Source organism: Dryobates pubescens, chromosome 24, assembly GCF_014839835.1.
Source record: "Dryobates pubescens isolate bDryPub1 chromosome 24, bDryPub1.pri, whole genome shotgun sequence".
NCBI lineage: Eukaryota > Metazoa > Chordata > Aves > Piciformes > Picidae > Dryobates > Dryobates pubescens.
The window spans coordinates 3,734,244-4,232,834 of NC_071635.1; the positions used below are offsets into that span (position 1 = coordinate 3,734,244).

At 42.7% G+C, this 498,591-nt stretch overlaps 2 protein-coding genes across 34 annotated transcripts; one reads left to right on the forward strand and one right to left on the reverse strand.

The window, feature by feature from the left end:
• Positions 1-152,710: 152,710 nt before the first annotated feature.
• ANK2 (ankyrin 2) lies at positions 152,711-310,712 on the forward strand. The gene is made up of 51 exons (XM_054172469.1): positions 152,711-153,581; positions 188,529-188,630; positions 196,896-196,994; positions 197,960-198,058; positions 210,162-210,260; positions 214,134-214,319; positions 215,189-215,212; positions 217,222-217,320; positions 218,471-218,569; positions 227,385-227,483; positions 228,551-228,748; positions 231,742-231,840; positions 232,011-232,109; positions 234,595-234,693; positions 235,592-235,789; positions 237,709-237,807; positions 238,292-238,390; positions 240,079-240,276; positions 241,348-241,446; positions 241,554-241,652; positions 244,079-244,177; positions 245,700-245,798; positions 250,139-250,211; positions 256,330-256,474; positions 261,090-261,192; positions 261,791-261,894; positions 264,204-264,245; positions 265,121-265,156; positions 271,682-271,906; positions 273,373-273,471; positions 274,673-274,827; positions 275,596-275,807; positions 276,419-276,623; positions 278,346-278,442; positions 280,633-280,861; positions 281,672-281,797; positions 283,001-283,123; positions 284,278-284,310; positions 285,331-285,352; positions 287,685-293,426; positions 294,773-294,847; positions 297,116-297,247; positions 297,512-297,658; positions 298,942-299,224; positions 300,038-300,317; positions 301,233-301,325; positions 301,734-301,817; positions 303,819-303,983; positions 305,083-305,265; positions 306,184-306,275; positions 308,400-310,712. Exons 1-51 carry the CDS (start codon positions 153,459-153,461, stop codon positions 308,581-308,583), a joined length of 12,003 nt encoding a protein of 4,000 aa, XP_054028444.1. The 5' UTR covers positions 152,711-153,458; the 3' UTR covers positions 308,584-310,712.
• A 15,971-nt stretch (positions 310,713-326,683) lies between these two features.
• On the reverse strand, positions 326,684-455,225 carry CAMK2D (calcium/calmodulin dependent protein kinase II delta). 33 transcript variants are annotated; one of them, XM_054172589.1, is made up of 24 exons: positions 455,054-455,225; positions 454,475-454,749; positions 453,499-453,593; positions 406,373-406,432; positions 384,965-385,019; positions 376,916-376,981; positions 372,985-373,057; positions 368,329-368,431; positions 361,480-361,563; positions 360,798-360,892; positions 359,204-359,326; positions 358,497-358,580; positions 357,815-357,857; positions 353,516-353,550; positions 351,958-351,990; positions 347,917-347,976; positions 346,264-346,305; positions 343,720-343,768; positions 339,133-339,216; positions 334,061-334,136; positions 333,496-333,590; positions 331,900-332,128; positions 328,463-328,512; positions 326,684-327,919 (listed from the first exon to the last, which is right to left on the reverse strand). In XM_054172589.1, exons 2-23 carry the CDS (start codon positions 454,540-454,542, stop codon positions 328,506-328,508), a joined length of 1,659 nt encoding a protein of 552 aa, XP_054028564.1. In that variant the 5' UTR covers positions 454,543-454,749; positions 455,054-455,225; the 3' UTR covers positions 326,684-327,919; positions 328,463-328,505. The 33 variants fall into 33 exon arrangements, with proteins under 33 accessions (XP_054028564.1, XP_054028562.1, XP_054028561.1 ...); XM_054172587.1 differs by having other exon boundaries at positions 353,516-353,553; positions 455,054-455,224; XM_054172586.1 differs by lacking the exon at positions 372,985-373,057 and adding an exon at positions 374,223-374,295 and having other exon boundaries at positions 353,516-353,553; positions 455,054-455,224.
• Positions 455,226-498,591: the final 43,366 nt, after the last annotated feature.

Here is a 498,591-nt window from a genome sequence, read left to right on the forward strand (position 1 = left end):
GCAGTATCACCTGGGGCAGGTCACACAAGAATGCATCCAGGTGGGTTTTGAACATCTCCAGAGAAGGAGACTCCACAACTTCTCTGGCCAGCCTGCTCCAGGGCTCTGGCACCTTCACAGTGAAAACATTTTTCCTTACATCCCCATGCCTCCTCCTCTGCTCCAGCTTGCCCCCATTGCCCCTTGTCCTGTCATTTGACATCCCTGAGCAGAGCCTGACTCCATCCTTCAGACACTGCCCTGCACATCTTTATAAACATGAATGAGGTCACCCCTCAGGCTCCTCTGCTCCAAGCTGAAGAGACCCATCTCCCTCAGCATGTCCTCAGCAGATGGTGTTGGGTATTACTGGCATATTTTTTGCTGTCTAAGAAAAGAATCTGCATTATTTCTACTGTATTCCTCAAAGCAGTGAGGGTGTAATGCCCATGGTGGCTTTGCAGGCAGGAGGAACAGAAGGAGGGGAAAAAATAGATGGATAACAGCAGCATTAAGTCTCCATCCTTGGCTCCCAGGGAGACTCTAATTAGCATCTGAGCCACCAGCAAAAGGCAGTCAGGAAGGAGTGGAGAGCATTACCACAAGTCAGTGCAGGGGGCATAGCAGCGATCAGTCTTCAGATAGAAACTGAGGGGAGAAGTGTGAGATAAGAGACAAACATCTGGGGTGGAGGGGAAGAGCCTGTTAATGCTTCTTGGAAATTGTGTGAGGACAGTTCTTCCCTGGGCACTGCAGGGGAAAGGTGGGGGCAAAGCACTCCCTTGTGGACTTCAGCAGTGTTAACATTTACAGGATTTGTTAATTGCTGTTATTTAATCTGCCACTTCTGTCTTACATTAGGTGCTTAAGATCTCGGGGGACACAGACCCAAGATACCTCAGAAAAGAACTGATCAATGAATGTCTTCAAGGCATTTCTCTGATGTGAGGGATTAGAAAAAAGATCCTGCAGTGGGAAAATGGTTTGGATTTTTCTGCTGAACTTCATTTCAGTCACAAATTCATCCATGTTATAAATAATTCAGTTCATAAATGATTCAGACTTTGTTTTGTGGAGAGTGGAGCAGAACTGCAGAAGCCTGAGTTTTGCTCTTTTATTAATAATTCCTGACTGGAAGTCACCCTTCTGTTCCCTTCCATATTTATATGAGTTAAGTATTTACAATTAAACCTTCATTTTCTTTTTCTCCTTTTTCAAAGTAGTGCAGAGATCTTAAGCACACATGACAGTATCTGCTGCTGTTAGCCTTCCCCATCAACATATGCTAAGAAGAGGAGTCCATCTGTTGAGTTTTAGCATCACAGAGTCTAGTTGGAGGCCTGTATCTAGTGGAGTCCCTCAGGGGTTGGTACTGGGACCAGGGCTGTTCGATATATTCATCAATGACCTGGATGAGGGCACAGGGGACACTGCCAGCAAGTTTGCTGATGGCACCAAATTGGGAGCAGTAGCTGACAGCTCTCAGGCTGTGCTGCTGTTCAGCCAGACCTGGACAGAGTAGAACGCTGGGCAGGGAGAAATAGAAAGAAATCCAACAAGGACAAGGGTAGAGTCTTGCATCTGGGGAAGAACAACCCCATGGACCAGTAGAGGTTGGGGACTGACCTGTTGGAGAGCAGTGTAGGGGAAAAGGGCCTGAGGGTTCTGGTGGACAGAAGGATGCCCATGAGCCAGCAATGTGCTCTTGTGGCCAAGACAGCCAAGGGCATTCTGGGGTGGATCAGGAAGGGCTGTGGTGAGTAGGTTGAGGGAGGTTCTCCTGCCCCTCTGCTCTGCCCTGGTGAGGGCACATCTGGAATATTATGTCCAGTTCTGGGCTCCTCAGTTCAAGAAGGACCTCAGGGAACTGCTTGGAAGGGTCCAGCACGGAGCCACAAAGATGTTGAAGGCAGTGGAACATCTCCCTGGAGGACAGGCTGGGGCTCTGTAGCTGGGAGAAGAGGAGCCTGAGGGGTGCCCTCATTCATGTTGATTAAGATGTGATTAAGTGCAGGGCAGTGCTGGGAGGACAGAGGCAGGCTTCGCTCAGTGATGTCCAGCTACAGGGGGTATGGGTGCAAGCTGGAACAGAGGAGGTTCCTCTACAGTTTTCCTTCAGGTTCATCCACTCCTAGGAATTTCCAGCAATGACTTTTTTTACTTTCTAATTTTTTTTTTCCTCCCAGGAAATATCACAGTGCATTTTAAAATTCTAGATGCTCCTGTGAATTAGGAGTTCATCACCTTGGAATGCACATTTGGCTTCGCTGATATTTCTGTCTCCCTTGACTGTTGTGTGTGTTGAAAGAACATCATTACACATAAATCTGCCCTGAGCAAAAACCAGCATTGATTCTGCTCTCCATGACCCAGCATAGGGCTGAATCTCAAAGTATTTTTAGCCCTCATATTTTTACCTTTCTCTTCCACTCCTTGCAGGCTCTGCATGGTAGCAGGACTGAACTGTGACCTACGTGAGGCCTTTGGTGCCAGCAGAACATTCAGCATTTGGGTCTTAAATAAAAAGAGAGCTCTGTGCCTAGGGGAAAAAATAGCTTTTTGATGGTTGTAGATCTTGTCATCCATGATCTTGTCCCCCCAAAATGCTTCTTTGATCTCTCCTCTGATGCAACATGTCCAAGCTGAGAGATTGGCATCCTGAATCCTGTTGTCTTTCAGCAAGGGCTGTCCTGGTTAACCTGAGTGGTGCCAACTTGCTGACTGGGACCAGGGCTCTGTTGTTTTGGGCTTTGTACAGATAAAGAGCTTGGAAGTAAGAGGGACATGAGGCAGGGGAGGAGGATGGGAATAGAGGTGTGCAGCTATTGGTATGGTGGTGTCATTTTTAATGAGCAAGTAGAGCACCTCAGTGGTGCAGAGGGAGCAGCAGGGCCTCCTTGCTGTCAGCCAGAGAGCCACTGCATGCCTTTAAGGGACATTTGGGCTGCTCACTTCTTCAGATACATCTCCTGCCTCCCACAAGCTGTGTTTGTGCTGTGAAAGTGCTGCAAGGAAGCAGATAGTTTTAGTGGAACAGCAGCCTGATGCTCCACCATTATTTGACCTGTGGCTTTTCAGCAGCTGACAGTGCAGTGTCCCACTCCTGGCATGATGCTTGTACCGCCTTCCTGCAGCACAGAAAAGCTTCTGTACCTTTGTTTTGTACCTCATGTTAGCTTGTAGCTTTTGTGTTTGACTGCCCTCAATCTTGCTGTCACTTGGAGCAAGCAAAAAGTCTGCAAAACCTCATCCTACAGCAAATCTACTCTGAATTATATTTCCCACAGAAGACTCAAGTAGCCATGAGATGCTGAAGTGCTCTTGTGCAGGATGTGGGTGTCTGCAGTGAGAGAACTTCCTAAGTCTTTATTGGCCTCCTCTGTTGGCACACTGTGTGCCCAAGGACTGTGCCATTCCCTTTGTTAACTTGGATTCTTTCACCTTGTTTCTGTCTGACATTGCCTGTTCTTCCTGGTTTGCCTTACACAGCTACTATTGGCATTCTGATCTTCTTTCCTGGGATGTGCTGTGTATCCTAGTTTAAATCAGACTTTAAGGCAGTCCTTGAAAGCTTGTGGGTAAGGAAATTAGCTTTTTTCTAGGGAGGCTCTAAATCAAATTAGAGAATTACCTTCTGATAGATGACAGAGACACTTGCCTACCCAGGTCCCCTAGAACACAGGTCAGAGTCATAATTGCTTACTTCTGGTACCACGGTGTCTAATGATCTCAGAACAGGATTAAATCACAGGAATAATGCTGCCTAATGCTATAACAAATAATTAGATAAGGTCTGCTTGGGTGACTTTGAAATGTGCCTGAGTGGGGAAGTCATGTGGTTATCTCACCTGCAGTTCCTGTGGATGGAGTTGCTCTCTACCCAAAGTGGAATGTTCATTCTTCTGAGCATTAGATAGCAGCACACTGCCTTTGTGTTGGCTTGGCTCTGTAAGAGAGGAATCTGGTTTGCTTACTGGGATGTTCTGGGTGTGAACCCAGCTCTATTTGTACTGATGTTATGAAAGCATTTTGTTCTGAATGTGTTTGGTAGCAGGTTAGAGGTTTGGTCACAGAATCAAGGAATGTTAGGGGTTGAAAGGGACCTCAAAAGATTGCCCAGTCCAACCCCAATGCCAGACCCCTGCTGGTCCTGCAAGCACTGAAGAGACTTTATTTTGAATGTCAGTGCACAGCTGCCATGTTTTGGGGTTTTACTCTTTACATACCACAGAGCCCAGCCAGTACACACCACACAGTTCTGAACAAATAATGATCACCTCACTGCTGAGGAAAACATCATGTGGAAGCACACCCTGAGTGCCTGGCTGAAGTGCCCACTGCCAGGCTTTAACCAGGGACTACACCCAAGTGCTGTGTAGAAGCACTTGGGCTTTGCAGAAGGTCACCCTGTCCAAAGTCATTGATGTGCAGGTAGAGGTTGAATATGTCATCAAAACAGCCATGCAGATCTAGTTGTGTCCTCTTCCCCAAAAGGTTGCTCTCTAATGGAGCTGTAAGTGACAGAGAGCTGCAAAGCTGGGGGCTCTTGGACTTGCCTTCAAAGCCAGTGGGCACTGTTACAGCGTGGGCCAATCCTTTGAGCTGCCAGTGCTGAGACCCTGGGCAGCTCTCTGGGGTACTTGGCAACCCACAGGGTTTTGTTAGCTGCCAAGCAGGGCCAGGCCAGCTCTCCTATTCATGTCTCTGTTTGCTGGAATTGGTGTTGAGGGCATGCTTGGCATGTGTAGCTGTTAGCCAGTTGCTGGAAAAGCAGCAGAAAGGAAGGCAGGAGAAGATGGGAGATCTGTGCTGCCTGTTGCCAGGGTGACTTGTTCTGGGCTAGCTAAACACTCACTCAGCGCTGCTGTGCTTTCACTGGAGTGCAACCAAACACTCGAGGGTGAGGAGAGGTGGGAGAAGGGTGAGGAGAAGGGACAGACCAGCCCTGGCACGGGAAGCAAGCAGTGGGCCTGTGGGCAGAGAGGCTGGCTGGGTTTGTGTTTCCAGGCTCTGTGTTGCCGCGCCTGTAGCTGGCTGCCAGTAACACCATTCCCAAAGGTCTCATTGCAGTGTTCAGTCCTAATGATCTGTGCAAAAGAAAGGACCTGGAATAAAGTGAGGAGTGTGATGAGTCTGATGAGAAAAGCCTTTCAGCATAGCATGATTTTACTTAGGGTCATTGAACCCACCCCATTCCTCTCTCACCTTTCCTGGGGCTGAGGTTTCAGCTCCATCAAATTTACATGGTTTTGCTCTCCTCTTTCTCTAGACTTTTAGGTGTGGCTGCTCGCAGTGAGGTGCCACTGCCCACTAGCTGATGACTTGCTGCAAGTCTCTTGCTGTGTCTAGTCCTTGCTTAGCCGGGGGCGGGGGTGGTAGCGCCAGAGGGATGCTAGCCTCTTGGGGACCCCGCGGAGGCTCTGGCCAGCAGAGGGCAAAGCTGCTACACGCTGTCCTGCACTGCGGGGCTTGCTCTGTGTTACACCCCTGCTGATCACAACTATGAAGCTGTATACATAACGTTTTTGTGGGAGAAACAAGTCCTCTGTGTTGCCAGGTACACAGTGAGGTGGCCAGGTGCCGGGACAGGCTCCAGCCACAAGCCCTGGCTCTCATTTGCTGCCTGTGTTGGGTCAGAAATGCTTTTCTAGTATATCCAGGTGAGATTTTCATCAAGCTGAGAAGATCCTTCTCTGAGCATTCCTAAAACTAATTGCATCTGGGTTGAATACCCTCCTTGCCTCAGACAACAGAGCTGTCCACAGAGAAACGTGGGTAGTTTGGCACTGAATTATTCTTTACAGCCTGGAGAAATGCACAAGTTTCATCAGCACTGAGATTTCCACTCACTGGTGTGGGAGCATACATCATGACACGTGGGATGCAGGTTACCTGTGTGCTTCCTTCTTGCCAAAAGCAAAGAAAAAACCACACAATTCATATAAAAGTAGGAAGCTCCCCAACTCCTCATCTCTGGGGAGGGAGCCTGTTCCAGATCTCCCACCCTGTACATAATTCATGGAGCAGACATGGCTGAATGCTTTTTTGCCTTCATGGTTTATGCAATTTTCTCCTTTGTTTTGTCTTGGTGTGGGGTTTCCCCCCCCCCCATGGTATTTCTGTTTGCTTTCATTTCCCATGCCTGCTACACATTTAAATGTGTTTTTGTTAGGAAAAGTGGCTTTGTTACCTGGTGTTTTGTGTAGTGTTTGGTGCCTATTACCTTGTGGTTTGTGTAGTATTTGGTGTTTTGGGAACAGAGCTGCCCCCTCAGATCTTGCCCATCGTATCTGGTGCCTCAGTGGATAACTCCTGGCAAGGTTTAGCCTAGAAGACCTCTTCCACCCACAGAAATGCAAAGTGCCTTTGGCCTGTTGGCTCAGTTTAGTCAAGCTGATAAAACGCTGGTTAGAAACAGGCTAGTGTGAGCTTCACACTCACAGAAAGAGTCTAGAATAAGGCTCAAAAGCTCTGAATTTCCATCTTTCTGGCAAATAAAATGTATCAATTATTCTTGGATAAAAATCAATTCAGTTCTATTGCAAGGTAGCTTACAAGGTGGGGATTGTCTCTTGCTGATTACAAACTGAAGTCTGTCTTCACAGTGGCTTTTACCTGGCTTGGCCTCCAGAGAATGTGGCAAGATTTCAGTACAGACAAGTTCTCACAGGTGGAGGTGAGCTCAGCCACCACTGCTTTGGGGACATTCACCACCTGTAAACCCTAAGTGATTCAATCAGCACCATCCTTTCACATCTTTTCCCCATCATTGCAGGGTGTTAGTGGGGACCCATGTTTGAGTGCAGCTCCAAAAGCAGAGTTTGGTCACTGCTAATGACAAGGCAGGGCCAGTTCCATCTTGCCTCCTTTTATCTTGCCTTTGTCTTTCTTATTCTCCATATTGTAGCTGTAGACTTTCTTGCTGCTAGTGTCTTGCACTGATATAGATATAGAAGATATAGAAACATCTACCCATTAATTTGGCTAAAGTTTCAGGCATAATTAATCTTTCATCCAGATCTGCTTTGATATTATAATTATCTCCTTTTTTTTTTTGTTAGTTCTGATGTTTAACACTCTCAAAACTGAAAGCTGAATTTGGAATCCACTGAAATTCCTTGACTCACTCTGAAATACCCCCTGCAAAGCTTATGATTTATGCCACCACAATTCATCCTCAAATAATTTCCCCCTGCCTTCTCCCAGCAATAGCTGTGAGGTGTTCTCTGGTCTGTGCTGGATTCACCTCTCCTGTCAGATGTGAAAAGGTAGATGAAACTCTGTGCCTAGAGCCATGGAGAGAGGATCAAACAACTGCATCTCCTGGATTTTCCACTTGACAGCAGTTTGTTTTGCTCTTGGGAAAGCCAGATGATTGAACAGATTTACTCAATGTTTATGCTGTTTGCTAAAGGCTGAGGTGATGAGATCCCATCTTTGAGATGATGGTGAGGGTCTGAGGCTGGGGCTTTCAGCTATGGTCTGTGCCCTGTTCCCTCTCCCTGCCCTGCCTGTGGCCCCCCAGCTGGACACCCAACATCTGCCTTTACAGCAAAGCTGCTCTTACCCCAGAAATCACAGAATCACAGAATGTTATGGGTTGGAAGGGACCTCTGAATAGCATCAAGTCCAATCTCCCTGCCAGAGCAGGATCACCTAAAGCAGGTCACACAGGAATTCATCCAGGCAGGCCTTGAATGTCTCCAGGGATGGAGACTCCACTACCCTCTGGGCAGCCTGCTCCAGGGCTCTGTCACCCTCCAAGTAAAGAACTTCCTCCTCATGTTTAGATGGAACTTCCTGTGTTCAATTTTATGGCCATTACCTCTTGTCCTGTCACTGGAGGCCACTGAGAAGAGTCTGGCCCTATCTTCCTGACACCCCCCCTCCCACTTTAGATAATTGTAAGCATTAATAAGTTTCCCCCCTCAGCCTCCTGTTCTCCAGGCTAAACAGCCCCAGCTTTCCCAGCCTTTCCTCATGAGAGATGTTTCAGCCCCCTGATGACAACTGAAAAAAACACAGTGAGTCTCCTGAAAACTTAAAGCATGAAGGAAATAATTTCCCTTTCCCTACTGATTCACATCATCTCTTTCCATTCCTGTCCTACTTTATGCTCTTTTCTTCTCTCTTTGTGTTCCTGGATGCCAGGATGTGAGGTGAACCCTTTTCCCTCTAACATTCCATCTCCTCCTCACCACAAGTGTGTCTGATACCACTGCTCTCTGCTCTAAGGTCTCCCTGGAGTTTTCTCATCTCCAGGCTGAACAGCCCCAGCTCTCTCAGCCTGTTCCCCATAGGGGAGGTTCTCCAGCCCTCTAATCATCTTTGTGGCCTCCTCTGGACCCTCTCTAGCAGCTCCATGCCCCATGCTGGGGGCACCAGGACTGGATGCAGTGGTGCAGGTGGGGTCTCAGCAGAGCAGAGGGGCAGAATCCCCTCCCTGTGCTGTTGCTCTCACTGCTTTGGATGCAGCCAAGCACACAGCTGCCCGCTGGGCTGCCAGTGACCATTGCTGGCTCATAGTGAGGTTTTTGCAGTTTTCAAGCCTCTGTTTGGCACTATCCTCTGTTTCAGGTGCTCTGATTATGACTCCTGTACTGTATTTTATACCCCATTCATTGTCCAAACATTTTACCATGGCTGGGGACGTGTTGCTTGTGGCTGGGTTGGGCTCTTTGCTTTAGGGAATCCTGACAATATGGCCCAATCTTCTTAACTTGTACTTTCTTCCTTTATTGATCAGGTACTCCACGTTTATTTTGTCCTAAATTGTGCATGGTTGCATCTTCAATGTCCCAAAGCAACAATTTAAAGGAATGTTCAACTGCATTAAAGCAATTGGTAGCTGCTAGAAGAATCCTTCCTCTGGGAGCTTTCTGAGGAGCTGGTGTCAGGAACAGCTGGAGCTTTCACAACAGGGAGGTAGGGCTGTGGTGGCTGATGCTGAGTGTGGTCATATGGAGACCATAACTTGGCCTTTGGATGTGATTTATGAGGGGAAAAAGAGGTGGTTTGCTGCAGCTGGTAGTAGGTGAAGCTGAGACATCTGCAATGTTAGACTGCTGAAAAAAAGACAGCTTGTCCACCTGGGAAAATGTTCCTCTCCACTAGCCCAGCATGAAGGCTGCTGGATGGCAGGCAGTGTGTCCTGCTGTGTGGGCAGATGTTCATCAAACTGTCTTGTGCTGGTGGTTATTCTGTTGTTGGCAGTCACCACCTTGCCAAATGGTGGTGGCTCTCACCTGCTGCTTTGTCTCTTTGGAACAGCCTTGGAGAGAGGCGTGCTGCTGACACACTGCCTGTGCCCCATGGAGCTGTTGTCAACCAAGCTGTGTCAAAAATCAAACTGAGAAGCAGAGAGGTGACAGTGAAAAGTCAGAGTACCTGGCTTCAAACATTTTCTTATCTTAACAGCTTTTTCTGTCTGACTGCCAGAAGGAGGGAAGGGAGGTGGTGCAGACCCCATCCCTGGAGACACTCAAGGTCAGGCTTGATGAGGCTCTGAGCAGCCTGGTCTGGTTAGGGACATCCTTGCTTACTGCAGGGGTGTTGGACTGGATGACCTCTAGAGGTCCCTTCCAATCCTGTGCATTCTATGATGCTATGAAAGCAAGCTGGTGCTTCTGTTGTATGCAGGTGGAGACCCAAACACCACCAGGAGCAGCACACACAGGTTGAACCTGGCAGTGGCAAAAGCTGGAAGGATGAGAGGATCAGAGCTACTGGCTGGCTGTGGACAGGAGGGTGGAATCTGTCCCAGGGACGCTCCCAGGAGGTCCCAACTGAGGTTCAAAGGTTTAATTACAAAAGCAGCTCTCCCCCGTGTCAGCACTGCCTGCTTTTAGCTGTGATGGGAATCAGAAGTGACAAGATCCTGCAGGGGAGCTCTGCTCGTGGGCTTTGCTTCATGCCTAAAGCTGGACATAGCAGAAACCTCCTGAGAGAGGCTGGGCTGCTGGAACCTTGGATGACTCAGCTGCCATCAGCCACGGTTTGGCTGAGCATCTCAGCTTCCCCAGTGAAAGAGCTTTCCAGTTTTCTGGCATTTGCCTCTCAGCATACCAAGATGTTTTCTGAGCCAGACGTGGCAGACAGGGGTGAGCTGGCGCGACAGGCTCCGCTCCTCCCTGGCAGAGGCAGTGCAATCCTTTCCTCCCTACCATCATCTCCTTGGAGAAGTGTGGGGAAGGAATGACTCCCACGGGAGTGCTGGGACAGGCTCTCCTGGTCTCAGCACCATCCCAGCACATGAAGGAGTGCCTGCAGATGAGGATGTTGACTCAAAGCAGCCCTGTGACACCACACAGCTAGAGAAGGCAACATGTGGTGACACAAAAATAACATACATGGAAAGGTAATGCCACCAAAAAGCCCAATAGCTAATACCCAGCAGACGTGCTCCTGAGGGCATTGTAATTCCCTGTCTTTTCTGATATTCTTCTAGATCTGCCTTTCAAAAGAGGTGTGGACATCCTCAGGGAGAGGGAGGTGACCTGGGATTCATGGCTGTGAGGTGCTGAGTGCTGGCCCCTTGCACTGGGCACAATAGACACTTGGGCACAGGGCTGCATGTGCAGCTGCAGGTCATGGAGAGGCTGAACAATGTTTTGGTTTCAGCAAGGTGACTCAGTTGTGTGACTGCAGGATCTCTTGGAAACATCCCGTGTCTGCTGTGGAAAAGGCAGGGAGTAATCTTGTCAGAAAGCACATTAGTTTTTCAGTGACATTGCTGTGCTCTAGGTGCTCACAGAGGAGCTGGCAGGGAGCTTTTGAACTTAGTGGAGACCTCAAATGTGTTGCTATGGCCAACAGATCTTTTCAAAGTAATGTAGCTATTAAATAATTATATGGGAGCTAATAACAATCTAAGAAGACCACATGACAAAAGAACTAGCAAGACCAAATACCCATTTTGGTCCAAATTAAAGGCTTTTTTGGTCTGCTTTTAAATGGAGCAATTCAGAAAGCCTCTTTGTGGGCCAAGAAGCTTTTCTTGCTGTTTTGAAGCTTACACAGAAAGTTGATAGAGACACAGAAATATTAGTGAGAGAGACAGAAATATTAGTGCAGCTTCTTAAGTCTGTCTTCTGCATAATATCAAAATGAGAATCCTGATGTTAGGACAACACAAGACTAAAGCTACTGTGTGCCTTTCAATCTCAAACCACAAAGGCCAGCATTAGGTGACACTAATCTATGCACTACCACGGGCAGCTTGAGGCCCATCAGCTCCATCAGATGAGGTTCTGTCACCATCCCATCTGTTTTGTATTCATCTGTCACTGAGCCTCAGAGGCACGGGAGAGGAAAAAGAGCTGGCAATGTCATGCAGTGGCTTTTTGACATCAACACAAGCAGTGTGGGAATTGCTAGAGGTTGTTTCCTGGTACTTAGCACGGGCATCAAAATGTGACAAGGGGGGGAAAGACCCACAAGTTCTGTAAGTACCACATCACCTCCCACTTGTGAGTAAATCCCACTGTCATTCTTCATAATTTGTAGACCCAAAGCTACATCACATTTCAGCTGGGCCCTAACAAAAGGAGGCAACGTGTGTCAGATTTGGCATGCCAGCCTCCTGCCAGTACAGTCCAACTCCTCCTGTACACTGTGCTACAGCCATTGGACAGCAAAGGTACAGAATGCACTCTGTTGGCTGGAATGAGCTGTATTGCTCCATACAATTGTCTTTGATGAAATCAAGGTCTGGCTAACAGCAGATGTTAAAAGGAAGAACAAGAGCAGGCAAAACCCAATGGGACTGAGGTTTTCTTTTGCTCAGCACCCCATCTCCAGCAGCTGGTACCCAGGGAATAGACAAAAAAAGGGATAAACAGATGTTGAAACTTCCCTGAAACAGCTCCTAAGCCTCTAGAGTGCAAAGGACTTTTTAACTCCTACTTACTATCCCTTCTAGTAGGCTCCTTCTCAGTCACCTACTGAAGAGTAAATGTTCTTTCTTTGTATTTCCCACAAGCTGCCCAACTTTACATCACCTTGGAGATGGAAAACAGAATTGTGTGCAGGATCAGCTTCAGTTTGTCCCCATTCCTGATTCCTTTTCTTTATTTGAAGTGAGGAAGCAAAACCCTGACCCTGCTGAAGTCCCTGGGCAAGTCACAGTCCAGCTCGGTGCGGCGGGGGCTGCGGCTTTGGGAGATGAACGCAAGACAGAGAAAAGCACTTGGGGCATTCCTCGCAGGTCGTGACTGTCGTTTCTGCAGCGCCTTTGTTCTGGAGCAGTTTCCATGGTGCCCCTGCTTTGTCGTCAGACCTGTCTGCAGGCAGCGCTCCTCTCCAGCAGCCGCACAAGATGAATTCACCAGGCGGGGCATCGCGCTGCTGCCTGGCTGCGCTGCTGGGCGTCAGCCACCGCAGATACTTACAGGCTGTCTCACGGGTGCAGCGTTAGAAAGTAAGGATTGATGTTTTTTAACTGAAGGGAGACGTATAGAGGATGATGCCTGAGAATCCAGCTGAACCCTTCAGCAGTCACATTCGGCAACTAGCAAGGGGAGGGCTTTTATCCGAAGGGATCGTCGCTGGCAACGCAGCATTGCTGTGACAAACCCCAAGCAACAGAAGAAAAAGCAGCCATGCTGCTTGCTGCAGCACTCTGACACGGGGGTAAAAGCAGATATCTGTGCATGTAACACAGCATCACTCCTTCTCTCATGCAGAGACTGGCAGGGATGAGGTCAAGCTCATTCCTCCTTTATCCAGCTGTTACTTCTCTGCTAACTGGTACCAAAGCACCAGCCCCCTGAACTGCTTCAACAGGAAACTGAGAACCTGAGAGTCCTCCTGTCAGGTATGAGGTCAGAAGGGATGAATAATCTGACCTCTATGCCCAAGAATAGCACCCCTCAAGAAACCCTGAGCTTTGAGAGGTAGAGGCTGTTTCAGAGTGCTTATGGCCCATGACTACAAATACCTCAGCAAGAAAGCTGGTTATAAGAATCTCACAGACTGTTCATCCAAAAAGAACTGGAGTGTAAAATCACTACCCAAGTGAAAAAGCAGACAGAAGGGCAAAGCTGTGCTAATGGGGGAGTGTAACTCCCAGGCTCAACAGAAGGGATGCAGTGACGCTGGAGGTTTGTTAGGCTGTGTACAGGAGTGCAATTTAATCCAGGGTCTGCAGATATCAATAAGAATGAACAGTAATAGAATTATGGCAAAGCATAGAGGGACTATAACCAAGGACACAAGGACAGCTTAGAGATAGATATGTCCTTGTCACAAAAAATCAGCACTTTGAGCAGAAAAGAGGTGGGTTTTTTTCCATTACAGTGAAGTTTTTGCTGTGTGTTTGGGGTAGAACAGGCTGCACCCCAAAGCTGGACATGAAAATTAATGGTTTCTAAGTCTTGGCAGAGGTTTCTAAAGATGCCTGGAAATTTATAATGCCCAAATAAACATGAATTTAGGATTTTAAATAGAAACTAGGATCCAAGACCTTTAGGTGGTCCTGAAAATCACAACCACTGCACTGCATCAGTCATTTTTCCCCCCCATGCTTCTCTTTGTGCTCCTCTTCCAGCACCTTCCCCAGCTCCTGCTGGCACAGACCTCTGGCTGGAGCCTAAGCCAAGTAGCAGGGCTTTGAAACATGGCATTCAAGCTGCCTTGGTGAGGAGAAGAGAGAGGATTGTCCATCCCTGCTGAGACCATTCAGAGCTGAAGCTGTGGGAGCATTACACACCAGCCAGCTGCTATTTTTCCACTGGATGCCTCCCTCTTACTTTCGGCCCATTTTTGTACCTCTGATGTGGAAGCACGATGTTGGATGGGCAATGAAAAGGCAGGCTGTGCTCCAGTGAAGTTAAGGAGCATGAGATCTATTTTTGATGTGGCTGGCTTGCTTGTTTGTTTTCTTGGCTGATGATGGAATCTCACATGCACATGCTGTGCACCTGACCTGTTTGGACTACAGCTTCTGGGTCTGGTGGAGATGATGGGGGTCTATGTACTTCAAGCTGGAAAGTGCTTTGCCAAGGAGCACTAGGCAAAGGAGAGCGTGCACTGAGCATGTCCTGCAGAGCAGGACACGTGGCACGGAAGGTGGGACTGTAGGGAGGCAAGTCCCTGGCACGTGTGATCCTCTGCTGAAGTGAGGTCCCCAAAGAGCTTTTAATTGACGTAGATGAATGTTGTCCTTTTGTGCTCTCCTCAATTATTCCGAGCCGAATGGCACTGAATCACTACCTGCATCAGCACCAGTCCTCCTCTTCAAGCAGGGCACAGGCTGGCTGGGAAACCATGCCCAGAGCACTGTCACCCTGAGAAAGACAACAGAGGAATTGAGAAAATTGGATCATCCTTTATGTATCTGTGTTGTTTCACCCTGTACATTAGGGCCTTGCACTGGTCACCAACAGGACACAGGCTGGTTTCCTCCTCCCCTCCTTGCTGCCAGGAGGCACTAATTTGCTACTGGAGCTTGCTCTTTTTTGCCTCCAACTGAGAATTCTGCTGCAGACACAAACAAAATTAGGACAGGGTGCCTTGGGGCTCTTCTAGGCTGTCTCCATGCCCAAGGTTGAACCTCTCTGTTTTATTTGGCATCAAGAGAGAGATTTTTCCACAGCCAGCCAGTGCTATGGGCCATAGCAGTAAAAGACCATGAGGAGCTTCTCTGCATTAGATTAACTTCCTAGGACCCCCTAGAAATTTTACTACATCCTTGATTTTCTCCCCCAGAAACTCCACACTGGGAATGGGTTGTACCCAAGCACAGAGGTGAAAGAAATCTTCCACCTGGCAAAGGCTTGGGAGGAAAGAAAGGAGAGGAAAAAAAGCCTCCTTCATTTGGAGGTGTTCAAGGAGACTTTAAACAGGAAGGAAAACTAGCCCTGAATGTGAATGGGATTATTGGTGGCCACTGAAGACACAAACAGAGTCACAAGCTTCCCTTGGAGCCACCTTCCAACAGCAGACTTGAGGCTTGAAACTTAGCCATGGCCAGACCACTGTTGCCCTCTCACCTGTCTTCATTTTCCATTAATTCCCTCTGCTCCTCCCTTCTCATTAAGCACAATTACCACCACCTGCCAGCTATCACAGCTTCTCAGCCCTCCTTATTCTCCAGAACCTTCCGGTCTATCCACAAGTGTGGAGTTTCCAAGCTCAGCTGCACTGCCAGGAATAGCTCCTAGGAGTAAACTTCTTTAACACTGTGGTGCTGGGCTCCAGGGAGAAGACATGCCTTTGTGTGATGGAGGTAACGTGGTCAGATGCTGCTTCTGGAAACACCAGGAGGTGGAAAGTGCCAAGGGAAGAAATTCAGGTAAGCGGGATTGGAAGCTCTTGTAGTGAACAGAAAGGTGAATCATGCGGGTGGCTTGGGCTTGAGTTCAGTCTGCTCTGAAGCACAGAGCCTCTGTTAGGTGCTGGGTGTAACAGAGCAGAGAGTTACAGCCCAGGAGCTAGGTGAAAATGAAGAATGAGGGAAATAAATGTACTACACATGCTGATTGTGAGGGAAATGTGCATAGTTTAAGAGGGAGACACATTTGTTTATTAGTGGCTCTGACAAGAAGGGGCTGTGTTCTGGGCTGTTGTTTGTGCAGTTCTCTCACACCCAGCAAGGTGTGATGACCTCAGACAAGCTCCCATTCAAAAGGAGGTTTTTCTCTCTTCATCCCGGGCTCCCACTGCTCGTCTTGGACTGGCACCAGCACACAAGGCCAGAAGGTCTCTCTGGGCAAACAGCCCTCCATAAAAATCAGCCTGCAGCTGGACCCAGCTGAACTGCCAGCTGCTAGTGTCCTCGGGGAAGGCGTGCAGGTGGAGGTGGGGCTGAATCGCGGCACTAACGAGACTACGTAGTTTGCAAATGAATTAGCTGGGAGGAGTAAATTTAGCATCTCACTGATGCAATAGAAGCGATGGCAATTTTGGAGCCGGTGCTTCCAAAGGCTGACTTCAGCTCCTAGCACTTGAGAGCTGGTGAGATGACACAAACTCGGTGCCAGCTCTGGAGGCAGGAGCAGGGTGGGAGCCGGTGTTTTGCAGAGGAACGCTTTTGATTAACAGTTTTCCTACACCTTGTATGAAAACTAAAAAAAACCACCCTATTTTTGGAAAGAAACCTGCGTGAAGCAGGGAATTTCTGCTCTGATGAGTAAGGGGCTCGCTTTAATGTGCTAGCAGGCAGATGGCTGAGTAACTAAATGGATACTTCGGTGAGGATTTGTGACATGGCTTCAAGGAAGGGAAGGTTTCCTTGGCCAGGCAGGGGTGTGGCAAGCTCCCGCAGCTAAAACCTGGAGCTCAGCAAGTGTAACTAACTGTTGGAATCCCTTGCCTAGGGATAGAATCGTGTTCACTGGGCGACTTCAAATAATCTTTCTGATATGAACATTGTAGCTCCACCAGCTGTTTGGGGTTTGCCATAGGAGTCACCGAGGGAATTGTATTCCCAGAAATTCTTGTTGTGTGCAGGAGATCAGACTCTCTGATTATAGGGTCCCCCATGGCCTTAAAATATCTGAATGTAGGCAGCAGGGAATAATTCCTCTGCCTTCATGTTCCACCCGGATAAAGGCCAAAAGGCATTCAGCACTTTAAACTCCTGCATGCATTTCTGCAGAGTCAGACGGCGGAGGATGATGATAATTGCACCTGAAAACAGCCACATTTGTGTAAAACCCTCGGCCACGGCGTTGTGCCTCTGTGCTGAAACTCAGAGCTGAAAAGGGAGCTCTAGGGAGATGTGGGCATTAAAAACAAAGCCCCGGTGGGTTCAGCGCTGCCCGGCAGTGCCCCAGCTGTGGCCACCCACATGCTACTGGACTGGGCATGTAGAGAGAGTGGGAGGGGGTCTGCGAGGGGGTACGTGTATGATGGGTGTACGTGTGGGGGGTGGTGTGTGCTGGTGGGGGTATATCTGGAGTGGGGTGCATGTGTGATACGTGTGTGCGTGAGGGGTGTGCACCGGAGGGGCTGTAGCAGGGGCGTGTAGAATGTATGGGTGAGGGTGTGATGGATGTGTGTGTGCTGATGGGTGATGCGCAACGTACATGTGTGAGGGGTATGTGACGGAGGTGTGTGTGCTGAAGGGTTTGTGAGGGGGGGATGGTGGCTGCGTGTGCGCTGAGGGGGTGTGTGCCGGTGGGGCTGTACCGGGGGTGTGTGTGTGCAGACGAGGCGGGTCCTCCCCGGTGCCCCCCCGCCGGCAGCACGGAGCTGTCCATGATCTCATCGGGAGCCCGGCCTCCGCCTCCGCGCCCGCCGCCGCCTGCGGGCACCCCGCCGCGCCGCACCGGCTGCCCCCCCAACACCCACACACCCACCCGCGCAGAGCCGGGCGTGCGGCCGCGCTGCAGCAGAGCCCGGGCGGCGGCAGCACCACCGCCGCCGGCCGTGCCGGGAAGGTCACCCCAGCTCGCCCCCCGCCGGGGCCGGGGCGGGTGCCGGGGCCGGGCCGCGGGTGCCGGCATGGCGCGGGGCTGAGGAGAGGCGGGCGCCGGCGGGAAGGAGCCGCGGGGCTAGAAGATGGCTTCCCCCGCGCCCCCCGCGCCGGGAGGCGGGCCCTCGCCCCCCGCCGGCCCGCCGCGCCTTCGCCAGGTGGGTGCGCGCCGCGGCGGCGGCGGGGACACGCGTGTCCGCGCTCCCGGCCCGGCCCGCTCCGCTCCACGCGTGGGGCCGCGCCTGCGCCGGCGGCAGGTGCAACGGAGGGGAGGTGGAGGGGCACGGGGGCACCGGGTCTGGCCGCGGCGGGTGCTGTTGCGAGGGGATCCCCGCGGCGGGCGGACCGTCGGGGAGCGGGGAGAGGGAGTGCCAGTGGATGGGGCGGGGGGGTGGAACTACTGGGACCCGTGCAGTGCGAAAGTACATCGGCAGTACTGGGTGGGTGTGTGGAGATGGATGGATGGATGGATGCCTTTCTATTATCTGCTCCTCTTTCAATAACAATAATAAAAAAAACCCGTAAAATAACCACGAAGCCCCAAATTCGCCCTAAAATTATGCCAGGCAGCCACCTGCGCAGCTGTGCCCGTGCATACCCACACACATGTGCGGCTTCACAAGGCTGTGAGCGGTGGTGGTGCAGCGTTGTGGTGCATTACTGCCGTAGCAGAGCGTGTCGAAAGGCATGAATAAAATCTTAATTAACGTAATGCAGTAGTTTTCAAGCGGCCCTTCTGCTCTTGCAACGCTTTCCTGCTTGCATTTGTCCCCATGCGAGAAGAGAGCTTTGGCTTGCAGTGGCTGCTGCATTAATTTACATTTGGAATGGTGAAGTTGGTGGCAGGAGTTGTTTGATGTGTTCTACCTGGCTGGGTTGAGGAGCAGTGATGGGGTTCCTGGGGGTGAGGGCTCACACTATGAGCACTTCACGTCTGCTGAAAATGGTAGATGTAGAAATGGAGGGACACAGTGCTGGGGTGCTCCATTTGCTCTTCCCTGCTCAGGCTGTAACCTTACTGGGGTAAGATTAATAAAGAAAAAGCTGTTGCAAAGGAGGATTCCCAATGAGTAATCAGATTAGTGTAGTATGTGTGTACTCAAACATAAATCCAAATATAAATACCATCCTGCTCCTTTTTTCCTTTCTGCATTTTTGTTGAGAAACTGGTGGTGCCATTGACAGGGAAATCCCAGAGGTCTGCAGTTGGGTCAGACATCTGAAAGTTTGGAGGAGTATCTAAACTTGTCAGTGCCTTTACACGCTGGATGTTTAGGCTAACTTGAGCAAAAAGGCCTTTGTGTGGGTTTGCTTCTGACCCCGGCTGGAAATGCTGCAAGAACAGCTGCCCCTTCACCCTCGTGTAGTTTGGCACTTCCTGTCCCCTTCCCTGATGGAAACTGGAAGACAAAAAATGTCTGATATTAGTAGCTAAGTTTGGTTTTTGGAGAGAGAAGGATCAGCAAGGATCTCTGCTTTGTTGGCAATCTGTAGTAGGTGCAATCAGCAGGACCAGCAGGACAGATGAAGAGTGTTGGGGGGTGAGAAGAGTTCCAGGTAGTGAAGGCAAGGCTTGACGCTGAAGGCCCTAAGCACTGGGGCTCCTTGTGGAACCTGCCTTCTGTTTGCATGTAACTTATTCCACGTGCTTACTGCAAAGCAGAGCAGCCCCCACCCTGTGCTGAAATACTGTGCTGAGAAGGACCCAGCATGTCCAGTGACAGAGCCAGACCGCTGCATTCTGTGGAGCATCCCAAACTGACTTCTCATGGGGTTATTCATTTGACATGAGAACGGAATGACAAATTAATGTCCTGAATTTGTATGTGGAAATCACTCATGAAAGCCAAAACTAACTACCACAGAAGACAGTCGACTGTCGTCTTACGCATTTTGTCTGCTCTGTGTTTAGAGTTATTTCTAATTACATGTAGAAGGGAGTCACTTGTCAGATGTATTTCTGAACTGTGGCTGTGCTAGAGTCTAGTATTTACTTGAGTTTTTACTGCCCTTCAATAAAACAGCAAACGCAGGGCTTATTGAGTGACCTTCACAGGAATTCGGGAGTCCACGAATAAATACACAAAGCTGCTCAGGACCGAGGCAAAGAGCACAGCAATGATTGAAGTCAATCAATTTTCCTATAAATCGTGATCCACCATCTCTTGCATCCTTAAGAGGGAAGGAGGATGGAGTTGGGAGTGCACAAAACAGAAGGGAAGTGAAGAGGTCTTGAGACCATCACAGTGACTGTTTTGTTATCACAACTTACCATGACAGCCCTTAACAAAAACTGAAATCAACCTACTCAATTCCCACTAGTCCTTGGGGCTAGTCCCATCTTGCATCTTGGTAATGAAAGAAGCTGTTAGAACTTAGGTTTGTAGAGGTTTTACTGTGTCTTCCAGTTAATTGAAGTGATCTTTGAATCTGTCCTTCCTGTTGAATAGATATTTGGGGGCACTGGCAGAACTGAGGCTGTTATTTGCGTCTGCAGCTCTGAACCTGTTCTAGCAAGAGCTGTATTTTACTTCAAACACTTGAGTTGTACCATTTAAATTGTGCCTGGAGTATGCCTTGCCAAGTCAAGTAGTGCAGTCAATTACCAGTGAAGTTTGCTGTGTGAAGCTTAACAGTACCAAATAAAACACCAAGTCACTGTAAAGTTTAAGTTCTGGTCCTTTAAACAACTACAATATTTGAATGAGTTGTCCTGGATAATTTGGCATTGTGATTTTACATCTTTGTGAGTAAAATAGGAAACAGAGGTAAACCCCTCTCTTACTAACTGTTCCCTAGGAAGTACTTTTAATGCATTGCAACTGCAAGCTGCCTGCCTCATTAGCAGGACAAATGTACAATAATAATTGTACTCTTTGTGAGGAAACATAAAATTAGGGCAGTTTAGTGCTTTGGGCTTGAGCTGAGGATATGATGCCTAGTTAAACAGAGGCAGGCCAGCAATGCTACAACTTGTGAACGGTGTAGTAGGCAATACTGGATTCATGATTTAGTGAGGAATCTGCAGAACACCTTTCCTAGAAGAGCTGCAGTATCTTCTCACTGATGTTGTAGATGCTTTGAAGCGCTGAACTATAGTGATTTTATTGCATCCTAAAGAGAAAATCAAACTGAATTACAGGTATACTGGGCAAGCAGTTCAGTGTATATCTATAGATAGCTCAGAAATGTCAATGTGTCAGCTCTAAAAAATGGAGTCAATGGTGGAGCCAGGCTTTTGCAGTTTTGTGAAGGTACTGGGCGCTCCAGAGCTTTTCGTGCTAGGGCAGACCTTTCAACAAGCAAAGAGAAAGATGCACAAACAAGTGCTGTGAGACCTGAGGCTGTGAATACCCTTTCTGCCTTGGCTGGAGCAAGAGACTGCAATTCCCACATCACTAATCCTCTGATTGCTCTGGGGTCCTTGTTTGAGAACTAACTCTCCTGTTCTAAGTGAGCTGCTCAGCATTATCTGCTGTGGCACTTAGGTATTGCTACCTGCTGTGCCTCTGAGCGCACATGAGTAGATCGATGATCTTAATCCATTATCTGATATGAGATAAAAATGTGCAGGAGTGTCTTTTACAGTGATTTAGCTCATCTCAGTCAAAGCTGCTTATTATTGAGCAACATACAGGAGTCACTGGGTAATTTTCCTAATGTCATACCATTATTGACCCCCCTGAAACCTGTTTATACCATGTCATTCTCTTTCAGTAAAAGACCTGTTTGTAGAATGGTGCTTGGAAGTCCTCCTGTTCCTTGTCAAGTTTTGGGTTTGTGTGTGGGGTTTTGCTTGGTGACTGTTGTTGGTTGGTTGTTTTTTCTGCTTGTTTATTTCCCCCCAAATTATGGTTAGATATATTTGGAAATCCATGTCCAAAAGCATAGAAAGCATCTGGAGTGCCAAACTCATGGCTTGGAGTGAGAACCAAAACTGTAGAGATAACACCCAGCATGGTGTTCAGAGAAGTGCTGATGTGGATGTGGGAAGATGCAGAAGAGGCCTCCTGTCACTGTTTCTCCCAAGATGTTTCCATGGCATCACAAATCCATGGGAGCAAGGCTTGAGTACTTTAGAGAATGGAATATGAGACCTTCAGATTCTACCCATTACCTCGTTCCTTCATGAGCCAAAGTCACCACAGGAAGCAGAGCTTGCTGGAAATAAGTACGCCTGGCCTTGTGTGTTGTGCCAAGTGTGGCTCTTGGATGCAATAGCAATTCATCTCTGTGCTCAAATGATACAGTTTTGCAGCCTGTCAGATTACATAAACTCTAACAGATGTGGTCTAATCGGTATGAGGTCTCCACCTAGGACTTGGCAGAAAGCTGCTACAGGGAACACTTCATTTGCTCTGTGGGGCTGCAGGAATGAGTTTTCTTCCTCTTTTTTTTTCTTTTCTCAAGGAGCTCTCCCCTGTAACTCCAGTGGATTTTGTCCTGTAGCATTTTATACTTTTCTCCTGTAAAGAAGGAGAAAACGACCCTTCCTAAAAACTTGTATGCCACTGCAGTGCTAGAGGTCATCTTCTGGACCATTCATACTACTGACTATTCATATCCTACTGGTGTGCTCTGCTGCTGTCTTTTCCAGCCCACGGCTCTTTATCCCACTCCCCAGGCTCTTCCTACTGCAGGATGTTCTTTGTCCCCTACTAACAGTTGGTGGGATTTGAAGATATTTGAAGCATCTCTTCCATGGGTGGTTTTGACTGATGCTCCTTCCAGCCCACCCTCGCAGTAGCTTTGTTTTGGACAGTATGTTGTTTGCCTTCACATCTTTGCTGGCATGGATTCTAGTTGCATAAATTCAAAAGCAAGATTGGTTTGATTTTTCCCAATTTCAAGGTTTCTTTGAACTTAAATTTCAGTCAAGCTTATTTTTGATTTTACCTTCTGCTGCTATGAAGCAGAATGGCCTGAAAGTAGAATGGCTTGAAAATCAGCCTGGCTTAGGTGTCACAGCACTGAGTAAAGAGAACATCTATCAAAATGAACATTGCTATTTGAGTGAACCATGGATGCCATATCAAAGGGAAAAGGGTGCTAGAAAATGTCTTGTTGCTGATTTGAAATGATGAAGCATTGTGCATAATGAACCTGTTGCATAATAGATGTAGGCTAATGTAGGGGAAAGTAATTACAGTTAGTGCATAAATGACTACATGTATCTAGATTACATACAGAAATTACTGTGCTGCAGTGTTGTTTAGGTTGCAAACTCAATCATTTAGCAATTATGAATTAGGAGAATTAAGGACTGTGCCATTGTAATTCTGTCCTTTTGTTTTTCTGTCCTTTACACCGAGTTGGGCTCTGGAGAAAAACAAAACAAAACACTGAAGTGATCATATCATTGAAAACCGAATCACAATGTATGATAACATGCTGCAGGGAAACAAACATACTGCTGCCACACTGCAGGTTTAGTGTTGGGGGTGGTGGTTTAGGCCCACAATCAAGAAAAGGGAAATAATAACTTTGGAAAGCTTGCTTCCCAAGCCAAATGTGTAGGGAATTTGCAAGCAGAGATTAAAGGTGCAGCTCCGGCTCCAGGTCTTTACCCTGGCAAAGTTCTCAGGTGATTACCTGGGGGCTGGGCCTTGGCATATGGCTGGGCTGCAAGGAGATTATCTAATCCCAGAGGAGAAGACTATATATATATGTATATATATATATGGAAGGTGAAATATTTTTAAATGCTTGTTTTCTGGAGCACACAACAAGGGAATCACAAATGATTATGGTAGGTTGCAGTGGATCTTGCACATAGCAGGGAGGCCAGACAGGAAGAACAACCAAACTGATTGCTGGTGGATGTAGGGAAAGCATAAGAGGGGTACTTCCTAAAAGCAGATGCAGTGTCAGCTAGAAGGTTAGTCCACTGCTTGGCAGTTCAGCTCAGTATGTGTGTTTCAGTCACCTGAGTATTCTAAACAACCTCAAGGCAGGCAATAGAGATATTGGAGCTTTGTGAAGAAAAGCAGCAAAAAATCTGGTGCGTGTCAGAGGATAGCAAATCCTTGGGAATCAATCCCATTTCCATGCCACACAGTGACTAAAATGTAGAGCCTGTGAGACTGCCTGACTGTGAGTTGAGTCATTTAGTCAAAGGAATGCTCTGAAATCCTGGAAATTAGCAGATCCTTTTGATGACACATGAGATTCTGAAATGAGGGAACCACGGTGAGGTGTCCCACTTTGTGCAGAAAAGCCATGAAAACCACTTTAGTTGGAGCCAGCATTTTTAGCCTGCTGTGCAGGAGAAGAATTAAAGTGCTTCTTACCAGTCAGTGGAGTAAAAACAGCAAACCAGCACTCCTGCCCCCCCCCCCCCCCCCAAAATCCTTCAACACAAACCTTGTACGTCTGTCTGTGCTAAATACTGGTCTCTGTCTATGTGTCTTAGAAACAAAACTTGTTGCTCTTAGTATCTGTAGCTTTGGTGCCTCCCAAGGTAAGGTAATAATAATGTTTGCTCTGAAACACCAAAAGGGTCCTGGTGAATGTGCTGTGTTTGTATTTATTATGGCTTTGTTGTGTAAGTTTTATTATGTGTTATTATTTTTGTGGGTTTGTTTGGTAGAGGGTTTTAGGCTTTATAGTGAGGTCATTTGCTGTGGGATGTTGCCACAGAAACCCTGGTGAAGGTGATTTCCACAGCAGTGCAGGTCCCTGTGAGGGTGCAGGAAGGAGAGCCTTGGGGCTGGTAGGGACTGTGTGCAGCCACTGGTACCTGCGTCGTGGTGAGCACCGTGGCACACGGTGCGATAAGTGAAAAGGCTGATGTTACACCAACACAGAAGTAATTCTGGCATCTGAGCTTACCCTCAGGCATCAGTTTTGAGCTGCAGTCACTGAGAATATGCCCTGGAGTTGTAAATATGCTCTGCTGGTGATCAAAGGACTTAGCTGAGCATCTTCTCCTGCTGATGTTTGTGTTAAGAGGAATCTCTGCTAAGTTTATAAACAGTAACTGGTAAATGGGATTGAGAAGGCTCCTGGCTAACTGTCAATAAATAACTGACTAACAGAGAGGGGAAAATACTTGACTAAACACAGTATGTTCCCTTCTGATGGCCATCCTCTTTTTCTTTCATCCTTTTTGAAATGCCTGCTTGCCCTTGCTGAGATGGGCAAGGTGGGAACTCAGAAACAACTGTTCTGTCTAGCAGGCTGTAGGCTTCAAGAGGTGATGATGTTCTGTACTCTTTATCTGCATGCTTTAAAAAAAAAGAATATTTAAATAAAGGGGAGAGGCAGTGAGCTAGAAACTGCTTTCATCAATGAACTTGGGTGGGGGAAACAGGCTGTCTTGAGAATCTGTTGTTGGTGCACAGAGTTGTTCAGAGCAATGCAAGTGGACAGCTGGCTGAAAGAAACTGGTAGAAATTTGTCAGCTTTGCAACTGAAAGCTAACAACATCAGGAAGAATACCTTACAGAGAGTGGGTTCAAAATGCTGTGCTGCAGATTTTCACAACTGAGAATGCACTGAGAGGAAATTTCTCTTTCAGTTTAGCACAAATGATTGCTGATCATAGTTTTAATGTGTCACGATTAAGTGATGCAGAGTGCTTGACGTCCTGATGCCCTTCTCGTAACTGGCTGAACATGCAGCCAGGCTGCTGATAGCTAAAGCCTCCAAGAACAGACAGCAGCAGTGGTATGGCAGCTTTGCTAATGAGATTATGGCAGTAATGTCAGTTGTGCCTCGTTCCCCGCCTGCCTCAGAGCACAAAATTACAACCCTGAGAGCTGAAGTGTTTGTGAAAGCCACTTTGGGGAATACTGTTTAAATACCTGCTTTCTGTAATAATATCCTACAATAATATTTGTATCTGGGCTTCCCCCTTCTCTGCCATAACTGCTGGTATCAGTTATATGGAACTGCTCTGTGGCTTTGAATTTAATCAAGTTTAAGCCCTGGTCAAATTGTACATCACATCTGAGATTCCCAAGATGAAGAAAAAATGGATTGTGCTGAGTTGTGGAACTGCACAGCATTTACAGCACAATTATTGATTGTCTCTGCTTGTACAGTCTGGATTTTCTTGTTGTTGTTTTGGCTGTCTAGTCTTGAAGTATTTTGATTTATCTGTAGAGCTCCTATAGATTATGAAGAGTTCAGTATGTAATGCAGCAGTTATTTGGGAATTCCTATATTAAAGGAATCTTTGTTTATGCCACAAGGATTCATTCATCAACTCCCTCCCTGCAAAACATTTTGGAAAAGTGTTTGCCTTGTTAACTCTTAATATTCAGATCTGTGGATGTATAGAAAATGACAGCTACAGGAGATTAAGATGCTGATAAGTTGCTGACCTGTCCCTTTCAGGGACGTGTGCTGGAACGTGTCCAGAGAAGGGCCACAAGGATGATCAGAGGGCTGGAGCTCCTCTCCTGTAGAGACAGACTGAGAGACTTGGGGCTATTTAGCCTGGAGAAGAGAAAGCTCCAAGGAGAACTTACTGTGGCCTTCCAGTATCTGAAGGCGGGTGCTACAAGAAAGCTAGGGAGGAAATTCTTAGGGTGTCAGGGAGTGATAGGACTGGGGGGAATGAAGGAAAACTAGAAATGAGTAGATTCAGATTGTATGTTAGGAAGAAATTTTTCACCATGAGGGTGGTGAGAGACTGGCACAGGTTGCCCAGGGAGGTGGTGGAAGCCTCATCCCTGGAGGCTTTTAAGGCCAGGTTGGATGTGGCTCTGAGCAACCTGATGTAGTGTGAGGTGTCCCTGCCTATGGCAGGGGGGGTTTGGAACTGAATGATCCTTGAGGTCCTTTCCAACCCTAACAATTCTATGATCAGGTCTTGTGTTTGTTATTGCTTATTCTAAATGTGATAAAGGCCATGAATTAAATAAAAATGGTAGATGTAGTTCACAGCAAATTAACTGGAGAAGCATTTGATCTATCTAGTGATGGCCCTTCAGGAGGTGAATTGAACATGTCTGAATACATTCATGGTGTGACTTCACGCGGGGTGTGTATGTGAGGCACAGATTCATGTGAACAAAGGCTATGTGACCTCAAGTCCTGACAGTCATGTGAGAGGCCTTGACATAAGCTGTGTGTCCTGTTGGAGAGCTTTCATCTCGTGGGACATTTGCAAACATCCCACGGATGGGAATGTATTTCAAACATTCCAATTGGCTGGATTCGGGCTAGTAGAAAACGGTGCTCTGAAACCTCTTATCAGTTAGGTTGGATCTAAGGGGGAAGTTCTGTTTTCTGAGTTTACCTCTGTAAAGATTGAGGATGTCCAGACTTGATTCATCTTCTTGTGCAGTCTTCCTAAATGTTACATTTGTGTGTGTGTCTCTCTTTTTTTTCTTCCCTTTAAGAAAAGGGGGAAAAAAGTAATCCTGGATTACTTACCTGTGTGTCTGAGAGCAATTTCCTACTCTTATGCATCTTGAGAAATAGCATGCACCCCAAATGTTTGATTTAAAACCAACCAAGACAAACACCCTTCTCCCCCCACCACCACCCACCCAGATGCTCTCCCCACATTCCCAGTTCCCAGAGGAGAAAATAAACTCTGCAATGAGTTCTGAGCTAGGATGTTTTGGCTGTTGGATCACGTGAAGGCGACTCTTCTGAAGTCTCCTTTGTGCGCTATTTTAGTGTTATCCTCCAAGACACATTTGCTTATTATTTTATCTTTCTGAAATGCAACTCTCCCTCCTCCTCCTCCTGGTGTGGAATGCCTGCCAATCCTTGGTCATCTGTGACCCTCAGCTGCTGCTGCTCTCAGGAATGCGTGCTTCGTTCCAGCGGCGGCGGCTGGCTGCGGTCCTCTCTGATGTGCGCTCTGCGTGTTGGTGTGGGTGGCGCAGGAGCTGGCAGGGAGAGGAGCAGGGCTCCGTCATGAGAAGAGCTCTCTTGTGACTGCACAAGAGCTTTCTGGGAAACCTGAACTTGCTCAGGCTGGACGCTAATATCCTGGCCACGATTCAAGATGATATTTTAGTTCTTGCTGAGAGCAGCAGCTGGTCGGTGCACAGAAGCCAGAGCCTGTTGGTTCGCCCGGGACAGCAGGCAGGGGCGTCACATGCTGCACGGACACCTCTTGTACCACTGTAAACTCAGAGAATTTTTAGATCCAGACCACGTCACTAATAATTTAGTCTTGGATTTCCTGCAGATGGCTTCTTGTGTCTCTGGACCTGACCTTCAATGAGACCGTTTGTTTCTCAGAATCGTTTGTGTAGCAGGCAGAGATTCCTACTGGAAATGCTCTACCTTGAATCAGCACTGCCTTGGTGTGCGTGCTCTGCTGCCTCCTGGCTGGCAGCTATTGGGCAAGGTGTCACTTCCAAGCAATTTTAGGACTCTCTCATGTGGGCAAGTTGAAAACCAGAAAACAAGGCTCACACCCCTCCTCCTGGTCTGAATTTTTCTAATACTGCTCCTTTTTTATGGTAACCTATGATTCTCTTATGGTAATTCTGGTGTTCTAAGGATGTAGTTGGAGAAAACAATTTATGTGTTAAAAGCAGGGGCAAGAACAACAGAGGTCCCGAAGTTTCTGCGGCACCAAAATGCAAATGGAGGAAGCTTTGTGGTTCTAATGATGGTTGGGTAATTCAGAGCAAGTAAAGAGCAAGAAGAGTTGGGTATAAATATTTAGAAGTAAAAGTTCCTCTATGAAACTCCTGTTGGCTCCAGTGGCTGCTAGTTCCCCTTCAGCTCAAAGAAGAAAATCTATATTTAGTAAAGCAAATGTGTGTGAAATCTGAATAAAAGCATTTTGTCTGGCACATTTTGGATGTGTTCTTAAGATCTGGGAAGTCGATGGGCAGGCACTGTAGAAAATGCATTGAAACTTGATTTTTGTAATATGAAATTACTTACTTGTCTTGGGCTAATGACTGATAACCTCTTACCACCCAGACTAATACTGCTCCTGGCAGGTGGATTATTTGTCCTGGTTTCGGCACCTGTGTTGCTATTGCGGGTCCCCTGGGGTTAAGGTTGAAGGCCTTCTCAAGCTTTTCACCTTCCTGAGGGCTGTGTAAGAGCACCCCACTTGAGAAGGGCTGAGGAATCCTTTGCAGGACAGAGTGGGTTTGGCTCTTACTGTGTGCTTCTGATAATGTTTCCAGACAGTTTGGGTTATTGGTTGATGGCAGCAAATGCCTCCAGCAAGATGTGAGCTGACACATCCCAGCCGACAGCCAGGTGTGTTTTGCAGTGCTGTGTTGCCCCAGCAGCTTTGGCAGCTAAGGCCAGCTCGCTGGCTGGGCTTGGATCTGCAGCTTTCTAATCTTCTTTTCAGGTGACAGCCAACGGATCCAAAAGCATCAGAAATCCTTGTCAAGATTTTATGTTCTTGGCTGCACTTGATGCAGCTGGTGTTTCCTTTGTCTCTGGTGGTCTATCAAGAAATGCCAGGTTGCCCAAAGGGCTACTTGTAATATGATAATAGAGGTGTGGTGCAAAGCTTTCCCTCTGCAAGTGTGGTGGGGGTGGTAGAAAGCTCTGGTTATCTGTAATGTGACCTGACACAGCCCTCACTGCAACTAAACATAGTTTGATATTCTCTGCACCTGTTAGCCTGCTTCTTCCTGTGCCCATTTTGAAGGGTGCATCAAAACCTAGACCTTTACCTGGAGCTAGCTCCCACATCCCTGCAATGTCATTGGCTTGCCTTTTAAAGTTTTGCTAGTGTAAAGTTATTTAAACCTCTTGGAGGATCTGTCCTTTGAGGCATTTGGCAGCTGGGGAGGTAGCCAACCTCTACTCCTTCTGTTGTCCCATTGAGCTTTCATTTGACTAGTGCCTTGGGGTGCTTTTGACATTGAGCTTTACTGGTGCCTCACCAACACGCAGCAGTAATACAGCAGCCACTTCTCTTCCCTGTAGCAGTTTGCCCTGAATGTATGGGTGCATTGCATCTGGTTTTCCTGTAGCAGTTTGCCCTGAATGTATGGGTGCATTGCATCTGGTTTTCCTGTAGCAGTTTGCCTTGAATGTATGGGTGCAGTGCATCTGATTTTTTTCTTTTTTCCTTCTCTTTTTTTCTTTTCTTCCCCCCCCCCCCCCCCCCCCCATTCTTTTTCTCTTTTCCTTCTCATCAAAGTTTTGCAGAATTAGTGCAGAGATTCATTTCAGTCACAGAAAATTTCTGAGCAACAGCATCATGGGCTGGAAGGTTGAGGGGTGTAATGTCCAAATGTCTCTGATGCTAAGTGTGATCTATCAATTTGAAATGCTAGAAATGCCATGTACTGTACAAACCAGCTCCAAGTCAACTCCCCAGCTTCCTACCATTTTATTGCCATGACAAACAAATCCCAGAACATAAAATAATTATCTATCCAGCCCTGCTGCCTTTTAACAAGGAACTCAGGAACCTGGTCACCTTCACTTCAGCTACAGCTTAAAATCCCTTATTAGGCTGTGTAGTCATGAAATCAGGATTCACTTAAGGACAGCCAATTTCAGGTCTGTGTAGAGAATGTGTTATTAACCCTCTCTGGTTAAGGTCTGCTGGGTGGAATACGCTGCCCACGGTTATCTAGAATAAACAATGTGAGCTTATGTTGCAAAACACATCTTTATGTAAACTGAATTGATGTCAGAGGTTGGAGAGAGAATCCTGTATCAACACTTACTGTATCTTGAATTTTCCTTCAGCTGGATTTCACATGGAGTTTCTAAGGCTTGTGTGGACAACCTAAAGAGTTAATTCATGGGGGGACTGATTGTTGCAGAATACATAGTGTCTGTATTAAATAGTTCCCAAAAGAAATAACCTTGGATCCATATTCTGAAGCTGGCTACTTAAACCATTGGCTGAGCTGTAGAATATAGACCAAAATGGCTGTATCAAGTCTTACTCAAAAGAGGGTAATGCTTTTTGTTGAACGATAAATGAAGGTTTACTTAGTGTCTATTCTCTGGCTTTGGTAATATGATTGTAAAGATGTAGTTGTTGGCATATGTGCATCTGGATTGGCACAGCCCCAGGCACAAATCCAGGCTGTGTGCAGAGTGGGCTGAGAGTAGCTCTGAGGAGAAAGACTTGGGGGGTGTTGATTGATGTGAAGCTCCCCGGGAGCCAGCAGTGTCCTCATGCAGCCCAGAGGGCAAATCATATCCTAGACCACATCGAGAGGAGTGTGGCCAGCAGGGCAAGAGAGGGCATTCTGCCCCTTTGCTCTGCTCTGCTGAGACCTCACCTCCAATACTTCACCCAGTTCTGGTGTCCCCAGCAGAAGGAAGATAAGGAGCTGCTGGAGTGAGTCCAGAGGAGGCCACAAAGATGATCCAAGGGCTGGAGCACCTCTGCTGTGAGGACAGGCTGAGGAAGCTGGGGTTGTGCAGCCTGGAGAAGACTCCAGGGGGACCTTACAGCTGCCTTCCAATAGCTGAAGGGGTCCTACAGGAAGGCTGCAGAGGGACTTTTCCTGAGGGTGTCTAGAGAGAGGACAAGGGGGAATGGTTTGAAGCTAAGGGAGAGCAGGGTCAGACTGGATCTTAGGAAGAAGTTCTTCAGTACAAGGATGGTGGGACTCTGGAACAGGCTGCCCAAGGAGGTTGTGGCTGCCTCCTTCCTGGGGCTGTTCAAGGTCAGGTTGGATGAGGCCTTGAGCAGCTGAGTCTGGTTGAGAGGTGTCCCTGCCCATGGTGGGGAGGTTGGAGCAGATGATCTCTTAGGTCCCTTCCAACCTGAGCCATTCTGTAACTCCATGAATCTGTAGTGCTAAAAATGTTGTACTTAAGAAATTGCAAGGAACCCTCCTGGATGTAATTTTCTAGTGAAGTGGCTGGAGTAGCACTCGATGATACACCTACCTGGAAGGGGGGGGGAAAAATAATACTCATTTAAGGTACATTCTAAAGAGACTAATTTTCATACTGTAGAAAGCTGGAGGGACTAGAGCAGGGAAAACTAAAGTATGAAAGTTTTTAATGTCTCTGCATTCACAATATTTCTTATGGTAAATGGGTGATTTTTACTTTCTTTTGGAATCTTTGTCATAAACTCTTAATATCTGTGGCTGTCACGATGACTGCAGCTGTCACTGAATAACCTTGACCTGAATGCAGTTACAAAGATAGATGTGTTTGCAGAAGCACACTGTGATACAGGAGGGAAAAATTAAATCTTCTCATTTGAAGATGACACAAATATATATTTTTGGTCCCAGTTTGTAGGAAGATGGAATTGTGTGGCAGAATGCTTGCCATGGTAACACAGATGATGAGAGCTGAGCTATTGACTTGAAGATGCGGTGGAAGCCATGGTGTTAACTATAAAGGATGGTGTTTGTATTGCATTTTTGTGTTGCTGAGTAGATACTTCACTCAAAGGCCACTCAATGTGTAATTAAACCAATAATTTGTATGCAGTTTAAGGATTGAGTTTTATAAGTGTGCACACGGAAATCAGTATGCACTGGGAGGCATCCTTCTAACACATGAGTACTGAAGAATGGCCTTTTGTGTCAGCCCTGTGTACCTCCTGTAGATGGAAAACCTGTGGAAGCCTAACTGGGCATGCAGTGTAGCCCTTGATTGTAATTAAATGTCTCTGCTGAGGGTTCTGTTCTGCCAAAAGTGGAAGCAGTCTTGCATCTGGATGTTGATGGCTTATATTAAACCAGTCATTAGACCAAAGACTTTTTCTCCTCCACTGTGAGGCTGTCAAGCTGATGTGAAATCTTTACATCGGTGACCAGAACACTTGGAAAGATAGGAATCTTCTTTCCTCTTTTTCTAAGCCTAAATGAAATGTTCCATTTCTTGGAGGAGGTTAGTTTTTGTCCTGGTTTAGGCAAGTGTCTTTTTATTTGTCTGTATCACCCACCACAGAGAATGCAACAAATGTGACTTTTTAAAGGGAGTCTGTGTCAATTTTAAACAAAGTATTTTAAGAAGTCTGTTTCAGTGTTCTGTGAAGAAGTGTCACCAATCATGAATCCTTGCCTGATGAAAACTCTTGTCTTGCTTCCTTGAAGGAACATTCAGTAACATTCTTTTACCAGCCAACTGATCTGCTCTGCTGGCATCAGGCTGCTGCTCCAGAGAGAACAGAGACACCAAACTCAGCTCTGAAATGTGGTGGAGAGCAGCAGGTGCATCATCTGCTACTCTAAATGCAAGACCCACAGAGTTGTTTTAGTTCCCTTAGTTTTAAACCTGCAGCAATGAAAAACCGATTAGTGTTACTCTGTGGTGGGACTCTGGAATGGATTGCCCAGGGAGGTTGTGAATGTTTCCTCCCTGGAGGTGTTCAAGGCCGGGTTGGATGAGGCTTTGAGCAACCTGGGCTAATGGAAGGTGTCCTTGCCCATGGCAGGGGGTTGGAGTAGATGATCTCTAAGGTCCCTTCCAACCTGAGCCATTCTATGATGCAAACCACAGCTGCTTGTTGTTGCTGCTAGAACCCACATTTGACTCTGTTGTCAGACAAAAATACTGCTGCAAACTGGTTACTGGTGTGCACAATTTGGCAAGACAAAGGCTTTTACTTCTGATTCCAAATTTACATTACTGGGATTACTCATGAGGAATTTGGACACCAGCAGACATGGGAAATGGTTGTGTTTACCCAGATGCATGAACTTTAGAAGAAATGTAACTCAAGTAGACAAATATTTGAAGAGTGTACACATTTCAGATGTCCTATTTGTGTATCACAGTCTGTCTGTTGTGCTTTCCTCAGGTTTTCATTGCCCTTGCAAAACTTGCATGAGGAGTGCTCTAGGCGTGTGTGTAAGATCACCTTGTTGGCATAGCTGGGCAGCTTCTGAAGAGATAACTCAATAGGCTAAAACCTGCTGTGTTCAGCTACTGATCTGCAGAATTATTACGTTTGGCCTAAAGTGCTTTTTAATTTGATTTGGTTTGTACTCCCTAAGCTTTTTCACATATGGGCTATCCCTTTGGGAAGGCAAATCTTCACTTACAGTAGCTTTGCCAGAGCCAGCAGAGGTTGAAACTATTAAACCTGTGCAAGAAGGCTGCTCAGGTAATGAGATCCTGAAATTGGTTGCATGTTCTTCATTGTCATTACTTTTTTTTCATTTGGTTTGGTGTTTTTTTTTTTAATCTTAGGGGAGGTTGAGTTTACAGCTCTTAGAGAGCAGAGGAAATCATCTCCTTCCTCACACTGAGAAAACTTTCTGTAGCTGAGGTAATAAACCAAAACAAACACCACCTCTTGTTTTCCAACATCTGCACCTTGGCTGTGCTGGAGCATTGCTTATTCTACAGCTTTTGTGCTATTTCCTGTATTGCTTGATGACTACAAAAAGCTGAACATTCAAATACTCTCAAGAAATAAAAGTAGACAGTGACTGAGAATTTGGGTGGTAGAATACAGAGTACAGGGTTAACCAGGTTGGAAAAGACCTTTGAGATCATCCAGTCCAACCTATCACCCAACATCATCTAATCAACTAAACCACTTAGTGCCTCATCCAGGCTCTTCCTAAACACCTCCAGGGATGGTGACTCCACCACCTCCCTGGGCAGCACATCCCAATGGCCAATCTCTCTTTCTGTGAAGAACTTCTTCCTAACATCCAGCCTAAACCTCCCCTGGTGCAGCTTGAGATTGTGTCCTCTTGTTCTGTCCCAGGTTGTCTGGGAGAAGAGACCAACCCCCACCTGTCTACAACCTCCCTTTAGGTAGTTGTAGAGAGCAATAAGCTCTCCCCTGAGCATTCTCTTCTCCAGGCTAAGCAATCCCAGCTCTCTCAGCCTCTCCTCATAGGGCTGTGCTCCAAACCCCTCACCAGTTTTGTTGCCCTTCTCTGGACATGTTCCAGTAGGTCCTAAGCAATTTTATTTTGAGTGACTGATCTCCCCCACAGAGGAAGAAGCAAGCAGAATGCTAGGCTGAGTGGGCCTTAAAACCAAACCTGATTGTGTCAGCTCTTCAGCTTCATGTTTTGAGTGACTGTGGTTGTCTGTTTGTTCTATTTTCCACATATGTTAGGACAGTATTAGAGGTTGTTATGTAGATGTGTCCAGAGGATAAACTTTATTTAACTGAAGATAATTCCAGTAATAATCTTGTTTTCCTGAAAGTGCCTCTCTGGCTGTGTTTTATAGACTGGCTCTCAAATGCCTTATGAGATGAATCAAAACAAATTTTGAAAGCTGCACTTGAACTGTAGGCCATGTCTCTGGACATGCTTCACTTCTTTCAGTCAGAACATGAGCAGAGAATCTGATCAAAGCATATTCATCCTGAAATGCTTGATATTGTGAAAGGTTAACTATAAAACTTCTGAGAGGGAATTATTGTCAGCTAGTAAGAACTGCTGAGAGAATGGAGCCTATCTGTATCTTGACCTTAGTCTAATGGGAATCTGTGGGAACAAGAGTCTCCAGACACACTTAGTGTGGGAAACAGTTTACTTGGACTTGTGTCTTTATCAGACACCTCAGATTTAATTTCAGAGTGTTTCACCCTTACAGATTCATTGTCTCTGGGGGAGTTGCAGAATGAAGATGTCAGGCAGAGAAAGGAATCAGCTGTAATTTACCAGCTGGTTGTTGTCTTACTGGGGGTGGCGGTATCCGAGAAGCAGCAAGGTGTGAGCTGTTTGGGGGAAGCTGCAAGATTAGCATCTCTGCAGCACATCTGATTGCCAGAGTGGGCTTTTGCTTTCAAATGTCACAGTAAGAACTCCCCAACATTGCTTGTCCTCAAGTATTATTTCTAAGTAGAACTACTTAAAATTTGACTTTCTCATTCAGTCTTTGCTGCAGCGTGAACCTTGAAAACTTTGGCAAAACCCATAGGTATTAGATTTAGTGGGAAATCTTTAAGCCCTGTCCTATACCTCCCAAAGATGAGTAGAGATGGTTCAGGAGAAAGTCAGAATGTGAGGAAGTTATGAATTGTTAGCCCTTGTTTATTTCCTAACATAAACAGCACGTGTTTTCAATCTCTGCTGTTGCTTAATATAGATTTTTCCAGCTGGGAATACAAAAGTAAAATAAATCAGATGTGTGAAGTGTTTGCTGATACTAAAGCATTTTCCCAGGGATATGCAAAGTTGGCTTTGTTTGACTGCTTGCCCTTCCTGCCAGGTTCCTGCATTGATGAGCTTTGAACACATCCATGTCTTCAGTCTCAGTGTTTTACCTTTGGGTTTGTGCAAATCCTCTCTCTTGGTGTGCCTCTGAGACACGCTGGATTGAGTCTGCTCCTACAGAGCACTGTCTGCTTTCTCACTGCTTCATTTCAGCCCCTTGAACAATTGGAGCCCAACAGTAAGTGCAATGGAGAGGGGAAAATCTGAGATTTATTGTGGAGTCTTGAGTTTCTGTTTTCCCCAAACAGGAGCTTTCTTTTCGTGGTATTCAGCAAGTCCCCTTTCTCACAGGAACTGTGCCAGAAGATGGCATTGCTGTACACAGAGCACTCATCTCCATTGCAACAAGTCATTTAAGAGGAGTGGAAAAACTGCAGCTCCAAAGTCCATTAGAGTGAGTCAGGCTGACAGGAAACGAATTTGCCTTCATATCACACGTCAAGGACGGTTCCATTAAAATATATAATGTGCTGAGGAGGGTACTTTTGGGTTTTAATTGTTGCTGTTTAACAAGAAGCTTGTGTTTAAAAGAACAGATTAATCTGTAGGCTGAGGGGGCGTATTTACAAATGAAAATAGAAGACATTATGAAATCCCCTCCTCTGTTCACACCAACTCCTGCCAGCACCTTACTCTTTGGCTTCAGGATCTGCTCTTTTTCCTCAAAACACTTTATTCCAACCATCCTTTAAGTGCAATGGAAAAAGTATTCTCAATAAATTCCAGCAGTCTGGGTCTGCTGAGGTCTGCCTGCAAGGGCAAGTAGCACTTGGCACACTCCAAAGGCTTCTGCAGTGAATTTAATCCCTCAAAATACTAAGCAGCCCTTTGGGATAGGTGAAAGCCTGAGAAAAACTTGTACTCAATTAGCAAAAATGTGATTTCCTTTTTTTTTCTTCTTCCCTTCCCCCCCCCCTCCTGCTTTGTACTTTACAGTAAATTCTGTTATCTCTGATAATAGCTCTGATTTCCACAGCCTGTAGGGTGAACTGAAGTGATAACAGACTATAGCTTTCCTTGGGGAAAAAATCAGAATCTAAGTTTTGCTGAGTATCCTAGAGCAGATCTGTGTGGGCCTGAATGTTTGTAAGGATTACAGTGTAGTGATGGGAGCGACCTGCTGTGGTTCTGGCTCCCCAGTGAGTTGTTAGGTTTGTCTGAAAGCTTCTTGTTCCTGTTGGGAGCTTTAGAAAATCTTCAGGTTAGCTCATGCTGGTGGCTGAACTGCAGGAACCACCTCCTTCAATTATGTCCCAAACACGAAACAGAGATGCACAGAAATTTAATTAGGAAGACTTAATGCTGGTAAGAAATGTCAGAGAACTTCCTTTTGCCTACACTGTAAATGAAGTTGGATTCCCTTACCAGTAAGGCTCTGAGGGGGAGGAAAGGGAAGGCAAACAACAGTGAAGAAGAATGGAATGAGTCTAGAACAAACTCTTCCAAGCTATCCTTTCAACCAAGAAGTGAGTTCCTTGCATCCTTCACTTGTTAATTTGGCCATATTACATTTCCCACTTGTCCTGCCTTCAAAGCCAGCAGGCTTTGGGAGAGGAAGTCAAGGACTTAAGTGCCATGCTTTCTCTTTGCTTTCCCCATTACCTGAGGGAAGCGACTCAGTGGGATTTGGTTTAGGGTTAGTGATTGATAGGTCAGGCAAGGACACAACTGCACCAGGAAACAGTATTGGTTTCTTGAGTGGGCCAGGACCCAAACAGGTGTGTAGATGTCATCTTGAACTTTCTACAGATGGAGACTCCTCTGGGAAGAATATGGATCTGCTTCTTGTTAAACAACTGCTGATGGATCCCTTTAGCAACAGTTTCTTTTGAGAGGAATCTCTGAGCTTGCTGTTGTCTTCAGGAAGTAACTGATGATGAATGGAACCTAAAAAAACCCCAAGCTAGCAAAGCCACTTTTGGAATACCCAAGGCTCTGATCTACAGTAATTTATGGCTGTTGTGTAGACATGAGCTAATGTGCATTTGGCAATTACTTCTCACAGTCTGTGGTTTGCTCTGTTGGGCAGGTGGAAGTCATCCCATGTGCAATGGTTCAGGAGATGGCCCATGAAGGACTCTTCTCAGAGGTGGCATTTGGTCACTTATTTCTGAAGGGATTAGTGCTGGAGAGAAATATTTTGCTTCACTTCAGTGCTCTGATACTATGAAGAAGAAAACTCTTGAAGCATTCTCTAGCAGGAGAAAACTGCCCCTCATTCTGCCAGTTGGTGACATGCTGTTTTGGCCATTTCTTTGTGTTAGCTATGTTATAAGGTAAGAAAGACTCTAACCCCATGATGGAAGAGACATTCTGAAGTTCACATTGTCCTCCTTGAGAAATGTCTTTGGGCAGTACCCTGTTGGTTTGGGTTTGATTTGTTACTGATCTGAGTCAGGACTGATCAGCCTCTGCCTTGAGCTCAGTGGTGTGTTCTGTTCTGCCCGTAGCAAGGCAACTGCCATCAAAGCAGGCTGGGCTGCTCAAATATCAGAAAATGAAGCATGGAAGAGCAGCTTTAATTAGTAAAATGGGTTACAGCCCCCACAGGAGAGAGGAGTCTCTTGCTTGTGCTGCCTTGACACCCACTGCAGTCCACTAAGAAGCACTGAAGTGTTGTTGCTTTCCCCATCTTTTGCAGCACCTTGCTGTATGTATAGACATATATTTGTGTTTACTTATAAACCCCCTATATGGCCTTGCTGGGCCTGCTCCAGCATCTCTTTTGCACTTGGGATTTGCTGCTGTCTAATTCCGGAAGGGTTCAGGTTTGAGAGGGGTGCAGCATTATGCTGAACTCCTCTGTACTCAGAGCTAAAAGCATTATCGATTTCATTTGCTATGAATGAAACAACTTAAATGTATCTGGAAAATAGAGAAGGAAGGATAGGAAAAAACCAAATGAATGTTTCATGCCACATTTCAGTGCAGCAATTTCCTAGCTTGCTTTATTCCTGCCTTCCTTCCTATGGTACTTGGTGCTTCAGGATTCAGCCTCATCAGACTGCACAGGAGAATGCTGCCACTTGGCTTTGGTGTCAGAATGAAGTTGTAGGTCACTTTAGCCAATTTATGTCCGTGGTGTGGAAACATAACACAGTTTAAAGGGGTGGAAAGTAAAGGAAGAGATCTGTTAAAAAAATTCCTGCATAACTCTCTTAACTGTGATCCATTCACTGTTTTAATGAGAGGAGTGTTGAGAACTGTTAAAGCTTGCTCAGAACCAGTTCCAGGTAGTGCTGACCAGAGCTAAGGTACTTGGCATCACAAAGTCATTTCTGTTTCTTTGTAGTTGCTGTCCTCTTTAACTCTTGCTCCAATCTTCTGATTTTAATAGCACATCAAAGCCTATCTTCTCTTACTTCTTCATGTGTGGGTTAATATTTTCATACTAAAATTATCAAACCTTGTGTGGCTGAAACAAATCTGGCTTCAGGATCTGAAGTGCTGCAAGGTTTTATATGCTTAATATAGAGTTGGTTTTTTTTGGTGTGTTTTGCTTTAGAAAGCTGCACAGCTAGGGAAAGTGCCTAATACTCTTTGCTATTGGATCCTGTTATTGCACTGAGCAAGCCTTAAAACTGTAAGAGTACCAAGCTGTTTCCATTGTATACTGAAGTGATGAGATACTAGAAGAAGGATGAGAAGTGTTACCTGTCATCCTCAAACCACATAGTAAATGATGGCAGCTTCTGCAAACCCGTTAGGAAATGAATTCTACTGTTGCTGACCCAGAATATTTCCTTCTGTTTGATGGTGACTGTCACCTCACTGACCTACTCTCTTCTCAGCTGCAGTGATGTTCCACCCATTTCTTTTGTGCTCAAAAAGGAGACTTCACATCTGTGCTTGTAATATGAAGGCTTGGGTGGAGTAGTAAACTGTGCTTGAAAAATGCTTTTGATTGCTGTATGTGGTTATGAGAAGGTGGCCCTCTGTTAAACCAGCCAGTTAATTAACTGGAATCTGGTTAGGTCTGAAGCTGACCTAAATCTTTGTGATCAGATCAGCTTTGGTTGTCTTGTATTGAACTTATTCCTTACAACTCTTGAAGTTCATGGGGGGAAAAAACCAAGCAGGCAGCAAGGCATGGAGGGGGAAAATAAAAAAGCTGTGACTTGATATAACCAAGATGAAGCTCCCTTTCAGTTTTGTGGTGTTACCTTTCCGGAAGCCATACAAATAGCCTATGTAGCCTCACTGGAGTACCACTGCCTTCTGTGCTCTTCAGCCCTTCGAATTGCTACGTGGAGCAGTTGTGGAGTGGGGGACTCAGTGCTGGGCTGCGTTTCACTGCTGGTGGTGACATGCCATTTGCTTTCTGCCAGCCCAATCCCACGCCCTGCCTTGCCTTATCTCCCTGGTTCTCCCAGCCTTTCCCATCCCAGGATTTTCCCTTCGAGAGCTGGGCAGTGGTACGTGTCTGTGGTGTTCATAGTCTGTTGGATGCTGGTTCTTCCGTATCGTTCCGGTTGCCCAGTCGTCTTCCACTAATAGCCAGCACCCCAAGAGCCGCGCTCAGACAAGGAGCCCGGCAGGGATGGGGCTGTCCGCCCGCGTCCCCTGTGCCGGCTGGGACCGTGAAGAAACCCCCACGCGTGTTCGCTTTGCCCGGGGCATCAGCTCAGCTGCAGCCCCGGGGCGGGCACGGATTAAAGCGGGCGGTTCGGGGCCGCCTCCGCTGCTGTCAGCGGCGCGGGCGGGGAGCGGTCACGGCGGGACGGGAGCGGAGCCTGTGCCTGGCAGCGCTCCGCGAGTGGCCGCGCCGTCGGGGCTAAGGGGGCGGCTGCCGGTGGAGACAGGAACGGAGTCGGTGCCGTCCGACGTGCTCGCGTTTCAGATTTGGCTCTGACATACCGGGAGCGGGAGGGAGGGGCGGAGGGAGGGCTTCCCTGCTCGGCGCTGTCACTCCCGAGGAGCAGCAGGAGGCGGGCTGGCTGCGCCCGGGCTTGCGGCAGCCTTCGATCGGCTCTCTGGAGGGAGGCTTTCTGAAATGCGGAGCCGGGAGAGGAAATCAAACACCAGTGCGTAAGTTACCCGGGTCCCCCTGCCCTCTGGAGCAGCTGTATGGATGTTCTGTTTGCTGTCTGTGGCTTGGGTGGTTTGGGTTTCTGGTATTTCTCAGTGGCAACCCTAGAACTTGTACGAAGAAACCATTGCAATAAATAGCAGGAAGGGATAATTGGAACTTTTTTCTTTCCCCAGTAGAAACAGGAAGTCTGCTTTCTGGCAAAGTAATACCTCAGGCATCTGGGGGCATTGGATTGTAAGCCCCCGCGTGAGTTGCTAGGTGGGGAGAGGTTTTTCTCTGGCATCCTGGAGCAGTGTAGGTATGGTAGATGCAGGTGTTCTTGCTGCATCTTTGGAAGAGCTGCATGGAAAGGGGGCTTGCCTCAGCTCTGCCAAACTCGGCATATCTGCAGTCCTTTGATGAGAATGATCATCGTGCTGATTGGGAAGATGCAGAGGCAGATTTGTCAATAAATCCTCTATCCTCTGTAAAGAGCTGTCCAAAAGAATTTTCCTCTCAACATGATGGTAGAGGGTTGCTAGCAGAGACTGTCAGGGCTTCTGATCCTTTCGTTTCAGTGAACGAGGACTCAATGGAATCAAAATGTCCTCAGTTCCTGAGGTTTTCTTCCCTTCTTTTCTTCTCCAGGAGCCTGAGCAGTAGGCAAGGATAGAATAGAACAGAATAGAATGTTGGAAAAGACCTTTGAGATCATCAGGTCCAATGCATCATGTTAAATTCCTTACTTCCTATTTAATTTCCTTTGTAATACGATCAAGCAAGACTAGTTAGTGTTTCTGCTATTAAAGAGCTGAATCTAGAGACAGGTTGTGTGAGGGGCTTTACCAAACCATTCACAGCCTTGGGGCTCCACTGGCAGCAGTGCCTGGATTCTGACTGTGCAGAAGTGAGGATGGAGCATTGAGTAAGGCCTTGGGTGTGTCAGCTCTTCAGAACACAGATTGATTTAATCTTTGCTTTGGCTTATGTTTTTCTATCATTTGGTTTGGGAGGAGGGGAAAAAAGCTACTACCAGTGAAGTAAATCCATCTCCCTTAAGTTAGTCTTGGTTATTTTACTCTATTTTGTCTTTGTGAGTATCGTTGAGGGAAGACACATTTGAAGAGGATGCTTAAAGTGCCATGAACGACTCTGTGGTGTTGTGCCTGTGAAATACTCCTGTTGCCATTTGCTCCTCTCATCTTTCTGCAAAATGGGCTTGATCGTTCTGGAGGTGGTACTGGAAGCAAAGCAGCAAGCAGTAGCTGCTGGGAAATGCATCCCTGAGTCTGTTGCACTTCTTGCTTGGAAACCTCCTTTTTATTCCCCCCCCCCCCCCCCCCCCCCCCCCCCCCCTTATTTTTCTTTCTTTTAATTATTTTTTTTCCTTGGTAGCACAAAATGTAAGAGCTGGCTAGTACAGAAAAGCAAGAAAACACTTTTTTGTTTTGGCCACTGTGTGTTCTGCTACCTTTTAATATTACCCTTTTTACTTCCACACCTGTGTGCTTTCAAAGGGGCAGAGCCACTCAAGGGTTGGCACCCGATGGTAGTCAGCACTGTTGTTTAGAGGCTGAGCCAGCACTAGTCAGGCCACAACTGGTATTCTAGGGCTATGACTGATAAAAGGCACTCCAGGGCTGACCTGGATAGATTCTTGGATGTGCTCCCCGGCTGTCCATCTGGGCGATTAGTGACTCTGGATTCCAGCAGGGTGTCTTGGTAATGACCTCTGAACTTGTTTCTAGCCATTTAAAAATAGTAAGAAAATAATATCTTTTCACTAAACCCCAGGAAAAGCAAAGTGTGGTTCCATTCTAGTCTTGCTTATGGTTTTGTCAGGCTTCTTCATTGGCATGCAGCGAGCTGCCTGCCCCTTGCAAGCTGGGGGTAATTCAGCGGTCCAGATACAAACCTTGACTTGGCTTTTCAGTCTGTGCATTAAGCTACACTGATATGGTCAATAAATTATCACCTCCAATGCTGCTTGGGTGTTCTGAGTGTAATTAGACCCCTCCTAGGCTTGTGACATTTGTAACTCTAAAGAAATAAGAGAAGCCTCTTGTTACTGAATGGCGTCCTCTGCCACCCAGTGATTTACTCTGGTACCTGTGGGGCTGTGTGGACTCTCTAATGGGTTTCAGCATCTGAAAGAGCAGAATGTTCAGTGATTTTCCTTGTCTTGCTCTCTGACAGCTTAAATCAAGGGTGATTTCGCTGTAATCTGTAGTTACACCGATGCAGCACCCGAGTTGCATGAATCCATTTCAGAAACAGCAGGAGTGGCCCCAGTTTCTAAGGCTTTCTAATAACTTTTGGTGAAGGCTTTGAATGTAAATCATGGCAAATCCAGGACCAGAAAAGACAAAAGTGACTGTCAGACTGCAATGCTTTGGAGGAATAAATACCAGCTAAAGTTTACTAAATGTTGTATTAGTGGTTATCTGTACTTTCATCCTATAAACTGCTCTGTAAGCTCTGTCTTTGGGTCTCTTTAATTGGTATCACTTGGCCATAGAGCAGAAGCAGATATCTCATATAGTAAACAAAGCAGCAGATTTAAGTTAATGCTAATGTGTTTGCAGTCCTAGCCAAAAGCTTTTCAGGGTTATTATAACATGCTGGGCATACAGCCCATCTATCTAAGTGTCTAAAGGAGACAAAAGTTATGGATTGACTCATTGTACAAACCAGCTCATCTGAAAGTCAGATTCTGCTATTTGTTGGCATCAGTAATTTAGTTGTATTAAGTACAGCTGAGGACGGATGGCAGCATGGCCAGGATATTGAGATGGGATTTCTGAGGTCCCAGGAGCTGTTCCCCATTGATCTCCTGTGTGACCTGGGGCAAGTCATGAAATGTTGCAGCAAGCTAGGGATGATGATGCTGCCTTCTTTTTCACAGGGCACTGGGAAGATGAATGTGTTACAACCACTTATGAAGGGACTATTTAAAGACCACATCAACCAATACATCAGATGAGTGTGTGCCCCATACCTCACTAGATAACATATGCTTGGCAAACCTGTCCTCCACGTGTGCTTCATGCTGTAATATATTTGTATGTAAGCATGCACAGCCAAAGGGCAGCATTTTAATTTTGGCAGTGAATCCTGACTATTGATTTGGGACAGCTATGAGAAGAGCCTTTGTTCATTGTCAATTATAAACTGGTACTCAGAGACTCTTCCAGTTGTTAAATGTGATACTGAATTTTGTTGTCTTAACAGTGACAAGATAATGCAGACTCTGAGGACTGGAGAGGGACTGTTTCCAAAGGCCTGTAGTGATAGGAAGAGAGGCAATGGTTTGAAATGAGAGAAGAGGAGGTTTAGATTGGATGTTAGGAACAAGTTCTATACCATGAGGGTGCTGGAACACTGCAACAGGTTGCCAGGGAGGCAGTTGAGGCCCTGTCCCTGGAGATCTTCAAGGTCAGCCTGGACGAGGCTCTGAGCAACCTGCTGTAGTGGAGGATGTCCCTGCTGAGTGCAGGGCGTTGGACTGGATGACCTTTGGAGGTCCCTTCCAACCCAAACCATTCCATGACTTACTTCTGTAATTCCCATGGCATCCAAACTTCTCCTCCTGTGGCTGCTGTTCATCTCACATTATTTAGGTATTTATGTTTTGGCAGATTTAACTCCTGAAAGTAGATCAGTCTCATTTGTTGGGAGTGCTCAACCATGTGGAAAGGACTTGGTTACCTTGAACTATATAAACTGATACTCAAATTAACACATCTATACAAAGGTACATTTGAAGGTTCATAGTCTCAGCCCTTCCTTAGAAGAATAAACTGGCAAGATAGTGAAGATCTGTGGGACATCATCTGCTTGGAAGCAAAAATATTTGTGTTTCCACAGAACAACTTTATCAAGGCTGGTTTATTACACAGAGCAGAAACTTGCATCAGGAACTTTAATAAATGAGGACTCAGAAATGGGTCATGATGCAGAGCAATTAGTCAGAGACTGTTTAAGATTTTTTTTGTTATTATCTTCTATCTTACACCTTCTTATGAATGGTGTTAGGCTTTTTTGATCATACACATTACATACCAGTCATGTAAATGGGATGACTGCCCTTTGTTGCTTTGCAGCATGTATTCCCTTCCTGTCACAAAGCTCAGCAGTTCTGGCTGTGTGGCTGCTGCAGAGGGAAACCTCCCATTTGGAGTGTTCATGTGTGCTGGGCACTTTGAGCAGGAGGTGGGATGGACAATGTTCTGCCTTCATGATGGTTGCGCTCTTGATGTACCATTCCAGGCCAGGATGTGCAGCAGTGCTGAGTTCTGAGCCTTCCCAGCCTGCCTCAGTGGTGCTGGCTCTTTGGTGTCTGCCCCTCATGATCCGCAAAACCATGTCTCCTTTGAGCCAAGCCTATCATGGGCATCCAGAATGGGTTTATTTTTTGGCAGAGGATCAGTGGTTTGTATATTTGGAGCTTTTGCACTTGGCTAGTTATGCTATTTTAGCTTTGCAGCAGAACACCTCTTCCACAGACAACCTTTTGCCTTCCCACCTTCCCAACATCGCTTCTCCATCCCACCTTCAGCTTTTGCAGTGAAACTGGAAACTGAGAACTGTCACTTGACAACTTCATTTCATCTTACTGTGGAATGTCTTCATCCTCCCCCACTCTCTTTTTCCTGACAAAAGCTGCATTTTACACATTTTCCCAACTTTGGCTGGGAAGAAGCAGCAAATGAGTTTAAAAAAATGTGTTGCTGTGATTCAGAGAAACCTTTACAAATGCAATTAAATCCATTAATCAAAGTCCTCCTTGCATTGGAGAGACTCCCTGAAGGAAGTGATCTTCCCTGGCTCCCTCCTGTGCTCCATCACTGCCCTGAGCACTCGCAGCTCCCAGGGATTCACACACTGGTGGCTTCTACAGCTGCCCCATTAGGTTCTTCAATGTACACTGTCCAGAAAGAGAAAGTATTTCAACTCTGTCTCTTTTTTTTTCCCTTTTCCCTCCATAAAATGGATTTTGAACTCCATTTATTGAAAGGCAATAGAGGGAGTGCATAAATTGATGATACAAAATTATCATGGAGCAAATTATTGGTTTAATTTTGAAGAAAGAGTGTTTTGGCTTTTTTTTCCCTGGGATTTGAGCAGTGTTCAGCTGTTAGTGTTCCATAATAGGATCAGGTAATGGTGTATGAGCACTTAAAAGGAAAAGGTTTCTATTTCTAGCCTTTGAAATGACTCACTAATAATGCAGAGCTGCAGCTACTGAAATTCCTATGGCATATGCCACTGCAGGAGATGTCTCTGTTTGTCCCCAGGGATAGGAAAATATCCTATCTTTTCTACTGTGATTTCCATCTAGGTCTGTACCTTGAGGGACTATAATGAGTGATCCCATCTGAAAACATCCCCGGTCTCCCTGCTCTCGGCACAGCCCAAAGTGCTGAGTGTACTCTGGAAGCTAAGGGGTGTCCACCAGTGGACAGGAAGGACTTCCCAGATCTTCCTCCTGTCCCTTGCCTTTGTCATTCCAAGAGAGTGCTCACTGAGTAGCAAATAGAAATGGTTTTGAATGTACTTAATTTCACAACCTCCATCTACTGTTTGTGGGGTGGTCTCTTTTTCAGTTTGAGTTTCAGTGCCTAAAGTGTGGGACCTTTCCTGGGGCCCAGGTAAATGTCGTTGTGCTCATGTGTGCACAGAGCTCTGTTGCCAAAGATAGCACCCTGCATGGGGAAAGGATTTTTTTTCCTGTGGGTAGCAAACAAAGGACAATTGTGGCATCTTAAAAAAAACTTGCTTCTGCTGTGAGAAGTCCTTCCATTGTAGGTCAGAGAGAGCGTGTTATCAATTTATTACTCAGCTTACTACTCTTAAACTGGGAAGACCTTTCCTAGAATAATGAGGTATTCAAAACTGCTGAAGAGCTTCAGACATGCCATTTCTATTAACTGAAATGGGAGCTGTGTGGGCTCCCTAATCACACAGCTTTGAAAAACTCATCCTTAATGTATGATTCCTCTGCAGTAGTCAATGTTTATAGTCTGCTTTTGTACAAGATTCAAAACTCTTTTTCATTGTACTGAGAGCATACCTGAGAGTGTAGAGTTGCTGGTTTGTGCTTAACAACAGAAGCATTATGCATTCTTTAAAATAGCCATGAAATAACCATTTCCAAATGTCAATAAATACTTAAAGGTGGTGTGAAATGATTATGCCATTTGAAGAGTAAAAAAGTAATAAAAAGGTTGTAAGGACTAAACTGTCATGGGTCATAGCAGAGGTGTATAAAGAGCTGTGAAATCTGGATCAGATTTTGATGCTGGAAAATAGCTTTGTCATCCTTGTCCAGTCAAGGCTATTTTAGGGGGTGGGCTGGGGAGGCAACAGTCTTGTTCCTAACATCCAAAAGAAACTCTGCACCGTGAGGTTAGTGGAACACTGCAACAGGCTGCTCAGGGAGGTAGTTAAGGCTCTATCCCTGGAGATATTCAAGGTGAGACTTGACAAGGCTCTGGGCAACCTGATTGAGTTGAGGATGTCCCTGCTGACTGTAGAGGGGATTGAACTGGATGACCTTGGGAGTCCCTTCCAACCCAGACCATTCTGTGATTCTTTTACTTAAGAGTCTCTGTTCAGTGGCTCTATGAGCCTCAGCAGCAGAGAAGACTAAAGCCTTTTGCCTTGGGAGTCGTGAGGAGGTTTTCTGCCAATATATTTAATTTCCTGCACTTTAAAATGCAGCTATATTGTCTGAAGATCCAAATACAGCATAACATTTCAACAGAAAAGAACAAAGAAACTATGTTTTAAGTCTTCCATACCACGGCTAATTTGAGCATAAAGTTGTTATTGCAAGTGTAAAAATCAATTGAAGGGGAAATTAGACTTTTCAATCTGAAGGCATCCAAAGAAATTGTATTATAGTTATCAGAATTTGCTGAGCCACCTAAATAAATATACTGCTAATTATGATAGAATGCTGCTTCACTAAAGTAGTCCAACAAGAACCAGTCATGATGCAGAAAGGGGCTGCATCTGCTGACAAGAGAACACTTCCTGAGCAGTGGTGAAAGGTTTCACCTCCTTCAGCAGGCAGGAAATACTCCACTGAGGAGGATCAGACCCTGGGGCCTGGCTACTGATCTTCTGACTTGCCTGCTGTGCAGCTGAAATCAGAGAGACATGTGGCGCTGCACAACCAGCAGCACAGCAAGTGCTTGCCTTGGATGCAAATAAAACATACCGTGGCTACGGTGTCACACAGGAGCGCAGGCATCTGAATTCCACATTTGCTAAGTTCATTTAAAGAATAGCAGATTTTAGGTGCCTTTCTGGCTGTTCAGGATAGATGAGATGGTGAGGCCATTCTGAAGTGGTTCTGACCTTCCTTCTGAACCTCAACTTCTTCAATTTGAAGTCAAGAATAAACCAATAGAAGTTCCTGAGCCTGTTGGATTATGAAAGTCTCTGACAAAGTGCATATTCATCAGCTGCTGTAGCTGTTGCATCTCCTGGATTAAGGACTAGAGTAAGTCTAGGTGAATAGCAGTGCCTGTAAGTCCTCAAGTTAGAGGAAGCTTGTAAATCTTATCTGACTATCACAGGATGTCAAGGGTTGGAAGGGACTGCTGGAGAGCGAGTCCAACCCCTCTGCCAGAGCAGGACCATAGCGTGTCCTCCTTCCAACCTGATTCTCGGATGTAAGGGTTATCTTTGGAGTGGATCAAAATATCCCATAGCTCTCCCTGACTTGCACCTTTAGGGAGGCCATGCTTTTGTTCCTGTGGCTCTCTAATTAGTGGAAAAAAGCAAATGGGAAATTCCTGCAGCACAGTTGGAGTGAATGTTGAAACACTTCATGCAGGGCTGAACTCCAATTCATTAATGTACTTCAGGCAGCTTTCGATACAGTAATGCCAAAAACTGGGCTGTGTTGTGCCAGAGAACCAGCTATACCAGCACACTCAGACAAAATCCTCTTTCTCTGACCCTTGGCCACCAGTTAATTAAACCTCAGAGAGATTCAAACTGTCACTTTAAAATAAGGCAAGAGAGTATCAACGCATTATAGGAATCTTGTCAGTGTTCACTGTCTTGCTACTTTATAACGTTTGGTGTCCCCTTCTCCCTCTAAAGCTCTGAATCTTTACATGAGAAGGCAGAATCACAGAATGTTAGGGGTTGGAATGGACCTCTAGAGATCATCCAGTCCAACCCCCCTGCCAGAGGAGGATCACCTAGGGCAGGTCACACAGGAATGCATCCAGGCAGGTTTTGAGTGTCTCCAGTGCAGGAGACTCCACAGCCTCTCTGGGTGCATTTGTTTCAGGTTGTTTCTCATGGTATAATTTAAAGAGAAGTTGTGTTTCTGTTTCCATTCCATTTCCAAGGTGTAGCAGGTTAGAACCACACTTTGACTTCCTAAATCCTCTTAGCTGTGGGGCTCCTTCCTCTTCCACCAGCATCCTCTTCACAAGGTAGGACTTCATGCTGAGGCTGTAGTAGGCTGATGTCTGTCAGCAAGCTCCTAAATTGGAGTTGTGTTTTTTTTTACACTCTCATTTGAGCTGTGAAATGCTGCAAGCCTCCAACTAGGCTTGTGCATAGAGAGGGTTCATTATTTCTCTGCTGATCTTCAGTTAACCTGTAAGTCTTCTGGAATGTCTCTAGCCTCCAAAAGGCTACAAAGAGTAAGAAATATTATCTTGGTGGCCATGCAAAGTGATGACGACTTCATTTCTTTGAGTGGTTGTGTCTTCTGTGGTCTCTGACATGTTAGCTAGCAGAGGCACAACAGATTTTGTTGTGACTTCTAAGAAATTTGAAGCCCCAATGGGATATTTTGGAGGATTGTTTCTGCCCTTTGCAAACTCCCATCCATTCTGATCAATTTTTTGGGTTTGCAACTTTATTGCTGAATGTGAGCATTATCGTTCTGGAAATAAAACTATGTAGCAGTGGAGCACAAAAGGTATCTTCTGGAAGAGGGCCACTGAGGTTCCCTTTCTGCTGTCAAAATTGTGAGAGTAGAGTGCTGTCAGTTGGCTGGAGCATCCCACTGGTCACTTCAGAGCAGTTATTTCCTGGCTTGACCGTAATGAAAATATTCTCTTGTGTTCAATTTCTTCTCCTCTTGAAATTTCCCCCCTTGTGCATTCACAAAGATACTCTGCTGCTCCCTGCCCAGACTCCCAGAGAGATAAATCCAGCTTTTGTTCTACCAAATTCTTTCAGCCTGGCACTGACAACGCGAGTGGCCTCCTCTGATTAAATCTACTTCACTGCCATGCAACATGACAAATGCTTTTGGTTCGAGTTGAATGGTAAAGCTTTTGCAAACAGGAAAAACAGTTGTCAGCTGTCACTGTTGTGGTACCAAACATGCATTGTGTTAGAACAAGCAGACAAAAAAGGCCTGTGAGGCGCACGGCAGATCAAATGGAAAACCCACTTAGGGTACATCCAGTTCTATTAAGACTCGAGTGTATTTTTATCAAGACGTGTTTAACAACAGAGGGGAGAACATCTGCCAGCGATTGGTGATGTGGCAAAAGGCTGGCTGTTGCTCTCAAGAAAGCCTAGAAATTGCACAATTACTTGATACTGTATAATTTTCAAGATAGGAGGTTTTGAAATCTTAATTTGGTTTGCTTACAAATATAGCTTTTGACATAATTTTCTGGGGGGAAAAAATGTTTAAAGGGAGAAAAAGTTGTTTTGAGGAGCTCTGGAGAACGCTGTTTGGCTGCAGAGTGGTGGCTCTGCTTCACAAATTAAGACACAAGAGTGAAAGAGGGTTGGAAGTGATACCTGGGAGTTTGGTGTGACCCTGGTTATTGAGTTGCTCATGCAGATGTGTTTTTAAGAGAACAGATTACCTAAGCAGATAGTTTTCTGGCTAATGCAAAATATTTATTTCTCCAGTGTAACCAGTTCTTATCCATATGTTATCACATGCTTCTGAAGCTGTGCTGCAGTACTTATTGGTACCATTGTGAAATCCAAAGTCTCTGGGAATACTCCCAGAACTCTGGACCAGATCCTTCCAGGTTCTCCATGTTCCTATTCCTGTCCAAATGAGGAAAGACGTACAGAGAGTTTGTTTCTTTAGGCTGCTGGACAAATTGAGGTATTTGAGTTACATTTCTCTGTGTATTCTCCACCCTATTCCTTATTTTCTCTGAGTAGATTTGAAAAAGGACCAAATGCTAGACCTTGTTTTTTCTTACTTGACTTACATAAGAATAGGTAGCTTTTGAATTATAGCTTGTTTTGAACTCCTTAATCTGGAATTTTAGTGGCCAGCCTCAAAACTTTGCCAAACATATGCTTAACCCAAAACCAGATGAAATTTACTTGGGTATCTTGTCCTTCCTGTAGAAAGTCCCACGCACAGTGCAGTGCATGCTGAGATGTCCTTTTGGGGCTATTCTGTGAAGAATAAATACAAGCAAAGTCCAAACAGATCAACTTCCAATAGAAGTTTCTGTTTTACAACCCAAGTCCAAGAGAATGTACTTGAGTGTGTGTTTTCCAGCAGATTCCAGATGCTGAGATTTCCTGTCTGGAAGGTGGGGGGCAGCAGCACCATACTTGAGTTTTGGCCTCCAGATAGAGGCCCAGAGAAGATCTGAGTAAATTGCTGTGCCAACCACTTTGCAGAGTCAGACTGTGGGCACGTCTGCCTTGCCATTTACAGGCAGACCTGTCCCCTCTCTCCATTCCGCAGGCTGGCTGCTGTGCAGGCTAATGCAATAAGCACTGCTGAAAGCCTGAGCTAACCTAATGAAACTGGCAGGGCTGGCTCCTGCTGCAGGAGCCTCAGAGCCAGGGTGGCAGGCAGAGTGCAGCAGCTGCACCTTAAACATCAGCGTCTGGGCAGGCTGGCTGATGGGGACTGAGGAATCCTCTTTCTAGAAGGCCAGATGTAGGAGCCTTTGCACACAGCCTTTGCTCAAGCAGAGCATTCCACTTCTGTCCTAAGAGATGGTTTTGAGTGCTTTCTGAAACTTTTTTTGGGGTACAAGAAGGAGGTGTCTTGCTGCTTGCTCATTCATTCCTTCCCTTTTGCCCCTGTTCTTCTCTCCTCTCAGGAAAACATTTCATCCTTTTGATGCTGGAGGAGGAGTACAGAATGAAAAAGGTGCTGCAAGTTTTAATCCACATTTCTAACCTCTGGTTTGATCTCCTTTAATAATGAAGAAAAAAAAATAGAGTTATTTGTGTCCTTTGGGGGATCCCTTGTTATTGCTAACTTACATAATAATGAATGAAAAGTGATGATGGTTAAAAATAATAATTATAATGGCTGTTCCTGCCCTATGGCACTTGCCATTTGCACCTCCCTAGACTGCAAGGAAACTTCTCTTCACAAGGCTTTTCATACTGGGTAAGGAAATGTTGACCTGAAGGTCATAAATGGCTTAATCCTCAAGCTGTGTTGTTTGGAGCCATCCTCCTGGCTGTATTTTTATAACATGCTAATGGCTTAGTAGCTCACAAGAGGAGTGAAATACCTGTGCCTGTCAGCTCAAGAGCACCAGAAGTCCTATCTGGGCCTTCACATAGAAAGGGCATATTGTAATAATTGGCATTCCTTCCTCCTCAGCCAGAGAACTTTGTGACCCTCCATTCAGTTTCTTCTATACTGCAGCTCTTCAGGAATCATTAGAATTACCAGCTTTGGGGGAATCGTACAACTGAAATAAAATAGTCATTTCTGCTCTTTGCTTCATGAGGTGTCATCCTTCCTTGCTCCCCAGTAATCTCTCATGATAGAGCAGGCAGTAACCTGCAAGACTTGGTAAGGAAGATCATATTTCTTCCAAAGCCACATTTATATTCTGCTTCCTTTAAAAAACATTATATCAGCATCTTCATTTTAATTAAATAAGAGACTGTTAGCTAAAGCCTCTTAAGCACGTAGCATGAAAAATAGGAAGGAAGCCAAAGAGAAATGACTGCTGAGATAAATTCATCTTGCAAGTAGGGACCCTGGCTGTGTGTCCTTCAGCTTAGTTTCCTAAACCATGTACTGAAGTCTGAAGCTGCTTGGCACCCAGTGAATGTCACAGTATGCCATGCTGTCACCCTGTGGCCCAGGAGTCCCTTGTGGTATCGTGAGCATGGTCAGCAGAGGACACCTGTCCTGAGACAGCCTTTTCCTGAAGGAAAAACTTCTTGGGTCACACAGTAAGAAAGCTAGTGAGGTGTTGCAGAAAATGTGTCAGAACACATTAATGCTCTGAGCTAATTGATCAGTAATTTGGGAGGGAATTAGCAATTATTCCTGCCAAGAAGATTTTTTTCAAGTGCTCTCAGCATTAATCTCTCAGTGGAAGCAAGGGTGTGTATTTATGGTGCAGAGTTATCTAATTACTGGCCGTTTATGAATGTCTGTAGTCTCTGGTCCGACTCAGACATAAGGAATGTCAGATAATTGATTACTCCCTCTGTTCTTTATCCTTTCTCCCTTGTTCAATCCTCCACTACATAGTGCAGGCAAGGAGAAAACACTGTTGGACTTGCTCTTGCTGAAGCTCAGAGTCACTTTCAGAGAATCCTCTCTGTGTGGGATTGCTTAGGTGCTGAAGCTGGCCTTCTGCCAGCTGCTGCTTCTCCCTCAGGGATGAAAGTCAGCACTTAGGAGAGGGAGGCAGATGCAGCTTCTCACTACTGCACATTGGTGCTTCTCTATCTACCATGGCTGGGTAGCTTTGCAAAGATCCTCATTTGGCTTCGTGTTCCAATAGTTGTTAGCTTTGATGAAGTGATGAATGAGATTGATCTCTCTGGAGTGTCATTGTTGGAGAGAAAATGGCAGGCATGGAACTTTAATATTTCAAAGGAAAAAGATCAAATGGTTTGAGGATTGGCACAGCTTGGCATAGTCAGCTTTCAAACCTGAGTAGTGTGTTATGTGGAGACCCAAAAAAGACAGAAGACATTGGAGGCATTTACAGTCTTGGGTCTCTGCTTCAAACTGAAGTACGGCTCTTGACTTGCCTCTCTAATCAGATCTTATGAACTCAGCATCTTCAGTACCCTTCAAACAGAAGCTTACAGGTGTTTGCCCCCCGATTTCCTTGCGTGCAGATATGTGCAAAGACATTTGTTGGGGACTTTTTTTGGCCAGTGTTCTTCTGACGGTGCTTGCTGTAGTTTCTGTAGAGCATGCTTCTCTGTGAGTATGTTTCATGATCATTTGTCCTGAAGGTTCAGAATGTGTTGTCAATATTTGTGAAAAGAGACCTCTGGGGGTGAGATGTTTCAGAAGTACCTGGTAGCAAGCACAGAGTTGTCAGCTAGCATAGACAAAGTCAGCAGGGACTGTCCCTTCACTAATGAAAGGTTAAGCTGGGGTTGAACTGCTTCATGCAATTATTAACACTACATTTACTTGCATCAAAATAAAAGCAACATTAAAACAGACATCTCATAATGGTCGATATCAGTATGGCACTTAATAAATGGTTCCTGGGTTTTGCCTGATGAAACCTCTTTTGCTCAGGGTATAGATCTCATTAAGAAAAATTGGAATGAAGGTCTATGTGAGGAGCAGAAATTCCAAATGGATTTCTCATCTATCAGTTGCAAAAAGATGGTTTGGCAGGAGAATTTGGGAGAGGTGCTCTGGAAAGAAAGCTGTCATGAGCTCTTCTCTTGGTGGAGCAGAAATATTCTATTTCCCTTTCCCTAAGGGATTAAATAGATAACTTTGCTACTAGTGCCTCGATTAACTTCAGTAGGTACCTTAGATACAGATATTAGACTCTTGGCACTTTAGTGCTTTTAAGAAGATTGATGTAATCACAGTAAATGAAACCACATAGAAAATACTGCACTATAGCTTTGTGTGTATGTATGTATGTAAAAGGATATGGGGTGGCCACCTCACCCTCAAGATTTAACTGGAATTTGCAAGACCATTAATACAAAACATAGCCATTCTCTAAGGTATACAGCCTAAGTACATGGTGGATTTAAGCTGTTCTAAACCTATTAAAACATCTTTGGGGATGCTTAGGGTTAGGACAGTAAATTGCTATTTTGATGCAGTTGCTATTCAAACAACTAGCACTAATGGCTTCAAAGAGCCTGTAGAACTGGGCTCTGTCCTGTTAAAGCTCCAGTTAGACACAAGCCTTTCTTTCTGAGGTGTTTGGTTTGGTTTTCTTTCTTTTTTTTTGGACTGAATATATCGAGGAGAGGTTTGGACTTCGAAGTCCTGTGCCAAAGCGAAGGAGTTCATGCCATCGGTGCTTTGAATATTGGGCACATTGTGCAGCTGACACTGCCCCTGACAGTATTGTATCCCTGAGCAGAGCTCTCGCTGCCCTCCAAGGAACCTGCACAAAGGCAGCGTTTGTTCTCCCTTTCCATGACCCCCGTGACTCCGTGCCCTGCCTCCGTGCTGAAACCATTTGCTACAGGAAAAAAAGAGCTGGCTGTAGAGCTCTTGAAGAGGAGGATGCAGGTCTGAAAGTGCCTAAGCAGTAAAATGGGGAAATTTATTTTTTAAATAGGTACATTTTCTTCTGAAACTCTACTTTAATACAGCTTTTCCCAGGCTCCTTTCTCAGTGAGATGCAGTCATCAGGATAAAAAAAGGTATGAAGACATAAAAGTAAGGGAAGACAGGTAAATCACTGCAGAAAAGAGAGGGGGGGAAAATAACACCAATTTTCTTAAAACAGTAGTTCAAAATAAGAACTGTAAACATAATACATGCAGGAGAAAATATAGAATAACATGTGCAGGAGAAAAGTTTCTAGGTTGGAGGAATGGAGGGGGGTTTAATTCAAAAAGGAGAACAAACCAAACCACAGTATTTGCTTCTTGCACGAGGAACTCTAAGCAGATGTGAAAGCCTGGCATGGAAAGCAAAGACGACAATTATTTGGTGGCCATGGGATGAGGCAGAGAAGTTAGTGGGGGGGACACTGGAAGGCAGTGGTGCTTTACCAGCCACTGCTGACTCTCGCAATCAGTACTTCAAGGGTGAGGCAGCTTTTTACTCAGCTAATTTTGTGGATGCAGTCGTGAAGGAAGGACATTTGTCAGGGTTGCACAGAGCTGAAGGCGTTGTCCAGATTTGGGCTGAACTATTTTCATTTCCAGTCCTCTGCAGTAGTAGGAAAAATATGATTTCAGTCTCAGCTCTTTATGTCTGTAATTGCTGGTTAATACAATTCCACTCAGGGTTTTTGGAGGATCAACTTGTAATTGTTAGCAGACAAGAGACAGCTTCATCCATTAGTACTAATCCTGTTTTACAGGCAGCTCACTGTTCAAGCTGCAAAACTGATTACCTCCCTGATTCATAGTAACCATTGCATCTTTATTCTCCTAAAAAAAAAAAAAGAAAATAAAAATGGAGGGAGGAAGGTGTGGCTCTGAGTGTCATGGATAAAGGACAGTATTATGTCACCTGCTACTGATGTCATTATTTCTTTCTCTACAGTGGACATCATATTTCTCTTACAAATTAATACTAGAGATGAAGAAGAAAGCCGTGATTATCATGTATGCTATCATGTCATTACAGACAGGGCTGTCAGAAATAGGCTGGTATGGTGTTGAGAAAGGAGGAGGAGGGAGTGTGAAAAGACACCAGCAGCTCTTCATACAAATGGTGGAACCCAGCTCGCAGATTAGTCATTTTAACATCTTTTACCATCACTGCTAGAATCACTTCAAATGCCTGAGGAAACAGTAATGCAGCTTTTAATGGCTCATCAGTTGCTCTGATTTCTTCATTGCTTTATGATACACATTATGCATCCTCTTTCCCCGACCTAATAAATACTTAACTATACAAAGTGGACCAGCTCCACAGAAGAAACTGAGGTACCTGTCCAGAATGACTCAGAGCTTGGTGATCAGGAAGGATTCTTGCATGGTAGGTGGGCAATGGAAAGATGAGATGCTTGTTTTACCTGATTCCGAGCAGGATCTTCAACATAGTCCCCCCCAGCCTTGAGCCTACAGCCTAATCTAAGTATAAAGTGTGTATTTGGCTGGTGTAAGTAGAGAATGCTACCAGGAGTTTTATCTTGGTGGGTCTTTTTTTGTGTTTTGTTTTGTTTTTCTGGCAAGGGGAGAGGTGGAAGGGGTGGGCAGGCAGGGAGAGAGGGAAGGAGGACATTTTAAGTGTTCTTGAAACAAATCTGAGGAGATCTGCTGCATGCTTTGGCACTTGCTGCGTTCCTGAGAGGTAGTTCTTCCATGGGATAATGCACACAACAAATTGCTTAGTTAAGCACATGCTTGGCCAACAGCTTTCTTGAATGAGTAGATGTTCAGACCCTGTCCATATCCTGTTTAATCATGTACTGAAGTGCACAGAATTGGGTTACTTTGAGTCAAGCTCTTTAAGTTATCATTGTGAACTAGAGGCAGTGACAATTGCAAAACCTGGTAACAGCTGAGGTACAAGAATCTGGGAGCAGCAACACCTGCCCTCAAGGAACTTGTGCCTTCAGCTTGACCTTGGTTTGGTGTTCCCTGAGGGAAGCTGTCGTTAAGGCCAAATGAAGCCTTAACAGCTTGTGTCCTGTGTCTGCACTAAAGGATTCCTAAGTCACTACAGCCTTGGGTTGGAAAGGTGCAAAATGAAGGAAGCAGCATGAAAGAAATGGTATGGGATTCATTATCTGCATCTGAGTCGCCTTGTTTGGAGTCTGTCTGGTGATTGTTCCCCTGTGTAACCATTTCTCACTGATAAAAGAGAAATGTACACCTCATTTGAGTGGAATGCTTGTGATCTGTAGCTAGAATGGGCAGAGGACAGCTGAAGTATGTGCATTCTTGGTGATTACTCTTAATGCACAACAAGGGGAGCTTGTCTTGATTTCAGCTCTTGTGGTGTAGGCCCCAGGCACTTGAATCCATGTAAGCACTTGCCAAATGGCAAAGGACAAAGATATTTTTTCCACAGAAATAAGCTTTGGCTCTAGTATCTGAAGTTTAATGTCTTTCTCTGTGGGGCCCTCTCATCTCTCTTAACTGCAGAAAAAGTCACTCAAGTTTTTATTTTCACTGAAAATTACCTGTGGAATGGGGATGTGGGTAATCATTGCACACAGCTGTAGGAAATGCCAGTGCCTGTGCTAAACAAGATTTGTTTGTTTTCTCTCTAAGCTAGAACTACCATTTGGAGGGCAAAACTGAACCAAGCCTAAACAGCAGAACATTTCATCAGACAGCTCCAGTCAGATGGCAATAGCACACTGAGCTGTCATTTTAAGGACAGAAGTAGTACATTTTAAATCCAGCTAAGGGCCACAAAAATGATCAGGGAGATGGAGCACCTCTGCTGCAAAGCCAGACTGAGGGAGCTGGGAGTGTTTAGCCTGGAGAAGAGAAGGCTCTGGGGAGACCTAAGAGCGGCCTTCCAGTACCTGAAGGGGCTACAAGAAGGAGAGAGAGAGAGACTGCTTGCAAAGGCCTGCAGAGATATGATGAGGGGCAATGGCTTCAAACTAGAGAAGAGCAGATTTAGATTGGACATTTGGAACATGTTCTTCACCAGGAGGGTGGTGGAACACAAACAGGTTGCCCAGGGAGGTGGTTGTGGCCCCATCCCTGGAGATATTCAAGGTGAGGCTCAACAAGGCCCTGGGCAGCCTGATCGAGCTGCGGATGTCCCTGCTGACTGCAGAGAGGTTGGACTGGATGAGCTTTGGAGGTTCCTTCCAACCCAGAGCATTGTGTGATTCTGTCAGTACCCCTTGTAGTTAAAGCACAACAATGTTACTGGTTCTGCAATGGGTGTATGCCCTGGAGAAGCACCAGCTGTAGCTGGCAGTTTCCCGTCCCCCTCAGCAAGCCGGCTGCTCCCTTCAGAGGGGAGGGCGAGGCGAGCAGGGCCGCAGCCTCAGAAGGGGCTTCAGAGGCCTCAGGAGCACAGGGTTCTGCGATCCCTGTCACAGAACATGGCTGAACAGGAGGGGGCCCAGTGAGTTATGTACCACAAAGGCAGGAGCAGTGATGGTTGGAACCCAGGCAAAAGCTGTTGGCAAAAGAACTGTGAGAACCCAGCCAGGGGTAGGTGTGCAGGCCTCTGGCCTTGCGTTTGCAATGGCGGACTGCAGAGACAACCCTCTGCTGGCTGGGAGCAGGCAAAGGATCGGCTTGGCCTGGTGGCTGAGTTGATAGAGGAGGTTGAAAGGCTGAGGACTATAAGGGAGTGTGAGAAGGAGATGAGACTGGTGGTGCCAGGCACCCAGGAGCAATGGGCTTCTGTATCCTGCCCTGGTCAGGTGGAAGACAGAAGCCCAAATGAAGGGGGTGAGTGAAGGCAAGTTCTCGGCCATGGCGGAAGGTGAGTTCCCTCCTTGCTCATCTCGCCTCCCCAGGTGCCTTTGAAAGCAGTCAGCATGGTTTTACCAATGGGAAGTCATGTTTAACCAGCCTGGTAGCATCTTATGAGGACATAACCAGGTGCATAGATGATGGTAGTGCAGTGGATGTGGTTTATCTTGATCTCAAGAAAGCATCTGACAGTATCTCCCACAGCATCCCAGCAGCTAAACTGAGGAAGTGTGGTCTGCACAATGTGGATGTGAATGGGTTGAAGGAAAGAAGTCAAGAGTTGTGGTCAGTGGGACAGAGGCCAGTTGGAAGCCTGTATCTAGCAACAGGTTCAAGCTGGAGCAGAGGGTGTGCCACATGAACAGAAGGAAAAACTCTTTCACTGTGAGGGTGGCAAAACACTGGAGCAGGCTGCCCAGAGGGGTTGTGGAGTCTCCTGCACTGGAGACACTCAAAATCTGCCTGGATACATTCTGGTGTGACCTGCCCTAGGTGATCCCACTCTGGCAGGGGGTTTGGACTGGATGATCTTTGGAGGTCCCTTCCAACCCCTACGTGATTCTGTGAAAGAGACTAAACACTGGAGGACCCATTCCTTTTTTTGCTTTAACAGAGGATGATAATTTGAGTTCTGCCAGGAAAAAGAAGTATTCATTCAGAGGCATTGCAGATTAGGCTGACAGGAGGTGGAAGCAGTAGAGCTTGTGCAGTAGATGTCTGAATTTGGCAGCGATTTCAAATGCAGTCTAAAATAAAGTTAGTTGAGCACAGGCAGAATTAATGTTGAGCCTGTGCATGCTGTTCAGTGTGAGCACAAAATGGAAAATCTCTATCTGAAATGTTTCAGAAAGCTTGGGCAAGGGTAATGCTGGAGAGTGAGGGGTTATGGTTTAAAGAAATTCAGGTGGTTGTTGGAGTATGACACCTATGTGGTTGCTATGGGTTTCACCTACGCTTCTAATTTTCAGCTTGTGGCACTGGTTAAGAAAACACCTGAAGAGCTGGCGTGTCAAAAGTGGTGGTGTGGATGCAATATGCAATCACAACTGCAATTTCCAGAGTAAATACACAGAATGGGAAAAACAAATTATAGAGGGCATCAAGTAGCTTTTATTTGGAAATCACTTACTGGGGAGGAAAAAAAGGAATAATAATAATGAAAAAGAAAATTCTTAAACTCAATTATTGAACACTTAGCTGAAGCAAGAGTGGAAACATGTCATTTAAACATACCATGTAACCAAAACCCATTACCCTGATAGTTTTACCTCATTTATAACTACTGAAGACTTGCTGGGCAGCAGTGCAGAGCAAGGGATATGCTCATGATAGATTTGGGAACGTGGAATATTAATGTATTTTTCCTTTTCTTTTAGGTAAGTAACTGAAGGGGACATGAAGAATTGACATTTAAATGGCCAGCATGTTGCAAAAGGTATTTCTCTTTAGATTGCAGAGGATGCACAAATGATTCGAGTAGATATTTAATGAATGCTTGCCTCATTTGAAAATGATATTATTAATAATAGCTGATTAACCTTTCTTTTGTTTGCTGAATGATTGAGAGAAAGAAATAGCATCAAGCTCATGCTTGGTGTTCGTGCTGTCCTTAGGTGACATCAGCATCCAGTGGGAAACTGGATACTGTTCTCTAAACTTTTGATCTGTGTAACTCATGCCAGTCGACCAAACAGCAGTCTGTGTTAGTGCTGGTCCCTCTCTGGTTTGCAGTGACACTACTGAGCATGCTGTCAAGTCTTGGTGGTGCTTCACTAGCAGGTTATGGCTTGTTTCAAGATTACACCCACAGCACCATTCAGTAGTGGGAAGTAGCTGTGAGCAGGGAGTTGTCTTGAAGTCTGTAAGGAGTTTAATCCTTCTTCATTTTCAAGCGACATCTAGACTGGCAGGAGGGCCTCACTGTTGCATTGCAGAGAAAAGAACCTGTTTTGCAGTAATTGGCTAAAATGACCTTATTTGTTATAAAATTACTAGGAATAATATGATGAATGGAATATGTGTGCCATGTTTGAAGGCTTTTCCTTCCGCAGAGACTTTGCCTCATGTCAGAAGAAGTATTGCTAATTTTGCTGCTGGTCACTAGAAGGTTTGGTTTAGATGCTGATCATAAAGTTGATAGATGTCATGTCTGATTCTAAGGGATGATATCACTGAATAACTTTGAGAGAGCTAAACCATTGTCTGGTTTCTAAACAGCCCCTTCCTTGCCAGCCAGATGGTCTGGGAGGCATGCAAGGGCTTACCATGCACTGGGAAGTGCCGTCTGTAAATATGCTGCTAACAAAATTCTTCAGCTTCTGCTGGCAACACCCACATATAAGCTTCAAAGCACACTCTGCAGTACTCTTTGCAATGGTTGTCCTACCAATTGTTTCTTTAAATCACTGAAAGTCCATTATGATTTTATGGACCTTTTGTTGTCAAATGCAACAGGCTGTGAGATCCATCAGAGAAGTGTAGGTGGAGAACAGTGGTTGCATCCACTTATTCCACATAATACCTCTTGGAGATGGTAGTGCAAAGTTATTTAGAAGATCCTTCAGAAAGGCTGGCTAAAGAAAAAGAGGTCTATCTTATAAAACCAGCAGTGTTTCCTAATTATCTGTTAGAATTAAAGTTATGCTTCTGAATATTTTTGACAGCTGAAAAAAATCTGAGTGCTTTTGCCTTTAGAGACTTTACACTATTGGCTTGTGTAACCATCACCTTTTTCTGCTGTTCTTCCTGATGCTCCTTTCTTCCCACTGGGATTTTACTGACATTGAAATGTTGTGGAGAAACAAAGTCTCACCTGAGGCTGATTTACTGAACTGGAATTGGGGAATATTTCAGCTACAACTATATATATCCAACTACAACTTTAATTGCACTTGACTACTGTGACTTGCATATTAAGCATGAACTATAGTGATAGATGGGACATAAATGTGTTGCAGCTAATCAAGAAAACAGATCAACTTTTTTTCTCTCCTGAAGCTTACTGTGGGTTCACTAGCTGTGAAGGAGACACCAGAGTGTGTGGATGAGACACCATTGCTTAAAACTGGGTTTAGGCTTTGAAAGAGCTCAGGTTCCTTCTTCAGAGTTGATCCTTTCAGTAGGCTGAAATGCATCCACCCCTTCAGTCCACGGGATGAGCCTAAGATTCATTGTATAGCTGAGACACTACTGCATGGAAAATACAGGGTAAAACTTTTGCACTACTGTGTCTTTTCTTAAGCAGTTATTTGGACCTGATAAAATCTATCCTAAAATCAGCACTTGTGCACTAGTTCTGAATACCAAACAAACTTATCAGACCTGATGCAATGCTTACTAAACAGCTCATGTATTTGGTAAGTGTAAAATCCATGCAAGTTTGTACCATACAGATTTATGTCTCACTAGGATATGTTGTGGGGAAACAGATATAATGATGTGAAAGCTGAAATTAGAGTGATTTGTTTCAGGCAATTTAGTTTATTCCATCTGACATGTTATCAGGTCACTGAAACATGGTTAGAAGCTTCCCCTTGGAAACATGTCATGTCCTGTCTGTCTTAATGATCCTCTACAGTGCGTTGTCATCCTCTGCTGTAACTCTGTGCTTGCTATCAGAGACTCTGCTGCTGAGGAACACAAAAATTCTTTAATTTCTATGGGAATAAAAATCCAGTTTTCAGAGGTCACCTCAGTTAACCACACATTGTTCTGTGGGCTGCATCATCACCATCTCAAGCCACCTACCAGATTGGTTCTTGAAGGAGAGATGCACTTTTCCCCTCTTTTTTTACTCCCCATTTTTGTCTGTTACATTATATTTGTGTGTGTTGAGCCATACACACAAGTCTGAGCTTTCCCTGAAGGACTGAGATTGTGTAGTTCATTTAGATAAATGCAAACAGTAAGGTCAGGGATTCTCAAGAGTGGACCAAAGTCCACTAGGAATTCAGCGTGTCACTCTCCTCTGGTCATTTTGCCTTGTCTCTGTGATTTGTGGCATTTTTATTTAGGTAAATTCATTGTCCTGGTAGTGAGAAGAATTGGAAGTGGAGGACAAGTGTGCTTGTATTAATTTTTATTTGATTTTATTTTTACAGTGAGCAAAGGAAGTTTTGGAGCTATCAGAAGGATCTTGTGTGTCTGCACGTATGTGTGTGTGTGTGTGTGTTAAACACAAGACGTGATGTCCCTGCCTTAGAGCAGGGAGGTTGGACGAGGTCACCTTTGAAAGTCCCTTCCAACCTAGGCCATCCTGTGTAAAGTTTTAGCTGCACTCCTCCTTTCCTTCCATTTGCATTGCTGTAGGTTAATATTTATTTTTGTGCTCTGATTAAAACTGGTGCAAAATGCTTGTCTTTAAACCCTGCCTAGATACAGTGATTTTAAAGTCATGTTCCGATTTTCTAAGGACCAGGCATCTACGTCTGAAAAGCCCAGCATAGCATTTCACATTGAACAGCACTTTTGTTGGCAGCTTCAGGGGACATGGAAGTTTAAGTGGGCATAATGAATAAATTGCCCTTTGACTTCAGACTGTGCCTTCCAAACAAGAATGAAATGGTGTATGGTGAGTCTGCACTGATTCCACACCCCCACCTTGTATTTCTTTGTAGGTATGTAGGGGTTCATTTTCTTCATGAGTAGTTTAATCCATTGTGATCTGTGTTACAAATGTAAGGAAAAGCATTTTTATCATAACCAAAATGAGCATGGAGAAGTCACAGTTGTTTTCTTTTTGATCTTCAAAATGGGAGAAAATGGGCCACAAAATGGGAGAAATTCCAGACTCTCTATGAAGACTTAAAAGTGTTTCACTCTCTCTATTGATTTTCACATGGAGTGCTTTCAGATGCTGGGGCAATTAGCAGCTAAGCTAAACACAGCCAAAGAGGCTGCTTCAGAAATTGAAGCTAATGGGCTGTAAAGGCATACAGGATAATTCAAGTGGCCAGCACCAGCTTTGGACCTAGACTACCACCAGAAGAAGTGGGAGGCTGGATGTGTTGGCCAAGGGCTGAACAATGTGCTGTGAAAGAGTATGTGCTGGTTTAAGATGTTGTGTAGCCATGCTTGAAAATAGCTTTCAGTTCAGGAGCTGGGAAGGAAATGAGTGTGGAGAGCATCTCTTGCCTGAGGCAGTCACTATTTAAGAAGCAGATTGTATATGGCCCTTCTGTGTCTTCTCTACAGCTTCTAGTAGGCAAAGCTACACCTTCTGCCCAGTATATTAACTGTTGGCTGGGAATGAAAGCAAATTGCCTGAAACTTAAGCGCAGAATATTGTTGCCTCTGCTTTTCTCCAACCATGTTGCTGTTTCTGGCACAGGTAGAGGTTGAAGATGGGGCCAAGGTCTATGACTTTGTCAGGGTTTCAAACACTGCCTGAGATTTGGAGGTGTCCAAGTCATCCTTTTAAGGTTGTGACTACCTTTAAGTGTATTTGCCTACAACAGAAATATCACTCTTCAGTCTTCCAAGTGTCACTTAAAATTGCACATTTAATCTCCTCTCAATTGGAGGGCTTCATGCATGTTCTCTTCTCTCTGAAGATCATTGTTTTGCTGGCTGTATTTCAAGAGTCAATGCAACATTAATTGGAAGTGAGACTTGTGTTTGTGTTGGTTATAAGTGTTAATGGTAGAAGGGTTTCCATGGACACGTATGAGGGTGAACTAGGTCAGTCCCATCACTTCCAGCTGTAATGGATAGGGTAGGCTTTTTCCTTCATAAACTATCAGTGGCATGTAGTTAATATCTCTGGTTTTATAAATCATTGGCTTCCCTAGACTACTTTACAATGGCATGAAATAATTATCAACAACGTTAATACCCCAAATCTTTTCATCTGTGAAAAGTGGGCAAAATATTGTCCCCAGTATTTACCTTGGGTTAGGAATGCAAAGCTTTTAATAATCTTTATGTGAGCAGCCTGTATACTCCCTCACAAACCCCATTCTCCAGATTTAATTGGGTAGGAGGAAGAAGGGAAAGGGCTGACTTATATTGCATGTTTCAAAGTGATTACAAACCTGCTCTGTCATGTTTGCAACCACCCCTGGTTGTAATATGGTCCAGAAGCTGCACCACTGCAGAGGAAGGAATGCAAAGGTAGAGGCAGCAATTTTTATTTCTTTTGTGCACTCTGATTTTAGCTAAAGAAGCTGCTGAAAGCTGAGCTGCCTCACTGTCTGCTCTTGTTTTGCTCAATGTAATGTCACAGCAATTTGTCTCATTAATTTGTAGCCATGAGAACAAATGATGATCTGCTGCACCAACAATTATATTAACTAAGCAAGCCATAAAAATGCTAGGGAGGAAGCTGTGTATTCAAAATCTCAAAGCTCTGCAATTAGTATTTCTCCCCAACATTTTTACTTAGAAAACCCCCAGCTAACACCACAAACCAAGGAAGTGTGTGTATACGTGTGTGTGTGTGTGTGTATACACACAGGTGAGTGGGTATGGAGTGTGTTAAGTGTATTTAACATAAAACAAAGCCCATATTCATGATTTGAGGTTAATGAATCTCTACCAATTCTCAGAGGGGAGTCAGCTGATGCAGTTGAGTTAAAGGCTCAAAGCCCTTGGATAAATCCTGACCAGTAGTAGGTAACAGACATTTTCTGCTACATCATGGCTCTTTTCTTTAGCTTTTAGACATGAGCACCCATTTTTTAGGTGGGTACTGGGTATTGGCCAAAGAGTCTGCTTATTGCTTGTTATAGAGGAGATTTTTTTAAGTGAATGCTAATAGTGGAAGTAAAAGCCCCACAACTAATCCCTTTTGAGGCATGCAAACATAAGTTGATTGTTATGGATCTGCTGAGAACCTGCTGCTGCACCTTCAGGAAAGACAAACCACTTGTGGGTGACAGTGAGGTGATGGGCAGTGGGAGGAATTGCTGGGGTCCACATTTAGTAACAATTCAAGGAAAGCAGTTAATGGCTTTTGGATGGAGCCATCAGTCATCTAAAACTGTAAAAGGAGTAGCAGCTGGAAAACTTAAAGAACTGGAAAAATACTGAAACAGAAATCTGATGTAGGATCTTCTATAAATAATGTTCAGGGTTGGACACCTGTCTCAAACAGAGTAACAGAAACTGCCTAAGGAAGGGCAGTGTACCATGCAGGAGAGCATGGATGGTGTTTTCAGAGGAGAAGGAAGAACTGATTCTCCCATTTAGGAAAAGGTTGATGTGAGAGTTTGGGACAGTTTTATTTATGTCTCCCTGTTAGAGTGTTAACTGGGAGCTGTTTGCTCCCTATCTTCTCTTAACTCTACAAGAGGCGTTTGGCTGGCTGACATTTACAACTTCTAACGTGACCACTCTAATTTGTCTTCATTCCTTTTTCTGTTTTGTTAAGTCAAGTTGCAACTGTGAATATACAGTTAATTGCTGAACTGTTCCTTGCCTTATTCTTCAGATAGTCTGAAAGCATGCAATGACATAAACTTTGCCTGGGCATTCAGCTCCTAACCATGGCTGTCATCCATAAAAGCTGCATTTCAAGATCGGACCTGAGGGGCTGTGTTTCTCAGCATTTTCTCCTTGATGATAGCCACAGCCTGGTTCTTGGGGAAGAGCAAGAACAGGGCAAGAATATCTGATACTTCCTCTGAATAATATCTCAGCCTCCAGCTGTTTTCAGCTTAGGGGATTTCCGGAGCTGGATATTGTCTCTGTGTATTTAATAACCCTCTTTCACAAACTTGTCCCTCCTTGAGCTGAGGTAAACCCCTTCCATCTTGCTTAATGAAGGGAAATTCCTGCCACCTCCACTGTTCCAGATGCTGGGGTGGGACACATGAAGCCTGCTGTCCAAGAATATAGGATATGTGCTTAAATTCAGAGAGAGGAGTTACAAGGAAAATAGTGATGCTAAAGGGATATGGGTAGTTAGTGCTGCAGTGGCAGTATTGTGCTGAATGCAGGCATATGATCAAGAATGAATCCAAAACAATAACAGAAAACTACCACCTACCAAAGACAGAAATCCTTAATCAAATGACTAGGCATTTGAGTCTTTGCAGTAGCTGTTTGTCTTGTCAGTGCCGTTGCTCTCCTAAGTATGGCTTTATTTATGAAATATTAGTTTTCAAAGGGAAGCCATCAGGAAATGAATAACTTTGTAGTCACAGCTGGGTTTAAAAAATGAAGATGAAATAGCAAGCTCTCACCGAGGCTCACATCCATTTTGTGTGCTGAATGATGCAGGAGCTCTGTGGAAAAAGTCTCTTGATTCTGAAGGACAAGAAATTAATGTACTCTGTTTCATTGTTTTTGGCATTACATGTTTCTCCTGTCTTCCACTTCAAATATTGACAATATTTTGTGAGCTTCCTGATTTGAAAATAACTTTGCTCAAGTGAAGGAACTTAGAAGATGCACCAAAGATGAGGGACAGAGCTTCATCCCATGGAGCCAACCCAATTCTCTTTGGGTAGGTCCCTGGCAAGACAGGACTCCTCAGCAGGGCAGCACAGCTGTCTTCCATCCAGGAGAGCTGGGACACTTCCACCTGGTCTGTGAGCCTGTGGCATTGGGGGGATGAGACAGGAACTGTGCCCCGGTTTGGGCTGTAAGGAATATTTGGTTGCCTCTCTCAGTGTATAGATAACTCAGTCTTCTTGCTTTCTGCCCTGTCCTGGCCTTCACACTTCCCCTCTGTGTTCTTTCCTCCCTCTTCAAACCCCACATGCAGGGTCTGTCCTTTCCCCTGATGGCAGGAGTATTCAGAGAGACCATATTCCTTCTGCTCTTTCCTGCCAGAGCCCAGTGCCCTGAAAAGCATTTGCCAGCTATGTGCTGTGCTTGCCATGTGGAGTGCCAGCACAAGCACAATGCAACAGTCAGGAGGTGAAGGGGCCAGATGATGCTGAATGCATACTGAATCTTGCAGAAAACTTTCAGTCACCTTTCAAGTTCTGTTTAAAGAAGTTGCAAAGTTCTCATGGAAAACCAGTGATAAAAATCACTATACACAGGACATTAAATGTAAGCTGTGTTTTTAGAGGCTTGTGGCTTGTTCAGTTTTGGATGACTTTTCATGGGGATGACAGCAAGCTTATCCATGACATGGTAGCCAAGTGTTCCAAAGCCTGAGGTTTTCAGCAAAAGAGTGGTAAGAATATTCTTGACCTAATCTGCTCTGCACACAATTTCTTTTCTATATGGCTAAACTGTCAGCCTGAGATAGGCTCCAAGCACAAACCAATTGGAGTTTGGTATAGTAATAAGTAACTTACCCTTACACTGTAAAATGATTGATGATTGCTAAGTTTTATTTTTGGGTGTGACATGGCATGTTAAGTAGATTTTAACTTGCTGAAGAGAGAATGGATACAGAGAATAAAGGAAAATAATGTTTAGGAGCTACTAATTCTTTTTCTTTTATCCAAGGAAATGTCTTTCTCATTCTCTCTCATTTTCTTTGATTAGTTTGTGCTGTTTAATCTACTTTAGAGTTACCACCTACCAAAGAACAAGATGTCTCTTACCCATCATTTCCCTTAGACTGAACTCCCATATGAAGGCAATTATAGCACCTAACAACTGCAGTTAATGCCCAGACTGCATCCAAGCCCATGTTACAAGGGGAAGCAAAGTTATTTATATGGGACTGATAAAGGGCAGTGCTCTGGAATGAAGGTTAAATGGGAATGATCATCTCCTGCCAGCCTGCTGGAGAGCTGGGCTGGGTAACGTTGTCACCGAGCCAGACGACATGCCAGGGCAAGAAATAGCTCCAGAACAATTTTCTTTATCTGGTAACCAGTCAGGCAGCTAAAGCTGTGGTGGTAGTGAAGCAAAGTTATTTAAAACCTCTGATAATTAAGAGATTAAGTAAGTGTTGGTTGCTGTGCTGTGTAGCTTACCCTTTAATTACTTAATTAAAAAAAAAAAAAAGAATATCCAATATTTGGTGAATAGCTTTGTTTCCTGGTTTATAATTTTAGTTTTTTTCATCTTGCTCAGTCATAATTTATTAATATTTATGCAAAGCAGACTGTTTTGTTCTGTGTCTACTACAAGGAGAAGCTGAGGGAGCTGGGATTGTTTAGCCTGGAGATGAGGAGGTTCAGGGGAGACCTAATTGCTGTCTACAACTTCCTGAAGGGAGGTAGTAGCCAGGTGGGGGTTGGTCCCTTCTCCCAGGCAAGCAGCACCAGAACAAGAGGACACAGTCTCAAGCTGCACCAGGGGAAGTTTAGGCTCGAGGTGAGGAGAAAGTTCTTCACAGAGAGAGTTGTTAGCCATTGGAATGTGCTGCCCAGGGAGGTGGTCGGCTCACCGTCCCTGGAGGTGCTCAAGAGGGGACTGGACATGGCACTTGGTGCCATGGTCTAGTAGTCAGGAGGTGTTGGGTGACAGGTTGAACTTGATGATCTTTGAGGTCTTTTCCAACCTGATTGATTCCATGAGTCTATGATTAATATTTTTATTTGCTGGAGGAGATCATTGCCCCATGGTTATTCTTTTTTAATCTCGGTGGAAGAGAAGTGCATGCTATTTGGAAGAGGTTTTTAGCTATAAGACGAGAACATGGTCTTGAAATTGGTTATTGAAATGAATGCTCTCATGTGAATAACTTATCATAAATTCCTGGTGGATACAAACTTGATTTTTATTTTTTTCCCCCTTTTTTTTCTGAGGCTGTCCTCAGCATGCCTCCCTGGATGGACATGCCCTTGTGGATGTCTGTTCTTGGGTTAGCCTTTGAGCAAGCTGCAATTGTAGCTGCTAAAAGATACTTCTTCAATATTTTAGCAGAGCCTGTGCACTTGTGAATACCTGTCACAGCTTTTATCTGTGTTTACTTGCTTGTTCTGCATGGCTTATTGTGGCATTTGACTCTGCATCAATATTAAAGTGCTGTTTTAAAGATTGCATTCCCCAATTCACCACTAAACACCAATGTGCTTAGATATTTAGTAGTTTGAAATCTTAATTAAGGGGTTTGTTCTCTTTGCCACTTCAGTAACTTCCTAACATTGTATTTGATCTGGAGGGCTGTGTTTAATGTTTTGACTCTTTCAGCTGGGTTTGTTTTCATGGGTTTTAAAAATCTGATAATTTATAGTGACATAAACTCTGTGTCTAGCATAGGTATGACTCTTGGCATCGTTTTGTGCTGGGTGAGCAGTGAGCAGAGGCTGGGGATGTATTTATAGCTTGGTATTCACCCAGATCTCCACCTGGCAGTGCTGCTGTGCTGATGCAGACCATTAGAGCTGTTGCCAGAAACGTTTTCTTAGAACCTTATAGTCACTGTGCAGGCAGGAGGGAAGACACTGCTCCTGCCTGCTGTGTATCGATGTCCAGCTTCAGGTGGCAGATGGCAAGGATGGAGACCTGCCAGTCCCCAGCTGTGGTCTCTGCTGAGTAAGCCAGGGAGAATTTCACTCACACTTTGCTTCTCAGTTCCCCTCTGCTGTTGAGGTGGGAGGTTCAGCTGCTGCCCCTTTTTATTCAGGCTGCTTTCACATCCCCTTCTCTTTCCTGGAGATACTGTCTGGATGGTGTGTGGTAACTGTGGTGGGTGTGCATGGGGGAATAAATGTATCTCAGATATTCTGTGCTTGGGTTTCAGCTCCTGGTGCTTAGACCTATGCAACTGGTCCCGTGAGGTTTTAATTGTGTGTGGTTTCTTGTGGAAGACTTGGGACACCTGAAATCTCAAAGGGCTAGATCTGGCACTGAGCCATGGCAGCATGCAGGCAGGTGCCAGAGGGCAGTGTTCTGTTCAACTGCCATGGTTAGCACAGAACCACAGAATGGTGGGGGCTGGAAGGGACCTCTGAAGATCATCTAGTCTAACCCTCCTGCTAAAGCAGGGTCACCTTGAGTAGATCACCCAGCAGCACATCCAGGTGGGCTTGGAATGCCTCCCGACTCCACAACCTCTCTGGGTAGCCTGTTCCAGGGCTCTGCTACCCTCAAAGTGAATTATGTTTTCCTTGTGTTTACGTGGAACCTCTGGTGTTCCAGTTTGTGTCCACTGCCCCTTCTCCTGTCACTGGACACCCCCGGGAAGAGCCTGACTCCATCCTTCTGACACTCGCCTCTTAGATATTGGGAAACTTCATTTTGAGAGGTTTGAAACCAGCAAAGCCACGCAGAGCCTTCAAACTAGGAACTTGAAGTATTTCGAACCTTTCAGTGTTTAGAAAGCCGTATCTTTGCCCGCACTACAACATCTCACATCTTGCATCTTTGAAAGGCTGCGTCAGATACAAGCGACTTACTCCTCGCTCCGCTGTTATAGTCTGTGTCAGATCCGGGAGGGGGAAATCGGCTGCCCTCGCAGTGTCATCGCTTTTCGGGCAGAGCTCTGCTTGCTGCATGTCCCTTTGGCCGAAAGAGGGAGGCCTTGCCTGCCTTCCCTCCTTCCCTTCCTCCGGGTTGCGCTCACCTCTGGACCGCTCTGCGGACGCCGGCAGGCTCGGTCGCGGGGTCCGTCGCCCTCTCCCGTCCGTCCGGCTTCGCTGCGCCTCGCCAAGGGCCTGCCGCTCACCCCGGAGGCGACGTCCCCCCGCCTTTCCAAAGAATAATTAATAATCATGTTGGTTATTGCTGAGTTCAGCCTTTGGTTAAAGGGAGCAAATCAGCACACGTTTCTAATGAAAACAGGAATTTGAGATAATCCTTACGGATTTGAGGAGACTCTCTAAGAAGCACTAAGAAACGATAGTTTGGGGTACTGATGGGCTGATGTTTACAAGCTTGACAACAAGCTGCAGATGAGCTGGATTTCGGTGTGGTTGCCTGGTTAACGGTTAAACGTTAATCCAAACCGTAAAATGAAGTTTTCCACCTGCTTTCAGTGCTCAAGAGGTGGCTCTTTGGAAACCAAGAGGAATGTGATTCCATAAAATGTAATAACACTTTTCAAGCCTAGCTTTAAGATAGGTGCTTGAAATTTGGCTTTTCAGCTGGAGGTGCAGAGGCTTATCATTTTTCTGTTGACAAGCTGCACAAAACCCTGTTTTAAATTTCCCCAGTAGATGCAGGGAGCCACGCAGGCAGCACGCTGAAGCGATTAGGAAAGTCTTGTCCTTCTGCCAGCTCCCCAGTGAGAAAGGTACCCTTGTTAGATTTACCCAAGAGTACTGTAAGAAATCAGTGTTGTGCATGAGTCATGCATGTGTGAGTTTGGTGCTGAATAAAATGTCTACAGGTTTTGAGCTGCTGCTCTATTGCCACCTTCTGCTCATCCCTCTTTCCACCACGCGCTTGCGATGCGCTAGGGAACTTGCCTTAGAGCTGACGTTTGAGTGTACAGCCTTTTAAAGAAGCAATGCCAAAAGGAAATGTCAGTTCCTCTTCTGAATGCAAAGCCCTATTCAAATAAGACAAGGAAAATGTCTTCCCCTGGAAAATGAAGGATAATTTTCTTCACTTTGAAAAGGAAGCTGTAAGCCATTTCTCTGGCACGGAGCAGCTCAGGCTGACTTCGATTAGCTTAAAAGCTCACGAATCACAAACCGAAGCGGATGATCTTTGTGTACTGCGTTGTGAATCACAGAGTTTGTGAAGCTAATTGAAACCTTTGAATGTTTAAATAGGAAATAGGAGCAATTGTAGAAAAATTATTGACTTCTTAAAGTGTATTGATTTGTTCCAAAGGTTGCTACTTGGTGGTTTCTGGAAAGCATGGCTCTGAATGTTTATCCTGTTAGCATTTATCACTTATTATGTGGCCCAAACACTGACTTTAGCTCCTTCTGCTCCATTAGGAACTCTGCTGAGGCAGAGAGAAATAGCAGATACTGATAGTTCTTGTACCTTGGGATACTATTAGTTAACATCTGTCCTTTAAAAAATGCTGGAAATAATGTGTGCTTTAAAGTATAACTGAGAGGCCTATTAATCGTCCATTAAAAGTCACAATAGAGAGGGAACTGAGGAAACTTGATGGTGTTCCTAACAGGTGCTCCTAGCTAGGAGAACTAGATCCTTGAAACTAGACGGATTGTGAGATCCATGAGGAAGCAGGTGTATCATTATGTATCAGGTTCTTCTTCCCTTCCTGGCATTGCTTCCTTAGTAGCTACACCAGTAGTAAATTCCTGTGTCTGAACCTGCTCAACACCTGCAGCTTTGAAAGGATAAAGAATGTGAAGTCAGAGTTAGAGGAGAAATAAATCTTGCCAGCTAACAATAAGTAGACTATGGAGGTCAGCAGGTTCCCAACTGCATCGTATCTTACCCATATTTATGAACAGAGAGAAATTCTCTCTTGAAACTTAGAGAGGCAAATGGGATACATCTTGATATAGCATAATGACTGTGATGTTAGAGGCTAGCCAAGAGATTTGCCTTGTCTGTTACACTATGGTAAAAATGGCTTTGGCTGCTGAAGCCAGCTGGATCCTGAGCTCAGGCACTTGAGCAACTTCTGCTGCTTTATTTTCATTAGTGGTTCACTAGGCAACAACCTTGTAAGTTGACACTTTACTGGTAAATTTTGTTTTGAAAACCATTTCTCAGCACTCAAGAATTGTGAATTACATTGAAGTGGTCACAAAATGTAAAATACCAAGGGTCTCACAAAGAGATATTTCAGTTTCTGTCAGGATCTGGATTTTAGCCACACTAAGTTTGGAGGAGTTTACTGGTTTTGTGGGGGTTTAGTGTAGCATCACTAAATATCTTTAAAAATCAGCTCTCACTTGCAGGTATTTTTCAGGACATTATTTCAGAGTGTAATGCAATCTTGACATTTAGTCAAGCTTTGACATTTGCTGTTAGACCAGATTAAACCTTCCTTCGTGAAGGTGCATTTCAATAGGCTGGAAAATGGCAGCCGGAGGTCACCTTTGCCTGTGATGCAAGTCTGCTTTTTAGGTGACAAAACGACATCAGGATTGAATGTGGTCTCTCTGTGGAGCTGCTGGTTGTGCCAAATATTTTCATGGCCTGAAACTCCAAACCAGCCTTTTATTGTTTGTTTTTTAGTCTAAACCTAAGTTCTAACCGAGTCTGTTCAATGAAGCGGAAACAGTAGTTTAATTATCGTGTGATTGAATGTTCCCATCAAAGCTGTGGAGAAAGTTCTTCATTGCAGGTCATATTTCATGTCATTTGTGTCCAGGTTAGCTCAGCCTCTACTGTGTGTACAGAGGCAGCACATTAATGCAACTTCAACCACAACAGCACACTCTGTTCATCCATATAGTTTCCTGGATTTATCTTGCATGTAGCTAGCTTCTGTCTAGGTGTGAAGAAACTCAAGTATGTTATCTCTTGAAGCATATGAAATAGCAGAGCAATGTCTGCTTCCCTTCAGTGCATCAAACCCGAGAGTTTTCCTAATTGTTATCCACTTCACTCTTCGCAGTGATTTCTGTGGGCATGTTGTCTTCAACTGCGTGCCTGCAAGCGCAATGTTCATGTCAAATTGTGTCGTCAAAGTTGTCAGGAAACTGTACAAGACCTCCTGCTTTTGATTGTCTGCTTGGGCATTTCTGTAGGTCATTTCCAAGTGAGCCTGGAAAGCTTCCCTCACCATCATCTAGGCAGAAAAATGAGGATTTCAAGTTACAGAATCTTTTAGCACCATAATAAAACCCCAGACAGCTATATTAAAATGAACTTCCACAGACTGTTTCTGGATTATATTTTGGGTTAGGAAGCAGAGGAGGTAGGAGAAGCATTGGTGAGCTTTTGATGCTCTCTGTCTTTCTAAGGACCCGAGTGTGAGCTGATGTATAAAAATGTTGTGTTTAACTTCTCTGTCCTGGTGTATAGGACTTCCTTTTACATTGTGTTTGCTGTAGAGAGAAGCGTAAACAGGTTCTGCTGCCTCACCCCCATGGGGAACAGAGGGAGTTAAGTGCATCTGATGAGGATGTTTTCATTCCCTCTCTATCATGGAGAGGCTGGATCACAGATGCATTTTTGTGCATAGAGAATCAAAAGGTCGGAGGAGGGCATGCTCTGTTTTTGCCAAAGAAGTGCTTGTGATCTGCAGAACAAGATGCTTCTCTGCTCTTAGGGTGAACTCCAGTGAGGAGCTGTGCTGTTTGGAAGTAGACATCTGTTTCATGTCCTGGTAGCAACACTCTGGATCAGCTGCTCGAGTTTTCGAAGAAGGCAGAGCTAAAGTAGAGTGAAATTTCACCATTTGCTCAGGTTTTATTTTAGTAAGCGCTGAGATAATGTTTTCCTTCAATGGAAATACTGGAGTACATTCTTGCTGCTGATAAGAAGTGATGCAAGAAATGTTTAAAGGGCTCCTTGTGTCTGATGCAGGGAGCTCTGCCAGCAGATGGATTTGAAGTGCTGCTTTTTTCCTCTCATCTGTGCACTGGGGTGCTCCTCAAGTTGTTGCCAGGTCAGAAGATAAATGGCCATTAATGCTTCAGCTCCATCATTGAACCTCCCTGTGTGGTTAACTCTTCACAGGTGCATGGAGGAACAGGCTTGCTTCAGTGCAGCCTGTTGGCAAAGGGAGCTGTAACATGTGGATAGCTGCCTGTGACTTAGGACTGTGGAATTAGGAAAAAACAGAGGAAGGAAAGAAAAATGGTGGGAGTGGGATGGGAAGAGCAAGGGCAAGACAGGAGGAAGAGGGGAAAAGAGTTGGGGAAGACAGCAAAATGTCCGTCTAGGGTTTTCTATCTGAAATATAGTGAAAGATTGACCAAGGTTTGTCCTGCTGCCAATGCATCACATGAGGAGAATTGAAGAGGAAGTGGGTATATGTCCTTGAGCTAACTGTATACCTTATCCTTACATGGGAACTAAGAGTCTAGTTCATCTGAAACTATTGAAGGTCTGTTTGCATTTGTTAGACTATGTTTTGAAGCTTTATCGTTGTAATAACATTTTCCTTCTTGAGAGTGGGTCATTGCCTCCCAGTAAATCCTATCCTATCTCTTCAGCACAACAATAAGTGGTACCTTCCAATCTAATATCCACCTTTGAGAGGTGTGCACTGTGGATAATGAAGGAAACAAGGTCAATGGGAAAGTGAGCACAGCAAACACAGCTGTCATCAGCTATTAGAGTGCAAACCTATTCCCTTATGTTTTAGAAAAAGCACTCCTTTTTTTCCTCTTGTGTGAGGGAGGGTTGACAAAATGGCTTGCTGTTCTCACAGATGTGACTCCTGGATTGATTGGCAGGGTTGAAAATGCTCTTCTGGGCAGTTACATCCATTAGGAGGTCCTGTGTGTAATGGTGCTGTTATGAGTTCTCCCAGTTGTTGCAGTGTCCCAGTGGTCGTTCCACACCTGTACCTGTACACATGATAGATTTTCCAAAGATCCAGGTACAGCAGGTCTTGCATCTGTTTGATGTGAGTCCCTGTTTGCTGTTGTACAGATCTAGTGTCTCTTCAGCCAGCTGGGTGGGATTTTCCAGTAGAGCTTTTTGAGCCCTTGATGCTTTCCCAAGTTGTGCTGCAGCTGTCAAAAGCAGAGGTAATGAGTCTGCAACTAACTGAGGATCTGCTGACAGCCCGGGAAGAAAGGAGCTGCATAATGTCATTATCCTTTCTACTCGCAGAGTGCAAATGCTTTATAACCTCCTCTCTTCATTGATACTAATGCCTCTGGAATCCCTTTGTTAGATTAAACCCCAGCCAGTGGAGGATACCCCTTTGAAGCTCTGGTAGCTCACTTCTGAGCCTGGCATAGAGCTATACATCATTTCAGGGGTCATAATCCCAATGTATCTCTGCTTTTCAGTTTCCATTTAGTTCTAGTCTTTAATTGAAAAGGAAACATTTTATGCCTAATCATTTGACTGATGCTGTTTCTTACGGTGTCCAAACCAAACACAATTCTTTCATAGCAGTCCCAGCTTTTCTGAATTAAAAAAATGTTGAACTTCTCATGCCAGCAAATTAAATGTTAATGATTTTGGAATTGTTTCTTACATTATAACTTCAGATGTGTAAGCCAAGACCATTGTTTTCTGGGAAGCTGCTGGCTCTCTGCAATGTCACTCCAATTATCACAAGGATAGTGCAACCAATATGGAGTCAGGCGCCACTTCAGTGAGGTTAGCAGCAACATTCCAATGAACTTTGATAGTTTGTGTGGATTGTGGGGGTTTGTTTTTTGTCTTTGTGTGTGTGTGATTGTTTGTTTGTTTGAAGCTTTTCCCACTGCATCTTTGTGTAATGTAGCCAATTCTACAAGTGACAGTATGATACCGTAGAATCATAGATGGGCTCAGGTTGGAAGGGATCTTAAAGATTGTGTATTCCAACCTCCCTGCCATGGGCAGGGATGCTTCACAACTAGACTTGGCTGCTCAAGGCGTCATCCAGCCTGGCCTTGAACATCTCCAGCAAGGAGACATCCACAACACCCCTGGGCAGCCTATTGCAGAGTCTCACCACCCTCATACATGAAGATCTACAAATACAAGCCAAACAATTTACATTTCATTTCTTGCCATGGTGGGCAGAGAGTGTAACATCACTGTACTCAAAGGGCTGTTCTTACTGCCAGGCAATTGCTAAGTTGAGTACAATGCCATCCTAGTGAGGTGACCATGGTAGCTGTTCCCAGAGGGATTGTTTAGTTGCAGCCACCCAACCCTCTAACAGCCTATATGCCTGAAGAGTGGGCTGCAAGAGGGCAGGGGTCTCCTAGCCAGCTTGGCGCTGTGACCATTGGATTGCTGGTGGAGCTCCTGCTGGCCTTGAAAATGCAGAAGCAAATCCTTCCTCACACCCTGGTAAGGTGAGAGAGGAGCTTTTGTTGCACTCCATGGGCAGCAGTGGGGACTGGTGTGAGCTGAGCCAGGGCAGTGTGACCTTCCTTCTCTGGGCTGGACTTGGCTGGTGTAACCACGTGCTGTCCTCTGCTAAGGACGAATCCTCCAGGAGCTGGTGCAGCTCCCTGCCTCTGCAACCAGTAGCTAACACCCTGTGTGCCATGAGGAGCAGCTCTGCTGTAGGAAGTGAGGCCATCCAAGAACATGGAATTTTTCCTTTGCTGTTGTGCTTATGAATAGGCAGTGTTGTTGGATTGAATGGAAACCTTTATGGATGTACTGAATTGGAGATACTGGAGGCTTACAGAAACACAGAGCATCTTATATATGTGAACTTGTAATTAAATTTTAATCAAATATATTAACAAACCACATCTTCATTGTTTCTTTTTAGAGATTAAGTTATTAGACTTTATGAATGTCTGAGTGAACCATGTGATCAGGAGCTAGCTTGCTTTGTTCTCTTTATTGAAGTAAATTTCCTCTAATAAAGATTTTTTTTTCCTCCCCCTTTCCTCCTCCACACCCCCTGCAGTGTCTCAAGTCCTTCTGGGTAAGGAAAGATCTGCTTATTAGGGTTATTCAAGGGCAACAAAGAAATAATTTTTTTTCATTTCTGGTTGGGAGCAGGAGATGGCTTAGCAATTTTTCAAGAGGAGCCCTGTGTACATGTAAACCCTGACCTTTAATGATGCTGTCAGCCATTTGATAGGAGGATGAATCTACTCCTGATATTTTGCACTATTAAGGGTCCTGACACATTCTACAAATACTGCCTTGGTTGTGTTCTGTGCTGCCTGCCAGCCAGTACCTGCAGCTAGCAGGTAAGAAAGGAAGGACGAGGAGATGTCTCTGTGTCAGATGAGAATATTAGGCAGAGACATAAGAGCTTTATTGTGTGGAAACGGTTTCCTCACCACAGTAATGCCAGTCTTTTTCTCTCTTTCTCTTGATTTCTCTTTTAAAGGTGCTGAAATTCCTTGGTCCCACCCATGTTGTAACAGGCTGTATGTAAATCTCTGAAAATGATTTGAAGTTATGATCATAGGAATGGTGTGGGGTTTTTTCCCTCCTTTTTTTTTTTTTCCTTCTCCTTTTTTCCTTAAAGCATAAAATGGTTGGAGGTGGAAGGGACCTGCAGAGATCAGCTAATCCAACCCTCCTGCAGTGAGCAGGGAAAATGAGGCTGTGGAAAATAATCAAAGGTATCGTACATCCCAAATACATGAGGATGTCTCAGTTGTGTTCAGTACGTGCCAGGAAGAAAAACAGATGTGCCTTTTTTTCTCCCTCCCCCTGTGGCAGCTGAGCTGAAGTCAGTGCTGACGTTCTTGTTTACAGCATCTCATCCTAGAAACAGGCTATTCAGAAGATTTCTTGTTTTCTTCAGAGTCTACCATTTGAAGTCTTAATTGTCATGTTCTCCTAATTTTCTGGTCTTGAGATAATGCAATTTCATACTGACACTGGGTGTTGGGGAGTCTGACCCTAAGATGCTGCTGAAGTTATGTGCTGTAATTACTGGTTAGCAAATGGTAGGTGACGTAGTGCCTGCCCAGAGGAGGTGTATCACTTCTTTTAAAGAGGAGTTATTTTTGCTGGGTTTTTTTTCTTTTCTTTTCTTTTTTTTTTTTCCCTTTTTCCACTGGGGGGATTGCAGGTTTTTTTTTATGAGCTTCAGATTTGTGTTTTTTCAATCCCACTCAGTTTGAATGCAAGATGCCTGCTGTGGGAGGAGGTGATGGGAAGAGACAATGGCATCTGCCTTCGTTGCTAATTTTATCCTCTAGCTATCTCTCCTCTCAGGATGCACTGAGCAGACAGAAAAGCTTGTAGACGAATAGGGAGCAAATCACTTCCCCCAAGTAAACTAATTACATGCCAGACAGAAATGATTCTGCCAGAATGACTGATCTTCCTTCTAAATCATTCCAGGAGGTGTGGGGGGGTTTAAAATTATTATTATTTTTTTTATTACCAGCTTCCAAAATGGAGTAGGTGTCTGGTAGGGAGTAGCAATGTTCATGTAGGCTATGGCCGAATCAAAGCAATCCAACAGGCCTGAACCAGTGCCAAAGCCACTCTGAACACCTCTTACAAGACACTGAAGCTCTTTATTACTAGGGGTTCCATGCTTTTTGCTACTTGTTCCACACACAAAGTAATTCCTAAAGAAAATTTACATTTTGGGGCAAGTGGATAAACCAGGGAATTGGTGCTAGGACTCAGCAAAGTCTCTTACCTCAGTTTCCAAGCACTCTCTGTAATTAGAGCTGAGGAAGACAATTTTCAGTAACAATTTGCTTGATGAATTACCCTTCTTTCTTGATTGCAGATTGTCTGCAAACAGATTGCCATTCTAACAAACTCGTTTGCTGTTTATAATAATTTTGTGCATGATTTTTTTTTCCCTCCCCTGAAAATTGCTGTTGGTAGTAAGACTGACTTTGTGGTCCTGAGAGAATGCTGAGAGCAAAGTTTCCCCATAAAACATCCGTGATAATCCAATAGAGAATGTGGGAACACAGTTGGAGCAAAATCATACAGAAGTTGCTGGGATGTTTGCATATCATTTTTCTCATTATTTGCTCAGCTGTAACAGTGAGGGAAAATTGACACCATCTGATGGCTCTTCAGTAGTCTGTGTAAAAAGAGGCTGAGGGCTCTGGGGAGTTCCTGACAGACATTTCCACATCTCTTGGATCACCTCCCCAGTTTCTATTAATTGACAACCTGCTGGCTGCAGAGAGACCAAGCAGTGCGTGGCTCTGAGGTCTGAACAGTGTTTTGGTGCAGGATTTGGCTCTTTTCAGGAGGGAAAGGGGAGTCATTTGGGGAAATGCTGCTGGAACAGCACAGAAAAGATTATGATGCCACTTTTCCTACAGTGCCTGCTATTATGTTCCTGAAAATCACAGAATTGTCAAATGTTCTGGTCTTCACAAATTATTGGTGTGATAGCTTTCACTCTTAGCTGTTTCTCCACACACACTGTAATTTTAGTTTGCTTCCTAGCTATTTTCTAGGCCCAACTGAATCACTGTCTTTTCTGTTGGGTTTGTTTGGCAGGGCTGGGGGGAGAAATTACCTGTGATTAGGGTAAATGGAACAGCCACAAAGGTTTCTATCTGGTAGGACAGCAGAGAGGAGTGCTACCAACTTCCTAGCTAGCTTTGACTTGGCTGAGACATTAAAGAAGGTACAGAACAGGTCATTCATTTCTTTTCTGATCTTCCTGCTAAGGTTGCCGACAAAGACTCTGTTTGTAGTCATATTTCTTATGGCTTGGAGTCATCATAAAGGGATCACAAGCTTGTCACAGAATAATGACTCTCTCTCTGCATTGCTGAAGGAGCTTTGATCCAGCCATCCTTGTGTGGGTGATCCTCTAGCCAGTTACCAATTTATTGAGCTGTTGTGCCTCTTACTGAAAAATTGTATTCACATATGATATGGATTGAGTTGGATCTGTCCAAAGGTACACTAGGAAACGTTTCATTTTACTCACTTCATTCACAGTTTGGGTTGCCACAACAGACAACATCAAGTGTAGGCTGGAAAGAGGCCAAGAGGACCCATCTGCTAAAAGAGAGGTATTGTTCTAATTACAGCCTCAGAGGCAGTGCCTGGGCATAATGACATACCTTTCCTCCTATGAATATTTCCATGAACTTTGCCTGTCTCAGGAGATTCCCTCAGTGCTCAGCTAAATTGGGTCATTTATGTGTATATAAAGGAAAAGGACAAAAGAGGAGTGTGTGTGTTCCCCTATTACCCTAAACCTGATTTTTCTCACCAATTAAAGTGTGAAAGGATCCAGCACCAACTTGTGGGCAAACAAGCTGCTGAAGGTCAGCGTGTTTTCTTCTTGTCTGCAGGTTTGGATTTTAATGCTCTGCAGACTGGACCTGAGAAAGGAAGCTTTGTGCTTTGGTTGCTGTTTGAAAGGGTTCAGTAGCTGTAGAAGGAATCAAAAGTATATTAAAACATTCTTCCTGCAGTGACTGCTACTGTGTCTGTCCACCTGATTATTACTTTTCTGATGTGTCCAGCACAGTGTGATCTCTTTGTCAGACTCCACTTTTGATTTCTAGCTTCAAGCAGTTTTGCAGTTAAAAAAGCCACGTGTGTGAGCAGTGGGGTCTTCCTGCGTGTAGGAAAACTAGTCCAAATGAGGTATTGATTTGGAATAAGTAATATGCTTACCTACATCCAGGTCACCTCCAAAGAAATTCATAACAATTCTTGGTTTCCCCAGGACAACACAAATATCTGTGAAGATGCATGGTTGCATGCAATCAATAAAAAACCAACCAAAAAGCAAACCCCAACCGATGTAACCTTGCACTCCTACCCTCTGTGACCTCCGTTTGTCGTAATCCTGACTGCCCCGATTCCCAGTGCTCATAAATATTCCACTACAGCTGTGGCACAAAAGAAATTCCCTTGTACCGTTTCATATAAAGGCCAAGTTTCTTATTAATTTAGTATAACTAGTCTTTCTCCTGATGGGGAAAGTGAAATGCAGAAACTCCTAAGCGTTGTTGGTTTCCTTGCTTTGTAAACAGAGCTAATAGGTGGCTTAACTCCAATATTGCCTCCATGTGTATTATTAGCAGCAGTTCTCTTTTTACTGCTTTGCATTTTCACTTGCAGCTGATCATTCAGGGATCCATCAGAACTCAACCTGAAGTTTAAAAGTCATAATTACACAAAAGGGAGGGGATAGAGCCATAGCTGTAGCAAAGCAATTTCTAATCTTCGTGTGCTGATGGATCAGATCCTCTAGACACGGCGTCAAACCAGCTAATCCACCCTTGCAGCTTGTGTCCTCTTGACACTTGCTGTGTTTCATGACTCTTTTGTCTTGCAAGATTACTTTATGAAAAATGTTTTGACAGCTTTCTGTTTTCTCGCTCTTCATGTGGAGAGCAATTATACCACTAGAGAATGAATAAAATAAGTTGATTAAAAACCCATTTCAGAGACCTACCCTGAACTTTGTATCACTTTAATGTTTGATAGAACTGAAAGAATTTCCATTTCAGCTCTGTGTGATTTGATTTTCATCTTTGTGACACAATGCAGTCACTTCATGTTCCTTTGACTAAAGTTTGCCTTGGTATGCTGAATTTTCTATTCTATTTTTTTTCCCTCTCAGTTCATCATCATACTGCAAATTATTGTAGAAAAGAGGAATCATTCAGTAAGAGTTCCAAACTATTTTTAGCCCTTTTGTATTTTTGAGGAAGTAGCATTTATTTCAGAGCTTCAACTATATTATATGCAGTTATTTCCAGTTGCAGAAATAATTAAAGGTGGGTTTTAAGTTATAGGTAAGCAATGAATGGTGGTGAAATGCATAAATCCAGTAATTACCCAAGTCCTACAATGTAATTAGCAGAAGGGTGTCTGTTATCCAGGGTGCCTCTTCACTGCAGCTGGCATGTCAAAATGCTGCTGCACAGTTACAGGGATTTTTGGGTGTTTGTAGTCACAACACTTAACAAGCAAGTTATTAGTGAAGAGTCCCTGCTGCTGTGCAGCAGCTTCTTCCTTTGGATATTAATGGAGGGACTGTAGCTGTTCCTCTGGTACCGCAGGGACCTGGAGATGTCTGTGATGCTGGACCACATCTCGCTGTCTGACTGAACATCTCCATCTGCAGAAATGAGCAGTTAAGTGCTGGTCTACTCTTTGAAACACCCACCAGAAGCACAACTCTGCTACTCTTAGCTGTTGTTCTTAGTAGCTCTTCGAACTATTTTGTAGCATTTTTGTCGCTGGTCTCTTCAGAGAGGCCTGCAGCAGTTTTGTGCTGCTATTGCAGTAAGAGGATACTTGTCCTGGAATGAAATGAGCCCCTTTTCCTGTAGACCCCCAGTGTTACTGCAAACCTCTCTAGAGACATAGTTGGAAGCCTTTCTTGTGTTGTTTACCCTTGCTTCAGATATCTGCTGAGGGCAGGATAGAGTGAAATAAAAATTGCATGTGTTCTAATAGGTCAGTTGCTTGTTAGTAGGGAACTCATGGTGTCTTATAGAGACCATATAATTTTTATAAAGAGGTTTATTAAAAGCCAATCTTGCAAGTTGGTTACTATATATATCTTTCCTTCCCCACCCCCCCCCCCCAGGTTTGAATACTGCCTCTGTATTTTACAATGGAGTTGATGATCCATGAGATTTCATGTTGTCAATGCTCATAGATGAATGTGTTTAAGGAAAGAAATACAATTTAATGAGGTTTTGTCTTGTGCTATAAACAAGTTGACAGCTGATTGTTCCACTCCATAACCACAAAGGGAAGAGCCTGTGACCATGGATTACATTAATTTTGTGGTTGGCCAAGTTCTATCTGTGGATGTGAGGAAGGCAGGAGGGGTTTGATTTGTAGTACTTTGTCCCTCATGAGAGAGAGCCTTTGTCAATCAACTTCACTTCTCTGTGAAATGAACATGATCATAATTTTTTGCTATCTTCATGGGCTGGGAATCTCAGATGAAATTACTTGCTTGGTGTTTTCCAGAACCAGCATCAACTGTGTAAAGCAAACCAGCAGCCTAACCCTGGTAACTAATTCAGAGGAAAGATAATTTTAGCAGTCCGTGTTCACGCCAAAGAGTGACTTAAAAGTGTGAGTTACAGTGAAGATGGCTTTGGGTTAAATTCCCTGTTCCACCACTTCAGCAGAGTTGTGGAGTTTTTTAATTGGTGTACACAAGAAGTAAGTGCATGTATTGAAATGGAAATAGAGAACAAACAGTTGTACATATGGGAGAATCTACTTTGAACTGGTGACTTCCTGCTATAAAAGCCTGCTCTCCAGATTTTCAGATGCTTGTAGAACAAACCAGTATGAGTGTGTCAGGAGTAAAAATGCAACTCTGTTGCAGCAGCAATCTGTCAGCCCTGGGTAAAATTCAATCAGTAGAAAGTGCTTTGCTTTCCTCGATTTAGCTAGATTTTAATGAGACACTTTCCACTCTATGCTTATCTGTGCCATCAGGTGACTAGAAAAAAGCAATGGCAAGGTCAGGGAGCTCTCGTTTATTTTCATTTGGACCAGCAGCACAGTGTAGTATGTGAAAGCTGAGCCCAAGTTTGACAGCCCAGAGGAAATGATGTGTTAAAAGCAAGATGGAGTTAGCTAGATTGAAGCACATCGCCTCTGACTACTGCACAGCATTCCAGTGCTCTATGCTGCACATTTTTCTGACATACAGTTGTAGTGCATGCTCCAGTACTGACACATGAGGCAGACATAAACCTGCTTTTTGGTATTTTGTCTTTACACTTTACACATCAGGTAAATGAAGAATTTGAGAAGAAAATGAAGTAAATGTGGCTTGCATTTAGATTTTTCAATCCTGATGCATCATAAAGCATCTTACTATGGCATTTAAGAGAGTTTTTTGAAGTTATTTAAGCTCCTAACTGCCACTCATTTCCACTGGCACATATCCAGTAAGGAGAAAGACAACCAGTAGTTCCTCATGATTTTGTAGCTGAATGCTTCTACTCTGAATGATTTAGAACAAGGCATCACCTTCAGCATTAGGTCTGACATGCAGAGCAGACCAAATACTAAGCTTGCCTATGAATAATACAGATATCCTCAAATTCAAATTGTGGCATATTGTTTGATCAACGTGGTTCAATATTGTTAGTATTAATTAAAATGACAGAAAAAAAGCACATTCTGTCACAGCTCATCTCCTCACTTTTGGTCTTGCAAGGCCATCTGTCAACTGGCAGAAATATCAGTGTGTCAGGAGTCCTTTTACAGGAAATAAAATGTTTCTGTTTATTTAGAAAACCTAAGGAGCACTCTGCTACATTCTACCATCTTTCCAAACCACCTTGGGTCTGTCCCTGTACAATGCAATGTGAGAAAGAGCTCTTCAAGTTTTCAGGAGGTTGCCTCCTTCTTAGCTTTTAGTTTCAGAGTAAAGAACACATGTTGTCCAAGCTCTGTGCAAAGCTACAGCTACCAGTTTTCTCCCCAAGGAGGAAAGTAAACCTTTTCTGATATGCTTCTAGAATTCCTTCTACCTTAAAGCTGTGAAGTGTAGCTCATCTCTGTTACCTGGAGGCTGCACCTGAGCTCTAATTTTAGGCACCTTGTGTTTCTCTGTTTGGCCATATGCAAGCATGATATGTGCATGGAAAAGCTGAATTGCACAAAGTGGAGAGGATAAAAGCTGAGGGGAAAACTTGCCTGGCTGCAGGAAAATAAGTGCTGCTTGGGGAGGAGCAAGAGGGGAGGCTTGCTCCTTCTGGCAGTTAAATTGTCCCACTTTGGGACTTATATCTTGCTGTGCTTGCAGTAACGTGAACTTCTCCTTGCTTCCAACCTCAGAGAACTAGTGGTGTGAGTTACTGGACATGCTGGCTTGGAGGAAACAGAAAACATTTGAGAGAGGAACCAGGATAAGAAATCTGACACAATATATCATGGCATCGCATAAAAACTTTCTTCTTTGCTGTTTGTTCTTGTTTTGGTTTTGGTTTAGGTTTTCAATTTGAAATATAGTCAATCTACTTTCCTTTCCTTTTGCTGTACCTTTTTATTTGGTGTGCTGCTGTTTTATGGCTTTATTGTCAGTACAAACAAGCCTGCTGTTGTTCTCATTTTATTGGCTCTGCAAAATTAACCTGGGCTTGCACGGCTCCTGACAAGCCTTTGAGCTGTGGTATTAACTATGCATTATTGATATTCCCAAGGCTTTTGTTGTTCTGGGTTTTTTGAACATCAGCTTTCTCCCTTTACAGTCATGTTCATCACTTCTCCCCCCAGCCCCCCCTTTGGAGAGTTCTTGAGGTTATGAACCTCTTGAAATAAAGATAGAGGCAGAGGAAGGTGTCTCTTCATGCTTGCAGAATACTTATGCTATTATTCTAATGTATAATTAATGTATCATTTCAAAGCAAATATTAATTTCTGGGGAAGCCTGAGCAAACTAAAGTCATAACTGCCCTTAGTTTACATCATTCTCTGGGTAATGATGCCCGTTTGCATCCGTTCTTTTTCCTGTGCATCAGGTTGACATGGAAACACACCAGGGTTCTTTATTTGGCTGTTTGTAACTGCTTTGGAGTAGGGATTTTCTCATGCCTATCTTTTAGTGGGTTTTCATAGTGTTGTTGTTGTGATTTGCTTTAAAACGCTGTGAGGGATTGGTTTCCATTGTGCCGTGCCCAGAATGTTTTCCTCCGTCACCAGAAAGCTCTGGCGAACTGCTGCAGCTGCCAGGTATAACCTGGGAACTGCAGGTTTGGCTCTGAGCAGCTCTGTGAGAGCAGGACACCAGCAAAGCACCACTGTTGCTTTGGTAGTGCTCTTAGTTTTGTCCCTGTCCATACTGTGCATGTGGTGAGCGAACTCAGAGTAAATGCTTCTCAAGAACAATTTATCACTATAGCCATGACAAATACAAGCTCCTGGTGGTGTGGGCAGATTAATGAGTATTGTTAGTGTCAACGAACCATTTCCTGGCATTGAACTAGGCTTATGGAGGTCTTTTCACTTCATTTACCAACTAGAACCTAGACTCTTTTGTTTTTAACAAGCTACTGGAGTTGAAAGGTGATGCTCAAATGAGTTACAGAATCTTTCTTACAAGCTATCATAATCTCAAGGTAGGTCAATAGCTATTGACTGTGGCACAGAGCCATATGGCCATCAGCTGGTAACAAGCCCAAGAACATTAAAGATGCTCTCTTCTTACAGAGGCTACGTTTCTGGCACAGATCTGATCCAATGATCTCAGCTTCTGTTTTCACAGCATCTTAGCTTTGGACTTTGAAGGAAATTTCAAAGTTAAATAAGTTGAGCTCACTGAGTTAATGTTACTTCTACAAATGCTAATACGAGGAGAGGCTGAGGGAGCTGGGGTTGCTTAGCCTGGAGAAGAGGCTCAGGGGAGACCTTCTTGCTCTCTACAACTACCTGAAGGGAGGTTGTAGTCAGGTGGGGGTTGGTCTCTTCTCCCAGGCACCCAGCACCGGAACAAGAGGACACAGTCTCAAGCTGTGCCAGGGTAGGTTTAGGCTGGATGTTAGGAAGAAGTTCTTCATGGAAAGAGTGATTGGCTGTTGGAATGTGCTGCCCAGGGAGGTGGTGGAGTCACCATCACTGGAGGTGTTTAAGAAGAGACTGGATGGGGTGCTTGGTGCCATGGTTTAGTTGATTAGATGGTGTTGGATGATAGGTTGGACTCGATGATCTCAAAGGTCTTTTCCAAGCTGGTTAATTCTATTCTAATCTATTTAGAGTAAAAAGTTTTGCATGAAGCTCATTTACTTCTTCTAATGATAAGTAGGTAAATTAGATCCTTGACCTGTTTCTGTGGAGTGATGCAAATTTCAGTTACACTGTACACAACATGCTGGCAAAGTTTTAGCTGGCAATTGTTAGGCAAAGCACAGCTAGACCTCTTTTCAGGTTATTTATTTGTAACAAGAGGCTGTCCTCTGACAACTAACGTTGCGAAGGATCAGCTCAGTTTGAAATGAGCTGAGGATATGCTGGAGAATTCCTGCTTCCTCCTCAGGAGTCACTCCATTATTTCTGTGACAGCAAAATTTTGCCCTGTTTTTTATAACAGCATTTTCTTCCCTGCATTCCCTGCAGCAACTCAGTGGAAAGAATACATCAAAAATGAGAGGAATCACATTGATGTGAATCTCTGTCCTCTTCTGAACACCAGGAGTTCCCCATTAGTATCTAGATGTCACACCAAGGGAAAGGAAAATTTACCGAGGAAATCTTTTGACCCAGAGTCAAATCTCCTGTGAACCAAAGCTGAATATACCACATCACCCACTCAATTGTATTTACAATGAGCCTTTTCAATGTCTGGAGAGAAATTAGAGTGGGAAGAGGAAACTGGGGGTAGGAAAAACAGAGTGCTGCACGCTTTCTGGGCTTCTTTTTTTCTGCACAGTTCCATGATCTTAAGGCAGTGTTGGGAGAAGTCATTGTTTCTTTCCCTCTGGCAGATATCCTGAAACCACAGTTAATACTTACAAATAAACTATTTTCACCTTTACTGACTTACTGCATTGACTAATTAGTCAACTAATTTTAGTCAACTGGTTTAAACTAGTGTACATTTGGTAGAGCCTCTGACTTAGCAGTTTCAGGTGGGCCCAGGAGTGAAAAAGATTTGAAATGCTGGGCTAGGAGACCCCAGATCCTCCTTCCTCACTGTCCTAGGGGATGCAGCAGTTGGGTCTTCCTGCCCTGTGTCCCTGCTGGTTCTGCTTTTCTCTGCCTCTGCAATAACCCTGCAACACACTGGCGTCTCAGCAGGGTGTGCCTAAGGGGCAGCCAGCTAAATGAAGCACCCCCATTAAAATAACATCAAGATTCACTGGCTTTGGGACAGATTTTCTTCTTTTTTCCCCCCTCCCCTGCTGAAGTCCCAAGCAGAACAGCAGGCAGTTTCCTAGCCATGGTAATATGATGTTTATCTGATTTGTGTGACCACATCATTAGCTACATAATTTATTGTCCTATTTCCCTAAATATGCTATTGCAAATAGTAACCAATTAAAGTGATCAGAACCAGCAGCCTCATGTGAAGGAACAACAAATCCATCATGGGGTTTTAGATGCTGTTAGATTTTCAGGCCATCTTGAGTTACAGCAGGCTGACATTAATAATTCTACCATTGAATATTCTCACTGCAACATACTTCGATAGCACAGCATTTCTGTGGCTTTTGCTTGCCTGGTGGGATTTTCCAGGTAAAGAAAAGTAAAGACAACCTGCTTTTGTTCCCTTTCATGTATTTTTTTTTTTAATAGTTGGAAGATTAAAAAGATTGCTGAAGTGCTGAGTTGTTGTTTGGATGTTTATATATAGCTAGAGTTTAATGAGAGGGTAGCTAGTGTCCTGGGAGTGGTGGCTGCATTGTCATTTCAGAACTGCTCTCTTCAGAATTAGACTTTACACTTCTGCTTTGCTTTGTAAACATCTCACTGCTCTACCTGGATATTTTTATTATCTGATGCTCTTTGTTCTTCCAACAAGTCTTCCCCTTCTTAACTCTGTTTCACCCCTGCTCCTGCTGTGGCACTTGATGCTTTGATCGGTTCTTGGTACCAGCCTACAAGAAGGATGGAGAGAGACTGGTTTCCAAAGGCCTGTAGTGAAAGGACAAGGGGCAGTGGTTTGAAATTAAAGAATAGATTTAGATTGGATGTTCTGCACCATGAGGGTGGTAGAACACTGGTATGAGTTGTTCAGAGAGGTGGTTGAGACCCCATCCCTGGAGATATTCAAAGTCAGGCTGGAGAAGGCTCTGAGCAACCTGATCTGGTGGAGGATGTCTCTGCTTACTGCAGGAGGGGTTGGACTAGATGACTTTTGGAGGTCCCTTCCAACCCAAATCATTCTGTGATTCTTCTCTGGCTTCTGTGCCATGGCCATGAGCCTCACAATTCCCAGGCAGCTCCTACCATTGCTGCCTGTCAGAAAGCAGAATCCACCAGGGCAAACCAGGCAGACACTAAGGTTAGTGGGGCTCCTCCCTTTATACACTGACTTGGTGGTGTTTGGGTGGAGGTGGTTCCTTGCAAAGCTCTCCCGCATCATGGAGTCCAGCTCTGGTTCACCTTGCAAGCAGAATCATGAGAATGATGGTCTAATACAGAACCTTTTGGTGATTGGTTTGGGTAATTCAATTAATTTTACCTCACATCTCAGTTATCAAGGAGACTTTTAGAATAATTCAGCTAAATATGTATAAAATCTTGGCCTCTCTCTGCTATGTAGGGCATATCCCAGAAGGGTTTTTATAATAATCTCCCTGTATTTGTGTATGTATTTATTTACTTTGGGTTAGTGCTCAAGGCTTAGCAGTGACTGAAAAACTGACATCTTGAAAAATTAAATGTGCAAAAAAGACACTGAAAAATCTGGGGAGACTCCTGTCTGTTCCCTTTGGTCTCAGAGAAGTAAGTTCTGAAAACAGAGTGTTAATCAGGCACTGTGGGACAGGCTAACATCCCATCCAAGGTTTGCTCCTCCAAAAGATCCAGTAAGTAGGTCAATCACTGTCTTTCTGCAAACACAGAACTTCCAGAAAATCAGTCTCAGGCTTCTCTCCTGTTTGAAAATATTTCCTCAAAGTTATGTCTTTGGAGAAATTCCTATGAGCTCTATGGCTTTTATTTGATTATAGCTTAAGGTTTATAGTTGTAGGAGACAAGATTTAAGAAGCTAAATCTGTTTCTTTCCTGACTAATAACAGATGGAGCTACATTTGCAAATGTGTCTCCAAAGATAAAAGCACAAATCTGTGCAGGTTTGCAGGATCAAACCCTAAACCTGCTCCCAGAACGAGGCAAGGGAACCTTAGAGCCTTCCAGTACCTGAAGGGATCCCACAGAAAGGCTGCAGAGGGATTTTTCCTAAGGGTGTCTACCAACAGGGCAAGGGGGAATGGTTTTAAGCTGAGGAAGAGTAAGTTTAGACTGAATCTTAGGAAGAAGTTCTTCAGTATGAGGGTGGTGGGACTCTGGAATAGGCTGCCCAGGGACGTTGTGGATGCCTCCTCTATGAGAGTTGAAGGCCAAGCACTGGAAAAGTTTGCTCAGAGAGGCTGTGGCACCTATGTCCTTGGAGGTGGTCAGTATTTGTCTGGACACTGTCCTGGACAGCCTGGTTGGATTGGACCTGTTTTGAGTGCTGCTGAGATGAGCTCCCCAAGTCCCTTCCAACCTGACTTATTCTACTACTCTGTGGTTCCTTTGGCTTGGAGTTGAATTCCCTGTGAGTTTTCTTAGGTCAAAGGTTTAATTTTCTTTTACCTGAACTGCTGGAATAATTAGTTTTAATGAGTCTAGGATCTGGCTGCTGATTCAGTTATGTCAGATTTATAGCAGAGAAATGAGGCTGGAGTTTCTGCCTCAAACAGTTGCCATGGCTGACTTATGTTTAACAATGGGTACAATTTGCATCACTTTGTTTTCAACACTTTATTTCCACCGACCTCTTGCAGTTCACATCTTTGCAGATGTTTTGAAGTCGCTGCACACAAGCTGCACATCAGTTGTAATGGATGAAAAAGAGATACATTTCCCACTGTGGTGCTAATGAATTGTGGAATCCATCAGGGTTCTTACTGGAAGGATTGCTTTAGAGCTGCACTTGTGCAAATAGCCTTAGGAGTCATATTAATGAGCTCCAAATTTCCTTGAGGAAATTCTCAGGAGCCTGATGTGTGATTTCTCTGTGAGAGTTTCTGCTGAAAATAAGCCTTCATACCTTATATGCAAATATTGTCAGAAGTGAGGGGTACCTTCTGCTCCCTGGTAAAGCAGAGCAGCTTTGCTCTAGCTGCCATGGCCTGCTGAGGCAGAAAAGTCAGGGAAGCTGTAGGTAACCTGACTGACCATCTGCAGTAAGATGGAGTGGTGGTGAGCTGTGTGGAGGAGCTAGGAGAGAACTGCCCAGGAGATGGAAGGTTGCATGGGCATTCTGGGTCAGAGTGAAGCCAAGGAGTGGGAACAGCTGGGAGCTGGGCACACATGGACCGGGCAGAGAGGAATAATGGCTGTGGTGCTGGACAGACACTGTCAAAGGACAGATAAAAGGAAAGAACAGAGCCAAAAATGGAGTGAAGAAATAGAGACTGGATGAGGCATCCCCTAATTACCAGGGGTAAAAAAAGACTCTGTTCTATGGTATTGTGATGCACAATATAGATATACACAAAAGGGCAGATTGAAACTGTCTAATTCTAGCTTTGCCACTCTTTGAGCTTATGGATTTGCAAGCATAATGTTCTCTTAGCACCGCTTCTTTGTGTGGCATGAGTTTGTGTAATGCACCATATGCTGCTAGTGCAAAGCTTTTAGCATTTCCTCACCTTGAAAAACAGGGCTTTGGAAGGAGATTATTGCAAGTAAGGAGGATAAGTTGTATTGAGTATATAGTGGCACCTTCAGCTTATTTATTTATTAAACCCACTTAATGAAAGTTAAAAAATTGGAGAATCTGCTGGTTTTAGTATGGAATCTTGAACATGTCTCTGCACCTGTTTAGAATTAAAATGACCCACATAAATCATGTATAGGTTGCCAGCATGGTGGTTCTGGCTCAGCATCATCAAAGTGTCAACTGGCTGTTCTTTAGCCTTAAAAAAAAAAGGAAGAACAAAAAGCCATGAAGCTTTATTTGATTTGTATAAATTTGCTACCAAAATACATGCAACCTGTGCTTTGATTCTAGACAGAGAATATATTAAATGAAGCCCAGTGGTTCATTAGGATGTGATATGATGTATGATGATATGCAAGAGGTTCAACAAGTGCAAGGTCCTGCATCTGGGTCAGGCCAATCTGCTGGGTGCAGAGTGGGTAGACTAGCTCTGAAGAAAGAGACTTGGGGATGTTGATGGATGAGAAGCTTCCCATGAGCCAGCAGTGCCCTCATGCAGCACAGCAGGCAGCTGTGTGCTGGGCTGCAGCCAAGGGAGTGTGGCCAGCAGGGCAAGAGAAGGGATTCTGCCCATGCTGAGACCCCCTCTCCAGTCCTGCCTCCAGTTCTGGTGTCCCCAGCAGAAGAACACAGAGCTGCTGGAGTAAGTCCAGAGGAGGCCACAAAGATGATCCCAAGGCTGGAGCACCTCAGGGAAGAGAATACTCTGGGGAGAGCTTAGAGCTGCTTTCCAGTACCTGAAGGGATCCTACATGAAGGCTGGAGAGGGACTTTTCATAAGGATGTCTAGCAATAGGACAAAGGGGAATAGTTTGAAGTTGAGCAAGAGTTGGTTTAGACTGGGTCTCAGGAAGAAGTTCTTTGGTACAAGGGTGATGAGATTCTGAAACAGGTTGCCCAGGAAAGTTGTGAATGCTTCCTCCCTGGGAGTGTTCAAGGCCTTGAGCAGCCGAATCTGGTTGAGAGGTGTCCTGGCTCAAGGTGGGGAGGTTGGAGTAGATGATCTCTAAGGTTCCTTCCATCCTGGGCCATTCTGTGATATGGTATATGGAATATCTTTTCTATTCCTAGATTAAATTGCAACTAGATTGCACTGGTACCTAACGTGAAGCATTTCCCTTTTATTATCTGTGTTTAATTTTGGAACAGAAAACACTGTGTGGTGGTTAGCCCAGTGTGTGGTGGTTAGCCCAGTGTGTGGTGGTTAGCCCAGTGTGTGGTGGTTAGCCCAGTGTGTGGTGGTTAGCCCAGTGTGTGGTCAGAGCACCTACAACCACAGGAATACGCTGCCTGTTCTTCACCGTGGGAAGAGATCTGCAAGCAGGGCTTGCAGGCAACTGCTGAGAAGAAATCTGTGTCAGCTGTGATTTTCCTTTTCTAGGCTAGAAAGAAAAATAATCAGCTATATTTAGCACACTTGAAAGAGACCACAAAATCTGCCCAAGTAAATACAGTCTAGTTGGGCTCTTTGCAGCTCCATGTCCTGCATCTTCTCAGGATCCCTCTGAGTAGAAATATGCAGGAAATGAAAAAGTAAAGCACTTGCTGATATTTATCAAATCATCTGTGTATTAGCTAAGCATCTGGCAGAATTCTGCTTAATTTCCACTTCAGAAAAAAAAGTAGCAAAGCTGAAATGTCAGGCCTAATCTCCATTTCATTTATGTATATTGAGGTCAAGCTGATGTGACTCTGGAAAGCTGATCAAAGTTCCTTTTGGTACATGTTGGTGTGGGGTCAAGATCAGGCTCATTGCCAAGCTGCCGTTGTTCTCCTGCTATGTTCCTTGCAAGCTGCAAATGTCATGTGTCCAAACTAGGAAACGTTATCATTGCAACAGGGAGTGCTCAAGGATTTCTGTTTTGAAGGAAGCCAGAGATTTATTGGGAGCTTTCTTGTCTGGAAACACCAAAGTACCTCTTTTACTGACAATCATTCATTCCACTGAAGTACCTCCTTTAGTGACAGTCATTCATTCCTCATTCATAGCCTGAACACATTTTGGACCCTGATCTTGGCTGAGGCTTGCCATTGCTGTAGCAATAGATGAGACTTCACCATGAAACTGAAGATACCTTCTTGAAAATTGCTCTTTGGCAAGGGCTTCTAAATTGTGTTTCTTTGTACTTGGGTTCTTTCAGTTCAGGCTGGGCAGTTAGCTCATGATTTCTGTTTGCTTGTGTCCTACAAACTTTACCTTTGAAGAGACCTTCTTGAAGGTCTGATTTCACATGGTTTATGCTTAGTAATTTATTGTTTATTCCAAGCAGTTGCAGTGTTCTTCTTTACAAGTCTTGTAAGTCATACGCTGGGTACCTACCCAGAACAGAGCAGCTGGTCCATCAGGCTTCATGGGACCTGTCAGTCATGCCAAATTCACTGCTGTTGGCACTATCTAGTATGCCTAGTGTTAGCACATCCAGGTTTGCTAGCAGGTAGCAGCTCTAAATCTGTTTGTAAGTAGTAGCCACTGGATCCATTTCACTTCCCCTCTTCCCCTGCTATGAGTACTATTCTCTACTATTCCCATTTGCATTCCCAGATGAAATCCATACTGCATCACCTGAGTGAAGAAATGTGATTCATTCCATCCTAAGCTGAATCCACATGAAAACTCAGATTTTATTTTGGGTCTAAGCACTCCTATTTCTGTCACTGCTGTTGCAAGTAGAGGAAAGTCCAGCTGTGAGGAGCTGTGGCTTCATGCAGCTTCTGGCAGGAACTGAAGGCGGTTGCCAAACACAATTGGTGTGGTTGGAGTCACAGAGGTGCTGTGGGATCACATATCCGATGGCAGGTGTGGTACTTGCAGAGAAGGCACTTCAGTTCATGAGCCCACTCCACTCTGGTGGCTCTTCTGGTGATGGTAAGGTTCTGGAAATGAGGTTATGCAGCTCGTTTTGGAGGAACCCAGGAGCACTGGGGTGGGAGTTAGGAACGGTTGCTAAGAATATCTGCTCAGCCAGGATCACTATGGCAACGGTGTTGCCAGGATGAGAAACTTTCACTGCAATCAGTCTGAATTCATGAGCACTGTTGTCTACCTATGTTGCATCAGGGACTGATTCCTAATGTTCTGATCCAAAGCAAATCTTTTAATAAATCCTGAAGGATCTATATTTGCTGTTTGCAAAGTACTCTGATAGGGGAAAGACAGAAAGAACCTGTGTCAAGCCAGAGCTTGAGGGGCTGGGCAGATAGAGGGAGCAACCATCTGAGCAATCAGATTACATTCATGTTTTCAAGGGTTTGGTGTGTAGGTTTTTCATCCTGGCTGGTGAGATGAAGTAAAGTCTCTTTTGGGTTTGGACTGAGGCTTGTTTCTGGCTGCAGATTCCTTCAGGTCCATTTTACATTCCGTCTCCTTTCTTCGTATAACATTGAGAGATTAGGATGATAAGCACTGGTGGGGATTAGTTAATGAAAATAAGGACACAAACTGTAAGAACTCCTTTCTACTTGAATTTTACTGCTCACCTCTCTTAGCAGTTTTTACTGCAATTTATTTTCACAGACAAAACACATTTAACAAAGTCTAGTGCTGTGTCTCCCAGAGACTGACTTGCTTTTCAGGGTCTGATGTTCCGCTTTGTAGGCTACAGTTAGTCATAGCTGATTTGTATTAGTGAGTGTCCTTCAGATGAAACAATTACATAGCTGGCAAAATAATTCACATCTTTTATTTTCTGCCCTCTTTTATTGTGTGCCACTGACCACAAATGTACTGACACTTCTGCAGCTCTCATAAATACATTGATGTTAAAGCTGTCCTCAGATACCTCTAGTTTGGGGGCTGAGCAGATATGTACAAACTGAAAAGGGTTTTTCAGGTCAGGCCCCTCCACACAAGTTGCCTTGGCTTGTGATATGCATCATGTGGATAATGGGAGATCTTATTTTAAAATAAACATGTTTATCTGCAGGGAGCTTTAATATTGACCTATCCAGGCACAGACCAAATCCTGTGCTTAGCTTCCAGCAGCAGCTCTGCTCCGATCAGCTTTAAAGACCATTTGCAGAAGGACTCTTAGCTGGGTTAAAACTTGAGAAATTCTAACATGGTGTCACTTGTTGTTATCACAACAAATCTGTTATGTGCCCTGCTGCAGTAGATAAACAGGCAGGTGAATTAACCTCCAAGAGGAGAGTGCTCAAATCCTCCTGTGCTGGCAGAGCCAGGGAGAAAAATGTGGCTCTAAGTATTTTCAGCTTAGGGTTTCTCAAAGCTGAGGTTCACACATGTAAAGCGAAAGAAAAAGTATCACAGGAATTGTGTGCAGACATCTTTAGAAAAAATAAGGATAGATGTCTTTGCTTTGAGGAGCTGGAGCCCAGGAACAGGCTGCCCAGGGAGGTTGTGGAGTCACCTTATCTGGAGAGATTCCAAACCCACCTGGCCACTGTGATTCTGGGCAACCTGCTGTGGGGGACCCTGCTGTAGCAGTGGAAATGGACTCCAGAGGTCCCTTCCTACTCCCATTGTGCTGGGATTCTGTGTTGTTACTTTTACTATTTGATTGTGGGGGTGAAAAAAGATAGGGCTAGTGCCAATGTATCACAGTATAACTAAGGTTGGAAGAGACCCCAAGGATCATCAAGTCCAACCTGTCCCAACAGACCTCACGACTAGACCATGGCACCAAGTGCCACGTCCAGTCTCCCCTTGAACACCTCCAGGGATGGTGACTCCACCACCTCCCTGGGCAGCCCATTCCAATGATGAATGACTTGCTCAGTGAAGAACTTTTTCCTCACCTCGAGTCTAAACCTCCTCTGGCACAGCTTGAGACTGTGTCCCCTTGTTCTGGTGCTGGTTGCCTGGGAGAAGATACCAACCTCTTCCTGTCTACAACCACCTTTCAGGTAGACTTCTGTCCCTTCTCACAAATTATTCCTCTCTTCACATTCGAGACACCTGTTGGACAAAAACTTGATGATGAAATGATATTTGTATGTATATGATGAAAGAGTTGTGTTAAGATGTTCTCTGCCATATATGAAGCTTGTTATGATTTTCCATTGGAAGCCTTGGGTCTAATTAGAGGGTTAAAAAAAACCCAAACAAGTATAGTGGCTTGTTTGGTGGAAAGATGCCCAGGTTCTTGTAACATTGATACTGTAGGAGTAGGAGGGTTTCTGCTGTGGTTTTGTTTCTTCATGAGATGAGTCATTATTAGAAGGTACCTTCACCAGCAATAGAAGAAGAAAGAGCATAGAATAAACACTCCCAGGAATTCTTAGTTACTAACAGTCATTTGAGCAGCCCAGCAGAAAGCTTGTTTTCTCTAAAATCCTGAAACTGAAGAAGCCATGATGTAAGCCCTTCAAAGGCTAGAGAATAAAAGGAGATTTCCCACCCCCCACCCTAAATGAAAAAGAAGCTTTTGTTAGCAAAAGCAGAACTCGGAGTGTCCTATGGTGTCGAGGAGCAGGAGCAGGCCATTCTTTTCCTCTTCCTGCCACCCCTCACCAGCACTGGGATTACAGTAGTTCTTGCTTGTGTGGCAAGGGCTTGATTTTCCTCACAGACTGCATGTGAAAGGGGGGGGTGTGTGTGAACAGGAATTGTGTGGATCAGCTGAGGAAGGAGGGAACTCTCTGGTGAAGGGATGTGTGTCAGTGTTGTAGATAGCGAGCTTGCAGGACCTGTTTTGGTCGCTGCTGTGCTCTGAGCCTGCCCTGCACTTCCATCACAACTGGTTGCAATTAAACTTATTCAAACAGTAGATGTTTAATTTTTATGTATTTTTTCAAATGTGAAGCATTTCTGGGATGAAGGGTGTCATTCCCAGTGGCTGTCAACTGCCAGAAGTCACAGGATGACATTTGATAGTCGCTGATGTACAGCAAAGATTTCCTGCAAAGTTTGTGTGTCAAACACAAAGCTCTGCTTTATCACGCCTATTGCTCCCTGTGTAGCCAAAGGTGATTGTCAACTTTAGCTGGAGAATTTAGTAGAGAAGTCAAGGCAGACAAAGCAAGCATCCAACACTCCAGAAGTGAGAAAAAAATGAGAGCATTAATGAAGTTATTATAATAAGTAAGAATGGGCCTCTGTGTGCTAGGCTCCGTTTGGCTTTGAAACACAGGCAGTCCTTTTCCCCAAGAGTTTGCTGCCTAAATGGATGATTCACACACAGGGCAACAGAAGGCCTAGAGCAAACAAGCTGCAGGAGGGTTGGTAAACAGGCACAACATGTTATTATTAAACATATATATATTTGGGTTCAGTTTAGCTAAAAGCAGAATAGCAAAGGGGAATCAGGAGATGGAGTGAGGGGAAGAAGGGGAGAGTTTATAGGGGGGGGAAATAGGACAGAGAAGCTTGTACATAGGACAGGAGGAGTTAGAGACAAGTCAACACTTCACATGACAAAACCAGGGAGAAATTGCAGCAAACACAACAGGGCACTGTATTTTTGGGAAGAAATACCAAGACAATTTCCCATCATCTTGAGAGAGGCTTCTGATGGCTCCTGGATCCCCATGTTCCCCAAGAGCTACCTCTGACCCTTCCAGGAATTTGTTTGACTTCAGCTGCCCACTCTTTTCTGGAGTCCAGGTTTGCAGAGTTCATGGGGCTCATGAAACATGACAGAGAAACAACACGTGTTCTAGATTTGTCCTTCCAGGTCTCTGCATGTTAGCATGAGCCACAGGTACACCTAAGCTCAGCAGACCTTGGGTTCTCCTCTCTGGCCTCAGCAGAGTGATGCCTGCTGAAAGTGAACTCGCTTTCAGGAGTTCTTGCATCTGCCCACTTTCCGAATCCCTGGATTTGTTCTGCCTACAGTGCTGATCTTGTGATCGGCTTGACCTTTGCAGCTGTGGGCAGGGGGACATGCTGGTTGGAGAGGACAATAAAAAGTATCTGTGGAGGAAAAAGCCCAGTTTGGATATAGAGCTGGGTGTGGGAGCACTGACTTGTCAGTGGTTTCTGTGTCAGTTCTTTCCAGGCCTCTAATAACATTAGTAATATCTGAGACTCTGATGTGGTTAAACTGCTGCCTATTAAGATGGGACAGAGATAATGTGTAATGGTAATATTTTTGTCTGTATTTAAGAATCTTTCTCCTATTCAAGTCCTAATGAAAGGACTTGAAGCTTAGTTTTCCTCTTGGGTTGAACACTAGCCCTTGACTTCACTGGGATCACCTAACTTAGCAACTCATATATAACAGTCTGAAAAATACACAGGGCTCCTTCATCTGTGATGCTTTTAACAGATTATATTCAGCCCTAGGGATTGCTTAAAAAAAACACTTAATAAAAGCCTTCACCAAGACAGTACTTAGTGTCATTATGCCCTAAAATGAACTTTAAATATACACTTTCTGAAGCAAGGACTTGTACTCCTCTATTATAAACCATATGTGTGATTGTTGGGACTTGCCTGTGAAGTAATTGGAGTAATGTGCAGTATGGCTTAAAAGCCAAGCTCGTTTTAGGCTTTGTGTTTTAAAAGTGAACTAAGTCAAATTCTGTATTGAGAAATGGTGTTTACTACTTGCTTTTCATCTGTTTTCACCATAGAGAACTTACTCAGATATGTTCTCTTAAGCTTCATGCCAATGCCAGCAGTGCAGACATTTGAATGAAAGTGAGAAATGAAAAGCTACAGAATTTACTCTCTGCATTTTTTAATGCTGTCAGAACTCTGTTTCTCTGACATGACAAATTCTGCAGGGAAGAAATAACCCCAGCATCATCAAGTGAAAAAATGAGCAAAAGCTTTTCTGCTGAAATTAAATCTGTGTGTTTGACATTAGGCTTTTTAATTTCTCTTTGTCATTCAGAAAAAAAAAAGCTCTACTTCTGTGTGTAGAATCTGAACACAGTTGTCAGTATTGGCATCCTAATAATGTTTATCTACCCTGCTAGAAAACAAGCACCTCATTTGACAGATGCAAGGGTTTATTAGCTGGGTAGGTGCTTGCACATTACTGAAAGTCATTTCCTTGGACCAGATTGTGCTTCTCATCCCATGCAGTAATAAGCAAGAATGTCTTTGTGGAAGCAAAGTGTTAAAACCCCCTGTAAGATCAGATTCACATCTGCTGCAGCGAGAAATTCATCCTGCAGATGAGCTGCTGCTGCTAGAAACTTGACTCAGCTGGTCAGTAAAAAGCTGTTTAGAGTGAGCACAGCAACTCTTGGACAAGACAGATGCTGCCTGGATGCTTTTTAATGCTGCTGCGCCATTAAGGAGCCTTCTCACCTGTTCATGGTGGTCTTCATATTGCATTGACTGTTGTGCTTTGAAGTGTGGTTTAGACCCTTCAAATAGGAATTTATGAAATTCATAGTAGATTCCAAGGCATGGCAGGAAGAAATAGTGCTGACTTTTCTTTCTGTACAAGGCTTATCTCAAAGGAAATGAAAACCTGTGGTTGCCAATCTGTGCATTGATTTGCAAAATACCTACAAAGCAGAGGGCTTCTCCTGTAGCTAACTGCTCCCAGCTGCTCTCTCACATTCCAAATTTTATGAGTATTTTTACTGGCAACAGGAAATATTTTTAAGTCTTTGCAGGAGAAAGCATCCATTTAGTTTACATAAATTGTTTTATTTATCTCTTAGGAGTATTCTGAAAGTGGAATTTTTGCATATGCTCCCAAACCAAACACTTGTGATTACAGTTATGGAGTTTAAAGTAACTGTTTTCCAAGCTGGTTTATTGGGCCTGTTTAAATCAGATTGGGTTTCAAAATTGCCTTTGCTATTGTAGCTGGTTTTCCTAGAAAGAAATGCTGAAGACATTTCATATTCTTTCTGTTCTCATTAAGGATCCTGCCTGTAGTCCAGCAGGGAAAGAAGCCCTCATTAATAAATCACTGTCATAAAAATGCAACAAAACAGATACCAAATGCACCTCGCTTATTTCAGCAGAAGTTACTCTCTCTTCTGTTATAATCCAGATTTATTTGCTACCTGTGGTGCCCTCCTTTAGGTGTGTTCAGGCTTTTTCTCACCTAATTACACGCCTTGGTGGTTGATCTGCAAACAAACATTGTCTTTGTAACCCATAGTTTGGAGACAAAATGTCTTACTTCAGTTTCCTAGACTCTCTCTAAGGTTCAGTTCTACTAATTTGTTCAATTGTATTTTATCAGTTATATAGGAGGGTGGAGTCATCTTTGTGTTTATCTGCTTTCTGCTTTTCCTCTTATTTCCTCTGTTTTCTTTGCACCAGTAGAAGATTGGGCTGACGCCAGTATCTTCCACACTCTTGTCTCAAGGTCAGGGTTCCCTACTCTTGAAGTAAAGTGGATTTCTGCAGAAGTTCAGCTCTTGCTTCTTGGGGGAGATGTGCTCTTCTGGGATGAAGAGTGGGTTCCAGTAGGGATTCAAACATCAAACCAAAGGTTTGTTTGGAAGAATGCTCTGATAGTGGGTTGGTGGTTGGTTGGTTTTTGCTTTTCCCAAGTCTATGTTATTACTGGTGCTGTGGAGTGAAAGGCTTGCTGTTGCACAACCAGGAACTTCTGAAAAGCTTTTCAACCCTACTGTCTGAGATTTGACTTAATTTTTGTGCTCTCCTCCTCCAATTCCCAGAGCAGGTGTCTCAGACCTGGCGAATTTTGAACTTTCCTTACAGGCAAATTTCTCCTACACGTTGTTCCCATCTGCATGGTGACCTTTATCTTTCCAGAGCTCTGTCAGATTAACATTTCTCCAGCACTGTTTGTATTCTTTTTTTCCCCCCCCCCCGTTTTAGCTCCTAGTACACAGCAGAGTTGTTTAACCTCCCTTCACTGCCAGAGTTTCCCTATTGAGACAGGGAGTTAAAAATAAATGCATTCATTTCCTTATAGGCTTTGGCTTAAGATGCTATAAACAGAAAAATTATTCTAAGATCAAATGTGTTTGGGCCGCTCACAGTACAGCACATGAAGGAAAGACCTATTTTAAGGCAGAAGAATGCACAGCGTAGCCATTTTCCTTGATTGCTTTTCTTTTCTGGCTATTGCCAGAATGACTCATCCTGTTACTCACCGTGGGAGTGTTAATTGCCACATGGTAAGAGAAGTGCCATCTCCTTAAGGTGAATCTGAGAGAGTGGGGCTGCTAAGTGCAGAGTACTAGCCGCTCGTGTAGAGAACCGGCTCGAAAAGATGGTCCCTTGCAGGGTGTGTGCAAACATTGGGCTCCGTCTTGGGAAGGGTGTTCTGGTGTTTATTTATACTTCAGACTCCTTATCTATTTGATTATTAAAGATTATTTATTCATAGAACGGTTTAGGATAGAAATGACCTTAAAGATCATCCAGTTCCAACCCCCCTGCCATAGGGGGGTGGGGACATGCAGGGACACCTTCCACTAGCCCAGGTTGCTCAAGGCCTCATCCACCTTGGCTTTGAACACCTCCAGGGAGGGGGCAGGTAGCTCAGAATGTCTCATTCTCTGATCCTGTAGTATATTTGGGTCCTTATTCATTATATTCATATCTATACTTAAAAGGGGTTAACTGGGAGCACAGAGGCATTTTCAACCTTTGTTTGGCCCAGTCTCGTGGGTACATCATGATACAGTCTTCAATTACACATGCCCATAGTAGTTTTTCCACCAGCTCCTGCTTCACTTGATGCAGAAACAGCTGACACCCATTTAATGAGCAGCTACTCGATAGCTCGTTTCTGTCCTGTTGTTCGATTTGTGGCCCTAGGCCTTATTTACATTGTGTTGTTCAATGCCCCCTTTGAAGGTGGAATTATGATTCCCTTGGGGGCTCATCTATAGTGCTCATCAAAGTTATATCCAGAGTGTTGAAAAGAAATTAATTAATTTTCATTGCACTTCTCTTTGGTGAAGAGACTGGATTATTCTTATTGAATAGGTGAGATGGTGAAAGGGAGGTAAGCAAGCTTCCAAAGTTTTGACTGGAGCCTTAGCTCAGGAAAACAGGGATGCTGGGTTTTTAGAGTATGTGTATTCCATCTTGTTGATCCCAATTATAAATTGCCCTCTGGATTTGATTATACCTGAGAGTTTTTAAACCTTTGAAGAAAAGATCACAAGCTCTCTGACAAGCAGACAGAAAATGAGAAACTTCCCTGTGAACAGCTCATTTGGCAGCACCTGTCTGGCACTAGGTGTGCTGTCAGGGACAGATGTAAGCAGCGTGGCTCCTGTTATCTGGGGTGAAGTTCAGTTGCTGTAGCTGGGAAGCAACCAGCCTACAGTGCCCTACACCATGTCTTCCAATCTCTCTAAAAACATCTGCAGATAAGGTAACAGGCACCCTCACTCTGTATTCCTTGTGGATCCCTGGGCGAAGCCTGGCTGAGCTAGGTGGTTCTAGATCTGTGCTGATGCAGGCAGACTGCATAATGCATCAGTACAGGTAGAATGAAGGTTACAGGAGTGCCATTGCTACTGACTTTTCCTCACTTGTGGAACAGCAGACAACCACCTGCTCCTTCTTAGTAATAGCAGCGGAAGCTTCATGCTTCATTTCAAGCACTGCACAATTTGTCTAGAGAGTTTCAAAACATTTGTTTGATTGCAGATTGCTTTTTTGTATCCTCAGTTTTGAGGACAGTAGGCTTAGGAAGCACTGACTCTTCTATCCATTGCCCCTTTTCCAACCTCCTGTTGTAATTTCTCTGCTCCTTCTGTGCCACTGGTGTCATCCCCAGGTTTAGTCCTGGTCCATTCCCCTGGTGTGGGCAACCCTGATACCCTCTGCACTTTTTGATCCAAAGTATGTGGATGTCTAATCTTCAAGAGCTGAACTCTTTCAGACAAGCATTTCAAGTTCATCTTGAGACAGCCTTAAATCCAAGAGGTGGAGGTTTGATCAGAGTATTTTACAAGGAGGTGCAAACAGTCCCTAGCAAGAGAAGGTTGTATATGAGAGTCATAGCTACCAGCTACACCTGTAATAATTTTGAGCCTAGAGGTTCAAGTACCTGGCAAGAAAAGAAGATTGTTCTGTATTTTGTTGCAGGGAATATGACACATTACTCTTGCAGTTTGTGCATGTTTAATCACACAAGGCTCTGTGTTTTATAGAGCCCATAACATAAACATCCTAATTTTTCTTTATACTCTAACTGATTTCACACTTCACTTCTGGTTATCTTTGCGTTGCCAGATGAACACAACCCCCTCCAACCTTTACTCCAAAACAAAAGGTAAATTAACAATTACCCAAAGAACATCAGTTCAAGGCATAAAAGCAGAAAGCTTCTAGCTAGCAAGTGTCCATGGCAAGTGTCTGGTTACTATGGCAATCGCCATGGAGCATGTGACCTGCATGATAATTTCAAGGTACCTCAGAGCCCTTTCTCTTGCATAAGTTTGATGTCTTCCAAACAGAGATGTTACATGAGGTCACAAACCCTCAACTGCAGCCACCAGATGGATGGATATAATGCAGACAATCAATTTGCAGCTCCCACTGGGCAGAAAATGCTGCATTCAGTTCATAGATTTTAATTTGTTTGATCTAAAGCACACTGCGAGTGAGGGGAGGAATTTCTTCTTCCCAGTCTAACACGGTTTATGTCTGCATTTTGGCAGTCAGTTTCCATGTGACTCTTTGCTGTGTCCAGGTTTTGTGGAGCACTTCACATTATGTAGGCAATCAAAACTGGACGGATAATTATAATGCAGATAATGCTAGGAATATGCAATGATCCCAGCAAATAGATGATGTTCATCCTGAAGGACAAAGTAACTTGGAATGACGCTTTTGTAGAGGATAGGAGTTGAGCCTAGTCATTAAATATGTATTTTAAACACACATACAAGTTGTTGACAGTATCGAACATGCTGTGAAATTTCCCCACTTTGAAAGAAGAACCTTTTCATAATACGTGTTTTCAGTGTTACCGTGTGCCATCGACTATGGTGTACTTGACTGATGATGAAGGTACCACACCTTGTTGCTTTACACCAAGGACACACAGGGATCATCTTTCTTTGATTCATAGAATGGTTTGGGTTGGAAGGGACCTTGAAGATCATCTTGTTCCAACAGCTTCCACTAGACCAGGTTGCACAAGGCTCTGTCCAACCTGGCCTTGAATATGTCCAGGGAGGGGGCATCCACAGTCTCCCTGGGCAACTCTTCTTCTCACCACCCTCACTGTAAAGAATTTCTTCCTAATCTCCGGTTTAAGTCTCCCCTCTCCCAGCTCAAAGCCATTGCTCCTTATCCTGTCACAACAAACCCTTGTAAAAAGTCCTTCCCCATCTGTCCTCTGGTCCCCAGCTCTCCTGTAGGTACTGGAAGGCTGAGTTTGCTACCAACACTGATACTCCTCTGGGGAGATGAGACACCCAGGTATATTTGCCACAGAAATATTTACTGTCTTTCTGTTGTGTGGAAACCGGTAACAGAAGGGGTTTGTGCTGGGCCAGGCTTAGGAGGCTCAAGAGCAGAAAGCGAAGGACAGTGCTGGGAAAGGGCTCAGTCCCTTCTGCTGTCCATGGCCACGGTGCTGAACTCGAAAGTGGGATTGAAGTGGAGCTGGGAGTTATTTATTTTATATGCTTTTGTTAAAAGAGTGAAAGCACACATCAGATGTATTTCTTGGAAGATGGCTTTGTGTTCCTTGGCTGTCCCTCTATCCTGAGGAGATTCATTAGCAGGGCAATCCATAATATGCAACATAAATCCAGATGAAAGAAAGGTCACTTTGTTGTATGTTTTAGATGACACCTCTGGAACACTCCAGTGTTAAACACAACATAGCAGGTTGTTTTTAATGGAGAACTATGGCACTTGGTTGGAGGATTCTGCTTATGAGGAGATTTCTGTCAGAATTAGTAGGAACAAACACACACCTCTTGAGTCACTGGGGTTTTTTTGTACCTGTCAGCAGTGGTCACTGATGAGTGGTTCAACCCTTGCTCTTCCACTGTAGTTTTTTTTTCCATGCTGACAACTGGAAGATACGCTGGGGAAAATGAAATGAAATTGTCATGAATTGTGCAGTTAGATTTTCCTGTTGTTCCACCACCACTGTCTCTGCTGAGGAGCACAGAGAATTGAAGATGCCGCTTAAAGATAATCATTGTATTAGTGGGAGATATTTTTGTGTTTAAATAGTATTAGTTGGCAAGGCTGGGTGAGGTCAACAATGAAACTCTCCTTGTTTTCATCAGGGCCAGGATTTTACTCCAATTTTACACAGAGCAAACTGTAGGAGTGAAAAAAAAATGTGTCTGTCACATTAAAAAGGACTAATGGGGTAGAAATATTTTCCTTGGTCTCTTTGGTTGTGTGTTGTTTTTTTGTTGTTGTTGTTTATTCGTTTTTGTTTTGTGTTTTTTTCCCCTTCCTTTCTTTCTCCTCACACCTTGGTTTCTCTGCTACTGATTCTGTGCTGTATTCACTGAGGAAGGGAACAAACAGGGAACGGTTATATAACAGCATGTAAAAAATGCTCATTTCTGTGATATGTGTTACTTAACTTCATTTAATCATCACAAAAATAATTTGTTCAGACTTTATGGTGTAATTAAATTGATGCATACTTTAACTCTTTCCCATTGCAGCTTGGTTTAATGGTTTCGGTAGTGAACCTAGCCAGCTTTGTCATCCACCCTGATTCCCTCTATTGTTCGTCTCTTATCAGGGTGGGACAGATGGAAGCTGAGGGTTCAGCTCAAGGTAACCAGCTGAAACTCCTGTAGTGGCAAGTCGATAAAATCCCAGATGATCGTCTCTGGTGTTCTGCTGACTAGATACAGAGCACTTACTGCAGCACATGAGACTGAGAGGGGTATTTTTGTGTGTATAATGCTGAACAAAGGAGCCACTGACAGCAGATAGGTTGCCACCGTTTTGACAATGACAATGTTAGCAATTACTCAGCTGGAACATCTGAGCATTTTAACGCCTTTAACAACTCCTAAAAGCAATGCGCTCCCCAAACAGCTGCAGAATCAAGGCTCTGTGTTCATAGTGTCACAGAAGAGTCAAGGTGTGGGAGGGGTCTCTGGAGATCCTCTAGTCCAACCCCCATCTCGGATCAGGGTCAGATGGGGCAGGTAGCTCAGGGCTGTGAACAGTCAATTTTTGAGTACTTCTAAGGACTGAGGATTCGTAGCCTATTCCTTTACATTTTAGAAGTTGTCCTCTTTATGTTTAGAAGGAATTTCTTGTGTTTCACTTTGTGCTTATTGTCTCTTGACCTGCCACTGGGCACCACTGAGAAGAGCACTTCTCAGGCTTCTTCAGTCTCTCCCATCAGCTGTTTGTACACGTTGCTAAGATCCCCTTGAGCCTTCAGTTCCCAAAATGCAGAAGGTGGAAGTGTTCTGACTTGCTGACCACGATTTTAAAATTATGACTATGTTTTTTGCAGTTTAGCTAGCACTGGTGCAGAATATGAGGGAAGGTCAAGGTGTAGGAAGAAGTTCAGGTTTAACCATAAGTTTCTAAAGTTTGTTTTTTTGTAATGCTGGGACTTTAAACATCTTCAACTTAGTTGATCTGCAGCTGTTGAATTCAGTGGGAATAAAGCTGGCCTTGTAGGATTAAATTTTTTAATTGTGGAAGTAACCAGGAATGATGCTATAAGGAATGACTCTTGGAAAGAGAGATCATTTTTTGTATAAGGAAAGCATGACTTCAGTGGTTGAAAAAGGGATGCTCTTGACTGCCTGGCACTGTAGATGTGCCTGAGCTAGTTACAAGCCCAACAACTTCCACAGCAGCAGTGATCCAACTGCAGCTCCACAGAGCTCAGTGCAGACTTGCATCATCTGCCAGCAGTTGTAAAAAGGACATTCTTCTCCAGCTTTGGTTTACATGCCTACAGGGATGCATTTGGGAGTGAGGGTCCTAGGTCTGGAACATGCCCAAAGCTCAGTAAGGAACCTTCCAGCCGACTGCACTTATCAAATTAAAGGCATTCAGTTAATCCTGCTGCCATTACTGCTAATGTGCTACAAAGAAGCTTCTGGCAATGCTTGTGAGGAGACTGGCCAGCATTTTGTTGAACAACTTTCAGGGAGCTGCTTCTCACTTCTGGTGTGTTATCTCTTTACAGCTCCATAAAGCAAATATAAGCCAAGGTGGAATCCCCTTCATCAGAGCTGTGTGAAGGGAGGTAATTGTGTGCTTCTAACCTGAAAGGTTGTTCACTAGAGTGTGATTTACATGTTGGGTGGATTAAGGCACTTCAGCTAAGCACCTGGGCTTAGACATAATGCATGTGGGCCTTGAAACTATATAATTGACAGGACATATCTGTGGGAAGTTTCCACACACTGATCTACCTGAGCACCTAAACCCTCAATCATGGGAGCTGCCTGATCACCAGTTACTCACCACTGCTCCTGCACTGTGGGTTGATAGATAAGGGTTGGAGATTTGTTACCCCTTTTCTAAACTGCTGAGGGATGATTGTGTGTGTGGCTGTTCCAAGTGACTTAAAAATTACTTCCTGTGCAATTCCCAATATCAGCCAATCAGTTTTCTTTTGTGAAGGAAATGAAGTCCACATGCTAGAATAATTTTGTTCTACCAGTTTTAAATGAGGAAGAACACCTTCAGCAGTCTTGGATATTTAGGACTCACAGGGGTGCTTGGGCATTTCTGTGAGGCAGCTTGTGTGGTTGTTAGACCTATTGTCAACTCACACCAGCTGTGATTCCCTGGTTGGCTAGGTTAGATTTAGTTTCATGCTGGATTTCTGGGATCGTGGGCAATGAAGAGTGCTGAGGTGTTGTTACTAAGCTAGAACATTTGTTTTTCTTTGACTACACCTAAAAATGTGTTGCCAAAGGTGAGTGCCTGGGATCTGGGGACCTGAGCAGTTGAGGATAATGAGGTGGTTTGCCTTGGGTAAATTTGTGCATGTGAGTTTGTGCTGGTTTTGTAGCTCCCATCAATAAGTATTTGTCCCTGCAGGCTTCTCCGGTGTTTTGTTTGTGGGTGCTGCCACCACGAAGTTGATGCCACACTGGTCTCCCTGTGGTGTAGCTTTCTAGCTAACCACAGCCTAATTCACTCAATATTTTTACCCTGGTGTGGGCCTATATGAGGATGGAGTACAAATAACTAGAAGACTTACATAATGAAGTTGAAAGTCCTCCTCTTTCTTACTTCTTCCTCACACCTTACAGCCTGCACTTAGCACAGCTGCCTCCCACGGGCAGTGGCCTTTTGCTGCTTGTAGTGACTCCCCGTGACTTCTTCCCTTCACAAGGCATCAAGCCTTCAATCACACAAGCCTCTCAGGAAAATCTGCTCCTTTTCCTAGCTGTCATGGAATTCTCCTGCAATCCTGTTTCCTTAGTCTTTCCTGGCTTGGTGACCAAAATAAATGTTGTATTAAAAATGCAGTAGTGAGTCCCATTTCTTCTAGGGACAGAGGGAGAAGGGATGGATTTAGCTAAGAGTGAGACACTGCGCTCCTTATCCCCTCTACATCACTGCATCAAGTTTTCAGACCTTTCATGTGTGAGTTAAGTTTTCTTTATATTTACAGTCAGAAATGGCAGTGGTTTTTTTTTTTGTTGTTGTTTTAGTTTTGAAAGAAACATGATTCTAAGAAGAAAACACATAACACTTCATGGCCACAGACTTCAACAATCTGCCTTAATCCAATGATCACTTCTTAGGGGGAATAGATATCAGCCAGACTGCAAAGGTGGAGTTTTGTATGAAAAAAGGGCTGGGGAGAAGGATGAATTTGTGCAAAATTAGACTAAAATGTGCAAGGGGATGTGTGACCTCCTTTAAGAACAACATTTGTGTGCAGATTATGCTGCTTGTTTGTAGATGAAAAGAATAACCACTTCATTACAGCTTTCACAACTGATTTCCATGACTGTCTGACGCTGATAACAAATGACTGCTGTACATCTTCCCCAAAATACTTGCTCTGACTGTGACTGCAGCTCTAATTATGGCATAACAGATGCAGTGTTGTATAGCACCCGCCTCCTTCAGGGTTTGGAGCTCCCTTTTACTTTTACATGAGTTATTTCTCTTACTAGTGTAGCATTTACTACTGCTAGCAGTAACAAAGAAGTCGCCCTTAAAGTAAAGCATGAGGATTTTCAGTTTGTTACACTGCTGACATTGTTTGTGCTGCAGATGTTCATTGTGTCAGCAGCCAGCGATTGTGGGAGAGCCTATTCATGCCTCGCTGGGTCCTTTCCACTTTCTCCATCCTCTCCTCTGCTGAGTAAGCAGTTGAAGTGACTTTTTTTTCTTTTGTTCCCCAGCCTTCGCTGCTGTTTGAGAAGGAGGGCAAGTTTCTTGGCTGTTTTGTTCACTTGTAAGTGGAACAGGGTTGTGTTTTTTTTCCTTCCTGTTCTGCAGAAGAACGCATTTGCAATTCTCACATGCATTTACATGTGAATATTGCAGTGGTGTTCTTTCAAAACAGGGAGGAGGTGATTTATTTTAGTAGTACAAACTATTGCCTTGTGCTGTGCCAATCATGTTGCCATTGTCTGTTTTAATACTGACAGTGAATCATCTCTGAGATGCTACTGTTGAGGCCAAATGCCTTGCTCACGTGTATATAGGTTTTGAGAAGGGTGTGTGTGAGCAGAACCTTGGGCTGCAGGGACGGGGGATGCCCAGGAAGCACCAACTCTCTGACTACAGCCAGGCAGGAAGAAGCACTGGTGACTTCTCAGCAGCTGAGGAAGGAGGGCACAACCCTTTCTTGGTGGAAATGCTTTCTGTTCTAAGCCTCCTCATTTCTTAGTTCCTCTACTAAAATAAAGCAAATAACAAGCCTCTGCTCAACAAGTGTACCAGGTCGTGGAAAGTCCAGCCTAGATAACTCATTCTGTCTGGCAGACGAAACAGAAGTGAACAGCATGCATTTTTCAGTGAGACCTTCACCTTCCAGAGCTTGTTTTGAATGGGAAGAGAAAAACTGGTCCAATACTGGCACAGGCTGCCTAGTGCAGTGGTGGAGTCCCCACGATTTAAAAGCCCTGTAGAGGCGGTACTGAGGGTCATGTTTTAGTGGTGACCTGGCAGTGCTTGGTTAGTGGCTGGGCTTTATCATCTAAAACGTCTTTTCCACCCTAAATGATTCTATGCTGGAGGTGCTTAAAAGAAGCAGAGAAGTGGTGCTGAGGGACATGGTTTAGCACCAGGACTCGTAGAGGATAGTTGGTCTCGATGATTTTAAAGGTCTTTTCCAACCCAAGCGATTCTGTGATTCTATGGCTCTGTCTCTGCTTACTGCAGCAGGGGCTGGATGATCGTTGATGGTCCTTTCCTCCCCAGACCATTTAATGACCCTAAGGACATTTCTCCTCTGGAGTATCCTCCCTTCTCGGGGTGAATTCGTGGAACAGAGCTCCGCCACCGCCCCTCGCCTTGCCCAGCGTCCCCGGGGCTCCGCCGGCCCCCGCCCCGCCGCCGCCGCTGCTGCTGCTGCTGTCACGGCAACGGCACCGGCGCTGCGCCCGCCCCCGGCGGGTCCCACCCTCGGCAGGGGCTGGGCAGCTGGAGCCTTGCATGGCACGGCTCGGCGCCGGCAGAACCGTTCGCTAGGATGAACGAGGAGGCAGCCCAGAAGAGCGACAGCGGCGAGAAGTGCAACGGCGGCAGCCAGCGGAGGAAGCGACCCAAGAAGGTGGACCCGGGGCGGCGGCAGGCGGCGGGGCGGGCTCGGAACCGACTCCCAGCATTTGCTCTCCTTGCTCTGGGCGGTAGAACCAAGGGCAGGTAGCGCAGGATAGCCGGGAAGAAACCGGGGCGTGGGGGGACGGGGGACGATGACAGTGGGAGCGCGGTGCAGCAGTTGACACGAAACGAAGGGGTGCGGCGAGCGTTGGTGGTGGCCAGTGGTGGCTTGCTGGTGCTCATCAAGCGAGGGGCTTCTCCCTGCTCAGCTGTGTTGTGGTGTCTGAAATGACTGGGCAGGCAGAGGGTTGCTTCTGTCTGGGTTTTGCATTGGTGGTTTTGTTCGGTTGAAGTTGGTGTCATGAGGCAGAGGATGCCTCTTGGCGCGGGTTTCCCAGTGCTCGCTGTAAGGAAGACAGTTTGGTTTGACTGAAGAGATCAAACCTGCACATGATGGGAGTGATTTGTGTGCTTCTGTCCCTGGTCCTTCAGGCAACACTGATGCTGGTTTATAAACCTTAAGCTGACTTTCCCAGAGACGTTGCTCAGACTGGGTTATGGACAACCAAAGGGAGGTGAGCTGCCGGCTTTTGTAGCATCTGTGGCAATTCAGTGATGCTAATGAGAAATAATTGGGTATAAATGTGAATTGCCCAGCCACACCCTGTTTCCAGGGCACTCTGTGTGTCCTCTCTTTCAGACGTGGTTGATTTGCATTGCATAGCATGCCCCCTGCTTGAGGTAATTCCTTTTTAATGGCTTTAATTGCAGGCAACTATTTATTTGTGTTTGGGTTTTCTCTCTCTTTAGGAGGAAAGATGTCGGTGCTTCTGCATAATTATGACACAAATTGGTTTATGGTTGTTCCTTCCCCTCCCCTTCTTTAAGGTGCACAGCACGAGATATTACACTGAAATGTGTGGGTCTGCTTGCAGGGTGAGGAAGAAATTAATCCATACAAAGTGTATTCACTGATGGATTCTGCAGCCCCTCCTTTTGCATAGAATTTGCATTTTAACCAACGTTGCACGTGAGCAAGACACATTGCTACAAATGGCAATACTATAGAGTAGAGGGAGCTGCAGGGAGACACCTCAGGGACTTCTGCTGGGCTTTTACCTGGTGAAGAAAAGCTGTTTTGCAATAGGTGGCACGTAGGTCTTGTTTTATCACTGAGAAGATTCTGTACCTATAACCAGAAGGGCATGAGATAATCCAGTCCAAGCAAGAAAATGAACAAAAACATCCTCACCCCACCCCACTGTGCTTGGAACGTTGCCTGGATCTCCGCACAGTGGGGGAATTTATATAGCACACTGGCCTTATATTTAAGCACAACTGAGCAGCAGAGGGAATATCTGCTTTGACTTACCTCTGAATTTAGAAGGTGTGTTTGTGTGGGCGTGCAAATCCATCTGAGGAAGTAAAAATCAAATGATCAAGTGCACAGCCAGTCCATTTGGCTCTCAGATAACCTGAGAACACCATTGTACTGGGAGAGAGGTTTGGAAGAGCTGAGGAATCGACGTGGGTGTTCCCCTCTCTTCACCTTTATCCATGTATGTGTGGTTTCTGCTTTTAGTGTTGTTTTCTAAGTCAAGTGGCCCAGAGCCTTTCAAGGTTGAAACACAATTATAAGCCACTGCTGCCAGATGAATGCTTAGAAAGCGTCTCTTGTCTTGTGTCTCCGCATCCAGGCTTCCAACCGCTGATGCACCTGCATTATTCAGTAACATCATGTTTGAGTATCTTTTTAAAGTTGTCTTTTACAACTAGGCAATATCCATCAGGTATTTTCCATCGACAAGTGTAAACCAAGCCCCTCTAATTTGCTCTGTTTGGGTGCAGTAGATGCTGCTGCCTCAGCTATTGGATTAGCTGTCCTCAAGATTTACCCTTAGCGACTTCATGAGGAAATGCAGCTCCAGGCTTTAATAGTACTTTTGAAATTCTAAGAATATTGTTCTTGAAACCTATAAATAAGTTAGTTAGTTTTTTTTATATATATATGTGTGTGTGTGTATATATATATATGTTTTGTTTTGTTTCTTTAATGAGAGACACCTTGCAACAGCCAAGAGTACTAGAATTCTCGATTGCATTCCTCTGTGTTTTGGTGAGGCAGGCACAATTTCCCTTGGGAACAGAGATGAAAGTGCCACGTGCAAGGGCTCCAAGATCCAAAGTAACGTAGCCTGTTTTCAGGTCCTGAACTACTTTTGCTGAAGGGAGCTGCATTGCGCCATCCAACATGCCCTCTATCTGTTCCATGGAAGTTGATCCCTTTTGTGTGGATAATTAAATATTAATTGAGCCAGATGAGTTTGATCTATGTATTGGCAGAGACAGAGAGAAACGTGTCCCAGGTCCAAGATTCAGCTGGATCTCCTATATTCCAGCCATGGAGGGGTATCTCTATTTCATCAATATCCCAGGGGTTTTATGCACACATACTTCACAATGAAAACAATGTAGTGATATCTTGATACAGGATGGGAAAAACTGAAATGGAGGAAATGACTATTCACCCCAAACCAGCTTGAATCCTTGTGGTGACATTTGTGGCTTTAAGCATTCCAGACAAGTGGAACTAAGTCACTGGGCTGCCTTAATAGGTTTGAGAATCCAGTGGGTAGGGTTGTGTCCACTTTTCCAGATATCACCCCCACATGATAACTGGGATATGGTGAAATTTGTGGTCCTGGGGAAAGAAGTCATGCTAATTTTCTGGATGTGCTCTGCTGAAGGCAGATGTGAACAAAACAAATTCATTTTGTTGCTGGTGTAACTGTATGGCAACCCAGCAGGAGCAGCACCTGGTGTACGTTGGTCCTGTACTCCTCTATCTCTGTGCTCCTATGTATGAAATGCTAACAGTACTGATGGCAAAGGGTTTTCCAGAAATCACAGGTTCTTACTCCACTGATCATAAAGCACACACTGTTGATGGATCAATGTGAAAATGATCTATTTTAGCTTGTTGCAGAATTCCAGTTTTGTCATTTGCTCATTCTTTAAAGAAATTAAAGTTTGGAGTCAGGCTTGTACCTTGAAAGACTTGGAGGTTTTGTAATGCTGATTTAAAGGAAGATAAATGAGGCCTCTTTCTCTAGCCTAAGCATCATTACTGTTTTGAATGAGTCTATGGAAAAAATGAAATTGGATGTGTTAGGTGAGATTCTTCCAGTGGAAGCTGTACACTTGTTAATGGAACCTTTACAGTGTTCAAGCTAATGCTTTTAATTAATTGTGATTACTTAAGACTATTAATTCCATGCATCAGGTAATTGAGACCCACTTTGGAATACAAGCACAATATTGGTCACCTGTGCTCAAGAACGAGACCCCAAATGCACACACAGCGTGCAGAGAGAGCCTGTTGAAGGCCAAAACCAGAAGAGCTTGGCTTTTGTGTGTTAAAGCAAAAGACTGAGGGGAGAAGGAAATGAGGCTCTTCAGCAGCCTTCTAATAGGTTCAATCAGGTAAAGGGCCCAGTGAAACTTGATTAATTATGAATGAGATGTGATTTCCTAATGTGTACAAAAGAAGGAGGTTCCCCCCGCTGCCACCTGTGTAAATGATGGTGCTATAATATTACACAGCAGCTTAATCAATGGGAAATGTGGCTGTGAAAGTCTTTGAGAATGTTTGTTTACTTGGGTAGTTCACTCTTCCAGCTACCATATGTAGTGGAAAAATGAATGCCATTAGAAGAAAAATTTGACCTGGTATCCATCTCTGCCTCAAATCAGTATGGGGCCTTGTATGACAGCGGTTCCAATCTGCCACGTGGTGTTCCCTCTAAATGGCCTTCATTTCACCCTGGCAGAGTCCCACTTAGCCTGCTCCAGTTGCTGCTGTTTCCCTTGCTATCCCATCATTACTGGTGACAGACAAATAGCTGCACTGTGTGATGATGCAACTGAGATGAAATCAAGACTGTCTCCTAAGAGAAATCATGTCCTCTTGCTTTAGAGGAAAGAAGGTTTGCCTTCAGAGGATACACAGCAAATTGAACAGGCAGGAGGAGCTAATGAGGAACCCCGCAGTTTTTTCTTTCTTTCAGGACTAGGATGTCTAAAAGGCTTTATCACAGGAGACCTTATTGCTGTCTACAACTACCTGAAGGGAGGTTGTAGCCAGGTGGGGGTTGGTCTCGTTGCCAGGCAACCACCAACCGAACAAGAGGACAGAGTCTAAAGCTGCACCAGGGGAGGTTTAGGCTGGATGTTAGGAAGAAGTTCTTCACAGAGATTGGCCGTTGGAATGGGCTGCCCAGGGAGGTGGTGGAGTCACCATCACTGGAGGTGTTTAGGGATAGACTGGATGAAGCACTTGGTGCCATGGTTTAGTTGATTAGATGGTGTTGGGTGATGGGTTGGACTTGATGATCTCAAAGGTCTTTTCCAACCTGGTCTGGTCTATTCTATTCTATTGCAAAAGTAGTTGTTATAAGTTAAGCCAACTCATTGGTCTTTGACATAGTTTAGTAGTAACATGGTTTCTGTAGGTCTGGAAGATTTTATTCCTCTAGAACTGGTCCAGCTTAAAGAAAACTGGACCTGCCTTGCTTTCAGATGAGTTAAGGAAAGTAAACAAACAGAGAAAAGGTGATAGAATTTGCTCAGGAAAGAAGAGAATCGATGGAGCAAAAGGCAAACTCATTCTTAGGTCATGGAGGTCAGAAATAAGTTCATAAAGAGAGTTTTGAGGCTCAGAGATATTCCAAATACCTGCTCTGCATTTCAGCGTGGTTTGTACTGTCGTAAGTCTGATGCAACTCCACTGATATTCTTGCGTTACTGAGATCAGGTTCTGCTTGTTCCCTTCGCTGTCTCTTCCTATCACAAGGCATCCAGCACTTTTTGTGCCAGGTATGAAACTGACATCATAGCTGCAAAGGCTTTGATGTGTTTTTATTGCTCTTCTCTCTTTCCTTGCCTTTCTTCTCTTGCTTTAGTTGTTATGTGTAGTGGTAATGAAATGAAAATGCTGCGTGTTTATCCCACTGTGAGATAAACCACCCTGCCCCGTTGTCACTGGCTGCCACAGAGCAGCCATCGTTTGGAGGATTGCATCAGCACACCCCTTGTGCTTCTCTCACAGCAGCCCCGTGGTGGTTGACACTCTGGAGAAATCATTTCCATGTACTTATGGCAATGAGGCAGGGGAAATAATGACGGGCAATGTAGCTGAACATCTGGACTACAGCATTTGGTGTTGTCCTTGTGAGTGTTGTTCTAGTGTTGTAAAGTGTGTAAGACACCACACAGCTCAGCCTGGCTTTTCTAGGTCTTTATGCCTTAGCATAGCAGGAGCCACCTAAAACATTATTGTGCTCTGTTGTGTTGATGACCTAAGCAATGAACAAGTCTTAGAACTGACACAACTACTTAGGAGGTTATTACATGGGAATCTACAAAGGGTTGGGGTTATTTTAGGGTATTAGCAGGCTTGTGCAAGTGCTACATTTCACAGATTAAATCCTGAGAAGATAACAAGGAGGAAATAATCTGGATAAGAGTGGTGAGTTTTGTACAGCACCACGTGATGTGTTGAGCCTGCACCCGCCTGCCAGGCATTCTGGGCTCCTCCTGATTTATCATTCACAGTCCTTGCTCATTTTCACCAGTGTTTGGCAAACATCAACTGAGTCAGAGAAGCACATCCCTTTTTCCTCAGCCAGCTTCCCTTTCTCCCTGCAGGATGCCTGGGGCTGTCAAGTATCGCACACATTGTATCGCACCGCACCATCTTGCAGCCCTGTCATGCGTTCTTGGAGGCCTTTGGTGACAAGGGCTGAGCGGGGCTTTCAGGCAGCAGCTTTAAGCTGCCTGTCCCAGCTCTCTGGGGACACTGGGGTCCATGCTGGAGGCAACCATGTGTTCTCTCTCTGCCTTCCCTCCTGCTGGGGATGCTTCAGTATGTGCATGATGGAAGAGCATCTGGGAGAAGTGTTTTAATGAGTCAAGTCAGTGAGAAGGCCAGATGCTTGTAAATATACCCATAGTGAGCATTCTGTTTGGTCTTCTGCAGATTAATTTTGGTTTTGTTTTGGGTTTTTTTAAGTCTTACCCACTGAGTCAGTGCTGGACTGTTGCTCTCTCCAGGCAGTCTCCGTTCAGCAAGATGTGCACACAAAGCATTGACTGTTCAGCTCCTGGGGTGTGTCACAGCCCCTTGTGTTCTTTGACTCTCTTACCTGTCTGTCCCTATCTGAGAGGCCATGTTTTGTGCAGCTCTGTGTCCCTATCTCCGCTGGCCTGGCTGTGTTGATGCTTTGAGATGGCATTTCTGGCTAGGAAAGTTTCTCCGCTCTGCAAATTGGGACTGACATATGCAGCACGTAGATAGATATTTAGGCTAGACAGTGGGGGCCCTGGAGCTCTAAAGAGCAAGGAACAGAGGGAAGCCAAGAAAATAATAAGATGGCTGGGGGCTCTACATCCTCAATTATCTGCAGGAATTAATTATTTCAGAATCTTTCCTTGCTGATTAAGTGGGTTGCCTTTGTCTTGGTGACAGAAATTGCTGAGCTGAAAGTCTGAACTTACTGTTGTTATTCTTACACGGTGTAGGAATAATTCAGTGTTTCCACATTTCATTTGCAGTAGAAATTTGCTGTGGCCCCACAGAAATTTAGCATGGCTCCAGTCATTTTGCATTTTCTGGATTTCATTGTGCTCAGGCAGCAAACACAGAAGGAAAAAAAAATGAGATAGAAACAGGCCAGTGTTAAATGCATGTAATTCATTTTCAAATTGATCGTACAGGCCTTGCAAGTCAAACCTGTGGGCATTGATTAGCCTTCCCCAAACCATCTGGAACTAAAAATTGCTCCTTGAGCACACAGCAGTTCAGGGAGTAAAGGTAGATGCCTATCCATATTCTCTCAGCCTGCCTGTGACTGCTTCCAGCTGGCCTGCAGTTGGCTTGCATGCAGGTAAACAATTTGTAACCTACTTCTGTTTTCTCCTGGCTTAGTTCACACACAGGCAGAAATTCAGTCCATGAATGAGGTGCTCTCTGGAGAAGGGGACTGGCTCCTAAGGAAATGGTGGAGTAAATGTCAGCAATTGCAGCTTGAACTGATTTTCTGGGTTAAACAGCGGAAAGGTTTCTGCCAAGGGCAAAGAATTTCAGAAGTGATTGGTTGCTTTTGTTTGTTTCATCCATTCTGGGATGGCATGTGTTTATGTGCTGGTACAGTACTGCATCTGAGCAGTGTGGATTTAAACTGGCACCAGTAACGCACAGATCCCTCCAGCAATTTAGTTTTATGATCAATTAAACCTGCTAATTGTTCCACTGTCTTTATAAAGCAGCATTTGAAGTATCTGTTGACATTGTTGAGGCAGTGAAGAACATTGGTGGTAGTTCTGAAAAACCTAAATGAAAGTGTGACCTGATGGTGTTTAGAAGCAATTTATACCCTTCTATAGAAGATGATTCTGAACCATGTTTGCTTTTACATGGTTCCAGTTTCCTGTGCCTCAAAGACTATGCTAGTCCATCTTTTTTGAGCATTTGAAGTATTTAATGCATCTGGCAGCTCTCGGTATCAGAGAGCAGATGTCAATGTATAAATGTCAAGAAACAGCAGCAGTTATTCATCTTGCAAACCATTAGGAACCTTGCCTGACTGTCCTGGTAGGCACGTTGCTGTGATCCGATCCAGAAATGAGTGAATGGGCACAAACATCAGGAGAAGCAGGCTCTGGGTTGGGTATGCACACGTTTGGGTGTGTGTCCTCATGCCTTATCAGCCTGTTTGTGCCTGTTTGTTTCTGTGCATGGCAACTGAGCACAGTGGGCCACAGTCTCTGGCGGGGGCTCTGCCAGCTCTCATCAGCTGAGGATCTGCTCTCATTGCTGTGTGTACCTATGCAACAGAGCAGTGGTGAAGATCAGAAAACAGCAGCACTGGAACAGGCACAGATTTTCCAATCATTCTCTGAATCATGCTCATTAGCTTTGACACACTGAAGAAAGGCGCTTTATGAGCTGGCATTTCCATTTGTGCTGTAACTGCTTTACTCACGCCGAGGGCAGAGCGATGACTGCACCATTCAGACAAACAAGGGAAGGAGAGCGATGGGAAATGCCTGCTATGCCCTGGCAAAAGGTCACTGTCCTGCCCAAGACTGGCTGCCCTGCTTGAGGACCGTGGCCTCCCACCAGCCACTGGAGCTGCCGACACCAGGTCTAAAGGTCACTGTCCTGCCAGACTGGCTGCTCTGGCTGAGGATCATGGAGCCACTGGAGCTGCTGGTACCAGATGGTTTTGTGTGAAATCAAATGAAATGGATTAGATGCAGAGTTATGTATTTCCCTTGGTGTGCTTTAGAGCTGGGGAGGAAAGGTGAGAGTATCCTCCCCCTCTACTTTGTGTTCCCCCTGTAAAAGACAAGCACAGCTTTTGCTCTTGAACTTAATTTTAGTTGACTGTTTTGTGCCATGGTCTAGTCATGAGGTCTGTGGTGACAGGTTGGACTCGATGATCTTTGAGGTCTCTTCCAACCTTAGTGTTACTGTGATACTGTGAACGGCGCAGAAAGTGCTTTCCAAGGAAGGCCTGGTGCTAGCAGAGCTTGTGGCAGTGTTTGGAAGCTGTGTGTGGGGGCTTATGGTTTAATGATATTTGAGGCTGTGTGTTTGTACACGCCTCTCTCCCCCCTGCTTGTCAGCATAACTGCTTTTTTTCACAGCAACATCACCAACAGAAGCAGCAGGCGATGGCTTTCAGTTGTGAAGGAGCTGCCAGGGGCTCATTACACACTAATGTATACTTCAAGATGCACGACTGTGCCTTTGCAGCATAAGCTTAGGAGTGTGGCCTGTTTGAAACAGAGCTGACAGCAATTAAGGGAGTGATACACAACAAGCCTTTCCCAGAAATCATTGTTATCAACTAGCTACTACCTCTGAGCAGTCTGGCTCATTTTGATACAGATTAATGAATGGTATCCTGAGTGTTTTAGTGAATGGGCAAAACCACCCTGCTGGAAATCTCTTCTGCACAACATAGCTTCATCCAAATGGAAAGCAGATACAGTTAATTGGAAACACAATTGCCTGGTAAATACAATTAAACAAAGTCACCTTTTTTTAATTGGTGTCATTGGAGTGACAAAGATAGGGTTGCAAACCAGTGGAGTGTGAGGCAGTGAAGCTTTGTGTGTCAGGTGTGATGCTGGAGACCAGAGTTAGTGGGTTATTCAAGTCAGTAAAGTGACATTTGGATTAGAACCTTTGTTCCTATCTGTTCTCTTGGGAGGATTCTCCTTGGTGTCAAGTGGCAGGACTAGAGGAAATGGTTTCAAGCTGTGCCATGGGAGGTTCAGGCTGGATATTAGGAAATGTTTCTTCACAGAAAGGCTTCTCAAATAGTGGAAGGGTCTGCCCAGGGCAGTGGTGGAGTCACTGTCCTGGAGGTGTTGAAGCAGCTTGTGGACCTTGTGTTTAGGGACATGGTTTAGTGTTGACCCTTCAGTGCTGGGTTGAGGGCTGGACTGGATGATCTTTGATCTCTTCCAAGTGTATGTTTTTTGTGATTCTGTGATTACCATGGTGATGATTTTGTTTCTGAAGGAGGGAATGAATGGTTAACCTTTTGCTGAAGCTTTCTGAGAAAACATGTAGGTGCTCTCTCCAAAAGAGAAGCTGTAGTGAACACAGGGAAACCAAACACTTCAGATTGAGATGGTTTTCAGTCCCCAAAGTTCATACCACAACTGTGGCTCTTGTAATCTTGCTCAGAAATAGGTCCTGAGGCTGACTGGGTTGTGGGGCTGCTTTTCTCTGTTCCAAGCCTGAGGGCACAGTTTGACAAGTGGAGTCACATGGCACTGACACCAGTTGAGTCTGGGGTGGCTTGTCCTTCATGGGAACTGGCCTGTAAAGCTGCTCTGGGTTTGGGCAATAGGAATGGGCAGCTGGGAGGGGAGAGAAGGTAGGGAGCTGTTTCTGGTGTGACAGCATCAGTGCTTGATTAGATCATCAGAAATTTCTGGATCTTTTCACTGTTATGTGCTTATAACCCCCCTTTATTGGGAGAGTATGAAAAGCACACCATTATTTGGTGCCTTTTTTTTTTTTTTTCTGTCAAAAATATGATTTGTAGGAACACAAATGAAATGAGTGTGATTTCCATTACTGTGTGATTTCCTTTACTGTACTGTGTGCTTCAACCAACTGAGACTGGGCTGCTGTTCTAATAATGGGGATATGAATCCACAATCGTTTTCTTAAGTAGCATTTTTCATTGTTGCAGCTAATGTGCTTTATGAAATAAAACTGAGATTACTGCCTCGTGCTGCAGGCAGTTGCTTTGCAGTGGTTTGCCCAGGGCAGCCTCAGCACAAGTGCCAAAGCAAGAGCCCAGTGATCCTAAGCATTCCTGCTGTTCTTCCTCTGCTGGATACAACTTCAAGGACCTTTATTCCCCACACACCCCTCTTTTTAAACCCCTGCCTCTTCTCTTTGCTCTCCAGGCCCTGAAGACCTTCTGAGCCTGAAGTCTTTTCTCAGAGGTTACACAAAGTATTCAAGGACTCATTTGGGTTGGTTTTAACATGAATACCTTGAACTGTGTCCTGAAAAGCAGACCCTTATCTTAACTGTGTTCAGACAAACCCCACAGCTCATTTTCAGAGCCCGAGTCAAAGCTTGCTGCAGTTGATGGAATGGTTTGCACTGACTTCAGTAATTTTGCTGCCCTCAGTCATTTTGACTGCCTGCCTTCTAATGGCTTTGAGATTCAGCCCATCAGGAATGAGTGAACATTTCCTTGTTTACCCTTGATGTTTATGGCTTGTAACAACATTAATAGCTGAATTAGGGCTGATTTTCAATATACCTAGAGCTTGGATTGATGCATTCTGGGGCCAAGTCTTTAATCCTCTTCTGGAACATCTTTCCTTATAACTTAGTAAAATGATCTGGATGGTTTTATTGCACTAGTAATGATGACCATTAGTATCTATTGATGGTTGTAAAAAACATATGATACCTTCAGTCCATTTCCCAGCTTGGGCTATAAAATTTATCAGATACCTGTAGAAACAACAGATACTTACCTTACTGAAGCATGTCCATTCACCTCTAAAGCAGAACAGCAGCACTCAGCTACAGCCTACCTGTATCTCTGCAGCAAGGATTGAGTAAATGAACAATTAGTTTTTCCAGCAGTAAGGAAAGTCTGAATAAATTTGCAATGAACATTAGCAGGACATGAGAGCTTTAAGATGAGCATGAATGAAATGTTAATGGAAAACTATAGGGGTGTGGTGGTAAACACCAGAAACACCTGGGACAAGAAAACAAGAGTTCAAGGAATACCACTAGTGGTAATGCAGCAAAATGAATTTGTGCATCAGCAACTTTATTTCCAAATGAGTAAATTCTTACTCTGGAGAGGACACTGCCATTACAGTTCTCTTGTGTGCCAAATCTGCCTGTGCAGGCTTTGTTGACAGAGCAGCAGAGAGAGGATACGTTGCAGTGTGCTTCAGATACCTCTTATGATCTTAGTGGGGAATCCAAAGTGTGATCCTCCCTCTCTCACATTTCTTTGTCGGGATCAAAGGTGTTGCTTCAATTTTGTTGTCCTGAATACAACTCTAAACAGAAATATTTGAATTCTCTCTATCAGTGTTTGTTCTGTTGCTCACAGCTATTGTGGAGCATTCTAAAATTCCATTTTAATTAAATTTTGTTTCTTACAAACCATTGCAGAACAGAGGTGGAAGAAGTTTTCTTTATATTGATGTCATTCAGCATCTGTTAAAGTTGACATCAATCTTCAGGTTTGGCCACAAGCTAGGCTCAAATGACTGCTGAAGACCTTTGCCCTCCCCAGCCATGTAACATGTCACTCCATGTAGTGCTCAGTGATCTTTTTGTTTTGTTTTTACTAGGGTTGTTAAATGTCTTCAATGTATCTGCCTGCTTGAATAAAGAAGTACTTCTTCAGCTGTTCTAAATGAAGAACCAGCACCAGAACAAGAGGACACAGTCTCAGGCTGTGCCAGGGGAGGTTTAGGCTGGAGGTTAGGAGGAAGTTCTACACAGAGAGAGTGATTGCCCATTGGAATGGGCTGCCTGAGGAGGTGGTGGGGTCACCATCATTGGAGGTGTTCAGGAGGAGACTTGATAGGGTGCTTGGTGCTGTGGGTTAGTTGATTAGGTGGTGTTGGATGATAGGTTGGACACGATCTTGAAGGTCTCTTCCCACCTGGTCTATTCTATTCTTACAGCAAATGTTTCTGTAGCCTCTGGGAATTTGCTAACTGTAGAGGTTTCACCATTGGATTGCTGGTGTGTAAGGCAATCTCAGTGCAGGAAAATTGAGAAAATGATGGAAAGGTTTTTAGGGAAATTACTTGAAGTTCAGAAAGGAACAACTCTTGGAAGAGAATTGTATTTTGTTTCTTAAAACTGGAGTTTCTTTTGGTCAGCATCTCTGCTCTCTGCTTTTAGGCATAATCTTAACAATAGGCTGCATCACCCCCTCTCCTTCCTCTCTTCTCTTGATACTTTGAAAGAATATGCCTGAAATGTCTGTCACTTTGCTCGGCTGCTGGCCAGGTATTTAGTTCAGAATTTATTCAAGCTTTTGTCCTTGTGCATTGTTGGCATTGTTCCTCCTGTGCAGGTGCTGGGCTCCCTGAGAGAGGGTGGAACAGCAGGTGGGAGCACATTGGACATCAACAGCCAAGATTAATGAGCAGTAGCTCTGCCACCCAGCAGCAGCTTCCCCACTCACCTTCTCAGCCTTTCCCACATCTCCTCCTCAGTCATTTCTAACATGACTTTTAGAAATGTGCTAATTTCTGCATGTTTGGGGTCTTATGTTGATGTATGTGTTTTTATACAGATGATCATAGAATGGCTCAGGTTTGAAAGGACCTCAGAGATCATCTACTCTAACCTCCCTGCAATGGGCAAGGATGCCTCTCAAGTAGAATTGGCTGCTCAAGGCTTCATCCAACCTGGCCTTGAGCACCCCCAATGAGAAGGCATCCACAACCACCCTGGGCAACCTATTGCAGTCTCACCACCCTTGTACTAAAGAACTTCTTCCTAAGATCTAGTCTAACCCTGCTCTCCCTCAGCTTCAAACCATCCCCCCCTTATCCTGTTGCTAGACACCCTTATGAAAAGCCTCTCTCCAGCCTTCCTGTAGGATCCCTTCAGGTATTGGAAGGCTGCTCTAAGGTCCCCGTGGAGTCTTCTCTAGGCTGAACGACCCCAGTTCCCTCAGCCTGTCCTCATAGCTGAGGAGCTCCAGCCCTTTGATCATCTTTGTGGCCTCCTCTGGACTCACTCCAAAAGCTCTGTGTCTTTCTTATGCTGGGGACACCAGAACTGGGTGCAGTATTTGAGGTGGGGTCTCACCACAGCAGAGTAAAGGGCATGATGAAATGTTGTGTCATTCCTCTAAAGCACAGAAGTGGTGAAGAGTTCATTGTTCATTCTAAGCAACACAGACATAAGATTTGGACATTGTGTTTAATTGTTTAATGGGCTTGGGATGGGCAGAAACAGCAGCAGAATGCTTAGCAGTACTAAGTCATTGGGTTGGATAATGGACATGGCTCTGGCAGCACCTTGAAGATTTCCTTTTAAAATGTAAGTGCTTCCATTTTGCACTGCTTATGTTAAAAAGAGGAAGGTGCTGAGGAGGCAGAACAGCATGATGGCTTTTGTTACTCAAACTTTCACTCAGTCTCTAAAATCAGGGATTGATCTAATCTCCCTGAGCTCTTGCTTTCCCATTGAGAATACTAAATTGTGGACTGGTTTTCAGGCATACTGTGGGGTAAGAGCTTAACTGCCATGTGCCTCTTGGTGTGTGTATCAGCTGTTCATAGAAAGCAGGGAGTGAAGGAGTTCTTAAGTTTCAGGAACATGAGCAAACATCATATTAAATATGTATGTGTGGTTTCTCTCACCTTTTCAAGACTTCAGAGTTAACATTTTATGCAGGACAAATTGTTGAGCTCTTGTGGCTGCTACAGCAGTGCCTCCAGCTGCAAATGTTTTGAAGAACTGAACTGCCTTTTATTTGCCTAAGTGGTGCACAAGGAACAGAATAAAATTGCAGACTGGCAGGGATGAGACCACCTCTAATCCAGCACTAGAGGGGTAGTCTATGAGTAATTTCACATCTATAACATCCTCTCAGAATCTGTAATCTGTTGTGATTATATAATTACAGAAAAAAAAATCACATTTTGCTTTAGAATATCAAGAAGAAATTAAAACCCAATGTTTGTGTAGTAAATTTTCAGAAGACTTTTAGATCTGGGAACTCGGAGCTCTTGTTTGCTTTAGAGGTTAGTGACTGAGAGGGATCAGGAACCATGTCTGAGCTGGCCTCTGGATTTGGAAATCAAAATTCCCAGGACTCCAGGCAGCCAAAAGGGAGTAGTCACAAGGCAGGAACAGTAGGTACCAGTGCTGGACAACAACCACAGGAGATAGGAAGGAAATGAGCAAGATTTGCCATAATGTGAGTAGAAATCATCATAAAAAGGACTTCTTTAATGGGGCCAGCTTTTTCTATGACCCCTTTGAGTATGTATGCAGGTAAAACACTAAAACATCCATGCTTTCATCTTTAGTCTTAATATTTTTGCATGGTCTGGGTAGAGCTCACTTGCCATCTTGGCAGTAAAGACTGGTCTGAAGCAGAGACGCTAGTGACTTGCACTGGAAGAGAATGTGGCTGACCTAGAAGACTAATGACTTCCTCAGAGTTTGATTTTTGGAAGTAATTTAATTTTGATACTAGAATTAGGAACTTGCTGATGAAATCTGCAGGGCTGAGAAGGGCAGAACACAGGAAGAATGAAGTGTTCCAGAGATGTTCTAGAAAAGGGATGAAAGGCACTAGTACAAAACACCAGATTGTGCAGTTGTTGCCTAATAACATTTTCTGCTGTAGTCTTGGATCTTGGTGTTTTGGAGGCAGAAGCGAGCAGACCCTTAATGTAATGTAGCTGATTACAGAATAAAGATGAGCTACACATTTGGTATAGCCATAAAAAGGCAATTTTATGACAGTATCAAGTGAGGCTTTTCAGCAGAGATGGTGAATGTCAGCAGTGTTGTGCAAACTGCTGCTGACATCTCATCTGTAATAACATGCAAAATTCGATAACCTGGACTTTACAGAGGTGATCTCAAAGCAAAGGCCATGGAGGAGACTGGGAAAAGGAGGCTGTTTTGTTAGAGATGAAAATGTTAGCACAGATGGTAAATGGATATACATTTTCTGTGATTAAATTTAGGCCTGGGGTTACACTGTAACCATTTGATTAATGATACTTTGGTGGAGCTTTCTGCTAAGAGAGTAGGGGCACCCTCACAGTGAGAAAAGTTTTTCCTTCTGTTCCTGTGGAACCTCCTCTGCTCCAGCTTGCACCCATTACCCCTTGTCCTATCACTGGGTATCACTGAGCACAGCCTGGCTCCATCCTCCCAGCACTGCCCTTCACATCTTTATCAGCATGATTGAGGTCACCTCTCAGTCTCCTCCTCACCAAGCCAAAGAGACCCAGGTCCTTCAGCCTTTCCTCATTAGCAAGGTCTTACTGTTCAGAGTATACTAGACATGACTTTTCAGCTTCTTATTGTCTACTCTGTGTTTGTGTATTCATTGGAACCCATGTGCCTAACTGATTCTCATGGTTTACATAAACCAGAAGTAATTCATGTTTAAAAGCCCTGAGAGAGTTTTCAGAGAGTTCATAACAGCTTAGCTCCATTTCTGTAACTATTCCCTGGTAGCTCAGTCAGTGCACATTTGTGTGTCTGTGACCTCAGGAACGTGGTGCAGAAGATACTGAGAATATTAAGTAAGGGCAACCTGCTAATCACACCAACTTTAAAGGATATTATTATGTTACTGAGAATTTTCTGAAATCCCAGGCTGCAATCTTTTAATTCCTTTTGGTAAAATGATATTTAAATGTTTGTGCTGTGCCATTTGAGCATGAATAATGGTGGTTTTAAAGCCTGTCTTGGAGAGAAGCTCTGTTATTTGATAATGGCTTTCACAGCGAGGGATGAACGTACTGGTTTTGGTTGTTATTTGCAGAGAGGAAATGGAGAGATTGACTTTCTGATAGCTTTAATGAAAGTTATAAATAAGAAAGAACAAGAAATGCTGAGAAATATTGAAGAGCTTTCCTGAAATATGTGTTGATACACGTGGTGGGGGTGTGTGTGGTTTTTGTCCTGCAGGCAATTTAGTTCAAGAGATTTCTGCAGCTCGTCTGCTTTGGAGTCTTGAACCATTTAAAACCATTGCTGTAAAATGTATGCCCTCTACATAAATGTCCAAACTGTGTGTCAAGCAATCCAAGGGGTGTCAAGAAGGAAGCACTGTTTCATTTCCAGGGTGGAGAATCCAGTGGCAGAGCCTGGGGTTGTGGCTTAGCAAAATGTCAAGTTTTAGTCTCAGCTTGAGTATGTATCGGGGGTACACACCTAGCCAAATGCTTCACTGAACTAGGACAGAGCAGCTCCCAGCTGAATTTGTCAGAAATGAACACCAGCATCATACCAGAAACTGCTAGTGGCTTTGGCAGTGGAATTCAAACAATCTCAGTTAACCCAAATAATGGTCTTCAAAAGGGTGTGATTTTCACAGGGGATCACATTTCCAGGATGGCTTTTTCCTAACTCCTGTGGCCAAGTGGAGAGGAACCTCTGCTTGGAATAGATAGTCTGGGAAATGTCATCACCTTGGATCTGGTTTGGGTAGCTGTTATGGTAGCAGAGTCAACTCTATTCACAGCCTCATGGAATAGCTGATGGTTCCTTAACATGAACATTGGCAAATGTTCACTACATTAACAGAACAATCTTCCATTTCCATGTTGCAGGGCAAAAGCTGCTTTAGGTGGCTCCAAAATTCACCTCTCAGAAAATGACAGTTGGTGTATGAAAGACACCAGTCCCCTTTTGCAGTCCATGTAACACAGAGCTTCTAATGTTCTGGACTGGAAATGAAGGAGCAAAAACACAGAAATCTTAAAATCAATTTCATCCTTTGTCTTCTCTGTGATAATTTCTGTGTTGTATGTTAATTTTCTTGAAACAAGTGTCCAAGTCAAAGGCAAATCTTCCTGACTGAGACATACCCTGGAATTAGCATATCTGCAGCAGCTCAGAATTTCTTTCCCTGTGATCATTTTCAGAGGAAAGGGGTTTTATGTAAAACTAGGCACAGCTTTTGAAGAGACAAATGGAGTCAGAAGATGTGTATGTTCTGTGTTTGTGTTGGAAATCCCAACTAATAGCATTAGGAGATGATTGCATAAACACTACCAATTAGGACAGCTGAGTATGAAATGTCTATCCTGGGGAGCAGTGTCGGTGTAGAGCCATATTTCTGTATCATCTGGACTGGCAGAAACCCAGAAGAACTCCATGGAGATCAGTAGAATTAGTGATTGATGTGTGCTTGCTTTGAAGAAATATTTTGTCTACTTTTGGCCAGGGCTGGTTTCTTAAATTTAAACCAGTGGTGGAGGAGGAGTAGCTGAGGTAGACATGTGGGAGCTCTGGAGAAAGCACCTTATGGATGCTTGGTTAGGAAGTCCTCAAGGTGTGCAACAATTGAATCTCTGGATTTATTAATCTTATCCCTTTTGTTTTGTCAACTATGCAAAAAAAAAAAAAGTAAATAAAAAAATTAGCTTTGCCTTCCCCTCTGAGGGTTCAGAATTTCTGTGGACAAGGTTTTTTTCAGTCCAGTGTCTTGTCTCCAGCACTCATGGGTCAAAGATGCATGGCAAACAGCAGTTTACTAGGAAACAGCCTTACTTTTGTTCTCCTGTCTCCATCTGTTCCCCACCCCTTTGCTTGTGAAGGTCCATTTGAAAGGCCTCCCCCCCAAATTGTCATTTATTTGACATGAAGAGTTTGTAACAAATTCATGTTGTGTCTGCTCCTTAGGATCATTACTCCCTTTATGTCAGGGCTACTCTGTTGTTACCAAAGTCCTCTGGGTGATTTTGTGAAGGTTATCCAATTTTTCCAGAGTTCCAGTCAGCAGGAAGCTGTTTGCCAGTTCCAGTTCTGCTGAGCCATGCAGGTGTCATTAAGTCAGGTTTGCAGCTGCCTGGGGGCTGAGTGGACAGAGTAGGTCCTGCAGGAGCGTGACAATCACCATGTACTTGAGATTTCAAAGGGCAAAAATGCTTCATAGGTAGGTGCACAGATCCTTCCAGTCTGACTGTTTAATAGAATTTTGAAGTGTTTTTCTTTGTATAGAAGTTTTGGCTGACCAGTCAGGAACTCTTCTTTGGCCATACCAGAATTTGATGCAGAAGTCTCCCCAGTTGCCCCAGTTGTCACATTACTTAAAAATCGAGATGGCAATGCTTGTGGTGTTAAAAAATCTTTTGTCTTGCCTGGAGGAGGCCCTGCTACAGCATTTCTCTGCCACCAATGTCTTCTAATGCTCCTGTCTAGTTCCATGGGTCATCTTTCCCAGGGATTAAATACAAGTATATAGGCACCTGATCAAAACAGGAATCAGAATCCTAGAATGGCTTAGGTTGGAAGGGGCCTCAGAGATCGTCTGCTCCAACCTCCTTGCCATGGGCAGGGATGCTTCACAACTAGACTTGGCTGCTCAAGACCTCATCCAATGGGGACCTTGAACACCTCAGGGAGGAGGCATCCACAACGTCCCTGGGCAGCCTATTCCAGAGTCTCACTATCCTTGTGCTGAAGAACTTCTTCCTAAGGCCCAGTCTAAACCTACTGTCCCTCAGCTTCAAACCATTCCCCCTTTTCCTGTCTCCAGGCACACTTAGGAAAAGTCCCTCTCCAGTGTTCCTGTAGGATCCCTGCAGGTATTGGAAGGCAGCTCTGAGGTCTCCCCAGAGACTTCTGCAGGCTGAACAACCTCAGTTCCCTCAGCCTGTTCTTGCAGCCCTTGGCTTATCCTTGTGGGCATAGCAAGCCCAGAGCTGACACAGATCATTTCTGAATTCAGGCACAATGCTGGTTCTAGGAGGTTTTTTCTTAGTTCAGCTCTTTAGTACAAATCAGTGATACTTACAGATTGCCAACATTCAGGGTTTTTTTAAGGCAAAACCCAACTTTTGCTGTATTTTGTTGCTTTCAGATTGTACCTGTGTTTCCCTCAGCCTGGTTAGACAGCTCTGTGACAGCTGCTGCCATTGACACTATCTGAAAATAAGGAAAAATGTAGACAAAGGAAATGAACACGAGTTATTGCTGCTGGTACAGACTGCACCCAGTTCATCAATATAAAGAGACTTTGTCCCTAAGCCTATTGTCACTCTGTCACCAGTTCCAGGCTCTGGAGATTTTGCCACATTAGTAACACTGCAGGGATTTATAGTAATTAGCCCAGGCTTTCAAAGAATAATAATCAGCCTCCTGGAACAGCTTGACCACATTTTGGGTCAGTCATGTTCCCACCCCTGGATGGAAGAAAATGACTAAAGAGAAGGATCTCCATTTGTTTCAGACATGACCAACTGCCTGACAGAGGAGTGAAATACAGAAAGAAACTGTCCTAATTACCACATTCCTTCTACCTGAGGGTCACATCAAAGGACAGGTCCTTTTCAAGCTCTCATCAGCATCATTCCTTTGGCTTCCCCAATAGGTGATAACAGAGGGCTGGCCTTTTGTGACCTCCTGGTGCAGTGTCACTTGAAAATAACCCCCAAATATGTAATGCCAGTTACAGTAGTTCAGGCTGTGATGTTTAAAAGGCATTCCTGCTTTGGTGATACCTGGAGATACATCCTCACCTCTGAATAATTTACCTCCTAATTCAAAAAAAGGTGCAAACTTAATGTGCATTTAGTGAGAAAAAGAAAAAAACCCAACAGTTTAATAGTGATGACTTTGATCTGGCCACGGGTTTACCCCTCAGCATCTGCACTCCTGTATGTGTCCTAGTCAGTGCCTGTGCAGCATGAGTATGAGGTTTTATGTGCAAGAATATAAACTGTATATGGAAGTATGGCAGATGACCCCCCTGACTGCTGGTGTTTCATGAGCATCCTTCCTAGAGGAGTGGTTGAGGCATCCAAGTGAAGTCTGCTGTCATATCTTGTGCTTTATGCAGGGGTTTGAAGCTGCTTGTTTCTGGAAGGAACTTAAATCCTTTAATGTAGGTTTAGCCTTCGTCTGAAACCTGGCTGAGCAAAGCGTGGTTCATCAGAGGTTTACAAAGAGCCCTGTGGAGTGTCTGCCATGTTGAGATGTTATCTGGTCCAGAGTCATGATGGAATTGGGATTTTTCAGGCAAGCCCTTGGGCAGCAGGCTGTGGATGAAATGTGAAGGGCTTCAAGAAGCTGTCTCTCAGGAAGTCACAGTATCACAGTAACTAAGGTTGGAAGAGACCCCAAGGATCATCAAGTCCAACCTGATGATGCTTTCCCCTTTGGTAATGTGTGCTGGTCCAGGACTTTGCTGCTCCAAGTGGTGAAGAGAGAAACCAGTTCTAGCCCCTTTTTGTAATTCCAAGTTTTCTGGCTCTTTTGCAGGAGCAGGAGGTGGCTGGCTGGGGGCCAAACAGTAAATCACACTCTGTTGATCCAACACTCCCCACACTGCAGTTGTTTAAGCAACTTTACTACTTGCTGCTCTATACTGCTGCTGCTTTCTGTGTTCTTGCTTCAGCTATTCCACACTGAAATGTAGAGCGGACTCAGAGTGTTCTGCAGGGAAGAACCTTGTGTTAGCAAAGGGAGGGGGTGTCTTTGTAGCTGTAAACATGCAGAAGTGCAAACTGGAGGCCAATGCAAAGTTTTCTTTTAAAATGATGTTAAAATAGATAAGAGAATACTGAAACAGTGGAACAGGTTGCCTGGGGAGGTGGTTGGGGTCCAGTCCCTGGAGCTATTCAAAGTGAAGCTCAACAGGGTTCTGGGCAACCTGATCTAGTTGAGGATGGCTCTGCTCACTGCAGAGGGGCTTGGACTAGGTGACTTTCAGAGGTCCCTTCCAACCCAAACCATTCTATGATTAATAATGGCAGTCAAATAATTGGTGTGTTCTATGTATGAATAGATCTTAATTGTGTGCTAAATACAAAAAGAGCTCTGTTTTACATCTTGGGATATCTTGACATGCTTATTGGTTTCTCTTGCACTTGGGTGGCTGCGTGGATTGCAACCAGACAGATTTTCATGTATTGCTTGTGGTGCAGCACTCAGCAACCAGCTCTCCTGGTGTGCTTAATGTTTTAAGTATCTTGGCAGTTAGTCATGTAACACTGACTGTGAAAGTTGTGCTCCCTGAGCCTGATTTGGCCAAACTCCTGCACCCTCGGGCAAATCAAGGTGAAACAACGAAACAAGTGATACCAAAACAGATAACTTAGAGCAAGTTAAACAGCCTGCAGGGACTGTTTATGCCCCAGTGAAGGCTGCTCTGAGGAGCACCTGATAGCTCTGGAGATTAGTGTCCAAATATAGTTTTTGCTTGGAGGGTTTTTTTTTCTTTCCTATGTCTAGGTTTCTCTTCAATTTTGAGTCCTGACTGGCAATGATTGCTGTTGTTGAAAATGATAGTTTCCTCTGCAGGAATGGTTCAGCAGGTGGCAGGTACTTTCTGTCCCATTGTCTCTCCTTTTTTCCTTCCCATCTCTAGCAGGGCCAACATTTTCAGTGGAAAATAAATATTTTTTTGTAGTCAGTGCTATGAAACCTCATTAAAGTGTTATGTTGACAAGCCATTTTTTCCACCTAAAAATGGTGAATTAGGGATTTGTTACAACCACAGAGAAATGTTTCATACATGGAGACACTAAAAGTTGTCTAAAACCCTCCTGAGTTTCTCTGTGAAGTGATTTGGTGATCTGGTTCCACACAGTGTGCAAATACCCATTCCAGGCACCAACACCTCCCTTCTCCCCAGGCACCAAAAGCCTCACAGCTTGAATTGCTTCTCTGGCTTTGTTAGAAGTGTCAGATTTGAGACAGCCTTGCAGAGCAGGACAGGAAGCCAATTATTTTGGGTTCAGTTCTGCGATGCTCTTATTTCTGTCTGCATTTTGGATATAGAGTTGTCAGTTGGTAGAGCTGCTGGTGCCTTTAACAAGCAGTGAAACCACTCAGATTAAAAAATACTAATTTGTTGTAACTTTTCTCTGTCTTGGCACTGGCAACCGTGACTGTTGCATTGGGAGAAGTGACCTCAGGAAAATGGATCATAGTCAAGTGTAAATCGAGCACTTGTAGTGTTGCAGTTATTTCATAGCCACTGAAAACTCCTTTTGTTTTCAGCCCCTCTGGCTGCAATTGAGACCTCCCAAACACACAGCCCCCATTCAGCCAGCAGCATGGGCTGGGGCAAGTTCCGAGAAGGACAGACACCCTGCCCTGCAGAACTTGGGGTTTGGCTGAAGTTCCCAGCAAGAGTGTGGGCATTTACAGAAGAGTTGTCACCCAGCTAATTTATGCCCTTGCTAAGAGTACATACAGATCTGTACATACAGATTTGCTAAGAGACCATTAAGATCTTGCTGACATATGCTAAAGATGAGTGAAAAGAAACCCTTTTACACATTGTCTGCATTTGATCCATGCATTTAACTTTTACTTCTGTTTACTCTTCTCAAAAGTGTGTGTGCATCTCTGAGGATTGCTTAATTTGCTTTATGATTGACTTAAAGACAAAACCAGAATGACTTGGATACAGTCACAGCACAGAAATGGACTGAAATCCTGGAGGATCTGAGCACTGTTCCTAGAGCCTAATGGGCTGTCACAGTGCTGGGGCATGTGCTCTACTGCACTTGGGAAAAATTGTTGTCACAGTACAAATGATTAATTTAATTTAATTTGCAAAGCTATTTTAAGTCTTGAGGGGTTTTTTGTACTGAAGACTTAAGCCATGAGACACTACCATGGGGGTCACCGAGGTGCACATGGGTGCAGTTGCACTAATGGTGAAGCTAAACAAGCTTAGGCAATGTTTGTGTGTTTAGAAATCTTTACCATAAGCCAGCTGTTCTGGGTAGATTCCTTGTAGCAGGTGAGTGATATGGCCAAGTGCTTTGGGATTGGCTTTATTTTGTCTGCTCTTGTGTCGTGAATGACTGTGAAATAGAGCTCTCTCCTCACTTTTTGCTGCTCAGACTGAGCTGTCTTTCTTCCACGTGCTCTCCTGGTGTACAGAACCATGTTCAGCAAGGCTTTCGCATGCCTATTGTTTGCGTTCTTATATGGATTCATGCAAGCCTTTGCCCAAGCAGAAATGTTTAGTGCTGCATCTGTGATGGATCAGAAGAATTCTTCAGAGGAATTCTGTGGTAGAAATACCAGTTTAGTGTGAACCCATCTGCAGCTGTAAGCTTGCATTATGTGATTTTGCAAATCTTGGCCCTGTGAGACCCCTTCTGAAGGAAAACTCAGGGAATTTTCTCCTTGGTACAATGTGAGCTGCTCATTTTCCCGTTACGAACACAATTCCTGGAAGCATCAGGGAAAATCCTGGGGAGATTTTCTGAAGCCTTCTAAGTCAATGGAAACCTTTCTTTGGTGTGGTTGGATTATAGTTTGTAAGCATGTAAAAGCCATAAGTAATCCCTAATTATCATTTGCTAATGCATTTTAAGAACCTTGGTACAGCAGGCTTCTGTAGAAATATAGTTTAATAGAGCTGGTAAAGCTGCAGGAACTCATTCTCATCTGGATTGAGTGCTGGGTCTGGGCTGAGGCAGGTTGGCAGACCCCATGTCAGTGGTGCGTGTTGATTTAGCAGGGCATTTATGACACAGCTCCTTCCCATCAGCCTCATTCAGCAGCATGCATGAGGATGCTTTTTGCCCAAGTTGTGGGTTTCTGCATGTGGAATTCCATCTCTGTTGCTATGGAGACTGCGGCGCGCACGCCAACGATCCGCACTCACTGGCATTAATGGTGCTGTGTAATCAGGGGCAGGGAATGGACACGGCAGCTGGAGCCATGGCCTGTCACCGATCTCTGCTGAACTCATCTGCTGGTATCGAGCGCAGCAAGCGAAGCGTGTCCTCAGCTCACATGCTCCTGCCTCTCACTGATGCGTTTGGTCGCTGCAGCGGCTGAGGCAGCTGCTCGCCAGGTCCCTGCGTGCCCTCACTGGAAATGGTGTTGGTGTTGTGCTGCTACGGGGAGGAGAGGAGGTGTTTTGAGCTTTCTTCAAAACACCAAGTGCTGCCTGGAGGTGGAACCACCAATGGGATGGAACAGGGACACCCCGGGTGAAATGGGGCTAGAATCATAGAACAGTTTGTGTTGGAAGGGGCCTTAAAGATCATCTAGTTCCACCCCCCTGCTATAGGCAGGGACCCCATCTACTTGATGAGGTTGCACAAGACTCCATCCAACCTGGCGCTGAACACTTCCAGGCTGGGAGCCTCCACGTCTCTGGGCAACCTGTTCCAGTGTTTCACCACTCTCATGGGGAAGAAGAGGTATGGGGGAAATACTGCTGAGTGGCAAGGATAAGGCACTGAAGAAGAACAGGATGAGACTGGCTCCCAAAAGGTGTAAGGAAATGTCTGTAGATGCCCCTTTAGTCCAGGAGCTGTTTGGAAGGCAAACACAAACTGTATTTCAGCAGTGCTTGTGTGCAAGCCATGTACAAAGGGTGACAATGCTAATGCTGGCAGGTGTGGCAGTAGCCTGACACCTTACATCTCAGGTGTGATAGTATCGGGAAGCCTTCAGGCACTCCCCAGAGCAAAGCTGAGGACACTTACACACAGAGGTGAAGAAATGCCAGCTAAGATGTCTGTGTTCTGGGTTACAGATTCCTGGTGATGAACTTCTGTGCTATTTTTCATTAATATCTTTGGCTTATTCAAGGCACAGGTTAGACCAGAGAGAGATGTGAATCAGTTTAATAACCAGGGGAGGGCAGCATCCCTGCCTGAGCTGTGTTAGAAATGGGATGTTTGTCCCTAAGACATGGGATCGGGGGAAGAGAGGGCAGCTGGCCATTTAGGAAACTGAGTGCTGGGCTGCAGACTTGAGTCTCAACTTCCTTCTTCTCAGAGGTCCTGCAAGATGCTGCTCACATTGGAAAACTTGGGTTTTCAAGGACTTCCAGCAGTTATGTGTTCCCTCCTTTTATCTGTTAGCTTGACTTCTACCTGTAGAAATAGTGAGTACCCACTACAGCAGATGAAGCCAACAGAAGTGTCACTTTTGAATCCCAGATGCTACCTGTAAGGTAATGTCCTGAAAAATAAGATTTGGCTAATTTCTTGTTGGTGCAGCCAAAACTAGAGGGATACAACTGGCCTTGTCAGTTGAAGATTAAACACCTTCCATTTCACAAAGCTCTTATTGAAAAGAAATGCTGTAGTGCTTACTACAGATATAAACATACCAGAGAACTGCAGAAAGGCCTATGAGGCAATTAATAGTTTCATCTTCAGAAGATTTATCATGCAGAATAAAAGTCCTTGTGCCATCCATTGAGCATCAAGAAGACAGTAAGTGCTCCACGTTCTGTTTCTTGCATGTGCTGCCTGGCCTACTTAACGAAGGAGGAGAGCTCTCAATGTATAATCTTTATGTAAGGATCATATACTGCCCATAAGGCCATTAAATAAAGATTGCTAATTAGGAAACTTGTAGAAGTGCTTGTCTTTGCAACCTAAATGATCATGCAGGACCCACATTTCACATACAGTGGGCTAAAAGCATCAGTGTGAACATTGCAACACTTTCTGTGCAAAATGTGGCAGCCTGGCTTTCAGGCTTCCTTTTTTGTTAGTGCCTGGATTAGTCCAGATAAGTAGAACATGCAGCAGATGAAATTGTGTTAACAAGAAGCTTGCTTCACAATGAGAAGGTGCATGTGGAATTTGGGTCTGCTGTTCATCAGGATTTTTGCTGTGTGTGGACTCCCTGCTCTGCTGATAGGCTCCCCCCCCAAAAAAGAACAGCAAAGAGCAGTTCTAGGAGCCTCCTCAAGGAGCCTCCTCACTCATTTTTCACAGTGAACACCCTGTGTTCAGCTCCTGGAGCTCAGGAGTGTGTAGTGGTACAGAGATCACACTCTCTCCTTAAAAGGAACGAGATTTTTCCTTGTTGCCTGTCTGATACCACCTTCTTCCACAGCCCACTCACTCTTCTGGGCTGCAATTTGTATCTTCCCCCCCATATCTCACCTTTGTTGTCTTTCAGTTGTGGTGCTCAGCTAGGTAGGTAGGTATTATGGAGTTCAAGATGTTGGAGGGGAGACCATGCCTAGAACACTGCCAAACGTATTTTGTTGTTTCTGTTGCAGAAGTTGCTGCTTTTCCCAGCATGGGAGCAGGGTAAATCAAAACTGTAAATAAAGTGGGGAGAAGAAACTCAAGGGCAAAGCACCAATCATCAGATTTTTTTGTACTCTCCTGTACAAATCAAGATCTGAAGTGACTATTCCTGCAGTTGAATGCGTGATTAATTCAGAAACAGTCCCCTTATACATGACTGCACAGCAGCATCTAAGCTAAGATCATACAAAGCAAAGGCCAGCAGGAGCCTTTTCAAAGGTTACTGCAGCTTCTTCTCTGTCCTCACTGGACACTGTTTCCTCTCTGACTCTGGGAGATGATTAGGTTGTGGAAAACGCCATTCTCTGAGGCACCTGTGGTGATGGCTAACAAGAATATATTTTGCATCTGAAAGTGGAAGTTTTGTCCTTCCTGTGTGCTAAAAGGCAGCATTAAATCCCAAATGCATTTCTGCTGATGGCAGGCAAGAAACCCCGTGCTGTTCTCTCTCATGTGGAAACTAAAGCTTAATGCTCCTCTGAATATTATGTGCAGAGTTACATCGTAGATTGTGTGATGTAACCTCCTTAATGCACCAATATTAAACCACAACACAATAGCAAATTGCATTGCTCACAAGATTTCCTTAGATCTGCCTGTTTAAAATACCTTGAGTGTCACCATCAAGTGATGGCAGGCTTTCTGTGAGGAGGGACTCAGAAAGCTTTGCTGCCCTCCTCTTCCTGCTTGCTTGAAGCTGGGAGAAAGGGAGCAAGGAGTCTTTGCTGAGAGCACCCATCTGCCAGGGTTATGGCCGGAGTGACAGGGTCACAGCAGATGTAGCTATTGCTGCAGGCAAGCAGAATTTGCCATTTCACTGCACCAGACAATCTGGAGGAGATCTTCCCCAGGAGAAGTTTAAAACCAATGAAAAAGTAGTTTATTTTTTATTTCAGGCAGTAAAACCCCAGCTGCCTGCCAGCCAGCTGCTTGTTCCAAACTGCACGAAACTGTTAAACTGTATTAACTGTATCAAACCTGTTGGTGCGGCTCAAGGCAGAGCGCAGTGTTGGCACCCGGAGATCAGGTCATCTCCCAGCTTTTCCTTAGACCACCCCAGCGTCTGGATTGGAGGCTGGCGAGGTGTGGCTGCTGGGGACAGCCAGGCCAGGACTGCCACCGTGTGGTGCAGACTAATAGGGAAAAGGAATTAAAATGGATTTGGGCAGATCTTGGGAAAGGAGACAAACAAACCTTTCTTCCTCCTTTGCGGGCTCAACTTCACTCCTTCACTCCTGACTCCTCTGCCCTCCCGGAGCAGTGCAGGGGATGATGTGGTGTGACAGCCAGTATGTGGTGGTTCCTTGCTGCCACTTCTTCTCTCTCTCATTTAAAAATACCCACAACACACTGTCCTAGCTGGTGTCCTAAGGCCATTGCAGAATCTAAACTTCCTTCCCCTAAGGCATGGACCTTGTTCATATGTAGAATGCAACAGTTAGTAGAGCGTTGCTGTGTCCAATGCTGTTCCTGCTGGGTTGCAGTACCCCTCTGCATCTCTTCTTTAGTTTTATTAATAGTTCTACAGAATTATGTACATGCAGGGATGATACAAATGATAAATCTTTCTGGTTTTTGAACCCAGCTTGGGGTGTAAACTTTCAAGGAGAGGAATGTGGGATAGCTGGGATATGTTTCTGTACTTCTAGTTGTGATAAACCCTCCATATAGTGAGGTAAAGCATTCCCCTTCACAAACCTCACGGACAGAATTGAAACTTGGTTGGACTACAGACCACTTGGAAACTATCATTTAGCTCAGTAGAGGCAAGTGTGGATCTTTGAGTAGAATTTTGCTTAGCTAGTGAAGTTCCCAAACCCCTTGTATCTGCCTGATGCTGAAAAGCTTTCTTCTGCCCAGGTGGTCCTTTTGTTTACTATTGGCCAAATACAAATTTCAGTCTCAGATGAAGAATTAAAGACTGATTCTTATTAGGAAATCCCTTTGCTGTGTCCTCAACTAAAAGAGATGACAGCTAAAGGATTGGAAGGACTGGCAAATTCTCTTTGTTGGCTGCTTGCAGTTATAGAGGTGAATCCTAGAAGTAATTTTTGGTTTTGTTTGTTTGTTGTTGTTGTTCTATTGAGGGTTTTTGAGAAGTTTGCAAATATTTCCTTCAGCATGGAAAAGATGATGTTTCAGCTTACCTCTGCATTGTGCCATGGTGGACAATGCAGTGACCTTCAAGCCAAGACCAAAGAGACAAGTGAAGCATGTCAGGACAAGGCTACAAATTAAGCCAGCTAAAAGAAGAGCCACAAGGTACCAATGTCCTATGCCTGGCATCATGCCTGACCAGCACACTCTGCCATGCAGACACTCTGTGCCTGACTCAGTGCTTTGACACCTTAACCACTGGCTTTACTGGGAGACTCTGATTTGGAGACTTCTCTGCAGTCCTATTAGTGCCTGGCTAGGCTGTTCCTCTTTTCTTTCTTTGGAGCTGTTCTACTTTCCATAAATAACAGTGTTTTAATTGGGCCATTCATTCATTGAGGGGATAGGACACCTGGGATTTTCCTTTTTAACATGGGGTTTCTGTTTGCTGCCCTCTCCAACGCAGAGCACAACCTTAACCCCTCTGAATAACTCATCTGCCCTTCTTCCATGTAGATACAAACTGATGTGGCCAGCTCAGACTGAACGGCTCTGGCAGCTGAGGGGCAGCTGGAGGAGTATTTCTAGTCCATTCCAACTACAGTGCACTAGCTACTTAACCATGATCAAACAGATGTTTGAATTTCAAAAAAGATGCTCTTGGGAGCATCTTGTTCTACACATTGTGAACTTCCAGAGCTCCAAGCAAGAGAATCCTGTTTGTGACTTTCAGTGTAAGGTAGAGGGAATGGATAAATTACCATACTCTTTATTCATCATCTTTAATGCTACTGTCTTGGGGAAATGTAAAATTGCTAAGTATACAGTGATAATCAAGGGGAGGGCATTTGATGAAGTCAACTGAGTTAGAGTAAGGCTGCCAGTTACATCAGGCATGTCAAATTCCACTGTACTTCTGCAAGGATGCGTTGCTTGGTGATGATCTCTGCAATGCATTTTCACATCTCCACAATAGCAAGATGTTGTTTGGGAAAGTGGCTCAGACAGCTCCCTCTCTGTGAAGTCTTTATTCCCAAGGCTCCCAAGAAGTCACAAAATGTTTCTCAGAAATTACTCCTTTTTGAAGGGGCCTTTAAAGTGCAGATGATGATTAATCTAGACAGAGTGCTGCCATGAATCGGGGCCCATTCTCTTTAGTTGTTTGAGCTCTTCACCCTCGTCTTCCACAGGAATTAATGGAAGTTGAAGGCACTTGAGGAACAAATTCAGGGTAATGTATGCCTTCCTGTGTGTCAGGCACATCTCTTGATTCTGGGAAATGCTTTGTTTCACATAACTGAAACATAACTTTCACCTGCTGGGACCAGTTTCAAAGAAAAAGCCAAGCCTCACATCTACCTTCCTAGCTTGAGACACAGTTAGCTCTGCAAATTAGCTTCAGGTCTACAATGATCCAGTCTTCAGTACAAGCTCAGAATCAGACCAGCCACTTCAGTTCAATATGGACACAGTTCTGGCTTAGCACACTTGGAGAGGGCAGTGATACAACTGCCCAAATCACCTCAGGCTGCCGTTATAAGAAAATAATTTCCTAAGGGCCACCGTTGTGCTTCTCAAGTGTGGCACTGCTGAGGTGATCCAAAAGGCCTCTTGGGCCAGAGACCATTCAAATGGGCTCCAGTAAACTTCCCACATCCAGAACTGGTCTCTTAAACCTCTGAATGCTGCAGAAACACTGGCCATTAGAACCAAGTAGGATTCTTAATATAAAAACATAAAGTAAATGTGAAAATTCCATTTTACAGTCCTTGAAATGCCCATAGATACTGGGATTGTGCATGACAGCAGTGGGCTGCTCTGCTTTTTGTGCCTAGGAGGAGCTTTCCATTACATGGTCCCACAAACAGGGGCCTGGAAGTTACAAAATAAACATTCCTTGACAGTGTTAATTTTAGGAAGGACAAGGAAAAAGGTTGGTGTTTTGAAAGGGAGATCTGTGTTGTGGGGTTTTTTTCAGTCACAGCAGGACAAGCTCCATGCCCTGGGATTTCTGAGGAATTGGCTGACTCGGAACTGACTGGTTTCAAATCAATGTTGTTTAGAAAAGACATGAAATGCTCTTAAAATGTCACCTGGCAGCTGCTTACTGAAAAATGGAAACTAGCAATCCAAGGCCAGCAGAAGCTCCTGCAGCAAAGCCTTTCAGCAGTAGCTCAGAGGCCTACAGCCTGTCACTGGGTTTGGTCTTTACTTGCTTTTGTCTGTCAGGTAGGCAAAATGTTTTTTCCTTTCTGCTGCCTCAGGGGTGTTTGCATCTTCTCAGGTGTTTTCTCTAGAGGTTTTCCAAGGCCACCAAGGATTTCAGGGTGTATGGTGATACAGAGAGCATCTTACTGTGTTTTATTTTGGTCTTCCCTTAAGTGGTAGTAGGACAGTGGAATGGAAGCAGAATCTGTACAGTAGGAGTTTTTTCTCATGGAGTGAGTTAGTCTTTTACCTCCTCTTTGTAATCAGTGTCAGTGTATTTCATCTTGTTTTAAGCAGGATGTTGCCATGAGGCAATTTACAAGTTTGTTAATTAAACCCTCTCCAGCCATCTGTGGCAAATTATTTCAGGGCTGCTCAGAAGGTTCCAATGGGGAAACATGCCTATGGGTGAAGGGTGTCCTGATGAGACTAAATGCTGACAGGAACCTGGATGCTTACTGGGGCAGCAATGGTATATTTTAGCCATCCCCAAACCTTGTGCTTATGCTGTTGTAATGCTCATGCAACTATCTTGAAATGTTGACTCTGAAACTGATCCTTGGGGTTCCTTCCAACCTGGCATTCTAGGATTCTGACTCTCTCACTGCCTTAGCATGCCTTGACCAGGAGAGGGGGACCACGTGCCATTCCTGTCCCCAGGCACTGTGCTGGGAAAGGAAACTGGTTTGTGCTTAGCCGGGCTGCATGTTTTCACCAGAAAGAAGTATTCACCACAGGAATCAGAACTGGCTTTTTTGAACTTTGAAACTTTCCAGCTGTTCTAGACATAGCATTTTAGTCCACATTTATTATTTGTTTTCGGGATCTTGCATTCATTGCTGATGAAGTAGTTAATTTCTGAAGATTCCTCCTGGTCTCTTTAGTCTTTATGGCCCTTGCTGTAGCTGAAGAGAGGCTTTCAGAGGTAAGCAGGAGCTCAGGGTGGTTAGCTCAGACCAGCACCACGTGTTGACCACAGCATGAATTGCTGAGGTCCACCTTGGATTCGAGATGAAACAGTTGGGCAGCAGTTCTAAATGTGTATGGCCATGGGTGCAAATGAGACCAGACCGTGTCCCCAGCAGTTCCCGACTCTGCTTTTTGGCGTTCCTGATGCTGTTCTACACCCCTTGTTCCTCACACCCTCGGGTGGGAAGGCTGCGGGCAGGAGTCAGCCGGGTGCTCTCCAGGGTGCTCTGGGCGCTCTCCAGGGTGCTCCAGAGAGCTGCAGGAAGTTCTCCTCCTTTGATTCGCTCTGGAGTAAATTCCTTCCATCCTTCCTCCGTCCTTGCCAAATAAAGGTGTGCTAAAGTGGCGCTTTGCCTGGAGGCCAGAGGAATTAAGCACACCATAGGTGATGATGCTGTTCTGTATGCTGGTTTGGTCAGACATTGGGACCTTGGAAGTTATTTGGGTGAAGGGAGAGACTCTAAAAGTAGAAGCAATATATTTGATTGATTTTTTAATGTGACATTTATGTGGTTTATATTACAAATATGTTAATATGAAATAATTTATATATTAATAATATGGTTGTTAATTTGGGGAGTGTCAACAATAGTCTCTGAGCATCCTTGACAATTCTGGTGTACAATATCCTGGTTTTGTAAGAGGATAACAAGAACAAGGTCTGATCTTGTTATAAGCAGTGGGAAAATGTGCTTGAAAGACACCTTAAATAATCCTCCTCTTTGCCATCAGCAGTCAATGAAGCAGTGCATTACCTAACTCTTCTTTATGTTTTGATTACATCAAACAAGCAGAAGAGAAAGGAAATAGCATTACTGGCTTTGAAGCAGGTGTACAGACTGCTGGAGGCTGTTGCTTCAAGCACATTATTGCTGATGTGTTTTAGAAAGTGTGTAGTATGATTGGGTTTGTGTAGTCACTTTCTTTTTGATATCCACCATTAGTGTCTAAACATCCAGGCTCCAGGCCTTGATTACAGGTGGGTAGGTGATATCTAACCATAGCTTTAGTCCTGATGGGCTGCTGGTGATAGAAATACCATTTGAGACAGCATATAGATAGTAGGCAGAAATAGATGCCTTACTTGGTCATGCTCTTCTTCTTCATACTTTGCAAACAGTGAAAGACAATTGATAATTTTATGGGTCACCTTTAATGGCTTCATTTTGTGGGGCAGACTACAATAATCATCTGAGTAGCAATCACTCAAGCCTTTGTTTTGATAGCTGTGGATGTGTAAACTGGTACCTCAAGGTAGATAGGGCCCACTGAAACGTGAATCCCTGTGAGCTGGCCCAGCCCTGAATTGCAGGCATGCTTTTCCCTGTAACAGCAAGGGTGCTTAAGCAGAGCTGATTAAGTGCAGCATGGAGGTTGCAGCTGGAAGGATTTGAAGTGGATGGGATCTGGGTCACACTGGCTTACAGGCTTCTGAAGTCAGTTTTCCTGTTACATGCTCTTGTCACGAGGTGGAATTAGTTTTTATCACTTTAGCATTGGTAAAGTTATTTTATTTACATCACCCTGAAGCACTCAGATTTGAGATAACAAAATTCTACTTCTGGATCAACAAATGTTCCTGTTTAAGTGGCTGTCCTACATAGAGCACCCTGGTCTGGGCACAGGATTGTCACAGGAGAATTTTGGAGTGTAGTGAACTGTTACAGCCCAGGTGAGTCAGTGGGGTTAGAATAAAGAGGCCTCCTTTTGACTCTTCTGACAGCTCACTGCAAAGACTCAACTGCTCTCTGGGAAAACAACTGATAGGACTTTTAAATCACAAGTGGTAGGATTGATCCAGGGACATCAGTGAAATATATGCAAGCACCTTTCAGCATGTAACAGCTTTCTGTGGCTTGGGTAATCACCCTTGAGTTTGAAATCTGCCCTGTCTCTCAGAGCTCATGTCATGCAGCACTATCTGCCTATAATGCAAATACTGAGGGAACAAAAAAAACCAAACAACAAAACCCCATGGAAAACAGCTTTCTGAGAACAGGCCAGGTCATTATAGGAAGTTACATTCAAGTGAAAATATTTTAACCACATTGTTTTTATCACAAAACCCAAAAGCTTTAAAGTCTTAGGACCTCCCTTCAGCCGTCTTCCAGACAGAGAGAGAGATCTGGTCACACAGAGGAGGCAGGTATGCCATTTGGGAATCAGAGGTGGCAGATCTGCAGTGCCTTCAGGATGATCCTGTGGCTCCTTCTTTGCAGCTTCTGTCCCTGCAAGATCAAAACCAAACACAATAACTGAAGACAAAAGGAGGTAGGGCAGGGAGGCCAGGGCAGGAATGAAGATGAGAAGACACATGGCAGTGTTGAATTAAATGATTGTGGTCCTGATCCAAAGTCCATTTGAATAAATAAGATATCTGCTGTTGCCCTTCATGAGCTATTAGGTCAGGCCCTATTTGTCTTGGTCAAAATAGAATGTGACATCAATATTTTCAATCAATAACCAAAACTGAAATAAATGGAGTAAGATTTAGAATGAAAGTGACTTAGCTGTCATCAGAAAGCTGCAAAATAGCCACTCTGGCCAAAAATGGCTCTCTCTAGTTTATTTGGGATTCTTGAATTGCTGACTGACTCAACTGGAATGTCTGCACCTCATATTTGGGATATTTATTTAAAGCAGAGGCATCAGTTTCTGAAGGGCTCTTCTGGATGCTGTTCTCAGCATTCAGACAGTTGGTGTGTGCAAAGCATTGCTTTGTCATGGCACAGCTTGGGCAGTAGTAAAGGAGGACAGCAAGGACTTCAGTGATTTGAGAACAGCAGTTGCTGTACTGACAAGTTCTTTACCATGAGGAACATGGTAACAACACTGGAACAAGTTGCCTGGGTTGGGGTTGGGGCCCCATTCCTGGAGATATTCAAAGTGACACTTGACAGGGCTCTGGGCAACCTAATCTAGTTGAGGATGGCCCTGCTGACTGCAGAGGTTGTTGGACTAGATGATCTTTGGAGGTCCTTTCTAACCCAGACCATTCTATGATTCTATTATTCTATCTTGCTGCCTTTGCTGGTCTGTCAGCAGTAGCCTGTGACAGTGGTACTTGGCATAGCAGAACTCTGCCTTAATATGTTGTGGATGCTGGAGATTGAGAAAGGTTCAGAGAGACTGAATAAGTGCATGGAAAACAGCCTGTGGGGATGGCTGCAGAAATGGATATGTCTAGCACAGATGTCTCAGTCTGAAATCACCAGAAGCTGGGGTAGTGCTTGAAAGTATCACCTGTTTGCCCTCTTCTGCCCTTTATCTGATTTTTCTTTTCTTTTTTTTTTGGGGGGGTGGGGGGAGTGAAGGGGGAGTGGGTGGAGGGGACTGCTGTTGGAGACAGAAGACTTTGCTCTCATCCCACAGTAATTGCTCTTATGTTCTTCTGAACACATATGGAACCATCCTGGCACAGTGTCTTCATCTGTAAATCATGAAATGTTGTAAGAGTAGATGAATATCTTCAGTATCTCTTTCAAGATGAAGTTAAGGGACCAAGCTAAGCAGTATCTCTTTTTTTCTGACATAATTAATTACTTTGAAGTTTGTCCATGTTGAACTGAGCACTTTCAAGACAGAAAGCCCCTGGGCAAGGGACAGTATGGGATTGCAATTATTACTGTGTCATCTGCAGTATGTTCTGCAGCACTGACCACTAAACCTGTCAGTGCTGTGAGTCATACCCAGGTGCTAGAAGAGAAGAGAAAGTCATTAAGACTGGTCTGAGATATGTCTATTAACATAAATGCCATCATTTGCTTTTTATTTTCTTCTTTTACTGCCTTTTCTCAATTAATAAAACAGCTGTAATCAAGGTACAGAAAAAAGTCAGACTGTAGTTTTATAGATCATCTCTTCAGTACTAGTTCAGTGACACTAATTTCCAGCCTAGAACATTGTGTTCACAGATGGAGGAGTATGAGAGAGCACAGAGCTGGTTGGGTTTTTATTTTTAACCTTAATATTTTTTTGCTTTCAGGAAACTGTGCAATGAAACCTACAGAGTATGGCTGTGTGATTGCTAACTCCCTTCCTGGGCTGTTCTACCTTGAGAATTAGGAGCGTTGCTGCTGGGTGTGGGTAATGAATACAAGTGTGGATTAAACAAGAAGTGAGACAGAAGGCAAATTGTAAAGGCAGTGTGTTAGCTTTGTGTTTGCCACAAGAAGTATTTGCCTTTTCTTTTTTCCTCCCAGGAGTATGTAATTCTGTAGATATTGAAGTGGTGAATATGTTAACAAGCACAACCCCTCTGAATTGTGTGGAGTCTTGCATCTGGAAAAGAACAGCCCCATGAGCCAGTAGAGGTCGGAGACTGACCTGTTGGAGAGCAGTGCAGAAGAGAGGGACCTGAGAGTCCTGGTGGACAGAAGGATGCCCATGAGCCAGCAATGTGCCCTTGTGGCCAAGAAGGCCAAGGGTATCCTGGGATGGATTTGAAGGGATGTGATGAGTAGGTCAAGAGAGATTCTTCTGCCCCTATGCTCTGCTCTGGTGAGGCTATATCTGGAATATTGTGTCCAGTTCTGGGCCTCTCAGTTCAAGAAGGACCTCAGGGAGCTGCTTGAAAGAGTCCAGCACAGAGCCGCAAAGATGCTGAAGGGAGCGGAACATCTCTCTGCTAAGGAAAGGCTGAGGGAGCTGGATCCTCCTTATCTTGGAGAAGAGGACACTGAGGGGTGACCTCACTCATGTTTATAAAGATGTGAAGGGCAGTGTCAGAAGGACAGAGCCAGGCTCACCTCTGGAGCACAGGAGGTTCCATTGGAACATCGGGAAAACATTTTCACTGTGAGGGCGATGGAGCCCTGGAGCAGGCTGCCCAGAGAGGTTGTGGAGTCTCCTTCTCTGGAGACATTCAAAATCTGCCTAGACATGTTCCTGTGTGACCTGCTCTAGGTGATCCTGCTCCAGCAGGAGGGTTTTGGTCTAGATGATCTTTTGAGCTCCTTTTCAACCCCTAACATTCTGTGATTCTGTGATTTAAAGTATTGTTAGGATGTTCTGGCACTCCAAATAGTTTTGTCTCTGTCAAAAATATTCCTCCATCTCCACCACTGAGAGGAAGTGTTCAGACAAGCATTTCCTGACCAGAGGGACAAAGTTGTCTACCTCTGACTTTTAACCTGTCTAGAATAACAACAGAGAGGGGAGCTTGACATCTGTGCTTGTGGGTGGAGGTGAGCTAATCCCACAAGTCAGTGCTCTCTGGTTTCAGGGCCACTGACAGCTGCATGTGGAGATCCCCAAGCATGGTGTGAAGTGTCCTGCCTTTCAGCAAGGAGGAGAGGTTTAAATCATTGCACAACCTGTAAGGACAGAGATGGTGGTTGTTGTATGGTTGCAAAATGACAGATATTATGCATTGCCTCGCTCTGGAGGGAACCTAATTCCCTTGCACCTGCCTTCTCCAGAAGGGTCTTGCACAGCACTAGACAGAAAGTTGAATTGCCCACCCCTACCAAACCTGCCTGGGACAGCCCTTTCCTCTTTTTAGCTGTTTGAAAGCAATTTTGCTTTCCAGCCTATTTCCTGACTATGCTGGCAGCTTGGAACTGGAGTCAAGAGTCTCCATGCTGGCTTTGAGACATGCAAGGCTTTTCCCACTCTATCTCTGCCTCCCTTTTTTCATAACTCTAGGAGGTGCTGAGAACAGATTTGAGTCATGCTTTTTTTGGCCTTATTTGCAAGCTTGGTTTTCAACTTTGGTTTTGCACTGCCCACATGATTTACATGGAGAGAGGTTCATCTCTCTGAGATGGACCCTTGTTAGTGGCTATGCTTCAGGGGAGATAATCACTTGTTTACATCCCCTCCTCTTGTACTCATTTACTGGTGATTTTCATCCAGTGAGTTTCTCTAGACAGAAAATGCTGATTTGCTCAGGAAATCATGGCTCTCTAGCTGAGAGCTGGCAGTTAGAACCAAGTGCTGATCATAGCTGTGGCCGATAAAGCGCTGCAGTGCAGGAGCTTATTGACTCAGCTGGTGAGTTAGGTGACACCAACCAAACCTGGAGACTGTGCAATTAGGAGATCAGGTCTGGAGAGTGCCTGCCAATTTGTGCCAATTTGTGAACTAGGCAGGTAGGAGCTGGAATCCTAATTAAGCACCCACACATCTAATGAGTGATGGGATGGGAGGAAATGGCCTCAGGTTGCACCGGGGGAGGTTTAGATTGGATATGAGAAGAAACTTTTTCACTGAAAGAGTTCTCAAACAGTGGAACAGCCTCCCCAGGGAGAAGGTTGAATTCCCATCTCTGGAGGTTTCTAAAGATGCAGAGATGCCATGCTGAGGGACTTGGTTTACCACCAGAATTGACAGAGTTAGAGAATGGTTGGGCTCCATGATCTTAAAGGTCTTTTCCAACCAAAATGATTCTGTGATTCTATCTCAGGGTGAGGTTAGTCACTTGAAGCCTAATCACAAACACACAGGACATGGTAGAGGTTGAAGTCTAGAAGCTTTATTATCCCAAATGGGAATTTGTCTAATCTCTTGAGTGATGGATTTCTACCTTCAGAGCTAATGATGACAAATGCTTTTCAGAGAAAAACCCACCCTTTTTCTGGTGCTGTGATCTTGTTCTGCTGGTGTGAATCTGCCCACTCTCCCACTCCCCTCCTACACACCGGTTGTGGCAGCAGCACCTTCGATTCTGGGTTTTCTTATGCAGCAGCCTCACAATGCATTTTCTGTGTTTGGGAGGAAGTTGCTCAGGCTCCATTTTTACTGAACAGATCTTGAAAATTCAATCCTCATGCTGAAGTCTGCAGAGGAATTTCTTTTTGTGAAGATCTGGATAGGCAGGGCAATGAGAAGCTATTTTCTACTTCTATTAGGAAAATCTTTCTATCTTAGAACACTTCTTTCCTGCAAGGACATTAGCTGTGTCAAGTATTAACATACTTTATGTTATGACACATACTTTATGTTCTTCTCCCCAGATGTGGAAGGTGACTCTTTTATCTCTCCACATAAGCTGGGGTTGCTTAGCCTGGAGAAGAGGAGGCTCAGAGGACACCTTATTGCTCTCTACAACTACCTGAAGGGAGGTTGCAGCGTGGTGGGGGTTGGTCTCTTCTCCCAGACAAGCAGCACCAGAGCAAGAGGACACAGTCTCAAGCTGTGCCAGGGAAGGTTTAGGCTGGATGTTAGGAAGAAGTTCTTCCCAGAAAGATTGGCCATTGGGATGTGCTGCCCAGGGAGGTGGTGGAGTCACCATCACTGGAAGTGTTTAAAAAGATACTGGGTGGGGTGCTTGGTGCCATGGTTTAGTTGATTAGATGGTGTTGGGTGATAGGTTGGACTCGATCTCAAAGGTCTTTTCCAACCCATTCCATTCCATTCCATTCCATTCCATTCCATTCCATTCCATATTGTTTAATAACCATGACTGCTATAAACCTTCCTGTGTACCAAACCCTGCTGTGCACTACATGACAGAATTGAAGCATTTAGTGACTTAAGGAAACCTTGAACCGTGAATCCTCAGGCCAGGATTTGTAAGTGTGATGCTCTGTGATTTGATCATATTTTCAGATTTCCTCCCTGAGATCCCACACAAAGGTGGGGAAGATGAATAATTTCCACTGTCTCAGGGAAGCAGAGTTCTAGATTCCTAGCTGTTCATTTCTGGTTTACAAGTGATGCTCCCTGTGTGGTTTGTATGACATTAAGAAGGCAGGACAAGCTATGGTCTTATTAAGGAATCAATTTTTCTGCTTGATTTTATCCCTTTAACTGCCTCTACCTGTTTCACTTTGGTGGTGGTTGCTGCAGCTTACTGCTTCTGCTTTAGCCACCGCTTGTGTAGCCTAGTTTCTCACAAATGGGAGCAACTGTGAGAAAATCAGCCTGTATGTTCAGAGGAGCTTGAAAAAGGATTGGCTGGCACTCTACCCTGCTTCTTCTGATGTCTTCTTCCACCACAGAAACACAGTTTTGATTGAATGCACAGATTGCTGGCTCAACCCCAAAATAGATGCCAGTTTTAAAGATGCCTTGATAGCGCTTTGTGCTTTCCCTGTACAAGTACTTGGTGAAAATCTTGAAGTGAAAGCCTAGAGTAAAAGCACCAGCCCTCAGTAATGGTAATAAAAAAATAGTCTTGGTCTCTGTGAACTGAAAGCAACCAAGTTCTGTGAGGACAAAAATAATGTGAGGTCAGGATTGGTCCTGGCCACGTGAAGAGCTCCCAGGACTTCTGTTACTGATTTCAGGGTGCTGTGTTACCTGAAAGGCATGGTGCTCAGGTTCAGTGGCCATTCAGTCAAATTGAGCCTGAAGTCAAGCAATATGCTGCAGAGGGAAACCTGGCTAAGAGAGTTGTTTCTCTGATGTGGTGACTTCTAGTGCTGCTGTCTCTGTGCTCCCATATCCCTGCTTCTCCAGGGTGGCTGAGCCAGGGATGCAAACATCTCTGCTGCATCAGAATGTCACAGTCCTCCTCTCCTTCAGGACCTGCCTGGCAGAGGCCTGGTCCATGGTGTTGGAGGATGTTGAAACGTGATCAGCTGCCTACCAGGGACTAATGCAAAGGCTTTTTGTGCCTACAGGTGTCCTATTTTGACGAATAAATGCTTGTCATTAATAGTGATAACAGTCACCCAGGGAGGCGGGAGAAGAGCTTTGCTATGCTGGTTTTAGGAGGGGGCTAAGCAATGAGGGAATGACAGACCCATCTGTCTCTGATATTAGCACTATAAATTAATGTCCCAAACCCAAATGATCTTTCAGTGGGGAGGAGAAGGGGGAGACTAATTAACAGCGTGTTGTCTCTGTCTTTTTTTGGTCTCTGTTGGTCGACAACTGTCATTATTCTCCGCCTTCAACCCAGGGCTTCATAAGTTGTCTTAGGCAGCGTCTGCAGGCAGCTTTTTGGCACGGAATGCTAATGAGCAGCACACGCAGGGGTATTGTTTTTACCTTGGTGGAGCAGAGCAGAGCGGGGCAGGCTGAGCCCAGGCTACGCAGGCAGCGTGTTCCCCGCGCAGCGTCCCCTCCTCGCTGCCTTTGGTTCGCTGCATCCTGCGGCTCTCCTGATGCAGCCTCACGTGGCTGCATAAAGGCACAATGAGGGCTCTACTGTTGCAAAGCTGTTTCGAGGCGGCTCTCCATGCTGCCCGCAGGTGAGCAGGCTGAGCCTGGTCTCTCTGAGCCCAGCAGCTTCTGTTCCTGCTTCCCTATCCACCAGCTCAGCAAAGAGCGTGAGGAGGAAGAGAAGAGCAGGGGAGCGTCTGCCGGGCTTCCAACACAGACGGTCGCAGCAGCAGCAAGTCAGTAAGTCAGACTGCACCATTTTCTTCTCACCCTGCATCAGGGCTATGTGAGAAGCTGAAGGGAGCTGCCCCCTCCCCCTCCCGCTGGTGATGCTGAAGTGGAGCCTTCCTCCCAGTCAGAAGACGCAGCCTCTCTGGAGGAATCCCAAAAGACGTCTCCAGTGTGGTGATGTGTGTTTAAAGGCCGATTTTTCTTTCTCTTCTCTTTTTTCACTCCCCTGCTAAGTCTGAAGCTCATCTTCACTGGCAGCCGCAGCCAAGCCGAAGCGGTTTCAGGCTGCTAGCAGATATTTGCTGCTCTCTGGCTGTGTGTGCCCGGCTGCCAGCGCCTTTCACATTGCCTGCGTGGACGCAGCTCTCATGCTCCCGAGCAATGGGTGCTGCAGTGGCTGGAGCAGAGCTGTGACCTTTTCTGGGGTGCTGGAGGAGGAAGAGTGGATTACAGCGTGAAGTTCTGGCTCGCTGCCAGTGCCCTTGCGGAAAAAATAAATCACCTGGATATCCTCGTGTGGTGGAAACAGCTCCCTTGGAGCTGGTGTCTTCCTCTCCACCATGGCTCACGCAGCTGCCTCCATTAAAAAAGTTCGAGAGTCTGAACTCGAAGAGAGGGAGAGGAACCTTGAGAAGGAAAGGAAAAGGCAGCGGAAAATCTCTAGGGCAGATCGGAAACGCAAGGTAGGAGGGGAAACCCAGCCCCCTTCTCCCTTTCCCCCTACCCTCCCTCTCTCTGTGCAGCACTTCACAGGTGTTCATCCCCTTCATTTCCCTAACCTTTCTTATCCTATTTCCCGTTTGCATTCTTTCTCATCCCCTTAGAGCCCTGCTGTGGGCTGAGCCCAGTTGCAGTGAGATTAAAGTGCTGCCAGTCATGGCAGTCCACAGCCACCCAGGGACCACCCAAATCAAGAGAGCCGTGGGCACAGCAGTAATGCCACCCTCCCTTCGTCCCCTGAAGGGCTGGAGATGGGTGTCACCGGTCAGGAGCCAGGCGTTTCAAGAAGTTGTCAGGGAGGGAGGTGGCTGTGTTTGTGCTTTGCAGCACGAAGCTGCATCATTGCTGTACTTCACCAGAGCATTTTCTCCCCATTTCCCATTTTTTACTCCCAGTTCCCCCATCACCAGCACCGTTAGATGCTGCATGTGAGACCTGTGGTGGTGCTGGGCGTATCAGCCGGGGGCTGTGCAGGGAGGTGTCAGCAGCTGATGCTGGGCTGGCAGCCGTGAGTCACTGTACAGACACTGCACACTGCAGGTGGATTTTTCTAGCCAGGGCCTGAACACAAGTCTGCAATCTGTTGGATTTCTGCGTCTGCTGCTGGAGGCAATCTCTGATTCTGCTAAGGCATATCTATGCAGATGGTTCAGATTTTGGGGAGGTTTCTCTTCATTTATAATTAACTATTGCTTTTTCTTCTGTGGTAGAAATGGGGAATGACACCTCTGATTGCCTTGGGGGAAAATAAGAATAATTAAAAAATCAACAAAGGGGATTTATTTGCCAGCTCACTTCATACTTTCTGAGGACAATATACACAACAGTGGAGAAAATGCTGAAAGCCCTGAAGCTTCTGTGAAGGTTGGCTTTAGGACTCATGTTAGATTGGCAGTACCTGTGCTAATGGTTCCTCATTGCAGTTGCTTTTCCCCCATCTCTGGAATCTCCAGATTGTGGCATGCATTAACTCATTCACTGTCACCATCTTTTGATTCAGTCTTTATAAATGACTTCTGGAAGGGATAATATGAAGAGACATAGTCTGTCCTTTTATTTCTTTCCTGCTACCTTGCATGTAAACACAGATCTTGCTGTGAAAAGGAAAAGGACACAATCCAACAATGTGAGGCTTGAATTTACAGATCCTTCTGGTGAATCTCTAGGATCCAGAAGCCATCTGCTCTCTTGGCATACCTGGGAATGTTGCATTCACTTCACATTCAATCATGGATTTTCATCTTCTGACCTGTGAGACTTCAATAAAATCACCAAGGCTATTTGGCAGCTTTGGGACCTTGGCTTATGCTCTCCCTGACTTTAGAAGGCTCTCTTTGCAGAGTTCATTAGGCTGCATGAGGATTCTCTGTCCGAACAGGAATGTCATTTCCAGTGCATGCAGTGTGGGGATGGCTGGGTGCAGATTGTGATTACTCCTCTAATCCCCTAAATGGGACACTGCAGCAGAAGGTAGTTTTTGTGATTACATTTTTGATTGTGGAGTTCTCCACAGAACAGCCTTTTAAAACCACGTCTCATGTGTGGGGCTCCTTGCTGGAGGGTCCTTTTTCTGTCTTTGCCCAGCACCCATCTCAATTACTTCATGACAGTGTGTGTTGTTTTCCCTGGTGTTCACATATCCTGTGTGTGATTCAGAAGTGTGTTCTGCTTTAATTAAAGCTGGGCAGAATTAAGACTGCCCCTTCTGCTATCTCATATCCCAGAGTGCTGCATATCCCTGACTGCAATAGACAGGCTCAGGCTGCATCCCTGTTAGTAATCATGTGTGGCGATGCAGGCTCCTAATCTGATTTTCAGCTCTGGGAAACACCCATAGGCTTTGCTTAGGAAACATGGAGAACACTTCAACGTTGTCTGTGTTTCTTGCTTTTTAATATTCAGCCACAGCCCTCACTCCTCTCTGCCTTTGACTGCGGCTGTACCTTGCTGTTACATAAACAAGTGCCTGGCTGCACCCTAAACTTGCCTTCAGACGGGGCTGGGTGTGGGCTGGGCTGGGCTGGGCATCCTCCCTCTCCCTCCTTCTGCAGGAGACACACAGCAGCACCAGTCTGACTTTGTTTATGTTTGTGTGTGTACGTGCTCATGGCACGGAGCAGGTTAGGTACAGGACTATGGATAGCGGCACACACACTTGATCTGTGTTACATACAGGATCTGTGTCTGTTCAGCAGTTCCAGTCAGATAAACGTATCTGAGATATGCATTGATATGGCACTTAAATTGCTGAAGAACAATAAGTTGTTCTGCTGTGAAATGGTTGAACTTGATGATCTTAAAGGCCTTTTCCAACCAGAAGGAGTCTATGAAATGTGACTGCCTCCCAGCAGGTGCAAATCCCCCTCAGTTGTTGACTTCCTTGGAAGGTGGAGGCTGGGAACGCAGCGTGTGTTCCCAGGAGAGGCACAGTGTAAATGACATTGTTTGATTGTGCTTAAACTCCTTAAATTCCTTCTGGAAACATGGGCCCAGCTTTGTGATTTATTTAAAAGCTGTTGCATTGCAGTGAATGGATTTTCAGGACAACAGAGATCCATATTGTTGTAGGAACTACAGTGGGGGGGGGGTCGAGGGAGGCATGCTAATGCAAGGTATCATGAGCTGTCTTCTTAAGCCCTCCTTTGGATGTGTGCCACGCACCAGTATGCGCTGTATGCACAAAGAGCTGGTTTGGCCTTGGGATGGAGCTTTTCCTCTGACCCTGGAACATCCTGATTATGCAAAAGAGGATAATGAAGGGCCATGACTTTAGCTCTTCCATGCTGCCAGCATGCTGGGCATCTGTTAGTACCATCCTGTGCTTCTCCTAGCTTCCTGGGGTGCTGCAGGGTGTGGGATCTTGGTGGCTTTACCTCTTCTCTGGAGTATTTTGCTTAATGATGTTTTGCGGTGCGATCATCATCTGTCTTGGTGGCAGCATTGCGAGCCGTGCTGTGCTTCTTGGGTGTGTTGTGTGAACCAGAATGTTCTGAAATGTCATTGTGTCTGCTGCTTGACATAGCTCTGGACAATAACAACTCCCTGGCCATTAGCAGAGCTGGGAAAAGGGCCAGCGTCGGCAGCGTTCATGCTCAGATGGCGTCTTTGCAGTCCTTAGGCATTTGGAGTTGTTAAAGATGAACAGAATGAGTCCACGCCCCACAAGTGGAAAAAGGTGTTTGCAGGCTGCAGGGAAATTCCAAGACCCTTTTCTGCATTCTCTCTCTGAGACTGGCCTGATTGATTTCTAAAAGTAGTTGGCCAGACTCAGCTCTGCTGATCTTGCACTTGAACAGGGCATTTTCACCTTTATGCACACAATCTTTTCTTGCAGTGTTGTGTGTGAACAAAACCCCCAATGGTCTGGACAATCGCATGGAAACTCCCATGCAGCAGGATCATTGAAAGCCAGGCACTAACACAGGAGGTCAGCAGCTTAAAATAGGGAGATTTTATTGACTTTTAAGCATGACTAATTCCGGTACAGCTAAATTCAGGATAGGTAAGGCCCAGCTTTCCTGTGTCTTTTGACACCGCTGACTATGGCTCAGCTTTTGCAGAGTGGGGAAAGGGAAATGGTGCAATTAAGTGATGGTCACTCACTGAGTCAGCAGCAAAGCTGGAATTACAGCCTTGGGATGCAGCTTCCTTGCCTCTGGCAGTGTGTAGCACATGCTTGCTTTTCCCTGTCTAATGTATTTTTCAAAGCAGACAGGGCCTCCTGTCTTTACATGTGACAAGTGTTTAAAAGATGTTAGCAAATCCACAACAAACGAAACCTCAAACCAAAAAAGCTCTTAGGGAGAAAGGAATTTTTTTCTTTTTATTGATAAGCTGATGCCTCTTAACCATGAGGACAGGGTTTGGTCTCTGTGCTTTACTAGCAAATGGATATTTATTTAGTATCTAAATACACAGTTAAAAACCCCACATTTTAAAGCTTTTGTACCTTTTTAGGGGTTAGCCTCATGAGTTCAGTATCCTTCAGCATGAAATGTCCCACAGCAGCTGGAATGTTCACTGCTGCTCACCAAAAGAGTTTGGGAAACAATTACAGCTCAGTGAATTTTGTCCTTCACTTGACACCCTGAGCACTGTCAGAGTTCACATGAGCTGTGGCTATGGGGCAATATCTGCACAAAGGTGACAATGGAAGGAGAAGGAGAGAGCTGCTGGAGCTGCTGCTGGCAGCAGAATTCAGGTTTGTAAGGGGAAGAGTCAGTGCTCAGTAAATGGCTTCCATTGTGTGGCTGCAGAAGACAGGGACTGATTCTTCTTTGCTTTCCACTAGCAGCAGACCTTTCTTGTGTTGTCATCTCCTTTTTCACAAGCTGAGTATCGGGAAGAAATCTGAGACTATGAGATTTACAAAGCAAAGGATGTCATGTTTGTCTGGGAACTGGGTGGAAAAACCCATTTGGAATTTCAGCATGCCTTCAGGAGGGAAAGTGGGCATTTGACATCTGCTGCACGGGCTCTGAGCTGAGGCTGGTAGCCATAAAGTTCATCCCTCTGGAAAGGACCCAAGCTTCAGTGGGGAAGGAGGGACACAGAGGAATTAATGAGTGCTTGGGAATGCTAGAAAAAGGTGTTCCAAAGGGGAAGTCATGAGGAGGTGCAGTTCATCACTCTTGGTTCTTGGATAGCAATGTCTCAACTGATGTGAATGTGCTGCAGGGCCAGTATGGAGTTTGTGCTGGTTTGAGGAAGAGAAAGAAAGTCTCTCACTGCTCAACATTTGTATACTTGAAGCTTTCAAGGTTTCTTGCAGCTTTAACATACTGTTTTTTTTACTCTAGCACTGAATATATCTCATCTGTTCAATGGTGTTTGTTGCCTTGGCAAACATCTTTGTGATTCACTAGGATTTCTAGATGCTTCAAATGCCTCTTCAGCCATGGAAATAAACCCCTCTTTGTGGTGTTTTGTAACTGAGCATTAGCATAGGTGGTGCCTACTCCTGATGCCCTTTGAGCACTTAACTCTAGTACCTCAAGCCTCTCTTTCCATTATGTAGCTATTTCTTGGCATGGAATTAATAGCCTGCTGTTGGCTTCCTTGTGAAATGGAGCTTCTTGTGTTGACACTGCATTCAGAGTAGATTGGTGTTTGCTGCTTCAGTCTCTAGATGTCCTGTCTGAGGGGTGACAGTTGTGTGACTGCTACACTGCTGAAGCTTTCAGGTGCTCAGTTGTGCAGGCACTATTGTTATGTTTAACATGCATGACCTGTTTGGGGTGTCTTCCTCAGGGCAGTTAACTACTAAGCTCTCTCTGGGTTTAATCTAAGTGAGGTAACCCAAGTGGGACTCTGAAATGATGGCTGGTTAAGCTCTACTCACCTTTCTGCAGATGCAGAATGTTACCCTAGTGCCAAGTGTCATTATTTCTCTGAGACACTTTGGCACTGCTTGTCATAGTAAAACTGGGAACAAATACACAGCCTTCTGCAACAAAGCAAGCCAGAGGTTGTAGTAAAAAGCAATGATCTCCAGTTCCCTCACTTCTGATGGGAAAGGAGTGATCTCTGCTTTGCTCACCCTTTATATTGCTGTCTAACCATACCAGGATTTATGGGTGGGTTTAAAATTTAATTTCCTCGGTGATTTTGAAAGACAAGATTTATTTGGGCTTAATGAGTCACATCCAGGCAGTATTTCTAAACACAAATAACTTCGGTGTCTTGGGCAAATATGGCTTTTTACAGCTTCAAATTGAATTGACTCCACCAGTTGTGGTCACTGCAAATTTATCAAGAGTCAATCCTTCCTGTCAGGAGCCACAAGTGATTAAAAAAATTAGAGAGCATTTACACACTGAAGAAAATGACCCCTGGTAAAGTTCACTTTTGTTTTTGCTTACTTCTCATAGAATAGAATAGAATAGAACAAACCATGTTGGAAAAGACCTTTGAGATCATCAAGTCCAACCCATCACCCAACACCATCTGACCAACTAAACCATGGCACCAAGTGCCTCATCCAGGCTCTTCCTAAACACCTCCAGTGATGGTGACTCCACCACCTCCCTGGGCAGCACATCCCAATGGCCAATCTCTCTTTCTGTGAAGAACTTCTTAACATTCAACCTAAACCTCCCCTGGCACAGCTTGAGACTGTGTCCTCTTGTTCTGTTGGTGGTTGCCTGGGAGAAGAGACGAACCCCCACCTGGCTACAACTTCCCTTCAGGGAGTTGTAGAGAGCAAGAAGGTCTCCCCTGAGCCTTCTCTCCTCCAGGCTGAACACCCCCAGCTCCCTCAGCCTCTCCTCACACGGCTGTGCTCCAAACCCCTCCCCAGCTTTGCTGCCCTTCTTTGGACACCTTCCAGCATCTCAGCATCTTTCCTAAACTGATTTCCTAAATGTCTTGTTGTGTCCTTCAAGCTGGTGACATTTGCAGCACCACTGGAAGAATTATTACATTGTGTTTGGGCAGTTTGTGGTAAGCAATTAGAACAAAAATAGTTCAAAGAGAAATTTTCTAAATGGAGGTCAAGAGCTCAAAAAGTAATGTAGATGTCAGGTGTTAAACTGACATGTCAAGCTTCTAGGTGTTTGCCTTCTGTAATTCAGTCCCTCAGGCTTTTCCACTGAACTCCTGGGGAAAGTTTGGCACCTGAACTAAGAGTGGCATGGGAGCTTTGAGAAATTGTACTTTAATGGCCAGATCTGGAGCTGTGCCCTGGGGTATGTAGTTGCCAACACACAGCACATCCAGAGTGTGGAAGCAGGGAGTATGTCCCCAGGCAGTACAGTGGGATTATTGCCATTCATGCAGTGGTTCTTTCCTTGGGGTGGTGGTGAAGTTGGAGACCTGGAAGGACAGCCACACTGGAAGCATCATGGGCTGCAGCTTCCCTGTGACAGAAATTGTTTTCCAGCCTTTTCTTTGCAAACACCTCTGCTAATGTTGCTTCAGAATTTAAAGACATGTGGTTTTATAAATACAGATTTCTTGTTCAGGTGTCTATTTGAATCTCTTCCTGCTCAGTCTTGTGAAGATGGAAAGAAGCATTCAGTGTGCAGTGTCTGATATTGAACCTCCTGCATGATGACTTTAAAGCTGTTTTAAAGCTACTTCAGTGTTAAGGCTTTATAAGAAGTTCTTTGTAGAAAGAGAGATTGGTCATTGGAATGTGCTGCCCGGGGAGGTGGTGGAGTCACCATCACTGGAGGTGTTTAGGAAGAGACTGGATGAGGTACCATGGTTTAGTTGATTAGATAGTGTTGGGTGATAGGTTGGACTTGATGATCTCAAAGGTCTTTTCCAACATGGTTTGTTCTGTTCTGTTCTATTCTATTCTGTTCTATTCTATTCTATTCTAGTTATTAAGGAGGTGACTTCATGTCCAAAATACAAATTTAGGTAGTGATCTTCCTTAGTCATAGTAAAGGCTCTGTGAAGAACAGGTCTAAGCAAAGCATGGAGCTGCTATCAGTAATGAAGGGGTTTGTTAATCAATGTAACAGAAACTTTTCTCATTAGAATATTTTTCCATCCTCGTTTCCAGTGGAGATGCAGAGCATGTCCCAAAGTAGGGACCTGTATTTGTCTTTATTTAGGAAGAGATCTGATGTGAGAGAGAGTTGTCAGTTGTAGGTAGCATTTTTTGAAGTGTGATCTCTTATACCTTTGATCTCTTCTTGCCCTGTCAAAATGGTGTGTAAGTTCCTGAAGCTGCTTTTAATTTCTAAGAGGTTTGCTGCATATTTGTGAGCTTGTCAGCAACTTTATCCAGACTTCAGATTTCTTTTTGCTTCTTCCTGATAATTGTGGCAAAATACTACAGCTGATAGTAGAGGGAGTTCTCATGCTTTCTTGGCTTGACTCTCTGCACTCACAGAGTACCTTGTGTGGGCCTTTTGGGGAATGCAGGTGTTACTTGAAGTTCTCTTTATAATAAATAAATAAGTAAAATAATTCCTTTTACCTGCCCTGATTCTAGGCAGTTGCTTTTGTGGGCATTGGTCTGTGGAGTTGACCGGGTGTAAGCAGAAGTAGGTATTTCACACTATTACACAATTCTATGCAGTGTTGGAGCATATAATATGAACTACTGGAATCTGACAAATGCAACTAGGTGAATTTCAGCTGGCTCACAGAGTTGGGACTGCACAAGGTGATAACAGGTTCACACTGCTCAAGGGCTGTCTGGGTAATTATCTATAAAAGTCCCAAGTATTGTAAATAGATTTAGTGTTTTGCTGACAGCTTTTCAGGGATTGTTTCAAACCATGTTAACACTCATTCCTATACCGAAACCTTCCACATACAGATCAATACAGATTAACTGCTAGCTGTCTTTTGACAGGTGACTGAAAACGAAGGCTGCAATTAAAAAACAAGTCTGTAATTGCCATTTATTTATTTCTGCTACTGAAGAATTTAGCATCTGAGCCTCCTCAAAACAAGAGATGTTTATTAGCTGCCTAGGACTTTGGAAAAGAGACAGGTTCAGGGGACTGAGCCTCATTAGGTTTCAGAGTACACAGTTGGGACTTCTGCTGTTTAAGGTCAGCTTCTCATCCTCTAGCAAAATTCCCACTGTAGGTGGAGGGGGTGGAGTGGGGTGGTATTGTGGTCCCCTTCTGGTGAGGAGAGAAGGCGGCGGCACTAAGGGAAAGGAAGTAGGTTTTGCCTGTGCGCTGCAAAAGTCCATTGAGACTAATTGTCTACAGAAGAGATGATGGCATCAGGTCAGGGGAGACTGGTGGTGGTTCATATTTAGAAAACATGGTTGTGAAGCTGTCACTGTCTGTGACCCAAGGAAGGCTGTGGAAGGATTTCTTTCTCCCTGAAAACCCAAATCTGCATTCTTTGTCTTTCTGAACTAAAGGCAGTGTTGAGAGCCAGTGCTCACCCAAAATGGCTGTAGCTATTTCCCCAGGCTGACAGGAAATTATTTCAGCCTATAGAGCCATAATTCCAAGCCTTTTTAGGCTGCTTTAGGTTTAATAATTTAAGCTTATTTTAAATTATTTACTGTTACTGGCTTATGCTATGCTAGGGTGTTTGACAAAGACATGTCACTGCTCAGAACCACTGAAGCTGACAACCCAACAGGAGACTTGAGCAGTTACAAGCTGGTTAGTGCCTCACTGCTCAGGCCATGATTTAGTCAGGACCTTGTTAAACCTTCTTACTCCCCTGCTTAATTTTTTTTTAAAGGCATCACTGCAGCAGTAGGGATGGAGATTACATGCCCCAGATTGAGTATATTGATGACTTTGTCACAAGAAGAGGCAGTAAGTAAGATTCACTGAAGAGGAGAACTTCAGGCCCCTGTCAGCCAATGGGCAATAGTTGTGCTCAGCAGATTTTTTCCAGTCTTGATGAAATGTGGTGCTGCACATCAGAGCTGCCAGGGGAAAAAGGAATTGTTGCTGTCACCCACATTTCCAGGCCAGGCAGATTTAAATCAGGCAGCAGTGTAGATTCTCTCTGCTTTAGCCTCCACGCAGGGTCTCCACAGATTTAATGTGGGTTTAATCAGTTTGGCTGCTGTTGGAAGGAGGTGGTTGAAATAAGGCTGTGGAACTGTCTCATCATAAAACTTAACCATCTTGCACCAAATCAAAAAAATACCCACACCAACAAACACACAAAAAAAGGGAAAAAACCCCAGTAATTTTCCACATAGTGGAAAATTCTCTCTTTGTGTTGCTCATGGAAAACATTGTGGATAGATGCATTCTGAAAGTGTTTTGGTAGAGTGATGTGAGTGCAGGAGAAATTCAGTAAAATATAAACCACTGATGGGAGCCTTGCATCAATGTGCCAAGCTGCTAAGCAGGCCTGGCTTTAATGATTACAGAATCATTTTGCAAGATGGCACTTGCTGGAGACAAAGTTAATTAGATTAAAAAAAAAAATGAAGTTATTTTGACTGGCCAGTGGTGATAGCAACTGATGTATAGCAGCAACATTTGTTCTGAAGTAATGCATGGAGACTCCATAGCAACTGAATCAAATCTGGGCTCTACTTTAAATGCTGCTGCTGTGTTGTGAGAAGCCAGCCTTCACCCACTGCCACCCCTGCTGTCTGTGCTGCCCAGCTTGATTGCCTTTGGCACACGGCAGTCCAGCAGATGACCACTGCATCAGCATTCCTTGGAGGATGACAAAAATCTCCCTGAGTCATATTTTATTTCCTTTTCTTGATTCTCACAAGGGTGCAGTGTTTTCTGAAAGGCAGCTAAAGCACTCACTCAACTGCTTCTTTGGTAATAATTTATTTACTAACTTCTCTTTCCTCAGATGCAGGCACTAGCAGTGTGTGCTTTAATAGAGCTGTTGTCCTGAAGCGGTGTATGGAATTAGCCTGGTGAATGATGAGGCCTTAAAAAAGGTTTCCCAAACAAGTGGAATGAGAAATAATTAATAGCTTGCACAGAGCTAGCTCTGCATTGCAGCAGGAGTTCTCCAGGCTGAAGGAAGTACGTGCTTGGCCACCTTCCCTGGATTGCTAATGAGGCCTAGCCCTTACCTTTGGTTTAGTACTTGGTTATCCTCCCTGTGCCTGAGGTGTGGCACTGCTGATGGAAACGCAGTTACAGAAGATAATAGGATGCAGGGATTTGCAGAGGTGAGGTGCCAGTCACCTGCTGTAGGGCTGCAGGCTCCTGTGGAGCTCCAAGTTACACCTAGGCTTTGTCTCTGCAGCATTTGGTTTTAACTGTTGGTACAGTGCTCTGACCACGTTTGCTCTTAACAGAGCTTGGTAACTTCATTAAAATGGAGAAAGGGAAGGAAAGGAGAAGCCAAGGTATTGCTTCTGCTTGGGAGTATGGAGGTAGCAGAAAAGGCTGATTCACTTGTTTTCTGTTTCTTCCTAGCCATGCTGTAAGTCACGTGGGTGGATTTAGCAGTATATATCCCTTTATTGTGAACAACAGGCCATCATTCCTTTGTAGCCTCTACCACACAGTTTTAGTAACAATCATTGATCCAGAAACCTGGCATACAGGAAGCAGGATTTGATACCTTTTTGAGGGATCAAACCAGGTTTAATACACAAACTTCATGTTATGGAAATGAAACAGTGGAGTGGAACCAGCCTTGCTCTGGAAAAGGTTTTTGAGATGGACAAGGATAATTTAGACAGGGAAGTGTAATTAAAGGTTGTAAAAGGACATTTGGCTTTATAACCACAGAGAGTATAATCCTAACCCATTGAATCCCTGGAATATCTGCTAATGATCTCAAGAGTTTGAGGATTTTTTTTCCCCCCAGCAGATTTCAGTCAGGAGATAATTCACCTCATATTACATAACCATCTTAGTGCTTTATAGTTTCAAATGGAATTTGTGAACATTTGTTCACTTTCTGTAATGTAGCTCTGTGAAAGAGAGATTATTCATGGTGGAAAATGATGTTAAGCAAATATACTTTGAGGATCAAAATGTTCTTTAGATCAGTCTGATGTTCTGTGCCCTGTCCTGCTCAAATCACTGTGGTGTTGGTGTGAGGAGGGCTCTGAAGCTATTTGTAAATTTAATAATGTTCAAAAGGTAACAATTAAAATAATTAGAGAAGCAGGAAGAGCCTGAAAATCACAAATGGAACTGGGGAGGAATTTGCAAAGGGCAGAGGGATTAAAACTAAGGCAGATTTTCCCAGCACCAGGAACTCACAATGTTCCTGTGACATCAGAGTAATGTCTTCTGAAGAGCCGGTATGCTTCCTTCGCTCTTGCAAAGGAGCCAGGGTGCTTGTAACCCCATAAGTTCTAAATGTTTGTCTCTGGTTTTACTTTTGAAAGTAATTTCCAGTATTTGAGATCCTTCCAGTCAAGGGTCCTTTATAGTTGCTTAGATTAACTCCATTACGCGGTCCAGAAGTGGCTACCCGGAGCATGGTTTGCTGCCTATTTTAGCTTACAGTCTTGCATTACTTCATAATAACATAAGCAACTGGGAGTGCTGGAGTCCCTACAATGGCAGGATGCTTGTTCTGGTTGCATCAGCCCCTCTGATAGTCATACTTTGCACAGACATAAATGTGATGTGTATTTGAGTTAATTTTTGTGTGTGCTGAGGTTATTGAAACTTATTACAGCTTCTTAAATTGCTATGTAGTCTCTTACATCTTTAGTCCTTTTTTAATGGAGGTGACTACTGAAAGGAGCCATGGAGCTCTTGAAGCATCCAGCTGAGGAACAGCATCTGAGTCATTTCAAAAAAGCAATTAAATGGTGCACAAGCTTTTGTCCCAGTAGCACTGCGTTGGATATCTAGGTCAGGGTGTTGTTTAGCCCTTACAGGAACAGAATTTGTACTGTGTAGAGTGAAAAGTTGGCTGTGCAGAGATTTGGAAAAGTTTACTGCGTGGTCATCATTACGAAAGGTGAGATACGTTCTTCACGCTCAGAGCAATTGAACAGTCCTCCAACACTGGAGCTGCAGTGGTTTCAGGCAGGGAGAGGGGTTTTTGATTTCCTCTTTGCCACATTTTCACTCCAAGTCTAAGCCTCCAAGTGCTTAAGGAATGACCACTCCAAATTTTGATTATTTTTACACCTTTGCTTTCTTGCATTTTTCTCCTGTTCTTCTACCTGTAAAATATTCTGCATCAGAAAAGTAAAGGGTTTCCTCATGCTGTGCTAAAACTGGCAAGGCCTTCCTTGTGATGAATGTATGACTTCATTTTGTACTGTATAGCTTATGAAGGGAACTTAAGAGAAAGGGGAGGAAAAAATTCTCTGATTTATAATGTGCTTTTGAAAGTAGTACAGCTAATGAAGGACAAAGTAGCGGGGGAAAGCAACAAGCATGTGCTGGAAATATCCCACATAGAAATGGTGGTGGCCTCACTGCTTGCAGAAGGGCTGAGGATGCTTGAGTATCGACTGGGGAGGCTATGGGCTGTGGAGGAGCTGGCTGCCAGAACTGCCACCAGGTTTTCCTCCTTTGATTTCTGTCCTTGACAGTCCTTTAGTGCAAGAGGCAGCTGGAGCAGTGGCAGAGAGCTGGGGATAAACCTAACCTGCGGCAGACCAAAGGCGAAGATCAGCTTGACTTAGTGGGAGCTGGAGCAGGCTTCTAGGGAATGGATAAGAATAGCCAAATGTTCATTGAATCAGACAGCTGCTTCCCATGGATGTGGGGTTGGTATCCTCCTGTAAATGAGTCATCTTTGCAGGCATGCAAGAAGAGTTTCAGTTGTCACACTGAATGCAGCAGGGCTTTGCCCAAGTCTCATGGAGGATCTGAGGTCTCTCACTTAATATGCATTTTGCCTGGGCAATTGTGATCTCTTCAAGTATTTATTTATACAAAATGACTTTATTTTAGAGTACCATTGCATAATGCATGTACTTATCTGGGGGGGTTGGCTGTTGTTTAGCCTGCCATGTAAGATAAAGGTTTTTTCCCTTTTTACACATTCTGAATATAAAATGCAAATTGAAGTGGGAATTGTGGTCTGTCTGGTGAAGACCTGGATTAGGGGCTTTGCCAGTGACCTCAGGTCTGAACCTGGCTCATGTTCCTTCTGAACGCCTCTCCTACAAGGACAGGCTGAGGGAGCTGGGGTTGTTCAGCCTGGAGAAGAGAAGGCTTCAGGCAGACTTTAGAGCAGCCTGCCAGTACCTGTAGGGGCTACAAGAAGGCTGCAAAGGGACTGTTTGCAAAGGCCTGTAGGGATAGGACGAGGAGCAATGGTTTGAAGTGAGAGAAGAGCAGGTTTAGATTGGGTGTTAGAAGCAAGTTCTGCACCATGAGGGTGGTGGAACTCTGGAACAGTTTGCCCAGGGAGGTGGTTGAAGCCTTATCCCTGGAGATCTTCAAGGTGAGACAAGGCTCTGAGCGCCCTGATCTAGTGGAGGATGTCCCTGCTGACTGCAGGGGGGGTTGGACTGGATGACCTTGGGCAGACTTAGTCCATTCTATGCAAAATGGGAATGATTGTACTTACTGTGGTACAATTAATAATACTCAGGCAAGTATCATGATGATGCTAGAATGTTTATAAATAGTTATTGTTATTAATTCTAGGAGACATTTTGCTTAGAAAAAAATAGCTGCTTTACCAGGAATGTGTCAAACAAGGCCTTGTCAAAATTCACAGAAATATTCACACTGCTGTTTCACTTCATCACTGTTGAAGTAAGTGATTATGGTACTGGTTTATTGTCATTTGTATCTCAAATACAGAGCATGTTTTGCCTTTGTTCTGAAGGATTATCTGCATTGAGTCTCTGAAGGTACAATCCTCATCGGAAAGAATAAGTTTAGTGCAGCAATGCCCCAAAATAGGAAGTTGCTTCAGGTGAGATGGGCATCTTGGTTCTTCCTCTCCATTTTTCCTATGTCTTTGTTTATTGTAATCTCAGCTAGCAGGGAACATCATAAAGCATAGTCCCAGTTTATTTTTTTGGCCAGCATAATACAGGCTGAGAACCAGCTTAGCAGTGTTTTTTTCTGTTGATATGCACTTAAATAAGTCCATAGGACTTCCCTACTCAGGCTTGATTGTATGAAGGTGGTCTGCTCTCTGAAAGGAAGGGAAACAGGAGTCAGGTCTGGGTAGGCTGGAATCTATTTCTGACCCTGCCTATAAACAACTGCACTTAGCTAATTGGAAACATAACCATTTTCCAGTGTGTGTAATGGACATTTTATGTCTCTCTGTCCCATTTGGTGTTATAAAGATGATGTCAGAGAGAAAAGCTGGAGGTGCAGCATTGAGAGAAGGCGTGCAAGAGGGGAATGGTTTGCAAAGCCTTGTGACCTATTTTCCATCCTGTCGTTGCCTCTGGGCCAGATTTTGGCGTTTGGCCATGAAATGCAAATAAATGAGTCAAAATAGTGACAGAACAGAGCTGGAGAGAAGTGAGAGAGATGCGAAAAGATGCTCCAAAATGGAAGAGTGCTGGATGGCATGAGGGATGTTGCTGGAATGGAGTGATGCTGCCTGCCCTCACTCCAACCACTTGCACGCTGGAGTTGTGGGAGTTTGTAGTTGTTGCCAAGGGCTTCCTGATTCTTGTGGGAGTTTGTGGTTGTTGCCAAGGGTTTCCTGATTCTTGTGGACACTGTAGGATATAAAGGTTAATTCAGTGACATGATTTATTTGTTAATGATAAAAAAGTTACAGTTATAGGCTAATAGAGAGTTTTAAATGCTATGAGCACTTTCCTTGCCACGAGAAACTGATTACTTGTAGCAAGATAATTCTTAGAGAAGGAGAAGAATTTTAAAGCATGTTAAACGTGATCATCAGAACATTTATCTGCTTTGTAGTGCCCTTCTAGAGAGGCTGCCACCACCAATCATCATCCTATCAAACACAGTATTGGCATTTGGGCTTTTGTGGCTTTATGAGGGTGATTTTTGTATGAATCACATCTGTTAGGTGCTACTACTGATCTGCAGAGTACCTGTGAAGTTCCTCCTCTTTGTTAGCTCAGGATGCTGTGACATTGGTTTCTAGAAGTTTTTTTTGGCACTTGGTGCCATGGTTTAGTCATGGGGTCTGTGGTGACAGGATGGACTTGATGGTCTTTGAGGTCTCCTCCAACCTTGGTGATCCTGAGTTCACGTTTACCTAACTTTGCTGATGCTTCAACTACAAAACTGGCATTTATTTGATTGTCCCTTTCTTAGATGCTTAATTCTCACAAGAATGCAAAGTCATTCTTTAAAACCTTGGATATTTATGCCTTCTGTTTAACAGCCACGGTGTGTGCACCAGTCATGTGCATATCACAGCACCATGAATAATGGATGGCAACTGAAGGAAGTTTTAGAGCAGTCTTAGGACTTCTCTGGAAATAAGCACCTCAGTTTTGTCATGGTGCCTTCTTTGGCTCTTGAATGTATAGACACTACTGGTCTTGATAGTCCTGAGAGACTGCAGTGCACAAAACCTGGCTTTCTCTTTGTGTCAGTTGTTGAGAATCAATCTTGCTGTCACAAATTTAAATGTCTTATTCAGAATGTGGTTTATCATTCAGGTGTGCTTAGAGATGCTACACTTTCCAGCATGCCCTTTGGTGTTTCTAGTTGTGTGGAGACTCTTGGTTGGGGATTTTTTTTTGTGGGTGGCATGCCTAACTTGCTGCTAAACTCTGTGAAGATGTGTTTTCAGTCACAAGATCTCAGGATGTGTACTTAGAACTGTGTATATGGCTGCAATAATGATAGTTTATTGAGTTACAAAACATACTTTCTTGTTTTTCGTGCTCTTCTATGCCTTGTTTGGATGATTTATATAGATATAAGGCACAAATTGTTTGCATATAGACACCACAATTCTTGACTGTACTCTGTTAAAACACTTTTGATGGTAGGGAATTGCTTCTGGAAGACTGTCATCTTTTATTTTATCATCTGTTACAAGCTACTTCAGTGTGGGGAAAGAAATAGTATTAGGTAGGAGTGGTACAAACCCAAGCTTTCAAATACTGTTTGTTGACATGATTATAGCTTATAACTTTTCATTTCATGACTCACCCTTTCTTCAGAGATTGGTAAGATCAGCCTTTTAGAGTTAAGATGCCTTTTCATCTGCACTGAAGCCTTATCAGGTTGTTAAAGGCAGAGAACTGGGGCCAGTAATGCTGGATTCTGTCTTGGTTCTTCAAGTAGCTAATGGTGTGGTTAGGTGAGCACATAACACCACCAGCTATAATACCACAGCATAGAAAATGACTCTGTTTGATGGTTGTAATTAACTGCATTTAAGTCAGGTTGCTTTCAAGATGGGTACAGATGTACTCAGTGTGTGTGTATGTGTCTGTACATGTCAGCATTGCCTCATGCTGGTGTATGGACTGGGGGAGATTGGTTTATTTTCAGTGGCACTAGGTAGACTTTCTTTTTACTCTAGTTTAACCATAAAGAGCAATTTACTAAAGCAAACAAAAGCTTAATGTTCATGATACAAGTATTTTCTTATGCAGATTAATAGAAACACTTATACCAGGTGTATTTAGTGGGCCCCAAGATAATAGACAGGCACAGGATGCAACATAAAAAAGAAACTAAGTAAAGAAACTACTCTTGTGTATTTAACTACTCTTGTGTATTTAACCTGCAGAATTATGTATATCAGTGACCATTAACTGTTATGGGAGAGTAAAAGCTAGAACCAAGTACTGACCAAAAATGTATCATTCTTTGAGGATTCCCTAAGAATATGCTTTTTTTGGGGTGTCTTTAATTAGTAACTACAGAAGAGGGGAAAAAGGTACTACATATATGGGTTTGCAGCCCAGAAGGCAAATGGCATCCCAGGCTGCATCAGAGGAGGTGTGGTCAGCATGTCAAGAGAGGTGATTCTGCCACTTCGATCTGGTGAGATCTCACTTGAGTACTATGTCCAGCTCTGGAGCCCTCAACACAGGAAGAACATGGGCCTGAGGGAGCAGGTCCAGAGGAGGGCCATGAAAATGATCAGGCTGAGGGAGCTGGGGTTGTTCAGCTTGCAGAAGAGAAGATTCCAGAGAGACCTTAGATCAGCCTTCCAGTACCTGAAGGGGAATACAAGAAGGCTGCAGAGGGACTGTTTGCAAAGACCTACAGTAATAGAATGAGAGGCAATGGTTTGAAATGAGAGAAGAGCAGATTTAGATTGGGTGTGTTAGGAACAAGTTCTGCACCATGAGGGTGGTGGAGCGCTGGAACTGGTTGCCCAGGAAGGTAGTCAAGGCCCCATCCCTGGTGATACTCAAGGTAAGGCTGGACAAGGCTCTGAGCAACCTGCTTTAGTGGAGAATGTCCCTGCTGACTGCAGGGGGGTTGGACTGGATGAGCTTTGGAGGTCCCTTCCAACCCAAACCATTCTATGATTCTATAATCTTCTTTTGTATATGAGCGGAATCTATGCCCAGGCAGCAGTAAGAGGATACTGCTCTACCCAGTGGTTTCCAGCAGTGTTTAGAAAGAAGAGTTTTACACAGACACTCTTTAAAAATCTATTAAATATTAAAATAAATGATGCTTTTATTTTGTAGCACTTGACAAATAAACTGACTTCCCCAGCTGCACAGCAGTTCTGCTAAGACCATATCACTTTCAATTAGCAGCTCTGACATTTTGCATATGTTAGACACTAACTGGGTTTCATCATCCTGCCTAGGATGGAGCTTCAGGGAAGAGAAGTTAGTTACAGACCATTTTTCTCTTTGAAGTTTCAGTGCAAAAATAGTCAAAGCTTGTGAATAAGGTAACTTTTTAAGAGGGGAAAAAAAAAATCTGTTTAAAACCAGCACTGTTGTTTTCAGTGTAAAGAGAGCTTTAATGTGAGGAAATTGATCAGAATAGTATTTCCTTGTGTTCCAGATAGAAGCTTCTGTGCTATTTAATATACATGCAGCACTTCTTAAAGTATCTTCACTCTTTTCCTTGCATCTTGGATTAGCTTATTGAACAAAACACTGAATCTCAGAGCAAAGCAGTTGCCCTGTTTCTGTTCATATTGCTGTTTTGCTCTTTTATCACAATTGATTAGCCTCCCTCTTTCCATTACCAGCACTGCAGATGTTACTGCTGTGTAAACAAAAGCCAGAAGGGCAATTGACATTTCACCAGGAAAACATTTAGACTTCAATAAATGTTGGGCATTAGCCTGAATAAAGTCCATTTGAGTGAATGCCATGGAATGGCAAGATCTTTTGGAAGGGAAGAATGATGTGTTTAGCATTGTTACCTCGCATTCCTCATTGAATTAATTGATTCATTTAAACTACAGTAAACCAAGAGATGCATCATGTGGAAAACTCTGTTCTGAGTATACATGAGTCATACTAATTTTCATGGGCTGTCTATGAAATACATATTCCCCCAACAAACTGATTTTACATGCAGATATGGAAATTGTGTAAAATCTGTAAGAAATCCAAGAGAAGTGAGAACTTCAGAAACCTGTAGGAAAAGGGTTGATGTGAGGTGTCTCCTAAGGCAGAGGGAGAAACCATGTGGTGCTTTCTGAGGGGAGAGCTGTGGAGCAGCACAGCAGGCAGTAGTGGGACCAGCTCTCTTCCTTCTGTATTTCAATAACGTGGACTTAAGAGACTGGGATTTTCAGTCAGCAGTGATCTCCTGCTGATGTATTCCAAAGAGAAGATAGGATGATTATCTTAGAGAAGGGGATTGAGGCCTTACTTGGATAGTCCAAATTCTGAATGAGATAGCTTCATGAAATCCTGCAAGATGGCTTAAGGCATCTGTGTTAAGGAACAAAAATTAGAGCTAATCGGGGGGCAGATACTTGATTTAGCTTTAGACTGAGCTGCCCAAGACAAATAGGTACCAATTAGAGCTTATTGCTGCAGAGGGATATAAAATCATGAAGCTCAAAAAACAGTTTACTTTTGTTGAGCTGTTTGGGGCACAAGAAGGGATGGTACACTTACAGCTGGGTGGGCATGGGTGGGTCTGAGCTGCATGCTCAACCCCTTACCCTGACACTCATGTTTTGGTGCAGGGAAAGCTTTGCTGCGTCACAGTTCTTTGGTTACAGCTGCTAATAAGATCTTGCAGTGTTAATCAAAGTGAAGTTGGGCTTGTGTTGACTGACTGGGACTCAGTGTTCTTGTGTTCTGTGAATGCATATGAGGCTGTGGCTTGGGTTGTGGGTTCCTATCACTCTCTGCACATACCATCTTCCTTGTGAGCAGCATATATGTGTGGTGTTTTCATTCTGTGAAGGGAGCTCTGGAGATCACCTAGTCCAGCTAAAGCAGCGTCACCCTGAGCAGCTTGCCCAGGCTCACAATGTCCAGGTGGGATTGGAATCTTTCCAGAGAAGAAGACTTCACAACCTCTCTGGGCAGTCTTCTCCAGGGCTTCAGCATCCTCATAGCAAAGAATGTTTACCTTGTTTAGGTGGAACTTCCTGTGTTTTGGTTGGGGCTGTTGCCCCTTGGCATACCACTGGGCATCACTGAAAGGAATCCGAGCCCATCCTCTTGCCCCCACCTGTTGATGTGCATTGTGAAGATGCCCTCTCAGGCTTCTCTTCTCCAGGCTAAACAGCCCCAGGTCTTCCAGCCTTTCCATCTCACAGAAATGCTCCAGGCCTCTCAACATCTTTGGATCTCCCATCTCCAGCAGTTTCCTGTCTCTATTGAACCAGGGAGCACATTAAAGTATTTCTCAAGGTTTTCTAGTTCAAGGAATAATTCAAGTTTGGAGTTAGTGTTGCAGAAAGGTCTATGGCACTGCTGAGTAGTAGAGGGTATCCTAAAGTGTGGGAAACAGGTGGATTCAAGAAGTGAATTACCTACAAGGAGTTTCTTTAAATTCTGCTCTTCCTCGAAGAGACACCAGGTGCTGGGATTCAGAGCAGTTGTGCAGTGTGGTACAGAGCAGGCTCTGACTTCTCTGTGCAGACAGGAGCGCTGTGGTGCTTTGGTGTGAATTTCTTTTGTATCCTGGCTTCTTCACTGCTGCCCAAACAGCAGCAAAAAAGAGCATGGGAACTCGCATACATACTGTAACATCTTCCTCCCCAAAGGCTTGGAATACTACCTCATAAGATACATGCTTTGCTAGATTATGGTGTCCTAACTATAGCTGGCAAAGCAGGAACATGTTTGCTTTCTGAGTAATTTGCCCTAATGACTTTGAACCCTTTGGACAAACAACAGTGATATTGTTAGCAGGCTCTGCAGAATGCTTATCCATTGCTCTCCCTCTGATCTCTGTGCAGATTGTTGCTTTCTGCAAGCATTACTGCAAAGGAATGCATGCTGCTTGGCTTTTGCCACCCTTCCCTCTTGTTCATTCTCTGTATTTTCTAGTAAGTTAATTTCATCTTAAACAGATTGCTGTGTCCAAGAAGATCCTAGTTGCAGCTTATGCTGGGACCTTGGTTATATGAATGTCAGCTGAATCAAGCATTTGGAGAGATTCCTTCTTATGTCTTTTTAAGTTTATAACTACATGAGAAGTTGCAACAATGTTTATCTACATAAGTGTCACAGGGTAATTTAGCTATTCTGTGTGTGCATCTCTGCTGGCTGGGCTGCTTTACCTAGACCATGCTTTTCTCAGGACAAAAGGTTCGAACAGATGATCCTTGAGGTCCCTTCCCCTGGTATTCTGTGATTCTCTCCAGTGTGTGTTCATACTTCTTGCACATCCTAGTGCCTGAGGCCTTTCAAAGGAGCTGAATGATCCCATTCTGGAATAGTCATCACTTAAGGAAAAGTTGCAGAGCTGTTTCAAATTTACCTCATGGTAATGAACGCAAAAGACAGCCCTGTGCTGATCCATAAGCCTTGAAAGGGGACTGGGGAGAGCTTGCTCTCTCCAGTTAAAAGTAGTACTGCTGTGAAGGGTGACAGTAGAAATCAATAGGATGCTATGGACAGCTGCCTGCTTCTGTATGACTCAGGGAATGTCTTTACTGTCAGTTTTGGTGGGGGCTTTGTTTGCTTGCTTTGGTTTCTTCCCACAATCCTAAACCAAAGTAGCAATAACACCCCCAAACCAAAAAGAAAAAAGGGGTGGGGGGGGGGGAACAAAAAAAGCTCAGACATGACACAGACAAGAGCTGAAGTCATCTAGCATCAGAGGTTGTCCTTTTTGTATACATTTGAGCTCCTCTGAAATAAAACCCAGGGGATATGTCCATTCAAAAGGAAGCTCATCACAGTTATTATCTACGTGAAGGTGAAATACCATGTAGCTAACAGGAGTGAAATGGTCATGGAATCTGCGCTCAACCTTTTGTCCTGCTCTGTAGATACCAGAGAGATGTGACTTGAATTAACCATCTTTTTGAGTTAAACTCAGAAGGCATTAGCAACATTCTGAAATGCAGTTCTTTATGTAAACACAGCAAGACCTGGAGCAGCAGGGATAAAAACCAAAATATTCCAAGACATGCACCAGGGTAATTCAATAACCTTCACATGCAGAGGCATTTCACTCAGTGGGACTTGAACTTGACGTGCTCGGCAGGCTGGCTGTAGCTGGAAAGCAGTGTTTCCCCAGCCCACCCCAATGCCATTTCCATGCATAGCTGGCCTGGTAGGTGTAAAAATAGCCAGGCAGTGCCTGAATTGGAAATGGGCACCGACTGCTGCTGCAGTTGCTGGGGTTTCGGGTTTGCTGTGACACAGGACAGCTCGGGGAGGGAGCCTGGTCTGAGGGGCTGGGGAGTGGAGCTCAGGGAGGATCCTCCCCCAGGATCGGCAGCTGTCCTTCGGGAGCGCTGGGACAGTCCCACTTGTAGGAGTTAGTAGCAGAACTGCTATGGGCAATGCACCAATTTGCCAGGCTTGTCATTCAGATAAGGGCATAAGTACACAAGGCATCATACAGGATTTGGATAAAATCCCTGACTACTATGGATTCATCAGTGAAGAAAGTAAAGATCCCGAAGCCCTGGTAAGTCTTGGCTGAAGAAAACAGGAATCAAAGGTCAGGTTTGTGCACGTTAGATTTGGAAAGGATCTCTTTGCTCAGCTTGAGTCCTCCCTGATGATAGCTTGCAGTATTAAGAGATCTCCTAAATGTGTCCCTGTTGAAGCTTTGCTTTTGCTGTTGGGACTGACTGTGATGAAAAATCATCTGTCACTGAGCTGTGCAGTCATTTAAGTGTTGTCAGCTACCCAGAGGTTTAGGTGTATGGGGAGAGAGCAGTGTCAGTGAAACAAGCCTGTCAAATGAATGGATGTGATCCATTATCCTGGCTTACACCGCTGCTGCAGATGATCCTGCGTCGATCATCCTCAAAACTGGAACACTGTGAGGCTTCTTTAAGTTGTTGTCTCTCAGCACACAACATTATTTTGTGTGTTTGCAGCAGAGGCAGAGTCCCACAGATCTTTATGCACTTGAAGGTCACAGCGTGAGTGGGACTGGGCACATGCAAGGGGCTTGCTGGAAGACTGGAGAGTTTAGTATGTGCTTATATCAGTAATGTCACCATTTGATTTGCAAGGCAGAAGATCATCACTGGGATAACTGCTGGTATAATGTCTATGGCAAGTGAAGTGCCTCTTTCCTCTTTTTCAGTCTTTCCCCCCCCTTCTTTTTGGGAAATTGATTATTAAAGAGTTATTTCAATCAGAATTGGCCACGAAAGGAGGTAGTATCAAACCTTCTGGCAGAACAAGAAGGCCAGAAAACCTTTAATGTGATATATCCAAATACTATGTTCTCCTATATTTTTCTCACCTCAGCATTACATTTTGCACTTGAATGAATGACTGCAGTGCATTATAGGAAATGTAGTTGAGTGACATCACTGGGAGGTTACCAGAGGCACTCCCAGCAGCAGAGCTCGTGAGAAGTTCTGCTTCATCCGAGGAAATAATTTTGGTTCTGCCTCGATTTTCTGGTGGGAAACTTTTCTGGATGAAATTTTCTGACTGCTTTTATTGCTTGTTTCACTGACAACACAGTTGAGCCAGTCCTGGAGAAAAAAAAAAATTGTCTACACTATTCCTTTGAGGTTTCAATTTTGTGTTCTAGCTCAAAGAAAGTTTTCTTTCTCCCAATAAGCGGTTTCCAGTTGCTCCAGCATTTCTGATGGGCAAATGGGAAGTCAGGAGGAGGGGTGCTGCCCAGTGTAGGGCTTTCCAGAGCGGGGAAGGGGAGAACAAGCTGCTTCTACTGCTGAATGTGTGGATTTCAACAGACATTATTGACTTTTCCTTAAGGTGAGTGGCCTGAAGCTGTTAGCAAATGGCTGGAGGTTCCCTGTGACACAAATAAGCAAACTGCAGCAGCTTTGTCTGGATGTACAGTCTGCAAGCTGCCCTTCTGCATAAGGTCAGGTCTTTGAGGAGGCAGGAGCGAGCCAAGTCAAGCAGCATGTGATCTTTGAGGGGATTTTGTTTGTGGGTTTTTTTCCTGCATTCTTTTCAGTCAGCCTTCAGAGCTTTTCAGAGCAGGCAGAGATCAGGCACTTTGATAATGTCTTTGAATCGTTTAATCGTAAAATCTCAGCTTTATATGGTTCTGGAAGGGACTGACAGGGCTGCTTTAGAATAGCTGTCTTGCTTCAGACATTACAGTGCTTGGAGATTCCAGAGGAGAACTGCTCTGTTTCCCTAAGCAGCTTTGCAGTCTCTCATTATTATTAGGATCCCATTCAAAAAAGGTTCATAAAAAAGAAGTTTAAAGAGTAGCACATCAAGCTGAATGTGATGTCTCCATGTATCCAGTACCAGATACAAGGTTCTGAGTAACTTAGTTGGTGTTCAGCCAGTTCCAACAGCAAAATTGCTTTGGATAATCTAAGCTTTTTCTGAACTAAAATCAAATAGTCTGCTGCTTCAGGTTCATCTTGCTGAGGGAATCAGAAATGTGTTGGTTTGACTCGGCTGAGCTGTCTATAGGATCGAATAGAATAGAATTAAGCAGGTTGGAAAAGACCTTTGAGATCATCGAGTCCAACCCACCACCCAACACCATCTAATCAACTAAACCATGGCACCAAGCACCTCATCCAGTCTCTTCTTAAACACCTCCAGTGATGGTGACTCCACCACCTCCCTGGGCAGCACATTCCAATGGCCAATCTCTCTTTCTGTGAAGAACCTCTTCCTAACATCCAGCCTAAACCTCCACTGGTGCAGCTTGAGACTGTGTCCTCTTGTTCTGGTGCTGGTTGCCTGGGAGAAATAACTTTCTCAAATAGTGAGTCAGATTTTGATACTGAGCTCATATTTGAAATAAAAGCAACATTAAAAAAAAAAGGGCAACTAACTATTCAGTAACCATATATTAAAGGTTTGGTTATCTTGGGGTTTTATGTGCTGAAACAGCTGATGAAACACTGGGGTTCAGCCCTTTCACTGTACATTAGTCTCCTTCTTTACCTGGATATTTAATTACACTTAAAAGAGCAAATAAGAAGGTATGATCCAGTCATGCTTCATGTTGTATTTCAGCCTACCTAGGACAGACTGCTCTCTGAGGTTGAGGACAGGGTAATTCCCAACTCTTCCTGCATCATTTGGAGGAGGAGCGCTCTCCCTGTGCCAGGATTTGGCAACGTGGACTTCTAGGTGGTTGTACAAGCCAGTGGGAGAGGCAGTGCAGGGAGCTGGCAGTGGACAAAGTTAAATTCTTCATTTACTGCTTCAGAGTCTGTTTTATCATTTGGTTCAAGTAAGATCTTTGCAATGAGTCTTGCTGACAGAGCTGGCATTGAATGCAGAGCTGCTGCATTTCAGTGACACTCATTTTGTGGGCATCTGTTTTAGTTCATCTGAAAGGAACATGAAATGATTTATTTCTGGTTGTGGTACCATTAAGTTTAAATCAATGGGTGATCAGTTAATGGTGTTTAGGTAAGGAAAGCTGTTGGAGCCTAGCATGGATGGTGTTAGCACATTTCTTTTCTTAGAAAGACGATAAGACAAGGGGGTGGAAGGGGATGAAAAATTAGGAGTGATGGTATCCTCTGTCAACGGTCTGTCATAAACTTCACTCACAGGCTAGGTTTTAGTTAAGGCTAGTTTTTATTCTATGAGATATGCTTTGAATGGCATCCTAATTCTTTCTAAAGGTGTTCTAGCATTATTACTTCTTGATTTAGGAACATGGAAACTTGCCATGGAATCCATTTAAATACTTACTAGGTGCTAAAGTTGGTACTGACACCTCAAAATCTCGCTGTATGGTGTCCAGATGATCTTACATATTTGTTCTTCTTTTAATATTATTCAAGAAGTCAGTAAAAGTGTCACAGAGAGCTAAGACTGATCCTGTGGCTCTTCTGAACATACCTGAATCCTTACTGTTTCAGGAAATGACTAATGGATACTTCTCACTCAAATGGCAGCACAGGCAGTTTTCCCATGCAACAATAGGATTTTCCTTTTCTGGTTTGGGAGTAGTTTAAAAGTCTCAGTGAAAGGCATGAAGATTTTACTAGGTTTTAGGATTACTCAGCCTGTGGTGGAGGATTTCATTCTTTAAACCCAAATCCACTGGGGTTTGGTCTTCTAGGTGTTTTGGAGATTCTGTTTTGGAGATTCACACTGATGAATACAAGTCAGCCTTGCACACATTGTTTCCAGACCGAGATTTACAGCAGAACATTTGTTTTGGAGAGTATGGATAGCCCAGTGGGACATCAGGGATTACACATGCCTGAAGTTCAGCTAGTTCTGCAGTGCTCTTCTGGGCTAGGATACTATTTCTGATGTTACTTTTCATTTTAAAATCAGATGGATCAAAAATAACTTCTGTCATGTCAAGTTCTGCGTTTGGAAGGAACACACAGCTGGGCAAAAGACTTTTATTCTATTCCTTTTCACAGCAAACTCTGCAATTTTGCCTCTGTTCTCACAAATCTTTCATTGACGTAGCAAAAGTCAGCTGGTGCCAAGTCCAGGATGGCAAATTAATGGAGGTAGTGGGAGGCCTCCTACAGATGTCTGTGGCAGCTGAGTATCATAAAGGGTTTATAACATGACATTTGCTTCTTGGCTCAAGTAAGGGTTGATTTTACAGTAGTTCTCTTCCTCTTTTGCTGTATTTGCTAATATTGGCCCAAACTCAGGAACAGAGTCAAGTGTGTATTTAAAACCCATCCTTTAGCAAATATGTTAATTTGATATATGATAATTTGGGATCAATTGGATATTGTAATAAACTAAGTGCATTCTCCAAGTGTAGCCCTTTGTCCTTCTCCTGGTTCTAAACAAAGCAAGACTGATGAGGCATTTGTACACTCCAGTGGAAAGGAAAGAGTGGCTGCAGAGCTGGCAAAAGAGTCCAACGTGTTGAAATACAACAACCAGCATCAAATGAAAGTCACTTAGGAGTAATTGGGTATTTCCCCATCAGTATCAAAAGTCTTTGTAGTAAAATAAGGAAGTGCTACAAACTGGCATGTGCAAATATTAAAATTACTGGAAGAGGTCTTTCAGTTCCACAGTTAGGAAAATACTTCACAATTAGAATACATTTGTGGTTTTAGAATGTGGATATAGCATAGTGTACTCCTCAGCCCACCTATATGTTCCTAGTTGCTTTTTTTGACATCTCTTACCATCTCCAGCCATACCAATGAAATTCATTTGTAAAGGGTACTCTAAGTCTTGTGTGTCGTTGCACACTGTGTCTCCTTTGGGTTGCAACCTCTTTGCCTACCATCAAAAAGCTTTTACCATATAATAAATACAAACATTTGTTTTCCCACCTGCTTTGGCACTGTAGAGTTCTGGGTCCTACTTTTTGATTTGAAATCAGGAATGCTTTAATCCTGGCTCATATGGGTTATAGGTTGGACTTGATGGTCTCTAAGGTCTTTTCCAACCTGGTTCGGTTCTGTTCTATTCTATTTTCTTTTCTATTCTATTTTCTTTTCTATTCTATTTTCTTTTCTATTCTATTTTCTTTTCTATTCTATTTTCTATTCTATTTTCTTTTCTATTTTCTTTTCTATTTTCTTTTCTATTCTATTTTCTTTTCTATTCTATTTTCTATTCTCTTTTCTTTTCTATTCTCTTTTCTTTTCTATTCTCTTTTCTTTTCTATTCTCTTTTCTTTTCTATTCTCTTTTCTTTTCTATTCTCTTTTCTTTTCTATTCTCTTTTCTTTTCTATTCTCTTTTCTTTTCTATTCTCTTTTCTATTTTCTTTTCTATTCTATTTTCTTTTCTGTTCTATTCTACATGCAGTGTATAGCACAAAAGCTTTTTCTTTTATAGTAGCTCTAGGCTGCCCAGCTTGGTGGTGGAGTCACCATTCCTGGGAGGGTTCAAGAAATGTGTGGACATGGCACTTTGGGACATGGTTTCATAGCCTTGCTGGTCTGAGGTTGATGATTAGACTCAGTGGTCTCAGAGGTCTTTTGCAACCAAAACAATTCTGTGATTCTCAGGTGTCATTACCACACACTTCTTGATGTGCCAAGGCCAGGGCCCATGTCCATACTGTATGCAACAGTGAGGTGAGGGCAGCTCCAGCCACAGTTCTATCGAGTGGTGGCAACTTCATTGCCTTCATGACATTCTGATTAATTGGCCTAAATACTCAAAGCACCTTAAATTATTCAGGAGCATGATAGGTACTTCAAAGAATATTTTGGTTTTCTGATTTGTAACCATTATCAGCAGCTTAGAGATTAAAATAATTAATTGCTGGATGCTCTTAGCTACATCTTGTTAGAAAATATTTAACTTGTCAGTGATCTCTGGTCTCTGAAAGCTTTTCTTCCTTTTCACAGCTTCTATGGTTCTGCTTCCTCTTTCTTGCCAAAAAAGGCTGGTTTATTGTAAGGTCAGGTGTGCCTTTTTCCTGCATAAGATGTTGTTTTGGATTCAGAGAAAGAGATGTTGAGAGTCAAAACTGCTGCTTTAGAATTGTGGCCTTTCTGGTTCAACTGTTTATTGATAAATTCTGTACAACCAGAGGTACATAGCAGGGTGAGTTAGGTCTGAAACGCCTGGACACGCTTGAGTGGGAAAAGCTGTGTGATAAAAATACTTCTTTGAAGTAAGAAAATGGGGCATGGTGTTCATCCAGGAATTTAGATACTGAAATTTCTCTATGATCTGTGATTTAATCTGTCTTCTTCCATATCTTCCAGTAAATTAATGGAAGGAAAACATACATCTTCATAAGTAAAGTACAGCACTGTTGTAGTTGTTTTCTTTCAGTATATGAACTTCATTTCATTAAAGGCTGGGAAAATGTTTCCCTTGGAGCTGTTACCTCATTGAACTGTACCAGTGTTAGATTCCTGAGCCTGTTTCTTTGCAAGTGCAAGCTTTAGCTCACATCCTGGCATGTGTATCAGAACTGCAGGCTGAGACTCTACTGTGGTAGTTTAATTAAAAGTAGAAATAAATCCCTTTACCTTCCTGCAGTCAGAGCTGCAGCTCAGGCTTGCAGTTCGTGGTATCACCGGGCTTCTGTTGTGATGCCCTATGGAGATCAGCAGCACTTTCAGCTCAATAGAAAAACAACTCAGGATCCAAAAGGTAAAATGTGAGCTGCTGGAAAACTAGCTGGCATGGCTTACAGGAACTGTTCCCTGAGGAAACAGAGTTCCTTTTGAGGTCCCATCTTTCACCTTTGGATGCTGGTTTGGGAAAAGCTACCATATTGGCAAAAAATACCCATGTGAGAGATGTGTTGGGGAAGGGTAGCACCTTCTCTGTGCCCATTTAAACCATGGATGCTTTGAACAGATGGTTTCTGAAACTGGGACAAAATGTAGTGGTAGTCTCAAGGGTAGGAGCATAAACTGACACACGAGAAAGTCCCACATGATTAAACACTGGTGGAATGTGTTTCCATACCTCTCATTCTCCCCCTGCATCTTCTAACTACTGAACAACAAGAAGAAACCACAAAACCCTGGGTTTAGATGATGTAACTTTCCTTCTGCAGTGAGCTGAGTTCTCAGCTCTACACATTACCTGGACGTAGTAAGTCACGAAACCACCACTCAGCTAAGAGCTCTTTAATGAAGAGAAAGAGCTAATAAGCCATCAGCATTTTCCTAATTGCAGAAGCAACTGTTGGACGAGGAGTGCCACACAACTCTGAAGTTTATAAATGGCATTAACCCTGTCAGGTATCTCTGCAGACTGCCAAAAACTGTCCTAATGCTGAATTTCTGTGCCATAATGATACAGGCTGGTACATGGAAGGTTTTGATTTGAGTTTCTTGATTTATATAAAGCATCCACTTTAACAGCAGGTTTTGCTTGCTTCCTGCTCAGGGCCAGCCTGTTTAAAAGATACAAATAAACAAATTTGCTCCACAAAATCATAGAATGGGACCTTAGAGAACATCTACTCCAACATCAACTCTACTAGTCTCTACTAGACTGGGCTGCTCAAGGCCTCATCCAACCTGGCCTTGAACAACACCCCCAGGGAGGAAGCATCCACAGCCTCCCTGGACAACCTATTCCACAGTCTCATCAATTAGAACTTCCTAAGATCCAGCCTAAACCTACTTTCCCTTACCTTCAAACCATTCCCCCTTGTCCTGTTGCTAGACACCCTTATGAAAAGCCTCTCTCCAGCCTTCCTGTAGGATCCTTTCAGGTATTTGGAAGGCAGCTCTAAGGCCCCCTGAAGTGTTCTCTTCTCTAGGCTGTGGTGTGTCCCAGAGTCAATGTTTGAAAGGTGTCCAAATGGGTTATTGGTATTTAAATACACACTTTAACACACATACAAACAAACAGAAGAAGTTAAATGAAGGTGTAGAACTACTCTTTGGTTAATATGCATCAGGTTTGAATTCTGGTTTTGCTGCTGCTCAATTAGTCAGCTGTGTTTTACAGATGAGAATTGTTCAGTAGGTCTCATTGTTAGACTCTGTCCTCCCATGGAGACAGTTGTGGTTATTGACAGGCTGGGGTCCCCCACTGTCTTTGAAGGGGGAAGGAACCCAAAGCCAATCTGCAGGAATCATTTTACTATAGACATGATTTCAAACAAGGCTTGGGAAGGTTTGGATAATGTTATTATGGAAACTGAATCCTCCTACTCCCCCAGTCTTTCCTTTTTAAGCATGAGGCTGGTTTTCACCAGCAAATTTGAATATGTGGAGGAATTCCGATGAGTTTGGTTCAGCATATGATGATTTCATGGTTTTATTTTTGCACATCTCTCTCAAATGCCTTTAGGAAAGAGGCACATGCTCTGTGTGGTAGGTGATGTGGTGTGCTGTGAGACAGGAGAGGCAACCAGAGTGAGGGCAGTTGGAACAGAAGGGAAGGCTTCTGAGTCTTTGAATAAAAGACTCTATTCCACACGTGATTTGATTACTGAGCTTCCCTGAGCTCTGTGTTTCAATTTCTGGCATTGCAGTTAGCAAGAAAGAAGCTGAAGCCACAGCCTCACAAATATTGTTTTTTCTTTAAAATAAATCGTATATCCACATGATTTCCTGTTTTCTTACACAGTCTGTGATAACTAGATCCTCACAAAAAACATCCTGCATTCTGCTGTGAGTGTTCTCAAAGTTATAGCATTTTTTCCCCCCACATTATAGTTTATTTGTGCTCTGAAAATTCCACTTTGTCGCTGAAATAATTTATCCTCAGTCAAAAGTTAGAGAAGAAAAGTTAAGCTAAAAGGCAGGAGCTTCCTAGAAGGTTCAATAGCACCAAATATTCCTCACAAATCTGTAGCATGGATTAGACTTGCATTCTGTCTTGAACTCGGGCTCGCTTGGTGGCTGGTTCAAGCTAAACTCTTCTCTTGTAAATCTTTCTGGTCTCTGTTGGCAGAGTGCTTGCTACTGGGAATGATCTGCAAATGTAAAACTCCTTAAGAAGCATCAGAGGTGTGTGCATAGAAAGAGAGGATGGAATAAATACTGTGTGGTGCAAAAGCTCCATGGCTTTCTCCTCTTTCTTGTCAAGAAAGTGTCTTCAAATGATAGTTTGGTGCCTGTTTGTCTTCACCAGTGAGCAAACTAGTAAAGACCCATATGCTAGGTTCTGTGCCACTGAAATGCTTCAGGAAGATAACAAAAATCTACATGTGAGGAAACAAAATGTTTCAGGAGGTTACTGAATCAACTGGGAAATCCCACAGATACAAATCATCATTTCCTAGCAAGAGCAGAGAAAATTGCTGCTGTTGACTACTCAGACAATTTGTCACAATGGATTTGAATTTGTAATGTGCTAAAGCGAGTTGAATTGCTGAGACAATAGTGCTGCCCAAAATGCTTTTCTAAAGACCTTGAAAGAATGAGGAAAAGGAGAAACTACTGATGACCTACTGAAAAATTGGAGATGGGCAGACAAAAGCAGGAAAGGAAATACAGATCTGAATACTCCTGACTTTTGAGCTTTCAAACACAGTGCTGAACCTATGGAGCATTCCATGGGACCTCTCACTGGCTTTTGTATTGGAATTTCTGTGTGAAGCAGCTGAATTTCTGCTTCATGTCTTTTACTTGGTGTGTTAAGCTTGATTTCAATGTGACATCATTCATGTCTGTGAGAAAGTATTTTGAACTAGGAGAGGCCACACTATGAAGAGGTGGGTTCAAATATATTCATTTCATGTGACATCAATACATCTTACAGTCAAGAAATTCATAAACCCCAAAGATCACGTAGGCCAGGAATCATTAGATGAAGCACCAAGATCTCATTTGGTTTTGTGAGGATTTTAGCAGTTCTGTTGCTTTTCTAGTCACAGTCAGACACTGGTATTTCAGAGTGAGACCATGCACAGCAGGAGGCACTGCTGGAATCAAAGTGTCTGCTAGGGGTAAATCACGAGGAGCTAATTCATAGAATCCTAGAATGGTTTAGGTTGGAAGGAACCTCCAAAGGTCCAACCCCCCTGCAGTTAGCAGGGACATTCTCCACTATAGCAGGTTGCTCAGAGCCTTGTCAAACCTGACCTAGAAGATCTTCAGGGATTGGGGACACAGCTATCTCCCTGGACAACCTGTTCCAGCATTCCAGCACCCTCATGGTGCAGAACTTGTTCTTAACATCCAATCTAAGTCTTCTTTATCTGGTCATCCTATCACTGCAGGCCTTTGCAAACAGTCCCTCTGCAGCCTTCTTGTAGCTCTCTTCAGGTACTGGAAGGCTGTTATGAGGTCTCCTTAGAGCCTTCTCTTCTCCAGGCTGAAGAATCCCAGCTCCCTCAGCCTCATGATAACTCCTCATGTGGACAAGAAGTTCATATTCCACATTGTGATGGATTTCCAGGTCCATGTGGTGTATCTTGAGGTCATGTGCTTTGCAGTAATTTAATTTTGAGATAACAAAAGTATGAATCAAGGAAATGAGAATCTAATTGGAAGGCTCTGCTTCCATCTTCTTAGCCAGAACAAATGGAACACAGTCACATGGTCTTAGCTGCAGTGGGAGCATCCAGCAGGAACTGAGACTGAACAGCTTTAGTCTTTCATGTTACTCTATGTAAAAGAAAAGCAAATGATGATTGATTCACCCCTAATAAAGCAGAAGTTGTCTGTATTCATTTGCAGCATCATTCATCCTTAACTTTCAAACAGTATAACATGGAAGCTTGGATTGGTGACTTATTGTAGAAGTAGTGAAATAGTGGGAAGAAAAATAGGGAAAAAGAAGATAAAATGTGTATCCTGTTGAGGGCAAAGATGCTGTTCCCATTAATTTCAAGAGTGTCTGGATTTACCCCTGGTCTGCTGGAATATTTGTTCTTGGCTGATGCCTTTACCAAGACAGCTGATTGCTTTTTTCAAGGACATTTAAAGATTAAAATATAATTTGGTGCCTTTATGCACACATGCAGCTCACAGGAGGTGCTGCAGTGATAAGAGCTAGCCTTCAATCTTCAGAGGGATCTCTTTCAAGTACCTGTCAGCATCAGCTCCTGTGTCAAGCCTCATCTCAGTGCTCATCTGACCGAAGCCTGGAGCTATAGAAGGATTCTGTCACCGTGAATTCCGGTGCCACCTTCCCTTTCACCCCCCAGAGCACGTTTAGAAAGATGGGCTGCTTTCTTAATGGTAGAAGATGTGGGAAATGTGCTGAAGTTTGCTGAAAGGAATTTAAAAGGCAATATTTTTGTCTTGGCATGTAGTGCAGTTGTAAGAAGCATGGTTGTGATGACATCCATCTGTTGCAGATTAAAATAGGCTGGAATCGGGGATTGTGAAGCGAGTCAGTACAGCGTGATAAGTCGGGTGACCAAAATAAACGCCCTGAAATACATGGCTTTGTTGAGCAGCATTAGTAAGCTCAAAGTGGGAGGCTTTCAGGACATTCTGTTTTTTCCCCTGGTATCTGATGTTGTGTTAGTAGCCAGTTTACCTGGGTGCAGGATTCCACGTGGGTGAACATCGAAGTACAGGCTGGTTTCAAACAGCCAGTGTAATTTTGTGTCATGATTGTAGATGAGGGCAAGAGGGCTCACACATTTCACACTCCCTTGCTTACCAGTACAGCCCACCAGCAGCTGCAAAAGGAAAACACAAGGTGGTTTTATTTTTAACCTATAAATGCTAATGAGGCTTTAATTGCCAGCATCTGAATGCAGGAGTGAGCGTGTCTACAACGTGATCCTGGATTTAGGGCCTCTGGTTTGAGTCCTTCATCCGCTTTGTTCTGTGGTTAGCTACCCCTGCAGTGCTGCCCTGCTTTGGAGGACCCTTTTTTCCCTTTAATATACCCCACTTGTGTGGCACAGGTGATAAAATAGCTCCACAGGACTTGTTTGCTATTGGATATTGTGTTTCCCCAGGATGTACCCGTGTGTAAGCTGGTCTGTGCAAGAATGTGAGCTGCACTCATGGCACTTCTTATGCCAAGTACAAATCCAAAGCCAATGGATGGGGTTTTTTTCTCTTTTCAGTATAGCCAAGAGCAAGATCAGCCAATTACTTCCTGAATTTTGAGCATGTATAACTCCATAAAATTTGCTAGTGAGTTGATGCATATTTTTTCTTGCTGCTATTATCAATTCCACTGATTATTATTATTTTAGTTTTTAATTATTGATTATTTTTGTATTTTGAACTTCAGCATTTATTGTACTATTTTGCTCACTTAAACAGGTCTACAGTTAAGAGGGGGAGGGTCTTTTTACAAGGGCTTGATGTGAAGGAATGGATTGAAACTTGAAGAGGGGAGACTTTGAGTAGATATGAGGTTGGTGAGACACTGGAACAGCTTGCCCCAGGAGGTTGTGGATGCCCTCTCCCTGGAGGTGTACAAGACCATGATGGACAAGGCCTTGAGCAGCATGGTCTAGTGGAAGGTGTCCCTGCCCATGGCAGGGGGTTGGAACTAGATGGTCTTTAAGGTCCCTTCCAACCCAAACTGTTCTAGGATTCTTTTGTGCCAGAACTGCTGAAGCATGTGTATGCTAATTAATGCAGATGGATTGCAAAGTCTGTTGTCTTCACAATTTTATTCTCTTGCAGCATAAACTGTGGAAACCTCTTGCTGGGAATGAAGTTGTGCTTGCTTTTCAACAAGAGCTAACTAGAGGCTTTTTTCCTTTTCTTGTTTTGCAGTCTGACAGCAATGCAAGCTTCCTCCGAGCTGCCCGAGCTGGCAATCTGGACAAAGTAGTGGAGTACCTGAAGAGTGGAATCGACATCAACACATGTAATCAGGTAAGGTATTTGAAGGACAGAAGTTTGCCAGAGCAAGTTGTAAGATCTGCCCCTCAAACCCTTGTTTTATGGAGCTGGATGACTTCATGCAGATGTTTTGATTCACCTCAAGCTGTTTTCAATCTTGTTCTGCAGTGATGTCCTTCTACAGGAAGTTGATAATGTCTGTACAGTTATGCTGCTTCCTAGTAAAGCTTTGTGTGAGCCTTTTTGGGTTCACCTTTCTTCCTGCAGGTATATGGATATAAGCTAGTGAAGTACCTATAATCAAAACTTCAGGTGTACTTTGGTAGTCTAACACTAATAGACCTGCTGTTGTGAAGTTCCACATCTAATGGCTGCTCCAGTTGTACAGCTACAATAGAATGAGATTGAATTCTGTCCAAGCAGGGGACTTGTAATCTGGTTTTCTTTCCCATACTGAGACTCTCTCAATCTGGTATTTATCTGGAGAAGTGGGACTGTGCCAACACTGATATTTTTTGCTCTGTTAGTTATTGCTGTTTATCTGTTGTAGCCATTTATTAATTGTAATGAGGCATGGTCAGGTAATGAGTGTTCCTCCTTCTAATGAAAGAGAAGCCTTTCTCTAGAGAGCTTGCATTGCAAATTGGAGTTGAGGAGCAATAGGTGTTGCAACAAATTGACAGATGAGCAGAGAATGGCAGTGAGATGATTGTGATTAATAAATTCCAGAGCCTGCCAGCTGTTAGGTTCTGGGCAAAAAAAATGTCTGAAGGCTAGTGTGGGCTGACATCCTTGGCAGACTGAGGGAGAAAGCCATGGATGAACAATTACATCCTTTGCTTGTATGTGAAGATGTGGAGAGCCTGGGGTTTCTATCACACCTGGAACAAGAGCCCTCTTCCTGGGCACACTCTCATATGTTATTAATAGCAATAACTTACAAGAAATTACAGGTTGATATTTGTAACAACTTTTTACTATTTTTAAAGAAGTCATCCTTGCCCAGTTTGCAATCTGTTGGTACATCTCTCTCCAAAATGGAGACATTTGGTCTGTTTCCAGTTTTGTGCTTAGTTTTCAGGGCCTGTTGTTGCTTGGCTTACTCATTAAATTAATGTGAATATTGGTGGAATGGGATAGAAATGGAATAATTCACACTAAAGAGAGCAGATGCTAGTGAGATAAATCAGTACATTTGGGCATTAGCTGTGATTTTTATCACTATACATTCTGTTTCCTTACTATTCTGTTTCCTTACTATTCTGTTTCCTTACTATTCTGTTTCCTTACTATTCTGTTTCCTTACTATTCTGTTTCCTTACTATTCTGTTTCCTTACTATTCTGTTCCCTTACTATTCTGTTCCCTTACTATTCTGTTCCCTTACTATTCTGTTCCCTTACTATTCTGTTCCCTTACTATTCTGTTCCCTTACTATTCTGTTCCCTTACTATTCTGTTCCCTTACTATTCTGTTCCCTTACTATTCTGTTCCCTTACTATTCTGTTCCCTTACTATTCTGTTCCCTTACTATTCTGTTCCCTTACTATTCTGTTCCCTTACTATTCTGTTCCCTTACTATTCTGTTCCCTTACTATTCTGTTCCCTCACTATTCTGTTCCCTCACTATTCTGTTCCCTCACTATTCTGTTCCCTTACTCTTAAGATATATTACATATACATAATTCATATTATAAGCAAGAACTTTGTACTATTTTAACCATTCTCTTCTGCATTTCTGGTGCCTCTTTAACTTCAGTGGTTCAGTTCTAAAGAAGACTTGTTTGGTCTGTTGGTTGCCCCAAAGCCCAAATGCTACCTTGGGCACCATAAAATTTTAAAAGGAATTATTGAAATTTTTTTTTTTGCAACTGTGAGGCTGGTGCATAGCCTTGTAGGTCCTCAGTGGGTTCTAAAACACTTCTTCATTTTGAAGTTCAAAGGAAGCAGGAGGTGGTTTAGCGCTCGGCAGTGCCAGTCTCCTCCCTCATGAGCTGTTGCTGGAGCTGTAGATGTAATTGTTTTACCCAGAGCAACATCAAATCCAATTCAAAATGTGCACTCACATAGCAGAAAGAGCACTGGGCAGTCTGGGCATGACAGAAATACTGCATAGTACTTTATCACACCAAGCACAGCACGGTCAGCCATGGATTGTCCCTCACCATCCCACGCAGAGCACCTGATCCCCTGTGACCTGGGCTGCGGAAGCCTGAGGTTTCCCTTGCTATTTCTGAGAGGTTTCAGCCGATAAGCAAACATTGTGGGAGGTAATTTTAGCTGACTAGCTAACTTGGGTCCAAGCAGATTAAAATCTTGTAGCTGACTTGCTTTAGCAAGGCAATTCTAATTGCCCTCAGATGGCTAGAGAGCAGCCACGAGTTTGTACCTTGTTTCAGAAGACTGTAAACTCAAATATGTTTCTATTACTGGTCAGACTTACCTAGAAGATAAACCATTTTGCATATAAAAAGAGATTTCAATTTCCTGCCTCCCCTTTCAGGAAAGTTATGCTGCTGTAGAAATGCACTGTTAAGTTTCACCATTGACATGACTATTAGGTGACGGAATATTTTAGCTTGGCTCTTTTCTGTCATATAAATCCAATTACTTTTGCTTTGTAGCTTAGGGACCTACATTTGCAATGCTTCTTTAAGTGACTGGTGCCAGCAAATTTAATAAGACTGTAAGTGTGACTTAAAATAAATATGCAAGTGTCTGCATTGGTCCTGAATGACATCTTGATATTCTAGTGAAGTCAGTGGCTTTTGTTTGAAGGGGACCTGACAGCTCAGGCTGTATGGTGTTCAGCTCTCCCCTCATTCCTAGCCTGATTTCATCAGTGATCACTAACTGGACAATGGCTACTCAATCAATTAAAAAATTATATTGAAGCCCTAATTAGTTTAATCTAAGTATGCAGTTAAGTGCTGCTCTGAAGAGGGCTGTTTTCCTGCACTGGAGCTTCATGGCATCCAAGGTTACCTGCACCACCACAAAAGTCTCCATAAAATTCCTTACTGCTTTTTTGACACTTGCATGCTGACATTCAGACTGGAAAGATACTGAAGCTAATTAAAAAACCCCCTCACAGCTCTTGCCACTCTCTTTCATTTTTTTTTTTTCTTTAAATTTATCAAAAATAAAGGAAGGATAAGAAGTGAAATAATCTGAAATATTTTGAGACATCCCCTTCCCTGCTGAAGAGAAACTGCAGATGATGAAAGTAGACACTTGTCAAATGGAAGCTGGGACACGAAAGTGAGAGCGGTTCTGTTGTCTGTGCCAAGGAATTTAATGATGAGCAGGGTAAAAACTGGGGCTTTTTAAGTGCTGCTGATTGAAAACATATAGGAAGAATCTTGTCCTACTGTCTAGGAAAAAGTTTCCACTAGAAGACTTACTGTCAAGAGAAAACTTGCTGAGTTATGTGGGACGCAAGCTAGCAAACTTGAACTTCCCCAGTTAGTAAAGAGCAAATCTAGGCTCAAGTTCTTACATTCAGATAGATCCAGCAAATATTATGTCTTGATTATCAACATCAGTGTTCCCAGAAATGATCAGGTAATTAATAGGATAATTACTTGGAAACATGACAAGGCTTTTTTCCAGTGTCCACATTCTCTTGCTTGCTTTGTTATTGATGAAATCTTCAGTATTGATAAGGAGTATCTGTGCAGTCTGAATCCTGTTCTCTTCAAGGTACCAAGCAGTAGATAGTTTGGGGGACCTCCAGCTTCAAGGCTCTTTAACATTTAGATCTGTTTGGCCTTTGCTCTCATTTTGTTGGCTTCTTTATGATTTGATGGATGCCTTTACTGCTTCAGTTACAATGAGACAGAGCAGCAGCTATTAATTACTCCCCCATTTAGTTCAAATGGGACCAGCTAACCTCTCAGTAGTGCTAACTATAGACCAAAGTACCACTGTAGATAATGAGGTCGACAGCATCACATGCTGGTGTCACCCTGTAGGTTAATCCATTTTCATGAATTTATAAGCTGTAAAGCAACACATAAAGGGAGAATTTCCATAATCTGAAATGATTTTTCTTTTTTCCATCAACCACTTCATCTCTTTGTGATATTTTTGGGAGAAACTTCAGCAAACCTCTGGACTTGAGAAGTCTCTATTGTGCCCTTCCCCAAAATCCTCCTTGAAAAGAGGTTGATCACATGGTGGTCTTACTTCTCCAAGAGATTACTCCAGAGGACACAATTTGCACCAACTTTAGACTCTATTAAAGAGACAGAGGAAAGTATTTGACTTTACCAAAGCCATGACAGTGCTTTTTACTCTACTGGTGAATGCAGTTGCCTCCTTAACTCTGACAAGACATGCGAAGGAGTTGGTGTGACCATGCAGAGTTAGTCACAACAGCTTTGTAATTTTCATTGTGTTTGTAGCTTCTGCTTTGCTCTCAACCTTTTGGTATATCTGTAAGCCTGGGAATGCAGCATCAGTGGGAGCAACTTGGTAAAAGCAAAGCATTTCAAGATGCTTCATGTGCCCAGAGAATGTAGAAACATTCAAAAATAAGTTTTTCTATTGTTTAGTTTTGTTGACTTTCACAATGTTTTCTCTGTAAGTTGCCCAAGTGCCATTTTAACCTTGTGTGGCCAAGGCAAGAGTCATTACAAACTCAAATGCTGGCAGATCTTCCTGGAAAGTGGTGTAGTCCAACTGCTATCAGAATCAATAGGAGTCACAAGGGGTCAGATTCTTAGGGCAAAGGAAAGAAGCAGCTTAATGTTGTTAATTTGGGGGATGTGTTTTGTCTTTTGGTAAGTCAGTACAGCTGCAGATGAAGCCATCCCGGCCTTGCCCTGGCTCAGTGGTCAAGCTTCCATGTTGTGCTCTGTCTGGATTGGGCAGAAGTGTGTGTGCAGCCTCACACCTAAGGATTGAGGGATCTAATCTGCAAAAAGGTGGCTGGGGATAGAAATGAACAGAGGAGAGGACAGGAGAAGCAGCAGCATTGCTGGCAGCAGTGCTGACTTGGATTTAAATGCTTGATCTGATGCTCTGCCAAGAAGTTGCTTTTCCATGGGCTCGCTTTGCTTTGGCACACCAGGGTTCTGCAGGAGTAGTACAAGCCATGGTTGCTGTTGGATGTAACAGTGATCTGGGTGATGTCCCAGTAGGAGTAAATGGCACAGCAGGATTGACACTGAACTGGGCAGCAGCTGATGAGCTTCCATTCCATGATGATCACTCCATGAGGCAACTGAATGCAAAGGCAGAATGAGCATGGACTTCCTTGGGTGATTTTCAGACAGCAGCAGTGAGACTCAGTACCTGTTTTCTGGGATGAAAGTGACTGACTTTGGGTTGGCATAGAAAAGAGAAAAGGTTGGGGATTTGTCTGACTCACAAGAGGTCTGTGGGCTTTTCTGGTGTTGTGGAGGTATGAAGGGTGAGACTGCAGTAAATGTGCAGTAGTGGTGCGTGCACATGTTTGTAGCACCCTGCAGGATACAGAGTGTTGACACTTCTAGCTCAGTGGTAGAGGAGAAAAAGACTGAGGGAATTGGGCTCTGCAGGGAAGCTCTTGAAGGATCAGTCTTGGAAGGCTTGGTATTATGTTCTTTTTGGAGAGTCAGAGTCACAAATAAGCATCTAAATAAGGGTACTTACGGTGTATGTATGCTGTGTGGGGAGCAGCAGCCCCTATGCTGCACAGTTTTGCTTAGCAGACAACTAATTTCATCTCTCCCCCACCCACCACTTTTTGGTAGGCATGGGAGAGAAAAAAAAGGGAAGTGTCAGAAACCTTTGTTGTTCTAAAAGACAAGACTCCAGCTGACAGGAACGGAGGAGTTGCATTGATTAAATCTGAGCTTCCGTCATCGTAAGTAGCAGGGATCAGTCTTGTGGGCTGGGAAATAATTGCAGCGTTGGTTCTGATTACAGAGAACAAAGCTTGCTTTAAGGCTTCACTCATGCTGGCCTCAACATTTCAAGTGCAATGCTTGCTGCTGCTTGCCTTAGCTTATTTTATGTAAGGAATTGTGGAACTGGAATGTGAACAGGAGCTGCTTTTAGGCCACAGCTCCTTTCTGTAACCTTTCTACTGGACCTCATGCATTCATTTTGCTTATATTGCAGTGACTGAAAAAGCTCAGGTGTTGCAAAGAAAATCTCATCATTTATGCAACAACATTCGCTTTCAGCTGCTGACTGTAGATATTATTAAGTATATGCCTTAGAGGTACCAATACAAGGATTTTAACAGGTTGCTGCTGATTAAGCACTAGGATGAGCCTTGCTGTCTCCATCCTTTGGCTCATGGTAAACCAAAATAGAAGCTTACCCTCAACTTTTGGCTTCAGAGGCATGTGTCTGCACATAATTCATGTGTGCCCTGCAATACTGCTGTTTCTCTGCTGTTTGTGGACTTCAGTCTGCTCACAAAGAACAAGAAAGGTTAATGACATGTCAGAGCACTACATCAGCTGTGGACAGCTGTAAGGAGTCAAAGTTACCGTTCGTGCCTTCATAGAAAGTGTTGATGAGCGAGTTTGCGAGATCAGATATGAGAACTGATCTTAGCTCTCAAACAATGAGATGAACAGAACACTGTGTGTTTCCCCCACAAAATAGTATTTCAAAGCTTTCAGCCACTGTAGGTAGTAATTATGGTTATTTAATACTTGGCTGAGATGAAATAACAAGGAAAATTAGAGCTTTCTGAAATGTTTTCAGCCTGAAAAAAATCCCTGACATGTACAGCGTTCCTCATCTTGGTGATTATGGTCAACCTCACAACATCATCTTGGCTCAGAAGCTATCCTTGAGCCAGAGCATGTCACTGCTGCCAACCCTGGACTCTGTTGTGTGTGAGAGCATTCCTTTGGAAGAGGATGTTCTGGTTGCTGCCTCTGCTTTACTTGCATAATGGACCTGAAACCACATGTCTCATTAACAGTTCCTAACTTCCAGGCTGTGTGAGAGTGGTGGTTGTCTTTTGGCAGCCTCCTTTCAGGTGCTTTGCTTTTCACGTAGCTGCCCTTCTGCACGTGACCACAGAATGTGCCTGTGCTGCTCACACAAGTGTGGAATCCAATGGAGTTACTTCAGAAATGCATTTGCATTGCTGTGTCTATAGCCGTTGGACCCACTCCCACGAAATGCCTCCTGTGAAGTGCTAAGTGCTTCAAAATCCAGCTGGGAATTACAAGCCTGAGCTGCCTCTGCGGATGGACAAATGAAAGAGTAGAAAGCTGCTTGTTTATTTGGCAGTTTAAGTGGCCCTGAACTGCTCAGGCACAAGTAAAGTGCTAAAAATGACACCATGCTAAACTTGGTGCAGGTTACTCCAGTGCCTGCCTATCCCTTATGGTGCCTGCAATATGGAAAGCAGGAGGCTGCTTGAGGGCAGTGGCAGGGTCTGCTGCTCTCACCTGCCTGATGGACCATGAAAAATACCATGGGCTTGTGAAAAATAGGTTGGCAATTCCGTTACAATAGACTCTTATTTTACTTTTTTTTCTGGGGTGGAACAGGGGCACTGGGAAGAGGAATATGCAGTTTCCATGGCTGGAATTTCTGAGAGAGAAAGTATCCTGTTCCTATTTAATGTGGAAAGGATTAAGACGCTTTTCTTAGGTTGCCTTTTTTGGGGTGTGTGTGTAAATCCTAGCTCTTTTTTTCATGAATTTTCTTTAGTGAATGAGGCTACAAAACCTCAGAGCTGAGCACAGACTTGCTCCCCAGAAACCAGCTGTGGTATTGAGTCAAGGATCAATATGATCTGCAAGTCACATGTAACTGACAACCATTTTGATCTACTTGTGCTCTTGGTTTGCTGTTTGATGCCATTTGTCCCAGAGGTTCAGTAGAGCTACGTCAGTCTGGAATAATCCTGATTGAATAGACACATCCTGTGTAAATGTGGCTAAGTCCTGTGATTCCTCTGTGTTGCTGTCATACCACAGTGGGGCTGGAGAAGGTTACAGTAAAGAGAAGGCAGATATGCACCCAAATTTTACATTAATGGGCTCTGTGGCAGGAGTCTAGGCAAATGGAAAACTATCAGAAAGGAAGGAATCTCATATGGATACCTGCAAAATATGATTTGTTTTAATGTCTTTGCTGCTGTGAGAAAAATGTTATTGGAGAAGTTTGTCTCACAGTCCCTTGGCTTAAATAGCCAGGGCCAAAATATCTGACTTATGTAGACAGTCAGCTAAGAGATGTAATAGTATTCCAGCTACTAATCTTTTCCTTACACCAGGACAAGGTAGGAATGTATCTTCAGAACTGGTATTGGTAACTGAGCTGGCTCTTGTGCTTACAGAATGGACTCAATGCTCTGCACCTGGCAGCTAAGGAAGGTCATGTGGGACTGGTACAGGAGCTACTGGAAAGAGGGTCAGCTGTGGATTCTGCCACTAAGGTAACTCCTGCATGGCTGCAAGCTTGTGTACAAAACCCAAATGCATGGCAAAAATTTAGGAAAACCCCACCATTAAAGCCCAAAATAGGATAAGTAGAAAAACACCTCAATGATAATGTTACTTCTATTATGACCTGTGAGTCTGTGTTCAGTGAAGTGAATCAGCAGTAAATGAAGAGGGAAGGATTGTTGTTTGTGCAACCTGTTTTCAGGGGAAGCATTAAAAGGTTTCAGCAATGCCAGACCTTTCATTGTTTCCAGTGACAGGTACCCGTTATAGAGAGATTATTTTTTATTGTGCAGTGCATCTCTTAAAGTTAATGCCTTTCAAAACCAGGCATTTTAATTTTATGCCAATTAGAGAAGAGTGAAAAAGAAGAGGGGAACAAATAAATCCCTGTAATTGTTCAAGGCCAGGCTGGATGAGGCTTTGAGCAGCCTGATCTAATGATAGGGGTCCATGTCCATGGCAGGGAGTTGGAACTGCATGATCTTGAAGGGCTCTTCCAACCCAAGCCTTTCTATGATTTTATGATTTATCTTCTGTGTTTAAAATTTTGGTTTCTGTTACTTTAGTAAGAAATTTCCTCTTGGGCCCTGTACTCATAAATCTTATTTTACATGTTGTTCACAGCTTGAATTTTAGGACTGCTAGATATCATGCCCTGTAGAAAGTACAGGGATGGAAAAAATGTTAGCCTGGACTAAACTTTCAAGTAAAGTTTGTCCCATGCCCCCAGGCCCATTCCATAATTTCACTCAAAGCTTCTGTTAGGGTGTTAGCCTCATGCAGCACTCAAGAAATCATCATGGCTGCAATTACCAATTCTGTCCCTTGTGATGTTTGTGGAACATCATGGGACTGTAAGGTAACATTTGTGCTCAAAACATGAATGTTATAAAGAGCTGCTGGCTGAAATTCTTCCTGATAAAGGGTAATGTCTTTTTGTTCTCTCCTGTAACAGAAAGGGAATACAGCCCTGCACATCGCTTCCTTAGCAGGACAAGCTGAAGTTGTCAAAGTGCTGGTTAAGGAAGGAGCCAATATTAATGCACAGTCTCAGGTATGGTGCTGCTTCCCCTCCTAAAAGTTGTTTAGTGAGATTTTGTGAGATCTGAGATATTAGGCAATGATCCCAAGCCTGACCAAGCAATCACATGGAGGCTTGCATAGCAGTCACTGGTAAGTAGAATGAAAGTAACTAACAATGTTCTCATTGTGTGATGCAGGAACTTGGGTTGCTGTTGACTGAAATATTTCAGGAGTTTTTAGTGTGCTGTAATGAATGTTTCAGAAGTGTTTCAACATGTAGAAATACGACACCATGCTGGACCTGGACTTGAGCAGTAACAAAGATGATGATTTCTCAAAGGCTTTGATATATACAATTACTTTTCTTGGTTATTTATTGGCTTAAAAACTTGCACATAACTTACTCCAGGCTTCTGAACTCATTCTTTGTGTGAGCAGAAAGGTTTAAACCAAAGTTTGGAAGGCAGTTTTGAGTTAGGGGAATTCACCTATTTTCAAGCAAACAAAAATCTATTCAGGATTAGGAAAAATTTATCTAGTGAATAATTGATTAATGTTTGTAAATGCTGCTTTAGCTATGGCAGCTGTCTGCAGCTATTAAGAACTAAACAGATGGTATAGGTGAGGGCTACATATGATAAAGAAACTTCACCTTTCTGAAGCATCCAGTCAGCTTGAGACATTCTCAAAGTAAATCCTGGAGCTAACTAATAGTGTTCAGCCTGAGTCTGAGTGTGTCATTCAATGGCTACAAATGCCACTTTCTGCAGTAATAGTGTGAGCTAAGAGGAGGAGGAAAACCAGGTATGCTTCAGGGGTAGATTGATTTCAAATTACATTTTCCTAGCACTTAGTGGCTGTGAGCAAGTTCACAGAATCACAGAATGAGAGGGATTGGAAGCGACCTCTGGAGATCATCTTAGTCCAACCCTCCTGCCAGAGCAGTCACCCAGAGCAGGTTGCCCAGATGACGGCTATTAGCTCAGTCTTGCTGGGATATGTGAGCAGAACAGGAGTGACCTGATCTGATGGTGCAGCTAGGAACCACCTTGGTCAAGTTGGTAAAAGGTTTTGATTTGTCAGAGTCCATCCTAAGTCTGTCTGGCTCCGTATCTTACTTGCCCAGACCTGGGAAACTGGGACCTGGAGGGATTTTTGCTGTTTGATGTTACAAATTTATGATGGACAGGGTAAAGTAAGTAGAGAGCAGGAGATGCACAGAGAGGTTTATGTAATGAATAGGACTGTCTGTACTTTCTTTACATTTTAAGATGAGAGAGAAACTGAGAAGATCTTGAAGCTGAGTGCAAGATTTTTAAAGTATTCTCTTCATTATGGGACCTTTGGGTTGTGCCTTTCCCACTGTGCTTTTCCAGAAGAGAGGCATCATAGTTGCTTCAGGCAGAAGGTGTTTAGAGGCTCTCAGCACTGCCACTGAGGGAGGATTTTCAGTGGAAGGTGTCCCTTTGTAGGGACTGCTCTGTCATATGGCTTCCTGGTCCAAGCAGCACTCAGAACAGTTGCACACACAGAGAGGTGTGTGACCTGCATCTGTTGTCTTCTGGGTAAATGGTCAATGCACTTGGGTCATGTGCATCGATAGTGTTCAGCACTTCACATAGGATTTGTGTGTGAGGACTCACATGTGCTCATAGAGTGTGAATCTGAATAAACATGGGTTGTGTCTGTGATGAGGGTTGGGTTTTTAAGTCTAAGCAGGCTCCTAAGAGTTTGGTTCTAATTCTGATTTGCCAAAGGCTTCCATTGGAAATGTAAATGAAAAGTAATTTCTTTCTGCCCCATGAAGGGAATGAGGATAATGAAAGCTGCCCTTCTACTAGCCCTTGGAATGGGCTGCCCAGGGAGGTGGTGGAGTTGCCATCACTGGAGGTGTTTAGGAAGAGACTGGATGAGGTGCTTGGTGCCATGGTTTAGCTGGTGTTGGATGATGGGTTGGACACCATGATCTCGAAGGTCTCTTCCAACCCGGTCTGGTCTATTCTATTCTACTCAAGCTTGTATTGGTGTGCTCAAGAATCACACGTGCCATAGAGAAGAAATAATATGAGAAGAAAACCAAAATGTCAAAATCAATAAAGAACAGACACATGATTTATGAGAAAAAATCAAGAAAGATTCAAACAAACCTAAGTAAAGGTGGTCAGAAAACACAAAGTTACACAGAAAAAGGAAAAGAGACTGGCTGAAGAGAGCACGTGTGAATACTCCAATACTAAGTTGTCTTGTCAGGAAATCTGTCACTGAGGAAAAGGGAGAGAAAAACCAACATCATATCAGGAAAGAACCTGATTGAGAAAGTCAGAAATGACCTAAAATGCCAATTAGAGGTACAGCTGAATATGTGAGATTATGACTGAAATACCCAGTTTCTCTTTCTTACATTTCTCTCAATTATTATATTTTTTAACAGATGCTACATTGTCCCTCTTTTTTAGGAGCACTTGTTGGTATTGAGGGTATATTCCCTCCTCTTCTTGGTATCTCTGTTATTTCACACTTTATTTTTCGTTAGGCGCCTGCTAAATGCCATTTGTTGGTTGTGATTCAGTGCCAGTGAAGTTTCTCAGATTGCTGCCTAACTTCCTCTTTAAAGAACTTGCTATCTGGCAGGGTCATTCCCATTTCCAGTGATGAAAATTTACTACAGTGACCAAATTTCTTCACTGATGATAAACTGATAGATAGAAGAGAATATTCTCAAATCCACTTTGTTCAATTTATTGCTCTTCCTTTCCCTTTCTTCATTAAGTTACATAAAAGCTCTGGCTTTTATCAAAACATAGTACCAGTGACATCTGCAACACCGCACTGGCTTCCCAGTTCCTTGCCACAACAGAGTAACAGAATTATCCCAGCCAGTGCTGTTAAAAACATTCTAACCACAGAGATTACAAAGCCCATCTGTGCTGTCGGACGCTCTTCAGCACTCGGGGCTTTGATTTTATGGATTTTGGGTTTCTATTAGATTACTTTGCCCTTCAGTTTCACGCTGGCCTTCAGAGCTGTTCCTCTTCTGAAAGCCTGCTCCTTTGGAGCTCATACATCACCACTGCTATTTTTGGAGAAGTAATTTCTATTTTGCTACAAAACCTAATTGCAGAGTGATTGCTAATTGAATGACTCCACTTCCACCTGCACGCGTGTCGGCTGAGAGCTGACACCTTCCCTGAATGTGTTTAAAGCAAACCCTGAAATGAGGGCACACCCAGGAATGGATAGGGATCCAGGAGCTGCTGGTCCTTTTTTGGCTTGCCTCCAAATTTGACAAGTGTGCAGTTGTTTGGCTCAATTAGAACCACCTTTTGTTACAAGTATGGTTGGAGAAAATGTATTTATGTAATGAGTGTCTATAAAACCTTTGCTTGGTTGACTCTGCTCGTAGCTCTGAGAGCAGATCTAGATACAGGTCATCACTAAAAAAATCAGTTTCTGCAATTTCTCTTCTTGATCAGGCTATGATTTTTTGTCTTACCAAGCTACACTCAATGGCAATACCAAATCTTGCCTGGGGACTGGCTGGTACAAACTGTAATGTGGAGTGGGTAACAAGCTGTACCTCTGAGCTTTGATTATGTTTCCTTGCAGGGCAGGGCCATGGAATTCTGAACAAGCCCTCAGGAGGCATTGAAATGCTTCACTGGGCAGAACCACAGAAATGGTGTTGGCCACTTACCTCTCTCACACACTCCCATCACACACTTTCTCAGTGGAATCTCTTATAGAATCATGGAAAAGACCTTTAAGATCATGAAGTCCAACAATTAACCTAGCACCAGTATGTCACAACGAAACTACGTCTGTAGGCATCACATCATCTTTGCCCCAAACATGGTTTTACTGTTGCTTGTGCTTTAGAACAGGGATTCTTTCATTGTACCCTTCCTCTCCATGAGTGTCTACTTCTGTGACACACTAGGAATTCTTACACCAGTTCTTGACCTTTTTTCCCAGGTAGAAGAAACATCAGCAAATTTAGTTAGTCCAGCCCTTCCCTTTGATTAATTACTGTTTGTCTCTTGTCTTCTCTTGAAGTCAGATTGTATCATCTGCCTCCTGTAGGCATCAAAGATGTCTGATATCAGCAGCGTTAGCTACCCTGACTGCAATAATCTTAATAACTGAGTCTTCCTGGTAGCTACTAAGGTTGTGCTGTGCCCATTACTTCATTTAGGGGCCCTCAGAAAAGGAGGAGGTACCTTTTAATCATCAGATTAAAGTGACCCAGATACAGAAAGCAAGGATTAGGTAAATCAGTCCTCCCCCAAGCTGATCTTGTTATTTAAAAGCCCTCTGGTTTCCTTTCCTCAACATCCTGCTCTAAGCTCATTGCAAACACATTAGCCAAGAAATATTTTTGTTTAATTTGCCCTTGTTGTGATTACCACTGCCTGTTTCAGCACATAAGAGATGCAGTCCTGACTGCTAGAGTGTTCTTGTCTAGACTGTCAGACTGAAGCAATCCATAGGGTAGCACAAAATGCCCAGCCTCACTACGCTGTCCCCCAAAGGAGAGCTGGTTGAATGTCCACATTCAGTGTTACCACAAAAGCAAAGGGAGGATTTAGATGATTCTCAGGGAAGTGATCAGCTTGTCTCTCAGGGTGCCCTCGGATTTGCTTTCCCAGAGACTGCTCTCCCCATGGTTTGTGGAGATAATCTTACCTCCAGAACGGAGCCTATTTTGCAGAGTATTTGCTACTCCATTATGGCAAAAGGTTTTAATTCCACCAAGAGAGCTTTCTGGTTTTGAATTGGTATTTTTAGAGAGACAGATTTTTTGTTGCTGTGTATCAAGAGGAGTCATTGAGCTGCAGTTCATCATTGCTAATGTAATAAAGGATCAGGCCTGTTATCTCCTCACTGGACAGGGCAAAAAAAAAAAGAAGAAGAAGAAATGCCTTCTGGAGGATTAGATGGATTTTGAGATTGTAAACAAAAGTAGTACATTAAGGGCAATGAAAGAACAGATCTGTTTATTCATCCTGCTTTAAATTAGTCCAAGTTTCAGCTGCCTGTCTCTTACGGGGAGTATCATTAATGACAAAACAACTCTTAATTCCTGATCTTGAGGCCCAGTCTCAGAGAGCCAAGGAAGTGGAGCTGAGCAGGATGCCTGTGTGTGCAAGGCTGACATGGTGCTTAGGGACTGACACTCCGTTACAGGATGAATCACAACCAAAGAAACACAAACAGTTTATTTACACATTTAGTCCAATGTTGTCTTCCAGCCCTCCACCATATACATGAAGTAAATTTTTGGTTTCAGTACTGCTTTTTCTTGACCACGTTTGGAAGGCAAACCCCAAATGCTGTTTTGGATGACTGCCCAGAATTCAAATGTGATGCTCTGCTCCTGTGCAGCTTTTGGGTCCTAACCCATACCTGCATCAAGGTTATGTTTTCCCATCCAAGACTAATCTATTCTTTGCCCATTGTTCTCCATCAGCTCAGTTTCTGTGACAGGTTCCCTCTATGAAAATGACCTTTCCAAGGCACAGAACATATTGCTTTCTCCCTGGCTGTGTTTCAGGCTCTGTTGTTGCTTTGCTGTTCTCGTGGAGAAAATCGTGATATTGGAAGCTGCTAAAATAGAATGTTTGTGCTCTTTACATTTGGCATCTGAGCTAGGAGGTGACTTAGAGTAAAGCACACTTCCCAAGAGGGGTGTTCTTGTATCGGTGAGGCAACAAGTGTCAGATACACAGTGCCTTCAGTTAGAGTTCTGTGTGATTGCTCATGATTGAACTGACCAAGCTCATCACAGGCCCAGACAGCATAATCTATCCATGGGCTTTGACATTATTGCAGTGGTTTAAGTACAGAGTGGAAAACACTATTTATATTACTGGAGAATTAGTGGGACAGCTGAAGGGGTGGTGCTATTTTCAGTGTAGGCTTCTGTGTCACTACGTGTTTTTAATTTATTTATTACAAATTAGTTTTCTCTAATCTGCCATCTTGAGTAAATGCTTTTTACTTGTTTTGCTTGTTTAGCCCAGTAAATTACAATCACCATCCTCCCTAAATCCAGTCATTTCTGTCCTTCCCTCTAAATGCTTTTCTTAGCTTTAATCTTTAGTCTGTGGGACTCTGCAGGCCTCAGCATCTGCTGTGTGCAATGAATGTCAGGACCGTCACCTAAATGCTCAGCTGACACTTGCTGGGGAGTTTAACAGTAGGTCAGAGCCCAGTAACTCTCCTGTGCCCTTACAGATGTGCTACTTCATATCAAACAATTCTGTACTTACAAAGGCTCCCACCTCATCTGTGTGTCATCCTTTTTACTTTCACTTTTCCAAGCTTTATGGTGAAAGGAATTGATCCCCCAGGAAAATGAGTATATGCTAACGTGCTGCTCATTTTGAAACACGGAGGAAAGAATCTGGTCAGAAAACAGAAGGTGCTTTCATCCACAGCCCACAATTTGGCTGGTTGTTGGTGTATCCAAAAGGTGCTTTTACTGAATCAGCCTTTCTTGTAACATGGATGTAGGACAGACCAAAAGTCAAAGAATCACAGAATGGCTTAGGCTGGAAGGCATCTCAGAGGTCATCCACTTCAACGTCCCTGCTGTGGGCAGGGACACCTCTCAATTAAGCTTAGCTGCTCAAGGCCTCATCCAACCTGGCCTTGAACACCTCTGGGGAGGGGGCATCCACAACCTCCCTGGGCAGCCTGTCCCTGTGTCTCATCACCCTCATACTGAAGAACTTCTTGCTAAGTCCCTTCGATGAAGGTGTTTGCCTTACAGAGTGCACTCAGAAGGGCAGGAGGACAAGAGCGGAATGGACATCAGGAAGGATCATGAATTAAATTACATTTACCAAAGGCACAATCTGAGGTTTATTTTGCACTGGTGGTGGTTTAGTGCTTCTCCTTATGGTTGAAGCTTAATCAAACTCCATTCTGAGATCATGAGGAGAACATGCAGATGAATATCAAACTGTCTGCTGAGTATTTCAGTGGGACATTTTAGACAAATGGTCATGGTGTAGCATTTAAAGGTAAATCAAGCAGTATGTGAGTAGTATGTCACCCCTTGGTAATGGTCACCACCACTACAGGCACACTGGAGAAAAAGGGCAGTAGTTTTCTAGGAGTTTTAGCTGTTTTCCACTTGTGAAAGCTAAACTACATCAGCTTAAATACTTTTAATGTATATAGCATTATACAGTTAATCAATACTTAGGGTTCTAGTTCTGATAGTGAACATGTTTCTAAGCCTCTTTAGCTACAGATGTCATAAAGGGTAGATTCCTCCTATCCACTTTTGCATTCTCAGTTTCGTGGTGCTTAGGCTGTCAGTTGAACAAGATGGGCTCTTGATTTGAACATCCTTAGTCTCTTCTGTGGCTGTATGGCAAAATGAGATTGCTCAGGCACCTTAAATTTGGTAACTTAAAATTAAATGCTGTGATTTTCTCTGTAGCAATAGCTTCACAAATTTGACAATTGTGCATCTGCTTGAATATAAATATAGATGTAGTAGTCCAAATATTGAGATCTTCTCCTTGAAAAAGATTATGCATTGCATGCTTGTTTTACAGGAATTGTGTTTCAGTGGAAAGGAAAGAGGAATGTGAATAATTGGTAAAGTTACCACTATATAAAACTTCCAGATTCAACAAAAATAAACAAGAGGCTTTTTAATTTTGAAATAGGTATCTTGATCTATCCTTAATTCACCCTTTTAGGCAGAGAATCTCTCCTGCTAAATACAATCCTCTTATGAAGAGTTTATTTTTAGACTGTGCTGAAAATAATGCTCTAAGCAGAATGCAGAGCAAAGTTCCCAGTATTGGGATACTGTTGGTTCTGTTGAGATGTGTGTTCTTGATTTAGCCTGCAGTGTGGCACTTCTTTGTAACTCTCATACTGCATGGGTGAAAATTAATTGCTTGGATCATCGTTAGAGCATTTTTCACTAAATCACAGGTTGGAGGGCGCCTCTGGAGGTCATTTGGTCCCACAGCCTTGCTCAACCAGGGTCACATAGAGCAGGTTGCCCAGGACCAGGTATGGATGGATTTTGAACATCTCCAAAGATGGAGACACCTCAGCCTGTCTAGGCAACCTCTGCCAGGGCATGGTCACCCTCACAGTAATAAAAGTGTTTCATGATGCTCTGAGGAATTCTTCTGTATTTCAGTTTGTGCCTTTTCCTTCCCTGCCTAGCAGTCTCCTCCTTGAGAGAGAATAAATAGCCTTTGAGTGTATCTGATCATTTGGTCCTGCATGCAAAGGGTACAGTTCCTTGAAACCTGCCATAAAGGGGAGCTCCAGCAAGCTCTAGCCCTGTTTGTGTGATTTTGTGAATGCTCTGATAATCCCTCTTCTTCTTCAGACTGCTCTTCATTAGGGCTTGGGCAAAGTGGAATGATACAAATTCTGACTCATATATAGGCTTGCCAATTTGCATTAATAGCTTGAAGAATCATTGAGAGCTACTCATTTTCTCAAATTAGCAGTAAATCAGTGAATGTAGGAGAAAGAATGGAGCATGAAATATACTTTGGTTAGCGTTAATTTCTCATTCTAACTTCGCGTTCTAGCAGTAAACATCTTGCAGTGTGCCTTGGTAAGGATAATGAAATCTGAGTGCTCTGTCCTCGCCACAAATACTCTGATGAAATCTTTGTTTGCAAGTGAATGTTACATATCATTACAAAATTAATTTCTGTTTTCTAGATGATGCACAAAATCTAAACATACAGAGCTAACATAATTACACAGCAGGGCTTTCAGCAAAAGCACAAGAAAGTAGATTTCTTCTTTGCCTGGTCATGTTTGGAAGCCCCAGTCAGGATTTTGACTCGAATTCTGGGCTGTGTTTATATAGTGTGGGATCATAAGCTGCAGGAAAATTTATTGGGCTGGAGGAAAATTTATTTGCCATCGTAAAATAAACCACTGAATATTTTATATCCCATTCCACATGCTGAAACAGGGAGGGGAGAGGTCAGTCTCCTTCGCAGGGTGGCTGTGGAGAATTGTTAAGCAAAATGTCATGGATCCAGTAAAAGACACTTTAGGATGGTGAAACCAAAGTCTAGGGAAAACATGTTTTCTTCAATTTTCAGAGATCTGAGATCTTGAGCTTTGAAATATCTTTAGAAGCAGAACAGAGAAACCAAGTATTGCATATAGCCCTTTGAAATGAAAAGATGAGAAACTGGGAAGGGGATTTTAGATTGACAGAAGAAAAGGAAATGCAGGGAAGGATCTGCTTTTGTTGTGGGCATTTGCATTTACTGCAGGACCAGAGAGACAGAAACTGGCTGTATGGGATACAGACAGACACATCACAGAAACTGCAGGCTGGGAGGAGGCTTGGAAATCCTGGGGTCTAGTGGAGCAGTAAGAAGGAAGAGCTCCTTTGGGACTGCCAGGTAATCCCACTGGGCACAGCTCCCCCAAGGAGAGCAGTCACACTGGGAATCCTAAAACTGGAGTTTTTTGGCCAAGAGCCTCAGGTGTTGAGGTCAAGAAGCTGGCCATTAGAAGCTCTGAAGCCAATTCTCCACTGACAAAGCAGGCTTCACCCAACCAGCAGAAACAAATCAGGCTTGACCTTGCCAGTGGGAGGAATTCAGCAGAATCTTCTTCAGCATGTCTGGAATGAGCAGTTTTACACAGAGACCTTGGCACACTGTTGCAGTTTCTAAAATAAGCCAGATTTGAAGCAAATAGGTACAGTAGTCTTAAACTATAAATAGAGCTGGCAGGGAACAAAACCAAAGGCTATGACTTTATGTGCAGGGATTTTCATAACCCTGATTGCTGTAGTTTCAGGTGTGATTCCAGCACACAAAGAGATTCTCCTTGATCCAATGGGCACTCCTCTGGATCTCTGTGTGGAAAAGCACGTCATACTTTCTGGTACTAAATGGTCATGAAGTCATTTATGTATTGTTTATTGTCTCCTAATCCAGGATTTATTGTCCTGATCCTGCTCCAGAACGAGGGACTTGAGTTGATTAAAAACAGAAAAAAAGAGAAAGATTCTTTAAAGCTTTTAAGCAAATTGATTCAGTCTGGCTTGAAAATTCTCATATTCCCTAAATTTATATTAGTTGGTGTGATCCTTGTATTCATCCATTTAATACTCAGGATTTTGCAAAGGCCATGAGTTGGCAGGTAAAAACCCTGCTATGTTAGACTCCAGCATTAAAATACTGATGAGGCAGGTGGAAAATTACTCTTACTTCTGCCCAGCAGGTTGCCATTTTGTTTCCTTCTGGAGTGGGAAGGGAAACCAGAGCAGCCAGTCAGCTTGATTTCCTGGGGTTCTCTCAGTGCTCTTCTGGACAAATGCAAATGAAACAAACCCAGTCTGTTCATCTTGCCCACTGACAGCTCAGTCCCTAGCCCTGGCAACCCCCTGCCCTTCTTCACCATCCTAATGACACACTGGACAGCGTTCCTGCCTTTTACACCATGATGAGATCCCTTATCTTCCCCACCCTCATAAAGAGCTGCTTGAGGAGCAGCCGGGAGACCAGCATGCTCCCCTGACCTGCTAGCCCCCCAGCCCCTGGGTGGTCATGGAAGAGGCTGGCTTGTGTACCTGGTTTTAATGGTGATTTGGGAGGAGAGACCCTGCCTATCAAATGACTGACCTTACTGTTAGGAGACTTTTCTTCATGACCAACCTGAATTTTGTCTCCTTACTAAACTAAAGACTTTTCTACTTGTTTTAGTCATGATGAACATGCAGAACAGACCTTTACCCTCCTCTGTTATCTTGTTTGCCTTCATTTTTCCCTTTCCAGACAGAATGTCACCAATTGCTAGTCTTTTCTGAAGGAAAAATAGCTTCCCCAGGGAGATATATTTTCACACCAGTACAATGACTGTCTTTATCACAGCAGAATGGGCTCATTGACCAGTGGCCCTCTGGTAGACCACTGGGACCTTCAGGTCTTTTTCTGCAAAATTCTTTTATAACTTGTCATTCCCTGTTTGTGTGGTTTGTTTTTCCTGCAGTAGTGGAGAAAGTCGTGGAGAATAGTGGAGAAAATGTGTCCTTACTAAATTACATTCCCAGCTCTTTTCTTCAGGGTAACAGGAACCTTTCAAGTTATGGTCCTGTTGTGTGGTGTGCTTGCAGACCACCTTGTCCGTGCTCTCTGTAACTGCAATGAGAGTACTCCATCCTTTGGGTCAACACTGAGACTGTTGGAGAGCACTTGCCACAGATAGATTCCTGTGCAAGGCCACTGACATTACATCCCAGGAGTTTGGCACTGAGCTGCTGCTACTAACTCTTCTCTGGTGCCATTCCTTAATTGTGCCCCACAATGTTGATGGAAACGCCAGAATATTATGCAGAGCAGTAGAGAGAAGATCCTTCCCCTTTCATCTGCTCTTGGGAGACCCCCACCTTAAATACTGCACCCAGTTCTGGTGTCCCCAGCATAAGAAAGACACAGAAATTACATTTCTAATCAGTTTGCCAATCAGTTTGATTGGCTTAGAAGAATGTTTTTTAACGACTGCATTATCCAGAGCAGATTCCTTCAAGGTCTCTTGGACATTTTAACAAATGTTTATGATGAAACACTAGGTGAATGTACTGGATGGTCAGAAACACAGCTGATCCTTGCAAGTTGAGTTGCTTTCTGGTTGATGATTTGCAATGTTTTATGTCCTGAAGAATTGTATGTAGTATGGTAAGGCTTCGTCATCTCTACTCAGCTTGTCACAAGGTACAGACTTTATGGTCTCCAGAGGATGGTGTCTTTGGCTAAGCTAATGTAATAAATGGAGGAAACTTTAGCTTTCCTGTCAGCTTTCATAAAACTTTATTGCCAGCTTTGCAGTCCCTGAGCACTATCAGCAAGGAATGGCTGTGTTAATAATTAGTGTGTGCCCAGTGCTTCTCTGGTATGTGTCGAAAGAAAATGAGTGTGAAAGCATGCAGAGTTTACTGGGTTTAAATAGCATTAAAGGTTGCCACACTGAGTTAAAAAAGTACAAATTTGCTCTATTTACATCCTTAGAATGTTTCAGTTAAAGCACAAATGCATTTTGAGCTGAATGTTTATTTGAGGTTGATTATTGGTAATATATTCTGTTTCCTCATGACTATTATTTCCTCATATTCTTCCTAGAATGGCTTTACTCCATTATATATGGCAGCTCAAGAGAATCACATTGAAGTGGTGAAATATCTCCTGGAGAATGGAGCCAACCAAAGCACAGCTACTGAGGTGAGGTATATTGTTCTTCTCATACACATGCTCTCATTTGCCTTTCCCTTTATATTCAGATCACTTACAGTCAGAAGATTGAGAGTATGCTGAGAACTTTCCCACTTTCATTTCAGTGAGTTGTATTTATGTATCTCATCTTTTGCACAGAAGACAAGGGTGAATGGTTCTGGAAGTGGTAAAAAGTCAAGAGATGAAATCCAGCCTGATTCATTTGACAGCAAAATTTAGTGAGCACAGGATTTTCACCTTCAGTTTGTGCCCATTGCTCCTATCAGCTGTCTGGAGAATTCTCTGAGAAATGAATCAGGCTTTGAAGAGAGGACCCTAGGGCTGTTGAAATTACAGGAGGCCAAGGTGGTAATTTTCAGGGGAATGGAGTGAATGGTATATCAATCATAAGCTAAGTGGAGAGGTACAACATTTCCCTTGGACAGATTTATGTCTCTGACAAAGCCCATGAAGCCTGAAGCACCTAGGAGTGCCATCACATGAGCAACAGGGCTATCTTTGTGCTGCCTTTTCATTTGCATTGTAAGAGCTGGGCAAAAATTGGTGAATAGAAGATTATAGTATGTGTCTTCTAGCCCTGGCTGCATTAGGGGGTCTTCTGGGGAAGGTAGCTGGGAGGCTTGCTTCAGCTCTTCCTCAGCCAGCTGAAAAGTGTAGCATGATGTGATTACCATAGGTAGGACTCTGAGGACCATGTCTAGAAGGGTGTCTGAGTATAGTGTAAAAGATTAAAAAAAAAAAAAGGCAATTAGTGTCAACAGTTAGTAGTTGATGAGCTTCCTCTGAGATTAAATGAGTGCAGAATATTTGCTGTCATAGAGAGCAAGAGTGCAGGCATGGAAATCAGGAATGGAGTAGGATCTCTGTGGTGTTGGATCCACAGAACCATCCAGGTAGAAAGGAGAATAAGGAAGCCATTTACTTCAGCCTCCTGGTCCTTTAAGAGAGGAGTGATGACAGCTGGACCTCCTTGACCAGCTCAATTCCTCTGACTCTGAGCCTTGTCTATGGCTTTGTGAAACCTATAAATATTCACTATTGTCTGTGATTAGTATAAATGTGAACTCAAATGACAAGGATCACATCAATGTGCTCAGCAGGCAGTAGGCTGTTTTCTCCTCAGACAATTTATTTCTGCTGCTGGAGCACATGAGTGTAAACACACAGAAGGGTGATGATTTTAATTGCTAGGTTCTGGATTGACCTGCAGTGCTGTAAACCTGCAGGAACATCAGTGCAAGCAGGGCAGGCACCCAGGTAAGAGAGATGAACCTCCATTGCAAGAGGATCCAAATCAGAAGAACTTCCTTTTGCAGACGAGAGGATTTGAGGGCAAGGGGGCAACTCCTGGGTCATATGACAGGGCTCATTCTGTATCCTTCCCTTTTGTTCTCTTTCTGCTGAATGTTCTTTTGTTCCAAGCCTTTGGGATGAGTGAAGAGGCTCTGTGCTGCAGAGTGTGTTGCCTTTGTGTTAGTTCTCTGGATATAGATGTGCCATGTGAAGCAGTGAGAGACTTTGCTCGTGTTTATCACTTTTCCCCACCCTAGTCCATACAGAAGTTTCTGGAACCCATTCTGGACTGCTTTCACAAATGGATGGATTTGAAATGATGCTTTCCTTTCTTTGCTTCAAACTGAACTGCTAATGGTAACAGCTGCTCCACTGTCCCTTCTTTCAATGGATACTGTACCATTTGATGACAGCTCCTAAAATAATCCCTCCATGGCCTGCCTGGATGGTGATCACATTACGTGTCAGCATTCTGACCTGTGAAATCCTGTCCAATTGCCAGGCAACGTTGCAGAAACACTCCTTGGGAAGGAGCTGAGGGAAACTGTGGCTCTCCAGGAGCCCAGCCTGGCTACATCCCCCAGTCACCTGCTTCCAGCCTGTCTCCCAGTAACTTTTCCTGGCAGGGGTGGTCAGGTGCACTGGGAATTCATTCATTAGTTTACAGGCTAAGTCTGTCTTCTGTCAGCAGCAAGGTCAGTTCTCACTTTTGTAGCTTGGAGAGTAAAGGCTGTCTGCTCTCTTGTCACATGACTAGATAGTTTTGGGTTCAGGTCTTGCTGAGGTGATGGTTTCAGTGATCTGGGAGATGGTTTCAGTGGTTGGAGTGTTACTGGAGAAGGTCTGAGTCCCTGTCCTCTTTCACATGTGCCCAGAGTGAACAGAATGAAGAAATGGTACCTTAGATGAGGTGGGATGGCAGCCTGAACTGTGGATGCCACTGAAATACACAGAGGAGGACCTTCTGCCTGGCATCAAAGATTGGCTGCTTTCATGGGGGCAGGTGGGAAATGAAATGCTTTCTCTGAACTCCAGTCTGCCAAGCTTGCCAGAAGCAACAGGAGAGGGAATGCAGGAAGAGTGGTGTCCTTTTAGAGAAGGCTGGAAGATAAAGGGCTGCAAGTCAAATGGATGATCTTGTCTTTGAAGCTTGGAAACTTGCACTGCCTTTGGATGCATTTGGTTTCCTCTAACACTTCTATACATGTGTGCGTACAAAACGAGGGTAAGGATGAGCTCAGTTACAGAGGGCCTCTAATCCAGGATTTGTTCTCATGTTCCCAGAGGCGAAAGGCAAATGCATTAAGCCATTTCGACACCTACTGTAGCCCCAATCTCAGAATTATCTTTCCAGTTCAGCTGTTTCATCAGCTGTTCACCCCTTTTTTAATTCAGTGCACAGAACTGAATCTCTCCAACAGGAGGAACCATGGTGGTATCACTGTTACAACGCACCTACTCACAGTTCTGTGCAGAAGGGAGTGAATGTTATTGGATTACTAAGGGGGAAAATTGCTTTGGCAATTCTTCAGATGTTTCTTTCAGCATATGTTAGCTCTCATTCCTTCCTAACATGGCCTTTATTATCATCTTCCCATATTCCTGATCCAGCTCAATCCTGTCACCTTCCTATGCCTTTTGCAATGGATCTCAATCAGTTTGCTCACTTGCTGGCTCTAATCAACTCTTTAGCTGTTCCTTCTGACTTAAAAGACTTTGTTTTCTTCCCTTCCCTTTTCTTATGTTGTTACTCACCATGCCTCCAGTCACAGACTCAGTTAGGGGATGGCTCTGTTCCTCCTGGTTCAGCTGCCCTCTGATCTAATAATAAATAATCTAATGTTTTCCTGCTTCAAATGAGAATCAATACCTAAACATGATCTGGGTTTCTTGACTCAAAGGCCATGTGTACCTCAAATGCATCTGAAGATCTGCTTTCTTTGTACAGAGACGAGAGCTACTCAGAAACAGGTTCTCTGTGTGTTTTTCACATCTCCTTTGTTCAGTGCTCACTGATCTGTACCAAACCATTGCTAAAAATATGCTTTGTGGCCCATTTTAAGGTGAGATGTAATTAAGAGAGACACTGCAGTATGATCCTTTGCTTGTGCTTGACATAAACACTACTTTGAAGTAGCAAAAGTGTGCTTCTGACTTGTTTGAACTCATACCCGAGCTGAAATCATAGAATCATGGAATTGTTTTGGTTGCAGAAGACCTCTAAGGTCATTGAGTCCAACCATCAACCTAAGACCACCATGGCCGTTAAACTATGTCGCAAAGCGTCAATATCTGCAATGGTTTTGGACACCTCCAGGGATGGTGACCCCACCAGGGCAGCCTCTTCCAATCCCTGACCACTCTTGCAGTGAATAAATTTTTCCTAATACCCAAGCCTCCTCCAGAGCAATGTTGAGCCTTCAATGTCATTTTGCTGCAGACAGTGATACAGAGCTAGAGAAAACTGGGTGATGTGCTTCTTAAACCTGTGTGAGAACAGTGCTGTGCACACGCTGAGGCTGCACTTCCCACAGCTTCCTGAGCGCATCCTGTGTTCTTCTCCACCAGGATGGCTTCACTCCTCTAGCTGTTGCGCTGCAGCAAGGCCACAACCAGGCGGTGGCCATCCTCCTGGAGAATGACACCAAGGGCAAAGTGAGGTTACCAGCTCTGCACATCGCCGCTCGAAAAGACGACACCAAATCGGCCGCGCTCCTGCTGCAGAACGACCACAATGCCGACGTCCAGTCCAAGGTAACGCCGCTGCCGCGCAGGTAACCAGGTAGTCATGCAGCCCAGTGCCCTTGGGCAACAAACTGCTGCCTGCATCTTAATGGTTAAAGGCAATTTCTGCTGTGGGAAAGGCAAGCTGCTTGACCAGTATCACCAGTAATCTACCTACTTTTGCAGTGTTTAGCTACATGGTAATTAGAAACTATCCATTTTTCACCTTTTTGGTTATCCCTCCATTTTTTCTGTTGACCCTCCATTTTATAGTTGCCCCTCCCTTTTCTTTTTTAGTTACCCTTCCCCCCTTTTTTTTAGTTAACCTTCCCCCCTTTTTTTTAGTTAACCTTCCCCCCTTTTTTTAGTTACCCTTCCCCCCTTTTTTTTGGTTAACCTTCCCCCCTTTTTTTAGTTAACCTTCCCCCCTTTTTTTTAGTTACCCTTCCCCCCTTTTTTTTAGTTACCCTTCCCCCCTTTTGTTTTAGTTACCCTTCCCCCTTTTGTTTTAGTTACCCTTCCCCCTTTTTTTTTTTAGTTACCCTTCCCCCTTTTTTTTTTTAGTTACCCTTCCCCCTTTTGTTTTAGTTACCCTTCCCCCTTTTGTTTAGTTACCCCTCCCTTTTCAGTTACCCCTCCTTTTTTAGTTGTCTTACCCTTTCTCTCATTATTAGCAAATTAGAAGGCACTGAAATGGCAGCAGAACCACTGCTTCCCTATTAAATATGATACTGGTTTCTTGCCCAGGGGAATATAGGCTGTGTTTAAAGTTAATGCATGCTTGAGTGGCTTTTCCCATCATTAACAGCAATAACTCATTTCAAAAAAGCAACATAGTTCTTCGTTTTGTGGCCAGTCTTTAATATTGTTCCTCTTCTTCCCAAACCATGCTGCATCAGATGATGGTGAATAGGACGACTGAGGTACCGAGATCAAACATTTTTAATTATTCTTTCTGTTATCATTATTTTCTCTGCTCTGTGGCCAATAGCTCGTTGTTATTTAGCACTAGAACCGAATCTACAGCTCTTATTTGAACACACAGAAATTCATGACCCAGCAAACCTGTCTTTATTAAGTCTTTTCCTTTGAGTTTCTTTTGTATTTGTATCACTACTGAAGTAGACTTTTGAGAATTCACATCAGTTCGAAGAAGTCTGAAGCTAGTAATGGAGCTAAGAGGATAAAGATGCTTTTCTAGCTCAATTTCATTAATTATGAAAATGCATTCACTTGGTGTAACTAAATTAAGATGTCTGGTTCAGCCAGAATAAGGGTAAAATTAATTTTCCTTCTTTTACAGTAATAAATATAATCAAATCTACCAAGGTTAAAACTCTTTGAGTGCATCTGCTTACTTTTGTTCTTAGTATGATCTTTTCAGTCAAGTTTTGAAAAGTCCTTAAGGGGTAGCACATAATCAGAAGTTACCTGCAGCAGATAACGTTACATTTCTCATATAGATTCTGGAAACACCAACTCTCATGGGTCTGGTTGGCTAGAACTCTGATATCTCCCCTGAAGATTATTGCCATGTTTAGGAAAAAGAATGGTTTCCATTCTTTTTGAATGCCTGCTTTGAAAGAGTGGAGTTTTTCTGTTAGATGAGGGAATGAATTTAGAAGGCAGGCACCTGTGTGGTCTGTGCACATTTGAGCAAGCTGCTGCGAGGCAGCTGGTGACGTGAACTGAAAGGGCAAGAGCTTCTCTTGGCATCTGCCCATGGGTGTGTCCTTCATTGTCCTTTCAGTACCTTGTGTCCACATGAAGGTAGTTCTTAGTGCAATCTGCATTCGCTCTACAGCCTAATGCAGTATTGTATCTGTGTGTCTAATATCCTCAGCAGGCATTTCCCTGGTAATATATCACAGCAAGAAGGCTGTGAATTTAATGAGTGTTGGACTCTGCTTTGACCAGCATCACCTGTGAACAAACAGGGACGTAAATGGAATATGGGCAAAACAGTGGGCTGAGGTGGTGTGTTTTGGGAATAAAGTTGATCTCAGAGTGCAACATCTGCCTGTATTTCTTTATTCCATCAGTAGTCTACTTTTAAATGATGCTTTGTACGCTGAGAGAAATGAAACCTAGTCAAAAACACCAGCCAAAAATCTTTCTCTTTCTGCAACCAGCAGTAAGATCTGATCAAATCAGTGTAAAGCTCTTCAGGGAAACCTCAAAAGCAAAGTCCTTGAATTACTTATGAGACTAAAAGCTTGCTCTGGGTCCCAGTTTTTGAAAAATTAATCTTTTTTATGTTGTTGTCAAGCAGTTCTATATTTCGTAGCTGCGGCAGCTTTCAGCTTCTCGTTTTCAAGAGGCAATAAGTATTTGTTTTGTTTTGTTTTCATGATGTGTAGATGGCAAAGATTCCTCAGATCCTTTGAGATCCAAATTGTATATAAATATAAATAATTATTCTTCTGCTGTGCTATTAAGTAGTCTCTCATGCACATCAGGTTCTTGGGTTACATATTGAGTAAGTGCTGGTTTCCTAAAACACACGGAGAGAGGAAATATGTTGTTGATATTTCTAATTCTAAGAGCAGTAAAAGAAGCCTAACAACTTCTGTGGTCATTTATCCAAACCCAGTAAAAGATGCAGCCAAAAAGATCCATGTTGCTTCTAAACTGTAATAAAAACAGTCCCTTTATTTCCTGTAAGAATGGCTAATACATTAATCTGTTCTATGAAAGCTGCTCTCCTTAAGGGCCCCATATTCAGGAGGCTGACAGGAGAAGAAAAGAACGAAGCACTTTGGATAACCTCTCATTTGAAAATTGCACTCTCTGCCTGAAAGGCTGAGGACGGACAAAATTGACACAACACGCGTGTTTGCCAGCAGCTTTTAGACTTTGGAAGCCAAGTTGTAGTGCAGCTGATAGTCTTGGGTGAAGTGGCTTCTGTACTGAGGGCTGTCTCCCTTTGTAGAGTGGCTTTACACCTTTGCACATCGCCGCGCACTATGGAAACGTCAACGTGGCGACGCTCCTGCTGAACCGAGGAGCTGCTGTCGACTTCACGGCAAGGGTATGGAACCATTTCTCTCTCCTCTTAGTCACAGTAGCCTACAGAAGTGGGAGTGCTTCTCTGTTTAATTCTTAGTCAAGGGTAAGCGGGGGGCAAAGTAATGCTGCGATTCTGTTGTGTTCAAAGATGTCTTGGGGGGGGGGGGGCAGTAATTCTTAAAGGCTGCTCCATGCAGTGCACCAGAGTCCTTGGGAGTTGAGTAGCCACCAGTGTTCCCTGCTGAAGGAAGCAGGCTCCTTTGCCTAGCTCCAGAAAGCTGATATTCCCATAATGTGTCAACTCACTTGAGCTTTCCTGTCAGTTTGACATGCTCCAGAAATACACATCAGGATTTCTGGGCTTTGTCAGTATTTACTATCCTACTTTAATTTGCTTTTTCACACAGACACAGGTTTTGAACAGTAAAGCAAGGTATATTGCCATTAGAGAAGTGCAGCAATAAAAGCACTAAATTAATCATGGCTATTCTTTTATGGAGAGCAACTGCAGAGCTGCAGAATTCAGTGTCCTTGCTGTGCTGTGTTTGTAGTCTGAAGCAATCTGGCAGTCTGGACCTCCACACAGCTCCTGCATTACAAGTTTTCTCTTTAATTTTGCCAGGCACACTTTGAATTACTTTAAGGTTCTGCCTTTCAGACTGACTTCCTCCTGTACCCAGTCTGGAACAGCTGCCAATATTCCCTCTTTCCTCACCCCAAGTGCTTGCAAAGGCTTTCCACCTAGACAGGACCTACTCCTTTATGCTATTGGCATTGCGCTAAGAAGGTTCCTGTGCGTAGGAGTCGCACGTTCCTGTACTCTGTGTGTGTTGCAGTGATTTAAATGCACCAGTGTTTTGTGGATATTGACCCACTGGGACTCTGATCTATGTTTGTTTACCTGTCTGACTCTGGGACTGTGGTGTTTGCTGCTTTGGCAGATGTGCTGCTTTGTTTATTAAACTTCTCCTAGCTATGGACAAAGCTCTTGCTCAGGAAGGAATTACTAACTCTAGCTCGTATGGTGTGTGCCTAGCTCTGATGCTTAAGTACATTTCTGTTTATTCTCTACAACGTGATGGTCTCATTTTTTTGTGATCAGAACACAAATTCATCACCATTAGGCACTTTCAAATCCACCATGCTCATTGTTTGTTCTTTTCATGGTGTAGAATGGAATCACCCCACTGCATGTGGCTTCCAAAAGGGGAAACACAAACATGGTGAAGCTCTTGTTGGATCGTGGAGGGCAGATCGATGCCAAAACCAGGGTGAGTCTTTCTATTCCCTGAATATCATGTTGCCCCTTCTTGGGAAGGGATTGGGATTTTTGCTTGCTTGGTTTTGGTTTGGTTTTGTTTTTTTAAGCCAAAGACCGGGAACACCAAGATTCATAGCTAGGAATTCAGCTTCAGTGATTGTGTCCTGTTCTCTGTTCTTAAAGCAAGACATCAGATGTGTCTGTTGTAAATGGTTCTGACTGGAGTCAGATAAAGAATGGCAGGTATTTGTGATAGCAGGAGGCAGAAATGCTCCTTCCTTTAGGCTGTATAATCTACCTACATCAATCAAGAAAAATTGGAGGAAACGGATCTTTCTGAGGAAATAAATCTCTTAGTTGGTCCAGCTTCTTGTGACCCAAGAGCCTGTGTGCTGCACAGCAGTGGGAAATGGAGGGGCTGGACTCAGCTAAGCCTTCCAGTCCCCTGACTCCTAAATGTCTGTGCCTCATGTGCCTCATGGAAATGGCTGGGGTGGGCTGGCTGTCACTTTTTATTGAAGAGTCAACACTGGGAACAAGTAACCTACTCTGTGCCAGCAGCCTCCCACCCCTTCCCCAGATTAACTGGAGAATTAGGTGATGCTCACTGGCTTCCTTCTCCCAGTTGGCCCATTGAAATGCCACATCAATATTGTGTTCTTTATTTATGGGTGATTTTGTGGTCATTTAGGACAAAAGAAAACCCCACCAATTTCTATGGGCAAAGTTAATGATTTCAAATGGGATTTTGGGGTCATCTAGGAAAATGTGTTCATTTATGTGAACTGAACTGCACAGGTATAACTTGAAAGCTGCTGGGTTTTAAGCCCTGATCTGCAAAATTATATCTCTCAGGTAATAGAAGGTGTTTTAGAACACAGTTTAGAGCTGGATGTAAGAGGTTTTGTTTAACAAGGTAGAAAGGTAGAGGACATCGCAGTCAACTACCCTTGTAGCTGCTTGAATCGCTGCAGTTTATTAGTTACATCAACCATTTGCTGCTTCATAAGCTTGGAGGACAGTTGTGGTTATTGTGAAAGTCTACATGAGATTATGATTTAGGTTATTGACTATTTGTGAAATTATGTTCCTCTCTCTTTTTTCTTGCAAACTACTGATGATGGAAAATGCTGCCTCTCATGAGGGTGTGCAGTAAATCATCCCTGCTCAAATTTCCCACATTAAGTGCCCAAAATCTCGTGGTAGAGAGGCATGAAATGGTAGTAATGCACTGCAGTCCAGATATTCCATGTGCTTATAAGCACAGCAGTGGTACAGAAGTGATCCATTTGGCCTGTGGAATGACAGCATTGAATTCACCTCTTTCCTGTGCAGCATTTAGATACTTCTAAACATGTTGATGCAGGTGATTGTAAAGGACAGCTTGGGTTTTCAGAGGGCAAGGTGTGTCCCCTTCCCCACTCACTGTGAATGAAATTGAACAAAGAGAACTTTGCCCAGCGTAGGTGGAAGGTGCTAATTTTAGAGTCTTCTCATTCCCTTGGCTTCCTGCCCTTTGTCAGCTGCTACACTGGCTCAAAAGTGGTTGGCACAAAGGTATCAGTGCAAACCCATAGAGGTCTCCTAAAGCACACATGCATCCCAGTTTGCACAGGCTCAGCAGCTTCCTCTTGCTTTCATCTCCTGCCTTCTCCCTGCTCCAAGGCACACGGCGGTGGTCGGCTGCGTGCGCTTCGCAGTGGGGAAGATTCCCGAGCTGTGGTTTTGCTGTCAGTGTCTCTGTGGCGTGATCTCCTCTCCGTGCCAGCTGTTTATATCATCTGGGTGTCTTTCTTTTCCCTGTGCTCTGTCCGCATGCCTTGTGTGCTTTGCTATGGCCGTGAGTATGTAGGGCATTGAAGAGGTAGGTTGTGTGTCGCATGCCATGCATACGTGTGTCTTGTACTCCAAAGGACAGACCCCTGCCTCCTCCACCTCTGTACTAACATGCTTGCCTTTCCATACTCTCCTTTGCATCTCTCCTGAGGAACACCTCCATTCTTCCAGTAGGTCAGATTCACTGGGAAACTGGAATTCAATGTGTTAGGATACTGCTTGGGCTTTTCTGCTTGGTCTTCACACTGCAGCAAAAGAAGCTCTTTGCTTAAAGTGCTCATTGCTTTCATTCCCTTTATTTTTAACGTGACATCTAATGAGGCATAAATTGAGATGCAAAAATCTATTTTCACAGATTTGAAATGAGCCTCAGTGCTTTAATTTTGCAGAGTTAATCTGTGAAATCCTTTTATGTTTGGAAATGGTTCTTTGGAGCGACCCATTAGGAACCTCTGTATTGTCTGGGAAGAAAAAGGCTAAATTAACATGTATGTTCTTCAAAGGGAGTAAATGATGCATGTGTCCTGCTGTTCATAGTTACTGCTGCATGTCAGAGGAGAGCCCTGCTCACTGCAGGAATTGCATATTTTTATTTTCTATATATTTCATAATGTATTTGCTAACATTTTGTGGCATTTCTCACTAAAGATGTAGAATTGCTTGTAAATTTACTTGCCACACTCATACATAAAAATACCATTTGCTGAATATTTGAGGGCAAGTTTTACCCTTTTCTTCTCAAATTGCTACTAAAGAAGTTTTCAAATGTGGAAGTTCACTTTTCTATATTGTAACTAAAGCCAAAATGTACAACTCCATTCCCAATGGTATCATTAGGATACTGTTATTAGTCCTGTCTGTGATATCAGTGTTTGTGCTACTTCTTTTCACACAGAAGCCCTGCCTAGAGTTGTGTTTGCTAAGTAATTCACAGGTTACTCTGCTCTTGTGAGACCCCACCTTGAATGCTGCATCCAGTTCTGATGTCCCCATCATAAGAAGGACACAGAGCTGTTGGAGTGAGTCCAGAGGAGGGCTAAAGGCTGGAGCACCTCTGCTATGAGAACAGGCTGAGGGAGCTGGGGTTGTTCAGCCTGGAGAATAGAAGACTGCAGGGGCACCTTAGAGCTGCCTTCCAACAGCTGAAGGGATCCTACAGAAAAGCTGGAGAGAGACTTTCCATGAAGGTGTCTAGCAATAGGACAAGGGGTGGTGGTTTTAAGCTGAGGGAGGGTAGGTTCAGACTGGATCTTAGCAAGAAGTTGTTCAGTATAAGAGCGGTGGGACTCTTGAATGGTTGCCCAGGGTAGTTGTGTGTGCCTTTTCCTGGGGGAGATAAAAAGAAACATGGGGAATGGTCACAGCTGGTCAGGCTCATGGGATATCTAGTTCCCTCAATGGTGGGAAGGTTGGAGGAGATGATCTCTAAGGTCTCTTCCAACCTGAGCCATTCTATGATTATGCTAAAACATTTCATATTTAAAATCTTAGTCAAATCTACATTCCCACTTTGAGAGGAGGAAAGCATTTACAACCTTCCTGAAACACTAAAGATTATTACAGGGAGAATTCTGGTAGGCAGTTAAAAGCAGAGCAATTTCATCATAGCCAAAATACATCTATATTTCTACCAAAAATATATGCTCTGATATAGTGGAATAGTAACAGCAAGGACATGTGGGATATTGAGGTGTTACTGGCCATGAAATGATTTTAGAAGTGTTCTTTATGAATGCAGTTGTTACAGCATTTCTATTTTTATCATCTCTCTGTATTACTTGCATGGGGAAAAAAAAAAGGCCAAAAAGAACAAGAATGTGAGGCTTTTATAGGTTTTGCCTGATTTTTTCCCCACTTCTGAAATACAGCATTAGTCACCTTAGTGGTGTTTCCATTATTGTGGCACTATGCAAACACTCTTGAAAAGGGGGAGGAACACATTCACCTGTCTCAGGCACTGAAGCCATCACATATTTTGTCTTCTTTCTATTGAATCTTGCCAGCATTGAAATTAAATTTTTCTTGCTCTGAGACTTTTCTTTAGCCTCCTCTTGCAGGCTTTTGTCCAGAATATTTACACTTGAAAAAATTTCCCTGGAATGAAACAGAGCATGCAGTCTTGGAATGGGAAGATTATTGTGTGGGAAAGTACCCATGTGGTGTGCCTGGAGCCTGGCAGCTGGAGCTGGAGGGGGGAGTAGATGAGATAGTGGTGGAGAGAGAGTCTGGTGAATGCCATTTGGGTTGGAGAAGAGCCACAGAAAATAAAGGAGGCTCAGCTGGAGCTGAAAGGAGTGGAAGGTTGGTCACAGGGATCTACAATGCCAGTGGGGAAAGAAAATCAAGGAAGCTGTGGGGAGTGGAGCTGGGATTTGGTTGGGTTGGGTCTTTTGTGATGAATGTGCTTCAGACACCTCTTAGCAGCCATTCTGGAAACCTACTGAGATTTATTTATGTGTCCATGGGTCATGTGCTCTGCTATTTCCACGTGGCAGCAGGTTCCCACCATAAAGCTGCTGTAGAGGCTCCTGACCCTGCCTGAGCACTGCACTGTGCTTACTGTGGGTTTTTCCTGCAGTCAGGCTGCTGTGATATTCTCTCCTAGTCTTCACCCCTGCACAGAGCACTAATAATTCATTGGCAGTTTTTGCCATCCCTAAAGCAATACCAGATTATAAATATCTAAACACAATGCAGATATTTGCTATAAAAAATTCAGTGGATTCATAAAAGGTTTACGAGGGAGAGGGAAGGGATGTTGGACAGATTATCTAAGCAAGCTACATAATGACTGTTATTTGGAGTTACTGAAGTTAATATCTTATCACTCAGGCAAATGCACAGTCTGATTTTTGCTGTATTTTTAGAATTTGTGCTTTGAGTGGCAGACCTGGAGGAGTGCCTCAGAGCATGGTTAATTAAGCCAAGGCTAAGAGATTAGAGCAAGGAGATTTGCCTTGTTCATTTTCACAGAGATAAGGTTCAGAATCATAGGATCATAGAATTGTTTAGGTTGCAAAAGCCCTTTAAGATTATTAAGTCCAACTGAGGACTTTGTTTAGTAGGAACTCTGCTCTGATGAGACCTTACCTGGAGTACTGTGTCCAGCTCTGGGACCCCCAGCACTAGAGACATGGGCCTGCTGGAATGAGTCCAGCTGGAGCACCTCTCCTATGAAGCCAGGCTGAAAGAATTAGGGCTGTTCAGCCTGGAAAAAAACTGGGAGACCTTAGAGCTGCATTTCAGTATCCAAAGGGGACCTCCAGGAAGGCTGGGGAGGGACTGCTTAGAAGGGCTTGTAGTGGTAGCATGAGGGTCGGTGGTTTGAAACTGGAGTAGGGTAGATTTAGGTTGGACACCAGGAGGAAGTTCTGCACAATGAGTGATGAAATACTGGAACAGGTTGCCCAGGGATGTGGTTGAGAGATTCAAGATCAGACTTGATATGTCCCTGGGCAGCCTGATCTAGTTGGAGGTGTCCCTGCTGACTGCAGGGGGGTTGGATAAGATGATCTTTGAGGGTCCCTTCCATCTCGATGCAATTTGTGAGTCTATGAAAAATGAATATCTGCAAAGGCCTTTTTTTGTGGAGGAAAGTTAGACAGTTTTGCACATCTAACATACAGAACACCAACATTTTCCTTCACCCTTACAAAAAAAGAGAATCTGCAACTGCAGCTTAGAAGAACTCCAGGAGAGCTTGGCCTTTGATGTTCATGTGCTGTCATCAGTCTTCATTCCAACGAGCACCGAATGTGCCCAACTGTCCCTCTGTAGAGGTGCTGCCCATATAATTTCTCATTCAGAATCTCTTGTGAGCACAGCTTCTTTTTATCTCAGACTCTCTGGTAAGCTGAAATAGAGCATTTGAATCACTGTGAACCAACCCAATAATTTATCTTCCCGAGCCCTGCAGTTAGGAGTCATGAATTCAGAATTAATTTTGCAGGTTAAATAATCATAGAATCAATAAGGGTGGAAAAGACCTCAAAGATCATCAAGTCCAACCTGTCACCCAAGACCTCATGACTACCACCAAGTGCCACGTCCAGTCCCCTCTTGAACACCTCCAGGGATGGTGACTCCACCACCTCCCTGGGCAGCACATTCCAATGGCTAACAACTCTCCCAGTGAAGAACTTCCTCCTCACCTCCAGCCTAAACTTCCCCTGGTGCAGCTTGAGACTGTCCTCTTAAGCTGAACAGTGATTGACCAGTGATTGATTTTCACCAAAACAAGGCAAAAGTTTACCTTTGATTTTTGAGAGCCATTTAAGAAGAAATCAAGAGTGGTGGAATTTCATCACTTCCATCCACACAGAGAGTTACGGTGTCAGTTCTAACAGCGACCCAGCAAAGCATGAGCTAGGGGAGTACCATGTGTGGGACAAGAGAACACCAGGTGCAGGCTGGCACTTGGAAGATGGGAACATTTACCACTCCATTCTGTACTCTTTGGGATGAGGAGATAAATAGTGGACTTCTTAAGATACAGAATTGCTGAATCCCTTGTCTTCTGGCATGGCAGCCTTTGTGTTTGTGGGCCATCCATTATCCCTGCTTCAAAGTCTGTGTCTCTTCAGTGTTTTGTGTCCTGTCAAGTGATGTATTTGATATTAGGGGCAGCATTTGTTTTTAGTTTCCATACTCAGTGTGCCAGTTAGCAGGGGGATGATTAAACCCCAGCACATAGGGAAACTCCTTTTGCAGTGGTGCGAAAGAGGACTAGTTTGGTACACTTTCGATGTTGGCTGCTGTCAATTTGTCCTCAGTGTATTATGTACTAATTCTTCTACTACAACACATCTCTCTTTGCAATTCCCCTCCTCTCTGAAGAAAACACATAGCAAAACTGGAATCTGAAGGATTATAGGTATAGAAGAAGGGACAAGAAGATGGTTATGTGGGAGGGCTGTAAAGGTCGCTGCTTCATTCACCTGCTGGAAAGAGCACAGATAGTAAATGATGATGATGCTTTTATAAAAGCAATAATATGATAGAACAGGTAGCAAATGTTTATCTCTGCTTTTAGAGGGCATTATAGATAAGAACAGAGGAGAAATCATGCTTTATAATGATTTAGTCCATATTTTCGTTTCTTGTGGAGTTGATGTGTTTCTCAGCTTGTAGTTTCCTTCTTTTTTCTCCCTCTGAGGATTTGCCCTGCTTTTCTTCAAGGGTTCACACAATTCTGCCTTTTTTTTGGCTGTTGCATTAAGTAGAATAACATCAAAATCAATATGCAGATAGGGAAAGAACCTCCCACATTGATTAAAAATGTAGAGCACAAAAGGCCAGAAACTGGGAAGAAACACCAAAGAAATAACTTCCCTACAAATACTCTTGGGATATATTCTCACCTTAGTAATGCTGATGGGAATTGTGCATCAATCCCTCTGGCAGCAAGATGAAAACACACCTCTGTTGTGCATAAGAAGACTTGATTTAGGGGACTCTGGAGCTTCAGCAGAGGAAAAAAAAATTACAGACAAAGTAGTTGCACCTGATTCCTTTACAGTGCTCCCAATCTGCCAGGTGTTCAGCAACCTGAATTCTGTTTGCAGCTTCGATCTTGAATCTGTTGCAATTCATTGCAAAGCTTCTGTGGGACTTAGTGACACCTCTGCCTCTCAGACACTGAGCACTGGGGCACACCTAACACCTTCACAAAAGGGAAAAGTCCCTGGAAACAGTAGATAAGTAAGGGAGAAAAATTCTCCCCTGCAGGCTTCAGCTCCAGACTCAGAAAGGTGCTCTGTGCTTTCCAAACTGGGGAGGAGGGTGGATTCACCTCTTGGAACTACCTGTAGTAAGTATTGCAGGGCTATGCTTGCATAGCCCAAGTGCTGTAGCAATTGCAGTGGCACTGTGTAGGCTACAACTACTTTGAATTACAAAAATACCAGCAGTAGAAGTAAAAACAGCAGTGTAGATTGCCTGCAAACTCCAGCACACCAAACAGTGTATCTGTGCATGAAGCAGGGTCACTAACTCATACTTAAGCCATGGTTTTGCATTTTTGCTGCTTTTTTAACCTCTAAGTAATGTATCTCAGAGCAATATATTAATCTTTTAATCATGCTGTTACTGGGTTCTTCAGGAGGCACCCTTGAATAATAGCATCCACCTCATCTGAGCACTGTCCAAAGGGAGGCGTTTTTTAGGTGATTGAAAGCCGTTACCATTTCACCTCTATAAACCCATCACTGAATGAGTATTGGTGACTTCTTTGAGTGCATGCTTGAACAGTATTGAGGTCTAATGAGATGAAGAGTTGGGTTTCTGTATCTTACCCATTGTTTGTAGCAGAATTACCTACAATGCATTCTCTTATTAAGTGTTTCCTTGCCACATCTTCTGCTGTGATCATTACTGAGTAGCCTGAGCAAGCCTTTTGGTATAGGTGGTGCTCTGCAACAGGAAAAGTATTGCAGGGCTGCAAAGAGTTCTTAGCTCTTTGCTCACCACTCAGTCTCAGAAAGGAAAGGGTTTGTTCTGTTTGTTTCTCTCTTCCTTTTTTCCCCTTTGTTTTAAAATCTTCTTTCTCCTGCTGCCTGTTTAAAAGAAACAGCAATCAACAAATAATTCCAGAGTAAATTTTCTAGCATGAACATTCCTTCTTTCATCCCCTGCATCAAAAGCAGTTTGAAGGATAAGGGCTGATGAATGGAGCACCCTTGGCCCAGCAGACATTATCCAGGGAGAGGCAATCCAATCTCAAAGCCGTGCAGAGGAGGAGGGGAGGAGGCAATGCATGCTGACATTATCCTCTTTGATAAGAGATGTCAACACACAGTGGGCTTCCTCTCTGGACTGGTAACTTTGGTGTGTCCTTTACTGCTGCAAGGAAGAATAGGGGTGAACCTTCATGTTGTGGAGCCAGCTTTTTCATAAGCTTGTGGGGCTGCATTCCTGGAAGGATGCTCCTCAGAGTCCCAGGATGGACAGGTGGGGATGTGCTCATTTGTTTTCCCTCCTTTTACTTCAAGGATGGACTCACCCCACTGCACTGTGCTGCAAGAAGTGGACATGACCAGGTTGTGGAGCTGCTCCTGGAACGAGGTGCCCCGCTGCTTGCACGGACCAAGGTGTGTGTTTTGGTTTAGATTATGTTAACAGCTGGGTGGAACTTTCCACAGGATTGTCAAAGACACTGAAAAGGACAGGGAAAAAGACAGGAACATTTCTGTTCTCCCAAAGGAAATGTATTAATTGGTAGAATGATCCAGAATAAGGCTTTCTTACATAAGCAGGGACTATCCTTTCCAATATAAGAAATGATATCCATTTCTTGGCCACTCTCTATAATGTCAGACTTGATGCATAGTGCTGCTGCAAGTGCTTCACTTGTGCTGCTTCCTCAGAACAAAGAGGTAGCAAAGCTGGGTTCCTGCTGCCCCTTTGGTCAAGCTAACTAGAAAAAGATAATTGTGGTGTCATAGCAAACCCCACTGAGCAGCACTGCTCATAAATACATTTCAGACTGCCTGCTGCCATTAGTTGGAACCCAGTGGAATTGGAATATTGAAGACCCCTGGAAGATTAGGAGGGACAAACATTTCATATACAAGTTTCAGATCGTTGCACTGTTTACTAGGCCCCACTTCCTCAAGCATGGCTCAGAAGAAGGGCAGTTAGACCCATAGTTATCCTTATTGCAGACTCAAGTCTTCAGCAGGTTTGAACAGAAAATCTTAACCGTGGTGGTGGTTGAAAGTATGACTTCCCAGAAGTTCAGGGGTCAAGTTTGCCAGTGTAGTTTTTTTTTCACTGAACACTGAAAGAAAAGTAATCAGTTCCATACTAAATATGATGATGAGTAAGTAGGTGCATTTCCTGTAATTAACATACAAGCTGTGTCTTGGTGTTATGATGAATATCCCAGAACTGTTTTATTAAATTGTGAAGCAAGACCCCACATTCTTTTGCTTTAATGAAAATCTGGTATGAGTTAATGCTATGATGTCCCTCTGAATTTGCCTGTGTTTGCTGGAAGGAGAGGGGTGACTTTTGTCAGCTTTCTTTCCAGTCCACAGGTCAGATGTGGATCTGTTTTGTTGATGAGGCTACTCTGCAAACTCACGATGGCATCCTTCTAGTGTGTGCCACCAGTTAAGCATCTGTTACTAGAAGTTGCTGTCCTCTTTTGCCACAGAATGGACTCTCTCCACTTCACATGGCGGCCCAGGGTGACCACGTGGAATGTGTCAAACACCTGCTGCAGCACAAAGCTCCTGTGGATGATGTCACGCTGGATTACCTGACCGCCCTCCACGTGGCTGCGCACTGCGGCCACTACCGTGTCACCAAACTCCTCCTGGACAAGAGAGCAAACCCCAATGCTCGTGCCCTGGTAAACCAATCCCACCAGCTGCACTCTTTGTTACACAACACTGCCCAGGGAAGATGAGTAGTAACTCTTTCCACTAAAGCTAAGTGAAGACTTTGCCAGCAAACTCCAACTGCCTTCAAGAGCTGCAGTGACACAGGGTTACAACTGCTGGTTACCAGTGATGTGTCTCATGTCATTAGGCCTCATCACACACCATGTCCCATGGCAAGTGGCTGTAGGGTCAGGTCAGGAAGCTCAAGAGTGTTCCTAAAATCAGAGCCATTTCTAGTCAGTGTTGGTATTGTACTGGATTTATAATTCAGTTCTCCATACTGTGTGATACAGTACACAATCTCTGAGCTTTCAGCTGAATCAGTAAGTTAATTGGCATGGAGAAGCTACATTAAAATGCTAATATTTCTGCAATTATCCAGTGATACCATTCCCCTCTGTTAGGTGCCACTTTTCTTCCTTTTCAAAACACAGTTCTTCTGATGCTTACAGGAAAACAGGTATGAGTGCTTTCATTCACTGATCAGACATTTATCCCCTGACTTTATTTGGCTTTGGGGCCATACAGAGCTTTCAGGAGTATGTAATCTCTCCAAACCCAGACAAGATTCCATTTTTCTTTAATAGGAAGTGTCCCCATGAACTGTTAGTTGGAGGGAAGTTAAGATACCAATAGATTGCGCTCACTGGGGAACAGAGACTCTGAACCTCAGATAGTTTTGCATGGCAAGAAGTCCTCCATTGTCTGTTGCATTCAGTTTCTCCACAAAACTTCCACTGCAGGCCACTCTGATGTCTTCCCCAGCCTCTTGGCTTGACTAGGACCTTGTGTCTTGTGCCCTTAATTCCCATACTTCCTTGGAACTGACTTTTCTGCTGCCCTCTGATTCTTTTGCTTCTCCATACTCACAAATCCTGTAACCTCTTTTGCTTCTTCCCCTTATGTTATTCTTGTTTTGCTTTCTCAGTATTATGTTTACTTAGTTACCTTTTTCAATGCTGTTTGCATCCTTTCTTGCCAGTCTTCTCATTATCTTTACCTGTCCTTTCCTCAACACCCACATACACATGTTGTATGCTAGCCCAGGCATTTTTGTTCTTTTCTTCTATGATCAGAAATAGACTTTCTCTTCCCTTATGTCCTTTCCTCCCTCCCTCCCCCCCCCCCCCCATCTCCTTCCTTCCCTCCCTCTCTTCCTCCCTTCCAGAGAAACATCTGGAATGAAAGGAGAACACCCTCAGGCTGCTCTGCCTCTCTGTTTTTTTCCCTCCAGACTGGTATTTTTTTCCCCCTCTCTCTTGTTTTCTCTCCCACCAGGGACTTGTCCCCTCTGGCTTGTTTATAGTATTTAATGTATTAAATGATGCTCATAATTTGCTAGTGATATGTTTTTTTCTACTTTCTCCTCTCCCCTAACAAACTGTTCCTCACTTGAACAGAAGTAGGAAAAGCAAATCAACTCAGGCAGTAAAATCAAGAGAAAGCACAGAAACTTCCGAAACAGAAAAATTCCCTGTAAAATATATGGAGATATATGGTATGGGAAGTAAAATATCTAATGGTTTTGATTCCTTCCTTAGGAACTGGAGAAGGCTAATGGTGGTATATTATTCAGCAGAGTCCTGTGATGGAATACACTTCACAAAGAATTAATTTTTCAGCTAGATTAAACAAAAAGAACCCTGTAATTTGGGGATACAAGCACCATATGAGCCCTTAGCTTTGGGGATACAAGCACTACATGGGTCCTTAGCTTTTTCCATTTGTATATGCTTTAAAACACCTTCAGATCAACTAGTAATTAACACTGCCCTTAACAGAAACTGACTGTAGAATAATCTGTCACATGCTTTTTTTTCCCCATGAGCTATGATTTCACTGATCAGTTGTTTTCTGCTAGCTGGTTGTTTAGCAATACTGATCCTTTTCCTTAGAAATTACAGCAAGTTTTCAAACATTACCTAAAATGTTACCTGTGCTTGTCACTAAAACATTCACATCTGGTGAATTATGTGTTTGCTTAGCTTTAGGCACACACTTAACCTGCATTAACTGTAATAGTACATCAAAAAAAGCTTGAAGTCAAAGCATGCAGTATGAAGACATGCTTTGATTTGAGCCCCAGTCTTACTGAACAGGCATCCCAAAGGAACAAGTATATTGGTAAGCACATCACAACCTATTGTCTCACAATACAAAATGCAATCTTAATGTAAGATATTCCCTTCCACACCCCCCTTTCATCCCTGTCCCTGCTTCATTGAATTTTAATCCAGGTGAGGGCTGACACCTTGCTTTACAACTCAGCAGGGCAGGAGTAAAGGAAGGGGGTCACATCCACTTCAAGAGTGAACACTTTGTGTTGTGAAAGCACAGCTTAAGTAGTGATTATGTGTGTAATACCTCACAGAATGCCGCAGACACACATGAGTACAGTGACCTGTAGATTGGTGCATAAATAGAAAAGTAAATACAGCTGCTTAGACTACAAAGGCTAAATTAAAATTAGATACAAATTTAGATTTAAAAGACAGCTAAGGTCTGGCTGATTACTCTCTTACATTCCTAGAGAGGTATAAAATGTGCTTTATAATTTCAAAAGACTCTAACTGATGTCCAAGTGATCACTATTAGTTCTTACATTTTGCTTGTGTTAGACAACCTTGGGAACCACTTTAAGTTATCCTTCTGTGTACATGTGTGCAGCCTTTGGAACCACACACAGACAGGCACAGCCTTACCTTTGGAATTCAGAATGGGCATGCCTGCATTTTGGTTTTGGAGGTGGAAGTTCAGTTTCTCTCCATCACATGAGAAGAAAGCAGCAGCACTGCTTTGTTCTGCCTCAGACTAGAGGGAGGTGTCTGTAATTCATAACCTGTTGTGCTTAAAGAACAATTGCTTCTGGTAGTCTAACACTGCTGCTCCCGGTGTGCCGGCGTGGAGCTGTGTGGGGAGTGTAGCTGCATGTTTTTCACTAACATGACTGTCTTTTGCACAGAATGGTTTTACTCCACTGCACATTGCCTGCAAGAAAAATCGCATCAAAGTCATGGAACTCCTGGTGAAATATGGGGCTTCAATCCAGGCTATAACAGAGGTAGAAAAATGTTTCATGTCCTGAAGAAACATTCCTTCTCTCTCTCCCTTTTTGCTTCCTTTTTCCTCTCTCCTCTCATGCCTCACCTTCACTTGTGTTTTATTGAAACGAAGAAGCCCCTTCCCCACGCCCGTGCAGAGGAGTAAAACTGCTCTTGCTTTGTTTCGCAGTCGGGCCTCACACCAATACATGTGGCTGCATTTATGGGCCACTTGAACATAGTCCTCCTTCTGCTGCAGAATGGAGCCTCTCCTGATGTCACTAACATTGTGAGTATCGCTTTGACTAGAGTCATCTGTGCAGTACCTCCTCCGAAAGGGGTCTGTAGCTCAACCAAAGGTCACATTTTAATGATACTTTAAGGCTTTCTTGAATTTTAGGACAAATTCTTCTAGCACCTTTCAGTGGAGAAGGGGGAAGGGTGATTGTACGTGCATTGTAAGCCAGATGAGGTTTCATGTGGTCTTCAACATTGCTCGAGTAGGTCAAGTTTCCCTTAGAAACAGACAAAGCTCACCAAAGATACCCAAAACTGAATATCAGCCAAGTCACATGAAAGTGTGTTTCCGTTCTGAAGGATGGAACTGAAGTCCAAATGGCTCTAATTTCTGCTTGCAGAGCTTCACTGGCTGCTATGAAATCATGCCATTTGTGTCAGTGAAAGGGCATAAAACGCTTAAAACCTAACAATTAAACAGCAAGGAGAAATGTGAAACTGGAGACATTCCTCTTGCACAGGAAATTCCAGGAACTGATGCCTTTTGAAAGAACATGCTTACATCTAGAAAATGTGACCTTTGGGAGGTAACACAAAATGCAGAACGTGCCTTACCATAGAAATCAGTGTTTGTAGACCAAAAGCCCTGTTGCCAAGAAGAATAACAACCAAACAAATGCAGTAGTTTTCTGAGCTGTGTTTCATAGATGTCTTGCTGTTGGGATCTGCCAGTATAAACAAATATTCAGCTTACATCCACCTGCACTTTGGAAGTAGCTTTTTACCAGTAAATACTACTATAGATAAGTGTTTCCAACAACAAAACAACAACAAATGTAATAACCCAGGCACGATGGGCTTCTCAGTTTTTCCTCACTAGACGACTCTTACACGGAACCTAGTAAAATGTTGAGCACACTGAGTTGTTTGCTTGAGTTGTTGGAGGACACTTTCCTTGACAAAGTCTCTTGGTGCTTTTCAGACTTCTTTTTTATAGAAACAATCTTTATATAAAATCTTTATTGGTGGTATGGAAGCCAACAAAAAATTCTCGTGGAAGCAGTTAAAAGTATTATGTTACCAAACATTTGTGTGCAAAGTTTCACACTTCACAGTTTATGCTATGCAGGTGTCTTGGCTTTTACTTGGTAAACTGAAGGTCCCTGTTGAATTACAGTTTCCAAAAGCTAAATTGCTTTGCTAATTCAAGTACAAAAGGTCTCTATAGAAATCTGATCTTTAAAGTGTGTGAAATGTAAACCTGATTCCCATTTTAAACAGCTCATTCTTCAGGTAATAAAGTTTCTATAGATGAAACGCTCTATTAAGATTTGTAGCTAGGGCTGTGGGATTTTGTTTGTTGCCTTCCTACTAATCACAGCTGGTAATAGAGTGTTAGTTGTAAAATGACAAGAGAAATCAACTCCTGGTTAAGAGGGTTTGCTTTAATTAGAAGTTCATAACAGTAGGCAAGGTCAGGCTGCTGCTTTTCCTGCATCTAGATGAAGGACAAGGTTCCTGAATCTGATGTGAAAGATCTTAACTGGAGTGTTCATTTTGGTTGTTTGACTTGGTGTCGTGGGGGTAAAAAAAGCCTTACAACAGGATCTACTCCAGCTCAAGAGTAAGGAGAAGGAACAATTAACACAAAGAAATGATCAGCCCTGCTGCGTTATCATAACATAAACATACAGAGCTCCTGGTTGTAGAACTGGCCTCATTTATCAGCTGTTGATGTTGCATGGGGACTGCTTTAGTCCAGTGTAGGACACTATGCTCAAAGAATGTTGGACAGTGCAAAGTTAAGCTACAAACACCAGGAATGCTCATTGTCAGTGTTCCTCTGCAAACCTGTGCAAAAAAAATGCTTTGAATGCAGCATCCATATTTCATTATCCTGACCTGAAATTCCACATCACTCGAGTCAGCTTTCCAGAATTTCATATTCTCCTTCAAATTCTGTGGGTTACAAAAGCCTTGAAAGAAGATTCACTCCATAGCCTGCAGCCAGAGCCATGCTGCTGAGCACAGATTTTACACATTTCATATGCTGGCTCAGTTGTGCACAGCCACTGCAAGGCCTTTTAGTGCTGCCAGCTCCACACAGTGTGCAGGAAGGGACCATCTGGAAAATGAGCCCCTTCCATCTTGAGGCTCATGTGCCTCACAATCCCTTGAAAGAGACATGCTCAGTAGACTCTTTATCTCCTGTGTGGCACACAAGCTGATGCACTGACATGTGGAAAGCTGGGAAGCATGTGACCAGGGGAGCCTGCATGGCAGGATTTTCTGTCAGATAAGATTTTCATTCTGACCCTCTGTACTGCGATCACATTTGTCTGGAATCCCTTTCCAAACCAAAGCGTGCCCAGGCCCAGTGACACCCTTCTCACTGACTGTTGGTGGGTCTGAAGCCAGATTCTCAGCTGGCTGAAAGGCAAGCCTCTGTGTGAGCTGACGTGGGTGGAATTTACACTGTCAGAGCTCTGCTTCTTCCTGGAGGTTTAGGACACTGAAACACTTTTGCTTCTCTGCAGCGTGGAGAAACTGCATTGCACATGGCCGCACGTGCCGGGCAGGTGGAAGTAGTTCGCTGCCTCCTGAGAAATGGGGCCCTGGTTGATGCCCGAGCCAGGGTAGGTGTTCTGATGGCAATTTATTTTTCACTTTCTCTTACACAAAACTGTATCCAATGCAGAGGAGCTATAGGGAGCTCGACAAAACCAACCCCTCCTGCCCACAAGCGATGCAGTTGCTCACCACCTCCCACAAGCAGACTGACGCCCAGCTGGTCTCTGAGCAACAGCTCCTTTGGAAAATCTCCCCCCTCCCCTCCTGGTTTTATTGCTGAACATGACATTATCTGGTATGGATTATCTCTTAGATCAATTCAGGCCAGCTATCCTGGATGTGTCCCTTCATAACCTCTTGCGCACCCCTAGTTTGTTCCCTGAGGGGGCAGAGGGAGAAATGGAGAATCCTTGGTGCTGTGCAAGCACTGTTCAGCAATAGCTCAAGCACTGCTGTGTAACCAGCACTGTCTTGGTCAGAAATCTAAACCACAGCACCATAGGAGCTGCTGTCAGAAAAATAAACTCCATCCCAGTTAGACCCAGTACAGTGTGCCCGGTTCAAAACAAGCAAGGAGGTGGACAGCCACATCCTAAACTCACAGGTTTCAATAGTAGTTAGTGCCTGTTTCTGAAACCAAGGGAGTTGTTTCTAGAGCAAGGTACAGCTGTTGTAAAATAAATCAAAGACACAAAAAGGAGCAGCAGGTGGTGCTTACAGTGATGTGCATTATCTGCTTGATAGAAGCAGGAAACCAGATTTTTCCTCACAGTTCTCTGTTCTAATAAGATATTGCTGAAGATCACCACAAAAATTAACCTGTAAGCCCCCCTGCCTTTCCCCCCACCCCTTCATTATGATTTCCTATGAGTTTTGATTAGATAAGATCCATTGGGATCGACCAGGGTATTGTGTCCAGGGTGGTTCTACCTGCACTAATGATCTACTGGATTTGAGTTGTAGGAAGAACAGACTCCACTGCACATTGCTTCTCGCTTGGGTAAAACGGAGATCGTCCAGCTTCTGCTGCAGCACATGGCCCACCCTGATGCTGCCACAACTAATGGGTACACTCCACTGCACATCTCTGCCAGAGAGGGACAAGTTGATGTTGCTTCAGTTCTCCTAGAGGCAGGTGCCTCCCACTCCATGTCCACCAAAGTAAGAAACTTTATATCTGTATTCCAGTCATGCAGGCAGTGCATGAGTGTTCCGTGAGGAATTCTAGGGTTCTATGAATGTTCCTTCACACTGAGAAATTGATCCACTTTGGGCCTTTTGTTTTGTTCTTACTTGTCAACAGACTGAAGTAATGAGTCAGAAGTTAATCAGTTTTTGACATATTTTGCTGTTGTCTGAAGTTGAAAGTTCGGTTCCCACAGGAGCCAAATGCATGATAAATATGATCCCAACAGGCTTAAAACATTGATATCCTTCTTTCTTTCTTTCCCTTTGTGTTATGAGGTAGGGATGTTTGACCAAAATTTTCAAAAAAGAGGGTGCTGACACTTTTTCTTACGAACAGCCCTGTTTGTTCTTTAATACCTTGTTTATTTCAATAGTAGAAGAATTCTGGTCTGTGCCAGCTGAAAGGAATGTTCCCAAAGCATACAAGTCAGCATCCGTCCAGTCGCATCTAAAGCTGAATCTCTTTGCAGTGGCTCTTTAAATGAGGTGTCACACGACACAGCAGAGCATTTTGTCTGGGGTTATAAAGGAAATGGTCTGCAGAATCATCATTGTTTTGTTAGCCAAAAATGTTTACCAATAGATTGCTAAGAGAGTGGTGAACACATAAGAAAATGGGTAGCTGTGAACAGAATTATGTGCCAAGATCTTTTCCAAATGTATCACAAGTGATTAAGTGGGAATCATTTAATTCTCACTCTTGTTTTAGGTCTTAAAAAAGCAACCCTGATTTTACAGCTGGTGCTTCAAACATATTTTGAACCATGGGCTGTCTTCCAGGGTTTAGAAGACTAAACCAGCAATTTTCAAATTATGATCCATGGATTACTGGGAACACTTGCTGTTCTGCTTTTATCCAGCTGTTAAATCACATTAAAATGGCTAAAAATACACTAAATACTTTTCTAATTTCCCATATTGCTTTATGGCAATTGCTGTAGGACTGCAGGAACATTCTATAATCATGACTAGGAGAAGATGCAGTCCGCTAGATAATGACTCTACAACTGTGTGATTCATGGGCTGGAAATGCTTGAGATGCCTTGATGTAAACTCTTGTTGAGGTGGGATTAATGCAGCAAGATGATCATGACAATAGATGTTACCTATCACTTATCTGTCAGGCAAATAGGTCATTGTAGCTGCCTGGAGTGACTGGCAGGGCAGTGGTGCATTCTGCCACCTACTGTCTTGCTTCTGTGAGTTCTCCTTATCAACATGCTATAAACTAAAAGAACAGGCAAAGAGCATCTTAGTTTGGCACAGACCTTACACCTGTACTGTACTGACAAGCATTATTTGGATAGAAAAGGACTCTCAAAAAAAGACAAGATTTTTACTCTTGCCCACAATGTGTTTGAGTCAGGCATGATGTGTTTTAAGCTGCACTTCAGAGGGTGCAGAATTTAGCATCGAGATGGACATAGGAGTCCAAATATAAATCATTCTTCAACAAACTAAAGGAGGAAGGCGAAGTTTGGAGCAGACTAGCTGAATTTAGCTGGAGTTTCATTGTTACTGGCAACAATTGATACAGGAAATATTTCTGAAGCTGTCATCATGAACCTAAGAAGTGCAGCTGGTTTGGAGTAGAGATTTGAACACTGCCCACACACTCACTGTCTGTTGCTAGTAGAGTCTGTGTCAAATAAAATGTCTGCCAGCCTGACAGCACGTACATAGGAAGAAATAATACAAGGGAAATGATCTTCTTGTATTTCATGCATCTCAAAGTGCTTTCAAGAGATGATGCTCTTTCTAGGTCTGGCTGTTGATTCTATGAGCTAGAATATAGGTTGAAAAGTAAGCCCTTAGTAGATAGCTCTTAAGAGAGAGATGTCAGCATGACCTTTAACACAAACATCTGCTTTTTCTCTCCTGGAATCTTTCAGAAGGGATTCACGCCATTGCATGTGGCAGCCAAATATGGGAGCCTGGAAGTGGCAAAACTCCTGCTGCAGCGTCGTGCCTCTCCTGATTCAGCTGGCAAGGTACTGATGAGAAAGTGAAAAAAAAAACAAAACAGTAAAATGCATTTGGATTCTTCTATAGGAAAGGATTGTGTGAAATGTGCACAGCAAGAAGGCTACAGTGGCTGTCGTGTGGTGGCTTTGGCTTAGCTGGGGTCACATTGTCCCAAGGGTGATGGATGTGGAAACTACGCTGCCAAGCATGTCCGGTTTGGGTCCCTGGCAGGAGGGAGAGCTGTTTCTGTGGCTCAGCAAGCACCGGGTCCGTTAAGTTGTCCAAGGTTCCAGTGGATAAACACGGGAATACGGCCCCGTTTTCTCGCACGCTTTGGGAACTGGGGCTCTGGGGAGACGGAAACAGGGGTGCTGGGCTGCCCAGCTTCACTCTCTTACGCTTCTTCCCCGCTAACGGCTAACGCCCGCCCGCTGCGGCTTTCCCCTCTCCTCCTACCCCGGTGACCCCTCCCGTCCCCGCCCGCGCCTAACGCCGTCCCCGCCCTTGCAGAACGGCCTCACCCCGCTGCACGTGGCGGCGCACTACGACAACCAGAAGGTGGCGCTGTTGCTGCTGGAGAAGGGCGCCTCGCCGCACGCGACCGCCAAGGTGAGCTTCCCGCCTGCCGCCGCCGCGCGCCCGCCCCTCCTCTGCCCCCGCCCCTCCTCTGGCCCCGCCCGCGCCGCTCCCAGCCCCGCCCGACCTCCCTGACCGTCCGAGGCGATGGAATGAGCCCCAGCGCACGGGTGGGACGACACGGGGTGGGCAGGCGTGAGAGGTGGTCACCACGTGGCTGAGTCGCTGAAGCGTGTGACCTAAAGGTATCTAAAGGGTGGATGTCATGAGGGTAGGGACAGACTTCTCGGTGATGCCCAGCAGCGGGACAAGGGGCAGCAGGCCCAAGCTGGAACGCAGAAAGTTGCATCTGAACACGAAGTAAAACTTCTTTGCTGTGAGGGTGCCGGAGTGCTGGAGCAGGCTGCCCAGAGAGGTTGTGGGGTCTCTGGAGAGATTCCAAACGTGCCTGGACAGTGGGATCCTGGGCAACCTGCTCTGGGTGACCCTGCTGTAGCAGGGGGGTTGGCCTGGATGATCTCCAGGGGTCACTCGCAACCCCTGCCATGCCGTGGTGCTGTGACCTTTGAAATTCCCGACCCAGAGCACTGCGATTCTAAGCTGGCCCTTGCCAAGTGATCCTCTGCCTAGATGAGTGTACAGTTCTCCTTTGTTGGAAAAGAAGAAATGTGTATGTATATGTGTCTGTATATGTGGATATATCTATGTATGTGGGTGTACATCTATAGATGTGTATGTATACACCTCTGTCTCCACCTGTTTTTATTTTTGTGAGTTTTAGTTGTGCCTTGAAGTCACTTCAGTACTGTGTAACCTTAGGAATGATGTGTGTATTCTAACCATGCATATGGAGAATTCATTCCAGGGCTAGGAGCAGTGTCATCACTGTCAGGCAAAGGTTATTAAAAGGGGAAAATAACGAATGAATCAGTGCTGCTGTCAGAATGTTCTGCCCCATGTGAGGCTGCTGTTGTACATGCTGCCAAAAAATGCAGCTTGTCTGTGAAGGGTTTGTGTCAGAGCCATGGATACCTTGTGCTGCATGGAGAGCAGCAAAAACTGCAGTTGCAGTAGGATAGTTTGGTTAAACTCCCTTTAAAAAACCCCCATAGAGCAACCAACTAAACATCTCCAGAGGCACTGCCTGCCTGTAACCCAGAAGTTTCTCCCACAGTACATTGCTAAACACTTAAAGGGCGGGGGGGGAGTTGCCATATTACCATAAAGTACCATTGATGCTTTGCTGAAATGGTTATGTGGATCAGAAAAACATTTGTGCCTATTGCTGTTTCCAGCCAGTGCCATGCCTGACACACGTATCAAAATTCCATATGCAAACACCCCTCTACCCACATGCTCCGGGAAGGCATAATGCACCCATCACTCACCATGGATAATGTCACTCATCAGTCAAAAGTGAATATTTACAACATAGGTTCTTCAAAATGTAGGTGTCATGCTTGGGATAATTTGAAGGTATCACTGGAACAGCCCTGCCCACCTCAGTGAGGGCTGCCTTTGCTCTAGCTGAGATAGTGAAAATAACAGATGGACAAAGCAACTCAACAGCAGGCATGTGTCTGGCCTTGAAAATATAATGAACTCTCATTTCTAGTAATAAGGAGTAACATAAACTAATACTGTTTTGTGACGTTTGACTTCTAAGCTTACATGGCTGTCGTGTTAACTTCATTCTCGCTTTGTTTCCTGGCTGGTGTTAGAATGGCTACACTCCTCTGCATATTGCTGCCAAGAAAAATCAGATGCAGATAGCTACCACTTTATTGAACTATGGGGCTGAGACCAACATTTTAACCAAGCAGGGAGTCACCCCACTTCATTTGGCCTCCCAAGAAGGTCACACCGACATGGTGACCTTGCTGCTGGAGAAAGGAGCCAATATCCACGTGGCAACAAAGGTAACTCGCAACTGAAGACAAAGGACTGTGGGTGGGAGGATCCAGTGAGGTGCAAAGTGCGGTGTAGGGATGATGTCACATCGTCAGCAATTCCCAGCTTCATTTCCTTATAGACTTATTTGTGACAACAGGTGGGTGAACAGGAAAAGTGAGGTATCTAGGATATCTAGGACTGGCAGATGGATTGACCACTGAACTTATATCATGTGATTAATACCTGTACTGGGTAATGCAGAGGAGGAGCTGCAGCTGTTCGCTCTTGCTGGAGGAAGGCGATGTAGCACCTGGCTCTGCTGGGGAAGTTATAGGAAGAAAGGCTGAAATTATCTATTTTAGGTGGTGTTTTTTTTTTGACTGCACACAACAGACTTTCATAAAAACCACATTTCTCAAACAAACCCTGTTACAGTAGATCTTCACAGGTCACTAGATTTATCCAGGTGCCTATGGAAGTCTTTAGTCAGGGTCAGAAGCCTCCAGCTTTTGTTCATACAAGTCAAAGTGGAAGACTTGAGCCTGCCATTAATGTGTTCTGCTAGCTAAGCAATGAGGAACAAGGGCATTTTCATTTCTCTTACAAAATTTGTTCCCTGCCTTGTTCATGCACTGTGTGTGATCACAGGCATCTTTTAGTTAAAGGCTGCGTCCATTTCCTTGGCATCGGTGAACGGGATCCAATTCTGGAGTTATTTTCTTCATTCTGACTCGTGCCGGCTGTTGTCAAGGTTCCCCTTCCAGTCTGAGGAGTGGGAAGCACAGTGCTTTTCTAATTCATTAATGGGCTCCTCAGCTTCCCAAGTGACATTATGGTATAAAATAATGATCACTGATGCCTGAAGGTTTAACTCTGTGGAGATGGCGATGTCATTTCTTTGGAGCTGTTTGTCAGCTGGAACAGGAGAAACATCAACTCTACATGGTTTAAAAAGCCACCCATACTTAGAAGCTATAGTTAGGATCTCTTCATGTTTTAAAGATGAGAAGGTGGGAAAGCCTGGATTTCTCTCCTCATGTAAAGTAAGTTTTATTCTTACCTTTATTTGTAAATTATTTTGTATCTTCCACCTCCAGACTGGTTTGACATCCTTACACCTTGCAGCTCAAGAGGATAAAGTGAACGTGGCTGAAATACTCACAAAACATGGTGCAAACCAAGATGCTCAGACAAAGGTAAATCATGGCGTGGCTGCTGTCTCCAGCATGCCAAAGGATGTTTCTGTTGTAAAAGGAATGTTCCACTGAGCTTGCAGTATTACTTCTTTGTCCTTTTCTTGTAGCTTGGTTATACACCTTTAATTGTGGCATGTCACTATGGAAACATCAAAATGGTGAATTTTCTCCTCAAGCATGGAGCAAACGTCAATGCTAAAACCAAGGTAAAGAAGTTTTCATTGCTTTCTTTTGCTCATTGTAATGAACCTGGTAACCAAGCACCACAAATGCATCCCCCCTTTTCACTAGGCAACTATTATTATTGCTCCTTTCTGGATTCTGATGTCATTTATACCAGTGTAATACTGGTGTCCTGCCAACCTAGTAGGTAACAATTCAGGCAATTTGAGGGTGATGCCAGGTTCTTTCCAGTCTGCTGGGAGAAGAGTGGGAAGACTTGCTGCGGATTGAAGCGTGGGTGGTATGATTTCAGCAGAGGAAGCAGCTGCCGGGGGAGAATGCAGTTTACCAAAGGCAGATTTGGGGGTTTTTTTGAGGGGAATCTGGATACACTGTATATGACCAGCTACACTGAAATGGACCCGATTGACTGTGACCAGAGTTAAAGAAATCCACTGATTTCAGCTGTTTCTTCTAGTAGAAACTGCTGGGCTGAATGTGATGCATTTTTTAGCAAAAATTGTCTGGGTTTTGAGTGAACACAGGTTGTGGTGACAGCAGGAGTGTGTTGCGTCTCAGACACCATCACATCGCTTTAGCAGACAGAGAAAGCTACCTGAGGAGCTGCAGGGCTTTGGTTCAGTTAAAGCTGGCTTCAGGCAATAGCTGACTACTATCTTTGACTGACTGTTTTGGGATTAACAGGAAGAAGTCCATTGATATTTCTAGTGATATGCTTTGTAAGATCCAGTCTACGTCACAGGCTGTGGTCTGCTGGTCCCTCTGGCCAGCTCCACCCAAGCTGTGACCTATGGAATGGATTAATCTCTCAAAATAGCACTATTTCATCACACTGCTCACAGCTCAATGTAGTAAGAAACAGCAAAGTAAATAATAAAAGATGCTGGCCCCTCCCTTGTGAGATCACCCAAAATCAATGGGCAAAACCCAGGGATTCCAGAAGAACAGGCAACACTGCTAGAAAAACAGCTGACAGGAATTAATAAAGCAGACACTAACAGGATCCAAACGATGGCTGCCAAGATGCTCAGCTCACTTTTTTGGAGGCTAATAAAGCACAGACATACTTGTGTATTTAGTACTAGGTCTCACTCTATATCCTAGAGTCCACTGGGCCAGATTCTGACGCATTTTCCCCAGGGATTTCTCTTATTTAGAATAATTTTATTAAAGTCAGCAGGTTTGTGTGAGAGTATGGGGCTGTTGTTATCCAAAATCTCATGCCTAGGGACCGATAAAGATACTGGCAATCTGTCAGCTGGGACTGTGGGCTCAGTTTAAAGAGCAAATCCATCCTGGCTGGATTCAGGATAGGAACATTAAAGAGTAAGTAATCTCTGTTACAGCTTGGTTTGTAACTAGAGAAGACCTGCACCATGCTTTGTGCCATCTCCAGTGAAACATTACATGGCTGAATTTTGAAGGACTGCGCTAATATTGGAGGCAAGACAGTGAATTTACTTGGCACTACAACTTGCAGTAAAATCCTCCTTTGATTTCTTAATAACCCAGGCACAAGTATTTTAACTGGAAGAACAGAAACAGTTCTGAACTATCACTGTGTAATTAGTAGTACAAGGCGTCACTTGCATCTATTTGTTTGCAAAAGAGATAACTCCCAGAGTGTGCCTTTCAGACCCTGCCTGCAGGCTTTACAGAAGTGTACAGTGAGATCAACGTGGTGTTTTCCTCCAGGTGATTCTCTGCTTGCTTTCAAAGCCAATTGCAAATAATTTTGTAAATGAATTGCCTGACTGGACTTACACAATACCAGCTCAGATCAGCTGGCTGGAGTACACTTTGGGTATGTCTCTGTATTGTGGCACATGAGAACGAATCACTGGAGCAGATAAGTGTGGGGAGTTAAGCCTGTTTATTGCTACAGACGCTGTGTACATGTACTTAAGTGTAATTACAGCTCAGTCAAGCCTTTTGAAGGCAAAGGAAAGCTAAAATTGATTGAGATGTCTAATAGGTATCTGTTTTTAGCCTTTTTGAAGCAACCATTCTCAAATCACTACTGTTCAAAATGATATATTTTAAAATCAGGTCAGGTAATTGAAAGGCAAATCTTGAGGCTTCTGTAGGAAACGAAGATGTAAGAGGAAGAAAAATGTTCTCTGCCTAAGCAGAGAACTGTGCCTTTAGCAAGCCACTCTAACTTCACTGTTCCTCATCATCTCTCACTCTGATTTAGGAAATGAGGAATTATTTCTACTTCCAGAGATTTTTATTTGAGATGAAAGATGATTTGTGAATAAAATGATTATATTCCTTTATCGTTTGATTAAGCTGGGGAAGGAGCATTATCTTCACTGAGCTTTTAGTATCATTGGGTCAGCTGATAGCATCATTTCTTTTTGACATGTCTCAAGAGGAGCAGAAGGAAGCAAAGCAAAGCATCTAATTACTGGTGGTTGTTTTTCTTTGTTTGCTTTTATCACAACAGAACGGGTACACCCCTCTTCACCAAGCTGCTCAACAAGGCCACACTCACATCATCAATGTTCTCCTCCAACACGGGGCCAAGCCCAATGCCATCACTACTGTAAGTCTGGGAAGTGCCAGTGGGAGATTGTTCCCCTGGACAGTTCTTAAGAGCAGGGTTTTTTTTTAGTGAAAGTATTCCTTATACAGCTGGGTGTCAGATGTGTAAATGTCACTTCTTTTCCTTATCCTCTTAAGGTGCTTCAGATCAGCTCTCGCTGTGCACAAAGCTAAGTGTGACGTGAGGAAATGGATTTCTGAGCTACAGCACTGGGGCTGGGCACAGTTAACTGTGCTGTGTTTGTTCAGTTTCCCTCTGCCTCAATGCTTCTGTCTGTAAATGGATCTCTCGATAAGGAGTTTTCCATAAAAATTGAGGGGAAATCAGAACCTGGGTTTATTGGGAAGATTTAGACCCAAATTTCTGTCCCTCTATCCATGGATCTGTTTTGGGTTCTTAGTGAGTTCACTGATATTAATGCCTCCTCAAGGAAGAGAGAATTTCAGCCTTAGACACCTGGCAGGGAGATACGGGAGTGGGACATGAGCAGCTAATGTGCAAGTGGTGGTAACAATCAAACTGTTCATGCTGTGAAGATACTGATCATTCATTTGGTGTGGCTAATCCACAAACATGGTGTCACTTCAGCATTGCTGAGCTTGAGTAATACAGGAAAACTTCAATGACAGATGACTAAAGCCAGCACTGAAGTGGAGAGGAGCCCTTGGGCTGATGTCCTGCACACAGTAAGAGATCATTCCAGTGCAAAGAGTGGTGCAGTGGCTGTCCATGATTCCTCAGCAGCCCAGCATATTGTCCTGTTTACAGTGAACCATGGGACACGTCCCTTCCTCTCCTCCCCAGTCTGAGTGACACAGGGTCTGTGGACTGCCAGTGTTCCACCTGATGAATTGCAGATAAATAGTCCTAAACACTAACTGCAACTCATTTTAATGTCCCTTAGGAGAGTGGCACATCTAAATATCATGGGCATTTAAACGGCAAATAAATGTATTGAAATGAAAATTAATTCCTCACTCCCAAGCCTTAGCAAGATTGGTTTTGTGTTTGTGAAATCATTTGCTTTATGTACTTATATTGGATATGGATTTTTGTTGTAGAGTAGAAGTGTATGTGGACAATACAGCAGCAAGCTTTTGTTCCCCAAAGAGGGAATTGTACCTGATAAGGGTTTAACAGTTGCAACTGGAAGTAAAACTGTAGTGTTTAAAAATGCTTCTTTTAGATGAGAATTTCTGATGTGGAGTTACGTAAATAACATAGAACAGGAACTTCTGCAGACAGCGAGATTTGAGCACCGAAGGGTTAAACCATACAGCACTGTCTTGTTTGGCATAGCAGGCAGATGTAAGTGTGTTGTGTTACCATGGTAATCAGGGCTATAGACTTAAAGAAGTTACAAAGGCAGAGTCAGCTCTAAGGGTGAAAAAGCAGCGATTTCCCGAGGCTGCCGCCTTGTTTTGGATGGAAATGCTGGCTCATGCCGTGTGGAGAGTGAGCTCATTGGTTCACATCAACCCTCCCTCTCAGCGCTCCTCTGCTTTCTCTCCTTTCTCTTCAGAATGGTAACACAGCCCTAGCCATTGCCAGGCGCCTGGGATATATCTCAGTGGTGGATACGCTGAAGGTTGTGACGGAGGAGATCACCACCACCACAACTGTGAGTCGCAGATGCCTTCAAATGTCTCTCTTCTTTATTCCAAACGTTGTCTCCCTGCTTCCCTCAGACTCCCCGGGTATCGCTTTCCTTTATTGTTTTCTGGTTTTAGCCCCCCCCTTTCTGTTGGATTTTTGTAGAAGTGCCTCACTCTGTCTTGGAAGCATGTGGAAGTGTGTGTAACACAACAGCCTTCCCTGAGCTAGGTCACAAAGCCTGCCTGCATACAGATGCAAAGCAACTAGCAAAAGCAGAGGAAGACTTTTCTAGATACGGGTCTGAGCTGCAAACCCAAACTTTCCACAAGTTTGTGTGCTTCTGTTTAGAACATGCCCTGTTTCTGCTGCTCTTTTCACTTTCACCTCTCCTCTTCTGTCCTCACATCTCCACACCTGTGACAGCTACTGAGGCTCACCCATTGCTGCACACGCTGCGAGCTTCTCAGCAGTTAGGCTGGAGCAGCCACAGACTGGTGCCAAGCTGCATGGTGCTCACTAGATGGCTCTGAGCCACATCAGTCTTGTTACTCCAGTCACTATCAGCTCAGATAGGTCTTGGTTTCCCCAAATATGAAGCACTCTTTCCTTACATGCTCAGTCCTCTCAGGCCTCCACAATCTTGGTGGTCTGTATTTTGACTTCAGGGTTTGTAAATAGCATCTGCTGCAGATCAGCAAGGTGGTACTGTTGCTTTAAGGCAGGAATAACTGGTCTGTGCTGACACTCCAAGAGGGGAAGGGTCTAGCTTGTTGGACTTTTACCTACCATCTCCAAATGTTTTAGCAGGTGGAGAGGAAGAACATTAGAAATAGCTTGTCATTTCAGAAATTAATGTTAATTCTAAGTTACATTGCTGCATTTTACTGTGAAACGCTGCTATAAGGTAATAATTCTTATTTATTCTGCAGTACAAGAAAGATTAGCAGTCTAGAAAACCTGTCAGACCTAGGTGTCATTTAGGAGCCCAGCACCATAAAAATCCAGATTTACATAATTTAAGATTACTTAAAAGATGCCACTACTCAGTCAGGGAGAGGGATAGAGAGAGGGAAGAAATGCAAAGTCTCCTGTGAAGAAATGAAAAGTAATTCTGATTCTGTCGCATGCTGACAGCAAGTGCTGCTGATACTAACCCAGGAAGATGGAAGGAAAGCAAGATGGCATAAGGTTACAAACAGTGAGCCATGATTTATTAATGACCTGCAAAGATCAGACTGAGGCAGGTTTGGCAAGGGCTTCTAGCGTAATTCCAGAAGTCTCTCAACAAAAAGACTGTATGGCTTGCTGGTGTTTACTTCATGCTCTTGTTCAACCATACAACTCATCACACATGCATGTGCTTATATAAACACATGTGGATCTAGTCAGAGATTTAGAAAGACAAAACCTAATGAAAATGTTTTGAGAAACTTTACCTCTTTTCAGAAATAGTTTTCAGCCTCAGATGGTGCCTTTGCTCTTCTCTGTGCTGTGTCCTGGCACACATTGCCCTTTATTCCTCATCTCAGCTGTAACTTCCTTTCTATCATATGTTTTGCAGCACTGTGGAGCCTTGTACCTTGTATGTGAGCATTAGATGCTTTGTAATAACAGGGATTATGCTCTGAAAAGGCACCTGTGAGTTATTTGCTTTGGATAAATGTTTCTTTAAACTTGGAGAGTAATGGAGTTTTCTACCAGATACCAGATGCTCGGGCTTTGGGACTGAATCAAATGCTGACCCTTACTTGCACAGCTGACCCCTGATAGAACTGAACATAGAATAGGTGCTTGTGTAGAAGAGCAACCAGCAATGTTGAACTGTGGCTGTGTACAAAGCACTTCTTTTAAAAGCCAGGTGGGAACCCTTGATAAACTCAGCAAATTTTTCAGCTGTGAATTTGTATGAGTATTTTTATTTTACCTTAGGGATACAGAGAACATAAACCTCTGGTGGTGTTCATGGTAGGGAATGTCGATTAAACATCATTTAGAAGAAATCCTAAAAAGGAAGGATAAATTACAGGCACTCAGAGGTACTCTCTGCAATAAAGTTCTCCAGATGGTGAGGTTGGTGTTGCCAAAGCAGAACACAGCATTTAGCACTGGAAGAAAAGGTGCTGTCACCATAGCTACTTCATTCTGTAAGGTTGTTGCTGTGTGAGGCGTGGAGGTTGTTGATTGTTAGGCTGATCCTTTATTCGTATTCAAGTCAGAAGAGGAAAAGATATCCAGTGCCAGAGCCTTTGGTCTAACCTGGGGCAAATTTTCCTCTTGCTTGTATTAGTGTTATTATTAGTGGAGCCACATGAATGTAAAGCAATAGAGAGAATAAACTGCACTTTTTACTCACAGATTAGAGATGAATAGGAGATAATGAAGTAGAATTTATTTATACAAGCAGACAATAGTCTTCCTGTGGCCAAATGAATATATGAGGAGCTTTGAGCTTGTTTACTGCTGTAATCTGAAGTAATCACTGAATTATGTAGGTTTATACACCTGAATTATAGATCTGAGTTATTCTGTGCCACCAGATGAAAACATGGCCTTACAATGAGGGTCTTAAATACAGAAGCCTAAAGTAAAGTACACAACTGGGATCTCAGTGGCACTGAACAGTGGGGAGTTTGAGATGTGTACACTGAGCACTTTTCAAAATGAGATGTTCATGGGGCTAGCTGTGGATTGGAAATTGGGAGACTATTTGATGTATCTAATGTGTCTATCAATAAACTCCCCTCTAGTATTATATTGAAAGTTCATTGAAAAATATTAATTCACAGCTGCTGCAGATTGGTGTAGAATTCATGAATCTTAGTTTAATGTTCTAGAGAGAGCATTACAGATTATTTGTTCTTCTGTACCTCTCCTCAGGAGGGTGAACTGTCGCAGTTAAGTGCATTTCAAGAATGTAGAGGAGACTTAAATTTCCAAAATAATTTTACTGATGGTAATTCTGTTATTTATAATAATCTGACAGTATCTTACAGTATCCTATCATAATCAAGAATGCTGCTTTTGTCAGTTTTTTAGGAACAGAGAAGTATCAAACAGCATCAGGAGATAGGAAGTTTTGTGCCACAAAACCTGTTTGGTGTCAATGGGCAGTTTCCAAAAAGCATAGTGCATGAGGGAGTTGGATGTGGCTGACATTAATTATCCCCCAGATTGGTTTTAGTTTCATTACTTCTCCATGTAATGTTAATTCCTGCTGGGTAGACCCCACAGTACCACCTCGGTGGGAGTTTCACAGCCCACGTGGCCTCCTGACATTTCTCTCCATGCCAAAGGGGCACATCTGCTCCTGCATACCTCAAAGGGTGATGTGTTGACTCTCCCTCGCAGCTCCCCCGTTCATCTGACTGGCTGCAGAACTGGGTGGAGCCAGAGAAATACTATCTTTTCTGTTGTGACTAACGCTGTTCTGATCCCTGCTCTTTTTGAAGTCCTTTGTCTTCTGTGTTGTAACACACAGAAGAGTTTCCTGCAGGCAACTTTCTCACACCTTGCATTTCCTACAGTTTCTCTCATTTATCAGTTTTTCATCTCCTTCTCCTGGGTGTGTCTGGATGCTAAAAAGATCTCCCCATTCTTGATTCAGCACCCCTGAACATACTTGTATTTCCTCCTGGAAGTCATTTATGAAAATAAAATAATGAGACAAAAAATATCTTCCAGTGTTCTGCTCTGTGTTCTGACACTAAGACAGTGGCCTCCCAGCAGTCCTTGCTCCATGCTTGCATCACAATAATTAAAGCTTCTAAGTGCACAAAATACATCAGAATCTTCAAATAACTTCCCCCCCCAGCCAGTGTGTATGTGACTTGGAGGAATATACATGATATATGGAAAAGACATCATTAGTATGCAGTGCAGTTACTTTTTTTTGGGGTGGGGGGAATGTTTCAAGTGATCTTTGAAATCCTTCTCATCTTCTTTCCGTTCAAGAATTTCACATAATTCATAACTTCATTTCCAAATGCTTTACAATCTAATAATTTCCATATGCCACATACAACTTTCTGAAGCTCTTCTGTAGACATTACCTAATTCATTTAAAAATCATCTTGGAAGCATTGAGCTGAATTGTTCTACATGCACCATTTATAAATGAATTTGCTGAGAGCTTTCTTTTCTTTCTCTGACCAACTCATTATCTCTGTTTTTTTGTACTTTCCTGCCAGAATAAATGTTACTTTATACAGCACTGAGAATAGGAACTTCTTGGAGGGAAGATGAAAAGTGAAGTTAGAGGAGGGGAAACACATTAAAATCTCCCACTGCTGTTGCTGTTGAAAACATCCTGCTGTAAACTTTGTTGCTGCTTTTGCTGTTTGAGGATTGATGATCTTCTCTTTTCAGACTGTAACAGAGAAGCACAAGCTCAATGTACCTGAGACGATGACTGAGGTCCTGGATGTTTCAGATGAAGAAGGTGAGCAACTCTGCTAAGTTCCTATTCCATATCACTTACCTAAATGGCTTAAGCACTTTGACATCTTCATTCTGTAGTGCTTGAAAGGAAGTCCTATGTAATGGCCTCTTTTTAATGATGTAGTCATTATGGCATTTGACTAAAGGTGCCAAAAGTTGACCCAAACCAAAACCCTGAACCAAATCAACAAATGAGAACATTTCCCGACCCCAGATTTTGAAATACATATGCAGAGCTGTCCCACAGCTGGGTTTGACCCTCCCATAGAGAGGAATTTGAGCAGTAAAGTTTTTGGATCAGTGCCACCTATTCCAGATACATATATCTAGGAGTTCTGCCTAACTGGAAACATTTGTGTAGGAAGATGCCTAAGGTGGAAGGTGGGGAGTGTTCCCTGGAGGGAGCTTTTGGCACGCACCATGCACAGATACACACGGCATGACATAAAGCAACAACAGCCTAAGAAGTTTGGTGCTTGGGTTTCAGAGTCTACTGTATGTGCAGATAGAAAGTGTGTTCTGCTTAGCCAAGGCCTCAGAAAAGTGCTGTGAATATCTGGAGGGACTGAGAAAATGCTGTGGGTTTATGCAGCACAAAATTAAGGAAATAGCATAAAACCCATCCTTTCTAAAAGTTCACAGATGCCTTCTTGCAAGTGTTACAATGGCACCTGAGAAATACACACACCTGCAAGGACTTCCTAAGGTCTTTTGTACTCTTGGCAGTGTTAATTAATATTACAGTAGCTCATGCCATTTATGGTTATTTTATTCCATGCAAATCATTTGGAGTCTAATTAGTGTTGGCTACAACAAATAGTTGAGATTTATGAACACGGGTTAACAGGGTTGGCTTTTCTCTTTTAGAAAGAGCACAAATGGACTTGTGGTTCTAAATGGTACTGGAAGTTAATGGCATTCATGTTCCTAAACAGCTTGTATTGATTCTGAAATGGGTTTTGTGCCGATAAATCAGTTACACTCTTTAAAAAAATAGGACGTGTAGACTCAGATGCTACCTTTTTGGTGTGGTGGTTTGGGGTTTTTTTTAATGCTTGCAAAGCTGCAAGCAAAAGCAAACAAGTGATTCAAAGGAAATTATTATCTGCTGCATCATGATCAGGGAAATTATTTCTCTCAGGCATGTTGTTTGCTACATTTTCTCTGTTAGAAGAACATTGAGCTACTTCTGTAATTATTGTGATAAGTGGTCTTTAAATTGCTTATAGCCTTATGTTCACTCCAAATTTCTCCCAGTCTTCTGAACCACCATTTAACCATCTTTAAAGCCACAAAGCCTAGTACCTCTCTCTGCTTCTAGAGTATTAATATCGGGTGTTCCTTCTTCTCAAACCATTTCTGTGTTGTGCAGCCTTTAAACACTCTGATGATGAACGCTTCAGTGATGGTGAAGCTTATAGTGGCACAGGTGCTGTTAGCAGAATTTCCTGGAGTAAGATTTACTAACTTTCTCTTTTTAACTTGGCTTGTTTGGTTTATTTTTTGTGTTGAAACAACACAAAATGGCCTAATCTGGGTGCCTAACGCTGCTCCTTTCCATTTCTTTTGAAGTGTGACTGGGTGTGTGTTTCCTGAAAGGTGGGAGGAAGAGGAGAAGCCAGAAAATCCAAGATTTATTACCTATATCTTGGATAATGTCGGCAGAACTTGCTGTGGCCATCCAGCATGACTAATGCTCTCCAGTGCTTTGAATTAACATTGTCTGCTTTCTGTTAGCATCTGACACCACTTAGACATAGACAGCAGACAGGACAGAGGTACTCCAGCATGTCGCTGCTCAAGTACTGAGAGTGCCACTGTGCTCCTGCTGCAGGTTGCCGGACGGCTTGGTCACTGTTAAAGCACTTCAAGTCATTGCTCTTGTAAAATCTGTTTTTGCAGGCAAAACACTCAGGATATGGGGATAATTCCTAACATGGATGGCACTGATACTCCTAAAACAAATTCCAAGTGCAACAACCAGTCTTTGCAGTGTCAAATAAACTAATCTATCAAATGTCTCAACTTGGCATGTGAGATCCTGCACTGTCCATCTTGAATGGACTGAGAGTCCCACTTAGTCTTCCTTAATTTTCACAGAGCATGTTTCTTGTTAGCAATTGCAGTATTATTCAGAATTCTCTTTTTTTTAGAGCACCTAGAAAAAAAATTTCCTTTGAACAGAACCAGATGATACTTTTTATTTAAAATTGCATTTGATTGTTTTTTAAATTAGCTTACTGGGTTTTAGATGGTAAGTACCAGAGTTAAGTACACAAACAGGCCTTGCTTCAGGGAAAGAGAAACTCCCACACCAAAAACAGACTAGAGGAAACTGGACTCGTAAGCTTCAGTGCAAGGAGCTAAGAAGAAATGCAAAAAGCAAACTTTATAAGATAGCAAACCCATTGTTATACTAAAATGCTACTTCATCTGTAAGCCTATTGTGTGGTCCTACATGGATCAGATAGCCTCTGGCATTGATAAGTCTTTCCTGCTTTGTAACCATCAGGAAAAATGGTCCAGAAAGCAATTCCCAGGGAATTCATACCTGATTGCATCAGTTTTCTGATAAAAAAAAATAATCCTTTTTGGTTTTGAAAAAAGCTGTTTTCAGTGTGGGGAGACTCTCAACAAAAAGAACTTTCAAACTCTCCTAGTAAGTCTGGCACAGGCATAGGCTCAGAGTGATTTCTCTATAGACAGACACTCCGGTTGGGTTCAGAACTTTATTTCTAGCACTGTTGATGATTCCTAAATGACTCTCTGGACCTCACTCCAGTTATCTCACTCTTCCAGCTGCAGAAGTGGGTAATGATCAGCTGCTTTGCCTGGCACACTGGGAGCTGTGAAGAAAATGCCACATTTATCTGTTTACCTGCCTTTGCAACTGCTTTTTTGGAATTAACTGGCCACCTAGTTATTGTTATGAATGTTGTTATTAGCTGGTAATGTGCTCTGGTATCCGAGAATATTCTTTTGTCTAAGTGTATTGCTTCATGTTGGTGGTGAGTGCAGCTTGCACTTTGGTAAGCACACCGAGTTCCTCAGTAGTATCTGTAACAGCAGTTTAAACAGTGCTGAGGTTTGCCAGTGACATTTTCAAAACCCACCTGGACACAATCCTGGGCAACCTGCTCTGGGTGAGTCTGCTTTAGTAGGGAGGGTGGACTAAATCTGCAGAGGTCCTTTCTACCCCACACCATGCTGGGATTCTGCAACATTTAGAGCGTGTGTGGGCCATTTAATAAAGGGGTGACTTTAGGGAAGGTGTTAGAGCAACTCTGTGCAATGCATTCCTTTGATGATGCTTCGGGACTTAAGAAATAGTGCTTGCCATAGCTGTCCCTTCTCCATCTGTTACTTTTAAGGAGCAGCATTTATATGGGGAGCTGCAGACTTATCTACATGCTGCAGAGAAAACAATCATTTTGGCAAACTTGTGTAACTGTGTCTGGCTTCAAAAACCTCTATTCAAAGCAATTTCTGGCAGTTTCTGTAACAGCCCTCTTTCATTTTTGTGGGGGGGGGGGGCGGGTTTAAACTTTTTGCCTATTTTCTCTGGTTTGTGAGAAACAATTCTAAAGCTGCTCTCTTGGAAATGTGACTTGGAGATCAAACACCTGGTTTTGATCTCAAAGTGGTTCGTAGTTGATGTAAGCAGTTATATATGGGTAAGATACAAGATGTACCACCCTCTTTAGTGCAGTTTAAGAAAACTAAAAGTAGTAAAGACCAGAACTGGGGCACAGTGCAAGGTCACTCAGCGTGTTTTAGCCCATCAGGTAAACCTCTGAAAAGCTGTTGGTATCACTGAAGAAAGGAAGTTAGAACCTGGATAGAACAATAGAAGTGAATCTAGAAATAAGTAGTGTGTGTGTATATATGTAAAAGAATATAAATCTCTAAGTGGTAGCTCATTGAAATTCACCTCTAAGTTCATGGATGCCCACTGCCAATCACAGGACATCAATGCCAAGAGCTGTATTTGTCACAAACTGCTCAGTAAGTGGTGAAAACTTCACTGTTATCAATTTGATGTGGAATGTGATGGCAGATGAATTGTCCTAGCATGATTAAAAAGGATAATTTGTTGTACTGCCACAAACTCCCATCTGGCAAGATCTGCTGCACAGAGAATGTGGTTTCCTCTCAGCAGATACCATGTCTGGGTATGTTTGAATTGCCTGGGACTCAGAATACAGCCATGATAGGGCTGTTAGTGAAACACTTACTGGCAGGATGAGCGAGCTTGTTCACTCCCTCCAGACTAGGATGCCAGCAAGTAACCTGTGGTACCAACAGGTAAGCATCCTGGGGACACTGTGAAGTACTCGTGAATCATCTTACTGCCGTGTGCAGATGTTCACATCCCACACACAGCCAGTGCATGTGATGTGTAGCCAGTGTAGACCCATTATTGACAGTTCTTGGATGAGAGGCCAAAGCTAAAATAAGAGCAGAGTTCAGATAATTTTTTGAAGGATGTGGGTGCAATGAAAGTGGTGAAGATTTTGCCTTTGTTTTGTTATAGATGGAATGTCTGGCATCATTATAAATACCTAGTTTATTTGAAATACAACTTTTGTTGTTTGATTAACAGCATTGCCTTAACATCTTCCAAGTTCTCTCTAAGCTCTGTGCTTTATAATGTGACATTCCCAGGAAACAGGAGGCATCATCTGTCAGGAGACAGGAAACATGCAATGATTAAATGCATTTTAGTGTTTTCTGTGAAACTGTGCCCAGTTTCTCCCTCTTCATGTGGGCAGATAGATTTATTTTTTTTTTTCCCCCAAGAGCTTTTGTTGTTACACTGAAAAGATTTATTTGTGTATTAAAAAAGGTTACTTTTAGATGACAAGTTATAAATTACTTATTCTTTTTATTTATTTATATATTAAACATCAAGCTGGAACAACCAGCCTGCTTTGCTTCATGGAAACAAATACCAAGATTTCTTCAGTTAGTAGTGACCACCACTGCTATAATTTGTGATACCCATCTGTGTGTATGGGGTGATACAGATAGCAGCAGTAACAATAACTGGGGTTTGCAATTTTGCTTTATTAAGACGTTAAATCACAGAAGCGACAGCTGTCCTGATGGCAAGGTGAATTCTGTTTGCTCCAGCATGGATAACACTTACCTGATCTTCACAGCCCTCTGTTTCTCAGCATAGTGGGGTGAATGCAGCTGCAATGCATAGCCCCTGAAGGCTCTTCCCATGTAACAGTTGCAGTTTCCTGCATTTAGCTTAACTTCAGGCTCTTGACATTTGCCCATGCAGCTTGGAAAATGAGAAGGTGTGAAGGTATTGGTGGCATAGGATCATGTTGTGAGGCCACAGCAAGCTTCCAGCAGCAGTAATGAACCATTGGGAAAGGGACCGAGACCTGCAGGCAGAATTTTGGACCTTAAAACTTCCCCAAACATGAAACCCTGTTCTATGCAAAAAGGTTCCTGTGTCAGATAACCAAGGATCACCCAGGCTTTGATTCATTCTGAATTTCTTTTCTGATTAATAATTGTTATCATCCATGCACTTGAGCTTATTGCTGTGTTAAACATGATACTGTCATGGTGTAGAAATAACAGGTTTTGTGCTGATCACAGAAGGATGTTGGAGTGTGGGTGAGACAGCCTTGTACATTGGGGAGTTTGGACATGGAGAGGTTAAATTAGGATTTGCAACTACCAGGCATAAGGCCACAAAAAATAAGTTTTCAGCTGCAAACGCAGAGCTTACAGTCAAGTAATGAGTTATATTTAATTACAAGCTGTCAGGAGAGCTAACATGGATAAAGGAACAGAGAGACCATGCTTTAAAGAGTAGCAATGACGCTTCCTCCTTGCCAGTATGTGCAACAGCAAACATGAGATTAAATCTAATTGATTAATCACCTTGGCTTCAATGTGGGTTTTATTTTATACTTTTTAAAAACCTTGCTTGATCTGCCAGTTTGATTAGATGCATTAATTGCTTGTGGTTTGCAGTGTTTCCTGAGTGGAAAATGCCTTCCTGTTTATTGTGCCAGCCAGCTGTGAGATCCCAGCATGTCAAAACAATCAAACTCATGTGTGTGCTTATCTCTGTCCCTTCTGTGATTGGTTTAAAGGTGATGACACAATGACAGGAGATGGAGGAGAGTACCTGAGGCCAGAAGATCTCAGAGAACTTGGAGATGACTCTCTACCAAGCAGCCAGTTCTTAGATGGTATGAATTACCTAAGGTACAGCTTGGAAGGAGGACGATCTGACAGGTAAATTGTGCCTGGGCATTTACCTTTCCTTACAGTAATTCTGCACACGCTGTTGCAAATGTCTGAAATCCCTTTCTCGGGGCCTTTCGCTCAAGGGAAACATCGGATGCACTTGTCAGTGTTTCTTTATTGGGTTTATCAGTGTGGCAGTGGCCACTTTGTGAGAAGAAAGTGTGGTCAGGAGGAATATTTCCCAACCAGTCCAGAAATTACTAGTGCCATTTGGCACTAATACTGTACTCAGAGTCTAGTGAAGCATTTGTGATCCTTTCTTGGGTCTTGCATAGTTTGCTCTATTGTCTCTGTGGCCAGGCTGTCTGGGGAAAGGGCTTGTGATCATTGCCATCTCCTCTTTCCATGAGTCAGGGAGATGGGTGAGCAGGGTGTTTTAGCATTAGGGGAGCTGGCTTTTTAGAGTAGTTTGCAGCCTAAAGACATAAGGAAAGGAGCAACAGACTTGGATTGGCAGTGAGTTTACTGTCAGCAAACACATGCATGTTTCATCATGGCTGAATGAGCAGGAAGGAGAACCATTTTCCTTCTGCCAGCACTATTTATATTGTAAATAAAAAACAACAATCCAGAAAACTTAACTGATTGGCTTGTATCTAACAAGTTGCACTTAAGTCTAGATGGATTTGTGGAATAATAATGCCTGTAGCTTTAATCTTTTTGTAATGTTTTTTCATTTCACTTTAGAAAATGTCACTGTAGTCCACAAAAATAAAAACTACAGAGATCCCTTTTCAAAATGACAGTCTTTACTAGTGAGCATAAGTGTGGACTCCAAGTGGCAGATGAACACCCAAAGCTACCTTTTAGAACAGGCTACCCTATTCCTGCTTGGAAGTGACACTTTCTAGTGTAAACCAGTCATGGCTCCAGACTTACTGCCTTTAGAATGGGGTTCACTAAAGGGGGGAAAAAAAAAAGAGCGAGCTGAGCTCTTGGCAACAGGAAGGATTTTAAATCTACCTCATTTTCCAGCCTTGATTATTATTCTGGCAGCATTTTGGAAGCTGAGTGGGATCAGTAGGATCCGTTCAGTTTACTCCAGCAGGCCATGAATTGCTTCTGGGACAAAGGATGTCAGGAAGCAGTTGGGTTTGCCTCGCAGCATGTGCAAATCCCACATCATTCAGGTTTTACAAGCTTGGAGCCTTTGCTGGTCTGTAGAGAGCTCCAGTCAATCCACTGAAAACAAAGTGTCTGTGTGGCTTTGTAAATCTCAGAGGATGTTTAGGGACTACATCAGAATGCTTAAGAATCAAAACCTTTTATCACAGGCTTTCAATGATAACAAAGCATTTTTTGTTTTAGTTTTAAGGTGTTGTCTAGAACTGGTTGTGCAGAAAGTGTCAACCCAGTTTCTAGAGTATTTTAGCTTTTAGATACTGGGAGTGGATTTCAGTAGATTGCCACTAACATGTAACATGTTTTATTCTGTGTTGTGTGAAAACTGTTTCACAACCTATAGCAAGCATGATTATGTTGAAATGAAGCAATATTAAAAAGGGAGAAGGAATGAACAGGAAAAAGTCCATCTTTCTAACTCCACAGTCTCATTTTTCTCTCACTGTCAGGTTACTGGTTCTAAGAATTTTCACAGACTGCTTAAATTATTCTGCTTCTGCCTTAATATGACTTTCATTGCATTATACCCACTTTGGGTTTTTCAAGAAACTCAGTAAAGCAAAATGGTATCAGCAGTCTAGACTCATGTAATCTTATGCATTAAACAATTTGATTTAAAAACATCTCTTTTTCTTTTGTAACCACCTTCCCTGTTTATTTTATTTCTCTCTCCCCTTCATTCTTTTTCATATGCTTTCGTTAGCACCATGCCCAGGTAGGTATTGCACAGCATGAGAACATGTTGTCTCTCTACCCCTCTATGGCACCTGTCTCTGCTCATCCATTTTGGAGGCCTGCTGTATGCTGGAAAGTTGATTTGGAAAACCAAACGAAGAATGCTGCAGTTGGGAACAGTTGCAGTCTCAAATGAGTATGCTATGTAGTGGTGAATAGTACTACTCTGTTACTATAGCCAACGGTACTCCTGGCTAGAGAGTGCTGCTCCTACTTTCTGGATCCCGCCTGGGCTTTACTCAGGGCTTAGAAGAGCTGGGTGATACATGTCCATGCGTTGCCTAACACAGGCACAACACACTTGGAGGTTCAGGAGCTTTGTAGCATCCCTGGGTTCCACGCTTCAGTCTCGGGGGCTGAGCAAAGTGCTGGTGACCCCACAACATCTGTGGCTACAGATTTTACAACTAGATGTGGAAAGGATCTGTGTTTAGATGTCAGTTTTGTCTCTGCAATTAAGGGATTATTTTACTGGATTTCTGGAGATTTATTACAGTAAGTTCTGTTCAGTGCCACTACAATTCTTCCTTAACTGGACTGTCATTCCAGTCAGAAAAAATTCTAAGTCTCAGAAACACAGACTTTTGAACTACTGGTTTGCTCTTCATTTAGCTGTTACAGAAAAGGGGCACTGTCCTCTGAACAACAGCTTTGAAATGAAGTGTAGTAGGAATTTTCTAATTTACTTCAGGCTTTGGCCGTGCTTGTGCCTGTAGATAAAGTTCATACCCTCAATGTACTGGATATTTGCTGGTGCTTACATAGGGGTACTATATAGTGGATATGCACTGGGCTATGTGTAGTGGTGGGAGTTGCAGCTCCAGGTACTTGCAGGAGCACAGGGATAAAATTACCATAAAGATAACCAGTCAGGTCTAGTACATCCTTTCATGCAGTATCTACCCAGGACAGGAGAGGAGCTGACTAGCAGAACCTACAACTTGGATGGCGAACCACTCACAAGCATTGCATGGCGCAGCACAGCAGTCCTGGAGGTGTCAAATGTTGCAGTGAATAATGGAGAATGATGGGAAATGGGGTCTGCTATTGAGGCTTACTGTTCCAAGAGCCAGTGTTCACTGAAGTACTGCTGTTATGGACAAGGGAGGTGTACTCTGCCTGCCCAATTCACACTACAGTGCTTCACCAAAATGGTCATGGTCCATACTACTTTTCAGAACTAATTTCTTACCTTTAGGATGAATTTCTCTCCCTACAGAAATGTTGTTTTAATCAGAATGGTATTCCAGAAATGCTTCATCCCAGTAATGCCAGCCTTACATGTCTCACTTCTTCTACTTGTCTAAGTGAAAGACATCTCCTAACATGTAAGAGAGAGAATTTATTATTGTTGTTTTCCCTCAAGACTTCCCTAAGGCTGATACTTGTGCAATAAGCTTTCAACTTTTGGGCAATCCATCTAGTATGCTAAATAGGCCATTGGTGCAAGTCAGTGATCAGTAGCACTGACGATTTTTCAGTGTCACATATTTCTAATAAAAATAAGATAAGTGCTTCTAAAAATAGATCAAAAGTTGAGTGAATGTAGCTATTGTTGAAAAAGGCTGAGTGGTCTGAACCAGATGGTGAAATACAATTTCCAGAAAGATCTGCATTTAAAGCCCTTGAATCTCATGTCTATAACTTACACCTGACTTTTTTATGGCTAACTGCTGAAAATGAATTATCCCTTAAAAATCTGGGCCTAGATAAATGGCCTATTGTTCTGATCCAGTGTGTTAGTCATTATGAGTAACTACTGCTGGATGTCTAAGCCATGAAAATGAAACTACTTCCCTCAGTTCTATGTACTATATACCTCACGATAAGGAACAACATCACAGATTACACGTACAACCTCTGAAGGGGCTTGATCTGTTTGAAGAAATCATTACTACTGCTACTAGAAAACACTTAACAGACAAAACTGGTGCTGTTTGGTAGCAGAGACCCTGTTTACCTCACTGTGTCCTTCTGTGGTGTCTTATTTGTCCTTTCTTGCTTTTCGCTCGTGGATACTGCAGTCACATTCTGAGCCAGTGCTTGGAAGCAGCTTATTTACTGCCTTGCATCTCATTGCTACAGCAACCAGTGTTCTGCAGAGCTGTGTGTACTTGCAGAGAGAACAGTGCTCACAGTTGGGCTGCCTCTAAAGATGCTGTTGGCATACAAAGCAAGAATTTTGTTTTACACTGGAGCTTGCGGCTGGCCACAATTCACCTTGCTGTGTGTACCTTCCAGGGGACAGTGTCAAGCTTACTTGCAGTTTTACGGGGAGAGAGTAGATCACAACAAAGCTTCAGAAGGAGTAATTTCAGCTTTTCTTCAGGTGTCAGCACGCTGGTTTTCTGTAGTGGTTCACTTGTGTGATGCAGCAGGAGACACAACTCCTCCAAAGTGCCTTACTTAGAACAAATTTATGCTCTTTATTATAAAGAGTCTATCGTGCCACAAAGCCAAGCATAAAGTGAGTACAAAGTAAACTGTCATCTGAATTAATCTCTAGGTTCTGCAGTTTGAAGCAAGTCAGTCACTCAAAAGCCTTTGTGGCTCTTGGTCAGACAGGCAGTGTAACGCAGATGTACAAAGCTCTGTTTCCCTCGTGACTGTTATCTGCTCCCCCTGGAAGCTGCATCATATTGCTAATGGCACGCTTTTCTCATTCTCCCACTCCATCTGTCATGCCACCTTCCCAACATCACCTGTACTGCTGATACATTGCTATGGCATCCTACCAACCTACCAGCCTGCGGTCCTTCAGTTCAGACAGGTCCCACACGTTGAGCCATGCCTCCTACCTGAGGGACAGTGCCATGATCGATGACACGGTGGTAATCCCCAGCCAGCAGGTAAGCAAACCTCTGAAGTTCACTTCTCATTTGGCTACATCTGGAAATAGAGAAAAGATTACAGTTTAGATTGTGCTAATGATACAATGTTGTGTGTGCTGCTTTATTTGAATAGAAAGCCAATGTTATTGATGTTCCACCGCATTTTATGCTGTGCAGTATGAAATGCTACTCCAAGACAAATGGATGAGCTGTGTGAATATAGAAGATTGAGAATGTTCTCCATTTTAACTGATTTTTGAATGATGCATACAGCTGTTTGGCTAAATATTGAGGTGATCTCATGAACTCAAGGCTGTTGTCCTCAAAGATAAAACCCTGAGGCATGCTGGTAGTTAAAAAAGATTTAGGAAGCGCCACTTTGGTAAATCACAGCTTTTATTTCACTGTGGGACCACTAACATGTAATTACTTGGAGCAAGCACAAAACATTACAATAAGGGGTTTCTAATCTCTTAATGCTATTATTACTCCTTTGTTTTGTTTGTAAAGGAAGTGTAAATGCTTTAAGCACTACTATGCAAAAATACATCATCTTATTGTTTGCTTGATGATTTGATTTTACCGTGGTTAAAAAGGAGGGTTTTTTGCTTACAAGGTAACAACTCTGGCCAAAGAAGCTGAAAGGAATTCATATCGCTTAAGCTGGGGCCCTGAAAACTTGGACAATGTGGCTCTTTCTTCCAGCCCTATTCATTCAGGGTGAGTGTATCCATTAGCATTGTGCTAAAAACCAGAGAAACAGAATACCTGCAGTGGCAGCAACTTCAGCCCTTGCTTAAGTAGGAGTTGTATTTTAGTTCACTGCCTCCTAGAGCTGTCAATAAAGTGTTATGCTCTCTTGAGCTCTCACCATTAATCCAGGCTATCCACTGAAATCCCTGCAAGCCAGCAAGCTTTCAGTCAGGCTCAAGAGGAACGAGTGAGATAGTTGGCATGGACACACGTGTATTTCTGTGAATTTATGGAAAAATAAATCCAGGGCCTTAAAAAAGTTAGTAATAATTGAGACCACGGGGGTCGAATCACTCCAGCTGGTGAGTACATCCTGTGCTAGGGAAGTGGATTAGGCAAGCACCAGCTCTAGTGTTGCTCATGATTACCACAGGAGAAGCCAAGGATTTGAAATTATACGAGCAGTGTTACAGGCAAGCAAGCTCCACATCGTGTACTTCACACAGATTTGACCACTCTGCTCATGTGTTCTCACACTGACTCTTTGTAAGCATTTGCATTTAGGCAGTGAAAAATGGAGAGGTGAAAGCACAGCTCCAAACAAAAATGTACACTTACAGAGCTTATCCTGATGGGCCTCAAAATCTATCTGCATTTGTTTGAAGTGCTCTTACTTACTGTGTTTTAAAGAATTCTATCCTGAATTCTATGCAAATAACCACAGAATCCCATTTGGAATGGCAGCCAGAAGAGGATCACTATTTTCAGAACTGTGACTGCAAACTGATTTGTGAAGTACAGGAGAAGTTAGTTAGCTGTAGCAGGGTAGTTGGCTGTGACCACTGTTGTTTGGATTTGCTTTTCTTGAGCTCTAAAACTAACAGCTTCAATGAAAATGCTTTGATGTGTACAGTATGTGTGTGTTTCTGTATATCGGTATGTCAGCTTTCAAATGGGTTTGGTGGTTTATTCTAACTCTAAATAGTTGACAGACATTTCCCAAAGGATGTATTGCTTTAGATTCTCAGAAAGGCAGGTCTTCCTAGTGACTTTAGAGGATGAACTAAATACTTCCTAGTATTTAGTATCACATTCTAGAGGAGTGATGTTTATTTCTTGGATGTGCAATAATTTCATGTTTTAAAAATAGTAGTGGTATTTAGATCTTTTTGGATGATGAGGATGCTAGTGGTAGGATAAGAATAGCTGATTTTAATCGGAGCAATGCTCTTTGCAGCCTTTTATGAAACAGTAACATTTAAGATAACATAAATTACTATCTTTTTGTGTATACCAACTTACTTTCCCCTAATGATTGTACCAAAGAAATGTATGATAGTGACTATTCGTTCTGGTCATTTTACACAGCTGACAGATTCTGAATAGTGGCTGAAGGAAAAAGTGTAAATTCTTGACCTTAAACTTCCTTTCAGCAAATCAGATTTGCTTCCCCTAGCAAACCTGATCTTCCATATTGAGCAAAGTTAAGGATCCCTGGATATGTCACAACATTTGGGTGCTAAATATCTAATAGGACAGAGTTTTATCACTTTTAGGTGGTGTTATGTGTAATTCCCTGCTGAGGTGTTAAGAGAGACATAACTAATGCCTATATAAATGCAAATGCGTTGCACAGTTTTAATCTCATACCTCACAATATCCTGTCGTGGAAGAACACATTTTCTTTAAGCTGAAAGGCAAAACCCCACTGAACTGAAAGATTTCTTTTCATTTGCAGCATTTAGATGTGCTTGACAGTATCATATTCTTATGTCTCTATCACCTGCAGTAGTTAAGCATGAATGGTAGAGATAAGGCTGCCTGCAAGAGTATAAATTACATACAAAATGATGCTGTTTTCATACCAGGGTACTGGGGACACAGTGGGAAAAAAAAGTCCACATTTTAGTTGTATTTCTAAGAATTTTACTGACAAATAGGTAAAGGCAGGGTGGGTGAGAGAGGAAAATCTGACATATTGTCAGGAACTGGCCCTGGGAGGAAGAAGCTTTGAGTTCATGCTTTGGCATTAATTTGCATTTGTGTTCTGGAGCAAGAGATGCAGCAGCTCTGGAGTTTTTCCAATTGATTTGCTCATGGTAGAACTTTTGTTTAATGGAAGATACTGATTTCTTGTATATAATTTGATGAAGTCCCTATTTGACTAATAGATTATCGATATCTATCAGTATTTGTATGAGACAAAATGAAACTGTTGGGATGATGCTAATGAAATCACCTCTCTGGAAGTTGTTGCTTCCATCAATGAAAAAGGGAGAAAAATGAGGGAGTGGGCAGCTCAGACTGTGACAAATAATGTGAATTATCATTCTTAGCTGCATGTCTGGCAAAAAGGAGGCTGGATCCTTGCTAACAAGGTAAACAAAATATTTCAAGTGTTGTATATTGACTCCATAATATCATTTTCCCTAATGTGAAATTAATTTCCTGGAAATAGTTATGGAAACAGGACCTGGCAGCGAGCAGCTGATAGTCACTTCTAAAATCTGATGGCAGATTCTGCTCTAGCTTTTATGGCCTTTATTTAGAAAGCTACAGTAAGGAAAAACAGCAGCTGTGTTACACTAATAGCAAATGGCTGCTTGTGTGAGTGGAAGAAAATGGCAATAGAGCTATAGGAAAAAAAGGGTGGGATCAGAAAACTAACTGGCCGTGTGACATGTTACTAAGAGCCCGAACAGGCTGAACTGAAACTCTGGAATTTGTCATTCTGCTGTGTGAAATGAAAGGAGGACAAGAAACATGTTGGAATGAAAGGGAAGACAGTAGAGGACAGAATCTATTGACAGGAAAGCTGAAGCAATTTGAAATGGTGTTCTCAGAAACACTGGCTGAATTACCTTAGATACCTGGCCCTTTGGTACACCATAGCTCACATTGTAGTTGTGGATACCTAAACCAAGCAGCATCTCCTCTGATGTGGTTGTGAAATGTTTACTCAGAATCTCACTAACTGTACACTTTAGGTATCTGACTTTGAGCACAGATGCAGAGGGACCAGATGGCTCTGGCTTTACTTCTGCAGCAGCAGCAACCACTTAGAACCAAGGATGTTTAGGCTTATTTTCCATACTCACTCCTACCTCCTCACATGTAATGAATATGCATATGTATGTTCATGTGTTTAATTTAGAAACCTGTTCATTTTTCCAATATTTCAGTATTTCATTTAACTCATTCTGTTTTTCCTTTTCTTTTCCTTTTTGATGTTTAAACATCTATTCTATTGCAGATGCTCTTCTCCATGTCTTGATCATGACAACAGCAGGTGAACTTCTGCATAATTTCTTTCTTTAATACATTGCACTTTTCTTACCCACCCTATTTATCCTCCTCTCTTACCTCACTTCAGGATGCTTTAGTGTTTTGATAGTGCATTGTAGCCAAAGAGTAAAAACTAACCAACAGTAACAGTGCCACGTGGTCCTGTTTCTGTGAAGCGTCCACTTTCTCCCATCTGCTGTGTCCTCTGTAAGAAAAGAGGACTGGTCAGAAGTCCATTGCAAAAACATCTGAACAAAGCTCCTTATACACTCCTAGACTGTTTTAACCATTGACTTAACAATACATTTTCTCTGTTGTGGCATGGCTTAATATTATTATAAGGAAGGAAATCCCCCCAAATAACCCAACACAAACTACTGTAGATTTAGTTGCAGCTGTTGTCTGACTTGTCTGTACAAAGAATATTGCAGAACCCTTCCCTAGGCCGTATTTCCCAGCTTGTGCCACCACATTGGAACTGGCAGAATAACAGCACAGACCCAGCAGATTTGGGTTTTCCTGCCACATGCATTTTTTGTGACCTCAGTTAATCACTGGGACATCCTGCGCAGAACACCTGAAGCGGTACTTTCCCAAAGGGAATGATCTTCACTTGCAAACTGACTGTTGGCATAATACCTCTCACCTCCTTTAACATAACCATAGCAAGGTGAAAATCTTCTTAAATATTCAGCTGTGCAAAATTATTAAATGGCTAAATAAAGCCCTGAGCTACCAGCCCACCTCTTTAGGTCACGTCACTCAGTCTCACTAACGCAGTGAAGTGAATGTTACCATAAGTTAACACTCGAGTAGTTTCTTGTGTAGGATCATGTTTTTTGTCCTCCTGGAATGTGTATTTTGCCTTGTTTATGTATGGCATAGCTGCAGCCTGATGGAAAGCACACTCAGGTAGTTGAATGAATCGCTGTTGACTTCAGTGGGAGCTGGATCAAGGCCTTTCTCTTAATTTCACACTCTCTGTCAGTTTTCCTTCTCCAGCTGAACACTGTACAATGGCTGAAGCACCCTGATTGATTGTTTCTGCTTCGTCACACTGCGACTAACACTGAATGCTGCTAGCTCCTTGTTTCCCAGTTTCTTTAACACTTAAGATAATGTACGCAGGAAAGTTCTTCAATGTGTCTACAGTGGATGTGCTCTATTAGAGCTTTTTAATGTTTCCTGCTACCTGATGAGAGCATGTGTGCCTGCCTCCAGCCAGTCTGAAAGATCACAGCAGATCTGAGCGTGTGGAAGTGATGTTTTGCCGACTCTGGTTTGGTGTGTTCAAGAACTGTTGCCTGTTCTAGAGAGGCACTTGATGATGCTAGGCTTGCATGGCTCTTCAGATGATCTCGTGTTTGAGTGCCAACATGCTTGCTTCTGCAGCCACCTGAAACTGGGACTCTTCTGCAAAACTAGTTACGTAACAGTGGCCCTCCACAAATCACACAATAAGTATTTTCTCTCACCTCCCTAGGGCTGATACCTCCATTTTATGTTTTACTTGTTCTTACCGCTGTTACTTTGCCAATGAGCATAGATCTAGAATAAAAGCAAGTTAATCCCACATGATTAAAATCAGCAAAAGGAATAACTCAGGCTCAGCTCTGTAATACAAATATGACATGTGAAGACAGAACTTTCAGTAAGGTGGATAAATCCAGGGCATATAAATTGTCTGTGCTTTGTTGTAGTGCAGCCATTGGAAAACCCATGGCTGTTTGCTCTGCTCTCTGTGGTGGGCATGGAAACAGCCTGAAAGACTTAGGGGCCTTTTTTACATGCCCTCAACCAGGAGGATGCTGTAAGACAGTATTTCTTGATAGAGTGACCTTTCACGTGGCAAGTATGCAATTTTTAATTGCTCTAAAGAGAATTAAATGGCCTAACTGATGAGTAAGAATTGCTAAATTAAAGGGAAATGGATGATGCTCGATCTAACTGCTAACCATGCATTTAACAGAAGCATGTGTAGAGTCCCCTGCAGTCTGTAACTCATTCCTAGAACAGAACTTTTATTCCTTATTTTTTCTCTAAATTAAAAAAAAAATAATTTCCTTATCTTTAAAAGAGAAAAGGAAATACTTTCCCAGGCCTAATTAGTTCATTGATGTGGCTATTCTATTGGATTGCCACCTTGCTAATTTCAGGAAAGCTCTGGATCAATCCAATTTGCAGGCCTGTCAGGGTCACACATCTGTGTCATGGATCATTTCTATTGGAACCTCACTGGCAGGAAATGAAACTTACTCAGAGGCTTAGTGCTGAGAAAAGATCATCTCATTGCTGTCCTAGTCACCCTTGACACACAAATTTTGGCTTTGCTGCTTTAACCCCTAATCTGCTTGGACTTTGAATCCTCTCAACTGAAATGTAAGTTCTTGCTGTAGCTTGCCAAGATAAACCGAAGTGAGTGCTAAAGAAGAACACTTCCCCTGTATATAGTCAAAGGACATATAAAACATGTTCTGAAATATCTTTGCTGGTGAAAAATTCCTATAGTTTTGATGCACTGTTTGATCAATCAGTTCACTTAGTTTGCCCACCTTTGTTTTACATGACTCCTGAGAATGTTTTCCTACTTACCAGCTGTCCAAAAGTTTCCTCCCTCTCCTCAGTTTTACCTCATTTCTTTTTACTTCTTCCCTGTCAGGTTTTCTTCCCCTCCCCAGCCTTACACCACTTTTTAACCCCTTCTGAAGGCTGTAGCTAGTACATCTACATGGAGTTTTCCTGTAAGATACTTTGTTTTCTTCTACATTGTCTTTAATTTTTAACATACAAAATTGCCACAGAAGCATGTAAGGAACGCTCAAAGACTGATCAGGTGCCTCTCGGGGATGGTAGAGCAAAGCATTTTCTCTCCATGCAACAAGAGAAGCACTCCTGCACCTCAGCTTCAGGGAATCTATGTGATGTTAGGGTTTTCCATATGTTAGGCTTATGCATTAATTTCTTTTTGACTGTGGCAAATTGTAATGAAAAGGTTCCACTTTCCCAGGGTGATGACTCAATTGGCCAATTATTCCTCCTAGTTTGGCTTTTTCATCTGAGTACAGTCTTAACATCTGGTAAAAGAAACATTAGGGAGAGGAAAAATAATGTGTGTGTGTGGGCAACAAAATAATTAATTTGCATTTTGCATTTCCTTTATATTAGTCATGCAGTTGTTTCACCTTCCTGAATGCCTGCTTCACAAAGCATATTTCATGTCGTGAGTTAGCTTAGTATGAATTATTTGTACATTGAGATACAGCCCTGCAAAAGGGCAAAGCTTTCCCTGGAAAGTCCTGGAACACGGAACAGCAGTGGCACCGTGCAGATGCCCTGCTGTGTAGCAAGTAGGCACAAAATGCTTTGTTGTCATAAATGACTTTTTTGTTACATTGGCTGTATGTCCAAAATTACCTGAAAGGTGCTGATTGAAAACATAAATAATGAGTTTGATTAAATAAATGGATGAAAATATGTAGCAAAAAGTTAGGAAACAGAGTGGTGGTGTGAGAAAGAGGTTGTCTGTACGTTGTGTCAGCTCTACAAGCCCTGCATCAGTGTACTGTCCTCTCAAATTTTCCCCCTTCAGTTTCTTTTGCACTGTATTAATGCAAGTTCTCCAAAAGGTGTTCTCTGGAAATGCTGTAGTAATATACAGCTGCCTCTGTGAGCTGGCTGCTCCCTGGGTAGTATGCCAGCTGGCACTAATCTTTCTGTGCTGTCCTTGTACTACTCTGTCTGGGTTTGCTGCCCAGTAGTTGTGGGGTACTTGCAGTCTCTTTCAGGTTGTTTCAGACCTATCCAGAAGTCACAGAGCTCTTCAAGAATGTCCCATTTCATCTGAGGGGCTGTGCCAGAGCCATGGCACACACTTGGGTTTTGGTGTATATTGTGATGAACAGTTTGCCAGACTGTCTTGTTTAGCAAATAATTAGATTTTATGTTAGAAACTGATGTTTTTTAAAGATGATGTTGATAGTAATCCAACAGGTTTTATCCTAACCATTGTTATCTGTTGCCAACTTCCAATGATACTTATCTTTGCCTGTTTTTCCACTCTCTGTGGCAATAGTTGATTTCAGTGGTAGGTGACTGATAGACCTGCAAGGTCTACCACTGGCAGATTTTGCAGTGACCCACCAGGCACATTCAATAAACAGAAAGCTGCAGGTCTACAGCTCAAACACCCACACCCAGGCCTTTGCATCTCCAGTGTTCCCTATAGACAAATGCCACACTCCCCTTTTTAACTGAGCTCTATGAGATCCCAAGTTTTGCAGGTGTGGGAACACAGGGCTGTGGTGAGATACCAGTTTGTTACAGATGATCCAAATCACAGACTGCTCCTGGTCCTCCAGCTTTTGTACTGGCCCTACAACACAGGCTGGTTACCTTGATCATGTAAAAGGTGTGCTTTCTGAGAAGGCACCACTGACCACTGCTTCAGCACTCTGCTTATCTTTTAGTTAGTCTGAAAGGAATTATTCTGGCAAGAAAGAGCACCAGATCAAACAGAATCCATTTTTGTAGTCAAAAGGGGGGTTACTTGATTTAGACCCTTACACCTTCTAGCAGTTAACAGTGGGTTTGGCATTGCTGAGACACTTGGGAGATAGGCTAAGGAGGACATGAGACAAAGAGATGATAGTTCAGTGAGAGAGGTGATCCTGTTGTTACAGTAGACAATCCTGAGTATTACAGTACTTATGGAAAGAACTGAATCCTAAAAACTGTATTCCTGACAGCTTACACAATGAAAAATGTAAATGCTAATTTAATTCAGTAAGTGCACTCATTAGCTACTGGTAATTGTGAGCTTGGTATTTCTATTGCTCATAGTATTAGCATCAAAATGTGAACCTCTGGGTGTTAGTAACTACCTCTAACCCACCCATTGTAACAGACCTAGACTGATTCACCAAAACTCAATTCAGAGCCATCTTGAGAACAGCACTTCATACAGTTAAAGGAAAATGGCAATGCAAGCCCCAGAACATAACTGCAACAGCTGTGCATTCAGTATCTCTCGAGCTCTTCTTCCACCTGTGCTTTAAAATGTATGAAGTATGTGTTTTATGAAGGAAGCTCCCAGTTTTTCCTCAATGAATCCCCAGAGAATCAAAGCTGTAAAATGTTTTCATTTTCTTTTTTTCCCCCCTTGTTAAAACCACAGAAACACCACCCTCTAAGGAATGAGATAATGGTTGTACTCCCCAGACTTTTACACTAAACAAAGCCTAGAGGTATATGAATGGCAGTAGACTAGGAGCTGCATGTGTGAGAACGACTGGCATCCGTGGTGCATGGTGTGCTTCTGACTGGCGCTTGTGACTCCTGTCTGTCATCCATCTTTCTGACTTGCACGGTGTGTTGAGTGTTGTGTTCTTACAGCATGTGGAATTCCTTGTAGCTGTGTGGACAATGAATGGATGCAATGTTTGTTGCACAGAAGGGTCCAGGGGACAGTGGAGAAATACCTGTGTTCGTTACTGACGTGATAAGGGCTTTTCTCTATTGCAGGTCCTTCAGTATCATTTCTGCGACTCCCCATGTGATGATTCTATTTTAATAGCTAGAAGTAGGCCTGATACCGTTCTGTCTCATCTACTCTTAGTTTCACTTCCAGAAACCTGACATTCCCATCCACATCAGGCATGATCCCAAGTCACAAACCAGTGAAAAATATAAAAACCCCCAAAACTGAATTCCAGGAATGTCCCCAGTCTTTGTAACAAACCTGTCAAAACCTACCTGCTGGTTATACGAGGAACTATAAACCATTCAGCAGAAAAGAAATGCCGTTAAATGTTCTTCTCCCTTTAACAGAAATAACTAAGATCATTTACCTTCTGTTAGAAGAGGGCTCCTCGTAGATGGCTTTCTGCAGCTGTAAGCTTTCCACTGGGACATTTTATTTCTGTGCAAAGTAAAACAGAAATCCCTAAGTGAGCTTTAAACCGTGATTGTAGCTATTGTCATTTCACCAAAACCCAAAAGTTGTCTTCAAACAATGGCATTAAAATCCAGAACAACTTTGTTAAAAAATACAGTCTATCAAAGAGCTAGAAAATGATAGAGAGAAGCTAAAAAACCAACAACCCTTCCAGTCAGAATTGGCTTTACGTTCTTGAGTCAAATTGTTTTCTTCACTGAGATGCATTTACTTTGTAAAGGCTTTAAAGAATGGCAGTTTCACTACATAGCTGCTGGCAGGTACAGAGCAGTCACTTTTGCATGTGACACTGTCTCTATTCGGTCCATACACATGCTCACATTAGTGACTGCTGGTGCTGTTACCAGCTGCAGCACTGTAAAACAGGACTTTGTGAAGGACTTAGGCAGCAGTTCAGTCAGTTTACTGAAGAAACAATCTTGGCATGATTTGGTGCTTCACATGGGAGAAAGGCCTTTTCTAACTGTACATCCTGAGAAAGAGCTCTATTTTCATACATAGTTTGTTATGTGTGTGGAGTGGGACCAAAGGGATCATGGTAAGGGTTGTAGCTAATTGTTTTCCCTGACTTTTCAGCTTCCTAGTTAGTTTCATGGTGGATGCTCGCGGGGGTGCCATGAGAGGCTGCAGACACAACGGGCTGCGCATCATTATCCCTCCGCGCAAGTGCACCGCGCCGACGCGGGTAACCTGCCGCCTGGTGAAACGCCACAGGCTGGCCACCATGCCCCCCATGGTGGAGGGTGAAGGGCTGGCCAGCCGCCTGATTGAAGTTGGACCTTCTGGTGCTCAGTTTCTTGGGTAAGAGGGGCCATATGGCCTGGAGGAAAGCCTTCCGTCGATTATCAGCTGTTCACAAGTTGCACTGAAATGGTTCCTTTTCAAGACTCGAACAGAGAAAGATGTTTGTAACATATGGTCAAGGCTGGTTGTGTGAAGCACAAATCAGTTGTTAGTTAACAATTCACAAGGCTTTGACTCCTTTTCCTTTGGAAATAGGTATTTTAACCACTAGTGCTGAGGTTAATGTGCTTCCTTGGATAAACTTATTACTCAGTGGTGTGATACTATGGTAGCAGGAAAAGACCCCTTTGCAGCCAGCAAAGGCAGGTCCTACTCTATTTAAATCCCCTACATATAAAGTGTGAATAGCACAGCACTGATCTCAAGCCTGCTCTGTGCACAATACAAGTTACAGCTGCATAGAAACTTGTGTTGTGTCAACAGAACTGGGGCCATCAGGGAAGCACAGTGCCTTTGATTTTTCTGGGGTTGAAACTGACAAGTTAAGCAATAGGACACCCTGGATTTATTTGGCCATTTCTTTTGCCCTATGCTGCAAAACCCATAGAAAGATCAGATCTGTGTCTGCTGCTAAGCTTGTTTTAGCAATTTCTAGCTGAAAGCAGCAGTTATCCACACTTTCCCCCCCCAATTTCTTTTACCAAATGTTCTCCCTATTAACTATGGCATCCAAAAGTGGATGAGTGATGGAACCCCTTCTATTACAAGAAGTAGCTTCATGCAGAAACTGTAACAAAAGTGACTGTAAACAGCAGTAGTTTAAGCCTGTTTCAAAACCAATCAGCTGTATTAAGCTCCTGTTGTAACAGGCAGTATCAGAGCACCGTCTTTGGTAGTGCTGCTTCTAAACTGTTGAGCTTAGGGAAAGAACAAAGTTGACTGGCAAAGTTTAACTGCTTTGGTGTTTTGGCTAATCAGATGCTTTGTACCACTTGTTCTTTTCACATCTTGTTGTAAAGAGAAGTAGAAAGAAATCTATAGAGCAGAAGAAATACTGTGCTGTCATATTCAGTCTTTGCATACTCTTTGTCACACACAAATTGAACTTAAGTATGTCTCCCATCTCCTAACTAATGAGAACATCTCACCTGCCAGAGCAGGATACAGCACAGTTATATTGACTCAGATCTGTGGCCTTCCTGCGAGTGTTTTTCAAGGTGCTGTACTGGCAGTGATAAGAGAATTACTCTACTCTTTGCAGAGATGCATTCCAAGGTCCAAATCCCATTCCCACCGAGTCCACTGCCAAAACTCCCAGTGTCTTCCCACAAACAAGACAAGATCCTAAATTGAGAAGGCTTGCTGATTTCAAACACCAAATTGTCACTGCTAGGATGGAACCTTATTCAGTGTACAGCCTGATTCCACTCTGTGGACCAGACAGTGGCCCTGGCGTTCTGGCACAAAAAATACATAAAGTTTATTTATGTTCTTTCTTTCACTGCTGCTTTGGATGTACTCAGTAAACTTCATCTGCCTACGGCTCCTCCCCCACTTAATGAGGGAGAAAGCTTGGTCAGCCGAATCCTTCAGCTGGGGCCTCCTGGGACCAAATTCCTTGGGTAGGAGAGACTTGAAACAAATTGATGGATGCTGACCTCCCCATTCTTCTCCTCCTTCTGCAATATGATTTTTTTATGTCATTCTGCCCATGATATTGTCCCTTTCTATCATCTAAAATTTTGTATACCTAACCCTTAGTGGACCATTTTCCAACCTTTGTGGTATGTGGTTTTGTTTTGGTGGTATGTTTGTATCTTTTTCTTAAAGTACTGTGGCCTTCATTTTTGTTTTGGCATGAAATCTTCCTAGTTACGTGCTTGATGTCTGTAGCAAAGCAACCTGGATTGGGACCAAGAAAAAAAAAAGAATCTACTGTAAATTTAAAGATGCTTTTTTTTTGTATCAAGGACTGATTGATCAGTGTTACATGTTGGATACCACCAGTATAATAGAAGACAAGACATTTACTATGTACATGGTAACCTGTGTGAGTCCTCTGATTAGAGAAGTGTGTATACAAATGTGTTTGTATTTTCTCTCTTATTTCCAAGAGTATGTCTATATAAATATAGATGTACACATATATGTGCACATATATCTTGTGTATGTGTGTATATATATGGATGCATACACTGATACATATATTGACATCTGCCAGTAAGGCAACAAGACAAATTCTTATCTCCTATACTGAACTAGAAAACCCAGATGATCTCCTCAGACCTCCTTTATACCTTCCAGAGTGCAAATCAGGAATAAATTCATTGGAATGCACAGAATTACACTGAAATAAAATTGGCACAGGTCACATCTGCCCTCTGGTTGCAATGAAATTATTCTGATTTGCACTAGTATAGGCAAGATCAGAATTTGTCCCACTCTCCATATATGTTACAGTAGATTCTCTTTGAAATGAAGTTGCACAGGTTAACCCAGACAGTAGTGACAACTAAAACGAGCATGACTTTTGAATGGATTTGCAAAACAATCACCAAATTCCTAGCTAAGCACCATTACCTCACCAAGTATCATTCACACTGTGGAAAGAGGTGAATGCACTTTGTAATGTCCTTCAGCATTTAGTGGGTCCCTGTAAAAGTCTAATCCGAGTTAGTGCCTACTAGTTTAGGCTTATGCCAAAGCATTCCAGCGAAATAGGTAGAATTCCAGGTCACTTTGAAGCAGACTGAATAGAGTTGCTGTTAATCCTGTTTCTTCCTCTCTCCCGTGTGCATTTAATGCGCTGTGTTGCTGTGCCAGGCCTGTGATTGTGGAGATTCCTCACTTTGCCGCTCTGCGAGGGAGAGAGCGAGAGCTGGTGATCCTGCGCAGCGAGAATGGGGACAGCTGGAAGGAGCACTTCTGTGACTACACAGAGGATGAACTGAATGAAATCCTGAATGGGATGGATGAAGGTATCTAGCGTGACTTTATTCTGCCTCTGCCTTACTTTTGTAATAGGGCTAACAGCTTTTTACCATTTATTCTAATTAGCACCTCATGTTTGGTCCACACTGGAAGTTCTGACACTGGAGAATTTACCAATAGCTGTTGGATCACTGTTTCCTACTCTTCCTTTTCCTAGTGTTAAAGTTGCCACAACAAGCATCTTTCCTAAACAAGGCAATTAGCATACTAATCCTTTCCAAGCAGTTACACGTGTGGGAGGAAATGTCAGTCATGGGTACTCTTGCTTTCTGCAAGAACAGAATGGCCTTGGGCTGTTGAGGATCTGCAGAATTGGTTATTTGTTTTGATAGTTTTTAAAGAAGCCACACAAGTAAACAAGCCAACTCACACACTTCAAGCTGAACTCATCCTTTGATGCTTGTTGTAGTTTAGTTTCTGTGATGCTACTCCAGGCTGTAGTGCAGACGTGTGAAGTCAAAAGGGGCTGGGACCCACCCCTTCGCTTGTTTGCCTGCTGATTTGGGGGATGCTGTCAACATGTTCAGAGTCTGCTGTGTGCAGCTCCCTTCAGTTAGTCATTCTGTCTGTATATTCCCTTCATGATCTGTGTTTTAGCTAAACAAACTCCGGAGGTACATTTCCTTTCTCCCTTTCATTTCCAGACAAAACACTTTTTGAGGCTCCAGTTAAACTGTGAGAAGCGTGAATGCACTTTGCAGTTGACTGCATAGTTTCTATGAAACTCTCTTCTGACCACCTTTTTTTGGCCCCAGTGCTCGACACCCCGGAGGAGCTGGAGAAGAAGCGCATCTGCCGCATCATCACCCGCGACTTCCCCCAGTACTTTGCAGTGGTGTCCCGGATCAAACAGGACAGCAACCTGATTGGGCCTGAGGGAGGGGTGCTGAGCAGCACCGTGGTACCTCAGGTGCAGGCAGTCTTCCCAGAGGGGGCTCTCACCAAACGAATCCGTGTTGGCCTCCAGGTACCATGAAGCAATGACAAGGCTTAGCTTTGCTTCCTTTAGTGAAAAATCCCCTCTGGGTGGAGGGACCAGCGTGTTCTGCTGAAGTTGTATGGTTAGAATGAATTCTGAAGTTCTAGAAGCATTTCACTAGAATGCTTCTAGCAACAGCAGTGTGTAAGAAAAATATCCCCAGTGAAGCTTTGAGTATTCCAGCTAATTCAGACTCCTGACTGTTATCACTCTATGACCTTGGGAAAAGTAGCTAATTTTGGTGATGATGATAGTAGTGTAGGTCATAAAAGAACTCATTAAATACTGCTTATGAAAGTCAGAGAAGTACAAAGTGCTCTGATAACTAGGTCAAAAGTACAGATACTAAGCATGATGTAAACCAGCCTCACAGCTCACTACTGAAAGAGGAGGAAGTCTTTTTCTTACCCTCATCCACTCCTCTTCCTCCATGCCTCCACAACTTACTTTGGTTGGGAGACTCTGCGGCAGATTGTCATGGGAAATGGTGCCATTTAGTGTAAGAGCTTGAGGGTTTCTCGCCAACAGACCCAGTTCTTTACACACTCACTAAACTGTTTTCAAGTAACAATTCTGTTCTTGTCTCTTGCTTTGGAAAGGCACAACCTATGCACACTGAGCTTACAAAGAAGATTCTAGGCAACAAGGCTACCTTCAGCCCTATAGTCACGCTGGAGCCCAGGAGAAGGAAGTTCCACAAACCCATCACAATGACAATTCCTGTTCCCAAGGCCTCCAGTGATGGGGTCATGAATGGTTATGGAGGCGACACACCCACTTTGAGGTTACTATGCAGCATAACAGGTAGGATGCAAGTCTAGAGCTTGCATATTGAAACTGTCACCGTGGGCTGAACATGTGAAACTGATCATACACATGGGATGAGAGAAAGTAGTTTATCTTCATAGCCTCATAGCCTTCATAGTATTTGTTGTTTGGACTAACAAGAACTGTGGAGCATAATCTGTCTCCATTTCGCCTGTATCTGGAGCTAAGCTACAGCAGTTGCTCCATCACGCAGGGACCCCCTTCCCAGCAGAGAAGGGGTGTCAGAAAAAGGAGTGAAGGCCCCCAGGTTGCAATGGAAACAGATTTAATGAAACAGCCAAACTGATCCGAGTGACTATATGAGGTATATAAAGGTGTACTCACCCCAATGAACGTACAGCAGTCACAATGAAGAGGAAAGTCATTCTCAGGAACAGGCTGTTCTAAGCAAGCCCCTCCAGGGATGGAGAGAAAGGGGAAGAAAGAGCCCCACCTTTATCCTATTTCTCCTTTTATACTGAGGGTGATGCTCATGGTCTGAGAGACACCTGTAGCCAACTGGTGTCAGCTGCCCTGGCTGACTCCAAACTGCTAATGGCCTGCAGCCCAGCCAAACCAGGACAGTGAGTCATAGACTTCAGGTTTGGGGTTTTTCTTTTGAATTTTCCTTACAGTTTGTTTCTTGAGGATCAGCATAGCTCTGCCTAGCAGATTAGGTGTAATACAGACATGGTGCTGCTTCAGAGGAAAATACTGGAGTTAAAGACTTGCTATAACTTATGCCATTAATTAAGAGGCAGAAAGGAGGTGCATACCTTTATTCTGGCTAGAAGTTAGTTAGCTTCTTGCTTGATTTTCAAGCTGATTTCAAATACCAACCCACTGTAAGATGCATTACACACTGACACGTGTCAGTGAGTCATTCTGGGCAACAGGTGTTTTTACAAGTTCTTGATACAAAGAAGTTAGTTGAAGTAACAGAAGCAACAGCTGGTCAACAAAGAGTTTGCATTTCTAAGAGAGTGAAGCAATGCTTATTTAAATAGAGAAGAGTGGTCTTCTCTATAAAGAGGAACTGGAGTAAGTTTTTGCAAGGACAGTAAATCTATAAAGATTGTCTAGAAAACTTCAGAAGGGAAAATGGTTCCAAGAATGTTTCACTCAAAGGAAAAAGGAAGCATTTCCTGAACATTGGTGTTCCTTTACAGATTTCCTTTGGTGTAGAGGTTTGCCTATAGACAGCACTACAAGGCCAAATGGTATCTAACAAGACAGCCTTATCTGGGAAGAGGGACAGGATAGTTGTTCATATGTGTTTTGGTCCTATAGCTGTTGTTAGACAGAAACACTTCTGTTTTCTGTAAGCTCAGTGTGATTTTAAGGCAGCAGGAAACCAGTCGGCCACCTTCACGTAAAGGTGAGGCAGGGACATAGACTGAAGGACTTGAAAACACAGCTGCAGGGTGACAGCTTGTGCCCGTGTTTTCAGCTGCCATGTGCCAAACAAGAAGCTGTCAGTGTCTGTGACAGAGGGCTGAAACACTTCACATAGTGATGGAAATCCAGAAGGCTGGCTGTTGGGGAGTGCACATGTCAACTTCAAGGCTCCCAGGGCCTCTGTCAGACACACAAGGCATGGCTGGGAGTGTTTCTGGTTTCAGAGTGATTAAAACCACAGAAGCATGTACAGTATGTGTTAGAAGCAAGATAGTGCAGACCTGTTTGGTGTTAATTGTTGTTATATCTCTGCCATTTCAGGAGGAACCACCCCTGCCCAGTGGGAGGACATCACTGGAACAACCCCATTGACCTTTGTTAATGAGTGTGTCTCTTTCACAACCAATGTGTCTGCCAGGTACCTACACAACAAAACATGAGCTTTACAGTGTTACTTGAACCTGCTTGTCTTTGCTCAACAGATATGTCCTGTAAGCTAGTTTAGTTTATGTAGGAGAAGGAACAGGAACATGTAAGTTCTCTATGCTGTGAACCCCTTATTTGGGGAGCTCATGATACATCTTATAAAAATGTGATTTCCAGCATATCCAGCAAATGAGAACTTGAGCAGAATGGCCTGTAGGTGTACAAAGCTGTGACAGAGAAGTCTCTCTTCCACCCCTCTGTTCTTGTGACAAGATTGAACTGCTGGCTTTCTGAAAACAGAATTTCATACCAAAAAGAACATAAATGCATTTGTGTTTGTATACTGTCCATTACTTGTATCACAGAACTGCTCAGAAATCTCCTTCTCTGTAAGAGGAGATGCAGTCCATGACCTGGGAAGTATTACATCTAGGGGCTGTAGCCTAGCAAATAGATACAAACATCTGTGATAATTTGGCGATGGAAACCAGTTCATGTCCTATTATGTCCAGAGCAGTTACAATTAGATGAGGGATGCTGTTTAATGTAGTATTTCTGCAGTGTTAGAAACAGCTCAGCTGTTGCAGTCCAATCTCCAGCATAATTTCACCATTAGGAACAGCCTTGTGTTTTCCCACTTCAGAAATGGCTTTGTTCCCATTCACTGGATGCTTTGCCTATAGACGCAGCTTTTCAGTTCAGCCAAATGTTCTTTTTTGACAGCAGTGACCACAAGAGGGAGATCTTAAATTGTGTTTTAGCTCACCTGCTGCCTGCAGTGTTCTGTTTAAAGAGGTAAATGACAGATTTAGGAACCGGATGTGGGAACTAGATGCAAAGTTTGTGAGGTCAAAGTCCCTAGTAGTAAAGTCCCCATCAGGGCTACATCTGAAATGCACCCAGAAGAAGGGTGACAGTTTATGGAACTGCACTCCGTGCTGGTAGTGGATGGTTGCTAATCCTGATGATGACAGTAAAATTGATGATGGCTCTCTGGCATAGGTGGGTCTCAGGTAGAGATTTCTTATTCTGATCTAAATGAATGCTTAGCAGACTGGTTTAACCCAGACATGATTTTAAATGCTGTCTTTACAGACAGAGTTTACGTTCTTTGCTGAAGGACAAGCTAATAAACTTGAATTTCTTCACTTGCATCTAGAAGTGCATCTGCACTTGTGCCCTGTGAGAATCAGCTGATTCCTGCCTGTTTGCTATTCACAGCAACTTGTTCATGCCTAGCTAAATTATTAATAATGGAGAAAAGTTTTTCCATTCATAAGCCTAATTCTGTCCAAAATGAGCTTAGGGAAGACATGCTTTTGCCTAAAATCCATGTGAAGTGCAGACTTCAAGGCTGTTTACCATTTCCTGAGTTGCAGCTTGTTAAAAAATTTGGTGTCTGTTTGGACTTTTTAGTCCCTGGTGTATGACAGCAAATCATTTGAGCATATGGTGATTTCTCAGCCTCTCCAGTCTGAGTCTAGCATGGCATAATTCTCCCACACATGAAAAGGAAAGTATCTACCAAACATGCTTTCTCTCTCTCAAATGTCATAAAGCCTGTTTTTAACCAGTGTGTTTGTTAAATGTTCTGGAGATAAGCACAGCATGAAATTTGCTATTCAACTGCAGATGAGTAAGACCAGCAAAATCAGACTTGAAAGGTGTGCTTTGTGGGTTATAATACCATGTAATCTACAGCAATAAGACCCCTGTAGATTATATCAGTTTTTGAGGTGTCTTTGACCTCTCCTGCCTTCCATCTCCATCCTACGGGTGTCAAACTCAAGCGTGCTTTCCACCCACAGAGTCGATTTTATTTAAGAGAAATGTCATCAGTTCCACAGAGGAACTAGAGAAATGAGAGCTGAGAAGGAAGGCAACACGTGTTACTCCTGTTCACATACTTGGTGCATTTCTGCTGCTACAGTTGTAACGTCATTTTAAGTGAAAGCTGTTTGTATGCGGTACAAGCTCTGCTCAGATGCTTTCCCTATGGTCCTAAATGCATAGGGGGTACTAAGAGCATTCTTAGCCTAATCTTCCCAAATGGAAACTGCTTTTCTTTCCCCTGCACAATGGGTGTGGGTACCAGCTAATGCTGTCAAGGTAAGAAAGCACACCATTATACCATTTTCTTGCTTAAATCCTTCTGTGACTACAGAACTCTCTCCTTTTACAGGTTCTGGTTGATAGACTGTCGGCAGACACAAGAGTCCGTTACCTTTGCTTCCCAAGTGTACAGAGAGATTATCTGCGTGCCCTACATGGCCAAATTCGTAGTGTTTGCCAAATCACATGATCCCATTGAAGCACGGTTAAGATGTTTCTGCATGACAGATGACAAGGTGGATAAAACTCTAGAACAACAAGAAAATTTTGCTGAAGTTGCCAGAAGCAGGGATGTAGAGGTACTGTACCAGAATCTTACACAGTTCTCCCCCATCCTAATGTCTGCTTTTAAGCTAATAGGCAGGAACCTTAACCTGGATTCAAGGAGACAGAAGTACAGAAGTTATAAACATCATCCTCACTGCTCCTGAAGGTCTGACAGGCATTTCTTGTGCAGAGCAGCTAGGAAAAATATGTGCTTATGAACCTGAATGACAATCCTGAACTCATGGAAAGTAAGGGTGAAGCATTAATGTATTATCAGGGAGCATCTCCAAACTGTCAAGCTGAGAAGTCAGTGTGTGGAGGAGACATAATAGTGACAATGCAGACATAGGCAGTAGCATTATATGGGCATGTCAGAAGCACTTACGTGTGGCTTGGCTTTCAAAAGCTCTAGGCCTTTACAAATCCAGTGGAAAGAGCCAGTAGCTGCTTCTGCACACTGTCTGTGCCTGTTGTAATACATTAAATACATAGGTCAGCTGATTTTCAAAGTTTTTGCATTGGTAGAAAGGCTATGATGAGGCCAGGGTAGCAAAGTGTGCTATAACTAGAGCAAATAAAACATCCAGATGAAAATGCAGAATTTGCCCAGGTTCCTGACACCAAAGAGTAGTTTTGTCATTTATAGTGTCACATTCTTGTTGCATTAACAATGTATTCCACTTGCAAGGTAATCAGCTGAACTATTTCCACAGAGGTTAGCTACCTGCACGTAACAAATCTTGTAAACGCTGACTGGCTACTGCAGAATTATGCCTAAGAGGAAACCCTGACTCCCTCCCTGTGATTCACTGCTGCTTTGCTGCTTTTTTCATTTCCATTAGGTTTTAGAAGGCAAACCCATCTACGTCGACTGCTTTGGCAATTTGGTGCCGCTAACAAAGAGTGGGCAACATCATATATTCAGCTTCTTTGCCTTCAAAGAAAACAGACTTCCTCTGTTTGTTAAGGTAACGTTACAGTGTGGATTTATATTCTTATTTTTTTGTCTACTTTTGCGTTTACAAGACTGAAGAAGAGTTAATTGAGTATCAGAAAATAATTTGGAACGGTTGACTTGAGTGGTCAAAACAACCAGAATCATAAAATGGCTCAGGTTGGGAGGGACCTTCGAGATCATCTACTCCAACCTCCCTGCCATAGGCAGGGGCACCTCTCAACTAGTCTCAGCTGCTCAAGGCCTCATCCAACCTGGCCTTGAACACCCCCAGGGAGGAGGCAGCCACAACCTTCTGGGCAACCTATTCCAGAGTCTCACCACCAACTTCTTCCTAGGAGTCAGCCTAGCCCTGCTCTCCCTCAGCTTCAAACCCTTCTCCCTTGCCATATAGCTAGACACCCTTATGAAAAAAAAACCCTCTGCAGCTTTCCTGTATATATGTTGCAGGAAAAAATGCAGAAACAGCAGAAATGGTGTCAGAAGACACTACAGAACTGACAGAAATGTAGCCCAGTGGTGGTGGTGTGCTCTCCACTTGTCAACATGAGTATGGCCATAGTGCACATCCAGCTGTCCTTTAGCCTAGTACCCTCCCTTCAGACGCAATGCAGAGCTTGCTTGGAGGTGCAGTAAGAAAAGAATGGCTCATTTTGGAGTATTTCAGGTTAGAGGTTGACTGTATTTTTGAGAAGAAATGAAAAAAAGACTCAGTTTTGGAGACATTCCCAACTGTAACACTGTGCTGTATATTGCTGCAGTCTTTCACACTCAGCCCAAAGAGGAGCCAAAGGCACAAACGCAGTGTTCACTGCGAACCTTTTGAGCCGGGAGTTACTGCCACTGTCAGCACAAATAGCTATTCTTGCCATATGGGGGGGAAAATGACTCGGTTTCTTTTGCACCAGATGCAAAGTGAATCTCTGTGGTGACCATTTGCAGTGATAGTGGGTCCTGGAATGCATCCCACAAGCCCAGTCACACTGGGATGCTTACACTGTTAGGACTGCCCTCTGTAAGTGAGGTTCTCATCTGTAAACATGTGTGTGTTTGTGTCTTCTCTTGCTTTGACACACAAACACATCCCTGTGTACATTTACAAACAAGCAGGAAAAAAGAGAAACCATTGTTTTTGTCTCCCACACCTAGCCTCAGGTGGGAGTGGCACAGGTAGCTCACCCAGCAACAGCACAGATGTCTGTGTTTGCTCTACCAGGTGCGGGACACCACTCAAGAACCTTGTGGACGATTATCATTCATGAAGGAGCCAAAATCCACCCGAGGCCTCGTTCATCAAGCCATATGTAATTTAAACATCACTCTACCCATTTACACAAAGGTACTGTGGCATTGCACTGACCTATAGTCACCTCCATTGTATCAGAACAAGACAAGAGCAGGAGGGCAAAATACTGTTGAAGTTTTGCAGTCAGGGATCTTAAAGAAGAATAACTATCACCCAAGGGCTTTCTGGGCTTTGGTACTCTTAATGCCAGTGTTCTGATTTTATTAAGTATTTTCTGAAGACTCAGAAAAGATGGCAGAAGGGAAACTAAAGTCCATCTTGCACCGCATAGCTCCCCTGGTTTCATTTGGTATTGCACAAGACCCATGTAATCTTATCTGATACAAAAATTTTAGCCAGATTCTGTTTGAGGTGAGACAGATCTGGGGCTCAATGAGTACCTCAGGGTTCATTGTTTTTTGTTTCACTAAAGACTTCCCACACTACCTGTGCCCTGTGGCACCTCTCTGGAGATGATATTTCCATTCCTACCTGTTTAACAAGGGGTAAAGATGATGGCTGGAAATGGTCCAATATCAAGGGCAGAAAAAAGGAGAGGAATACTCTTATCATGAGTTAATATTAATAAATAACAAGACAGAGACCAGCTGATTACTCATTAGTCAGGGGAGTGCCCTTGATCCATTTCAGTGAGACCAGATGCTAAGCAGCACTTGCTCCCTTAGAGTCATTTTGTTGCTGTTCTGTGATAATTTGGATTTTTTACTGTCCCTGTCAGAGTGACAGCTGCATGTCTTGTGGGAATGGATTAGGCTGGCTGCTCAGTATCTTGCCTGCTAGTGATCACTGCATTTTTGTATAATTCCAGAAGATGGTATCTCAACATATTTTAACTTTATATGGCCAACCTTCTTCACTATTTCAAGTCTTTATTCACGCTAATTTATGGGTGCAAAAGCATGCACATAGTTTCAGTTTTGGTAAAGTAAGGAGCACTAGAAATCTAACAACCAGAAGCAACTTACCTGTTTGCTTTTTTTTTGATTCTGTAGCCTTTTATGTGTTAAACTCATGGTGTGGTTTTGCTGCTGCTTGTCATGAGAAATCGACTGCAGAAATGTGAAGTGTCCTTCTTTTCTGTTAAATGTTGTCAGCAGTTATTTTTTTCCTACTGTCTTCTAAAAGAATTGCATTTTGCCTGCTCTGTTTTCCCCTTCTCTTTTTGCATGGCATTTTGGAACTGAAAGGAATCAGATTCAGACCAAGAACAAGAAGAAGAGGTAATGTTGCCCTAACAGTATGCTTCTGCTTACGCACACACCAGAGCACAACTAACAGATACGGCTTGGGAGATGCAATCTGTAGTCGAACAGGCATGTCCATCGTTAGCCACAGAGGAGGGCACTGCAAGAGATCCTGCACAGGCTCACTCTTACCGAGTTTAACCTTACCTGTGTTCAAGTTCCACTGATCCAGATGCACTGATGTTGGAGGTGTATAACAGTTCAATTTGCTTTCAAAGCAGTTCCCAGAATGGGAAAAAGTCAACTTCAAACAAGACAGCTTCAGAAATGAGCTTCCTGAATTTTCACATTACATTTGTGAAAGTACTTTGTCAAGGGCTATGTTTTCTTTTGAATGACAGTAACATTGTGTGGATTTTTCAGTATCTACCCACATACACTCCCGAAAGTCAAAAAGATGGCCTCAGAGGGCCATTGCTGCTTTTAGTTAGAGGTGGCAATAGCTCTTAGTGCCACCAAGCCCTAGTTCTTACCTTAGGCAGCAGCAAGTCTGCTGCCATTTCTGCACCTGCTTTTCATCATCAGAGAGTACAGAGGCACAAACCCTGAGATCAGCATGAACATGTACAATGAAACCATGTTTAAAGCACACTAGTTACTTGCCAGGTGGGCCATAAGCTTTCAGGTGACCATGCTGGACTTCCTTGCTTTAGACAGGTAGAAATCAGTTAAGAGCAATGCAGTGACACACCCAGTAACACAGGAGCCTGGCCACTCTGTGCTGCTAGTGCACTGCAGCATTTTGCATCTACTACTAACCATAACTAGAGCAAAGTACCCACTTTTCTGTTATTAAAACCACTAAATTAATTAATCCATGCTTTTACCATTGTCTTAAATCCATTCTTTGTTCCATTTGAATCAACGAATCCATGTGTCTCCTTACATTGAGTGGGTTTGACTCAACCTGCACTACTTCACTACTGACTTCATATATATATAGATAGATAGATTACATTTGAACCTTTTAAATTTCCCCCTTTTTTTCTCTTCCAGGTTGATATGACTTCAGAAAAAAGTAAGATTTTTCTTCTCTTTTTTTTGGAAAGTATTATAATGCAGTTTGTATGAAAGATGGTTAAGAATAAAGATAAGCATGAAAGAAAGCTAAGCTTTAACTGCTATTGCTAATAACATCAGTACTTTAAACCTGTAATAGAAACCAATGTAACACCAAAGCAGCTATCCAGTTAAATACATTTTAATGCATAAATTACCAATTAATACAGTTTCTAACAGTTCATCTAAGCATTTACTTTCCTTTGACATCCCTAGCGGTCCCGCTACTGCTATTTTGCTTGTATGAATGCTCATCCCTCCATTTTTGTTTTTGTCCATTTGTTGCCACCCACTGTTGCCTCTTATTTGAAATCAATGACAGTATCACTTTTCATGAAAACAATTAACCCTGGGATAGATTTCATTAAACTCATGAAATACAACCATGCAAAAAAGCGATACTGTCCAAAGTAATCAGGCTCTTTAACCCTTTCCTTCCCTCCCCCCTTTACTGTGGTGAAATATGACTGTTGGGTTTAGTGCAACAAATGCCCTTGGTGGTACAGATCGAGCCATTATTAGAAGCTGAGGCTGGTGGTCCACACTGACAAAGCTCTCCTTTAAGGAAGATGCAAATCAAATATATGTTCAGTCTGAAGAATACAGCTACTGAGAACTGTTTTCCAAAGGCAATGATTTCTTAAATCTGTCCTCTGTTTTGTTTCCAGTTCCAAGTGCAATGTCTTACCTTTTTGCTACATTTATCATGTGTTAATTGGAAACATAACAAGTCCAGGAGCCTGCAGATGAGATGTATGGTCACTCCCCTATAGCCTCCTTTCTCTAAAGCAGAAATGCTTCAGCTAGAGCATAAAAGACATCAGGCTGACAGAATAGCACTGGTAGGAAGTAGTATTTGCCATGATTAACAGCATTATTATTAGCAGATTTCAGAATTCAAATTCAGGATTCATATTCTGAAACAATACATCAGGATTCCTGTCCAGCACCAACCTCTAGTAGTCATGACACACAAGAGAACAGCATGGCACAGGGTACCTGTTTTCCACAGTGAGAGAATGATGCAATGCTCAGGCTCTCCTAACTGGCAGCACTTCTTTGAAACATGTCAGCTTTGAAAGAAAAATGCACAATTGTAATTTCTCTGCCCTGCATTCTGTTCCTAACCTGCTGCAGGCCTCCAAATCTTGCACTGTATTCTGTGCACATTTCCTAGTAGTCCTTCCTGAAATTAACCATTCCCAGCAGGCAGTCATGGCGTAATGGGATTTAGCCTCACCCAGCTTGCTGTGTATTGATTGCACAGAGGAGACCAATATTTCACCACAGTATGTTTTACAAGATTTTCATGTACCTTTAATTTCTATGATTAATTTTTTTAGAGCTATTGTTTTTTAACCCAGCAGCATCTGCAACACCTTTGCTTTGCATGGAAATAACTTGCCTTACATGGATTGTATGTATGTGTCTAGTGTGACTGTCTGATTTTTGGTTGCCATACATTACATTTTTTAAAACTCTGAAATCACTTCTCAGTTGATTCACAGTTTTTTCTTCTCTCTCCTTTTCTTCTCTGTCTCCTCTTTCTTCAGTCAATTCATTAGTTGTCAATGAGGATGTTCCAAGGAAAGGACCATGCCTCTTAAACCAAAAGAATGTTTGTTTCATTGTGTAGGTGTGAAATCCCCTTAGATGAAATGCCGGTTTGCAGCTGATTCAGATCTCTCCATATCTGATCCTATTTTAGATTACTGCAGAATTACATTTTAACTTTTTATTTTGGTCCTTAAGAAAACAAAACTGCTAACCCAATGTTGCTCTGACAGTTTGCTAACACTGGCTTTCTCTTAGAGGAAATCGACTCTCAATCAGTTCTGATGCTTTCCCCCTTTTTCTCTTGTTTATTTTTCTTTGAACATTGATCTGTAACATCTGAACAATCTTGAGATGCCTCTCTTTGTGTAACTTCACTGTGTTTCTTCTGCTTTTAATTTTCTCTTTTGTGGTTGTTGTTTTGGTTTTTTCAGTGGTGTCCTGGTTTGGTTTGTTAAAGCTTCGATGCCGTATGTGTGGTTGTGCTCTATTGGGCAAGTTAAGCAAGTTATTTCCTGCCATTTTCCTTTTCAGTTGGTTTTTATTTCCCCCCATCCCCACCCCCGTTAGCTTTGCTTTGCTCTTGTACCCTCAGATCTTGTGGATCCACCATTCCCGGCCCATTTTGTTGACCTTCCCACCACTGCAACCAAAGACTCATTTTCAGTCCTGATTACATTTTCCAATCTCTATTTTGATTTCCATTTTACTTTCAATGTTTTTCATTCGCATCAAAGATGACGAGACAGAGTCTACAGAAACATCTATCCTGAAAAGCCATCTGGTTAATGAAGTCCCTGTACTAGCCAGTCCAGACCTGTTGTCTGAAGTGTCTGAGATGAAACAAGACTTGATCAAAATGACTGCCATCCTGACAACTGACCCCTCTGATAAATCAGGCTCCATTAAAGTGAGAGATCTTGGGAAAGGCGCTGAAGAGGAGCCAGGAGAGCCTTTTGAAATAGTGGAGAGAGTGAAAGAAGACTTAGAAAAAGTCAATGAAATTCTAAGAGGTGGATCCTATCCCAAAGAAGAACGTGTTGTGCACAAGTCCCTTCCTGAAAAAGAACCTGTAGAAGAAGAAGAGTGGGTCATTGTCAGTGATGAGGAAATTGAAGAGGCCAGAAGAAATGCTCCTTTAGAAGTAACTGAACCTCCCTGTGTAGAAGTCAGGATAGACAAAGGGACGGCAAAACCAGAGAAGACAGACATGACAGGAATGGTAGATTACCTGACAGAGGATTTAAAAACATATGTTTCTCTTCATGAGGTACAGCCACAAGCCTTACAAGAAGATGTAGTAGAAGAGAGATTTGAAGCTGTAGTAATAAGCAGGGAATCTGAGAAAGGACAAAAATCACCAACAGCTGGAAAACTAAGTCAACAGGAGAAACACAAGCCAACGTTAGACATTAAAAAGCCAGTTAGGACAAAAGTCAGAGACAAGCAAAAGCCCAAGGAAGGCAAGATGCACAGCAGTGGAGAACAAACAGGACAGAAGAAGCCCACTTCAGATGGGTCAGCAGGTGAGGACACTGGCTTAGCACCCACAGCTGCTCCTGAGGCGAAAGCTGTGTCCCCTGTTATAGAGGAAACTCCTATTGGCTCAATAAAAGATAAAGTTAAAGCTCTTCAGAAACGAGTGGAAGATGAACAAAAGGTACGGTCAAAGCTTCCTGTCAGAGTTCAGACAAGAGAAACCACTGCTGAAAAGGCTTCTAAGAAACCAGCACAGGTCAAGAAACCAGTAGCACACAAAGCACAGCCTCCCGTGTCACCTTCTTCTAAGACAGAAAGGCTTGAGGAGACCATGTCAGTTCGTGAACTGATGAAAGCCTTCCAGTCAGGTCAAGACCCATCCAAGAATGTATCGGGGCTGTTTGAGCACAAATCTGTCAAACAGAAGCAGCAGCTCCCCGAGAAGGAAACCCCCCGGAGAAAACCGGTTCCTTCACAAAGCGAAACGAGGCGAGGAGCAATCCACAAGCCAGACAAACAGAAGGACAAAGCAGGCACAGCAGGAAAAGCAGAGAAGGAGCCACTGTCAAAGAAAGGCAAAATACCAATTTCTACTGCTGAGACTACCAAGAAAGCTGCAAGTAAAGACCAGGTGAAAGAGCAGAGCAGCAGCAAAAAACCAACTGAACCTCTCCCTCCAGTATTTGATGATCAAAGTGCCAAAGATAAAACAGCTGTGAAGGGCAAGACTTCTGATGACCAAAGAGATGCTGACTTCCAGATCAGCCCTGACCGAAAAACCTCCACAGACTTTTCTGACGTCATTAAAGAAGAACTGGAGGACAATGACAAATATCAACAGTTCCGGCACCTTTCAGTGACAGAGGAGGGAGAGCTTAACCCGGAGCAAGTGCTGACCAGTCCTTTCAATGCCTCTTTTCCCACAGAGTACGGGAAAGATGGATTCCTTCCTGCTCTTTCTCTGCAAAGTGCTGCTTTTGATGGGAGCTCAGAAAGCCTCAAACATGAAGGTGTGGCTGATTCTCCAGGTAGCCTACTTGATGGAACTCCTCAGATCAGCTCTGAGGAAAGTTATAAGCATGAGGGCCTGGCAGAGACTCCAGAAACAAGCCCTGAGAGCCTTTCATTCTCACCAAAGAAAAGTGATGGGCAAATTGAAGAAGCTAAAGGAGCCACTAGAGCACACACAAGAGCAGAAACATGTCCTCCAAAGGAGCTCTCTCCAAAGGAAGATGAAAAAGGTATTACTGACAGGCAGCTAGATGCTGTTTCTGAGGCTAGTAAGTCTCATTCTGCCCATGTATCAGAAGAGCTTGTACCTACAGCCTCTGAAGAAGAGGCTGATAACCTTAGAGGAAGTAACTCAGCTTCCATTATGAAAGATGTTAGCAGGGATAAAGAATCCAGAACCACTGCACATTTAACTAAGTCTTCTGAAACACATGACACTGCTTTAGAGAAAGAAAAAGATATAACCTGTGAACGCCGGGGTGTGGTTAGAAGTCCCCAGAAATTGGAACTCTCACTTACTAGCCATGATAGCGAAGGCTGTAGCCCAGTTGCAGATGACTCTTTAACTATAAGTCATAAAGACTCCCTGGAAGCAAGCCCAGTGCTAGAAGATAACTCATCACACAAAACGCCTGATTCTCTGGAGCCCAGCCCTATGAAGGAGTCTCCCTGCCGGGATTCCCTTGAAAGTAGCCCTGTAGAACAAACGGTCAAGGCTGGCATTCTGGGGCAGGGTCCTCTTCAGTCTGTTCTTAGCAAAGCAGAGACCTGCCCAGAGCTGGCACCGGTGCGTTCCAGGATCCTTCGTGACCCTGAGGGAAGTGCTGATGATGACAGTCTAGAGCAAACATCCCTCATGGAGAGTTCAGGGAAAAGTCCTCTTTCACCTGAAACTCCTAGTTCTGAAGAAATTAGCTATGAAATCACACCAAAAACAGCAGATTCACAGGCACTGTCAAACATCCCAAAGTCAGCCGTGATCCCTGAGGTCAGTGAAGAACAAGAAGATGACTCAGAAAGTGAACCAAAGAAGAAATTCACCCCTGAGGAGGAGATGTTTAAAATGGTGACCAAAATAAAAATGTTTGATGAATTAGAACAAGAAGCAAAACAGAAGAGAGACTACAAAAAGGATTGTAGGCAAGATGAACCTTTTGCAGTTGCTGATTCGGAAGCTGCACGTGAAGCTGGAGAACCGGAGTCGACAGCTGTAGAAGAAACAGCTGTACCCACCGTGGTGATGTCTGCAGCTGAATCTAAGAACCGCTCTTCCTCTTCAGAAAGTGAGCTGGAACTGACTCAGCTGAAAAAAGAAGCCAGCTCTGAGCTCTTAATGGAGCCTGTGATCTGCATGCAGCCACCCTCACCTCTGCCATCCCGCATGGGCTCCAGTTCCAGTCCTGACGAAGCAGGTTTTCAACCTATCGATTCAAAGCATGGCTCTGTCAGGACAGGGGCAGTTAAAGCAGAACAGGACAAGCCAACAGAGGCTGACAAAGAGGAGGCCCTTACCTCTGGGGACAGCTCTAAGGCTTCCTCCAGGGAACCAGGCACTTGTCTTTCTGACAGCTGCGTATCAGCAGACACTGCTGAATCAAAATGCGACGGTGCGCACTGCTGCGAGGCAGCCAGTCCCACTGCCTCGGGCACACGAGCTGGGGATGCTCTCTGTCATGCCACTGGTGACAGTTCCCACAAAGAGGTTCATGTTGAGTCTTCACTAACACTACAGCAATATGATGCTGCTGAAAAAGATGTCAAACCTGCTGCATTAACACACAGTGATCTTATTTCTGCAGGAGCTATGTCTGAGAGAGCAGAGGATAGTTCTTGTGGCCACAGTAGCATCGAGTGCTCTGTGCCACAAGATGGCAAGCTGGCTGGAGATGGTACCATTGACCATTCTGCTCTGGGAGAAACACATACAGATGTGGAAACATCTAAAGGAGATACTCAGGCTGAGATGCCCTTACCAGAGTATTCATCCCTTACCACTGACACAGTGGAACTTGAAAGTGGTGTGGCAGATGCTGGTGAAAGTAGTGCTCCTCATATAGTAAGCCCTTATGAAAATGTGTCTTCTGACCACTTCTTTAGTGACTCTGAAAGTAAGGTAGGGTCTGGTGGAAGTCTGTTCCCTAGGGAGAACTATTCCATGGAAGAAGGACAAGATCAGAGTGGTGAAACTTTACATAGGGACACAGGCAGTGAGTATCACTCTTCAGAGGAAGTATATATGGAAATAGAGGCAAAACCAGGGAATCCATTTCACAGTATGTCACAAGGGTCTTCAGATTCCAAAAAATTAGATGATTCTGCCCTTGAGGATGTGAGAGAGGAAACAGAGAAATCGATCAGTCAAGTTGTCATCACTAAAACCGATGTGGATTCTGACATGTGGAGCGAAATACGTGAAGATGATGAAGCTTTTGAAGCCCGGGTGAAAGAAGAGGAACAAAAGATATTTGGGTTGATGGTAGACAGGCGCTCACAAGGCACCACGCCTGACACAACACCAGCCAGGACACCCACTGAAGAAGGGACACCGCTCAGTGAACAAAATCCTTTTCTTTTTCAGGAAGGAAAATTGTTTGAAATGACTAGAAGTGGGGCCATTGACATGACCAAAAGGAACTATCCAGATGAAAGCTTTCACTTCTTCCAAATGGAGGAGCAGCCTCAGGAAGAAGTTTCTTTATCTGAGGAAGTGAAAGAAGCAGCAGAGCCGGAATGTGCTGATTTGAAGGGCTCACCAGATCCATTTTCACCTTCAGAATCAGAGGACCCGGATATCCAAGAAAAAGATGTACCCCCAGCATCTGAGCCTAGTGACAAATCAGAAGAAATGACAGGCGAAGGTGTCAGCGTAGGCACCACAAAAGCAGACCTTAAATCCAGAATTCCAATTAAAATGGGTATTTCAGCTTCATCAAAATCACCAAAGAAAGAAACTGCTGCCTCTGAAGCTGAGCCCTTCTCCAGAACGGAGACTGACATGGCTGACAGCAGTCAGGTGCCTTGCCCTATCTCTCCTGAGCAGCCTGCAGTAGAAGATGAGTTAGGTTTTTCTGGAGTCACTAGATTAGCTGGTTCTGAACAGGGTGACGAGTCCCCAGACTCTTCACCAGAGGAACAGAGATCGGTGATTGAAATCCCTACTGCTCTGATGGAGAGTGTGCCTTCTTGGGAGAACAAATCCAAAATCCCTGTCAGGACAGCTGCTGCTGCGCCGCAGTCCTCGCAGTGGGAGAACGAGAGCCTTCCCACAGATGACTGCCCAGATGGTTTGCAGTGTGAAGGAAAAGATGACCATGCAAAACCAAAGTCTAAAATCCCTGTCAAAGCAGCTTTCCAGAAAGCTGAGCAGCAACACATACACACAGACACACCTGCCCACAAGCAAGAGTCACCCAGTGCTCTTGACGTGACAAACAAACTGCCTGTGAAACAAGATAGCCGCAGTAAATCTGAATCTGATGCAAGTACTCCTGTGGACCCCAAGAGCAAGCGTTCCCTAAAAGCTAGGAGTTATGCTGAGGCAGAAGCAGAGGCCAGGGAGAGGGAGGGAGAGGTGCAGCTTGAGATAGACTCAGATGAGACAACAACAGGAAGATCCAAGGTATTTTCATCACGGCTGCCAGTTAAAAGCAGAAGCACCTCAGCCTCCTGTGGTGCTTTCAGTCCCACAAGGGAAAGTAAGGAACATTTTTTTGACCTTTACAAAAACTCCATAGAATTCTTTGAAGAAATTAGCGATGAAGCTTCTAAATTAGTGGAAAGACTCACGCAGTCAGAGAGAGAACAAGAATTAGTTTCAGATGATGAAAGCAGTAGCGCCCTAGAAGTTTCAGTTATTGAAAATGTGCCATCCAGTGAGACTCAGCAGGCAGTTCCTGAAGACATCTTTGACACCAGACCCATTTGGGATGAGTCTGTAGAGACTCAGATTGAACGTATCCCTGACGAAAATGTCCATGACCATGCTGAAGGTATTTGCCAACGACTGGGATTCCCTGTGCGACGCATGTCATGAATTAAACCTTTTGGTTCTTTGTTTCCTTTGGGGCGTGTGTGTGTGTGTTTGTGTACACCTGTAACCTCTGTGCCCTTTTCTTTTAAGCTTTTGGTGGCTAGTTGTGTATTTATCTTTTTGGTTTCTTTCCTTTCTCCCTGTGGGCTGTGTTTGGTTCTTTTTGTGTTGTGTCTGTGTTTTTTTTGTCTGTGAAACAATCTCAAGATTGCCAACCATGAATGCTTATGAAGTGTTACCTTAAAGAACACACACACTTCTAAAAAGACCTCTTGATTGACCATTAAACTGATGGCTCAGGTAATGCACATTTTGGCTTTTGGCTTTCCCTGGCCCTACTCTTAACTATTAACTTTTACTAATCATGAAATATTTGGGCATTGATTGAAATAGAGACAGGCAAATTTACTTTGAGAAGGAATCCGCAGAAGTTTTAAACAAGTAAGTTTTGCCACGTTCCTTTTGGATTTGTTCCGATTTGTGTAAAGAAAATTCAGTGTCACCAGAGACTGTAGCGCAGGTTTTGTGGTGTTTGGGTTCCCCTCACCTACCTGTGTGCTGAGAAGCCAGGAGGGAGATCCAGCAGCTAAAATGAAACGTGCTTATTTCATTAACCCTAAGCAACATTCTGTGCCTTCAGGGAAAATCAAAACTCAAATTCTGCCATCCTCAAATGAGCTTTGTGGATGAGGGGAACAGTCAGTCTCGCTGTTCCTAAAGTAAGTGAAGACTGGCAAATCAACATCTGATTTTTCCTTGCCTTCGTTGTAAGTATTCTCTATCAGTCCCTAGTTGAAAGGGTGAAAGACACTTGAATTAACAGCATCTTGAAGTGCCATCTGGACTGTTTGAACCAAACTCCCCCTGCAATGGGAAGACCACCATCAGAAGTACCAGTCCAGATGAATTTTTCAACCTTGGCATTTACTAAGGAGGCATGGAAAATGATGGCATTCCACTTAGTTAAAGTCTTCAGTTTAATGTTAGATTGAAGTTCTAGAATAAAATGCTTGGCCAAAATAGGTACAGTAGGCACACCTCAGTCCTGGTTTAGATTTTCACCCAAAAGCCTGATTCTCCAATGGAATATGCAGACACTTCTCTGCCCTTTGAAAAATCAAGTTTTTCCTCTGCTTCCCCCTTCCCTGGGGATTTACAGCCCTTGCTGTAGTTACCCAGCTCTAACAGCTGCCTACATTTAGAGCGGTTAGATGAAAAAAGCACTTTCCCTTCTTGGGCTCTGTCACCTAAGAACATGTTTCTGTAGCTTGGAAAAGGCAACTTGTGGCTCTCTTTGATCTTTAGATCAACAGGATGATCAGGAAAGGACGGAGGAAAGACTGGCCCACATTGCTGATCATCTTGGATTCAGCTGGACAGGTAAAATGCATGCTGCCTACTCCAGAGAGAAAGGAGGGCAGCAGCCCTCCTTTTTTTCAGCACAGTTCCTGATTATCTAAAGATGTTTTATAGAAAGATTTCAGTAGCTGTCTTCTGGTTACTAAGATCCCTGTAGCCTCTGAGGTAAGAGCTCAGATGCAGAGGTGAGGACTCTGCACTTGCTGGGGATCTCCAGAGGGAAAACTGTTAAGTATGGGCACATGGAAAAGAGGTGGTGTATGGGACCCTGCTCCTCTGTGCAAAATGCAACAGCTCTGTCTAGGAGATAAATGAGCAGAGGAACACACATCATCTGTGTTCGGGAACTTCTGAGCTGGGACACATGGGGGATAAATGACATCAAATTGTTTGTAACAACCACTTCAGTATTGTGGATTTAACAGATCTGAGACAGTTACCGCTGGGGGAGGCAAGGGAAAGCGACACAGAACAAAACACAGATGTCTGTCACTGAAAACTTGGCTCAGGAGTGTTTACAAAGAACCACCACCATGCTGGGTCAAACTCTGCAATCCAGCAAAACATTGCTGCAAAACCCAGTTAAATCAGGCCCACGCTCTTTTGTGTCTATCCCTAGAGAAGTACCATGCTCCTGAACATAAGCAAGACTCTAGGGGTTAGAGTTGCACACCAGAGAAAAAAGTGTTAACACCTGATGATGAAGATTCTGCTCCACACTGGTTTTACAGGCACCTCCAAACTCTATGCAATATTTCATTGGTACTTTTTATCTTACTCACCCTCTTCCTTTCCTGTCCTCCATTTCAAACCATGGAGAAGACTTGGAGTATGTCACTCATCCCAACATGGATGATCTTGAAATCAGGAGGGCTTCTGTCTCTGCAAAGTAACAGATCAGGCATCTGCTGAAAAGTTTTGTTCAGGCTTACCTGACTCCCTAGGATTTGAATCTAATGTGTAGTGACTCTGTATTTGCTGAGGTTTACAGCTGCATCGGTTTGCAAGCCTGGAAATCAGGTTAGCTGGGGTTGGGGGTTAGGGTTCTCTCCATCCTGTCAAAACATGGCACTCTCTCCAAAATCAGTCCATGCCACCACAGTGAGAATGACAGTGGAACAGAATATTAATCCTTTGTGAAAGAAGCAGAAATCTAGAGACCAAATCCCACATGTCTTCCAGGATTTAACTCATGAGCTGACCTTTTTCAGCAGCTGCAGCTTAGTTTGGTGGTGGCAGAAAGCTTGCCCTGGTTATGGACACAATAAAAATGCTACAAATTATTAACCCCATTCTCTTTTTTTGGAGGAAGCCTGAGCATATGCTGCATCAGGAGGACACTGGTTATTCTTAGTTTCACAAGCTCAGTTTTTGGTTTTCAACTGTAATTCAGAGGTACTTGCTTTTCTTTAAACAAAACAAGTCCAAGGGAACAGTGGTATGATTATTTATGAGCTCTACAAAATCATACCATGGCTTGAGTTGAAAGGGACCTTAAAGACCATCTAGTTCCAACCCCCCTGCCATGGGCAGGGACACCTCCCACTAGACCAGGTTGCTCAAGGCTCTTAAACACTTCCAGGGATGAGGTGTTCACAACTTCTCTTCACATTCCAGTGTTTCAGCACTCTCATAGTCAAAAACTTCTTCCTAACTTCCCCCTGTCCCTTCTGCCAGACCAGACTGGTGGCCCTCTGGTATCAGCATCTTCCTCAGCTGCTATCAGAAGATCAAGAAATGCATGTCACAGATAGCAACATGTGATGCCCTGGGTAAACACTGGTTATAATCCTGTCTAAGTGAGGAGGATCAAGGGGCTAGGATGCTTGGAGCCCAGTGGCTATAGAGTCCAGGAGCCAGCCTGATCCCAGTAGTTTAGATCTTTTGTAGTTCTTTTACTACATTTTCATCCAGGTTTCTGGCATACTCAGCACTTCAGAATCTACTAAGCATGGAGCTCTGTAGCTCGTATGCCGTTTCTGCAGCTGCCCTCCATTTGACAGCTCATCACTGCTGGACTTTGTCAGCAATGGTGTATCTCAGAGCTAGGAATGGCAGACACAGAAGGAAGGCTCACACACATCCATCACTTCCAGGCATAAAGCATTTCTGCCTTTGTCATAGACTTACTGCTTAACAGTGTCTCCAAGTGTAACATGAGGCACATACAAGCAAAGAGACTTTGGTTTCAGAGAAGTTTGTATCCATGTTGACTCTGACAGCTGAAGAATAGATGTAAGGTGAGGAAGAAGGCAAAGGTGTCATTACAGAGATGGGTTTGTTTTTCAGAGCTGGCAAGAGAGCTGGATTTCACAGAAGAGCAAATCCACCAGATCCGAATTGAAAATCCTAACTCACTTCAAGACCAGAGCCATGCACTCCTCAAGTACTGGCTGGAAAGGGATGGGAAGCACGCCACAGGTTTGTTTCCAGTTCCAGTACCTATAACTGTCTCAGCTTTCTCAGCTGACAGAATTGTGCCACAATCACAAGAAGGAAATCTGGGCAAAGTTAAGGCTAAAAAGACTGACCATATTGTGTACTAAAGTTTTTAAGCTAGTATCTACAACATAGCATATCACAGGACTCTCAGAGAAAGGAGTTTAATCCTGTTCATTTGAGGGTGAGGCAGAACATCTTCCAGCAAGCAGAGTGGTGTAACATGGTGTTGTTCTAATGCCACAGATACAAACCTTACCCAGTGTCTCACCAAAATCAACCGGATGGACATCGTTCACTTGATGGAGACCAGCGGCATCGACCCCATGCAGGCCCATGGCACTCGCACCTACGCCGAAATCGAGCAGACAATAGGACTGGACCACAGTGAAGGTAAACGGCTCCTGGGTGAGACTGCCCAGGAGTGATTCCCCATCTAGCACCAGCCTCTGGTCTGAGATGTCTGACTTGGACAGTCTGGTAAATCTGATCCCTGAGCACTAGAATCTCGTTCTGAAAGCACAGATAATATGCATGATTGAAAGCACATCACACAGGTCACTATTTCAGCAAGTAGCAGATCTCTGCATTAGCTGATTCTTAGGAAGCACATCAATTGTCAGAAACTACTGCAAATACTTATACCAAATTTAGGGTTTTTTGGGCTTAAAAAAGTACTTTCAGAAGAGTAAAGAAGGTTGCGTTAGGATAAGTAAAAGGAAAACTACTTTGCCCTTTGGAAGAGCCCTTGGATTCAAGCATCCAGGAGACTGAAGTTCTGCCATGATGCTGCTGGCTTTTAGAAGTTCAGTAGATTAGATCAGTGGTTGTAAACTAAAGAAACACCTCCAAATGATGAGAAAGAAACAGAATTCCATGTTCTGGAAGTGATACTTCACTTCTTACACATCCTCAACTTCATATGAAACTGACAGTTCAGAAAATTATTAGGCAGCTACCAAAAAAAGCGCCACCTTTCAGACCGTTCATGGATGGTTGATCGCTGTAATTAGCATTCTGATCTCACAGATGATTAGTTTTAGAGTCTTAACCTCCATGTCCAGCTCAAACTCAGCCCAAGCAGTTCTGTTTCCCTGCAGTGAATGAGGCTAATAAGGAAAAAGGCAAAGCATGTGGCCTGTAGCCTGTGGAACAGAGAGGCAGATGCTGTTTTATAGTTTGTTTTGAGATTATGGGTTGGGTGGACACATTTATATGCTTCAAAGCACATGAATTAGCTAGGTGCACATAAATGCACCTAGTCCTCTGTGAATGTCTTTGTCCATACTTGTGTAGTAATTTTTTTTCCATAAGCTGATAAATCATGGATGATAGGGAAAAAAGTCTGTCTAAACCCTATCCTAATCTGCTAGGAAAAAACCCTGCTGTGAACCTTTCTTCATGCTTTGAGAGTTTCATAATCAATTACTCTGGGTAAATTTCTGGGTGTGTTTTATTTTGCCCATGACTGCTAGGATTTATTATTTAGCAGTGGTAGTGGTACTGCAGTGTTCCTTCAGACACTTAGGGAGGTTCTGTTCTCTCCCACTCAGGAGCTCTGTACATTTCAGGTGATGTGTTGCAGCCAAGGATTTTAAATGCACATGGAGAACAACAGGGACTTCCTGCATTCTGGTAGGACTTGTAATGACATTTCTCATCTCTGTTTTTTAAAGGGTTTTCTGTGCTGCCAGAAGAACTATACAGTTCAAGACATAAGAGGGAAGAACAACAGAGAATATCTAAAGACAGTGAGCAGACTGAACACCCTCCTATTGTCTCAGAGGAAGATGTGTCTGTCAGTTATTCTCCTTTTCAGGACAGTACTCCCAGGAGTGAGGCAGAAGTGTCAATGGCTGAGCTCCTGAGACAAGCACATAAGGAACAAATAGAAGCTGAATTCTCAGGGAAACACCAAGATCTGCCAGAAAAACCATCTGCTGCACAACACGAGTATTTGTAAGTGTCAAAGGACCACAACAAAACCCCTGTGGAGTGGATTATCTCTTCTCTGTGTAATTGCTCATCAGACAGTGTGATTAGGCATTGGTTGGGGCTGTCCAACCCCTCTAATTGTTAATTACCAAACACAATCATGACTCCTTAACATCAGCCATTGGTTTGGGCCTGCTGTCATTCCTAACCATTAATTACTGAACATACTCATCACCCTGTGTTATGAGGCCTTTCTTCCTTCCTCCTTCATTCAAAATAACATTAAAAATATTTTTGTCTTAAATTCCTATTTCATAAGGCTCCAGAATGGTAAACAGACACTTCCCTGGCTCAGGAAGAGGAGAGGGATTCCTAGCCAGATTCCCCTGGAGCTACTGTCAAGGAGTACCAATTCTTTCTAGCATTTTCTAGACAAGATAACAGAAATGTAACAATATTTGATCAGTGCATAATGTTTCTGTCTTGGCTTAAGCCCAACCAGCAACTAAGCACCACACAGCGGCTTGCTGACTCCTGCCCCTCCACATGTGATGGAGAGGAGATCACACAAAAAGGTAAAACTTGAGGGTTAAGAACACTTTAATGACTAAAATAAGCAAATAAAATTACAGGAACAATATTAATAGTAATTGCACTGGAAAAAAGACTGTAACAAAAACAATACCAACATAACTTCCACACTGAATCCAAGCCACAGCACTGTACCAGCTGCTAGGGAGAAAATTTAACTCTATCCCAGCCCAAGCCAGGCTAAGTCCTTGTAGCATTTGGAAAGCAGAGCGTGGTAGTAACTCCCCTTGAACCTGTAATTCACAGTGTCACACCTCCAGGAACAGAACAGGCTGCAGCTCCAGGAACTGCAAAAGCAGCAAGTGAAAAATCTGCACCTTTCAGTGTGGCAGAGAGAGAAAAAACATCACCACAGCCCCCATCATCTGCTCACAGAGATGACTCTCCCATCATTCAAGAACCTGAGGACTCCCAGCTCCATCAGGATGACCCCTCTCAGAGGAGAAGTAGTCTAGTGATAGTGGAGTCAACTGATGAACAGACAGAAAAGTTTGGAAGAGGCTATGAAGAGGAATCATTAGAAAAGGTAAATAACAACATTACCTGAAAGTAATTGACACAAAAGAACAAATTTTATGTCTCACTCATTCCTTCCTTCCAAAACTCAGATCCTGAAGCTTAGACTGTAACTCTGGTTCTGCTACCCTCACTTGGTCTTGGCCTGTGACAGTTCTGTCCACACAGGTGAAAGAAAACTAGTGTAAACAACAGCTGCAGAAACAAACCTTGTACATGTGAAAGCTGAAAACCAGATGGAACAAAAGCCAGAGGGATAACATTAAAGGCTTATGAGGAGTTATAGAATTGTTTTGGTTGGAAAAGACATTTTAGATCAAGTCCAGTCATTAACCCTGCACTGCCAAGTCACCACTAGACCAGGAGTAGCTCAAAGCAGCATGAAGAATGACATGGAAAACACTGCAAAGTTGGTGAGGGTGGACAAGGGGCAGCAGGATGTAGATTGCAGAATAATAAGGAAGAAAAGAACTTGAGAATAGCATTTATGTAGCATGCAGGCTATACAGAAAAATGGAGCTAGGGGATGGAAGCAAAGAGAAAAATCTACATGAAGTAGGTCGATGGCTGTGTAAGACAAAGGAACCTTACTGGACTGTTGGGAGAGGGGAAGATGTCAGGAGGCAATGAAAGAAAGCAACTGTCAGTATTTCCCAAGTAGCAGAGCACTAAGATGATCTTCTAGATTTGGTATCACAAAGACTCACCCTTCTTTTCAATATGCTAATGAACAGCAAAAGTGTAGGCAAGTGGCCAAAGCCTCCCACCCCCATCGGCGTTTCCCAAGTTAATGCCAGGTAAGAGCCCAAAACCCTAAAAGCAGAAGTTTTCAGAAGTGGAGATGGCTTTAGGTGCAAACAAGACAGAGCCTGTAGGCATTGTTAGTGCCACCTACAACAGAGTGCTGCTTCCATGCTCCCACCAGGAGTTAGCTGAGGAATTAGGAGTGCTGGCGCTGAGCTCGGACGAGGATGAGGTGGTCACTACCAGGGTCATTCGCCGCCGGGTGATCATTCAGGTACCGGGTGCTGAATGACTGCCTGGAGCCTGGCGACATCTTGAGGCATGTGCAGATCTGCAGTGGCCCTGAATGATGCATGGGCATTGGATGAGCTGTTCAAAACCTTTCCTTGAAGGCAGGATTACAGTAATACTGCTAACCCAGCTCTAAACTGCTTAGACACCTCAGCAGGAGGACAGAGTGTTCTCAGCCCCATAAACAGCACCTTCAACTAACATCTCTTTGCCTGTCCTTTGTGACATAACTTTCCTCTGCATGCCTTTCTAAGGGTTTCTTTGCACAAGTTTTTTTCCTAACATCTCTTTTTTCCCCCCCCAATCTTTAACCAATTAACCAATTTTAAAACTGCTTCAAGTTACCTACATGAAGGCCTTGCTTCATAAAACATTGTTCTTTGTCATACAGGCTGATAGTATGCCTGAAATGCCACCAGAAACAGTCACAGAAGAGCAGTACACAGATGAACATGGCCACACAGTGGTAAAGAAGGTATTGTCAGCTGTGCCCCTTGCTACCTTCTTACTCTCCAGTAAAGGGAAGGATAAATACAGCCACATATGTGCCAGATTTCCTTTTGTGAAGGGGCAAGATTTTTAAGAGCAAAGTGTGGGGAGAACCGAATTTCCTGCTTTGTTCAAAGAATTATTTCTGATTTGCAAGATCATTTTATATTAGTTTGTAACTTGACATATTTTGTTACTTTTTCCACTTAAAGCCAATGAAAATTCTGCATACTTCCATGTTCCTGGGAAAAAAGGGGGTTTGAACAAAAAAATCCCTGCACGAACCACAACGGTTTTATTTTGGATCACATTAATGGACCTAATGGAGGGCTGAGTCACCTAAACCTGCACATAAGAACTTAAAAATCTCTACCAGGTGTTGCTGACTTTCCATATCTGGACATACAGTTCAGTTTTTATGGCACAGAGATTATAAATTACTGTATGTATAAAGCACACATTTCCTTGTATGATGGCCTCCTAAAGTAAGCTTTTTCAGGCCATGCTTACAAAAGTGAATTCTGCACAGCATGGTGCTCCCGGTTTTATCTGACAAATGCTCTGCAGGTCTTTTACACATAGTCTGAATTCTGCTGGTAGCAAACTCCCCATTTTTTTTGTCTCCCAGGAAAACATCACAGACCCAGCTGGAATTGCCAGAGCAACAGCATACTTTTCCCAGTTATTCAGGATTCTGCACTTATGAGATTCCAAAGCACTGGAGGTGCCCAGCATCCTAGGCTTGCACCTATGCTATCCCACATCACCCTGCAGAGGTGATGACAATCCTGAGTACCAATACCAGATTAGGCCCACAACTGTTAATTGTATTGCACTATAAACAAGTGTTATAGAATCAATAAGGTTGGAAAAGACCTTAGATATCATCCAGTCCAACCTATCACCCAACACCTCATGAGTAACTAAACCATGGCTTCAAGTGCCATACCCAATCCTCTTTTGAACACCTCCAGGGACTGTGACTCCACCACCTCCCTGGGCAGCACACTCCATGGCCAATAGTTTTTCCCCGAAAGTTTTCTCCTCACCTCAAGCCTAAACTTGCCCTGGCACAGCTTGAGACTGTGTCCTCTTGTTCTGGTGCTGGTTGCCTGGGAGAAGGGACCAACCCCCACCTGTCTACAACCTCCTTTCAGGTAGTTGTAGAGAGTAATAAGGTTTCCCCTGACCCTTCTCTTCTCCAGGCTATACATCCCCAGCTCCCTCAGCCTCTGCTCACAGGGCTGTGCTCCAAACCCCTCCCCAGCTTTGTTGCCCTTCTCTGGACACGTTCAAGTGTCTCAGTGTCCTTCTTAAAGTGATGGGCCCAGAACTGGACACAGTACAGCAAAGTGAAAACCTTAGTCCCTCTGAAGGAACATATACAGCAAGTGAGGTGATAACACAGCTCTGAGGAGCATCAGAGTTCTGAGACCCAGACAATAAGTCTACACTGTGACCAGTGACGGTTAGCTAGAATGATTTGTTTTAACACATGCTGGTCAGATCTGTCATTACCATCACAGCCTCACTTTGGCTGTCATGGTTTGAACTCAGCTGGCAGCCAAACAACATAGGAATGGTAATAACAGAATAGACAAAGAAGTGATGCAGAGTGCAGCTGCTCACCATCCCCCAACCAATGCTCAGCCTGTTCTTGGCTAGTGATCCTGGAGGAGAGAATCCCAAAGCCACAACCCCAGAAGAGCCTGCGGCACCCTCGTCTACATACTGAGCATGACATATGATGTGGAATAGTCCCCTGGCCAGTAAGGGTCTGTTGCTCTGGTAAATAAAACCGATAGCCACAGGTCCTTGTCTATGTATCTGTTAAAGCCTGACCCACTAGTAGGAAAAAGATGCCCTTTGAGTAGAAAATGTTGTATAAGAATTTTTAAATTGAAGCATCTGAACCACAAGGATAAACATAAGAAGGAACACACTGCTGTTACTTCTTCAGGAACAAAGCTCTATTTCATTCCTTCAGGTCACTAGAAAGATCATCCGGAGATATGTGTCTCCAGATGGCACAGAGAAAGAGGAAGTCCTAATGCAAGGAGCACCACAAAGCCCTGTCACTGTGGAAGAAGGAGATGGCTATTCCAAAGTTGTAAAACGGGTCGTGCTGAAGAGCAGCAGTGAGCAGACAGAGGTCAGAGCTTCCGCTTCCCTTGGCAGAAAGCAGCAGTACGCTGGCAGTGTGCTTACTAACCACAGCTGACCCATGCCAGCTCTGAACAATACTTTGAAAAGCTTTCTTGCAGATGGAAAGGCCTCAAAATAGAAAGAGGCAAGGTGGAGAGTGGGCAGGGAAAAAGGACAGTTTTCTCTGAAAATAAGTCAGGATACAGATTCTGTGATGTAGGGGAAGCACCAAATTGATCAAGCAAGCAGCTTCCTACCACAGGTAGATAAATGGCAAATGTGTACATTACAGACACATCAATATACTGCACACATCTGTCCATATACCTCTTACTCTAATAAGAAGATTAGTGAATGTAGCAATGAAATGATCTGATGTTCTCTACCTTTCTTTTCTGTAACTAAGCCCTTCTATATACAGCTGTATTAGGTTTAACTTCCTGCTGTGCTCTTTGCTTTGAAGGGGCTAAAATAAATAGCACTAATTTCGTCTTGTTTGTAGAGCCAGGTCATTAAAAAGAAACCCCAACCTGGCAAGGTAAGTGCTTTTCAGTTTATCTTCCCCTGCCTCACTTCACCAGGTAGCCCTGCAGAGGTCTCTATCAGTCCAATTAAGGCTGTGACAGAGGGCCACAAGCAACTGGGGGGTTGCTTTCAGCAGCATTGCAATGGAAACTAACATTTAACAAGCAGTCATTAGAAATGCTAAGAACATGAGTGGCCAGAATTAATCATCAGAATTAATTCTCTAGGACTAAAGTAACAAGGAGATAATTTTTCTCTGACCATACTAGAACTACTGTTTGTCATATGGAACCCATATACATTAAGTACATATCTTGCCAAATAACATCAAGTTTGTCACTTTCCCATGGTAACCTAAAGTTCTGGCCTGTGGCTCCTGTAGGAGTTCCTTGGTTTTGTCTCAGAAGAATTATCTTAAGAGATGGACTGGTACCAGATATTCACAGTGCCTGTGTGAACACAGCGTGAGGTCCACTTGTGGCTTGGTGTAACTGCCATTCTGAGAAGGATGGTCACTAAAAGCATTGGTAGTAGCCATTATGTAATTCATATCCAGGCTCCTTCTGCTTTCTCATTTACAGGTGACCCTGTCTGAACCTGCTGTTTTGTCTAGTGCCTCCAAATTCCAGTCTGAACCAGTTGAAGGCCGGAAGGTCAGCAAAGTCATAAAGACCACAGTAGTGCAAGGAGAGAGAACAGAGAAACACCTGGGGGATGCCAGCTTAGCTACTGATCTTCCGTCAGCCAAAGAGGACTTTGAAGAGGTAAGAGCTCCTTTTAAACATGAATATTAAAATCAGTGTCACAGCATACCCAGGGACAAATTCTGCCCTACTGAAAGCTCTGGTGGTGGAGCATCATACTCAAATATTGAGGATAAAAGCTCTGCTGTATTTGGTTGTGTTATAAAAGGACTTGTACATGAAGAGTGTGTGTGGGAAGCTAACGCTACACAACTAGCTGTGGAACATTTTAGGATTCTAAAACAAGTCCCACAGAAGCTTTAAGTAAAGTTGTTGGAAATCATGGATGTGGTTACTCGTAACGGTAAGTCATCTGTTACCATCCATGGAGCTCATTTTAGAAATGGATAGTTATGTCTGGGTACCTTGAGGTATTCATTTGTCTTTGAAACAAAGATTCAGCTACCAGCTCATTAGTACCTCTCCTGTGCCTTTCCAGTAAGTTTAGACATCTCAGTAACAAGAGCAAGGAACTGAGAGCCCTTTACTCTTAATCCATTTTATTGTCCCTTTGAGAGATCTTGACAAAAAGAAAATAAGCAGCAGACACTGTCCTGGAGAGGTTCAAAGACATGGCCTGGGAATTAACAGGCTTTTCCCAGCTTGCAGCTTCTGGTCTGGTAAATCTAGAAGGCTGCAGAGAATAGCAGAGGCAAACCCACATCCAGTCAAAAGGAAAACAAAAATGCTGCAGGGCTTGAGTTGGGCTACTTCAGATCTGGAAAGAAGGTATCAAGACCTGCTTTGGTACACTGAAACTGTCCTATGCAAGAAAGGCAACTGAGCTGTGCACTGAAGAAGGGCGGGTAGATGCTTATTCCTCTGTTCACCATTGTTCAGCTTCATTAACAGAGAGCAGTAAGGGACAAAGAGCAATTATCTTCTCTGTCCTAGGTTTTTCATTCTTGTTTTAATTTGAAGTTTATGTTTTGATTTGAGGCTCTGAGCTATACAGGTAACAAAATGAAAGTCCAGCTGCCCACTTTAGTAGAGAAAGAGATCAGGAAAGAGGACGGATCAGTCATTAAAAGGTTTGGCTTGGCATGTCAATCAGCTGTTACTAGAAAAGTATTAACAAACTCCTAACACATGAGTGGATTTAATGAGTGCCTGAAGTGAAACCACTGGCAGGACCTAAAGCTACATTTGCAAGAGTACTAAAGATTTCTACTAACATTCTGTGACAGGAAGGGATGTGTGCACTGGAGAGGTCTACATTCACTTGAAAAACTTGAGTGGGTGGTGGTGGGGTTAAGGCTGTGTTGGGTTCACCAAGGCAAGCACCCAAGCACCACACAGCTGCTCCCTAACCCTCCTGCCTCCCCTTGGAACAGGGGAGAGAATAGGAACAGCAAAAGTAAAATACCTCATGGACTGAATGGTGACAGTTTAATAAGTGAAGGGAAGAGGGAAGCACAACCAAACACGGGAATGCAAAAGCAATCACTTACCACCTGCCACGAGCAGACCAATGCCCAGCTAGTCACTAACCAATGGTCACCTGCCAAGACATACTCCCTTGGCAGCTTCTTCCTCTGGCCTGTTTTTAGCCCCGAGTATGCTTCTATACAGCAGGGAATTTCCCTCTGGCCAGTTCCAGCCAGCTGCCCTGGCGGTGTGCCTTCCCAAAGGCTTGCTCACCCCCACCCTACTCTCTGAGGGGGCCAGTGGGAAAAAAGGAGAAAGCATTGGTGCTGTGCAAGCACTGCTCAGCAGCAGCCAGAGCACTGCCTGTCACAAACACTGTTTTAGCCCCAAACAGAGAGCAGTGCACCACACAGGCAGCTGTGATGTGGTTTAACTGCACACTGGCCAGACCCAGAGCAAAGGGGTGTCGCTGCCAAGCCTGTTTCATAGCAGGTGACACAAGAATTAGTGGCTGACAGTTAACATTAATCAAGGTTGCTTCAAAAATATTTTTTTGCTAGCAGTTGACTCTGATCATTTAATAATTTGAACATTATCAAAATAGACAAGAGGATACATGAGCTATTTATAGATGTGTGCATGTGATAGTTGAGCCTGAGTAGGAATGAGGCAGGGCAGATAGGAAAATATGTGGGAGAAAAAAACAACCCAAACCAAACCAAGCTACTGTAGCTCAGACAGCAAATGGCTTCATCCCTACCACACACAATGTGAGTCAAGGCTGCTGTGGGCTGGGTATCTTCCACACACCTTCTTCCAGGCCTTTTGAATCTATAGTGGCACTGGGGTGGTGAAGCCAGTGTTAGAAACAGAAAAGGAACATCCTGACCAAACTCTGCAAGCAGTAAAGCCCAGACCAGCTTTAGAGTCAGAGGAGTGATGCCACAAGTACGCACTGGGAGCCAGCTGAGCTGCTGTGCCGGCTTTGGACGAAGGGTGCACATTCTTGCCAAAGCACTCCACCTAGTGAAGGGACCCTTTGGCCATGCAGGTCAGACTCAGAAGTGTCAGCTGTCCCATCAAAATGGAGCTATTCCTGGCTGAGCATGCAGGAATTCCCAAGCATGCTTGGCTTCCCGTGGCCCTCTCAAGGACACTGACCAAAATCTGGGCCTCTGGGCCATGCTAAGCAAGAGACACCCAGCTGTCCTATGACAGCTATGTTTATTTGCTTAGCCCTGGAAGGGACTTGGTGGGTTTTCAGGTTCTGACTAGTAGAGCAAGATGGTTCCAGTGAGGTAAGAGAGTAACAGAATAGCTCAGGACACTACAGCAGCACAGAGGTAGCTTTCCTGGTTGGCAGAACTAAGTGTTTATGAAATTCCTACTCTGCAGGAAATCTTCGTATGCTGAAGATGACTACAGCAAATAGAATCATTGAATCAATAAGGTTGGAAAAGACAAATAGGAAGGTCCTGTCTGAATTTCAGCCCAGGTGGCACATCTGTGTGTTGCAGCATGGTTTTGCTGGGCTAAACCTGTGTGCCTAATTGATGTATAGACATTAACTGCCATGAGTTCACATTATGAAATTCAATGAAAGCAGTGGTGTGTGTTGCATTCGGGAAGCCCCTCTGACCTCAGTAGTGTGCTTAAACTGCCAGTTACTATTCTTCTCATGTTGTTTGACATGAAAAAGCCCTAAAACTGCAGCTGAAAGGGAGCATTTTTTAAAGCCTTCAGGAACTGTGGGCTTTTAAAGAGTTTTCTCATCTGTTTTGTTTCAGGACAATGCTGAGTAAAGCCAGCACACAGAAGAGGACTGTGATGAAGGATCAGTATGGAAAACATGTTCACATAGAGGAGCTGGAAGACACACCAGAAGCACTACCACAGGATGACCTCCAACACGACCTCCAGCAGCTTCTCAGACGCTTCTGCCAAGGGGACTGGAAACAGGAGGCGAAATGAGAAGCTGCCACCCCTCAACACCACCGCATACCATCCATCCCGTGTGCCACCTTCATCTCCTCTAGGTGTAGACATTGTCACCTACATCATCACTGAAGACACTGCCATTTCTACCTGTGCAGACGCAGTGAATCCATTTCTTCTCCCCCTCCCCGTGTTTGATTTTGGGTTTTTGTTACTTTTTACCCTGTAAGCTAATTTGTGACCAAAGATAGCATCCTTCATCTGGGATGATTTATCCACCAACCCGTCGTCTTTGTGCTGTACTGGGAGTTTGTCAGCATCGCCACTTCTTGCTGTCCCTGGGCTTCTGCACTAGCTTCACAAAATCACATTTGTCAAGCCAACTTCATCTACAGGCCTCTTCAAGTGACTATGTACAGGTGTCACAAAACAAGGGAGTTAAAGGTGTAAACTGTATATAGCAAGAGTATTTGGACTTAGGAGACTGCAGACAACACACTGCCTGTGACTACGATTAGCATCATGGATTACAAGGTCTATTGACACTGCTGACCAGCCACCAATGAGATACCGACTGCAAACACAGACTGGCTGAGGAGCAAGCACTGCACATCTGCTGCAGCCATCAGACTTCCAGTGTAGGGATCTGTTATAGCCAATGGCTCTAAGAGTCAGGCCAAAACCTGGAAATTCAGCTGTTCTCTCAAAAAACAGCTGCCTGTGGCCATCAGTGCTTCTCAGACCTTTGGACAGCCACTCACAGATTTCCAGAAAAAGAAAAAACAAACAAAGAAACAAAAAGAACACCCAATTAGGTCCCCAACCTGCTAGCAGCTATATCTACGGCACATCTGCATATGGTATTAAAACCTTCTAGATCCGGACTCGTGGCAGGGCATATTAAACAAAGATAACTACAGTAGTTTCCTCTTTCCATCACTGCTTAGCAAACCACACTGTCTTACTGGTGGTACTTCCTGCTGGCCACTGCACTGTAGATAACTATGGGAGAAAGACTTACCCAGTATACAAGGAGAATAATTAATTCACCGTGTTTTATCAAGATTGCCTCTTATCCGATACATGCATGTGGCATTTGAAGGTCAAACCCAAACCCTCCTGTAACCATGTCAGCTTGTTGGCCCTCTTAGCACTGAGCGAGCAGTTTTTATCTTCCAATCAAGTGTTTTTTAAAAAGGGAGTGCTCACAATCCTTGAAAGGCAGTTTCTGTTCCTATTTTGTTATCTCTCTCTCTCTAATATATATCTTTCTAAATCAACCCTCTGGAACCCATGATAGCATGTCTGCACCTGGCTTTTCAAACAAGGGAACAGAGATCTGACATCCGGGCTGTTCCGTACCTTAATATTCCGTGGAGGGAGCTCTGTAGCCTTTTAGCATATACAATACACACAGACACACACTAAATGTTTTTAAACAGCAATTTGATTTTTTAGTAGTCTACTTAAAACCAGAGCAAACCAGATCCTCTCCTCTAGGAGCAGCACCTTTGCCAAGCGTATCTGGCCTTCCACCATTATTGGGTTGTTTGGCTTTTTTTAAGGACTCACTCAGTGCTCAGAACAAGGGCACGTCCTCACTAAGGTAACGATGCCAAATGCACAAAAAAACATCTTGGGAGTCGTGGCTTCCTGCAGGAAAAGTGACCCAAGGTGCTGTGCTAATGTCTGGGGTTTTGGCAAGCAGGAAAACAAAACAACACAAAAGTGGGGGGGAGGGAGGGGGAAACCGAAACAAGCGGTTTTGGCAGCCAAACCAAACGAGACCCACAAGGAACCATTTCACAAGGCCATGGCTTTCTGATTGTCAGAGACAGCACAGGATGATCTTCAAGGATGGGGCTCTAAAGAAATGCATTTCTGTTGTGTTACTTGCGGTGCAGATGATGTTCTGTGTAACAACATAATGGTTATTCACCTCTTATTTTGATTTTTTGCTGTGTTATCAAAGAACTTGAATACTGTGAGAAGAAGTGAATTTTAAGTTGACGAATCAGCATCTTGTTCCCATGGTGATAACACTAATTGAATATATCTATGAGGGCATGTATTAGTTAAAAATTAAAGAAATACAACACTAACAATACATAGCTGCAATGTGTACAATGGCTGATTTAACTAAATAAACATGTACAAGTGTTAAATGTAGCAACAACGCCTCACTCTCTTTTACTGCCAGCACAGCAGAACGAGGGCCAGCTCCTGTCTGGGTGCCTTAGCTACCAATTAGAACCATAGAATGATTTGGGCTGGAAGTGGCCTCCAAAGCTCATCCAGTACAACCCCCCCTGCAGTCAGCAGGGACATCCTCCACTACAGCAGGTTGCTCAGAGCCTTGTTGAGCCTCAGCTTGAAGATCTCCAGGGAGGGGACCTCAACTACCTCCCTGGGCAACATGTTGCAGTGTTCCAGCAGCCTCATGCTAAAGAACTTGTTCCTAACATCCAGTCCAAATCTGCTCTTCTCTCATTTCAAACCACTGTCCCTCATCCTATCCCTGCAGGCTTTTGCAAACAGTCCCTCTGCAGCCTTCTTGTTACCCCTTCAGGTATTGGAAGGCTGCTATAAGGTCTCCCCAGAGCCTTCTCTTCTCCAGGCTGAACAAGCCCAGCTCCCTTAGCCGTCTTCATAGCATATCTTTAATTCTGCTACTGTTGTCAGTCTGTCAGAACAGTCAGATACAAAGATTTTTTAAACCCTGGTTAATAGCTTTTCAAAGCACAACACACTTTCTAGTTACTGACAGACTCTTCCTTCAGATACAGCTCAGACTATTTGTGACAATTACTTTGCTGGTGCAAATGTCTCTGTTTACAGCAGATTTCTCTTGTTTACTGAATCAACACCTGAGTGATCATAACCTGAGACCAAGCTTTGCTGTCCTCCCTGTTCTGCAGGCTGCAATCTTGAGTTATCAAGGTGAAGGAAAACGATACAGAGAAATATGAGTGCAAGACACTTAAAGGCTGTTCCTTGAAATAATGCAAATGAGGGGAATCAGACCCAGGCCTTTTTCTCATTCACCAACAGTGTTTTTTGTGACAAAAATAGAAAACTTGTGCTAATCAGCAGGTTTGAGCCATTAATAAACACAAACCCCTCAATCCCTCCACCCCCAGTCAAATTGAAGACACAGAGAACATGAGGTGCATCTGAAGGAACATATCTTCTCCTTATCCCTGATCCAACTGCCCACAGGGTTTGCCCTTGGCCACAGCACCACTGGATGCCTCCAGTGACTTCAATACAACTTAACTTTTCAAAGGGGTGAGACCAACATCACCTCTGCAGTGCAGGCTTCTCAACATGCTTCTCTCTGTTATTACTAGCAGAGAACGCTTCATGCTACTACTTCCAGCATTACATGCAAAAATGGAGGCAACTAAACTGTATAAAATAAAATGTGTAAGAGCTGGCTGAACCTTCCTGAGACCAGGGAGAATTCACCTCCACCCAGCTTTTGCTGAGCAGCAGCTGGCATCACACAAGACTTTCATTAAATAGCCACTAGAGTGCAGCAAATCATCAGCGAGTAAGGGGCGGGGAGGGGGAAACAACGCAAACCAACTCGCCAAAGAAACCCAACCAAACTTGCACGAATTTTTCAAGTGAAATACTCCACTATTGGAAAGGCAGCCCCCACCCCTTACTGCAAATGTTGCAATTTGGAGCGTGTCTTCCATCTGCCTACATACATACACACACAGAGTTCTCCCCTGCCACAGCAATGGGAAAAGCCAGGTGAAGCAAAGTCTCAATTAGAGCATGCAGATTGCCCTTCATCAAAGCTAATCTCCACGCCCAGGCTGACTTCCATCAGCTGTTCAATTTGTACACAGGGATGTGCAGAGCTCATTCACTGCAAGGTTGTGCTGTTTCGTGCTTCAGCTCCCTCAGAAATTCTCCTTTTTCCTCGGATAACTTTGCTGTACATCAATCTGCAAAGTACCACGGGGCTGTGAAATCATTTCACTAAGCGTTTTCAGTTCCTTTGCGCAGAGTAAGACAGTTAAGTAAGCAAGGCGACTACAGAAAAGGAACCATGTGCTTGCCTTCCACTGATTTCCATGAGGCAGGTTTTATTGGCTCCACTCTGCCAGCATTATTTCTGGATTGCTTTCACAAACTGAGGCCAAATTCTTTCCACAATAATTTAGAAAGAGGAGAGCAGACTTCATGTCAGCAGCTTGACTCAACTCCATTAACCAGCAGTGCTCTAAATCAGCATTTCAAGAACATTTGCACAAGCAATGACTTGTTCAAAGAGGGAAATCTGCACAAGTACATCTCAATCACACACACATACATCAGAAAAAGCAAGTTAAAGACATTCAGAGATGGTTTTGTTGTTACTAATGAAGCTAAACTCTGTTTCCATCTCTCTCTGGCAGTACCAGAGTAACAGTGCCAGTCCCATGGCACAGAATCCGCTGGCAGTAGGGAATTGTGTTAATGAGCATCACAGAATTGGCACACAACCCAAAATTCATTCCAATACAGTGAAGAATGATTTCAGCACTTACCAGTCCATGAAGAGTTTGTGAGACATTAAGCTACCACAGCAGCTAACAGCAACTCCAAGAAGATTCGAGATGACTTCCAACTGCTCAGTGAAGAGCCCAGCTCCACCTCCCCTCTAAGATGGCCGCTGCAGGTGGCAATCTCAGAGGGCGGGAGGTGCAGCTGGCCCCTAACGCAGGTGAGGGCAATCACCTCAGCTCTGAGCTACCTCCTCTAGCTAGAGGTGTCCCTGGTCACTGCAGAGTTGGACTAAACCACCCTCAAAATTGCCTTCCAATCCCAAATGTTCCATCATTCTTATGAAAACTTAGCACAAGGCGCAGTTACACTTCCCCTTTGCAATGGCAAAGAAAAATAAACCCCACCAAACGCATGGAGATCAGAAGCTACTGCAGCTAATGAAGCCTGAGAACAGCTGAGTACACACTGGGGACAGAGATCAGAAAGCACCACAGTCCTCTTAGATAGCATTAGATTCTGCGTGAGTCCCTTCAAACTGGTGCCACAGGATAGATTTACTCCATCTTTGTGTTTTGTTTTCAAGAGCTTGAGGTCATTCACACCAACCTTTAGCAGGTTAACCCATCTCAGACAGGTTTGTGTCCTGCTGCCCCACAGGCACAGATGTGAGCACCATGCCACAGCTATTAGACAGCAAAAAGGCAGTAATACTTAACTGGGCACTCCATCACTTCACACATGCACTCCTTATCGTTTCAGGTAAACCCTTAAGCCATTGACTCAGTCCTGCCACAAACAGCACATGGAAAACCACCCAGCAGGAGAAATGGTGTGACTGTTCCACTGTACTTGGCCCTGGTGAGGCCACAGCTCAAGTACTGGGTTCATTGCTGGGCACCACAGGACAGGAAGCACATTGAGGTCCTGGAGCCTTTCCAGAGAAGAGCAATGTGGCTGGTGAGGGGTTTGGAGGGCATCATACAAGGAGCAGCTGAGGGATGCTTTCCCTGCCCCAAATGGCAACCCCCAACCAGATGGATCACGTCCTAGTGGTCATCCCCGGCCAGATGGCACGTACCCACCACTTCCCACCACTCTCACCCTTCACCAGTGCATTGCATTTGATCTTGTGGAGTTCAGCAGCCTTCAGTTTATTTTCCACCAGAACCCTGGCATTTAACACAGCTGCTTGTGCTGCAGGCTCTGGAAAAACAGGCCTAGCGTTCTCAGTGTGTGCTGGGGTTTTGTTGTTTGGTTGGTTTGTTTTCTTCATTTTTGTTCCCTGAAAGCAAGTAAACCCAAACACATTACCATACCTACTGCATGGTGCTGGCATAGCAACTTGTGTTTTCAGGCACAGCAAGGTCTCATGCTCTGCTTCAAAGAAAGTTTGGTCAGTTTAGCACAGCCACAGATGATACCCAGCTTCCTGCAGCTCAGCTTTCCCTTCTCAGGTACTTGACAGCTTCCTAAAGCTGTTTCCATTTATCAAGGAGGCTTTGAGTGCCTCCTTAGCTGCAGCCCAGTGCCTTTATTTAATAGTGCTTTTAATGACAGCCATTGGCAGGCAGACAGGCATGATTTTCCTTGCTTCCATCTCACCAAAAGCCAGACAGCCTAGAAATATGAGTCTAAACAAATGAGCCATTAGTGCCAGCTGGCTATTGCTAATTGAGTTATATATTTTCTGTATTACATTACATTGTTGCCTAGAGGTCTTTACTTCTGCTCTTAATTTCTCTGGTCCTCTTACTTTATTATCCAAGTGTCACAGCTGGACTGCATACAACAAGAGGTTCTGTGCATTTACTTTAAACATGCTGATAAAAAATAAAGGACTTTGAAAATCTCAGAGTCATTTCTCCAAGGTCTTTGCAACAGAGAGTCTGAAAGACATGGTTTAGAGGGGTGGTAGCTCCTGGCTTGCTCAGGTCCAAAGAGACCTGAGAAGCTGTTGCAGATTTTGAGTGTAGAGAGTGTAGAGGCACTTCAATAGTAACCAGCATCCATGTTCTCTGGCTGCTCTCCTGCACAGGTAGTATTTCAGAGACGAGAAAGCCCTGTACAGGGACAACACCTACAACCAGTATGTTAGAGAGGCAAAAAAATGGCTGATCCCATGGGATGCAGAAAAACGTAGGTAGGAGATAGGTAAAAGTGCAGGTGGGAATTCACACCCAGTTTGACAGTGACAAGACCTCTAAATCCCTTACAGTTTAAGCTCTCAGCCCAGGCCTGCAAGCATCTTCAGCATCATTTTGCTATCAGACTTGAATTAATATTGAGCAGAAAGTGGTTTTCAGTACAAATCACTGAAAATAGCCCCAAATTTGTACCAGGGACTGCCTCAGGGACTGCATCAGGGTCTCTTACTGTACTAAGCCTTCACACCACTCATTCTCAACACTTCTCTAACCTCCCCTTTAGTTACAGCACACGTTATCTGATGCTGCCTCAACTTTGACATCCAACATGAAGAGAATGTTTCACCTGCAGGCTGCCATTTTCTGCTGCATGATGCATTCTTATGCACACCTTGAAGCACGAGCCTAGCAACACCACAAAACTCCTCTTTGCAGAAGCTCCTGATAGCAGAAACGCAATATTCTCAGATGTTAATGACCAAAATTACCTTAGAGAGCTTTGGACAGGCTCCAAAATAAAATGACTCTCTCTTCTTATCAGAGGTAACCAATTTCTGCATCCAGTTATCATTTAGATGTTTGTTAAGCTGACTGAAGGAAGGTCACTGAAATGAGATGCTGGAAAATAGCTGTCTGTAGAGATGTATGAGCTCTCAGACATTCACAGACTCTTCAATTAGGGAAAGAAACCACCAACACCAACAGAAATCTTTTAGCAGGCAGCTGGTCCTTGTAGGATATGTGAGCAAGCAAAATGAAACCAGCTTAGAGAATGAGGCCTACAGTTTCACAAGAAACCCTTTCAGACTCATTGTAAGTCTCTGACAATTATCTCCTTTTTGTAAATGAAAGTTGTTTTATTCATTCACACCTATAAACTGGTTGTTATTTGGGTATCTCTCTCTGCTCATCACTCTCTGGCACCTCAAATGGTTAAGTAGGGCTCCAAGAAGGTATGTGTTGTAGAGGAGCATGAGAACGCCCACGCTGTGGCTGTATTATTCCTATACTGTCACCTGCCACTAAACTCACACTGTTATTTGACTGCAAAGGAGAAAGAAGGGGAAACTTACAGTCAAAAGAGGAAATGGAAGATGTGAATGCAGTATTTCTCTCCCTCACTTTTCCATTTTCTCTCTCCATAACCGCTGTTTCCCTCCCTGAAACCAACCTCATGAGAAGCTGCAGCTTGGCTGTAAAAAGTATTTCTGTCTAGAAACTTCTCAAATGTTATCCTGAGTTATGAACCAAAAGCATCTCATTTCTCACTCATCTGACCTAAGCTGACTCCCAAGAGGAGACAGCCTGGCTGGCAGCAGTGAAGCAAAATGAATGTTTCCTATAGATACAAATATGCCTTGATGTAGGTTGTGCTCAGATTCTTTATCATCACCGTCACCACAGCTGTCACTGCTGACAATAAAAAGTGAGTACCCTGATAAATTGCTTTGGAATTGATGAATGCCTCCTCCAAGGTTATTTTCATGTGGTGGGACAGCTGATCACACCAGACTTGCCACAGAGCACAACATCCACATTACTTTGTGAAAGTCATCAGTTCTGGGCAAATCCATTCGTGCATAGCTCGAAAAACCTGACTGCAGCTACACAAGCTGCACACTGAGCCCCTTTTACTTGGATAATTTAAACTGTGATTCAGTCAAAGGAGCTCAGACCCTAATAAGCTCTGGATTATAAAGCCAAAATTGGTTTAATTCACTTTTCATTTGTATCTTTTAATTTTCTTTGAGGAGCAACAGACTAAAGCAGGTCTTAATTTTTTTTCCATAGCTCCCAAAGAGGCACAAGCTCCCCTAAATGAGATGGAAGCTGTAAACTGAAGAGATTTATTTCACACTACACACATAAATTTTGCCTTCTGGAAGAAGGATGGAAATGTAGGAAACAGAAGGAACTGACTCCTAATAATGATATATTAAACTCTGCCATCCAGCCTACTCTTCTGAAAGGTAATAAAAGGAAAATCAGCATCAAGGACTGCAAGGAGATGCTAATGCTAGGATGAAGGATAGAAGTTGTTCCTGCTCTGACTCCCCCTTTCAATCACACTTAATTACAGGCCAAGGACAGCAGTTACTTGGCTGGTCCTCTCCATTGTATTAGTGTCTGGACTGCATGGAGCATTTTTAGCCAGTAGGAAGAGCTTTGTAACAACAGCTCAATGACAGAATGTCACAGCAATGGCCAGGAGAGCAATACAGATGGTTTGTCCTCAGAGACCTGCAGTAGGGCCCAGAAAACTTGGTATCATCTCCTAGTATAGGCAGCAGAGCTGTTCTGGGCTGATCATTAAACTGCTCTTCTGCCTCCTTTATCAACCCTTATCTGCAAACAGAATACTGCAATTATCTGGTTTCCTTTGTCTTGCCTCTTCACAGAGGAATGCTTTTTCATGTCAGGGGGAATTGATGACAAGGATGATCCTTGACTGTGGGAGCTCACTGAACGTCTTCCAATGGATGTATTTTTTTAAACTGAAAATTAGCAATGTACTCATTTCAGTGGGAGCCAAGAAGGCTGCTTGAAATAAGCTCAAAAAAGTCAATTTAAATTATCAAAGAACTTTGAAGAAGTGACTTCTGCAAGACTATCTAACAGACAACCTTGTGCTCTGCTTCGGACTCCGCCTGCGCACTGTGGCATTGCGCTTTAACCGAGGCACTGTAAAACCGAAGCTTTGTAATTACATCTTCTCCATCCATCATCATCATCTCAAATCCCCTCCATTTGTCTAACTGACAGCTCAGAAAGATTCATCTGGCATCTAAATATCAAATCAAGTTCTTCTTGCTTTTGTAGGGCAGTAGCAGTGGCAAAAAAAAAAAAATAAAAGCCCCAAAGTTTGGGTTTGGCCTTTTCTGAGAGAGATTTTTGGTGGGTTGGTGTTGGGTGGATTTTTTCTGGTCTTTGCCTTTTTGTAGCATGTACAAAGAAAATACATTGCTGATGTTTTACAGATGTACTGGCTTTGAGCTGCTGACAGATGCAGGAAGTTGATTTTAGCTAACATAATTAACTAGGATGACCTTCAAACTCACAGGGTATTAGCACATGCTCTGTTGAGAACAGCAGTGTGCTACTGCCGCCCTCGATTCGAGTGCTGCCCTCAGAACGGTGTGGTGTGGCTTCTCTCAGATGTGGGAACTGCTGCACGATTCCAGTTGCCAGCAGAGTTAGGAACTTTGCTTTTCAAAGGGAACTTTCTTGGGATACCACCTCTTCCCCACTAGTCTGTAAAGCAGAGAGGTTCCCGTGATGAGGACTTGGAACGTGAGCAAGCACCACAAACCATGACGCGCTAGATGCCACGAGCGAGCCCGAGGTTCTCGGAGCTCTCCTTGTAATTCTGGCCATAAATCCTTCATAGGCAGGCTGTAATCACTGTCATTCAGGGAATGAAACTCACCCATGTACCTTGAAACCCCTGTCATCCATCAGCTTTGTGGCCCTCAGCAAATTACACACTGTCTGTTTCTTAGCCATACAACTAGGTAGGCAGTGCCTGCCTACTCTCAGTGACAGAGCAAGGATCAATTAGCTCACGTTTTTAAAAGCCTCCCAATCAAACACCAGAGCACAGCAACACTACACTCAGTAATGCTGCTCCTTGCTCCAGCTGCTGACTGTGCCCAAGAAATGGGTCTCACAGAAAAGAGAGAGACAAAAGGTAAAGTGGAAAAAAATAAGGAGAATGGAAGGAGCAGTTTCCAGCACAGAAGTAAACGATTCATTTTGAGGAGGGGCACGGTGCTGTCACAGTGTTTTTAACACGGTCAAAGCCACATGGTAATAACCTCAGGGTGTCTGACACTGAGGAGGATGAGGGTTTGGGAAGAGGAAGAAAACAGAGCATGAGGCAGCAAGGGGAAGAGGCATCTGAGCAAAGGGGTAGGGAGCAGCAGTGGTGCTGTTTGACAGAGAGGTGAAAGGATCCAATGAAAGAGAAGCCTCAGATTGGTTTCTCCTCTCACAACCAAAATGTTTAGATCTTGATGCCAGCTACTCCTCCTCAGAGATGAGTAGTGTGAGCTGCTAAGGCGTTTCAATGCAAACAGTACCCTCCTCACCCCCCTGGCTCTTCCACTCTAACATCCCCCTAACATCCTGTTGGCAGACAGCGTAAGACTTGTGGGATGTAAAGCAGCTCTGCCTTGTCGTGTGTGAAAAGCTGCTCTGCACTGGGAAACAGCGCTTGCAAAAAGGTGTGAATGTGACAAGACTCAAACACCACGATCCCCTATTTAACTACAGACCAGAGAGGAAATATTTAGCACACCTCAGGCTCTCAATCTGGAGAAACCCATTACCAAAGAAGAAACCAACAGAGGAGCCTTTGTAACATGTATGCTCACATCCTGGAATCATCAAATGCATCCATTTATTTAAAGAGCCTTGTAATAGTTCCTCGCCTCTGTGTTAATGAAGCCCCCCCGGTGGCATTTTTCAGCCTTTGTGGCACCTTCAGTTGACAGGTGCCCAGGGAAAGAGATCCTTCCTGCTGTTATTGTGAGATTTTGTCAAGTTTTGGAGTTGCACTGAAACCCAAGCTAGATCCTTCCCCACTCTGCAGTGAAAAATCAGAGAAAGGCTGTCTCAGACATTACCTTGGTGATTATGGCACTGACACCGCACAAGCCTCAGATTCCTGGTCTGAACTAAAAAACCCCAGAAACTCCTACTTGTGTTTTCCTGCCAAAGTGCTCTACACTCAGGCCCAGAAATCATTCTACTGCTGCTGTGCTTGTCTCCACCTCAGAGTATTAACCATTTACACAAACTGGTTTGGTCCCAACAGGAGACTGAAACAGCTCCTCCAAAACCAGAGCACCGAACTGCGTGCCAACATCTGTTTGTTTCCAACCATTGTGCACAGAAAACTCTTTCATGAAACATCATTTTCACAGCAAACAAACTGTGCTGCTGAACTTGCAGATCCATTTCCAACCATAGCAACAGCTTTGAGAAGCATTTCACTTCAGCTCTCACCTGGGGCCAGCACAGGTCAGCCTGCTGTGCCTGCACTTCCTGGAGCATCCCCACACTTGATCAGTTACCCTTCTATTGAAGGATGAATGGGTTGCACAACAGAATTCCCCTCTTCTCTTCCCCCATTTTAATTACTGCCCTAAGTAGTTAGGGCAGATCATAGCTGGCTCCCTCTTGGATGCTGGAAAGTAGGTTAATACTCCCAGGCTGTTAAAACACCACAGATATGGAGTACATCTCTGTCTTTAAAGACAGTTAAAGATAGAAATGAACAACTTCCATGGAACTCTTTAATTTGCAGGTTCTCCAGGGGCTAGAGAGACAGTCTGAAAATTATCAATGAAAAGAACAGGCAATGAAGGCAAGGAAATTGCCACCTTGGAGTTTAAAGTGCACATATCTACTACTGCATGTCCTACAGGCAGCTCCCAGGCCAAGCAGGGGATCAGAAACAAAGCCTGCAAACAGAAGGCTGGGCATGCTACCAATGCGATGATGTGTAAAGGTGCTCTGCTGTATTCAAACTCCTTTTTGGACTAACTTTTCAGTAAAATCAGTTTTAAGGAGTGCTGTCTGGGAGGATTGTGTAAGTTAGCATGTTCAGGCAGCTGCTAGGAGACAGAAGATGATGTAAAGCTGCCAATTATTCACCTAGAACAAACATTACCTGTCACTAAACTACTCTTCAAACCATTCCCAAATTGTTTACTAAGTCATCTTTGTAGCTTACTATAATGTATTACTTTAAAATATTTACATTTGATCAAAGCCAGAAGAATATCCACATGTCACTTTAAAAGACAGTTAAGCTCTCTAAGCCTACCTCTGTTGGCACAGTGTTGATCTGAAATACCAGAAACACCCTTTGCTAACTTTTGACAGTGCCTTTACCTCGGTTTAGTAATGCAGTGAGTTGATGATTTAATATTTTTATAACACAGTGGGATATAAAAGAGGCTTTTCACACACAATTTGGTTTTGTCTTGGCTTCTTCCAAGAAGGGCTTGCTTGAAGTTCAACTACCCACAGAAGGAACAGAATTCATCCAGGAAGGTCAAAGTAGCGCATTTTTGCCACAATGAACAAGACAGGCAGGTTTCAGCATGGCCCAGCCTCTGTGCTTTACCCTCTATTAAGTTTTGTTCAAGAAAAACAAACAAGGCACCATTGTTAGTTTCAGAGCTGCTAATACAAAGTGTTTCATTCCTCTCTTGTGCACATGCAAGAAGAGGAAAGAGAACTGTAGACACTGATGTGTGAAGAGGCATTTGTCCCGAGTTTTTTGCACTGTGTCTGGAGAAAAACCATTTACTTGTCTGTGGAGGATGTCCCTGCTCGCTGCAGGGGGTTGGTCTAGATGGCCTTTGGAGGTCACTTCCAACCCAGACCATTCTATGATTCTGTGCTGAAGCTAATGAGCCCTCCTGAGGGGCCAGGCTATCATCCTCTGCACTTGGAACACTGTCTGCCTGCCCTGATTAAATATTTCTGTTTTTCTGTGAGAACTATGACCCAATGGCCTTGGCAGTGAAGGAGTTAAGTGAGTGATGGAAAAAGAGCTGCTTGGTTTTGGAGTTCTCTTAATTGAGCAGAATTAACTGTGCTGCTTCACTCCAGGCATATTGCAGAGTTGTGACACCCATCAGAGCGATGCTCCGTGCCCACAACACCCTCTGTCACTTTGTAAGTAACACCTGAACATATCATCAGCTGCTTCTTACTCCTACCTGGGGCTCCTACCATTTTTACTTCTACTCCATCTACACCATTTTTACTTCTACTCAGATGATCCATCAGCTAGGAGAGCATGTTGGGAATTCTCTGGGAACCCTGTGGTGCAGAGTATTGAAGTAGTGGTTGCCAGAGTCAGAAAGTCACCAAGGGAAGTGTAGCTATACATCAACCAGATGAGAACACTTGCTAGAAATGAGGCAGCAGGCTTTACCACCAGTACTTGAGGTAGCACCACATCTGCACAACATTAACATCTGATCTTTGCAGTTGCTTCACTTTAGGATAATCCCTTCAAATGACTCGTGCATGGAGGCCATAGCTCAATCACCCATGAACAGCTCCCTTCACAACGTATTCATATACTTACTGTTTCTTCACCAGAACCGTGAGCATCCTTACCCCTGCCATCAGCCCTGCAGCCGAGCTCTTGCTGCTGGCTCTGGTACTTACCCTCTCTCCAGGACACAGGACATGGCAACTGTTTGGTGTCTAGGTTGATGTCTTGCTGTAACACGACAGAGGGGTGTGCTTGGCAGTACCCTTCTTCTCCATCCTTACTAAGGGTGTGATTTCTGCTTAGGTTCAGCAATAACCTTGCTTATAAAACGAGCTGCTAGGCACACAAACATGGGCTCTCACCTCCACTATCAGGCTGGCTGCTTGCTAGCATGGTCCCCTGATGCCATGTGTTACTTTAGGCTCTGTGACTGTCCCCGCCTTGGTCCTAGGCAGCTGTCTTCTCAGAAGGCCAGCCCTGAATGCCTGAGAAGGGTGGGAAGAGGAGTGGTGAAAGAATGGAGGAATCTCTTCCTTCCCAGCTCAGGTCTGCCTTGTTTGCCATAAACTCTTTCTCAGTAGTGGGGGCTGTTCATTAATAAACTCGGCTCCCCTCTCCTCCAGCACCAGCTTGCCAGAACTGACAGTGAGCAGGGAACTCGGTGATGCCCACTGCTGTTTTTTCTGCCCTGACATGAGACTGTATCTTTCCTCTATGAGCTGAGCTCAGGGAATAGCAAAGTGAGTAATTAGCTGTCATGAGCTGTGCCAGATTCCTGGCAAATTCTACACTGCACTTCGAGGCAACTTTTCAGAAGATACTCGGTGGCTACAGAGACTGAGCTGACCCTTGCTGTTTTCATGGAAGCAACTGTCCCCCAGTCACTTGCTACATTTACATACTCTGTTAACTAGTTAGGGGTCATGATGATGACAAAGGTTTTATGGGCCAAACTCCCAATTAGGTCGTAACATGATCCAGCCCCACAACTGGATTCTGGCAGCATCCTGAAAGAATGAATGTGAACTTTCTCTAAGTACAGAAATACTGCTGTCCTCTCCCTTTACCTTGTAAACCCTGTTTTCTATCAGCTTGGGGTTTCTTTTGCATTGATTCTCCTCCCTTCACACTCTGTGATTAAATGTTCTCCTCTTCCCCAAACTTACTGTCTGCAGTGCCTTTTTCCTGGGCTCAGTCTGGACAAGAACATGCTGGAAACAAGCAGCCTTTGTGCTGCTGTTCTGCAGCATATGAGCACGTAGAATTGCTGCCTTCTCCTCATTTTATCTGCACACTGCCTTGGTTCTGCTCAGCCAAAGGTATCTATGCAAAGAGGGAGAAGAGAGGAAAAGCTTCTAGTCTGCTATATGTAGATTCCATTCAAGAAAGGCAAAGACAGGCCTCAGAATAGAGAAGCCTCCCCTCTCATAGGAATCACACCCTCCCTGTGCTCCTGGTACAGACATGTTAGTGGCTCTCCCTGCAGGCACCAGACATTCAGCAGCTGGACCGTGCAGCACTGAACTTGTAACCCTTTTACCCAAAGCTGTATTTTCCCAGTACTTAGTTAGGAAAAAAGAAACTGAATCTCCTACAGCAATTTGTATCAATTCACCAACTAATAGAGTTTTTTTTTCTGACTAATGGTCTTTTCTTAAGATGAGTTCTGTATGAAGTATGACTGTACAAGAAGTAATTGTGTTTTCTGTGAGCACACAGTCCAAGGAGACAAATTACAGAGGATTAACAGCACACTAAAGAAACCGTAAAGCTAATTCCTGACACAATGAACTCCAGATTCAATGTACAGCTCTAGGAGATGAATATTTATTTTCTTAACTGGAAGCTCACTTTCAGGAAATGGAACCAGTCTAATTCCTCCAGGAATGTGTATGGTGTATATTCAAGACCCACCAAATGGACATTTTCTGCCTCTCAAACAATCTCTGCTCCTTAGTCACATTAAAAAAGTGAATGCATGAAAGCTTTGGTTCCTTTCTGCTCAGAACAAATTGCATGCTCTTGTGCACTCCTAAAGAGAAAGCATCATTACCGAAAGCCACCAGGAGGCAGCACATTAAAACAGTTGTGCTATAAAAGGTCATCCAGGATTAAAAAATCCTCCAAACCCCACAAAGTCCTGCCCCTCTCCCCTATTCAACCTGGCATTTAGCAAATGTGCTCTTGCATCGCCCCTCCTTGCCTCTGTGCTTTACGCACTGATCTCTACATACCTGAGATCATAGCAATTCCACTGCTGTCAAACAGCTTGCTGCAGGCACACTTAAAATGGAAGTCAAACTGATTTCTGGAATAACATTTAGTGGAAAAAATGAGTAAACAAAACAGGTAGAAGTGATATGGCAAAATAGAAAACTTCCCAACAGACTAAACAGCTTTTGCTGCCCCAGGGGCTTACCTAAGCATTCCACTCCCCTGATTATTCGTCTGTTGTCTACAAATGGACAGCAAAATGCAGCCAAAAGGGAGCAGTGAAATTTTCACAACCGCAGGAATACGCTCTTGCTCCTTCCACAGGCTCCTGGATCACTGCCACACCAGCACCACTGCTACAGCTCTGGCTCTCTACTGTGCTGGCCCTCGCACAGAGCTGGAGAAATCATCTGGCTCTGCACTTCATGACCCTTGAAGGCTGGAAGTTGTCTCCTCTCCTCTGCTGCCTCGGTCCTTCTTTTCTGCTAGTATAAAAGACTGTTCTCAGCTGTGGCTCAGCACAGGATAAGAGAGCCTAAAATCACTGCAAACATTTATAATAGCTTTTAAACTGGTACATTAAATGCTAATTATGTGTGGAGTTTTATGGTCTACACTTCCAAACACACAATAAATGCTCTTACAGCATGTTCTGTTACGCACTCAGCATGTGAAATACAGTTAAGGCAGGTACAGAAATGTGCAAACTACTTAAACCACTTCTAAGTAGGGATCTATGAGCAAAGTCTGTCAGCAAATACAGCATCAACAGTTGTGCAATCAGGTCTTAAGGAGAGGCACCGAAAAACTAACCAAAAGACAAATCACCAAGGCAAACACTCAGATTTTCAAGCTCCAAGAGCAGCTCCTAAGAAACTGCATCTCTGTTTCTGTCTTAATCCAGACACCACACTCCATACTCCAATGGGAAAACCACAGCTGAAGGGGAAATCAAAACACAAGCACAATGTCAGGAGAAATCACAAATTTATTCATTCTTAAATATATCAATCATTTACCATTATGGCAAGAAATATGTACACTGTGTCCCATGGTAAACTGCAGTGTTCCAAAATGACAGAAGTGTAATAGCTCAGTTGTGGTGGAGAGAACAAATCACAATTTCCTCACGGCTTGGTGTGGAAGACAAACTTGGTCTACATTAATACTTCAACACCACATGCTATGTTAGGAGTATAAAAAAAAACAACCACCCCACCCTACACCTAATCTGTTAATTTTAAGTACATTTATGCCACTTATAGCCGCTTCACAGAAAAGAAAAAACAAAAAAAGGCAAAATAAACTGATGAGGGGACAAAAAATAAAGAACTAAAAAGAGGCCATTACTTTTTTTCACAGATCCCATTGGCAGGTTAATATGGCTCAACACATTTATTGTAGATGCTTATTTTAAATATATACTGTTTAAAATCATGTAGTAATTATCAGAGAAGCTTAAATCCATCTACCATACATCCACTAGTAACAACACCAACATGTTTAAGAACTGCTTTTGATTAGTAATCAACACAGAAATGTGAAATGATACAAAGTAGGAAGCTTTCCTGTTTTAAAAACTCCAGGCTGCTGAGTTTGCAGATTTGTCACCACTAGAAAGGACATTGACTGAGATACCATGCACTGTACAGCGCTGCAGCGAACAGTGAGCCCTGCTGGGAACAGAACAATTAACAAGGAGAAAAATAACCCAGGCCTCTGGTTTTCTACTACAAGTGGAAGAGAATTAACCTAAAAGCTTGCAAGGATGTGTTTTCACAGCCAGGTGTAAGGAAAGCAGAACCAGCCCCTGTGACACTTTGTGTTCTGAGCTGACACTGAGAGCATTCCCCACGCAGTGCACAGGCGGTGGCAGCAAGGGGTCAGGGCCACCACGGTCTAGTAAGGCTGCAAAGATGCTGTCCTTGATCCTGTAAGGCTGCAGGAGGGATTGGAGAGACCACAAGCAGACTGAGAGAAAGGAGACACCAATCTGTGCTCAAGTGTTAAGAGTCTTACTAGAGATCTGGTGTATGCACAACATGTTTCACACAATCACAGAATAAGTAGGGGTTGAAGGGACCTCTGGAGATCAAAGAGCCCAACCCCCATGCCAGAACTCCTTGCGTAGGACAGCGTCCAGGTGGGTCTGGAATGACTCCAGAGATGGAGACTCCACCACCTCTCTGGGCAGCCCGCTCCAGTGCTCCGTCACCCTCAAAGAAATTCCTCCTCACGTTCAGAAGGAATCTGATCAAGATTGTGCCTTTTACCTCTTTTCCTGCCACTGGGCACCACTGAAAAAATACTGGCTCCATCCTCCTGACACCCACCAAAGCTTTCAGTATTGATAGGCATTGAAAAGACCCCCCCTCAGTCTTCTCTTCTTTAGGCTAAAAAGCCCCAAGTCCCTCAGCATTTCTCCGTAAGAAGGATGTTCTACTGCCCTAATCATCTTTGTAGCCCTTCTTCTTTCCAAAGAAGCAACAGCAGCAGTGGAAAGTAAACTCTTCATACTGAAGTTTTACAGCCTAATATTTCTCAAGCACATCTGGTCTACAGCTTAACCAACATTTTAGAGGTTTTTAAAGCCTCCTTAAAAAAAATCTACAGTAAACCCTAAAAGCGATACAAATCTTTCTCTATTCTTCCATTTTAGTCCTCAAAAACTGCCCCTCAGACATCACTTAAATCTAAAAACATATATTCCTTTTTATTTTGGTTAATCATCCAGTAGAAATTTTGACTTAACAGTAAGAAAGGAAAGAGTCAAAAGGGAAAAGAGAAGCTGCTGGCTCCCCAGGACACTGATGGTTAATTCTGAAGTGACCAAGCCAGTAAATGATGAGATTTTTCCAGTTTACACAGACTAATAAACTAAAAGGCTTCAGCTGGTACAAAACCAAGATATTATCACTTCCACATTTATCAGTGCTTTTGTCCACCTACGTGCTGTCATAAAAATCTGTTGTCCAGTAACAGAGCTGCCAGCGGAAATCCTGACCATGCCTACCAGAACCAAAGCAAAATCCTGGGACTCTGGGGAAACAGAGGAGTCAAAAACTAGCTCTTAACAAATGAAAACAACAACCCCAAAACAACCAAAAAAAAAGGTAAAGTAAAATGTACTTTTTGGAAAACTTGCTTTCTTGTTTAATAAATGGGACAGTTTTTACAGGTGTCTGTCAAAGCCTGGCATAAATGGAGAAAGTGACAAATGTAGCCTGTGTCTGCTGCTGTCCATCGACTATTTTCTTTGTCTTTTATGCCTCATTATCCTCTGTTTGCATGGAACATCACCTTCATTGAAATGTTAACAGTGTACAGATGGAATATACAGCAACATGGTGCATCACAAAATGTGTTACATGAAGAACCTTCACAACTTCATGCACTCAGAAACATGCATGAAGAGAACGGGATGGCCAAGATGGTAATCACCCGGGTGCGTTGGGTACAGAAAATGCAAGAGCGGCACTGCTGATATTTTTAGCTAGGAGGAAGGAGAAAAGAAACAAACAACAGATTGCCATTACTGAAGTAACATCACCACCAGATTACAATACATGCTCAAGTGTTAGCCAATACTATTTAAAATAAAATCTTCTTGAGATCATTTAGCACAATGTTGTGAAGAAAACCAAGGGAAAAGAAAACCCCAAACGCTCAGGCAAAGCATTCTTTTATTTTTCAAACCACTTTACAGACATTTTCCATCTTTACAACATGCCAGAGAGGCTGTTAAAATGAAAAAGGAAACTGAGGCAGGGAGCCAAAGCTCCTTAACCCATTTCTTAAAGGAAAGAGGGCAGAATTCAGAGGGAAGTCTCCGAGTTTAACTTACTTCCTCAGCACGTACATTACAGACACTGCCACAGACTGAGATTCTCATACAAAAACTGAACCAAGTACAAGGAGGAATCAGGTGTCATTTACATGCAAGACATGCGAGAGCCGTATGCAAAGAGAAAACCAAAGAAAAGGAATGTGTAAGCAAGGAGTTAACTAACTCAGCTTAGAATATCAGTTGTATTACCGTAGCATCTAGGGGCCGAAGTCATGACTGGGATCCCGCTGTGCTAGGCACTGTACAAACACAGAACAGACTCTTTACTGAAGTCCTCATGCTGTTTGATATTTTACTCAAGAAAGCATAAGAAGGTGCAAGGTGTGACAAGTGAGAGAATACAAAAGCCTGGGAACCACAGGTCTGAATTTAGGTCTGGGAGTCAGTTTTAGGTCCAATAGCCCTTAGACTGCCAGCGTCATGCAGGTCCACTCTGTGTATATGCAGACAGAGTTCTTAAACACACGGAATATAGAAAGATTTCCTGCCATCAGTCAGATCACTAAGAGAAAAACAATGGACAAGCCAGAAACCAAAGTTTGTTTTGTCTGACTCACAGCAAAAACTACAAATAACATTTGTTTATAAACTAAACCTACATTTGTGCTCATATTCTTTTCCAAGTAAATGATCTGTTTTAAGGAAACATTGCCATATTCCTGTAGCTGCCAAAGAGCTCAATTCTGTCCTTAGATTTATGCACACTTCTTGCTGTAGTCCTGAAAACAAGTAAGGGACTGTGCTTGCAGCAACTGCTGTGACATTAGACAGGATACAGTGCTTACAAAAGCAGCTCACAGCTCTCATTGCTTCTGCAAGCTTATTAGATTTGAAATTCTTCTTCAGACTCTACGTGTAAAATACTTTTTTATTATGGAAGTGCCATGGTTACCTACTGTGTATTCTCAGTAATTAAATAAACATTTAGAAATAGTTAGAAAAGAAAGGAAGGGTAATTCAGAACCGTATTTTAATTCAACTTTTTCTGTAGCTTTCCAAAATGGAGTTACTGCTACACTGCTGCTCTTATTGGGAAAAGCAAAGTTTAAAGTAGCCTAAAAAGATGCTCAGGATGGGTTCTATAAGGTGCTAGATGGGAATCTACCCCTTAAACTGGAGAAGATGGAAATTAGAGAAAGAAGGTATAGAATAAGTGAAATAAAAATGACAGTGCCTGGGCTGAGAGGGGAACGATTAGCCTAGAGGAGACTCACTAGGTCTTTGCCAATGACCCTAGCACAAGCAGGAGTGATCTCAGGTAGGACACTTACACTCAGGTGGAAGGCACTATAAATACAAAGGAAAACAGGAGTATTGTGCAAGAAGAACATGAAAACCTTGAGGGATGGGTAATCCAGAAATGTCACAGGTAGTAACAGAAGTACAAAGCTGCACACTCAGCACGAATTTCTATACAGTCCTTGCTTGGAAATGGCAGTTGAGGATAAATAGGTTGCTGTCTTAGATGATCTTCTGAAGTGATACAGTTGACAAAACTGCCAAACCCATGCCAGAATAGAGGAGGTGTGGCATTCTCCACAGGGAAAACAACACCACTGTAAAGTCAAATAAAACTCTGGCCACAACTCTACCCAGCATTTCAGGAGAACTCACACTAATGAAATGACAAACCTCAAACTAAAAAAGACAGTGAAAAGCTATTAAGGTAGCCAAGAAAATGGAGAGTCTGTCAAGCAAAAGCCAACCAAGGTAGCATTGTTTATTTACCCTATGAAAATAGAAGGTGGGAAGTGATCTAATCAGCCTTTATACAGAACATCTCATGTCCACATGCCTATCTCCACTATAGAGCAATGATGAGGGAAGAATAATCAGGTATACAATGAATACCACTAAAATTTAGGCTGGAAAGTAAAGTTTCTAACCATCATATCAATGATGTTTTAGACTGTGATATCAGCAAGTCCATAAAATGATATTTTGCCTTTAGGATTCTTTCCTATAAATATGGTTAGGGTAAAAAAATAACTTACATCCTCTCTGCCCCCAAACTTTTCTCAAGAGAGAGAACCCCCCCCCAACCCTAAAGAAAAATGATTCTCTAGCCTAATTCATGTAATTCTGCTATAAGCACTTAGTGTCCAGGGTGCAGGCATCCAGGTGAAGCTTTCACTTTTCTCTCACTTATGGCTTCTGGCTCTACACATCTCCAGGGCATATCCCTTGACAGAATTCTCCTCTAGGAAAACACCAAAAATCTACATAACACTGCATGTTCCAGGGAAATGTAAGTACTCTTTCCATATTACCTCTTTAAACACTGGCAGTGCAGCTGGAATGTGAAATACAACAGATATGTGACATGGCTCCTACTCCTGTTGGCTCCACATCTTTAAAAAAAATTCATTAGGTATCACCAGGCAACAGAATTGTTTTTTCCTAATAATAATTAAAAAAAAAAAGAAGTTAAAAATATAAGACAATTAATCCCCCCTGAAGTTTAACACTTCATTCTATCATGTGCCTTACTGTATCAAGTATTATTTCATGTGGGAGGACAATGTTGCAAGATGTAAAATATGATGGAGCTCAGAGGATGAAATCTCTCATCATCCACACCAGGAAATTCAGCCACTATCCATGCTAAGACATCTCACAGAAATGTAATTCTGTCCTATATAGAGGGCTTGCACCTGACTAAATGAAGCCTATACCAGTGCTATCCAACTTGGAAAGAGCCTAACCTAGGCCAGAAGTCAGTGATGTTGAGCTCTGAGGGTCACAGCAGAATTTGTGAAGGCTGCAAGCAGAAGAAAAGCAAAGGACTTGAGCAGAGCCTTCTGAAGAAGCTATGACTCTTCATCTTGTTATTGCAACTGTGGGTGTGCTGTAATCAACACTGCTGAAAATCTGACTCCAGGAATTCAGGTTTGGTTGTGGTGAGTCATAGCACAACTTTGAGGGTATGAGAGGGCACAGAGAGATGCCCAAATGAACATGAGAAAAATGATGAGCAGAGACAGGCTGATCCACACAGAAACTGTAACTATCAGTGACTACTCGGCAATTAAGAGAGTGTGGGAAAAGAGGTAAGAACGCGATAGGAACTTGTATAACTTAATTTACAATGTAAACACATCAACTGGCTCAAAACCAACCTGCAGTGAACATAACGAGGCCTGAGTAAGTAGAAGTGGCTGGAAATCACAACAAGTATTACTCAACCTTCAGTTTTTCAGAGCAGTGAAACTTTTTACCTTGAAACCTACTGGTCAGCTCTAACAGCTCCATGTAACCTACTGCTTTTTATTTGTCCAGGTTTTCCTGATAGAATCTATTTCAGGATTTCCAATCTTATTGTGTGTGACCTGTGTCAAGCCTTCTCTACATGAAAACGTTTTTGTGCTCTCCAAGCTGTCAGTTCAGGGACTGAGTTGGATCAGTGGGCATCACAGTCAAAAACAACAACAAAACAAAGCATCATTTAAAAAACAATTGCACCAATACTACCTGCACACTACTGAATATAATACACACTGCATAAATGAACACAAGAAATTACACTTTCAAGAGAACAGTTTCGTAGTTTTTAAGGCCAAAAGCAGCTATTTGACTATCTGGTCTGACCTATATAGTTTAAGCTGGTGGTCTGAATTGTTTCTTACTTGATAGGAACCGTTGGTGACCCTGATCGGTGAAAATGAACGTTCTGCCACTTGCCGTCGCGGCGGTGCCAGACCCGCGTCTCCTCTGACTGCATAGTCTTTGGCATCCCGCTGCCATCCATGTACTGCGTCAGCCGGATGTACGCGATGCAGGCAGCGTCCTCACCCACCAGGTGGACGTGAGGGTTGAGGATAATGGTGTGGATTGGCTTGTTACTTTTGGATAAAGCTAGGAACAAACACACACACATTACGTTTTCTCCAGGCAAGACAAAATTATTCATAGAATCATAGAAGGCGAGGGGTTGGAAAGCATCTCTGGAGATCACACAGTCTGATCCCCCTGCAAAGCAGGACTGCTTAGGGCTTACTCTGCTTTTGTACAAAACACAAATCTCAAGATTAGGAGACACAAAGCAGTAATTAGTCTTTGCTGATAATCATGACTGACATCTAGCTCAAGCACACTGTAGAAATGAGCACAGACACAGCATGAAGCATATTTTCCTCTTTCCTATAAGAACACCAATCAAATGTTCAATAGTACAAATTATTTCACAGAATCACCATTCTGGGGCTGGAAGGGACTTGAAAGGTGATCAAATCCCTTGCCAGAGCAGATCACCTAGGGCAGGTCACTCACAGCACTGTGTCTGATGTCTAGTGACATTTGTACATAATATTTTCAGTCAAAAGAATTCAGTTGTTAACTTCATCTTGTGACATAATTAATTAAGTGCTGTGATCTACGAAAATGAAAAAGCAGCAGTAAAGAAAGGAAACATTTTTAAGGAAAAATATGGAAAATGCTGGTTTTGAGATGAAAAATTTGGGAATATGATAACCCTATTTTGTGGTTATATATGTTGCATGACACTCCAAATCTTTCTTAAATCCACTCAAGGGGTAATTTTTCTGCCTTACAGCTGAGGCGATTGCAGTATGTATTATATATATTGATGTTTCTAATACCTACACACACAGAGCAATACAAAAAAGACAGCTGATCAGATCCTCAGCAGTGCAGACTGACTAGGCTGCCCTCCCCAGTGCATCACTCAAGTGCAGCTGTTAGCTGCAATCACCGTAATCACAGGATTCAGTGACCTTTCTTTTAAGTATACTCAGACCATGAGTATGCATCATCTTCTGAACAAAAAAGACCCAAACCTGCCAAAGAAGGCCTCACAAGTCAATGGCACTACATGTAGGAATGTTTACTCGTGACTGAAAACCTCAGGGTATTTTTATGCCTCGCATCATTATTTAAGCAAGATTTAATTATAGTATTTTCTCCATTGGAAAGAATACAAGTATGAGAATTACGCATCTACAGTTTGTTTTTTGTCTTACACATCTTGACTTTCTCTTTTCAAGTAACTGAAACTTTCCTCTGCTATCCCAGATGCCCTATGATATGTAAATGAGCACAGCAGAAACAGATAGAAAAAGACACAGAATAAAACTCTGAGGAAAATAATACCCCTTTCCCCTGCCCAAATCAATGAACTGCCAAGTCAAAACGCTAAGGAGACCAGAGAAACACAGTCTGAGGGAACAGATGAAGATGTACAGTGATGATAAAGTTACGTTTACCATTTTCAAAGTAAAACCGATGGAAGTCCATCCCTTCTACTAGATTACCCAAAGCTTCAGGTTCGAAAGATGTAAGGCCTGGATCACAGATTTTTCTGTGGGAAAGAGGAAATTCTGTAATAAACAATGCAGTTGTGCAGCACAACTCTGCAGAGATGACCTTCTAAATGTTTCCTTTATTCCCATTGGACTCATGACTTACCTGTGCCATCACACTGGAAAAGAAGAGAGCCTAAATGGGGACAAGTACTGGAGTTTTGGTTTCATCTCAATTAGTAACTTTGGCAGCTTATTTAGGTAGACCATATCTCATGAAATCATCTTCTGACCAAAGAACAAGACTGCCAAAGGAGGCCTCCTAAGTCAACAGAATCACATCTGGGAATTTTTACCGGTGACTGTGCAGTCCAGAGGGTATTTTTTCACCTCTCACATCATTATTTCAATGAGATCTTTTTATTATTTTTTTAACTGACAAACACACTCATACCTCAACACCCATATTCACATGCAGGGTGTCAAACACATCAACTCTCCTCACTCCTCCTGAAATGAGAGAACTTACGTGTAAGCTTCAAAGTCCCCATTGTTGATAGCTTCAATCAACTGCTCGGTAACCTTGATAATCTCCTGCTTACGAGCTAGAGAGAGACACAAACACAACTCTTAAAATGGAAGGCAAAGTGGAAGGAGCCAGCTGAAGGGCTGTCACAACAGCCGTAACAAAGGCATCCTGTCATCCCTCAACTGCACAAGGGCCATCTCTCTTCCTTCTCTGAGCCCAAAGGACATGATCTTGTATTGCTGCTTTATACTGGTTTGGCTTCAGTGTTCTTCTGTATTCATGAGGAATTTAAACATGGCAAGATCAATCCTCTTTCCTGGAATGCTTTCTGATCATCTTTCCTTCACTGAAGGATCTGCAGCTTAAAGAGCAAAACCAAACCATACCTCAACTCTCAACTCCAAATGAAAGGAACCCGTTGATTGTTTCACAAGTCATGCTTTCATGTTTGATATACACACAGGGCCTTTCCCTTTTAAGAGTCTGACACCCACCCTTGAAGTATTGATGCTTGGTTGTAAAATGCTTAACTCATCTCTATTACCACAAACCTCAAGTAGATCATAGTACTAGTACTAGATGTACTGCAGTAAGTGCTAAACACTACCAGAAGTACAATCCATTGCAATCAATAAGCAGAACAGGTATTTCCCTTAAAACTATTCAAACTCAAGCAGTGTTTGCATTTGCCTCAAAGGCAAACATATGTGGAACAGTTTCTCCTTTATCTATTAGTCAGGAAAGAAGCCCATAGCTTAGTGTTGGTTCATTTGATCGAGGTTATACTAAACCAGTGCAGAGTAAAACAAGTTCCTGATTATTGCCATTATCTTACTCTAGGAGGGCAAGATGGAAAATCTGAATTCATTCTGAAAACTGAATCTCTCTTGGTTCAGCCTGATACCAATGAAGCTCATCCAGACCTGCACTGCTCTTAAATCCAGAGTTCTGTGGGTTTAATGCTAAATAGGTAAAGGGAGGTAGATTTTACTGGTACACTTGCAAAGTTCTAACTTACATTCAACTTCTTATTAAAAATCTCAGCAAATCAGTTTGGAAGACCAAGCTTGAACTAATAAGAAATGCAAGAAAGCAGGCTGCAGTAGCTCTCTTGTTCAAGCAACAACTCTAATTCCCCTGCACACTCCCACGTGTGGACTAGCCTGTTCACAACGCACACACAAATACGCTTGGAATGTTAAAATCAAAGTAGTGAGAGAGCTCATTCTTCTTCAAAAAGAAAACGTTGTGGGGCACTGGAAGAATGCAAGTCTCCAGTGATGTACTGCAAGAACAGGCATTGTGGTGTTAGAGAACCTTTTCATTTCTTTCATTTCACCATTGTTTCGTTTAAGAGCAAATCTAATATATTCCGATTAAAAGCACCAAAAAGAAACCAGCAAGAACAGAAATGATGGAGAAAGAAGTGGATATAAATGTCCAGCAAGGCTTTTTGTGGGTAGTTCTTGGCTACGAGGTAGCATAATGGGTCAGAATATTTCAAGTGAGAATTGCTTTATTTTTCACAAAGCTTGTGGATAAAACAAAGTATTTCAACGATGAGATGTTTTGACTGCAGATCAGCAGGGTTTAAACAATGCAGATCAAACTGTGGCCATAGTATGGCACTGTCAGTACAGGCCAAGGGCTAGGGTGAGAAAAAGCTGGCAAGACCAACTCCAGAATACGCAGACGTCATACAGTGAGGAAATCACAAGTTCTGCATGCCACATCTCATATACATAGAACTAAACTAAAGGATTTGATTAAATAACCTGGAAACACATTCCAATCAGAGACTAGGAAATTACCAACTATTAAATCAGAGTGTGGAAAATGAGGTAAAAATCTCTGATGAGCTGCTTCATAATCAAGAGATCGTGTTGTTGGTAATGGAAGCGATGCAACTGACATCAGTAGTTTTGTTCTTAAAATAATTATTTAAAACACATTCTGCTTCTTTCAGACACTGGAATATCTTTCTACTGTTATCAATACTCTAGGTGATTGACTATATAATTACTATCCTGAAATGTTTATTAATTACCCCCACTGCTCTTACAGAAGTAGGACTAGAGTTTTTAGTTGTTCTTGGACATGTTCCTTTTAACACAAATGTCCCTAGGAACAGTCCTCATACTAGCAACGTACAAAAGCAGTATTTTTGTTCTTTGAGAAAGTAGCTTGACAAATAAGAGCAGTGCAGACAGCACTTGCCACAGGGCCTGTGAAATCCACAGCAAAGACAAATGACCTTCATCTTTCCAGTTGTAGAACTTCATACCCCTTACCCTGTTTGCTTTGAAAGAGAGTGATGAAATCCCTGCCAAGCAGTAAAGCACCTTCCCAGGAGAATGAGGTGGCCTGTTCACAGATTAGCAGATGAATTTGAGGATCACGAAAGCGATTCTGTTTCTTACTTCCTCACATGTTGTTTCTTGAGGAGAAAACCCTTAGAACTTTGCATCTCGATGCTCTTAACTATGTACCTTAGTGGACATCACAGTGGATTAACCTCACACCATTCTGGACATGTATAAGTACAGACAAGTGAGTTTATTCCCCCAACTCCCCTCCCTTACAGGCGATGAAGAGAAACAGGCACTTTCAGGGCAGAATTCATCATATCCTAAAATAGCTATTTAAGACAAGAGTGACTCATCTGACCTATTTGCATTGACTAAAGGGAGTCTAGACAACTAGCTCAAATATAGATATCTACATGGTAGAGGATGTCTACATGTGGGGAGACAAATCCTACCCACTGCGCTATCATTTTAAAGCAGTACGGTCCTTAGCAAGGCAACACTGGACTGCTAAAATTGAAAGGCACAGTATGGGGGAACCTAGTTTCATTTGTGTCTGAACATCATCCCAACAAAGAGCACTCAGATGGAAAGCACACAGACACTCATGCAATTGCTATACTCTGAAAATAACCAAAGTCTGAAAGGAAAGAAACTAGAAATTGTATCCTGTGTTCATAGTGAACTCTGCCTATGTGGATGTACCAGATGCCATTCAACTGGACTTTCACCTTCCTCAAAACCTGTGAGCCTACTATTTGTCTAGTTAAAAAAAATAATAAAATTAATTAATTACATAAGTAGGCAAATAACTGGAAAATTAGCCCACTGCTTTCCCTACCCCCATACTAAGAAAAAAAAAAATAATCAAACTGAATGCATCTCCTGTCTAAACCTTTATCATAATGTGATGTGAATCGACTTGTCATATGTCCTACATTCATTTCATTTATATGAGATTATTCCTAAAGATGCTCTCTTCCTGGGAGCTACCCTACAATTAGACTGTAATTTATGCTGTGTGGCCAACATTGGCAAATGTTTATGTTTTAATGACAAATCACCTACAGTCTCAGAACAAAGTCTTACCACAGTCACTGCACTTACAAGACATTGCACTATGGCTTCTCAACATGTTACATTAATCATGGAATCTGGCTGCTGTCTCAAGAAATGACGTTTGAAGTCATGCTAACTGCAGCATCAACAAGCTTTGCTGCTGTGCATATTTATTTGAACTGTGCTTCCACCTGATCACTCTACATAACTTCAGAGATGATCTTGTCGTCCACTGGTGTTACCAATAATAACCCTCTATTCTACATCTCTTTCCTTTTAAATATGCTTTAGAAAGCACTGAGATGTGTTGAGATAATAACACTAGCAATAATCTTGAAACAGTAACTCTAAGAAATGGGGCAGCTCCCCTTTTTACTCATATGAAAACTGCATTACCTTTATAAATATATTCTTCAATATCTCAAGCACCTGGGGCTGAAATGGAGAAAGTTTTTTCCAGGATTTACTTTAAATATATCATAATCCTTCCTCAACTCGTCTCTTCTCAACACACCACACCGAGATCACCTTTTCCCCTAGCCGTGACAGCAGATTAAACCCTATCAAGTTTACCAGCTAAGAAATTAATGTTGTTCTTCTTTATAATTAGAATGTATACTGATAATTATAATTAATTGCTACTTAACAACAAGCAGAGAGTGAATCTAGTTTCACACTACACAGAACTAACACTGCAGACTCTTGGTTTGCACCTTCTTACCACTGTGCTGTCACAATAAATAGCTGTCAGGTATGGATATTCATCCAGCTCATCTTTTGAGACCTTTGACAAAGAAACTGCTCCTGCCTCTGACCACCTCCCCTCCCACTCTAACTCCATAGTCTGACTCCATCATATAGTTGATTTTTTTTTTCTTCTGAAGTGTCAGTTTCACAAAAACACTGCCTTGAGTGCTCCTGTGATGCAACTGCAAAATCACCATCACTTGGGCCTATACCAGTGTCTCCAGCAAGCCCAGGAACTCTCATACCTACCACACACTGGGCAAGCCCAGGAACTCCCATGTAGTTTACCAAAAATCTCTCAACAATATGAACTTTCACTGAGTTTTCAAAATACTGCTCACTGCTAGTGAAAATACTTTATTGCCATTAGCTGCTTGTAGCAGTACACAAGCTACTGACACAAAGCCTTTCTGCTCTCAAATTTGAATTGATCACCCTAAAGATTCCCCTTACAGATAATTGTTTGCTAATCATCACAGGTCTCCTCCTAAAGCAGGAAACTTCTCGGTTGTCAGTGATCAATCCTGCAAGCTAACAGCCGTCACGGCAGCTTTAAGATTGGGTTATCAATGGTGATGCTAAGAAAAAGTAACTTGAAGAAAGACATAAACATACAGGCAACTAATCTGGAGACCCCATCCAGGATCCAAAACAGGGCTGAGTGGCATCTGTCTCCAAGTTGAAAATGACTGCGAAGGTTACCCCTGCAAGATACCACTTTCTGAAGTCCATGCCTACTGAAACTACTGTTGCAGCTGATGATAATATTTTTACCATTAATAAAATCTGCCCAATAAATATCTAAAAAATACACTCCATACATCTGCAAACCCTGAGACAAGGTCATTCCTAGATTAGACAGATCACAGTATTGACCTTTTTTGTGCTGCTGTCAGAAGATGGGGAGGGAAGAGGAGAGCACAAAAGAGATCATCTGGAGAGATGAGTCTCTCAACTTACACAGTACAGAGGAAGGAGTGGAGTGGAAATGCTCAGACTCAAGCGAGTGACTCTCTGAGATTGCATTTTTCGTGAGCTTGCCCGCTGAATTGATGGAAAGAAACACAACATATGAACAAACAAAGATGGCCAGGTAGAGTGTGATCAGAATCCTCAGCAGGCACTGGCAGCAGGAGCGGCCGCTGGGGCACGGCAAGGCTGGTGACCAGTGAGGTGAAGAAGCAATGGAAGAGGAAGAGTGGTGTGTGGAACATAACCTCTCCATGTCACCCTCCTTTTTGAGAGCTGTATGAGGGTCAAAAAGGTGTGAAGAAAGAAAAAGAAGGCCAAAAGAAAAATAACCATAATTTAATTACAAGCAACAAGAACTTAAAAGAAAAACAAAAATCTTTGAGCACAGAAACAATGTCAGTGATGTACTTTTGGGAGGTCACACGGGTGCAAAGGAACAGTTGTGAAGGCCACAGCCATAAATGACTCTGTTCAGATGCCAGCGTAGGTTTATTCCTCTATCTCAGATAATTTGAAACAAGATTTTTCCATTTTTTTCTTCAAAATTTGAAATTTTTTCTTCAGGACAGTATGTTCCAAATGGATTGGTTTAACTTGGTTTCTTTCAACTGCTAAATAAAGCCAACAGCTATACAATGAAATAAATGATCAAAATAAATGAGAAGGCCTGCTTCCTGAATGGTTCATGCTCAAAGCAGTGGATTTTATAGATTAAGTAGCCAGCATTCACCTAGTCTGTAAGTGCCTTAACAACTCTGCAATTTTTCCCATCAGGAATCATCATTCTTCTTAGTGCTTTCATTAATTCATTTCCAGGGGCAAAAAAAAAATACCACGAGAAACCCAGATTTCCCGACCATGATAAATTTAACAAGTCAGCTTTATAAAAGCCTGTGTGCACTGCTGGCAAAAATAATGACGGCATTCTATGGCATTAGTGAAAAAAAAGGCATCCATCTCTCATCAAAGAGTTCCAGTCTCATTACTGTAGGAAGGAGAAATCCCACAAGCAATTCCAGAAGGTGGCACTGCCTATGGTCTAGCTTTTGGTGTGTTCTTTCTGTCTACTCTTATCCTTCTATTTAGGAGGGATTGCCATGGGATCTGCCCATAATTGATGATTTATGTCAGAAACTTAAGTTAGCAAGAAATCTGAACTAGAGCTTCAAGTCATTTCAGACTCAAGTTCTAGAATTAGGTTATTCCCTGAATTATTAAAGCTCACTGTTGTTTGCCAAGCACTGTAAAAAAAAACAACACAAAAAGCTGGTCCAGTCCCAAGAGATGTAAATGCACACGTAAGGAAGCCAAAGTTACAGACACTGAGAGTTTCAGCAACTAACAAATGCAAAGTAAGTCTGATTTTACTGTCTTTGAGCTAAAGTACCTGTCTTCAAGAGTGAAAACAGGGAGAGATCCTACCATGAGAGAATACGGTGTGCATTGTCTGGCAGATATGAGATAAAGAATCTGTTCCTGAAGGCACATTTGTGAAAGCTAAGACTCTTTTTTTTTAATTGCTGCCTTTCTTAATGAATCATAACATTTGTCATACTCTGTACAGACATGCATGTGCGCACACACTCCCACAGGGCACATGAAACCACAGCTGTGCTGCAGACAGACTCACGTGATCCACACAACTTTACAGAGTTAAATCGATAAAGAAAAATACAAAAAACACACGATGTAGGGATGAATGTTTGAAAAAGGTGTGGGCTGGTAGCCTGCACAAAGGAAGGAACCCTGTATCTGCTTGTGCAATCTTGTGCAGGGTGTTGGAATAATGAAAGGAGGAATAAAATCTGCAGCAAAGAGTCACACTCTGCAGTACGACAGAACATGCTAACACTGCTTTTGTTACAGAGTGGCTTTCCCATTCCCCTTCTCCTTTGCAGGAGGGAATCTCTTCCCATTTTGTGCTGTGAAGAAAAGCAGTAAGATTTTGCTGAAAAAAACCTGCAAATTTGGTGATGAGCATTATCTTGAGCACATGCCCAAGGACCCAGACAGGAATTTGAGAGAACTCTGCTACCTCTGAAATCCATTCCTTCTCCTAACAGTATCTTATCTCCTGCTGACACCAGTAGCTCTTCCTGACACAAGAACAGCTTTCTCTCTGTTGTCCAGAAGTCAAGTCTGGAGTAGGAGGGAAAAATCTCTTTCCTAACTGTCTTGCTAAAGCATGAAGCTTGAGCTTGTAAGAGCTGTCAGGGACTGCCTATTCCCTGAATCATTCCAGAAATTACACCCTCGGGGTATTGTTACCTTTAATTTATAACAAAACAACCTGAAAAGCAGCTTCCAGTGGAAGTGTGAAGGAAATAATAGAAAGTGGAAACCAAGCAATCTTGCCAGCAATTAAATAGCAGGGAGGTTGTATTTCTTTTTTTAATAAACAGAAAATGCAGTCCCTATACACTGGAATGAAATGTGCACCCAAAGACTGAGGCTATGGACCTGATCCTGAAACAGCTGCATCAGTGGTTGAGGTTCTTGTGGTCATTCCAGATGTTAGCAGTCCAAACTGTCATTCTTGGTGGGGAGAAAGCATCTTGCCTTCCCACCAAAGCAGGGAAAGAGCAATACCACATTACATCTGCTAGCTGAACACTACAGCAAAGAGAAGGACACAAAGAGCATCTTTTCTCCCAGACCTGTGGGTACTGCAAGATCCTCTTCTCTGTTTTGGGAATAAAGCATCTTGTAGCCATCCAACATGCTCTTAACTACGACACTACAAAATCTGGTACAAGAATTAGGCAAAACCTTTTCCTTGTTGCTTTTCTCACAACTGTGTCCCTCAGACACAATTCTCTGTGCTAAGCTTCAGAGGGTATAAAAATACAACTGCTAAATCATCATGCAGAGGCCCTATAATTACATTGTTCATTTAATGAGGTTAGTTGCTAAACTAGATATAATGGGAAGAAACACCAACTATTATGAATGAAGGTGAATTTCACTGCACTTTCCTCTGCATCAGCTGCAGGGACCTGCAATTGCTCTCCAAGCCATTACTGTGCATTCACTCAAACTGCTGTCACTAGGTTGTTATTGGGAGTGAGCGAACTGTGGCTGTTATTGCACCCAAGACTTTGCTCAAGTGGAGGTGAAATGATTCACCGGAACTCTGAGAACAAAGCCTCAGCATCAAATAGAGCCAAGTGAAGCTCACACACCACTGTAAGTCATCACTTAGAGCTGCATCACTACTAGCAGTGGACAGTAAATCTCTCCATGGAGGGAACACAAACTATGCAAAAGTAGAGAAAATGATTGCAGCGCAGCAGATGCTAGCCTGTATACCAGCTGAGCTCCTCTGCCTTTCCAAAAGCAGAGTGAAGAGCACCAGCAGGAACACAATGCGAGGCTCTGCCACAGGCTTGCTCTGCTCCCCTGTGCAAACCTGAACTGAGCTGCCATGACGCAGATGCCTGATGAATCTCCTGTGTAGCACAATATAAAATCTGCATTTTTAACATCACACTCCTTGGCCAGCCTCCATCAGCAGGCTGCTTTCATCTTTACACCATCAATTCCTTACCCTGGCAACACTGGTATTTTTATCAAACATGAATAACACCTCTTATGCCAGTCAGAAACTCGGTACTAAATATTTCTGATACAATTCGAACTACTTCATGTTTGATTCTCTTCTAAATTCTAAACCACTCCCATGCTCTTGAGAGGCCAGCAAAGCTCTTCAGCAGATTCAAGTCTTTTATTTTAGGACATGCTTGTAACTTAGGCATTGTATTTCTTGCAATGTTACAATGGTTCTCTAAGAATTCTCTTCTCTTTTCCATTCTCCACTAGCACCTCTGGCTTGCATTTCCCCTGTGCTTGTAACATTGGTCTTTTAGGCTGAAAAACAAACTTTTCTGTGAACAGGAGACACACAAACCTAATACTCTTTAAAAAAAAAGAAACACCTTTTGTTTTAAACCACAGTGTTATTAAAGTATCATTCACAATATAATAGAAGGGGGAAAAAAAGAAATAAAACCAATAATTGTGAAGTTACAGAACTAATTTTATTTAAAAAGAGAAGATTTTTTTTTAAAAAAGAATTCAAAAGAAAATAAAATAAGTGCATGGTCAGAACAAAAGAGAAACGTGAAAAAACACTGGCATCTGAACAGAATAAAAATTAAAATGATGAAAGATGGTAAAACAAACCCAACAAAACCAAACAAAAATCCCCAACAACAAAAATCCCCAAACCCCAGACAAAAATGCACACTGAAAGTACAACAACTAAGAGTTACAAAGCACTGACAGACATTTTTAATCTACTCTTACTATTACTAGGACTGGTATCTTCATTAATAAACACTAACTTTATATTCTTCATCCCAAAACATCATGACAAACGGGGATTTGGGAAATGAAAAGTTAAAGGTAATTCTGAAACATGTCAGAAGTAATGCAGGGTGGTATTAAAAGTAATTTCTTTTAAGCAAGGAAAAGCAGTACCTTCTCTTAAGAGACTCACTAGGAGTTTCTACCTTAATGCCAACTGATATAACTCATGTTATTGCTGCTCCAAATGTTTCAAACTTAAAATCATACCTTTCACATCCTCATCTTCAATGGTTGTATTGGAACTCTCTGTTGACTCCTGTTGAGAGAGAGATAGAAGTAAAATGTATCAAGCAAGCCAAGCCTTAAGTGCGTGCCCTTGAAAATGACAGTTAGTTACAGATACCATGCAAAGCCTTGAAGCAGGGTGGGATGTAATTCACAAACAAACGGCCACACATCAGGACAGTTCCACTTGAGACTGGTGTCAAACATTGCTGTTCTGGACAGTAGGGAACACGAATACATTTCCTGCTGTCTGATGTTTTTACGTCATAGGAATGTAACAGAAACTTTAACATCCAACTGTACACAGTCCATCTGAGATGTTCTATGAATTACCTCAGCCAAGTAGGAAAACTTGCCATTTTAGACTTAGTGATTAAACCAACTGTGCAAAATAAGTCATTCCATTCCAACTTTTAATTGTACAGACTCCTGCATGCTACAATTTACAACTGCTTTTCTGTTCATACGACTTAAGTAATGTGTATTACAGTCCCCAGACTGTCATTTTAATGCTCTTTTTTTGATAACACATTTTTTTGGAGATGGAGAACTGATAAAGATATGTTAATGATTTTGACAAACCAAGGTGTCTCTGTAGTAGTGCTCTTCAGCAACCAGTCATTGCAGAGGAATGACTCATCTGTCACAGTTTATACTTAACCACGGAGTTAAAAAGGCAAGGATACTGTATCTCAGTCTTTCAGGAATTACCAGAGACATGAAATATTACAGGCAAATTCACCAGGGCACTGTCAAATCTAATAGGTGCACAGGTTTAGAAAGCTGAAGAGATTTTTAAACTTTGGGTTTTGAAAAGTAGAATCAATGTAATTTTGATAATTCACACCTCAACAGCACAAAGGGAATTCCTGGTTTATTATCTGAGAAACAGGACTAGCATTGTATTTAACTCTCCAAAGGATTTCACAATTAAATAATCAAAGGCAAATTTGACAGTGTCCTTTATTTACTGTGTCCTCACAAGGCTGAGCTGAAGGAATGTTCCAAACAGTTAATGCATGACTCAGACCTTAATAAAACAAAATGCATGTGCATCCATAAATAAAACCACATGAATTAATTCACACACAAAACTGAACAAGTCACCATGCTTTTCCTCAACTAGCTGGTGTTAGATGTTTCACTCTACACAGATGTGTCATGCTTTATCACTTAAAATATTAGATAAAGTCCATATAAGTAAACAACCCTCCCCAGACCCTCCAAGCTGTAAACACCATGCACAAGCTCACACAGCAGATGTAGCCTGTAATACTGAAGCATCCACTCCACAGTTGCCATACTACAAGGATCAGTCTTTCAGAAAAATTTAGGAGTATCTCTCCGCATTAAGTGGTTTGCTGTGACCTTTTGGGACATGGAGTATCTTAATTGCTACAATTATGTAATGAAGTCAAGTAGATGTAGTCACGCCAATATTTTGTCTGGCTTTTCTGGTCTTTAGTGGACTCCAGTGACAGAGGTTAGACCAGTATTGAAACACAGGTTCTTTGGTGCCTGTCAGTTCCAACTTGGGGAGCTGAACATGTAATAACATGAAAACAGAAGCTCTGTGTTGGACAGATGCAAGGTACATGGAGGATGGGGATACACGAGCACAATACACACCATCAACACTTTCATGCTTGAGAAATGCCTGCATGCGGTATCTTTTCACTCAGACTCAATCCTTCTCATATGAAATAACCACAAGTAGTTAAGACTAGAGAAATGAAATGTCAATTGTTTAAGTCAACACTGTAAACAGTGAAATTTGTGTTGAAGAGCAAATTCTTTCCAGGAAACCTAGGAACATGTGTTATATGTAAATGATGGTATTTCCTGGCCCTTTTCAAGTCCATGCATGAAAAAAACAAAACAAAACAAAACAAGTTTTAGGAATCAGCTGCCAAAATGCAAACATCAAAATACACAAGAGAAAGAAAAAGAGCAGGAAGAAAATGTGTAAAAATAATAATAATTTTTAAAAAATGACCAAAAGACCTCTTTTTCACTTGAAATGTTAAAATGTTTGAAGCTGCTCAGTAATGTTATGGAAGAAAACCAAAGTCCTGTGCAAAAGACACATCACAACACAGTGTATCAGCATGCTGGGAAACAGCGGATGGGACAAACTGAAAGGACATCTTTGTCTAAGGTGACAACTGCACATCAAACTCATCAGTATGATCTCACCACACTCTGACAGCAGCATTCTTTGGTTTTACTTAGGCTGCAGCATTTTTGTCTGAAACAAGAGTGACACCAGGCTCCCCGAGCCTGGCTGCTCAGGCTGCAGAACCTCTGCTGCTGACCCCCCCACCAAGAGCTTTAGAAGCTCAACAGTCACCAGGACATACACAGGAGATGGACACAGATGAAAACAGGCTCAAGAGACACCAGGTTAACAAATGCAGGAATGAGATTTTCCTTGCTAAATTCCTGAAATGGCCCTATTTTGCTGTGGAATAGTGGATGAGATGTGTGGTGTGGAAAAGCAAGATGGAGTTGGTTCTTTCTGAATACCTTATTTCCATCAGGGTTGTGGATTACTGTAGTTTGGGGCTCCTGAGCGAGAACAAAATAAAGAGAAAAAGAGTTCCCATTGGTAAATTCATTCTCATGACTGAGAGGGAGTGCAAGAAGAGCCAGCTCACAAACGCTGAACACTGACAAGAGCTAAAACAAATGTTAACTGTTGCCAGAGGGTGAAACTGGATGTCTCCAATACAGATTTCCTCAACAGCAAGCCAGCAAAAAAGACCATCTCACCTAATGCAGCAGCATGCAGAGACCTTATTCATGACCAGTGTATGCAGGGCTTTGAAGCTCCAGAGACCTGCAGAGGCTTTCTTTGCACAAGGGCACACTAACTGCTTTGGGCACTTTCCTGTCCAAGCCAGGTCAGACAGGGCCAGAACTCAGGCTCTGTGCTTTAAGCCGATTTGTTTCTATTAGTATTAAGTGGTCAAATAAATATGCAGATTAATTGATAAGGATTAATGATGAGTCTACTACCTGTAAACACTACCACATTTTGAAAGTAGATTACTACTAATTGCTTTCTTGGCAGAACAGCACAGAAATAAGTGAGAGAGACCTTTGTGTCGTTTTAAAGCATGATTTCCCCAGATTCTTTTCCCTCAAACCCAGATTAACTAATCTTTGAAACGGCAGCACGGACCACTGTGCATGGCTATGTCTGGGAACAGACGCATGAAACCTGTTAACTGGTCCTTGGAAATTACAGAGCAATTACTTAGAAATCACTGAAGCAATATATGCTTCAGTGTCAGCTGCACAAAAAAATCCAAGAGGAAAAATCTCTCCCAGTGTGTTTGAAATATCCACACATTCAAAGCTGTGTATGCAGGCACATGGGAAATGATACCTCACAAAACCGGGTCCTTGCACACTGGAATTTGTATTTGTGAGCCCCGTGATACATGTATGCCTAAGAACTTGGAGCTACTAATAAAAGCAAGACTCAAGAAGCATTCATCAACAGCACTTCAATTAGTGATATGTCCCTATATTAAAAAGTACTCTCCTGCAGATTTCAACGTGAGAGAAAGCAGCATAACGTGTTTAGCGCTAGAGGCCTCTTGGTATCAGTGAAGTCTTGCAAAGTCCTGCTGAGTTGTAGGAAATATGGAATGACAATCTGAATAAGGTCTGGTATATGGTAGCCTAGCAATAATCCTGTTTGCTCTCCTTGGCACCGATACTCACACTAACGCAAAGCAGAGAAAATAACAGAGCTTGGTTGGGTTTTTTGTTGTTATGCAAAAGGTTAGAATTCAAATGATGGAAACAGTCATCAGGCAAAAGAGCAAAGAGCAACACCAAGCGCATTCTACTCACTTTCTGGCACAGCATGCAACAAACTTCCACTACAGTTACAAACGCTGCAACTCTACCGCATCCAGCTGCCACGTAACACTTTCAATTAATAAACACGCTCTAATGGACTTCCTCACAAAAAAAATTACAAAGAAAGCAGAATTCAAACAAAAAGTTGGTCCAAAACCTGTTTTTAGAAAAGCAAACAGAGTAAATGCATGAAAAAAGCCAAAAAGAAAGAAAAAAAAAAGAAAAGAAAGACAAGAAAAGAAAAAGAAGAACAAACAGAAGACAGTCAAAAACTTCAAGATAAATGAAGGAAGATTCCAGGTATACCAGCGCCGGGGTAGGAATATTTTCCTTGGGGCTGGTTACCACGTTCGTTTTGTTGTTTATCTGTAGGTGTGCAGAAAATAGAAACAGACAGGCCTTAGAACTTGCTGTAGGCACCGTATCTATATCCCTCTGTATAGAACATCTATATACAGATATAGATATCTATATATAGATATAGATATGGAAATAAAGAATCACAGAAAGATGAACTTATGAACCTGAAAGAACGCTAACATTAGAGCCAACAACTGCAACTCCTGCAAGCATGCCAGCTACAGGATTTCAGATGTGCTATACAAAGGTCTATGTAAGGTACAGATGACTTCAGCTGTGACACTTAAAAGAACAGAGAGCCTTTAAGTAGCAGCTAATCACATATAAGAATAAAGAATTAATATGAGTTTGAAGAAAGTCCTGAATAGCCATTGTGTTTTCTTGACATGCAACAGTAGTAAATAACTGCATTCAGTTGCTATTTCTAATTACCTAGCGTGGAATCATTTAGGTTGGAAAAGACCTTCAAGATCACCAAGTCCAACCATATCACTACCATAAATATTATTTGATTATTCAGAGCTCTCCAGAAATCTACAGAATATTTTTTTTTTCCTTACTGCCTTCTGGGAACAGATCTGAATAACTGTAACTGATCTAAGATCTGAATAACTATAACTGATCCCAGATCTGAAGAAATACAGCTGATGCTACAAAGAGACTGGCGTGCCTTGATGTTTTTGCAGTCTCAAGTATCCTGCAGTAGGTTTTGTATCAGCTTTTTGGTACTACAACCTGAAAGTGCAAGATTTCACACGTCTGTAGTTTCACTCCACAAATCTGTACATCTCTACTTGACATGCAGGTCAATTCTAAAGATTAGCATAGCACTACGCCTTTAACTTTTATTATACAAAATTTTAATCCAAATGAAACTGTGTAGCAATAAGTTTAAAGGTATCTGATTCTTTAAATCCATTTGAAAGATTCAGCTTTCATAAGCACCATGGGATGAAAAGAACAGAAATACTAAAAACAATGTACCAAGCCATTTTTTGACATGCACTAAGCAGCAAAATTTGAGTGGAGAAAAACTAATTTGAAATATGCAATTTATTTTTTTTTCTTTAACAACAATTAGGAAAAAAATATTCCCAAGATTTTGCTCATGTCTAACTTTAACAAGAGCAGTTCCAGGCAACATGCAGAACTGGGTATACAGATCTATACTGTCTGGAAAGACTCTGACTCCCACCCGCCTCCCTTTTTTCTCATCTGAAAGCAAAGCCTTTCTAAACCATTTTGGAAATGGTAATATATTAAGTAACATGCATGAAAAGGCAGGAAGAATGAGGAAGTCCTGCAAGAGTGGACCAATCTAGGCTGTGAATGAGACATCTGGCTTCAGATTTAACCTTCCCAATGACTCTCTAGTCTCAGTTGAAGTTTGCAGCTTCTCAGCATGCAGACTAACACTGCAGCTTTGTCTGTGCCAGAGGCTTTGCTAAATTTGCACCTCACGAGTTAGCACCACTGAGGGAATTCACTGAACTTCGTGTCCTCAGCAGGTTTTGATGACTATTTTACTTTGGTGGAGGTGTGGCAGCTGACTTGTTGACTGCAGGAATTAAGCCTGTAGCTGAACTGAACCTTACCTCAGATATGTCTCAATCACAGAAATGTCTTAGGATCTGCGTTAATTAATTACAGACTGCATATTTCCTTATCTTATCCAGCATTTAACTAGCTTTGAAGAATATAAAGTAGTCTTGCTAGTTATGTCAGGGAACATTATTCTGACACTAAATGTTACCTAGTATTTGTGACAGTAACCACCCTCCCATACAGAACAACACTACTTTGATCTAAAAGTTCAGAGTGCTCTACAGCAGGAGGATGAGGAACAGTTATTTATTTTAGCAATAACCTTTCCACAGAAATTGTCATTAAGAGAAAAGATGAGTCATTACTGAGTCCCAAATGTTTCATTTATGCTCCACCTTGGCCTAGTTATTGTCAAATACATTTCATTTCTCTCTTCACAATTACATCCATAAATTGCAGAGGTGTCTGGCTTGACACGGGGAGGGATGTATCTTTGTGCACAAAGTCATTCATGGGGAGACATCGGTATTAGCAAGCATCTGAAGTATCAGCTAACTTGCTTTGATATTTATGGGACTGTGGCATGGACAAAATTTGAACTCCTTACTCAGGAAAAACCCAACCATTTCAGTAAATGAAAGGTCTACAGGAGAACTGTGCAACAGTAAGAACACATACAACACAGCTTGATGGCACACTGAATCTTCCAAAACCAGAGAAAAATCACACAGCAAGTTGCGTAAGTACAAGTTCATATTTTTATGCCAGTGTAGTTACCAAAAAGACTACAAATAAAAGGGCCCAAGCAAAAGGCAGGTGGACATATAGAAAATCACAAGGAAAGTACTGAAGAGTTCAGCTTTCATACAGTCCTGGTCAGTAGTAGCTTAATACAAAAAATAAAGTACTATGCCAATTGAATGCCTGTTGTTGAATACATCATGAAAACAGGTTAATCAGCTTTCAATTCCAATTTTGCCTGAGTAAGGAGAGAGGGCTTGAGTCCATACTCCCTTGGTGAATGTCCTATAAACAATAATTACAGCTACTGCTGAAAACTGCAGGAAATATGTTCAAAACTTCTTAGTAAGAGATCACGATTACAGCATTCATTAGTAAAAGCAGAGAGAAAATGTGATAAAAAATACAGTCATTTCTTCTGTGTAAACAGAACTTGGCAACCCCCTTGGAAACTGAGAGAAAACAGCAGCAAGCCTGTACAGTTTCTCTCTTATAGAACATATCCATGTGCTTTTATTAACAGATGAACTCTCAGGGGGTATTTCCCATGTGATCTTATCAGGAAAGGGACAGGATTCCAAAAGGAGGCAAATATTTGCAGAGGAAAGTTATTCTGACATTGACTTGTGCTTTGTTGCAAAGAAGGAAAACTTTTACACTAGTGCATTGCTTGTCAAAAGCCACTCTCTTAGGTGTGACAGTAGTGCACACAGATGCTCTGTGCCAGGCATGGAGCAGAATCAGCACTGATCTTCCTTTCGGTGTGGTATAAAATATCTTAAGAAACAAAACCTGTGTCTTGGGACTTACTTTTTCACCTGTTACCTCTGTAACAAAAAGTCAAAGCAGACTTGATGTTTGGGATATTAGAGACAGCCCACCTGGTGACCCTCATTTGGACACTGCTCCTCCATCACTGAAATTCTGTGTTGACCCAAAGAACAGATTATTGACCTATTCAACTACATGTCTGCTCAGACCTTCAATTTCTGCCTCTCACAGATCACGGCTGATCGTTGTGAACCTCTCAAAGTCAGACTCAAATCCACAACGAACAGGAGTAGAGTAAGCTGCTTTGTGGGCCACAAGAACACAAGACGGTAGAGTAGACTGAGAAGGAAGAAGGTACTGAGACTGACTGTCAGCTGGGACATCTTGTGACAAAGCCCTGGGTTGTGAAGGAAGTTAGCTGGGAAACTGTAGTATGGAAAGGCTGTGAATTGGGGTTTTCACTCCTGAGCAGTTAGTGTCACATCTAGGTCTACAGTGGCTCATTTAAAGCAACACTACTTTACTGAGCAAAGTGGTTTGTGTTACTTTTATGATATTAATACCATTAGTTTTAAAATAAGGAGGTTTTAACATTAATAGAAGGCTGTTACAAGACTGCTTTTTGGTTACTGTTTCTATTCACTAAGGACAGCTGCATTGGCCAATGTTACATCTACTTTAGCTGTTTTTTGTATGTCCCCAAGTTAAAAAACAACCACCAGAACATAAAAAACTTGCTTGAAAGAACTGCAGAACAATTCAGTGTGGATGGCATATAGCAACTGCAGGCTTAGAATTCACAAGGCTGTACTTCCAAGTCTTGCAGCTTCCCACAGAATGTTAACAAAACTAAATGCAACTGTTTGATTTCTGAGTGTGAACGTTTCACAGGAGGAGAAAAAATAAATATCTGTCGATAAAGTTCCTCACCATCATCTGAACACTCGAACTGGACTTCCTTTTCTGAATTGACCAGTCAGAGAGAAAGGAAAAGAAGAAAATGTGACTGCTTGGATTTGAAGCATCAATGCATGGAGTACAGTATATTTCTGCTTTGGCTTTTTTCTTTTTTTAAAAGAAAGAACAGCTGAAGCTGTAGGAAAGGATGGAAAAATGCTATGGAGTATATAGGATCTCAATAACAGAAACAACGAAAATAGACTTCCCCAGATGCAAATTTACTCCCTTTGCTCCACATGACCATGCATCAAACAGCAGACACATAGAATGTGCTGACATAGAATGTGCTGAAAACCAAAGTATTAAACTCCAACAAGTGTAATGCAGGCAAAATTTTGGCAACAAATGTTTCCAGTATTATGATCAAATCTGAGATATAGCAGATACCATTGTAGACCTGTAGGAGGAATGATATTTAACAAGGAAAACCTGGTCAGATAAATACATAAAATTTATATATCCCACTATAAAGCCTTTCCACAGGAATGGTAAGGGTAGTTCTGAACGTGTGCTTCTCCATAGAACTAGAGTAGCTACCACTTGGCAGTGAGAAGCATTGGCATTGTCATGCACTCACTTCATTTTCAGTCCCATCATTTTTTTGATAGGAAAAGTGGGCATATGTGGGAGAGCAGGAACAAATACACTATGAATGATTTAGATATACAGTGTTTGGTTAAAAATCAAAGGTTAAGATTAAATAAGAAATTAAAATTTGGGTCAAAGACACACTTCTGAGTAAACACACAGAGCACAGAAGAGTATCTTTTGAATCATACAATGAAAGCTTGAGGCACTTATTTTAGTCTTCAGGAGTCCTCCATGAAAAGAAATACAATAGTTTTCATTGCTCAGTAATTTTTATTTATTTATTTTCTGGCTGGCTTTCAAAGTATTTATCCAGAACATTCGTTTGTGAAGCATCCATCCTCCTGCAGGATCTGCTGACATGAAACCAAGAGCTCTAAATCATGTATGAAAGCTGCCAAAATGTTCCCTTCTTAGCCAGGTCTATTAGTCAGGATGAGCTGATTTGTTGAGAGAGTAAACCCCTCAAGTTCTGCCAAATATAGCAAGTACATCTGGCAGAATACACCTCGTGTGGAGCCAAGCCTACGAGGCAACTTTTGGTCTTTCATGAAATCTAATGCAAGTCAAGGGGACTCATGGAGGCAATAGAGCTACAGATAAACACTGGTACCTAAAAAGCTATCATGCCCACCACCAAACCATTATTTATGAGCTTATCAATTACATGGAGTCATTAATTATGCATCATCCTTCACAAAAATAGGGAGAAAAACAAAAAAGCAACCGTTTGCTATCTTCCACTTATTGTTTTTCAGATATTGATTTAATTTTGTAAGCCTCACCTACCAATTTTAATCACTTCAAATATACAGTTAAGAAGCACCTATGAACAAACTCTACAAAGTAAAGAAATAACAATAATCAATGCTAAAAACTGTCAGGAGTTACAGGTAGGTGGTGACTAAGAGAGCAGATCTGAAGCACGTGTTTAACCTACCTTAACTCCATCCGGCTTTTTCAGTAAACTCTTGGCTGCTGTAAAATGAGACAAACAATTTCAGTGTCAGGGGGTTAACCACTGAGGTCAGGCAGCTGTGCAGCAAATTCCCAGTGCCTCCCAGTGCTGCAAACATGTTTCCAGCTTTTATTCCCATGGTTTATTGCTCCGAGTATAGGAAATACTTAAGCAGCTACAAATACCTGAGATCATCACACATCTCTTTTTCCATTGATTAAAGCTGTAGGTTAACTGTGATTATACAAGGAGAGGTGTCCTTGGGTGGCACAGAGGAAATGGAAGCAGGGGGAGTGTAAGAGGCAGCCTTGGATACGCTGATTTTATTCAACTGCTCTAGCATTGTTGATGTGGGCAGTTTGATATGACTATAAAAAAGTACTGTTCTGATGGCAAGGACCCTGACCAGGGCTTTGTTGAGCCCACTGGTATCTTAGTGATGTTACTAATATGACAGCGACATAAAAATAACCAGTATCAGATCAATGAGGTCCCTGAAGGTACCACACTACTCAATGAAAATAAAGTGGGTTTTCAAAAAGCACCTCTGAGCAATGGTTCTTTGGGGATTTGCCCCCATGACAATCAGTCCCCTTGCATGAAAGGTCAGGGAAGTTGCGAATAAGAAAGGCAAAACAATCTGCTGCCAAAGTGTTGGTTTGGAGTTGTGTTGCCTAGGGTTAATAATCAACAGCTGGCAGGTTTTGCTGCTACTTCTAATGAAGAAAACCTGCTGTTTTCTGAAGCACCCTGCACACTGATTGAATTTCTTCAAAGCACTTGGGACTGCTGGGCAGGATTTCACTTGCATTAACATTATCTGTGTGTTAGGCTTTAAACTGCACCATTTCAAATTGGCATCAAATCACTCCAAACTGGCAAATTTGGAGGGCTAATGTGCAAACAGGCATATCACAGCTCTGAACCTGAAAACACTTACAGCAGGAATACACACTGGGAGACCTACCAAACTCAAACAAACTGCTCACTAAAGCGTAAATGCTTCCTGACTCACAGCTGAAGACCTGAGGAGCAACAAATTACAAAAGCAGTCTGGCACTTTTTTTTATCGTCCATGACCCAGTCCTCCTATCAGAACGTGTATCACAACTGAGATTTTAAAAAGGTGCTGTTGATAGAAGCTGCTTTGCTCAGAAGTCCCTTTCTGCAAGGGAAATGCTGCAGCTAATACTTTGGCACAGTCAAAATCCTGACATGGAGCTTCCATCATTACCACCATCCCTCTCTAAAACAAAAAACTCTAAACAATTGGATGTTGCCAACCTAAGGCTGCTCAAGCACAACAACTAGGGAGCTACTGGGTATGTGAGTTAACCTTCAAGTTAATTTCTGTATTTGTGGCTTATTCTCTGACTACATCTGCATGAAGTGCTCATTCAGCTCTGCTTCGGAGTACAAAAAATATTAGGATCACCTCAGCAACTATACAGAAATAACTCGTGTCCATTATTTTGTCATTTATATTAAAAAACCTGGAAAGTGAAGCCAGGTTAATGTTTATAATTCACTGAATACAGCAGCCCTCCAAGTAGAGTTTATTAATTATGGACATAGACCAACACTACCATTGAAAATCTCCCAAGGGCCACTATTTACAACTAAAATGAACAAACCCAAACGTGCCTGCATTGTGCAAGAGGACGAATGCACGTTTTTGATTTACAGAAATGTGGTAATTAATTCAGAAAAGACATTGTTTGACATGCATTTTCGAGAGAGAATACATCCTGTTGCATTGTGTGCTTACAGGATTTGATGCAATGTGGACTTTGCAATCCCATAAATATTGTAAGCATTGCATTAACTTCTGAAAATTCATTCATGGAAAGCAAAGGGGGAAGCTATTTCTACAACCTAATGCCAAAAAAAGACTCCAAAGTTCTTAGCTTTCAAAGCCTTTTTCATAAATATGGGAAAACATAAATTAATTCTTACATGGTTGCTGTTCATGGAATCCCAAAACATACTTGGCTGGAACAGACCTTCAAGATCATCCAGTCCAACCTTTGACCCAGCATGAAGGGTCAACACTAAACCATGTCCCTAAGTGCCATGTCCACACGCTGCTTGAACACCTCCAGGGATGGTGACTCCACCACTGCCCTGGGCAGACCATTCCAATGCCAGACAACCCTTCCAGTGAAGAAGTATTTCCTAATAGCCAGCCTAAACCTCCCCTGGCACAGCTTGTATCCATCCATTTCCTCTGGTTCTGTCGCTTGCCACCAAGGAGAAGTTGTTCATAGCAAACTAGGTCCTTCTGCTAAATTTGTGCATAAAACTTCTGAGTTCTTTTAATGCTTGACAAATATTACATGTTGTATGTAAACAATTAAATGAAAGCCAATAAAATGAAGGCACTAAAAGCAGTAACTACAAGGGTTGTGTTCACGGCATTGGCAGCGTGTCCTTCGAAATGTGCCTGGAAGGGATTATTATGCAGTATTTCATGTGAAGGACGTGTTCCATTCTCAACTGCCTTCATTGGGTTTTGTTTGGAATGTATTTTTAACAATATTTTGATGCATCTTCCTTTAAGCACAGATACTGCATACAAATCAAGGATTTAAAGAATTTGCAGGAGCAAAGCAATTAGCATATTCTAAATTAAGCCCACGATGAAAGATTTCTTGCCACTACAAGCAATAGCTATAAATAAAATCTAAGGCAGCACTAATAGGGCAGAAAGCAGACTGAAAAGAAATGGTGTTGTGACAACATGTAGAAATAAAAGTGATTTAGGACAAACAGCAATTTTGAAGAGAAAAAAAGATGTTCCTTTCACGTGCTGAGGGTCTTACCTCACAAGAAATATACATTCCACATAAAAGGAAGAAAGAAAAAGGAAAATAAAACACTTTAATAACCACATTGTTATGGACAAATGACCTTCAAAAGCATGATTTGCAATGAAATACAATGAATAAACAACTTGGAAAAACAAAATCTCATCAAGGAAAAATACAGGTCATTATGGTGTAAAACAGAGGTGAGAGGTGACAACAACAAAAGAAAAAGTCCAAAACAAAGCCAAACCCCCTGTCTGCTTTTCATGTCAAAATGCTATTGTAGAATAACTCCAGCTTTTGTTGGTTCATGAAAGATGAAACTGACCCTTACATACACAGTGACAGTTCTGAACAGTGATGAGAAATGATGTATGGTTGATATTTAATAGTAATTCATTTTCACAAGGTACGCAGCCTACAGCTTTCCCATCTTAAAAATGAATTGGCAGATGCTGGCACTTCATTAAGCATTAACCCAATGGAATTCACATTCTGTGGTACAGGTGTGTATTAAAGACAGGAAGGTGACTGAGATAGGAGCTGCATTTCAGCTGAACAAGTTGTTCTTGCCTTTGTCATTATGTAATTTACTTTGGAGATTCAGTGTTTAGTATTGTTCAAACCAAGCCCAAAGCACTATCATGTTTCTGTTTGTAAATCAACTTATGTTACACTCCAACAGTTACATCACGGAGTGGAAAGATCTGATTTTGAAACTGGCCATTCCTTTTCACTATTCACTCCAGCTCTCAAATGGCAAACTGAACAACTCAGCATAGCGTCAACATTTTGGCAATACTGCTCTTGAGGACAGTTCTAACTCTACTGAGAGAGAACTGATTTTAGCTTTTGATATTAAAATTTGGTTTAGTCTAAAGACCTAAATCTCCAGGGATAACACTACAAAATTGTTTCAGAGAGATGAACCATCTCTTCTATCAAGCCAGGCATTAGAAGAGAAGCAAAAGGACTCACTCTACTATGTTTGTTATTCCTTAGCAAAATAATGAAGCATGAATGTGTATTTTATTTCATGGTTTTAGTACAGGATGCAAGAGAATCCGGAAATGACATTGCAGGCATATAAAAATAAGTAAGTTTTTAAGTGTTGTTTTGTGATACTTATGCATGTGGAGCTATACACATAACTTTCCATTTTCCTCCACCAAAATAGACAGCAAAACACTATCTTCTGACAGGTAACACTAAAAAGTAAGAAACTCACATTCTCATGAGTTCAGTCTCTAGATTGTTGTGAGTTGCACATTAACTGTCATCTACAGGAAATTCTACTTGGCTCTAATAGTTTAAATTCTCTTATCTTCTGCAAAAAACCAAAGGTCAACAACTTAAACTATATCATGTTTAGATGCTCCTGAATACCAACGATCATTCTGTACTAATTCAGTCTTAGTCATCGCAGAGATGAAAACATTTAAGACCATATTAATCTGGAGCTCAATGAACATACCTGAGAAATTCCTGGTAGCCAGCATAGTTGTCAGAATGGCCCCCTGTGTACATAGACGTTTTCTCAAATTAGCATCACACTTGTGTCTAACTCTGAATATCAACACCAGGCAACAAAAAGGAAAACACATGCCTAAATCACAGCAATTACTAAATGAACCCTGAAAGAATGGGTTGTCTGGGCATTGCCAGAAGTGCATAAATTGTAATTTAATCTTAATTACACACCTATCAGGAATCCTCACGGTCTCAAACATTTACCAGTTGTGAGTACACAGCACAGACCATGAGTACTCAGAGGCACAGCAGTTACCAGCAAAATACTCAGCTGAATGGGAAGTAGATGATTTGTGATGTGCTAATTTGAAAAATTCACACCTATAAAGGGGAAGTTAAAACAATAACCTTAAGGATTTTCCTGCAATGAAATATTTTGGTGTGTATAAATGCAGGTGATTTTTATTATTTTGAATCTAGCAAAGTTCTGTTATGTTCTACTCACTTTCATGAAAAGTTTAAGATCCTCATGCCAAAAGCTGATCACTTATCAAAGAGGTCATTTAAGCATAATGGTCTAGAAAGCTTTTGCTTCTGAACCATTTGTTTTACACATGACCTTAAGCCAACATTCTTCCATCTTTCCAAAAGTGGCTACTTCTCCCTGCAGAAGTTTTCATTCTTACCTTTAGTTTTCTTCTTGCATTGAATTTCTTCAAGCAATCTACAGTCTCTTGTCTGTGCATCATAGAGGCAACAGTAGAACGTTGCTAAGAGAAGAAGAAAAGAATCATTTAAACACATCTGAGAATTTAAACTAATGCTCTAATTTTGGCAGTGAATGTCTGCACCACAAAGTCAAGGCAAAGGAGTTAATTTCTGCAAAAATCTGACCTCAGGCTGAGACTTCACTTTATGGCATTACTGAGTGCAGCTGTGTAATTATCCTAGGCTCACAGATTCACAGAATGATTTAGGTTGGAGGGGACCTTCAAGATCATCCAGTTTCACCCCCCCTGCCATGCACAGGGACATCTTCCACTAGAGCAGGTTGCTGAGGGCCACATCCAACCTGGCCTTGAACATTCACAATCTCCTTTGGCAACCTGCTCCAGTGTCTCACCACCCTCACTGTAAAGAATTTCTTCCTAATCTCCAGTCTGAACCTGCCCTCCTCAAGCACCAATCCATTCCCTCTTGTCCTATCACTACAAGCACTTGTAAAAAGTCCCTCTCCAACTTTCTTCTAAGCCCTCTTCAGGTACTGGAAAGCCTCCAGTTACACAGCTGCAGGAGTAAGGACAAAAATTATCCTCTGAACACCTTCACTGAAGTAAGCTATAAGCTGAAGTGTTTGCCAAATGATCACGGCAAACCTGTGGCAATTACTTACACAGATCCATGGATGCTTTAGCGCTTCCGATGCTGTGATACGTTTTGCTGGGTTGATGGTAAGCATTTTATTGATAAGGTCTTTTGCTTCAGGGGTCACTGTATCCCATTCTGGAGAGGGAAACTTGAGAACAAAATTAAAGGTTGTGTATGTATTACCTCATACAATCCTTACACAATTTTACCTATTTCTGTAACATTAGCTGCTAGCAGGACTAAGCAGTTTTAAGGAGAAAAAACATTTGCATTAGAAAAGTTTGAATTAATTGGTTTTATAAATGGTGGTTTTCTCCCTTACTATTCTGAACTTTTATTTATTCAGTTTGAATGCACAGCATTTCTGTATTTACAACAGCATGATGCAAACTGAAATTGACAGCAGGAAACAACAATGGCAGACAGAATAACGAATCCCAGTCATCTGAGAGGCAGAAGGTCACACGGCACTCAATACAGTCCTGGTTTCTCTTTTAATAAAGACAAAAGTATTAAGCATTATTATTCAAACTTCTGTTTAGTGTCTTTCAATATAAACTTTAATGCTAACTGTATAGTTATGGGAGGTAAATCTGAATAGTTAGGAATTTAACACCTCTGTCCTCAGCAAAATATTTGCATGTGCACTCTAATGTCTGTTCAAATGCTAATGGAATGAAAAGAACAGACCTCAACCTCGAGGCTTTTCTGTTTCCCACTATTAAAATATTAATTCTTGGGCAGCGTATTATCTAGGCACAGTACATCACAAGTGTGTACCATAATTCAGTCTCTGCATTTCCTCATTTCTTTCCCTCTTGGCTGAAATAGTAATTCCCCACTGTCACCTGGATGACTTGTTACTTGTTCAGAAGGCAGAAGATTTAGAAATCCCTAAGTTTACTTTCACTTAAAGGTCATAGCATAACAACTCCCATTTCAGTTTGTCACTGGTTCATTTGTTACTTGTTCAGTAGGAAGACGACCTAAAAGTCCCGAAGTATTCTCACTAAAAGGCTGTAGCATAACTACTCCCATTTCAGTCATCATCATCTTGGCTGAAGACTGGATTCAAATCAGAGCTTGAAAATTACAAGGTTCCATCTTTTCCTCTTGATCATTCACAAATTAGATCTGAGGACTAACAGCCTTCTGTCTAACATAATATAAATGTATGATGTTGCAAAACTCATTATGCCACCACGTCATCAGCTCTTTCTTACCAACAGCTTGAATACACACAGCTAATGAAACCATTCCTTTTGTAAACCTCTAGAGGAGCCTGTATTTCCCAAAGTGGGCAATACAACAGCACCTAGATGCATATTCAAGAAGCTTAAGCCTTCTTAAAGACAATTTAGAATAATTGATTGGTTGAAGTGATGAACCACTGTGAGGCTCTGGGAATTGAGAGTTCTGAATAGGCTTGTCAGAACAACATAAGATCGTGTGATTTATACAAGGTCTGGACAATGAAAGCTTGGAGCCATGGGGAAATTAGATTTAAACTAGCACAGGATTCTCCCATCCCAACAAGGTTCTGATTTCACTTTTCACTCCAGAAAAATCCTATTAGGAGGTACAAGTGTAACTAACTGAATCTAAAGCATGGTACGTACATCATAAGCACCGGCCTTGATCTGCTGGTAAAGCCTGTGCTGGTCTTCATCCCAGAAAGGAGGATATCCCACCAGGAGGATATACAGAATGACACCTGGAGGAAAATTAAGGAACAAACCACAGAAATTCATTTCACACCTGACAACCATGTAAAACAAATGCCTCAATAGGATTACCCTAGTGATAAACAATACTGCCTACTGGTGCTGGAGAAAAGAGTCAATGCTGGGCTCACAAGAGAACCTCCCATGCAATAATGAGCATCAGACATCATCAGATCAGGAACACTGAAAATGTTCTAGTTAGCTGGAGATGTAATTTTTAATGATCATGGGTGTTCTAGGAAAATGCTTCTTTTACCTGTTTTTAGCATGGCTTGTACTGGTGTCTATGTTAAAACTGTCTTTTAATTAATTTCATGCAAAGAAAAATGTTTTTAATACTTTGGGAATGTTGTGTAAGCATAGCCAAGAATGCCATAGCAACAGACCTCCACAAATAATTTGAAAGCCAGTAAGCTGGTACAGTAACAAAAAAAATCTGATGACCTCTTCTAAAAGTGAATATTGCAATCTATTAAATATTTATTTTCTGATGCAGAATAGAATGGATTCTAGACATCATCTCCCCCCAAAATACTTCATAGTGGACAGAAGGCTGTCTTTCAGAATAATTTCTTACCACATGCCCACATATCCACAGGCTTTCCATAAGGATCTTTTCGTAACACCTCTGGAGAAAGGTATCCTGGAGTACCAGCAAAGCCTGCAAAAGGCAAGGCAACTGTTCTCAAAAGCTGTTCAGTTCGTGATTCTCATCTCAGCCCACAGAACGTTCTTGCCCAAACCACTGACCACTAACTGCTTCATTTTGAACTTGTCTTTTTATGGCAGATCACCTGCAAGTAACAATAAAGAGGATGCTTATGCAGACCTGGCACATCCCTTTGTCCCACCATGTTTGGTAGAGTGCAGAGGACAGCAAAAAGCCAGCTGGTTGTCCGTCTACACCTGCACTCCAGATTTAACACTGGTGTCAAATATCTGGTGACAGCGCAACAAGGGAAGGTTTACAGAAAGATTACAAGATAGCTGATGGAATTTCTCTCATGACTACTACAATACTATGAGTTGTAGCAAGACACCCAGTAGTGAGGGGCAAATCATTTGGCTAAGGGTCAAGCTCAAGAAAGTTAGGAGAGTAGAGAGAATGTGGGAAACTTTATCTGAGTGATCCCTTCGGAGATACTAATTGGAAGACAGAAAATTCAGACCATGCATGCCAAAGACTATAATTGAGGACTTTTTAAATCATTAGCCTAGTTCAGTCTACTTAAAATAGACCCTAACTATAAAAATTAAGACTCTAAACATGACTTGCATGGGATTTCTGTGAGTCCATCAACTGTCAGTTGTGAGGACTGTTACCATACACTGAGCACTTCCACTAGCATTTATGATAAATTAGTTAACAAAAGAGAGGGATAACTAAGCTACAGTATTGCAACTCCAAGGAGCATTTAAGGAGCTCTATTCAGTCTTACAGAAGGGCAGATTTCTGAGTAAACAACAAGCAGGGCTGGAGCTAAGAAAAGCTTATGTATGGAGAGAGCTCTCACTTGGAAGGAAAAAAAAAAGGAAAGTAAAACCACTGCTCACATTTTTCACACAGAATTGGAAACCCAATTCAGCCAATGCCAGGTGGTGGCAAAGCAAACATTAAGAAATGTTCAGGATTAGCTTTCAGAAGAGCACAACTGCCTAATACTTAGTATGAAGACCACCAACCTAGGACTCATCCTTCCTATAGTCTTTGCTGTTCATATTGCACACAGCTACTTCTAATCTTTCCACTGCAAAACTCATTTCTGTGAAGTCATTTCAGTTCTGGAAACCTCCTTATAAAAGCTTATAAAAAGCATCTCTGAAGTAATCTAGCCTTTAAAATTTATATGTTTTTCATTCTTTATTCATTACCAGCAGTGCTGCTTCCTCTTAGGAGAAATGCAAAATGCAGGTACAAATGCAGACTCTTCTTAGGATACCATAAGTGATAAAACCTTAATGACCAATGATGTTCTGTACCATTTCAGTCTGTCCTTTCAAGCCTCTTTGCCTAAAATAAACCACAGAATGGTTTGGGTTGGAAAGGACCTCCAAAGCTCATCTAGTCCAACCCCCCCTGCAGTCAGCAGGGACATCCTCCACTAGATCAGACTGCTCAGCGCCTTGTCAAATCTCACCTTGAATATCTCCTGGGATGGGGCCTCAACCCCCTCCCTGGGCAACATCATCCAGTGTTCCACCACTCTCATGGTACAGAACTTGTTCCTAACATTCAGTCCAACTCTTCTTCTCTCTCTCCCTGGAGCCTTCTCTTCTCCAGGCTGAACAACCCCAGCTCCCTCATCCTGTCCTCATAGCAGAGGTATTCCAGCCCCCTGATCATTTTTGTGGCCCTCCTCTGGACCTGCTGCATCAGGTCCAATTCCTTCCTGTGTTGAGAGCTCCAGAGCTGGACACAGCATTTCAGGTGAGGTCTCATCAGACCAGAGGGGCAGAATCACCTCTCTCCATCTGCTGGCCATGTTTCTTTTCATGCAGCCTAGGCTGCCATTTGCCTCCTGGGCTGCAAGACTGAAATAAATCTGCCTCAAATTTTGCCTAAAATAAATGCTTATTAACTCCTGAAAAATGAGAATTTGGTGGCTTCCCTGAAGGAACACATGTCATTTCTGAGATACCACACTGGATTCTACAACACTCATAGAGAGATGGCAATGATGTATGAAGGGTTCAGCTACAGAAACAGGCAGCCTTTGCCCTGTGCCTGGCAATCACTTTAGAGTGGCAGGAGGAAATGAAGGAACACATTCTGTATTTTCCGGGACCACAGCTGAAGTATTTTCATGAAAAATAAGCTTGGTTTTTGTGGTCTCCTGATATGAGAGCTATGAACTGTTAAGGAATACTATCATACAGGAAACACATCTAATGCTCTTTCAATGCTATGTTCTGAGTAGCTTTAAATAGAGGCGCTTCCCATCTCTTTTTGGCTGTAGTGCTCGAGTATTTGTGTTCATTTCGAAGGGGAGGTAAAGTTGTCTTGGCTTTTAAACACTTACCATAGGTCCATAAACACTACTATGCATCACTTGAAAAAAACCCCCTTAAAGCATGTATCACAGAATGGTTTGAGTTGGAAGGGACCTTAAAGATCATCCAGTTCCAATGCCACTGCCATGGGCAGGGACATCTTCCACTAGCCCAGGCTGCTTGAGGCCTCATCCAACCTGGCCATGAACACCTCCAGGGAGGGGGCATCCACAACCTCCCTGGGCAACCTGCTCCAGTGTCTCACCATCCTCACTGTAAAAATGTCTTCCTAATCTCCAGTCTAAACCTCCCATTCTCAAGCATCAATCCATTCCCTCTCATCCTATCACTACAAGCCCTTGTAAGAAGTCCCTCCTCAGCTTTCTTGTAGGCCCCCTTTGGGCACTGGAAGGCTGAAGGCTAACTTTATCTCTTGATGAAGACACTGAATGGGCTTAAGCAGAAATAACTGGCATGGTTTTAGTCCATAGATGTTTAAAGTAGCAAACACAGAAGAGCACAGTCATGATTTTGGTGAAGCATCAAAACCATACTGCAATTTCAAATTTATTTATCAAGTAATTCTGTGCCTGGTCAGAGGGCTCTCAATACAAGGGTGTACTTTTCAGAAAAATATTGCTAATACCAGTAATTCCTTTAGCTAAAACAACTCCCAAAGCTGGAAACAGTGTCTGTACAGGGTCTAGAAAAGCCTGAATCATCTTGTACTCTTATCATTGTGTGATTTAAGTAGCCAGAGACCCAAGATGAGTGCCATGCTTTGCAGAGTTCAGTGGTGCATGGCTACAGGAGATAGCACATTACTCAGCATAAATAGCTTACAGCCTCCAAACCTCTCATGCTGAGATTACATATATGCTTAACTTCAGAAGCGGTGAGTCAGACCTGGATTGAAGAGTAACTATAATCCCACAACCTACACTTGAATTAATGCAGAGGGATGGACCTTAAACACAGCAGAAGAGATTACTGCTCTAAGACCTCCCTATGCTTTCATCACATCACTGCTAGACTTTACAGCCTTTTCAGCACCACTGATGCAAGGATTCCAAAACAAAATGGCAGAATAAACCATGTTAATTGAAACAGTTTAAGTTGTACATCTTTGCTAAAATACCTCCCATGAACAACAATTCAAATGACTAGTCTCCTGAGAAGATATGGAAAAGGTGGCAGCAAGGGGCAAGAGAAAGCAGCTGAGAATAAGCATATGGCAGCAGCCTTCTCCTGCACAGCTGGATCTGGAAAGCTAACTGTACAGAACCTGAATGTAATGCAACTAGCAAACTAATCCAGGGAAGCTACTCAAATGACTCAAAAGGTGCATATTTTAGTCCTAGCTGAAGGGCTAGACTTAATCTAAAATGGACTAACTGCAGCCAGCAGTTAACAGCAATTCTGCCACCTACTCCAGCTTGGGGCAATGAGTCACCTATCTAGGTGAGTCGGTGGAGCCCATGTGTGACACTTCCCCTGCTAGCAGGGTGGGGTGTTCCAGCTCAGCCCTGGAATGCTTTCTATGAACAGGCAAGGAACAGGTTTGTTTTGACAAACCAGGAAAGCATTCTGTTGTCTCCAAACACACAGCGTTCCAGCCAGTTTCCTGCTGAGGCAGAGCCATGGTTTGAGCAGAAAGCAATCATCCCACCAGAGGACTACACCCAAAAAACCCAACAACAACAACAACAACAAAAAAAACCCATACTGATGCAGAGCTATAATTAGAAGCAGAGCCATGAGTCACTAAGTGCTGCAGAATCCAGTGGAAAGCAGAAAAATCTTCTGGAAGGAAGCAAGTTAAAGTTCTTTTGAGCACATCAGAGTTCATGTTTTGCTTTGTTAAAGTGGATGATGTTAAAAAAGATGAGGGAAGGCACTCAGACCATTACTGAAAGGTTCTGCAGAGGAAGCTCCAGAGAGGGTACAGAACCCACTTGTCTTATTGAATGCCACAAAGGAAAGATGACCTACATTAGACTTTCTGTTTTGCTGCCAGGCTACCTCTTCCTTACACACACACTTTGAAGACATTCTGTTCAATTTCCTCTCTACCAAGTTCATCCTGGCAGCCCTCCTGATGCTATGAGTCTAAACCAAGTACTTCACAAAAAATAAATTACCAAAACCTGAAGTGCAGGATTTTACTGCAGCCTCCAGTGCATCACCTGCAGGTACACAGACGTATCGTCCAGAGAAAACAACCCCGAAGTTAAGTTCATTCTGCTGATTTTTATCTTGAGATGCTTCCTGTTTCCCTGATGCTTTTGTCATTGTAACAAATCACTTGTGTTTTGTATTCCTTTTGTACTGGTCTGTTTGTTAATGTGCAAAAGCAATCTCCTCTGTCTTTGGTAGATTACTGAAATCCATTTATACAAAGGCTGGGATTTAAAACAACAGGCTAGCTTATAAAGCTACCAACATATGTCCAATGCCTGTGCACCCACATTGAGTTAGATCCTACATTTCAGATACTCCACCTCTCAACCCACTTCCTGTGCAAAATCCTTTGTGTTTATATTCTAAGTTCACAATTTCTTCAGTTTTTAACTGCACTTTCTAGCTGCTCTGTGTGAGAATAGGCAGCTGTATTATTTTCCTCCTGGGATTTACAGCAAATTTTGGCCCATGTTTCACATCTGTTCAGAGTGGGTAGTATGTGACATTAACACATCACATTTCATAGTACTATCATAGTATCAGTCAGGGCTGGTAGGGACCACAAGGATCATCTAGTTCCAACCCCCCTGCCATGGGCAGGGACACCCCACACTACTAGATCAGGATGGCCAGAGCCTCATTCAGCCTGGGCTCAAACACCTCCAGGGATGGGGCCTCAACCACCTCCCTGGACAACCCACTTGTACATGTCCAAAAAAGCCACCAGTATTAAATCTCTCACACCATTTTCCTCTGGGCATCTGTCAAGTGTGACAAGCAATCTGCAACTAGCCTTTTTATTTTTTTTAATTAACAACAAAGGAATAGTTGAATGGCACTGGAGAGAAGTGCATAATATTTAATGTGCTATCCCCTATCCTCATACCCTGGATATGTAAGACACAGTGTTTGCAAGCTGTGGATAGAAAGCCCTTCTCAAGACTATTCTGCAAGGTTCCAGATGCTTTTAACCACCTTTTACCTTGTTCACAATGATCTACTACATGAGTTCCTTATATATTAATTGTACATTTTGCAATATAAGCAGCTGGGACAAGTAAGTTGTACTGCCACACACACATCTGGGTACAGAAGACTGTTTACAGTCTCAAGTAGTCACCGCCCCCCCCCCCCCCCCCCCCCCCCCCTTTTAAAATGTTTGGTCTAGTCACACTCCAAAGTGCTTCAGAATAAAATGTTCTGCTATTTTCAACTGATAAAGAACTACTCAGATAGAATGTTTTGACAACTGGGCAGGTACACTCAGCACTATTAACCTACAGCCTCACTCCTCAGTCACCCAAGCACCTAACTGGAAACCACCCATCTCCCTTCCAGGCTCTATATGTTTGCTTCCTGCAGATATGCAGCGGAAAGTGGGGGAGTAGGTGCTTGTGTGCAACTAAGTTAAACTTAGAAGCTGACAAAAGCTAGGACAAGCCAGTAACAAAGAAACTGAAGTTTCAGGGACTAGAAATGTCAATGGCACTTCAGACTACATGCAAAAGGGACACTTGTAAGGCTTTATGTACTAGAAGCATGAATTAAAACCCCTCTCTGTCAGCTCTTCTTCACATCAGCACTGCTGTGCTGGCAAAATCCCCAGTATGAACACAGTTGTGGCAGCAGAAGAGACCTTTGCTAATTCATTTGGTAAGGTGATTTATCTTTGCTAGTGAAAAAGGAGGCTGAGGCAGAGCCATTTGTCTAAATGAGTTCTGAGATCTCGAAATACAGAATACAGAATTAATCAGGGCGGAAAAGACCTTTGAGATCATCGAGTCCAACCTATCACCCAACAGCATCTCATCACAGGAACCAAAATGAAGCCACTGGTCACTCTTGAAGTGCTGGGGATTTTTTTGCTTGGGTTTTTTTGTCATTGGATGGTAGGGTTTGTTGGTTGTGGTTTGTTTTTTTAATTTGGTTGTTTCTGATTGTGTTTTTTGGTTTGTTTAGGTTTTTTTTGATTGATGGGTTTGGTTTATTTATATATATATATATATATATTTAATAAGGTGTGGTGCCAAGATCTGTTTAATTCAGTGAGAATCACAGGTAACATTCCTTCTGGAGAAAAAGGCCTGAAGCACAGTCAGCTGTGGAGACTGAAACTATGAACAAAATCCCCCTTAAAGCTACAAGCCAAGGTAGTCACACAGCTGCCTGTGCCAGGCTGGGGTGAGAGCTGGCCGGTTTGGGAGGCTTAACAGCTACGCTGAGTAAATGGTGAGAAGAAAAAATATTTACTTACCAAACCAAGCCTGTTGTTCTCCTTGGACTTCTATAGCCAATCCAAAGTCCGCCAGTTTTACTGCTGCTCCCTTGGATTTGCTAGCTAAAAGTAAGTTCTCAGGCTTTATTCAGAGAGAGAAAAAAATGGAGATGAAAAGGTAAATAAAGACATTTTAGACAGGTTTGTACTTTTTTTTTTTTTAAATGTTAAGGTAGTCTGAAAAAGAGAAAAATACTTAAGAGAAACAAGAAAGAAAATATCCATGTGTGTTCTCAATTAAACTGCAAAAATTGCACTTTCCATTCCCTACTAGGAAGAACCACCATGCCTGTAAACAGCCTTGATGATCCCATGACAGCAAGCCTACGGACAGTGTGCAGATCTGCTAGAGGAGGAGGTTGGCCACAATGGTCATACGGAACTGTGACACCTCTTTGCATGACAGGACAGGGAGTCCTGTGAGCTCACTACTGGAAAACTGCTGCAGACCCCACCCCCCACAAAAAAACCCAACTTGTATTCTTTGATTATTAGCCTAACACACAGTTTGCAGGATCGAGTATCTAGAACTGTCAAACACAAATATGTTTTGCATGACAGCTTAACAATGACAGGCATTACTGTATTTGTGTTTAGAGGGCAGGTGTGTTTGCAGTGCAAATCTTTCAGCAAAAGCAGCATGCCCACATTTGTGCTTGCAGAGAACCTATCACAAATAATGTAAGCTTGCAAAAGTTCTCATTTTGCTGGTTTTTAGGATGTGTTGGTCACCTCTGAAATCAAATGCTCCAGTACACTCACAGAATCAGAAGTAAAGGATTTGAAGGTAACAATGATGTTCAATCTACTGTTCATGACGGATCCTTTTACCTTCATTTAGCAAATTCTCCAAAGTTTATTCTTTGAACCTTTAAAAAGACCTCAATGTACAAAACAGTACAAAACTCAGCATATTATTTCAGAGAACTGTGACCTCTGCAGTATTTTGTGGCCATTTCTTGCTTTTCTATCTCCATTCTTTTTAAAGCAGGTTTTTACATAACAACAAGCCCTCACTTTCAAGGGTATTGCTGGGGCACTTCCAGAAGCAACTTTTCTAGTGATATATCATTGTATCCAGTCTGGCACTGAGGACCCAATGCTGCAAACTCTTCAGTGTGCATTTCATTTTAATCCCAGCAACAATCATAGAGGCTTTCAGGGGACTATTTAGGTGATTACAGTTAAGCACATGCAGGTACTGAGCTTGGAAACAATTAAGATCATAAGCTTCTTTCAGCAAAGGCTATCTTTAATACATCTGTCAAGTATCCAGCAAAACATGCTTGAGCCTAATTAAGACCTCAACTGCTGTGATACTTCTATTAATTAACACCACTGGCCTTGATCAATTCTTTAGTCTAAAGGTGTTCTTTCCCCTCTCACCAAACTATAAAGCAATGCTTTCTCAGCAGCATACAAACCCCATTCTCTCACTCATCCTTTTCCTACTCTGTCACAGAAAAGACAGCATTAAAAACCCCTCATCAACAGTTACTTGATGAATCTTCTGTTTCCACATTTTAAAAACGGAGTTTAAGGTCTCTCAGAATAAAACATCATCTTTATAGTCACTTAAATTACCAGTAACCACTTCAACTACATTACATCAAGCACTGGCTGAATACTGAGGACTCTTCACATTCACCAACACTGCTTTAAGCAATGTCACACTGTCATTTAACTACACCAATTTCAACATCCAGTCGCAGAGCTCCTGAAGGTTTCCTGTGGGATTGAGAGGTTCACAGTAATGACTTCCTGGAATGCACTTCTTACATAAACCTCTTACAGCAACGGATGATCCTATTTGGTTGTGACCTTCGGCAAGCCAAAAGCAGCACAAGGCCTCACCCTCCTGGTAGGAACGCAAGCACTAACCTACCAAGCACAAACCATTCAAAACCAGCAAGTTGGTGTTTACTGCTGCTGGGTTTCCACAGATTTGCTGTTGTGGTATTTGGGTTTTTCCCCTTGGGATTTTTTTTCTTTTTCAAATTCCAGTGTGTGTCTTGTCTTTGCTCTGCAGGACCTCCACTGCCATCGGTGAGTGTGTTCCACTGGACATTGAAACATTTCCTGACCCAGCCCTGTGCCAAAGACAACAGCCTTTTGGGCAGTGCTGTGTGGCACTGTGTGCTCAAACACCAAGCAGCTGTCACTGCAGGGTGATGACAGGCACACTGAGTAATCATCTTGCATTAACTCAGAATGACTGCAATTACCTGGAAAACATTAACAGCCTAGTGTGGGCCACTCAGGACTCCTGCTCTAGACTCAATAGTGTCACCTTGTGTTGCCAGTAGACTAGCTGCAGCCAAGCATGGAGAATGGCAGTTAACTACTACAATTACCTACAGCTAAATTAATGTGATTTGTACCTCAGTTTTCCAAAGGTCTTTGAGTTCTTAGAGACTGAGTACTCATGCCTCAGTGTATTTTTCCTTGAATGTAACCAGAGCATCTGCTTTTGGGAAGGAATACAAGAGGGTAGTAATCATGGGGTTGCAGAAAAGGAGCAATGTTGCTGCCTGTCAAGAACTGGGATTCCTACATGGAAATTCACCTTTACTATTCATTAAAGACAGACTGCCACTAACCAGATAATCTGTTCTGGATCTAGGATCCACCACCATTCTGATTTATGCCACAGATTACTAGCAGAATAGCTACAAGCCCTTCGACAGGTCATAAGAGACTGCAAAAGCTCCTCTCTGCTTGCTACTGGATTAAGCTAAAATGAAAGTTCAATACAATTAAGTTGTCCAAAATCTCTTCTCATTGCTCTCCCTACCCTCAAACATGGCATTAAATTGTGGTCTGAATTATCAGGGGAAAAAAAAAGCATTGAGTTTTGTTGCTAAAGGATCTGTGTCAGGCCATAACTGTGTTCTATGTGTCTTGCAGTTCTTGTCCTGGACAGTGGCATCTTCTTTTTGGTAGAGAGGGTTCTGCCTGGATTTCACCAGTTCTTTCATTTCACTCCTTGTTTTTTTTTCCCTTCTGCCACAAAGTAGTAACTGAAGCAGGATGGTACCTTACAGCTTGGCAGGATCATTTTTTCTCACACCATTTTCCCAATTCACCTGGGATTTGCCAGAATAAGAAGTCCACAGATGGTTTGGAGCAGGGAACAGCTGGATTTAATGTACTTCTTAAAAAAAAGTTGTTCTGTGTGACCATGAAAAGTCCTAGAAAGCGCTGTGTGTTCTGTCAGCCTGTATGGCTTACGGTCCTTCCTTAACTCTTGCTCATGCTAGCCCTGAGGACAGGAATTGCTGGAGCAGCTGGACAAAACATCCTTTGATTTAAACCTGTCCCATGTTTTCTGGCTGTCATGCAAGATTTATGGATTGGACAGAGAGACTCGTCAGTCTCCTGGTGGACAACCGTGACACAGGAAAATCCAGAAGCACGAAATGGGGAGAGAATTTTGCCCATGTGGCTTTGAAATCCATCACGCTCTCAGCTTTCCGAGCATGATCCTTTACATTCCTACAGGACAACCACAGAGACTTTATAAATTCAGTGACTGTAACAGTTGTTTATTTGGGAGCAAAGCATGGCAAGAAAGATGACGGCATTCTGATTCCAATGTTATTACTAATGATAACCACCAGAAACCTCCTGTCCTGGGAGGAAATTCCTGTTCCCCGTAACTCATTCAGAAAGGAAAACAAAAGACAAAGAAGCTGTGCCAGAAGGCACTGGTGTGTTCCACTGCCTCTGTAAGGGATCTGGCATTTCGGATAGTGCACTTCCATTTGCTTCCAAAGTAAACAATCTTCTGCTTCAGGATCTTGAAGCCCAAGTGCCCAAATTAAGTCCTCTCACTTATTCACAAGGCTAGTTTCCTACCAGCTTGGAGACAGACTTGTCTCTCTGAGCTTCCCAGTAAAAGGAAATTATCTTTACTTGTTTCTGTCCACATCAACAGACTTTCATTGCAGAGAGCACTTCTGCAGCAGCCATCTCCAGCTATGGGGATACGTAGGTGGTTAAGAAAGACAGTTACAACAGTTTTCATTCTGAAGCTTCTATCCCAATGCTAATGACTGTCTGGAAGGAACTCAGCTCCTCAGGTGAGAACACTGCACGAAGTCTTGCTCTAAAGATGTTCTGTAGCCCAGTCATCATCTGGAGGAAAGAGAGGTCTTTGTGCCAGCAGTCTGGCAGCAGCTGGCCTCTCATCACTGAAGTGTGACATGCAAATGCTGGTGTGCTTTCCAGAAGCACTCTGTGATGAGAGACGGTAAGTTCCCCCCTCGCCCTACCCCAAAAGCTCTGGATGACACAGAGGAAGATTGTGTATTTGACAAATACACCAACGGCTTGAAAAGCAACCCGTTTTCCTTGGTGCTGCCAGTGCATGCCAGCGACCTCTGAGGGTGCCAGCAGACCCTGCTGTCCTCACAGCTCCAAGCTGGCCAGCCAGCTAACTAGCAAGCCCTTAGCAGATGTTCTCCAGCGAATGCCAGCGGTTCGTTCTTACACACAAGTAAAGCGAAGGGAAAAAATTAAAAGGCAAAAAACCAGAAGGAATCCCATGGCCAGCTGCAGTGCTGAGGGCTCTGTCTGCCACGGCGCGCTGCTCTCCCGGAGGGCTCGGGAGCGGCAGCAGCAGCTCACACTCACCTTGAGGTCGCGATGGACAACGCCCATCTGATGACAGTGGAGCACAGCCTCCAGGATCTGCTGAATGCAATGACTGCATGCAAACACCAGGGGCGCGGGTTAGTGCCGAGCGTGCACCCGCTGCCCGCAACCGAGCGTCGGGGCCGGCGGGAGCAGCGGTGGCGGGGCCGGGGCAGGGCGGGCGCCGCGCTCCCCGCTCCGCCCCGCTCCGCGCAGCCCCGCGCCGTTCAGAGCACGACGGTCTCAGGCACCGGCCGCGGTGAGCAAGGGGCCAGCCTCGGAGACGTGCTTCGGGGTGACGGCTGGTTTGGGGGTTAATTCAGGCGGGAGTTATTTGGTTTTAATTTTTGGTTGGGTGGAATTCTTTTGTTTTCATTTTGATGTTTTTTTTTCTTTTTTGGTTGGTTGGTTTGGGTTTTGCTTTTTTTTTTCCTTTTTTTTTTTTCCCCTTGTTTTCCCCCGTTTTGTTGTTTTGGGTTTTTGTTGTTGTTTTTAAAATTTATTTTGGCTTTTTTGGTTAGTAGATTTTTGGGTGTTGGTTGGTTTTTAGTGGTTGATTTGTTCATTTTTAATTAAAAAAAAAAAAACACTCGGGGAAAGCGTCCAAATTTTGCCAATAATTCACTGAGAAGATCATATAAAATATTTGGCAACCCCTGTACTTTTTTCTCTTTTCCTTACACAGCTCAGTCAGCCACTGTAGTGGCTGCTGAGGGCACAAACCCAGCCCACTCCCAGCGAGGTGTTTCAGGTACAGGCTTAACTGCTGGCAGCCCAAGAGCTGGCAGCGAGCATCACTTGCCTGAGGGTTCGTCATACTCTAATGTAGCAGAGTGCGACTGGTTGTTCTGCTACTGCAACCCCAGCTCTCAAGACAGAAGAGGTTTACATCTGCAAGCTGACATACATCACAGCCAAAGTTCACCTCCATGTGCGTACACAGCGAGACATGGACAGCCTGAATGGGGCACCAGACACGTTGGACAGCATGGGACAAATCCAGCGCCTTGGAAGGAGACAGTTTGTTTGGCAACCATTCCCCCTTTTGCCATGATGTATATTAGGCCTGTAGACTTGCAAACTGGAAAGAGGCATCATGCACTATTTGTTCCTCTAGTTGTTTTGAGGGTGAGTAGGATAGGCAAGGGAACATCGCAGCCAACCCACCCTCGGCCCCTACCCAGCAGAAAAAAACCCCAAAAACTCTTATATCCAATTGATGGGCACCAGATACTGACCTTCAGGTCTCTGTGAACTATGCCATTTAGATGACAATGATTAACACTTTCTAGAATCTGCTGTATACAATGACTGCAAAGATACAAGGGCAGAATGGAAGGGAGAACATTTTAAAGGCACATAATAACATTAAATACAAAATAAAATAAAACTTAAAAGAAAAAAAAAAAAAAAGGATAAGGAACAAAAACAGTTTTACACCTCCTGACAAGTCTTGATTGCACATTGAACTGGAACAAAACAATGTTAAATAATGGAGATATTTCCACCTCTAACGCTTCCAAAAAAACAAAGCAAAACTAAAAAAATAACAAACCCAAACTGGGAGGAGGGGAGGAAAACAAAAAAGACATTTGACATGGCACATGAGACACTTAGGAGAGAATCGTTCGACTGCCTTTCATTCAGCAGTATGGAAGCTTTGCCCAGTTTCCAAAAACTGCTAGGGGAAAAATAAAGCGGAGGCAATAAAACAATCGGTGATAGGTTTTGGTGTCTTTAAATTCTTTACAGTGAAGTTAATGTTGTAACAAGTGCTGAAACAAGAAAATGCTCAGGAATGAAATGACACAGGAAACAAACAAAAATAGTCAAAAGCTAAAGAAAAGCAAAACATTTCTCATTTTGAATCTAATGGTTTCTTTAAAACTGTTAGTAGAATAAAGCCAAGTAATTCAAAAGGGTGGCATGCATTTTCACTGAAAATACCATCAAGCACTGGTTTAGGTGAAATGGAAATTCACATTAAAAATGCAGAGATGTTTTATTTTGGTGCTTTAAATAATTCAATTAGCACTTTTTTTTTCCCATGCCCAGGTTTGCAAGTTTTGGCCAGCCTAAGATGCCAAAAAGCACAACTGAAGTGTCCGTCTTTTAGAGCACTAGAGCTTTTTTCAGATGTTTTTCAGCACCACAAGAGCTTATAAATAATTTTTAAAAAAGATATCCTTGTGGCAGAAGCCAGTGACTGTAAGTAATACACAGCAGTCAAGGGCCAAGGATTTGATACTGCTCATCCAAAAGGTTTTGACCATGGAACTCAGAAGGAATGGTCATAAATCAGTAACTGGAGCCCAAGCCTGAAAACCCTTTCTCATGCGAGTAGTTCACAACTCACTGAACTGGACTGCTTGTGTGAGTAACGACTACTTGCCTGAGTAAGGGCTTGCAGGAGCAGACCAGTATTAACAGTCCTAGGATATGCATCTACAAATTCCATTAACTGTTTCTATAGGGATACACACACACACACACACTATAGATATAGGTATATACATACATATATATATAAATAGACACAAAAATACAGAGATGTGTGACAACTAGTCATTTCATTTATTAGATCCTAATTTTTACTGCATATATAAAGTGCATATATATATTCTATACATATATATGCAGAGCCCCTTCCAATTGTCATAATTCTACAAAAGAAAAAAACAAAACAACCCACCAACAAAAACCCCACAAACCCCAACACATTGCAATTTTTCCTTTTAAATCACAAGTATCTTAGAAACACACAATGACAACATACGCTGGCCTTTGGCATCAGTATTAGGAATGCTGCTTGAAACACAGCAGGCAAAAAAAAATCTCATTCAGACTTTAATTTTAAACACAGCTCCCTTCCTTCTACCTAACCTAAATTATTGATGTAGTTTCTCTTCCAGAGTGTGTTTTGCTATGTGTTTTTTCCACATTTCAATGCTTAAAGTAATGGTTTCTACCATTCCTACAGAAATTAGTAAGAGCACTGAACTGTGGAAGCTTCCTAATATTCAGAGTAACCTGTCTGTTCATTATCATCCTACCACTGCTATTAAGGACATGTAATGCTTTCTGCTCTTCTGCCAATTAATTCCAAATGTGGAGGAGTAAGTGAAAATTGTATGTACTAAACACAAAACAACAGTGGCGTGTGATTAAGAACACACAAAACCAGGAGGACTTTCTAAATTTACTTTGAGATAACATTTTCTGCAGGGTGTAGAAGTGGGACATATTTTCTTTAAAGAAGTGACCACAAGTAAGATTCATAATGATAAAAGACTATCTAAGATTTAATATTATATGAGGGCAAACAGATTCTGAGATGGGAAAACGGCCCTGATGCTTTATGTCAGCATGCAAATTATGGTAATTGTCAACTTATTCTTCCAGTTTTTCAACAAGCACTTGCAGAAAATTGCTACAGATTTCAAATTTGAGCTCAGACTATGAGATGCACAGTGTAATTGCTTATTGATGAACACAACAAAAATGTTTAAATAGGAAAGGGAAATGAGTACTTCAGGACCAAAAGCAAAAATGGTATTTATGTAAAATTCTTTCCAGACCAATATTTATTTCAAAATCTGAACAGCAAATGTAAGAATAAGACAGCTGAAATGTTGTGTCCAGCTTGCAGAGAAGAAAACTGGGTAAGATTTTAACAAATTAGTAAGTTTATAAAGATTTTAAACCAACTGAGATCCAATCTCAGCTTTTTCAGAACAGCAGGCATTGAGATTTCATACACGGTCTCCACCACACAGTTGTGAGCTCAAAACACCAAACTGTGCCCTTCCAAGTCTAGCAGAAATCCTAGTCTCCTAGACTGTGCTAGTGAAACTGATGCCAAACACCATGAGATATAGAAGCAACTACCCTAGAATTATTAACAGCAACATCAGAAAAAAAAATTACTTACCTGGCATCTGCTTCACTATAATATTCTCTTGCAACTATATCTTCAAACAGTTCACCTCCAGTGACTCTGTTAGAAAACGCAGGACGGGAAATAGGATTTCAGAAGTGAAAACATGCATCTGAAATTAACTTGACAGGGAGAAATCAGAGAGGAATAACTGAAATATTTGTACAGAAATGCAAGAGGTCTTGACCAGCAAGGTGAAGGAACTGAAGTGGAAAGTTTGTCTATCTAAATTATTGTATGGATAAAAAGGATGCGTAGCAGTACACTTGTAACTGGAAAATAAATGCAAACACCAGCACCTCATTGGGCAAGATGCCAGACATCAGTTAAGGATGTCAAGAATAAAAATGATGTCAAGAACAAAACTGGTGTCAAGAACACATAATAAACCTACAAGAATAAAGGGAAGTGGCAAGCAAGAAAAGTTGTGGCTGAAGTTCAGGAGAATCCACAGTAAACTGAAAACTGCAACATAAGTCAGATGTAAGAAAGGAGAATAGAATAATGCTAAAAAGGGAAGAGGGTCTTTAAATGTAGGTCAGAACATAGCAGAGGTGTACCCATGGGCTAGATGCTTGCTTTTTGTGCTTTTGCAAGAAAAGCATTGCTGAGGAGAAGCAGGGTAACTTAATCAGTTTAATGGCAGCCTTTTCCCCCAAAAAATGCTCAGTTACCTTTATTGAGAAAGGAGGTATATCTTAGGGAAAGTGCCACTTCCAATCATTTAGGAGGCATTAATAGTAGTAACAGAAGTGACTGTGCATGGCTGCATGCTGAAGACCTCACTGTACAACCAGTGGTTTCATCGTAGGAAGTGGTCACAAAGAAAAAAAACAAACAAAAATCATGTTATAACCCAAAGATGACAGTCCAGAATGAGTCACCAGCAGGATGCTGCCACAGCCTTGGAATGCAGTTACAATAGGGTGACAGCAGTGTCCTTGCCTACAGCAGCAAATTCCTCCTCACACAGAAAACAGTTCTGGTCTCTCACTTTCAAAGGGAAGCAAAACACCGATACGAGCAGAGAACTGCTACTAGGCTGTCCACTCACACACTCATCTTCTCAGAGAAGCAGATCAGATTAGCTTGGCAAAAAAAAAGTTTAAGAGGGATGAAAGCAAATACTGAAGAGCATAGAGTGGTAAGGGACTGTATTGGTACAGTAATAAATAAGCATACAATATCTGTGAAATACTAAATAAAAGGATAAACTCAGACAATTTCTAACAGTCAGAAATGTGGTGTAATTAAACAAATACTGGGAAAGAACTGAGACAAGTGCTCTATTTTTAGCTGAATATTGGTAAGCTTTTAAACAAATCATAAACTCGCGTGCTTGCATCACAAGACAACACAAGAGTGGCCTCAAAGCAACAGGAAGATTCTGTAATTAACATTTCTATGGAGTACACTGGACTACTTTCACAGCTAAGAGCAAATCTTCATCTACAGGTGCTGTATGGAATGGCTGAAAACAAACACAGGCTTTGAAAATAAACTGTGGTGTAGCCAAATGCACAGCCCAGCCAGAGCATCTAAACACTATCTCCAAGGACAGGCTATATGAATCTGTCTGGGTCCTGCTTTTTAAACCCCTGATCCTGATGCCATCGTAAATAATTCCTGGATGGGAGATCAATGTTGGTGCTTCATGACTGTTTATGAACACGGTCTATTTTCATATAGCACATTACATTCTCAGTAAGTTTCCAAACATAAAAGCTAGAGCAGGCTACAAGATGCTTAAAGATTAAGATGCTTAAAAATCTATACTACAATGAACACAATTATTACTGAATACAATTAAGTTTGATAGGATTAAAAAAATTACAAGTGAGGATACTTGGAGTCTTCAGAACCATAACATTTATCTGCAAGTCAGTGCACTAACAGTTCATTGTAGATCCCAGTTACTCATTCACATTACAGGATGACAGAAAGGACCCTCTAACCCAGCAGCATTGCTCCTTTCTTCCAGGAGGCCAGTTAAAGAACTTTATTTCCATGTTTCCATTTTCATTTGGGCTACATCATCCTTTTTCTGAATTTATCCCTTACTGACTTTGAAAGCAATCAATTTCAGGTAACAGAATGGCATTTTGCAATAAAATTTGGGGAGGTACAATAGCTGGTTGCCTAATTTGTATTCCCTTTCGGGCTTTTTTTATTGTCTTCTATCTTCCAGAAATTGACGTTGGTTGCTGCAACACAAAACATTTGATTGATGACAATTTTGACAGTCTTTGATACCTCATTTTGCATATATATTTGTCTGACACAGTTCTGGTGAAGAAGAGTAATTCTCACTTTGTGATGAATGAAAAAAAAAAACCCCAAAGCATCCTTTGACCTTTTTCTTCCCTAAAATACTTATTTTTGATCCACGCCAAAAAAGCAAAAGCTTTTGTCATCAAAGTGCATTTCAGTGGGAAAGAACACCAAGCTGATGCTTGTTCTTCGAGGGGGATATGCATTCCTATTTGCTGACACCAAGCATTTGCTTGGCATTCATAACCACTGTTAAACAATGAAAAATCAAAGCAAGAACAGAGCAGATGAATTTCACTGAAAGCCAAACAAGTAGTCAAGAATTCCCCAGTTCTGTCACTCCAAAGGATACAGGAGGAACAATTCTCAAAGGCAGCTAAATGGCAATAATGAAGGAAAGTAGCACAGGGGACTAAAACAGGCCAGAGCTCACCTGCATCTTCTGAGCCACTGAAAAAATCATTAGAGCTTAGTGGTCTTTGCTCACTGAGCACGAGCAGTGTGTCCTTACAGCAGAAAAGGTCAACTGCATGATGGTACAAGACAGGCAGCAGGGTGAAGGAAACTATCCTTCCCTGGCATTTTGCACTTGTAAGATCACACCTGGAATTCTGAGTTCCCTTTTGGGCTTCCCAGTACATGAATGTGGGAAGAGGTTGTTTCCAGATAGCTTTGGTATTGTTATTTTGACCTATTCTATGCCAGTAGAAAATGACCAATTGAGATGTGACACATGTGCCTTCTGCTAGACTATATAACCTCGCTGTATAATGTCTTTGCCTGCTTGCATCCCATCCTGAAAGCATTGTTCGAGGTAATTAAAACATCTATACTATTACAATTATATATTAAAACATCTATACTATTACAAATGGCGACCCTGACCCCGTTCATGTTCACACATGAACACTTTGACATCATGACTGTGTCTAACAGAGGGCCACCAGGCCAATTAGAGTTGGAGATATGTGGAGAGGCTGAGGTAACTCGGTTTGGTCACCATTACGACAGGAAGGCTCAGGGGAGGTCTTACTGCTGTCTACAACTCTCTAATGGGTGGGTATGGATATGCAGGAGACAGCATGAAAAGTAACAGACAAGTTGAACACCATAAATAACAAACAGGTATGGATTTATCTTTATTGTTATTATAATTATTTACTATGCACTTGTTGATGGAAGTTGTGCAATTTCCATCCTTGAAGGTGTTCCAACCTTGAGAAATCCCTGAGCAACCTGATCCAATTCGACCTTGTTCAAGAAAGGAGTTAGACCAACCAACCTCTAGAGATCCTTACCAACCTACATTATTCACTAATGCTTAAAGTGATCCCTGAAATCAAATTACAGAAGGAAATTAAAATAGAGGAAATTAAAATACAGTTTGACTGCTGTTTCTGTTAAATGTTTGTTTGGTTTTTCACCCCAAGACTCAATTAATGAAAATCTGATACATCTTACTATTTGGTGGGGCAGGAACAGACTAGAATCATAGAATGGTTTGGGTTGGAAGGGACCTCCAAAGGTCATCTGGTCCAACCTCCCTGTAGTGAGCAGAGACACACTCCACTAGATCAGGTTGCTCACAGCCTTATCAAACCTGAACTTGAAAATCTCCAGGGATGGGGTCTCAAGTACCTCCCTGGGCATTCTGTTCCATTTCTCCACCATCCTCATGGTCAAGAACCTGTTCCTAACATCCAATCTACATCTCCTCATCCTATCACTGCAGGCCTTTGTAAACAGTCCCTCTTCAGCCTTCTTGCAGGCCCCTTTAAGGTACTGGAAGGCTGCTATTAGGTCTCCCTGGAACCTTCTCCAAGCTGAACAACCCCAGCTCCATCCATCAGCCTGTCCTTGTAGCAGAGGTGCTCCAGTTCCCTGTTTTTGCGGCCCTCCTCCGGACCCATTCCATCAGGTCCATGTCCTTCCTGTGCTAAGGGCTTCAGAGTGAATCTCCACAGAATCTCCATATGAATTAGAAAGCAACTAGCAGCACAATTAGATCTGCAAATAGAGCCAGGTAGGCTGCACAGTGTAAACGGAGATTGTAGAGCAGAGGGTAAAAAGCAAAAACCAGCACATTAGACTTTAGTCCTTCACTATAAAGCTACACGAGCAGCTGCCATGCTACCCTCTCCCCTCAAGATTAAAATGGGGACTCAATATTTCTCAGTGCCTTTCTGATACAGATATATTGTTGATTATAGTGAGATCCTATTTCACAACCAAACATTGATGGTATGAGCTTTGCTAACTTTCAGACTCCAAATAAGAAGCCACTGGCTCTCAAAAATGGTTCCTCTTCTTTCCTGACTTCCTGAAGAGCATACTGAATGGGCAACAAATAAAGCACATGGGTTTGTTTAACCAAATGGAATATAAACACCATACTCAACTTCATGTATCATATTTGACTGATTATGAAGATTTACAACTATGATATTTAAAAGGGGCTCTCAAATTAGCAAAGCTACCAAAAAAAGCCTCTGCTGCTGATCATGCTGGTGCTGCTTCCTCCTTGCTTACATTTCTTACTTCTTAAATTGCTTTCATAATGAAGGTGCAAGGAAGCAGCCTGTGACCTTTCTACTTCTCAAAAAAAGAAGGTTCAGGCACTTACCCCAGGCAAACACTGTTCAGTCACTGGACTTTTTTTTTAGTGTTTGTGTTTCTTCTACACAGTACAGTCCACCCACTTGGAATTCAGCAGCAATGCCAGGATTCTAAATGTACCAATTGTTGCACCTCATCAAGTGCATTAAAATGGGAGACACTGAAAAAAGAGAGTCTCATTGACTTGCACGAGAGAGTCTTCAAGTGCTACAGCTGTTTCCATTCAGATACAGCAATTAATACTGACAGAATTGATTGGATTTGAACTCATCTAACATCATTAGTACTGAAGACGTCTCATTCATGCTTAGTGACTGAAATGGGCTGATGAGAGACACAAATCCTAATTACAATTGCCTTAACGAGTAATGGAAGAGAAGTAAGAAACTTCATGAAGTCCATTACTAATCTTACTATGCGCATGTTGTTAATCCACTACATCCAGTGAGAAAAACCTAACAGGAGCAAGTTCTTTTCTTGGGCGAAGTGCCACAGAAGTCTCAGTTAATTTTCTACAGTATGTAGGAGCCATGCTGGTAAAGGAACAAGATGTCTCTGTTCTTCAGCAGTGGTATCAATGAGACCTTGGAAATCACTTCTATGATAGGTCAGCACTTCAGTGCACCCATTTCTCTCATATGCAGGGCTTCTTGCAGGAACACTCCAATACCACATTTTATCAGAAAGTTCATCTTTCAATGTCCAATGTTCAGTTTCCACATGGATTTTAAAACACTTCCAGCTTCCCATTTTGACGCTAGAGCTTTCCACCCAAATGCAAGCCTGTACCAGAGCATGCTAACCGTTTTTTCCCTCCACACAAAAGCACAGCTATCACTGAGGTATACAAGTGAAGCAACAGGCTTCTCCTTCGGACTGCAGACATCTCTATGACATGAAATAATGAGATTATTAGAAATTCCAAACTGAAATTGACAATGATTGTGGATTTTTTTCCCCCTGTTCATGAAAAAACTAATCTTCACTTTCTAATGTGTAATGCAGTCTAGGAGAAATTTCTCAAAGAGTTGCAGTGACTCCCACACAGTCTGAAAGAAATCATTAAGATAATGACATGATGGTCTGTGTGGGAGGAGTAAGCATTACACCACAGTCAGGCTCCTGTTGAATATAAATTAAATAAATAAAAGCATGCACTTGGCCTTTATATCAAAGAAGATGATAGGGTACCTTTTTCTGTGGCACTTTTTAATGTATATTTAAACAAGCCACTAACTCAAGCATTTGTAACTGCAGTAAAATACGCATTTTCATTAAAATATGGTATTAGTGGGCATTAAAGCAGCAATTTCTTAGCCTAATGAAACACTAACTATGAACAGGCATCTTGATTAACTAGGTGAAAACTCTTCAAGGACACAACATGCTGCTTTTCCAAACCAGCCATCAGTCGGTGCAGTCATTCCCTCTACCATTTAGACTTTTTCATTTTGCAAAATAATTCGTTTTGAATGCCCCAAACCATGAGATCAAAACTTAAGAAGGGGTATACACACACTGAAGCCCTCTTTCTTTGAAGGGGGTGAAAAACAAAACCATGTGGACCACTCTACACAAATGGCACGCATTTGAATGTTCTTGTGTTTGTGCTGAATGGGGCTCATAGGGAATCCGAGGAAGTTCCAAACAGTGCAGAATGCTTCCTGAAGAATCTGGTTTTCTGCCAAGGCAGTATCTTTGGGTTAGGTATTAATTTTTATTGCAGAGTACAGGTTTCTATTTGTTCTGTTACTATCGAGATACAGATAGCACTATCTACAACTTTGAAGTTGTTCAAATGCTTGCTAGTTCATATTACAATCATAATCTCCTGGGATATGTCTGGCATTATATATTCAGTTTAAGGCAGACGTGGACTAACTGCAATTACAGTAGGCTGTAGGTTCTAACAGCACAGTAGAACAACACAAAGTTCAAATCCAACCAGTTTATAAAGGGCTATTGTCTCTAGAACTAAGAATTCTGCCTGCACTTCTTGGAAACTTTTAGGACTGATTTTTTCCAATTCCACATAGAAAGATTTCCTTTCTGGCCTTTAAACAGAAAAACAAAGTGAAGCAAACCCCAGTGCATGTCAGAGAACAAGCATGTATGTTGTGCCTTAGGGCCATTTCCAAGCCAGCAGGCAGAGCACTTACCTGGGATACAGACAAATCTGATACAAATTCTTGTTAAGCCCAGTTAGGATTTGAGTACTGAACTCTGAATGCCCTCCCTGCAGAAAGACTATGTACTATTTTTGCACTGCTAGTCTGAAATCTGGTCTTGAAGAAGTGATTGCAGGTTTCTTTAAAAAAAAGTATGTCAGAAACTAAAGCAGAAATGCAACCTGAACATGAAAGCACACAACTGACTGTGGAAGATCCAGGTTGTATCTTACTTATGCTGAATGCACATTGTTTATATGCTTAGAAATTAGCTACTTCACATTTCTAGGGGAAAAAACATATTCTTCTGACCAAAACCATGTAGGGGCTGGGGGTGTTGCTTGTCAAAAATCATAAAGTGCCCTGGAAAAATCTGCAGTTGAACTATGTGATTTTATTTATCTTGGTCAGTTTTGCAAGGCAATTCCTAACTACTCATAGAATGGTTTGGGTTACAAGGGACCTCTAAAGGTCATCTAGTCTGACCCCCCTGCAGTCAGCAGGGACATCCTCCACTATCAGCAAGATACAAATTGTGAATCAAACACTGAGAGAGTCTTTCCCTCTTGGAAACTCAAGCTTACCTTTGAATCCAGCAGTGGAGATTTCCTGCAGAGGAAATATTCTTCCATGTGCTTTTTTATGTTTCCTTTACAGACAACTGACTTGCACCAAATTATTTTGAGTCATGTATTTGCTCAGTTTTGGCAGTTTCATGCAACTGGTACTTGTGTACCCACATTTTACATTAAAATAGCAGTGGCCTGACCTATTCAAGGTTTTTAACGTGGAATTCTTACAGTGACACTTACAAATCAGTTCCCACTCATGCAAATGACCAAATGTGTTACAGTCCTTCCAGCTCTGTCTACATCTATTTGTCCATCTGCACTAGAGCCATGCATTTATCTTGTGAACTTGTACTGACATCTAAAAGTTTGAATACCACATCCCCAACATGCTAAACATATGCAAACCACATACTTACAGGTCAAAGACTAAGTAATGAAATCCTTCTTCTGATATGCTGTCATGAAGCCGCACTGTTGAAAGGGGGACAAAAGAGAAACATGAGTCAACTTTCATGTCTTTGATAGCTGTCTTGGGTTTGGAGAAGGAAGGATTGTAACTCTGCTGCAGAGCTGCTATTGCATCTGTGCAAGTTCTCATATGTGGGTTTGCTTGTTTGTTTTTAAATTATCTATCCTAAAAATCCTGTTACATCAGGTGAGACAACCAAATAATCCAAAGGACTGTACAGTTACTTTTGAAAAGAGCTCTGCTTCTGCTATGCCACAGAACACTGCAGCCAGTTCCTACCACTCCCTGCATGTACAGGCACATACAGACACACTGCACCTTGCCTTTGCTCTTTGTGCTCAGTCATGACTAAGCAAGGACTAAAAACAGAGTCAGACTTCATCTTAATAGATTGTATTAATGAGTCAACTCCCTTCTTCCTAGGCAGAAGCTCAAATCAATCTTTTAAACAGCCTATGAAAGACTCCCCTTTCACCAGGCTTGTATTATCTTAGAACAGTATTCTTAATGTCATGCAACTATTTTCCCAGCAGCATTACATCCTACAAGTTGCATACAAAACAAGATGAGGAAGGGGAAAAAAAAGGCAGCCACAATTGATCAGAGATTTAAGCAGAATAATAAACAAATTCCATAATCAGCCAATAGATGCTGATTTTGAAAGAGAAAGCACCACTGCAAACTAAAAGCACCTGACTGCTAAAATCAGTGGAGGTCAAAACAGGAATAAGCTGCATTCCTGCTCATATTTCTGTTACATATATATATTCATAGGATCCTATGATTCTGTTTCCTTCTAATCTTACCTGCCATCCCCTTCAATCACATGAATGTTACAATGAGTTACAAAGACAGAAATCTACTGGCAGATTGATGCCTGTCAACCTATGCTCAATTTCCACAGTAGCAGCCAACACCAGAGCTGGAGGACTGGTGGTCTTTCAGTGAGGGGACTGGGACTGCCCATCATGGAGCTATGGGTGCCCAGACAGATCTACAGACACCAGAGCCTGCCTGGGGGTGCAACAGCTCAGTGAGGTACCTGCTGCTCATGAAACCACCATGAAGAGCCATTCCTGAAAAGATGTAAGATTACTTGCCAGAAGCAAAAGGATGTGATGTCTGGAAAAGAGTCATTAGCTTTTCCAGGGCTTGCCACAGCTGACAACCTTACAGCATCCTAATGACTAAAACTCCACTGCATGTTTACAGCCACATACGTATCCATATCCAAAGCTTTCCTCCAAATTGCTCCAGTCAGCTGCAGAACCTTCATTTTGAATTGTAAGAATTCAAATCACATCATGATAGAACTGTGAATTAAGTCCTGTGGTTTTTCTTAATTACTTGAAATGAAATGGCAATTGCCAAAGCTAATTTGCCCACAATACATGAAGCTTTGTCAGTAGTTTGATCCAAATCACAATCACTTATAGAAGCAAGCAAACAAACAAACAAATCAGGGCATCCTACAATTGCTTCATGTTCAGAACTGAGCTGATGAAGAAAGTGTAGAAGGAAAGGCTTTGCAGATCTCCCCAGCTGGTAGTTTCATGTATTAATCATTTTTCATGCATGACATTTTAAAAAATAAAATCAAATAAACATGACTTTTTAACGTAATAATATTTAGCCCAGGGAAACATCTTGTGTTTACACAATACTGAGGAGAAAACCAGCTCTTGGCTGACTCACTGCCCAGAGCTCGTGATGATTCAGAAGAGCCAAGTGGGTCTAGATCAGAATTTGTGGGTTTGGCTAGCTCTATATTCTAGATTTGGCCAAGTTTTTACAAAGTGCAAGCCTTGAGCATGAAAGAACAAGGGTAATACATTGCTGCCAAAAAACCCTCACCAAACCCCCAAACCAAAATTAATTTTCATATTGTGTTGAGATTTCAATAGCCCCAAAATTAAAAGAAACAAAATGTGAGATGAGACACCAAGTACCAGCCTCGAGCAGTATCCTGACACTTCCAGCTCAAAACAGAGACCCCTAAAATATCTGGCTTTTGACCCCACTACTTGGTACAGCAGCATCAAAGACGCTACTCATGAATGAATGCTCTGAAACAGGATCTAGTGGAGACCCTGTGGTATGTCACAGAGATGCAACCGAACCCTGAAACAGCAAATTCTGGAGTGCAGCTTGTATGTTTTCCACACACCTCTCCAAAATAAAGTTTTACATTTTTAAAGATTTAACACATAGCAGATGAAGCCTCTTGCCAGAAAGTGCCTGTTGCTGAAATAGATTCCTAACAACTCAAAGCCTGGGTTTTATGTGAAAACTTTTTTAATTCAAAGCAGCATCGCTCTCCTCGCTGCTTGCTAACAGCATTATATTCCAACAGGCAGAAGCCCTGACATTCGATTTCTCATATCATCTACAGATAGTGAGAACTACCAGATACTTCTGGTGAGGCAGAACATTGCCTGCCAACTGCTTTCAAAGAGCTCTGAAGCATGGAAAACAACTCAGGCTTTTGAAACATCTTTAGCAAATTAATACTAAGCAATAAATCTTAACGTTCAGAACTTAAAGCCACATTCAAAATATTACTTTAGTATTGTTTAGTATGGAGAAGAGGAAGCTGAAGGGAGACCTCATTGCTCCATACAACTCTCTGAAAGGAGGTCAGAATGAGGTGGGGGTGGTCTCTTCTTCCTTGTATCAGGTGATAGAATGAGAGTAAATGGCCTCGTTGTGCCAGGGGAGGTTTAAACTGGACATTAGGAAAAAATTATTTACTGAAAGAGTGGTTAGGCACTGAAACAGGCTGCCCAGGGTGGTGGTGGGATCACCATCCCTAGAGATGTCCAAAACAAATGTGTGGATATGGCACTTCAGAACATGGTTTAATGGCCCTGCTGTTAGATCGATGGTTGAACCCAATGATCTTAGAGGTCTTTTCCAACTGAAACAATTCTACGATTCTAAAACCAGTCTTGGCTTGTGGCTACAAAAAAGTCCACAGCCTATATTCACACACATACTTGCTCAGTTTCCATGGTTCACTCCTACTGCTCACTCCAGTGTGGATTTTCTAGCAACCAGGTGAAGCAAAGGGCAGTGTTCTTTAATTACTGCTCTATTAATTAAACACATAAGGCTGTTCCTACACGTGTTTATGAGAAAGCCATCTCCAAGGTAAGAATGAAGTCAACATGAACCTACAGTCATTAAGGCACAGTCTTAAAACTGTGACCCTGAAGTGACAAACCTGTAGGAGAAGAGCAAGCTGGACTGCTGCCTTTAGTTCAAGGCAGCACAGACCCCCTGTACCTCCAAACAGACACAGTTAAAGTTAATCCATGTAGGTATCAGCTGCTCCATACAGAACAGCAGCTTGTTTCTACTGTGTCAAAAGAAGAGCAATATCTTGCCCAACATCACACAGCTTATCACAACTAGAGCCAAGAGCACACATTCTCTTGGATGGAAGCATCTGTCATAGCCCTGTTACCAAGCAGCTCAGCCCAGCCCCACGTGAAGGGGCTTCTACAGCTTTGCTGCCTGCCTGAAATGGAAGGTGCCTTGCCTTGTCACATCTTTCTCTAGAAGAGGCTTCTCTGTTCAGTGTCACTCCTGAACCACAGCTCCTTTTTCCACTAGAAAAGGACTGTGAGTTGAGATGACGGGTGGTGGTGCTTCTTCTCAGCCTGGTGAGGTTATTTCCATACTAGTCAAACTCTAGTTTGACACATCCATGGGGATATCTTCTTCAAGGATCACATTATTTCTTCTTCTTTCCTCCCAAATGTCTGAATCATAGAAGTGAGAAGGGACAAAACTTCTGAATCAGGCTCACATGCCCCTGATTGTCCCTGGAAAGGAAAACAGGCTGGGGCGGCCACGGGAGATCAAAACTGCCTTTTGGCAAATGCTTATCTTGGCTTAGCTGTTTTATGAATGCTGTCATGACCAAACACATTATACAGCAGAAAAGACATCAGAGTAATTATTTTATCCCTCCTGCCTCATGTAGCACTATGGTGACTTTCCTCCAGTGGGTCACTGGGAAGGTGTTTGACAAGTTGTAGCTCTTCAGCAAACCACTTGAAACACCTGATAGGAATCCAGGGAGCTCACATCTTGCTCTTTTGGAGTAATACTGTAACCCCACAAAAAACCCAGGAATATCCCTTTGGCTTCAGCATTGACTTTCATCTGAAATACTCCACTCTGTGATAAGCATTAGAATGATTTAAGGGTCAACTCCCATCAGCTTTATTAGCTCTGTATTTAGCCATTAGAGTGGACAAGCTCCAGTAAGATAGAAAAGTAAAATTATCTCTTTTATTTGAGTTTTTGGTGCTGAACTGTAATATTTTATGTCTATTCTACAGAAAAAAGCCTGATATAATGGCCAAGCAACCCCGCTTCAGCTTTCTCAAGTTCTGCTTTGAAAGAAGAAAACCAAACAAAACCCAATAGTATTCTATGCATTTTCAATGAAAATCAAATTCTTCCAGGTAAGGAGACAACAGTCAAATAGTAGACAGAAGCTGGATTAAAAATTCTTTAGGATAAAGATATCTAAAGCTATTTTTAGCTATCTAGAGAAAGCTAAAACTACTGCCTAAAATATTTACTGTTGTGCAAGCGCTGAGGTGATAATTTTAATACATGTGGTAGCTGAATTAGTTCCCATTACAAAGACAAAATGTTTGAGAAGACTGAACTTCAAACAGAAGTTTGAGTCCATGGTCAGTACAGCAGCTGCATGAACGTGCTCAGAGATGTCAAACTGCAGGAGTGCTGCTCATTAGGGAAGGGCTTTTCCATGCCATTCTGCTCATGCTGCTTATAAATAGAGCATGCGAAGGCATAACACAGTTAACAGCAATGTAGTTAAAGTCACTCATTTTCCCCTCAGTGCTAAAAATTAAGGTCTGTGGACTCCCAGGAGCATAAATCCTCTGACTGTGAAGCTAGATGTCTCAAATTAGTGCACTGTTAGGAAGTTGTAGGGGTCATTTGTCAGTAGTACAGGATTAAAACGGGTTTGTAAGAGTGAAAAATGGACAGACCTGCCTTCCCTCTGTTCACTTCCAAAAGTGTAGTAAAGTATTCACATAGATCTTATGCAGATCATTCTTATTAAAACAAACAATCAAATCCCTCCAAAACAAAACAAACCCCCCAAACAAAAAGAACCAAAACAAACAACCCCCCCAAAAAAACCAACCCCAAAACAAACAACCCCCCCAAACAAACAAACAAAACCAACCCCAAACAAACAAAACCCAAACAAAAACCCCAGCCAAAGGTATTTTAACAATAATTTAACTACTCGAGTTTCTATTTCAAAGCACATGTCTATAAGCATTTTCTTCTCTCTCATCTCTGACTAAGAATGCCTCATGCTCAGCAAGGCTGGGTGGCTAAGAAGTGGAAGGTCTGCAGTGACTCAGCACTGTTAGGACTCAGATCTTCCTGCAGAGTCACTATTTGTCATCTTTCCTGTTCCACTAAGTAAAGAGGGGAAAAAAAGCTCTGCTAGAACTCCATGAGAAACTCCCATGGGTGCCAGTGCAGAAGTCACTTCAGCAGTGTCTTAGTAGTGAGGCCATACTCAAATTCACCCTACAGCTTTTAGTCTAGATGCCAACATGCTGTGGATCCCAAGGTAGACATCATACACACAGAACTGCGTAACAGCCAGGACTGGAGCCTCCAGACATCAAACTCAGTACAAACTAACCCCGTTTAAGGCAATGCTGCAGTTACTGCTGTAGCTACAGCTCCCATTTGGTGCAGCTTGGAGAGCTCCATGTAAACATCATTTTTAAATATCAGTCAAACCTAGTAAGACAGCTGGATAAATACTCAAGTCTGTTACCATTAACAGACCAATGTCCAGTCTCTAAGTCAGGTAGCTGAAAGCTGATACATGACCAAAGAAGAGACCAGGCAGATGTACCCCCTGCATGGAGTGAAGCAGATTTGGCAGCTTTGTGGAGCTCAGGTCCTCTTGCATCTGCTGAGCCACATGATGAAGAATGCCCAAGTCACAGAACAGCATTTGGCTCCTGCCAGGGGTGATAAGCGATGCTGCTGTGTGCAGGGAAGTGACCTTTTACCCCTGCTCCCATCTCAAGAGCACAGAGTCAGAAATTTAGGCAGTACCATCAAAGCTGAGATTGCTCCTTAATGCTTACACTTCCTCAGGTACTATGCTCTTCTTCTGAGACCACGAAAGCCTGGGGCCTTCTGTAAAAAAAGCTGCTCAGTTACAGCAGAAAAGAACTTTGCAAATATTAATAAAAGAGCCATTACCTAACAATCTGAAATACTTAGAGGCTAATCTGGTAGGATTAGTACAGTAGCAATGCTTAAGGGCAGCTGACTTCTGAAAGACATTACAGATAGAGTAATGCTTTGCATGCCTATGAAAACAATCCTCCCCCCCCCTAAATACACAAGTGGCACACTGCAATAGTCACTATCACTACATGACTCTATGCAAGTCAGCAGTGCTGTGCATGCTGCTAACAGGTCTGTACTCAGCAACTGTGAATACAAACTATAGAACCTACAAATGAATTCAAATGATAAACAACTTTTTATTGCAGTGTAAATTCATGGTTATTTAGGGTCAACAACTTGAGAAAAAAACCACCTACTAATCTGCATCTGTACTGGTGTAATGAAAAATGACAGGAAAAATAATTAGGCAATTTAATATCTGGAAAGACTGCATTTGTCCCCAAGGCACTGCAGCAGTAAGTGTTAACTACTATGCACAAAATGCCATATATTCTAAAAATACTCATTTGTGACCAGAACCCTCCCCCACCAAGGCTCTCACACAACAACCTTCTGTGTTCTGATGAAATGCCAGGAATAGTTACAGTCATGGCCTTCAGCAAAATCCTTCCAGCACTGCATGCTTGGAGTTCAGTTTGCCAAGCTGTTGGCTCTGGTGAGATCGTTGCCACACAGCCAGAAACCCAACTATTTGTCAAAGGAGATAAAAGATCAAATATTACGGTAAGACTAAGTCAATCCAGGTACTGATGTCAAAGCGGATGGCCTCAAAGTACCAACTCTCTTGTCATGATGAGATTCTTGCTGGATGAAGACTGTCAGTTTGAACAGGTCATCAGGGAGAGAGGGAAAAAAGAATGTTTCAGAAAAAAATGGTTTGTGATCAGAGGAGGCTTATTGAGCTATGCCCTAAAAAGCCTCATCAGCTTCTCAAGCCTTAAGCAGTGATGTCTGCATAGGCACAGACAGACCCTCAGGTCTAGCTCCTGCCTGCAGTTCAAGCACCAAGTGCTAACAAACAACAATTAAAAGACAGAAATCGATCCAGCCTAAACAACTGAAATCCAGCTGCTAAACACCCCAAATAAAATTAACTAATTAAAAAAGCAAAAAGCAAGCAGGTATTCCAAAACATATCATCTGTGTTAGGAGTCTCCAGGGAAGATAGCTATGATAACTCTGCTGTTTTTTTACAACCAACAGATTTTTGCTGCCTTTCAGTGCACCATAACACAGGTGTGTGTGCTTTTATGCGTGCAGACACACAGAGAAGAGCACTGCGGAATCAGATCCTACATCCCCAATGTTAAAGGGAACAGCTGGAGTTACACACCTTTAATTATTCATATATGAAACCCAGCAAAATCATATGTGGCTGTTTAAAAAAACCAGAACAGAGTACTCTAGTGTACACCGGGATCTTTACATCTTCATTTAGCACATAATTGTGTTGTTTACTCGAGCTGTGTATTTGAGGTTGAGCTAATTCCTCTTTGCAGTTAAAGCCCTGGTTTTGTGACTTTAACAAGATTTTTTTACAAGGTAACAAAAAGCCTTACAAATGTCATCAGATTTAGCCTTATGAGGATAGCTGCATGGATTAAAAGAAAGCCTGACAGAAATTTCTGCTAAGAGCAAACTGATGTCTCAGCTGCCAGTGCTGATGCTTTGAGTACTAATATTTTTTAACCATTTTAGCATTCATCAGAAGATGTAAGAAGAGGAATTATGACAATCTCCACCAGAATTTCACGGAGTGTTAACTAATAAAAGGACAAGCTGTAACACAGAGATGTTACATGAATTAAAATGAACAGGTTTCGAAAATCACAGAGCGTACTTTCATGGAGGGAATGTCATTCGCTTCATCTGTGTAAAAGAAGGGTCTGGCTCTTGTGTTAAAGCAAGTCTTTACAGACCAGTGACAATGAAATTCCCACAATGCTTGGGCAGCTCATCAATTGCCAAGGTTCGTTACAGAATCATAGAATGGTTTGAATTGTTCCTAACATCCAATGTATATCATCTATTCTTTCGTTTCAAGCCACTGCCCCTAGTCCTGTCACTTCAGGCCTTCGGGAACAGTCCTTCTGCAGCCTTCTTGAGACCTTATCGCTCTCTACAACTACTTGAAGGGAGGTTGTAGGCAGGTGGGGGGTGGTCTCTTCTCCCAGGCAATCAGCAACAGAACAAGAGGACGCAGTCTCAAGCTGTGCCAGGGGAAGTTTAGGCTCGAGGTGAGGAAAAAGTTCTTTACAGAAAGAGCTGTTGGCCATTGGACTGGGCTGCCCAGGGAGGTGGTGGAGTCACCATCCCTGGAGATGTTCAAAAAGGGACTGGACGTGGCACTTGAAGTCATGAGGTGTTGGGTGATAGGTTGGACTTGATGATCTCTGAGGTCTTTTCCAACCTTATTGATTCTACGATTCTTGTAGCCCCCTTCAGGTACTGGCAGACTGCTATTAGGTCTCCCTGGAGCCTTTTCTTCCCCAGACTGAACAATGCCAGCTCCCTCAGCCTGTCCTCACAGCAGAGGTGTTCCAGCTCTCTGATCATTTTTGTGGCCCCTCTCTGGACGTGCTCCATCAGATTCACGTCCTTCCTGCGTTGAGGGTGCCAGAGCCGGATGCAGTACTGCAGGTGAAGTCTTACCAAAGCAGAGTAAATGAAGTGCTATACAGAATTTTAGCAGCTAAAGAAACTGAAGTGATGGAAAAAGATTAAATGAAAAAATTAATCTAGCTCACAGAATTGAATCAGACAAGCAAAAGAGTCTGTTAAGCCCCGCTGGAAAGCTACAGTTCATTATCTTTTTGAGAGAGACTTTTACTAAATGTAATTGTGGAAGAACAAAGCTGTCAGCTAGGCTCTTGATGCATCACAAGAAACTAAAATCTCAGACAGACTAGCCCACTATGTCACTTTTAATGTTTATAGTGCTCACCAATATTGAAAGCTCATCTTACATAACTAATATGTAGGATCTGCAAGTCCACAAAGTTGGATATTGGGGAGTTGTAATCATCAGGACGCAGCCTCCCTTCTTGGCTTTCTTCTCTTGAAATACATTAAAGAGATATATAAACAATTTATACAATGACCACTCAAGAGAACTGTGCTTGTTTATTTTTTAAATGCTTCCCTTTAAATACCTTGAGGCTTTCATAAAAGGCATCAGCTTATGAAAACAAAGTCAACCAGCTTTAAATATTTTAAACAAAAAGGAAAGCAGAAAATTGTATTCCTGTGGCATAACTCAAGAAGTGCCACAGAAAAGAAATGCCACTCCAGCTCTACTAGAAGCTCTCATAACGCAGCAAAGCATGCAGTTAGCAGCTTTAGACAGTTTTCAAAGCAATTAGCACTGTGTTAAGACACCTTTAGTAACAATCACTTTCAGAAAACTCAGGCCAAATTCATTCAGTTCTAATTAACTTCCACCAGTTCAAGATGTTTCCTTTGTACAAGAATTTCTGCTACCACTTCTCCCTCTCCTATCAGGGCATGAGGTAGCACACAACAACTACAGATAGATATTTCCACTGGTAATTGTTATAGTTACAGCATATTTCCTAGGGCATGTCTTTACTGCAGATGGGGCCACGGTGCAGAGAGATCCAAACTGGCATTAAACAAGCTGGTGTCTGCATCTCTGTTAGTACCACTCTATCACAGCTTTTCAACAACAGCAAAACCAGATAGCAAGCCCTTGAATCTTTTCCCTATGCCACAGGTTACAGTGAAGAGCAAAGAAACCTGTTCTTGAATGACTTACAAATCTGGAAAAGCAGACTGACTGAAAAGTCTCAAGAAAAAAAAAAAGGTTATGTAATTGGTCTCATTTTTAGCCATCTCACATCCACAGAGCATCAAATGTAGTGAACCTAGATAACCTATATAGCCAAATGCTTCTACAATTCATCAAGGCCACATGCAAGCAGTAGAAGCTTTCAGTAATTGAACAAAGCATTAAGACTGAGAGATTCAAAGTGCTACAGCAAGACAAGGTGTTCCCATAATAGTCCCACTCCATCTCTATCCACTGGGCTGGGCTCAAAACCATCTGCAATATTTTCAGAGTGAATGTGGTTTCCCCCTCTATCAATTAACTCTCACAGCAAGTCATGCTACCAGAGCTGAAGACAACTATCAATTATGATCATTTTCCTAATGTGCGAGTTTACAAGTGAATGATGATCCCAAGTGGATTGAAAGGGTTTGTTGTACAAAGAGCAGAGAGTGCACATTAACTTAATAGATGACAAACTTGAGGCTTGTGATGAGAAGCTGCCATTGTCTTTTAATCATAGTCTCACAATAAATGGAAATTAGCAAGTTTGTCCTTTCCCATGGGTACATTTGTAAGGTTGTAATTAGCTCAGTAAAAACCCACATAAACTTGGATGAAGAGAAGCTGCAACAGAGAACTAGAAGCCAGCCCGTGTCCACAAAACCACATTGCTACTTGCAGCTGAAGCACCACTCTACATATGCCACTTATTTAGCACATCCAGTAACTCTCAAATCATATACCCTACAGAATATAGCTGTGAGCCATTCAGCTGCAGCTATGACTGAGGTCACCAACTAATTCTTTCCCAGCAAGGCTGCATAGCTACATAATCCTAGCAATAACACCATCAATATTAGACCAAGTATAAATGGATGGAATACAATTAAGGAACTCTCAAGGTCACTTGGTAAATAAATGCACAACAAATAAAAGAATTCAAAAGCACCACTTGGATGATACAATTGCTGATACATGAGTGCTATGCAGCATGAGAGCAGAAGCTGTGGGTTTGATTACAATGCCATACACATCTTCGATATACAAGTACCAGGAGCAGAGTGCCATGCTTGGCCCAGCATGGCTGTGATGAGAAGTTGGATGTATTTAAGGGAGGCAGACATCTAGAGGACAAACTAAAATTAGAAGCACATTCCCATGGGCAGTCCATGAGAATACTAACACTCTGGTGAAGCTACTAAAAAAAGAACTTCCAAATTTGGAAGGTGACTGGGAGGACAGAGGTATCATTAAACCCCTCTCAACTGGAAAAATTCCTGAATCAGCAGTTTTGTAGGAGCAAGAAAGTCCTCAGTGCACGAATCTGCAAAAACCAGACTGAACTGAGCAGTTACAAGACATTTATCCATTGCCAGAGATGGAGATCAGTGGTATTTGCAGGGTAAAAGCATTCACTCTGTGCCAGGCTGCTAGCATGTGAAAAGCCAAGAGCCCAGTCCAGCTAGCACCCCTTGGTGTGCCACGGCTCTGATGGACACGTCCAGGAGTAGAACAACACACTAGCAATGACCAGTGAGGGTGTGACTTTTCAAAGGCAAACATTCAAAGGAATGAAGCACTAAAGGAGAACCTGAAACACTTACACAAGGCAGGGGATTGTTAACAGGAGGGGTCTCAACCTGGAACTGACTGATTCTGTCCCCTCACCCTTGAGCACAAAGGAAGATTAGCCAGACTGGCACCAGCCACTGGCACACCACTACCATGCAAGGGGACAGTACTGGCAACATCCCAGCAGAGCTATGGACCTGTCAGGATAAGCTGGCAGTCCTGAGCCCTGAGAAGGACAGACCTGCAGCTATTAAAAATAATAATAATAAAAAACCCTGTTAAAATCTCATTTTGCTATGGTAAGCAGTTTACAGGAGAATTCTTCTTATGAAAACACAGGTGTAGACAAGAAGCTCTTCAGATTTTAGAGGGTTTTGCTGATTTTTGTGAGCTGTCCTGGCCAACAGCCTCTAGCAGACAGCTGCAGTCATCACTAAAATTGTCAGCTAGCACAAACCTGAGCATTTGCTTCATGGTGGCTGGTATGGGCTATGGTTCGGATTTGTGCTGGAAACAGTGTTGATAACTAAGGAATGTTTTTATTATTGCTAAGCAGTGCCTACACAGTCAAGATCACCTCTGCTCCTCACCCTACACCAGCAGTGAGCAGGCTGGGAGTGCCCAAGAAGCAGTTGAGGGGACACAGCTGGGACAGCTGAGCCCAAATGACCAAAGGGATATTCCAGGCCATATGACATCATGTTTAGCATACAAAGCTGAGGGAAGAAAGGGGGTAGGGGGGGGTAGGGCGGTAGTGTTGTTTGCAGTGACGGCACTTGTCTTCACAAATAACCATGAGTTGTGATGCAGCCTTGCTTCTGGAGATGGCTCAAGACCTGCCTGCTGATTGGAAGCCATGCATGAATTCCTTCTTCGGCTTTGCCTGCATGTGTGTGTTTTGCTTTACCTCCTAAACTGTCTTCATATCAACCCACAAGTTTTGTCACTTTTCACCTTCTGATTCTCTTTCCCAGTCCACCAGGGGAAAGTCAATGAGTGGATGTCTGGGGCCAAGTTGCCATCTGGGGCTAAACCACAACACTGAGCAAGGAAAAAAGCTGTACTATAGCTTTTCCTCTTCTGACTTCTCAAGAATGTGCCAAAGGGATCACTGGCACAGCCATTCCTCATAAGGTGCATTTGCAAAGACAGAGAACACATAGGTCGGTGTTGCTAAATAGAGGCATAGTTGATCAATGATGTCACAGCAGTACCCACTTTCATTGTGTTTTGGCCTTATGTCCCACGTGAAATGTTACATTTTTAGGAAGCAACCAGATTTTCCATGTGCTACCCTCAATAACTAATATCCAAGATATTAGATGCCTCTTGCAGAGTGAGTATTGCAGTGGTAGGGATGCAGAAGATGCTTATGAAATGCAAAAAGCAAGAGGAAAAGGGATTTCTGCACATGACACGGCCCAGACAAGTTCAGCCTACAAAATGTGCTTGCAAACAGATCCATACCTTACAAGTCATCAAAATTTGCATTCCTTGTTTACAGTTTTTAGCCAAATTACACTTTCATTAAGAATTTGTCACAATATTTAAACATGAATGGATTTTTAAGAAGAACACCCCCCTAACAGAGATGCAGCTGTATTCCACTACCCTGCTGATCAGCAGTAAAGATTTCAGAGAACTAAACCTTGCCAACACTTTGCTCCTTCCCTTAAACTATTGCCTTCTGCAGTATCTTGCCAGGAAAACATCCTAAGAGCAGACTAAGGCAATACTCAGATGTGAAATTATGACCATGGAAACAGACCATAACTGGAATCACTTCATTATTTGGTGCCTTTGAAGTAACCTGTGACACTAACTTTTTATTTCAGCCCAGTCTAAGTACTTATTTTGCAGCTTAATTTGTTGTTAACTTTTCCTTCTCTCAGGTGCTCTCTAGCAGATAGCAATCATGATGCTTAGGGTGCTTTGGGTGGCACATGAGGACCAGTGGGCAGGCTGTCAGGACAGTAAAGATGGTCTTCCCCAAACTGCACATCAAGAAAAGAGGCAACAGAGACACATTGGAGAATGGAAAATCCCAGTGAGGCATAAAGACAATTTTATTTATTTATTTATGTTGAGAGGAAGGTGGTCAAACACTGGACCAGAGCCCAGGGTGGCTGTGCAAACTCTTCCCCTGGAGATTCTCCAAACTCAGCAGGACAGGCCCTGAGTAACCTAATTTTACTGAACATGGCCTGAGCAGAGGGTTGGGACTGGATAACTTTCAGAGATCTCTTCCAACCCACAGGGTTCCATGATTCACAATGCTTTCTTTTTAGGAGGCAAGGTATGCAAGTAAAGCAAGAAATCTGGGCAGATGAGAGTAGCCCTGAGGATTGTCCCTCCTAATGGCCTGAGTTTGTATCATCTTTGGAAGAGGAGCAAATGCATTCCTTAGCTTGACAGCGAGGTCCTAAAGCTCCACTCCTGCTTTATGATCAGTTAAGTCAAAACATGATCCACGGTCCAAAGTCAGGAGCCCTTCCTTTCACCTCTTGCCCATTTCCAGCTCAGATCTTCACCTTTCCCCCATTTCCTCCTTCAAGTGCTTCCTCCTCTCCACCAGCCAGGCCACCCTTCCTCCTTTCCCACTTTCTGCCCTGTCTCTGCATTTCACAGGGCACTGAAGTTGAGACACCAATAAGGAGGGATAAGGGTGGGACTCAGTTTTAAGGTGGTACAAACAGCCCAATGCTTTCTCCTTGCATAGGCTTTTTCCAGAAGCTGACACATTCCAATTCATCCACCATCCTCCCTGAAGGTAAGGGGGACAGCCACCCTCCCTGATTTCTAATGCCAAACATTTCAGCCAGGAAGATTTATGTTGCTTGGGAAACAAATGCTGCCCGAGTGGCAATTCTTGTTTTCTCTGGGGATAGGGAACAGACTGAGACAGAAGTGTCCCACAGAACTGTCTCACAGAGCAGGGTCAGCCCACAGCCACAAAGGTCAAGGCTGGAGCGGGTTTTATAATGGAAACTACTCGAGAGCAATTTTACCACCCATACAGGAGTCACACTAATGCCACCCTAACAGCGACACCCATCCACAATACCAGGTATGCTGTCACCTTTTTTCAGTCTGGGTTTGTTGGGGTTTTGTGGGGATTTTTTATCCCCCCAACTCAAGTAAGAGGTTCCCAGTATTTTTTTTCCAGCATTTGGGTGTTGATCCAAGAACCAGTGCAGAATTTACCTATTAAACTGTCAACAACATTGTACAAAACGAAGAAAGCAGAAAATCCCCTAAAAATGTCTGTGCTAGCATTACTGAAAGAAAAAGCTTACTTTAGCTTAAGTAGTAGAGATCTATGTTTGTGGAGGAAAGGGTCCAGAGGAAAATTACATATTTGTGGTTTAGCTGGGAGTCATGCTGTCTATCCGTATGCATAACACGTGGTTGCAGATTCATAATAAACAAGACTTTCCAACAAAAAAATAAGTTCAAGATTCATCTTGTGTGTGTAAAAAGAGAGCAACTCATTTTAATCCATCTTCTTTATATGGTTCTTGAAGCCAGCAATGCAAGTATACAACTTTTCCTTCCAGAAAGCACATACAGAAAGTAAAACAGAACAAGAGATCAAAATACAAATGGGAAGTGTGGCAGCCACCCTGTACTTGCCCCCCTGCAGCAGTTTCCTCAAGAGAGATGTTTAAATTCCACTTCCCATTTCTGTGGATTACTCTAGTTCACATCAAAAATGACTGGTTACTCAGGCAGAACTGACTTATGGAAAGAAAAATTGTTTAGAAGAATCTGGAGACACTATGAAAAGACTTTTCATGCATGTAGGAAAACGTACAAACCCAGCTATAAGCGGGGGAGGAAAATCCTTCAAGGTCTGGTTCACACTTGATTTATACTTTATCATTATCTATTATGGTGCAAATTATGCATATACTTTGTAAGGGGGAAAAAAACATGACAAAATCTGTGGTAAATCTAAGTGAAACTTCATTTCCTCAGTATTTTATGGATGTTGCTATAGCTATCAGAGAGATTACAACCAGTAATGCTTCACTTGAGCTAGAATAATCTTGTCCTCCATTAAAAGGAAAGGGAATCAACCTCGTGTGGCAAAAAGTAGTCATTGTCTATACTAAAAGACATTTTTATGCTCCACAGTAACCCAGAAGAGTAAAGCCTCAAGATTCAGTGCCAGTCTCACCAGAATAAAAGGATTATGCTGTAACAGAAACAGAGACAAAGGCTTTAACACCTAATAAAGCTGCCTTCACACTGCTCTGCTTTTGCACTCAGACCACATAATCTGTCACTTAATGTGTTGCATGTTGAAAATTACTGACACCTAAACAACTTACAGCATTTTAACTATATAGTGAGGTTTTTATATTTCACTCACTGTTACAGATGCCAACAGCTCCACAGAAAGCCATTTCCCCATCAAATTCTTACAGCATCAGAACACCTTAATCATCAACTACGTGTTCACAGCAACTCCACCAATTAAAAGAAATCAAAGTAACAAAAAGTACTGAGAATGAGAAAGACTGCAGAGAGGCCAGTTGCAATAAACCCCCCACAATGACCTCCTTGTGTGCTCTTGCCTGGTTCACTCTCCTTGCAGTCCACTGAAGTTTACAAATAACTGCTGCAAAACCAGCTTCTGTATCCTGTTGTTGCATTTCACTGTTCAGCCATATACTGCAGCCACAGTTGAGTTTAAACACTGAATGTTATTTTATAATACTCATTATACTGGCTTTTACATTAAGGAGGAAATTATGTTAGATCACTGCTTTATTTGGTTTCTTGATGTTTTAATTCTCTCAAGGACTATGGTTCACTTTATTCATGACAGAAATTACAAATTTAATTCAGTAGAATGGATGAAGTTTAACATTGTCAAAATTATCAGCTCATCTAAGCAATAAAAATAATTAAAGGAAGCAAGATCTACGTGCATCAGTCTCATAGATTTCCAGTTTCTCTATGATGTAAACAAAAGCTTGTGTGTGTGTATATATAAAAGCTAGTTTTATATACATATAGTTAATATATCCCTGAGAACTTTGTTTATCAAGTATGTATTTCCATAGCTGAATCATAGAATGCCAGGTTGGAAGGGACCTCTAGGATCATCTGGTCTAACCTTTACAGTTGTTATATATAAACAACCTAATGGTTTATATTGCTGAGGGTTGGTTTGATTTCCACTGCATCAGGACAGAGCTGTATTATTAACTTTTAAGTCTGTATGAACAAGCTTTTGATGTAAAGAGTAAAACCTGAAGTTAAGCTCAGAAAGAATATTGTGCTAAAAAACTACGTCCAACAAACCTGCCCAGACCCAATTCTTATTCCTGTGTTGGTTTACACAGTAACTGTAACTCATGCCAGCTGAACTACTCCTGACTTTGCCATATCTGAAAAATTCAGAAAGGATTTATTAAATCCACATTTGTTGTTTATTAACAGTGTTTGTCTGCAGATTCTTGTGAGTTGATGCAAAGTTCCATGAAAAATCTGGTGAATATAAAGCATAAAGGCCACAATGTCTTGCATAAAGCACACAGAAACCCCACACATCCTTAGTTATCCTCTGTCCAAAAAGGACAACATGAAGTTTCTTATTCTTCCCCACATACAAAGTGTTTAAATTCTCTGCCTATGTTTTGTGTTCCTGTAGAGAGAGATGAAAACCCCAAGCAGCAGGCAGTTCCTCCTTCCCTTCAGACATAAGGGTATGCTCCTGAGTAAGCTGTACACAAGCAGGAAAAGTCTGATGAGGAGCAGTGCCAAGTTTGGGTGCTATCAATTTCCTGGGCAATTGATGAGAAGTTCTCATCTCAAAGTAAGGAAACCAGAGCAGACTGCAGACACTAACACATGTGTGGAATCACTTAGGTGAGTTGTCTTTTCTCCTGGTGTCCCAGACTATCCTGCATGCAGCCTTCCTCCTGATTCTCTGCAAAGCCACCCCTCCTTGGAAGGATGCTACTCCACATTCCCATATACTGCTCCAGCTATAGTTCTTCACAGAAGAAAGACTTTCCTGCCCTCCAAAGCACAACAACTCTTGCTGTCTGGCAATGCCACAGTTCCAGCCCCAGCTAGGCTACGCAAGCTGATCTGTGTACAACTGGCTCAGACCTCTCAGAGCAGACATGGCACCGTTTCTGCTTGGCAGTCCTACTTACCTCTAAATACCCTGACTTACAAAGCCATTTGGGGACAACCTGTCCTGTCGCCAAAAGGGCTTCATTTATCACCTGAAGGGCTGCCACATGTCAGAAAAATCTGCTGTGGACTTTCAGGGAAAGAATGAAGACTTGAGCCTGCTGTAGCTGGTTAACGGGTCCTGTCTGCTTGCTGTATCTTATATGTGGGCTCTAAAGCTAAGGGAGAAGGTGGCAGCAGGTAGAGAAGGATATGTTGTGAGGAAGCCACTGTCACGTGAAAGCCAGAAGATTCTGAATACCTGGTCCTACCTCACTGCACATATCATTTTGCTGTGCACAGCTTCTGACAAGAAAGCAGCAGAACTCCTTACAGAAGCTACACAGAGAGATGGTGTAAATCTATTAGACAAATACTACCCAAATTCAGCACAAACCCTGCAATAGCAAAGTCAACCTGGGAAAAAAAATCCAAACAACATTTTTACCAGGTTTGAATCAACAGGTTTCCGGGGGGGGGTAGAGCTAGGTTGGGCTGCTAATGCAGTTCTTATCTGTGGGGACGTCATAAAACAGAATTACCAAGGCAGGCTCCAAATCAACATTAAAAGAAACAATAACATGGTGTAAGTGTTACACCATCAAAAACATGTGGGTTGCTGGACTACAAATCAGGGTGCTAAAATACAGCTTTACCTAGAGTTAAATGGAGGACTGAGAAATCAACGTTTACCAAAAAGAAGACAAAGGCCAGAAAACAGGACAGTGAATTTCTTGGTGAAGAGATTACTAGTTTCCTTACAGATTTTATTTCCAAATCTCCAAATTAAAAAATTGGAAGCATAATTACATGTAACAGCTGTAAAAGAAATAGTTATACACGATGACAAATCCTTGGTGGGTATTTGCTCAGCAAAGGATGTAAGCTTTTAATATAACTTGATGTGTAATCTCACAAAGAAAAAGCACTAGGCTCTCCAAACACTAAGGCTTAACCTACATTTACATATTTCACTTTATTACAGTCATCTCATCGTGGTCAGAACCTGAGAACACACAGCAGTGCTAAAAATTAAGCTCAGGTACGAACTGCTGCAGCCCAGCACAAACTGCTGGAGCTCTGTTACTAAAGAAACTTGAGCTGTTTGCCTAGAAATTTCCGACCACAATAAACCAGAAGAAGCAGGCCAGATTACTCAAGAAATACTGGGAAAGGAGAAAACACCAATATTGCCAAAGACTGATTAGGAAGAAAGGGCTTTGAGCCCTGCAAAGTTTTCTCAAGGGCTGAAAGTTCAGCAAATGGATTGTGCATCATTTTCTTTCTCGTACAATTCAGCAGTGCTCACTTTCTACTACAATTACTTTGATAGAATGAACTGAGGTAAGGAAAGGAAGGAATACAAGCACTAAGTATCACTAAGGAATAATTGGAGGTGAAAAGAATGAGCAAATCCTGTATTTTTTTCAACACATTTTCTTATACATGTTGCTTAAGTGGCAAATAGACATTGGACAAAGGAGAACAGGGAATAGTATTTCTAATCCACTTTCCTTTTAGGCATTTTTCTTACAGTAGCATTAGGCACCGTGACTACATAGCTGGATAAAGAAGAATAAAAACATGGATTTCTTCAAATAGATGAATAAAATATAGACATGCCTGAAAAACTAACTGAATTAATTATAATAACCCAGATACAAAGTGGCCTTCATTTGAGTAATTATGCAAACAAGGAACTGTTGTAACCACACTAACTGGAAGAGGGTTTTTTCAGGCAGGTACTCAGGCAGGGCTGGCAGAGCAGCCCACAGTAGAAAACACCACCACCAGAATAAAAAGCTTACAGCCAAACCCTAGCTTGCAATTCTGAGTCATGAAAACCTTCTCTCAGACAGGTCTAGAGCATGGCATGTTTTCTGAAACAGAAAGAATTGGTCTGCAATCCTTTGACTGATGTGTGCACCTAGCGCAGGCAGTGATGCATACAATTTGTGCTGACTTACAGGACCCTACCTGCCTGTCGCCTTGTGCTGACTTACAGGACCCTACCTGCCTGTTGCCAAAGCTGTCATGGCCTGTCTACATTTCAAGTCATATATTCACCAATGCAAATGCTGTATGTGGAGCAGCCAGCCTGCCACAGAGGATCTGCACTACATCTTAATATTGGTCCAAGCTACTCAAACCAGGGACATGCAATCACATGAAATCAATTTAGACATTTGTTTCAACTAAGATCTGCTGTGCACTTCAGCAGCTACACTTCATTGTTTTATTACTGGTTTTATTCAGCCTCCCTGGCTTGTTCAAACTCACAGTCTAGTTCCAGCAAAGCATGGGTGGATGACTTCTGAGTTAGGCTAGCACCAGATGTGTAGCCACTACTTTCCAGAACTGCAGAAGAGCTGCACCTCTTCCTGTACATTCCCCTGTCTAACACCACTTTACAATGCAAAAAATTTGGCTGGGCTAAAACAACACAGCCAAACCCACTCTTCCTCTTAACCAAACTCACATGTGAAGCCTCTAAGCTTTTGAGGCTGCATAGACAATTTTTTTCAGAGATTCAGCATTTAATTTTCAAATGTGCTACATTTGTTTTCTATTTATGGTTATTATTAAAAGGAAGGAGATGATTCTTCCCCAGGCATGAAACAATTGTATTAGTCTAAAAACATCAAGATGACCAGTATTTGTTAGTTAAAAATGATCATGAGAAGGACTAACCAGAAGAATGAGCAAGCACACTGGCCACGGACTTTTAGAGTACCAAGCATGTGTGTCTGTTTAAACAGTCAGTGAGATGACTAGCTTTTCTGACAACTTTTGAAAACAGCTGGGGGCAGAGGAACAAGATGGACATGAAAATCCCATCCTTCCTCATAAATCTCAGGCACAGCAAATATTCTTTTGAGAGAGAGATCCCTAGTATATAATTCAGTTCTGAAAAACCCATGTACAACTCTTTAAATACCAAAGTATTTATCTGTTCCTGCTGTTTCTAAAGCAGGGAAACAGACACTCCCAAATGTATATATATTTTTTTTTTCTTTCCATAAATACTTGAGCAGAAAACATACAGTTCCGGAAATAAAAGGAGCACAGCTTTCCACATCTACCTATCTTTCCTACAGAAAAAACAGGATCACAAACCCAAAACAGGATAAAATAAGCATCTTGGTAAAAACAACACTACCGACACTGGTCTTTCTCATTTTGCAACATATGCTGCTAGAAGAAATCCTGCAGGTCTCAAAAAGCCATGAGCAGTGCTGGAAATAACTCCTCCTACACACTGCTCAAAAAAACCCCAAACACCTGGCAGAGATAGCTCGTTGATGGCACAGCAAGAGCTCAAAGATGACAGAAGTATATGGTGCTTTAGGTGGTCTACTGAGATACTACATCCAATAGTGGAATTAGAAAGGAGTATCACATTATAAAGAAACAGTCTTGTCTGCAGTTATTTGCACTTGACCTCTCTGAGCTGCTATTTGTTACTTTGTATTTTCCTTCAATTTTCTAGATTGTTGTCTACTGTATAAAGCAATTAAATGTTCCTACCAATATTGGGATGCTTCAAGAGGCGACAGATTCGAGCTTCTCTTTCCAGTTTCTGGTGATCTACAACAAAAGAAAGAAAAGGTACTATTAGTATGGAGGGTAGCGTAGGTCAGTGTATTTGCATTGCAGAAGCCAAAACCCCCCCACAGTCTGGTATGATCCTTAGAATATACTTCCTTTATTTAGTTCCATTAAGATTTTACATTCAAACTGTTCATAATAATGAATTAGGTTCCTGCATCCAGCCACTTATCTGATGGAGTACCACAGGCAGTTCCATTAGAAAAAAAAAATCAAGCTGCCAATTTACTGGGGCAATATTCATGCCATGACCTGTAATTATCAGGCAATAAACCTCATTACCACATTAATCAAAGCAGGAATAACCTGAATCTCCAGCATTGCCTTAAATCCTACCCATTAACTGCTTTAATGACAGCCACACAGTTGGACACCCAACAAGAGTGCCAGCACTCCTGCCACCAGGCACTCCCACCACCCTACCATGCTACAGGGATTTCCAATAACTTCTGACCAGCAGCTATTCTTTCCCCGGCAGAACTAATCTCTCTCTCAGACTGATTATTCATTAACATGAAGATATTCTGAACATGTAGGTCCAGGTGTACCATCTGCTGGCTCTTCCTCTCCCAGCTCTTTGATTCTTTTTAACCTTCAAGCCTACGTGAAGGCTGTAGATCTAAACCACCAAACCCTGATAACACCCCTGGAGATAAAATACTACAACTTGCATCAAGCTCCATTTTACTGAAGCCAGCAGCTTCATACTGCAAATAACTGAAGGTCTTCAGGTGTGTTAAAACATCTAGTGTCTCTCAGGCAGGATAAAACACACACAGGTAACTTGGGCAATAAAATACATAATTTGGAGAGAATAAAAGCAGCCAGCTACTGCCTAGTACATTTCTGTGATTCAAACACACTTCTGGTGCATTTATTCTCACTTTCTGCAGTACAACTTCTGCGACTGCTAAGAACACCAAGCTTTTGTCAAGAAGCAGAAATGCAGCACAATTTTTTTTTAACATTAGCTCAAAATAATTTTTCAAAACTAGGAGAGAAATAAACTGTAAAATGCTCTTTTGCTATTATTTTACCTAGCTCAAATGTGATAGACAGGGATATTGTAATAACCAAATCCTACCCTATTTGCATGAGAAAATTAGTCAGCTTAACCCTCTTCTGTGATTATTGTTAATTGGACCCAAAAAGGGGTAATTTTCAATTTCAAAAGTTCAAACTATATTTAAAAGAATAATAAAAAAATCTACAGGGTAAGTCAAAGCTCTTTTATAAACTTAAACTCTTCTGCTGGTTCTATGTCAAGATTTTTAAATTCAGTTGCAGCAAGTCTGAAACACAAGCACAGACCTATCCAGTTACAGCATCTTAATGCCCATCAGCTTTGGCTGTAACTTAATCCTGGGTTGACCAATTGCCATTTCATACACAGCCCACTGGGAGACAATCTGAAATGCAAACTAACCTCAGCTTGTTTTAGGAGAATAAAGAAAATACTATCAGTGCCTCAGAAGAAAAAAATTAAAAACTCAAGGCCCAGGTAGATAATTTGGCAGAAGATGTCTAACTCAGGTGCATACCAGCAGTATTTTAAAAGGCTGTTCTGTACTACCTCCATCTATACTGACAGGATTAGCCAGCATAGCTAGAAACCTGGAAGGTGTCTGGGAGTCTTTATGAAATGCTAAATACATCCTATGTTGACTCTTCAGGAACAACGCTGAGATAATAAAACACTTCAATTCCAACTTTGAATATAAAGTAGAAACAGTTGAAATTCCTTTGCTGTTAATTGCTATCCCACAGCTTCTGAACTGACACATTATAGGATTAATTTCTCACCTACACTAAGCATTGCTGGTTTAACTGCTATCACACTACACTGAACGGACAGAGCAGGTGGATACCACCTGGGTGAGACAATCTTGAGCACCAACCCATACAATGCATGAGGAACATGACACAAATGTTCCTCCTGCTCCACTGGACTGACAGTAAACTAAACCACATGAAAAACAAACAAAAAAACCCAGACCAAAAAAAGCATTACTTCAAAATTTACTAGATGATATCAACTCTCAAATGACAGAGCATAAACTAGATGGAGCTCTTTCCTTTAGCTGAAAAAAACCCAACCAACTTATCACATCTAAATCTGCAAGATTCTGGCAGCCTTTGTTTCCCACTGATGTCTCTTGAGATTTTAGCATCAGCTGCATAAAGAAATTAAGAATATCTAAACATGGTCATGTACTGAAATGTTTGGAAATGACAGCCACTGTAACTGTAATTCATTTATTCAACTGCATAAATTCTTACATACTGAACTTCGTATTGCTAACTGATGCTTCAGCTAGCACATTTCTCTAAAAGAAATACATTTCCCTTGTAAATTAATACTATTTCTTAGACACAAAGCTTCACACTGTAAGGCCTGCCAATTAGAAGCACCTAGTGAATACAATCCTTAGTGTTACTTCCAGCTTATGTGTCAAGAGAGTAAAGCCATGCCCTACGTTTCACAAGCCCACAGCATTCAGTCAGTGCTGTGCCTGTGGAGACTCCTTCAAAAAGTGCCATACAAGAAGAGAATCATTCTCTAAACTATCAGATTCTAGTAAAAGGGTAAGTAGCACACCATGATGAGATAGGGTTAACATTCAGCTCTCATTTACAGACATAACAGTGTGCTCAAATAACACATACAAGAGCTGAACATTTGCAGATACGAAGATGGGCTGAATTGTTATCACATGATTTATGAACAGTTACTGCATTGATTAAAAAGCACTGATATTTTTGTAAATTACAATAAAAACATGTAGTCAGATATGCTGCAATACATAAAGATTACATTATTTTCATTAACTGCATTGTAACATGCCCACATTTTCACCCCAGACTTTACCAGTACATTGACTGGTGCCAATTAGGTGGTACCTGGTGTCACATAAATTACAATAATGAGCTCTCTGCATCTACCTCATGCAGGCTTTTTTTTGTGGCAGAAGAGTTGTTACTATACTTGTTATAAAAGGAAATGCTAAGACAATGGAGATACCTCACAGCAGGCACAGTGTGTCATGAGGCAGCAGAAGCAGTGTTAAATATTGCTTGAGTCAGAGATTTAGGTGGACATTAAGGTCCAGAAGATATCAGCTGCAAAGAAATAGAGTAATCCTCAGTGTTACTGAAGGGGTGTAAGAAAGCCTGCACTATGGTCATTGTTGTGGGGGGGACAAATCCAAATTGAACCTTGTGAGGTACCCAAGAAGACAATTTGCCTTCAAAGTTTGCATGTTTCTTCTCCAGGTTTCAGGCTCCTTCCTTCCTCCACTCAGCTTATTTACAAATCCATCCGACTGCAAATGCTGTACATAAATATCTATTTCTGTCCCCATGTTTTCAGCTAGGTTTCAATTACTGGTGATCTGAAGGTGAATGTCAAAGGGCAGATCAAACCGAAATACTTTGAGCACTCAGCTTCCAAACATCTGAAGCATAATAAGGTGCACCACTGCACCAAGACATGACTAGGAAGGAAGTGTCTTGCCATGCTGAGTACAACCAGAGAAATTAACCAGCAGGCAGTAAAATCCAGTAAAACCTGAGAAAGTCTGTGAGCATGCCTAGCATAAAATGTTTATGCCATTCCAGCATCAGAGGAAGAGCTCTAGAAAAAAATAAATTCAAGAGGAGGTGACTTACTAAAACCAAAACATTAGTTCCTCTCATTTTTTACTATAATTCACCAGATAAAACTGTGTTCACCTGTCAGTATGAAAAAGGAAGAATGATTACCAGTAAGAGGAAACCAAGCTTTAAAGCCAAACATACAATGAAAAGAGAACATGCCAGTACACTTGTACACTCACTTCCTTTGCTCTCATTTACCTATACTTGATTACAAAAGGTTTCCTGTGCTGTCTACATAAGAAACTGTAAGATAATGAAATGAAAAAAAAACAAAACCAAAAAACCCAAACACAAAAAATACAAAGAAGCAGCTCAAAAAGCAGCAGAGCAAGTGCAGAAGGAATGAATTCTAGATCATTTTAGGAAAGCAAGCCTTCATTTGTGAACAATGGCATCTATCACAGCAACAGCCAGTTATGGAGACTGGAAAAGATCGCTGCCTGTGAAACACTGATACCATCAGAATGGAGGCAGAATAACACAGGTTTATTAATGGAACAAACCTTGCAGCCAGCTACAAATAACTTTAATGTGACATGTAGCAAAGAAACAGAAAAAAGAAAAAAGATTGAATGCACTGAACCATAAAAAATTTAGCCTTTACAACACCTAATGAAATTCTGTGAAATCTGAAAGAAACAGAATATGGATGCGTAAAGTCTGGGGTACTGACAGGCTGTCTGAATGTATAGAGTTGAACTATTCTACTTCCTGTGATGACTTTCTAAGACACTAAAACCTGATATTACAATTTAGGCAAATAAAGTAACAAATTATTTAAGTGGCATCAAAATCTATTTGCTTACAAGAACTTACATACATAGACTGGACCATCTTCTTGAATTGAGTCATAATACATTTTATAATCCCAGAGGAATATAAATAATGTCTCTATTGGATATCTCTTCTACTGCAGTGTCATGATTCTTAATTCAAAGTGCAGATCCTGCATGGCCACCCAAACTGAGCAAGGCAGAAATGTCTATCACTCACCACCTACCAACATAGGGATCTAAAACTGAAAGCAATAGCTCTTTCTAACAATAGTTTTGTGTTTTTCTCGTTGTCATTTTATTATTAGAGCTTGCAGCCCACAGTGAACAATCTAAGTGCATCTCCTCAATTCTAAGTTTTACATCTGTAGCTCCTGTTGCTTGCCTTTGCATTTCTTCCTTTTGCAAACACTGCCTGGATATATTATTATGCAGTGTGAGATGATGTATACTTTCTCACACAGCTTGCTTAATCCTTCTGAGGATGGTCTCTACAAGCTGGCTGCTTCCTCCACCGCTTTCATTTTTTCCCATGTTTCTCTTTAAACAGCTAAATGAAGAGAAAACAAGGAGCTCTAAATCCCAAGAGGCTCTTCAGGCTTCACTGCAGCATACCTTAAAAGCCTACCCAGCCCACCCTGGCCCTGTTACATTCTCCCAAGAAAATCAGAAGATGACTGCGCAAATTCTGACAACAGGATGTGCCAGGACACAGCTATACTTTCTTTCTAGCATTAGTATTATTCTGACTAAAAACAATATTTTATTTGGCTCACTCTGCACAGAAAAACAAAGCTCCTGTTAAAAGGAAACCTTAGGAGGCATTAAAACCTCTCCTCCTCATGCTTTGTTTCTATTAGAATGTAAACTACTTTGTCGCAGAAGGTAACCTCTGTGCACCTAAAATCTCACCAGAATAAGCTGTTCCATCTTAACAAGAGAGATCAAGAGACTGTTCCCTGAGACAAAAGGTGTTTAAGGTCTTTGAACTGATGGGAGTCAAGCTCACAGCTTTGAGCCTGCTTAGGAGATGAAGCCCTTTGCTAGAAACTTAAGCCCTGCTCCACGTAATTTGTAGGCAGCTCAGTTGCCGGGTAGGACTCAACCACCCACCCTGTTAGAAGATTCTGGCCCATGCAAAGACATACCAAACATCTCAAAATATTCAGGCAGGTAGCTGCTGGATGGGAATTTTCATGAGCACCAGATGGGCAAGGCCCCTGAAATCTGCCTGCACTGTGTGAGGTGTGACCCATGATCACTATACACAGGATATCGCAAGATCAAGGGTTTAGAACTGCACACAGCTTAGATGGCCTGTGTTTCACTGAGACACAAAGTCTCTTCTTTGTGCTTTTCTGTCACAGAAATGCCAGATTTTTGCAACCTATGTGACAAAGGACTCTTCCAACCTATTCTATTCTATTGGGAGGCATGCAAGCAGGCTGACATTCTCTCTACTAGTGTGTACAGTGCACAGCTATTCACATACCTTCCAGACCCTGAAAAAAAGACACAGAGCTGAAGGTTTGCCCCCCCAGACAGCAAGCACATCTAGAGGTGCTGCAAACTCCCATGCCAGGACCTCCCCTGCTTTGTACTGGTTCCCTGTATAATTTTTAAATTAAATCATTCAAAAAAAACCTAACTTGCCCAAGCAGAAGCTCTGTGGCAAGTTCACAGCCTGCATCAACCCTGTTAATTGCTAAGGCCACGCATGCACACAAGAAAAGGCAGATTCACAGCAATGTTGTCCTGTTCCCACACAGGAGTCGTAGGCAGACCATGCTTCCTGGTGGGAACACAGCTTGTCCAAACAAACGTGCCCCTCTCACTCCTGAGGAATAAAAAGGACTAGCAGAAACCAGCCTCTGGATGATGTTGCTGCAACACAGTGGCAGATAGGAAGTTAATCCAGCTCTCCCTTGAGAAACAAATGTGCCACGTGTAGTAAAAATACGTAACATTGAAATGTTAAGAGTGCCATAAACTCTTCCATATGTGCAGGTTCCAGGCCAGAAAAACCCCACAGAACTGCAAAATTTTCTGTGGGGGTTAAAAAAAAGGCATTAAGGACAGTTTACCTTTCAGGACTACAAAAGCATTCAGTGTGATGCCTGGGTTACCTGAAACAGCTGCCATGTGCTCACTCGATACATTTTTTCCCTGGCAGTTATGCAAACCCAATCTTTGTAAAACACACATCGACAGAGCAATACATTCCCATCACCAGCCTGACTTTGTCACTTCTCTGACACCTCTCTAGAGCATGGTGAAGTACTCCAAGTATCCCAAAATGTAAATATTTGTGGTTTAAGGGTATATTGTGTAAGAGGAATAGTGTTGCAACAGTGCCCTGCTTAGTCTAGGAATGCAGTTCATACACCATCTAACTGCATCAAATACATTGTAAAACTCTCTCTGAGGAAGTATTAAGGCTCTGGAAACAGTCCAGGTCTATTTCTTAGAAATGATCGTTTCTGTAAGTTGAAGTCATTAGTGGAACCCAACAATATTACACAGCCCTGACTGAGATGGTTCTTATAAGGATAATTTATAGACCTTTAGCAATCTGCAACCCAATCATTTTCAGCCTCTAAGATAAAACCAGAACTACATTTATCCACCTAGAAGTCCATCACGCAGCCCTTTCCATTCCCCATTACAGCAGTGCTCACAGATAAACCTCACATACTCCCTCCTCTATTCTTAAAGAAGGTATACAGTCCTTCCATTCCCAAAAGCACTTTTTCCAAAATCAATGTTCCAGCATTCACTACCTGCTCCTGGAGAAATATCTCAAAATACAGGTTTAGTTATTCCCTTTTCCCTAGTATCTATAACTAAGAAAGTGGGACATTCTTATAATAAACAATTACAGACACTGAGAGTACTCATCTGACCCACCCCTCCTAATGTTTCCTGAACAGAAGCACACTCCAGGTGTTCACTGTCACAAAGACATCTTTTCCACGGATACCCGGCTCTATAATGGATAAGAACATACAACAACAATAGCAGAGCCAATTCTTTTATTAGGCCATTGGGCAAAAACATCAAGAGACCAGAAATCAGGGCACAGAGTGTGCCTCCAGTTATTTCTGTGGCTGTGCTTGCACACACACTGCTATTCAACCATGCTTCTGCATATCAAGGAAAAGCAAAATATATTAATGCAAGATGCTTTGTAAAATAATCAATAAACCCCACACCTGTTGATTTTCCAGTTCTGCCCCTGGGCATTAAGAAAACAAAAGGCACATTTGTGCTCAGCTGTGAAAGCCACCAACAATAGCAATTTTCAGCTGGCTGATGTTCCTGCAGGGCTTTTTTCCACTTCCCACCCACTTTATATGTTAATATTTCAGCCTTTAGAGCATGTGAGAACTGGATAAATAGACACAGGGACTTCATTCCTACCTACAAAGCACAGATTGCACAGAGACAAGTGTCTTCAGGCCACTGTATCAAGACACTTAAGCCCTGATCTGTGACAACTGTGTCCAAACAGAAGGCAGGACATGCCGGTATTTCCTCTGTTTCTAGCACCACGGCTGAAATTGAGGAGCACATGATTTGAAGTGAGGAGTAAAAGGAGTAAATAGAATATGCGACATTAATAGCAAAGCACTGAGCCAAGAAGATTTTACTTCATATGATTTGTGTTTAATGATGTCCAAAATGGACAGGAGAGACCAACAGAATGACTATAAGGATGCAGACTGGGTTTTACTCAAACATTGGAAATCTTTAAACAGTTCTTAAAAGCAGTGCTCACACAGAGCTGAGTTCAAGCTAATAAATGCTATTGCCCACCTCCCCCAGCCCCACTGCAGAGGATTTAAACAGCCAGCTGGTGATTCAGTTACTTCACTCTACAAGAGAAGTGACTTAGAAAAGCAAGAACACCACTAGTAAGAGTCTGAAACTGCTGCATTGTCCCAGCAAGCCACACTGGCACAAGTGAAAACAACTTTAAACAAGAGAACAGAACGGAGTTATTGTCTACGTGCATTTAGTCTGTTTCTGGGTTAAAATACTCTCATTAGGTTACAGGTGATAAATCTCCACTTTTAAAATTTATGTATATGAAAATGTATGTACAATTATATATAGTCTATTTAGATACACATTTTGGGTATTATATAAACAGGACACCTACTGAAATTAAGTAATGTGCTGTAAAACTCTTCAATGCCAACGTAAACAGAAGGGCCCTGAGAGCCAAGTGTGATCACCATGTCACCCACAATCTCCACCCAACATTTCACTCTGTTCATGGTGTGTCTGATCATCTCTCCTCTACATCGTCTTTTTCATTTCGATCTTCTGTTCAGTGCAAGACTTTTGTTCATCTTAACAGGAAAACCTGAGAGCACTTTTCATCCTGAGTCTTCTCCTCACTACCTCTCTGTGTCCCTTATAGCAGCATGTATTCCTTTGTGACTCAAACTTGCAAGTTCTTTCAACTGATAGTCAGCCAAATTTACAGCCTTTCCACTTTTTAGACCATAATTTGGTTTGGCAACAATTCTATATGCAAGACTTGAACATATTTAAAAGCAGAACAATAAGGCTTATTTTGAGACTAAGCACTTTTGCTTCTTCAGAATACTGAAAAAAATTGTAAGTGCAAAATGCTGCCGAACCAGCACTTTAGTTCCATTAGTCACAGAAGGGACCTTGCAAGATCATCCAGTCCAACCCCCCTGCCAGAACAGAATCACCTAGGGTTAGGTCACACAGGAATGCATCCAAGCAGGTTTTGAAAGTCTCCAGTGAAGGAGACTCCACAACTTCTCTGGACAGCCTGCTCCAGGGCTCTGGCACCCTCACAGCGAAAGTGTTTTTCCTTATGTTCCCATGGCACCTCTTCTGCTCCAGCTTGCACCCACTGTCCCTTGTCCCATCATTGGACATCCCTGAGCAGAGCCTGGCTCCATCCTCATGACAGTGCTCTTCACATCTTTGTAAACATGAATGAGGGCACCCCTCAGGCTCCTCTTCTCCAAGCTCAAGAGCCCCAGCTGCCTCAGCCTTTCCTCATCAGGGAGATGTTCCACTCTCTTCAGCATCTTTGTGGCTCTGCCCTGGCCTCTTTCAAGCAGTCGCCTGAGGTTCTTCTTGAAGTAAGGGGCAAGAACCAGACACAGCATTCTAGATGTGGCCTCACCAGGGCAGAGTAGAGGGGGAGGAGAACCTCCCTTGGCTTCCTAACTACACCCCTGCTAATGCAGCCCAGGATGCTATTGGCCTTCTTGGCCACAAGGGCACATTGCTGGCCCACGGTCAAGCAACTGTCTGAAAGCCTTTCTGCACATCCTTTTGTGCTAACAGGTGTGACAGCTAGATGATGTGTTTGCAAAAATCACGTATTTAGTTTCCTACTTCAGTCAGAAATGCCTGAAGTAAAAGGAGTGTGTGCAGCACAAGTGAGTCAGCAAACAGAACTAATGGAAATGACAGCTTCATCCCATGCAGGGGGCACTTCCAACTTGGTGAGCAGTTTAATGACTTTTAAATGGAACTTCAGATTTGTGTAGCACAGTCATCTGATGGCTGTGTTCTATTAAACATAGAGGGGTTATTTTCCAGTCTTATGTTCCAGTGAGTCAAAATGAAGAGAAGTTGGTCTGCAAAACACTAAATCCTTGAGTACTTGCTCCCACATTTTCATATACCCTCTTCATAACACCAACGCTGAAAATGAGTGTTATTTAGCTGCTCCTGAATGAACAGCTCTAAACTGTAATTACAGAATTTTTTTTTATCCTGTTTCTTAACTCATTTCCTGCAGAAAGTTGCAGCAAGTTAGCAGGAAAACAACAGTATTTGGAAAAACACTCACAGGAATTGAAAGTAAGTTCAGAAAAATACATCATAAACGAGAAATGCCTGAAATTTCAGGCATTGACTCAGTAGTCCAACAGCACTAAAGCATTTGCTTGCCTTCAAATACTTCACCAGAGAGGGATGGTCTTAAGTACATACTTGAATGCCTTGATGAACTCCAGGCCTGCAGATCCAGTCTTAAAAACAAATAGTTCAACCCACTAAATCCATTAAGACGACTGTAAACTCTGAGCAGATTTTGCTTGACAACTAAAATTCTGGAGACACCTTCAAGTACCTAGGTGTACTCTGAAATATGTTAATTTTCACTCCAAATGCCGATAAAACACTATTGTCTAATAGTAAAAAGAAGAGCAATTGAAATGAAGCTTACTGCAAACCCACAAACTAGTCAGCTACAGCAGTATATAAGTTACAGTAGCAAACAAATCACAACCTACTGACTGATCCTAGCTAATTTTAATATCCATGAGTAATTACTGCACGTAAGACACTAGGTCTTGATGACTGCCCAGGATATCTACTTGGCTTGGACAGACATGAGTAAGTTACTGATTTTGAAGCTGCTGCACAGAACTTCTGAACTCTGACTTGAAGTTCTTCACTTTGGCAATGTTTATTTTTAGAAAGGCTATCAATGATTGCCATCTTTTGCCTCGATGTCATTTCTAGAACAAGATACTGCATGAACTGTTATTTTTTTTAACCAGATGACCACCAGTGAGGATATTCAGTCACCGACAGTTTAGGGAGGTTGGCGTGTTCCATATGTAGTAGAACTGAAATAAGAGCAGTCAAAGGCAGAAATTCCATTGTGCAGAAAAGGTCAACAACTTTCATTTTTAACATTTCCTGTAGTCACTGTTACTTTAAACATTACACATGACATATTCTATCAGAGACTAAGGCCTTCATTTATGCAAATCCACTTGAAATCACTGACATTTATCTTAATAAAAACTCATGGACTTCAACTCCCTAGGAGGAAACAACTGTAGAATTAGAATCAAGTGCAGAAAGAACAAAAACAATGGTTTGGCAACGATCATTATGACTCAGAGGAAATTTATTAAGCACATCAAAGCCAAAGTTCTTCATAACAAAAAGAAATGCTAAGAATACATAAGCACATGCCTAACAGGAATACTTCTGCAAAAATAACAGTAGGCTGTACTAGTCCTACAGGATTAAAGACACTACTCCACTAATAAAAATATCTTAATGACTAAACCTCAGTATTTCCCATATAGTAGGTCATAAGTAAAGGAGGTCTATATGGCCCATAAAAAGCTAAACCAGCAATAAACTTAAAAGAAAAGAAAATAAGAGTTCCACATTTAGTAGCAATTTTATTATCTTCCTTCCATTAACTTATTTTGAAAGAGGAAAGTGGCTGATGATTAACCCACCATACTAAATTTTTTCTGCTCTCTAAAGTTGCTAAGTCTTTGCTCATAACAGTAACAAATCTTCTCCTAAAATACCACGTACATGAAGATGTTTTCTGAAGCTTTCTCTTACAGCAATCTGATACCAGGGTTCTGATACAATCACCTCCAAGCTACATGAGTATGGTCTTACTCTAAAACTGTATCATCTTGACATAATTTTTAGAATCCCTTTCCTGCATATCACAATTCACTTAGTTTATCAAAACAATTTTTTTTAAGCTAATAAGCTACTACTGATTATTCTACTGCTATTAGTCTACTAAAACTGCTACTGAAGACCCAGAGCAGTTTTTAAATACATAAAGAAAAAGGCAGAGTATAACTGTTGAAGTATCACCACAAAAATTTCAGTCAGCACTCACTGGCGAATCCTTTGTGGAAGGTTACTGGTCTAATTGGTAGTTTTGTCCCCCAGTTTGAACAGATCTCTAGTTCTTTCAATTTGATTTTTTGACAACAATGCAAACCCACCATAACTGACTGAACCATGACAACACAAAAGGCTCTTGAAACAAAAACTAAACGTGCAAATCCTCCAAGTGTCTTGCCTCCTAATTCCCTATTTGTCTTATTTCAGTTAGACATTGATGATTCAACAGTTGCTATTATTTCACTCTTTATAAACATTGTGATTTAAGAAGTGCCCAGGCAATTAAGCCTGCAACTTTTCTTAATCAAGGTGGGGACAGAATAAACAAACAGAAGTAAAAGCAAGCACTACCAGATACTTCAACTTTTTCTGTTGACACATTTCTGGAATTTACTGTGTAAACAAAGCTCTTTTCCTTAATGTGTGCTTCCATTAGCTTCTGCACTCTGGGCCATACATTGTATCCTGAAGATAATCAAAGGAGCTGTAACTATATAGAAATCCCATATCAGATTAAGCCATCGAGTGCTGCAAGCACAAGTCCCAGGAGGCAAGCTGTCCTCTTTAATGGTCAGCGGCTGTAAGAAACCTGCCTGAGGGGATTTAAGCTTTTCCCCACTATTAGAGCAACTAACACTTGGACATCGGGACATGCAGTGTTAGCTCCCAAGCTGCCAGCCTTTTCCCCAGCTACTGAGCTTGAGAAACACTGGAAAACTGGGTTATCTCTCTGCTGGCAAATGAAAAGGGTAAGTAAAGCCTCAGGAAAATAAAAGGATCCTAGACTGCAGGGAGCACAGAGAGAAACAGAACTGTGAGGAAAAGCTGTCAAAAGGAGAAAACCCCAGTAATCCCACTATGTGAAAGAACACGTGAATGAACACGTGAAGCATTTCAGTTTCTCACAGCATCAGGTTCATCCCCGGTAAAACTTCAGCACTAAAGAAATGATCAATCTTTTGAAAACACGGGCAGCTTTTGGGGATAAACCCAGACAACAGGCTGCTCCAGATAATGAATCTCTGTCCCTTGTTTCTGTAAATAAAGACCCCAGGGAAGATATTCTAATATTCTGGAGACACCAAATGCTGGCACAGTGACTAATATTAGCTGTCTGAAAGGGTAAAATTGCAACATCATAGATATTAGCCCTCTGAAAGGGTAAGACTGGAATCTTCTAAATGTTAATAATTGCACAGTAGTTTGTTGATGTTACAAAAGACAAGAAGAAAGTAATCAATATAATTGGGAAATTATTGAATTTGATTAGGTCTGATGGTTTAGAGAAAATAAGTGTGTAAAAATAGATTGACAGCAGCATGATTTGTTCAAAATATTCATGTCATCACTTCAAGCCAGGAATGCTACCGTTCTGAGGGTGCTCTCTTGCCAAACCTCAGTCACTGCTGTCTTTGCAAAAAAAAATTACAGCACAGAGCTCTGGCAAAAAAAAGCAAAGACTCACAACTCCCTCTGAAAATGCAGCCTAAAGCACACCTCGACAAGAAGAAAACACATCAGAGTCAGATGGAAGAATTTCCATTCACTCAGCAGAACTCTCAGTAGACAGAGGCTCCTTACAAAAGCAAAATAAGGCTTTGTTCAGCTCCTTTTCCTCTAAATATCAGCCTCTGGTACTGCCATTGGTTATTCTAGGATTTGCTGAATATCTGAAGAAGTTATTTAGTGGAAATTATTTGCATTATGAATGTTATGTACTACTGTTATTAAACAGCCAAATTTAATGTGCTTTCCATGGTACAGCTGAACATTCTACTTGCCATATACACTCTTCCTTTAACCAAAGCTACTGCAGGAAAAAAACCTCTCTCTTCTATAATTGAAGAGAACTAGAGGAGAGAAATAACTCAGCCTCCAGTTGTGTTATTTAATTAATGCTGTCACTTCTAATTAAATTGCTGGCAAAGCACTGGGGAAATGCTATCACTGTGATACCAAATTTCTAAAACAGGAATTCCTTACTCTCATACTGTATTTGCCCACAGCCCTTTCAACTTTCCAAGACATCACAGCCAGTGCACTATGAGGAACAATTTCATCCCCAAAAGGGTTGTCAAGCCCTGGGAAGGCTACCCAGTGCAGTGGTAGAATCCCCATCCCTGGAGGGATTTAAAAGCCATGCAGATGTGGTGCTGAGGGACTGGTTTAGTGGTGAATGTGGAAGTGGTGGGTTCATGGTCGGACTTAAAGGTCTTTTCTAACCTAAGTTGCCCTGTGATTCTGTGAAAGGTTGAGAGAGCTAGAACTGTTTTAGTTGAAGCAGCAGCAGATCAGGGATGACTGCTCAATTTGTAAAACACATGAAGAGTGACAATGGGCACAAACTGAAATACAGCAAGTTCCCTCTGAAAATCAGGAAACACTTTTTTTACTATGAGGGTGACCAAGCATAGGCACAGATTGTTGAGTCTCCATCTTTGGACCCAAAACCCATCTGCACATGGGCTTGGGCAATCTGCTCTACACAGCCCTAGCAGAGCAGGGGCATTGAACCTTCAGTTACCTTCCAACCTCAGCCATTCTGTGATTCTGTGAGCCCTCAGTGTGAAGAAGGCTTAGACGATGGATATCCCACACCGGCTCACTTATGAACATTTGGCTTCTTTGTCTTCAAGTGCAACTGTATCAAAAGGAGATGATCCCCATTCCTTGAATGGGAAGTTGTAGACATTTTTGAGAGAGGATTCTGAAGTCTGAACTGATACTAAACCAAGCTTTTCAATACCCATTTCAAAACCCAACTACCCATTTAATGCCACTACAAGAACCAGTAAGAGCACATGTATTCCTAAAGCCCTCTCATTTCCTGGTATATCAAGATTCCACTTGTGCAACCTAGCAGATGTTTCCCACGTTAGGAATGCAAAGAAGTTTGCTGCTTAAGTAATTTTTCATTTATTAACAACACCCTGACTAATCTGCCATGAATCTCCTGCTGTAAGATTTCCAAAGTAGTTGTAACCACTCCACACCTGTACACAGTATTATTTTCTGATTGCATAGGTGAAAGCAAGCTGTTAGCTAAACAGAATGTCCATCATGACAAGACCTCACTGTCATGGCAACCAGGTTTAGACTGACAGGGGAAAAACACAGATTATGAAGGGGACTGATGTTCATTTCCAACACTTACTGTTGCACCTACTAAACAGAACATGCAATAACATCTACCACAAATACAGCTAACCAGATTTTCCTCTGCAGTCTGGACCTTTTTTAGCTTCTCAGGCAACATAAAGGGGAGAGTGCCTGCAAAGAATCAGGACATTCTCTTTTAAAAAGGAAGGTCTCTATTTCCATCTTTGTTCAAAATGTTTACTTAAATTAACATATCACTGATAAGAAAGTATTAAACTAAGGAAGCCTTAGTACATTGAGTAGCATCATTAGTCTAGACAAACCTGAAGTTAGCTGACTATCTTTAAAGCACACCAGAGCTAAAGTAACTTTCACAATCACCAAGTCCTAAGTAGCTTCCTTGCACCACCCTTTCACTTCTGCATAATGAGTAGGACAAACCCCTTCATGCTACGCAGCAGACGTGAGCGACAGTGCCATGGAAAACATTACTCTGAATTGCCCAACTTTCACATTCTTAACCTCTGATTCATAACCTGTGTTACTGCTGAACTATGTGCAAGAGTTATTATGCACCATATATAAGGGCAGTTGTCTCCAGTCTTCACCCACCCAGCTTACGCAGGGATGATTCTGCAAGCAAAGCTAGTGCTGCACAAGGTAAATAAAGAGAACCCAGCCGTGGCCTGGAGGTGTGATGCAGCCCCAAACCTTGATTACCACAGGAAATGGCAGTAGTGCAGTTATCTTCTCCACAACGCCCACTGATGTCAGCACATGGCTGAATTCAGTCCTGCTCAAGGATGAACACTCTTAAAAAGGTAGATTTTTTTTTTTTTAAATGAAGAATTCAGAAGAGCTCTTACTCAGAAAAGAGCTAATCAGCACCTCAGTAAACAATGGCAGGTTACTTGCACCCTTCTTTGGCAGAGGGCCAGTCACTGGAGTCATTATTCTGGGAGAACTCTCCCTGATGGAACTGATCCATAGCGTGCAAATTATGAGTCATGCCACAAAAACTTGGCTCCTATAGTTGTTTCCCATCTAATTAAAATTCACTCAAACATCCTACAATCTGTCTTTTACCATAACAATATCAATACCCCTCTTTGCTGCCAAAAGACTGTTTCAGCACCACAAAGTGGCTCCAGAGGTAGCACATACACAGAACACTGAAAGTGACACTAGAAATCATCTCATTTATTGCCTCTCATCTCAAAGGACCCAGTTTGAGGCAGTGAGATCAGTCTGCTGCTTGTTTTCTGTGTTTTGCTCGTTGTTTGGGTTTTTAAGCAGCAGAAGTACAGTGTAAAAGAAACACTTATGCACCAAGCAACTCTTTCCATATATTTCAGGCCAGCTTAGAAGATTTGTTGAATGTGGCTTGCCTTCAATTTCCTCCCACAGGGTTTGTAAAACCCCTTCTGTTGCCTTTTATTTTTAATTGGATGTTCTGAAGCAATGTTTAGTTCATTTATCTTTATTGGTTTTATTTCTGCTTTACCTCTCTTGAGAATTTCCTCAATTGCTGCTTTTTTTAAAATGCAGTCCAAAGATACCAGTGAAGATTTGGTGACCTGTGCAACTATCAGGCATACAGGAACAAGACAATATTCCCTTGCAAAAAAAGATCCATTGGGCTTGTCTCTTCATACAGCCACGCGGATCAGGCTACAACCAAGCCAGTGTCACTGTCATGTAAGATGGTCATTAAAATGAATTGACAATAAAAGTTCCTTCAGCATATGCTAACAACAAAGAAAAGAGGTAAAAATACTCAGTATTATTGTCCTGGCATTTGAAGAAAAGAAAATATTAAAAAAATAGTCATCATCATCATAAATAAGTACACAAAAAGTAAACCCAACATTCCTACTGAAACCAGAAAACTCAATCTTTTAATCTCTAATATAATTAAAAACACAAGGGAAGAAACAACCCCACAACAGCTATACAACTCAACAAAGGTTTAATTTACAAGCCTATGTGCTCACAGAACCAGCTTTGCCTTTAAAACAGGCTCACATGTTCTGCTATTTTAAATTAGTGCTCTGTGTTATCAGAGTTAACTAATAATTAAAATCCCAATCCGTGAGCACTTCCTGCTTAAAGTTAAAAACAAACTACAACCCAGAAAACCCCCAGAGACATAGGGATGTTGTGTACATATAACAGAGAAAACAAGGTACAGGAAGAACACGAGTTGTACCTTCTGTTCCATATCCAGCCTTCACACAGGTGAGCAATAGCTGAAGGTTCACCAAGCTGGATGAAGCTATTGACACCTAGTTATGCTTGGTTACAAGTCACTCAGCAACCAGCCTGGCTGAAGAGAGAGGAAAACTATCTGCTATGTCTCTTGTACAGAAACACATGGCTCAAGAGAGCTGCTGAATCATTTAGAGAAGGGGAAAGCTTTTCCTAACATTGATGGATCTTAAATTCAGTGGATTGCATGCACAGGAAAAGCATTAATGACTCCCATATATGAGATACAAGCTGACAGCACATTGGTGTTTCTACTTACCTCACTGAAGGCTAGAAAGCTACAAACTGGAAAGCAAAAGCAGTGTAAATGCTGTTCTTTAGGCCTTTAAAAATCCAGAAGCAGGAAACTGACTCTTCTGTTACTAGCAAGCATCTCATTCCAGAGCATACAGATTTCTCATCATCTGTGATGTGCAAATGATGCTACTAATTGAATTTTAAACATTAGCCACTGCTGTATTTCATTCACAGTTTTGACCACAGCTGTCTTCTTCCTGACCTGTGGCTGTTCCCAGTCAAGCTGTCACACCGTGACCATTACAGCAGAGCTGTAAAAGAAATTATGCTAGCATACAAAAACATTTGGGGATTGTCACTTTACTATAATGATTAACTACAGCAGAAGAAAAGAAACCTTGAAAGTACTCTTTGGTTTAAGCATGTTTTAGAACACCAGAGATACAGCAGCTAGGGATGTGGAATGTGTAAAGATAAAATGACTGAACAAGAGCGAAGTGTGAACTCCAGTGTCAGAAGCAGCAGAAAAGGCAAAAGCAACCACAGACGTGTCAAAAGCACAAGGAATGTGAACAGATCCCAAGGAGTGCTTGACTGCAGTGCTGAAGTAGTAACCACTGAATGGCTTCCACTTCACCTATGCACCTCAATCTAGAGCTGGAGCAGACTCGAGAGTATTTTCAGGCATTGCAGATTCTGTATCCACTGTGAAACTGCCTTTTCATCGTGTAAGATTAAATACTGCCAGATGCCTAGAGTGAGAGAGATACTTTCCTGTTATCTAGCACCACACTGACAACTTGTTACTAAACCCACTCACTGATAGCAAATTCCACAAATCCACTTAGTGGGACTAAAGAACGACATAACTGTTCCTACCATCTGGTACAGCAAGTTTTCCAGCTTTAACAAAATTGGTTTTCTTCTTGTCCCAGCTAATAGTGCTGAACAATCCTTTTGGAGTCAGGCTTCAGGGCTGAAGTGACGAAGGTCTTAAGTACAGCCAGGGAATATGCCTCCTCTGGAGAGTGCAGAGACTTGACCAAAATTAATTATGGATAATGAAGTCCAGACTGTTTCTTTCAACTTTAAAATCACTTCAGACAACCACCTTTTGAGAAGCATTAAACAGAAACTGCAGAAAGCTACACACACAGACAATTATCACTCTCTCCTTAGATGTAGGGTATGCAGTGAAGTATCTCAATCTCTTCCAATTTTGGTAAGAACTGCAACAGCTTCTGACTCAGTTGATGGGCAAACGTGAGGAAAATTAATCAGCACAAATTTGAAGGGAATAACCTGGGACTGTGTATGTATAAAAAATAAATAAATATTTAAAGGGAGACTCAGACTAACACAGGAACATCTGCCCCCACCCTCACTGCTTCCACGGAATAGCAGTTGTACAGACAGTTACACAGAGAAAGGCCTGGCCATTAAGAATTTAAACAAGCAAGACCTTCCTCTCTGGGAAATTAAAACTCTGAAAACTCAAGCAACAATTTAACAGAAAGAACAACTGCAAAGCTCAGTTATTTTAGTGACACAACCACTAAATGGTCCTTTAAAGAATGCATTAACTCAAGGGCATTTTCAGCAACCCTGGTGTAAATGCAGTTTTTGGTAATGTTGTGATATTCCTTTCCCATTTTTATCGTTGTTTTACAATGGTATAAATACTTCTCCCCGAGCATGAATTTTTGGTATATGTTTTAAGTAGACCACACTCTTAACATTGCAGCTTCCATAGTATCTGTTCTGTCCTTGGAGCTTCCACACATCTGATTGCAGTACTCATGACTGTGTAAATTCTGTAATGAAATACAGAATTTCCCAGCTCCAGTGATTTAAAAGGCTGAATTCAGAAACCGTGCTCCTGAAAAGAGCTATTTTACAGCTTCAGGTATAAGCAAAAAGTGTTTTAAGAAGCTGCCACCCACTATCTGCAGTTTTAGCAACTCATCTTTTAAGATTAAGAGACACACTTATTTTTATCCACTTAGTATCTTGGATAGATTACGAAAATTAGCAGCTTGGCTGCGAGTAGCACATTACTTTAAATGTGCAATTGCTTTGTCAAAAAGCAAAACAAAAATGTGTTAATGAGCCTTGTGTTTTCAGTAGCTATGTACCCACAGGAACATTTTCATATGCAAAGGCTGAAAGGAGCACTGAAATATTTCAGCAGGACTTGCAAGGACTCACAGCTTGAAGTGGAAAGCAAATGCAACTAAAGAGAATCGAGAGAAATGGATGGTCACAGCCCTTGCTGAGCACTCCCAAGCAGAAAACATGTAGACTTTTGAGGGAGGCACCACAACTGTGACCCTTGAGTCATTTCCAAGAACCTTCAGACATTCTTGGGTTGATTGTTTTACTCTAGAACAGAGAATTTTAGGGAAGTTAGACATTTTGCAAGTGACCTTTGAAACTCAACACCCATTACTTTCAAAATCACGAGAGATTTAAGAACAAGTATCACCAACTGCAGCCCTCTTGCTCCCTTTCTCCTCTTCCGTTTGTACCACAAATCACACTTAAAAGTTTCTACTTTGCTCTTGCCAAATATATCTCCAGATAAGCCTCAAAATCTTCATTCACAAAAATCAAGGTTTTCTTATAATCAATTGTTTTATTACTTGATGTTTACCCCCCCAAACTCATGATGAAAAAATAGAGAAGAATGGAGGCTGCTCTTTTTGTTACTGTTTTGGGGGGTTCCCCCATGTTCTTTATCATAGTCCATGGCTCCAGAAAAGAACCAATCGGAGGCAGCTTCCCTCCACTCCCTCAGCATTTTCCCTGCCATTAAGCACCATATAAATTTTAGTCAATGAGGCAGTGCCTGGTTTTTCATTCCTCTATACGCCTCTAAACTCACTCACAAATACTGCACACACCACTCAAAGTTTCAAACCTGACTATTGCTAGCAAAATCGTGGAATCTCAACGCTGAGGAAACAAAGTCACAGATTTATAAACATAAATTGGGATTTTAGGCTCTAACTTCATGTTTAAAATTGAAACCACAATGAATAAATCCAAGATTTAATGCCAGAAATAAGGCATTCAAGCCAGGAAACACCTGTGTTAAGTACAACCAGGGCCACACTCCACTTGCTAGCATAACAATGCAGATATTGTGGCACATTTTATTTTACTGCTTTGATCACCCTTCGAGAGGAGCTTTATAAAAATAATGGAACAAAAGAACTTGCATTCCCTTGGCTTCTACATCCACCCAGTCTTTGAGCAGAACTAAGACTTCTTTGAAATGCAGACTCATCCCAGGAACTCAGGTTGTATTATTACCAACACAAAACCTCAGCAAATAAAATTGCATCTTTACTTCTATTTCCACCTGCAAACAATATTCTTTGTGCAACTAACTCTTCCTAATGTAAGGAATCAGGCTGGTACTTTTGCTGCTTATGCACAGAAGCAAAATGACAGATGAGTTTGACTGCAAATCCCTTCACTAAAAGCAGGTGTGAAAAGCAGAAGACATTATTGCCCCTTGAAATAGCATTCTTGATTAACATGCCTTATTCAAAATACTCTAATATTAATCAAATTACTCTCACCAACTTTGAATGTGCTCAGAATGAGGTATGAGCCCTAAAGCTGCTTTTGAACAACCTAATTGGAGAACCACTAAGAACAGTCATTCTCTCATTTTTTAAATACTGAAAGGTGAGGTAAGTCCCAAACACTCACATGTTTTTTAAATGCAACCTATTTCAAACTGCCATTTGAAAAATACATAATCATAGCTGCCTACAATTACAAAATGACATTTCTCATCCTGCTGACCACATGAAGTCACCCAAGGGCAGTCTGAAGCACTTCCAGGACCAAGCACAGTACTGCTAGTTGAGTTAAGGTGCCAAGCTTGGTCAGAGGGCTGATCAAATATTACCACACAACTACATCGCATGGCTCTGCCTCACTTCACTTGAACGCCCTGCAGCTGCCTGACCCAGGCTTTCTTCCCTTCCTGAGAATTAACCCTCCCAATGTGTACACAATAAACTTTCTGCACTGCACCAGGACTGGTGCACAACTTCTAAACCAGCTGTGTTGACAAGGAAAAAGCAGAGGGCATGTGGTCACCCTGCTGAAGATAATTTTAATTTCCTACTGCCAGCATCTCAGCAGATGTGTGACACTGGAAAGCTTCAACTGACAGCTGTTACACTGGCATGTGATAGTTCCCTCTTTACTGAGCTTCAGGTAATACTTATGGTGGCTTAGAAAGTGTTTGAAAAACATGGACATGCAGATGAGATCAAAAGGCAGCAAAGCACAGAAAAAGTGACCTAGAAGAGAAAAGAATGGCTGACTGAAAGCCTGCAGAAAAACCAGCTCCTGCCTCCAGCTTCAAGAAGGAAGAGCAGTGGTTTTGAAGCAGGGCAATAGAGTCAAAGCAGCTCCACTGGTCTTTCATCCCTAATCAAGAGAGGTGAAGTTTCACCACTCTCCTGAGCACCTCCCTTTTACTGTCATTACAGATTGCTAAGTAATACCTGTAAAACCAGACAGATTTTGAAATACACAGAGAAACAATTTCAGGATTCCATCACATAAAGCAGCATTATCCACAGATACCAGCCAAAGTTGCTGACATCCCTACAGATTCCTGTTCCTAATCCTGAAGAGGGGGAGGTAGTTTGGGGCAATTACAGTTGGCTTCATTTTCACAACCAAGATCAACTCATCTTTCTGCCAGTCAAGGAAGGGATACATTCACCTTGACTCACCTGCTCTCAACAACCTCTGAATCCACTCATGACTGACCCCTAATCCCACCACACCAGGTGTCAGAACTGAGAGAGACTGCTGTCAGCAGCGTGTTGTCTTTCAGATGTACAGAATATCTCAGCTGCACACAAAATAAAACATTATTTTAAACCAGAAAATCCCTGCATCACAACCTCCCCCCAAAAAAACCAAACAGCCCCAACAAACACAACAAAACAAAAAAACCCACACCACCAGCAACTTTTTGACCAAGTGCACCCTGTAGGTCTCAAGTTAAGCATGAAACAAGTTGATTTAGCACGTGAATTGCTGACCACAACTTGCATGCTGTCATTTCACTGAATACAATCTCTTCTAGGAAAGACGAGACGTAACTTCAGTTAAGAGGGAAAAAAGCTCTTCTGGATTGCCTCAGAGATGATACATCTTGAAACTTCAATAATTCAGCTACTAAATATTGGAAGGTCACAGCTTCTCTTTAAAAAAATCCCCTTACAAGTGCCACACTAAGGATAACACCAAACACAGGGGAAATGGTGTCACTGAGGTCTACACCATAAGAGCCTTTGGATCCACACTTTTAGGAAGAAATTCTTGACAGTGAGGGTGGTGAGACACTGGAACAGGTTGCCCAGGGAGGTCATGAATGCTCCCTCCTGAAGGTTTTCAAGGCAACTCACATACAGTTGACCTGTAATAAGTACTTTAATCCAAACTCAATTACCTAAGAAAATCACTTTGAAAATAATACAGTAATTTAAACAGTGATGTCCATTTTCACTCAAAAAGTAATCAGACCACCATTTATCCAGAAAACAACAACACTACTTTTTCATTTGTTCAGGTTAAAATAAAGTCATCCAACAGAATAAAAAAAAGCCATAAAAAGCTGAGCCAGTTGTAACCTGCTGTTTGAATGTCACTTATGGTATACAGCATTATGTCCTGCCACCAAAGTGATAGAAAGAGACTAATGCAGACATATGGCCAGCTGATGTGACTAAATTATTAATTTATATATAAATTATATATGTACACCATCTATATCAGTAAATTAGTCCAATCACTTTACTCTGGCAGAAGATAAAAATGAACTACTAGCCAGAAGAAGAGGGAGAACTACTACCAGGAGCTGAAAGATAAACAGCTTCAGATGAAAAATGAACTTCTCTGGTAACAAAAGCACGACAGACCAAAGTGTTGTGCAATATTGGCAACAGACCACACTGCAGACAAGGCCCACAGAAAGTAAGATGTGAAAACAGGCCATTTAGACCAGAGGCAGGCCAAAAAGCATTCAACACACTGAAGTTTCCCAGACAAAAGCTACAAAGAGTCAGAAATAAGATTTCATTTCTCACTGCATAAAAGATGTGGCTGTTCTGACTGCACATTTCAATTCTTTTTGCCTGAAGCTGCCAGTGTCTGACTGACCCTCATCCATTTTATTCCAGAAAGTTTTGTTTGATATCTAGCACCAACACCTCGGTGAAAGGATGAATAGAAATGACTCTTTAGTTGTTACATGTATTAACTTCAAACAGCCCAAGTTCTGCCCTCTTGAATTCATACAGGAAAGAGGACACTGCTGTTCGGCTCCTAATTATCTGAAGATACTTGCAGGCTATTTGAGGAATTAATAATTTGTACAATTGCTAACACAAACTAAAAGGGATGAATCCTTCACAAGAACACAGAGAGCATATTACTAAGGTAAAGAGTATACCCAGAAAGTGCTGCTCATCAGTTAAACACAGTCTTGGAGTGTTTCCCAGCACTTCAGAAAAATACCTAGTTACAACTCTTCCTGAAAAATTAATGGCGTGTTTGCAGGCAACCACAGAGTTTATTCTGAGTCACAAAATTACAATAAATAACAAACTTGGTGAGAACTTCAACACTCCATAAACTGAACTACATTAATTAAGTAGAACTCTGTTACTAAAGCATTAATTAGGAGGCATGGATGACATCACACCACAGTTCATCATTCAGAAATCACCTGCATTTTGCTGTCAAGTGAGCCAACAGTTTCTGGGATAAGTCAAAGTTTGGAATTTACATTTAAATTAGTCTCTCTCCAACTCTCCTCTTAACATGTTTTTATTTTACCAACACAAACATTTTTAATACCTGTGAAATACCAGGGAATTGCTATAAAATAATTTATTTGTTGTTTGGATTAAAATGCAGTAGTTTAGACATGCTTAAATGATCAAGTCTGCTACAGAGGACCTTTGAGAATTAGTGTGGTCAAAACTTCTGCTTTTGGAATAGACTTGGATAAGTGCCATACAAAGTCTTATCATTCAATTGCTTCACAAACTTAATAGGAAGTAAATAAGGAGACAAGTTGAAAGTTCAACAATTTGTAGCTGAAGACCCACGGCAGAAAAATAACCAAGAAACACCCCTCCAAATCTGTCTGAAATGCAAACCACTTCACAACTGTTAACAAATGATACATCCCAACTGCAGGTAAGCTGCTCTGGCTTTCAATTTCACCTAACCTTCTTTTCCTGGCCTACAATAATTTTTTAAATTTCTTTGGTTACTAGCAGAATGAAGAATATTCTGATCTGCTTTCAGATAAGGAGCCCTTGATCCAAAAGGAAAGAAACTGTACATGAAGAATATTCTGATCTGCTTTCAGGTAAGGAGCCCTTGATCCAGAAGGAAAGAAACTGTACATGAAGAATATTCTGATCTGCTTTCAGGTAAGGAGCCCTTGATCCAAAAGGAAAGAAACTGTACATAACTTGGTTAAGTAATTACCTTTTTTTTTTTCCTCTCCATCCAGACTAATGAACTAGATGGTTCCAGAGGTTGGACTAGACGATCTCCAGATGTTCTTTCCAACCCCTACCAGTCTGTGATTCCGTGAATGCAGTAGTAAGCAATGTTCTGCTGTACAAGGCAGGTCAGCTCAACAGACTTCTCCTATGTAGTTCTGAACGTTCACTCGTACATACAACATCTCTAAGTTACACAAAACTAACCAATCTTGGCTCATGGTGCTTTTAGCTTAAATACTCTTGTATGCACATACTGCTATAAAAAAGATCTCAAATGTTGTTGGTCAATATTTGATTCACTGGCTTCACTTCATCTAAACAACACAGCTAAAATGCTTACCCCTTCCAAGGCCACAAAATAATTTTTCAGCAACTATTTTACAAGGTAATAAACTTCAGAAAATTTTAGAGCTATCATTTTGCAGGTTCATAGTTTTTCCTCCACCAAGCTACTCTACATTTCTGGGAAGTCAAAACAGCAACTGGACACTGAAGGGCCGCCTGCATGTCAAAACATGCCTGAAACTCATTCCTATGTACAACTGGGTGCAAGCTGTTGCCTGAAGACCATCCTGCTGAAGCACAGAAAGTGTGTTACTTGTGCGTGCAGCAGTACAGAGATAATGGAGGGAACCAACTCCTATACAAACATCTCAATTCTTGTGTAAGATTTCTGCCACTTTGGCTCTATATGTAAGCTTTTATGACTAGAGTTCTTCCTTTATTTAAATAAAATGTTATGGGTTTCCAGTTCATTTGGTAACCTTCATGCAAAAAATGTTGTAACTGACTAAACCCCTTGCATTGATCTGTATTCGCTCTCCTCACAGAATGAACACTTGTAATTACTGAAACCAAATGATCAGTGCTTTACTTTAGGGTATGTGCTTAGCTTGATATTATTAAGGAATTCATTTGTCCCATAATTCTCAGCCTATCAGGAGACTTCAAAAGCTGAGAGGTTTGGGTACCTTTGGCACAGCATCAGTGTTTCAACATCCGATCCGGTGTCTCCTGTACGTAAACAAGAGACTGCCACAAAGAAATGCAAGTTGACAGCCCCGGTGTAAGGGAAGCAATGACACAAAAACACAAATCAAAAAGTATAGACAATGCAACATCACCACATGTAACAAATGAGCACTTAAAACTCCATTTCATTTAATTATAAAAGTAGTTTATCTGGAGAGCATTTTAGTCATGTCCCCACTTGACATGTTCATAGCTATTTTAAATACAAACAAGCTTAAAGAAAACACATGGCAGTTATTGTTTGCTTTGACGTTGTTAAGCAACTGGAAGTTTAACAGGTTTCTACAGCCAATTAATTGTTCATCCTAACTTCACAGAAAGCAAGATCAATGGGTCAAATCCTCAAATAGCTTTAAGCTCCACACATAAGGCTTTGCTCGCTACTACCGAAGACCGCTCTGGAAATTTCTCACAGGTAAACCAAAACAAGACTAAAAAAACCCATCCTTTTTACTGAGTTTCCCTTCTGCATTTGTACTTTGGCTTTTTCAGTGGAGCAGAAACACAATCCTCCAGGAAAATATAAGCTCCTCTGATGTAGAAATCCATCAGCAAATCCCATTGAAAAAGCAGCAGCCTATCTGAATTCACTATGCCGTGCTGTACAAAAGCTGGAGCCGAGTACAAATAAAAGAAATCACTTTGCTCAAGACCACCATAACTGGGACTGCTTTATGTTAGTGTGTGAATGAGTGCCAGCAATGAGTGACAGCTTTATGAGCTTTATTTTTACTCTGTTAAACCATAGAGGGAGAAGAGCCATCACTATATATAACACATTACGATAGCTTAGGAAAGCAGAATAGGAAATAAAGTTTGGTTTAGTAAGAACACATTACACCAACTTACCAGGTGACAAGTCAGAGTAAAGTCAGTGTTCCATGATTAAAAACTCGTTTAAAATTAGTAAAAGTTCTCCATCACACTTCAGTATTGGTTCAGAGTCCAATAATGTGAGATACAATCAATCATCTCTCACAGAAAAGTGAGAGCCTAAGTTTAACCTTTCACTTCTAAATTACTTAGATAAACAGATGAAATTTAAACATGCTTACCTTTTCCAAACCCCATCTTCCACCTTCCTTACCTCCATTTTTTTTCACTATTAAACTGCTTCAAGAACTTTGATTTCCAGCTTCTCTCAGAGAGAATTCCAGGCTCCAGACCAAGAGCTTGTTTAATGGGCTGGGTACTGCACAGATAGCACTTCTATTTAAAGATGCATTTTTAATTGCCCACTCATATCTCAATTCAACATATCTGCCCTTAAGGGTCACGTGTCAATATTTCTGCTTATAGATCAAATCAGACAGTTCAAAAGGTTTAATGGGATGCAGAAGTATGGATTCCAGACAATAAAATTGTCCATCAATAACAACGAGCTTTTACTCCATCTCTTTTCTAATGGTTCTAAGAATAAGAAAAGAATAATCTGAGTTTTAGCAGATAAAAGTAAAATGTGTGTTCTGATGGCAATTAAACATTGTACATTTGTGTATCTACTATCTAATTATTTGTGAACTAAAGCTTCAGCACATCAGAATGCTCTCAAAAGGATGTTCACAAAAAGGCCACATTTGGCTTTCACTGCTAAATCTTAAAAGGAAGTTGAAATCAACAGCTGAAGAAAAACCAAACATAAATGCAGCAGCAAAACCTGAAAGAACTGACTGTGCTTACTGCTATACAGTAGATAAACCTAGGAGTGAAATAAAATAGTGAAGATTCAAAGGGAAAACACCACCAGCAGAAAACCACTGAAAGGCAAGTATTTCAGGCCTGGACTCAATGGGGACAACTCAAAAGGACTGGGATGCCACCCAAGGATTTGGATCAGGTTGAAATATGGAGGACTTTTACACTCAGAAAACCTTTCAGGACTACTTCAAATCAGAGGATTTTGCTTAGCATGTTTCACTACACTCCTGCAATTTCCCAACTTCACTAATCTCTGCACCTCCCAATTTGTTCAGAAAAGGCTTCTGCTTCACCTAATTATCCCAAAACAAGCATTTCTGTCTTATCCATGTCAGAAGTTAACAAGATGTTCACCCAGAGATATCTAGCCTCATTGACAAGTATAAACCACACAGAATTACTCTATCCAAATTCGTTAGCCATTCTTTGCCATATTCTGCCAGTGCAAGAGAAATAACCAAGAACAAAGCTGCTGGTTTAACAGTGAAAGCTCACAAAGAGACCATGTATGGGAAGCCTAAACACACACAAGTTGACTTAGTAGGTGGCATCAGTGAAGCCTTTCTTACATTCCTGCTTCTAAAATAAGTCTTTCAGGGAAAAAAAATAACTTATTTTTATACACACACATATATACTTCCTAATTGTGCCAGGAAGGTAAGAGCAGCTAGGCTAGACTTCTTAAAATTAACTTAGTATTAATAGTTTAGCAAATTCTTTAGGAACAGTTTATGCACAGAATAGCTGCAGAACCTCTTCAGAAGATCTGTATGTCTGTGCAGTGACTAATGATAGCTTACAGGCACACTTAAGTATGGAAGGAACAGCAGCCAGAATATTTAATGTGAAAATGACCTTAAGCTACTACATGAGAAAACTCAATGAAAACTGCAGTGATAATTTCTGCTTTCTAGTTAAACAGCATTTGCAGAGATTGTTGTTTTTATCTTTTACACATGCTTTTTACCATCCATCCAAACAGCATCATCTGGTAGGTACTGAGTTTCTTCTGAAGAGATGGTCACATATAAACATATACTAGGTAACCACAGCAGAAAAACAGCCTTTGCATATCATAATAATATGCTTCCTAGTATGAATGTGTTCTTGTAATTCTGTGCAGCACAAGGACATTTTCTATACCTTGAAGGTTGATTACATGGTGTCATGGCAAAGCATCACATTGAAAGTCAAGCAGCTAACAAGCTTTCACAGCTTTCCAGCATAAGTAAAAAAATCCATGTTCTTGTTCCTCATCCTCTCTATCTACTCTTTTCTCCTGCTGCATTTTCTTTGTGTTCACAAGCCACCTCTGTCTCATGTAGAACAGAAACGTAGGAAGAGAGGTGAAAATAATCCAGCAGGACCACTGCTCACGCAAATACTTTCCAGAATCTGAATTTTGCAAGATGTTCACATAGAGATAGTCTGTGTGTGAATTTCCTCAGCAGCACAAGGAGCCTGTAAAAGCCTAAATAAATACCTATTGCAGCCCTCTGAGAAGACATAGGTTGCTAATGCTGTACCTATAAATACCTTGAGTGAATAGTTGTGAAGGAAAAGGCTTGTGCAGGACAACTAAGGAGCTTATCAGACAGAGATAATCCCCTTCAGGAACACGCAAAGACACTGAGAAAGGTGAACAAGCATTACAAGATCTTTATTTTGTGGAGAACATGTGGCACCTCTGTAGCTGCAGATCTGAAAGCTAGGAACCATGGCAAGCATCCTGTGTCAGACTTTCATTAAGGGGAGTTCAGTTTGGTAATCTCTGCATGATGGCTTCTTAACAGCAATCGCATGTCTCACTGCCAAAAGGAACACATCCTCCAGGCAGAAGCACAGCTCCTTTCTCTAACAAGTATTTTGTACCAGTTAAGCTGCACATTATTCCTCGACAGACAAGAAACACTGTCAGAAAAAGTACTGTTTAAAGAACACTGTGGATGTTTTATGGTCATAATATCAAACAGTCACTTTAAATACCTTGTGCCAAATCTGAATAAAAATTAGGGCAAAAAGCAAGTGGTTAATCAAATGGTTAGCTGACAAGGCTGCTTGCAGAATTGTTCTCATGTCAGACACACAAACCTCTTATAGAGGCCACTAGTACTTAGCACTGTGTAAAATGAGAATGAAAAGGGAGTTTTAACCAGACTCTGAAATTCTCTCCTAGTGCATTTACCAGACTTGGTGAGTATTCTCTACTAACCAGAACAGTTCGAGTTATCCTGATTTGGCTCGACACTGCCTGGATGAGTGGCAGCAATGCCACACACACACAAAATGTTTCTGACACACTCTGCAATTTTCCTATCGGCTCCAGTGTTAATGGGGTAACACAGACAGGCTACTTCTGTGGTTACTTGCTGTGCAACATCCTTCCAACACTGAAAAGCGTCCAAGTAATTGCTAGTTACATGTTTTCAGAAAGGAATGGAAATTGCCATTTCCACGTGACTGTCACCTGTCAATGTTACAGCACAGATTTCACCCATGCTTTCCAACTGATTTAAACCCTCCTTGGATTCAGCAGATGATGATGAAAGGATCACCCTCAGAATCCTATGCCTGGTTTGACACTGGATGCAGTATTACAAACACATGAACAGAGTTATTGACATAATTTCAATCATTTGTTCATGTTTCAAAAGACAAAAGGCAATCCTGACATCAGCTCTCTATACCATGTATTTTTATAAGCTCCTGAGGGCAAATCTCTGCTTCCTGTCTGGTTTAGCTCCTGATGTTCAAGGGGAATCACTGGAGAAATACACAAGAGGGAAAAAATATAATATGTTATTTCCTAAAAGAAACCTCAGAAATCAGAAGTTAAGGGAAATACTTGGGTCTTTGATTGTACTATCTTTGGCAGAGGATACAGGAGAGCCATCTGCCATTTTAATAGCATTGCCTCCCCATCTGTCCTTGGCACTGTGCAACTGTATAAATCCAACAGTTCCACAAGTTATTCTTCAAAGTTAATTCTGCTGAGATAATAAATCAGAACAACACACTTTGGAGGAGGAAAAATGTATCCTTGTGATGACATCAACCACAGCCCACCACCAAAGCACTAAACCAACACAGTACTAAGTGTTGGCCACGACATTGGTGCTAAATGCAGCAAAAAACCTGCTATCACAGGAAACAATTACACTGCTCTACTCTTTGGCACCAGCAGACCTGGGGGGATCACACTGAAGCTGATAATGCAAGGATAAAGATGAGTTTGACATGGATTCCTCTCAGATCTCCACCTTGACATGGTCCCAAATCTCCTCAGGTATTTTGCCATAGATGACTGTTAGAACATTAAAAGAAGTTCTTACTAAGCTGTTGCATACTTTAGCTTTCTAACTCCCAATTCTGAAGGCACTTAATGCTTGCTTTGCCTCAGTCTTTAATAGTCAGATCATTATCCTCAGGGTATTCAGATTTCTGATAAGGATGGAGAGCAGCATCATGACCAAGGACCAGGTCCTTCACTTTGGTCACAACCACCCCAAACAATGTTACAGCATAGGGTAGAGTGGCTGGAAAACAGCCTGGAGGAAAAGAATCTGGGGGTGCCGGTGGACAGCCGTCTGAACATGAGCCAGCAGTGACCATGTTGGCATCTTGGCCTATATCAAAACCAGTGCCCAGCAAGAGTAGGGAAGTGATAGTGCCCCTGTACTTGGCCTTGGTGAGCCCACAGCTTGAGTACTGTGTTCAGTTCTGGGTGCCACAAGACAGGAAAGACAGGAAAGTCCTGGAGTGAGTTCAGAGAAGAGCAACAAGACTGGTGAGGGGTTTGAAGAGCACATGCTACATGGAGTGGCTGAAGGAGCTGGGGTTGTATAGTCTGAAGGAGAAAAGGCTAAGGGGAGATCTTACTGCTCTCTACAGCTACCTGAAAGGAGGTTAGAGTGAGGCTGGTGTTGGTCTCTTCTCCCAAGCAGCTGGCGATACGGCAAGAGTTGTGCTAGGGGAGATTTAGGTTGGATATTAGGAAAAACTTCTTTACTGAGAGAGTGGTGATGCATTGGAATGGGCTGCCCAGCAAGGTGGTGGAGTCACCACCCCTGGGGGGGGGGGGGTGGGGTGTGTGTGTTCAAGAAGCCCGTAGAAGTAGAACTTCAGGATAAAGTTGAGAGGTTACACTAGTTGGGTTACAGTTGGACTCAGTGATCTTAAAGGTCTTTTCCAACCTTAATTCTAACTAATAATTTAGCCCTGAAGCTAAATTTCCCCATCATCTTTAAAAATTGCTTTTCCCCTTTGCAAGTTTCCAAGTCAATTAAAGGAAGAACAGTACAAGTCCTCAAACCAACTCTGAGAACTTGATGCTTGACAACATTGCTCACTCCTGCACAGTCTTTCATTTTCCTATGAGGCACGGAAGCTTAGTCGTTAAGGAAAACTTCAAGTGCATTTGCAGTGCTTGTCACTCCAGAATCCACAACAGAATAGCCACTTCTTTAATGGGGAGCAGGCTGAAGTGGCAGATCATTTTATTCATCTCCTTCATAAACAGTCTTATGAAAATATGAAGAATCTTCCCATACTAACAAGGTAAAAGCATCACTGTAAATACACCATTAAAAGTGAACTATATTGCAACACCTTATTCTGCTTTATATTTTGCTGAGAGATCATTCAAGCTAAACCTTGATCAGTTTACTACTGAATACTCCATTAGCAGCAGACACTTTTTCTTTAGCTCTCATGGCAGAATGAATGAATGGGATGCCAGGATACTTTGCTTCTTGAAAAGGCAAAGCTACCAGCAAAAGTCAGGCTGTGTATCATACTTTCCAGATAAGATAACCAGGTTTTTTCCCCTCCAGATGTTTAATCCTTTAAAATAACCATAAAGTTTCCTCTCCTGGGAACTTTTATCCATTCCAATGTTTCCTTTTCTGGAGAACCTCTTCTCCTTTATCTGGAAGGTAGTTCATAACCACACATTGCAAGTAGAATAGCCTCTGGCACCCCAGGAGTTCCCAGCTGGCAACCCACGTATTATTTTCACATCATTACAGATAGGTTAAACCCTAAGTTCAGAATGTTGAACCAAAACTATAGCAGCGTGGATTTCTGATAGAAATGGGTAAAATACTACCCTGAAAGAAAAGTGACCTTCAGAAAATGCTATCACAGGCTAAAGATCTGTTTGCAGTATTGGAACAGACTTGGATAAAACAAAATCACAGCAAATCTAAGCCCAGAAACACATCTGTGGTTTCAAGAAGGGTTCTGGTATAAGTTTACAGTGTGCTGTGGCACTAACTGCACATTTAAAGTGCTTAGATGCTATACATTAATTTGGTCAAAAAGTATAAAATATATCCCAAGCCCAAGCCCATTCCATTCAAACAAGCATGCATTTCCAAAGAGGATTCTAACAGTTTAGCTACAAGAACTTTTGTTCCACTAGCTATCCACATAGCACAGAAAAGGAAAGAACTCCCATTTTAAGCAAAAGGAACAATCTGAAAGTGACAGTGTTTCAAGTAATCAGATTAGCTAGCAACAAGGTTAAAACAGCCCTATCTCATAGAGAAGGGATCTAACCATTTAAAAACAAACAACAAAAAACCAAACAAAACCCCAAGCAAAACCAAACCAACACAACAAAACCCAAACACGAAACCCAGTAAAGAACCAAAAACCCCTCCAAACCCACACATGCCAAACTCAGAGGCCCATGCTATAAACCTCAAGCATCAGGTATGAGAACAATGGTTTTCAAAACAGGAGCTATTTAATGCCTTAACAAACAAAACTGGTGGAATAAGTGTGCATGAGGAGGATATGTGAATAGTACAGACTCTGAAACTGCCCATATCCCTCTATTATCTCACCAGAAGTTGCTAAGGATACAGATTCTAGACTAAACATGGTCAAGTCACAGTAGTTGAAGAAAATTATTGCCCACGAGTGGAATTTCCCAGCTGTATGCAGTTAAGTTGCAAAATAAAGCACAATAGCTTAAACATAATCTACTGAGGTTCCCAGACCAATTCTGTATACAGTTTCTTTGATGGTTCCTTCACAGTCTGCTGAGTATTTAAGAGATGTAAAGAACAGTCACCCAATTCAACTGACTTCTGCAGTTGAGGTGATGATACTGGTACTGGCTTTGTATGACTGCAACATTCTACTGTTACTAAAGGAGCCAGTGCTAATTCTGAATTACCGTAGACTTGTCTCATGCCTTGTCTGTATTTCAATACTGGAAGCAACTTATTATCTTTTATTTTCTCCCCTTTCTGTAGAACTATGACTTGCAGCTTCTAAAATGCCCTACAAGAGAGCATCACTCTATGTAGCGATCTCCTAAATAAGGATGATCCAGAACAGGGAGAACCTCAACAAATTATCAAAACACTTCTACTTTAGAAAGTTCAATCTGTCAATCAACCTAAATATTTACAAGAGCAGAGAAGCTTAATACTCTATTCATTTAAACAGGTGCCTCCCACATCTATAAAAATAACTACTCAAATTTAAAATGAAATCCACATGCTGCTTGGCATAACCTTTTACGTGGTGCTTTCTGGTTTACTATTAAGGTTTGCTTTGTTTGTTTGAAAACCTGCTTCCTATAGCTTTTAATTAAAAATAACCTGTTTTCTGTCTGGGAAAGTGAACATATCAGATTCAAATCCAGGTACTGATCCTGTGAATGCTTACACTTGTTAGCCAAATTCACTCTGCTGTCACATCTACCTGCATTGCTAAATACACAACCACTGCTGACTTCTGTAAAAACACCTCATTTTCAACAGCAGCTTGTAGAGACTTGATACAGTTATAATGAACTTTTCTCTTCCAAAGAGATATGTTCACAGAATTAAAAACTTTAAACTCATCTATCTAGCCCCTACTTCCAGAAGCTTTACTATGGAATTGTACAGGCATCAAGTGCTCACAAAAAGCTCAGGGAACCTCACTCGCCATGGTCTCTCGCAGGGAAAGCTCTATTGGGAGCACCAGCATGCTTAACTGAGACAAGCAGCAGAGTCCTCTAACACAACTCCTCATACCAACATGTTCACTGGAAACTGCCCAGATTTCCTCACAAAATGCTATGAACACAAACTAGCCAAGAGAACTACACACAGCTCAATTCATAGAACCAGAAGCTTGCACATTTTCCTTGGCCAGGAAAATTCTGCTGTCCACTACCTTTATGAAACAACAGCTGTCTACAAAGGAGTTTTCAAGAAAACATAAGGGAGTGGACCCTTATTGACTGAACCAGCCAACAACAACCAGCAACACTGAAAATGTTTCAGCTTATTTAGTGTGTGACTCAACACAACTTTTCTTTAAACAAACAATGAACTAAGAGGTTGGAAGCCCATTTGCTCAGTTTTCTTTTTTTAGATATTTTGCTGAATAGATGAGCATCTGTGGTTGCAGAAACAAAAGTCAATGCTCAACAGAAACTATTTCTAATTTAGCTTCATTTCATGGAGCTATTTGCACAGCAGTTTCCACTCGACCTCGTGTAGAGGTGAGAGCAATGGCAGGATGGTAGAAAGCTACACTGTCAAACTGAACAATATGCCTATGATGGAAAGAACTGGCTTTAGACTTAGGTCTCTAACATGCATGGGCTTGAGAAACTGTACTAGAAGACAGAAAAAGAAAGCAAGCATTTACCTATATCTGTGTGTATCAGTTACTGGTGAGGTACAGCAAGTCCTCTAAAACACTACTCTGTGGATTCTCTCCAGGCAGGGATCACTGCCTCCTACAAAGCTCTATTGTTTATGATGTAGTAAAAATGGCAATTATCAAACCAGCTTTGAAGTTGGTAGGAAACTGGCAAAAGGGGTGACAAGAAATGTAGTGCTGAAGGGGAAGCTGCAGTGAGGTTACCAAAGAAGTTCCTTCAGTACCAGTGCCTGACTGAGTCAAATGAACCTATATAAATAAAACACTGGATTTTACCAGACATGATCTACCCATGCAGACAGAAGAGATGACTGAATCCACTCATGGGACCTCACTTGATTCTATTATTTCTTCAGTCAATTTCAACCCCTCATTCCAAATATCCATATATATATATACACACACACACAAATTATCTTAAGAGTATATATAAAGGATAGCCACTTAATGGCAAGTCTGTCATACAGGAGGAAGCTAAATGGAAGGTGGCTGCTAAACAAAACAAACAAACAAAGTAATAGAAACAAGATCAGCCTTGATAAAGACCTCTCTGAAGGACAACCTAGGCACAGACCACAAACGCTGTCCATGAATACATTTTGGATCTACATGTGAAAAAATTTCTAGGAGTGTAGTACTAAATTCTATCTTCAGTAAAGCATAAACTAACCAAGCCCCTCACCTCCCCCATTAATTTTCAGAGGTTGATTACTGAATGAGATTGTTTGCTCTGTTGAAGGACTCGACTTTGCCTTGGATACACTTGAATTTTCTTTCCCATTTTTCACCTAAGGCCAACCCCAGGTTACAGATGCTCCAGTGTTCTCTTATCCTGCAAAATATGACAGTGGATAATGAATAAATGTGATTTGAAAGGGGAAGCTATGAGTTTTAGCTAAACTGAAGCTGTTACATGAAAGAGGAAAACCAAAACCAGATCACTAGGAAAACAAACCAACCAACCAACCCACCCCACAAGAAACCAACAAACATCTAAATTTTGCTTTCACTTCGAGTACTGGTGAATGGCCAATCCCTACCATTCAAAACTACCTAAGCAAGAAGACAGCTGAGAAGCAATCCTGTTTAAAGGGGATAGAGGGGAATCAATTCTATTTAAAGGAAAAAGGACATGTGTTTTCAAGGAATATGAACTTTGTTGAGAGATAACAATTGTGTGACTGAAATAAAACTAATTTGAAAAATGTGGATGGAATATTAAACCTCTTGAGTTTGAGACTTCAAATAATCACCTGTTAGAGATTTCACATATGTCTAATTTACAAGTCCTTGTTCCCTTCATTCAGGTCTCCTAAGCCCATTTCTACAACATGCTGAGCCTACCACCATTAGCATGCAAGTTTTGTGTCACTGATATGATCCCCAAAACATCTGTATTATTAACATACCTCTGCTAGAAGGGGAGATGGACCACACATAAGCTTCTTTTACCCAGGGAAAATTAATCTCATCAGAGAATATGTTTTGATTAACATAGCATTGAAAGCAATTTATTACTTAATTTAGATAAATAAATCATGTTAGCCACAAATAAACAAAAACTTGAAGACACCAATTCCTGCCCTCATTACAAGGAAAATTATTTAATAGGTCTTTTACCGTGAAGCATTTTCCCTTAGCGAACAAACTGGCTGGGTACACACAGGCTCTGCCAAGATCTCCTGGATTTATTTCTGCATCAAACACGTGCATGTGGCAAACACAAACATAGCACACTATACCAGTGGCTACCTCCTTCTTCCTTCCTCCCCAAAACACAACAGCTGTGAAAGACCATGAAGAGCAATAGGCATAAAAAACCCCATCACTGGGTTTTGCAAGCTCTTCCATCCAGCACCAGTACACATCACCCTACAAATCTTACACTTCTCCAGCATTAAGATTACTGGAAGGCTTTAATTGAATGAGTGAGCAACTAAAATGTTTCTAACATGATAAAATTTACTGACTATAAATGATGATGACTATCAACAAGAGTAACATGGAAAGACACAGAAAAATCCTTTTTTTTTTCTTCCCTCCTCTTTTTGAGGTCGTGAAACTAAAAAACACTGAAAAGGGGAATTTTACACCACTATCAGCAGGGCACTTAGTCCCATGAGCATTTATCACTGCAAGACAAACCACAGTTCCATAGCTGTCCATGTTGCATAAAGAAAACAAACACTAAGCAATCAATCTTACACCTGAGCTGGGTAAAAAGCAGGATATGGGGTATACAGAGCACCAAGATCAGCTTTGTATTTTCACAGCTATAATGTTTCATAAAGAACTAATCTAGGTTTCAAAGGTTGTTTTCTGTCCTGAAATTTACTTGCATATTGGAGACAATATTTGTAAGATCTTTCTGTCAAAAAAGGTACAAAACAAGTCTTTAAGCGAGCTTTAATATCCAAACTGAAGCTGCCCCAAGGGAAACTGATAGTCATCTGCCCTACAAAATCCTCCCTGAAGGCCAGCATCGCAGCAACAGAACTCTGTCCATGTTACACTACATTTTAACTGAATATACATCTTCACTTACCTGAAGGATAGGAACAAATCAGTGAAATGAATAAAGTTTCAAGAGAAATCTTTGAATTTGGTGACTCTTTATTCTAATGAGCAACAACCTATTAAAACCATGCCTACAAGAAATCTCTCAAACCAAAATCATTCCTGAGCACTACCTCGAAATCTGCAATGCAACATGAATAACTTCAAGGCCTCCCTTGACTGATTAAATCAAAAACCTATCTCTCCAAGAGGTTAAAATTTAAATGAAAGCTTAGGCTTGGCAAATCCCATCAGATTGTCAAATATGGATATTATGTAGGAACCCCATCTGTTCATGCAGCAACATGAATATGCAACGTGACTGTTGCTGCAACACTTGCATTCACATGGCGGAAAATTTACAAGTAAGCAGCTCCTGATTATAATTAAATTAGTAACAAAGTTCTGAAAGCACATGTAGTAGACTGCTTGCCACAAGTACAAGTTTTGAGTATATGTTTCTCCTCCTCTCATGTGCAGAGATGATGAAACTTTGCAGCAGAGGCATGTCACTCTTCACTCCATGGAAGTTTGTTAATCCTCCTTGCTGGGCAAGGTACACTTCTCACTGCAGCACGGGGAAAGAAGTGTGTGTGGAAGAACGCTGCCTGCCACGTGAGCCAGGGCACTCCTCACAACCTCATACAAATCAATTAAGTGTTTGACAGGTAAGGAGAGCTGCCAGCTGGAGACCACAGGGTTGGATGAGTTGTTTGGAAGGGCTAAAGATGATTAAAGATGGGTTTGGGTAAAGTTTTTCATCAATGGAATGTAACCACAGCCATGCTTTCCACAGCGCTGCCAACTGTATGCTGGCAGAGTCAAATCTGATGCACAATAAAAGTAATCAATTCCCTGCACAGCACATTTCAGACAGGGGGAGAGGCTGCCCAGCTGAAAACCCAACTGACTGATCTGGCTGTAACTGAGCAGAAGCAGCCATATGACCATTCAGCGAGCTCTTTCAACAAGCAGCTCTGCATACAAGGTGAATGTGACTGCCAAAACAGAAATTAATTATGGATTTATGGATGCCAGACAGTTCTCTTGGAAAGCATCCCCAAGACGTTAAGTTGTTGTAGCAGTGGCTAACTTCTTGGTTAAAGGTTCAAATCAAAAAGGTCTCCCATCAAAAAACAAAATGTTTCATCTTGATCAACAAACATCCACAGCATCACATTTCCATTGGTAAATAAAATCTGTTTTGTAACTTTGAGAGGTTTGGGGGGTTGGTTATTAAATTAAGCCTGCATGTCTTCTTCTCCAAGTTTCCCATGATATACTTGCTACTTAGAAGAGGTCAGGAATGCACATGATTGCCTACCTGGTGATTTGAGGTAGCTTCTAAGTTCCTCTCTATGAACTTAAACCAACAGGTGCACAGACTTCTCTGCAGTAGCTTACTCAGCACATTAACTATCATTCTCTAGATGTAAAAACCTAATTACACAAAACAAATACATGCTGTAGAATAATTAATGCTTCTCAACTTCTACTAAAGAGGCCCTGGATTAGAATAAAAGCTAAATCAGGGATAAGGCGTATTTGCAAATTGGCCAAAGTTCCCCCTCCCCAGCTTTTCTGCCTCTCAGCTCTAGCTAGTGCTTCTATCCAGCAGCACCAGATTCAAGAGAAATTACAGAAACTCAGTTCAGCAGAATACATCCAGCAGCTTCCAGTCAGACGCTGCAAAAATTAAGGTGGCTGCAAAGCTTTAAAACAAGCTCACTAATTCAAGCGACTAAAACTCAATTCATTTCACAACAACTGACAACAATCTAGAAAACAACACCGAGCAACAGCACAACTGTCTCTCCTGAAAGGAAATACTACATTTCTCCACTTCTTCTAATACTAGGATTAAACAGAGGAGGAGTTTGCTCGAACATGCACACACAGATTTACACAGAGCTCAGTACATACAGGGAATAAACAGACAGATTGGATTTCTGTGGCTCTCCAAAGCATAGCAGATGTTTCTGCAGATTCAAGGCACAATTATTTTTAATAAGGAATAAAACAAAAAGAACCACCATCTTTAAGTTAGGATTTTGCTCTCTATTAATCCTTTCCAATGAACAGAGGAAGTTATGTTTCTCATATAATCTTTTAAAAATCCCCACAATATCCTCACAAAGCATTACACAATAAATGTATATAAAAGAGGAGGCTGGATCCTGACATCTGAAACACCCTGGCCTACATTTCTCAGGAGGTCAAATGAAGGACAGATGCATGAAAAGCACTGTTATGGCAGTATTTACATTTGTAAAGTAAAATATTTAGCTAACTTATTTTAATCTCTCAGACCAGGCACTTCCCAGTTAAACATGGAAAGAAGACAATAAAGCATTCTCCTTTTTTTTTTTCCCCCCAAGTAAGAGTCAAAATGGTCAAAAAAAGCCCAAAACCCAAACTCACACCTTGGAATCTAAAATTGTAAATAAAAGTAGCAGAGATGACTCCACATACCACTAATCATAACCATAAAAAGTGAATAAATATTTTGTAGCATTTGAACAAACACAGGGGAGGACTTTCCTACATAACGTAGGACTTTCACATTTTACTATCATTTTTATTTAATTATGGTGTTAGACTAGGAGAGATTTTGAAGTTAGGTTCAAAACAAACCCTCAGCAATTCAGTCTCAATTCTTCCAGGAAGATTTCTACTTGGTTGTCAGCAAGGAGAGATGCATGTCACTTAATGACCTCAGCTGACCTGTGGTTTCAGATGGCAGTAGCCACAGCCCTGTGTTTTCTATATACAGCATTCTTTGCAGACAGAACCAACCTACAACAAATGATAACTGCTTGCCATGGTGCTTATTTCCTTGCTTTCATATTTGGCCAAAAGCTTTCATTGGGAAGTAGGATTTGAAGACAGCAGTAAAACATGACCAGGGGGCACAGCTTCTCTCAGACCAGGATGAAAAGAACACAATCTGTACTTCAGTATCAGAATAGAAGCTGAGTAAGGGTATTTCAATTGTACTTTCCCCTCTGTCCAGCTCTCCCAAGAGAAGACATTCAGAAAGCAGAGCTGTTCACATGTGCAGTTAAGTGCTTAGTTTACAGTGAGTGAACAGAGAAAGCAGAAGCACACATCAGTGACAAAGTGTCAGGAAAGCAGTAGCCAGGCAAGTCCCCCAAAATCCCTTGGTGGTTAACATTTTGGAGGAAGAGATCCGAAAGCTGAAAGGGTCCAGGCTGAAGTAGTGGTGAACACGAGAGAAAACAGGAAGCTCCCAAAAGAGACTAATTCAACTCATTTATAATTTTGGGTGGGCATAACAATCTTCAAGTTTGGACAGAAAATTATTTTATGTAGCACCCCCACACCCCACTGTGCGTGGTCAAACTGAGATGACAGATGATGCAAACATCTTTGAATTCTCCACACCTCCTCCAGTCTGTTTTACGCACTGGATTAGAGTCACATGTCAATTGCAATCAATAGCCACACCTCCACAAACTCCATCTTTCAGGATAACTTGTAAGCACTGAGTTTAGAGAGTATGAAGTTGCACATCGAGGACACTTCTGAGAAGCGTGTGACAAGAACTGCAGCAGAGTACACTACAATTCCTTCTGTGCCATCCTCCGTGTGGAAATAGGATAAAAGTATGCACTACAGCTTTGCCTTTTTCCAGCACACTCCTCCCAGTAAGAACACCAGCAACGAGCTTTAATGGTTACAAGAGCAATACAGGCATCTTCAGACTCTGATGCAATGTGTTTAAGATCCATCAGTGTATGAGCTACAAAGAGTGTTTCTTTTCAGTCACAACGGAGAGAGAAAATAAATCCTTTGCAAAGAAAAAGTCATGTATTTGCTATGGATAATTTAACTATGAACTGCCAGGAAAATTCATCTCAAATCTAGTTTAAACTGTCAGAATAAATTACTACCAACAAACACATCATAATGAGTTTCAAAGCCCTCATTCCCACTGGCATTTGAAAGCTCTTCAGATTTTTCACTAAAAACAAAACATAACAAAAGCTTCCAACCTTCCAAAGAGAATACCTAACCAAAAACCTTAGAGCTTGTTGGGTTTTTTAAGTAATGCTCCCACAAGTGCTCTCCACTACTCTGAGCTTTCTAAATGGACTCAATTTTAAGAGAGCCAACAGCCTGCTAAATTACTAGGTGATATGCAATTAAATTCTTGTGGATAAATATGCAAACATATCCATGTTAGATCACAACATCAACAAGTTCATGTGTGCATAAGAACAGAAATTAGCATACAAAATACATGTTATAATAAACTTACACAGGTAAATGTGTGCTTCAGAGATTAACATCTTCAGCTACAGGAATTAGGAAGAATTATGTTCTCCTCTATGGATTACATGAAGCTTTGTTAGAGCCTGCCTTCCTGTAAAACATCTGGCACTGACTGACACAGGCTACCTGACTAAAGGACATGCTGGTCTCGTGACACAGCAAAACATTTATCTCTGTGTCACACCAAGCTGCGCTGATATATACTACACTATACGCTTCACATTTCATTCATCTCCCTAATGTATTTTAAATCACTTTAAGGATGAGGTGCCCTAGTTGGACAGCTTCAGACACCGAGATACTCTTTGCACAGTGAGATTACTCAGTAATGCCACTAAAATACCATTCCAAAAGGGTGGGGCTTGCAGCCACCTCACCCAGTGGAGCTTGTTACAGGGAAGTGCAACTGCTCCAGTCACCTCTAGCAAGGTCTTGCAATGGCAGTGACAAACTCACAGGAAATACTCTATTTGAAGAATAGGAAGATGCTGACAAAGGCTTGGAAAATTTCCTAACAAGAAGGAAGATATAACTGGTGAAGCCTCCAAGGCTTAAAAGCTCAAAAGCTCACTGAAGCTAATGGAATGGGCTGGTCTCTGAAAGCTCACCAGAGCTTTCTGACAAAAAAAGTGATAACCTCCAGCTCATTCTTACATTACTCTCCATAATATGTATGCCCATAAACAAAGAGGTTGGAATTTCTGCTGCAGCAGTCTCAGGGCTAGCAGAGGTGTGTCTAGGCAGCTACTTACAAAAGCGCCCTAGAAAATGGACTGGAACATCCTCCTCCTCTCACAGAAGCCATCAAAGTGTCTCATTATGAGTTACTGGCACAAATTACACCCACTGAAAATATATTAGTAATTGATCTTCTCAAGAGTGACTGCAGAAGCAAACACTTGTCTAATTCTCTGTTTTTAAAGCCTGGAAACAAGACCCAAACCTGTTAAGAAAGTTGTATCTCTTTATACGAAATCCATCTGGATCAAAGGCAGAAGACTCTCAAAAGCGAAGATAAGAGATGTACAGATAATGGCAAAAAGAAAAAAGATGTTATTCAGTATTTGTAGCAGACAGTGGAAAGGGAAATCACCTCAGAGAAGTTCACTTCTAGCTATGATGCTTTTCAACACAAGAAAAACAACAGAGAAGCCCAAATCAGCACATTCACACTAATAAGAAAATCCCAAAAGCTTCATCAGATGAAACAATACAGAACCAGCAAACACACACTCTCCGTGTTCTCAGTTTTCTGTTCTTGTTCACTATTGCACTTCAGAGAGTATTGTATATACATTTCCCTCCCTTTTTAAAAATCAGCAGCATAATTGTGCATAGCTCTCTGGAACATACCCTAGTGACACCAAATTTGTTGATATTCTTGTATCAGTTTAACGCTTAAACCAACTTGGCATTCACTAAGGCAAAGTTCAGAACATAAGCGCAGCTTAAGAGTACTTCACAGAATCACCAAGGTTGGAAGAGACCTCAAAGATCATCAAGTCCAACAAAATAATACATGTTATTCTAATAAGCAGAAGGATTTTTTTTCTCTCTTGAAATAAATTGCAAACATTTATTACTTCTATTAATAAAATCAGAGTAAGTGGAATGAGAATTGCCACAAAGTCAAGCATTTAAAATCCTAACTTCTTTCAAAGTGCTTCTATTACATTTTGGACAAAAAATGGAAATTAGAGCACAACAGATATAAACAACTGATGATCAACTTAAAGGCACAAAGGTTACTTCTGCTAGAAGAGGGGGCACAGCTTCCCTTCCACTCCGAATTCAAACCAAAGCCCACGCCTCTGCACACACACTATTAGTCTGAAATGTCCCTGTGACCATACAAGGGAACAGACGAGAACACACCTTCACCAGCATAACCCTGTGACCAGATCAGCTCCTTAGTTTAGAAGTACTACTCAAGTAAGGGATTCAGATAAAACTCCAAGGAGACTTATGGTTGAGGTGAAGGAGGGATGCAAATACAAGTACTGCCACAACTGGGCTGAAGCCAGCTAAATCACTTTTAATTTCAAAGCTACCTTAAGGAGGTTTTATTTAGCCTTAAGAGTCTTGACTCCTCCATATTAATGCATTCAAACTGCTGCTCTTCAACCTTGCACGCAAGAAGACCCAAATTCAACAGAGTCCTTAAAAGACTTCCAGAGAGCCAGGTGCTGTACAAGGAGGACACATTTCCAAGATAGGAAAACCTCTTAACTCTGCTCACACTTGAAGCTGACCCACTGAACAGTCCTTCAGATCTACATTAGAATTGGTATTTCAAGAAGTAAGAAGTATGAAACACAGAAAAGTGAACTGCTGCTTTATCATAAAGCAGTTCAGCTGTGAGGAGAAGGAAACCTACAATTCAGATATTGAAAACAGTATGTTAGTTAACAGCTGCACACCTATGATCAGCCAGGAGAAAGCATCACAGTTTGAGGCTTCTTAATGCTTACTTTTTATACCACAAGTGCAATTAAATGGCACCTCTCTGCAACTGAAGAGCTACCTAATAAGAATCTGAAGATGTCTCTAAGAAGCTGGCTCTTCAAAATCCGTTTAGTAGATTTCAAAAAGCAAAAAGCCAAAACAACCCACAGAAAAGAAAACAACCCAGCAAGTTAAAAGAACTCAAACGTTTCTGGGATCTCTGAAAACAGAGGTGGAAACACATTCCCTGCATTTATGGCACTGCACATGTGTTAAGAAAGGACATTTCACAGACCAGTTCTGCAGTGTAACCCCTTCCTTCATGGGCTCACATGCTAAACCTGTAGAAAAATCTCTCTGAACATTTTGCCTCATTCCATTGTATAGGTCCAGTTCTCTCAAATATGCTTCCACTCATCAGTAGACAACACCGAGGACCAACTCAGTCCTGCTTGAAAAGTCAAAATAGTACAAAATTTAAAGCTTGAAATACAGTACTTCCAAATGATAACTTCTCAGGAAGACAGATTCTATTCATTCAATCCAGCATTTCAAGATTTAGCCCATCATACATAAAACCCATGGCACATAACCTGGTGCTGACCTTGCTACAGCTTCTCACTTTGAAAGATACTTAGATCTATGGAATGATCTAAGAAATAGTGATCTAAGAATGACCTATAAATCACCTATGAAATAAACCACCAGAGAATGTGGCAGCTTATTTTAAGCATCAAAATTCAACAGATCACACATCATTGTGCTAAGAAAAAAACACCCAGATCTGTTTTCAGCAAACTTGTGAAAATATTTTCTCTCAAGTATTACTGTTTTCTTAACCTGTCTTCCTTTAGATCTATAACTCTACAGAAGAGTATTTTAAGTACCTTTTGAAAAGTAAAAGGATAACAAATCTTGCCAGGAGACCATAAAGACTAAAAATCAGCAATGAGAAAAAGTAAATCTTCACATGACTTTGATCAGTTGAAAAGAAAGAGTGTTGACATGATGCTGGAAGATCTGTATCAGAGAGCAGCTTGTTACCAGACTACGACATAACAGCCTATCTAATGTTTTGTTTAAATGCAATGAATGAATCCAAACTGCTGTTTACCTGCAGTGACTCCTGTGTGTCAAAAGCTTTACACTCTGACACTGTTTGCTTATTCACCTCCATGCTCTTTACCAAAACACAGATAAGGTTAAGGGACGATAATCCATAATGACATAACCCAACATGACATTGACTTGGATTTGACGCATCAGCAGTAAGGCTTGCTTTCCACAACAGCAACACCCCAGCATGTTTTTATTTACCTTATATGTATCAAAAAGACCTATTCATTGACACAGAGTATCTAGGAAATAGACACAGCACACCAAGAGGATAAACAAACTGTAGAGCAGGTGTTAGGGTTGGGTTGCAACAATGAAACAGCTCATCCCTGAATGGAATGACTTGCTGCACAAATGGTTAGTTCCTAAAATGGTAATTTTCCTCTTCAGCATGATTTTCTTCTCCTGCCAAAGTTTACTTTGAGGTAGAAGTACACTTTCTCTCATGCATTCATAGTCAGATAGACCTTGATGTTCATGTTTTAAATGCAATGGAAACACACAACTCTGCAAAGCTGTACTTAAAATAAGAGCTATGATGGAAACTTATTATTTCCCAACCTTACCTTTCCCCCCCCCCCCCCCAAAAAAAAAGGCTTGCAAAATGCTGATATTCAAACTTGTTTAGATACAAAAATGAAGAGGCTGAATGATATGAAATTGGTTTACTATTTCCACATCTTTCCTTGAAATGCTTTACAGCAACCTCAGACCTCCACACAGGCAATCCGTGCAATACTTAACAGAGAGAAAAAAAATAAGCATCAAAGAAATGCAAACAAACCCCAGCTACAAACCCCAGCAAACTAACAAAACCCAAGGAAATTTAAAATATATATATATACATGAAGAAATGTATTAAGTGAAGAATCATTCGTCTATCAGGATTCATTTTTTACAGCTTACCACAAGAACACAAAAAGCTGGGAGGAGGCATCATAAATACAGGTTTAAATATACGCACCCCTGGCCGAAAGCTTTTTAGTGTTGATAATTTTGGCAGCATACTCTTGTCCTGTGGTGATTTTCATGCACCTCCTCACGACGGAGAACGCCCCTCTGCAAACCAAGAAGCGGACCAACTGTCAGCCCGACGGAGAGAGTTCCCCGCCATCCCCGTGGCCGCCAGGGTTTTAAGGGGTTTCAGTCAGAGGCGTGATATCGGTAGAATTAAGAACAAAATACAGGATTTTCAGAGTGCCGCTCACCACTGATTTCATTCACCAGAACAGCAAACTCTGCTCAGGGCTCACGCCACGAACCCATCCCCGCCCGTAACCGCTGGCGGCAGGGCGGAGGGAGAGGACATTTTCACCGCACCAATATCGGCAACACCACGGGAACCGAGCAGCGGTGGCCCCGTCCCCCCACTCCGGTGACACGGTGGCCCCGGCGCGCTGCCAACATGGCGATGGGGGCCGAGAGACACCGGCCCCAGCTTCCCACGCTTCCCGCCCCGCCGCTGGGGGGCGATGCTCCCCGCCCTGCCCAACGGCCCCCAACGGCCCTGCCAGGCGCGAGCCCCGCAGCCCTGCCCCCGCAGACAGAGTAACAATAAATGATAATCATTTAGCACGGGGCCGCTCCTGCACCGCCCGTGTCGCGGGGCCGCGGGCAGCTCCCACGCGCCGCCCGCCCAGAGCCGCTCAGCGCCCCGCGGCCGCATATCCTCGCAGTGCCCGGCGGGTGCGAAGCTCGAGCCTTCACCCCACAGATGACGCCCAGGTGTGGGGCATTGCACGGCTGCGGCCGGGGCGCCCCGCCGGGCTTCTAGCACCTGTAAGGCGGCGCCCAGTCGTGGCACCCCCTCAGCGGGGTTCACGCGCCGACCCCGATAGCCAACGCTGCTTTCCCCCCGCACACCGCCTCGGCAACGCCGATTCCCCAGCCCCGAGCCGGCTACTCCGAACCAGTGCATGCCCGGCGGTCCCCGTACTTACTTCCCGAGCTCCTCGAAGAGCTGGTACTCGTCGGTGAAGCGGGTGCAGGTGGTAGTTGAGGCCATCATGAGGACGGGCGGCCGCCGGTACCTCCGGCGGCCAGGGACAGCCAGGCGGTGACGGCGGAGGGGCTGTGAGGCGAGGCGAGGCTTCTCGCCGGCTTCTCCTCCTCCTCCCCGCCGCCGCCGCCTCCTCTCGTGACGGGGCTGCCTCCGCGCCCTCCTCTCCGCCAGCTGGCACGTCCTCCCCGCGCAGGTCTCCGGTCTCCCCCCGCCCTTGAGAGAAATAAATAAATAAATAAATAATCGCCTCTCCCTCAAGACGGGGGAGGTGGTGCCGAAAGGGAAAGCAAAACCGGGGCGAGGGGTGCCGCCGACCTAGGGGTGCCTCCGTCTTCCGCTCCCCCCCGCGGCGACTGCCGGGCCAGCGGGGCCGCCGCGCCTCTGCCCCGTCTGCCGGTGCCGTGCCTCCCTCTAGCGACGCCAGCCGCGGCCGCCCCGTCGCGGCTCCCTCTCTCTCGCTCTCCTCCCCTCCCGCCCCACCCCGCCCGTCTGGGACATGTAGCAAGGGGACTCTCACACTGCGTTCGGGGAACCTGCGCTGCAGCGAGGAGCGGAGGGTACCGTGCAGGGGGCCGGCGGCGGCAGGCGCTGGCAGCCGGCGCCGCTCGCCCCGAGGGAACGGATGCACCTGCGACCCGTTCCTCAGCGACCGCCTGACGTCACCAACCGCCCGCCCGGGGATGAGGGGCGGGGGCGCGCGGTGGTGGCCCTCGCGAGTGCGCGCGGGCGCGCGCGGCCGGGCGGGAGGGGGCAGGCGGTGCTAGTGCGCGCGTGGGCGGGGTCCGGTCCCGCCCCCGGTCCCCCCCCCAGCCCGTGCCATTCCGTGGCGTCACCGCGGCGCGTGCGCCCGGTCGTGCCTGTGGGGCTGCCGCGTTCCCCGGGTGCTGGGGGGGGGTATCCCCGGGAAGCCCTGGGCCAGGCCCTGGTCTCCCTTGCCGCGGGGACAAGCGGCTGGTTGACGAGGGGTGAGGATGCTTCTGTGCGCACGGTGATGGCCCTTGAGAGTTCCTGCAGGTGGTCCGCAGCGTGCGGCCTCTTCCCGGGGGAGGGACACCCGCTGTTTGTGCTGTGCGGGCACAACGCGTACGGTGCCGGAGCGCTGCGCTCGTCACCGGCCAACTGTCGTGGCTTAAATAGCTCCGTCACGCAGAGCTGTGTCCTTAGGCACGGGTCCGCCATAAACTCGGCACTGCACGGGTATGCTGGGGTCATACCAAGTGAGGCCAGTGTTGAGGCCTGTAAGAAAGCTGCGGACAGACTTCTTAGGAGGGCGTGTTGTGACAGGACCAGGGGTGACGGTTTAAACTACACGCGGGAGGTTTAGACTAGGGAGATTTAGAAGGAAGAGATTTTTTTACACTGAGGGCTGTGATTGTCTGGCTTAGGTTGCCCAGAGATGTGGGAGATGCCCCATCCCTGCAACCATTCCAGGCCCTGTTATTCAGGGCTCTGGGCAACCTGCTGTAGCTGTAGATGTCCCTGCTGACTGCAGTTGCATTGGATTAGATGATCTTATATGTTCCCTTCCAGCCCAAATCACTCTAGGATTCTGTGATCCCTTGGCTCATCTGTGGACAGCTTCCTTAAACCATCCATCAGTCACCCTGAACGCAGAGACTGGGATCAGGAGCAGCAGGAGGAGCATCACTAACAGTGGAAGGCACTGGAAGCGTTGGCAGCTCAGAGGAATGTCAAAACATAGATGTTTGCAATCAAGACATGGGTGCTGTGAAGGGAGCACTGTGCTCACCAGCCACTGAACTACCAAGAATAAGAATAATGCTGCATTTGCTGTACAGATAGATGGGAAGAGTGGAGAACATAAAGCAGAGAGCACATGTGTGGTGATGGAGATAAAATGTAATAGCAAACAGCTGTCTCAGTTCTTTGACCTTGGGCTAATTTCTGTCCCAAATAAGGGCAGGCTTCTCTGTTAAAATAGCATCCAACTGCATCATCAGAGACCACAAATGAACATGAACTGGGGGGACACCAGACCATTGGAATACTGAAATTCAGGAGAAGTCTGCGAGATGCTTTAAATGAATTTGATTCTGAAGTGTTTGGAATGTAGTTGTTCTTATGTTTCTGAAAGGAGCACTAAAAATGCTGTTGAAATAAAGAGTTTGTGTGTTAGAATTGTGGGGGGTGAATGTAAAATGCCTGTTCTATCAGCAAGACTTCCTTTTCTAAAATATTTAAAGCTGAAGGGTGGCAGATGAAGAAATGCTGCTGGTTGGAACTACAGCAGTCTTAAAAAACAAATCTCACCATTTCCCAGTTTCCACATTTTTCCTCCAAAAAGCTTCTCAAATATCTTTTAAGTGTCACTAGTGCCTTTTTAACTTCAGCCCTATTTCTGGCACTGAGTACATGAGTTTGCAGCACAAGTAGAAAAGGCAGCCCACACCTTGAGTCTAAGCAGGCAGTCCAAAGTATCTAAATCCTTGTTTTGACAGGTGAGAAGACACACCTACAAAATACATCCATGCAGATTTCATTAAAGCTCCAGATTTTCTAGAATGAGAATTTACAGGAAGAGATACAAAACATGCTAACTCTTCCCCAAAGAGTGTGAACACTGAAACCTGTACGGAGTGACTGTGTAAGCCTATGCGTGAGGCCAGTTTTCCTCTGCACCTCGTGCCAATACCCAAAATTCATGGCATAAAGGTGGCAGCAAAGGAAGTCGTTGAAACTTGTGAGCAAGCATGAAGCATTGTCTCCCTAGGTTCCTCTCCAGGGAAAGACGGTCTGAGTTCAAAAAGAACAGCAAGTTTACCTTGAAGCAAGAAGGAGTCTGTTGTCAGATCATCAGTGCACCAGAAATACTCCGAACAGCAGCCTGGATTTTAGTTCCCTCTAACAAAAATCTAACGTGAGTTGTGCATAATTGTGTATCTATCTGCATAAATCAGGCAATCAGCAGTATGGAAACCCCAGAGTGCTCTGATGACTGTGAGTATTTACAGGGACAGGACTGCCAGGTTCCTTATCTATAGATACATAGACATTAAAAACCTAAACCATATTCCTCCTTTTGCCTATTTTCTGACAGCAAGCATTTGGCCAAAGTATCTCTTTGGGCTGTACTGTACATCTATTATTTCATTTTTAAATGCTCAGAAGAAATTACCAAAGTCCATTCATTTTCTTGCTCTTGTTTTTGTGGTTTTTTGCTGTTTCTTTTTTTTTTTAATATTATAAATATCCATGACCCAAACTAAGATTTTAGACCAAAAATCCCTTTTCTTTTTTTCCCCCCAAGTTCCCAATCTGAAAAAACCAAACCAAACCAAACCTTAACAATCAAGCAGGATCCAAGGAGCTCTGACAGAAATATCAAGCATAGATTTTATTCTAGGAGCTGAGGAAGGAAAATAATTGTTTACAAGATCAATATCATAGGACTTGGAGAATTTCCATAAGGAGAGATACTAAGGAAGTGATTAATACCTTGGAAACACTTCAGTTCAGAGGCTGCCTTCTTGCTACAACAATCATCTCTTAAATGGAGTTGACAAAACCATAATCTGTAGCTGTAGATTGAGCATCCCATATATTCTCCACATTGTTCCTGAACAGACCAAAGCAGCCAGCATGGCAACTGAGGATCTGACTCTCTGGCTTAACTTTCAAAAGCTGGCTAGAGGTTCAGGTTTCTATGGAGGCCACAGAAACAATTAATCTGTGGTTGATGTAGTGGCTGCAGAAGGACAGATCTCAATAATGATTAAAAAAAAAAAAAAGGTGCTTAAAAAGCCACCCCAGGACAGGGCTCTCTTCTCTGGAAGTGTTTTTGGAGCACATTAAGCAGTTCAAGTCTGTCAGAAACGGCGAAGCTGCTTTAAACTTCCTGCAGTTTAATGTTACAGCTCAGTGGAGTGAATTTGATATTCACCTTTACAATCTGAAACATTTCTTGTGGCAAAGGAAGCTGTATTTATTTTGTTATTTATTTTCTGCTAGGTCTTTGCTTCATTTCTAGACAGCTCAGCTGAGGTTTTCATTTTTATCTCTGATCTTGCAGATAGAGATTTTCAATTTGCTGGTGTTTTGAAGGAGTTGGAGAGCTTTCAAAAGGTTGTTTGTGTAATCTTCTCATGAGGAGGACTGCTAGGAACATTGTCTAGTGTGTGAACAAATGCTTCAGCCATTTACAGCAGTGGTCTGGACAGATAGTGGCCTGAAAACCTGAGAAATCTTGGGGTTAGAGAAATATTCACTTTGTGGCCAACTGGTCTTGAAGAGAAATTTTTGGTGCTTCCCAAGGATGCACGTATTCTTGTGGCAAAGCACTTGTTGCCTTGGGGCAGCTGACTGAAAACACCAGAGGATTTACAGGTAGGTTATTGCAGTAAAGCTGAAAACCTGTACTTTAATCAATAAAATATTCTTATCTTGTGGTTTCAAATGTGACCCACACACCTCCTGAAAGTAGTGTTGTTTTCCCACAGAGACTGGGAAATTGATAACTGAAATCAAGAGATTGATAATGCATGACAGACATCCCTGGCCAAGAAGGTGGTTGTGAGCTCAACATAAGCAGCATCAAGGAGGTGAAGGAAGCTGAGATCTGTGGGATAAAGCACCAAAGTCAAACATTTCTCCTGGCACAATCAGCAGGGAAAGCATCGGGTGGGAGCACAATGATAAAGTCAGAGGAGAGATGTCAAACCAAGAACACAATGAGGGAAAACAAAAGAGTGCTGTGTGGGAGCAAGAGGAAGGGAGAGGTGTTGGACAGCAGATGGAAAAGGGAAATTGGACCAACAGACCTGTGGCTGATGGAGTTACATGGTTTGTGCAGTGAGAGATGGGGAGAGAGACAGAGAATAAATGAGTTTTATAATAGGGATGGAGAATCACTGAACCAGAACAAATAAAGAGGACAAAGAACAAAGGCAAACCCCCTTTTTCTTAGAAAAAGGAGTAAGTAAAGGGAAATTGAAAGAAAGTAAAACAGTTGTTAGGGTCAGAAACGAAGCTAATCCACGTGGAAGTGGATAGAAAAATGAGTATCTGAAGACAGCAGGGAAGATGGAGGGAGGTTATTCAATGAAAAGATCCAAAGGGTAGGTGGAAATGAGGAAAGATGTAAAAACAGGATAAAAAATAGATCAGCTGTGAGCAATCACACAAGACAATATATGGGTTTGCAGTTCACTGTAATTGTTTGAACTGGAGGCAGCAGGTTCCAGGTCAGTGCTGAGTTACTCGTTGTACCATCTATTGTCTCTCTTCTGATTAGAGCTGTTGGACAGTTTCAGGGGGCAGAAGCACCCGTAACATCATCTGCTCAGTGTGCCAGAGACTCACTTGTTGTAACCTACTGTTTCCAAGTGATGATTCACAGATTGATAGAGTGGTTTGGGTTGGAAGGGACCTCAAAGATCATCTAGTTCCAACGCCCCTGCCATGGGTAGGGACACCTTCCACTAGACCAGATCGCTCAAGGTCTCATACAACCTGGTCTTGAAAACTTCCAGGGATAATGGTGGCCTAAGGTATGTCCTCGTGTCTCCTGCAGCAGCTCCTTCCCAAATGTCTTCTGTTCAGTGTTGACTCCAGAAACTGGTTCCAGCCTGACATCCCATGTCTCCAGTAAGTCATAAAGAGCTGCAGTGGAGCTGCTGATCAACCTGCCCATAGGCTTATTTTCTTTCCGTGGAGAAGCAATCTTGCCCAATCCCTTGCTGCAGTTGTTCCACCATGTGTGCATAAGCGCTCAGAGAAGCAGATCCTTGAAGGCTCCCCAAAGAAAATTTCTTGTTTATCCATTATTTACACTCCTGGCAAGCACCTTGCAGCCTGGCTATGGCAGTGTGACGCTCGCTCTCGCTCTCCTGCCCGAGCACTCTTACGTAGCATTAATTCACTCTTCAGTGAACCAGAAAGATGTTGGCAGAATAACTGATTTGATAGCTCAGTGATTCTGTCATGCTCCTGGTATGCAGGAGACCAAAACTCCTCTCTGGCCTAAAAAAAGCATTATTCCTGACAGAACAGGAGACACTGTTTGCCATGTAACTCCTACCTCTAGAAGCACTGCAGGGAGAACAACGTAAAAAATTAACGTGGGGGCTTTGTGTGTGGCAAGGACAGAGATACAGGCTAAGCAAAACTGAGATGGTTTCATTTGTTTATATTGGAAAGGAAACAAATTCTATAATAAGACACAAGTTTCATCTCTGGATTTTAAATAATACATTTTTCTTCTTCTTCTTCTTCTTTTTTTTTTTTTTATTTGAAGAGGGTTTTAATTAAGAATGTTCTTTTAAAATAATGCTTTTGAAGAGAGTGATTTCTTTTTAATGGGCTTTAATTTGGAGCTGAGTAATTTTTTATGAGTTCCCAGCAAACAGAATATTACATTATTTACACAGCTCTTCTTACGTGCAAGTAGCAGAGTCAGCAGAACTCCCCAAAATTAGACCTTTTGCCACTGACTTCTGTGAAATGGGTTATTAAGAAAGAAAGATGCTTCAAGCTGAGTTAGTCAGTGGAGGAAAGACTGGAAAGTGAGAAGGAAGGGGAGAACACAGATCAGCAGGCAGAAGGTTGCTGTCTTGGGCACATAAAGGCTGCAACCATGTCAATGGGATGCCCAGTTCAGGAATTCAGAGACGAAGAAAACACCACTTCTTAAAGCAATAATATTTTGAATGCTCAGATTTCAGTAACACAAGAACAGAGATTACTGGAAAATGTCTGGAATGCTCCAGAAAAGGTATTCTAAACATTTAGGAGCATCCCTTCGTAGTTCCAATATAGAGAAGGAAATATTTTTCCTCAAAACTGAGCCATTGACCAGCCAGAGTAATTTTGGCTTCATCATCAGTTATATTTATCTGTAGGCAAATCACTCTTCCCTGAGCTGAATAAGGACTTATCCCAGTAGCTACTGAAGTTCATGGGCTTCTTTTCCTTCTTTTCAGTAGATCACCTGGTGGATGTGGAAATCAGAAGAGCTTGGACAAGTTGAGCTTTAAATAATACAGTAAGTTCATCTTACTGCTGAACTTCAAATGTCATTTTGTAGAGGAAGACAGAAAAGATTTTTTCCAGAGTGCACTTTTCTTCTGTGCAGCAGAACTACAACAGCCCTCAGACTGAATTCTGTAAGACCTCCCTAGGCTGGAAACTGCTTATCTGTATTTAGGAGAAATGCAGCAATGGGTTTCATGACCTAGACAGCAGGGAGTGCTAACAGTAAGAGAAAAAGGAAAAGAAAGGAGAACAAAGTTAAGGGCAACTTGAACCTGTGGGCTAATGTAACTTTGTCAGAATGCTGTTTCTTACCTCTTCACACACTGCACTCAGCATACCCCAGAACACTCAGAACAGCAGATATGTTCTTATTTATTGGCCAAAATGTATCAAGTAAAAATGATTCTTGAATGAAGTGCCAGTTGTCTAAATCAGTTCTCTGGAACAACACTATTTGAGTAAGGGAAGTTTTGGGTTCCTTTTCACATGGCCTTACTTTGCATAATGTGAGTAATACAAGAAGGCCCTTTTTCTTTCTTGTTTTTGTTGTAATAATTTGGAGAGTGCCAGCATTTCCCAGCATTTCCCAACATTTCCTTTACCTCCTTGTCTCAAGCTCCACAGAACTTTTGTTGTAGCACCGAAGATCTCGATCAGGGCCCAGCTGTGAATGTGGCTGCTGTGTTTCAGTTCTATGGAATGTGGTATTCATTCTCCCTGCTTTTTGGTACAAAAGGCTACTGTAATCATTTTTGCCATTCTCCGGTTAAAGTAAAGATGAACCTGTCAGCTCTCTGCCCATGTTCTCTCCGGAGACACATTAAAGCACAAAGTGTTTGCTTCTTGTTTACGTTTGGGTCAGTCAAAGATGTATTCTCCAGCCTAGGCCTTCACCTTCCCCTTGCTTGAAACAGAGAGACAATTTACAGTGGGACATTTGTCCACATAGGAGTATTTCCAGGTGAGGGCAGAATCAGCAGTGTCAATATTTTTTCCTGCTCACCTTTGCTATTCAAAGCCATATGGCTAGCTTACAGCCACCCAAATGTAGTCTGTGCTGAGAGGAAAGGAGCAGTTCTAGTGCCATGGCCCTTCACTGAATGGAGTAAACCAAAGGGTGAACTTAAACAGAGGCAGTGCCACTCATGAGCTTCTGCTGCAATCAGAATTAACAGGCACCTTTATCAGAGCCTGTCTGGAAAGAGCAAATAACTGGCCACAACAGTTATTATGTCAGGGCACTAACATACCCATGGAGCATCGTCTGAGAAGACTGAAGGCTGTGGCATGCCCAATTCAGGTGGGATGGACACCCTGGCTTTGGAGATTCCTGCAAATAGCTTTTGAAATGACTGAGTTACAGGAAGGATCTTGTAGCTCGGCCTGGGTCTTTATCACCTTTACAGCACCAGTTTTCTTCCAAATGTATCAGCACTAAATACCTTGGATAAATAACCAGAAAGAAGTCTTCACAGTTGGAGCACTACGTTTTCTCCTGGAACTGTGAAATATGATAGGTGTGCTTTGATGGGTTTTATTTCAAGCAAAATCAATGGCCAATACCAGGGGCATAGAAACCTGCTGAAGCAGATTCATCTCCCTAATTGTATCTAAGCTTTGGCTCAAGTAAATATTTCTTCTAGTAATTATTATGAAATATTGTGATTCATACCCCAAGAAATGTTTAGACAGAGGCAACATTTTCATTTGTGCTTTATGTATGCCTTTACCAGTTTTTTGTCTGTAAATACAGATTTAACACATTAATCACTAGAGCTAATCAATCACCTTTTTCTTTTCTGTTTATTTCATTTGGGTGTTGTTTGTTTTCTGAATACATTGTACCATCTCATAGACCTGGTTATTTGCACCAGAAATGCAATAGTAACCACAGTCTGTACTACAGGAGCTCACTAATTAAAGATCAACTGGCATTATTCATATAGAGTTTGGTTTTTACCCTCACTTAGGATTTGTGAGGATTCAATACTTACTTCCTCCATCTGACACGATCTGTAGGTAACCTCTTCCCCCACACTGGCTTCTATCTAGAGAATCTTTCTGATTCATAGAGACTTCCTTGCAAGGAAGTCTTTTCCTTTATTTAAAAAAAGAAAGCTCTGGAAAAATCCAGAGCAAACCAAAAAATGGTATTTCCTGGATGATATCCTGCAGAGAAGAAGCTTCTCCATTTCTCCACTGGAAAACCATCTTTCTTCAGCTCATATTTTCCCTCTGTGCTTCCACCTTCCAGGGCTAAGTACCACAAAGGAGAAAAGAACACCTAAACAGCTTAACCACCCTGGAAGGCTTTTCTGTCCCAGTCTCAGTCACGCTGCAGTCATGACCTAGCTAAGTGTTTCTTCCTTTGAAACAGAAGGCATAGGAACATTTTGGGGGTTTAACACTCTAGGTTCTCAAAATAGCGTCAGAGTGGTGTCACAAACAAACTAATCACTCCTCTGTGCAAACAAGTGGTCTGAGTGCAAAACTATCACTGGAAATTACTGGTCCTTTTCCTTCTGTCATCAATTTTGGCCATCAGCATAAAATACCAGAAAGCAATGAAAACAGGACCAAACCATGCAACAAAGTCTGTATAAACCCACAAGGATATGGTAACAGATATGAATAGACAATGGGCAGACCATAATTGCATGGACTCACCAACAAGAAAGTTTGGCTTTCCATATCCTGGGAAGAAGAGTGATCAGCTGCAGGTTGTAGGTAGATGGACTATTACTGCAGACAGGCAATGCCAAGGGTGGAAAAAACACTATTACAGAGGGAGAAAAGTGACATTAGACACAGGAAAACATGTCCCACATTTAAACACTATATAAAGGTAACTTTGAAGAATTTTGAAGGCATTTAAAATGTAATCAGCACTTAAAGCTTTAGATAGTATTTAGAAGTTTTGGAAGTCTTGTAGAAGTATAAATTCAGGATAATTGAGAATTAAGTAATCATAGGACTGTAAGTGAACTCTGCAGCTCTGATGAAATTGTCATGCAGTGCAATGATAGCAAAGGAGGTTTGCACCCTGTTGAAATACTTCAGTACTACCACAGCAGAAATAAAAAACAGAGTTACTACTCAGAGGAGCTGCTCCATCCCTCTTCCTTCTCTTCCAAGTGAGATTACAGAAGAGCAGTAAGAGTACAGACAAACTATACTACTACTGAAAAAAATGCATTTAAGAGAAAACTGCTTTCATCTGCTGTGTAGGAGTAGGAAAGTGTGCTGGTACCTTATTTTAGGAGAAGATTCTGATATTATTTGCCACGCTGATTCCAAAACAGCCTAATGAAGCTAAGAGGCTAAAGATATATCTATTGATACATATATCCATACTGATATATTTGTACACACACAGTTATAATGGATTCTAGTTCTTCATAATTAAGTGGGTCCATGTGGAAGACATCTGGACCACCCAAATTCCTGTTTCCATACTGTCTTTTTCCTTTCACCAGTTGCTGAATTCCATGTTAACAGCTTTCTGGGCATGCTTGCTGTAATTACTGTGATGCTGGGACATAGTGCATCACGTCTCTGTAAGCCCTTTGGCTGCTTCCTCGGGGTGCTTTAACAATGAAGAAACTGAAGTAGAGTTTTCCTTTCTTGATATGAACACTCATGGTGGATAAAACAGGGGTTTTATCATCACCTGGACAATGTAAAATGACAATGAGTGGAAAATAAGATTGAGTCAGCATGTCTGAGTGTGATATCTGCTGCCAGGTAAAAAGCAATAGCAAGGAGCATAACCCAAAATATTCTGCCAGCTGCCAAAGCGCTGCAGCTGACAGGCAGTCCATGTTATGATGTGCATATAGCTGTCTATACATAGGCTGTGCCTGGCTCCTGCAGGACAGTGCAGGCTGCTAGACCCACACTCTTGTGTCAGGGGCTACATTCCTGTAGGTGCAGGTCATGGTGCAGCCACCGCACCCTGCTGTCCTCCCACGCTGCTGCTGCTCCTCTCCTGGCTTCCTGAAATATGGGAGGTGACTCAGTTGGAAGCAACTTCATGATTTTCTCTGCACAGACAGGAGGATGTGCGTTTGCAAATAGACAGCTGAAGTGTTCATTAGATTGTTTGTGTGAGAATCCCAGGCTCCTGCATGAAGGAAGCAGTTCTGAAGTGACAGCCTTGATTTACCTTGGCAACAAAAGGCTGTAGATAAAACTGATCAAATGACAACTGCTGGCACGATGCACATTAAGAGATAACATCATGGTCAAAGATTAAACCAGAAGGCTTTAGAGCTGTGCATTGCTGACCAAGAATCTTCATCTCTTTAAATATTACTATATAGAGATAACTACAGACCTCTGGAGGGGCCCTTCTTATAGGCTGTGTATACTGCTGTATTTGATATCAGGAGAGTAACTTCACAGCTAGAGGACAGTAGTTGGGTTTCTTCAGTGCTGCACATTCCATTAGTGATGCTCGGCCTTCGGAATAAGAATAGAGGCACTGCAAAGAGCCACCCCAGATAAAAGCTTCTGTCCTAATGGAGTGTAATTTTCTCTCCTTCTATATAGCAGGGAACAAAATGCCAGCCCTATCTGTTTCTGTCTTACTTCCTTTTTTAACGTTACTTACCAAATGTCAAACTGTATAGGTGCATCTGTATTGCCATTTACTAAAGCAGAGATCCATGCCTGATCTTGGCCCACAATTCCTTTCAGTGCGTGTCACTGAGATACTTTCTGGTTGCTCTTTCTCCTTACCACATATTCTATTTGTACTCATTCAAAGCCCCATTTCCCCCCCTTTTTTAAATAGAAAAAATGTTGCTGATATTTCACAAGCTGCAGAAACATGTCACTTTGAACTTTATGTCAGTATTTGCAGGGCAGGTATTAAAGAAAGTTACTTTAGAGCATCTCTTTGAACAGCAGGTCTGTTGAATGATTCACTTCCAGCTCATTTCTATGAGAATTCAGATAAATGAATCGATCCTTCCTCCCCTCCCCCTTTTTAAATCTCATTTGAGTTTTGAAAGATTGGTAATTATTTAGTATTTGTTTCATATTAAGTAGTGTTAACCACGGGTTTATATGGGGGGGGGTTAATGTTTTTTTAGACCACAGAAGGTGTCAGACCCAAACTAGGTTTCATAACAATGCCATTACATAACCACCCAATTAGTAGCTGCTATTAATAGCGGCTTCCACATCTAATTTGCTTCGCGTGGCGCTACAAGAAGTGGCAAGAAGAGCCTTCAGTTCTGCTACTCATTCTCAGAAGAGAATAAATGAACTTCATGGAGATTTATGTGATGCCTCTACTGTGCTGTTTATTAGCTGCCAGGCTGCTGCCTCTTTAAACATTGTTTGCCTTTCCAGACTCACAGGAGATGTGCAGACCCAATGGACTGTTGTTGCACGCCTCCTATGCTCATATCTGACTTAGGGGCATCTCTACAGAAGTCTGCCAGAGACAGCCCAGGGTAGTCTGAAGCCAGGGGCTGTTTGAAGGCTTTTTCTCTGGAATAATATTGACAATTTGGTATTACTTCCATGTTTACATTTACTGAAGTGATTCATTCTCCAGTGCTGCTGATGCTGTGGTCCAGCTGGAGTTCTACTCCAGAGTGGGTTGTCATTCTCCTCCGCTTTAGCTACTTCATAGCTGTTGCTGGTTGGAGGTTTGTCAGGCTTCAACCACTTGAGCACAGACACAGAGGAATCTGAACTCTCTTTTGAGATGCCTTGACCAGAGTTTTGGTCATATTAAGCTGTGTGAACTGCTGACCACAGGATCTGGTCCAGAACTTTTTGTAACTTTCTGTGCAAGACTTTTCTTTTTCTTTTTCCAAAGGAGAGATCAGATCTGATTTCTATTTCTAAACCTAGCTACTTTCAGAGTGGCAGCATGTCAGCTAGTTTGATCTCACCTTCCTCTGTTCCTGAACTCCAGCATGGAAGTAATGAATTCACGAGGAGATTTTTCTATGGCCTGATGACAACCTTCTAGTCTTCATCACAGAAATTTCCTTTCAGATCAGATCTCTCATCTGCTGTAGAGATGGGTCAAATTCAGAGATATACATGTGTCTAAAATTATTTCTTCTCCTGAGGTCTGTATTCCCCTCTTCTTCAGTATATCTGCTGCTCCTGAATTTCAGGCTGTTTGAGGTTTTACATCTCTCATGCTGCCCATCTCTTCACTAACATCATGCTTCCCATCAGTTGCTGTCTATGGGGACACACCAGTCTTTTCTACACCTTCTCCCTAGGCTCAAGTTGCTTCAGAATTAAGAAACTGCTTACATCAGTACAAAACGAGGCACATAATTAATGGGCTGGACTGAATATTGATTCAGGCTCCTGTTTCTGCATTGCTTCCTTGTTGCTGTAGTTATTCTTCAGACCCTTCTTACTTGACCTACAGATGCAAGTCCTCCCTGGGGACAAGAAAAAAGAATCACAGAATCATGGATTGTTAGGGGTTGGAAAGGACCTCCAGAGATCATCCAGTCCAACCCCCCTGCCAAAGCAGGATTACTTAGGGCAGGTCACACAGGAACACAGCCAGGCAGGTTTTGAATGCCTCCAAAGGAGACTCCACAGGAGGCTCCAGCACATTCATAGCACAGAAGTTTCTCCTCATGTTGAGATGGAACTTCCTATGTTTCAGCTTATACCCATTTTTCCTTGTCCTATCACAAGGCACCACTGAAGAGACCATCACCTTCTGATGCCCACCCCTCAGATATCTTACACATTTATTTACCTGCAGAATACACAAGTCCCCAAAGATTTGCCTGCAATGATGGCGAACATGTGGTCTCCTCACCTTTCACATTTACAGCTAGCTCTGCGTTAAGCAAGTTATGGCTATTTTGGGTTGCTGGTGGGAAAGTAGAGAAAAGATGGTTAGGCTTAGGATGAGATTGCAGCACTTTCCCTACTTTCACACTGGAGGTACAATTACTCCAAGGTGTGAAAATGAACCAGGGTACAAATGGCAAGCTGAAAATCAGATGCTGCCATTAATGGGATGGTATCTTTGGGTATCTAATGGAGATAAAGCTTCTTTTTGCCACAAAATGACTTCTCTACCTGCTTATGGAATAGAATTAAATCCTGCTCCAGGGCTTGACTTCTTGCACACTGTTCATTTTTTTTTGTCTTTCTGACTTCAGGACTAGGTAAAAAAGTTTTATTCTAAAAAGACTTTAAAAGATAGTGCCTTGATTTTGACAAATTTCCCATAAAGATGAGGGCAAAATTAAATTAAATGCAAAGGAAGATATGAATGGTAGATTTTCAGAGCTAGGCAAGCCATTCAGAACTGGAATAGTCTGAACAACTCTGAATCCTGTCTGAGCTTCAAAAGAGACATTGCAGGGATTGCATTAAATTAGGCTGCTATTGTTGGATTTTGATGGGGGAAAAAAAAAGAGTAATTTTTTTGTGTAGAATACCTGGGTATGATAAGCTTGAAAAAAGGCTGGCAAAGTACTTGGCATAGAAAAGCAGGCTTCCCACTTAAACCACCAAACCACGTTCACCTTTGGTGTAGATCTGTCGAGTGAAAGACTTGGAGAAAAATGACTGTTACCCATTTTGTTTTACAGAGAATGTGGATCTGATGCTCAGATAGTGAATCATACGTTGTCTGAGTGTTCAAAGCTACTTACATGGGAGAATACTGCTTTGTAAGTAAGGATTTGTAGGATCAAACTCATGACAGCATAAGAAATGACCTCCTGCATCAAACCATCAGCCTGTCCAGGCCCACATTTTGTGTCCAGCTGAAGGAAAAGCCATGCAGGCACTGGAGCACAGAGCCATGGCTGTGCCCAAACCACATGCACAGCTGATTTGTGTAACACATTGCATTTATAAATAGTCAAGAGGGGATGGGAAGAAAGCAAGGGGATAATGTGAAATTATCCTGTTCACAGAAGACCCTTAATCGGAAGGTTGTGAGTTCAAGCCTGCAGTGGGCAGTAGTGACAGGTTGGACTCGATGATCTTTGAGGTCTCTTCCAACCTTAGTGATACTGAATACTGAATACCATTATATTGTGCCTTAGAAGATGGCTCTTGAAAGGAAACCATTCAAAACACTCACAAATAGTTCATTCCATAGCTGACTGAACTCAAAGTTAACTGTAGGCAGCAGTAGAGCTGCCAGTTTGCTAAAACACACTAGGAGCTCACAATAGCCATCATGTATATACCTATAACTGTCCAGATTACCCTCCTACACAAACTCCTTTCTTATTCCACAGCGGTCTTGTTTGGCAGCCAGGAGCAGAAGGAGAACATGATAGCAGTGAAGAGAAGGATGCTTCTGGGCCATTTTAGCTTTTTATAATATGGCCAGGCTTCACCTCTCATCTTCCACTGCTAATCAGATTAAAATTCTACTCCATGCCAACACAACATTAACAGTTAGACAACTTTGCTTAATATCCTGCCTATACATATCCATTTTCAGCATGGAGCCATTTGTTCTGTTCCACTGTTGTCCTTTAATTTCCATCAAGCTTGTCCCTGAATGCTGTTAATGCCACTTATGTGTTGAGAGTGCAATTACATCCTCTTCCAGTCCTTGTTTTCAGTCTCTGATCAGAAGGTAGGTTTTATCTTTCCTGACATCCTCAAATCTTCCCCTGGCAGCTGTTTAGATTTTATTTGCTCTTTCTTAAGTATAGAAAAGCCAAATTCTACATGTAACTTATAATTATGTGGCTGAATCCCATTATAGTTATTATCTGGGGGGGACATCTCACCAGCCCTTCTCTATTTCTGCTTAAAATATAAAACCATAATTGTATCTGTATCTATTCTGATCAATTCTAGCACCTCAAATCATGTATAAACATCACCTGAATAAGATAAAGCCAAATCTATCTCCAGTTGTTTCCAACTGATGATGGAAAGTAGATGCTTAGATATCCACTAGAGACAGATAAGGTCCCATGAGGACTTAGTCCAAAAAGAGAAGACTTCCCCCTCACCATGAAAGAACAGAGATTTGGGACTATGGCATGATTAGGAGAGGAGAGAGGAAAGAGGAGAGAGGAGAAAGAGGAGAGTGGAGAGATTTTTGACTGATGAAGGTTTTTTCTTACCTGTGTTCTCCTTTCAGTCATGAACAGTGACAGAAAGAAACTGTTCCTGGGGGAACTGGCTGTGTTTCTGTCTCCCATTTTGTTTAAAACCCTCCAATCTATATAGTGTTTTTTTCCTACTGAGTGAACCAGACCACTTCACTGTGTGCATACAGCTGCACTGATATATATCATACTGATAGATTTCCTAACTAAAACAGTCTCAAGTTTCTGCTGTACAGCTTGTAATGAAATACCATGGCCCCAAATCTCATTTTTTCTGACTTCTGCAGTGTATTTCCAGGGGAGCTGTATCGGAGTTACAAAGTTTGATTGTGTACTAATAGCTGTTCTGGGATTTATGACCCTTGCTATCTCTTTGTTAGAAAGGTACCTGCCAAACATGTGAAGCATTCTTTCAGGAAAAACAATTAGCCATGCACACTGAAATCATGGATTATGGCTATTTTGGAACTTGTCTGAACTTCTGGCAGGGCTGCTCTGGAGACCCATAACCTCACGCTGCAAGCCTCTTGGTAGTTAGGACCCTATAAATATCAGGGTCAAGGGCAATCTCTGCTTATAATTGTCCAAAGAAGTAAGTTTCTGGCTCCTTTTGTGATGTCACTGACCTTGAGAAAAATAATTGCCAAGGTTAAAATGTCTCTTGGTGATCTGTGGAGCAGTAAAGTTGCTTACTCACATTCATGACAACCTCCCCCAGGGCTGGTATTTGTGACCTGCCAACTGCCTGATTGTGACTATTCGTTTTGGAGGTTGGATGGTTTAGGAAATATTAAGATAAATTCTCTGACTAGATCTCAGATTGGGAGGAGAAATGCTACTTTTTTTTTTTTTAATTTATTTGGAGATGGATCAGTGAAAATCAGTTTCAAATACTACTGATTATTCATGAACTGAAAACAGTTGCTAATTCCTTGCAGCAGCAGAATTTTCTTGTTTAAAATGAACATTATTGTTCAGAAATAACTCCCAAATTACCATCTCATTTGCTTTCCCCAAAAGGTATTAAGTGTGATCAATGTGCTCATACAGGGAAGCAAACAAATGATGGAAAATTAGTCTGTAGCAAACAGGCTGACTAATAGGAGTTTGGAGGGGAATGAGGAGATGCACAAGGCAAGCTGGCTTTCCCAATTTGGTTTTAGGCTGTGTGGAAAGTATCTTAGAGGGTTGGAGTACAGAGATGTGTAATGGGCAGCCATGAGCTGCTGAGCATCCCAACCTGAGCGAGCTCTTACAGTCAACTGAAATTAATTTTAGATTCTGCAGTAAAAAATAAATCAGCAGGAGTACAAATGGTCTTCCCTGAACAAGGACATGTGGTCAGTGTGTAGGAGTGTTCCACTGCTGGAGCTAACAGGCAAATCTGTATTGATAACAGTGTGCATCAGCATTTATGGCCTCACAATTACTCAATAAAATTTCAGATAGCTCAGAAGAACATGGAAGAAAAGAAGATTTAAAGGATCCTATTAGAAATCCTCCCTGTCCCACAGGAAAAGACAAAATGCCTAACAGCACACTCTTTGTTCCCAAGCATGAGCTAGCTCACAAAACAGAAAGAAGAGAATGTTATAGCAGTGAGTAAAAGTGAAAACTTGCACTTTAAAGAAAGAGAAAGGAAGCAAAGGGCACAAAACCACATGTGGCAAGTAGAGCTGAAACACAGAAAGCTTTGCAAACCTATGTTTGGTCTGTGCACTGTCCATGGCAGTTTCAGGCTGGTTTGGGAAGCAGTAACAGGAGGTATTACTCACATCACCCCAAAAATCACTTTGTTCCAGGACTAACATGTTCAGCAAGATGAAATGTCATGAAATATCAAGGGTAGATTGCATATTAGAGAGCAGTGAGCAGCAGCCTTCCTCTTCTGAAAAGTAAAAATGAAAAGTACAGGAAAATATCAACAATTTCAATAACTACAGCAACTACAGCTGTCTGGAACAAAGGCCCAGTGCCTCTTTGGAGCTGGTTAATGTCAATGGTAGGGCTTGGAATCTGAAGACATTCCATTTCTGTGTTGGTGAAAGGGTCTAACCCTTTTTATGGTGATGGTATGGGGTGACCTTCAAAGCTGTTCTTTGCAGAAAGAACTATAAAAGATCTTCTGATACACCAGTCTCAAGTTCAAGGGCAGCAAGAAAGCAAGGCACACAGTGCTTGGCCCAAGCTCCTTCCTTTTGCCCAGGTCAATTATATATCAATTAAATTGGGCCCTTGTGTTCTCCTTGTCTCCTCTCACAGCCTTTCATCAGAGAGGTATTTAAAATAAATCTTTCCTTCCTCCATCACTTGCTAATGTTTGTCAGCATTAGCTGAAGTTGTCAGCCCAAGGTGAGAGTCAGCTGAGAGAAAGAAAATCATTGAGCAGGATCACAGGGCTGCCCACTCCTTCTGTAGTTGGTGCTTTATTTCAGCAGGTCTGCAGGAACCCACTCTTCCCAACCTTTACACTTCTGCCAGCTCAGGGGTTCCAATTTCAACATTTTCTTTACGGTAACTCCTAGTTAGGGCAAGCCAAATGCACATATTTTTCAACATAGATACACCCCCTTCACCTGCATCTGAGAACAAGACCAATATGTGACCCTTCAATAGATTTTACTATTAACATGGATACAAACAAGGCAGCCAAGTCAATAAATTACATGAGATAGGCTTCTCCCAGAGGATGAGAAGCAAGTCAATGAATAAAGGTACATATGTTAAGCAAGGCCAAGTTGCTAACAAGACATCTGTGGAAGGGAGGGAGAGAATAAATCTCTTCCTTATTCTCAGCGGAACTGCATTAATCTTGCCTCAATTAGGCTTTTCTTACCTATTTCTTTTCCCTCATGAGCAAGCAAATCAAAACTGTAGGAAGGATGGAAAGAGAGCCACAGCCAAGGTAGAATGTAACACCAAAAAAAAAAAAAAAGTGTAGGAAATTCTTCTTTCAGAGCACAAAGCAGTTAAGATATTGTGATTAAGCAAAGCACAGCTCCTCTCTGAACAGTGTGTGACTTTATACAGCTTATGCACTACATTTCCTCTGCCCACAGTCAAACAGCTAAAATTAATCATTAACAGAGCATTTATCAGACAAGGAGGATGAAGTGACTGTTGTAAAGCATGGACCCCACTTGTGGAGCCATTGTCTCTGTCAGTCGTTGCGTCCTGGTGCCTGCTGAACACAGCCCCAAGGGCAAAGATCTGTTTATTCACTTTGGATGTCTGAAGAAGAAACAAACTCCATTTTCACTCATGTAGTGCACAGACTCATGTTCAATAACAGAAAGCCACAGCCACTTCTTGTGTTCAAGGTGCCCAGCTCACACTCACTGTTCTATGTACAGTAAAGGTTTCCTCTTTATACACTGCAGGCAATTAGTGATCAGCTAATCTAATACTACCACAAGGGGGTATGTTTGTGCCCCCAGAGCAGGCCAGGCAAGAACACCAGGACATGCTTATATGCATTAAGAGGGTGAGAAGTGTGGATTTAGAGCCTGTAGATTTTGTACCTTCAAAGCCTGTACTCTTCAGCAAAGTTGAGGCATGTGACATAGAATGCAGAAACACCAAAAAAAATTGATCAGAGATTTCTTACCCAAATATGTTGAAATCACATTGTACTGCAGTCTGTGAGATCTACCTTCTCTGTTTCTGCTACAAAAAAAAGAGAGAATGTGTATATCTGTCTTCATCTGTCCATCCATTGTATTCTGATGTGTCATAGCACCAGAAATCCCTATAACCACCATTGGATTTCCGCGATACTCACACCAGGCAGGACCAAGTGAGTACCTTCCTTCCTTTCTTGTCATCACATATCCCCTGGGAAAGCCTGAAGCCAGGCAGAGGCCCCAGCCACAGGTGCAGCTGCCCACCCAGAAAAGCCAGGGCTCTGGATCTTCAGCAAGCATCCTCTAGCCCTGCCTGAGCAGCCCATCTCAGGAAGGTCAGCTGTTTCCTTCTGCCTTGCTCTTTGATTCCCACAGCCTTTCTCGTCAGTCCTGGTGGTCCCAGCCTCCTCTGTCTTTCTCATTCCCCCTCCATTTCATCACATAATCCCCTCCCAAGTAAACCATCCTGCAGCAGAGGAAATAAGCCCAAACACCCATTGGTTTTACTGCCACACCACTGTTCTCCATGACCTGGCCTTCTACCATGTTTCCTCACCTCATATTTATTTACAGCTTAAACTCTTTGAGGCAGGAGCTGTCTGATACTTCCTGTTTTCACGATGCCCAACACAACAGCAGCCTATTTTGTGAGCTTCAGATGGTCCTTTCTTTTTTCTCTGCCCCTTGCTTACATAATGCACATGACTCATTAATATGAAGTCTCCTGGAACACAGAACATCTGCTTTTGGTTTTTATTTTCCCCTTATTCTGTGAAGTTGTCAAGTCAGCTTTGGGATATTTTGTCTAAACTGGATCCTTAGAAAGGTGATTTAACTAGGATGGGAAATCCTTTCCAATTCCATCTTTCAGGGCTAAGCCCATGTTGGGATATGCTATTTCCTGATTAGAAGTTTGTGTTAGCAGAACATCTTTCTTCCTAGTTGCAGCCTTCATTTAGTTTTGGAAAAGGTAATCCTTGGGTCATTAACACTTTCTATGGTCCTGTTGAGCTTGGCAGAGTTTTCTTTCTCTATATTTTACAGCAATTCCACCCCCCCACCGCCATGTATATTCCCTTGAAAGGTTCCCTTCATCTGCTTTGTGGTTTAGTGCTTGGCTAAGGCTCTGCATCTTGGGTGATGTGGCTATTTCTAGTAGGGCATGATCTGGTTTGCCTTTAAAAATGGACCAGCTTTGCAAATTAGAGGGTAATGATTTACAGCCCAAATTCTGCTCACTCTCCCATTACTGGTCAAACAATGACGTTTTCAAATGTCAGCAGATGGCAAAGAAAAATTTTATTTCCTCTTCTTCCAAAACTAGCAGGAGAAAAGTGAGAAGAGGGGAGAGTTTGGACACATGCTTCAGATTTTAAACCAGCATTTCAATCAGCTTTTAATACCTGCCCACTTTTGGAGTTAGTTACCATTTTTTCCCTATTTTGGTCAAAATTTCATACTCTGAAATCTGATTCAAAATTGACAAACTGTTTACTACTTTATAAAATTCATCTTGTGTTTGAGACATAGTGATGTCACAGAATCACAGGACAATCACAGAATGGTTTGGGTTGGAAGGGACCTTTAAAGGTCATCTAGTCCCACTCCACTGCAGTGAGCAGCGACATCACTTCAGCTAGAGCAGGTAAAATACAGAATCACACACAGAATCACAGAATCACCAAGGTTGGAAGAGACCTCAAAGATCATCGAGTCCAACCTGTCACCACAGACCCCATGACTAAACCATGGCACCAAGTGCCACGTCCAGTCCCCTCTTGAACACCTCCAGGGATGGGGACTCCACCACCTCCCTGGGCAGCACATCCCAATGGCGAACAACTCTCTCGGTGAAGATAAATTACTCTAAGTTTTTAATAAGGACAGCAAATTAAGCTACACTGTCAAAAATGTGTTTATATTTTGTCTTTGCAAGGGATTGCTGTTGCTACAATTACCTTGTAGCAACATGCTGTGTTCTAGAAAGTTGAGAGAAACAGCTAAAAAAATGGCAGTGGGGCACACTTCATAATCCAGAACATCATGTATAGTCTGGAAATACTATCTCATATTTAACACTGCCTCAGGTAAGAGCTAATTAGCACTTCTATTACATCTATACAAATAGATACATGTATTTTTGTCCCTCAGTCTCTATTAGATTATTACACTGTTGGTGGCACAAGGTATCCTGAGGATAACATAATTGAAAAGATCAGTTTGTAGCAGCCACAAAACAGAGGGTGAAATTTAGCTGAACAACATCTTATTGTCTGCAGACAAAAAGGAGAAGAAAATTATAGAGAAGTCCTCTCTAAAAAAATGCAAGTTATTGCATGCTGTAAGCCACAAGATTCAAAGAGTACCTGAAATTCCCTGGAGAGATGAGAACCAAGACTGAACAGATTATTCATCTGCCTTTTCTGATGCACTGGCTGATTTGTTTTGTTCAGAGTACAAAGGAAATGTTTGCCTGATTCTTATAGTGTTGGAGATTTCATTGTATCTTCTCATTTTTATAGCAAAACTCTCTTGTCACTTCAAATGCACCCACCTTTTGCCTGTTCTCAACAAATGTCCCTCAGGAGTAATGAAAATGTTCTGTCTCATTTTTGAGCAAACCATGGTAATATCTTCTGTTCCAAAACTTTCCATTAGTGGAATCTGAATCACTTCTTTGCTACCTTGATGGAAAAGGACAAGACAAAGCTCAGAATTTAAGTAATTTAAATAACGGCAGCAATTTTTCATCTTTCTCAGCTGCCTCGGCCAAAGCTTATCCTGATGCTCCTCCAAATGCTTGGTTTCTCCCCTGCACATTTAGCTGATGCTAGCAGATGCTTAGCCTGCGTGTCAGCCCTCCAGGGATGGAGCCATAAATGTCTTCCTCAAAACTGCATCCAGTACCATTCCCCTCACAGCAAAACTTAATGACTTCGCATACGAATCAAAAACCAAATGAGGCCTCTCACTAAGAGGAATTCAAGTCAGAGTTTACTTTCTTATCCTTGCTTGACCTCAGCCTTCTGCAAGCACGGCAGGGCTCTCTCTCTTTAACATTCATGTATTCTGTGGATGGTGCTCATAGCATCTCAGTGACAGGGATGAAAGGCAACAGGGCAACAACAAGCCCTGAACAACCATTTGATTTGATCACCTTGTATAGTGTAGATCTGTGAGGGAGAAAGGGAATGATTTTCCATTAAACTGAAGGCAGACAAAAATAAAAGGATTCAAGAAAAGAAGTCTAAACCCACGTGAAGTGAATGGCCTGAATGGGCTGTGCACTAAGTGGAGTTATGTTTATAGCAGTTGGCATGCGATTGTGTAAGAGTCGTGGGGTTAAGTGTTCTGTCAGTGCTTATGGCTTGGGGCAAAGATTAAATGTGCTGGAAGGCATGGGGTAAATAAAATGATAGGAGATGGGTTTCTTGGTTTGTTGTTTTGTTTTGGTTGTTTTGCTTTGTTTTGTTTTGTTTTCCTAAGAACTCAGTTTTAGAGCTATTCCTTTGCTTTGTGAGAACCTGATCCACAATTCCTGCATGCCTGGGTTTGGCAGGACTTGGTGTTTGTTACTAGTGCAGCGTTGCTGTGAGTGCTGCTAACAGTATCCTGAGTAGGAAGACAAGAAATGATTAATTATGTGTTCTGCAGATTGAAAATTTACTATGGAAATTTGACATGAGGAAAGCATAAGAAAGTATTTTCTCTTTATTTTGGTGACATAGATAAATATGAAACTCAGGGGGGAAAAGTTTGCTTTGTAAGGTTGTATACACTAATAATAAAAAACTAATAAATCAGATTATAAATACCAGAGCCTTATGTAATGTAATTCACTTTCCTTCCATTGATTTAAGCAAGTATTACTGACTTAAAGGCAGCTATGTCGACTCCTATCACCAAGGGGTTTGGTTCTGAATACGCAAGAACCTGATTTCTTAAACTCTTTTCTATTTATCACTCCCACGTTGCACAGAGAAGTTGATCACGTCTCAGCAAAGCACAGTCTGCCAAAGAAATGAACAAACCCCAAATCCCTCACCACATGGCCTCACTTTAGATAGTTTTGTGTGGTGACATATGGATATAGAAATACATAAAATACTTGCACACAAAGTGTATCTAAGCAAACAAAAATATGTAAATAAATAATCAAATTATATCTACAAAACCACATTCAAGAAAACTTACTAATTAATTCTGATGACTGGCTCACATACCTGATCTTTGCTTGTTCATGTGCATTCATTCCTTCTTCATGCTTCCTTGCCCATGAAGTAACAAGGTCTGTAACCAGAGAGTAACTTCTCTAAATCTCCAAGTACTGTAATCTGGGATTTAAAAAGTAAAGTGGTACCATTACAGCAGATTATTGTAATTCTGAAGAAATAGGTCAGAGCTGCAGTTCATCTCAACAAATGAGGTCAGCTTTGCTTTCTTTTATTGTGTTGTTGCTTTGAAAGAAAAGCCTTTCCCCACCCCTCCTTCTCCTGTATTGATGAGAGCTCTGCATTCCCAAGAAGCAACAATAGAAAAGATAAGAGTGGATACCAAATCTTAGGTCTAGGTGGCTTTAGGTATCCAGTCCCTCCTCAAAGGTTTGCAGTATTCCCCTCACATGTTGTCTTTTACCCAACACATCCACAGCAAGTACATCTCCCTATGTTCTTGTTAATACCTCCTATAAAATTACATACATTGCAACTGAGTAGCATAGAGCATGCAGGAAAACAGGAGAACATTTCCTAGGTATCCTCAGTGTAAAGAACGATCAACATGCAGCTCATTCACAGCATTCTCCATCACTGCCTGAGCACGCTCTGGTTATTAAAGACAAGTTGACTCTACAGAACTACTAAACAAATGAAAATAAGAATCCCAAAATTTTCTGTAATTGCTTTTATGGAACACAGTCATTCACAAAGGAATTTTGTGCAGCTGGTAAATGTGGTGTAACTACTCAAAAATACAGCCTTCCTATAAATTCTCTATGATCCCTGAGGAAAGCTCAGGAAACAAGCTATTGCAATGCAGATTTGCATGGTTCCCTGAAGGATAATGCACTTCCACAAATCCTTCCCTGAAGAGATTTAGCTTTTCAACAGTTTACACTCAAGTGCAATTAATTTTGATGGCCCCTGCATGCTTACAACTCGAATGTTTAGATTTTGTATCAATTAGCACAGGAGTCTCACTCCCTAGGTCAGTACTTTGTGAGTTACCATGGCTGTACTTACTCAGAAGCTGTCTTCATCCTCTGTGTAAGTGGTAAGCTTGAAGCAGGCCGGTCTCTTTGAACCAGCTGAAAGGTAAAGAAGCTATCAATAAATAGTTAAGGGTTTTGCTGTCAAGTATTAGAAGTGTGGAAGAAATACATGGACACAATCTCATATATCCTAAGACACGAATTCAATTTGGATTCAAATAATGGAACTTGTGCCTCATAATGTTTGTGTAACTAATAAGATTCCCTTGCAAGAATACAGGTGAACCACTGTCACAGGCTTGTTTGCAAGCATTTAGTAATTCATGCTTTTTGTTAATGGCAAGTATTTGGGCAGATTAGTATTTGGGCAGTTACTCAGGATTTGTAACAATCTGATCAGCTTGTGCTAGGAGCGAGCTGTTAATTCCTTTCCCATTAAAAAAGTTTATCTGACAAGGAACCACAAAAGTTTGCACTCAAGGTTTTTTAAGTTTCCTGCCTTGATGGTCATCTGGATATATACATCAGCTATTAAACATTTACAGAGGAAACCTCTTAAAACAATGAAATATGAATGAGTCATTTGGTGGAGGCAGCGCATTTTTGTGCCAAGTGTTCCCTAGACTGGTATTTGGGGGGGTTTATGCAGGGAGAGGACAGTCTAATCAATCTGGCAGAGAGGAATCAATATGGGAATAATTAATTTAACTTCTTATTATTTTTCAAAGTGACAGATTGATGATGGGTCATGAAAAAAATATTAAGCATTAGCATTTTCCCTCTGCTGTGGGCAGACGAGGTAGCTAAAGCTAACTGGTCTGCAGCCATTCCCTCTCTGACACAGGGATCTTCTTACACAAAAGTTACAGAGGCATCTGTGTGAAAATAATGATGATATTTAAAGAGGTAAATGCTTATGCTGCACAAATGTATAGATTTTGAAGTAGAGACATCTCAATACTTCATTGTCTATAAAAATTCACAAATTGAGGCTGGATTTCCTAATTTAGTACTTGAGCATGTTGGTCAGAGAAGAGAGCTCTGACAAGAGGGAAAAGGCACAACTGAACAGGAACTGGTGATAGCAGGCAAGCAGGCTTGTTTATCTGATTGCCTTGAGCAGTTTGGGAGGAACAACCAGCAACTGACAGCTGTCACTAGTAATAATCATGGCACATGGGGCCCTTCCCAGAAAAAAAACAGAATCCAACCATACAGTTAAAGAGCAATAAGTGCACCTTGTGTGGCTTTTTTGTGGTTCTTTACTTTTATTTAACCCCATTCATGACACATTTGAATTGCTGTAATTTCCCCTACTGCTTCAAAATTGGGTTTTCTTTTATTTTTTCTTTCTTCTCTCCTTTCCTTTTAATGTAATTAATGGAAGGTCTATTGCAGCCATACCAGCTGCAGAAATTTGCTTCTTGTTTATAGAGGAGATGAAATGGAAGCACAAGAAATGCAAATCACCTTGTGAGCCTCTAGTGGAAAGAATGCAGTGGGGTAAGGATAAATTTAACACTGAGACAGACAACAGACATTGCTGGTATTTCAGGTAGGAGATTATTTTCCTAACTCCCACCCCACAGAATGGGTGTTTGCTCTTACCATTTGCTGTGCTTTGTTCGGGAGATGAACATCATCACTGTATTTCTGATTACAGGAATCAAAAGAAAACTTCAGCTGTGGTAGAAATGGAGCAAGAACATGTCTGGGATGGCTCAGGGCTGGAAGGAAAAGCATGACGTTTTTACCAACTCTGAATGCAGCACATTCATGTTGTGGGCCTAGACAACATTCTCAGCTTCACTCACGAATGTGACTGAAGATGTTTAAGTCTCTTGGTTTAAGTGTAGAAATCAAAGCAGTAACTGAGCATTTAAGCTACCACTTGTGGATTCATTCTCTGTCCCTTTCTCTAAGGACAGTAAGTTTCTGACATTTTGGTATTATATAATATCTTTCACTTATTCTCTTTTGCACTCTTTGTGACTGTAAGTATTTTTGAATGCCGTCTCTGTCGCTCCCCACGAAAGTTCCCTTTAGCTTTAGGCTTCAACAGCTCAGCTACCAACGCTATGAAACCCGGAAAGCTTAATAACCCTTGACACTTGACATAAACTCAGAAGCTGTTGCACTGCAATCTGATAGAAAGTGTTGCAGCTGCAGTATTTGGATGACTACATGAATTAACACGGGCTTCATTCCCCTTCTAGAAATAAAATGTCCAAGAATCAGTTTCCTGCAATAGTGGGGGAGTGTGGGGGTTGTGTTTGTCCTTTTTTTTTTTAAGCAATAATTTCCTTCCCTTCCTTGATCAAATTAAAGCATGTGAACAGCTATGATAGCTTCAATTCAGATCACTTTGGTTTTGTGATCACTTTCAATTTAAACTACATGCTTAAGTAATTTCTCTCCACCAAATGCAAAATACTTTCCTTTACAGCTGCCCAGAATAATAAAGGATTTGAGCCCTCTTAACTCTTACACTCCAAACTCCAAGGGGAAAATATTATTGCATGCTGAGAGTCATTATGGTAATTTCAGCCAAGTTATCAAAAAGCTCACTAGTTTTACTACTCCATACTGATATTTTCTGAGCAATAATGGAGATTTTGGAGGGCTTTGTAAATAACAGTTTATCAGCAAAACTGAATACATGCCTGTGCCATCTTTGTGCAAGTGTAAGGGTAACCATGCCACCCTGAAGCATTTTGTACCTTATCCAGCACCTGCAGAACTCATTTGTAGTTCTGTTTCACGTTTGCAGTGGGTGAAATGGCTTTCCAAGCCAGTAGGAAGAGCTCAGGTATTGCTGCAGGAAAGCAGAATGCAATCTTGCAAAGATGTAAAACCATTCTGACCACAGTGTGCCTATTAAACAGAAGTCTTACGATGTTTTAGTACTGCAGAATCAGAGTTTACAGTCTCATGAGTGCCTCTACATCTCACCTGCCTACAAATTCCCCAGCATTTCAACTAGATAGGCCAGCTTTTTCCAAGCACTTCTCCTAAGAGCAAATGACTGTAGAAAACCATCACCACTCCCAGCTTGCCGTATTTTCTCAGGAGAAAATCCCACTTGCTTAGATGCAACACACAAACCCAATATTAGAATGCATTTGCAATATGTGGTGGATACAAATGCTTGGCAATTTTGCCTTTTAAAACATTCTTTTGGTCACTGTCCTGTCTCACTGCTTAGAGCTTTTGCTGCATGAAGATGCCGATAACCCTTTGCACCTGGAAGACACAACACAGCCCCCTGCAGCATTTGCTGCTTCACATCATGACGTGTGCTGCAGAAGAAGAAAATTTAGGAGAATAAAATGCTTAAGGGGCTGTAAAACCTCTGGTATGGCCAGGGACAGAAAAGATGGAGTCTCTGCTTTCTAGAAAGAAATTCACAAGATGGATATATTAATCAATTAAAGAAGGTGACTCAGAAGCTTCTGTCTCTGCACCTCACCACCCAGAACAAGATGATACGCAATTAAATTAAAGGTGTGAAAATGAGGACTGACACAAAAATACCTCTCCATAGTAACTAAACCGTGGAACTCAATGCTACTAGAAGGCACCAGCTCCAACAGCTTAGCAAAACTCACATGGAGGGACTAGACATCTATAAAGACATCAAGATCATTGAGGTTTTATCACGTCAGGTGATATATACAGTGATGTAAGCCACTAAGAAACTTTTGCAAACTACAACCAGAGCCAGCATAGAAAGCTACAGGTTCTTGCATCCTGTCCTGAAGCACCTAGCACAGATATCACAGGAAAAAACAAAACAAACAAACATCAAAAACAAAACCCCCCAGAATTTTGTTTGGAAGTTAAACAAGTAAGAGAAGGGCATAAAGACCTTGCATGCTCACTTTTTTACCTTAACACAAAGACTTCAGTCATCCTGAAGGACTTGGGGGGTTTTGGTTTTGGGTTTTTTTTTTTACACCCAATTCAACTAGTAGCTCATCCATGCAGATCAGCTAGGTGAGAAAGAGCAAAGGTCATGACAATCAGGAACATTTTTAAAGTGCAATAAAGTATTTGTTAATTCTTTCCCTTTCTACACAATTACTATTTTCTGTTTGAAAGTCGTTTGTTGCAAGGAACTGATATCTCCTTATTGCTGTAATACCTTAAGAATACATTTAGATATATTCTTAACTTTAATATATTTGGAAATGTTGTTTCAGAAGTGTATTAGTTGACTTATATTTCAGTTTGACTTACCTACACTGTTTGACACAAGCCTTTGATGTAGCTATAATTAAACGCTATTAGTTAACTTCTCTCTGAATTGAACTGGAGCTGCATCATCACAAAATAAAGACAGACTCTGTGATGCCTTTTTGGGGTTGGTGCTGTATCCTCAAATGTTGGAACAGAAGTGTACCAAAATTATATTTCTATAGGTGATTTATTCTTCATGCTGAGGCCAGCTTTTAATTCTTGAACCCCGTGCCAGTTAGACTTTAGACACCCACAGTCATTCTTACTTACAGATTATACTTTCACTTACAATAAATTTACCAGCCAAGCATTTGACCATTTACTGCATTTTTCTGGCCACCATCAGAGCATTCTAATTTATTGTGCCAAATCTTTGCATTTTCACAGAAGTTTTATTCAGCACTTAATTTGCCTAGTGAATTTTATATTATTCCACTGTTACATATCACAAAATGAGAGTTCTGATTAAAAATTACTGATGAAAATTGTTGATAAACTGTTTCCTGCTGTGCCTCACTGTTTACATGTACACAATCATAGTGCCACGCAGATGTCTGGCTATACTACCTTGCCTTTAGGGGCATCCTGAGGAGCTTTGAAAACTGCAGCACATTACAGATAGCAGCTAAAGCTGAGTTTCTGTGTCATTCAAGGAAGGCAGCATTTAAACAGAAGGTGAACTCAGCCAATAAAGCTTTGAATTGCATTTATGCCCTTTAAATTCTTATATGGTGTCAGCACTGAAGCCTTTGTATTTTAATGACAAAGTCAATATGGGCTTGTCACAGAATCACAGAATATTAGGAGTTGGATGGGACCTCAAAAGATCATCCAGTCCAACCCCCCTGCCAGAGCAGGATCACCTAGACTAGGTCACACAGGTGACTCCAGACATCCAGGTGAGTTTTGAATGTCTCCAGAGAAGAAGACCCCACAACCTCTCTGGGCAGCCTGCTCCAGTGTTCTGTCACCCTCACAGTGAAAAGGTTTTTCCTTATGTCAGGACCTCTTCCATCTCACAGATGTTTTAGATGGAGTGTACAGCTTTAAGATGATATTTAAGAGCTTGTACCACTAACTGACTTTATTTCATTCACTGATGAAGCCAATCCACCTGTGCAGTAAATCTTTGCAGTTAATTTAGGCTACCTGTAAGAGTACTAACAAGGTTAACTCCCCCATAAATGTGTACATTCTCTTTCTTTACTTCAATATGCTTTCAGAAAGGTAACCTACAAGCAGTTACCAAAACATATCCTGAAAGCCGCCTCACTGTCCTGCCAGAACAAATGTGGTGATGCAAAGCAGCACTGGAGGCAAACCAGCTCTTCTTTGCTTACAGATGTTTGCCAAATGTGGCTACAAGAAACAGCAGAGCAACGTTTGCCCTTAATAATCCTTCCCCTTTGCATTCCCACCCTGTCTGGTGCTGTGCCTGCCAGACAGTAACTGGGTTCTTCTTCCCTTTTGATTTGTGAAACTTTTCTCACGGGCTAATTTTTTTACCTGTGGGCCATGATTGTGGTGTAATTTTGTCAAACTTTTCTGTCTCAGGTACATCTACCTCTGCAAGGTTCTGCAGAAGGGAAAAGACAGATTTGCTTTGGATGTCTTTGCAGCTGTGAAACGTGGATGGCAGTGTTGCTGGAACATAGTCTCTTGTGAGGTTTCCTGTACTTTCTGCTTGCAGCATTGCCAAGAATATTCCTAAGGCAGCTTTTTCAGAGTGACTTGGAATGTCACACTATAGATGAAAGCCATGCAAAAGCAAATGAGAAGCAGAGTTAGAAAGAAATAGAGTATTTCAGGTTAGCTGTGTTGAATTCAAGACATTAGCAAGCTTAAAGGCAAAGATTCCTTTTCCTCTCCCTTCAACAATTAATGATTTCCAATTTAACATTTCCCTCTGATTTCCCTGACATCTATCACCAGTGACACAGAGGTTGCTTTTACTTTATCTGCTGTTTACTCACACGTGCAACTCAGCCTCTCAGAAAAAGAGTCCATGAGCATACAGTTCATGGATTTCAAATAGCCTCTGGATCTCTGCTTATAGTTGGAAGCAGCCAAAGTGGCTTGGTAGCAGAGCTGGCTTATCCACGTTTATAAAAAGCACTGTCCCCTCTTAACTTGGGGAAATTTAGTCCTGTAGGACTTTATGTGCTTAAAAATTCAGCATCAGCCACTGTATCATATTTTACTGACAAAACTTAAGGCAGAGAACAGACAGCAAGGCAGCTCTGCTTCTCATGAGCCGGAGGAAAGGCTGCTGTCTCCTGAGAAGCCTACCAAAGCAGCCGCAATCCAGTGTGTGTCCCATTGCTCACATGATAAATATTTCCAACTTCAGCTTCTCCAAGGATATCTGTTTAACTTCTGACTTCTTTTAAAAAGCACCTTTTCCTCAGCAGCTGAAAACCCATGAGACGTGTTCAAGTGGGCTCTGGAGCTGCTGCTGAACTCTGGCATGTGCTGTGCTCTGTGCCAGTTACAGCACTTGGGTCTCACAGGCGATACTGTCTGTAGTGTAACCACAAGAACAGCTTCCAAGCCTTGAAGATTTAATGAGTCTGAGCACACTTCTCACATCCCAGAGCAGAGCAGCTGGAATCTGAAACACATATTGCAAGCCTCATTTCCTAAGAGCCATATGTATAGAGAGGGCATAGTGCTAGTGATGAACGCTCAGAAGACATCAACTTAGTAGAATATACAAATGGAAAATTAAAGGTGGCCAAATTCCAGGGTCGGGTTGCTCAATGCAGCTATCTGTCTTGCCATGAAAGCAGCTTTGCTAACATCTGATAATGCTTGCAAGCCTCTTGGCTTATCATTTATTGCCCAACTATCTGCTATTGTGCTAAATATACACACAGACAGTGACTGAGAATACAGGTTTTAACCAGTCATCTACCAGTGCAAAAAACCAAATGCTTTTGTGTTTGTTGGAGGTCTTCATTCAAACACAGATGAAGAACTGGATCAAGCATCAAGCTTTACACAAAGCAATCACATTGGTGCAGTCACCAATGTATTCTTTTTTCAGGCCCAGAGTGTAAAGTCACAGCCTCCATTTTCAGGGGAAAGAAAAGAACTCTTTTCGTCTCTTGCCTCCCTAATCCTATTATTCTGCATGTCATAGCCCAAGAGCTTTAAGGTCCAGCTGAACAATTCTCAGAGCCTGTCTCCTTTTGCCAGGAGCTGATATATTATTCTGAAGGTGCAGAGAATTGGTTCCAGATAAAATACCAGCTTTTCTCTCATGCTCCTCGGGTGCTTGTTCTTTACAGGAGCTGCTGTTAAACTTCTCTATGAGAAACACAGGAGAAAGAAGCCACAGCCACAGTATTCATAAAGAACATGAAAAGAAATATTGTACTTTTCAGGGAAGAACACAGCTTGGGAGGGAGTGAGAATGAATCACAGTGAATCATTTTCACTGGGGTGGAGGAAGGAAGATTGTGGAGATTTGCCTCTGTCATTCTATAAAGTAGCAGCTAAACCTTCTCAGGACTCCTTTAAGAGCTGTATGAATCATTTAGTGTAGATACATTTTTCTGTACAAGCACTTAGTACAGTGAAATCATAAAGGGAATAAACTGATGGGCTCATGTAACTGTGGCAGTGAGTGCTGAGATGACAAGATTTGGGAGGTGGCATCCAGGACCTGAGTGGTCTGCAGAGAGAGCAGTACCACACAAAGCACCAGGTGACATTGTGGGGCAGGCAGATTGACACAGTTCAAAGGTAATAGAGAAGTGCTGTAATGGTCAAGCACTTTCAAAGGGTGCAGGAAGGATTCTCTCCCTAATTTCAAGTAAAGCAATTTGCCTTACCATCAATTAACAGTGTTTACCCACGTCCATTTTTCACTGACTCACCTTCACTCAGCATTGCTACAAGTTGGCCTCTGCTCAGGGAGACAGCTTGGCAGGAAAAAGATCCCTCTGCTTGCTCAAGGTCTTCTTACTGACTAGCAAGGGCCAAGTTCTCTAGTGGAGCTGGAAAGTGTGCCAAGAAGTGTAACTCAGTTTGTTTTTCTTGTCTTCCATGGTCATAAAAAGGAGCTGCTGCCCTGCACCACAGAAGATGCAAGTTAGGACAGTACTGTGAATCAGACTGGGTAGACGGAAGAGAAAAGTATGTGCTGGATGTGCTGTGCATGTTGGCCAACCCAGCCAGGAGAAACCAAATGAGGAGTGGTTTGCTGACAAGATGAATGAAAAGAAATCCACTCTGCCAGAGGAAGGGGAAGGAGAAGTTCCCTTCTAGCTCTACACAAGATGAAAGCAAAGAGATCCAGAGAGGTTCCTAGTAATAGTAAGGGCTCCCCTGACAAGCCAGCTTAGAGCTCTCTATTTCCTCTTCCCTGCCACCATTTAATTTAAAATAATTATTTCACCCTTTCTTTGAAAACAAACAAACAAACAAACAAACAAACAAACCCCACAAAACAACAAAACCCCCCACCACTAAAAAAGAATCCACAAAGCATTTAATGACAAATCCTTACTGAGGTGAGTAATTCTTTGCAGGAGAGCAGCACCTGAAGTAGGAGGGTTTTGTGTTTGGTGTCAGTCACACAATCACAGAATGGCTCAGGCTGGAAGGGACACTAGAGATCATCTACTCCAACCTCCCTGCCATGGGCAGGGACACCTCTCAAATAAACTCAGTTGCTCAAGGCCTCATCCAATAGGGCCTTGAACACCCCCAGGGAGGGGACATCCACAACCTTGCTGGGCAACCTATTCCAGAGTCTCACCACCCTTGCACTTAGGAAGAATTTCTTCCTAAGATTCAGTCCAAACCTACTCTCCCTCAGCTCCAAATCGTTCCCCCATGTCCTGTCTCTAGACACCCCCATGAAAAGTCTCTCTGCAGCCTCCCTGTAGGATCCCTTCAGGTATTGGAAGGCAGCTCTAAGGCCCCCCCTGGAATCTTCTCTCGCTGAACTCAGCTCCTCCAGGCTGTCCTTACAGCAGAGATGCTACATGCACCTTGCTGGGGAACACACAAAGAATTATAATAGGATCTGAGGGCTAGACCATGAAATTAGAAAAAAAAATGATTAGAAAGAGGGTGCATGCTTTTAATGATCTGGGTAATTAAACATTGGACCAATTTAGCAAGATCAGGGTGGATTTTCCATATGGTTTAACATGTTGGTACTTAGGCTGCTTCATAACATGATATCTTGTAGCAAATTTGTAAACGCAGTTTGCTAACATGGATTTTTGTTTCAGCTTGCAGCAAGTACATAAAGAGATTTTAAATCATTAACAGGAAGGCTAATAAAAACAAAAGGAAATCAAGCTACCAGGCACTCTGGTAATCCCACCCACCTTTCATACAATGCAGGGGGATTTCAAATCATCTCCCAGAGGGCAGATTGGGTTAGAAAGGAAAAAATAATATTCATAAGAGATTTATAATTAAAGCCAAAGATTCATTTCCGCTTGAAGCAGATGGTCAGGCAAAGGCATGCTGGATAATTGAGCAAAAGCCTGTGCTTCAACTACCTAACAAAAGCAGCTATTTAATCTTCCATCTAGTCGCACAGGGTAACCTGTTTACTGATCAGGAAATGTCTGCATTGCTTAATAACTAACACACTTACAGGGCCAGCCCAGATCCAGAGTCATGAACAGCTTTACTGCTTTTGATGGAAATCGGTTTAAATGGCAAGTGCGGAGAGAGAGACAAACAAGACATAAAATTCTAGAGAAGAATGAGAGATTGAGGGCTGAGTGAATCAGGAAGAACCTAACATGATTAGAGTGAAAGGCAGAGAGCTAAAATATCACTGAGATGCTGCAGGGGCAGCAGTGCTGGGTAAATGCAGCACATTTGACAGACAACAAAAAGGAAGTTTTTCTTTGTTTCTCTAAAATAAACTAAGGAATCGTAATATGACAGAGAGTACTGGATGGATCCATTTCAATAATAGCACTAGAAACGTGCTTTCATACCTTGAGAAGGTCTTTGTCTCAGGAGACAATGTAGGAGAGAGTCATGGACATGTCTTTTCCTCCGGGAATGTAAGAGTGTTGGTTCTGTTACATCACCAGGAGTTTTTCTTCCATCTACCCTGCCTGTAATAAACAAATTGGTTTACTGCTGTCACATCTACATTAGAAATTCCCAAAATGCTCACTTAAGCCAGTAAGTATCTCAACTGGACCTGTAAACAGTACTAACGACACTCTCAGACCTGGCCTCTTTTCAATATTAAAGCTGTTAAATGTTTTCCAGCAGCACTGATATCCTTGCAGAGCAACTCTGCTTTTGATGATATCTGCAGAAAGCACTTGGTGAAAAACAAAACAAAACAAAACAAAACCCACAAACAAAACCACAAAAGACTGATCTTTGGGGCATCAATGGGCAATTCCAGAGTCAATCAATTCTGGAATTAGCAGACAATTCTACAAACATATTTGATATATCGTAGGGAAAATATTACTCATCTTATCAGGTACAGCAAAACATTTTAGGATGCAGATTATTAAGCCAGCCTGAGTGTTCCCCTACCCCCCGTTTCTCCCGGCTCCTTGACTGGGGGTGCCATCCTGAGACTGAAGCAGTAGGGGATGCTCTAGGCTCAGTGCAGCCTCCAGAGGGCAGATTTTGAACATTACAGCTGCATTCTATCACATGAGATTTAGGCTTTCAAGCCTCCTGGATGCCGAAGTGTTTTGTTACTTGAATCAAGCAATGAACAGGTTAAAATAACTCTGAAAGCACAAGGAGTCCATAAGCCAAATTCCATTACCAATGGCTCCCTGACAGATCTCCAGTGTAGCTGTCAATGAGAAGCCATCTTCAAAAGGAGATGTTTTCATGGGCAGCAGAACTGGGTCCAGCCCATGCAAAATGACTGCAGACAAGATCTGCAGATGGCACAAGGACTGCTGAAGAGGTATGCAACAAGGAGGATGAGGCAACCACAAAGTGATGTGTGTTTGAGAGTCACAAAGGACACACAATTTATTAGAGGCAGAGGAGCACTCTTTTCTTCTCAGGAGGTGCCATTTTTTCCGTTACATAGCTTGAATGAGACTAACACTGGAATAGTGCATTTACTTTCAATGTCCACATTTTACATCATCTACTGAAACAAAAAGGAGAATGTGTGCAAAAATCCTCAGTACCTCTTCAGGAATGGAGGAGAAAGGGCCATACAATGATTAGACTCCAAGGACCCAATCTGTTCAGCTTCTAAACAAATTAAAGATCGGAAAAGAGAAGTACAATCACAAGAGAAAAATACCAGGTGCCAAAGGACTCCGAGTCTTGGGGACGTATGGCTGGAATCTGTAGACAAACAAGAAGTTAAATTAGAAAGAAGGCATATTTGCTTTTAACTCAGACACTAATTATTACAAGAGATTTACAATGGCAAGTAACAGATTCATGATCACTCCCTGCTGCCCCTGTCCTGGCTGGATCCCTCCAGGCCCTGCACCAACTCTCTCTCAGGTGTTGAGGGCCTCCGGGCCAGGATCCCTGGCCTCAGGCTGGGCACCTGCCTGGTGTGGGCCTCCTAGGCCCGGGCAGCACCACTGCCATACCACAGCACCAGGAAGGTGAGCCAGAAACCATATTCAACCAGCCTACTGTATAAGCAGACAGGACAATGACAACTAGTATTATTTGTTTATGAATTTAGGATTCTGTTATATGAAATGCTTTCTTGTGTAGCTCTGAGGAGTAACCAAGAAAGACATGATTTTAGCTGGACTTCAAGGACTGCCTTCTAGTAGAAGTCATGCTGATCTTTGCTGGCATGGATGAGCAGGAAACAGATGTCAGTGAGATCTCAGCCTGCTGAACCTGTACTAGAGAAAATCCTCCACTAATTTCTAATTTAAAAATCCCACAAGTTTAGTCACTGCTTAGAAGAAAGTGATTGAGAATATGGACAGGAACCAGGAAAGGTTCATCTAAATTCACTCATTATCCAGGGATAACTTGGATTTTGGCATACTCACAGGATAAAACATGTAATGGCTTTCCTGCTAATAACTGGGTAGCTGGGGCTGTGGGAGGGTGAGGAGGGTGGTGTGAGTGGAAGCAGCATGATATGTTCTTCCTGATGCAAGCTAGGCATTTCTTGTTGTTCTGCTGGCATTCTACTCTGGCCGGGGGGGGAGGGGGGAGATGTCCAAGCAGACTTTCCCTTCCGATGTTGAAAGCAAAATGAATCTTTTTGCCTTTTTCCTTTCAAAGAGCGGGAGGGAAATCTAGTGGTAGTAAAAATCTCAAAGAAATCATGTTTAAAGACAAAAGGTTGTGAGTTTCTGAAGTCATCTGGGCTGGAGGCCAGGGCTGTGCTCTCCCTCTGTATCCCTGCAAACCATTCTTTGTGGAGGTTAACGTTTATTAACTGCAGATACTTTCCTCTGCTGTCCAAGTAGAATGGAAATGATTAATTTTCAAATCCTCCCTAGCCACATAGTAATAAGAGGTCGATTATTTAAGTATATTAGAACTAGGTTATGCTAAGAGATTGAATAGCAAGTACTGGAGAGCCTAAACAGTTTGGTCAAGATAAACACCACCAACCAAAAAAGCTCCAGTATGCTTTTTATCAACACTACCTATAATCACTCCATCCAGAGTGATAAAATGTAATGAAATCTGGTAATGAAAATCCAAATAAAACTGGAACCAATCACTATAAAAAAGCTACGCTGTCAGGGAAAGATTTATAAGGGTTGCCCAAAGGTAAGAGATTACTAGTTACACCCTTGGCCTTTAAGTTTTGCCAATATTCAGAGCTTTGAAGGTTGGGAAGAAAAAAGATGATGATCGATGGAGTATTTCTTCAATGACATTCAGTTTACTCTCCTACAATGTTCCCTTTAAGCAGCTTGGAATTTTTTTACTCCATGTATGATACCAGTCACAGCTTGGCACTCTTCATTCACAGGGCCATGTTGCCCCTCCTTCTCGAGCCATCTTGAAAAATAAAACCCCATATTGGTCACCTACAAGGAAGGAATGAGTCTGTCTCATTAGAATTTAGCAAATCTCCCCAGATGTACTGGAATCTGGCAGTAGTGGTGTCCTTTTCCAAACCATTCTTTTAGAGTCACTTTGACTTTGTCCTGTGCGCAAGTCTGTGCTGGCTAATCTTAACTAGCAGAAGCAAAGCTGCATTTAAAGAGGTAATAAACATGGCCCTGCCAACTAATTTTCCAAAGTGATCTTTTGAAGCATATCTAGGGAATGACAACAAACATCACAGCCTGCAGTGATTTTAGGTGATTAAATACTTGACTTTTACTGAGACTCTGATGTTGGTAAGGTACTTTAAAAACTATATTTTTCAGGCTATGCTGATATGACATTTCAGGACTATGTTCTCCACTCATTATGGAAATTCACAATAACAGTCATTAATCAGTTCAGTTACTTCAGCTGCAAACCAAACTTCAGCAACATTGCCCTGATTGCAATTGAAGTTAACAGAATTTAGGAGATAACCTTTAACCATATCATGGAACATACCTTTGTTGCAGCACTAATTCAAATCCAGGCACTTGATTAGATCTTCTTGCAATCTGTTAATAGTATCTATATCAATTATTATTGCCTTGCTTGCCAGAGGTGAAAATGAGCATAATTCAGGGAAAGAGAACAGTTTTGTGTTTTCACATTGGCCTGCCTTTTGCAACCCCTCCACTTCATCAAGGCCTTGACATATGTTTCACAGAAATGAAATTAAGTACATTATTGAGAACTGTGCTGAACAGGAATGGAATGCTGAGGTGAGGCTTGTGTTATCTGACTGCTAAATTAAATCTTAAGTTCTTTCTTTCTGTGGGAGTATGCTTTCTCTGCCTGGTCTGGGAAATGAGAAAATAAAAGAATGAGAGCAGAAAGAGAAAAGTTACTGCTGTTCTCAGAGCACAGTTCATTACACCAGTAGTCAACAGGTATATTATATATTCCAGCATCTCTCTCTGAGCTAATATTATCTTTTGGAAAAGCAGACCTAACACTGACAGTATAATTTATAGTATATATAGTATGAATTAATCTATATTTTACTTGGTTTCTTGGAACATTACTGATGAGTACTCGCTGGGTTTAAAACAAGATTGCAAAGGAACCTGTAGTTAGTCTGTGATTGTTACATACTGAAAATTACCAAGTGTTTTTTCTGGGACTTGCATATAATGCACCACAATAATCAGCAAAGGTACAATCTTTTTGTTCATAGATTTCCATATCTGAAAAAAAAAAGGGGGGGGGGGGGAGGGGGAAAATTTCCTATAAAACAAATGTCCTATAAAACATACCACATGTTCTTTTCTTCCTTTCTTTTTCTATCTTAGAGATTTTCTGAGCCACCTTTGGAGTAAAAGCTGGCAGATTCAGCACCCCTATTTGCACTGAAGAGTACCACTGGGAGGAATTCAGTAACTCCTTGGCCTTTAAGGAGAATTCAGTCATACTCATTTCCTTGGTTTAACTGCATTGGGGAAAGTACTCTTATTCCTTGCCATCAACCAAATTTGAAGCTCCTTCAATTGCTAGAAATTTTAACAGCAAGCCCATTCTGAGTGTATTCCCTAAATGCTGCAGCCTAGTATCTGATCTCATATGTTCTCACTTTTGCTGCTGTCTCACTTTCTGCTGCAGAAAGCTAATGCTCTTTAAAAAAGGCAACTTTCAACCTGTGGATCACTGTGCAAAAGTGTCAGTGTTGGTTGCTGAATGTGCAATACATGAAACAGAAAGAAAGGAAAAGCATCTTACTCTGTGCAGCATGGTCACAACCCTCTAAAGTTTCAGTGTTGTCAAGACAATATCTCAGATAACCCATTAGGTACAGTCCTGCACAGATGGAAACATGACTGCTCTTCCATCAGCTCGAAATCCAATCGGCACCCATTACTGCCAGGGAGAAAGAGAAGGTCGCTGGGTTTAATGGCCTAATTCTCTTTCCAAAAAGTCTCATGTCCCAGCAGACAGAGAACCTTTTGGACATCTTCAGACACTAATGATTCCCATTAGCTATAATAACTCGTATTGCGTGACTGAGCTTCACAACTACATGGACTTTCCCTCACGTCTTACGATATGACCAATCCATAAATGCTGCCATTTTAGGTTTACTTACCATTCTGGGCACTTTATTCTGCCTGTCTTTATCTGCAGCCAGGATAATGTTTTGTCTCCAACTTTGTGTCAAAGTAAGTAACAACAACAATAATAATAACAACAACAATAATAATAAAAACTAACATGCTAAAAGCATCTAACCATTAGAAGAGCAATTCAAAGAATAAAACTGAGACTATCTGAAAAGGACAACACAAATATTCTTCACACTTAAAAGACTTTAAAAAAGCAAATCAGTGTAATACTATGTTCAGGGAGCACAGATCATGAGGTTTGTTGCTTCTGGTTTGTTGTGGGTTTTATTCTTTCTTATGTTTTTCTTTATTCCTCTCTTCCCTGCAGTTATCCTTCTCACTCTTAGGGTTGCCTTGTTGTAGAGATGATGATCCCGGATCACAGCTATCAACAACACAACAAAAGGAAGAAATACTGTCTCCTTGCTCAGGCTGGTCCTCCCAAAGGTGTGGCTGTCCTGAGGCCAGATCAGAGAGTTACCATCAGACCTACCTTCTTATATGGAGAATAGAAGGCTCAAGACAACTGAAAAATAGTAAGTAAAACCTCCCCATCTTTCTTCCTCCCACCCAGTCTTTTTCTAGATCCCTTAAAAACGTGGGTAGAGAGACAAATCACTGACTTATACCAAATATCATTTGCTTTTCAGTAGTGCATTTGCACAAAGCCTGAGTGAACTGAGAACTCCTATGCTGCACCTGCCCAGCAGTTAGGAGGACTGTTGGTTTCCCTTCAGAGTATGTGACTGTGGTTGCAGCCTGCTTTGAACTGTTGGCAGTGTTTACCTATCATACCTTCCCTGAGACTGGGCATGTAACACATTGTGAGACATAAATAAGCTGTGAAATCCTGCTGTGAGAGTGTGTGGACTACTTACAACTCCATAAACAGAAAGTCAGGTTTGAGAGCTTTATGGCATCACCACAAACTAGAGACCATTGTATTGCTAGAGCGAAAAAGGTATTGAGTGAGAGCAGTGAGGAAAATTGCAACAGAGTTACTTTCACATTAGAATCTTTTCTGCTAGAGATTCAGAGAGGCTTCCAAGTGGAATGTATTTTCTAACCCACTCTAAATCCAACTTTTGCCCTATACCACATCAGAGTATCAATTTCAAAGGAATCATCCTCCACTAGAGCAGGTTGTCCAGAGCCTTGTCAAGCCTCACCTTGAATATCTCCAGGGATGGGGCCTCAACTACCTCCCTGGGTAACCTGTTGCAGTGTTCCACCACCCACATGGTGCAGAACTTGTTCCTAACATCCAGTCTAAATCTGCTCTTCTCTCATTTCAAACCATTGCCCCTCCTCCTATCCCTGCAGGCCTTTGCAAACAGTCCCTCTGCAACCTTCTTGTAGCTCCCTTCAGGTACTGGAAGGCTGCTATTAGGTCTCCTTGGAGCCTTCTCTTCTCCAGGTTGACCAACCCCATCTCCCTCACCCTGTCCTTGTAGATGAGGCTCTCCAGCCCCTCAGTCACCTAACTAAGAAGCAATGCAGCCTTAGAAAACATACTCCCCTTGTGCACTCTCTTCACTTACTCTTGTGGCACATTTATTTAGTATACAGGCATGCAAGAACTGATCCACTCTTCAGCTTTGCGCCAATTACTTTCAAGGACTCCTTTTTTTTTCCTGAGAAAGAACAGATATAAATAATTGTAGAATAAAAAATTGTCAGAGAATAATGCTCTCTGGTTGCTTCAGCCTAATAAAAGCCAAAGCAACCATAAAACTTGCACAAAAAAGGGTGATCATTGATTCTATGAGGATAACACTTTATTACAGTGCCTTTTGTTCCTATTATGGCTAAATGCATTCAAATATTTTAGTTCTTTAGGTATAGTTTGGCTCACATGTTGAATTTTAGCCATTTTTTAATGACCTTGGAAAGTCAGAAACATAACTATTTCTTTCTAATGCTAAATTCAGTGTGCAGCACAGGGGTATTTCAAACACAAACATCATGATTTATGTGTTAAGTTGTAAACTGGACAGTATAATATTTCAAAATCCGTTCCTGCTTCCTTCACTTCTGTCTTAATGTTTATTACTGAAATGTAGATTCTTTTCCAAACTAGAAATGCTAGATCATAAAAAGTCATCATTTCTACATTTATCCAGTTTGTCCATATATCTGTATACTGACAGAATAACTTTAAAAGTCTCACTTTCCCCCAAGGACAACAAAAGCTGTGCTTTCTCAGACAAGAATTTTGTACATCACATTTAGAGTGTAATACCTCAGGATGTTAGTATAATTTCTTGTAAGGACATCAGTGGTACATTAACAAACAAAAACAACCAAAAAAAAGGTGGGAAATTAAAGAACACTTGAGTTCCTGATTACTCATTGAATAGTCTGGATATTAAGTAAAGCTACACAGATTTCTAAGAAAATTAATTGGTCCCCTTAAGGACCACACAATATGAAAAATAACAGTGACAATATAATGCAGATACACATCATCCTTATATAATTAGTAATAATAAATAGCTATTCCAGAAGCCCCTTTCTATCTTATAAGAGGGACATGGAGCTGCTGGAGGGGGTCTAGAGGACAGCCATGAAGATGATCAGAGAGCTGGAGAACCTCCCTTATGCAGACAGGCTGACAGAGTTGGTGCTGTTCAGCCTGGAAGAGAGAAGGCTCTGGGGAGACCTTAGAGCAGCCTTCCAGTATCTGAAAAGGGCCTGCAAGAATGCTCATTTTTACAAGGGCTTGTAGTGATAGGATGAGAGGGAATGTATTGAAGCTTGGGGAAGAGAGAGTTAGACTGGAGATTAGGAAGAAATTCTTCACTGTAAGGGTTGTGAGACACTGCAACAGGTTACTCAGGGAGGTCATGGATGCCTCCCTCCCTGGAGGTGTTCAAGGCTACATTGGATGAGGCCTTGAGCAATCTGATCTAGGAAGGTTAGAACTAGATGATCTTTAAGGTCCCTTCCAACTCAAACCATTCTATGAATCTCTGAATCTTCTCCCCAGTATATCCATTACAAAAGTAACTCTAAGAATACATCTAACATGTTTCTAAGTGTTTGTTATTGACCATTTTGTTCTATAACTGAAATGATCACAATTTATAGGCTTTGGCAGCACACATCTGCAGTTAATTTCTTTCCAGTAGAGGTCAGGGGGTGCTGGAGCATTGGACAAAACTCAGATTTTAGTGGGCACTGATTTTACAAATGCTTAAATTTTCATCTGTAATCCACCTATGTAAACATGATACCTGAGTCAAGGCAGGTACAGCTGAAAAGCATGCTAATGTTAAACTCCACCAAAATATGTTACAGCTATTTCACAAATGCATCATCAATTTTCCTTAACATAATTCATCTTGAACCATGTATATATATATACATATTGTATCAGTTATCACAGATCACTAAGAATAGGCAGTCAATGCATACATTAATCATCCATGCAGACACCATGAAAAAGGGCAAAGTTTGAACCATGTCTTGAATTATTTACATATTGGGAGAAGGAATTCTGGTTCAGAAGCAAGCTGTTATAGAATCATCCCTGCCCCAAAAAGAACATCAACACAATAATCTTATGGAGTTAGTGTAAAATAAGGGCAGAATTGCCATCTTTGGTGAAAAAAAAAAAAAAAGAGGCAGACTGCTTTTATGGATGCCATAAAAATAAACTATTTTAATAGATACATAAATAAAAGGCTTAAAGTAGATTTTTTTCCCCCCCAAAACATAAAGGTGGCCTAGCTTCTGTACAGAAACTGAACAATATT

Bases quoted from the DNA above. Each gene is read 5' to 3' on its own strand.
- ANK2 (XM_054172469.1), top strand. From the start codon at position 153,459: ATGGCTCACGCAGCTGCCTCCATTAAAAAAGTTCGAGAGTCTGAACTC. The intron at 261,193-261,790 runs GTAAGCAAACCT...TTTGCTTACAAG, and splicing joins TGGTAATCCCCAGCCAGCAG to GTAACAACTCTGGCCAAAGA. The intron at 300,318-301,232 runs GTAAATAACAAC...TGCTCCCACCAG, and splicing joins AAGAGGAATCATTAGAAAAG to GAGTTAGCTGAGGAATTAGG.
- CAMK2D (XM_054172587.1), bottom strand. From the start codon at position 454,542: ATGATGGCCTCAACTACCACCTGCACCCGCTTCACCGACGAGTACCAG. The intron at 406,433-453,498 runs GTGCGTATATTT...CTTTTGTTGTAG, and splicing joins TAAAAAGCTTTCGGCCAGGG to ATCACCAGAAACTGGAAAGA. The intron at 376,982-384,964 runs GTAAGTATGTGG...GTTTTCTAACAG, and splicing joins CATTACTTAGTCTTTGACCT to AGTCACTGGAGGTGAACTGT.